At 41.2% G+C, this 576,716-nt stretch overlaps 4 protein-coding genes, 3 long non-coding RNA genes, 2 other non-coding genes and 1 pseudogene across 15 annotated transcripts; 7 read left to right on the top strand and 3 right to left on the bottom strand.

The window, feature by feature from the left end:
• The first annotated feature begins 45,742 nt into the window (after positions 1-45,742).
• On the top strand, positions 45,743-102,256 carry SLTM (SAFB like transcription modulator). 2 transcript variants are annotated; one of them, XM_025390226.1, is made up of 21 exons: positions 45,743-46,640; positions 47,597-47,684; positions 63,595-63,659; positions 66,906-67,103; positions 67,981-68,028; positions 79,030-79,057; positions 80,445-80,859; positions 81,467-81,516; positions 83,649-83,767; positions 86,348-86,497; positions 86,736-86,839; positions 86,938-87,104; positions 87,564-87,649; positions 87,868-88,031; positions 90,482-90,662; positions 91,389-91,513; positions 92,351-92,521; positions 93,367-93,678; positions 93,778-93,919; positions 97,475-97,635; positions 101,203-102,256. In XM_025390226.1, the coding sequence occupies exons 1-21, from the start codon at positions 46,479-46,481 to the stop codon at positions 101,309-101,311; spliced, it is 3,045 nt and encodes a 1,014-aa protein (XP_025246011.1). In that variant the 5' UTR covers positions 45,743-46,478; the 3' UTR covers positions 101,312-102,256. The 2 variants fall into 2 exon arrangements, with proteins under 2 accessions (XP_025246011.1, XP_025246010.1); XM_025390225.1 differs by having other exon boundaries at positions 80,391-80,859.
• A 26,648-nt stretch (positions 102,257-128,904) lies between these two features.
• On the bottom strand, positions 128,905-212,302 carry MINDY2 (MINDY lysine 48 deubiquitinase 2). Of its 2 annotated transcripts, none has more exons than XM_025390473.1 (9): positions 211,265-212,302; positions 194,617-194,674; positions 181,295-181,359; positions 172,954-173,112; positions 165,197-165,299; positions 154,943-155,085; positions 138,899-139,072; positions 134,126-134,320; positions 128,905-131,679 (listed from the first exon to the last, which is right to left on the bottom strand). In XM_025390473.1, the coding sequence occupies exons 1-9, from the start codon at positions 212,105-212,107 to the stop codon at positions 131,551-131,553; spliced, it is 1,869 nt and encodes a 622-aa protein (XP_025246258.1). In that variant the 5' UTR covers positions 212,108-212,302; the 3' UTR covers positions 128,905-131,550. The 2 variants fall into 2 exon arrangements, with proteins under 2 accessions (XP_025246258.1, XP_025246259.1); XM_025390474.1 differs by having other exon boundaries at positions 128,905-131,676.
• A 226-nt stretch (positions 212,303-212,528) lies between these two features.
• Positions 212,529-215,451, top strand: LOC112627806. The gene is made up of 2 exons (XR_003120228.1): positions 212,529-213,120; positions 214,648-215,451. It is a non-coding gene; the product is annotated as an uncharacterized LOC112627806 (long non-coding RNA).
• An 8,076-nt stretch (positions 215,452-223,527) lies between these two features.
• Positions 223,528-223,743, top strand: LOC112628212. Its single transcript, XR_003120375.1, has one exon. It is a non-coding gene; the product is annotated as a small nucleolar RNA U3 (small nucleolar RNA).
• Positions 223,744-234,614: 10,871 nt separating this feature from the next.
• ADAM10 (ADAM metallopeptidase domain 10) lies at positions 234,615-390,409 on the top strand. 2 transcript variants are annotated; one of them, XM_025389930.1, is made up of 16 exons: positions 234,615-235,102; positions 267,202-267,352; positions 302,962-303,080; positions 306,030-306,188; positions 320,400-320,500; positions 338,777-338,926; positions 342,087-342,179; positions 345,094-345,277; positions 352,415-352,578; positions 358,184-358,367; positions 364,406-364,556; positions 373,645-373,828; positions 374,538-374,646; positions 375,133-375,353; positions 386,049-386,175; positions 388,156-390,409. In XM_025389930.1, the coding sequence occupies exons 1-16, from the start codon at positions 235,048-235,050 to the stop codon at positions 388,248-388,250; spliced, it is 2,247 nt and encodes a 748-aa protein (XP_025245715.1). In that variant the 5' UTR covers positions 234,615-235,047; the 3' UTR covers positions 388,251-390,409. The 2 variants fall into 2 exon arrangements, with proteins under 2 accessions (XP_025245715.1, XP_025245716.1); XM_025389931.1 differs by lacking the exon at positions 342,087-342,179.
• On the top strand, positions 292,304-294,639 carry LOC112627562 (annotated as a pseudogene). The gene has a single exon (XR_003120193.1). The product of XR_003120193.1 is annotated as a putative heat shock protein HSP 90-beta 4 (transcript).
• LOC112628195 lies at positions 385,537-385,640 on the top strand. Its single transcript, XR_003120364.1, has one exon. It is a non-coding gene; the product is annotated as a small nucleolar RNA U13 (small nucleolar RNA).
• A 25,963-nt stretch (positions 390,410-416,372) lies between the features above and the next one.
• LIPC (lipase C, hepatic type) lies at positions 416,373-575,495 on the bottom strand. Of its 3 annotated transcripts, XM_025390222.1 has the most exons (10): positions 575,250-575,495; positions 554,568-554,695; positions 447,086-447,270; positions 443,653-443,835; positions 442,969-443,086; positions 439,286-439,519; positions 436,696-436,938; positions 424,216-424,333; positions 421,464-421,682; positions 418,727-420,039 (listed from the first exon to the last, which is right to left on the bottom strand). In XM_025390222.1, the coding sequence occupies exons 2-10, from the start codon at positions 554,653-554,655 to the stop codon at positions 419,844-419,846; spliced, it is 1,584 nt and encodes a 527-aa protein (XP_025246007.1). In that variant the 5' UTR covers positions 554,656-554,695; positions 575,250-575,495; the 3' UTR covers positions 418,727-419,843. The 3 variants fall into 3 exon arrangements, with proteins under 3 accessions (XP_025246008.1, XP_025246009.1, XP_025246007.1); XM_025390223.1 differs by lacking the exons at positions 418,727-420,039; positions 575,250-575,495 and adding an exon at positions 416,373-416,531 and having other exon boundaries at positions 554,568-554,890; XM_025390224.1 differs by lacking the exons at positions 418,727-420,039; positions 443,653-443,835; positions 575,250-575,495 and adding an exon at positions 416,373-416,531 and having other exon boundaries at positions 554,568-554,697.
• On the bottom strand, positions 461,477-463,542 carry LOC112627668. The gene is made up of 2 exons (XR_003120208.1): positions 463,205-463,542; positions 461,477-462,896 (listed from the first exon to the last, which is right to left on the bottom strand). It is a non-coding gene; the product is annotated as an uncharacterized LOC112627668 (long non-coding RNA).
• LOC112627667 lies at positions 486,674-551,768 on the top strand. Its single transcript, XR_003120207.1, has 3 exons — positions 486,674-486,770; positions 490,528-490,638; positions 549,747-551,768. It is a non-coding gene; the product is annotated as an uncharacterized LOC112627667 (long non-coding RNA).
• Positions 575,496-576,716: the final 1,221 nt, after the last annotated feature.

Here is a 576,716-nt window from a genome sequence, read left to right as displayed (position 1 = left end):
TCAAACACAAACAAACCAATCCAGAAATGCCAGATATTTGCAGAAAACCTATAACACGAAAGAGTCCAAGATAAACATTTTTTTTATTGTTTGTTTTTGTTTTTTGAGACCGAGTCTCACTCTGTTGGTATGGAGTCTCACTCTGTTGGCACAGAGTCTCACTCTGTTGCCAGGTTGGAGTGCAGTGGTGCAATCTTGGCCCATTGCAGCTTCCGCTTCCCAGGTTCAAGTGATCCTCCTGCCTCAGCCTCCTGAGTACCTGGGACTACAGGTGCACACCACCACGTCTGGCTAATTTTTGTATTTTTAGTAGAGACAGGGTTTCACCATGTTGGCCAGGCTGGTCTTGAACTCCTGACTTCAGGTGATTCGCCTGCCTCGGCCTCCCAAAGTGCTGGGATTACAGGCATGAGCCGCTGTGCCCAGCCAATAAACGTTTTTTAAATGACAATAGAGAATGGAGATAATTCAACAAACATAAGAGGGAAAATATTTTAAGCTCGCTAATATCCTCAGAAATTAAAAATGATACTGCATTCTTACAATAGGAAAAGGATGTTATTTTTTAAAAAGGAAGAAATAATCTTTATAAATTAAAATACGATTCCTGAAATTAAAATTCAATAGAAGGGTTAAAATTTAATAGAAGGGTTGAAAGATAAAAGAAAGAAAATATTCCAGCATGTAAGACAAAAAGAAAAATAAAGATGAAGGAAAAGATAAGAGATATAGGAGACCAACCCTAGAAGTAAAATATCTAATAGAAGCAAGGTACACACACCTATAATCAAGGAGGATTCCTTGAGCCCAGGAGTTTGAGGCCAGCCTGGGCAACACAGAGAGAGCCCCATCTCGTTTAAAAGAAAAAAAAAGTATAATAAAATTTCTTCAAAGGGAGAACAAAGAAAAGGAAAAAAGAAATCATAAAAGAAATAAAAATTTCCCAAAACTGAAAAGGAATTCTAAAATTCTAAAATCATGTATTAATTCACCCATTGATGGACACTCAAGCTTCCATATTTTGATGATCATAAATAATGCTGCTATAAGCATTCATGTACAGGTATCTGTTTGAGTCCCTGTTTTCATTTCTTAAGGGTATACACCTAGGAGTGCAATTGCTGGGTCAAATGGTAATTCTATGACTATCTTTTTGAGGAACTACCAAACTGTGATCCACAGTGGCTGCACTGCACCATTTTACATTCCCATCAGCATTATATAAGGATTCCAATTTCTCCATATCCTTGTCAACACTTATTATTGTCTGTCTGTTTAATTATATGTGGTTAAATATAACTGCATCTCATTGCAGTTATAGTCTGTTTTATTCTTTTAATGATTGCCTTAGCAATTACCACATTCATCCTTACCTATTAAAATCTAGTATTGTTACCTTTAATATCCTCTTGATCAAGAATCCATAAATGGCTTAAAAATATTTACCAGCTGGGCATGGTGGCTCATGCCTGTAATTCCAGCACTTTGGGAGGCCAAGGCAAGTGGATCACTTGAGTCCAGGAGTTCAAGATCAGCCTGGGCAACATGGTGAAATCCTGTCTCTACAAATAATTTTAAAATTAGCTGGGCATGGTCGTGCGTACCTGTAGTCCCAGCTACTTGGGAGGCTGAGGTGGGAGGAGCACTTGAGCCTGGGATGTGGAGGTTACAGTGAGCAATGATTGTGCCACTGCACTCCAGAGTAAGACTACCGTCTCAAAAACAAAAACAAAAAAACAATGTCTACTATATACATTCCCTTCACACACACACATACCATTTGTGATATTTTGGCCATTTACTGAAATTCTATAACATTTTAAACCCCACAAAACATCGTTATTGTTCTTCACACCCCCTGTTTTTGCAGTCAGTATGATTTAGATTTATCCTCATAATTATCGTTTTCTTTGGTCTTCATTGATTTCTGCATCTCTGATCTTTCATGGAAGATTATTTTCCTTTTGCATGAGGAATAATCTATAGAATGTCCATATAATCTACAGATTATTTTATAGAATATATTGATATTCTTTAGATTATTTTATATATATATGTATACACACACACGTTTTTTGTTTTTTGTTTTTTTTGAGACGGAGTTTCACTCTTGTTGCCCAAGCTGAATTTCTATGCTGTGATCTCGGCTCACTGCAACCTCTGCCTCCCGGGTTCAAGCGATTCTCCTGCCTCAGCCTCCCGGATAGCTGAGATTACAGGCTTGTGCTACCATGCCCTGCTAATTTTGTATTTTTAATAGAGATGAGGTTTCTCCATGTTGGTCAAGCTGGTCTCAAACTCCTGACCTCAGGTGATCCACATGTCTTGGCCTCCCAAAGTGCTGGGATTACAGGAGTGAGCCACCACACCTGGCCTAGAATATCCTTAAGTGCTTATCTGCTATTGACAATATCTCTCTTTTGTTTTTCCTGGAAATGTATGAATTCACCTTCATTAATGAAGTATTTCTAGAGTGATAGTTATTTCCTCACTGCACCTTGAAGATATCATTTCACTGTCTTCTGAAACCCTTGTGTAGCTTCTAAATTGACGTCTTTTTTTCTGGCTACTTTAAGACTTTTCTTTTTGTCTTGATTATTAAAGTTTCATTGTGATGTGTCCAGTTGGGCATTTATTAATATTTTTATTTATTCTGCTTGGGATTTGTAGGGCTTTTTGACAGTGGACTATCAACCATTATATCTAAAATATTACCTATAATCCATTCTTTCTCTTTTTCTTCTGAAACTTCAATTGCATATGTTAGATCTTCTCACTGTATTTAGTATACTTTTACCCTTTACACTGTATTGTTTAACTATTCCTTGCTTCATTCTAGATAGCTTCTTCTGAGCTTTATTCCAGTCACCTAATTCTCTCTTCAGTTATAACTAATCTACTAATCCAATTTTTAAAAATCTGGTCTCATATTCTTTTGCTTCTGGAATTTTTTTACCCAAATCTGTTATGTCAGTTTTATATAGTTCACAGTTTCCTGCTGAAATTTTCTATCTTGATTTTGTCCCTTGAACACCGTAATCATAGTTGTTTTATAGCCCATGTCTATAATTTTATGGAGTCCCTGTGATTCTTTTTCTGTTGTTTTGCCCGCTGTTCTGACTCACAGCTTCTTGTGTCTTCGTGTTCCTCTTTATCTTTCACTGTGTTCAGGAAACGGTGCTTGAAATATTATTTATAGAAATTATCTGAGATTTGTTATGAGGTTAACTTCCTCCGCAAAGCATCTTGGTTTGTATCTGTATCTGCCAGGTGCTCCAGGTGGTCAGCAGTGCAGGACCACGGTGTGTGGTTTTCTGCATTACCACATGATGTGAAGGAACCGCCATAATGTATATTCTGTTGTTGTTTTGTTTTGTTTTTTGAGACAGAGTCTCTCTCTGTCGCCCAGGCTAGAGTGCAATGGTGCTATCTCGGCTCACTGCAACCTCCACCTCCCAGGTTCAAGCCATCCTCCTGCCTCAGCCTCCCGAGTAGCCGGGACTAACAGGTGCGTGCTGCCACACCTGTCTAATATTTTTGTATTTTTAGTAGAGACAGGGTTTCACCGTGTTGGCCAGGCTGCTCTCGAACTCCTGATCTCAAGTAATCCACCTGCCTCAGCCTCCCAAAGTGCTGAGATTAAGGCATGAACCATCGCACCTGGCTCATAATCCATATTCTTTCTCTGAGAGGACACACATTCCTGGCCCTGCCCAAAGATGAGAGTGGGTCACCATCCCTGGTGGAAACCATAGATCTGCCCTCATTCCTTCGGTCCAGCACGGCTTCTAAAACTACAGTTTAGTTTCTCATTGGCCTCCTCAGAGTGTCATATTCCTAGGACAAACATGTTCCCCACATCCCATATCTTGTCTTGTAATTCCTCACTAAATGATGAGCTGTTTTATGATTTTTAAAAGACATATTTACAGGTAGTCTATAAATTTTAATACCTTCAATGGGAAGGTAGGTACAAATGATCTCCCCACTATAATTTGACTTTGGATGTCCTGCCCTCAAGGTTTAGTTTTAGGCTCTCCTTTATTTCTTTGCCCAGATTGTTCTTCTGAGCACCAGATATACATGCTCAACTGCCTATTTTACATCTCCACTTGAATGTCTAATAGGAATCCCAAACCTAAGATGTATAGAATTGGATTTACATCTATATGTCAATGATTCTACATGTATTATTTCATTCAATTTCTACATCTTTAAGATAAACGTTATTTTCAAAGTTTTAGTTTGTATTTCCCTGATACCTAGTGAGATTGAATACTTTTCATCTGTTGTCATCCAGATTTATGGAAAGACAATCAGAGAGTATAAGTAATTTTCGCAGAGTCAAAATTAGTATTTTAAAAACCCAGGTCTCAGCCAGGCACAGTGGCTCACGCCTGTAATCCCAGCACTTTGGGAGGCTGAGGCGGGCAGATCGCCTGAGTTCAGGAGTTCGAGACCAGCCTAGCCAACATGGTGAAACCCCATCTCCACCAAAAATACAAAAATTAGCCAGGCATGATGGCGGGCACCTGTAATCCCAGCTACTCGGGAGGTTGAAGCAGGAGAATTGCTTGAACCCAGGGGATGGAGGTTGCAGTGAGCTGAGATCACACCACTGCACTCCAGCCTCGGTGACAGAGGGAGACTCTGTCTCAAAAAAAAAAAAAAAAAATTAAAATAAAATAAAAACCCAAGTCTCAATTTTTCTGCTTTCTGCCATGATGGAATAATAGGGAATTATTGTTTCACCTTAAACAATTAGAAAATCAGACAAAATATTTTGAAACAGTTTTCAGAAAATGGACAATAGACAGGACAACAGGACAAATCAGTGATCCTGAGAGAAGGGATACAAACAAGAGGAGCCCTTCGACTGCCCAGAGGCGGCTTCTGGACTGCGCCATAGAGAAGGGGAATCCAGGCCAGGCGCGGTGGCTCAAGCCTGTAATCCCAGCACTTTGGGAGGCCGAGATGGGCGGATCACGAGATCAGGAGATCGAGACCATCCTGGCTAACACGTTGAAATCCCGTCTCTACTAAAAAAAATACAAAAACTAGCCGGGCAACGTGGCGGGCGCCTGTAGTCCCAGTTACTCGGGAGGCTGAGGCAGGAGAATGGCGTAAACCCGGGAGGCGGAGCTTGCAGTGAGCTGAGATCCGGCCACTGCACTCCAGCCTGGGCGACAGAGCCAGACTCCATCTCAAAAAAAAAAAAAAAAAAGAGAAGGGGAATCCAAATGGACCTCAAAGATTTAATGAGTTGATAAAACAGAGATTCAGAGATGCCCAGGCAGCTAGAATTTGTAAGCCAAACAATCAGGAAAGAGGAAGCTGCACAGAGAAAGAGGGGACGCTGGCAAGAACTGGAGAGGGGCTGCTTCAGAATTTGACTGGGGACTGATCTACACATACATGTGAGTATACTACTGAGGAGGGGAAAGAACCATCAGAAAAGAGTAGGCAAAACATCTCCAGAGCTCAGACAATGCTGTAAATAATTTTTCTCTATCAGCTAGGGAGGAAAGACCTCCAAACGTGGGGGCATGGAGTCAGGTTGTCAAAAAGGTACTGCCTCAGCAGTGAGGCAAAATTAGGTCCAAAATAAAGGTTGTCTGGACCCAGCTGCACAAAGCATAAAAGCAAGACTTTAAAAGATGACCCTGGTCGGGCGCGGTGGCTCACACCTGTAATCTCAGCACTTTGGGAGGCCAAGACGGGTGGATCACGAGGTCAGGAGATCGAGACCATCCTGGCTAACACAGTGAAACCCTGTCTCTATTAAAAATACAAAAAATTAGCCGGGCGTGGTGGCACGCGCCTGTAGTCCCAGCTACTCAGGAGGCTGAGGCAGGAGAATGGCGTGACCCCGGGAGGCGGCGCTTGCAGTGAGCCAAGGTTGCACCCTGCACTCCAGCCTGGGCAAGGGAGCAAGACTCCGTCTCAAAAAAAAAAAAAAAAAAGATGACCCTTATTCCAAGTACCTTAATGAGGTCTCAGAAAAAAGTCCAAACAAAGCAGTAAAAATAATCCAGCACCCAAGCATGTAAAATTCACAATGCCTGGGTCCAAACAAGATTACCATGCATGCAAAGAAGCAGGAAAATAAAACCTATAATCCAGCAGAGGGAAAATTAATCAAGAGAAACAGCCAGAAATAACACAGATGTTGGAATTTGTTGAGAACATTAAAACAGTATAAATGTACTCCTTTTGATCAAAAATATAGAGAAAATCATAAGCATCATAAATAATAAAATGAAAGGGCAGGACATGGTAGCTCATGCTTGTAATCCCAGCATTTTGGGAGGCCTAGGTGGGCAGATTGCTTGAGCCCAGGAGTTCAAGACCAGCCTGGGCAACATGGCAGGACCGTCTCTACAAAAAAATACAAAAATTGGCCAGGCATGGTGGTGCATGTCTATAGTCCCAGCTACTCAGGAAGCTGACACAGGAGGATTGATTGAGCCCAGGAGGTCAAGGCTGCAGTAAGCTGTGATCATGCCACTGTACTCCAACCTGGGCAACAAAATGAGATCCTGTCTCAAAATAAAATAAAATAGAATAAAAGGTTAAAAGACCCACTCAAATTTCTGTAGATAAAAAACATAATACCTCAAATATAAAATATCCTACATGGGATTACCAGCAGTTTAGACACTACCAAATAAAAGATTAGTAAACTTGAAGACAAAACAGCCACAACTATCCAAAATAAGCACAGAGGAAAAAGAATTAAAAACAAAAACAAGGCCAGGCGCAATGGCTCCCACCTATAATCCCAGCACTTTGGGAGGCCGAGGTGGGCGGATCACGATGTCAGGAGTTCGAGACCAGCCTGGCCAACATGGTGAAACCCCATCTCTACTAAAGATACAAAAAGTTAGCCAGGCGTGGTGGCGCATGCCTGTAATCCCAGCTACTCAGGAGGCTGAGGCAGGACAGTAGTTTGAACCCGGGAGGCAGAGGTTGCAGTGAGCCAATATTGCACCGTTGCACTCCAGCCTGGGTGACAGGGCGAGACTCCATCTCAAAAAACAAAACACAAAAAACAAACAAACAAAAAAAGGACAGTCTATCAATCAGCAGTGAGAAAATATCACACAGCCTAGCATACAACTGGAGTCCCAGATAGAGATACGAGGAGGAGGAAATAGAAGTAATGGTCTGGAAAATTTTCAAATTTGATGAAAAATATAAACTCATAGGTCCAACAAGTTCAATGAACCCTCAGCAAATGATACATGATGAAAAACACACAAAAGCACATAATAATGAAATTGCTAAAAACCAATGAACAAATCCTTTTTTTTTTTTTTTTTTTGAGATGGAGTCTCTCTGTCGCCCAGGCTGGAGTGCAGTGGTGCGATCTCAGCTCACTGAAACCTCCACCTCCCAGGTTCAAAAGATTGTTCTGCCTCCGCCTCCCAAGTAGCTGGGACTACAGGTGCATGCCACCATCCTAGCTAACTTTTGTAGTTTTAGTAGCGACGGGATTTCACCATGTTGGCCAGGCTGGTCTCAAACTCCCAGTCTCAAAGGATCCACCCTTGTGCTAGGGTTGAATCCACCAAAGTGCTAGGGTTACAGGCATGAGCCACTGCACCTGGCCAAAAACAATGAACAAACCTTTAAAGCAGGAAGAGGAAAAATAAAATGACATGCAGAAGAAAAATATAGGACAGCCCAAAACTCATTAGAAATAATTTAAGGGCAGGCACAGTGGTTCATGCCTATAATCCCAGCACTCTGGAAGGCTGAGGCGGACAGATTGCTTGAGTTCAGGAGTTCGAGACTAGCCTGAGCAACATGGCAAAACCCCATCTCTACAAAAAATTAAAAATTAGCCAAGCATGGTGGCTCATGCCTGTAGTCCCCGCTCTTTGGGAAGCTGAGGTAGGAGGATCACCTGAACATGGGGAGGTCAAGGCTGCAGTGAGCTGCACTCCAGCCTGGGTGACAGGTGAGACTGTATCTCAAAACGAAAAAGAAAAAAAGAAGAAGAAGAAGAAGAAAGAAAAGAAACAATTTAAGCCAAGTAATAGTGGGGTGACAAAGTACTAAAAGAAAAAAGTCTGTCAACCAATAATTCTATACCTGACGGAAATATCTCTCAAAAATGAAGGAAAAATTAAAAAAAAATTGTGACATGTGAAAGATCAGATAAGTCATCCCCTGTAAAGTGACTGTACTGGAAATGTTCAAGTAATCTTTCAGGGAGAAGGAAAAAGTTACTAGAAGGAAATCTGAGTGTACATAAACAGATAAATAACATCGTATGTGGTAAATAGGATGATAAATGTAAAAGATTGTTTTAATTTTTTTCCCTTTAAGAGATAATTTAGCCGGGCGCAGTGGCTCAAGCCTGTAATCCCAGCACTTTGGGAGGCCGAGACGGGTGGATCACGAGGTCAGGAGATTGAGACCATCCTGGCTAACACGGTGAAACCCCGTCTCTACTAAAAAATACAAAAAAAACTAGCAGGGCGAGGTGGTGGGCGCCTGTAGTCCCAGCTACTCGGGAGGCTGAGGCAGGAGTATGGCGTAAACCCGGGAGGCGGAGCTTGCAGTGAGCTGAGATCCGGCCACTGCACTCCAGCCTGGGCAACAGAGCGAGACTCCGTCTCAAAAAAAAAAAAAAAAAAGAGAGATAATTTACTGGCTAAAGTAATAGTAGTAACAACATATTGTGTAATTAATTACATATTCAAGTTAAATGTATGACAAAAATGGGAGAGAAATAGTGGAAGTATGCTGTTACATAATTGTTACACTGTATATGCAATGTTTCAACATTATTTGATGGTAGACTAAGTTAAATATTTGTACTGTAACTGCTACATCAATCAGTAAAAACACAAAAATAAGAATAGCTACTAAGCCAATAAAGAAGAGAAAATAGAATCATTTAAAATTTCTCAATTAATCCACAAAAAGGTCAAGAAAATAGGAAAAAAAAGAACAAAAGACAGGTGCCCCAACTAGACGACAAGATGGGATAAATAAAAAACAAAATGATTCAAACTCAATCATATAATACATCCAGTTTAAATGTTTATCGTCTACATACTCTAATTAAAAGGCAGAAATTGTCACAGTGGATAAAAAACAAGACTCAACCATATACTGCCTGCGAAAAACCTACTCTAAATTTAAAGATACAGATAAGAGAAAAGGCAGGGGCCGGGCACAGTGGCTCACACCTGTGATCCCAACACTTTGGGATGCCAAGGTAGGACAATCACTTGAGTTCACAAGTTCAAGACAAGCCTGGGCAACACAGCAAAACCCCATCTCTACAAAGAATACAAAAATTAGCCTGGTGTGGTGGTGTGCACCTGTTATCCCAGCTACACAGGAGGCTGAGGTGGGAGGATGGCTTGAGCCGAGGAGGCTGATAAAAAAAAATGATAAAAAGTAAAGGAATGGAAGAATATATACTATGCTAACACTAAAGAAAAAAAGTTGAAATGGCTATATGAGATAAAGCACATTTCAGAGAAATGAATGTTACTATATAAAAAGAAGTTCATTTCATGATAAAGGGGTTAAATTCATCAATAGATAACAATCCTAAATGTGTATGCACTAATACAATACTTGAAGTATGCTACTAAAAAAGGATAGAATTTAAATGAGAAATGCACACATAATTAGTGTTAGAGGTTTTATTATTATTATTACTATTTTCGAGACAGAGTCTCTCTCTGTCGCCCAGGCTGGAGTGCAGTGGTGCAATCTCGGCTCACTGCAACCTCTGCCTCCCAGCTTCAAGCGATTCTCTTGCCTCAGCCTCCTGAGTAGCTGGGACTACAGGTGCCCGCCACCAAACCTGGCTAATTTTTGTATTTTTAGTAGACATGGGGTTTCACCATATTGGCCAGACTGGTCTCGAACTCCCAATCTAAAGTGATCCACTTGCCTTGGCCTCCCAAAATATCGGGATTACAGGCGTGAGCCACCATGCCTAGCTATGTTAGATATTTTAACACTTGGCTATTAACAACTGATAGGAAAAATAATTTTTTTTTTTTTATTTTTTTTTGAGATGGAGTCTCCCTCTGTCACCCAGGCTGGAGTGCAGTGGCGTGACCTCAGCTCATGGCAACCTCGGCATCTCAGGTTCAAGCAGTTCTCCTGCCTCAGCCTCAACCTAAAAATACAAACATTAGCCGGGCATGGTGGCAGGCACCTGTAATCCCAGCTACTCCGGAGGCTGAGACAGGAGAATTGTTTGACCCCGGGAGGCAGAGGTTGTTGCAGTGAGCCGAGATTGTACCACTGTACTCCAGCCTGGGCAACAAGAGCAAAACTCCGTCTCAAAATAAATAAATAAATAAATAACTGGAGTGCAGTGGCTTGATCTGAGCTCACCGCAACCTCTGCCTTCTGAGTTCAAGTGATTCTCCTGCCTCAGCCTCCCGAGTAGCTGGGATTACAGGTGTGCACCACCATGCCCAGCTAGTTTTTGTATTTTAGTAGAAACAGGGTTTCACTGTGTTGGCCAGGCTGGTCTCAAACTCCTGACCTCAAGTGACCTGCCTGCCTAGGCCTCCCAAAGTGCTGGGATTACAGGAGTAAGCCACTGGGCCCAGCCTAAAAATATTTTAAATGAATAAAAATAAAACCACAAATTGTTAAAAATTTGTGGGATACCATTAATATACTGTTTTCAGGGAAACTTATAGCATAAAATATTTATATTAGAAAAGGAGAAAGCTTTAAAATCAACGACCTGTTTCCATCTTAAGAAATCAGAAGACCAAATTAAACTAAAAGCAAGCAGAAGGAAGAAAATAATAAAAAGGCAGGTGGTCACCAACTGAGGGGCAGGGGGATTCCCACTGGATCCTGGGCAACCGCTCAGCATCTAAGCCATATGCCTCTATGGCCGTTCTGTCTCCTGTGTCAACAAGAACTTGCTCAAGAAGTTTGCCAAAAACCCAAATCCCGTCCAAGATACTACATTAGATTTCATCGTCATGAGATATTGTCTTGTCATGTCTCATTGTAGACTCCTCTTGATGGTGGTAGTTTCTCAGACCTTCCTTGTTTTTGATGACCGTGACAGTTTGAAAAGTAGCAGTAAGCAATAATGTTTTGGTCTGAGGCTCTTTCTCTATGATCTCACTTTACTTGCAAACCATCTAAGTTGGAAGGCCTGATGAATACCTCAAAGAAAATTAAGGAGGACCACGTATGCTTAAGGACCCTGGATGGCCTTCTCTGTAAAGCATTCACAGGTTGCAGTGTACCTCTGATGTGAAGCAAGATATCTATAATCTGAATACGTAGCTTTCCAAGGTATCTCTGACTTTAGACCTCTCAGCCTTCTGTGTATATTAGAAAACAACTCTTTGCTGAGCAGAATGAGCACATAGAAACCATCTTACAGAAGAGCACCGTACAAATGAAGCATCTTTTGATGTCTGGACAGACCTTGACTAACGTGGTGCCAATGGTTTGTTCAAGACAAACAAAATACAGCTCTAGCTGGGATTGATCAGTTACTGACAATGGTTGACTGTGGACCATCAGATGAATAAGACTTTATACAAAATGATTTCAGGGAACTTGTGACTCTGATCAGTGCACTGTCATCTGATGCCATGGAATCTGCTGTGCACTCAGGTCTATGTGGAATCAATCACGGGGTGCTCAACAAGCAAATCATGGGATACAAAAGGAAGAGAAAGGATTTAGAAATATGAGCCCAGTGTGGCCAAAACAAGAGCAAGAACAATTGGCTGAGTTGACAAAGCAAATGAAAAAGAGAAAGAGAAAGAAGAAAGCAAAGCCCCTTGTGGATGATGACAGTTCTCCCAAGAATTACCCCAAGATGTAGAATGAGTGATGATGCTCTGGATAATGAGTACATTCTTTGAGAAGCGCACATTGAAATATGAGTATGGATTACCAGAGAAGAGGAACTGGAGACAGGGAAAGAAGGTGATAGAAAGGAAAAATGTTAACTTGTCACTTGTTATTAGGTTAACTTTTCTCTTAGAGAGAAAATTAAGTTTGTGAGGCATCAACCCTGCTGATAGATAAGCTTATTTTGAGGGGTTAAACTGATACAGACCAACAGCAGCTAAGTCTGTACTATGTTTATGTTTATGTCCTCTATATGACACTTATACATAATATGAACTCTACTTTTGGAAACAAATGTAAAATTTTAATTTTCAGATAGAAAAAAACAAGTAGCAATCAATGGAACAGAAAACAAGGACAGGCCATGTGATGGCTCACGCCTGGAATCACAGCATATTGGAAGGCTAAGATGGGAGAATTGCTTGAGGTCAGGAGTTTAAGACCAGCCTGAGCAACATCGTGAGAACCCATCTCTACAAAAATAAATAAATAAAGGCCGGGCGCGGTGGCTCATGCCTGTAATCCCTGCACTTTGGGAGGCCGAGGCGGGCGGATCACGAGGTCAGGAGATCGAGACCATCCTGGCTAACAAGGTGAAACCCCGTCTCTACTAAAATACAAAAAAAATTAGCCGGGCGCGGTGGCGGGCGCCTGTAGTCCCAGCTACTCGGGAGGCTGAGGCAGGAGAATGGCGCGAACCCGGGAGGCGGAGCTTGCAGTGAGCCGAGATGGTGCCACTGCACTCCAGCCTGGGGGACAGAGTGAAGACTCCGCCTCAAAAATAAATAAATAAATAAATAAATAAATAAATAAATAAATAATTTTTTGAGATGGGATCTGGCTTGGCCGTCCAGGCTAGAGTGCAGTGGCACAATCTTGGCTCACTGTAACCTCTGCCTCCCCTGGCTCAAGTGATCAGTGATCCTCCCACCTCAGCTCCACAAGTAGCTAGGACCACAGGTGCATGCTACCATGATCGGCTAATTTTTGTATTTTTGGTAGAGACACGGTTTCCCCATGTTGCCCAGGCTGGTCACAAACTCCTGAGGTCAAGTGATCTGCCTGCCTCAGCCTCCCAAAGTGCTGGAATTGCAGGCATTAGCCACTGTGCCCAGCCTTTTTTTTTTTTTTTTTAACCTTTACGCTCTGTTGAACTTGATGAAGTGTCTGAAAGTTCATCAAGGTCAATCACCCTATTTTCCACAAGAGAAAAGTAAGCCCCAGAAAGGTCTAGTAACTTATTCAATATCCCACAGCAAGTTAGTGGGCAATAATAACCAAGCATGTCTTTTCATTAAAGAGGTACTATCTCCTTGAACTGACCATTAAATGAAATAGGCTTTATTCCCATTATAAATGAGAAAACTATATCTGAGAAAGGTTAAATTACTTGTCAAGGTCAATATTAAGTATTAAAGTGAGGTGTAAACAAAGAAAAAAGTTTGACATTAAAAATATTTTCTCTCATTTTGGGCCACATGTCTTTTTTTTTTTTCATTAAAACATAAAAAGATAAAAATATTTTCAGGGTGGACGCAGTGACTCATGCCTTTAATCCCAGCACTTTGGGAGGCTGAGACAGGTGGACTGCTTGAGTCCAGGAGTAAAACCAGCCTCGGCAACATGGCAAAACCTCATCTCTACAAAAAATACAAAAATTAGCAGGGCATGGTGGCATGTGGCTCAACTCTCAGCTACTAGGGAGGCTGAAGTGGGGGGATCACCTGAACCCAGGGGGGTCGAGGCTGCAGTGAGCCGTGATGGCACCACTGCACTCCAACCGGGGTGATAAAGTGAGACTCTCTCAAAATAAAATATATATATATATATATATATATATATATATACACACACACACACACACACAGACACACACATACACGCATATATGTATATATCTTTGCCCAGTGATTTGTTTTATCTTCTGTTTTGTTCTTCCTTTTTTTCTTTGTTCTTTTAGAGATAGGGTCTCACTCTGTTGCCTAGGCTGGAGTGCAGTGGCACCATCAGCTTCAATCTCCTGGGCTCAAGTGATCCTCCTGCTTCAGCCTCCCAAGTAGTGGGGTCTAAAGGCATGCACCACCACACCTGGCTAATTTTAGATATTTTTACAGTATTTATTTATTTGTTTGTTTGTTTGTTTATTAGAAATGCAGCCTCGCTCTGTCACCCAGGTTGAAGTGCAGTGGTGCGATCTCGGCTCACTGCAACCTCTGCCTCCTGGGATCAAGCAATTCTCCTGTCTCAGCCTCCCAGGTAGATGGGAGTACAGGCCCGCGCCAACACGCCCTGTTATTTTTGTATTTTTAATAAAGACAGGGTTTTACCATGTTGGCCCAGCTTGTCTCAAGCTCCTGACCTTAAGTGATCCACCCACCTTGGCCCCCTAAAGTGCCGGGATTACAGGCAAGAGCCACCGCGCCTGGCCCTGGCTAATTTTTTCAAAGTTTTTTTGGTAGAGGATGGGAGTCTCACTATGTTGCCCAGACTTGTCTTGAACTCCTAAGCTCAAACAATCCTTCTGCCCTAGCCTCCTAAAGTGCTGGAATTACAGGCATGAGCCACCCCACCTGGCCCTTTGCCCAGTGCTGTAAGAGGCCAAGGCAAGAAGATTGAGTTTGAGACAAGCCTGTCCAACATAGAGGGACCCCCATCTCTACAAAATAACAAATAAAAGAATCTTTTCATCTTTGTAGTAAGAATATTTTTCACAGATTCACTTTTGGTTTGTGCAACAAAAACCCAAGTTTTAAAAATGAAAAATTGAGTTGGGTGCAGTGGCTCATGCCTGTAATCCCAGCACTTTGGGAAGCTGAGGTGGGCAGATCACTTGAGGTCAGGAGTTCATGGTCAGTCAGTTCAACATGGTGAAACCTTGTCTCTACAAAAAAAAAAAAATTATCCGAGCTTGGTGGGGTAAGCCTGTAATCTCAGCTATTTGGGAGGCAGCAGAATCACTTGAACCCAGCAGGCAGAGGTTGCAGTGAGCCGAGATCACGCCACTGCACTCCAACCTGGGTGATGGAGCGAGACTCTGTCTCAAAAAAAATAATAAAAATTAAATAAAAATTTAAAATAAATAAAAATAGATTGGCCAGGCAGCATGATGACTCACACCTGTAATACCAGCGCTTTGGGAGGCCCAGGTGGGTGGATCACCTGAGGTCAGGAGTTTGAGACCAGCCTGATCAACATGGAGAAACCCTACTAAAAATACAAAAATTAGCTGGGCATGGTGGTGCACACCTGTAATCCCAGCTACTCAGGAGGCTGAGACAGGAGAATTGCTTGAACCCAGGATGCGGAGGTGGCAGTGACCCGAGATCACACCACTGCACTCCAGGCTGGGTGACAGAGTGAGACTCCGTCTCAAAAATAAATAAATAAATAAATAAATAAATAAGAGAAAATGAGCTTAGGGATGCAATCTAAAGATCTGAAATTATGCCTGTATTTTCAAATGTGACATACCAATTCCTTGCCACAAGTGCCACTTTGTTTTATTTTTAATTTTCTTTTTATTTTTGAGACAGGGTCTCACTCTGTCACCCAGGCTGGAGTGCAGCAGCACAATCTTGGCTCACTGCAACCCCGCCTCCCAGGCTCAAGTGATCCTCCCACCTGAGCCTCCCTGTAGCTGGGACTACAGGCACACGCCAACACACCTGGCTAATTTTTTGTATTTTGGTGGAGACGGGGTTTCCCATGTTGCCCAGGCTGGTCTCAAACTCCTGAGCTCAGATGACCCATCGCCTTCGCCTCCCAAAATGCTGGGATTATAGGCCTGAGCCACCATGCCCAGCCCACAAGTGCCATTTTAAATGAATCATCTTTTATTATATTTACTTACTTATGCAAACATGCCCAGCCCTTTCTCTAACAGTATTTGTGATAGCTTACATGAACACATGTAATCATGAGGGTAGAAACCTCAATGGATTAAGACCCTAATGGGCAAAACAAAAAAAAAAAGGATGGCAAAATTCGGACAGAGGTAACTATTAATATGATGCAAAAATGCATACCATAGAATCCTGGACAATTTCTAGGCATGAGTCACAAATTTAGCTTTAGATTCCTTTCAACCAGAGCCAACAGTGAAATGCAATCAATTAAAAAATTCATAGTGTTAATAAGGGAATATGTCTTAGAAGAAGCATAACTTTTCCTTACATCAAGACCTTAAAAAAAAATCATCATTATAGAGATACTGTGTGACTGTAAACAACATTCTGAACATCCGTACAATAATTATTATAGTTTCATGAAAGGAGGAGACATATTACAGTGAGATCCTTTTACAGTCCCTTAAGAAAGGAGATAAGCCCAATATAAGAAGGAGGCTGGCAGGCCAGGCACGGTGGCTCACACTTGTAATCTCAGCAGTTTGGGAGGCCAAGGCAGGCAGATCATGAGGTCAGGAGTTCAAAACCACCCTGACCAATACAGTGAAATCCCGTCTCTACCAAAAATACAAAAATTAGTTGGGTGTAGTGGCAGGCACCTGTAATCCCAACTACTCAGGAGGCTGAGGCAGGAGAATCGCTTGAACCTAGGAGGCAGAGGTTGCAGTGAGCCAAGATTGTGCCATTGTACTCCAGCCTGGACAACAAGAGCAAAATTCCATCTCAAAAAAAAAAAAAAGACAGAGGCTGGTAAAGAAGACAAAGTATGAGTCTAGTAATAAACTCCCATAATCTCTTCATATGAAAACTTTCTAGAAGATTGAGGGCCATTTATTTTCTTACCAAGTCAGGACAGGAGTTTTGCAGGAAGGGTTCTTCTGCAGGTATAATTTCCTACATGCTATCCTCTCCTGTCCTGCTGGTACAGCTTGTCCCAACTCCAAAGGGTAGGTAAGACACAGACCATGGATTTTAGCACACTCTGCTCCTGGTCATACAGAGACCAGTTTTTGTATGACATATATAAGCACTGCTATTCCAACAGTACCATCTACATGGGGAAACTTGTAATATGTGGGCAAGATTTCAATAGGTTTTTCCCAAGTAGCCTAGGATAAGGTTTTTAAGGGAATTAGCCTTAAGAGGTGGGAGATATATTAAGCTGAGTGGTAAGTTCATGAGGGTTCACTTCATTCTCTTTCCACTTTTGAATATACTTGAAATTTTGCAAAATAAAAAAACGAGAGCTGGGCATGGTGGCATGTACCTATAATCCCAGGTATTTGGGAGGTTGAAGCAGGAGGATTGCTTGAGCCCAGGAGTTTGTTTGTTTTTTTTTTTCTCTCTGAGACAAGGTCTCACTCTGTCACCCCGGCTGCAGTACAGTGGAATGATCACGGCTTACTGCAGCCTCCACCTTTCAGAGCCCAGGAGTTTGAGACCAGCCTAAGCAACTTAGACAGAACCCATCTCAAAAACAAACAAAACCCCCCAAAAAAACAAAACAAAAAAAAGAAAATATAATCATGTTGAGGATCCTCAGGGATAAATGAAGTAATATGTATCACAAATAAACAATTATAAAAAGCAGACAAAAATAAAACAAGAGTAGATGGATAAAAAGTGTGCCAATTAGAAATTTCAGAAATTAAAAAGTAGCAGTAAAAATTTAATGGAAACTCAAAAGCAACCCAATTAAAAATAGGCAAAATATTTAAACAGGCATTTTACCAAAAAAGATGTATGAATGGCTGGAAATGGTATACGGAAAGGTGCTCGAGGTCATTGGTCATTAAGGAAATGCAAACTAAAGCCGCAGTAAGATACCATTTCACATCTACTAGTATGGCTATAATAAAAAAGAAAATAACTGCCGGGTGCGGTGGCTCAAGCCTGTAACTCCAGCACTTTGGGAGGCTGAGACGGGTGGATCACGAGGTCAGCAGATCGAGATCATCCTGGCTAACCCGGTGAAACCCCGTCTCTACTAAAAAATACAAAAACAAACTAGCCGGGCGACGTGACGGGCGCCTGTAGTCCCAGCTACTCGGGAGGCTGAGGCAGGAGAATGGCGTAAACCCGGGACGCGGAGTTTGCAGTGAGCCGAGATCCGGCCACTGCACTCTAACGTGGGCGGCAGAGCGAGACTCCGTCTCAAAAAAGAAAATAACAAGTGTTGGAAAGGATGTCAAGAAATAAACCCTCAAACTTTGCTGAGGAGTATGCAAAATGGTACAGCTACTATGGAAAACTGGCAGTGTCTTTAAAAATAAACATAGGCCATGTGCGGTGGCTCACGCCTGTAATCCCAGCACTTTGGGAGGCCCAGGTGGTTGAATCAGGAGTTCAAGACCAGCCTGGCCAACATGGTGAAACCCCATCCCTACTAAAAATACAAATATTAGCTGGGTATGGTGGTGCATGCCTGTAGTCCCAGCTACTCGGGAGGCTGAAGTGGCAGAATTGCTTGAACCTGGGAGGCGGAGGTTGCAGTGAGCCGAGATCGTGCCACTGCACTCCAACCTGGGCGACAGAGTGAGACTGTGTCTCAGACAATAAATAAATAAATAAATAAATAAATAAATAAATAAACTTAAATGTACAGTCATACCAAGAAATTCCACTTCTAGATATCTATCCAAGAAAATACAAACATATGTCCACACAAAGACTGGTACATGTTAATAGCAGCAGTATTCATAATTGCCAAAAAGTGGAAACAATCCGAATGTCCATCAACTAGTGAAGGGATAAACGCAATGTGGTACATCTATATAATGGAATACTTTCAGCAGTATCAGGGAACAAAAAACAAATACAGGCTATAAAATGAATGAACCTCACAGAAATCAAGTGCATAACACATATTGTATAATTCTGTTTATATGAAATGTCCGGAAAAGTCAAATATATAGAAACAGAAAGTATATTGGTGGTGCCTGGGGCTAGAGGTAGGGACAAAGGTGGACTGCAAATGGGCATGAGGGATCATTTTATTATGAAAGAAATCTTCTAAAACTGGATTGTGATAATGCTTGTACAACTTCACAAATAGATCAGAAATCATTGAATCATACATTTTAAACTGTATGTAAAATGGTAAAGATGGCAAATTATATATGTATGTTTTACCTCAATAAAAGAATAGAAATAAAATTAAATGGTATGTAAATTACGTCTCAGTGAAACTTTTCATTTACTTATTTTTTCTTTTCTTTTTCCTTTTTTCTTTTCTTTTCTTTTCTTTTCTTTTTTTTTTTTTGAGACAGAGTCTTGCTCTGTTGCCCAGGCTGCAGTGCAGTGACATGATCTTGGCTTATTGCACCCCCTGCCTCCCAGGTTCAAGCGATTCTCCTGCCTTAGCCTCCCTAGTAGCTGGGATTACAGTTGCATGCCACTACACCCGGCTAATTTTTGTATATTTAGTAGAGATGGGGTTTTGCCATGTTGGCCAGGCTGGTCTTGAACTTCTGACCTCAAGTGATCCACCTGCCTCAGCCTCCCAAAGTGCTGGGATTACAGGCGTGAGCCATGCACCCCGCCCATTTATTTATATTTTCAAGACAGGGTCTCACTCTGTCCCCCAGGCTAGGCTCCAGTGGTGTGAACTCCTGGGCTCAAGCCATCCTCTTGCCTCAGCCTCCCAAGTGGATAGGTCTACAGGTGCCTACCACCACGCTCAGCTAATTAAAAAAATTTTTATAGAGACTAGTCTCAAACTCCTGGCCTCAAGCGATCCTCCTGCTTCAGCCTCCTAGAATGCTAGGATTACAGGTGTGAGCCACCGTTCCCAACCTCAATGAAGCTATTTTTTTAAAATAACAATAATAATAATAATTGGGTAAACTTAAGACAGGACAACTCTGAGTAATTAGTGAACTTGGAAGATAATACTGAAGAATACATTCAAAACACATCACAAAAAGAGATAAAAATATGAGACAGGATGGAAAAAACATACCATTAATCTGAGTTCCAGAAGAAGAGACTATAAAGGAATTATAGAAAAATAGCATTAAGGTCGTGTGCAGTGGCTCACGCCTGTAATCCCAATACTTTGGGAGGCTGAGGCAGGCAGATCACCTGAGGTCAGGAGTTTGAGACCAGCCTGGCCAACATGGTGAAACCCCGTCTCTATTAAAAATACAAAAATTAGCTGGGCATGGTGGCAGGTGCCTGTAATCCCAGCTACTCAGGAGGCTGAGGCAGAAGAATCACTTGAACCTGGGAGGCAGAGGTTGCAATGAGATCACGCCATCGCACTCTAGCCTGGGAGACAAAGCAAGACTCTGTCTCGAAAAATAGCACTGAAAGTGATAATATCTGAGTAGATTCAGGAACTAAAGGAACATACGAATCTTCAGATTGAAAGTGCACTTCTGCAGGATAAAGAAAAATCCACACCTTATATCCAAACAAGTAGGCTGGGCATGGAGGTTCACACCTGTTATCCCAGCACTTTGGAAGGCTGAGGCAGGTGGATTGCTTGAGCTCAGTAGTTATAGACCAGCCTGGGCAACATGGCATAACCTCATTTCTACAACTACTACAAAAATAGCCATGTATGGTGGTGTGCGCCTGTAGTCCCAGCTACTCAGGAGACTGAGATGGGAGGATAGCTTGAGCCCAAGTTGGTCAAGGCTACTGTGAGCTGAGATCGGGCCTCTGCACTCCAGCCTGGACAAAACAAAACAAAACAAAAAGTAACACTGAAAAACATCAAAGATAGAAAGAAATTGCTAAAAGCCTGTCTAAGAAATTATCTATTAAAAATCATTAGACTTATAGGAATATTGCTTCAAATTGCTGAAAGTAAATACAGTCTTTTCTCAGTACACACAGCGGATTGGTTCCAAGATTCCCCAACACCCACGTGGTGTATACAAAATCCTTACATACTCAAGTCCCACAGTCCACCCTGCAAACCTGCATATAGGAAGTTAGTCCTCCATATAAGTGGGTTTCACATCCCACTAATGTTGTATTTTCATCTGTGTTTGGTTAGAAAAAAATCCCTGTAGTAGTGGACCCATGCAATTCAAACCCATGTTGTTCAAGGGTCAACTGTAATTGTCAGTCTAAAAATCTACGTGCAGCTAAACTATCGTTCAAGAGTGAGGATGGGCCAGGCACAGTGGCTCACGCCTGTAATCCCAGCACTTTGGGAGGCCGAGGTGGGTGGATCACTTGAGGCCAGGAGCTTGAGGCCAGCCCGGCCAACATGGTGAAACCCTGTCTCTACTAAAAATACAAAAATTAGCTGGGCGTGGTGGCACACATCTGCAATCCCAGCTACTCAGGAGGCTGAGGCAGGAGACTGAGGAGAATCACGATGCTGGGAGGTGGAGGTTGCAGTGAACCGAGATGGCACCACTACAGTCCAGCCTTGGCGACAGAGCGAGATTCTATTTCAAAAAAAGAAAAAAGTGAGGATGAAACAGCATATAAAGAACGGGAGAGAGTATTCTTTTCTGAGCCTCACTGAAAGAACTACCAAAGGATGTGAGTTAGCAAGAGAAATGAACTTTAAAGGAGTGGGATGTAAGGCATGAGAGAACATAGAACTTGACAAAAATATGTTGTTAAATTTAATTAAATGTGAACTCTAAAAATAATTTTTAGAAGAAACTAAAACTAAAACTGAACGGAAACCCTGAACAAAAATAAGAAAATAGGGATAGGGAGTATTCAGTGGATAATTACAGTATGCAAAGGTTCAGTAGAAAGGTAGAAGACACTGAAAAGCTTTAGCCTTTGGAAGTTTTTATATTTAAGTAGTGTGGTAGCCAGCCTCCTATGATGGCTCCCAATATCCTCACCTCCTGGTATGGTCATTGAATTGTGGCTTCCCAGTGTGCCCGATAAAATATAGCAGAAGTGAGAGGGCTTTGACTCCTAAGGCTACTTCATCAAAGATGTGGCAATTTCCACCTTGGTCTCTCTCTCTCTCAAAGCATTGGCTCTATGGCAATGATTCTCAATTGGGGATGTTTTGTCCCCCATGTTCACCCCAGGGACCATTTGGAGATGTCTAGGGAGACATTTTTGATTGTCGCAACTGGGAGCGCTACTGCCATCTAGTGGGTAGAGGTCAAAGATGCTGTTAAACATCCTAAATAGAACAGCACTTCCGGCCTCCTACAGCAGCGAATTATGAAGTACAAAATGTCAATAGTACTGAGGTAGAGAAACCTTCTCCTAGGGAAGACCAGATGCCATATCATGAAGACTATCCAACAGCTGTATCGAGATGTTCACTCGGTAAGGAACTAAGACCTCTTGCCTCAACAACTTGCCAGCAACATGGGTCCTTGAGAGTGTCCTCCAGGCTCAGTGAAGCCTCAAATGACCGTAGGCCAGTTGACATCTTGACAAGTCATGAGAGATCCCAAGCCACAACACCCAATTAAGCCCCTCCTGAACTTCTTACCCACAGAAACTGTGTGAGATAATAAATGTTGATTGCTTTTTTCTTGTTTGATTGTTTGTTTGAGATGGAGTCTCGCTCTGTGGCCCAGGCTGGAGTGCAGTGGCACAATCTCAGCTCACTGTAACCTCTGCTTCCCAGGTTCAGGCGATTCTCCTGCCTCAGCCTCCTGAGTAGCTCGGACTACAGGCGCCTGCTACCACGCCCGGCTAATTTTTGTATTTTTAGTAGAGACGGGGTTTTACCATGTTGGTCACGCTGGTCTCGAACTCCTGAGCTCAAGTGATATGCCCACTTCGGCCTCCTAAAATACTGGGATTACAGGCATGAGCCACCATGCCCAGCCAAATGTTTTATTGTTGTTTTAAGCCTCTAAATATTGGGGTAATTCATTAGACAGCAATAGATAACTAATACAAATAAGTAAAGTTAAAGATTTAAGGATATGATTAAAAGAAGAGAAATATAGTTTATAGTTCCCAAACTAGCAAAGGCAAATCAAAGGGGAACTATACAAAATGAATGTTAATAACCCAACATAAAGCAGAGAAAGAGAAGGAAAAAAAAAACAGAAAACACGGTACCGGAATCACAAAATATACACATATAAAGTTAAAGACATTAGAAATCACAATAAATGCAAATGCATTAAACTCACATACTAAAGAGGAAAAACTCAGACAATGGATTAAAAATATCCAACCACATACTTCTTACAGAAGATAATCCTGAAATAACATAGAAAGATTGAAAATAGGCCAGGCCCAGTGGCTCTAACCTGTAAACCCAGCACTTCAGGAGGATGAGGCCAGTGGATGGCTTGAATCCAGGAGTTTGTGACAAGTCTGGGCAACATGGCGAAACTCCGTCTCTACAAAAAATACAAAAATTAACTGGGCATGGTAGCACATGCCTGTAGTCTCAGCTACTGGGGAGGCTGAGATAGGAGGATCACTTGAGGAGGGAGGATGGCTTGAGCTCAGGAGGCGAAGGTTGCAGTGAGCCGCGATGGCACCACTTCACTCTAGCCTGGGCGACAGTGAGACCCTATATCAAAAAGAGAAGAAAACTGAAAATAAAACAGAAGCAATTACAAATTACAGAAAACACATATGAACAGAAAGCTAATAGTAAGTAGTATCAGACAAAATAGAATTTAAGGCAAAAACAGAGATAAAGAGTGGCACTACATAAAGATTAAAGGAACACAACACGTAAGTCATAAGTGTATTTGTATTAGTTATAAAACAGCCTTGAAACATAAAACAATAAAGCAAAAACTGATCTACAGAGAGACATTGACAGAAATCACAATATTGGCAACTATTTGCAGTTGGAGAAAAGATATAAATATGTATTTATGTATTTATTTTATGTATGTATGTATATATTTATTTATTTTGAGATAGGGTCTTGCTCTGTCACACAGGCTGGGGTGTACTGACATGATCACGGCTTACTGCAGCCTTGACCTCCTGGGCTCCAGTGATCCTCTCACCTCTGCCTCCCAAGTAGCTGGGACCACAGGTGGGCACCACCACACCCACCTAATTTTTTAAATTTTTTGTAGAGATGAGGTCTTGCTATGTTGCTCAGGCTGGTCTCAAACTCCTTGGTTTAAGTGATCCTCCCACCTCAGCCTCCCAAAGTCCTGGGATTATAGATGTGGGCCATGGAGCCTGGCCAATATGTATTTAATAGATAATGCATGTGTATGGTAAAAAATTGAAGAGGTTCAATACTGTTCCCTGAAATGAAAGCCTCTGTTCTGTCCATCTCCCTTAGCCTCTGAGTTCCTCTCTTCAGAGGGCAATACTATTAACACTTTTAACTGTTTCTTGTGTATTCTTCCAGATATGAGTCTATATACTTACATATATAATCATACATGTTATTTTCCCCTTGCAAACAATAGCAAACTACATACAATATAATCTGGTGTCTAGCTCTGTTTAATTTTTCTAAAGTATCTTGTAGTCATTTCCATAGCAGATATGTATCGATCCATCATTCTTACTAATAGGTGCAGGGTATTCCACTGCATGACCATACCATTGATGAATGTTTAGGTGCCCATCACTTTTGCTGTTATAAACAATGCTGCAATGTCAGTTCAAATAATATTTCCCATAGATTTGTTATTATCTACAAGAATGAGTGGGATTTCTGGATCAAAGTGTCTATACCTTATAATTTTGTTATGCATTTTCAAATTGATCTTCATTTATGTCAATTTATACTTCAATTTACAATGCATGAGAATACATTGACAACATATTCTTAAAAACACAGCAAGTTAACAAACTTTTAGCTCCATACCAACCTAAAGCTTCATATTCTTCAAAATGAACTTGATAACCAGATTGTCATGCCTGAGAAAAAACATTTACTGGCACAGGAGATGATTAGTAAGCTGTGGTCTTTATGATGTGAGCCTTTCAATCCAGAAACATCTCCATTTATGTCAACTTGTGAGTCTTTCAAAGTGGCTTATAATTTTCCCTACATGTATATTAAATATGTTTTGTTTGGTTCAAACGTAAGTCATTTATTTATTAATTTATGCTACAGCAAAGGTCTTCTATTATATCTCCTAACTGATTTTTCTTTGTAATATATATGAAGCTATTGGGTTTTGTGTATCAGTTTTAACACATGTTGTTTTATCTATCATTATCTTATTGTTTGTAGCAGTTGATTCTTTTGGGTTTTCCAGATACACAGTTATATCATATCCAAATAGAAATAGCTTAACCTGTTCTTCTCACAATGCTTCTCCTCTTTTTCTTATTAACACCTATATACTATTAAAGACAGAGAAGCTAGTGAGCATTCTCTATTTCTGACTTTAGAAGGAACCCTTTTTATAAGTAAATGCTGTCTTTTGGACTGAAGTATATATGCATGTGCATGTGTGTGTGTGTGTGTGTGTGTATACTCTCCTACACTTATGGAGATCACCATATACTTATTCTCCTTAGTTCTTTCAGGTTTTCTGTTTTGTTTTTTGTTTGTTTGTTTGTTTTAGACAGTATCTTGCTCTGTCACCCAGGCTGGAGTGCAGTGACACAATCATAGCTCACTGCAACCACAAACTCTTGGGCTGAAGTGATCCTCCCACCTCAGCCTCCTGGGTAGCTACGACTTGCACCACTGTGCCAGGCTTTTTTTTTTTTTTAAAGAGATGGGGTCTCACTGTGTTGCCCAGGCTGGTCTCAAACTGCTGATCTCAAAGTAATCCTCCCACCTCACCTCCCAAAATTTGGGATTACAGACTTGAGCCACTGCACCTGGCTGCTTTTTTGCCTTAGTTCTATTAATAAGATGAATTACACTAATGAATTTTGTAATAATAAAACACCCTTGAATTTCTGGAATACACTCCTGGTCACAATGTATTGTCTTTGCAAAGTGCTGTTGAATTCTGTTTACAAAGATTTTATTTTAAACTTATGCGTCATATTCACAGAAGAGGTTGGTTTGTAGTTTTCTGCCAAGACAAGTTTTTGTCAGGTGGGACTGAAAGTACCAGCTCTCTAATCATGGCTTATTCTTTCCAGTGACTAGCCCCCATCCTAAAGTTACCTAGGGGTAGCCAGCCATCAGTCAACTTGTTAGCACACACAAAGTCACCTACCAGTTTGGAGATTTCAAAGATTTTAGGAGTTGTATGCCAGAAAACAGGGAGGAAGACCAAATACTGTATATATTTCACAATATCACAAGCCCAAATGTCCATTAAGAACAAAATGAATAAACAAATGTGGTAAATTCAAACAATGTAATATTATGTTATAATTTAAAAAACAAATTACGGATATATGCAACAATATGGACAAATTTCATAGATGTTATTATAAACCAAAAAGTATCTGAGACAGGTTTCAATCAGCTTAGAAGTTTATTTTGCCAAGGTTAAGGACATTCCCAGAAGACAAGAACACGGAATCATAAAAAGTCTGTGGTCTGTGCCTTTCTCCAAAGAAGAATTTGAGGACTTCAATAATGGGGAAAAGTGCGCTGGAGGGAAAAGAGGGAAGGTATGGTAATCCACATGTTGCAAGAGAAAAGAAGCAGGTAGGGGAAGAGTCAATTATGTACTGGTCTCATGCTCAGTAAATTGGCACTTTACATAAGATAAGGTGAACATAGAGTAGCTACCGGGAGAGATATTGAACCTTTTATCTGTAACTCTCTGCTTATGAACAAAAGGAAAGGCAGCTTCTTCCATGACTCAGCTTTCAGCTTAATTTTTTCTCCCTTTGGCATAGTGAACTGGGGTTCTGAGTTATTTTCCTTTCACATTATGTTGTATGTTACCGTATTTTTCACAGCAATCAACACTCTGCCACAAATGACAAACATCCAAATTGCAGTGACTTAATATCACACAGGTTTATTTCTCAGTCCTGGGACACTTCCTGTGGTTCTGGAAGACTTCCACTATGCTGTAGCTATACCATCCAAATCATGAAGCCTCTGAGGTAACAGTAGTCAAGATAAGACAGGACGGTTGCCCAAGAAGGTTTTTTGGTTTCGTTTTTGTTTTGATTTTGAGACAGGGTCTCACTCTGCCACCCAGAATGGAGTGCAATGGCACAGTCACAGCTCACCGCAGTCTCCACCTCCCAGGCTCAAGCAATCCTCCTGCCTTGGCCTCAAGTAGCGGGGATATAGTGCCTCTACACTAAGCTAATTTTCTATTTTTGCAGAGACAGGGTCTCATTGTTGCCCAGACTGGTCTCAAAGTCCTGGGGTCAAGCAATCCTCTCGCCTCAGCTTCCCAAAGTGCTGTGATTACAGGTGTGAGCCACTGCACCTAGCCAGCCCAAGAAGTTTTTCAGGGCCAGGGTCTGAAACTGGCTAACATCAGTTCCACCCACATCTCACCAGCCAAACTTCTAGAAAGGTGGCAACCTCACTGCCTAGGCACCCAGGAAGAGAAAAGTGAAATATAGTATTACCTCCACCATGAGTGTCCACTTAAGGCTATTGATGGAGAATCCATAACAACTGAGGAACTTAAGGATGTGGCAGCTATACAAAATAATTAGAAAAATATGAACAGATGGAGGGATCCTCCCAAACTCTAACACAGAACAAATTCATATTGTTTACATGCCTACATAGAGTAGAAATGTTCTTGACCCGCATCCTTTTACCTAATGCACTGTAGTAAACTACATTCTCACTATTCCCTTTGTAAAATAGGCTAAAGCCGTGACATACTGAACACTTTCAATTAGTAGGCTATTTTCCAGCATAATCATGTATTTCTGCTGCCAGAAGTTGGGCTGTATCTTGCTTGCTATTAGTCATATGGATTTGCTCCAAAACCTGTTTTTCCAGTTGTACATGTTATACGTTACTCTAATTATGTAATTTAATTAAATATTCCTGAAGCCCCAGAAATATGAGTTCCAAAATCAAAGAAAAGGCTTTTCTCCTTTGAAAACCCATGGCTGGGTCTGATGCTCTGAAACTTCAAATAGGCTTGTTGAAGCCATATGAACTGTAATCCAAAGTATTAAATTATGGCACCGTAGGGATTTCCTCATATAATAATAGGGTAGACTCTCAAGCAGGGCTGTGGTTGCCTCACTTGCCTCACTACGGCTTTAAATGATATAAAAGGCAGCTAGCCTACTGCTCTGGCGCTCCTGACCTAGCAGATTTTTCATTTCCAAGGGCATCTCAGACTGTTGGTCTTTGGGTGCACCACCATGAAGAATAAAGGTAGGCTTTGGGGAACCACATTGATTCACATCTTTGGTCATGTAAATATTTTGTTGACTGCTTTTTTACAGGTTCAGTCGTGAATAAGGAATCACTTATGTGATCATTCTCACCGATCTTTGAACCTAGCCTAGACAAGCCCTTCCATCCAGACTAGTTCAATCATACATCAAAAGATTGGTGAACATTTTTGTGTTTGAAATTAAAATATTTAAAAATAATGTACCATTACTAAAATGGCAATAGAGTTGTAGCAGAGTCAGACCAAAAAAAGCAAAAAAAAACAAAAAAGAAGGCAGCTGATTAAAAATCTCAGCTAAAATGTGTTGACTTAGAGTTGCCTATTCAGATAGCAGTAGTAAGAAAGGACCGTCTTCCCTTCTGGGAATCAGGTAGAATTATTCGGGAAGCATGTAGTCTTCAGGTTCCACATCCCAGTTTGAACCTGTGGCAGTAACTAGCTATTCTATAGCCATATCCTCTTCAACCCAGAAATCTCTGCTCCCTTGGGATGACAAATCCATTGTTGTGTGACTTTATAACCATCAAAAGGCTTAGAGTAAGTTTGGAGATAATTAATCAAAAATCTTACTATTTAAGGTTTAGATCTTAAATACTTAATGCTTTGTCTAGAAAATGTCCTTGTATGTTTATTATTTAAAATGTTATGTTTACGGTGAAACCCCGTCTCTACTAAAAATACAAAAAATGAGCCAGGCGTGGTGACCGGCACCTGTAGTCCCAGCTACTCAGGAGGCTAAAGCAGAATGGCGTCAACCCGGGAGGCGGAGCTTGCAGTGAGCCGAGATCGTGCCACTGCACTTCAACCTGAGTGACGGAGCGAGATTCCGTCTCAAAAAAATAAAAAATAAAATAAAATAAAATAAAATGTTATGCTTAAGAAAATATATCAGCGGGGCGCAGTGCCTCATTCCTATCATCCCAGCACTTTGGGGAGCCTAGGCAGGCAGATGGCTTGAGCTCAGAAGGTCGAGACCAGCCTGGGCAACATGGTGAAACCCTGTCTCTAGAAAAAATACAAAAATTAAACGGGTGTAGTGGCATGTGCCTGTAGTCCCAGCTACTGGTGGGGGGTGAGGTGCTGAGGCAGGAGGATTGCTTGAGTCGGGAAGGCGGAAGTTGCAGTGAGCTCTGATCCTGCCACCGTGCTCCAGCTCGGCAACACAGAAAAACCGTCTCAAAAAAAAAAAAAAAAAAAAAAAAAGGAGGCATCTTTTTTGGAAAGTTTAACTGTAAAAGGAAAGACAGGAATAGGAAAAGAAGTTCAGAATTTCCTTCTCTGCCAGTTCTTTTCTTCTTCTGTCGTTTGTTTTTTTTGAGACAAGGTCTTGCTATGTTGCCTAGGCTGGTCTCAAATACCTGAGCTCAAGTGATCCTCCTGCCTCAGGAGATGAGATTAAAGGTGCTGAGATTATAGGTGCTCACCACTGCATCCAGCTCTCTCCTTAGGATAATCCTGAACTTTAAGGTTCCTAACTTTAAACTCAACTCAATTCTTTCCTCACCATGAATCTCTTTCTCTATTTGTATTTTGTATCTCAGGGAATGTTATGATTCCACATCCGTTTGATAACTAAGACCTGTCGATTCTACTTCTGTAATTCATCCCTTCCCACTCCACCTCTCTTAACACACCAGTAGCTTCCTAACTGGTCTCTCTGCCGCCTTTCTTACTTCAATGCACATGGGAAACTGCAGGCTACTTATCCAGTCTCATCCCCCCTCCTCTCCCCTTGCAGCATACCTGCAATGTCTTCACTGCCGCATCCTAACGCATGTTTCCTTGTTGTCCCACATTCTTCTGCTCTTTCCTCCATTACCACTTCTTCCATTCGTCTCATCCTCAAAACTCAGCTTAGATGTCACCTTCATTAGGAAATGTCCCAAATGTATTTTAGGGCTGATAGATCTTTTCTATTTTGGTCATTGTATGGCAGTTTAGTATTTAGATTGTATTGTAAATGTTAGTTTGCTTATTTCTCCACTAGACTGTCCTTTGCGGCCTCTTTTGTATTCATTTCTGTATCCTTATTATTGGACAATACCTGGCATGGAGTGGGCGTTCCAATGATACACATTGAGAGCAAATGCTGTGTTCTTAATAAAGCCTTATTGGAGAATCCCATATAGACTCTTCTTAATACACAGCCCTTTCTTAGCCCAGTACAGCTCTGAGCAATCTCTTTTTCCTTCTTTGCTTCAGTATTTCAGCCTACTTTTTGCTCTTTTATCTCTTGGAAATCCTCTCCCCCAAAGTCAACTTTCAGACTAAGTCACAGATTCTTCAGTTTCCTACTTTCTTGCTTCTTTGTGCTGGTTATCTATTGCTGCATAACAACTTAGGAGTGTAACACAAAAATAAACATTTACTATTATATACAATTTTTCTGAGTCAGGAAGTTAAAAGTAGCTTAAGTGCATGTTTCTGGGCCAGGCATGGTGGCTTACACCTGTAATCCCAGTACTTTAGGAGGCCAAGGCAGGTGTATCACTTGAATCCAAGAGTTCAAGACCAACATGAGCAACATGGAGAAACCCCAACTCTACACAAAATACAAAAAATTATCTGGGTGTGGTGGCATGCACCTGTAGTCCCAGCTACCCAGGAGGCTGGTGGGAGAGTGGCTTGAGCCTGGGAAGTGGAGGTTGTAGTGACCAAGATTGTACCACTGCACTCAAGCCTGGGCAACACAGCAAGACCCTGTCTCAAAAAAGAAAAAGAACAAGTGGGTGGTCTGGCTCAGGGTCTCTTATAAGGTTACAGTCAAGATATTAGCTGGGGGCCGGGCGCGGTGGCTCAAGCCTGTAATCCCAGCACTTTGGGAGGCCGAGACGGGCGGATCATGAGGTCAGGAGATCGAGACCATCCTGGCTAATACAGTGAAACCCTGTCTCTACTAAAAAATACAAAAACTAGCTGGGCGAGGTGGCGGGCGCCTGTAGTCCCAGCTACTCAGGAGGCTGAGGCAGGAGAATGGCATGAACCTGGGAGGCGGAGCTTGCAGTGAGCTGAGATCCGGCCACTGCACTCCAGCCTGGGCGACAGAGCAAGACTCCGTCTCAAAAAAAAAAAAAAAAAGACATTAGCTGGGGCTGCAGTCATTTAAGGCTTGCTGGGACTGGAGGGTACCATTTCAAGATAACTGACTCAAAGGAATGGTGAATTGGTACAGGTTGTTGTCAAAAGACCTCAGTTCCTTGCTGTGTGGACTTCTCCTTAGGGTTACTTAAGTATCCTCACAACATGGCAGCTGGATTCTTCAAGAGCAAATCACCCAAGAGAGGGAACGATAGAGGCCACAATCTCTTTTATGACCTAACCTTGAAGTTCAACTCTATCATTTTCTCAACATCCTATTGGTTGCACAGGTCAGCCCTGTTCAACATGGGACAGTGCTACTTGAAGATGTCAATGTTGGCAGAAAGAATGATTGGGGGCCATCTTGAAGGCCACCACAACCCCTTTGAATATTAGCATACAAGTACTTATTCTTTGATAGGTTTAATGGATACCAGAAGGAAATGAGGGTTAACAATGGTTGAGCACTCATTATGTGTTAGACACTTCACATACATTATTTAAGTTTTAAAAATAAAAGTATAGCACCATCTGTTAACCTCAGAAGTAGAATTTAAATTCATGATTATATGGCCCCAAAGCCTATGCTCTCAATTTTAACCTTTTTTATTATGAATATAATATACACAGAGAAATTGTAGAAAACAAATAGGCCGAGTGCAGTGGCTCAAGCCTGTAATCCCAGCACTCTGAGAGGCCGAAGCGGGTGGATCGCCTGAGGTCAGTTCAAGACCAGCCTGGCCAACATGGTGAAACCTTGTCTCCACTAAAAGTACAAAACTCAGCTGGGCATGGTGGCAGGCACCTATGGTCCCACCTACTCTGGAGGCTGAGGCAGGAGAATTGCTTGAACCCAGGAGGCAGAGGTTGCAGTGAACTGAGATCATGCCACTGCACTCCAGCCTGGGTGACAGAGTAAGACCTTGTCTCAAAAAAAAAAAAAAAAAAGAAAGAAAGAAAGAAAAGAAAACATAAATATTCAGGCTGAGAAATTATTGTAAGGTGAACATCCCTATAACCACCATCTGAGTCAAAAAAAAGAAAAAAAAATTTCAGGCTGGACACGGTGGCTCATGCCTGTAATTCCAGCACTTTGGGAGGCTGAGGCAGGTGGATCACCTGAGGTCAGGAGTTTGAGACCAGCCTGGTCAACATGGTGAAACCCCATCTCTACTAAAAATATAAAAATCAGCTAGGCATGGTGGTGTGTGCCTGTAGTCCCAGCTACTTGGGAGGCTGAGGCAGGAGAATCGCCTGAACCCAGGAGACAGAGGTTGTAGTTAGCTGAGATCACGCCATGGCACTCCAGCCTGGGTGACAAAGTGAGATACCATCTCAAAATAAATAAATAAATAAATAAATAAATAAATAAATAAATAAATAAAATATTTCAGCATTCCAGAAGCCTTGCACATGACTCTTCCCAGTTAGCTTCCCAGCTTACCTCCCAACTACAGTAAGCACTATCCTGACTTGTATGGCAACCATATCCTTGCTTTCCATTACAGACTTACTACTTCAATATACATGCCTAAATATTACAATTTGTTTTTTCTTGTATTTCAGTCATAAAAATGATACGTATTATTTGACATAATGTAAAAGAATTTACATCATGTACTTACATAAGGTAATTTATTTCAACATCATTATAATTGCTTCATATTAATTATTGTACAGTATTGCATTGTATGAATATACCACAATTAACTTATCCATTCTGCTGTTAATTGATATTTCGGTGGTTTCTAGGTTGTGACTATTACAAATAATGCTGCTATGTGTATTTGTTTTTCTATAGAGCATATACTTAGAAGTGAATTTGGGGCTGGGTGTGGTGGCTCACGCCTATAATCCCAGCACTTTGGGAGACCTAAGTGGGAGGATCCCTTGAGTCCAGGAGGTTGAGGCTACAATGAGCCATTAGAGCACCAATGCACTGCACTCCAGCCTGGGTGACAGACTGCGATCCCGTCAAAAGAAAAAAAAAAACCCCACAAGAAAAAGGAAGTGAATTTTTGACTCAAAGATTATAAAGAATATATGGTTCTCTAACTTAATTAGATAAGTCTAAACTATTTGTTAAAGTGGTTGTATCCAATTTTTTTCTTCTAGTATTAAAGAGTTCCAATTATTCCATATGCTTGCCAAAACCTAGTATTGTTATTCTCTCTGATTTAGGCATTATGCTGGGGTATAAAAACATATCATTGCAGTTTTAATATGCAATATCTTGATTACTAATGTTTGATCACCTTTTCACATATTTATTTAAATTATGTCTGTGTGTGTGTGTATATATATGTAATGTTTAATATACACACACATATATACCATTTGAATTGAATTTTCTCTTTGGTGAAGTGTCTTTTTGAGTCTTGATCATTTTTTTCTTTTTTTTTTTTTTTGAGACAGGGTCTCACCCTGTCACGAACGTTGGAGTGCAGTGGCTCGATCTCAGCTCACTGCAGCCTCTGCCTCCCAGGTTCAAGCGATTCTCCTGCCTCAACCTCCCAATTAGCTGGGACTAGAGGCACATGCCACCATGCCCAGCTGATTTTTGTATTTTTTAAATAGAGATAGGGTTTCGCCATGTTGGCTAGGCTGGTCTCAAACTCCTGGCCTTAAGCAATCCACTGGCCTTGGGATCCCAAAGTGCTGGGATTACAGGCATGAGCCACTACGCCCGACCTTGATCATTTTTATTCTGCTGGGTTTTTTTTCTTTTTAATGTGTTCTTTGTATATGGTGGTTATGAACCTACTGTTATCTGTGTTTTAAATACCTCCCCCTTTTGTAGTTTGCCTTCTACTCTCTCAGTGGTACCTTTTAATGAGTAGAAATTATTAATTTTAGTGTAGTTATTTATATCAATCTTTTTATTTGTAGTTGGTGCTTTTTGTGTCCTTATAAATAAATATTTTCCTAATCCAAGGTCCTGATAATATTCTCCTAATACTATCTTTGAGGAGAAACAAATCTGAGTACTGATTTCCTCCTCCCTCTGGTAACTTAGCTCAGTATAAAAGCAAGCTGACAGCAGAAACTGAACTCCAAAAGATCCTCCTTTGCAAAAAAGACTACTTCCTGGTCCAGGAACCTCCACTATTACACAGTACACTGACTGCTGTCCCCACCTACCCTAGAATAATGTAGAGCATTAAGGTGGTGATGTCCTTGCCAACTGGATTCCTTTCCATGGTTTACTGTGCGTACCCTTTTTACTTCTTACCTTGTATGTTTTTCCACTTACAGTTCCCATTGTATATTTACATACTGAACACCAGTGGTATTATTGTTTTGCCTCATATTCATGTCTACAATTCACATGGAATTGTTTTTTTTTTTCTTCGTATTTGGTGTAAAGTAGTAATCCCAATGTAATTTGTTGAAAACATTGTCCTCACATTACTACTCGATAATGCCACTTTTGTCAAAAAGCAGGTGCATGGATCTGTTTCGGGTCCCTCTATCCTGTTCCATTGGTCTAGTTGTCATCTCTTTGCTAACACCACATTTTAAAATAACGCTTGATGTACCATAGAACAAATGCTGATATCATTTTCCTTCCTCAAAACTTTTTGCTTATTCTTGGTCATTTGCATTCCATGTAAAATTTGGAAGAGTTTCTCAAATTCCACTCCAAAAACTGGTTAGTATTTTGATTGAGACTGAATTGATAAGTATATCAATTAAGGATGAGCTGACATCTTTATAATATTGAGTTTCAAAATTCATAAACCCAATACCTCTCCATTTTTTTTTTTGTATTGCAAAAATTTATTAAAATTGGAGACACTGTTTTAATCTTCTTGTGCCATGAGACTCCATCAGGCTGTCTATAAAGACCATTGGGAGGCTGACGATCACTTGAGCCCAAAAGTCTGAGGCTGTAGTAAGCCTCAAAGGGCCACTGCATGCCAGCTTGGGTGAGGCAAGAACCTGTCTCAAAAAACTCTCCATTCATTTCCTTAAAAATTTTCCCACCAGGCACGGTGGCTCACACCTGTAATCCCAGCACTTTGGGAGGCCAAGGTGGGGCACATCACCTGAGGTCAGGAGTTCCAGATCAGCCTGGCCAACATGGCAAAACCCCAACTCTATTAAAAATACAAAAATTAGCCAGGTATGGTGGCAGATGCCTGTAATCCCAACTACTTGAGAGGCTGAGGCAGGAAAAGCACTTGAACCCAGGAGGCGGAGGGTGCAGTGAGCTGAGATTGCGCCACTGCACTCCAGCCTGGGTGACAGAGCGAGACTCCTTCTCAAAAAAAAAAAAAAAAAAAAAAAAAAAATTCCCAATAAAGTTTTGTGTTTTCCATGTAAAGTCTTCCACATATTATTAGATTTGTCCCTAGATAGGTGACATTTTTGAAATTATTGTAAATGTATTTTTTGTCTTGTAGAAATATATAACCACTTTACATTTGATTGAATATTAAAAATTTGGCTGGGCACAGTGACTCATACCTGTAATCCCAGCACTTTGGGAGGCTGAGACGGGCAGATCACCTGAGGTCAGGAGTTCAAGAGCAGCATGGCCAATATGGTGAAACTCCATCTCTACTAAAATATACAAAATTAGCTGGGTGTGGTGGCAGGCACCTGTAATCCCAGCTACTCAGAAGGCTGAGGCAAGAGAATCACTTGAACCCAGGAGGCAGGGGTTGCAGTGAGCCAAGATCGCGTCACTGCACTCCAGCCTGGGTGACAGAGTGAGACTCCATCTCAAAATAAATAAATAAATAAATAAATTAAATTTGCACTTACTTATTCTACTTATGAGGTAAAGGAAAACATTTTAAATAGTGAATTTAAAAAAATTTTTTATTTCGTTGGCTGGGTACAGTCACTTACACCTATAATCCCAGTGCTTTGGGAGGCTGAGGTAGAAGGATTACTGAAGCCCAGGAGTTTGAGACCATCCTAGGCAACATAGCAAGATCCTGTCTCTACAAGAAAAATTAAAATTAAAAAAAATTAGCTGGGCATGGTGGTGTAAGTCTGTAGTCACAGCTACTCCCAGTACTTCGGGGGGATGAGGCAGGAAGATCGCTTGAGCCCAGGAGTTTGAAGTTACAGTGAGTTATGATCATCCTTGTAAATAGCCATCCTGCTTTAGCTTGGACAACCCAGTGAGACTCTGTTTCTTAAAAAAAAAATTCATCTTATTCATGGCTGATACATGGTAATGCAATTTATTGTTGTACACTGATATTGTGTTCAGAAACGAAGCAAAACTCTCTCATGAATTCTAATAATTCCTTTTGTAATAATATCATCTATAGATAATGACTTGATTATTATTTTCAATCTTATATATTTTACTTTCATTGCCTCATTGTCCTGGCTAGGCTCTTCCATTGTACTGTAGGAGAGTATACAGGTGCGTGCCACCATGCCCAGCTAATTTTTGTATTTTTAGTAGAGACAGGGTTTTCCCATGTTGGCCAGGCTGGTCTTGAACTCCGGGACTCAAGTGATCCACCCGCCTTGGCCTCCCAAAGCGTCCCAACTGCACTTGGCCAAATGCAATTTTTCTAGGAATTTTAAATTTCATCTAAATTTTCAAATATGTGGCCTGAAGTTGGGTTCCTAATACCTCTTATTTTTAATGTCTGCATGATGTGTAAAATTTTTTCTTATTCTTTTTTTTTTTTTTTTTTTTTTTTTTTTTTGAGACGGAGTCTCGCTCTGTCGCCCAGGCTGGAGTGCTGTGGCCGGATCTCAGCTCACTGCAAGCTCCGCCTCCCGGGTTCCCGCCATTCTCCTGCCTCAGGCTCCCAAGTAGCTGGGACTACAGGCGCCCGCCACCTCGCCCGGCTAGTTTTTTTTTTTGTATTTTTTAGTAGAGACGGGGTTTCACCGTGTTAGCCAGGATGGTCTCGATCTCCTGACCTCGTGATCCGCCCGTCTCGGCCTCCCAAAGTGCTGGGATTACAGGCTTGAGCCACCGCGCCCGGCAATTTTTTCTTATTCTTAATATGAATTATTTGTGTCTTCTCTCTTTTTTTCTTTAAATGCCAATCTTTTAAATTTGATAAGTTTATCAGAGTGCCAGTTTTAAATTTGATAAGTTTATCAGAGTGCCAGTTTTTGGCTTTGTGGATCACTCTATTGTATTTTTATTTTATATTTCATTTATTTCTACTCTTATCTTTATCCCCTTCCTTCTACTTCTTTTATTTTGCCATTCTTTTCCTAACTTCATGAGATATATGCTTGGCTTATTTTTAATCTTTCTTCTTTCCCAATAAATGCATTTAATTCTATAAATTTCCCTCCAATCACTTCTTTAGCTGTTTTCCATAGGTTGTGAAATGTTGTATCTTCATCATTATTGTGATTTCTTCTTGACCCTTGGTTTATTTCAAAGTGTATTTATTAATTTCCAAACGTATGGTGATTTTCCAATTATCTTTTTGCCTTTACTTGCAGTTAAATTGTAATGTGGTCAGAGAACATATTCCGTAATTTCAGTCCTCTGAAATTATATTAAGGCTTGTTCTATGAGTAGTATAATATCAAATTTCTAACTGCTCAGGAATGCTTTTAAAAATACATATTCTGGCCGGGAGCGGTGGCTCAAGCCTGTAATCTCAGCACTTTGGGAGGCCGAGACGGGCGGATCACGAGGTCAGGAGATCGAGATCATCCTGGCTAACATGGTGAAACCCCGTCTCTACCAAAAAATACAAAAAAACTAGCCGGGTGAGGTGGCGGGCGCCTGTAGTTCCAGCTACTCGGGAGGCTGAGGCAGGAGAATGGCGTAAACCCGGGAGGCGGAGCTTGCAGTGAGCTGAGATCCGGCCACTGCACTCCAGTCCGGGCGACAGAGCAAGACTCCGTCTCAAAAAAAAAAAAAAAAAAAAAAAAATATATATATATATATATATATATATTCTACATTTGTTTGTCTACTCTGTCAAATTTGTGAACTGCGTTGTTCAAATCTTTTATCTACTTACTGATCTTCTGCCTGCTTGTTAAATTAGTTACTGTGAGAAGTGTATTAAAAATCTCCCACACAAAAAAAAAATTCCTACAAAAATTGCAGATTTATCAGTTTCCTTTGTAGAACTGTCAAATGTTACGTACTTTAAGGCTTTGTTATTAGGTGCATAGAAACATACAATTGCTCCATCTTTCCCGGGATTTGCTCCTCAATATTAAGTGAGTCTTCTATCTTTTTAGTGGGTCCCCCACCCCAAATGCTACATAGGGTGAGTATTCCTAACCCAAAAATCTGAAATGCTTTAAAATTCAAAACTTTTATTTTCCTATAAATTATTGGAGTATAGGTGGTATGTGGTCACATGAGTAAGCTCTTTAGTGGTGATCTGTGAGATTTTGGTACACCCATCACTAAGCAGTATACACTGCACCATATTTGTAGTCTCTTATCCCTTGCACCCCTCCCACCCTTCCCCCCAAGTTCCCAAAGTCCATTGTATTATTCTTATGCCTTTGCATCCTCATAGCTTAGCTTCCACGTATCAGTGAGAACATATGATGTTTGGTTTTCCATTCCAGAGTTAATTCACTTAAAATAATAGTTTCCAATCTCATCCAGGTTGCTGCAAATGCTGTTAATTCTTTCCTTTTTATGGCTGAGTAGTATTCCATCCTATAAATATACTGCAGTTTCTTTATTCACTCATTGATGGGCATTTGGGTTGGTTCCACGATTTTGCAATCGTGAATTGTGCTGTTACAAATATGCATGTGCAAGTATCTTTTTCGTATAATGACTTTTTTTCCTGAGTAGATACCCAGTAGTGGGAATGCTGGATCAAATGGTAGTTCTACTTTTAACTCTTTAAGGAATCTCCACACTGTTTTCCAAAGTGGTTGTAATAGTTTACATTTCCACCAGCAGTGTAAAAGTGTTTGGCCGGGTGCGGTGGCTCACGCCTGTAATCCCAGCACTTTGGGAGGTCGAGGCAGGCGGATCACACGGTCAGGAGTTCAAGACCAGCCTGGCCAATATGGTGAAACCCCGTCTCTACTAAAAATACAAAAATTAGCTGGACGTGGTGGCAGGCGCCTGTAGTCCCAGCTACTTGGGAGGCTGAGGCAGGAGAATCGCCTGAACCCGGGAGGCAGAGGTTGCAGTGAGCCAAGATCGTGCCACTACACTCCAGTCTGGGCGACACAGCGAGACTGTGTCTCAAAAAAAAAAAAGTGTTCCCTGTTCACTGCATCCACACCATCTATGTTTTTCGATTTTTTGATTATGGCCATTCTTGCAAGCGTAAGGTGGTATTGCATTGATGTTTTGATTTGCATTTCCCTGATCATTAGTGATGTTGAGCATGTTTTCATATGTTTGTTGGCCATTTGTACATCTTCTTTAAAGAACTGTCTATTCATATCCTTAGCCCACTTTTTGAAGGAATTGTTTGTTTTCTTCTTACTGATTTGTTTGAGTTCATTGTAGATTCTGGATATTAGTCCTCTGTCAGATGTATAGATTGTGAAGATTTTCTTCCACTCTGTGGGTTGTCTGTTTACTCTGACTGTTCCTTTTGCTGTGTAAAAGCTTTTTAGTTTAATTAAGTCTCAATTATTTATCTTTGTCTTTATTGCATTTGCTTTTGGGTCCTTGGTCATGAAATCCTTGCCCAAAGCAACTTTCAAAACTTTTTGAGCACCAGCATGATATTCAAAGGAAATGCTCATTGGCGCATCTTGGATTTCAAGTTTTTGGATTAAGGATGCTCAACTGGTAAGTATAATGCAAATACAGTTGATGCTTGAACAACATGGGTTTGAACTGCAGGAGTCCACTTATACACAGATTTTCTTCTGCCTCTGCCACTGTTAAGATAGTAAGACCAACCTGCTCTTATTCCTCCCTCCCTTCAGTATGAAGATGATGAGGACAAAGACCTCTTTGAATATCCACTTCCACCTAATGAATAGTAAATATATTTTCTCTTCCTTCTGATTTTCCTAATAAGATTTTCTTTTCTCTAACTTACTTTATTGTAAGAATATAGTATACGATACATATAATATACAAAATACACGTTAATTGACTTATGTTATTGGTAAGGCTTCTGGTCAACAGTAGGCTGTTAGTAGTTGCATTTTGGGGGAGTCAAAAATTATACATGGACTCAGGGGCTTGGTGCCCCTAACCCTGAGCTGTTCAAGGGCCAATTATATTCTAAGATCTGGAAAAAAAAATCCAAAATCCAAAACATTTCTGGTCCCAAGCATTTCTGATAAGCGATACTCAACCTGTACCAGCTTTGTCTTGGCTAGTGTTTACAAAGTGCATCTTTTCCAAACTTTTGCTTTAAAAAAAAAAATATATATATATACACACACACACACACACACACGTTTACTTTTGAAAAGATATATGTGTTTACTTTTGAAAAGATATATATATGTTTACTTTTAAAAATATATATATTCACTGTTGAAAAGTAAATATATATAAAGATATATATAAAGACATATACATATAGATATATAGATATATAGATATATATAAAGATATAGAAAGATGTATATATACACAAAGACATATATATATATATATAGTGAGATGGAGTCTCGCTCTGTCACCCAGGCTGGAGTGCAGTGGCACAATCTCCGCTCCCGGGTTCCAGCGATTCTCCTGCCTCAGGCTCAGGAGTTGCTGGGACTACAAGTGCGTGCCACCACACCCAGCTAATTTTTTGTATTTTTAGTAGAGACGGGGTTTAACCTTCTTAGCCAGGATGGTCTCGATCACCTGACCTTGTGATCCGCCTGCCTCGGCCTCCTAAAGTGCTGGGATTACAGGCGTGAGCCATTGCGCCTGGCTCATTTGTGTATATTTCCTAAATGTGTTCTTCTAACTAGTTAAAAACTTCTGGACTGACAATTATCTTTTACCTGGAATAGTTAACCCATTAATCTTTAATGTAATTGCTTTTATGTTTGTTTTGAAATGTTTATCTTATAGCATAAGATAATGATCCTACTGGTTCTATGTCCCCTCTTCTATCTTGTTCTCTGGAGGATTTTCTTTACCTTAGTTAGTTTGAAAGTTACAGTCTTTTAATATTTGACTAGTGACTACCCTAGAAATTAGAACATGCATGTCTGACCTTTCTGTGATCATTTTCTTCTTTCTCAAGATACCATTTAGTACTTCCTTTAATGCAGATCTACCCATTGTTAATTCCCTCAGTTATTATTTGCTATTAGGTATTATTTTATTTAAGTACAGGTAAGATATCAACCTGCTATTTTCCGATTTCCTTTTTGCTGTTGAAAAGTAAATATTCACTGGGCGCAGTGGTTCACGCTGGTAACCCCAGAACTTTGGGAGGCCCAGGTGGGCGGATCACAAGGTCAGGAGTTCGGGACCAGTCTGGCCAACATGGCGAAACCCCATCTCTACTAAAAATACAAAAATTAGCTGGGCATGGTGGCAGGCGCCTGTAATCCCAGCTACTCAGAAGGCTGAGGCAGGAAAATCGCCTGAACCCGGAAGGTGGAGGTTGCAGTGAGCTGAGATCACACCACTGCACTCCAGTCTGGGTGACACAGTGAGACTCCATCTCAAAAAAAAAAAAAAAAAAAAAAAAGAAAGAAAGAAAGAAAAGAAAAGTAAACATTCGACCAGGCATGGTGGTTCATGCCTGTAATCCCAGCACTTTGAAAGGCTGAGGTGAGGAGATAACGAGATCACGAGATCAAGAGATAGAGACCATCCTGGCCAATATGGTGAAACCCTGTCTCTACTAAAAATACAAAAATTAGCTAGGTGTGGTGGCATACACCTGTAGTCCTCGCTACTCCGGAGGCTGAGGCAGGAGAATCGCTTGAACCCGGGAGGAGGAGGTTGCAGTGAGCCGAGATCGCGCCACTGCACTCCAGCCTGGGTGACAGAGCAAGACTCCATCTCAAAAAAAAAAAAAAAAAAGGAAAAAAAGAAAAGTAAACATTTATCTTACATTTGCTCCTATGAAGGCGATGCCTCCTTTAAGATTTTATCTTTGATCTTCTGTAGTTTCACTATGATGTATCATATATGATTTTAAAATGTATCCTACTTGGGCTTTGTGGAACTTCTTGAATCTATGGATCAATAGGTTTCTTAAATTTTAGAAAATTATCATCTATGATCTCTTCAGAGATTGGTTTGACCCCATTCTCTTTTCTTTCTGAAATTTCAACTACAATTATTTTGGATTTCTCTCTGAATTCGGTCTGTCCCTCACTCTCTGTGCTGGATATTTCCAATTTCTCCCTTCTCCAATCCTTTTTTTCTTTTTTTTTTTTTTTTGAGACAGAGTCTTGCTCTGTCGCTGAGGCTGGAGTGCAGTGGCCGGATCTCAGCTCACTGCAAGCTCCGCCTCCCGGGTTCACACCATTCTCCTGCCTCAGCTTCCCGAGTAGCTGGGACTACAGGCGCCTGTCACCTCGCCCAGCTAGTTTTTTGTATTTTTTAGTAGAGATGGGGTTTCACCGTGTTAGCCAGGATGGTCTCGATCTCCTGACCTCGTGATCCACCCGTCTCGGCCTCCCAAAGTGCTGGGATTACAGGCTTGAGCCACCGCGCCCGGCCTCCAATCCTCTATTCTGCGTCTTAAGGGCAGATATTTACTTATTTATTTATTTATTTATTTATTTATTTAGATGCAGTCTCACTCTGTTGCCCAGGCTGGAGTGCAGTGGTGCAATCTCAACTCACTGCAACCTCTGCCACCTGGTTCAAGCGATTCTCCTGTCTCAGCCTCCCCAGTAGCTGGAATTACAGGCACGTGCCACCACACTTGGCTACTTTTTGTATTTTTAGTAGAGACGGGGTTTCACCATGTTGGTCAGGCTGGTCTTGAACTTCTGACGTCAGGTGATCCTCCCGCCTCGGCCACCCAGAGTGCTGGGATTACAGGCGTGAGCCACCGTGCCTGGCCTAGACGCTGTAACTTTAAAAATATTTGTAAAAGCGATTGGTGAACATAGGTAATGTGTTGTATCTCCCTTCAAGGATAATTTACATTTGCTTCTGCTAGGTAGCAGTGGCATTAATATGACACTGTTACGTCTTAGAACATGACTTCATGACATTAGCATGACATCAAGATGGCGGCAGTCTATGCAAGGCTTTCCTTACTCTAAGTTCATGTTTTCTTCTAGAGAGCAGTCCTTTAGTGTTTCAAAAGTAACTTTGGGGCCAGGCGCGGTGGCTCACGCCTGTAATCCCAGCACTTTGGGGGGTCGAGGCAGGCAGAGTACTCGAGGTCAGGAGTTCGAGACCAGCGAGGTCAGGAGTATGAGACCAGCCTGGCCAACATGGTGAAACCTCATCTCTACAAAAATACAAAAATTTAGCTGGGTGTGGTGGCTCATGCCTGTAATCCCAGCTGCTCAGGAGGCTGAGGCAGGAGACTAACTTGAAGCTGGGAGGTGGAGGTTGCAGTGAGCTGAGATTAGGCCACGACACTCCAGCCTGAGAGCGAGCAAGGCTCCATCTCAAAAAACAAACAAACAAAAATACCCCAAAAAACAACAACAAAAAAACTAAGTTTGGGAGGGCAAATCAGGCCCCCTTCCTTTGGCAGACTCTGGGCTCCACCTTTTGTCCCTTAAATCACCCAAAAGTGGTGCTCAAATCTCACCTGCCTTTCAGCATTAGCAAGTAACTTCTTTTACTCCAAATGGTGGTCTCCTCTCTCTAGATTTCAGCCTTCTCTCAAATTTTGGCCCAGCAATTTCTCATTATCTTGTTATTTCTTTTATGGTTTTGATGTTTTAAAAAGTTTCAAAATGTTTTGTCAAACATCTTCCTTATCTTCAGAGAGACATCTATATGATTTATCTCCCCATCACTATTTAATATAAGCTATGCACTTTTCATTAAGACAAGTACACAGTAATATAACTATTGCCAATAGGAAATAGCTGAGTCCAATGAAGATGTTTCAAGGTAGGAAAAGTTTAAAAGCCTATTTGGGCTAGGTGTGATGGCTCACGCCTGTAATCCCAGTACTTCGGGAGGCTGAGGCAGGAGGAGAGCTTAAGCCCAGGAATTTGAGGCCAGCCTGGGCAACATAGTGAGACCCTGTCTCTACAAAAAAAAAAAAAAAAAAAAAGAAGAGAAAAGAAAAAAGAAAAATTAGCTGAGTGTGCTGGCATGCTACTTGAGAGGCTGAGGGGAAAGGATTGCTTAAGCCCAGGAGTTCGAGACCAGACTGGGCAACAATGTGGTGAAACCCTATCTCTACAAAAAATACAAAAATTAGCCAGGTGGGGTGGCAGGGGCCTGTAGTCTAGCTATTCAGGAGGCTGAGGTGGGAGGATCACTTGAGCCTGGGAGGTTGAGGCTGCGGTGAGCCATGATTACACCACTGCCCTCCAATCTGGGTGACACAGTGAGACCCTGTCTCAAAAAAATAAAAACAAAAACAAAAACAAGAGAGAGTGTAGCTGTAAGTCCCTAGGTAAATCTCTTACAATCTTGAGGACTGGGTCAGAACATTTTTTTTTTCTTTTTTCTTTCTTTTTTTTTTTTTTGAGATGGAGTCTAGCTCTGTTGCCCAGGCTGGAGTGCAATGGCGTGATCTCAGCTCACTGCAACCTCCACTTCCTGGGTTCAAGCGATTCTTCTGCTTCAGCCTCCCAAATAGCTGGGATTACAGGCGCGTGCCACCACGCCCAGATAATTTTTTGTATTTTTAGTAGAGATGGGGTTTCATCATGTTGGCCAGGCTGGTCTTAAACTCCTGACCTCTAGTGATCCACCCACCTTGGCCTCCCAAAAGTGCAGCGATTACAGGCTTGAGCCACAGCACCCAGCTTTTTTTTTTTTTTTTTTTTTTGCTTTTTTTTTTAGACAGGGTTGCCAGCCTCTGTTGCCCAGGCTGCAGTGCAGTGACTGGATCTCACTGCAACACCTGCCTCCCGGGTTCAAGTGATTCTCCTGCCTCAGTCTCCCGAATAGCTGGGATTACAAGTGCCCACCACCACACCCGGCTAATTTTTGTATTTTTTGTAGAGAATGGGTTTTTTCTCTTGACCAGTTTGGTTTTGAACTCCTGACCTCAAGTGATGGGCCAGGAGATTTCTAAGGAACCTTTGCATTCTAAACTTCTATTACTGTGAAACCAATATTGTAGCAGAGACAGAGCTGCATTTGGAATCAGGAGGCTGGGATTTGAGCGCAGCTCTGCCACATACCAGCTGTGTGAACATGGGCAAGTCATTTAATCTCTCTAAGCCTCACGGAGATTTACCTCACAGAGTTGGGAAGGATTAAGGGGGTTACTGTATGTCAAAGTGCCTTATAAACTGTAAAGAACTACCCTAATGTCAGGTATTCTTTTATAACGTCCAGTCTTCTTCTTTTTGAGCCAATCAGAAAAAGTAACCTAAAGTGAGTCAGATCTCAGGAATTTAAGTTGTAAAACCAGGAAACACATTATAGTTAATTGTGCATCATACTCACCTTATGGAATTTATAGAATCGTTTTATTCTATCAGTGCTTTCACTTTGATAATGAATAATACAAAGTAAAATTACAAATAGGTACTCACTTCTACAGGCCGATCCTCCATAAGAAGATGGTCACTGTTCTCGGAATCCCAAATTTTGAGGGGCAAAATAGTGAACACAGTATATGATAACGGCAACAAGTACTTATAAACTAGTTTTCTCATTCATTGAACAATTTCGTGTGGAGCCATCACGTCTATCGGGGAGGATAGCAAACCTGAGGTCAACACGAAAGTTTTCCTGTTTTCAAGCGAGCAGGGGCAGCCCTAGAATAAACTAAGCTGCCATCAGCAGGGCGATGATGTTTTCTCCTGAAACAGCCAATGAGACATGTGTCAAAAGCCAGGCCTTCCTATTCTTTGCACTAACAGTCCCAGAATTGCTTTGAGGTCTTTTGAATGGAACTCGGGGAACCTAGTTCGTTGGTGCACACCGGCGACAATTTTTCGATTATTCAGCAGAACTGATAAAGTATTTCCCTGAGAGGTTCAGCGCGCGCACGCGCCTTCTCGGTTTGTGTTGAGTAACGCGCGCACTGTCATTCAGTGCCTACACATCGTTGTTGCTGAAGGCTCAGGAGTTGCAAGAAAATGGCTAACGAAGCGACGAGGGAACGGCGGCGCGGCAGACGTTGCTGCGATAGGACGTGCCTGACCTCCCAGTACACACAAGGGAACGCACCGCCCAAGTGTCCGCGGCCCGCCCGACCGTACGCGCCGCTGCTGGTCCCTGAGCCAATGCGCACGCGCGGCCGTCATCCGGGTGCTGGCTGCTGCTGCAGGTTGCGCTAGGGTGGCGGACCGGGGGAGGGGCCAGCGGCTCATTGTGCGCAGCGCTGTGCGGCGCCGGCGGCCGCCGAGGCCTGGGTGGAAGTTGGCGCTGCTGCCGCCGCCCTGCAGCCCACTCGCTGCCTCGGCAGCGCGCTGCTCTTCTAAGATGGCTGCCGCTACCGGTGCGGTGGCAGCCTCGGCCGCTTCGGGTCAGGCGGAAGGTAAAAAGATCACCGATCTGCGGGTCATCGATCTGAAGTCCGAGCTGAAGCGGCGGAACTTAGACATCACCGGAGTCAAGACCGTGCTCATCTCCCGACTCAAGCAGGTGAGGCCCGGCGAGGACTGGGAAGGACCGGGGAGGAGAGCTTAGGCCGCGCCTCGGCGCCCCGCTTCCGCCGCAGCCTCCGGCCGCCCGCAGCAGCTGGGACCTGCGGGGCAGCATGGTAGGGAGGCCCGGGGCGGCTCCCGCGAGCGTGGAGGACGGGGACCCTTACGCGGTGCCCCTGCCCCCGCGCCCCGGGCCGGGCCTGCGAGGGACCGGCCACAGCAGCCCAGCGTGCCTCCGCCTCCCCGGGACGTCCCCGCCAGCCTGCGAGGGTTGCGGCCGGCCGGCGCGGCCTCCCAAGGGCGATCGTGGAGACCGGGGAGGCGCTCGGTCTCCAGCCTTTAGCCATGGTGAGCGTGTGCATTTCTTGGCCTCAGAGGGAATGGTTAGTTTGGTGACTTCTGCGAAGTTACCGTTTAATTGTGCCCAACCGTTTCTTCCCCATCTTGAGGGGGAATTGGTAGTGGGAGTTGATGGGTGGGTGACAGAGAGAGTTTTTGTTTTCCACTAGGCTTTTAGTTTTTGCATCAGCGCAATAATTACTTTTTCATTCCTGATTAGCTTTCTGGTTTGAGTGAGCGTTGGAATTGTAGTAGAGTAGCAGTAAGTTTGCATTACAGAAACTAGGAAAACTCTTTTTAGTTATTTACTTTAGTAGCTAGCAACTTTTCTGCAATATAACATATTTAGATTTTTGGCCAGTATGATGTGATATTTAATTATCTTGACATGGTAGAATTTAAAACTCCTTGCGATTTTGATACCTAATGATTTTTTTCCCCCTGAAAGTTTCTCTCACTCTTCCGTGTAGTTTAATTGCTCATTTTTGAAGTCGGTTTATGAAATAACTGGCAATTCTAATGGCTTGAGATTTGCTAAATTTTTTTTTTCATTTCGTTTTTATAAAATAAGTTTAGATAGATTGTGTAGCATATTAACTTCTCTTTCTAATGTAGGCTATTGAAGAGGAAGGAGGCGATCCAGATAATATTGAATTAACTGTTTCAACTGATACTCCAAACAAGAAACCAACTAAAGGCAAAGGTTGTTACGAGTTATGAACATATTTTAAAATATATTTTGGTTATATAACTTGCCTCTGCTCTTGTGCCACTTGCCCTGTTTATATAGTGCTACTCTTTGCTATTTCCCTCTGGCACTCTGCCTTCTTGGGTCAAGGAAGAAAAGTTACTGTTGCCAGGCTTTGGGTGACTTGTAGCCCTTAAGATTCGGCTGAAGCTGATTAGAAAGTGAGAACAGTTCTTTATTGCTTCCGAAAAAAATTACAAAGTCAAGTTGTGTGATGATGCTTCATAGTGTGAAGACCTGAATAAAATACAGTTTAACACATGTCTACCTTGCCCCACAATTGGCAGAGTATTGATGGAATTCCTACCAAATCTTTCACCTTGCCTCCTTGCTGTTTTCTTTAGTATATTAAAATTCTATAACCTTTATGTTTAGTACTTTGTTTGACTTGGTGGACTTAATTTGCATTTATGCCATTATACCTCCTAATTTTTAGTGAAATTCAAAAAGACCTCACCAATCATACTAACAAGGTAGAGGGAAAAATCCATGATTAATTAGCTTTAAAAAGGTTTAAATTATAGGGATGTTAAAGATTCTTCTTTTGTAACTTTTAAGCTAGAGCAGAATATATTTATTTCCAGGATATAATGATTTAGTGACTAGCTAAAAGTGGTTTTAAATGAACATTTTGCAGTATGAATGGAACTTAGGTATTTTTTAAGGCTTCTTGGTGAGTGAAACCTTTACTTGAATAACTGCAAATTTCTCCCTCCTATAAGGACAGTGGCAGAGGGTGGACATGATATATCTGTATTCTGGTCCTTACCTACAATTTTCATGCAGAGTTTGTCATGGACAGCTGCTGCATTTTTTGTAATCTAATTTTCTTCACTGCTTTAAGTGATCCAAATGTTACTCCCAACGACTGAATGATTGCAACTAAAATAAAATGGTTTAATCTTGAAAAGAAGGGAATATTACATTTTGATCTTAAGCACACCTGGGTATCAGAGATGAGGACGACTCACTATTTTGAGTCTTCCTAGGTTAGGAAAGTCCCCTGTTTGTGCCAAAGGAAATTGAAAAGGGCTAAGAAGCATTCCCTGGGAGAGATGAAGATGCCGTTTAGAGAAGTAAAAAAGTTATCTTAAAGGTAGCTTTTAAGATCACTCTGACTCAGTGTATCACTTTGAGAGATACATTTTCCTGTGTTTAGAGAAGCTTGTCCTGAGAAGACTGCTAACAAACCAGAGGCTATTTCAAAATGGAAAATGATAAAAATTCAGAAATAAGTATATCAGGAATTAACCATGTGTCTTGTAGTGGTTTTGATTCATATCTTTTACCTAGCATGCTGTGCTTTGTCATAGTCCCAGGTTGTTTGAGTTGACTATTATTTTAGCATTGAAAATAAACATGATTTATTCTGTTCTCATCTACTTTTAATTTCTGTGTATATCCCTTTTTCAGTTTTTTTTTTCCTCAGTTTTTTTTTTTGGGGGGGGGATGGAGTTTCGCTCTTGTTGCCCAGGCTGGAGTGCAATGGCATGATCTTGGCTCACCGCAACCTCCGCCTGCCAGGTTCAAGCGATTCTCCTGCCTCGGCCTCCATAGTAGCTGGGATTACAGGCAAGTGCCACCACACCCGGCTAATTTTGTATTTTTAGTAGAGACAGGGTTTCTCCATGTTGGTTAGGCTGGTCTCGAACTCCCGACCTCAGGTGATCTGCCTGCCTTGGCCTCCCAAAGTGCTGGAATTACAGGCATGAGCCACCGTGCCCAGCCCCTTTTTCAGTTTTGACTGGGAACATCATTTATCTCACCATTAGAAATAATTTCAGCAATATAAAATTTTAAGGATTTTTTCAATACATTTTATGACATATAGGTATATATCATATATATGATATACAGGTAAATATATAGGTATGTATATATAGGGGTGTGTGTGTATATATATTTTTAATAGGGTATTGCTCTGTTGCCCAGGCTAGAGTGCAGTGGTGCCATCATAGCTCTTTGTAGCCTCAAACTCTTGGGCTTAAGTGATCCCTCCCACCTTAGCCTCCCTGGTAGCTGAGACTACAGGCACGTGCCACCACAACATTTTAAATAAGTAAACATTATTTATTTTTATCAGTATGTTTGTTAATTTTTTTCTTTGTATGGGTTGTATTTGAATTTTATTCCATAACTCTGATGTTAAGAGGTCCTAAGGTATTCAGTTAGAAGTTGTAACATTTGGGGGCCGGGCGCAGTGGCTCACACCTGTAATCCCAGCACTTTGAAGGCCAAGGCAGGTGGAGCACCTGCGGTCGGGAGTTCAAGAGCAGCCTGGCCAGCATGGTGAAACCCCGTCTCTACTAAAAATACAAAAAATATGTATATATGTATATATCTGGGCGTGGTGGCACGCGCCTGTAGTCCCAGCTGCTCGGGAGGCTGAGACAGGAGAATCGCTTGAACCCAGGAGGCGGAGATTACATTGAGCCGAGGTCACACCGCTGCACTCCAACATGAGCGATAGAGCAGGAGTGCATCTCAAAAAAAAAAAAAAAGTTGTAACGTTTAATCATTTGTCTGCAGCAGGCCTCCTTGTAAGAGATGCATGACAAAAAGCTCTTGTCTCCTTGAATTCCGGCCATCATTGTTATGAAAATCCTGTGAATTACAAAGAATATAATGTAAATCTCCACCTCCAAACGTAGTTTGAATTAATTTACAATAAAGATGCTTATTGATTCAATTATTTTATTTTTATTATTTTTAGTATGAGAGATTTTGAACCCAGTTTACTTGTTAAAGAATGCTCGTGTCAAATTCCAAGCGCTACTGATCATCTTTAGAGCCAGTTTTGCTTAAATGCGTCATACCAACTCAGTTCTAGCCTTTGAGATGTTTTCTCTGCCAGTTTACACAGTGATAAAATTATTTTAGGCCAGGCGCAGTGGCTCATGCCTATAATCCCAAAAGGCCAAGGCGGGAGGATCGCTTGAGGCCAGGAGTTGAAGACCAGCCTGAGCAACATAGTGAGATCCTATCTCTATTTTAAAAAAGAATTAAGATGTTTAAGTAATAACTTTTAGAAACCAAATTTATATAGAGAAACTTATTAAAATATCAATAATGAACAGATTTTAAAACCAAGGATATATTAAATATTGTTTTAATGTGATGTCAGTTTTCCTTTTTTTTTTTTTTTTTTTGAAATGGAGTTTCGCTCTTGTCGCCCAGGCTGGAGTGCAATGATGCAATCTCGGCTCACTGCAACCTCTGCCTCCTGGGTTCAAGCGATTCTCCTGCCTCAGCCTCCCGAGTAGCTGGGATTACAGGCATGCGCCATCACGCCCAGCTAATTTTGTATTTTTAGTAGAGAGGGATTTCTCCATGTTGGTCAGGCTGGTCTCGAACTCCCGACCTCGGGTAATCCTCCCACCTCGGCCTCCCAAAGTGAGCCACCGTGCTTGGCTGATGTCAGTTTTTCAGTCAAGTTGCTGAATTACTACATCCAATTCTTTTGCCAGATCTTGCTTTACTTACTGGTATCTACCTTGAAATAATTGCATCTTGGTTATGCCACTTTTCCTTCAATGAGCCTGTTTTATCTTTTGTAAAACTGGAAATTTTACTGGTTCACCTATAAGGCTCTTTTAGTTCTGAAATTTGATAATTATATAGCCAAAAATGAGAAGAAAATTCTTTCTGTTTAACTAAAATGATGTTTAAGGAAGCAACAAGTAAGCTCATAGGAAATCAGTATAGTTTTTCTGCAGCACAAATTATTAGAAAACGAAAAGTGCCAAGAAGGGGATTACTTAGAGGTAATTATGTAGACATCAGCAAGACATAATGTATAATAGCTTGTCAGGAAAAGAAATCATTCTTATGACAATATTAAGGTAGTGATTAAAAGTTAAATGACAAGAGAGAAGCTTCCTGGGTATGGAAAAAATACTTTGGTGAAACATTAAGCTTATCTCCTATAAAATAACTATAGGGTAACTTTTAAAAAGGTATGTTAAAATGATTGTATTTAGAGAGGTTAGAGGGAAAGGAACCTACATTTTTAAGTTTCTCCTAGAATACTTTTTAAATGCAGCTATTACAAGCACAAACAATGTTGATAATGTTATAGTGGGCTCTGACATTTATAACAACATATTTATAAAATTCCTTTAGATGTAGTTAATAGAGTGGACGTTTGTATCTTAGAATAGCTTTATTGAGTCTTTTCACACTCTGTTATGAACTTTTAAATAGGTAACTTAGAAGAAAGCTTCACCCATTGAAGTTTACGGTTACATTAATTGGGTGTGTGTTTAAAAAGTAGCTAAACAGGTAGAGCTAACTTCTCATTAGGTTGTTTTAGAGATTATAGATTTAAAGACTTTTGGTTTACCTGACACTGGCATATCCTTTTCTTTTAGATTTTCAACCTCTAAAGTCACCAATTAACTTCAGCAAAAGTGATGTGGTTAATCAGTACAGGATTTAGAACGTGTGTACTGCAGTACTTACCGACGTGAAAACTTAATTGCAATACCTGGCGACTTCAAAAAGACTAAAAATGCTGTGTAAAAGCTGATTTTTCTCCTATAGAAACAAGTATATTTTGAGGTTATAGGTTTGGCCAAACATCTAATGTCTGATTTTTTGTGGAAAATACCACAGACTACGTATTTATAATTACATGTTTACTCTGTAAAGCTTTCTAAAACTTATGTCAATTAAATGTAGTAATCAGCCATATAAAGCACACTTCATATAACATAGTAACATAGTGTACTGTAATTAGCTTTTTTTTCCCTCCAGCTGTAGTATGTTCAGATGTTAAGGGACACTTTAATCAGAACTGTGGCATTGAGGAGGACTTTGGGCATATAATTGTTATAGATATTTCTTAGGCACCCGAAGGCTGAAAGCTCTGTGAAAGCTGGGACGTAGTTTTTCATTCACCTCTCTGTCTGTAATGCCTAGTGTAGAGCATGGCACATAATAGCTGCTCAAAAAATATTTGTTGAATGAATACTGAGGGCCTTTTTGGGGCTTTCTTAACTGCTTTTAGAAATATCTCTTTTGGGCTGGGTGCCGTGGCTTACGCCTGTAATCCCAGCACTTTGGGAGGCTGAGGTGGGCGGATCACCTGATGTCAGGAGTTTGAGACCAGACTGGCTAACATGGTGAAACCCTGTTTTTACTAAAAATACAAAAAATTAGCTGGGCATGTGGCTGTAATCCCAGCTACTCCGGGAGGCCAAGGCAGGAGAATCTCTTGAACCCAGGAGCAGAAGTTGCAGTGAGCTAAGATCGCGCCATTGCACTCCAGCTTGGGCAACAAGAGCAAAACTCGGTCTCAAAAAAAAAAAAAAAATAGAAATATCTCTTTTGGTGCCTATTTTAATTGCATATTTCTTTGTAAGAAGCAGGTACATCAGGGATTAATAGTTTTTATCTTTTTTTTTTTTAAGGTGCCTCTGAGGAGCACTAATGGCTTCTCCTTACACATTGATATGTAAAGTATACTTACTTTTAGAACACATAAATCATTACATTGTCCTTTTATTCTTTACCACATTGATGCTGTGCTGAAAAGCCTCTGAACCTTTGCTGGAATATTGTCCAACCTCAGAGATTGTATATGTCATTTTCATTTCACAAAATTGGCCCTTTTTTCAGAGCCATTAAAACCTACATTTGGCCAGGCGCGGTGGCTCACATCTGTAATCCCAGCACTTTGGGAGGCCCAGGTGGGCGGACCACGAGGTCAGGAGTTTGAGATCAGCCTGGCCAACATGGTGAAACCCCCTCTCTAGTAAAAATACAAAAATTAGCCGGGTGTGGTGGCATGTGCCTGTAATCCCAGCTACTTGGGAGGCTGAGGCAGGAGAATCACTTGAACCTGGGAGGAGGAGGTTGCAGTGAGCCAAAAATGGTGCCACTGTACTCCAGCCTGGGTGATGGAGCAAGACCCTGTCTCAAAAAAATATATATATATATAGGTAATCCAGAAAAGTAGAAAGTGAAGATTACCCATAATCCCACCACCCTGAATTTATCATATGTAACATTTTACATATGATATACATACATAATATTTATAATCAAGTACGTGTTTACTCTGTAAAGCTTTCTAAAAATTGTTTCAATCTAATACAGTAATCAGCCACATAAAGTACATTTCATATTACCACACGTTGATCTAAGTTGTGTAGGTATGTGTGCAAGTACTTACAGGAGGTTTATGTTTAAGGGTTCCCCCCCCCCCTTTTTAACAACTAAAATAGATTCACACCATACATGGTGTTTTGTTGAAGGTAGATAGAATTTAAATATTTCTGTAGTCTGGAGAATCAAAACACAATAACCTTCCGTCTGTATTCTTCTTAACAGCTTCTATAGATAGATTCACTTATCTTTGTGGCTCATGATCTGCACCTGCATTAGTGATTTGAGTTTTAAAAAATACAGAAAGCAGGCTTTCACTCCCCATAGAGTTGGTTTGGGTTGTTATGTTGGGGGCCCAGGCATCAGTATGTATTTTCTAAAAGCTCCCCAGGTGATTCTTACGTACACCTGGAGTTAAGAACTACTGACTAATCTAAACTAAAGCTTGAAAATTAGCATCATTTTTATTCATCTCTCTGCTACTCAGTTTCTAGATTGTTTTATATACTTTTCAGTTTTCGAAAAACTTCTGCATTGCTTTATTTGATTCTCACAACGGTGCTGAGAGTTAGGCAGGACTATTTTCTTTTTACTGGTAGAGTAGAAAGGTAACTCATTAAGAACCCAGTTAAATTACCTTTGACAGTCTTATGTTTGTAGGCACAACTGCCTGAAGGAGTGTGCCAGAAATGTTTATTCTGTTCATCTTTAGATAATAAATGTAAGAGATTTGAAAAATACACCTTTGGCATATTCAAGATTTATTACAATGAATGTGAATTATCTTTGTAGTAATTTTTCAAAGTGACCTATTGGGCCAGGTGGGATGGCTCACGCTTGTAATCCCAGCACTTTGGGAGGCCGAGGCGGGTGGATCACTTGAGGTCAGGAGTTCGAGACCAGCATGGCCAACATGGTGAAACCCCATCTCTACTAAAAATACAAAAACTAGCTGGGCGTGATGTTGGGCTACCTACTCAGGAGGCTGAGGCAGGAGAGTCACTTGAACCCAGGATGCAGAGGTTGCAGTGAGCTGAGATGGCACCACTGCACTCCAGCCTGGGCAATAGAGTAAGACCCTGCCACGAAAACAAAAACAAAAAACCCAAAGTGACGTATTGTATGACTGTTGTGTTTAAGACAATGTACAAGGCCTTTCAGAAAAATGATTTTATTGGTAAAATGTCAGTTTAATAGAAGAGAAGCTAAAACACTTGCAGACAATTCAAGGCATGGCCTGTGATTGTTTTAAGATACTCCATGCAACTGAGGAGTTGTTGTTGGAAACATTTCAGTTTGGCATATCTTCTTAATCTTCCCCTCCCTTCCAGCAGAAATTTTATAACTAAGCTTTTTTTTTTTTTTTCTTTCTTTTTTTTTTTAACTTATCGTAGCTCTTGTGAATGTTTAAGGGGAAAAGTTACTCAGCCATAAAGTATTTTGGCAAAATGATTTTAAAATTTCCTTGGGCTGGGCGCAGTGGCTCACGCCTGTAATCCCAGCACTTTGGGAGGCCAAGGCAGGAAGATTGCTTGGACCCAGGAGGTTGAGGCTGCAGTGAACCATGACTGCCACTGCACTCCAGCCTGGGCGATAGAGCGAGACCTTGTCTCAAAGAAAAAAAACTCATTGTTAAGTGGGATTTGTTTTTGTTTGGGAGGTACTTAAAAAGGAAAATTGCAAACCTTTATAAGGACCAGTTTGCCTTTGGAGGAAAAAGAAAATTGCAAACCCTTATAAAAACCAATTTGCCTTTGGAGGAGAAAGCCAATTTATGATCCAAAATTCTTTGTTCAGAATTCTCAAATACAAAAAGTTCTGAAAACTGAAAGTTTTTTCTTAAGTTTGGTGGCAAAGTTATTTGTAGTCTTAATGTATCCCATTTGATGTGAATCTGCATACATTTCCTTGCACAAAATGTTTCTGTGAATGTGAAATACTGTTCCAGAAGCCACTGGGAGGTTTAACTTAATAAATAGTATATGCAACATTTTACTCTTCTAAAATCTGAAAATTGTGAATTCTGGAACATATCTCAGAGGGTTTCATTGAGAATTTTTGGACCTATACAAATTTATGCTGCATAAATGTTTATAGTCTTGTGTTTCTCTTGTATATACATTTTTACTTTGCCATTTTACTTTAGACCCTAAAATCATGCAAATAATATTTTAGGTTTTTTTTTTTTTTTGTAATTTCAAAATAGCCATGTTACTACTGTGATAGTTTAGGATGTGATAGGTTAATTTTGCTTATTTTGTTATTCAGATTATGTTTACTGCCCAATTTATTTTGTAGTTTTTTCCTCAAAGCATAAAAGTTTGGCTTCAGGCTGAGCGTGGTGGCTCACACGCCTCTAATCCCAGCACCTTGGGAGGCCGAGGCTGGTGGATCACTTGAGACCAGGAGTTCGAGACCAGCCTGGCCAATGTGATGAAACCCTGTCTGTATTAAAAATACAAAAATTAGCTGGGTGTGGTGGGATGAGGCTGTAATCCCAGCTACTCAGGAGGCTGAGTCAGGAGAATTGCTTGAACTCGGAAGGCAGAGGTTGCAGTGAGCCAAGATCACGCCACTGCACTGCACTCCAGCCTGGGCAAGAAGAGCGAGACAGTGTATCCAAAAAAAAAAAAGGTTTGGCTTCAATCTGTCTTATACTTTCAGTTAGTTCCTTCATCCTGGTCATGCCACTTTCACAGTTTTGTGGCAGTTGCTAGATTCCCTGTAGGACAAAAGAGGTGAAACTGTTTAGTTGATTTGCTGCAGGAGCTTTGATAGCAAAGGTTTAAATGGGACAGATATAAATGGTTACTTGACTGTACAAAAATGTGCTGAAGATAGTGCTGCTTGTTGGAATTTAAGGACGATTTGGTCTTTAAAATTCTTTCTCATGTTTGATATTACAAAAGTTAGGGACCTGCAGATGTAGTGACAGGATGTACTGACAGGATGGGGTTATACACGAAGTTAGTTGAACTGCCATGTCATCCCTTTCTCCCAGCTGGGCCAAATAGAAATCTAGACCTTGTTTTCTTATTTTTAACTTTTAGAGATTATCTATTTCTTTATTTTTGAGGAGTCTCGCTCTGTCACCCAGATTGAAATGGAGTGGTGGCGCAATCTTGGTTCACTGCATTCTTGACCTCCTGGGCTTAAGGGATCCTCCCACATCAGCCCACCTAGTAGCTGGGATGGCAGGTGCACACCACCACACCTGGCCAGTTTGTGTGTTTTTTGTAGATATGGGACTCCACCGTGTTGTCCATGCTAGTCTCGAACTTCTGACCTCAGGTAATGATGCCTTTACCTGATGGAGGCCAATGCCTTGGCCTCCCAAAGGGTTTGAGATTACAAGTTCGAGCCACCATGCCCGACCTGTTTTCCATTAGTGTCCAGCATAGGATTTACTCCATTATCAGTCAGAAAATATATAATGCGGCTGGGTGCAGTGGCTCACCCCTGTAATCCCAGCACTTTGGGAGGCTGAGGCGGGTGGCTAACCTGAGGTCAGGAGTTCGAGACCAGCCTGGCCAACTTGGTGAAACCCCGTCTCTACTAAGAATACAAAAATTAGCTGGACGTGGTGGCGGCATGTGCCTGTAATCCCAGCTACTTGGGAGGCTGAAGTGGGAGAATCGCTTGAACCCAGGAGATGGAGGTGGCAGTGAGCTAGGATCACACCACTGCACTCCAGCCTGGATTACAGAGTCAGACTCCATCTCAGAAAAAAAGAAAAAAGAAAAGATATAATGCTTGAATATTGGCTGGTTTTATATTATATATTTTTGTATTTATTTTATATATGTATATAATATATTTATAATATGTATAATATGTTATATGTATATAATATATAATTAATGTAATATATAATATATTGTGTATATATATTACATACACATTATATTATACATATTCTATATTATATACATATATATAGTGTTGTACTAGGTTCTGAGCTGGCTGATAAACGTTATAGCCTTTTCTTTTTTTTTTTTTTTGAGGCAGAGTGTTGCTCTTGTCACCTAGACTGGAGTGCGGTGGCATGATCTCGGCTCACTGCAACCTCCACCTCCCGGGTTCAAGCAATTCTAGCTTTTGGGAGGCCTCAGCCTCCCAAATAGCTGGGATTACAACCATGAGCCACCGCACCTGGCTACTTTTTTGTGTTTTTAGTAGCGATAGGGTTTCACTATGTTGGCCAGGCTAGTCTCAAACTCCAGACCTCAAGTGATCCCCCCCGCCTCGGCCTTCCAAAGTGCTGGGATTACAGGCGTGAGCCACCTCGCCTGGCAACATTATAGCTTTTTAAAATGAGTTATATTTTAAACTCATTTTAAAATACGGAGGGGGAAGTGTTTTTTTACAAAATAAGAAATTACAATATAGTCGACTGGTGTCAGGAGTTCGAGACCAGCCTGGTCAACATGCTGAAACCCTGTCTTTACTAAAAATACAAAAATTAGCTGGGTGTGGTGGCATGCACCTGTAATCCCAGCTCCTTGTGAGGCTGAGGCATGAGAATTGCTTGAACCTGGGAGGCGGAGGTTGCAGTGAGTGGAGATCATGCCATTGCACTTCAGCCTGCATGACAGAGTGAGAGCCTGTCTCAAAAAAAAAAAAAAAAAAAAGGAAAGAAGTTACAATATAGTTTCTAATTTACTATGTGTAAAACAAGCCAAAAGTTACAAATTATGAAAGCAGTGCAAAGCTAATGTAAGATTTCAGTTTTCTTGAATATTATGTATCTATCAGGTTGTTACTGCAGTTTCATCACTGTTTGACAATGTTGTCCTAATGGCTTTTAAGATTACAAGCTGAAACATTAAATGTCCAGTGTGATTGTACTTTAACTGCTGTTGGAAATAGTATGGGACAGCAAAGTTAGATCATTTTTACATACCCCAGCGCTGCCTCTTGTTGCCCATGCGTCATAGTCATCGGGCGAGTCTCACATTTTAAAATTTTATACATGTAGATTTTGGAGCTTCTGTTTACACTAACAGAGATAATATTTTAAACAACTGGCATATTGTAGCTCCTCAAAGATCTAATGGTTTTGAGGAATGGAAATTGGGCTGCGTTTAAATTGAAGCACTGCCACTTACTAGCTTTGTAATCTAATTTTTCAGAGTTAGTTTCTCTTTTGTAAAAGGGGCATAATTGTTTCAGAGTAGTTGTGAGGATAAAATTTTAAAATACAAGTACATAAATGCATATGAAGTATTTATCCTAGTACCTGGACCATAGATGCCACTTCAGTAGTAATGACTGCTGTTTTTGTTGCTGAAGTGTAATTTGATTTTCCTGTTATTACTAAAAGAAGTGAAATTTGATACAGAGTGTGCATAGTATGTAATTTGTCATTATGCTGAGGACTGCCATTTCAAATATAATACTTTTATTTAAAAAATTTTTTATTTTGTATTTTTTTGAGATGGAGTCTTGCTCTGTCACCCAGGCTGGAGTGCACTGGTGCAGTCTCGGCTCACTGCAACCTCTGCCTCCTGGGTGCAAATGATTCTCCTGCCTCAGCCTCCCAAGTAGCTGGGATTACAGATGCCCATCACCCCGCCTGGCTAATTTTTGTGTTTTTAGTAGAGAACGGGTTTCACCATGTTGGCCAGGCTGGTCTCGAACTCCTGACCTCACGTGATCTGCCCACCTCTGCCTCCCAAAGTGTTGGGATTACAGGCGTGAGCCACGATGCCCAGCCAGAACATTCAGAACATTTTTATTTATTTATTTATTTATTTTGACACAGAGTCTTGTTCTGTTGCCCAGGCTGGAGTGCTGTGTTGCAATCTTGGCTCACTGCAGCCTCCACCTCCCGGGTTCAGGTGATTCTCCTGCCTCAGCCTCCCGATTAGCTGGGATTACAGGCATGTGCCACCATGTCCGGCTAATTTTATATTTTTAGTAGAGATGGGGTTTCACTGTGTTGGCCAGGCTGGTCTCAAACTCCTTACCTCAGGTGATCCACCTACCTCAGCCTCCCAAAGTGCTAAGATTACAGGCATGAGCCGCTGTGCCCGGCCTTATTTATTTATTTTACTTTTAAGACAGTGTCACTCTGTCTCTAAGGCATGAGTGCAGTAGGGTGATCTCAGCTTACTGCAACCTCCGCCTCCCTGGTTCAAGTGATTGAACCCAGTGCCTCAGCCTCCCAAGTAACTGGGATTACAGGCATGCACCACCATGCCCAGCTACTTTTTTGTATTTTGTAGTAGAGATGGGGTTTTGCTAGTTGGTCAGGCTGCTCTCGAACTCCAGGCTTCGAGTGATCTGCCCTCCCCACCCTCCCAAAGTGTTGGGTATACGGGCATGAGCCACTGCATCTGGCCTCAAAGATAATTAAATTGAATTAATTCACGACTCCTTATTAGAATAATGTGTTCTATACAGGTCATAATAAAATATAGTGGCAGGAATTCAAGATCGGTCGTGAGAAATCCTGGCTTCAGTTCTGACAGCACCATTTTCAAGTTTTAGGCAAGGTATTTAACCTCTCAGGCTCATTTTCTCTTTTGTAAAATTGTGATAATGGACCCATGTACCATCATAGGGTGCCTGGACAAATCAACTGAAATTTTTTTAAGTGCTTTGCAAATTGTAAGGCAGTTTGTGATTATAAGGAATAAATAGCATTTGTAAATGATCTAAAGGAGTTCCCCCAAAAGTTCTCCTCTATAGGCTGTTTGGTGGTGAGTGGGTATGGGAGAGGATTTGATGTTTTGGTTTATTTTGCTTCTGAGACAGGGTCTCGCTCTTTTGCCCAGGCTGGAGTGCAGTGGTTGGTATAATTACAGCTCACTGCAGCCTTGCCCTCCTGGGTTCAAGCAATCCTGCCACCTCCTGGGTTCAAGCAGTCCTCCCACCTCAGCCTCCTGAATAGCTGGGACTACCGGCATACACCACTACACCCAGCTGTGTCTAAAAAAAAAAATTTTTTTTTTTTTTTGAAGAGATAGGGATCTCACTGTGTTGCCTGGGCTGGTCTCAACTCATGGACTCAAGCGCTTCTCCCACCTCAGCCTCCCAAAGTGCTGGGATTACAGACATAAGCCACTGCTTCCAGCAGGATTTGATATTTTAAAAGAGCTTTTTTTCTCCCAAAAAGTAGCCTCTTTAAGGTTTTTGTATTATGGAACTTTCTCTAAATGTAATAGAAGAATTTAATTAGCTGGGTGTGGTGGCTCACGCCTGTTATCCCAGCACTTTGGGAGGCCAAGGTGGGTGGATCACCTAAGGTCAGGAGATCGAGACTATCTTGGCTAACACGGTGAAACCCCATCTCTACTAAAAATATAAAACATTAGCTGGGCGTGGTAGCATGTGCCTGTAGTCTCAGCTAGTTGGGAGGCTGAGGCAGGAGAATCGCTTGAACTCAGGAGGCAGAGGTTGCAGTGAGCTGAGATCGTGCCACTGCACTCCAGCCTGGGCAACAGAGCAAGACCCTGTCTCAAAAAAAAAAAAAAAAAAAAAATTAGTAGTTTTCTTTTTCAGGAAAAGAACATCTTTAATTTTTTGTCTTTCTTAAATAGATTAATACTTTCAGATGAACAGACTTTTCTTAGTGATTGCCCTTTTAGTAACTTCTAATTTTAGACTTTAGGGCAACGTAATCAGACAGACTTGTTTTCATGTGAAATTCTCATGTACAAATTAAGTTTAGTGATAAAGAGAATGATGACAGTAATTATAAATTTATATGCAAAGCATTAATCTACAAAGGTAACAGTAAACCAGAAAGTTAAACCAAAAAGTTGTTTTCCCCAAAATGCAAACATCAACATTGTAAATAGGAAGTTAGCACAACACCAAGCGCCACACCTCATTTCTTATTTGGTTCTCACAAGCCTTCAGCTACCAATTGAGTAAAAGAAAAATCCCCACTCCTAATCTTGTTTTTTGCATACTTGGAAGGACTAGCATAGCATTTTCCCTTTTACCACTCATTCGTGGAAATGACTTACAGTTGGGAGTAGATGACAGATAGGAGCTACCGAGGAGACTAGGGAAATGCAGATATACTAACTTTTAAAATATTTATCCCAACAGCTAAACCTCTACCCTGATTACTGAAGCTTAAACTAGGTAGTAGCACTCTCTGTGCCGGTTATAGGCAAAGGGAAAAAAGTTCATTCGTTGGCCCTAGGAAAGAACATCCATTCATGTTTCAAAAGAAATGGGGAAAAAAAAAATTTTAACAGTAAAGTTCCAGAAGATGTGTTTTTTAATGACATTTCTAGTACACCAAGGATTTTTTTTTTTTTTTTTTTTTTTTTTTTTTTTGAGACGGAGTCTCGCTCTGTCGCCCAGGCTGGAGTACAGTGGCCGGATCTCAGCTCACTGCAAGCTCCGCCTCCCGGGTTTACGCCATTCTCCTGCCTCAGCCTCCCGAGTAGCTGGGACTACAGGCGCCCGCCACCTCGCCCGGCTAGTTTTTTGTATTTTTTAGTAGAGACGGGGTTTCACCATGTTAGCCAGGATGGTCTCGATCTCCTGACCTCGTGATCCGCCCGTCTCGGCCTCCCAAAGTGCTGGGATTACAGGCTTGAGCCACCGCGCCCGGCCTTACACCAAGGATTTTTAACTAGGATTTTGTGGACTAGCCTGAAAACATAATAAACTTTTAGCATTGCCTCTGTGGAAAACTTTTTTTTTTTTAAATGTGGAAAGCGTTTTTAAAGTTCCAACTACCAGCTGGGCGCAATGGCTTAATGCCTGTAAATCCTAGCACTTTGGGAGGCCGAGGCGGGCAGATCACTTGAGGTCAGGAGTTCGAAACCAGCCTGGCCAACGTGGTGAAACTCCATCTGTCTCTACTAAAATTACAAAAATTAGCCAGGCATGGTGCCTTGTGCCTGTAATTCCAGCTACTTGGGAGGCTGAGGTAGGAGAATCTCTTGAACCCGGGAGGGGGAGGTTACAGTGAGCCGAGATTGTGCCATTGCACTCCAGCCTAGGCAACAGAGTGAGACTCTGTCTCAGGAATAAATAATTATTCTTAAAAAAAAAAAATTCTAACTACCAGTTTGCAAAGTTTTGAAGATGGGCAAAGAAGGTCTGTAGTTTGTCTGAAAGCTATTAACAGTTTTCACTTTGCCTTAATTTCTGCATGCCTTAAATCAGTTATTATGTTAAGTGGCCAGCACTCTTTATATTTAGGCTTTTTGATAAATAAATAATTAGCATAAAAGTAGTCACTGTATTTAAGGAATTTCTTCTCTATGAAGAGGCAAGGTATACTAGAGACAGAGTACAAGGCAATATGTCATCAATCACCTGATGGATTGTAAGATGAAGATTAAAGTGTGAGAATTTTTATTTCAGAGAATGCTTGTTGAAGAGAAGAACATAGGAAAGGCTTTGTGGGAGGTACAGATCTTGTACTTAGCTATCAGGTGTCTGTGTATATATAGTCGGTAGAATGCCATTGAAAGGTATCACAACTTCTCAGATAATTGAGGATAGAAAATTCAACTGGTGTAAAGAAAAATGCATCATACATGTCAAATCAGTTAAGCTGATGGGTTCATGTGTAGGATTATGTGCACAGTGTATTTCAAACAGCATGACATAGGAAAGCTTTTTTTGTTTGGGACGGCTCTGACCAGGTGGTTTATAAGCAGTTGGCATTAGCTTTGTTAGATAGTTTGGGAGTGGAGAGTGCTATTGCAGGGTAGACTCTGAATATTTTTTGTTCTTAAAGTAATAAAATATCAGTTGTTAGCCCATTTTCCTTCTTTCACAGGTAAAAAACATGAAGCAGACGAGTTGAGTGGAGATGCTTCTGTGGAAGATGATGCTTTTATCAAGGTAAAGTGTTCATTACTCAGGTTAAGATGTTTATTTTAAGCCTAGTATTTTGCATCATGAATTTTGTGCACTGCATTGAAGAATGGTCACTGAAGTATGTAGGTTAAAGATAAAGACCTATATACTGACAATGTATAATATTGTCAATCTCATTAACTCTCATAATTGAGAAATAGAGTAAATAACTTTAATTAAATGAGATACAAAAGCTAAAAATAATAATCTCTCCAGGCCTTTAGGTAGAAAGCTGGCCAGGGAAATAGCTACAAGATAATAGATATGTATGTTAGTTCCTGGACAAGATATCACAGGGAAGGATATTGATAATTTATTTTTTATCTGCCATTGCATTTAGCTTTTATATATAATTTACAGAACTTAGAGTAATGTAGACCTCAAAATACACCGAGAAAATTGCTGAGGTGTTACTACTTGATAAAGATCAAATTAAGGGCCAGGCGCCGTGGCTCACGCCTATAATCCCAGCACTTTGGGAGGTCTAGGCGGGTGGATCACTTGAGGTCAGGAGTTCAAGACCAGCCTGGCCAACATAGTAAAACCCCATCTCTACTAAAAATACAAAAATTAGCCAGGTGTGTTGGCGTGTGCCTGTAATCCCAACTACTTGAGAGGCTGAGGCAGGAGAATTGCTTGAACCCAGGAGGTGGAGGGTGCAGTGAGCCAAGATGGTGCCAATGCACTCCAGCCTGGGCAACAGAGCAAGACTCCATCTCAAAAAAAAAAAGAAAGAGAGAGAGATCAAATTAAGAAATTTGTTTTGCCATTTAAAGATGAATAAGCGAGGCCTTTTGGGGCCAAAAATGAGTGTGTTTCAAAACTGGCTGGCCAGAAAAATTATGGATGTAATTTTAATTGGGGTTGTGGCAGTTCTAAATACTACAGCTATAGAACAAGCTGTTTATAATTGTAGTTAGGGTTTAAATTTTTTTTTAATTATTATTTTAATGAAAAGTGATCTGCTTATTTGTTCTTAAGTATTGTGGTATTTGCAGGAATTATTTCATGAGTATAGTTTCTCTTGAATTATGTACATTTGTGCCCCCATATATTCTGTTTCCTGGGTAAAACTAGTCCATATTGTCATCATGTCTCTTGATGTTTGTGTGTTTTACCATAGAGTCAGCTCATGTTCATTTACACACCCATCTCTCCTGCCTCCTAGCTCTCTTCACTCTCCACACTGCACATACACACACACACACACACACACACATACATACACACACACACAGCCCTACCCCCAGAAGGTATTTTGTTGAGGAGTTAACCCTGAAAGCAGATAATTTTAGGAACTATTTGCCCAGGGATCCATGAAAATTGATGATTGCATGTCTGTAATCAGCTTGTGTTTGAGCCTTTAAGTTTTGGTATTCTGTTACCCTTATTATATATCTTCCATCAGGTTTGTTCCTTTCTTCCTATTTTTCTCCAGTTGTCTTCACCAGTAAGTGTATGATTAAGCAAACATTATCCATAAGCTGTAAAAACATTGTGACTCAGTAAAAAATCTTCTACTTTTCAAATTTGTTTCAGCTCTTCAGTTCATAAAAATGTTACAGTCATTTGAAATGTCCTAAGGAGATATATACGTCTATTCAGAAGAATAATAGTACTGTTTCTTATATGTGCTACAAAGGATGCCTTTGTGTTATTGTTAAATAAACCTGGTCATAACGTCTAGAATAACAAGGGAACTTTTTGTTTGTTCGTTTTTGTTTTTTTGAGATGGAGTCTCGCCCTGTTGCCCAGGCTGGAGTGCAGTGGTGCAATCTCGGCTCACTGCAACCTCCACCTCCCTGGTTCAAGAGAGTCTCCTGCCTCAGCCTCCTGAGTAGCTGGGATTACAGGCGTACGCCACCAGGCCCGGCTAATTTTTGTATTTTTAGTAGAGACGGGATTTCACCATGTTGGCCAGGCTGGCCTCGAACTCCTGACCTCATGATCCGCCCGCCCGTCTTGGCCTCCTAAAGTGCTGGGATTACAGGCATGAGCCACCACGCCCAGCCCTAGGAGCTTTTTTAAAAATTCTGTTTAAAGATATCTTCAGTTTATTTTTGGAAGTATTAACGTGATATATTTGATAGAAATTAAGTGAATGTATTTTTCTCATCTCCCACAGTTGATAATTTTGGAATTTATACAGTAATGGTTGGTAAATATCACCTATTGCCTAAATACCAGAATTGTATAGAAATTGCTTCTGTGAATAGGTGAGGAGATTGGTCAAAGTTGGCACCTCAGAATAGGTGAAGTTTCCTTGGTAACTTTCCTTGATCTTTCTTGCGCCTGTACTTCTCCCATAATACAGCCATGTACTCCATTTTCAACCCCTCACGTTCCCTAACTCATACTGTAGTACGTTTGGTCAAACAAGAGATCCCCTGCTCTGCAAGCACTCCACATTCCAAAACAATCATATTCTTTTCTATGCCCACCTCTCGATAGAAATTTCAGTTTCCTCACCGCAATTTAGCTGTGAATGATTAGTAGTCATGCCTCTGCCTCTTTTACCTTTTAACCCAGAAGCCTTTTCTTAAATCCGCTGGATTTACCATAAGAACAGGAAAAAAGGAAGGAACCTTTATTGCTTTTACCCCTTTCTCTGCACTTAATCAGAAGAAATTGAGCAGATTGCTGATTTCGTTTTCACTGAAGTACCATATATCCATAAACTTTGAAGGACAAACAGACCCAATCCCAACCTGTGTTACCCTTCCTAATTGACATTTGGCACAGTGGTAGATTTCAAAACAAATACATTTCAATTAGTTATTTGCATATTTTTCAAGAACAAGCATTGATGCAGCAGTTGGGTGTTCTTTATTATTAGAAGTAAACTTTGTTTTAATGTATAAGACTTCCAAAGTCTTTGAAGTTAAATCAACGTATGGCACATGGAGAAATCAAGCCATATTTTTTGGACAGCTCCTAGAAGGTGGCTTGGTAAATATTAAATAGCTGGAATTTAGAGCATCTCTAGTAGCAATTCAATTAGTGTGCATTTTAGTGTGAGAAATTTGAGAACTCAGATTCGTGTTTGATGATCGTGGTATTAGACCTATCTTTAAAGACACAGTTAATATATAAGGTAAAATGATTGAACTTTGGGAATATTAAAATATGATCAAATTTGACACATTTAAAGGTGTAAATTACCAAAAACATTTGGTGGATAGCCCACGCTACTTTGCCTCTAGTTGTACCAAATTTTCTTACCATTAAAAGGACTGTGAATTGGAGAATCAAGAGGCACATGAGCAAGATGGAAATGATGAACTAAAGGACTCTGAAGAATTTGGTGAAAATGAAGAAGAAAATGTGCATTCCAAGGAGTTACTCTCTGCAGAAGAAAACAAGAGAGCTCATGAATTAATAGAGGCAGAAGGAATAGAAGATATAGAAAAAGAGGACATCGAAAGTCAGGTCTTTAGCCAGTTTTTTTTAAAACATGACACAGATAAATTAAGTTTTAAATAATAAAAAGTACTTTTTTCTAGTTCAATTTGGAAGTCTCAGAATTTTTAAAAGATGTGCTACTAAAGCTACTTATAAGTCATCTAAAATCCTACCACCTTAGGCAACCTTTTAAATTTTTGCTTATTTCTTATATATTTTTACATAGTTGTTACAGAGTTAAGTTGATATTCTGTATTTTCATATAACATATAATTTCATAATTTTCCCATAATTTATTAGACTGCTTTCTACAATTCTAATATACTCCTTTAATTTTGGACATTTTAAGTTTTAAGGCTTTTTCCCTACTCCACGATGAATGAATGTACCAATTTCGTTCTGGCATTGCCAGCATTACTTGGTGGTAGGGTTTTTTCCCCTTTCTGCTACCTTAGCAAGTATAAAAGGTTACTTTAATTTACATTTCTTTGGTTATATCAAGGGTGGGGAATTACTTATGAAAGTTTAATTTTAAAGTAGATAATATTTCCAAATATTTTCTTTGAAATAGACCATTTGTCCTGCTTTGAAGTATGTTAGTACATTTTAAGAAAGTCAGTGGGTTAAGGAGTCAGTGCTGTTAGTATTCATGCTTAAAACACTTCAGTTCTACCTACCTAATAAATGAGGGGCTCAAGAGAAATGTTTCTAATTCTCTAGCGACATGGCTAACTTTTTTTTGGCATAAAATATAGTCTGAATATTAAGCATTGATTTAGTACCCATGGTATCATAGACATTATACAGAAAACAAGGCAAATGATAATCAGGTATAAGCATAAAAGCATTCTCATGTTACCCAGATATTTTGTAAAGCAAAGCTATTGTATACCCTTTTACATAGGAAATTGAAGCTCAAGAAGGTGAAGATGATACCTTTCTAACAGCCCAAGTAAGTTTACATTTAGTCCTATGAATTTGATATTGTGGGTGGAAGGGCTTGGAAAAGGAATCTTATTTTGACTTCATAATTCTTTAATTCATGTAACTGTCTTAAATTTAATACTGTCTTAAATTTATTTACGTGACATACACAAGTACTTAAAACTATTGGCAAGGCCGAGGTGGGTGGATCACGAGGTCAGGAGATCGAGACCATCCTGGCTAACACAGTGAAACCCTGTCTCTACTAAAAATACAAAGAATTAGCTGGGCGTGATGGTGGGCACCTGTAGTCCCAGCTACTCAGGTGGCTGAAGCAGGAGAATGGCGTGAACCCGGGAGGCGGAGCTTGCAGTGAGCTGAGATCGCACCACTGCACTCCAGCCTGGGCAACAGAGTGAGACTCTGTCTCAAAAAAAAAACAAAAACAAACAAACAAAAAGATCGGCAGCTGAAATTTCTGTTGCCAGAAAGATAACTGGAGTTATTATGAGTTTCCTATCATTTTCAGAATTTTAGAAAAAAGTCCATCCTTTCCGTAAAACCTAACTCTGGTTACTAGTCTTTTGAGAAGTCTACATTCTTCTTGATTTTTTTCTTGTCACTTGATGTAAAATAAGTCTTTTAAAAGTATTAATATCCTTTTCAAAGCTTTATTTAAAATTTTGTTAATTTAACACCCCTGTAACAGGCATAGTCTAAAAATGATTAAAAATTTCTAGAAATTTACTTGGGGGGTGTGTGTATTGCAAATGACTGCACTTCAGTGTGTAATAACGTGTTGCTGCTAATGTGATACACATAGTGGACTTTTTAAAGTGACTTACAGATGTTATAAGCAGACATCTGCAGATCAATTTCTGCATAAAAAATTATCCTTTGTCTTTTTCTCATATCTGTAACTAAAGAACCCTTTGTTTTTGTGTCCTCTTAATTTCATTTTAATTTTTAATCTTATAAAAACCAGAGAGGGTTTGGTGGTTTTGATCCGAGTTGGTTTTCATCTGATAAATAAATGCACGCATCCCCAGCGAAGGGAGTCAGTGCCCATTGGCATGTATTAGCTCTAGAATTACCACAGTTATCCAAGTAGGAGAGGATCGTGTCCTATTTAAATGGTGTACTTTCAAATAGAGATATGGGTTCCTTTGTTTACTAGATTCAGAAAAAATAGTCATCAGGTCAGTTATTTCCTCTGGGTAGTATTTCCTAGAAGAGTACTTGGGCCTTGTATTCATGGACTACTTATTGATGGCCCCTGCATGCTTTCTTTCCTGCAGTGCTCTTGCCTTTGAAATGCTAGTGAGCCACAGATGCTTCTGAGGCTATATATTGCCTCTCTGTGTGTTGCAGTGGAGGAGAAGTTGCATTTTGGAGAAAAATTGCATTTCTGGGAGAAATGTTGCTGATCATTTGGAATATTCAGAAAGGAAATATTAGAATGGTGAAAGTCTGTAAGGCTGTCCCTAAGTACATTGATTTCCTGGTGATAAAGAATCTATGAGGGGCTGGGCGCTGTGGCTCATGCCTGTAATCCCAGCACTTTGGGAGGCCGAGGCAGGTGGATCACAAGGTCAGGAGTTTGAGACCAGCCTGACCAATATGGTGAAACCTGGTCTCTACTAAAAATACAAAAAATTAGCCAGGCCTGGTGTTGGACACCTGTGGTTCCAGTTACTTGGGAGGCTGAGGCAGGAGAATGGCTTGAACCTGGGAGGCAGAGGTTGCAGTGAGCCAAGATCGTGCCACTGCACTCCAGCCTGGGCAACAGACCGAGACTTGTCTTGAAAAAAAAAAAGAATCTATGAGGAAAATTAACTCTTAAATCGAGAGAGTACCTTTTCTAGATTACTGATTTGCAAAAAGGGGAAGTTAAGGTCTTTATATTATTTGGCAGCTGGATATTAGCTTCTGTCAAGGATCACTCCTATAGTTGTCCACTGTGTGAGTTGTATGAAGGCATCATATCTAAGGATACCCACTTAAATAATAAACTTCATTACAAACATTTTTTAAATGGATGGAAATATATCTGAAGGAAGAACAGTTATGTATTTCTTATCGGGGAGCAAGATTCGCCATATTGTATCAAAAGATGAGGTTACATTTTTAGAGAAGTTTTCTTTAAAATGACCTTTTTCCTCTTTCTAAATAATGTCTCGTGGAACATCTAGAAACATAAATGTATCTAGGTTCCATATGATCTAATGCATCTAAACATGCTTACTGAGTCTATTACTATGTGCATTCAGGGATACTTCATAGTGTAACCATCACCCAGCTTCAGCTGTTTTCAGTTAATGGCCAGTCTTATTTTCCTCTATGCTTCTGTTTACTTTCTCCCTTCTGCATTATTTTGAAACAAATCCAAACATATTTCCCTTGAAAAATTTCAGTATGTATCTCTAAAAGAGAATTCTTATTTTTTATATTAGCACTCCTAAAATAAAAATTTTAATATTATGAAATATACAGTTAGGATTCAAATGTTCAATTTTTCTATAGGTTTTTTTTTTTTCATTATGTCTTGTTTAAATCCAGATACCAGTAAGATCTGTATGTTGTGATTGATTGAAATGTTTTAGGAGGTTTTCCCTTCCATCTGTTTTCCTCTTACTATTTTATTTGTTGAAAAAAGCAACTTGCTTATCCCACAGAGCAAGGGTTAGCAAAAACAGGCATCTCATGTAGTTTGCCAGTCGCCACTGTAGAGCTTCCAAGGCCTGGATTTTGCTGATTACATTCCTGTGGTGGTCAACATGTTCCTTTGTTTATTGTATTTTTTGTAAATTGTTAAGTTGGTTGTAGCATCTAGAGGCTTGCTCTCAGATTCAGCGTTAACACCCCACCCCAGCACACAAACAGCCGCCTCGTAGGTATAGTACTGTGTTCTTCTATTTGGATGCACATAATATCTGGTTGTCTTTTTGTGATGGTACCAATCATTGATGATTCATACCCAAGTAGGGGTTGCAAAGGGATGCTATTCTAATTCTATCATTTCTTCTGTATATGTTGGAATGTTTCTAGAAAGAGAAACTTCCCCTTATTTACTATTTGGTTACCCTGTGGTATCATTTACACAGGAAAGCCAGGATATATGTTTGATTCTTTCATTTTTATTTACCAATTTTCAGAATATTGAGCTGGTTCGCTGGCATCTCTGACAGTGGCCAGTTCTTAATTTTTTCTTTTTTCCTCTTTAGATTCATTTCAAACTCATGGATTTGTATATATGTGATGTATTTTGGTCCATCACAGTTATTATCCTTAATGCTTACATTGTTCCATGTAGTGAGAGCCTCATCAAGTTGGCTCTTGAGTCCTTTCAGCATGATCCTAATAGACTTTGATTGATTCCTTGCTTGATGATATGTAAAGATGTGCCATTTCCTGCTCTAGAACTATAATTAGGCATTTCTTCTTTATAGTGGTAGATGGTATTTCAAGACAACAATCTAGGTGGTGGAGGTGTTCACTGCTACTGAGTTGTTCATTGTTTCTAGGTCTTTTCAATGTACAATGCTAGAGAAAATGTTGGAGTTGTTTTCTTTGTTTTTGCTTATTTTTACTTTTAAGATAAAATAGACCTTCAGTTCATATGGTACTTCCAAGATAACCATTTACTTTATCTTACGGTACACATACAACAACTTTAGAATGATTATACCAACACTACCACCAATGCAGTTACTGAAAGTAATTTAAGATTTTTTTAGACATATTTTTCGCAAGGATGTTTCCCTCTGGGGATGAACAAATCACCGTATTTTAAGTTCTTTCCATTCTGTATGGTTGTATCACCCACTGATACATATCTAGGTTGATTTGTTTCATTTATTTTCAGTATTTAGGTATTGCTTTTGAAAGTTTAGTCTGGGTGGGCTGTGGTGGCTCATGCCTGTAATCACAGCACTTTGGAAGGTTGAGATAGAAGGATTGCTTAAGGCCAGGAGTTCAAGACCAGCCTGGGCTACATAGTAAGACTTTGTCTCTACAAAAAAAAAAACCAAAATTAAAATAGCTGGGTGTGGTGGTCCATGCCTGTAGTCCCAGCTACTCAGGAGGCTGAGGCTGGAAGATCACTTGACTGCAGGAGGTCAAGGCTGCAGTGAGCCAAGATCATGCCACTATACTCCAACCCGGTCAATAGAGCAAGACCTTATCTCAAAAAAACATTAGAAAATTTAATCTGGCTGGATGCAGTGGCTCATGCCTGTAATCTCAGTTCTTTGGGAGACTTAGGCGGGCTGATCACTTGGCTCAAGAGTTTGAGACCAGCTTGGGAAACAAGGCAAACCCCCATCACTACAAAAAATACAAAAGTTAGCTGGGTGTGGTGGCGCACACCTGTGGTCCTAGCTACTCAGGAGGTAGATTGAGGTGGAAGGATTGCTTGAGCCCAGGAGGTTGAGGCTGCAGTGACCTATGATTGTGCCACTGCACTCCATCATGAGCGACAGAGAAAACTCTGTCTCAAAAAAAAAGAAAAGAAAAAGAAAAAGAAATTATATATATATATATATATATGTATATACACACACATATGTGCAGCATATTTATATAGGGATTTGTCTATTTCAAGAGCCAGTCCTCAGGCTTTGACTTGAAGCTGAAATCTTTAGGCATTAGCCTCTAGGAAGTTATACTAGGTGGACTTTGGTTCAGATTCTACTTCTATTAGTTAATTACAATATTGTGATTGTGGCAGGTTCTCTATTAGTCAATTTATATGTCTATAAAATGAATATTATAATTCTTACTCAGTTGATACAGGGATTAATCATAGATTCTGATGTAGTATATGTGCAATTAGTGGTCATTTGTAGTGTCGTTTTACTAGCTTGAACATACTGCTTACTTGAGAAATTTCTGGAGCTTTTTCTCTAAAATCTTGTTTGCTAATGCTTTAAATTTTTTTTTTTTTTTTTTTTTTTTTTTTTTTTTTTTTTTTTTTTTGAGACCGGGTCTTGCTCTGTCGCCCAGGCTGGAGTGTGGTGATGCAATCTCCCCTCACTGCAGCAGCCTTGACCTCCCAGGCTCAAGTGATCACCCCACCTCAGTCTCCCCAGTAGCTGGGACTACAGGTGTGCACCACCACACCCGTCTGACTTTTGTATTTTTTGTGGAGATGGGGGTTTGCCTTGTTGCCCAGTCTGGTCTCGAACTCCTGAGCCCAAGCAATCCACCCATCTTGGACTCCCAAAGTGTTTGGATTACAGGTGTGAGTCATCATGCCTGGCTTTAATATGCTTATATTCTTAAAATTTTCCTGTAGTTTCAAGAACCTCTTCAGTGTTTAATATTATGTGTATTCCTTTTTCTATTTGCCCTTGCCCCTAATGTTTCACTAACCTGAAAAATCTTACCTTTTTTTGTCATATGAAAATCTATATACCTCTTACAGCCAGATTCACCTATCTCCACAAAGCTTTCTTTCATCTCTCTCTTATATGTAGTGCTTTACTGTTCACAGAGAGCTTTTTATATTCATTACCTTACTCAATCCTTGATATATCTTACATGGTTTACATGTCAACTCCACTTTATAGGTAAATTCATCCAGATAGATGATATACCACAGAGTAAAACTGTTTCAGTGATAAGACAGGGTAAATACCTAGGTGTCATGATGCCTATTCTGATATTCTTTTCACTAAACTCCACACTAGCAAATGTTTTCTGAGTTCTATTGTTTAACATAGTGCCAAAGTTAAGCACTTCAGATACATGAAAATCAAGCAGTTAGTTCAGTCTTTCCAGCTAAAAACAGCAGTCTTACACTGCATTTATTTAGTACATTTATTCAACAGGTATTTTTTGAGTACTTATGTGCCAAGCATTTTGTACTTCCCTTGATATTTAGCATATTCCCAGAGAGGTAAGTAGTAGTTTAAAGTTATTGTGAAGGTTTGTTCAGTCCGAACACAGTGTTTACATGTCAAGCTAGAGGAAAGGAGGTCTTACTTAGCCTATACATGTACATATATCATAAGATAACCTATGGGAAGTAGTAGAATTGAATGTGTAGTAAATACTTGGTTCACTGAAAAATAAGTCCTAGGCTTGTCTTTGTCTCTTAGCAGTCGTTGCTGCTCCTAGGATGAAATGAAAATAAAGGAACTTTATGTCTTTTAGCATTGACTAAGGATTGCAGATCCCCCTGTGAGATAAACAACATGAGTTTGTAGACATTTGCTTCCTCTTCATATGTTAAATATTTTTTTAAGACAAACTTGAGTGGTTAATTTTAAAATATGCTTTACACTTAATAAATAAATGTTTTACATTTACTTATTTGCTTTTTTCCTCATTTGGAAAAAAAAATCTGTCTTCAATGGGGGGAAATTGTTTTCAAATAGTTGCATATCATGTCTGTGCATATATACCATTTAGACAGGGAAAATTTCCCATTATATTTCTTGGTTTGTTTCCTTATTGCAAGTATTTTGGACTTACTTCGGACTTATGGTTAGTGCTATGCTTGCTGCACATACTGCGCAGTAAAATCAACAGGCATTTACGTGTGGTTCATCTTTTCTACTTTACCCAAGTTGTTTTTGTGCTCCACCCACATTGTAATCAGTTTTGTTTTCTAAAAGTTGGGTCAGGCCATTTCCCTACTGGCATTTAAGTATGTATCATAAAATTTCTGTTTAAATTATGAAACCCTTCAGAAGACATGCTGAATTATTAAGATAAAAACCTAAAACTTCTCCAGCAAGTAAGACAAACCTTGCTAGTTACTTTAGCAACTAGAAATAACGTTATAATTGACAGGAACTACAATAGAACAAATTATTATTTTTTTTACATCAGAGTATTTTAAAAATTTTACTTTTTAAAATAGCCAATAATTTGGACATGTTTTTTTTTGAAGCTTCCTTTCAGTTTTGCATCTCTAAAATAATAACTTCGAAATGGTGTGCTCTTTGCATCTGAGGTAGATAAGGAGAATCAAACTGCATTCTTTTATAAAAAAAATTTTTTTTTTTAAATATATATTTTTCTAAAATAGAGACAGGGTTTTACTAGGTTTCCCAGACTGGTCTCAAACTCGTGACCTCAAGTGAACCTCCTGCCTCAGCCTCCTAAAGTGCTGAGATTACAGGCGTGAGCCACCATGCCCAGCCACGTGTTGCATTCTTTAAGTTCATTTAGTCTGCTTTAAATACACGCTAGGGTGTCTCAGTTTATTGCTTCAAGAAAAATTACTAAACTAAAAGACAGTTTGAAAGAAAAAGATTTATCCATAATTCAAGCATAACTCATTCTTCCCTTGCTGTCTGTACCATTCCACCCAAGTTAAAATGTTTTTCTTTCCTTTCCAAATACTGCAAATTGAACACATAATGCTTAAAAGTATATTCTAGTAAAACAATTTATTAAGACATTCTTACAGGCTGGGTGCAGTGGCTCCTGCCTGTAATCTCAGCACTTTGGGAGGCTAAGGCGATAGGATCCCTTGAGGCCAGGAGTTCAAGACCAGCCTGGCCAACATGGTGAAATCCTGTCTCTACTAAAAATACAAAAATTGGCTGGGCGCGGTGGCTTATGCCTGTAATCCCAGCACTTTGGGAGGCCGAGGCAGGTGGATCATGAGGTCAGGAGATCAAGACCATCTTGGCCAACAAGGTGAAACCCCACCTCTACTAAAAATACAAAAATTAGCTGGGTATAATGGTACGCACCTGTAATCCCAGCTACTCGGGAGGCTGAGGCAGGAGAATCGCTTGAACCAGGAAGTCAGAGGTGCAGTGAACCGAGATTGTACCACTGCACTCCCATCCTGGGTGACAGAGTGACACTCAGTCTCAACAAAATAAAACAAACAAAAAAATTAGCCGGGTGTGGTGGCGCATACTGGGAAGGCTGAGGCATGAGAATCCCTGGAACCCGGGAGGTAGAGGTTTGCAGAGAGCTGAGATCGTGCCACTGCACTCCAGCCTGGGTTGACGGAGTGAGACTCTGTCTCAGAAAAAATGAAGAGGAATTCTTAGAGCACAGTATAATGAACTTAGATAGTGATAGAAGTTACATTGCTGTGAGTTGATGATTTACTTGTTCTGGACTATTTTACTTCTCAGCTTATGGTCGAGCTTTTTAGTATTTTTAAGTTTCTTTCATGTTACCCTAGTTGTAAAATAATTGGTCATTCCCTAATTGGCACACTTTAACTTAGTCCAAATATCATTTATTAATAAAATGATTCATAGAAATTATTATTGTTGGCCAGGCGTGGTGGCTCATGTCTGTAATCCCAGCACATTGAGGGGCCAAGGCAGGTAGAGCACCTGGGCTCAGGGATTCGAGAGCAGCCTGGGCAAGATGGTAAAACCCTGTCTCTACCAAAAAATACCAAAAAAATTAGCCAGGTGTGGTGGCACACACCTGTGGTTCCAGCTACTCGAGAGGCCGAGGCGGGAGGATCAACTTGAGCCTGGGAGGCAGAGGTTGCAGGAGCCAAGATCACACCACTGCACTTCAGCCTGGGTGACAGAGTGAGACAGTCTCACACACACACAAGTTTAAAAAAGAAAAAAATATTTTGAAAAAAGAAATTATTATCCAAATGTACGTTTGAGCACACTGTAAAATATTTGACATTTTAAGAAGTGCATGCTTTTATATGAATCTAAAATTGTATTATAAATAAGCCGTTTAAAGTTCTACTTATGTTTCAACTTTTTTAGTCTTTTTTCACTAAGAGGTTGTTACTCTGTAAAGGCAGCAATGCTTAGTGTTCTCTCTGTACCAACAGCATTAACTTCACCTGGAACCTTGTTAGAGATGCACATTCTAAAGCCTCATTCCAGACCTTCTGAATCAAAATCTGTGTTTTATTTTAACAAGCCCTCCAGGGGATTCTGATGCATGCTGAAATTTGAGAACCACTGCTCTAAGGCTTTGTATGTGGTAATTTCACAACAAGCTTCACATCGCCTGACTTTAAACAGTGTACTTCTGATTAGTTTTTCTTTTAAAAGTTATTAAAAGCTGGACATGCTGGCTCACACCTATAATGCCAGCACTTTGGGAGGCCGAGGCGGGCAGATCACCTGAGGCCAGGATTTCGAGATTAGCCTGGTCAACATGGTGAAACCCCATCTCTACTAAAAATACAAAAATTAGGCTGGGTACGGTGGCTCACGCCTGTAATCCGAGCACTTTGGGAGGCTGAGGCGGGTGGATCACAAGGTCAGGAGATCGAGACTGTCCTGGCTAATATGGTAAAACCCCGTCTCTACTAAAAATAAAAAAAATTCACTGGGCGTAGTGGCACGTGCCTGTAGTCCCAGCTACTTGGGAGGCTGAGGCAGGAGAATCACTTGAACCCAGGAGGCGGAGGTTGCAGTGAGCCAAGATTGCACCACTGTACTCCAGCCTGGTTGATAGAGGGAGACTCCGTCTCAAAAAAATAATAATAATAATAAAAATTAGCTGGGCATGGTGGTGGGTGCCTGTAATCCTAGCTCCTTGGGAGGCTGAGGCAGGAGAATCGCTTGAACCCAGGAGGCGGAGGTTGCAGTGAGCCAAGATCGTGCCACTGCACTCCAGCGTGGGGGACAAAGCAAAACTCAGTCTCAAAAAAAAAAAAAAGTTAATAAAACATTTGGTAGGGCACAGTGGCTTGCACCTGTAAATCCTAGAACTTTGGGAAGCTGAGGCAGGAGGAATGAACGCTTGAGTCCAGGAGTTCCAGACCAGCCTGGGCAACATAGCAAGACCTCTTCTCCACTTAGAATTAAAAAAAAAAAAATTCGCTGGGCATGGTGGCACACGTCTGTAGTCCCAGCTACTCAGGAGGCTGTGTGGCAGGAGGATCACTTGAGCCTAGGGTTTGAGGCTGCAGTGAGCTATGATCATGCTGCCACACTCTAGCCTGGACGACAGAGTAAGAAGCTGTTAAAAAAAAAAAAAAATCAAAACATTTGTTAAGCCAAGCGTAGTCGTTTGCACCTGTAATCCCAGCTACTCGGGAGGATAAGGTGGGAGAATCAGCTTGAGGCCAGGAGTTCGAGACCACCTGAGCATCAATAGCAAGACTTGTCTCTAAAAAGTAAAATGATTATTTAATTTTTTCAGTTATTGAGATTAGAATGCATATTACTTTATTCTTTATAGTCTTATGTTTGGGAAAATGTTGGTTCTCTGTTGCTCTGATTACTTCAGTGATGTTTGCATTATTTGCTTGGTAGAGCAAATTAAGCTTCTCCCCTTTATGACACTTCTGTTTTTAAGCTAGCACATTCTCAATTTTAATTTTAGTGAAGCTGTCAAATATTTTAAAATTAAAATCATGTTTTAAAAATGTGTGGGTTACTTGTTTTAATTCCCTATAGCACAAATACCATTTTAAAATTGGCTTGGCCATCATTATATGTATGACAAATATGAACTCTTTTTTTGAGACAGGGATTTACTGTCACCCAGGCTGGAGTGCAGTGGTTGATATGAACTCACTTTTAACACATTAAAAGAATGAATAATTTGAAACTGACTTAGTAACTGTTCTTCTAATGTCTGATATACTTAAAGGGGAGTGTTGTTTGTTTGATTTGTTCATTACTGTGTATCCAAGCACTTGAAAGTTACGTCTACAGGTTATACTTTCTGGTACTATTTTAAATAGTATATCTTAGCTAGGAGTACCTGTGAACTGAGTAACATAAAACACATCATCAGGTCAGTCTTCTTATTGACAGCTCTTTGATATGAGGAAGAATTGGATTATATAAACTAGTTTTGAATACCAAAATTAATCCAGTTTGTTATTGATCTACTCATTGATAGATATACCTGTTTTCTAAGATGTCCCAGACTTGTGCCACATCTCTCTCTACATGGACTCTGGTTTTGATTGGAATAGCCTATTTATTTGTTAGTGTTAGGTATCCCTACATAATAATATGAAGCTATCCACCAAATTTCACTTGGCTGATTTTGTACTATTACTAAAATCTAGTTTTATGTGAATTCATTTTACATTTGATTATTCTTTGAATTTCAGGATGGTGAGGAAGAAGAAAATGAGAAAGGTATGTTTGATGCTGAATGGAGTTTAAAAATTGCTAAAATTTAGAAAAACAGTAAATTATGTGAAAATAAAGCACTCCTTATTTGAAATCTTATTTTTGAAATTAGTTTATTTTCAAATTTATCTATTTAGTGAATTAAGTTAGCATCTTGATTTTATTTTCCAATTGGTTTTAATTTTCTTTTGAACACTAAAGATATATTCCAACTTAATAGTACATATCAGTTACTGTAGTGAGCAATGCTATTTTTTATTTAATCCAATTTTTGTTTTTAAAATAACTTCTGGTATACGGTAAGTTGATTAAATTCTTAAGACTGACACTGCAGTAACTCATGTGTGCTTATTGGAGTCCGAGTGCATAACTCACAGTGAATTTTACAACTAGTCCTAAACATGATGAATGACCAGGAGACTGACTTTGTGTTTGCTGCTTAGAGAAACTTCCATACGGTCATCTGACAATTTTAGTTTAGACGAGCTGTCTCATTCAATACAATTACAGGGGCAACAGTAGTAATACATGTGGTCAGTAGGAGGTTATGGAAGAGTCCTTGGACAGAAGTCAAAGGATCCTACTTTGGACTAGAAAGGACATGGAGCAGGGTTAAGCAAGGCAAATAAAAAGCCTAGAAGCAATGACGAAGTAAAGCTACTGACTGAAAATGTCACATGCCCGAAGCCTTTCTGTTTTGGGGGAATGCAAGACATCTTTGAAAATGGTAATTGCAGACTGACTGGACAGGATGAAGACTGGAAATAACCAATTTCCTGAACGTTACGGAGCAGGAGCATCTTTGGAGCCTTCTGTACCAGTTTTCCATACGAATCTGGACTACTCAAGCATTGAAGAGTGGAAAAGATGGGGCCCTGAAATACTGTGAAGACTGATTGATATCCTCAGACTGTGACCTGTCAAGAAGTCACCATGGGAGTTCTGAAGGTCACTAGGGTTCAATCCCAGGATAATTTGAGCATTGAACAACAATCTGCACTTTTGTCACTGTCCCTTGGAGGAACAAAATCTTCCATATGCCATTAACTTATAACCAGAAATGAAGAGCTGGTATCTTCAGGATGGAACCATTTTCTCACTGTTGTTGTTTGGTGTTTGTATGTAGAGATCATTTTTTCCATGAAGAATAAGTGATCCTGGGTAAAGGATGGTTTATGTTAGTTAATACCCTTGTGTTTTTTTTTTTTTTTTTTTCCTCCTAACCTTCCATCAGTGCTAATAACTGGCTTTATATTTTCTAGGTCCTATTCTAGCTTATGAATATGAAATTGTTTAAACTTCTTGTTTTGCCATATTTATTCCTGTTAAATCCTCTTAGATATAGCAGGTTCTGGTGATGGTACACAAGAAGTATCTAAACCTCTTCCTTCAGAAGGGAGCCTAGCTGAGGCTGATCACACAGCTCATGAAGAGATGGAAGCTCATACGACTGTGAAAGAAGCTGAGGATGACAACATCTCGGTCACAATCCAGGCTGAAGATGCCATCACTCTGGATTTTGATGGTGATGACCTCCTAGAAACAGGTAAAAATGTGAAAATTACAGATTCTGAAGCAAGTAAGCCAAAAGATGGGCAGGACGCCATTGCACAGAGCCCGGAGAAGGAAAGCAAGGATTATGAGATGAATGCGAACCATAAAGATGGTAAGAAGGAAGACTGCGTGAAGGGTGACCCTGTCGAGAAGGAAGCCAGAGAAAGTTCTAAGAAAGCAGAATCTGGAGACAAAGAAAAGGATACTTTGAAGAAAGGGCCCTCGTCTACTGGGGCCTCTGGTCAAGCAAAGAGGTTTGTTTTTCTATGTCAGTTCTTTACGATACTGAATTCCAGCATTCAATAAGATCACTCTACATTAAGGGGGTGGCTTCAAGAACATGTACAGTAATTAGTGTCTTATGATCCTGCCTATAATATTTTTGACCGTCATAAGTTACTTTTAAAAATTTTCAAGATCTTCATAATAATGCAGTGTGTTCTACTGATTGCATTGTCGAATGTCAGCATATATTTGGTTTTTTTGTTGTTTTTTGTTTTTTTTTTTCAAATTGACAATTTTTGTGTTTTATTTTTTAAAATCCTTGTGATGATGGTTAATGAACAACTATCAGTTCTAAGAACACAAAATGAAGTCAAGTCCCAGTCCTGAAATCTGGAGAAGATGGCCATATTTCCACTGAATAGAATTGTCAGAAAATCTAGATCTTCAGGCATCTTGGGGAAAATCAGTGCAAGAATCCTCAGGGAGTCATTTGTTCAAATAACCTAATCTAGGCCTTTGGAATTGTTAATTTGTATGAATAGCACTAGTTTGAAATATAGTGAATATCAAGCTGTTCTATTTTGGGTTTGTTTTTGTTTTTGTTTTCAATTTTCTTCTGGTGATTTGCCTCTTTAGCTCTTCAAAGGAATCTAAAGACAGCAAGACATCATCTAAAGATGACAAAGGTAAAGGGTTTTTTTCCCTATTTATTTCAGTGTTGACATTGCATATTTTCATTAAAAAGTAGTAGTTGTGTGGTGTTTTCTTTGACATTTAGTCCTTAAAAATTTTATTGACAGGCTAGGAACTTGAGATGGTCTTTATGTAAACTGTAGAATTATATAGATTATAGGAAACTGATTGATGTGTTACTGTTTACTTACTTTGTAAACTGGTATTGGGTATGTTAAAAACCCATTGGCTAGGGAACACTTATCTGGTGTGTTCCAAGGGACTGTGTTCGATATTAATAGATATTTTCTTACATTATAATTTCAGAACTATTTTATCTTTTGTTAACTCATTTATAACTACTGTATATCACCACAACCTTTTCCCTGTTCACAGATTATACTTTCTGGTACTATTTTGAATAGTATATCTTAGCTAATTAAATAATACTTGTGTGTATTTGTGGAGTCTAGTGTTTGTTTTTCTTTTTTTTCAATTCTTGTAAGTTTCTTTTTTTTTTTTTTTTTTTTTTGAGATGGAGTCTTGCTCTGTTGCCCAGGCTGGAGTGCAGTGGCGCAATCTTGGCTCACTGCAAGCTCCGCCTCCCGGGTTCACGCCATTCTCCTGCCTCAGCCTCCCGAGTAGCTGGGACTACAGGCGCCCGCCGCTGCGCCCGGCTAATTTTTTCTATTTTTAGTAGAGACGGGGTTTCACCATGGTCTCGATCTCCTGACCTTGTGATCCACCCGCCTCGGCCTCCCAAAGTGCTGGGATTACAGGCGTGAGCCACCGCGCCCGGCCTAATTCTTGTAAGTTTCAAAGTGCAATATTAAGTTGCTTTCTGATACTGAGAAATCTCATGCCCATGAGCTATAGTTTCATCTTGTACATGTGCTGTGTTTACTTGAAAAATACTTACTTTCTACAAAAGGATTTTAAGGGAAAATAAAACATTCAGGTACTACAAAGCTTTTAAATACCTCCTAAATGTGTAAAGGAGAATTGTATGCATCTTCTATAGTTTATTTTAAGCCAATTGGTCTTTTAAGGAAAAAAAAAAATTTTTTTTCTGTAATTAGTAACATATCTGGGCCCAAATGTTACTGGTAACAAAAATGATACACAAACATTGAGTTAACATTTCATAAGGTCCTTGATGAATACCCTTTGTAAGAACAGAATCAAGTATCAACCATTAATATTTAAAATATTTGAGCCAGGTATGTGTTATCTTCTCTCCCTCTGAGTCTACGCTGAAAGTAGCTTCACAACTGTTAACACATGTAATTTTTTAAAACATCTAAAATTTTTACTCTTTCTCCATTTAATGTGAAATATAGAAATTGTTCCTTTTAATTGCTTGTATACTGTTTCTCTTAGAGTGAGTAAAAATTATTTTCCAGATAAAGTCAAGTGAATGAAAATTTCCCTTTTATTACAGCACATTTGAAGAAAAGGGTGACTGGCTAGGCCTGTATCCTAAGATATGGCCTCTATACGTATGAAGCCATAATACGTGTGTGACATAGTACAGAAATGATTCATATAATCATTTACCTGTTATAAAGGATTTTGAGATCTCTGATCTTTAATCTTATAGTTGTTTCAGAAGATTGTTTCTTACTGACTCTAGAGTTATCCAGCTGCATATAATTCCCATTTTGTCTTACCTATTCTCTAATAGGGAATGAAGGTGTACCAGTTGGTTTGTCTTTGTTATTAACCATGTAAATTCTTGAAAAATGTATACGTTACTCTGACTTTTTCTTCTTCCATGTCAATTTCTAAGGATCTAAAGCCCACAGCAGATGTGGCAACTAAACAGTCTGTTCATTGCTAAGTGATTGCTTCCTGGTTGTCTCTATTCAGTGCAGTGGTAGACTATAAATTATTAAAACTGAACAGCAAATTGATTTTTTTACCCTCTTCAACTTAGAACTCATACAATAGGAAATGTACATACATTCAGATTTTTTCCCCTCACTAGTTATGTTGTCTTGTTTGATTTCAATAATAATAAACACAGGATTTTTATATAGTAATGTCATACTATCAAAATTATAGTTTGGAAAGAATGTGGCCCTTTTAATTTTGTATAAAGATTCTGATTGAGATACTTAAACATCTGATATTAAATCTATTCTAGGAAGTACAAGTAGTACTAGTGGTAGCAGTGGAAGCTCAACTAAAAATATCTGGGTTAGTGGACTTTCATCTAATACCAAAGCTGCTGATTTGAAGAACCTCTTTGGCAAATATGGAAAGGTACATTCTTTTTACCTTTTTATCCGTCTTTCTAGTGTCTGCATTTGAAATGAGGATTGTATTCTAAATGCTATTACATAAATATCTTCTAATTTGTTGTATCTCTTAGGACGGTTAATAGACTGAATTACTGATAATAGACTGAATTACTGAATTCTGTGGTAATGGTAGATGAGAGTTAAGGGATAAATAGTGTTTCATCATTTAATCTGTCTCTGAGCCTTGGGAATCTTTGTATTCCAAACTTTAAACCTATTTAAGCCAAAGACTAAGTTTATTCATCATGATACTTTGTGGCACGTAGCTGGGGATCTGGCATATTGCTGAGCCTGATTTGGACATCTTGAAAAAATATATTTATATTTAGACTATTATTAGGCAGTGGGATATATAATTCATTGGGGGCTGGGGGGAACCATATACGATCCTTGTTATAGATTTCTAGTCCAGTAATGGAGAAAAATGTAAAATTGGCTATTATATAGGCATTAGAATCGTTTAAACTTATATAAAGTTATATACAAACATGTATCTATATTAAGTTTATATATAAACTTTTTTTTTTCTTTTTGAGACACAGTCTTACTCTGTCACCCAGGCTGGGGTGTAGCAGCATGATGTGGGCTCACTGTGACCTCTGCCTCCCAAGTTTAAACTATTCTCATGCCTCAGCCTCCCCAGTAACTGGGATTACAGGCATGAGCAACTGCACTGGGCTAATTTTTGTATTTTTAGTAGAGATGAGGTTTTCACTATGTTGATCAGGTTGGTCTCAAACTCCTGGCTTCAGGTGATCCACCCCTTTCTGAGCCTCCCAAAGTGCTGGGGTTACAGGTGTGAACCACTGCACTATGCCCGTATATATAAATTTAATCAGAAGTTGTTTTAAGTGCTGCGAAGGAAAAGTACACAGGTGTTAAAAGGGCGAGGCTTTACTGTGGTTAGTTCATCAGGAAAAGTTTCTCCGGCAGTTAAGGGGAGCCCTAAAGGAAGAGAAGGAGTAGTCAAAGAATACTCCATTAATAACGAATGCTTTGAATTGGGAGCTGCATCCCTGAGGGCACTCAGTACTGTCTACTTACATTACAGTTTTTCATATACATCATAGTTATTGTACTCCAGTGTAAGCTCTTCAAGGTCAGGGACCTTATTTACTGTACTTCATGTGCACATGATAGGCTTTCAAATACTGAAATTACTGAATTAGTGACCATTATTGGTAAATAGCCGTTAATATTATCAAAACCTGCCCTCTTGATTTTCAGAGGCTATTTTTCCTGCTTTAATTAGTGAGTTGCCTGAGTGTAAAGGAGGTTCTTGTAGGTGTCAGAAATAGAATGCTGAGAATTGTAGTCCCATGATAGGCTATGTTACTTTTTCTTCTGTTTTCAATAATATATTGTTAGAGATGTGAAAACAATATTTTAATGTTGATATTTATTAGTAGTAAAACTATATGCAGATACCATATATTTGGTAGGAAGACCCATAGAGTTAAAAATTAAATGTCTGTGGGGCAAATCAGCCTTTCCTAGGGTTGAGGTAAAAGTTGGTTGGTTCCAGCCACCCACACCATAAAACTCCTGATTTTCCTGTTTCCTTGTTCGCAGCTTTATGTCTTTACTCTGTTCAGCACTGAATCGTTCTCTCTCACTTTTCTTCTCACTCATCCATACCTGCTTTGTCTCTCTTAACTACCCATCTTACAGAATTGAAATTATTTGTCATTTTCATATACATTTGAAAAGCACATAGATTGAAAATGTTGTCTTTCAAGCTTTAGCGTGTTTTTCCGGGGGTGCATTTTTAAGTCTGCTTTTTTATATGTGATTGGTTCTTTATTCATTATAGAAAAGTATCAACACTCATCATTAAAATACTGGAAACTTTTTCTCTAAAGACATTCAGGGTGGGCCTATGATAGGGATATTTTGGTTCAAATCCAATTTATTTGCTTTTATTAATTGTGCCATTACTTCACTGATGAGATTGTTTTGGCTACTTTGGCTACATATTTGAGGGGAGGAAATAAATATAAAAAGAAGGTTAAATTGCTTTTTGGCACTTTAAATTGTTCCCCTGAATATTTATTAAGATGGGTAATGTAGATGGTGATCACAAGAATATGAAATAGGTTGGGTGCAGTGGCTCATGCCTGTAATCCGAGCACTGTGGGAGGCCGAGGTAGGCCGATCACCTGAGGTCAGGCATTTGAGACCAGCTGGCCAATGTGGCGAAACCCTGTCTGTACTAAAAATACAAAAATTAGCAGGATGTGGTGGTGCATGCCTGTAATCCCAGGTATTTGAGAGGCTGAGGGAGGAGAATCGCTTGAACCCAGAAGGCAGAGGTTGCAGTGAGCCGAGATCACACCACTGCACTCCAGCCTGGGCGACAGAGTGCGACTCCGTCTCAAAAAAATATATACATGTATATATGAAACAGAATAAGATACACCCTGAATTAATACATAGTTTCCGTTTTGAAGTTTCATGTATTTAGAAGTGTGTGTAGTTGGAACTGGAAGTGTGTGTAGTTGGAACATTGTAAAACTCTCTAAAGTACAGTCTCATTTTGTAGGTTCTGAGTGCAAAAGTAGTTACAAATGCTCGGAGTCCTGGGGCAAAATGCTATGGCATTGTAACTATGTCTTCAAGCACAGAGGTGTCCAGGTGCATTGCACATCTTCATCGCACTGAGCTGCATGGACAGCTGATTTCTGTTGAAAAAGTAAGCTTGCCTAACTGTTTATCCAAGCAAGTCGAATTTGATGGCTAGTTCTCAACTCATAGCTGTTAACAGTAGCAGGGAGTAGAATTTGCAATTATTTTTAATTTTTATGCGTTTGTAGTTTTTACTTTCCTTATAATTTTCTATCTTTTCCAGATTTTCTGCCATTAACACACTTTTTATAATCACAAAAATGTAACCATATGTATAAATTGTTTTTCTGGTTCAAACCTTTCAGGTAAAAGGTGATCCCTCTAAGAAAGAAATGAAGAAAGAAAATGATGAAAAGAGTAGTTCAAGAAGTTCCGGAGATAAAAAAAATATGAGTGATAGAAGTAGCAAGTAAGGATTTATTATTTTTATTTATTTCGATAAACAGACTTTTTTGGTACATTATGAAGTACTCATTCTGGTTTTTTTGTCTGGGGTGGTATGGTCAGGACACAAGCCTCTGTCAAAAAAGAAGAGAAAAGATCATCTGAGAAATCTGAAAAAAAAGAAAGCAAGGATACTAAGAAAATAGAAGGTAAAGATGAGAAGAATGATAATGGAGCAAGTGGCCAAACATCAGAATCGATTAAAAAAAGTGAAGAAAAGAAGCGAATAAGTATGCCATATATCTTTTCAATCCCTTTCTAATGCATTCTACTTGTTAATTTTTACAATGGAAGGGAAAACCTGAAATTATAATCCAGAGGTGTAAGCTTTGTTGTTAGGTGTCATTGTGGTAGGAAAGGAGGTCTAGTAGGAGTAATTGTCTTCTTTTCTACTCTGGGGAAACAAACAAATGTTTTCTTCCAGCTAACCTCCTTTGCTATTCTGGGCTGACTTAAAATGGTCATTGATTAGTACTATTGAATTAGGATCTTTTGGTATCACTGAAAGTATTTATGTTAGCAGACTGAACTGTTTAAAAAACTCTTTGCATTTAAGTTCTTGTAGAATAAGTAGGTTTTTTATTTCTTGTATTGGTGTGTGACTATCAGAAGTTAGCATTTTTACATACGTATTTGCTTTTTCAATGATAATTTTTAGACATTTATTTTATATAATTTTTTTCCCTTAGGTTCAAAGAGTCCAGGACATATGGTAATATTAGACCAAACTAAAGGAGATCATTGTAGACCATCAAGAAGAGGAAGATATGAGAAAGTAAGTCTCTGATCAGGATGGCTGTATACTACTTCAGCTGTTTACAAAAGAAGATAATTCTGTTATTCCGTAACCATCTTTGCATACTTGCATGCTAGCAAACCCAAGAAAAAGGAAATGTTACTAGTTATTTGAACTTTTTAAATGACCTGCTAAACTTGAAAAATAAAGCCCCAAAATATTTTAATTTCTAGTGTTCTTCTAATTTTTTTCTATAGATTCATGGGAGAAGTAAGGAAAAGGAGAGAGCTAGTCTAGATAAAAAAAGAGATAAAGACTACAGAAGGAAAGAGATCTTGCCTTTTGAAAAGATGAAGGAACAAAGGTTGAGAGAACATTTAGTTCGTTTTGAAAGGCTGCGACGAGCAATGGAACTTCGAAGGTAGGAAGAGGGTCTGTTTTATACCTGTCGTTAAATATAGGTAAATATTTAACACTGGTTATAAGCCAGATTTCTGGAAATTGTATTCCCACAGAAAACTGTTTAACACCTTAAAGAAGTACGGTAGCATCTAATGATTTCTTAAGTTTGCATAGCACTTTACAATTTACAAAGTGCTTTCCATCTGTTATCTCCAACTCAACAGTTCTATAAGGCTAGTTATGCCCATTATACAATTGAAAAAAGTGGAGGCCCAGAGAGGCTAAATGACTCTTCCAATGCCCACATGGCTAACAAGTGGCAGAGTCGGGACTCAGACCCAAGTCTTCTGACTCCAAGTCCAATGCTCTTTCCTCAACACCAAAGCTGCTGCCATAAAAAACACGACTTTAAAGGAAAAATTTGAGATAAGACAGTTTCAGAGTAGCTATAGTGTTCAAATACTGTAATCTGACATTTTAACAAATTTAGCAAAAATTTATTGTTTGTATTAGTGCCTAAGAGAAGGAAGATTTGCCCTGTGAGCCTAATGGTATTCAGATTGTATCCCAAAGCAAGCATTCTCTTTAAAACAAATGGAAAATATAAACAAAGCAAGATGTTTCCATTTTTAGTGGCCATATCTCAACAGTTCATCATGAGTGTCAGTTTACTTTTGTATATCAATTTTTGGATGCCACTTAAAATAGTCTTGTGGGTGTGTTTTGTAGGATATTATTTCAAATGTTAACCTATCTTGTCCAGGGGTTACTTATCATGGGATTTCATCTATTCATTCATGAGAGTGTTGGGAACTACCAGAGATACTTTTAGCAACTTAGGTTATTCTGCATAATAATTGACACACAACTTTACTAAAAGGAAGTAATCCTTATAGCACATAGAACCCATTTTCTTTTTTTTAAGATGAAGTCCAAATGTGCCTAGCTTCCTGTTTATTTAGTTGACAACAGATTGAGAGGAGAGTGGGATTGAGGGGCAACTAGACCAGTGATTCTCAAACCCTATGAGACCAAAATCCCTTTTATATTAAAAAATGTTGCAATGCCTTTACTCTCCTGAAATGAAACTGATGCGTAACATACTTAACCTATACTAATAATTTCCAAAAATAAAAGTAATGGCTTAACTATAATATAAAGGAGAAATAAAAGTAATTTATAATAAAAATATGTATTCCAGATAGGAATGTTTAGGCATGACTTAATGAAGTAGTCAGATGTTTGCATCCCTATTTAGACTCACTGAGAATGGGACAGCTCCAGATACAGACTGACATTGTATGTCAGTTGATATGTTGTATTGGTTAGTAAATACCAGAAGTAGTGTTGACATTATGACATGATTTCTGAAATGGTGAGCAACTCTTGGTAAAAGTCTCAAGAAAGTATAATTTTCCTTCTATTTATATGGAGTTGCATTATTGGAAATTCTAAAATACATAAATCATATCAAAGCAGACAAACTTAGTATTTATTAAAAATGGGGTTGAGTTCTAGACTCACATGTTATTTTTGCTTAAGGCATTTGGTTGTTTTTAATGGTGTGAATGTCCATTGTGGCATCTGAAAGGTATGAGAAGTGTTGGATGGTTCTTACTGTGTACGACTATCCTCACTATTCCATGCATCAATAAGATGCTTAGATTCCTTCATCCTCATACACTAAATGCTAGTATCTGCCCCATGGTCATTGTGATAATTAAAAATACCCCATTGATTTCTGTAGAAATAGTACTGACCCATTGAGAACCACTGCGTTACTAGAGAAAGACATGCCAATGATAGGCAGAAAAGGACACTGACTACCTTACAGTAAGAAAATAACATTAAAAGTCTAATACAATAACAATTCAGTTCAGCAAACAGTTGAACTACCTCTGACTCAGAAAACACATCACCTGGAGCCATCTATTATAGGATAGTAAACATTCCAAAATAGCCCTTAAAGACACCATTTTGTTGTATGTAGTATTTGCTATTGCTGATGTTCATTGTTATGATCCCAAATCATCAAAATAAAGTATATACTTTGTTTAAGGAGATACAACAGAATATATAATAGGCATTAGAGCTTTTTCCCATCAAAAACAGGTGTTGGAAGTTGTAGTTTTGTAAATTTATATATGCAGATTACATCCTTCTAAAATGTCAATTAATTAATGGACTATTATTATAGTGATTTTTATTTAAACAGGAATCATCTAAGAGGCAACTACTCTATATTATAAAATTTAGCTGCTCAGTTGACAGTCTTATTTATAAATAAGTGAAAATATTGGGATCTGTTTAAAGTTTTACTTTGAATTCTCTTTCCAATTACATTAAAACTACTTAGATTGAGTTGAAATTTTAAATTGCCAACCTCAAGGAAAAATTCAAATTCAAAGCTATTCTCTTTCACACAGTGCTAGCATAATTTAAGTATTTCTAAATACTGATTTTTGGTAGACGAAGAGAGATTGCAGAGAGAGAGCGTCGAGAGCGAGAACGCATTAGAATAATTCGTGAACGGGAAGAACGGGAACGCTTACAGAGAGAGAGAGAGCGCCTAGAAATTGAAAGGCAAAAACTAGAGAGAGAGAGAATGGAACGCGAACGCTTGGAAAGGGAACGCATTCGTATTGAACAGGTGCAGTCAGAAAATCTTTTCATCTTAAATAACTCACCTTTTTCAAACTCTGTGATTTTAGCCCTAAAATTTGCTTTACTTGTTGTAAAGCGTCTATAGAATGAGTTTAGCTAATGAGCTTTTAAGTGTCCCTGAAAGATAACAGTGAATTAGGTACTAGTTAAAAATACAGTTAGTAGTGACTTTGTTCTAGATAACTGGTAATAATTCTAGCTCTGCAATATCATGGCAGCCTAATAGTCTGAGCATAGGACTATGAGTCCAGAGTAGTTGTAATCCAGGCTCTGTCACTATCCCAGTCTTAGAAAATAATAATGATTTCCTTACATATTATAGTGGGAATGATTTCCCAAGGCTGGAAGGAAATAATGCCTCTCTTTGCAGAATTGCACCTCAGGGTTTTAAGGCACTTAGTCTCCATACATATTAAGAACGCTATTTCTAATTCCCTTTAGGTGCTTTTATTTTAGTTGAATGATTAAACTAAACTTGACCTTCCCAAATACTTGCCAACTTTCACCACCCAGTCCTTGTTATTTTTAATGTTGCAGAACAATAGCTATAGCCTAGATTATTGAAATCAAATTTAGGTGTCATAGGTTTGTGTTTTGCCTGGTCTTTGCTTATGATGGTTTCTTAGCGACAGGATTAAAACAAGGTTGCATGTATACTTATCTTATGTTTTCATTTTGCCTTGGTTGGTTCTTCCTTCTGTGTTGTCTGAAGGAACGTCGTAAGGAAGCTGAACGGATTGCTCGAGAAAGAGAGGAACTCAGAAGGCAACAACAGCAACTTCGTTACGAACAAGAAAAAAGGAATTCCTTGAAACGCCCACGTGATGTAGATCATAGGTAGTTACTCACTTTATTCCTTAACAGTTACACTTGCTGTTTTATTCCCTTTAGGCTAAGACTAGAGAATTAGAAAGTATAGACTCCCATCACTGAAATAAAAGTCATGATCAACAGGGATGGGAAGGATTACAGTACTGGGGTAGACCCAGTGCACTGGCAAGTGGGAACAGTCTGCATTTCTTTCCCTGTCTACCTTTCTGATGCCAAACGTTTTTCGTTATGACTGGAAATACATTGTCGTAGTAGGCTTCAATAATAATTAAACAGATTTTGAACATTCTTAAAAAGGTAGTGCAGATAGTATAGAAATGGAAGTCATAAACTTGAGATTGAAAGATACATTCTGTTGTGTGCTTGGATTCATACTTCATATAGATTTAAAAATATAAGTATGCCCATTTAATTTTCTTAACGTAAATTCTATTAAAATGAGTTGATTGTGTAGAGAAATAGGTGGAATGAATGAACTGTGCTTCTGACTTGCCACTCTAATGTTTCCAAAGTTAAGGATAACTGAAGAGGTTGTGAACTGCTGGTTAGAATTTTATTATAAAGTGGTTTCAAGTATTTTATTTGTCTTTTCCATTTAATAATTATAAGACATGCAGTTTTTCAACTATTTTTCTCTCCCGTTAAATTCCTCTCACACTATTTGACTTTACGTAATTCAACAATTAAGTCTTTGCTAGTTTGTACTCCTGAGTGTGTTATGTCTTGAGTTTATTAGCCCTGTTGTGTCCACAGTTCTAACATGTGGTATGTATGACTCCAAGTAAATGTCGTTTGATTACTGTAGAACTAATTTATGTAAATGAGCAAATATTTCTCTTCAAGGCGAGATGATCCTTACTGGAGCGAGAATAAAAAGTTGTCTCTAGATACAGATGCACGATTTGGCCATGGATCTGACTACTCTCGTCAACAGAACAGATTTAATGACTTTGATCACCGAGAGAGGGGCAGGTTTCCTGAGAGTTCAGCAGTACAGTCTTCATCTTTTGAAAGGTAGATATGTTGAAAATTGTTACATTTATTTTATGAGCCTTGCTAGTGATAACTCTGTTTCTCCTAAAATCTTCATTAAGAAGTACCAGGTCAGAACTGAATGCTCAGAACAAATTATATGGTTTTTGTTTCTGTTAATGGGAATGTGATTCAGTATTCCAAACTAATTAACCAGAACACCATTAAGTGGGTTGGCTTTATCTTCTTATCTTTATTTTATTTTTATTTTTTTTGAGACAGGGTCCCACCTGTCTCCCAGGCTGGAACACAGTGGTGCAATCTTGGCGTACTGTAACCTCTGCCTCCTGGGTTCAAATGATTCTTGTGCCTCAGCCTCCCAAGTAGCTGAGATTATAGACATGCACCACCACCATGCCCGGCTAATTTTTGTATTTTTAGTAGAGATGGGGTTTTGCCATGTTTGGCCAGGCTGGTCTAGCACTTCTGGCCTCAAGTGATCCACCCACCTCGGCCTTCCAAAGTGCTGAGATTACAGGCATGAGCCACCGCGCCCGGCCTCTTCTTATCTTTAAAACTGTGGGAGCACTGATCGCTTTGGATGTGCCTCAACTGTTAAGAACAGTAAAACATTCTTCAGCTTGGTAGCAACTTTGAGTGTTTGGTATCATTTCTCCTGAACACTAAGAAAACCAACCTTAGGCTAGACACTTAGTTCAGTTTGAAAGAAAATGAGTTGTAATAATCAATGACTAGCTTTTTTCCATGGCTTTGCCTTAAGTTCATTTTTTGATTTCATCATTATAGGTTATGCAGACAAAGTTAAGAAGAATTAAGCACTCAAGTAAGCACTTCTTGGACCTATATTCTTTGTTTCTAATCAATAGGCGGGATCGCTTTGTTGGTCAAAGTGAGGGGAAAAAAGCACGACCTACTGCACGAAGGGAAGATCCAAGCTTCGAAAGATATCCCAAAAATTTCAGTGACTCCAGAAGAAATGAGCCTCCACCAAGAAACGAACTTAGAGAATCAGACAGGCGAGAAGTTCGAGGGGAGCGAGATGAAAGGAGAACGGTGATTATTCATGACAGGCCTGATATCACTCATCCTAGACATCCTCGAGAGGCAGGGCCCAATCCTTCCAGACCCACCAGCTGGAAAAGTGAAGGAAGTATGTCCACTGACAAACGGGAAACAAGGTAGCTGTGTACTTCATAAAGCTTTCCTAGTGGTCTCGTGCCTTGGGGTTAAAAAAATTACAGTTTTGATCATGTATGTTTTTATGTTTTGTTTAACAGAGTCGAAAGGCCAGAACGATCTGGGAGAGAAGTATCAGGGCACAGCGTGAGAGGTGCTCCCCCTGGGAATCGTAGCAGCGCTTCGGGGTACGGGAGCAGAGAGGGAGACAGAGGAGTCATCACAGACCGAGGTGGATCACAGGTAAATGCTGCGGGAGGCTTGCCTCCAGCCTGCACACATACATTTAGAGGATTCATGAGCTACTCTGGATATACAGTAACATTTTGATATGGCCTAGCTAGATTGGAATGATTGAGAGGCATTAATTTTTAATTTTAATTTTTAAAATTAATCTGAATTTTTCTCATACTTTACTGTCAGAGTTGACCATCAGTAGTCCAAAGAGTTAAGGTACTAGCCTTGAAATACTGCATTTTGATTAAACTTCCTAGTGAAATTTAAGAATTGTTAATTTGATAAATGAGCCTGTCTAATGATAACTTTGGTTTTATTTCTTTTTAAGAAATTGAGGCTTTCAAACTGGATCTGAAATCTGTGACCTCTATTTGTGTTTCCTTTTCACTTTTTCCTTCTTAATAAAATATTCTTGACCAGGCATGGTGGCTCATGCCTGTGATCCCAACACTTTTGGAGGCCAAGGTGGGCAGATTGCCTGAGCTCAGGAGTTTGAGACCAGCCTGGGCAACATGGTGAAACCCCATCTCTACTAAAAATACAAAAATTAGCTGGGTGTGGTGGTGTGCGCCTGTAATTCCAGCTACTCTGGAGGCTGAGGCAGGAGAATCGCTGGAGCCCAAGAGTTGGAGGTTGCAGTGAGCCAAGATGGCGCCACTGCACTCTAGCCTGGGCTACAGAGCCAGACCCTGTCTGGAGAAAAAAAAAATATATATATATATATATATGTGTGTGTGTGTGTGTGTGTGTGTGTGTGTGTGTGTGGCCGGGCGCGGTGGCTCAAGCCTGTAATCCCAGCACTTTGGGAGGCCGAGAGGGGCGGATCACGAGGTCAGGAGTTCGAGACCATCCTGGCTAACACGGTGAAACCCCGTCTCTACTAAAAAAATACAAAAAACTAGCCGGGCGAGGTGGCGGGCGCCTGTAGTCCCAGCTACTCAAGAGGCTGAGGCAGGAGAATGGCGTGAACCCAGGAGGCGGAGCTTGCAGTGAGCTGAGATCCGGCCACTGTACTCCAGCCCGGGTGACAGAGCGAGACTCCGTCTCAAAAAAAAAAATATATATATATATATATATATGTGTGTGTGTGTGTGTGTGTGTGTATATATGTATATATTTATATATATATGTATACACACATACATCTTTTTCTCCTGCTTCATTTAAGTAGCTTAAAGTGTAAAATTAAAATAGAGCTTTGTCTGTTTTTTGTCTTCATATCCTGAAGATAGATGAGTGTAACGTTACATATTTTTAAATTTTTATTCTTGTGACACTTATATTGACTTGAATATTTTGTAAGTTAATGAGCTGGACAGAGGAAAGTATCTTCATCTGTTAGAGACTGAAATGAATAAAAACCTTTTGCCTCATTTAAAAGTATTCTACTGATGAAATACTGGCACATGGGTTGATAGTAGCACAGTTAGGACATACTTTCATAAATTATATACCAAAAAGAATTGTGCAGTGTGTGTGTCTTCATTACATGCTGGTGTTTGTTTTGTATTTTAATACATATTAGTGTGTTTGTTTATTTGTTTTTGAGATGGAGTCTCACTCTGTCACCCAGGCTGACATGCAGTGGCATGATCTCGGCTCACTGCAACCTCTGCTTCCCAGGTTCAAGCGATTCTTTTTCCTCAGCCTCCCGAGTAGCTGGGACTACAGATGTGCGCCACCACCCCTGGCTAATTTTTGTATTTTTAGTAGAGGTGGGGTTTCACCATGTTGGCCAGGCTGGTTACAAACTTCCGACCTCAGGTGATTCACCCTCCTCTGCCTCCCAAAGTGCTGGAATGACAGGCATGAGCCATCACGCCCACCCCCTAAACAGAATTTTTAAGACTGAGTGTATAATCCAGATAAGTCTGCCTTGTTTACAGTAAAATTTAAGAAAGTCTCAAAGACCAGCCCTCTGCATTCAGATGTCCTTTTAGAAAATGTGTCCTGAGGAGGAGATCTTGTATCCTCCCTTGAAAATTTTCTTTTTCATAGTGTTAGTCTGTAAATTGTTCTGCCACTATTATATCTAAGCCTCTCTGTGGGTACCTTCTGCTTTCTTTCCTGTAAGCTAAGTATCACAATGCTTGCTTTCTCTTTCCTTAGATCCCTAGTTCTACAGTTTCTTTCTTCGTGTTTGCTACTCTGTTTTCCGTAGTTACAGATGTAGCACCTTGTAAGTGCCATAGCACTAACTAGTACGATGTAAAATAAGTTGACAACTCCTGTTTTCTGTGCTGTTTGCATGTTGTCCTGATAGGCTGATCATAGGCCCCGCCGTGGCTTGTCTTAAGGTTTTGATCTCTGTCTGTGCGTTCTTACAGTCAATATAAGATCCAAGTATTTGAAATAATCAAGGGTCAAAAAGCCCTTGGGTGCTAGAAAATGTAGAAATAGAAATTAATGTCCAGCCCTGGTGGCTCATGGCTGTAATCCCAGCACTTTTGGAGGCCAAGGCAGGAGGATTACTTGAGGCCAGAGGTTCGAGACCAGCTTGGACAATATAGTGAGACCCCATCTCCATAGGAAAATTAAAAAATTAGCTGGGCATGGTGGTGTGCACCCTGTAGTCCCAGCTAGGCAGGAGGCTGAGGCAGGAGAATTGCTGGAGCCTAGGAGTTCACAGTTGCAGTGAGTTATGGTAGCAACAGTGTTGCTCCAGACCTCAGTACCAGCAACTGCTCCAACCTAGGCAGCACTTGATCATGTCTCCAAAAATTATTTTTAAAAACAGGAATTGGCTGGGTACGGTGGCTCACACCTGTAATCCCAGCACTTTGGGAGGCTGAGGTGGGCGGATCACGAAGTCAAGAGATCAAGACCATCCTGGCGAACATGGTGAAACCCCGTGTCCACTAAAAATACAAAAATTAGCTGGGCACGGTGGCACATGCCTGTAGTTGCAGCTACTTGGGAAGCTGAGGAAGAGAATTGCTCCAACCCAGGAGGTGGAGGTTGCAGTGAGCCGAGATCGCACCACTGCATTCCAGTCTGACAGCAGAGCGAGACTCCATCTCAAAAAACAAAACAACAACAACAAAAAGTATTGAATCATTTCCTCCATACCCTTCCCTGAAGCCTGAGTAGCTTCTCACTACAAAATAGATACAAACTCTTTCCATATGCTGTTGCACTACTCATCCTTTTATCTTCTCAGACATCTTATTTGCTTCTGACATTAAAAATATAAGTTGGTATGAGACCGAGACTGAGGGTGTCGTGATTTTTTTTTTTTTTTTTTTGACATGGCGTTTCACTATCATTGCCCAAGCTGGAGTGCAATGGCGTGATCTCAGGTCACTGCAACCTCCACCTCCTGGAGTGTGCAAGTGATTCTCCTGCCTCAGCCTCCTGACTAGCTGGGATTATAGGTGTGGGCCACCATGCCTGGCTAATTTTTTGTATTTTTAGTAGAAATGGGGTTGCACCATGTTAGCTGGGCTGGTCTCGAACTCCTGACCTCAGATGATCCTCCTGCCTCAGCCTCCCAAAGTGCTGGGATTACAGGTATGAGCCACTGCGCCTGCCCAAGTGACTTTTCATATGCTATTCTTTTAGCACTATCCTGAGGAGCGACATGTGGTTGAACGCCATGGACGGGACACAAGCGGACCAAGGAAAGAGTGGCATGGTCCACCCTCTCAAGGGCCTAGCTATCATGATACGAGGCGAATGGGTGATGGCCGGGCAGGAGCAGGCATGATAACCCAACATTCAAGGTAAATAACTACTAACCAGTTTAGACTTTTTCTGCCAGCACACAACCAACACTTGATCCTTTCTATAAAAGTCATTATAGTTTCTGAGAGACTGAACTGCAACTAGTGAAAACCCTAGGTTGGCCTGAACATTTCCCTGTATCAACTCAGAGTCTCCAAAAGACTGTGTGCAGAACAGCTGATATTAATGTGTTACTTTGTATTCTTCCTTGTAAATGAATTCAGTCACGTTCTGGCAAGTTGATCTAGATATGGGTATGTATGTATGGTAGGATCCAGTAGATAATGCATCCTTTTGTTTTGTTTTTTGTTTTTTGAGATGGAGTCTCACTCTGTCGTCCAGGCTGGAGTGCAGTGGCGAGATCTCGGCTTACTGCAACCTCCGCCTCCTGGGTTCAAGCAATTCTCTCATGTCAGCCTCTCAAGTAGCTGGGACCACAGGCATGCGCTACCATGCCCAGCTAATTTTTATATTTTTAGTAGAGACGGGGTTTCACCATGTTGCCCAGGCAGGTCTCGAACTCCAGACCTCAGGTGATCCGCCTGCCTCAGCCTCCCCAAGTGCTGAGGTTACAGGCGGGAGCCACTGCAACCAGTCTAGATAATGAGTCTTAACCTCACATTGGAACCATCATCTTGTTCCCTACCTAGCATTCCTCAAATTCTTAGGAAGAAAAAACTGAAAGTGTGTTCTGTTTCCTCCCTGTTATTTAAAATAACTCCTGGCAGAGCTTTTAGACATTTAACACAAAATCTATTCATATGTTAAGAGGCGAGCTTTACTTTCTCTTCACACCGAGGTCGGATGTGGCCCTTCAGCCAGCAGGTCTTCAGCTTCCCCATCTCTTTCACGTCCTCCTTTCTTTCCCATTCCTCTTAGGAGAGATACTGACTTGACTCAGTGACCCAGGTCACTATTATTCCATGGTCACTTCTACCATCAAACTTCAGTAAGTGTGCTACTTCTGCCTGCACAAGCTCAACATTCATTGTATCCGGTTTGTAAAGGTCACTGATGACTTTTCTCCTGATAAATATAGATTCTTTTATTTTCATGGTTTTCGACTCCTTGGTGGTTAAACACTGTTTCACATGGTCGTTTATCTTTATTTTGAGGGAGTCTGTTTTCTAGGGCACCATCACTTTCTTTCTGCCCTTGTGACTGCCTTTGCAGGCTCCTTCCCATGGCTAAGCTTTAGACACTGCTGTTTCCTTTCAGCTTCATGTTGCCACTGCCATGTAAGTGCTTTGCTGCATCCATGAATTCAAGGTCACAGTCAAACTCATTCTTCTCCTGTTTCAAACCTTTGTGTCCCTTTTGTTGCCTGCAGCTTCTTTTAATTTGATAATGCCACCATCCATTTCACTCACCCTGACTGGAAAAACGGGACTTGTCCTTACCTTTCTTCATTCTTACCATAAATTTCTAAGTGTGGTTCTTTTTTTTTTTTTTTTGAGACGGGGTCTTGCTCTGTCCAGGCTGGAGTGTAGTGGCACAGTCTCGGCTCACTGCAACCTCTGCCTCCCAGGTTCAAGCGAGTAGCTGGGAATACAGGCGTGCACCACCATGCCCGGCTAATTTTCGTATTTTTAGCAGAGACAGGGTTTCACCATGTTGGCCAGGCTGGTCTCGAACTCCTGACCTTGTGATCTGCCCACCTCGGCCTGCTAAAGTGCTGGGATTATAGGCATGAGCCACTGTACCCAGCTGTGTGGCTCCATTTTTTAAAAAAATGTTTCTCAGGCTGGGCTCAGTGGCTCATGCCTGTAATCCCAGTACTTTGGGAGGCCAAGGTAGGTGGATCGCTTGAACTGAGGAGTTCAAGACCAGCCTGGGCAACATGGCAAAACTCTGTCTCTACAAAAAAAAAGTTTATCATAACTATCCCTTATTCCTCATTTTAGCTTCTATCTGATCTTCCCAAATTATTATTTTTGTGTTCCATTACCCTATTTGTAAATTGAACTGTTGAAACTCCCATTTTGTTATACCATTTATTGCTCTAAAACTATAACAAGCAGCTGCTCCAAGTCACAGGATCGAGCCCAGATTCCTTAGTCTGGCATTTAAGCCTTTTTATAATCTAGTTTTATTCTGCCTGAACCATTTCACTGTAGACAATTTTTTTTTTCCAAGACGAAGTTGCTGTCCCCCAAGCTGGAGTGCAGTGGCGCTATCTCAGCTCACTGCAACCTCCGCCTCCTGGGTTCAAGTGATTCTCTTTCGGCCTCCCAAGTAGCTAGGACAGGTGTGTGCCATCACGTTCGGCTAATTTTTTGTATTTTTAGTAGAGATGGAGGTTTCACTTTCTTGGCCAGGCTGGTCTCAAACTCCTGTTCCTCAGGTGATCCTCCAGCCTCAGCCTCCCAAAGTGCTGGTATTATAGGCATGAACCACTGCACCCGGCCTTCACTGTAAATTTTTATCTCCTGGTTTGTTAAAGTTTTTTCTTTTTTGAGATGGAGTCTCACTCTGTCACCCAGGCTGGGGTACAGTGGCATGATCTCAGCTCACTGCAACCTCTGCCTCCGGGTTCAAGCAGTTCTCCTTGATCCGCCCACCTCGGCCTCCCAAAGTGCTGGGATTACAGGTGTGAGCCACTGTGCCTGGCCTGTTAAAGGTTTTTTGTCGGAGGAGAGGGTCTGCTTTTTTGTGTTACTAACATCTGCTCTGTTGCATTACACATAAAGATTCCAGAAATATTTTTTAAATGACTTCCTATAATTTAGCTCACAAACTTTAGCAAACAACAGAATCACCTGGAGGATGTGTTAAAACACAGGTTGGCCGGGCGTGGTGGCTCCTGCCTGTAATTCCAGTACTTTGGGAGGCCAAGGCTGGCAGATCTTTTGAGCCCAGGAGTTCGAGATCAGCCTGGCCAACATGGTGCAACCCTGTCTCTACTAAAAATTAAAAAATTAGCTGAGCATGGTGGCACTTGCCTGTAGTCCCAGCTACTCTGGTGGCTGGCTGAAGTGTGAGAATCACCTGAGTCCAGGAAGTCAAGGCGGCTACAGTGAGCCATGATTGTGCCACTGCACTCCAGCCTGGGTGAAGTGAGTGAGACGCTGTCTAAAAATATATATATTTAAAAGAACAAAGAAAAACAGGTTGCTGGGAGTCCCACCCCCAGAGTTTCTTTCTCAGTGGTCTGAGATGGGGGTAAGAATTTGCATTTCTAACAGGCCCCCAGCTGGTGCTACTGCTACTGGTTTGGGGTCCACACTTAAGAGATCTGCTGCTGTAGTCCATCCACATGCAGATCTGCAACTGGCTTCTGAAGTAATGGGACTTCAAAGTGAGATTGCCCAAGTTCAGATCTCTGCTCCACCATTTTATTAGCTCTGTGACCTTGGACGAGTTCCTCAACCTCCAGATCTCTTTCTTCATCAGTAAAGTGGGGTTAGTAATGGTTCAGACCTCAGGGGACTGTTGAAAAGAGTAAATGATTTATTTTGGATAAAGTACCAAGAACAGTGCCTGGCAAATGTTAAGTGCTGCGTAAGTATTTGCAGTGATGATTTGTTCTTTGTTCTCTGACTTTTTTTCTTTTAAACCTTTTTCAGTAACGCATCCCCAATTAATAGAATTGTACAAATCAGTGGCAATTCCATGCCAAGAGGAAGTGGCTCCGGATTTAAGCCATTTAAGGGTGGACCTCCACGACGATTCTGAAAATGAGCTCTCTGCCATGGTTTTATGATAATTTATTGAAATCTCCTGTAAACTCTACTTGACTACTTATGAAAAGGACCTCTGACTTGCTTGAGAGTTCTGTCAGACTTTTCTTTTTAAAAATTTAACATGATTGCTTTTCTCAATTTTGGAGAAGATGTTTAAATAGTTCTGTTGTAACTTTTAATAGTTTTGTGTATCATTCAACTTTTTTTCTTGCAGCACCGAGACACATTTGAAAAGATGGAATTGAAGTCGTTTTGTTGAACGCTGTGTGAATATAAAGAGTAGTTTGCAGCTGTGTGGTAGTGGTTTCATTTGCAGCCTTAGCTCTGTGGTGTCTGGCTCTAGAGTTACTTCTTTTCACCAGGCATTTTCAGCCTCCATTTTGAAGGCTGTCTATGCTTAAGAAGTCTTAGCTGTCTAATTTTTAGAGAATAAGATTGTTCATTGCATTTCTGAGTATTATGTAACCTATTTTTGCAGAAGGTACTGTTACATTAAGTGCATCTGTGTATCCTGGTTTAAAAAAAATGTAATCTTTTTTGAAATAAACCTTCATATTCTGTATAGTTGCTAAAGTGTTGAGAACCTTTTTAATTGTAAAATGAGAACCGATTTTCAGTTTAGTGTAGCAGCACACTTGTTCAGGTTTGCATGGTATGAAACCAAATAGATTCATGAAACCTTGGCCATGAGGTTTGTTTCACAAGGTTCTTAGACCGAGTTGTGCAGGTAAGTGCACTTTTAGGTAATCTGCACTGTTTGATGGATAAATTCCATCTTTGGGAATTGTGTGGGTATTAATGTTTCCATGTTCCCAACTATGTTGAGAAGTGGAAAAAAACCCAGGTTCTAGATGGGTGAATCAGTTGGGTTTTGTAAATACTTGTATGTGGGAAGACATTGTTGTCTTTTTGTGAAAATAAAAATCCACAGCTGGAATTGTATGTGTCTTTGTTTTCAGCGTTTTAGGTGTTAGTTGTCCAGTTCTTTCTGTAGTTCAGCCCAAGGTGACTGACTAGGTATAGAGCTCTAAAGGCAGTCTTTTGGTCTTTGTTCCTCAGAAATAAATCTAGCTTAGACTCTTCACCTCAGTAGCTGGGCAGCATATGCTGTTCATGTGTTAGAGACTTAACCACTAATCCTATGGCATTGTTTTAAAAAGGCATCTCTTTTAGGAAATCCCTTCAAGGTAAATGCTGTTCTTTCAAAAAAGCTTCCCACATTCCTTTATATAAATCAGTGGTGAAAAATCCAAATGGTCTAGATGTCTGGTAAATTCAGCACTCTCTATGCTCGGTACAGTCATGCCATGAGATGGCTCACACTTCCCAGTGCCATGGGCAACCAAGGTACCGTGGTCTCTGGTCCTTTGGGGAACTGGCACTGTGGGGACTTCTCTGGATTTCTTACCTTTTCTGCCATTCCCAGTCCGACAGTTGTGGGAGCAGGTTGGGTGTGTACGTTGGTGTGAGGGAGGTCTACTTCATTTCTTGAGCACAACATTTTGTAGAGTGTTACAGGAGAAGCCTCAGTATCCACTGGAGTGAACGTTGGTGACTTTAGGTTAGAATGTCACTTCTCAGTGTTTCCTCATTTGTAGAGTGGGACTATGTTTCTTAGAAGGGATTATCATACAGCTGCTAACATTGGCTAAGCGCTTTACGTGCTGGGCAATGTGCTAAGCGTTTGAGGTACGTTCGCCTACCTAATACTCAGAAGAATCCTCCTAGCCATAGGTAGAATTACTGACCCTGACCTGTTTTCAGATGGGAATCTGGATAGTAACCTGCATTTTAAACATTAGATCCTTAATTTGTTTCAGTCTTTTCTGTACTTACACTGAAGGGTACAAGCCTATAGACATTATAGGTAATTATTTTTTACTCAAATCACCATGGCGAGTGCTTTTTTAAGTTCAGAAAACCTGACAAAACCATCTGATACGCTGTCATTGAGGTTGAGTGACCCTCAGCGATCACCAGCAGCAGCTCGCAGCGACCTGGCTGGCTCAGGGTCAATAGTGAAAACCAAATTTAGAGGGTTTTTTGTTGTTTTGAGATGGAGTCTGGCATTCACCCAGGCTGGAGTGCAATGGCGCCATCTCAGCTCACTGCAACCTCCGCCTCCCAGGTTCAAGAGATTTTCCTGCCTCAGCCTCCCGAGTAGCTGGGACTACAGGCACCTGCCACCATGCCCAGCTATTTTTTGTTATTTTTAGTAGAGTTGGGGTTTCACTGTGTTGGCCAAGCCGGTCTCAAACTCCTGACATCATGATCTGCCTGCCTCAGCCTCTCAAAGTACTGTGATTACAAGTGTGAGCCACCGCGTCTGGCCTAGTTAGAGATTTTGTTGTTGTTGTTGTTGTTGTCGTCATCGTCGAGATGGAGTCTCCCTCTGTTGCCCAGGCTGGAGTGCAGTGGCACTGTCTTGGCTCACTGCAACCTCTGCCTCCCGGGTTCAAGCAATTCCCCTGCTTCAGCCTCCCAAATAGCTGGGATTACAGGTGACTGCCACCATGCCCGGCTAATTTTTTGTATTTTTAGTAGAGACAGGGTTTCACCATGTTGGCCAGGCTGGTCTTGAACTCCTGACTTCATGATCCGTGAAGGAAGACAGTCTCCTCAAAGCCAAGAGAATGGAGGAAAATGTGCCATTCCCCATGTGCTTGATGCACAATCCAAATGTTTCGCCACAGTGCAATGGCATCAGTGAGTTAGAAGCTATAGACAGCTCACATGATGCAAAAAAGATTCAAGAAAGATAGTAGCCAGTCTTGGTAAGCTGGGCAAGATGCTGACGTCAGAAACTACACATGCCAACAATCATTGTAAAATAAAATTAAAAGCTTAGGAATTACATAGAAAAAATCTCAAGCTCTTAAATGTATGAAGTAATGAAAACATTTAAAACCCTTCTGCCTGGATTGTCACTTAACTCAGTTCCTCCATACTTAACACGTCCTAACAAATACTGAATCCTCATTGTAATCCCAGCTACTTGGGAGGCTAAGGCAGGACAATTGCTTGAACCCGGGAGGCAGAGACTGCAGTAAGCCGAGATGGCGCCACTGCACTCCAGCCTGGCGACAGAGTGAGACTCCGTCTAGAAAAAAAAAAAGAAAAGAAAAAAAAAATTGTCAGATTTTTTGCATTTGTAAAGAATCTCATCCAATCCATCTCTCTACCTAAAGATGAATCTCTTCTAATACCTCCAATAACTGCTTAATTAGCATTTCTGTCAAACACCTCAAATTTACCATGTGTAGTTACCCCCAAAAACTAATCCTCTCAAATACTTAATCACCACCTTCAACTCAGTAAGGGCGCTGTAGGTGAAATTAATAATATCCCTTAAAACGCACCACTCAACAATACTGTTTATTTTTATCTGAAACAAATTGTTTCCTGAAATCCTTTAAGTGCTTCCTACAGATAAGCTTCTATCTTTTCTTTCTCTTTCCTTTTGACTTGGCCATTCCAGCCAGGCCTAAGGGGCAGGTATCATGTAGTTAATGTTCACCTACATATTCTGTACCAAAATCACCAATATCTATGTCTTCTACCCCTCTTAACATTTTTCTCTGAGAAGATCAACTTCCCCTCCAAGCCCTCTAATGTCTGTCCATCTGCAGAATACATTCAGTCTGCCACCTTATTTCCTACTACTCTCTTCCTTGTTCACCTGGTTCCATGTGCTGACCACAGCATTGTCCCGTGTGTTGACCACAGCATCTCATCTCAAGCCTTTTGCTTGTGCTCCTTCATCTGAAATGCTCTCCCGCAGATAGCGATGTGGCTCGCTTCCTCATTGCTTCAGTTCTTAGCTAAAATGTCATTTCCTCAACCATGCCTTCTTTGATTTTATTTAAAATTGCCACACTTAGGCCGGGCGCGGTGGCTCATGCCTATAATCCCAGCACTTTGGGAGGCAGAGGTGGCTGGATCACCTGAGGTCAGGAGTTCGAGACCAGCCTGGTCAACATGGTGAAACGCCGTCTGTACTAAAATTACAAAAAAATTAGCCGGGCATGGTGGTGGGCGCCTGTAATCCTAGCTACTCAGGAGGCTGAGGCAGGAGAATTATTTGAACCCGGGAGGCGGAGGTTGCAGTGAGCCAAGATCACGCCACTGTACTCCAGCCTGCGTGACAAAAGCAAGACTCCATCTCAAAATAAAATAAATTTGCCACACTTACTCCCTTTCTCAGCATTCCCCCTCCTTCCCATCTAATCTATTTATAATCCATTTTTTCCTACTTGAATGTAAGCTCCAGAAGGACAGCTGTTTTCGTCTATTTTTTCTTTTCACTGCTGTATCCCTGACCCCTGGCTCTTAGTAGCCACTCAATAAATATTGGATGAAGGAATAACCATGTAAAGGATTCAGAATTTTTATAATAGGGACTTAGGGAGAGCAATCTGGTTGGAATGGGGGAGCCTGGGCTTTGTCTTAAAGTTCGTGTAACATTGGTGTAGCATTGTTGTAACAAACACAATTAAGATTGAATACTTAAGCCACCCGTTGGTGCAGCCATCAGTAAGAAATGGGATTGTTTAGGGACAGGCTGCCCAGACCAGCAGCCTCAGCCTGGAATTCATGCTGTCTGAGGTGAGATGCCTGCCCCAGGCATAAACATTAGCCATGAAGTCATCTTGGCTCCATGCTCACCATGTAGTTTTCCACCTGGATTTGCCAATAGGGTTAGGAAATGAGAATGAAATCTACTCATTGGTTAAGTTTTCATCAGTTAGGCCGGGCGCGGTGGCTCATGCCTGTAATCCCAGCACTTTGGGAGGCTGAGGTGGGCATATCATGAGGTCATCCTGGCTAACACGGTGAAACCCGGTCCGTACTAAAAGTACAAAAATTATCTGGGCGTGGCGGTGGGCGTCTGTAGTCCCAGCTACTCAGGAGGCTGAGGTAGAAGAATGGCGTGAACCCGGGAGGCGGAGCTTGCAGTGAGCTGAGATCATGCCACTGCACTCCAGCCTTCGTGACAGAGTGAGACTCCGTCTCAAAAAAAAAAAAATTTTCATCAGTTTATGAGACCGAGCCCATGGAAAGCTCAAGCAATAACCTTTCATTGGGACAGAGACAGTTTTCCTTCTCTTTTTTTTTTTTGAGATGGTATCTCACTGTCTCCCAGGCTGGAGTACAATGGCACAATCCCGGTTCACTGCAACCTCTGCCTCCCAGATTCAAGTGATTCTCATGCCTCAGCCTCCCAAGTAGCTGGGATTACAGGTGCCTGCCACCATGCCTGGCTAATTTTTGTATTTTTAGTAAAGATGGAATTTCACTATTTTGGCCAGACTAGTCTTGAACTCCTGACCTCAAGTGATCTGCCTCCTCGGCATCTTAAAGTGCTGGGATTACAGGTGAGCCACCATGCCCTTCCCCTTCTCTTAATAAATCTGGTGGGGAGGGGGGAGGGGGGAGGGATTGCATTGGGAGTTATACCTGATGTAAATGACGAGTTGATGGGTGCAGCAGACCAGCATGGCACAAGTATACATATGTAACAAACCTGCACGTTATGCACATGTACCCTACAACTTAAAGTATAATAATAATAAATAAATTTAAAAAAAAAAAAAAGAAAAAAAAAAAGAAATCTGGTGATGTCCAACAAACTATAAATTCACTAATTTCCTCACCACATTTCAGGCATTTGGGAAGTGGAGTGCAGGGGAAATGGGTCAGATACCATGACAAGAAATGGTGCATCCCTCAAGGACATGGTAATATAAGACTAAAAATTCTAAGGAATTCTGATCCAATGAACCAACACCCTAATTTTCTAAAATTACCAAATTACCTGTTAGCTTCTTTAATGACTTTATTTCCCCTGGATCTGCCATCCTGGGCCTCTGGACAGGTAGCCTGCTAGGATTTGCTTCACCCGGTTGACAGCTCACTCCCTCTGAACTACTCTAAGAACACTCAAATTTATGAGGTAAGATGGTACTACAGGGAAGGCCCTTGCAGCCGGGACAACGTGCAGGGGCATCCAGTCTAGAAACCACAGGCTTCAGAATGTGGATGAATAGGGACTCAAAAACCAGTTTGCCATTTGCTAGATGTGTTCAATTATGGGCAATTTATCTGTATGTCCAGAACACTACAGTCAGCTTCGCTAGTAGGAACAGGGCTATTGTAATAAGTGGGAAAATATGTGTCAAATACTGAACAAAATCTGCCCATTTTTTTTTTCTAAAAAAGTCACTTTGTGTTCCCTGATTTAAGACAAAAGAGGCAACCTCATTTGTAAAAGGTTGCTGATTAGATAGAGAATTAGGCCGGGCGCGGTGGCTCACGCCTGTAATCCCAGCACTTTGGGAGGCCGAGGTGGGTAGATCACCTAAGGTTGTGAGTTCAAGATCAGCTTGGCCAACACAGTGAAGCCCCTTCTCTGCTAAAAATACAAAAATTAGCCGGGCATGGCTGTGTGCACCTGTAGTTGCTGCTACTCAGGAGACTGAGGCAGGAGAATTGCTTGAACCAGGGAGGCAGAGGTTGCAGTGAGCTGAGATCATACCACTGCACTCCAGCCTGGGAGACAGAGTGAGAATCTGTCTCAAAAAAAAAAAAAGTAAAAATAAAAACAGATAATTGGATGGGTGCCGTGGCTTACGCCTGTAATCCCAGCAGAATGTTGGGAAGCTGAGGTGGGCGGATCACAAGGTCAGGAGTTCAAGACCAGCTTGACCAACATGGTGAAACCCCATCTCTACTAAAAATACAAAAATTAGCTGGGCGTGGTGGTGGGTGCCTGTAGTCCCAGCTACTTAGGAGGCTGAGGCAAGAGAATTACTTGAACCCGGGAGGCAGAGGTTGCAGTGAGCTGAGATCGTGCCATTGCACTCCAGCCTGGGTGACAGAGCGAGACTCTGTCTCAGAAAGAAAAGATAATTGAACTTGCATAGATGCTAACTGGGCAAAATCTGGGGTCTAATGGGTGATGAGCCTGGGCCACACCCCCAGAGGTTCATGGATGGGGTCCCAGCATGTTTTACCCCCAAAAGTTCCTCCAGAGGATTCACATGTACAGCAAGGTTTGACAGTCACTCTAGAGATACAGCTCAGAGTAAGAATAACCAAATGCTTTTTACAAGCCGCTGGCAATCAACTCTGTGTTTTTGCCAGTGGGATGAGATGCTCTAAATAATGTAATTTTCTGATTAAATGATGATCAATTCCTCTGTAGAGCTGAATCACCCAGGGTGGGAGTGGGGGACCTCTGCATCAGCTTTAGGAACTTGGGTCCAGAGTTTTCAGAACTGTCTTGCTTGCCGGGCGTGGTGGCTCATGCCTCTAATCTCAGCACTTTGGGAGGCTGGGGTGGGAGGATCACTTGAGGCTAGTTTAAGACCAGCCTGAACCAAATAGTGAGACCCCGTCTCTTTAAAAACAAAAACAGCCAAACTGCCTTGGTTAAGTTGTGAAATATTAATATTATGTATTATTTAGATAAGCCATACTTTGTTTTCATTCCACTAAATAGAGAATGACCTTTGAAAGAAGTGTAAGAGGCCGGGCACGGTGGCTCATGCCTGTAATCCCAGCACTTTGGGAGGCTGAGGCGGGTGGATTGCGAGGTCAGGAGTTCAAGATCAGCCTGGTGAAGATGGTGAAACCCTGTCTCTACAAAAATTATCCAGGTGTCGTGGCAGGCACCTATAATCCCAGCTACTCGGGAGGCTGAGGCAGAGAATTGCTTGAACCCTGAAGGCAGAGGTTGTAGTGAGCTGAGATCGTACCACTGCACTCCAGACTGGGCAACAGAGCGAGACTCTGTCTCAAAAAAGAAAGGAGTGTATCAAGAGTCTCATTTTGCATCAACTAAAATTTTCATTCACTAAGCAAAAATATTACACTTTCCAGTTGACACACAGTTTAACTATTTTTTTCAAGTAAGTTTTATCTGCTTGACTATTTTTTTTATTTTTTATTTTTATTTCTGAGATGGCGTCTCACTCTGTCGCCCAGGTTGGAGTGCAGTGGCATGATCTTGGCTCACTGCAACCTCCGCCTCCTGGGTTCAAACGATTCTCCTGCCTCAGCCTCCCAAGTAGCTGGGACTACAGGTGCCCGCCACCATGCCCAGCTAATTTTTATATTTTTAATAGAGATGGGATTTTACCATGTTGGCCAGGATGGTCTCAATCTCTTGACCTCGTGATCCGCCCGCCTCAGGCTCCCAAAGTGCTGGGATTATTGGCGTGAGCCACCACGCCCAGCCTGCTTGACTATTTTTAAAATTTAAATACAAAAACTCCAAGTGATCACATAGAATGACCAAAGTAAAGTTAACTCAAATTCTAGTTTTCAGTGCATAGGTTTTACATCTACCTCTAGTATTTTGTTTGATGCTATTATAAATGGACTTGTTGAATGTCAATTTTAATTGTTCATTGCTAGCATATAGAAACAAAAGTATTTTGAAGTAAAATTTACAAATATGCACACATTTTAAGTGTACAGTTTAATGAGCATTGACAAATGTCTACAGCCAAGTTATTACTACGATGATCAAGAATATTTGCATCACTAAAAGTTTCCTTGTGCTCTTTCCTGGTCATCCTAAACCACATCTCCAGCCCCAGGCAACCACTTATCTGCTTTCTACCACTGGAGACTTCGTCTCCTAGAGTTCATATAAACAGGATCATACAGTAATGTCTTATTTTGTGTCTCGTTCCTTTCACTCAGCGCAGTGTTTCTGCAATTCAGCCATGTTGCTGTATCAGTCATTCCATCTCTTTGTTGCTGTGTAGGTTTCCAATGTACGGATGTACCACAAGTTTTTGTGCATTCACCTACTGATGGAAATTTGGTTGTTGACAATGTTTGGCTATTATGAATAAAACTGCTATGAATATTTGTGTACAAGTCTTTGTGTGGACACGTTTTCTTTCTTTCTTTCTTTCTTTTTTTTGAGACAAGAGTCTCACTCTGTCACCCAGGCTGGAGTGCAATGGCACGATCTTGGCTCACTGCAAGCTCCGCCTCCCAGGTTCATGCCATTCTCCTGCCTCAGCCTCCCGAGCAGCTGGGACCACAGGCACCCGCCACCACGCCCAGCTAATTTTTGTATTTTTAGTACAGACGGGGTTTCATCATGCTAGCCAGGATGGTCTCGATCTCCTAACCTTGTGATCCGCCTGCCTCGGCCTCCCAAAGTGCTGAGATTACAAGCGTAAGCCACCGCGCCCAGCCGACATGTTTTCATGTCTCTTGGGTAAATAGGATTGGATATATGGTAGTGTATATTTAACATTACAGGAAACTGCCAAAGAGTTTTCTGAAATTGTTGTACCTTTGTGCATCAGCAATGTAAAGGATTCAGATTGCTCCACAGATGCACCAGCACTTGGTATTGTCAATCTTTTCAACGCTACCCTTTGTTAGTGTTCAGTATAGTTCAATGTAGTTTTGTTTGTTTTTGTTTTTGAGATGGAGTTTTGAGCTTGTTGCCCAGGCTACAGTGCAATGGCATGATCTCGGCTCACTGCAACCTCCACCTCCCAGGTTCAAGTGATTCTCTTGCCTCAGCCTCCCAAATAGCTGGGATTACAGGTGCCGGCCACCATGCCCCGCTAATTTTTTGTATTTTTAGTACAGACGGGGTTTCACCATGTTGGCCAGGCTAGTCTTGAACTACTGTTCTCAGGTGATCCACTGGCCTCGGCCTCCCAAAGTGCTGGGATTACAGGCGTGAGCCACCGTGCCCAGCCCAAATGTGTGTACATATTTTTCTGACTAATGATGGTGAACATGTTTTTAATGTGCTTATTGACCATTAATATATCTTCCTTTGTGGATTATTATTATTCTTTGAGATGGAATCTCTCACTGTTGGCCAGGCTGGAGAGCAATGGAATGATCTCAGCTCACTGCAACCTCCGCCTCCTGGGTTCAAGTGATTCTCCTGCCTCAGCCTTCCAAGCAGCTGGGATTACAGGTGCGCACCACCATGCCCAGCTACTTTTTTTTTTTGTATTTTTTAGTAGACATGGGGTTTCACTATGTTGGTCAGGCTGGTCTCAAACTCCTGACCTCATGATCCACCCTCCTCAGCCTCCTAAAGTGCTGGGATTACAGGCGTGAGACACCATGCCCGGCCATGAATTATTTATTTAAATCTTTACTCCATGTTTTAACATTTTTGTAAATTATTTTATTTCTTTCACGATGATTTAGAGAGACTATCTTCAAGCCAGTACAAATATTTCATAAATGGTATGTGGCTGTTTTCTAACCAGTTGAATAATGTGTTGCACAATAAGCCACCTCACATCTTTCAGCAAGAAATCACATTAAATCTGAATAGTAAAGACATGACACACTGAATTAGTATACAACTAAAATTTGCTTTAAATGTTTCTTTGGGGGAGTGTTGTGGGAAGTCAGGGACCCCGAACGGAGGAACTGGCTGGAGCTGAGGCAGAAGAGCATAAATTGTGAAGATTTCATGGACATTTATTACTTCCCAAAATTAATACTTTATAATTTCTTATGCCTGTCTTTACTGCAATCTCTCAACATAAATTGTGGAGATTTCATGGACATTTATCACTTCCCTAATAATACTCTTATAATTTCTTATGCCTGTCTTTACTTTAATCTCTTAATCCTGTTACCTTTGTAAGCTGAGAATGTACATCACCTCAGGACCACTATTGTACAAATTGATTGTAAAACGTGTTTGAACAATATAAAATCAGTGTACCTTGAAAAGAACAGAATAACAGCGATTTTCAGGGAACAAGGGAAAATAACCATAAGGTTTACTGCCCGCGGAGTTGGGCAAAATACAGCCATATTTTTCTTCTTTCAGAGAGCCTATAAACGGATGTGCAAGTAGGAGAAATATCACTGAATTCTTTTCCCAGCAAGGAATACCCTGGGGAAGGCATGCATTCCTGGGGGGAGATCTATAAACGGCCACTCTGGGAGTGTCTGTCTTATGTGGTTGAGATAAGGACTGAAATACGCCCTGGTCTCCTGGTCTCCTGCAGTACCCTCAGGCTTCCTAGGATCGGGAAATTCCAGCCTGGTAAATTTTGGTCAGACCGGTTCTCTGCTCTTGAACCCTGTTTACTATTAAGATGTTTATCAAGACAATACGTGCACAGCGGGACATAGACCCTCATCAGCAATTCTAATTTTGCCCTTTGCCTTGTGATCTTTGTTGCCCTTTGAAGCATGTGATCTTTGTGACCTACTCCCTGTTTGTACACCCCCTCCCCTTTTAAAATCACTAATAAAAACTTGCTGCTTTTGTGGCTCAGGGAACATCACGGACCTACCGATATGTGATGTTACCCCTGGAGGCCCAGCTGTAAAATTCCTCTCTTTGTACTCTTTCTCTCTATTTCTCCGACTGGTCGACACTTAAGAAAAACAGAAAGAACCTAGTTGAAATATTGGGGGTTGGTTCCCCCAGTAGGGGAGAGGACAGCACCCTCTACTCAATAAAGACTATTTTTTTTTTTTTTTGAGACAGAGTTTCGCTCTTGTTGTCCAAGCTGGAGTGCAATGGTGCGATCTTGGCTCACTGCAACCTCCATCTCCTGGGTTCAAGCAATTCTCCTGCCTCAGCCTCCCGAGGAGCTGGGATTACAGATGCCTACCACTGCGCCTGGCTAATTTTGTATTTTTAGTAGCAATGGGTTTCTCCATGTTGGTCAGGCTGTTCTCAAACTCCCAACTTCAGGTGATCCGCTCGCCTCAGCCTCCCAAAGTGTTGGGATTACAGGCATGAGCCACCATGCCTGGCCAAGAGAAATATTTTTTACAGTGCAGAAGTCTTTTATTTTTTTTAAAACACCTATTATGCTATGAATTTGTAGGGAAGAGGTTCCAGCAGCTCAGGCTCCTTCCTATTGGTTCTCACAAAGTGTGATTCTCTGGGTAGAGGCTGCTGCTTCAGGTGAACCCAGGTGCCTTTCTCTTTGACTTCTTTCTTTTTCTGATCATTTTCCTTCATATGTTTCAGGAAGCTATCTTGGCTCTTAGAGTGCTTAATGTGCTCAATACACACATTAATTCTCTTGGCAAGAATCTTGCCCTTAACTTGTTTACAACAATGCCAACAGCTTGCTGGGTCACACTGTAGACTCTCCAGTTTAGCCATGGTAACACTTGTGGGGCATTCCTTTTTGAACAGTACCCATTCCCTTGATGTCTACAATATCACCTTTCTTATAGATTTGCATATATGTGGCCAAAGGAACAACAAGTTTACTAAAAGGCTGAACATATACTGGGTGCCTCTCTTCTTTCCCTTTGTGTTCATCATTTTGGCGAATTACTGGAAGATGGTGGTTCTGGCCATCTTTAATTGTATTTTTAAATTTCGATGAAGTGGGCTGGGTGCGGTGGCTCATGCCTGTAATCCCAGCACTTTGGGAGGCCAAGGAGGGTGGATCATTTGAGGTGAGGAGTTCGAGACCAGCCTGACCAACATGGCAAAACCCCATCTCTACTAAAATAAAAAAATTAGCCAGGCGTGGTGGTGGGTGCCTGTAATCCCAGCTACTCAGGAAGCTGAGGCAGGATAATCACTTGAACCCAGGAGGCAGAGGCTGCAGTGAGCCAAGATTGTGCCACTGCACTCTAGCCTAGGCAACAGAGTAAAACTCCGTCTCAAAACAAAACAAAACAAACAAACAAAAAAATTATGATGAAGTTAGGCTGGACACAGTGGCTCACACCTGTAATCCCAGCACTCTGGGAGGCTGATGATGTGGGAGGACTGCTTGAGCTCAGAAGTTCAAGACCAACCTGGGCAACATAGTGAGACCCCACAACTCTATTAAAAATTTTTTTGATGAAGTTCAGTTTATCAACTTTTTTTCTTTCAAGGTTCATGGATTTTCTTTTGGTAGGGGGGGTGCTATCTAGGAAATCTTCACCTACCTCACGATCACATAGTTTTTTCTCCTATGTTTTCTTCTAGAACTTTTATAGTCTTAGTTTTTATAGGTTATTTTGTTGAGACAGGGTCTCCCTATATTGCCCAGGCTGGTCTTGAACTCCTGACCTTAAGTGATCCACCTCAGCCTCCCCAAGTCCTGAGATTATAGGTATGAGCCACTGCAACTAGCCTTACATTTACATAAAATCCATTTCGGGCCAGGCAGACTGGCTCACACCTGTAATCCCAGCATTTTGGGAGGCTGAGGCGGGTAGCTCACCTGAGGTCAGGAGTTTGAGACCAGCCTATCCAACATGGTGAAACCCCATGTCTACTAAAAACACAAAAATTAGCTGGGTGTGGTGGTACACACCTGTAGTCCCAGATACTCGGGAGGGTGAGGCAGGAGAATCGCTTGAACCCAGGAGGCAGAGGTAGTAGTCAGCCGAGATCTTGCCACTGCACTCCAGCCTGGGCGACAAACCGAGACTCCATCTCAAAAAAAAAAAAAAAGAAAAAGAAAAAGAAAAAAGTCCATTTCTAATTAACTTTTGTATGGCATAAATTAAGGATTAAGGTTAATTTTTATCTGTATGTGTACCAGTACATTCTCACATTACTATAAAATAACTGAGACTGGGTCATTTATAAAGAAAAGAGGTTTACTTGGCTCATAGTTCTGCAGGCTGTACAGGAAGCATAGAGGCTTCCGCTTCTGCGGAGGCCTCAGAAAATTTATGATCATGGCGGAAGGCGAAGGGGAAGCAGGCACATACCACATGGCCAGAGCAAGAGCAAGAGAGCGAACTGTGGAGGTTCCATGCACTTTTAAACAACCTCCTCTTGTAAGAACTGTATCACAAGAACAGCACCAAAAGGATGGTGTTACACTATTCATGAAGGATCCATTCCCACGATCCACTCACCTCCCACCAGGCCCTACCTCCAACTCTGGGGATTACAATTTCACATAAGATTTGGTGGGGACACAGACCCAAACCATATTGATACGGATATCCAGTTTTTTCAGTATTATTTGTTGAAAATACTTATTTTCCTGTCCGGGCATGGTGGCTCATGCCTGTAATTCCAGCACTCTGGGAGGCTGAGTTGGGTGCATCACTCGTGGTTAGGAGTTTGAAACCAGCCTGGCAAACATGGTGAAACCCAAACCAGCCTGGCCAACGTGGTGAAACCCCGTCTGTAGTAAAAATTCAAAAATGAGCCAGGCGTGGTGGTGGCCCCCTGTACTCCCAGCTACTCAGGAGGCTGAGGCAGGGAAAATTGCTTGAACTGGGGAGGCGGAGGTTGTTGTGAGCCGAGATCGCGCCACTGCACTCCAGCCTGGGCAACAGCACGAGACTCTGTCTCAAAACAAACAAAAACAAACAAAACCCAAAACCAAAAAACAAAACAAACAAAGAGTACTGAATCTGTCAACCCATAATTAGCATCTCTCTTCATTCAGTAGGCTGTAGGCCTTCATTAATCTCTCTCAGTAATGTGTTATAATTTTCATTGTATAGGTCTTCCACATTTTTTTCTAACTCTCACTGCATCCCAAATGGAAAAGACTATTTTTATTTTGCAAGATATATACATTAAAAGCAATAATAACTACCAAGTGTACTTTTACCATCTTTTCCTAAAAGAACATTTCAATACCAAAGAAACAGATGGCAGGAGGTCAGAGTGGTTACAGTGGCTGAAATCTACCTATATGGCACCCATGCCGGCTCCTGTTCTGAGGAGTCATGAAAAACGGAAAGGGAGTAACCCTGAGGCCGACAAATCCCATGTTAGTTCTACTTCACATCCAGTTCACCCTGTGTTCATCTCATCTCTATGGCAGACAGAATAATGGCCCAAAGATGTACCTGGCCTGATACCCAGAACCTGTCTCACAGGCCAACAGGACTCTGCAGATGGGAGAGAATTAAGCATTGACACGGGGAAACAATCCTAAATTATCCTGATGGGCCCAGTCTTATCACAGGCATCCTACAAAGTGACCACAGGACCAAAGAGGGTCAGGGTCAGAGGAGTGACAGGGAGACGGAAGCAGAGGTTGGAGTGCAGCACTCTGAGGACAGAGAAAGGGCCATGAGCTGAGGAATGCAGGCAGCCTCTAGGACCCGGAAAAGGCAGGAAACGGATTCTCCTCTAGAGCCTCAGGAAGGAATGTGGCTCTGCAGACACCTTGATTTTGGGCTCTGAGACCCATTTTGGACTTCCGACCTCCAGAACCATAACAGACGTGTGTTATTGGTACGCCACTGGGTTTGTGGTGATTTGATACAACCCACTTTAGGGAACACTGACCCAGAAGGAGGGTGAGGATAGAGAAGCCATAATCAGCACAGAGGTGCCTGGAGGTGGGAGCAGAGGAGGGGTGAGCTGTATCCCAGATAGTAATGGGGGAGAGTGTTTGGGGGCTGGTCAGATTGCATAAGAAGGCAGATGGGGCCGGGCGCGGTGGCTCACGCCTGTAATCCCAGCACTTTGGGAGGCCGAGACGGGAGGATCACGAGGTCCGGAGATCGAGACCATCCTGGCTAACACAGTGAAACCCCGTCTCTACTAAAAATACAAAAAACTAGCTGGGTGCGGTGGCGGGTGCCTGTAGTCCCAGCTACACGGGAGGCTGAAGCAGGAGAATGGCGTGAACCCGGGAGGCAGAGCTTGCAGTGAGCTGAGATTGTTCCACTGCACTCCAGCCTGGGGGACAGAGTGAGACTCCCTCTCAAAACAAACAAAAAAAAAGAAGGCAGATGAACGGGACCACTGGGTTGGGTGGCGCAGAGGCCATTGGGTTGGGTGGCGCAGAAGCCACTGGCAGCCTTGACAGGAGCTGCTCCCTCTGGAAGAAAGGAAGGACGCCCTGCTGCCGTGGACTGAAGGCTTTTGCTCGCTTTGCCTCACCTAGACGCCCCCTTTCTGCTGCTACATCCCAGCACCCAGCAGGCACTCCGAACACACCTACGATGAACACCCGACTGCTCTGACTCTTCACCCTCCCACCTCCGGGGACTCCAGCCTTACTATTAACACTCCCTTATTCACGGGCCCCTCTGCTGCTCGAGGCGCCTCAGGGCCTTTGCACTGGCTGCTCCCGTGGCCTGGACCACTCTTCTCAGAGATCTCTGCGTGGCTGCACGCTGCTCATCACCCAGACCCCACACAGCAGCCTCCCGGCACGTGAGAGTGTCACGTATTGAGAGGAAAATATTTTGAAGACATTAGGGTCAGTGAAGTAGGTTATCAAAACTAAATTCACCGGTTTCTTTTTTTTTTTTTTGAAACGGAGTCTCAGGTTGTCGCCCAGGCTGGAGTGCAGTGGCGCGATCTCGGCTCACTGCAAGCTCCGCCTCCCGGGTTCACGCCATTCTCCTGCCTCAGCCTCCTGAGTAGCTGGGACTACAGGCGCCCGCCACCACGCCCGGCTAGTTTTTTGTATTTTTAGTAGAGACGGGGTTTCACTGTGGTCTCGATTTCCTGACCTTGTGATCCGCCCGCCTCGGCCTCCCGAAGTGCTGGGATTACAGGTGTGAGCCACCGCGCCCGGCCAATTCACCGGTTTCTTTTCACCTTTTTTAACGTGGCGACTAGAACACCTAAGATGGCGTCTGCGGTTCACATTACACATCCTCCCTGGGCAGCGTACTCTAAGCCAGGCTGCAAGCTTCCCCTACAGGGCCAGACAGGAAATGCTTCCAGCTTCTCAGGCTCTCTGTCGTAGTTACGGTGGCAAGAGTCAGCCACAGATGACGTAAGTGAATGGGTATGGCTGCGCACCAAGGCTTCACAAAGACAGGTGCTGGGCTGGGCTAGGCCGGCCCCAGACAGTGAGTCGGCCCATGCCTGCTGTGTGGTAAAGAATCCAAACCTGGGGCTCAGAGCGATGGCTCACGCCTGTAATCCCTGCACTTCGGAAGGCCAAGATTAGGTGAATCACCTGAGGTCAGGAGTTCGAGACCAGCCTGGCCAACATGGTGAAACCCCATTTCTGCTAAAAATACAAAAAGTTAGCTGGGCGTGGTAGCGGGTGTCTGTGATCTCAGCTACTCATGAGGCTGAGGCAGGAGAATCACTTGAACCCGGGAGGCGAAGGTTGCAGTGAGTGGAGATCACGGCCACTGCACTCTAGCCTGGGCAACAAGAGCGAAACTCTGTCTCAAAAAAAAAAAAAAAAAAAAAAAAAAGAAAAAAAAAAGAAAAAGAAGAAAGAAAAAAAAAGAATCCAGACCTGCCCAGAGAGAGGCCTGGCTTTTGCCCTCCGCCCCTGGGAAGTCGTCTCTGAGCCCTTGGTGCCTCATGCATGAGGAGGGTCTGACTGCCTGGGGGCCTTAGGCCAGCCCACAGCAAGATGAATTTGGGGTGGAGTTTGGGCCAGATGGTATCCCTGAGCTTGCGGGGGCTGGAGGCTGGGGTCAGCCACACAGAGATGGGAGGAGTCCCCAGTAAGAACAAGAACCCAGGACACAAGGTCTGAGGAGCGCCCCTGGCTGGCAACACTCCCTGCGTGCCGGGAGGAGTGAGGGGAGAGGACAGCTGATACCCAGTCTCCGTGGAGCCTTCCGCGCCCTCTTCCCGGCTGCTTCCAGCGCGTCCTTCTCTATGATAAGCGTGACTGTGAACATGGCTGAGTCCTTCTAGAGAACTCGCAAGTATGCCAAGGTCTTGGGGGCCCTACTGACTTGCAGCTGGTGTTGGATGGAACCCCACATGGACTGTCCCTCTGCGCCGTGGCCTCCCCACCATGGGTCACACTGGTTTTCCGGGGCTAAGCAGCGGTCTTCCCTCGGCTTCCTCGTGGCTTCCCCGCTCCCCTGCCTCCTCCCCTCCTCGGTCGTAGCCCCGTCAGGCTCACCCAGGACAACTCCAGCAGGGCCACCGCCTCCTCCCCGCTGCACACCCAGGCCTGCGTGTCAGCGGGCAGCGCGCTCAAGAACTGCTCCAGCACCAGCGGCTCCAGGACCCGCTCCTTGGTCTGCACCTCGGGCCGCCGCCGGTCCCCGCACAGGGCGCGGAGCAGCCCCAGCGCCTCGTGGGGGCCCGACGCGTCGCCCAGGTGGAAGCGGCGGAAGCGGTGCCACGAGGAGCCCGGCGCCAGGCCCTCGGCCTCCTGCTTCACCGGCACCACCAGCTCCGTGGGGCCTCCTGGATGGCAGCGCCTGCCCCGCGTGGCCCAGGGGGCAAAGAGGTCTCTGTGAGGGGCGGCGCTCACTCGGGCGGTGAGGAAAGGCTGTCTGTCTCGTGGGATCCCACGGAGTCAAGTCCCGGCTTCTCGCTGGGCCCCCTCCGCGGCTTCTGTACCTCAGTCCTGCAGCTCCTCCCGCAGCCTGTCCTACAGCACAAAGGCTCTGGAGCAAATTCCAGCTCTGCCTCCCACCAGCTCTGTGTCCTTGGACAAGGTACAAGGCACCTTTTGTAATACACTGTATGTCCATGTCCTTGGCTCACTCAGGTGAGGCTCCCCAAGACCCCTTACCTCCCCGCACACGTGCACAAAGCTCATCGGGACTCCTCTTACACATTTTTCATTATTCGTTGCTGGTACATAGAAATACAATTTTTTGTGTATTGATCCTTCTATCCAGTGACTTTGCAGAATTTACTTATTAATTCTAGTAGCTTTACTTTAGATGACTTAGGGTTTTCCATGTATACGATCATGTCTTCTGGGAATGAAGGCAGCATTGTATCTTCCTTATTAATTTCAATGCCTCTTCTCCCCCTTGCCTTACTGCATTGGCTGCTATCTCCAATAGAGTGTCAAAAGAAGTGGCTAGGGCAGACAGTCTTGCACAGTTCCCAATTCTAGAAAGAAAGTATTCGGGCTTTCACCATCATTATGTGTGGTGTCAACGTTGAGTTTGCCACTTATATCCTTTATGAGGCTGAGGAAATTCCCTTCTATTCCTGATGCGCTCAGAGTTTTTATTACAAATGGGTATTAAATTCTGTCAAGGGCCGGGCGCAGTGGCTCACGCCTGTAATCCCAGCACTTTGAGAGGCCTAGGTGGGCGGATCACGAGGCCAAGAGTTCGAGACCAGTCTGGCCAACATAGTGAAACAGCATCTCTACTAAAAATACAAAAAAAAAAAAAAAAAAAGCCGGGAGTGGTGGCAGTCGCCTGTAGTCCTAGCTACTTGGGAGGCTGAGGCAGGAGGATTGCTTGAACCCAGGAGGCGGAGGTTGTGGTGAGTGGAGATTGTGCCATTGCACTCCAGCCTGGGCAGCAGAGTGAGACTCCATCTAAAAAAAAAAAAAATTTTGTCAAATGCTTTTTCTATGTCTGTTGAGATGATATGATGATATTGACAGGGGTTTTCCTCTTCATTCTGTTAATATGGTTAATTACACTGACTGATACTAAAATATTAAACCAATGTTGTAAGTCGGGGAAAATTGACACTTGGTTATGACACTGGGTTCAAGCAATCCTCCTGCCTCAGCCTCCCAAGTAGCTGGGACTATAGACGACTGCCACCACTCCCAGCTATTTTTTTTTTTTTTTTTTTTTGGTATTTTTAGTAGAGACGCTGTTTCACTATGTTGGCCAGACTGGTCTCGAACTCTCGGCCTCGTGATCCGCCCACCTAGGCCTCTCAAAGTGCTGGGATTACAGGCGTGAGCCACTGCGCCCGGCTCTTGACAGAATTTAATACCCATTTGTAATAAAAACTCTGAGCATATTAGGAATAGAAGGGAATTTCCTCAGCCTCATAAAGGATATAAGCGGCAAACTCAAGGTTGGCACCACACGTAACACATATATATATATATGTAAAACCAAATCTTACTGGATTTGATTTGCTAAAATTAAAACCTTTTCTTTTTCAAAACCATTTTTTTGGCCTGGTGCGGTGGTGCACGTCTGTAATCACAGGACTTTGGGAGGCTGAGGTGGGCTGATCACTGGAGCCTAGGAGTTGGAGACCAACATGGACAACATGACGAAACTCTGTCTCCACTAAAAATACAAAAATTAGCTGGGGGTGGTGGTGCACGCCTGTAATCCCAGCTACTCAGGAGGCTGAGGTGGAAGTCACTTGAGCCCGGGAGATGAAAGCTGCAGTGAGCTAAGATCGCATCACTATACTCCAGCCTGAGAGACAGAGCACGACCTTATTTCAAAACAAACAAACAAAAAACAAAAAACAAAACAACAACAACAAAAAAGTTGGTGCGGTGATTCACATCTGTAATCCCAACACTTTGGGAGGTCGAGGCGGGTGGATCACCTGAGGTCAGGAGTTCGAGACCAGCCTGGCCAACATGGTGAAACCCTGTCTACACTCAAAATATAAAATGAGCCAGGTGTGGTGGCACACGCATGTAGTCCCAGGTACTCGGGAGGCTGAGACAGGAGAATAGCTTGAACCCAGGAGGTGGAGACTGCAGTGAGCTGAGATCGAACCACTGCACTCCAGCCTGGGCAAGACAGAGCAAGACTCTGTCTCAAAAACAAAACAAACACACACACACACATTATTTTACTGAGATAGGATTCACATGCCATACATTTCAAATCAGCCACTTAAAGTGTATAATTATTTTAGTATATTCTCAGATACACACCATTATCACCACAATGAATTTTTTTTTTTTTTTTTTTTTGAGACGGAGTCTCGCTCTGTCGCCCAGGCTGGAGTGTAGTGGCCGGATCTCAGCTCACTGCAAGCTCCGCCTCCCGGGTTTACGCCATTCTCCTGCCTCAGCCTCCCAAGTAGCTGGGACTACAGGCGCCCGCCACCTCGCCCGGCTGGTTTTTTGTATTTTTTAGTAGAGACGGGGTTTCACCGTGTTAGCCAGGATGGTCTCGATCTCCTGACCTCGTGATCCACCCGTCTCGGCCTCCCAAAGTGCTGGGATTACAGGCTTGAGCCACCGCGCCCGGCCCCCACAATGAATTTTAGAAGATTTTCATCACCTCATGAAGAAATCCTATCCTATACTTCTTTTTTTTGTTTGTTTCGCTCTTGTTGGCCAGGCTGGAGGGCTGGGATTACAGGTGTGAGCCACCACCGCACCTGGCCAGAAATCGTATACTCTTTAGTTGTCACTGTTGACCCTCTCTTCCCAAGTCATAAGCATCCACTAATCTACTTTATCTTCAGAGTTTACTGTAGAGATTTTATTAAATGAAATAATATAAAATGTTATCTTTTGTGACTGACTTTTTCCCCTTAGCATGGTGTTTTCAAGGGTCATCTGTGTTGTGGTATACAGCAGTACTTCATTTCTTTCTAGAGTTGAATAATGTTCCATTGTATGATCTACCACATATTGTTCATCCATTCATCAGCTGATGGGCATTTAGGCTGTTTTCACCTTTAATCTATTGCAAATAATACCATTATGAACATTCCTGTACAAGTTTTTATTTTATTTTATTTTATTTTATTTTGAGATGGAGTCTCGCTCTGTCGCCCGGGCTGGAGTGCAGTGGCCGGATCTCAGCTCACTGCAAGCTCCGCCTCCCGGGTTCAGGCCATTCTGCTGCCTCAGCCTCCCGAGTAGCTGGGACTGCGGGCGCCCGCCACCTCGCCTGGCTAGTTTTTTTTTGTATTTTTAGTAGAGACGGGGTTTCACCGGGTTAGCCAGGATGGTCTTGATCTCCTGACCTCGTGATCCGCCCGTCTCGGCCTCCCAAAGTGCTGGGATTACAGGCTTGAGCCACCGCGCCCGGCCACAAGTTTTTATGTTTACATGTGTTTTTATTACTTTGGGAGTATACATCTGGGAATGAATTGCTGGGTCATATGGCAACTCTCTCTCTCTCTCTCTCTCTCTATTTTTTTTTTTTTTTTTTTTTTTTTTTNTCGCTCACTTTGTGGCGGTCCGTGGTGGGGAGGCGGTGTGCGAAGCTGAGGGCCTGCTGCCCAGTTCCAGGCCCAGGTGCTGGCTAGGCATGACTGTGCAGAAGGGGGCGGCTAGCTCTCTATTTTTTTTTTTTTTTTTTTTTTTTTGAGACGGAGTCTCACTCTGTCACCCAGGCTGGAGTGCAGTGGCCGGATCTCAGCTCACTGCAAGCTCCGCCTCCCGGGTTTACGCCATTCTCCTGCCTCAGCCTCCTGAGTAGCTGGGACTACAGGCCCCCGCCACCTCGCCTGGCTAGTTTTTTTGTATTTTTAGTAGAGATGGGGTTTCACCGTGTTAGCCAGGATAGTCTTGATCTCCTGACCTAGTGATCCACCCGTCTCGGCCTCCCAAAGTGCTGGGATTACAGGCTTGAGCCACAGCCCCGGCCGGCAACTCTGTATTTAATCATTGAGGGAACTGCCAGATTGTTTTCCAAAGTGACTGCCCCAGTTTATATTCCCATCAGTCATATATGAGGGTCTGTTTTTTGTTTTCTCACCAACACTTAAGCTTGTTTTTTGACACAGGGTCTCACTCTGTTACCCAGGCTGGAATCATGGCTCACTGCAGCCTCAGCCTCTTGGGCTCAGGTGATCCTCGCACCTCAGCCTCCTGAGTAGCTGGGACTACAGGCACATGCTACCACACCCAGCTAATTTTTTTTTTTTTTTTTAACATGGTTTAGAATTAACTGTTTACTTCCTGGGAGCGGGGAAATTCTCTCTTTATCAAAAGTTGGCCCAAATATTCTAAGAGTTATAGGTAAATGTGAATCAATATGTCAGTTCCCCATCTCCCTGCTCATCTTTCTGAACTTTGTAGCTCAATTACATGAATATACAGAGCAAACAGACTTTGGTCTAAATATCAAAGTTTATTGAAATAAAATATAATCTATAATAAAAAATACTACAGGTGTTATTCACTGGTTACAGTTTTAAGTATATTAACAAAAACAGCCAACATTTTAATCCAACAATGACACTATCTTTGTGGTACAATAACAAACATGAAAGTAAATGTTGAATAATACTGAATAATTCTGTCAGAAATATTTTATACTTTACCATCTATGTATGCCTTTTTAGGAATATCCTCCCAAAGTGAAACTTTTGAAACTGAAGACACTGTTTTTAAGAATTAAGTAGTTTTAGAATAATTAGTATTTAAAACAAATTTATTTCACAGAAATTCAGTTCAACCCTAAGCTGGGTAGATGGTTTAGGTATCTTTATTCAAAAAATGTTTTTCAATGCTCTTTCCTATGAATCTCTAGGATTGCTATTATTCCTCAATTGAAATTAAAGCTGGTCATAAAGCAAAACAGATTAATTATTTCAGAAGTAAAAAGGGTATTAAGACAGAAAATGAAAGGAGGAAAAAATAGGCACTCATATGCAATCTATATATTTAAATGCTTTGAGAACTCAGTAGCCAATCTTGGCCTGGCACAAAGAGATCTTTGCTATGTCACAGCAAATTGACCCAATTAGTCCAACAATAAAGTGGAGAAAGAAAACTTGTTTCTCTTCCTTGGTATATTTCAAGATAATTTTCTCTGTAGTCATCACACCATTCCACTTGCTACTCCTCAAAATATGTGCCTCAATCCAATTATTCTGCACAATTCAAGGAAAAAGATTCACATGCACTAGCTTCAGGAAATGACTTTCAGGGTACCTCTGAAGTTTCACAAGCAAACATGATCCCTTTTGCCGACTGCTGTGAGGCAGTCATACACCAATCTCCTGTTATATTGTCCTACTTGTAATGTGTGAATCTGTAACAAGTTGTCATTTATTAAGCAAGATAGTCTTTTAACAAAAACCTCTGAGGGCTTTTCAAAAACTCATCTTTAAAAATATGTTAAACAAAGATACCCTATGTACCCTGAACAAAATGCTTATTTCACATATGTGAAAAACAATAATAAAAATTCTGACAAAATTGAGAGACATACAAGACAAGTCTTCAAGGATTAAATACTGTTAGTCTTAAAATATGTTGCAATTATGTTCACAATGTAAGGTTCATTAAACATTTTTTAAAAACACATTGCATTAGTTAGAACTGCTTCGTAAGGTATTTCAGTTACAAGGCCTATTTTGACAGGTCGCTGATTTGAGAACTTAACTGAGAATTTCAGTTTCTTGACTTTTTTTTTTTTTTGAGACAGAATCTTGCTCTGTCGCCCAGGCTGGAGTGCAGTAGGGCAATCTTGGCTCACTGCAACCTCTGACTTCCAGGGTCAAGCGATTCTTGTGCCTCAACCTCCCGAGTGGCTGAGATCACAGGCATGTGCCACCATGCCCTGCTATATTTTTTTTTTGTATTTTTAGTAGAGACAGGGTTTCACCATGTTGGTCAGGCTGGTCTCGAAATCCTGACCTCAGGTGATTCACCCACCTCGGCCTCCCAAAGTGCTGGGATTACAGGCATGAATCACCGCACCAGGCCAGTTTCTTGACTTTTTATTTACAGTTATAAAACAATTATGAGAGCCAAAGGAGCCAGGATCACCTTCCAAAACATTTTGTTTTGTACTTCCCTGATTTATGAGGCATTCTTCTCAAAGCAGGATATTACAGTGCAGATTAAAACCGGATATTAAAGTTAATGGTGACAAATTATTAAGTGGTTTGAAGAAATCCTTAGAATATTAGATACAGTAGAGAGACTTACTGGCAGAATAAGAAGTCTACTGGGGTTCAAAGCTTAGGTTTTATATTTCTGCCATGGTATCTCAACACTTTCTCTGGGATCGTACCATGCCCTAAAAAATACCTGTTAGGCAGACAAGTCTAAAATCTCCTTTTTCAGGACAATAGGACAAAACTGAACTTGAGGCAATAGTTGAAGAATTTTACCCTGTTTTTCAAGTTTAATTTTTTTGAGATCAGAAAAGTAAAATTAGAAACTAGAATCCTTCATGTAAAAAAATATATGCATATCACAATTTATTAAACTCTAACATCTAACAGCAGAAACACCAGGATTAAGTAAGAACATGCATGAACTAAAATTTAGATAAGATATTCAAAATAAGTTAAATTTACCAGAGTCCTGCATTTGGCCTCTCTCATGCCATTGTCTCTATTTTGCAATTTGTTTTGTTCAGGAAGCCTCTGATTTTAATATTTAAAGTGTCACCTGAGAAGAGTAACCTCAATTCTTCATGTTTTCTCAACAGTCTTAGAGGTGTTGGACATCATTAATAAAAGATACTAAATCAGAGAACCTAAGAACTCTAAGATTCTGTCGAGTTCCTTTACCATTTTCAGTCACTTTCTAAAAGGGATTTAACTTCACATTATCAAATAACATTTTACACTAAAAACACAATTTATATAGCCCTGAAATAATAGCACTTAAGAGATCTAAATGAATTCCACCAATGCAAACAAAGGTTATATACTGTATTAGTAATTTGATACCACTGTACTTTATTTCATGGAGAAAAAGGCAAAGAGAATCTAAATATTTAGATCTGTGAAAGATACTAGAAAAAAATAGATTTTTAAATGCTTCTGATCCTCCCAAAATACTCTTGATTTTGACTCTATAGTCTATAGAACACAAAAGCAACTATAAAATGCATTTGGGAAGACATGATGCCATACTCAAAGAAACTACAAATTTTGACAGCATTAAAAAAAACTGACAAGATACATTTTGTTATTGAGAAAAAAGTGTGCACACTGAAGAACATAGGATGTGTAATATTTGTGATAATTTAAGTCATACTTTGTGCTTATACTATGCCCTTTATTCAGGAGTGCAAAACACTTAATCAAAAAGAGCATCCTTCACATATTTAGAGTACACTGAGGCACAGAAAGTTTGCCCAAGAGAGAAAGTCAGGTTTATAGACACAAAATGATCTAGAATTGTTCATGTCCAATTCCTTAAAATACAAATTGTAGACTATTCGTTATGCCTCCATCTTATTTTATCAAACATTAGTAATTTTACTAAGTTTATGCATAAGTACTGTGTGATAGGTAATGCCCAGAAGGTTTTTATCATGTTTTAAAATAACTAGTGCATGGAATAGGAAAAGTTAATCAAATGTAAATCAATTCACTGTTTTTTTTTTTTTTTTTGAGATGGAGTCTCGCTCTGTCGCCCAGGCTGGAGTGCAGTGGCAGGATCTCAGCTCACTGCAAGCTCTGCCTCCCGGGTTCACGCCACTCTCCTGCCTCAGCCTCCCAAGTAGCTGAGACTACAGGCGCCTGCCACCTCGCCCGGCTAGTATTTTTGTATTTTTTAGTAGAGACGTTTCACCGTGTTAGCCAGGATGGTCTCGATCTTCTGACCTAGTGATCCGCCCATCTCGGCCTCCCAAAGTGCTGGGATTACAGGCTTGAGCCACCGTGCCCGGCCACACTTTTGCTTTTTAACAAAACTTAAATAAATGAGCTATTTGAGGACAGTTCTGGAAATTCTTGCCTCGATTTTTCTCCAGCAAGATTTTAGATATGTAGTTCACGTCAATGTTAATATATGAATAATTATTTTCTTATTTATTGGACTTCTAGTTCTCTTTCATGATCCATCTCTTAGTGAACTGACTTTCTGATTCATTGAAAGCAAAATGCTAAGAAGGTTTTGTGCAAGTGCAAAATGGTTAATCTTGGGTTTGGTCAACTAGTCTCTGATATTAACTTGTTTAGTTAAGCCAAGATCAAGAAGTATGAGAAAGAACTTGAAATATGAGAATTTGACACATAATATGGGATAAGTAGTCAATATTAGAAATGTGAGACAATAAAAACAAGATATATTCCAAAGCCTAATCCTAAACTTAAATCTACGCTTCATTCAACTCTGAACCTGACCTTGAAACACGGAAGAAGTTACTTTACCTAAGCACACTGGACCAGTGTAAAACCAATGCCAATTTTAGCTGCCTCATACTGCTTAATGTGTATATGTACACATGTATTCTTAAAATGGTGATTCTTAAAATGAAGGCAAGTTCTGAATTCTTTTGAGAATCTAACAGAGGTCCTGATAACTTGCTTCAGAAACACACACGTACAGTAAGTGTTGATCATGTACTATAAATCACAGCATTGTGGATGCAGTGGGATTAGACATGAAGAAAAATTTTAGATTTTCAATAAAGACTCTGGTTACTAATCTTAAGGAATATACTTAGACTCGGAAAGTAAAAGGACAGTGCAGTGACCATATTTGTTCATTCATCTGCCTATTTTCAAATCTAATGATGATGTGCTGGATGCAAATGTGTCCCTAATCTAGGCTATAAATGATAAAAACAAAGATGTTTAAGTTCTAACTTTTGTTAGCAGTATACATCTAATAATTTCCAAGTATTACAAAATACTTGGAAGGAGAGACTTTAATATACCACTATCAAAATCCTATGTACCCAAACCAGCAATGAAATGGCTGGATATATAACGTTACCTTGGGCAAAATTTAAGAAAATAAAGACACAGTAGCTCTACATTTTTTTTTTTTTTTTTTTTTTTTTTTTGAGACGGAGTCTTGCTCTATTGCCCAGGCTGGTGTGCAGTGGCGTGATCTCAGCTCACTGCAACCACTGCCTCCTGGGTTCAAGCGATTCTCCTGCCTCAGCCTCCCAAGTAGTGCCCACCACCATGCCTGGCTAATTTTTGTATTTTTAGTAGACATAGGGTTTCACCATGTTGGCCAGGCTGGTCTCGAACCCCTGATCTCAGATGATCCACCTGCCTCGGCCTCCCAAAGTGCTGGGATTACAGGCATGATCTAAATTCTTTATACCCTTTAAGGACAGGAAACCAGTATCTCTGAAAAGTTTGTGTGTTTTAATACAATTTACATTTCATTTTCCCCCCCACAGTAATCAAAGCAAACATTTTATCATTATTATTCTTGGTATATCAAACTAAATTCCAGGAATGTAAGAAAGTCTGACTTGGAAATATTACATAGAAAAAGGCTGAAATAACACATTACATTTTTTAGTTTTTCCTTGTAAGTATATATTGACATCTACTTATCTGATAGCAGCACTGCTGGTTTTGAGTGAGTTTTGTTTTGTTTTGTTTCCTTCCAGAGGGAATGCAGTATGGCAGTATTTTCTTTGGAACAAATTAAGAAGATAGTAACAAATAACAGAAGAAATACTTCTACACATATATTTTCCGTGGGCAATAGATAAGTATATAATTATGAAAAAATATGCCTCAACTATGCTTTTTAAAATTTCTCAAGGTTTACTGGTTTTTCTTATTAAAATATAATGCACTATCACTACTATCTGTCCCGAGAAAAACAAACCCTGAGGTTTGAGTTTCCACCTTCAGCCAATAGTGATATCAAGAGTAAACTTGGATTGAGGTCAACCTGTTTGAGCCAATAGAGTTTTCTGCAGTATATCGGGTTATTATTACTAATGTATACATATTCTAGGTTATAATCAAGATACTCATGAAATATTTTCTATCAGAGTTTTATATCCCAAACAGGTTCTTTGATGATTTATCATACTACCATAGGAAATTTGAAGAAATAACGAATTGTGTAACAGAAATAGACATGCAATATAGAGGACATAAAAGATACAGCTTGACCCTGGATTTTTCCCTTAGAATAATTCCTTCCATAAATAAGACTTTATTTTTACATATAGATTCTTCCTATAACTGGTCTAGGATCATAAAGTTAATGACGTAGTTGAAAAAATCCAGACCACACATTTCTGTGGTCTTTTGTCACCCTAGACCACACACACAAAAAACATTCTCCAAGTGGATGCTCAGGTCAGATTATGATGCTCTTAAATAAAGAAATGTACTGAAGCTTAGAATGTAAAGTACACAACTATTTGCAGCAGCAATAGTCTTTCAAAATGACTAAAACAAACTTTTAAATATAAGGCATATAAAACAGACTATTGAGGACAGTTTTCCAAACTATATATAGAAACACAGGAAAATATGTGTGGCCTCATAATAAAGTTAAATAAATAGTATTTCTGAGTTCTATAAACACTATAAGAGGTTATAGTTTTATTTGGTTCCCATAAGTTAAAAACTCTGATTGCTTTTACATAAATTCCTCCAAATTCTTAGCTACTCTCAGATTTTTTTTTTTTTTTTTTTGAGATGGATTCTCGCTTTGTTGCCCAGGTTGGAGTGCAGCAGTGCGATCTCGGCTCACTGCAACCTCCGCCTGTCGGGTTCAAGCAATTCTCCTGCCTCAGCCTCCTGAGTAGCTGGGACTACAGGCGCCCGCCACCATGCCCGGCTGATCTTTTGTATTTTTAGTAGAGATGGGGTTTCACCATGTTAGTCAGGCTGGTTGTGAACTCCTGACCTCAGGTGATCCGCCCGCCTTGGCCTCCCAAAGTGTTGGGATTACAGGTGTGAGCCACTGTGCCCGGCCCTCTCAGATTTTTATTAATGTCTTTTCACAAGACACAGAGATTATCTCTAACTTCCTTTCAGAAATGTGCTTTTTCATTGCTTTTAATAAGTACATTTAATTTTCTAGCAATAAACATGACTTAAAATTTAAGGTTCAAGGTAATACTAGAAAAAGGTAGACACTGAACTATCTGCTTTTCTACATCCCCATATTTACAAGGCCTAGCATCCACTGTGCTTTCCTCCATATACTCAATCACATTGCCAATAAATAGTAACTGTGGTCCAGGTTACCTATGATAAAGACTCCAAAATTCCTCAAAATTTTACAACACTACAAAGTCATTAATATCTGATATTGATAGGTTATAAGTATTAGTGTTATGCAACCTTTTGCTATTGGAAAAGAAACACAAATCTTTATTTTTGCTATCTAAATTAAATCTAAGCTCCATGATCAATTCTCAAGATAATACCTAAAATGTACATTCCTAAATAAAGGTAAAGCTGTTTAAGGGCTGAACTAGTCCAATATACAATTAAGGGTTATTTATTCCTATTATTTTGTTTGTTTTTGTTTTTTTTTTTGAATCCCTATGTTAAACCCGTGGTTTCTCATGGATTAGATCATAATTTAACATTGTAAAATTTCAGAAACTATTGTGCTAATATTTAGATTTCAGGAAGGAATCAGACTAAATCAATTACCTCCATTCATTGTTAGAACAGAAGATATAATAGCTTACTAACTGATATGAGTTATGAATGTCACTATGACACAAAATTTGCTGTGATTTGCTTATCTGGCTACAAGTGCAGTATTTTTCATGAATGACAACACACAGCATTTCCAACTTGTAACACAAAACTCCAGCTCATAAAGAGTGTATTGTGTGACTTGAAAAAGTCTGATTGTAACTAAGTAACAACCTTTCCCCTGAAAAAACATGAACAAAATCCATTGGGAAATCAGGCACAGACGGTATTGATCGGGTTTTCTTCCTTTCCTCCTGTGGTTTTGTTTCTCAAGACATATAGGTGGTTCCAACAGAAGCCAACACTTGTTACAAAATAACACAGCTATTTTTTTCCTTTTCTTTTTCTTTATCTTTTTCTCGCGGTTCCTTCCGTTTACGTTCACTATTCCCAGATTGTCTTCCACTTGATGGAGAGGCTTGTGCTGGCTGGCCCTGCTTTAAGAAAAATACGCAGGAAAAAATTAATCTAAGGGACTTATTCATGGTTATATAGAAATAAAAATCATAACAGTGGAAGGAATCACTGATGGAAAAAGAAGTTAGCTATTGGTATACAGATTTGTTATATTACGTGATATATGAGCAGTTGCCTCTACCATTCTGGATATAATTAATGCATTCATTATTCTAAATAAATAAAATTTCTTTTTTTTTGAGACAGAGTCTGGCACTGTTGCCCAGGCTGGAGTGCAATGGCATAATCTTGTCTCACTACAACCTCCGCCTCCTGGGTTCAAGAGATTCTCCCGCCTTGGTCTCCCACGTAGCTGGGATTACAGGTGCCTGCCACCACGCCCGGCTAACTTTTTGTATTTTTAGTAGAGATGGGGTTTCACTATGTTGGCCAGGCTGGTCTCGAATTCCTGCCTTCTTGATCCGCCCACCTTGGCATCCCAAAGTCAATATTTCAAACAGTAAATAACATAAGATTATATTGCCTAAAGTCAAATTGAAGACACATTTGTCAAAAGTTTAGAAAATGTTAAAGAAAGTGACACCTTTTGATAAACTATAATAGTTCTTCAAAACCTCACTAAATTCCATAATAAACAGATTTTTTTTTTTTTTTTTTTTTTTTTGAGATGGAGTCTCAGTCTGTTAGACTGGAGTGCAGTGGCATGATCTCAGTTCACTGCAACCTCTGCCTCCTTGGTTCAAGAGATTTTCCTGCCTCAGTCTCCTGAGTAGCTGGGACTACAGGTGCATGCCACCACGCCCAGCTAATTTTTTATATTTTTAGTAGTGACAGGGTTTCATCATATTGGCCAGGCTGGTCTCGAACTCCTGACCTCGAGATCCACCTGTCTTGGCCTCCCAAAGTGCTGGGATTACAAGTGTGAGTCACCACACCCAGCCATAATAAACAGATCTTAAAAGGAGAAAAGAACCCCTGAGAACTGGGAGTGTGGAATGTGAAATAAGACACCTTTTTTGAGTGAAAAGCTAGGCATAACGTGGTAGGATTTAACTATTAAGCTTGGAGTAGTCAATATTTGAGCTAGAAATAGAAATTTTACACTTATTTTAATGGGGACTTCTGTATTTAGTTTTATGAGACTTAAAAGGGCATCTTGCTTTTTTTGTATGCCCAAATCAGAATTTCTTGTATATCTGAATCAAAAGGAACAGTCTAGGCCAGGCACGGTGCCTCACGCCTGTAATCCCAGCACTTTGGGAGGCCGAGGTGGGTGAATCCCTTGAGGTCAAGAGTTTGAGACCAGCCTGGCCAATATGGTGAAACCCCATCTCTACTAAAAATACAAAAATTAGCTGAGCGTGGTGGCACACACCTGTAATCCCAGCTACTTGGGAGGCTGAGGTAGGAGAATTGCTTGAACCCATGAGGTGGAGTTTGCAGAGAGCCAAGATTGCACCACTGCACTCCAGCCTAGGCGTCAGAGTGAGGCTCCATCTGAAAAAAAAAAAAGAACAGCAGTCTGGCATGGTATAAATATAAAAGGAGGGGAATATTTTTAACTTAATGAAATGAGATTTAACATGTAGAATCTCACCATTATATTTTAAGTGCTTTAAACGGTTTACGGAAAGTGAAAAGTAGGGAGATGTCAATCTTTGTTGAATACCTAGTACGTGTTAAACATTGGGCTAAGCCCTAATATTATTTGTTGTTCACAACAAACTTAAGAGTTCTTCTATTTTACAGATAGGGAAAATGAGAATAAGAGAGGCAGAGGATGTCATCCAAGACATTGCAACTAGAAGGAAAGACAGGAGCAGGAAATGCAAATCCACATTTATCTGGATCCAAAGTCTATATTTTTTCTAGTAGTACCTCATACTGCCCTCTAGTTGATAGAAAGGACTTCGTCCAAATTGACTTATTTTCTTGGCAGCTATTATGAATTTCAGAAATAAATTTGAAAATCAGAACCTCAGGAGAAAATATTTTACTAAACGAGATACAAGCTTAGGACAATGTCATAAAACCCATGGGTGCTAAATTCCTAACAAAATGGAAGAGTTAATACCTAATTTAAAATTTTTTATCTCAAGTGAAATTTACTGCTAAAGTGATCATCGCCTTTTTTTTTTTTTTTTTTGAGAAGGAGTCTTGTTCTATCATCCTGACTGGAGTGTAGCGGCGCAATCTCAGCTCACTGCAACCTCTGCCTTCCAGGTTAAGCAATTCTCCTACCTCAGTCTCCTAAGTAGCTGGGATTACAAGTGTTCACCACCACGCCCAGCTAATTTTTATATTTTTAGTAGAGACAGGGTTTTGCCATGTTGGCCAGGCTGGTCTCCAACTCCTGGCCTCAAGCAATCTGCCTGCCTCGGCCTCCCAAAGGGCTGGGATTACAGGTGTGAGCCACTGCACCCAGCTGTGATCATCACATTTAAGACTCAGAACACTAGTTTTTACCTGAGCCTGTGTAGAGGCAGCAGCAGCAGCAGCTGCTGCTTGTTCCTGTTCCTGATAGTATTGAGAAGCCCGTCTGTCCTCTTCCTCTTGGAGTTTCTTTGCTAGTTCCAAATCACTGATTCCTTCTGGGATTTGTTCCCAATTGATCTCTTGGCTCTGCTGTTCTTGTTGTAGAGATAATGCCATAAGATAATCCTAAGAAATTAAATTATAACCATCATTAGCCATGAGATTTTGCCCAAGAATGAATGACTGCAAATATAGATGTTATATCTATAAAGCTGTAAGAATGGCTTTAAAAAAATATGCCACGCCCGGGCAATATAGCAAGACCCTGTCTCTACAAAAAAAGTTTAAAAATCAGCCAGGTGTGGTGATGTGCACCTGTAGTCCTAGCTACTTGGGAGGCTGAGGCAGGAGGATTGTGTCAGCCCAGGAGTTTGAGGTTACAGTGAGTTATGATCTCCTCACTGCACTCCATCCAACACGGCTGACAGAGACCCTGTCTATAAAAATGAATAAAAACAAAAAAAGAAAAAGAAAACAATATAAAATGACAAATAATTAAAATAAAATAAAAACCATTTTTTTTTTTTTTTTTGAGAGGGAGTCTCGCACTGTCGCCCAGGCTGGAGTGCAGTGGCCGGATCTCAGCTCACTGCAAGCTCCGCCTCCCAGGTTTACGCCATTCTCCTGCCTCAGCCTCCCTATAGCTGGGACTACAGGCGCCCGCCACCTCGCCCGGCTATTTTTTTTGTATTTTTTAGTAGAGACGGGGTTTCACTGTGTTAGCCAGGATGGTCTCGATCTCCTGACCGCGTGATCCGCCCGTCTCGGCCTCCCAAAGTGCTGGGATTACAGGCTTGAGCCACCGCGCCCGGCCAAATAAAAACCATTTTATTTTAAATATTAAAATGACAGTTACCTTCCTAAGTATTTCCCTTGGGGAGCTATGAACTTATTTCAGTGATTCTGTCATTGTTCTAAATATTTTTGGAGGCCAGGCGTGGTGGCTCACGCCTGTAATCCCAGCACTTTGGGAGGCCAAGGCAGGTGGATCGCTTGAGCCCAGGAGTTCGAGACCAGCCTGGCCAATATGGTGAAACCCCATCTCTATGAAAAACACAAAAATTAGCCAGGTGTAGTGGTGTACACCTGTAATTCCAGCTACTCGGGAGGCTAAGGCAGGAGAATCACTTGAACCTGGGAGGCAGAGGTTGCAGTGAGCCAAGATCATGCCACTGCACCCCAGCCTGGGCGACACAGCAAGACCCGGTCGCAAAAAAAAAAAAACTGGGGGGAACGTATTTGAAATTGTTTTTGGAAGCCATATATAGGCAGTCAAGAAAGCTAAAAAGAAAACAAAACAAAAAGTAGAGGGGAGCCAGGTGCAACGGCACACACCTATAATCCCAGCACTTTGGGAGGCTGAGGCGGGCAGGCTGCTTGAGCCCAGGAGTTTGAGACCAGCCTGAGCAACATGGCAAAACTCTATTTCTGCAAAAAAGACACAAAAAATTAGCTGGGCATGGTGACACATGCCCGTGGTCACAGCTACATGTAGGGGAGGCTGAGGTGGGAGGATCACTTGAGCCCAGAAAGTTGAGGCTGCAGTGAGCTGTGATCACACCATTGCACTATAGCCGAGGTGACTGAGACCCTGTTTCATGTATAAATAAATAAGTAAATTGGTTTAAAGAATTTTAAAAAGTTCCCTATTTACAAAAGAAACACATGCTTATAGGCAATTCAGACAAAACTGAAAACCATAAATAACAAAATTTAAATCACCATAATATCATTACACAGAGATAACTACTGTTGACAGTAGTTTATTATTATTTTTCTACATTCCCATACAAATTCAAACCAACCCTCTGAAACTACTGCAATGTTTTCTTTTCCATTTAGTGTCCTAAAAGTCTTCTGTTTTAAAAAATAAGAATTTCCCAAGATTATTAAATATTCTTCTAAAAGATCATTTTTAAAGACAACATAGTAGCCATCATATAGTCTTACTCAATTATTTAACCATCTCCTTCCTACTCCCATGTACACACTCAGATTACTTTCTATCAGAAAAAGTGCATTTTGGTCAAGCGTTAACTTAATATCCACTTTATTAAGAGTCAGTGCTGACTAAAATTTGACCAGTCTGTGTACCTCCTCCCCCATCTACCCTCAAAATAAGATAATTTTAAATAATACAGAGGATGGGTAAACGGTTTTTGCCTGTGGCCAGGTGGGGTGGCTCACGCCGTAATCCCAGCACTTTCGGGGGCCAAGGCGGACAGATCACTTGAGCCCAGGAGTTCGAGACCAGTGTGGGTAACATGGCGAAACCCTGCCTCCACTAAAAATACAAAAATTAGCCAGGTGTGGTGGCACATGCCTGTAGTCCCAGTTACTCGGGAGGCTAAGGTGAGAGAATTGCTTGAGCCTAGGAGGTGGAGGTTGCAGTGAGCCAAGATCGCACCACTGTACTCCAGCCTGGGTGACAGAGTGAGACCCTGTCTCAAAAAATAAAAAAGGTTGTTGCCTGTAAAGATCTTGTCATACATATAGCATGACTATCTCATGGATATAAAGATATAAAGAATTTGTCCTTCAAGTTCTTCTGAATTCTTCAAACTCTGCTCTTTACGAAGCCTCATGGTCTTGAATCCACCTCTTCCTTGCTGCTTCCAGATAACAATCTCAGCACCTTATCTGGACTACTGTGACAATCTATTGCTTTGCCTTCATTCCCCTGCTCCAATTTTTTCTTGGCTCACTGCAACCTCCGCCTCCTGGGTTCAAGCGATTCTCCTGCCTCAGTCTCCCGAGTAGCTGAGACTATACAGGTACATGCCACCATTCCCAGCTAATCTTTTGCATTTTTAAAATTAGAGATGGGGTTTCACTATGTTAGCCAGGATGGTCTTGATCTCCTGACCTCGTGATCGGCCCGCCTTGGCCTCCCAAAGTGCTGGGACTATAGGTGTGAGCCACTGCGCCTCGCCTTTTTTTTTTTTTTTTTTTTGAGACAGACTCTTGCTCTGTCACCCAGGTTGGAGTGCAATGGCACGATCTTGGCTCACTGCAACTTCTGCCTCCTGGTTCAAGCGATTCTCTCACCTCAGCCTCCCGAGTAGCTGGGGTTACAGGTGCGCACCACCACACCTGGCTAATCTTTGTATGTTTAGTAGAGACAGGGTTTCGCCATGTTGGCCAGGCTGGTCTTGAACTCCCAATCTCAGGTGATCCACTCACCTCGGCCTCTCAAAGTGCTGGGATTATAGGCGTGAGCCACCATGCCCGGCCCAATATTTTTTATATATAATATAACGCTTAGAAAAATCCCGCACATTTCTCTTAACATTTAAAACACAATACCCGTGTATAGCTTCTGAAGGAAAATGAGCACAATGACTTTCAGAACTGTTTTTCAAAGAAAAGTCCTAGAAAGATGCATATTTGTTTGAATTAAATATTCTTTTGTGTACTTGATACCTGCTCTTCAAATTGCCATTATAGCACTTAACATATAACATGCGTTGGTCAAATATCTGCCTCCCCTACTAGGCTCAGCATCTTTAAGGACAGGACTGAATGATTTATCGTTGTATCCCTAGGACCCAATTATCGTGCCAGGAAAACAACTCCTCACTGAATATTGGCTAACTGAACAGTCTTTGTGCACTTAAATTGTTATGAGTGAAATATATGCCAACTGTTTAATATGACCATATTTTTGCTTCAGTCAGGGAAGAATTCACATCACCATCATGCCTCTAATAATAAACAGACCTGTGGCTCCAAGCCTGCCCACTTATGGCAGGCAAAAATCTCATCTGTCAAAAAAAAAAAAAATCTCATCTGTCTCATTTCTAAATGCAAGTTCTATTCACTAGTGCGTCTCCTGCTATAAATGTCTACTCCTCCTTACCTTGGCCTCTAAGGTTTAGAATATCCACCCATTCTTTATACAGTATATGCTACCTTCCAGATTCTCTCTCCTCTACTTTTTCTAACTAGTCAAAATATAACTCAGATATGTGCTCATCTCTTCATCTTTACCACCCAAGGCTAAGCCATCATCAGCTCTTGCTTGGACTGTTTGTCTCTGCTTAAACCTGTATCCTTCCTATGTATTCTCCAAATAGCAGTCTTTTTTTTTTTTTTTTTTTTTTTTTTTTTGAGACGGAGTCTGGCTCTGTCGCCCAGGCTGGAGTGCAGTGGCCGGATCTCAGCTCACTGCAAGCTCCGCCTCCTGGGTTCACACCATTCTCCGGCCTCAGCCTCCCGAGTAGCTGGGACTACAGGCGCTGCCACCTCGCCCGGCTATTTTTTGTATTTCTTAGTAGAGACGGGGTTTCACCGTGTTAGCCAGGATGGTCTCGATCTCCTGACCTCGTGATCCGCCCATCTCGGCCTCCCAAAGTGCTGGGATTACAGGCTTGAGCCACCGCGCCCGGCCAAGCAGTCTTTTAAAAAGGTAAAGAAGATCCCATCACTTCCATGTTTAATGTTTGACATAGCTTCTCTACTGCAATTAGAATAAAATTCAAACTTCTCACCATAACCTTCACAGTTCAATATGATCTGGCCTTCTGCACCAAAGTACATAATTAATGTACATGTAGAATGATCACCAACTATTCAGGAAGTGTCAGGAAAATTTCACAAGTATATTGATGAATTAATCTTTAGTTGAAAAATTTTGGATAACTGAATTCACATTTGAAAAAAATCAGCATTTTAAGCATTATAAAGAAGACAATACAAATTTACCTGATCTATCTGATCTTGTTGTCCTTTGTATACAGTTTCAGGATCTGAAGGAGGCCGAAGACGAAATTCTGAGTCACAGAAATTTCCATCACCATCTACGTTGTGTAGGCTTTCCCAAACAACTTTTTCTTCAGTAAGAAACCCCTGGTCCGTTACCAACAAATACAGTTGACCCTTAATAAGAAGTAACAAAAGAAAAAAGACTGTTAAATTGATCAAAACTAGAAATATAGTATTTAAGGAAAGTTTTATAATCTATATCTTCAGAATGTATTAAACATTCCTACTGTTTAGATCTGTACAACACGATAAATAGACCAAGTAGATATTTTACTTCCTCAAATCCACTCGGCTTTGAATATAGTTTTTAATTGGCACACTACACTATAACAAGAAATAAGAGCTCTTGGCATGCTCAGCTAATGTATGACTTATAAACACCTTTGGGGGGTTTATATTCTCATTTCAAAAAATAGAAAAACACCATACAAATTCCTGAAAAATATATTACAGTCACAAAAAATGATACCATGTTGCCTATTTTTTTTTTCCAATTAAGCCTATATGACTAATCCAATCCATACCAATTTTTCCTTTCTCTGCACCATTAGTTACTCTTGTTTTATACACCAATAATACTTTGTACCTACTCTGTATTATCAATGTACTTCTTTTGTATACCAATAATACAGATAAAATGCAATTGTTTTGTACTTGTTTTGTATCACCAAATTGCCCAGTATTGATTGTATTTTCCTGCCTTATCCCATAGCCTCTGTACCTGCATAAAATTTTTTTTTAAAATTTTTGTGGATACATAGTAGGTGTGTGTATATGTGGGTTACTTGATTTTTTTTTTTTTTTTTTTTTTTTGAGAAGGAGTCTCACTTTGTCACCCAGGCTGCAGTGCAGTGGTGCGATCTCAGCTCACTGCAACCTCCGCCTCCCGGGTTCAAGTGATTCTCCTGCCTCAGCCTCCTGAATAGCTGCGACTATAGGCATGTGCCACCACGACCGGCTAATTTTTTGTATTTTTAGTAGAGATGGGGTTTCACCGTGTTAGCCAGGATGGTCACGATCTCCTGACCTTGTGATCTGCCCGCCTCAGCCTCCCAAAATGCTGGGATTACAGGCGTGAGCCACCGCGCCCAGCCTACATGGTATTTTGATACGTGCATGCAATGCATAACAATCACGAGGGTAAATGTGGTATCCATCCTCTCAAACACTTACTGCTTGTGTTACAAACAATCCAATTACACTCTTTTAGTTATTTTAAAATGTAAAATTAAATTATTTTTGACTATACTCACACTCTTGTGTTAGCAAATGCTAGGTCTCACTCATTCTGTTTTTTTTTTTTTTTAACATCCATTAACCATCCATCCCACCTGCCTCCAAATACCCATCCCAGCCTCTGGTAACCATCATTCTACTCTCTTATCTCCAGGAGTTCAATTGTTTTAATTTCTAGCTCCAAAAAAAAAAAGAAAGAACATGCGAAGTATGTCTTTCTGCGCCTGGCTTATCTCACTTAACATTATGACCTCCAGTTCCATCCATGTTGTTGCAGTTGACAGGATGTCATTTTGTTTTGTGTGTGAATAGCACTCCATTGTGTATGTGTACCACATTTTCTTTATCCACTTGTTTGTCAATGGACACAGCTTGATTCCAAATGTTGTCCAGTGCAAACAGTGCTGCAATAAACATGGGAGTGCAGACACCTCTTTGATACACTGATTTCCTTTCTTTTGGGTATATTCTTAGCAGTGGGATTGCTGGATTGTACAGTAGCTCGATTTTTAGTTTTTTGAGGAACCTCTAAACTGTTCTCCATAGTGGTTGTACTGATTTATATTCCCATCGACACTGTATGAGGGTTCCCTTTTCTCCATATCCTCACAAACATTTGTTGTTGTCTTTCAGAAAAAAGACATTTTAATTGGGGTGAGATGATATCTCATAGTTTTGATTTGCATTTCTCAGATGACCAGTGATGTTCAGCACCTTTTCACATACCTGTCTGCCATATGTATGTCTTTTTTCTTTAAGATGGAGTCTCACTCTGTTGCCCAGGCTGGAGTGCAGTGGCATGATCTTGGCTCACTGCAACCTCCATCTACCAGGTTCAAGTGATTCTCCTGTCTAAGGCTTCTGAGTAGCTGGGATTACAGGTGCCCACCACCACACCTGGCTAATTTTTGTATTTTTAGTAGAGATGGGGTTTCACCATGTTGGCCAGGCTGGTCTCCAATTCCTGACCTCATCTGCCCACCTTGGCCTTCCAAAGTGCTGAGATTACAGGTGTGAGCCAACACACCTGGCTCCATTTGCATGACTTCTTTTGAGAAATGTCTATTGAAATCATTTTGCCATTTTAAATTTGATTTAACTGATGAGATTTTTTTTTTTTCCTAGAGAGCTGTTATATATTCTGGTTATGAATCTGTTGTCACATGGGTAGTTTGCAAATGTTTTCTCCCATTTGGTGGGTTGTCCCTTCATTTTTTTTTTTTTTTTTTTTTAGGCAGAGTCTGGGTCCCACTCTGTCGCCCAGGCTGGAGTGCAGTGGTGCGATCTCAGCTCACTGCAGCCTCAGCTTCCTGGGTTCAAGTGACTTTCCTGCCTCAGACCCAAGTAGCTGTAACTACAGAAGCACACCACCACGCCTGGCTAATGTTTGTATTTTTAGTAGACAGGATTTTGCCATGTTGGCCAGGCTAGTCTTGAACTTCTGAGCTCAGGTAATCCTCCCACTTCAGCCTCCCAAAGTGCTGGGATTACAGGCATGAGCCACCACACCCAGCCACTTTGTTGAAGGTATCCTTTGCTGTGCAGAATTTTTTTAACTTGATATGGTCCCATATGTCCACTTTCACTTTGTTGCCTGTGCTTGTGGGGTATTACCCAAGAAATCTTTGTTCACTTCAGTGTCCTAGAAAGTGTCTCCAATGTTTTCTTTTAGTCATTTCATAGTTTGAGGTCTTGGATTTAAGTCTTTATTCCTTTTTTTTTTTTTTTTTTGAGACAGAGTCTCGTTCTTGTTACCCAGGCTGGAGCACAGTGGCACGATCTTGGCTCACTGCAAGCTCTCCATTCTCCTGCCTCAGCCTCCTGAGTAGCTGGGACTACAAGCACCCACCACCACGCTGGGGAATATTTTTTATTTTTAGTAGAGACGGGGTTTCACTGTGTTAGCTGGGATGGACTTGATCTCCCGACCTTGTCATGATCCACCTGTCTCAGCCTCCCAAAGTGCTAGGATTACAGGTGTGAGCCACCATGCCCGGCATTTTTTTTTTTTTGAGACAGAGTCTCGCTCTGTCATCTAGGCTAGAGTGCAGTGGTATGACCCCAGCTCATTAAAACCTCTGCCTCCCAGGTTAAAGGAATTCTCCTGCTTCAGTCTTCCAAGTAGCTGGGATTATAGGCATGCACTAGCCTAACATATTTTTAATACCCAGCTTGGGTCTATCTCATCCTATGATAATTTAAGAGAAAAACAAAAAGTCCTTTCCAGCTAATTTTCCACTGAATAGATCTGACCCTTCTCTTATACTTATCACAACTCATTTCAACATATCATTTAATATTACATAATGTCTCTGTTTTACAATTTATGTAGATCATATATTACACTGGCTATTTTCCAACCATAATCTTATTCGTAATTTTCCCCCAGATGATGCTTTAGTATGAGGGTTCTTCTCTTTTTTTTTGAAACAAAGTCTTGCCCTGCCACCCAGGTTTTAGCACAGTTGGGTAATCTTGGCTCATGGCTCTGCCTCCCAGGTTGAAGTGATTCTTGTGCCTCAGCCTCAATAATAGCTGGGACTCCAGGCGCACGCCACCACACAGAGCTAATTTTTGTACTTTTAGTAGAGTCAAGGTTTTGCCATGTTGGCCAGGCTGGTCTTGAACTCCTGGCCTCAAGTGATCCGCCCACCTTGGTCTCCCAAAGTGTGGGGATTACAGGCGTGAGCCACAGCACCTGGTCACGTGAGTATAAGTTTTAACTAAAAGGGTATTCCTTTCTTGGTACAGCTGATCTGTCTTCTCATAGATCAGCCTCAATTTCCTCCTTAGATTTTGATATTTATTTTTTGTTGGTGGTGGGTTTTTTTTTGAGACAGAGTCTTACTCTATCACCTAGGCCGGAGTGCAGTGGCACAATCTCAGCTCACTGCAACCTCCGTCTCCCAGGTTCAAGTGATTCTTGTGCCTCAGCTTCCCAAGAGTAGCTGGGATTACATGCACTTGCCACCACCCCCTGCTAATTTTTGTATTTTTAGTAGAGACGGGGTTTCACCATGTTGGCCAGGCTGGTCTCGAACTCCTGATCTCAGGTGATCCACTGCCTCAGCTTCCCAAAGTGCTGGGATTAAAGGCATGAGCCACTGTGCCCCACCTGACATTAATTTTTTTAAAAAACTATAACTGGTTCACTGTCAACAATGCAGATTATTAGTCAAAAGTTCCTTTATGTAATTATAGCATAGAAGAGCAAAATATCTGTGACTATAGTACTAGTTTAGGCCCATCTGATCCTGAGAGTCTACGGTTAAATCACTAACAATAATATTTCTTGCATTGATATTCCAGCACTTTTGCTACATTATGCAGTCAGTGCTTTCTTAACACTCAAATTTTCCAATTTCATTCATCAGTTTTTAAAATACTGAAAAATTTCATAAATAATAATATAGAATAGGTTTTAATGCATTAAATTCTTAATTATGTATTAGTTCATATTATATAAAATGTCACATTGTCACAATTTGTAAATTTATAAAATATTATTAAATTTGACAAGTTTTCTTCATCAATTTACAAATTGTGATGATATTGTCAGGTATGTTGTTACTGCAAGTAACTACTACATGTAGAATTAATTTACGAGGGTATTTTTATATAGAATAGGTTTTCATTCAGTGTTCTTTTGTGATCCAATATGGAGGAAAGCACTGGCTAAATATTTTTGGTTAACTAACTTGGATTCAAATTACTTAACATCTCTAGGTCGGGTGTGGTGGCTCATGCCTGTAATCCTAGCACTTTGGGAGGCTGAAGTGGGCATATCACTTGAGGTCAGGAGTTTGAGACCTGCCAGGCCAATATGGTGAAACCCTGTCTCTACTTAAAATACAAAAAGCCAGGTATAGTGGTATGTGCCTGTAGTCTCAGCTACTTAGGAGGTTGAGGCAGAAGAATCGCTTGAACCCAAGAGGTGGAGGATCCAGTGAGCCAAGATTGTGCCACTGTACTCCAGCTTGGGCGACAGAGCGAGACTGTCTCAAAACAAACAAACAAACAAACACCAAAAAACCTTTAAAAAATTACTTAACATCTCTAGACTTTAGTTTTTTCTTCTTAGAAATTTTGAAGTTTCTAAGGTACTTTATAATTTGAAAATGTATACATTTCTAAGAGAGTTTCTAAAGTATTTTAAGTACTCAAAAATGAACTTACTACTCCTACTTAACAAATGTAGCCTTATCCACAAAGCACTTTCTTATCCACCCAGACAGGCAGTGAAGCATAGCTGTTGACTTGAAAGTCAAGTTGAAAGTGGACTTGAAAGTCAGATTGGAAATGCTTATAAGCTAAGTGGTCTTGGGCAACTTACTTAGGGTCTTTATGTCTTCCCTCAGCTATTAAGTGATAATAATAATATCCACTCCTCACAAACGAGTTGTGAAGATTAAATGAGATAATCAATATAAAATGCTTAATAAAGTACAAGGCCCCTAATTGCTTCATAAACAGAAGATATATTCATGAGTATCATCTAAATCGATCTCAATTTCTGTGTCTATCTGCTTCTGTCTCCTATTTAAGAGAAAAAGATGAATCTCTCTGCTTGCACTATGGAATCATCACTTTCCTTATTCCAGTTTCCAATTTCCCCCCCTCCCCTTTCAATTTAAAAAGTGACAATTTTTGATATATCAACCAGCTTTAAAAATAGCTAAATTTAATAGATTGTTACTTAAATGTAGCATTCTGTGGAAAAAAATTTCTACTATAGCATTAGTCAAAGAGGAAATAGAATAAACAAATTTATTTCTTTAACATGGTTTTAGTATTTATCCAGAATTGTACCTCCTTCTAAACTACTTTTCACTTCTAATCCCTAAACATAAAGTAAAAAAGCAAACAAAACCAACCTCAAAACTCATCTGGCTGAGTTTATGGTAAAAAATAACAACACAACAACCAACCTCAAAAACCTTGGGACTGAATATGCTTCAGAGAGATGTCAGTAATTGAAAACCAAGAGATAGGGGAAACAGTTATGGCATGAATATAAAGGTCGATATGGTAAAAGCACAATCAAGGAGTCATAATAGGAAAAGAGCTATACAGATATCATTATATGAACCAAACATCTAGAAGCTATGTGATCTAGACAGGGGCCATGTAATCTTAGTTAAGAGCAAGCAGAAGTTATCAGAGGGTGGTGAAGGCGGGCTATGAAAATGAAATGGAACAACTAGACCTAGGATACAGAATTAGGTAAGGATAGGAATCCAACAGTCATGATCATGAAAAGCTAAACTAACTTAAAATATGAAAAGCTAAACTAACATAAACGGGTCTGTTTCTAGAACAGAAATGGTTTATTTACAACCCATCTTTATACTTTCAAATTTCCTGCATGGATAAATAGTCATCTCACTATCTAGACCCACAGGAATAGTCCTGAAAGCATTTGCCCTCTTATGGTCTCCTCACTCTGCTCGTAGAAATCAATCTAGTTATGCTGTTGAAAACCATAGATCAGTCGGGCGCGGTGGCTCACGCCTGTAATCCTAGCACTTTGTGAGGCCGAGGTGGGCAGATCACCCGAGGTTGGGAGTTCAAGACCAGCCTGGCCAACATGGAGAAACCCTGTCTCTACTAAAAAATGCAAAAAATTAACTGGGTGCAGTGGCGTGCACCTATAATTCCAGCTACTAGGGAGGCTGAGGCAGGAGAACCGCTTGAACCAAGAAGGCAGAGGTTGCAGTGAGCTGAGATCATGCCACTGCACTCTAGCCTGGGCTACGGACCGAGAATTTGTCTCAAAACAAGAAAAAAAAAAAAGCACAGATCTTCAGGCTGGGCGTGGTGGCTCACGCCTGTAATCTCAGCACTCTGGGAGGCCAAGGCGGGTGGATCACCTGAGGTCAGGAGTTCGAGACCAGCCTGACGAACATGGTGAAACCGTGTCTCTATTAAAAGTACAAAATTAGCCAGGCATGGTGGCGTGCACCTGTAATCCCAGCTACTTGGGAAGCTGAGGCAGAAAAATTGCTTGAACCCGGGAGGCAGAGGTTGCAGTGAGCCGAGATCACACCATTGCACTCCAGGCGGGGCAACAAGAGTGACACTCTGTCTCAAAAAAAAAAAAAGGCATAGATCTTTATAGAATCATGAGCCTCCCAAAGTGTTGGGATTACAGCCGTAAGCCACTGTATCTGGTCCTCAAATTAGCCGGACATGGTAGTGCGTGCCTATAATCCCAGCTACTCGGGAGTCTGAGGCATGAGAATCTCTTGAACGCGGGAGGCGGAGGTTGCAGTGAGCCTAGATCATGCCACTGCACTGTAGCCTGGGTGACAGAATGAAAGTGTCTCACACACACACACAAAATAAAAATAAAAAAAATAGGCCAGGTACGGTGGCTTACACCTGTAATCACAGCACTTTGGGAGGCCGAGGCGGGCAGATCACGAGGTCAGGAGATCGAGACCATCCTGGCTAACACGGTGAAACCCCATCTCTACTAAAAATACAAAAAAAAAAAAAAGAAAAAAATTAGCCGGGCGTGGTGGCGGGCGCCTGTAGTCCCAGCTACCCGGGAGGCTAAGGCAGGAGAATGATGTGAACTCGGGAGGCGGAGCTTGCAGTGAGCTGAGATTGTGCCACTGCACTCCAGCCTGGGTGACAGAGCAAGATTCCATCTCACAAAAAATAAAAAAGTAAAAAATAAAAAATAAATACAATAGTGAGGTCAATGTATATTTTGCAAGGATGATCTGCCCAGTTTAATTGTAGAAGACCAGGTGGATGTACAAGGAAAGAAGTGATACAAATGACAGCAGAAATTAGGGCTATTCCTATTTGTTGCCAATGGATAGATGAGGAATAAAAAGTTTAATGAAGAGTTCGTGGAGGATATTACAAGTAATAACTAACAGAGATGGATTTCACTTTGCTAATAATGAAAGAAACACAAAGGTATTTTTCCAGAATTTAGCAACAGTAAACCACAAAACTAGGAATGATAAAAGGACCTTCCAACAATAGGAAGTCAATTAATATCTGTGGTCAGAGAAAATGTCCTGTGTAATAAAAATCATTGTTTGTACCATATTCGTTCAGAAGTGTGAAGTTGATTGGTAGATACTATTCACAAAAAATGGGTCAGTTTGATTAACACATCCATTGTGACCTCATGATGGCAGAAGGCTTAAAAAAGTCTGTAAAGATAAAATCAAGGCTAAACATGGTGGCTCACGCCTGTAATCCTAGCACTTTGGGAGGCCAAGGTTGGCAGACTGCTTGAGGTCAGGAGTTCGAGACTAGGCTGGGCAACATGGCAAAACCCTGTCTCTACTAAAAATACAAAAAATTAGCTGAGCGTGCTGGCACACACCCGTAATCCCAGCTACTTGGGAGGCTGAGGCATGAGAATTGCTTGAACCTGGGAGGCGGAGGTTGCAGTGAGCCAAGATTGCTCCACTGCACTCCAGCCTGGGTGACAGAGTGAGTCTCTGTCTCAAAAAGAAAAAACAAACAAACAAAAAAGATAAAATCAACTGTGGTAAAAATAAATAAACAGATGAAGATGAAATCATGAAGTTAATAAACAGGGAATACTTTGTCCAGGTATAGGTTTTAGAAACATTTATATACTTTTCAACGGTTTGGTGTATTGAAACACCACCTAGTGGTCCTCTAAACACCACTTTGGTGTATAGAGGGTCACCAAAAAGCCTAACCCTAGGCAGGGTGTGGTGGCTTACACCTGTAATCCCAGCACTTTGGGAGGCCGAGGTGGGTGGATTGCCTGAGGTCAAGAGTTTGAGACCAGCCTGGCCAACATGGTGAAACCCCGTCCCTACTAAAAATATAAAAATTAGCTGGATGTGGTGGCAGGTGCCTGTAATCCTAGCTACTCGGGGGGCTGAGGCAGGAGAATCACTTGAACCGGGAAGGTGGAGGTTGCAGTGAGCCAAGATTGTGTCACTGCACTCCAGCCTGGACAACAGAGTGAGACTTCATCTAAACAAACAAACAAACAAACAAAAAAACAAAAAAAACTCCACAAAAAAGAGTCTAACTTAACAGATAATTCGCTCTGCTTCTATCCAATACCTTGAGATGGGAGTTAGAACAAAGATGTAATACTAAACAACACCATTCATAACTAGAAAGCATGTATACCTCCCTTACCCTCTTGTCAAAGAAGAGCCCACAGCTCAAACATCTCTAGAATTCCAAAAGACTTTGGATGACAAAAGATTTTAACACACACTAAAAAAAATTAATTAAATAAATATTTAAAAAAGCTTTTCATAAATAGGGTTTAGTAAATTCCTATGGAAATTGGTACAACCAGTAAAGAAACTGGAGGTTTCCTGGGTAATCATTTTTGTCCTGCCATCATGGACTTTCCCCTGTTGGCCTAGGTCTTGATAATGATATAAGATAATCATGAATACCTGGAAGCCTAAAGATCCTCTCTGAAAAGTCGTAATAAAAATTAGGCCAGGCTCAGTGGCTCACGCCTGTAATCCCAGCACTTTGGGAGGTCAAGGTGGGCGGATCACTTGAAGGCAGGGATTTGAGACAAGTCTGGACAACATGGTGCAACCCATCTCTACTAAAAAAAAACAAGCCGGGAGTGGTGGTACCTGCCTGTAATCACAACTACTTGGGAGGCTGAGGCAGGAGAATCGTTTGAACCTAACAGGTGGAGGTTGCAGTGAGCTGAGATTGCGCCACTGCACTCCACTCCAGGCAACAGAGTGAGACTCCATCTTTTTTTTTTTTTTTTTTTGAGACGGAGTCTCGCTCTGTCGCCCAGGCTGGAGTGCAGTGGCACGATCTTGGCTCACTGCAAGCTCCGCCTCCCAGGGTCACGCCATTCTCCTGCCTCAGCCTCCCGAGTAGCTGGGACTATAGGCGCGCACCACCACGCCCGGCTAATTTTTTGTATTTTTAGTAGAGATGGGGTTTCACCGTATTAGCCAGGATGGTCTCGATCTCCTGACCTCGTGATCCGCCTGCTTCGGCCTCCCAAAGTGTTGGGATTACAGGCATGAGCCACCGCGTCCGGCCGAGACTCCATCTTAAAAAAAAAAAAAAAAAAAATCCCTAAAAAGTAGCCCCACTAACAAAATAATAGAAGTATAGATATTGATGTCTGACTGCCAGTTTATTATAGACTGGCAATTTATTATTATAAGCCCCTAGGTGTAAACACCACTGAGGTAAAGCATTCTATCTAGATGTTAAATTTGTTTGTTGAAAGTATATCTTTTTTGTTTTTTTTGAGATGGAGTCTCACTCTGTCACCCAGGCTGGAGTGTAGTGGCATGATCTCGGCTCATTGCAACCTCCGCCTCCTGGATTCAAGCAATTCTCCTGTCTCAGCCTTCTAAGTAGCTGGCATTACAGGCACGCACCATCATGCCCAGCTAATTTTTGTATTTTTAGAAGACATGGGGTTTCACCACGTTGGCCAGGCTGGTCTCAAACTCCTGACCTCAAGTGATCCACCTGCTTGGCCTCCTAAAGTGCTGGGATTACAGGCGTGAACCACCACGCCTGGCCTGAAAGTATATCTTGAATTCTGTGGGATGAAATGTATTTATATGACAGATGTTCCAAAGAAAAAGAGTTCACAGGAGTAGAAAGATGGAAAACATGGTGACCATTAAATATAATTTTTCCCTTTTTTTTGAAACAAGGTCTTGCTCTGTCATCCAGGCTGGAGTGCAGTGGCACGATCACAGTTCACTGTAGCTTCAATCTCCTGGACTCAAACAATCCTCCCATCTCAGCCTCCCAAAGAGCTGGGATTATGGGCATACACCACCATGCCTGTTTTTTGTTTTTTTTTTTTTTAAAAAACGTTTTACAAGTTTTTTGTAGAGACAAGGTATCACTTCATTGTCCATGCTGGTCTCTAACTACTGGGCTCAAGCAATCTTCCCACCTCAGCCTCTTAAAGTACTGCGAACACATGTGTGAGCCTGGCTGGTCATTAAATATGAAAGCATAAGATGTCCCTAAAAACTCAGAGTTCCTCAAGAGTGAAATGCTAGAAGGCAGTAGGAAGATATGGAGGATGTAGCTTTGAAAGTAGTCATAGTTTGTTTAAAAAAGGTTTTTTTTTTTTTTTTTTTTTTGGTGCCATCATGGCTCACTGCAGTCTCACCCTCCTGGGCTCAGGGCCCAAGTGATCCTCCCACCTCAGCCACCAAGTAACTGGGTCTATAGGCACATACCACCACACTGGCTTACTTTTCAAAATTATTTGTAGAGACGGGGTCTTCCTATGTTGTCCAGGCTGGCTTTGAACTCTGGGCCTCAAGCGACTGTCCAGCCTTGGCCTCCCAAAGTGCTAGGATTACACGCATGAACCGCCTTGCCCAGCCTCTATTTTTAAAAATTATTATTTGTGTCCTTACTAAATTACACATTCTCTGGGGCTCAAGTTTATAAAGAGCTACAAACAACTCAGGAATTAGTAGGACAGAGTAATAGTCTTAATGCTGAACAGCCTTAATAGAACAAAGGCACAATCCTCTCTCTGCCTTATTCCCTTAATGAGCAAATGGACACCATGCTGGAAGAACCCCTTCCCTAAATTTTATTTGGGATTTATTTAGTAATTTTAAAGTATTCCTTTAGGGGTTCTATTCTATACCAACAGCCAAAGTGTTATAGATTCTGTTGTAAATCAGGTAATCTGTCACTGGGTCAATGAAGAAGACATAATTTTGACCCTTATAAAGAATGCACACATGTCTGGGTGCAGTGGCTCACACCTGTAATCCCAACACTCTGGGAGGCTGAGGTGGGCAGACTGCTTGAGTCCAGGAGCTCAACACCAGTTTGGACAACATAGGGACATCCTGTCTCTAAGAAAAAATTTTTAATTTGCCAGGTGTGATGGCGTACACCTGTAGTCCCAGCTGCTTGGGAGGCTAAGCCATGAGGATCGCTTGAACCCAGGAGGCAGAGGTTGCAGTGATCTGAGATTGCACCAGCACACTCAAGCCTGGGCGACAGAGCAAGACCCTGTTTCAGATGAAAAAAAAAAAAAAAAAAAAAAGGCACTCACTGGGTACTCTGTCAGAAGTAAAGCAGTGCCTTATCTAAAGACTGAGGATTGGAAAGCTGGTATAATAGGAATACAGGAAATAGAACCGAGAACTGTAATGGGTCATAAATAATCGTCCAAATGCCCATAGGATCCCTGGAAAACACAAGATTTGGATCATATTAAAACGGAGTTACTCTATCAAATGCAATGCATGGTCTTTGATTAGATCCTGGTTTGAACAAATCATCCATAAAACTCTTTTGGGGACAAGTGGCAAATTTGAATATGGACTAGATTTTAGATATTAAGAATTATAGTAGCCACTGCGCTCCATCCTGGGTGATGGAGTGAGACCCCACCCTGTCTCAAAAAAAAAAAAAAGAATTATAGTTAAGTTTGAGATGCAATAGGCCGGGCGTGGTGGCTCACGCCTGTAATACCAGCACTTTGGGAGGCCAAGGCGGGAGGATCACAAGGTCAGGAGATCAAGACCATCCTGGCTGACAGTGAAACCTCTACTAAAAATACAAAAAAATTAGCTGGGCGTGATAGTGGGCGCTTGTAGTCCCAGCTACTTGGGAGGCTGAGGCAGGAGAATGGCATGAACCCGGGAGGTGGAGCTTGCAGTGAGCCCAGATTGCGCCACTGCACTCCAGCCTGGGTGACAGAGCAAGACCCCATCTCAAAAATAAAAATTAAAATAAAAAAAAACCCCAACACTTTACAAGATGTAATCCCTGTCTATCTATTTAGCCTTTCTTCATTCCTTTTATTTGCTATGCTTCAGGCACACTGACTTTCTTTTAATTCCTCAGGAGTCAAGCTCTTTCCTTCCTCAGGGCCTTTGCATACATGCTCTATCTGCTTAGTTACTCTTTTTTGGCCAACTTATTAAACTAGAAGATTCACTTTTTAGGTATCATTTTATTTTTATTTAATGAATTAATTTATTGAGACAGAGTTTTGCTCTTGTCACCTAGGCTGGAGTGCGACAGCATGTTCTCAGTTCACCGCAACCTCTGCCTCCCAGGTTCAAGCGATTTTCCTGCTTCAACCTCCCAGGTAGCTGGGATTACAGGCGCCCACTACCATGCTCAGCTAATTTTTGTATTTTTAGTACAGATGGGGTTTCACCATGTTGGCTAGGCTGGTCTCGAACTCCTGACCTCAGGTGATCCACCCAGCTCAGTCTCCTAAACTGCTGGGATTACAGGCATGAGCCACCATGCCCAGCCTCAGGCATCATTTTAAATGTGACCTTCTCAAATATATCTTTCTTGACACTCCCTAAGTTATAAGTCCTGATAAAAGCAACTAAATTATAAATCCTGATAAAAACACTCATAGCTTGTGATATGTATCCTTAACAAAATGTATCTCAGTAGAAATAAATTAACAATTATTTGTGTAATTATTTAATATCTGCCCCTTGTCAAACTAGGAGGTCCTTAATAGGCAGACACTATAGCCGCCTTGCTCGTGGCTGTATTCCGACTACTAGTGAGCACCCAGACATGATACATGCTCAATAAATATTTGTTAAATAAATGAATAAATCCTAGACTTGAAAGGTCAGGTTAAGTAAGAAATAAAATGATTTAGCAGTATTCACCATGTAGCAATAAATCTGATCCTTATATCCTTTGGCCTCAGAATTCTGAGGAGTATGGATGACTCTGGGCCCATATCTGACATACATATAGCTAAAATGTTGAAGTTATACAAATGAGCTGTTGCTATAACCAAGATAGGGAGAGCCAGGGCTTTAAGGGTATTCTTACACAGGCAAACAAATCATTATTTTATACTACTCTGTGTAATTCACTGACTAAAGTGTTGAAGAAAATATGAAGATGTAATTCATGACCTTAATAAGATACTTTCGTTTAGAAAAAAAAATGACACATTTACATGGAAAGAAAACTGGTAACTAGGTATTAACCAATAAGGGCTAAAAAAAGATGATGTAGCCAATAACAGCTAGATGATGGTTAGACAATTGTACTCTGCCTTAGCTGCACATTAAAATCACCTGAAAAGCACTCAAAATTAATCATGCGCAGATCCCACCTCCATTTAATGGAGTTGGTGGTAGGTTCTGAGGACTGGCATTTTTAAAAAAGCTTCCCATACAGTTTTAGCATACAATTTGGGTTGAGAACCAGTGGTTTGAGGAAAGTAGAAGTAGCTTTACTAAAGAGTTAGTATTTGAAATGTTTCTTAAAGGATGGGTAAAATTTGGACAGGCAAAAAGGAATGAGAAGAGCTTTCCAAACAGGGCTTAAGGAGTGAGATATGGCAGGAAAGTGCAGAAATTAGAAGGTATAATGTATGTATGGGATGGAGGGTTATCAGTGAATAGACACCATTTTGGCTGAAGTAAAGTATTGGTGAATAGAACATATCTTGTATTTTTATCCCCATGCATGAAGTGCTACTGAACATTTTCGGTATATTATTGACGGCATCAGTACGGTATTCTACTATACTATTGAAGGAATCTATACCTTCACTAGGTATAAGGTGACAAACTTCTGAACTAAGTGAAAGCTCTAAGAACAAAAAGAATGGCTATAAGAGATAAAAAGAGTAAACCAGTAAATGACAGAGCCATAAATGGCACTATAGGAAGAATTTAAAGCTACACATTATTAAAGAATTTAATGTTTGGTCACACCAAATTCATTAAACTTTAATAATAGCAAACCATCATAAAGGCAAATCATCTAAATAAATAAAAAAGTTTATTCTAAATTCCTTTAGCACTGAAATATAAACTTCCATCATTAGATGTCATCCTAGTTCTGGCCGGGCGTGGTGGCTCACGCCTGTAATCCCAGCACTTTGGGAGGCCGAGGCGAGTTATCACCTGAGGTCGGGAGTTCAAGATCAACCTGACCAAAATGGAGAAACCCCGTCTCTACTAAAAACACAAAATTAGCCAGGCATGGTGGCGCATACCTGTAATCCCAGCTACTCAGGAGGCTGAGGCAGGAGAATTGCTTGAACCCAAGGTGGAGGTTGTAGTGAGCCAAAATCACATCATTGTACTCCAGCCTGGGCAACAAGAGTGAAACTCCATCTCAAAAAAGAAAAAAAAGAAAAAAAAAAAAAGCCTGGGCATGGTGGCTTACGCCTATAATCCCAGCACTTTGGGAGGCCAAGGCGAGCGGGTCACCTGAAGTCGGGAGTTCGAGACTAGCCTGACCAACATGGAGAAACCCTGTCTCTACTAAAAATACACAAAAATTAGCGGGGTGTGGTGGTGCATATGCCTGTGATCCCAGTTACTCGGGAAGCTGAGGTAGGAGAATTGCTTGAATCCGAGAGGCAAAGGTTGCGGTGAGCCGAGGTCACGCCATCACACTCCAGCCTGGGCGACAAGAGCAAAATTCCATCTCAAAAAAAAAAAGTCATCCTAGTTCTATCTCTAGGGTTTATCTTTTTTTGATTCTTAGAAAGAAAATAATAAAATACTTATTGCAAAGATCTGTGAAAAAGAAGTGGAGAATTAAAAAACAAAAAGTGATTTGAGGTAACACTTCAATTGTTAATCCATCCCATCCTTATAAAGTACTGTATTTAATAATTACCTTCATAATTTGATGGTTACAAAATATTATGCTAAAATCTTTTATTTATAAGCATATCAAAAGACATCTCTAAATCAAGCTCTTTTGATTTAGAATCACAATTAAATAGCTATTTCTATATCATACCTTGTATTTGGTCATGGTGCTAAAATGATTATTCCGAAAGAACACACAAAGTTCTCCTTCCTGAACCGTTGAAGTTAGTTCACATAATCCATGGTATGTCAGTTGAGTGGCTGTGTTATTTAGAAACTGCTCAGCTACAAAGCCTATAGAACCAATGCATAATATTAGATAGAATAATTTCAAAATTAAAAAGTTATTCTTTTTCTATTTAAAGTGTGTTCCAAGCATGGAAAAAGGCCAATCATTATAATACTTTCCCTACTACTTTATGATGACTCCAAATTGGACATCTGTGATTTTAATTTTGCTATGAAATATGTGTATACAGAAATTCCTAACCTAAAGAAATAGTTACGTGAAATTCTTTTTTATAAACAAATGAATTTACTTATACCTCACCTACTATTACAAAGGATTTCATGCAGGTTGCAGTAAAAAAGCAGACACAATAAAACTAAAACTCATCAAAGCAAATAAAAAGACAGGTGTCAGGCAATTTTAAAAATGGGTAGGAAAGAAAAATGTCAGTCAACAGCTACCTTCCCAGTAGCAAGGTGTTTTCACATTAAAAGATTTTACAAAAATCGTAGATAATTCTTAAACTTCTCAATTCTCAATTGTACACTTCTCAATTTTTGCTTTAAAACTACAAGTAGGCATAAGGCTGAAGAGAAAGCCGTGGGATAAATGATGCCATTTGTAATGGTTTTTAATGCCATTTTTATTCTAATCTCCTCCAACATATGCCACTCATGTAGCTGTATCAAGTTTGGAAACAGATCTTATGGCTTTTGTTTTTGAAATACAATAAAATATGCAGAAGTGATCTGGGGTATAGTTTAAAACATATATATACACACACACACACACACACACACACACACAGCTGATCATCATAAACACAATTGATCCTCATTGCAAGTTCATATCTGCAAGTTCATCTGCTGGCTAAAATTTATTTAGAACCTTCAAATCAACACTTGCAGCATTTTTATACTTGTTTGTGGACATGTGAAGACCGGTGAAAATTCTGAGTGGCCCAATGTGCACATTCCCAGCTGAGGTCAAACAAGGCAACATTCTGCCTTCTTGCTTCAGCTCTCTCACATACTGTAAACAAGTGTCCCTTTCATAGTCTATTTAGTGCCAAGTTTTTCACATTTTTATGCCTTCTGTTGGTGATTTTGCTGTTTCAAACAGCATCCAAGCATAATGCCAAAGTGCTGGCTAGTATTCAGTAGACAAAGGCTGTGATGTGCCTTACAGAAAAAACACATGTGCTAGGTAAGTTTCGTTCAGGCATGAGTTATACAGGTTGAGAGGCTGAGTATCACTTATCTGAAATGCATGAGACTAGAAGTGTTTTGGGTTTGGATTCTTTTGGATTTTGCAACCTTTGCGTTATACTTATCAGCTGAGCATCCCTAATCTGAAAATGAGAAATCTCAAATGCTCCAATGAGCATTTCCTCTGAGCGTCATGTTGGTGTTTAGATTTTGGAGCATTTTGGATTTTGGATTTTCAGATTAGGCATATTCTATCTGTAGTGCTGTTGGCTGTGAGTTTAACGCTAGTGAATCAACAATATATATTAAATAAGGTGTGTTTAACAGAAACACACATAAAACAAGTTTATGTGTTGATCAGTTGATGAAAATGTTGTTACCAAAGGCTCCTTGGTAACTAACTCATATTTATCCTAGGGACAGTAGTTCAGCATTCACTAATTCAGTGTTCACAGCAACTTTATAGAACATAGCTACCATAAATAATGAGAATCAACTGTATACATATTTTTTTAAACTTGTATTTCTCTTCTTCCTTGCATCCTTCCTTTTGGAGTAAGGAGACATGTCTCAGAAGCAATGGGAGAGGAGGGAAGGGAATGCCCTAAAAAGTTTCATAAGTGATCTGACAGATATAGATATAAGTACTAAAGATAAATCTGTGGTATGAAAGTAACACTTCAACAATAAATTTAAAATAAAACTTGGTAGGGCCAGAAGCAGATAACATAGGTTTATTCCACTCCCTAGACATCCCTTAGTGTCAAACCATAGTACTTCAAGCTACAAAGTAGTTGTAAAAAGTTACCACACTATAGTTATCACACTATTGCAAGGACTTTGTTATGACAGAAGTACAAAAATTATAAAGAGGTCTATAGTCAAAAGAAATTCATTGAATACTTGCAACTTTTTCGGTTTATACATTTAGATATAAGAGGTTTCTCCACCTGATTACTGCTGTTACTTTGCCAAGTACTAAGTGACCATATACTAATGAATAGCATTTATGATGTACACTAGTAAATAGCATTTACTATTATGTAGCATTTAAAGAGTAGGCATTATGCCTGTGCTGAAAAGTACCACTGCTGTCTGTAATATCTGTATTACTAAATGTTCCCTTCAGAAAGATGTTTTTAAATGCCCCTTCCATGCCTTACTCACACAATATCCTCTCTACAGATCCCTCTCAAAAAGATACAGAAATTCAGTAGATATCTAGCACATTACTTTCATGTTAGTGTGAAATTCAAAAATTCAACATTAGAAAGGTCTTTCTCTGCTACTTCTTTTTACAGAATAGGACATAGGCTCAGAGAGAATAAGTGACTTGCCCAAGGACATAAAACTAGTTATGGCAAAGTGAAGACTGTAACCTAGGAGAATTATTATGGGTATTAAGTTTTAAAATTTATTGCAGATGAGTATTATAAATGCCACCTGAATTATATCTCTCCCAAAACCATAAAGCATAACTTATTAAGAACTACAAAAAACAATGTTTCGTAATTCTCCTGTCATCTCTTAAACAGTGGTTTTAGTGGAAAAGGCTAATCTAGTTTTAACTTTTTACAACTATTTAAACAAATTTTGGAAAACAACTCTAAGTGTTACACAGCGGTTTATTTATCTGTAGACTTATCAGAGCATCATTATAACGCTCAAAGAGGTGTTACTGATTCAAATAATCCATGGTTTATTTACAACATTCACATTAAATCTCAATTTTATTGTTAGATATTGTTATTGATGATACTAAAGGTAAAAAAATTCATATAACGATAATAGACTATTATTCATGAGAATAAATGTAAGCCTTATTTTCCTGAGAAGATTACTATATTTGAAAATATTTCTTATATTCAGAAATTCAAGGCTGGGTGCGGTTGCTCACGCCTGTAATCCCCGCACTTTGGGAGGCTGAGACGGGCAGATCATGAAGTCAGGAAATCGAGACCATCCTGGCTTACACAGGGAAACCCCTTCTCTACTAAAAATACAAAAAAATTAGCTGGGCGTGGTGGCAGGGGCCTGTAGTCCCAGCTACTCGGGAGGCTGAGGCAGGAGAATGGCATGAACCTGGGAGGCGGAGTTTGCAGTGAGCCGAGACTGTACCACTGCACTCCAGTCTGGGCGACAGAGACTCTGTCTCAAAAAAAAAAAAAAAAAGAAAAAAGAAATTCAATAATAAATTAGTTCATTAAACTGTTTTCCTCTATTACTGGACAGTTATTAGAGAACATGAGAGTAATGAATGCCTTACAGATGGTGAAGTTAGAAAGACAGGTACTATCATTAGGTAAAAAGGAATAGAATGTAGAAATAGGAAGGAAGGAAATTTGATTTATTTAAAAATGTTGCCTAGATGTGGTCCTGTCTGAGATTTGTGTTCAAATTTAAGCTTAGTCAGAACTTAACTTGTCACTGTGACAGCTTTAAACAATCTAATTTTAAAGAATTTAATCTATATTTAAGTTTCAAAGATCAAATACATTATATTAATGTATTTTTTTCTCAAAACGATGGGCAAAACAATTTATTTTAATGACAAATGCCCAGATTTTACTTGAAAAGATAAAAGCTCATATAATTTTTTTTTTTTCTTTTTTTTTTTTTGAGACAGAATCTCACTCTGTTCCCAGGCTGGAGTACAGTGACGCTATCTCGGCTCACTGCACACCTGGCTAATTTTTTGTATTTTTAGTAGAGACAGGGTCTCACCATGTTGGCCAGACTGGTCTCGAACTCCTGACCTCAGGTGATCTACCTACCTTGGCCTCCCAAAGTGCTGGGATTACAGGCGTGAGCCACCGCGCCCAGTCCACTCATATGATTTGATTCCAGGAGTGCAGTAGGGAGCCCAGAACATTTTACTGTGCCAAAAAATAAGTGCTCAAGGAAAGATGAGGAGATACAAAAGAACACAAGACCCAACTTGAGGGCATCCCACTGGCCATATCATATTTAGAACAATTAAAGCATCAAAAAGAATAATGATAATGGATTATAATACACTGAATAAAAAGGAATCCATGAGTTTATATTGATATAATTTTTTTTAATGGGGAAGGAGAAGAAGGAAGAGAAGTGAAAACTGTTCTGTTACAGAAGAATAACAACTAATAAATAGAAGGAATAACAGAAATTATGACCACCACAGTAATAATTGATTCAGGCAAGAATCAATGGATGCCAGATCTACTGGGTGAAAGATTATTAAGGAATAGCATATTCACAGAGTTTAAAGAATAACATCACAGGTGACTTATTAACTACCAAGGGAAAAGGGTATCTTTACAGTATTAAAACCTGGCAGATATTATCTTATATTTGAACATCACCAATAATGAGATAATCAGGCTCATGTGCCCCCGATTTGATGCACTGGGAAAGACATAATGTCACCTATGTAGCATCCCTGCCAAAAATATATAACCTGAATCTACTAATGAGGAAATAATCAGATGAATCCAAATTGAGGAATATTCAATGGAACAACTGGCCTGGACTATTTTAAAAAGTCAATGTCATAAAAGACAAAAAAGGAAGGAAAGGAGGGAGGAAGCAAGGAAGGAAAGGAGGGAGGAAGCAAGGAAGGAAGGAAGGGAGGAAGCAAGAGAGGAAGGAAGGAAGAAGGTTATAGAACTATTCTACATTACAGAAGACTAAAGAGACGAGACAACTAAATGATTCTTAATTGGAGCCTACATTGAAAAAAATTAAAAGCTGTAAGGGGCATTACTGGGAAAATGGGATAATTCTGAATATGAACAATATATTAAATAATATTGTATAAATGCTAAATTGCTTGAGATAATTGTATCGTGATTATATAGGAGAATTTATATAAGAGAATTCCTTGTTCTTAGGAGACAAATGATGAAGGATTTACGGGCAAAGTGCTATATTTGCAATTAATTCTCACAAGATTTAGGGAAAAAAGAGTGTGTGGGGCTAGGTGCAGTGGCTCATGCCTGTAGTCCCAGCACTTTGGAAGGCCAAGGTGGGCAGATCACCTGAGGTTGGGAGTTTGAGACCAGCCTGACCAACATGGAGAAACCCCATCTCTATTAAAAATACAAAATTAGCTAGGTGTGGTGGTGCATGCCTGTAATCTCAGCTACTCGGGAGGCTGAGGAAGAAGAATCGCTTGAACCTGGGAGGCAGAGGTTGTGGTGAGCCAAGGTTGCATCATTGCACTCCAGCCTGGGCAATAAGAGCAAAACTCCGTCTCAAAAAAAAAAAAAAAAAAAAGATTATGTGTTCGGTGTGTAGGAATACAGAAAAAAAGAAAACATTCAATATATTAACAATTGGTAAATTTAGGTAAAGAGCATATAAATGTTCATTGTGCCATTATAATATTTTTTATGGGTTTGAGATTTTTCAAAATAAAAGTTGAAGAAAGAAAAAGGAAACCAGTATTATTTAATAAAAATAATAAGCCAAACTATAATGTTCAGTATTTATGACACATAATAAAGGCTCAATAAATATTTTAATAAATGAATACATATCCTAGAAATATTTTTATAAGCGTATTTTTGTCCTAGGATCAACTATTAAAGAAACATTCCTAGGCCGGGTGTGGCAGCTCACACTTGTAATCCCAGCACTTTGGGAGGCGCAGGTGGGCAGATCAGCTGTCAGGAGTTTGAGACCAGCCTGGACAACATGGTGAAACCCTGTCTCATCTAAAAATACAAAAAATTAGCCAGCGTGGTGACGTGAGCCTGTAGTCCCAGCTACTTGGGAGGCTAAGGCAGAACAACTGCTTGAACCCAGGAGGCAGAGGTTGCAGTGAGCCGAGATTGCACCCCTGTACTCCAGCCTCCACCCTGGGCAACTGAGCAAGACTCTGTCTCAAAACAAACAAACAACAACCACACACACAACAAAAAAGAACGATTCCTGAGAGCATCTGGAATTAAATGAATAGCTCTGGTGAAGTCTGGCTGCTGGTACTGTGCTTTTTTTAAACTTGCTGATTTTTGCTGCCATGAAAAATCAGCATCATCACAACCAGATTCAAAAAGGTATTGTTTCTATTCATCACTATACTGGAAAAGAAGTAGAAAATAAAAAAGGGTATCAACACCCAAAAGCACTGTGTTCTACAAGTAAGTATTCTACGTAAAGTAAAAGTTCTATACCTTTACTTACAAGGTATTTGCATCAAGAAAAGTGAATGTTATCTAAAACAAGTTGAAAGAACACCTAACTCTATTTGATTATTTGCTAAATAACATTTCTTTTTCCTTAAAAAGGAATTTGAGGGAATATATTTCTTATTCTCCATACCTTGATAGGAAATAAAATGTGTGAATTTTTAAAAAGTTATCACCTGTGATCAAAACTTATTTATTTTTTTTAATAAAGATTAGAAATAAGTCAGCTTTGAGGTATTATACTGATTTAAAGGGAAAGCTACAATTGCAGGCTAAACAGAAAAAGAAAGCAGATTATTTCAACTGAATACCACTCAAGATAATATGATATATGATGGGCTGGCTGAGGTGGCTTATGCCTGTAATCTCAGCACTTTGGGAGGTCGAGGCTGGCAGATCACCTGAGGTCAGGAGTTCGAGACCAGCCTGGCCAACATGGTGAAACCCCATCTCTACTAAAAATACAAAAATTAGTCAGGCATGGTGGCACATGCTTGTAGTCCCAACTACTTGGGAGGCTGAGGCAGGAGAATTGCTTGAATCCAGGAGGCAGAGGTTGCAGTGAGCCGAGATCATGCCACTGCACTCCAGCCTGGGTGACAGAGCGAGACTGTCTCAAAAAAAAAAAAAAAAAAAAAGATAATATGATGAAGAAAAATGATGAAGGAAACCCAATTGCTAAAAAGTAAGTAAAAATGTCTATTATGGTCTATTATGGCCTTTTATTTTCCATGATTTCTTAGTGTTTTATACAAGTAACCATTAGTGTTATTATTTCAAATGAACTACATATTTGTAGTCACTTATGAACAAATATCTAGTTTAGCTTTTTAATTATGCTGAATGACACATATAATTATTCTTTAATATGGAAATCTGGCATGTAGAATTTCACCACTATGAAATTTATATATCAAGGAAGTAATCAATAAATATACCCAGTAGATATTCCCTAAAAATCCTATACCATTTTAGAGGGTTTCTTTCTTTGCTTTTACCATGATGTTCTTCCTAAATTATCAATAACACATATATTAACTATAGTTTTTCGTTATCCTGAGGAATCAATGTCAGAAAAATAATAATATTTGTGACACCAGGTTAAGGAAAAAGAAGTAATGAAGGGACTGACTTTTTTGTTCATTTTATTAATTATTGTAGTACTAAGTCCCATCCTTACTGTATTTGTAGCCATAATTGGGAAAGATGTTAAAAGTGTTCCACATAACTTCATACTCCATAAGTCAGTTTATCCAAGTATTACTTCTTGGCTAGCATTCTGTCTGTTACCACTTTCTGAATCATATTGTTCCTTCAAGTACTACTGAATAGCATACTCTAGTATACTGGACATTACTGAAGAAGGATTCCATAGATAGACATTTTTAAAATAGGAGCTTCTTTTTAGTAATATATCTATGGTAATGAGAGCTTGTATAGGAATGCAAACTTCTAGTGAGTGGAGTTTTTCCCCCCTACAGTCTAGTTCATTGAGAAGGAATTTTGTTAATTGAGATAAAACACTTTTCTAACAGTTTTTGTTGCTTCCTTCCCTCCTAAAATTTGAACATTGCTGCCTCATGCTGTAACGAAAGAGTTGTCAGAGAAATCAACGATCAACGACTGTATAATGTTTTTTGCTTTTTGTTTTTTTTTTTTTTTTTTTTGAGACGGAGTCTCACTGTGTCTCCCAGGCTGGAGTGCAGTGGCCGGATCTCAGCTCACTGCAAGCTCCGCCTCCCGGGTTCACGCCATTCTCCCGCCTCAGCCTCCGGAGTAGCTGGGACCACAGGCGCCCGCCACCTCGCCCGGCTAGTTTTTTGTATTTTTAGTAGAGACGGGGTTTCACCATGTTAGCCAGGATAGTCTCGATCTCCTGACCTTGTGATCCACCCGCCTCGGCCTCCCAAAGTGCTGGGATTACAGGCTTGAGCCACCGCGCCCGGCCTGCTTTTTGTTTTTTTTTTAAGACAGATTCTATTCTGTTGCCCAGGCTAGAGTGTAGTGGCATGATCTTGGCTCACTGCAGCATTGACCTCCTGGGTTCAAGTGATCTTTCAGCCTCAGCCTACCAAGTACGTGGAGCTACAGGTGCCTGGCTAATTTTTTATTTTTATTTTTTAGAAATGGGATCTTGCTACATTGCCCAGGCTAGTCTCAAACTCCTGGGCTCAAGCAGTCCTCCTGCCTCAGCCTCCCAAAGTGCTGGGATTACAGGTATGGGCCACAATGTCCAGCCTGTCCCTGCATCTTTATATGTTTATTGCAAGTAGAAGACTAGCATAAACCTCCCAGCCTGATCAAGACAAAATCCCATCTCTACGAAAAATACAAAATTAGTGCATGCCTGTAATCCCAGCTACTCGGGAGGCTGAGGCAGGAGAATGGCTTGAACCTGGGAGGTAGAGGTTGCAGTGAGCTGAGATCGCACCATTGCACTCCAGCCTGGGCAACAAGAGTGAAACTCCATCTCCAAAAAAAAAAAAAAAAAGATTAGGATAAACCTTAACTAAAATACTATGCATTTTCTTATTATTTTCCTCTTTTGCAAAAATGTGTTAAACTTCTGGATAATTAAGTAATATAATTAGTTGGGTTCTGATTAATATAGATGGAATTCATGCGTATATCTTTTATATGCTCATATGTTCTTGTAGTCGTCAGTTTTAATTCTTAAAAATGTGATTATTGTAATAAACTTTCATTACATCTTATGTAAAATAATTGTGTGTCTGAGACAGACTAAAACTCATGCTCTACTTCTCATGATTTCTCTTTCTTTTTTGTTTACCTTTCATAGAAAGAAGAAGTATAGCCTCAGTATTTGTGTGTATTTTTGAAAGAGTAAAATGGGGACTAAGAAGGTATATCTACATGCTATACCTTTTGATAGCATTCTGTTTCAAATCTCCACTTCTCATCATTGACTGGAACACAGTTGAAAAAATATTAAACTGATTTTGTGATGATGAATTTAGGAATTCCAGTTAGCTAAGGATTAGGAAAACTGATTTTCAGAGGCATATTCTGATCCAGAATGGGGCTTTAATATATTATATTATACTAAAACGTAAGGCAGTAGTCTACTACAATAGAGTACTTGAGCACCATAATACTCATCTCAGTCAATTGAAGTATTCAGGATCAATGATAAAGTCCATTCAGTACTCCTAAATAATAAACCTTTTTTAAAAAAGTAATTATCAGTAACCTCTGGGTACATGACTATACCAAAGTTAGCAAGTGATTCCAAAGATTTTTAATAGAATTGAGGCCTGATTTTACAAGTTAAATGAAAAAGAATTCTAGGAAAAACCTTTCATTGGCACCTTTATGAAGGATTACTTCTTTTTTTTTTTTTTTTTGATACAGAGTCACTCTGTTGCTCAGGGTGGAGTACAGTGGCGCGATCTTGGCTCACTGCAACCTCCGCCTCCTGGGTTCAAGTGATTCTCCTGCCTCAGCCTTCTGAGTAGCTGGGATTACAGGCATGCGCCACCATGGCCGGCTAATTTTTTGTTGTATTTTTAGCAGACACATGGTTTCACCATGTTGGCCAGGCTGATCATGAATTCCTGTCCTCAGGTGATCCACCTGCCTCGGCCTCTCAAAGCGCTGGGATTCCAGGCGAGAGCCACCATGCCCAGCCTATGAATGGTTACTTCTTAAAATTCATACAAGTAATATGACATGTGTTTTTTAGAAGTCTTATTTAATAAATTTGAAAGATATTAAATTATTAGAAAAATTATCTTGCCAAGAATTTCAAAAGTCAGGAAACAGCAGCACTCACCCACCTTCACTAACCAGCTCACTATTGTCTGACTGTTTACAAGAGATGATCTTCTCCACTAGTTGGTTGTAGCTGCAGTTACCAACAGCTTTTACGATGTCATCAATCTAGAAAACAAATGACTGTCTCACTAATCATGGTAAGATTAGAAACAAAACAAAAGAGAGCCATATCACTCTTTATAATTTTATTCTAATACTAAATATAAAACTATTATTTAAGAAAAACAAAATCAGCACTAAAATCAACACCCAACAGTTTCCAAGTTTGTTTACAGCTCAGTATGACACATTACGAAAAATACTGCAGTTGTATTATTTTAATTATGCAAAAAAATATTAAATAGGATTATTACATGCAACTTTATTTCTTAAGGTCATAAACATGTATTTAAGTGATCAAAATAAAACATAAACTATTTCAGGAGAAAAAATAAGAAAATATCCATTTTTTTTCACCCAGCATAAACTACCAAGCAACAGTTTTTTTTTTTTTTTTTAAAAACTAAAAAACAAATGCTGCATATTTAAAGCAAGGCAACTTTAAATATGTTAATTTATAGGATTAATAAAATTATTACATTTTATTACTTATTTCCTAGAGAAGTATAGTGGAGATGTGAGTAGAGATAACTAACGTTATTTTCCTGAAGAAAAGTATGTTAATCAGGAATGGTATCTGCTTCACGATTCTTATTTAATCTTTGTTTTTGGAGGTACAGCAGAAGAGTAAATTTAAACTTTTAAGCTATAGGAAAATAAAATTGGGCTTCTTTACTCTGTCTCCATTACACTTTGCTTTGACTATAGAAGAAAAAGAGGTTTCTACTGTCTAAACAACTTATATAGTTGCCTTTCCATACATAAAAATATATTTATATTTATTTATAAATTATTTACGTGTATTGTTGTATTAACAAGTTATATACCTAATAAATACAAATTTTAGAATTATATAAATAAAAATAAGAGGGCCAATGTTTTCTTCCTACATTCAAATGATCACCTTTGAATATCACAGGTCTCAACATATATCTGCACATACTCAGCAGTGGTTTTCAAACTTGGGGAGCTTATTAAAAAGATGTAAAAGAATTTCAGGATCAAGTTGCTTCTCAATTGTGTAAGTTTTCATTCCACTGAGCAGGTGATTCCGATGCATAACAAGTTTGAGAACCACCATTCTAGGCTATAATTTATTTTCCTTGTTTATGAAAAAGTCTACAATACTAAAAGACTCTTAACTCATACAACTGGAACTGATGATTGGTTGAGACAACAATCAGTTAATTCAAAACGTCAAAGCAGGAAATTGTGGAAAATTTACAGGCATAGATATCTTAAACATTTTTTTTAGTGGGGGGAATGGAGTCTCATTCTCTTGCCCAGGCTGGAGTGCAGTGGTGTGATCTTGGCTCATTGCAACCCCTACCTCCCAAGTTCAAGTGATTCTCCTGCCTCAGCCTCCCGAGTAGCAGGGATTACAGGTACCCGCCACCACACCTGACTAATTTTTTTGTTTGTTTGTTTTTAGATGGAGTCTCGCTCTGTCACCAGGGTGGAGTGTGGTGGGGCAATCTTGGCTCACTGCAACCTCTGCCTCCCAGGTTCAAGTGATTCTCCTGCCTCAGCCTTCCTAGTAGGTGGGACTACAGGCGCCTGGCACCACGCCCAGCTAATTTTTATATTTTTTAGTAGAGTCGGGGTTTCACAATGTTGGGCAGGATGGTCTTGAACTCCTGACCTCAAGTACTCTGCCTGTCTCAGTCTCCCAAAGTGCTGGGATTACAGGTGTGAGCCAATGTGCCTGGTCCATATCTTAAACATTTCATATTAACTTAAAACACAAAAATGTATTCAATGGTCAATCTTTTGACGCAGAGCCAAACAAATCCTTTTCTTTGCGAGAGGATCCTTGGGATAAGATTCTATGTAGACTGCACAAAAAAAATCTATGAGTTCCAGCTTTGATTTATGTAAAATGAGAAGTTAGACCCTTAAGAAACAATTTGAGGGCACAATCTCCTCAGATGTTATTTTCCTCAACACCTTTACTTTATAGTGCTTTTCATTAGTGACTCAATTTCAGTAAGTCTTTTCAAAGAATCTGAATTTTCAATTCTAAGAAATCCACAAAAATACAGCTACAGTAAGTTGGCTGTGGTGGCTCACACCATAACGCAAACACTTTAGGAAGCTGAGGCAGGAGGATATCTTAAGGCCAGGAGTTCAAGACCAGTCTGGGCAACACAGCAAAACTCCTGTCTCTAAAAATAAAATAAAATATTTTTTTGAGATTTTTTTCTTACTCTGTCTCCCATGCTGTGTCACCCACAATGGAGTGCAGTGGTGTGATCTGGGTCTCACTGTGTCACTCTCGCTGGAATGCAGTGGTGTGATCACAGCCCACTGCAGTCTCAACCTCCCAGGCTCAAGCAATCCTTCCACCTCAGCCTCCTGCATAGCTGGGACTATAGGCACACACCACCACACTCAGCTAATTTTGAAATTTTTGGTAGAGACAGTCTCATTATGTTGTCCGGGCTGGCCTCAAACTCCTGGGCTCAAGCAATTCTCCCACCTTGGTCTTTCAAAATGTTGGGATTACAGGCGTTAGCCACCACGCAAGGCCTCTAACAAAACATTTTTAAAAAAATTAGCTGGACATGGTGGTGCACATCGATAGTCCCAGCTATTCAAGAGGCTGAGGCGAGAGGATTGCTTGAGTCCAAGAGTTCAAGGCTGCAATGAGCTATGATCATGCTACTACACATCAATCAGCCTGGGCAATGGGGCAAGACACTGTCTGTAAAACAAAACAAAACCCCCCAAAACCCAACTACAATAATAAACACAAGATCAACAGGCTGGGCATGGTGGCTTATGCCTATAATCCCAGCACTTTGGGAAGCTGAGGCGGGCAGATCACCTGAGGCCGCGAGTTCCAGACCAGCCTGGCCAACAAGATGAACCCTCATCTCTACTAAAAATACAAAAAATTAGCCAGGTGTGGTGGTGGGCACCGGTAAGCCCAGCTACTTGGGAGGCTGAGACAGGAGAATCACTTGAAACCGGGAGGTGGAGGTTGCAGTGAGCCAAGATCACGCCACTGCACTCTAGTCTGGGCAACAAGAACAAAATGCCATCTCAAAAAAAAAAAAAAAAAAAAAAAAAAAGACCAATATACAAGAATCACATATATTTCTCTAGAGTAGCAATAAAAAAGATTTCAAATATTCATAGGCAGAATCCAGAATCTGTACATTAGTGTTTCACTCAAGGCCAGGTGTGGTGGCTCACATCTATAATCCCAACTTTAGGAGGCTAGTGGGGGAGGACTGCTTCAGCCCAGGAATTTGAGACCACCCTGGGCAACATAGCAAGACTTTGTCTTCACAAAAAATAAAAAATCTAGCCAGGCATGGGAGTGTGTGCCTGTAGTCCCAGCTACTCAGGAGGCTGAGACAGGACTGCTTTAGCCCAGTAGTCCCAGGTTGCAGTGAGCTATGATCATGCCACTATACTCTAGCCTGGGTGTCAGAGTAAGATCTTGTCTTTCCCACCCCAGAACTCCATTCATCCAATTTATTTGGATGTCTATTACATACTACTACATACAAGGTGCCATTAGAGAATCTATACACACAACAGTAAGCAAAATAGTTTATGCTTTCATAAAGCTTATATTCTAGAGTAATAATAAACCAAATCAACAAATACATAGTGTAAGGTTGTTGTATATAGTGGTATGCACATGTTTGTTTTCATTGTAGTATAGTATTCCATAGAATATACCATAATGTGGTTATTCATTTGTCTTCTGATGGTTATTCAACTTGTTTTCAGTTTGGGATTATGGCAAATAATACTGCTGAGAAAAACTCTAGGACATTTATCCTGTTCCACTCATCAGGAGTGTATGCCTTGCCAAATTGCTGGGTCTTAAGGAATGCTTAGCATCAACTTTAATGGATAAACTAAACTGGCTTCCAAAGTAAATGGTCAATTTCCATTCTCACCACAAGGAATGAGACTTCTCTATGCTGCACATCTTTGCCAACATTTAATATTGTCAAATTTTTATTTTTTTATTTTTGTTTTTTGAGACAGAGTCTCACTCTGTCGCCCAAGCTGGAGTGCAGTGGTGCATTCTCAGCTCACTGCAACCTCTGCCTCCTGGGTTCAAGCAATTCTCTCTGCCTCAGCCTCCCGAGTAGCTGGGATTACAGGCACCCGCCATGACGACACCCATCTAATTTTTGTATTTTTAGTAGAGACAGGGTTTCGCCATGTTGGCCAGGCTGGTCTCGAACTCCTGGCCTCAAGTGATTCACCCGCCTCAGCCTTCCAAAGTGCTGGGATTACCGCGTGAGCCACCAGGCCCAGCCTACAGCAGTTTTATCATGATGGCCAGGGACTGGAAAACGCCCAGATGCTCTTTAACAAGTAAAACCACAGTATGTCCACACCATAGAATAGTACTCAGTAATAAAAAGGAACAAACTATTGATAGATGCAACAATCTGGATGATGCTTTGGAGACTTATGATAAATCTGAAATGCCAATCCAAAAAGATTACACACTGTATTATTTTGCTTATATAATATTCTAGAAATAACAAAATTATAGAAATGGAGAAAGATTAGTGGTTGTCAGGGGTTAAGAAGAGGGTAAGGGTGTGAGAGAAGTGGGTGTGGATATAAAAGGGCATCAGGAGGGATTCTTGTGTTAATAGAAATGTTCCGTATCTTGACTTTGTTTACTTATTTATTTATTTTGAGACAGGGTCTCGCTCTTTCTCTCCGGCTGGAACGCAGTGGTGTGATCACAGCTCACTGTAGCTTCAACTTCCTAGGCACAAGTGATCCTCCCACCTCAGCTTCCTGAATAGCTGGGACTACAGGCATGTTCCATCATGCCTGGCTAATTTTTGTAGACATAAGGTTTTGCCATGTTACCCAGGCTAGTCTTGAACTCCTGGGCTCAAGTGATCCTCTTGCCTTGGCCTCCCAAAGTTCTAGGATTATAGGCATGAGCCACTGTGTCCAGCCATGTATTTTGACTTTATTAATGTCAATTTCCTAGTTTTGATATTTTACTAAATTTTGCAAAATTACTAAATTTTCCCATTGGGGAAAACTGGGTAAAAGGTATGAGGGATCGTTCTTTATTATTTCTTTTTTTTTTTTTTTGAGATGGAGTCTTGCTCTGTTGCCCAGGCTAGAGTACAGTGGCACCATCTTGCCTCACTGCAAACTTCGCCTCCTGGGTTCAAGTGATTCTCCTGCCTCAGCCTCCTGAGTAGCTAGGATTACAGGTGCCCGCCACCACACCCGGCTAATTTTTGTATTTTTTAGTAGACACGGGGTTTCACCATCTTGGCCAGACTGGTCTTGAACTCCTGACCTCATGATCCACCCGCCTCGGCCTCCCAAAGTACTGGGATTACAGGCGTGAGCCACTGCACCCAGCCCATTCTTTATTATTTCTTACACTGGCATGTGAATCTACAATTACTTCAAAATAAAAAGTTTAATTTATAAAAAAGGTAAATTCTCACCTCATACCATAAAACAAAATAAATTTGAAAGGCATTGGCTGGTAGGAGTCCTTTGTCTTTTTCTTTTATTATTATTATTATTATTATTATTATTATTATTTTTTTTTTTTTTTTTTTTGAGACGGAGTCTCGCTCTGTCACCCAGGCTGGAGTGCAGTGGCCGGATCTCAGCTCACTGCAAGCTCCACCTCCCGGGTTCACGCCATTCTCCCGCCTCAGCCTCACGAGTAGCTGGGACTACAGGCGCCTGCCACCTCGCCCGGCTAAGTTTTTTTTTTGTATTTTTTAGTAGAGACGGGGTTTCACTGTGTTAGCCAGGATGGAAACACTTTCTTTTTTTTTTTTTGAGACGGAGTCTCGCTCTGTCACCCAGGCTGGGGTGCAGTGGCCGGATCTCAGCTCACTGCAAGCTCCGCCTCCCGGGTTCACGCCATTCTCCAGCCTCAGCCTCCCAAGTAGCTGGGACTACAGGCGCCCGCCACCTCACCCGGCTAGTTTTTTGTATTTCTTAGTAGAGACGAGGTTTCACCGTGTTAGCCAGGATGGTCTCGATCTCCTGATCTCGTGATCCGCCCGTCTCGGCCTCCCAAAGTGCTGGGATTACAGGCTTGAGCCACCGCGCCCGGCCCCCTTTTTCTTTTAAAGTTCACAATTAACCAATATTATTTTGAAATTTGAATCTTACTTATGTTAAAAAATGTAAGTAAGTGAAAATAATATTACAACAGTATAGGAATAGACATAACAGATCAGTGGAAAAGAGAAGACTCTAACCTATAGAAAAATTTAGTATGTGATAGTAGAATTATTTTTTCCTTTCATCCTTCCAATTGACTCTCCATTTCTTCTCTATTCGGGAGACTAACCTCTATGGACTGCAGCAACTGGAATTCTTACTTTCTAGTTATCAGCTGAATTTGGCCACTGGGAGCTACTGGAGGAAATCAGAAAGTGGCAGTCAGAGAATGTTTTACCTATGCTCTTTCCCTGCCGGGCCATAGCTTGGTGGTAGTATTCCGCTCCTGCAGGTCACATCTCCTGGTCAGGAGCTCTGTGCTTTACTAATCAATCTTGCTGTGTTCTGCTAAGTATTCCCTCTCCTTGTCTCTTCCGAGTTAGGAGTGGCAATCATTTTCTGCTGTTGCTAGGTCTAAGATGCTTCACCAACCTTTGCTTGTTCCCCTTAACTTTGTCCACACCTTTGTAAATAGTCTCTTCATTAAACTTCTGACAGTTATCCTTAAGTGTGTCATCTACTTCCTGCCAGGACCCTGATACCCTTGACAAGAGGCAAAATCTGGATTGCTAGAATGGATAGATGGCAGTGCCTTTTTAAAATAAATGTTTAGGTAATACAAAATCTCTTTTCAAAGCTATGCAATAAAGAATATGGTTTTGCCCAAAGAGAGGTTTGACCTTTGTCCCGGCTCCTATGAAATAACTTCTAAATCTTGGCAATTTCGTACCAATAGGACTGACTGTGTTATTTATCGTGGGCTCCTTGGGCCACACCTGCAGTTTATACTAATGATGGATCCCTTGAACCACATGGTGTCAGCTCAGCTTCCAGGGAGGAAAGGGTAGGAGTCTGGGTTCAATTACATGGGCAATAAATTAAATCATACCTACATAATGAAATCTCAATAAAAAATCTGAACACTGAAGGTTGGGTGAACTTCCAGGATTGGCAGCACTCCATGCATATTGTCATACATCAATTCCAGGACGGTATGATGTCCTGAGGATCCAAGGGGAAGCTTCACAGTTGGAACCCTCCGAGATTCTGCCATATATCTCTCTTTCCTTGGCTAATTTTAACCTGTACCTTTGCCCTGTAATAAACTGTAATGGTGAGTATAATAGGTTTCAGGGAGTCCTGTCAGTCACTCTGGTGAATTACTGAACCTGAGGGTAGTTTTGGGAAACCTCTGAACTTGTGATTGGTGTGAGAAGTAAGGGTGGTCTTCTATGAGCTCTTCCCTCTAACCTTGTAGTTGGGCCCTAGCGCCTTGCAGTTGGGGTCAGAGGTCTTGGGCAGACTTAGTAGTCTGGAGGACTGCGCTCTTAACCTCATAGTTTGGCTAATTCCAGGCAAAAGTGCAAAAAAAGTAAGTAACAAAAAATATAAATTGAGATTAATTTTCCAAATTAATACATTTTTCCTGCATTTGTGTTTATATAATTTAAATTCTTTGACTTACCTGAGGGTCTACTAACCACCCATGGTACAAAGGAATATCAAGAAGATCAAATACTATGCATTCTGGTGTATATTCAAACACTCGAACACCAGTGAATCTTACATTTACATCCAGGCCTGTCTGTAGTTTGTGCAGAATTGCCATGGCATCACTCATATTCTGAAAATAGAAAAGGGGAAAGTTCTAATTCAGAAACAGCAAAACACGAACAAAAAAGATATTCAAGTACAAGCACATTTACTTTTAATTTTCCATTTTATCCAATAAATTCAATTTAACATATTTTTTTTTTTTTTTTTGAGACGGAGTCTCGCTCTGTAGCCCAGGCTGGAGTGCAGTGGCCGGATCTCAGCTCACTGCAAGCTCCGCCTCCCGGGTTCACGCCATTCTCCGGCCTCAGCCTCCCGAGTAGCTGGGACTACAGGCGCCTGCCACCTCGCCCGGCTAGTTTTTTGTATTTCTTAGTAGAGACGGGGTTTCACCGTGTTAGCCAGGATGGTCTTGATCTCCTGACCTCGTGATCCGCCCGTCTCGGCCTCCCAAAGTGCTGGGATTACAGGCTTGAGCCACCGCGCCCGGCTCAACATATTTTTATTATTGAGTATCTACTATGTGTCAGGCACTAATTGGAGTTTGAAAGATATAACAATGAATAAAACAGACACTGAGGTGGGCGGATCACTTGAGGTCAGGAGTTTGAGACCAGCCTGGCCCACAGGGTGAAACCCTGTCACTAAAAATACAAAAATTAGCTGGGCGTGGAGGCATGCACCTGTAGTCCCAGCTACTTGGGAGGCTGAGGTGGGAGGATCACTTGAACCCAGGAGGTGGAGGTTGCAGTGAGCCGAGATTGTGCCACTGCATTCCAGCCTGGGCAACTGAGCAAGACTCAGTCTCAAAAAAACAAAACAAAACAAAACAAGACAAAGTTCATGCTCTTATGCAACTAATATTCTATTGAGAGAGATAAACATGTATATATATAAAACAATGTCAAGTATTAGTAAGAAAAACTGAGCAAGAAGAGGTTGTAGAAAGTAGGAGAAATGAAGGACCTATGTTAGACCAGAAAGTCTAAAGTCAAATGTTTTTAAAGTCAAAGAGGAAGGCCTCTTCTACTGTTGAATCTAAAATAATTGAAAGTAGGATCTTGAAGAGATACTTGTACACCCATGCTCATTGCAACATTATTCGTAATTCTTTATCTATTCTTAGTTACAACTGACAAATGAATACAGAAAATGAGGTATATACATACAATGGAATATTATTCAGCCTTAAAAAAAGAAGGAAGTTCTGTCATATGCTACAACCTGGATGAACCCTGAGGACATCTTGTTGAGTGAAATAAGCCAGTCACAAAAGTAAAAATACTGTATGATTCTACTTATATGAGATATTTAGAGTCATCAAAACCATAAAAACAAAGTAGAATGGTTGTTTCCAGGGGATTGGAGCAAGTGGGAAAGGGGAGTTGTTTGATGGATATAGGGTCTCACTTTGCTGCTCAGACTAGAGTGCAGTGGTGTGATCATGGCTCACCACAGCCTCAAACTCCTGGGCTCAGGTGATCCTCCCGCCTCAGCCTCCCATGTAGCTGGGGCTACAGGTACATGCTACCACGCCCAGCTAATGTTTTTGATATTTTGTAGAGATGGGCTCTTACTATGTTACCCAGGCTGGTCTTGAATTTCTTAGCTCAAGTGATTCTCCACCTCATCCTCTCAAAGTACTGGGATTACAGACACAAGCCACCATGCCTGGCAAGTTTCAGTTTTAAAGATGAAAAAGTGGCCGGGTGTGGTGGCTCACACCCGTAATCCCAGCACTTTGGGAGGCTGAGGCGGGTGGATCACGAGGTCAGGAGATCGAGACCATCCTGGCTAACACGGTGAAACCTCGTCTCTACTAAAAATACAAAAAATTAGCTGGGTATGGTAGGAGGCAACTGTAGTCCCAGCTACTTAGGAGGCTGAGGCAGGAGAATGGTGTGAACCCGGCAGGCGGAGCTTGCAGTGAGCCAAGATTGCGCCACTGCACCTCCAGCCTGGGCGACAGAGCAAGACTCTGCCTCAAAAAAAAAAAAAAAAAAAAAAAAAGGATATATTTTATATTGTGTGGTTTCTAACACAATTAAAAAGAACAGAAATGAGCTATCAAGCCATGAAAAGACACAGAGAAAACTTAAATGCATATTAGTAAAAAAACAAGCTAATCTGAAAAGGCTACATACTGTGTAATTCCAAATGACATTCTGGAAAGGGCAAGACTATAGAGATAGTAAAAAAGATCGGTGGTTGCCAAGGATTAAGTGAAGGGAGGAGTGAACAGGCAGAGTACAGAGAATTTTTAGGACAGTGAGACTATTCTGTATGATACTGTAATAATTGATACGCATCATTATACATTTTTCAAAATCCATAGAATATACAAAACCAAGAAAGAGTAAATTATAGACTCTTGGTGATAATAATGTGTCACTGCAGGTTTATCAATAATAAATGAACCACTCTGGTGCAGGATGTTGATAGTGGGGGAAGCTGTGTGTGTGGAGTTAGGAGGAACAGTATAGAAATTCTCAGTACTTTCCATACTCAATTTTACAGTGAATGCACTGAAAAGGAAGGAAGGATGGAAGGGAGGGAGGGAGGGAGAGAGAGAGGAAGGGAGGGAGGGAGGGGAGTGGGGAATGTAAATGGGAGAGGAAAGAAGGAGAGGGAGGTGAGGGAGACAGGCCTCTTTGAAAATGACACTAGAATAGAGACCACAGTGAGCACTGACTCTTAGGAAGCTCTGGGCAAAGAGCATTCCAGACAAAGTAGACACCAGTGCAAAAACAAGTTTATTACTGTGTCCGTGGAACAGCATGGGGCCCAGTGTGGCTGGGACAAAATAAAAATGAAAAATTGTAGGAGATGAAGTCTAAGAGACAGGCAGAGGCTGGATCACAAAGACTTGTTTGTCAAATTAAGGAGTCATTCTGTCCACATCAGTTTTCTCAATAAATGTAGTCATATACATCTGGAATAAAGACTATTTTTAAATGCTTTTCTAAGCATGTTAACACATTAAATATGGACATATGTATAGAAAGTACACTTGAAAGAATAAAGAAAAACCGATACATAAAATTTAACACTTTTACTGAATCCTTACTGCTAATGAGACACTGTACAAGATACTAAAGACACAGAATATGAACAGTAGACTACAGTCTATAGAGGAGTTTGATAATAAAAAGGGTGAAAATGAAGGAAATCTTCTTATATTAAAACTAGGGATTCTCTTTCAAATTTGAAAAAGACAAATTTAGGTTACAAAAACGAAGTTCTGTTTTATGAAATAATTCACAAAATTCCATTCTAACAGACTGTACAGACTGTAAACAGGAATCATTCAAATGTTTTAAATTCATGAATGATGCATTTATAATAGGATAACATTGTTATATTGCAGTCTTTTACCTTTGTCAGTTTCATCTCTTCCTACTATGTATGTTTCCCCCAAACAATGTATTTTCTCTACCTTCCCAAAAATTGAACCCTTAAAAACAATCAGCTTACATTTTTTCCCTTAAGTGTTTTCGAACTTTTCTTAAATCTACAGCAATGATGAATCTGAAAAAATACTAACAATAGCAATCTAAGAATTATAGTTTTACAATCACCAGATTTTCCTCTATTTTTGTAAATTTTTGGTTGTCAACCACCCAACTTCCTTCAGGGGCAATATGATTTCTAATGGCTCTGGGTTCAGGCTTATTCCTTCATATATTTGCTACAATTATTCCCCCTTATTTAGTATTAAAACAACTGAGTTAACACCATTTGATATCTTCATAAAGATTACTAAAACTGATGAAAGAGGCCAGTCACAGTGGCTCATGCCTGTAATCCCAGTACTTTGGGAGGCTGAGGTGAGCAGATCACTTGAGCCCAGGAGTTTGAGGCTGCAGTGAGCCACGACAGCACCAAAGCAATCCAGACCATGTGACAGAGTGACAGACCTCGCCTCAAAAAAAAAAAGGCTGGCACGGTGGCTCACTCCTGCAATCCCAGGCAGGCAGATCACTTGACGCCAGGAATTTGAGACCAGTCAGGCCAACATGGTGAAATGCCATCTCTACTAAAAACAAAAAAATTAGCCAGGAGACATGTCTGTAATCCCAGCTAATAGGGAGGCTGAGGCATGAGAATCCCTTGAACCTTAAAGGCAGAAGTTGTACTGAGCTGAGATCGTGCCACTGCACTCCAGCCTGTACAACAGAGGGAGACTGTCTTTGTTTTTTTGAGATGGAGTCTCGCTCTGTTGCCCAGGCTGGAGTGCAGTGGCGTGATCTTGGCTCACTGCAACCTCCACCTCCTGGGTTCAAGGGTTTCTTCTGTCTCAGCTTCTCAAGTAGCTGGGACCACAGGCGTATGCCACCACGTCCAGCTAACTTTTTGTATTTTTAGTAAAGATGAGGTTTCACCGTGTTATCCAGGATGGTCTCGATCTCCAGACCTTGTGATCCCCCCGCCTCAGCCTCCCAAAGTGCTGGGATTACAGGCGTGTGCCACCGCGCCCGGCCGAGACTCTTTCTTAATAAAAAACAACAACTGATAAATTAAACAAACTTATTTTAAAAGGGTTTTAAACTCTTGGGTAAGTATTTTACCACTTTGTTCCTAATTCCAAATTATACTTAGTATTATAAAATACAAATGTGAGCTATGGTTGCTTGCCTTACAAGAAGGGAGTACTACTGGAAACTTTAAGGCAGTGGTTAAACTGTTTCTTAGAACTCCCTTCAAAGGAACTTTTAACATGGTCAAATATTTTAAATTTATTTATTTATTTTTATTTTTATTTTTTTTTTTGAGGCAGAGTTTCACTCTTGTTGCCCAGGCTGGAGTGCAATGGCACGATCTCGGCTCACCGCAACCTCTGCCTCCTAGGTTCAAGCAATTCTCCTGCCTCAGCCTCCCTAGTAGCTGGGATTATAAGCATGTGCCACCAGACCCAGCTAATTTTGTATTTTTAGTAGAGACGGGGTTTCTCCATGTTGGTCAGGCTGGTCTCGAACTCCCGACCTCAGGTGATCCACCCGCCTCAGCCTCCCAAAGTGCTGGGATTACAGGCATGAGCCACTGCGCCCGGCCTAAATTTAAATACAAAATATATTTTAAGAATATATTTGCACTCATTAAAAATTTGTTATGAACACACACACATCATGTTTTCTTGTACTGTCAGTATATTATTAGACAAAACTGGAAAAAATAGGCTCTTTGCTTACATTACAACTTCTGGTAAAGAGTTTTAATTGGGAATATTGCAGCTCTGTGTTGGTCTTTCTAAAATTAGATTTGAAGAGGTCTGCTCAAGTAAAATTATACAAAAAAGAACACTATTACATCACACTTGTGGAACATTACACATTAGCTCAGACTGAGCCCAGCCATATAAGCTTGACATACACTATTTTCAAAACTAACAGTAATGTAATTATAACACCTTAGAGTTTCAGTGTTTATTTTAAAAGCAGGGTACTTTTTGCCTGATATGTTTATGAGAAATGCAAGCAGTTGTTAGATATTCTTTGTTTCAACTTTGAGCCAATATTTCCAATCTCTCTTTAAGAATCCTGATCAGTGTAATGGGAATGTATTCTAAGACTGCAAGATGGACTTAAACCAAATGCTGATAATATTTGCAAGCATTTTTATTTTTCTTTCTTTCTTAATTTTTTGATATGCAGTCTTCCTATATCACACCCAGATTGGTCTTGAACTCTTAGGCTCAAGTAATGCTCCTCCCTTAGTCTCCTGAGTACCTGGAATTACAGCTGTGAACCACTGTGACTGGCTGCAAACAGTTTTCTTTTCTTTCCTTTTTTTTTTTTTTTTGTAACAGGGTCTCACTCTGTTGTCCAGGCTGGAATGTAGTGGTGTGATCTTGGCTCACAGCAACCTCTGCCTCCTGGGCTCAAGCGATCCTCTGACCTCAGCCTCCCACGTAGCTGGGACTATGGGCGTGTGCCACAATGCCCAGCCAGTGTTTTGTATTTTTTGTAGAGATAGGGTTTTGCCATGTTGCCCAGGCTGGTCTCACTCTTGGGCTCAAGCGATCCGCCTGCGTTGGCCTCCCAAAGTGCTGGGATTACAGGCATGAGCTACCATGCCTGGTGCCTGCAAACACGAAAATTAAGATTTTCTCATTTCAATCAAGATTTTCTCAGGATTAGGCAACGAAAGTAAGATGAATTTGGAGGTTGATATCAGACTGCAACTATCATCCACAGTCCCCAATTTTAACTTTTTAATCAAAATAGCTTCATGATTTCAGTAAGAAATGATATAAATTTCATAAATACATGATATAAATTGAACCACTTTATACTTATCATGTACTGGTTTTATATACTAGAAGGTGGATAAGATTTCATTTGAAAAGAGGTTTCTATTGCTAAAAATGTTTAAATATCACTGTTTTAAGGTACAAATTCCCCTGATAAAATTTAAATGACTTAGAATACAAATTTGGCTTTAGCTGTAGATTTCCTTTCTTCTCCTTCTCCTTTTTTTTTTTTTTTTGAAAAGGAGTCTCCCTCTGTTGCCCAGGCTAGAGTGCAGTGGTGTGATCTCGGCTCACTGCAAGCTCTGCCTCCCGGGTTCACGCCATTCTCCTGCCTCAGCCTTCCGAGTAGCTAGGACTACAGGCACCCGCCACCATGCCCGGCTAATTTTTTGTATTCTTTTTTTAGTAGAGATGGGGTTTCACCATGTTAGCCAGGATGGTCTCGATCTCCTGACCTTGAGATCCGCCTGCCTTGGCCTACCAAAGTGCTGGGATTATAGGCGTGAGCCACCGCCCCCGGCCTCTTATTATTATTTTTTGAGGCAGAATCTCCCTCTGCTGCCCAGGATGGAGTACAGTGATGCAATCTCGGCTCACTGCAACCTCTGCCTCCCTGGTTCAAGCATTTCTCATGCCTCAACCTCCTGAGTAGCCGGGACTACAGGTACGCGCTGTTACGCCCAGCCAATTTTTGTATTTTTAGTAGAGATAGGGTTTTGCCATGTTGGACAGCTGGTCTCGAACACTTGAGAGTGACCCACCCACCTTGGCCTCCCAAAGTGCTGGGATTACAGAGCCACAGCATCTGGCCTAGATTTCGTATCTTATGATATGATGCAACGTAAGTTGTTGATTCTTCTTCTTTTTTTTTTTTTTTTTAATGAGACAGAGTCTCGCTCTGTCACTAGGCTGGAGTATAGTGGCGGGATTCCAGCTCGCTACAACCTCCTCCTTCTGAGTTCAAGTGATTCTGCGGCCTCAGCCTCACAAGTAGCTGGGACTACAGGCGCGCACCACCCTGCCCAGCTAATTTTTTTTGTATTTTTAGTAGAGATGGGGTTTCACCATGTTGGCAAGGATGGTCTCCATCTTCTGACCTTGTGAACTGCCCACCTGGGCCTCCCAAAGTGCTGGGATTACAGGTGTGAGCCACCACGCCCAGCCAACTTGTTGATTTTTCAAATTCTACAGGACTAGATTATCTGAACATTAAATTCAAGAAATTTTGCAAGACTGAAATGAGTTATGCTTTCTTTTTGCAAATTTGATACTGGTGAAAGTATGTTAAAAAGGTTGCTTTGAAAGTAAATGTGAAGGTTCCAACGATGTCTCTTTCTTCCCTGGCTAATACTTCCTTCCACTCTAAGAAGCCAGTTCCTTCTTGTCTTTGCCAAGTAAAGGAAGAATACTGACGAAAATAAAACTCCGCTTGCTTTTTTCCAGCACCAATAATTTTGAACCTAGTGATACCTCCTACAATGCAGAACAGGATCTCTAAAGAACATGTCAAGGAATGTGGATACTGAAACTATCAAATAGCAAAACTTGTCCTAATGACATTCCATATACATCATTTGTTCAACTTTCTCCTGAACATAACTTAATTACAAAATATAAATAAAACTAGGAAAGATACATCAATGACAAATTCACCTGGAAGTCAGTTTTTCAAGAAAAACACTAGGTTTGATCCGTCATGGAATGAGAAAAAAAAAGGAAAAATACTGAGGAAAAAAATGAGAAGAAAAAGGAAAAAAAAAAGAAAAAAAGGAAAAAATCTGGCTGTGAGCTAAAAATGGATTTTATATTTTTAAAGAGGTATAAAAAAAGAAAACAAAGAATATGTAATAGAGACTGACCACATGTGGCCTGCAAAGTCTAAAGTGTTTACTATCTAATCCTTTATAGAAAAATGCTGCCAGCTACTAATAGAGACCAATGTATATATTTAAACTTTAAAATTATATACTTTATATACTTTAACAAAAATTGTGTTTATTACCTGTTCATAATTTAAACGTTGAATTTCTGAAATTTCTTTTGGCTTTGCATCAAGCATGTAATCTCCTGTAAAAAAAAGAATTGTAAAATTGCCTTTTAAAAACTTTTTTTTTCTGATTACAAAAGTAATAGATCTTAATTATAAATGTTAAAACACTGTAGTTATAGCTAACATATAAAGTTGACTCACCAATCCTACCCAGAGAGAATCAATGTTAACTTTTCCTATCACCTCAAATATTTTTTCAATGTATATACTACAGTGCTTTTGAACTTTTTACTTCCATTTTATAATATATTTCAGCAGCATTCCACGTTACTATGTATAAAGGTCCGAAAGGTTGTACCAAATTTCATTGCTGTCAACAATATAACTATTTCTGATTACCTCACCAACAATGGGTATTATCAGTCTTCTAAATGTTTGCAACCCTGAGAAGTAAAAAAAAAAAAAATTTAGCATCTGGCCGGTTTGGGTGGCTCATGCCTGTAATCCCAGCACTTTGGGAGGCTGAGGTGGGTGGATCACCTGAGGTCAGGAGTTCAGCCTGGCCAACATGGTGAAACCCCAACTCTACTAAAAATACAAAAATTAGCTGGGCGTGGTGGCGGGCACCTGTAATCCCAGCTACTTGCCTCTCCTGAGGCAGGAGAATCGCTTGAACCTGGGAGGCGGAGGTTGCAGTGAGCTGAGATCGCGCCACTGTGCTCTAGCCTGGGCAACTGAGTGAGACTCTGTCCCAAAAAAAAATTTTTTTTTTTTGCATTTAAAAAGATGGTATTTTTATATATGAGTTTTTATTTGGTATCACCTTTTAAATATATGTATAACCTTTTGGTACAAGTGGCAACTTTTTAATATATGTAGAACCTTCTAAAAATATGGATCACAATTTTAATACTTTTAAATCTAGGTATTATCTTTCAAATTATGTATTAACTGTATGTACATACTTTTTTCCTTTGAATTATCTACCTATATAATTTTTTTTTTCTTTTTTTTTTTTTAAGAGATGGGGTTTCGCCATATTGCAGCATCCCAAAGTGTTGGGATCACAGGCATGAGCCACTGTACCTGGCCTATCTTTTCTTATAGAACTGTAAAAGCTAAACTGGGCTGGGCATGGTGGCTCATGCCTATAATCCCAGTGCTTTGGGAGGCCAAGGAGGGTGGATCACTTGAGGTTAGGAGTTCAAGACCAGCCTGGCCAATATGGTGAAACCCTGTTTCTACTAAAAATACAAAAATTAGCCAGGCGTGGTGTTGTGCACCTGTAGTCCCAACTACTCAGGAGGCTGAGGCAGGAGAATTGCTTGAACCCAGGAAGTGGAGGTTGCAGTGAGCCAAGATCGCGACATTGTACTCCAGCCTGGGTGATGGAGCCAGACTCTGTCTCAAAAACAAAAACAAATTTTATTTTTTAAAAATCTTGTCAACTGCTTAATCTGTCTCTACCCTTCCAGACAACTAGTTAACTGATTTTTTGTGAGATCTAGACTTAGTGACGTAACTGAGACTACACATTTCAGAAGACTTTTTTTTTTTTTTGAGACGGAGTCTTACTCTGTTGCCCAGGCTGGAGTGCAGTGGCGTTATCACAACTTGCTGCAACCTTAACCTCCCTAGGCTCAGGTGATCCTCCCACCTCAGCTTCCTGAGTAGCGGGGACTACAGGCATGCACCACCACACCTGGCTAATCGTTTAAAAAAATAAATAAATAAAGCTAAACTGGATGCAGAAAAATGAGCAAAACTTGGAAAGGCAATGGGAGAAAAAGCATCTTTTGAGGGGAAGAATGAATGGAGAAAACACATATAAGAAAGATCATGTCACATGGACAACTTATAAGAAGATTTAATACAAAAGATTTATATTGTAAAGTAGTGGCAAACACGGTTGAATGAGTAAACTTGAACAGATTTTAGAAAATCCTCAATAATATGCTGATAAGTTTGGCTGACTGTAAAAGATCACACGGATCTTTATACTATATTAAGTAGAGAAGTGAAGGATGAAATTGATGCTTCAGGAAAAGCACACTGATATGTAGGCTAATTTAGAGAACAAAGAATGATACAGTTTGCAGGTAAATCAGGTTGTGAAGTATCAGTATACAGAAACAGAAAAAATTTCAAGGAAAGAATTAATATAACCTTGCTACTAATGGGATATTCTAGATAAACAGAAAACAAGAAACCAAAATTTGACAGCTACTTTAGGCCAAAAAAATGGAAGAGACGGTTTGGCATAAGTTTACTAGCTTATACCAGGTGAACATTTGGAAAAAAGGAAATACAGGCAACTCTGGGAGAAATTAAAATGCTTCAACATTGACCTGTCTTTACAGCGTATTTATATTCAAAAGATAAAATAATTTTTTCAAAGTCAGACAATGCCACCATCTCTATTATTTTCCTTACTTTATACTATGCCAGTCTTATCATCATACTAACAATATCAGATGGCTGAAGTCACAATATACATTCCAGTTTATGTTGAGTTTCATATTCCTGCTCATTTCCTGCCTTCTCCCGCCATCTCTTCCCCTACCTTACTTTATTACTCTTCCTAACACTTCCTGGCTATAGTGTTTCTTTCTCTATGCCAAAGCCCTCCAAAAAGCCATGTCCATGTCTGGCTCTGCTCTCATATTCTAGTAACAGAAATTTCCAGATTGAAATTCACCACTCTTCTAATCTTTGCCAATCAAAATTCCCATTTCCTTGGGGTACTTCAGCTAGGCACTAGGAAAGCAATTATTAGTTTCTCTTACAATCCCTCTACTAGTGTTTGCTTTTTAACTAAAAAACATCTTTTTTCTCCAGAGAAATGGAGCAATCTCAACAGGAGAACATCTAAATAGCTTAGAAAATTAATTTGTTCTGGCACGATTGACCCTGAGTAAAGTTTACTTTTGGTGAGGCAGAGCCTTCAGAATTTATTTGCCTACACCGTTCTTGTTCACTTCTCCCCCATATCCCATTAAAATATTACTTTTACACTGTCACTAATAGCTAAGTCCTCTCACCAGTGATTCCCAAACCTCTTTAGCTACACCAGGTCTAGCTATTTCCCCACTAATTTTTCTTTTTCCTTATTAAAGTTATCTATCCTATGTTCTGCTTCCTCAGGGCTTTGCTAGCTAAGAGTTAGATAAATTTAACACACCAAGATGTGTTAACTATTTCTTTTATTACTCTTTCCAAGAAAAATACCATGCTGACATTTTCGTGGTTAAAGTACACTTATGCAGCCACATTAACTACATGTTGACACCTCCAAATAACTAGCTCACAGTACATACTCAGTAAATATTTACTGGATTGCTGGGCGCGGTGGCTCACGCCTATAATCCCAGCACTTTTGGAGGCCAAGGCGGGCGGATCACCTGAGGCCAGGAGTTTGAAACCAGCCTGGCCAAGATGATGAAACCCCATCTCTACTAAAAATACAAAAATTAGCTGGGTGTGGTGGCAGGCGCTTGTAATCCCAGCTACTTGGGAGGCTGAGGTGAGATAATCGCTTGAACCCGGGAGGCGGAGGTTGCAATGAGCCAAGATTGGGCCATTGCACTCTAGCCTGGGTGACAAGAGTGAAATTCCATCTCAAAAAAAAGAAAAAAATGTTGCTGGATTAAAAAAGGCAAGAAAAGGGCTGGGTGTGTGACTTACGCCTGTAGTCCCAGCACTTTGAGAGGGCAAGGTGGGTGGATTACAAGGTCAGCAGTTCAAGACCAGCCTGGCCAACATGGTGAAACCTCATCTCTACTTAAAAAAAAAAAAAAAAAAAAAAAAAAATTAGCTGGGTGTGGTGGCGGGCGCCTGTAATCCCAGCTGCTTAGGTGGCTGAGGCAGGAGAACTGCTTGAGCCTGGGAGGCGGAGGTTGCAGTGAGCCAAGATCGCACCATTGTACTCCAGCCTGGGCAAAAGAGCAAGACTCAGTCTCAGGAAAAAAAGAAAAGAAAAGAAAAGAAAGAAAAACACAAGTTGAGGAAATTTCAAACACCAAAAACACTTTGGGATGATAGAGGGATATATTTTTGAGTACATGAGCTTTCAGCATTCTTTAAATCATAGAAAGTGCCCAGAGGGAGACAGCACATTAACCCTCTAAACATTGGTTTCCTCATCTGTAAAATAGAGGCATTACAATTTTGTGATGGCTTTATTTTTCCACCAATCTCATCCTTTGTACTATTAGTACTTCTGCACTTATGGCTCTGCTCATCGGTTCTCTGCCACCACAACTGTATTTCTTCATTTGCAGAACTCATGGCAAAAGAGCTCATTTTGTCTCAGAAGGTACGCAGACAAAGTCAAGTAGAGTGCTAGTGATAATGAGCAGGGAAGAGGTTAGGTAAACGGCATCAACTTGTGATAGCACAGAAAGTAGAGCCAGAATGAAGATAAGAGCTATGGAGTGGCAGCACAGTTTAACACTGTCCAGTCGAAATATAATGGAAGCCACAAATTTGAGCTCAATGTAATTTTAAATTTTCTAGTAGCCACATTAATAAAAGTCAAAATAAATAGGTAAAATTAGGGGTTTTTTTGGTTTTTTTTTTGAGATAGGGTCTCACTTTGTCACCCAGGCTGGAGTATAGTGGCACAAACATGGTTCATGGCAGCCTTGAACTTCCAGGCTCAAGTGATCCTCCTGCCTCAACCTCCTGAGTAGCAGGGACTACAGGTGAGCTTTATTACACATGGCTAATTTTTAAATTCTTTGTAAAGACAGGGTTTTGCCATGTTGCCCAGGCTGGTCTTGAACTCCTGAGCTCAAGTGATCTGCCTGCCTCAGTCTCCTGAAGTGCTGGGATAAAAGGCATGAACCATCACACCTGGGCAAAATTAATCTTAATAATATATTTTACTTAACCTAGTATATGAAAATTTCAACAATCAATATTTTAAAATTACTGATATTCTTTTTTAACGAAGTCTTTGAAATCCGGTGTATATTTTACATTTACAGAACATCTCAATTCACACTGGCCACATTTCAAGTACTCGAGAGCCGCATGTACCTACCGGCTACTATATTCTTCAGTGCAGGTTTAGGTGATATATGGTAATGACCTAACAAAGAATAGTAAATGAGTCCAATTTGACTCAATCTGCCTTACACAATTCCATCTGAGAACAAGGAAAGGAGGGTGGAGAGTGGATGGATATGGAAGAGCTGGATAGGAAACAGGGTCAGAAATACATGTAACTCATTACTTAAATTATATATAGTTATATATAAATGGCCAGGTGCGGTGGCTAATGCCTATAATCCTAGCACTTTAGGAGGCCAAGGCAGGTGGATCACTTGAAGCCAGGAATTCAAGACGAGCCCAGCCAACACCGGGAAACCCCGTCTCTACTAAAAATACAAAAATTAGCCAGGCATGCTGGCGGGCACCCATAATCCCAGCTACTTGCGAGGCTGAGGCAGGAGAATTGCTTGAACCTGGGAGGCAGAAGTTGCAGTGAGCAAGATCATGCCACTGCACTCCAGCTTGGGCAACAGAGAACCAGTTTCAAAAAACAAAACAAAATAAAACTACATTTAACTTTTTATTATGCCATTTAGGAAACTAAAATAGATTAAGCATCCTATTACAGTAAATTCAAACTTCCTGCCTGGCTCACAAGACTCTCTTGCCACAATCTACTTATCTCTATTTCTTTAACTATATAACATGCAGATTTACCAAGTATAGTCAAATTAGACTCATACACTGTTCCTTCAATATGCCTTACATATTTCCACCTCTAACTTGAGCTTAAGATAGTTTCCACCTAGCCCTCAAACAACCTTTCTTATTCTTTACAACAGCATAGATTCTAACTATCCTTCAAAGCCCAATACAAGTCACATGTTCTCCTTTAAGCCTTTTCTACTCCTTACCCACTTCCCATACCCATTTATACCCAAACTTCTCAAAAGTTTTCTGCCCTTGAGGCTCCACTTCCTTACCTCCCAGACACTCTTCAACTCACCACTCCATTTCCATCTCATCACTGCAGTGACACGGTTTGATGAAGGTCACAATAACCTTCACACTGCCAAGTCATAACGGGAGTATTCTCCAGTATTCAATACCCTTTCTCCTTTCTTCTAATAATCTTCACCTTCTCTGGGCTTCATTATACCACTCTCTCCTGGCTTTTCTCCTATCTTACTACCAGCTACTTCTTCACTATTTCTCTGTCCTCTACTTCATTCATTTTAGCAGAGGTGATGTTGCACCTAAAGGAGCAAAAACTGGTTCTTGGTGCAGGAGGGTGGGTGGCAAAAAAAAAAAAAAAAAAACTTAGATAGTATAATGGCTTATAGCCTTCAAAGGGCCACAGTACAAAAAAACCCCATACAATAGACCCACACAAAATGGCTCAAGCCTGTAATGCTAGCACTTTGGGAGGCCGAGGCGGGCGGATCACGAGGTCAGGAGATCGAGACCATCCTGGCTAACACGGTGAAACCCCGTCTCTACTAAAAATACAAAAAATTAGCTGGGCCTGTTGGCAGATGCCTGTAGTCCCAGCTACTCGGGAGGCTGAGGCAGGAGAATGGCATGAACCGGGAGGTGGAGCTTGCAATGAGCTGAGATCCGGCCACTGCACTCCAGCCCGGGCAACAGAGCGAGACTCCATCTCAAGAAAAACAAAACCAAAACCAAAAAATACATACAATATATTTACATTAAAATGTCCTGAAGTGAGCCATTAGGACAAAAGTGTCTATAAAGGCTCCTCAGAATGGCAATAATGAAAAGAAAGTTGAAACACTGCTCCACCTAATCTCTACACGCTGGGAAACTTCAGGGGAGATTCCTGGACCCTCTTCTTTTCTCTCTCTATTATCTTATCAACTTCCACAGATTTAAATACCATTTTTATACTGATGACTTCTAAATTCTTATCTCAAATTTCAGTGTTTTCTGGAACTCATAGTCTTCCATTAGCAAATTCCCTAGATATTCAACTTCTCTGAATGTTCCCTTCACCTTACTATCTGAGTATCTGGCTCTGTCTTGATGACAATGCAGTTCTCTTAAGTGATAGTTCTGTTCTCTCTCATACTTCTTTTACCAGTGAGCCTCAAAGTGGAATAGGTACCCACTTGTTGTTGAAAGTAAGAGGGAAGGTATAAAATAACTGCCTAGAGAAATGAGAGAGTGAATGGATTAGAGAGCTGTGGTATGATTTTGGGGTGTTACCTTTGAGGTTATTCTCTCTCCTCTTCCTCCCTAAATTCCTCAGTTTTAAAACTCAGATAATTCTACCCATTATCTACCCACCTTGTTGCAGTTATCTACTGACCTCCAGGCCAATACCCTTTATTCTTAGCTCCTTTCTCCAACACAAATCCCATAATTTTTGGTAATTTCAATAAGCATGGGGATGTCTCTTCCAACACCCTGCCTCTCTGTTCCTTGACCTCTTCTCCAACGAAAATATGTTATGCTTAAAACACACACACCCCCCCCCCCCCCAGAAAAACCTTTTATTCTACTTTATCTCAGAAACTCATTTCCCATGGTAATACATTTCATTATTACCAAAAATTCCTCAGCTGTATCAGGAATCAAGACTTACAATCCATTAATCTCATTACATTTTCCTTCCACACACTTACATCATTTCCTCTTTACGCAGCTTAAATTCTATGGCCCATGATTATAATCACTCTCTATACACACCTTCATACCTTAGACTACTCCCCTCATCCCCCACCGCACAACCCTGGCCCCACCACCGGCAACATGTAGAGCAACATACCCTAGATTCTTTCGTCAACACACTCATCAGGCAAAAATTCAGCTCTGGTTAAATCCTGGCCTCCCATCATTCAGACCTGGACTCGTGCAGCTGAACATGACTGAGAAAACATAACACCATCCTGGCTGGTTTCACTAACCCCAAAGGTAACATCCCAAAATCCTACCACAGCTCTCTAATCCATTCACTCTCCCATTTCTCTAGGCAATTATTTTATACCTTCCCTCTTACTTTTAACAACTCCTCCCTCATCCTCACTCCCAACTGATGACTTTGTTTCCTATTTCATTGAGAAAATAGAAGCACTTAAGAGACTAGCTACAACCACATCCACCCACTTACCTGCACCTATTTGTAATACGTTCTGTCTTTCCTCCTATTACCATGGATGAACTATCTAAGGCTAGATTTTCTATTTGTATAAAGTACTTTCTGCAGCTCCTTTTCTCTAGTTTTCTCTTTTATAAAATGGCTTTGAGGTATAATCCACATCCCATACAACCTACCCACTTAAAATGTACAATTCAATTATTTTTTGTAGTATATTCACAGGATTATGAAACTATCATCATGATCTAATTTTATTATTGACTGATTGATTGATTGAGACAGAGTCTCACTGTCGCCCAGGCTGGAGTACAGTGGTGTTATCTCTGCTCACTACAACCTCTGACTGCTGGGTTCAAGCGATTCTTCTGCCTCAGCCTCGCAAGTAGCTAGGACTACAGGCATGCGCCACCACACCCGGCTAATTCTTTGTATTTTTAGTAGAGATGGGGTTTCGCCACGTTGCCCAGGCTGGTCTTGAACTCCTGAGCTCAAGTGAACCACCCACCTCAACCACCCAAAGTGCTGGGATTACAGGTGTGAGCCACTGTGCCAGTCCCATTTTGGTCCTCCCTAAAAGAAACCCTGTACCCATTAGCAGTCAACCCCCATTTCACCCGATCTCTTTCCCAACCCTAAGCAACCACTAAACTACTTTCTGTCTCTATAAATTTGCCTATTCAAGTTTTTTTAAATTTTCATTTTTTAGAGATAAGGTTCTTGCTCTCTTACCCAGGCTGGAATGCAGTGGTATGGTCATAGCTCATTGCAGTATCAAACTCCCGGGTTCAAGTGATCATTCCACCTCAGCCTCCCAAGCAGCTGGGACCATAGGCATGTACCACCAGCCTGACTAATGGATGTTTCATATAAAGGGAATCATACACTCTTTTGTGACTTTGCCTCTTTCACTTAAATGTTTTAGGGTTCATCCATGTTATAGCATGTATTCATACTTCATACCTTTTTATGGCTGAATAATATTCCATTGTACAAATTTACATTTGTTTATCTGCTCATCAGTTGATAGACATTTCAGTTGTTTCCATTTTTTGACTACTAGGAATAATACTGCTTTGAACATATTTTTTTTTTTTTTCCCTGAGACAGAGTCTTGCTCTGTTGCCTAGGCTGGAATGCAATGGCATGATCTCAGATCACTGCAACTTCCACCTCTTGGGTTCAAGCGATTCTTCTGCTTTGGCCTCCTGAGTAGCTGGAATTATAGGCACGTGCCACCACGCCTGGCTAATTTTTATGTTCTTAGTAGAGATGGGGTTTTACCACCTTGGCCAGGCTGGTCTCAAACTCTTGACATTGTGATCCACCCGCCTTGGCCTCCCAAAATGCTGGGATTACAGGCGTAAGCCACAGCACCTAGCCCGAACATTTTTATACAAGTTGTACGGACATATGTTTTCACTTCTCTTGGGTAAATACCTAGGAATGATATTTCATAGTCATACGGTAATTCTCTTTAACTTTTTAAAGAATTGCCAAACTGCTTTTCAAAGTGGCTGTATTATTTTACATTTCTACTGGCTAGGTGTGAGGGTTTCCAGTTTTCTCTTGTTTCCAGTCAGGTTTTCATCCCATACTCTCATCAAGGTTACCAATGACCTCCTTATGGCTAAACAGTCAATTTTTAGTCTTCCTCCTGTTTGAGCTATTAGCAGCATTTGATTCAGCTCATCTCTCACTCTTCCTTGAAACATTTCTTCATTAGGATTCTAGGAAATCACAGCCTCCTATTTTTCTTCTACCTGGCTGAGCATGCTGGCTCTTTCTCCTTCCCCATCTTCTAATCACTGGCATATCTTGGACTCAGTCTACTGACCTTTTCTCGTCAATCTACTACATTCCATCCCTTAATGATCTCACCCAATCTAACTACTGTTTATATATGTTGTCTGTAAATACATATTTACAGGCTAGACTTGTACTGTCTAATACAGTAGCCAGTAGCAATATGTGGCTATTAAATTTAATTTACATTATATAAAATTAAAAATTCATTTCCTTGGTCACATTACACACACACACACACACAAACACATACACACACACACAATTTTGAGATAGGGTCTTGCCCTGTTGCCCAGGGTAGAGTGCAGTGTTGTGATCTTCGCTCACTGCAGCCTCTGAATCCTGGGCTCAAGCAATCCTCCCACCTCAGCTTCCCAAGTAGCTGGGACTACAGGTGCACACCATCACGCCTGGCTAATTTTTGAATTTTTAAGTGGAGATGGGGTCTCACCATGTTGCCCAGGCTGGCCTCAAACGCCTGGGCTCAAGACAGGAGCTACATTTTAAGAGCTTGAGGGCCACATGTGGCTAGTGGCTACTAAACTGGACAGTACAGATACAGAACATTTCTATCATTACAGAAATTTTAATTGTATAGTGCTGATCCAGACCTCTCCTCTGAACTCAAGATATATATATCTCTCTCTCAATAATTGCTTTCCTGATGGCTCCATTTTTTTTTTGAGACGGAGTCTCGCTCTGTCACCCAGGCTGGAGTGCAGTGGCCGGATCTCAGCTCACTGCAAGCTCCGCCTCCCGGGTTTATGCCATTCTCCTGCCTCAGCCTCCCGAGTAGCTGGGACTACAGGCGCCCGCCACCTCGCTCGGCTACTTTTTTGTATTTTTTAGCGGAGACGGGGTTTCACCGTGTTAGCCAGGATGGTCTCGATCTCCTGACCTCGTGATCCGCCCGCCTCGGCCTCCCAAAGTGCTGGGATTACAGGCTTGAGCCACCGCGCCCAGCCTCCAATTATACTTTCTAAAAAAAGGGTCTTCCTGCCGGGTGCAGTGGCTCATGCCTGTAATCCCAGCACTTTGAGAGGCCAAGGCGGGCGGATCACTTAAGCCCAGGAGTTCAAGACAAGCCTGGGCAACACAGTGAAATCTGATCTCTACAAAAATAAAACTTGACCAGGCACGGTGGCTCACGCCTGTAATCCCAGCACTTTGGGAGGCTGAGGTGGGTGGATCACCTGAGGTCGGGAGTTCAAGACCAGCCTGATCAACATGGAGAAACCCTGTCTCTACTAAAAACACAAAATTAGCCGGGTGTGGTAGCACATGCCTGTAATCCCAGCTACTCGGGAGGCTGAGGCAGGAGAATCACTTCAACCCAGGAGGTGGAGGCTGTGGTGAGCCGAGATCATGCCATTGCACTCCAGCCTGGGCAACAAGAGTGAAACTCTGTCTCAAAAAAAAAAATCAAAAATCTAAAAATTAGCTGGGTGTGGCAGCATGTGCATGTAGTCCCAGTTACTAGGCAGGCTCACGTGGGAGGATCACCTGAGCCTAGGGAGGTCGAGATTGCAGCAAGTCATGATCACGCCACTGCACTCCAGCCTGGGCGATAGAGTAAGACTCTGTCTCAAAAGAAAAAAATAAAAAAAGAGTCTTCTAAAATTTGCAGTGTCAGTTATATCACTAAGTCTGTATCTCACAAAAAAATGAGTTAACTAGTTGTCTGGAAGGGTACGGACAAATTAACCAGTGGACAAGATATTTCTTTTCTTTTTTTTTTGAGATGGAATCTCACTCTGTCACCCAGGCTGGAGTACAGTGGTGCAATCTCGGCTCACTGCAAGCTACGCCTCCCGGGTTCACATCATTCTCCTGTCTCAGCCTCCCAAGTAGCTGAGACATCAGGTGCCCCCCACCATGCCTGGCTAATTTTTTTGTATTTTTTAGTAAAGACAGGGTTTCACCGTGTTAGCCAGGATGGTCTCAATCTCCTGATCTCGTGATCTGCCCACCGTGGCCTCCCAAAGTTCTGGGATTACAGGCGTGAGCTACTGTGCCCGGCCCCAGGTGACAAGATTTTTAAAAAATAAAATTTGTTTTTGTTTTTGAGACGGAGTCTCACTCCATCACCCTGGCTAGAGTGCAGTGGCATGATCTCAGCTCACTGCAACCTCCACCTCTTAAGTTCAAGCAATTCTCCCACCTCATCCTCCCAAATAGTTAGGACTTACAGGTGCATGACACCACACCCGGCTAATTTTTGTAATTTTAGTAGACACAGGGTTTCACCATGTTGGCCAGGCTGGTTTCGAACTATTGACCTCAAGTGATCCACCTGCCTTGGCCTCCCAAAGTGTTGGCATTACAGGCGTGAGTCACCACACCTGGTCTTAATAAAAATTTAATTACTGAAAAAACTGTAAGAATACGGATTAAGATTTCCTATTTGGTAATAGTATAAATATATAAATTCTTATTTGCCAGATTATAAAAGGCCACAATGTGATGTACAACTGCCTGCTCTCTAAACAAGTTTAACTCAATGTAGCCAGTCTACAAACTATATTACTGGTCTGTTTTGAAATAAGCAGCTTAGGCCGGCCGCGGTGGCTCAGGCCTGTAATCCCAGCACTTTGGGAGGCCGAGGCGGGCGGATCACAAGGTCAGGAGATCGAGACCACGGTGAAACCCCGTCTCTACTAAAAATACAAAAAATTAGCCGGGCGCGGTGGCGGGTGCCTGTAGTCCCAGCTACTTAGGAGGCTGAGGCAGGAGAATGGCGTGAACCCGGGAGGCGGAGCTTGCAGTGAGCCAAGATCACGCCACTGAACTCCAGCCTGGGCGACGGAGCGAGACTGTCTCAAAAAAAAAAAAAAAAAAAAAAGAAATAAGCAGCTTAGAGAAGAATGCAATTCAATACATTACTTCCTTCAACAAGAAAATTTTCCTATAAAAAATTTCAGTTGAAATGAACAGTGTGCTTACTAATGTAAATATTTTATATCCTAGGAGAAGATTCTATCTCACTGCAGACTTATAACTAACATTTTGTAGACTGGCATAGGTCCATGAATCACACACTTTCAGTAGCACTGCTCTAAATCACCTCCTTTGTCTTTGATTCAAGTCTACCCAATATTTTTGAACACTTTCCACATGCAATGTCAGCGATTCTGTGCCATCTCCCATTCTACAATTTATTGGGATTAAGATGTATCTTGTTTTCTAGACGTTACCTAGATTCCTTATGTGTATTACAGAATTTCAATGCTGGTCAGAAAGAAGACTATACCATCTAAGAACAGTAACATACTGATAAAAATTTTTAATTAGCAGATTCAAAATTGTAATTTTAAAATAGATTATATAATAGCACTTCAGAAAGGTGAGACTGGGTAATAAACTAGCTTTGAAAACGTTTGTTTTGAAAGAGATATAAAATCCACTTTTCAATACTAACCTAAATATTCCATCAGCTGCTCAGCAGTTATGATTTCCATCATCGGTGGAAGTTTCACCTGAAAAACAAAATATTATTTCTATAAAATTAAATGTTTTAGGTGACTAAAGTGTTTCTTGCAGTCAGAAACACAAATACTTATGTCTATATTATGGATCTACTATACTTATACATTAGCATTCACATATATTAGAATCTTTATAGCCAGTCTTTTTTTTTTTTTTTTTTTTTTTTTTTGAGACAGAGTCTCTCTCTGTTGCCCAGCTGGAGTGCAGTGGCGCAATCTTGGCTCACTGCAAGCTCCGCCTCTCGCGTTCACACCATTCTCCTGCCTCAGCCTCTGAGTAGCTGGGAATACAGGCGCCCGCCACCACGCCTGGCTAATTTTTTTGTATTTTTAGTAGAAACGGGGCTCTACGTGTTAGCCAGGATGGTCTCGATCTCCTGACCTCGTAATCCACCCGCCTCAGCCTCCCAAAGTGCTGGGATTACAGGCATGAGCCACCGTGCCTGGCCTATAACCAGTCTTTACTATATTATTCTATTTATTAGGTTGATACAAAAGTAACTGTGGTTTTTGCTATTAAAAGTAATGCAAAGCTTAAAAACAGGCAAAATTTAACTATATTGTTTAGAGCTGCACACATAGGAGATAAAACTATTAAGAAGTAAAGAAATGGGCTGGGCACAGTGGCTCACGCCTGTAATCCCAACACTTTCAGAGGCGAAGGTGGGCAGATCACTTGAGGTCAGTAGTTAGAGGCCAGCCTAGCCAACATGGTGAAACCTCCCGACTGGGCAATAGAATAAAAAGGAAAAAAAAAAGTAAAGAAATAGGCTGGGTATAGTAGCTCACGCCTGTAATCCCAGCACTTTGGGAGGCTGAGGCAAGCAGATCACTTGAGGTTGAGAGTTCGAGATCAGCCTAGCCAACATGGTGAAACCATCTCTCTACTAAAACTACAAAAATTAGCTGGGCATGGTGGCGCATGCTTATAATCCCAGCTACTTGGGAGGCTGAGGCAGGAGAATCACCTGGACCCAGGAGGCGGAGGTTGCAGTGAGCCAAGATTGTGCCACTGCACTCCAGCCTGGGTGACAAGAGTGAAACTCCATCTCAATAAAATATAAATTAGTAAGTAAAGAAAAGGATGCTATAAAAAAAAATCAAGATTATGGTTATCCCTAGTGGTAACGGAAGGAGTTATAGTTGGAAAGGGGCTTTTAAGGGGATTCTGACATGCTGACAACGCTCTATTCTTTGACCTTCTTGACCTGCAATGGTAGTTCCACTGATGTTTGCTTTATAATAATTTATTAAACTGGACATCTATTTTATGCATGTTTCTATGTGTTACATTTCACAATAAAAAGTTTAAAAGTAAATAGATACATTATAGTGATATTTAAACTAAAAACCCCAGAAAATCCATTAAAATTAATTCAGCTGCAACAACACATTAGTCTAAATTAATTCTTCAAATGCATTGTCAAATGAATGACATAGATATTACAGTCAATGACTGCAAATACTTTAACTGACAGTCACAAGCACACTCCAGGGTATATTTATAGACTAGGAGAAAAAATAAATACTGTAGGATGAACACTCAAAGTAATTACTGTATCAATGATAGAAGAATAGTAACATTGTTAAAAATTCTTCAGCAATTATTTTGTGTTCAACTAAGGAAATCCTTTAAATCAGCGATTCTTCCAACAATTCTCCCAAATGCTGAAAAAGGTCCTCTAGGTGTTTATGTTATCAAATGTAATAATGTCACAATTTTGTTTTAATCAACAAGTAAAATAAGTTTTTAAAAAGACCCCTATAAAACAGAATGGTCTGAAGCCCTCTGTAAGCATAGATGACAGTCAATAGTTATAATTAGTCATCTAGTAGATTTATTATTCAGTAAAAACCAAGAGATGTCTTTGAGGTTTGATCATCATTTCATTCTAAATTATTTTTATTGTCTGTGACTTTTTTTTTTTTGAGACAGAGTCTCGCTCTGTTGCCCAGACTGGGGTGCAGTGGCGCGATCTCAGCTCACTGCAAGCTCCGCCTCCCGGGTTCATGCCATTCTCCTGCCTCAGCCTCCCGAGTAGCTGGGACTACAGGCACCTGCCACCACGCCCGGTGGGTTTTTTTTTGTATTTTTTAGTAGAGACGGGGTTTCACCGTGTTAGGCAGGATAGTCTCGATCTCCTGACGTCGTGATCCGCCCGTCTCGGCCTCCCAAAGTGCTGGGATTACAGGCTTGAGCCACCGCGCCCGGCCGTTTGTGACATTTTTAAATAATTTCAGGTCAGGCCCGGTGGCTCACACCTGTAATCCAGGAGGCTGAGGTGGGCAGATCACTTGATGTCAGGAGTACGAGACCAGCCTGGCCAACTTGGTGAAACACCGACTCTACTAAAAAAACACAAAAATTGGCCAGGTGTGGTGGCGCACACCTGTAGTCCCAGTTACTTGGGAGACTGAGGCAGGAGAATTGCTTGAACCCAGGAGGCGGAGGCTTCAGTGAGCAGAGATCGTGCCATTACGCTCCAGCCTGGGTGACACAGTGAGACCCTGTTTCAATTAAAAAAAAAAAAAAAAATTCAATAGACTATTTTTTTTAAAGCAGTTTTAGGGTTTACAGAAAAACTGGGCAAAAAGTACACAGAGTTCCCATAAATGACATATTTTTAAATTGAAACTCTGGCAAATTACTGTTGACTGTTTGTTTTTCTAAATAAACTTTCTTTTAGAACACAGTCCCTCTCATTTGTTAATGTACCGTCTTTGGCTGCTTTTCCACTATAATGCAGAGATAAATCTGTGCAGCAGACTGCAGGGTATGCAAAGCCTAAAATATTAGTATTTACTATCTGATCCTTTACAGGAAAAGTTTGCTGATCTCTGCATTAGATGATTTTTTTTAGAAGCAAATACACAAATATTTCAACTCACTTATTTACAAGCAGTCAGTAGTATATTCATTTCCTGAATTGTAGCCAGTAAAGTACTTTGGATGTTTATTAAAACTAAAAAGTGCCTACTTCACACTAATACTATGGAGCCATCCACAGATCTTAATTATTTTTTTTTAACCATTTGAGATCTTCCCAAAAGCTTGCTTCTTTTTTTTTTTTTTTTTGCTTTCCTTCACCAGCATCACCTCAAAAGCAAGTGCCAAGGGTTTTGTTGATAACCTAATAAGGCTTTGTTAATAACCTAAAAAGACTTGTAAGTCTTTTTAGATTTTTTCAAAGGAGAAACAAGTTATGAGATAGCTGGCTAAGAATATAGAACTAACAGTTGTGGCAGTCTGTCTGAATCTCTAAATTTTAAGTTTTACAATGAAAAAAAAATAACTGGCTGGGTGCGATGTCTCACGTCTATAGTCCCAGCACTTTGGGAGGCTGAAGTGGAAGGATCACTTGAGCCCAGGAGTTTAGACCAGCCTAAGTAATATAGGGAAACCCTGTCCCTACAGAAAAAACCCCAACACAAACAACATAACTTAGCCAGGTGCGGTGTTGCATGCCTGTAGTTCCAGCTATTTGGGAGGCTGAGGTGGGAACATCACTTGAGCCCAGGAATTTTGAAGCTGCAGTGAGCCACTGTCATGCCACTGCACTCCAGCCTGGGCAACAGAGAGAGACCCTATCTAAAAAAAAAAAAAAAGAAAGAAGAGAAAGAAAAAAATGACAAATCAAGTATGACCTCTTTTGGTAATTATTTGCAACATATTGTTTATAATAAATGAGTACTTTAACAAATACAAAGGTACTTGGAAGACACTTTAAGTAGTTTAAATATTCCTCCTAAAATTTGAGCAAAGTATCTCAACATATATTAAAAAATAGCTCCCAATTAATAGAGACCAAATAAATTTTTATTATCTAGGAAAATGTCCTACCCTATAAATATTACTGAATTAACTGGATTTCCTGAGGAAATTATTATTATTATTTTTAAGACATGTTCTCACTGTCCTCCAGGATGGATCGCAGTGGCAGGATCATAGCATACTGCAGCCTTGACCTCCTGGGTTAAAGCAATCCTCCTACCTGAGCCTCCCAAGTAGCTGGAACTACAGGCATGCACCACCACACCTGACTAATTTTTGTATTTTTTGTAGAGGTGGGGTTTTACTACATTGCCCAATCTGGTCTTGAACTCCTGGCCTCAAGCAATCCTCCCACGTCAGCCTCCCAAATCACTGGGATTACAGGTGTGAGCCACCGCACTTGGCCCTGGAAAATTATTAATATAAGCACAAGAATATTTAAATTAATAAAAGAAAAAAGCTACTCAGACTCCAAATGTTCCACTATAAGGTAAAACCTAAAAAATCTAGCTCAATTATTCCATCGTCCAGGCTAGAGTGCAGTGGCAATATCATGGCTCATTGTAGCCTCAACCTCCCCGGGCTCAGGTGATCCTCCCACCTCCACCTCCCAAGTAGCTGGGACCACAGGCGTGCGCCACCATGCTTGGCTACTTTTTTGTATTTTTTGTAGAGACGGGGTTTTGACATGTTGACCAAACTCCTGGACTCAAGCAGGAGCCCAAACTCCTGCTTAAATTTGCCTACCTCAGCCTCCTAAAGTGGTAGGATTACAGGTGTAAGTCCCCGGGCCTGGCCCATTCTGTAATTCTTAATCATCTAAAGAAGAAAGTAAATCTGGGAATAGACTCAAGCAAGACCAAAAATAGTAACAACAAAACCTTCTGTTTAAACTGTAAGTGAAATCTTAAACAGGAATCTGAAACATCCTAAGAATGATACGCCAAGGTTTTGACACCTGTGATTTTGATAACCCAAAGGAAAAGATAAATGCAGGGGACTCGGCAATAACTAAGAAATAAGAAGCACTCTATATAGGTGATGGCAAGTACAAAAATTACTACTAGCTAAATAATGTTTTTAAATGCTTAACAATTAGAATACCAATATAATAAGTATTCAAGAAACACACTTTGAGTTCCAACACCTCTTCAAAGTTGGGAAGATACTTGAGAAAATATAAAATTGAGTTATTTGCCAGTCTCTGCTCTTTAGAAAAGAGAAGTCAGGGGCTGGGAAGAGTGGCTCACTCCTGTAATCCCAGCACTTTGGGAGGCCGAGGTGGGTGGATCACCTGAGGTTAGGAGTTCAAGACCAGGCTGGCTAACATGGTGAAATCCCATCTCTACTAAAAATACAAAAAATTAGCCAGGCGTGGTGGCAGGCACCTGTAATCCCAGCTACTCAGGAAGCTGAGGGAGGACAATCACTTGGGCCAGAGAGGCAGAGGCTGCAGTGAGCCAAGACCATGCCACTGCACTCCAGCCTGGGTGACAGAGTGAGACTCCGATTCAAAAAAAAAAAAAAAAAAAGAGAGAAAATTATATATTGAACATCTACTAATTGTCATTCGATTTTATGTTACTTGAATCCCCAGCAATCCTATGAAGCAAGCATTATTAACCCCATTCAAAGAATAAACTAAGGCTTTAAAACATTAATTTATCCAAAGTAAGTAGAAGTACTGTGATGGGAAGTGAGATCAGACACCAAAGCCAATTGCCTTTTCCATTATACCAATACTCACAGGCTTTTCTAACAACAGCAGAACACTTTCCACTCAATGAAATCTTATATAAAACATCATCTGAAACATATTTTAAATCAATAATTGATAGAACTTTGTGACCAGGGAAAAGTGGAGCATGATGGGGAAAGAATAATCAAAGTTGACTCTAAGGCTCAGGAAACTAAAAATCAAGATCCATACAATTGATAGCAATGGAAATTTGGCAAGTGAAGATAAGTTTGTAGAAGAAAATGATGTCCGCTTTGGAACTGTGACATTTTTAGTTTGACATTCAAACAGGGAGTTGAGTTTGGAACAAAGAAGATAACATTTTTATATTGCAGTTTATTTTTGTATTACTTACATATGGCAAAATGGACCCACTAAATAATAGTCAAATTTCACTAATATGAAATATGCAGTGTTTACATACATATGTGTGTATATATGTAGCATTTATATATTCAGCATGAATATATAGTATTCGTGATTTTTTAGTTGAAATTGTAAAGAAATTATTCTTTAGAAAATATTAGAAGTAATAATGGGAATCAAAGGGAAGCTTTACCCACTTTTTTCAAAATAAGGACTCAAAAACTTAAGGATTCTTTCAACATGCCTTTAATTCTGGCTCCAGCAAATAAAAATGTATGTATTATAAGCTATTACACATCATGCTTTACATTTTAATTTCTTGTATGTACTATTCATTTACTACTAGTAATATAATACTTACTAAAAAATACTCAAATTGAGACTCTTTAGTAAATCTAATTGGCTTTCTACTTGCTATCAGTATTTCTTTCTTTTTTTTTCTTTTTTGAGATGGAGTCTCGCTCTGTCACCCAGGCTGGAGTGCAGTGAGACAATGTCGGTTCACTGCAAACTCCATCTCCTGGGTTCAAGCAATTCTCTAGCTCAGCCTCCCAAGTAGCTGGGATTACAGGCACCCGCCAGCACGCATGGCTAATTTTTGAATTTTTAGTAGAGACAGGGTTTCACCACCTTCACCAGGCTGGTCTTGAACTCCTGACCTTGTGATCCACCCACCTTGGCCTCCTAAAGTGCTGGGATTACAGGCATAAGCCACCGCGCTCCGCTGCCATCATTATTTCAAAACAGAAAAATTTTATGAGACAACCCACAAGTTAAAAAGGCTTTGAAACTCTGAAACGCTTTTGTCAGTTTTTATCATAATTTAGACCCTATCCTCAGAGTAAGACCAAGGCCTATTTAAAACTGTCAGAAACTGCAGATATATTCACACATATTAAATTTGCAGGAAAGTCTTATTTTATAAGCACTTCAAAGTGTTTTAGAGCAATAAAGAATGTTGTTGCAGTGGGATTTACTAATAAAAGATTTACTAGTAGTCTGGGTGCAGTGGCTCATGCCTGTAATCCCAGCACTTTGGGAGGCCAAGGTGGGCTGACTGCCTGAGGTCAGGAGTTCGAGACCAACCTGGCCAAAATGGTAAAACCCTGTCTCTACTAAAAATACAAAACAATTAGCTGGGTGTGGTGGCAGGTGTCCGTAATCCCGGGTACTTGGGACACTGAGGCAGGAGAGTAGCTTGAACCCAGGAGGCGGGGGTTGCAGTGAGCCGAGACTGCACCATCGCACTCCAGCCTGGGCAACAAGAACTAAACTCTGTCTGAAAAAAATATATAAAGATTTACTAGTAAAAGAAGGCATCTTCCATTCAGAATTCACCATGTATATTTAAGAAGCTCAGCAAGCTTACTATGCTGAAAAATCTCCTCCCCAAAATATTAATAATTAAACTTTTACATTAATTGCTTGAAAGATAGATGAGAATAGGGTAAGGTAAGAGACCATTTTGAAGGCTACTAAGGTAGTCCAGGTGAGAGATGAAGGCCTAAACTAGGGTAGTGGCAGTAGAAAAAGAAGTTACTAATTGCTGAAAAACATCTAAGAATATATTTAATAAACTACAATGGGAAAGTCAAGTTTATTCACCATAGTACCCCAAAGAGACTCTGAAATTAGAAGTGTCAGACACTTCAGAAGACATAAGATAAAGCACAGAGAGCTAAAAACGGGAGTCTGTATAAAGAGCAACTAGTACCAGATTGCAGAATTTGATCTAAGAAATCATGAAGTCTATTTCTGCTTCTCTGACTTTATCATTGGCTCTCCCATCCTGTTTTGCCCCAGACCTATTGTCCACCAGACTTAGTGCTATCTTGAACTTTATCTTCCCAATCAAACATCCTGAGTGAGAGCTCTGGTTCTAGAGTAGGTGATAATCTTACCTTGGGCTAGTTATTTAAACTTTATGCACTTCAATCTTCTTTTTTTTTGAGAACGGAGTTTCACTCTTGTTGCCCAGGCTGGAGTGCAATGGCATGATCTAGGCTTACTGCAAACTCCGCCTCCCAGGTTAAAGTGATTCTCCTGCCTCAGTCTCCTGAGTAGCTGGGATTACAGGTATGCACCACCACGCCCAGCTAATTTTGTATTTTTAGTAGAGATGGGGTTTCTCCATGTTGGTCAGGCTGGTCTCAAACTCCTGACCTCAGGTGATCTGCCTACCTCGGCCTCCCAAAGTGCTGGGATTACAGGCGTGAGCCACTGTGCCTGGCCTCAATTTTCTATATACATAAAATAAGAACAACAGTCTACATAAGGATTTCATGATGTGGTTGAGAAAATTAAAAGAGAAAACATACAATGCATGTAAAATAATGCACAGTATCTGGACACATAAATAATTGAGTACTTACTATTATTATTCAAAGTCCCTATGATTGTTAGTACCACCTGTGCCTAAATGTCCTTCACCTGGGACTCAACAGATAAGGTTGGATAGGGAGTGAGGTTTTTCACTAAAAGACTACTCATATCAAGGGGGAGAAGAAGGGCCGGGCGCGGTGGCTCAAGCCTGTAATCCCAGCACTTTGGGAGGCCGAGACGGGCGGATCATGAGGTCAGGAGATCGAGACCATCCTGGTTAACACGGTGAAACCCCGTCTCTACTAAAAAATACAAAAAAAACCTAGCCGGGCGAGGTGGCAGGCGCCTGTAGTCCCAGCTACTCGGGAGGCTGAGGCAGGAGAATGGCGTAAACCCGGCAGGCGGAGCTTGCAGTGAGCTGAGATCCGGCCATTGCACTCCAGCCTGGGTGACAGAGCGAGACTCCGCCTCAAAAAAAAAAAAAAAAAAAAGGGGAGAAGAAGAAATGAACACATCTATCACTATTAGAGGGCAACTCCTACTGGCAGTATTTATTCTCTCCTCAGCCCTTGTCTACCTTATCTTACAAATCCAGAGTTACACCACCAATTCTTGGAAGAGACTGGGAATGAAAGCCTCAGAAATGTTCTTAAGTCTTTTGTGTAAACAAAACCCCACAACTGTGTGAAGTTTTAATCTCTTTTTACAGGATCTATATTTAAAAACAAGGTGGGCAGAGGCTAAGATGGAACCTTTGGCTCACCATCTGTTTTTCCTTTTTTATAAGTAATAAACACACTTGGAAAACCTCAAAAGAGCTCTGTGCTTACTTACTTCAGGAAAAGAAAATTTGTGTGATTACAATGTTTCTGCAAGTCAGGGGAAAAAGCATAACCTAGATGGAAGTTAGAAGTGTCTGTGAAAGGATATGAGGTAAAAAAGTCATCAAGGAGGGAGGGAGAACTAGAGAAAAAACTCACCCCTGGCAAAAAGCTCACCTTCATCGTGCCTCACTTTGCAGGTGATAATGAGACAAAAGCGTATGTCCATTTGAACTTTGAATTTTCTGTTAATAGCCTTTTGTTCATTTTGCCATTGTGCTGCTCATCTTTTTCTAATTTATAAGGGCTCTTTGTAAATTAAGAAATTAGGGTTGGCCATGGTGACTCACGCCTGTAATCCCAGCACTCTGGGAGGCTAAGCCAGGATTACTTGAGGCCAGGAGTTCAAGGCCAGACTAGACAACATGGTGAGACACATCTCTACAGAAAAAATAAAAAAGAAACTGGGCACAGTGGCTCACACCTGTAATCTTAATACTTTGGAAGGCTGAGGTGGGCAGATCACTTGAGGTCGGGAGTTCAAGACCAGCCTGTCCAAGATGGTGAAACCCTGTCTCTATTAAAAATACAAAAATTAGCCGGAAATCGCATGAACCCAGGAGGCAGAGGTTGCAGCGAGCCAAGATCGTGCCACTGCACTCCGGCCTAGGCGAATGAGTGAGACTCTGTCAAAAAAAAAAAAAAATTAGGTGGGCATGGTAGCACACACTTGTGGTCCCAGCTGCTCAGGATGCTGAGGTTGGAGGACTGCTTGAGCTCGGGAGGTCGCAGCTATAGGGAGCCATGATTGCACCAACACGCTCCAGCCTGGGTGACAGAATGACAGTCTATCTCAAAAAAAGACAAAGAAAAAAAAAAAAAAAGGGAAATTAGCCCGTAGATAATCCAGCAAAGAGTTCCCTTAGTTTAGTGGGTTTTGATTTAGTTTGGGTCTGTTCTTTTTTTTTAAGCTTTTTTATATTTTACAGAATCAAACATATGAATCCTTATTTTACAGTTTATAGGTTTGATGTTTGGAGAAACCAACTTTATATTAAAAATCCTTCTTCAGGACCCCAGCATCCCTCCCATGACTTGGAACAGGAGATAATCTCAGCTTATACTAAGCAAAAAAAAAAAAAACTGGGAAAAGAATTCCCTACCAAAAACAGTTAAGAAGGAGAGGAGATGTGTTTCCAGCATCTTAAATTAGTGCATTCATTTTTCTACTAAAATGCTATACAATGATTAGATATTGCAATACTCTATCTTCTTTATCACAACGTATAATATAGGTTATATGTAAGTTTTTTTGTATGTATATTGGCCTCAGAACCTATAACATTCTAAAAGAAAAAAAAAAGTATAACCAAGTAGGGATTCCCTCTATTATTAAAGAAATACCTTTGTAAGCCCTAAAATATATGTATTATTTACCTCTAGCTTAACTTCATAAACACCTAATTACATGGGTTACAGCCCTCAAATATACCTATAAAAAGCATTTTTTTTACAGCTAAAATAAGATTTTTAAAAATTATTAAAAATCAAACATAGTCAAAAAGAAGCAAAATAAAAATGTATTCTAAGTGATACATTTGATACATTTTGATAAGTTTACCTGGTATAATTTGTAATTTGAGACTAGCTGGGGCAATATAGTGAGACCCCATCTCTACAAAAAAACAATAAAAAGGAAAAACACAGAGGTAGATGAAACTATCTCTTGAAAATGAGAGGTAAACAGAATTACAAATTTGAGCTTGAATTAAATGTAATAGATTTCTTTCTTGATGTGTTAGATTATCACAGCTCAACTATTTAATAGATTTTCTTTTTTTACAATTAAAACAATTTTTTTTTTCTTTTATAGAGATGGGGTCTCATTATGTTGACCAGGCTGGTCTCAAACTCCTGGGCTCAACTGATCCTCCGGCCTTGGCCTTCCAAAGTACTAGGATTACAGGCAGGAGCCACAGTGCCCAGCCAACTATTTAATAGATTATGAATGATCACCTACTCTCTATCAGTTCTGAACCAATACTTTCAACTCAGTCCTTACCCTGTTTGATCACTTTTACTGTCACTTCTCATCCAGAACTACCACACTTATACCTTTGCTCAAATCCTCCCAGTTTCTTCAGTCTATTGATTTTCTAATAATTTCATCCTCTCCCAAAAGAGATGATCAGCTGTTTTCCCTTTCAATTCTCTAATTCTCTCCCCCTACACCCCAGGTGTCAGTTCTTGAAAGAAAAGCCCAAGCCTTGATAACTCTAACCAGTCATTCTTCCTGCTCCTATTTCCAGACATAAGTGAACTAGGGAAAGACCAAAAACAAAGCAAAACTGATAATCTAATCGTTTTTAAAGGATACCTCAATTTATCCATGCTACTAATTGGCAGTCTTTCTGTTTGTGCCTCAAATTCCTAAGCATAATCTCCACTGAGATTCTTCTTTAAAATGCAATATACTTTTCTCACAAAATTCACCCCGTCAAATGCTTTACAATCTTAATTATTAACGAGTTCAATAGTTACTGCTTATGAGTTCAATGATTATTTTGCCAAATTGAAAAATACAAGGCTTCAGTTTTCATCTACCTCTCTTTTTTTCCTTATTATTATTTTTTTTACAGACATGGGGGGTCTCACTACATTGCCCCAGCTGGTCTCTAACTCCTGGGCTCAAGCGATCCTCCTGTCTCAGCCTCCCGCAATGCTGGGATTACAGGCATGAGCCACCACACACGGCCAACCTCTCTATCTTAATGTGACCTTGTCTCTGTATTTTTCTTGTTCCATTCCTCCCAATACTTCAGAAAATACAGTTGTTGTTCCTTTCCTCTAAAGACAACTGAGGATTCCATGTTATCCTGACTTTTCAGTGACCTTGTCCCTACACCTGTCATCTTCGGCAGAATCTTCCCTACTCCATCAGCTCTCTGATGCTGCTGCATTTGACAATAGTAATGTACTAAACTTTTATTACATTATCTTTCTCTGAATACTCTCATGACATTGCCCTATTTCTAGTTCTCATTCCACATCTCAAATTGTGCCTATGCTGGTTTTTCACTCCCTCACCCTTAATATTCTTCCCTTCCTCCCCCAATTTGATCTTTATTCCTGTTTTCTCTCTGTCTCCTGGAGAATGAGGTAGGGGAGGAGAGGGAGTGGGGAAATTGAGACAGGATGGAGAGGATGTTTCTGCTGGCAATTTGTCACTCTCACATATTGGGATGGCAAAAAAAGTTGAGAACTATTGCTCACTACTCTCTGGAGAATTCATTTAGTCTCAGAACTACCATATTTACTCTAGGTAGTAATTCTCCAATTTGATTTTTCTCTATAATTTTATAGCCTCTTGCAGGTGGATCACCTGAGGTCAAGAGTTCAAGACCAGCCAGGCCAACATGGTGAAATCCTGTCTCTAATAAAAATACAAAATTAGCCGGTGTAGTGGCACACGCTTGTAGTCCCAGCTACTGGAGAGACTGAGACAGGAGAATCACTTGAACCCAGGAGGCAGAGGCTGTAGTGAGCCGAGATCCTCCCACTGCACTCCAGCCTGGGCAAGACAGAGTGAGACTCTGTCTCAAGAAAAAAAAAAAAAAAAAAAAAAATCAGCCTCTTTCCTGAGACCCAGTCCATGCTTCTAACAGCATAATGAATATTTATATTTTTATGTCCCACTACTGGACATTTCCAACTAAACACAACCAAACTTTGGCATCAACTTCCCCATCTAAAATAATTCCCTTAATACCTTCCCTATCTTTTGAAAGATCCAACCAATCTCTGTTACTCAGGTCTGAAAAATGGTGTTACTGTCTTCACTTCTTATAGCCAGTCAGTGATGAAATCATCATTGGGAATGCTACATTATCCTCATCAAAGAGAGGGGGCAAAGAACTCTAACCAAAGCGCTATCCGCATCAATTCTTCCTGCTACACTCACTACAATCTTACTTCTAGCCTAATATCAAAGTAAAAGACCACTTTCTTCATGTCATTTCTTTATCTAGCAATTTAGAATAGCTCCAATATCAGCTATATATAAAGTCTAAACACCTACATCAATGGATCCTCTGAAATCTGACAACCACCTTCACACCCCATTTACTATTTTTCTCTACTAGAGCATTTCTCAACCTTTTTGTTCCCAAAGCCCTTTATAGTCTTAAAAATGATTGAGGACCCCCAATAACTTTCATCTATGTGGATATCTATCTATATCCACCTTATTATAAATTAAAATTGAGAAAAATTTAAAACACAAAGTACAGAGGCATACACTGCATTAACTGTCAGAGCGATGCCATTACATCATGTAGCCTGAAAAATTCCATGGACACTTGTGAGAGAATGAGAGTGAAAAAGGCAAATAGGCCGGGCGCGGTGGCTCAAGCCTGTAATCCCAGCACTTTGGGAGGCCGAGACGGGTGGATCACGAGGTCAGGAGATCGAGACCATCCCGGCTAACACGGTGAAACCCTCTCTCTACTAAAAAAAAAAAAAATATAAAAAAATAGCCGGGCGAGGTGGCGGGCGCCTGTAGTCCCAGCTACTCGGGAGGCTGAGGCAGGAGAATGGCGTGAACCTGGGAGGCAGAGCTTGCAGTGAGCTGAGATCTGGCCACTGCACTCCAGCCTGGGTGACAGAGCAAGACTCCGTCTCAAAAAAAAAAAAAGAAAAGAAAAAGGCAAATAACTTCTTAGTATTATTATAAAAATAGTTTTGACTTCTAGTACCCGGCTTACTTTGAGAATACTGCTCTACTTTGCTTCTCTCATCCATCTCTTTATCAATCATCAATGATTACTTATGACTGGTTTTTGTGTGCATCAATAAGCTGGAGGAAAAAAAAAAAAACACTGATAACCACAGATTTACAAAGTAATCTCCAAATTCATTAGCATGCTTGCTGATTCATAATCTGACAAAACCTATCAATTTTATTTCCTGCTATTACCACCATTTCCTTTACCTCCTATGCTGCACAATTCAACCCAGGTTGAAGGTCTCAAGTAGAAGAAATCCTTTTCTGCTTCAGTATCTTTCAATACACTATTCTCTTTGCCCAGAAGGTCTTCTCTCACTCATCCTTTGGATCTAGTTCACAGGTTATCTCTTCTATGAAGTCTTCCCTTGATAATCCCCTCCCCAATTACCCTTTTCTTTGGGCTTCCATAGCATATTAGAGCTTCTCACATTGCACTGTAATTATTGTTTATATGTCTGTCATCCCACTAGATAGCTACGTGAAGGCAGATTTGCATCATACTCATCTTTGCATTTCCTTTTTTTTCTTTTTTGGGGATGGGGTTTCGCTCTTGTTGCCCAGGCTGGAGTGCAGTGGCTTGATCTCGGCTCACTGCAACCTCCACCTCCTGAGTTCAAGCAATTCTCCTGCCTCGACTTCCCAAGTAGCTGGGATTACAGGTGCCCACCACCATGCCCGTCTAATTTTTTTGTATTTTTAGTAGAGATGGGGTTTCACTATGTTGGCCAGGGTGATCTCGAACTCCTGACCTTACGTGATCCACCCGCCTCGGCCTTCCAAAGTGCTAGGAGTACAGGTATGAGCCACTGCGCCTGGCCTCATCTTTGCATTTCTAGTACCTCACACATAGTGGGAACCCAAATATTTGATCATTCACTTGAATCTGTCTGAATTGAATGAGTCAGTTTAATATGCATCTATCCCCAAATACTCCAGACCACAGTACTTGCCCTTTCCTCTGAATTTCTGCAGTACTATATCAGAAAAAGGACTACAGGAAAGTAATAGCTATTCCTTCCTACAAAAAAGATTAGGGACTCTGGCCCATTAGAGCAAGTCTAACTCCCCAGTTGAGAGCCTCTATCAAGTGGCTCTTCTTTACCTTTTCAACCTTATTTTTCATTATTCTCCAGCATTAACTTACCACCTCTGTCATTTAATAAACATATAAACACACAATATCCATTCTGTTTTCATTCCTTTGGTTTATACTCTTCTCTCCCCTGGGAATTCCATTTCCCTGTTATTCTAAATTCTCTTCCTTAAAAGATCTGTTAAATTGCTCTAATGGTGGTGTCTTTTTAAAAAAGAAAGAAAAAAAAAAGATTGGTTCAAGATCCATAAATCCCATGAAGCTTTCTAGGACTATGCCATACCAAATGAAAATTTCCCCTTTCTGAATATCAAATGCATTTCCACAGATTTACCACAATTTACCTACCACTTGTCTCATATAACTTACTATTTCTTGTTCTTAAACAGTTTCAAGTAAGTCAATGATGCCACCTCAAACAGCTTGACAGCCTTTTAAGGGCAGGTACTGTCTTCACTCAAAACATCTCAGTGCCATTATGCACCAGACAATGGCAAGGTTTCTAATTTTATTTCTTTTGTATCAGCCCTTGCTAGTGACAGGAAAATAAAGGCATGTTTGATAAACACTATTCCCTTTACGTGATTTTCTTCCTAACTGTTCAGAAGAATCCAGGTTACTTTTTTCTTTTCTTTTTCTTTTAATATAGGGTCTCACTATATTGCCCAGGCTAGTCTCAAACTTCTGGGCTCAAGCGATTGTCTTGTCTCAGCCTCCAGCGTAGTTGAGCTTACAGAGTAGCTGAGATTACAGGCGCACACCACCATACCCAGTTTGGGTTATTTTTTTTTCTAGGAAACATTGCATCTATAAATATAATTACCAATTTGAAAATAAAATAGGTGCTGTGAGATGCATCTTCTTAGCACCCTAACACTGCAAGCTTAAATAAGACACTTCATTTTACAGGTAACTCTCTCTGAGTCCTCATCATACCTATTTTTAAGGGTCCTTCCTTTTTTTGCTCCTTCACCTTAGATATATCTTTTCTTACTTTAGTTTTTAAGAGTTTTAGCTCCTTTAACACATTCGGATGCATGGTTACTGGTAATAATGCCAAACCATTTGAGAGCCAAAGAAATGAGGCAAGTAAAAATCATGCATAAAATGAAAACAATCTTTGAAAACCAAGAAGTTATGGTAATTGGGTCTCAGACCAATGCTTTTCCTTAAATGGAATTTGTCTAAAGAGCCACATCTTTCCCATCACCATTCTCTTAAGTATCTACACACGAATGGGGCATTAGTTGGAAATCAGACTAAACATAACCATCAAAACTTAGTCCATGATATCACGGATTGATGGTAACTTCTGAAGATTACTTTCTCCAATTCTTCACTTCTTTGCATATGTGATAAAGTCGGCAAGAAAACATAGGAAATTATAGTTTAAAATAATCACAAGATTAAAGATACTCGAAGTCCTTCTTGTTTCTAAGTGTATCAACCACAATTGAACGTTGAAACAACACTACAAGAGAAAACGGAGGTTAGGGGCAATTCTTTTCGATATATATACAAGGGAATATTCTTTCAACATGGAAGTCTTGGAATGAATTTCATGTAAGAAGGGGACTGATGAATGAGGAAAGAAAGGAAGCCATCACCTGACATGCAGCAGCTCCCTCACCCCGTTTTCCTCCACCCCAAAAGCTGTAGGAAGTAGAAAGCTGCAGAATGTACCTTCCAGGCCAGGAGCAAAACATTGAGGATGGCCAGCAAGGGGCAGGGTCCGTTCTCATTCTGGGTGATGATGGGTGTGTTCTCTTCCTTCCACTGGATCCACTTGATGTGATACACAGACTGTCCCGGGAAGCGTTCCTTGGAGGCCGCCAGCACCTGAGCGGTCTCCTCCTCCTCCTCCTCCCCCTTGCACAGAGGAACAGCCCCGGGCAACACCGCCGCGCCCTCCTCCTCCTCAGGGACCCTGTTCTCCGCTCCCTCCTCACTATTGAACTCGCAGCTACTGGGAAAAGAATGCAGGTTAGAGAATGACTCCAGAGAGTCCAGGCTCGGCGATTCCCCAGGAGGGGTCGGGTCGCTGCAACTGCTGCTGAGGCCGCCGGCGCTGCTGGGCTCTTCGGAGCCGGCAGCCGTCAGCTCTGCTTGGCAGGTGCCGGCGAGATCCGGGCGGTCTCCCGCGTCTCCGGCGGGACCCAACTCATGACCCACTCCGGCCACGGCTGTCTCCGGGGAGGCGGTCACCTTGTACTGCCCTCTCAGAGGCGCCTCGGCGGCAGCAGGACTCTCCACACCACTATCCTTCAAGTCCAAACCCGGGGAGGAGCTGCAAGGTCCGGGAACCTCAGGAGAGCCCGCGGGAGAAGCCGAGTCCGGGAGGCTCCTGCTGGCGGCCGCCGCCCCCAGCCCATTCCCGCCGCTGCTCTCCGCCGCCCATACCCCAGGACCATCACCAGCGGCAAGCCTGGTCTCTTGTAGCCCTTCCTGCGAAGAACCTGTCCCTGACGCTGGCCCGGCCGCCACCCCGTGTTCTAGCGGCTGCAGGCTCTCGGGGCTGCTCTCCATACCGGGCCGCCCGCCCCCAGCTCTATGGAGACCGCGGCCAGTTCTCCGCAGCCAGCGCCTCGGACGCCATGACAGCTGTATTGGCAGCAACAGCGCCCTGGCGCGGCCCCGGCCAGGCACGTCACCGGGGAGGGCACTAAGAACGCGCGCGCGCGCGCGCTACCGCGTTCTCCGTGCGCTCTGAGCTTGCCTCCGCTTGACAGCGCGCTGAGGGGCGAAAGCGAACCACTCAGCAGCCTCCCACGTGGCCCAGCCCCTTCCGTGTGCCCGCCCGAGCTCGCGCTCCGAAGGCCGGGCGTGGAGGGCGTGGCTAGGAGGGCGCGGCCGGGGGGCGCGCCCCCGCGGCTCAGCTCCAGTAGGAAAACATCCTCTCACTATGTGGCCGGAAGTTGAACTCCGGGGCAGCCCGCTTGTGTGCGGCTTCTTTAAAGACAAGGCAGGCGGCGGACAGCTTGGTTGTAACCCTTTAGCGCTGGGTCGTGTGTGGCCCACCCTCGGGCTCAGGCGTTGTGGAGTGGTTGGAGGTGGTTGTAGTATTTGGCAAAGAACTTGTCCCTGAAGGGCTCAGGAGACCTGTTTTCTCAGCTCCTAATATGGAAAATTGAAGGCATTTCTTACGAGATGCAGATTTTAAAGCGGGCGTATCTACTCGAGGGGTTTGGATTACTGCACTGCACAAGTTCCAGTATCTCTCGGTTTTGGCTGAGAAGAGCTGTGCTTCTCACCAGCTACTGGTGAGACACTCGCCCTACAGGCAGAGTCAGTATGGTTGTGGACATTGACCTGCGCAGCAAAAGAAAGTGGCTAATTTGCGCCAATAATAATAAATTAGCTTGTGTTTGAATTAGCCAAGTGTTTGCGGTTTTGCTAACTTGGCTTCACTTTGCATGGAGTGGGAAGTGCCTGCTTCTGAAAAGGTGACTTTTTTCCTAATTAGAATAGACTCCTCTTAAGGCCATGCAGTTTTCAAAGAAAAAAGACAAGCTAGACGTTTTGTTAGTAACAAAATGTATGTGGGTCCTATTCTAACTTGTTCCAGAAAAGGGCTTTTCCCCCCATTTTTTTCCTTTCAACATTTTCTGGGCTGTTGGGGATACAAAATTTTAACAAGACAGGTCTTCCTTCGCAGACATATAAATACCTCTGTTGGTTAGAGAAGGCAGACAAAATTGCAAAGTAGTATTTCATTCAGTCGTTTAATACATTTTAGTACCGAGTAAGTTGCTGGATACTGTCTGTCACTGGACATATCCATAGTGGATCACAGAGCTTATATCTTCGTGGAGCTTACTGGTTTTTTTTGGTTTTTTTTTGGTTTTGTTTTTGAGACGGAGTCTCGCTCCGTGGCCCAGGCTGAAGTGCCGTGGCGCCATCTCGGCTCACTGCAGGCTCCGCCTCCTGGGTTCATGCCATTCTCCTGCCTCAGCCTCCCGAGTAGCTGGGACTACAGGCGCCTGCCACCACGCCCAGCTAATTTTTTGTATTTTTAATAGAGACAGGGTTTCACCGTGTTAGCCAGGATGGTCTCGGTCTCCTGACCTCGTGATCCACCCGTCTCGGCCTCCCAAAGTGCTGGGATTACAGGTCTGAGCTACTGCACCTGGCCAATGTTTTTTTTTTTTTTCTTATTGCTATATTTTTAATGCCTACTTAGATGGTTTTTTTTTTTTTTTGGAGACGGAGTCTCGCTCTGCCCCCCAGGCTGGAGTGCAGCTCCACCTCCCGGGTTCAAGCGATTCTCCTGCCTCAGTCTCCCAAGTGGCTGGGACTATAGGCGCCTGCCACCAGCTAATTTTTTCTATTTTTAGTAGGAATGGGGTTTCACCATGTTAGCCAGGATGGTCTCGTGATCCGCCAGCCTCGGCCTCCCAAAGTGCTGGGATTACAGGCGTGAGCCACCACACCCGGCCACACTTAATATGTATTACATATAATACATGCATTTTTAATACTTATATTCTTGTTTACCTGAGAATGCAGAAGACTGTGCCTTTTTTTTTTTTTCTCTTGAGACGGAGTGTGGCTTTGTCGCCGAGGCTAGAGTACAGTGGAGCAATCTTGACTTATTGCAACCTCCACCTCCCACGTTCAAGTGATTCTCCTGCCTCAGCTTCCCGAGTAGTTGGGACTACAGGGGCACACCACCATGCCTGGCTAATTTTTTTTTGTATTTTTAGTAGAGATGAGGTTTCACTAGCTTGGCCAGGCTGGTCTCGAACTCCTGACCTCATGATCCGCATTGACATGATACTATGATATATGTCTAACTGTGGGGTCCAGCCCTAGGGAGCTTGGCGGGTATTCTCCCCGTGTGCAGAGATGAGAGATTGTAATAAATAAAGACACAAGACAAAGAGATAAAGAGAAAACAGCTGGGCCTGGGGGACCACTACCATCAACATGCGGAGACCGGTAGTGGCCCCGAAGGGCTGGACTCGCTGATATTTATTGCATACAAGACAACTGGGCAGGGTAAGGAGGGTGAGTCTTCTAAGTGATTGACAAGAGAAGCAAGTCACGTGATTACAAGATAGGGGTAGCTGAAGCCTAGCGAGAAGGCAGCATACGTCAGCGTTTTCTTCTCTGCACTTGTAAGAAAGATCAAAGACTTTAAGACTTTCACTATTTCTTCTACCGCTATCTACTTACGAACTTCAAAGAGGAACCAGGAGTACGGGAGGAGCATGAAAGTGGAGGAGGAGTGTGACCACTGAAGCACAGCGCCACAGGTTTAGGCCTCCAGATGACTTCGGGCAGGCCTGGATGATATCCGGCCTTCCATAAAAAGCTGGTGGAGCAGAGTGTTCCCTGACTTCTCCAGAGAAAGGACACTCCCTTTTGCGGTCTGCTAAGTAACAAGTGCCTTCCCAGACACTGGCCTTACCACTTGACCAAGGAGCCCTCAAGCGGCCCTTATGCGGGCATCACAGGAGGCTCACCTCTTGCCTTCTAGGTCACCTCTCACAATGTCCCTTCAGCACCTGACCCTATACCTGCTGGTTATTCCTGGAGTATATTAGTAATGCAACAAAGAGTAATATTAAAAGCTAATAGTCAATAATGTTTATAATAATGATTGATAATCATCCATAATCATCTCTATATCTAATTTGTATTTTAACTATTCTTATTCTAACTGTTTTCTTTATTATACTGAAACAGTTGGTGCCTTCAGTCTCTTGCCTGGGCACCTAGGTAGTCCTTCGCCCACATCCAAATCTTGGACAACAGGAGCATTATAAAAGATAATGGAGAGCTTTTTCAGAATGTTGAATTTAGGAGTTGTGTGTGCTTTTGATCTTCATGTCAATCCATAAACAATAAATCTTGTTCTTAAATTTGAATTTGTTGCCTAAAATGGAATTGGAGATGTTAACAGATTAAAATATATGCTGCTGGTTTAAGCATTTTATGGTATTTTAGGCCATGAAATATAAATAAGAATAGTACAGATTTCAAGGCTGGGCGCAGTGGCTCACGCCTGTAATCTCAACACTTTGGGAGGCTGAGGCGGGCAGATCACCTGAGGTCGGGAGTTCAAGACCAGCCTGACCAACATGGAGAAACCCCGTCCCTACTAAAAATACAAAATTAGCTGGGTGTGGTGGCACATGCCTGTAATCTCAGCTACTTGGGAAGCTGAGGCAGGAGAATCGCTCGAACCTGGGAGGCGAAGGTTGTGGTGAGCTGAGATTGCGCCATTGCGCTCTAGCCTGGGCAATAAGAGTGAAACTCCATCTCAAAAAAAAAGAATAATACAGGTTTCAGGAAATTTAGAATTTAGCATGGTACCTCAAATGTAAAAAGGAAATCTTTAAAGCTGTGTTATATGAATAAATTAAATGAATGAATCATTTATAGACCAGTGGGCCATAGGAGAGCCAAAAATCATGGCATACACTTCTCAAACAATGGCCTTTCACCATTTTTCAAAACCTTTACTTGGATAAACCTATACTTGCTGTGGTAGTTTTTCTTGGTATATCTTTCAAATGCTCACATGGCATCATTTAATAATTTATTTGTAACAAACAGAACCAGTTTTTATTTTCATGTGTTGTCAACAATTAAGCCTAGATAAACAGCTGTGAAAATATAGTTAGTTATTTAAGTTCATGAAAATATACATAGCTATTTTTTAAGGGAGGTGAGGAGTGGCATCTAGGGAGAATACCAGAAGACAAACTGATATTTTATTCTTATTTTGCGTATATGTATCTTTAGGTAAACTCGGAGGTAAGATTGCCATTTTTAAGTTAAATAGTTACCATCCAAATTAAATTAAATTTATTTATTTAAGACAGGGTCTCACTCTGTCACCCAGGTTGGGGTACAGTTGCACAATCATGACTCCCTGAAATCTGAACCTCCCAGGTTCAAGTGAACCTCCTGCCTCAGTCTACTGAGTAGCTGGGACTACAGGTGTACACCACCATGCCCTGCTAGTTTTAAAAATTTTTGTAGAATATGTTGCCCAGGCTGGTCTTGAACTCCTTAGTTCAAGCAATCCTCCCACCTCGGTCTCCCAGAATGCTGTAATTATAGGCATGAGCTAGTGTGCCTGGCTACTATCCAAATTTTAATAATTATTTTTCAAAGTATCAGATGTAATAGTCTTAAAAGTTAAATAATTTATATAAAAACAAAGCAGTTCCCTGTTCTGTCCTTCCAGACCCTTGAGTCCTGTTTTTTATAAACAGCCTCACAGTCTCTTTCAACTCATGATCATCGGTATGACTGATCATACTGCTAACTCTGTGGCTAAATTAGTGGGAAGTGAAGAATTAAGCAAATAAAATAATGAGGCAACTGAGTAATTTTTGTTGTTTGTTCTTTTTTATTCTTTGAGACAACTGTTAATTCCAAGACAGACAAAAAGCTTAACACAAAAATAAATCACAGTAAAATACCTGACTCAGCGGTGAATACTTACGTAGTTCTAATGCTTTAATCTTTGAGTATGTAATCAAAAATTGTTTAATAACTGGAAGATTGGAGCAATAGGAGGAAGAATGATATAAAAGGAAAGAACTAAATCCTCATCTTCCATGGGAATAAATCAATGAACAATATATACAATTTTTTTTTCTGTCCAGTGAATGGAATACAGTGTTTTGGGTTTTATTCTCATGATTTAACTCATGATCAGTTCCTTTTTTTTTTTCTTTGGAAACAGGGTCTCACTATGTTGCCCAGACTGGAGTGCTGTGGCTATTCACAGTGGCTCTTGTGGCACACTACAGCCTCTAACTTGGCTCAAGCAATCCTACTGCCTCAGCCTCCAGAGTAGCACAAACTACAGGTGCTCACCACCACACCCAGCCTCATAGCTGTTCTTTAGCTCTTCGTACCCTTGTTTCTGAGAAACAAGTTTACACTCTGGTTTCTTCATTTAACAATTGTAGGCTGGGTGCTGTGACTCACTCCTGTAATCCCAAAACTTTGGGTGGCCAAGGTTGGAGGATTGCTTGAGCCCAGGAGTTCGAGGGTGCAGTGAGCTACGATGGCCTGGATAACAGAATGAGACCATCTAAAAAATAAAACCCAAAACACTGTATTCCATTCACTGGACAGAAAAAAATAATTGTATATATTGTTTATTGATTTATTCCCATGGAAGATGAGGATTTAGTTCTTTCCTTTTATATCATTCCTCCTCCTATTGCTCCAATCTTCCAGTTATTAAACAATTTTTGATTACATACTCAAAGATTAAAGCATTAGAGCTACATAAGTATTCACCACTAAGTTAGGTATTTTACTGTGATTTATTTTTGTGTTAAGCTTTTTGTCTATCTTGGAATTAACAGTTGTCTCAAAGAATGAAAAAGAACAAACAACAAAAATTACTCAGTTGCCTCATTATTTTATTTGCTTAATTCTTCACTTCCCACTAACTTAGCCACAGAGTTAGCGGTATGATCAGTCATATCAACTTATTCCTCAGGTCCATGTTAATACTGTATACGTTCTTCCTGGAACAGTCACTTCTTTCCCTCTGCTCTGGACTTTTTTTTTAATAAGCCTGCTACACAGGTGTCATCCTGGGATTTCTCTTGATCACTTTTTGAGGAATTCCTTCTTCTGTGTTGATTCCTTTGTTTCTTGGATCTCCTTTTTCTTTAATGATGCATATTTTTGCTTTTTTTTTTTTTAAATAATAGAGATAGGGTCTCCCTCTGTTGCCCAGCCTGGAATGCAGCGACACGATCATGGCTCATAGCACCCCCAAACTCCTGGGCTCCTGTGGTCCTCCTGCCTCAGCCTTCCAAGTAGCTAGGATTACAAGCACATGCCACCATACCTGGCTCATTAAAAAAATAAATTATTTGTAAACATAGGTTCTCACTATGTTGCCCAGCCTTATCTCAAACTCCTGGCCTCAAGTGATCCTCTGCCTTGGCCTCCCAAAGTGCTGGGAATATAGGTGTGAGCTATGACACCCAGCCAACTGTATTCTTTTATTTTTTTATTTTTTTGTGGGTTGGAGTCTCGCTCTGTCACCAGGCTGCAGTGCAGTGGCATGATCTCAGCTAACTGCGATCTCCACCTCCTGGGTTCAAATGATTCTCCTACCTCAGCCTCCCTAGTAGCTGGGACTACAGGCACGTGCCGCCATACCCAGCTAATTTTTATACTTTTAGTAGAGACAGGGTTTCACCATGTTGGCTGGGATGCACTTGATCTCTTGACCTTGTGATCTGTTCGCCTCAGCCTCCCAAAGTGCTGGGACTACAGGTGTGAGCCACCACACCCAGGCTTTTGTTGTTGTTGTTGAGATGGAGTCTAGCTCTGTGGCCCAGGCTAGAGTGCAGTGGTATGATCTCGGCTCACTGCAACCTGTGTCTCCTGGGTTCAAGCAATTTTCTGCCTCAGTCTACAAAGTAGCTGGGATTATAAGCACCTGCCACCATACCCAGCACATTTTTGTATTTTTAGTAGAGATGGGGTTTCATCATCTTGGCCAGGCTGGTCTTGGACTCCTGACCTTGTGATCCACCCGCCTTGGCCTCCCAAAGTGCTGGGATTATAGGAGTTAGCCACCACGCCCAGCCCAAATGTATTCTTAATTAGCTTCCTGAGGAAGAGTGCAAGGGAAGTAAATTTTTGTAGACCTTGTAGGTTTTTACATTTTATAGTTTGGCTGGGTATAAAATTGAAGATTGGAAATACTTTTTCTTCATTTTAAAGTAATTTTTCAATTGTATTCTAGCTTCCAGGTAATTATAGAGAAGTCTGATATTATTGTGACTCCACAACCTTTGTCTATAACCTCTTACTTCTCTCTGAAGTTTATTGATCTTCTCTTATTCTTGATGTTCTGACATTTCAGTATTTGATATATCTTTGTGTGGTCTTGCTCTGTTTATTGGGCTGGCTACTTGTGTGATCACATTCAGTGTAGAAACTTACGTCCTTCAGTTCTGTGAAATTATCTGGTTTTATAATTCTTATCTTTTCTCTGATTTTACACTCTTCATCTTTTTATTCTACTTTGCATGTTTAATTTCCAATAAATCATTCTAGTTTTTGTTTAATGGCATCCTGACCTTTTATCATCTTTTAGAATATTGATTATAATTTTTAATATATCCTTTATATTTTTCAAAACATATCTGAACCATACACTTCAGAAAAGTATACTTAGTGAACATATAGTTAGTGATTGTGCTAGAGAGTGAGATATGGGGGATATAAGTGTAAAACATTGGACTTATTTTTTGGGAGTACAAAGTTGTTTGGGGAATTAAGAAGTATGTTCACATGAAATGATCATTGAGAATACTCACTTTATAATTAACCCTAAATGACTAGCACAAACAGTAAACGTTATAAAAGTTCAGATGAAGAAAAATATTTTAGTGTGAAATAAGGAAGATTTAAGCTATACAGTGCTTGTCTAATTAAAATAACAGGCTGATTACTACCTCAGGCTTAAGAAATCCAAAAAATACATCAAAATGATTCTTTTAAAATTCAGTTTTTCTTTTTTTTTTTTCTTTTTTTTTTGAGACAGAGCTTCGCTCTTGTTACCCAGGCTGGAGTGCAATGGCATGATCTCGGCTCACTGCAACCTTGGCCTCCCAGGTTCGAGCAATTCTCCTGTCAGCCTCCCAAGTAGCTGGGATTACAGGCGTGGCCATTTATATTTTCAGTAGAGATGGGGTTTCTCCATGTTGGTCAGGCTGGTCTCCAACTCCCGACTTCAGGTGATCTGCCCACCTCGGCCTCCCAAAGTGCTGGGATTACAGGCGTGAGCCACCATGCCTGACCTAAAATTCAGTCTTTCTTAGTTGAATTGTATTATGTTTGGCTATCATGACAGAAAATTTGGTGCCATCTTTGATTTTTACGCTAGTTTACTGATTATTATCTCATCGATAAGTCTTGCTGATATTATATACCCCTTTCCTTCATTCCCTTTGGGGCCACTCCTGAGTCCTTATCTCCTTACCACTAGAGTGTAGCAGCATTCTAATTATTCTCCAGCCTATGATCTCTTCCTTACCTTATTCTGCATAAACCTACAAGAGCTATAGTTCAAACATCTTGGCTTTGTTATGTTGATGATGCTATGGAAAATAAACTGATTGTTCTTTATTGTTAGCTGCGTCAAAATTAGCTCAGACCAGAAGATTGCACAAGTACAGGGCATATATACATTTACTCCTCCTCTTTTAGCCTTCTATTCAAGATATGTGAGAAAATTCTGAGTTAAAAATCAAAGGTTTCCATGTAACTCAAATTGCCCTGGCTCTGGCCTTCAACTGCTTGCAGAAACTCCAGCCTCCTGCAAAGAACATCCCCGACTCAATTATTTCTGAGAGCCCCCATGGGGAGTCCCACACCTGTTTAGAAATAAGTCCAATCCTATGATATTCCACCAGGTGCTGCTTCTACTCCATGCTGCTTTACCAGATGCCCATCTGTCCTGGTAATGTTAAAAATACTTGATGGTGAATGGAGGGAAATAATTTTCTCTTCCCTCTTATTATAGCCCTAATGTGTGACAGTATTAATGAAACAGTTCTCTCAGTTTTACTTATGTAGTCCTTTATGTAGTCCTTTTTCAAAGTGAGGGCAAAATGTGATTCCAGGTAGGTTGCACCAGAAGTGAACGTAAGAAATATATAACATCTTCAACTTAGAATCCCTGCTTCCCTAGTCTTACGGCCAATGGTTAAAATTTTGTCATTGGATCACGTATATTATGCCTGCCTCATTCTTTCCTTAGAACTTTTCTCAGAAATACTTCTGCCCTGCCAGCCCACCAGTTTGTCAGACATCTGTCAACTCTAGTTCTCAAAGTATGGTTTTTGGGTTGGTAGTATCAGTATCACCTGGGAACTACTTAAAAATGAAAATTCTCGAGCCCTACTCCAGATCTACAGAATCAGGAGCTGTGTGTTTTTTTTTTTGTTTTTGAGACGGAGTCTTGCTGTGTCGCCCAGGTTGGAGTGCCGTGGCCGGATCTCAGCTCACTACAAGCTCCGCCTCCCGGGTTCACGCCATTCTCCTGCCTCAGCCTCTGGAGTAGCTGGGACTACAGGCGCCCGCCACCTCGCCCGGCTAGTTTTTTGTATTTTTTAGTAGAGACGGGGTTTCACCGTGTTAGCCAGGATGGTCTCGATCTCCTGACCTCGTGATCCACCCGTCTCGGCCTCCCAAAGTGCTGGGATTACAGGTTGAGCCACCACGCCCGGCCAGAGCTGTGTGTTTTAACAAGACCTCTGGGTGATTCTGATCTTTGATAAAGTTTGAGAATTACTACTCTAGCATTGGGGGAAGCAACCCCTTCTGACTTACGTGACAAATAAATAAACCTTAGCAAGAGACAGCGAGAGGCTTCTAAATTCACCCTCCATATTCACTGTTATTTTTCATTACTCTTCTGGAACTATGCAATCCTCCAGAACTATGCAATGCTCTTTTGGCTGTGTTTTTCTATACACTTTTCCTTGAGAGGGGTGTGTGTGTGTGTGTGTGTGTGTGTGTGTGTGTGTGTGTAGATAGAGAGATATACTTTCAAAGTAATGTCTAAGACTATATTTATCATTCTGACATCAAATTGTTTTTGGTTCTTGTCTGTCTCATGTTTTTTTTTTCATATTAGTATCATTCTCTCAGTCAGTCAAGTGGTTTTGTTTTATTTTTCTCACAGTCAAGAAGTCCTATTTTGAATTTTAAAGGTTTCATTCTTTCGCCCAGACTGGAGTGCAGTGGCACAATCAGAGATCACTTACAGCCTTGAACTCCTGGGTTCAAGCAATCCTCTCACCACAGTCTCCTGAGTAGCTAGGACTATAGGCATGTACCACCTCACTTGGCTAAAGAGAATGGGGTCTTGCTATGTTGCCCAGGCTGGTCTCAAACTCCTGACCTCAAACGATCCTCCCCACTCAGCCTCTTAAAGTTTTAGGATTACACCACACCTGGCCTAATTTTGCTTTCTTAAGACAAAACCTAAACATACCCATTTTATAAAAACTAGTAAACCACTGTTTTCTTCAAAGGCTACTATTAAATCAATGGTGTATCTTACAATTGAGGGTATCTTAGAATTGGGGAAATACGTCCTCTCTTCTGCTGTTTTTATGCGTTGACACTGACTTTCCAGCAGTACCTGGTCTTTTATTTTCACTACATCCCTTACTATGTTTGTTTAAAACGTCGGTTGCCAAACTTTAGTGTAATTAACTCCCATGTGGGAAGTCTATTAAAATGGGTATCTAGGCTCTATCCCCAGGAACTCTATTCAACGGAACTGGAGAAAAACTCTGTAATCTGCAGGGGTTTTTGTTTGTTTGTTTGTTTTTTGAGATGGGGTCTCACTGTGTCGCCCAGGCTAGAGTGCAGTGGGGGTATCAGGGCTCACTGCAGTCTTGACCTCCTGGATTTAAGTGATTCTCCCTCCTCAGCCTCCAGAGGAGCTGAGACCACAAGGGTGCGTCACCATACCTGTCTAATTTTTAAATTATTTGTGGAGATGAGTTCTCTCTATGTTGCCCAGGCTGGGGACTCTGCGGTTTTGATAAGCATCCTAAGTAACTCTAATGCAGCTATTTCATGAGCTATACTTTGAGGAACACTGACCTAGAATGATATCAGGCAAAAACTACTTGCATCGTTGAGAAGTATAGTTTTGTTAATATGCAAACAGTAAGAATTCGGACCCATTTGGTTTATAATCACAATAATGAACCTCATAATTTTCACTGACTGTCTATGATGTGGTGCTTTGGGGCACAAAAGAGAATATGAAGCATGGTCACATGGAGGCAACCCAATGTAGCCGAAAGTGTGATGAATGGAGACTACAAGAACCTGGTCCTGCCACTGACTAATTTTACAAGCTTGGGTAAAAGTAAATTCATAAATTTACTTCAGTTTTCACATTTTGTAAAAGAAACAAAAAAAGGAAGACTATACTTTCAGGGATCATTTCTATAGTTCGTTACTAGAGAAGTTTCTCTGAATGTGTAGAACATCAGAAACCATGAGGAGGAGGCACAGTGTTGTCTCCCGAGCGTGAAGCCAGGTCCTGGTGTTGCTTCGCTGCAACTGCCATTTGCCATTGATTATAGTTTTTCTCTTCCTTTGGGAAAGTAAGAGGGAAAGGATGCAGTCTGAGTGGTTCCTATTAAAAAAAACAAAGAAAGAAAGAAACAAAAAAACCAGGAGGAAAATAGCTTGGATGATTTTGCTATGTGGTACTGTAGATGAAATGGAACTTATAATAAAGAGTTTATAAATTATAAATATATTTTTAAATATATTCTTATTGCCACTGCCCTCAAGTTGGTTAGGAAGACAAAACGTAAGTGTCTATAAGTAAAATAAAAATGTGACCCCTATAGGCAGTGCTTAAGGGGTAGTGTGAAGTGCTTCTCAGAAAGATAATTAAATAACCAAATCAACAGAATAAATCAGCTTAGCTATTTTTGTTTGTTTGTTTGTTTGTTTTAGATGGAGTTTCGTTCTTATCACCTAGGCTGGAGTGCAATGGCATGATCTCAGCTCACTGAAACCTCCACCTCTTGGGTTCAAGCAATTCTCCTGCCTCAGCATGCCTGGCTAATTTTTTCTTTCTCTCTTTTTTTTTTTTTTTTTTTTTTTTTAGACAGAGTCTCACTCTGTCACCCAGGCTGGAGTACAGTGGCACGATCTGGGCTCAGCTCACTGCAACCTCCACCTCCTGGGTTCAAGCAATTCTCCTGCCTCAGCCTCCCAAGTAGCTGAGACTACAGGTGCCCACCACTATACCTGGCTAATTTTTTTCTTTTTTTTTTTTTTCTGAGACAGAGTTTCACTTTTTTGTCTAAGCTGGAGTTCAGTGGCACGGTCTTGGCTCACTACAACCTCCGCCTCCCGGGTTCAAGCAATTCTTCTGCCTCAGCCTCCCGCTTAGCTGGGATTGCGGGTGCCCACCATCACACCGGGCTGATTTTTTTTTTTGGAGTTTAGTAGAAACGGAGTTGCACCATGTTGCCCAGGCTGGTCTCGAACTCCTGAGTTCGGCAATCTGCGCATTTCGGCCTCCCAAAGTGCTAGGATTACAGGCGTGAGCCACCGTGCCCGGCCTAATTTTTTATATTTTTAGTAGAGACCAGGTTTGACCATATTGGCCAGACTGGTCTCAGAACTCCTGACCTCGTGATCCGCCCACCTCGGTCTCCCAAAGTGCTGGGATTACAGGCATGAGCCACCATGCCTGGCCTAATTCTGTGTTTTTAGTAGAAACAGGGTTTCACCATGTTGGCCAGGCTGGTCTGGAACTCCCGACCTCGGGTGATCCACCTGCCTCAGCCTCCGAAAGTGTTGGGATTACAGGCGTGAGCCACTGTACCCGGTCAGCTTAGCTATTTGTAACAGTTACCTTAGAAGACAGGATTTGTTCAGTGTTTAAAAGAAGTGAGAGTAAGGCTGGAAATAGAATCAAAGTCTGAATAAATGCAAAAAAAAAAAAGTGGTCTAATCAATTATATTATTTCTAAAGAAATCATATAATAACAGGAAGGGAGATAGTGGTCTGCATGGAGTCCAGAGAATATCCCACACAGCATAAGGGTTTGCTGAAGTGTGCTTTGATCACCATCTATTGTGGAGGTCCCCGAACATGTGGATGGTCTGGTACCAATCTATTCTCTCGATAGATTCGACTGTGGCATAGTAAGTTGAATAGTTGGATGAATTAGCCAGAAAAATCATTCAGTTAATTTTTTCTTCAGTGATGCCTTGCTTACTAAGCCACTTTGAATTATGCTTTAGCTTCTCAACTATTGATAAGACATAATGCATTGACTTGCTAACGTGAATAGCTACCTCATAAAATTATGAGGTGACATTTTAAGACCTAAGTCCCTCAAGAGTTTATCTCCTTGTCATTTGATCAAATCAGGTTGCACTGAGAAAAATCTAGCTTCTGGGTCTTAAAAGCTAACAGGTAGATTCTGTACCATGGCAATGATAATAAGGATGGATTTACCCAGTAATTCAAAAGACTAGACTACAAGATTTGGAGTCAAACAACTTGGGTTAGAAGCCTGGTCTGCCTGTTTCCTCATCTGTTAAATGAAATATATCTACTTCAAAGCATTGTTACAAAGAGTAAATGGAATCATGTATATAAATTTCTTATCAAGGTGCCTGGTACCATGTCAGGAATATTGTTTTGGTAATCTGGAAATCCCCATAGTAGGAACAAAATAAATACTTGTCAAATGAGTGAACGATTATTATCATCGCCACCCTGTAAGCTTTTGGGGTGCCCTCTGCTTTGCCTCAAACTTTTCTATCTCTGCTCTCTTTAACACTGGGATAATAGAATTTCCAGAAAGTAACACATGATTAATTGCAGATGAGAGATATAAATAATAGGTGTTTCAGGCTAAGATGTGATTGAGATTACTATGGCAAGGGGGATCTAGGAAAAAACTTCAAAGACTATTGTGAACTTGGTCTAGTTTTTAAAATGGGTCATAAACTCAAATACTGACAGGGATAACTGGGATGGGGTTAGATTAGACAAACCCAGACCAAAGAGGGCAGCCTCTACTCAGTTTCTGCCAATTGATTCTGTGCAAGGATCTAGGTTGGCTTGACCTTTCAGTTTCCACGGAAAATCTAGAATCTTGGTTTAACCATGAAACCTTACAATTATTTAATATTGATGAATAATTGAGAAAAAAAATTTTGACCAGACACAGTGGCTCATGCCTATACTTCCAGCACTTTGGGAGGTTGAGGAGGGAGGATCACTTGAGCCCAGGAGTTCAAGACCAGCCTAGACAACATACAGAGATCCTGTCTCTACAAAAAAAAAAAAAAAAAAAAAAAAATAGCCGAGCATGGCAGTGCATCCCTAATACCTATATTCCCAGCTACTTAAGAGGATGAGGCAGGAGGATAACTTAAGCCCAGGAATTTAAGGCTGTGGTGAGTCCCACTATACTCCAGCCTGGGTGACAGAGCAAGACCCTGTCTTAAAAAAAAAAAAAAAGAATGGGGATGATATTTAAAAAAATACAATACATTTTGATAAAGCTACATTAGAATTATATAAATGGTAGCATTAAGTTTTGTCTAGAGGGGAAGTTTAAAATTTTACAGAAAGGAAGAAGCCTAAGCCATATATTTAACAATGTCTATTCCTTTACATTTTAAAGGAATGCCTTCTAATTGCTGTAAGTTACAAACACCATATTTCACCGTTCTCCTTTCCCCAGACGTGGATTTTTTTTTTTTTTTGAGACAGGGTCTCACTCTATTGCCCAGGCTGGAGTAAAGTGGTGTGATCACAGCTCACTGCAGTCTCAACCTCCTACACTCTAGTGATCCTCCCACCTCAGCCTCCCAAGTAGCTGAGACTACAGGCGTGTGCCACCATGCTCGGCTAATTGTTTTATTTTTTGTAGAGACAGGATCTCGTTGGTCAAGCATGGTGTTTCATGCTTGTAATCCCAGCACTTTGGGAGGTCGAGGTGGGCAAATTACTTGAGGTCAGGAGTTCAAGACCAGCCTGGCCAACATGGTGAAACACTGTCTCTACTAAAAATACAAAAGTTAGCCAGGAATGGTAGTGCATGCTTGTAATCCCAGCTCCTTGGATAGCTGAGGCATGAGAATTGCTTGAACCCAAGACACAGAGGTTGCCTTGAGCCGAGATTTCACCACTGCACTCCAGCCTGGGTGACTAAGTGAGACTCTGTCTCAAACAAACAAACAAACAAAAAAGGCCAGGCACGGTGGCTCATGCCTGTAATCCTAGCACCTTGGGAGGCCGAGGCGGGTGGATTGCTTGAGCTCAGGAGTTCGAGACAAGCCTGGGCAACACGGTGAAACCCCTTCTCCACTAGAATACAAAAAATTAGCTAGGCGTGGCAGCGTGTGCCTGTAATTCTAGCTATGTGGGAGGTTGAGGCAGGAGAATTTCTAGAACCTGGGAGGCAGAGGTTGCAATGAGCCGAGATCGTGCCACTGCACTCCAGCCTGGGCCACAGAGCGAGACTCCATCTCTTAAAAAAAAAAGAAAAAAAAAAAAAAGAAGAAGACAGGGTGTTGTTATATTGCCCAGGCTGGTGTTGAACTCCTGGACTCAAGAAATCCTCCTGTTTTGGCCTCCCAAAGTGCTGAGATTACAGGCATGAGCCCCTGTGCCCAGGCCCAGAAGTAGTTTTTAAAAGTCCTTTTCTCCTCTGATTTTTCTTTTATACAGCAAGTAAAATCCTAACCAAAAAAGTGTCTTAAAATGAATTATTGAAAGGATTCTCTGAGCCTAATTTCATAGAATTTATAGGATAAATGGGAGAAGCATTTCTCCTGGAGGGAATAACAAGTGCAGAGATGTCAAAGACGGAAGTGATGTGTGTTTGGGAAACCAACTGCAGTTGAACAGCAGCATATTGTGATTAAAGCACACGCTCTTGAGGCAGATCTAACTTTAGGCATTGGTTCTGCCATGCACCAGCTTTCTGACTTTGGGCAAGTTATTTACGTTTCCATTACCTTACCATTCCTCGAACTCCTGACCTGCTATTACTGTTATTCTAATTTTTGTAACTGCTACTTTTAGAAGATAAAGTAAGAAAGAGCTGGCCATTGGGGACAGCAGACTTTTCATCCTAGAAACATGGCCCAGTTTGTCTAAAACCTTACTGAGAAGGCCCCAACACCACCGATGAACACTGCCGTGACTTACTTGAAGACCTGGTTGGCTATATTTTAGCACTGTGCCAAGGTTGAGCTGGTTCCTCCAAATCCTGCTTAGATTCCTAGTTATTCAGAGCTTAAAAATAATAGCTGGGCATGGTGGCTCACGCCTATAATCTCAGCACTTTCGGAGGCCGAAGGGGGTCAGATCACTTGAGGTCAGGAGTTCGAGACCAGCCTGGGCAACATGGTGAAACGCCATCTCTACTTAAAACAAAAAAAATAGAAAAATTAGCCAGGCATGCTGGCGTGTGCCTGCAATCCCAGCTACTTGGGAGCCTGAGGCAGGAGAATCACTTGAAGTTGGGAGGCGGAGATTGCAGTGGGCAGAGATCACGCCACAGCATTCCAGCCTAGGCGGCAGAGCAAGACTCTGTCTCAAAACAACAACAAAAAAAATCACTCAGTAACACTTAAACTGATAGCTTGAAACAGCTCACAGTTAAGGAAGCTATGCTGAATGGTTTGGTGGCCACTGAGGTGTGGATGTGATTTCATATCCAAGAACACAAAGGCAAACATGACATCATTAGCTATAATGTTTGAAGACCAATCTTAAACATCTGATTCTATTTCATTTATTTTTTGAGTATTCTTGGACTATGTGTGATCAGACTGCTATTTGTCAAAAAAAAAAAGGAGTGGTGAAAGACGAAGCTGGCAAGGAAAACAATGACTAGATCATGAAGATCTTGGTTTTTTTTGTTTCTTTGTTTTTTTTTGAGATGGAGTTTCACTCTCGTTGCCCAGGCTGGAGTGCAATGGTGCGATCTTGGCTCACCGCAACCTCTGCCTCCTGGGTTCAAGCGATTATCCTGCCTCAGCCTCCCGAGTAGCTGGGATTACAGGCATGCACCACCATGCCCGGCTAATTTTGTATTTTTAGCAGAGATGGGGTTTCTTCATGTTGGTCAGGATGGTCTCGAATTCCTGACCTCAGGTGATCCACCTGTCTCAGCCTCCCAAAGTGCTGGGATTACAGGTGTAAGCCACTGCGCCTGGCTGAAGGTCTTGTATTTTATCTTGCAGATAAAAGGATCTATATTTTCAAAAGACTGGCAGGTGGGGAAGGGGTGGGCAGGAGATCAGGCAGTAGGTATGTGAGAGAGGAAGACCAAGGCTTGGGCTGTGGCAGTAAAGGTAGGTAGAGGGACTTCATATGCTGGAGAATAAAGATGACTTGATGATCTATCTACTGGGATGGGAGTTTAGGTAACTGAGTGAATGGTGTTGCCATTAACCAAAACAGGGAATTTAGGAGGAAGAGAGGTTCGGGTAGGTTGATGTAGGGGCTTTTCCAGTTTGGGACATGTTACGTGTATGGCTGTGTAATTTCAGGTAGGAGATGACTAGCAAGAGTTGGATATGTAATAATAACAACATTTAAAATTTTTTTTTTTTTTTTTTTTTTGAGACGGAGTCTCGCTCTGTAGCCCAGGCTGGAGTGCAGTGGCCGGATCTCAGCTCACTGCAAGCTCCGCCTCCCGGGTTCACACCATTCTCCGGCCTCAGCCTCCCGAGTAGCTGGGACTACAGGCGCCCACCACCTCGCCCGGCTAGTTTTTTGTATTTCTTAGTAGAGACAGCGTTTCACCGTGTTCGCCAGGATGGTCTCGATCTCCTGACCTCGTGATCCGCCCGTCTCGGCCTCCCAAAGTGCTGGGATTACAGGCTTGAGCCACCGCGCCCGGCCCTAAAATATTTTTATAATAGTAATTGTGTGCTATGCACTGTTCTTGGTACTTTACATCTGTTAATTTATTTGACCCTCATAGCAACACTCTGAGGTAGATACCACTATTTTCCCCATTGCAAAGATTAGGAAACTGTGGCACGGGTGCCTTAACTTACCTAAGGTTCGGTGGCTAGGAAGTTGTGCAACTAGTATATGGGTCTTGGGTTTGGGGGCATAAGAAACGTCCCAAGAAAAAATTATTGGAATACTGTTCCAAGAAACTTGCTGACAATGTGCTAGGCATTGTCAAGACAGACCCAGGCTTTGTTTTCATGGAGTTTATAGCCTAGTGAGCTGTATACATTTGGGGGTAGTAAAATATCATACAAGTGAAAATGAGAAGAAAGCTAAGGGTAAAATCTTGAGGATCACTAATACTTATGTGGTAAAGAGAAGAAAAAGTCACAGGAAAAAGATGTAGATGAAACTACGACTAAAAGTAAAGAAGAAAGTCAAGAGTAAATGAAGGTTTATAAACTATTAGAAGAGGGAGTTCTGAGGAGAGAGTGTTTTCTGAAAGGTCCAGTAAGGTAAGGAGTGGTCTAGTGGAATTGATCACTAACAGATCTTTGATGTCTTTGATGGCCCTAGCAAGAGTAGCTTCTTACAAAGCTAGGTGGGAACAAATTGCAGTGGATTAACAAGAAGTTTGAAAGCAAGACCAAAAAGAAGAGAGACTGGAGTAAGGGATATAAGTTAGGAGTTCTGCAGTAATCTAAGCAAGATAAAATATTATAATTAAAGTAAAGCAGTGGTTCAAACTTGTAACACTGGAATACCCTCAGAGTGCTAGCCAATCAGAGCAACAGCAATGAGAAGGGGAGCATTAAAGGCACAAAGACATTTTTAGGGAAGAATCAATATGACTCGGTGAGAAAGGAATAATCTAAAATGACACCCCCCCCCTGACTTTTCTTTTTTTTTTTTAAATAGAGACGGGACCTCACTATGTTGTTAAGGTTAGTCTCAAATTCCTGGGCTCAATTGATCCTCCAGCCTTGGCCTTCCAAAGTGCTAGGATTTCAAGCATGAGCCGCTGTGCACAGGCTAAAATGATTCCAGGTTTCTGGGATAGTGGTAGTGCCAGTATCAGAGATAAGAAGTTAAATATATTGAGTTTAGCATGACAGTGGGACATCCAGCAGGCAGTTTAGTAGAAGTTGGAAATTCACAATGTAATTGTTGAAATGTTTACCAGCATTGGCCTTCAGTCTGTGCAACAAACATTCTCCTCTAGTGTTACTTGTCTATTACACTGTATAATATATGAGCATTTGCTTACAAGCTGAATTTCCCATTACTAAAACTTGAGGATAACTTTTATTATACTGGTAATATCAAAACTGTATTATTCCTGAGGAACTAATGCTATTAAAATAATTACTGCTTTCAAGTGGATGTTTGAGTGTTCATGCAGTGACCATATATTTATATTTTTTTACTTAATAGTCGTATAGCAAGTATTATATGCCAGGTATATTGTTACAATTGCTTTACAGATATTAACGAATTTAAATGTAATCATCAAAACAATCTGCTGAGGCAAATATTTTTTCATTGTCATTTGACAAAAGAGATATTGAGGCCAGGTGGAGTGGCTCACACCTGTAATCCCTGCCCTTTGAGGGAGCCAAGGTGGGCAGATCACTTGAGCCCAGGAGTTTGAAACCAGCCTGACCAACATGGTGAAACCCCATCTCTACAAAAAATACAACAAATTAGCCTGGCATGGGGCCCCCCCCGACCTGCAGTCCCAGCTACTTGGGAGGCTGAGGGGAAGGATCACCTCAGCCCTGGAGGCTGAGGCTACAGTGACCTGTGGTTGCACCACTGCATCCCAGCCTGGGTGACAGAGTGAGTTCCTGTCTAAAAAAAAAAAAAAGAAAAAGAAAATAAATATTGAAGTTAGAAGGCAAAAAAACTTGGCCAAAGTCACATGGTTTATAGATGGCAGAGAGCTAGGAGTCAAACCCAGGCAGTCTGTGATAGTGCAGATGCAGATCTTACACTTTAACATTTCATCAGTTTTCTAAACATTTGCAAAATATCAATAATAAATTAAGTTAAAATGGTAGCCCAAACTTTTAACACTGGAATACCATTCATTATGATGCTGGTATGTAATGCCATTCGTGCTTTACAAATAAAAAAAATACAGTTTTTCTTTTTTTTTGAGACAAGGTTTGTCTGTGTTAGGCAGGCTGGAGTACAGTGGTGTGATCGCAGCTCAATGCAACCTGAACCTCCAGGGTTCAAACAGTCCTCCCATTTTGGCGTCCTGAGTACCTGGGAGTACAAGTGCATACCACTGCACTGGCTATTTTTTTTTTTTATTTTTAATTAATTAATTAATCAATTTTTTTTGAGACAGTCTTGCTGTCTCCCAGGCTGGAGTGCAGTGGCGCCATCTCGGCTCACTGCAACTTCCGCCTCCCATGTTCAAGCGATTCTCCTGCCTTAGCCTCCCGAGTAGCTGGGATTACTTGCCTCAGCCTCCAGAGTAGCTGGGATTACAGGCACATGCCACCATGCCCGGCTTTTTTTGTTTGTTTGTTTTGAGACGGAGTCTCGCTGTGTCACCCAGGCTGGAGTGCAGTGGTGCGAGCTCAGCTCACTGCAAGCTCCGCATCCCGGGTTCATGCCATTCTCCTGCCTCAGCCTCTCGAGTAGCTGGGACTACGGGCGCCCGCCACCACGCCCGGCTAATTTTTGTATTTTTAGTAGAGATGGGGTTTCACCATGTTGGCCAGGCTGGTCTCAAACTCCTGATCTCAAGTGATCTGCTGACCTTGGCCTCCCAAAGTGCTGGGATTACAGCTGTGAGCCACCGTGCCTGGCCAAAATAAATTTAAAAAATTAAAAAAAAAAATACAGTCTTTATAAATGCAATTTTCAGTAATCACCTTGGTAATGCAAAATACGGTTTTGGAGTTTTTTTCCAGTTGAATTTTAAGGGAAAGTGCCATTTGCCTCTAATCACTGGAATTCATTATAAAAATATTGTGCAACAGAAAACGTGCTACAAGGTGGTTTAAGAGCTAGAAAATAAAAATACCATTTGTTGACAGCACTACCACAAGACATTAGTAAAAAGCACAGGTGATATGTGATGTAATGTCTGCAGGTAACTATTTCCTAAGACTGAATATTTTAACGAAGGAAAATAAAAACCATTCGTGAGATTCTGCCATCCTCTGATGATTCCATGTATTTCATTATAAATGGATACAATTATGATGGTTTTGAAACGTCCGTTTTTGAGCTTATTAATGTTGCAGCAAAACCAGAATCATTCATTTCTCAAAATGAGAATTAAAGAATATTCTTATGGCCGGGCTCGGTGGCTCCCGCCTGTAATCCCAGCACTTTGGGAGGCCGGCGGGAGGATCACCTGAGGTCGGGAGTTCGAGACCAGTCTAACCAACATGGTGAGACCCCGTCTCTATTAAAAATACAAAAAATTAACTGGGCGTGGTGGCGCATGCCTGTAACCCCAGCAACTTGGGAGGCTGAGGCAGGAGAATTACTTGAACCTGGGAGGTGGAGGTTGTGGTGAGACAAGACCACGCCATTACACTCCAGCCTGGGTAACAAGAGTGAAACTCCAGCTCAAAAAAAAAAAAAAAAAAGATTTATGTTAATGGTAACAAATGGTATAAAATACCCAGGCAACAGTATAGGAATTCCAGTTTATTATGGTATCAATATTAAGGCCAAGCGCAGTGGCTCACGCCTGTAATCCCAGCACTTATGGGAGGCCAAGGCGGGAGGATCGCTTGAGTTGGAGGTTACAATGAGCTATGATCACACCACTGCACTTAAGCCTGGGCGAGACAGCAGAGACTTTGTCTTTAGAAAGCAAAACAAAACAATTTACACACATACACACACACACTCCCTAATTTAGCCTACTCAAGCACGATACCAAATAGATGAAGAATATCTAATTAAACGGCCATAAAAAGTTCTAGTTCATGACATGCAAGTTTAAAGAATCAAAATGAGTTACAAGAAAACAAATACAAGCTTTAAGAAGTTGGGGAGAAGATGTGCGAGGATTCGCTTCAGAGATGTGACACAGAGAGAGAGGAAAGAGGACATTTTCTGGACTGGAGATTCAAGACCGTCTGGTTCAGGCTGCATGTTTTTGCAAAGCCTAAAGCCTTAGTCTGTGAAATAAATTTGTAAAGAGCTCGGAAAACTACATCTCGGACATGGTGTCTTTTCTTCCTGCTGCTTGAAGGTCTTTGCATGTTCCGATCACTAGGGCAGCTGCCGCTATAATTACTGCTTGCTGGGAGTTTTTGTTTACTTGGTAGCTGTGGTGCACCAGGAGAGGCAGAGAAAGAAGAAACAAAAACCTCTGTTACTTGTGACGTTAAGAAGTGGAAAGCAGCCCCGCTTACATCTTCCATGGTCCATTTTAGCCCAAGGGAAGGTCCTCAGCAGCTCTAACACGTAGCGGAGCACTATCTTCGCGTAGGAGCGCACCCGCCTCGGGGCGGGACCAGGACAAACCCCGCCTCCGAAGCCCAATCCCAGCTCTCCGTCGGCGGACAGGAAGCGGCGGCGGGCCTAGCGGCACGGGAACCGTCCCCCGCGCGCATGCGCGCGCCCCTGAAGCGCCAGGGGGACGGGTAGGGGCGGGAGGTAGGGGCGCGGCTCCGCGTGCCCGTTGGGTGCCCGCGCGTCACGTGGCGAGGAAGGAGGCGGAGGTCCGAGTTTACAGGGAGGAGGGGGAGAGAAGAGGGAACGAGCAAGGGAAGGAAAGCGGGGAAGGGAGGAAGGAAACGAACGAGGGGGAGGGAGGTCCCTGTTTTGGAGGAGCTAAGAGCGTTGCCGGCCCCTGAAGTGGAGCGAGAGGGAGGTGCTTCGCCGTTTCTCCTGCCAGGGGAGGTCCCGGCTTCCCGTGGAGGCTCCGGACCAAGCCCCTTCAGCTTCTCCCTCCGGATCGATGTGCTGCTGTTAACCCGTGAGGAGGCGGCGGCAGCGGAAGATGGTGTTGCTGAGAGTGTTAATTCTGCTCCTCTCCTGGGCGGCGGGGATGGGAGGTGAGGCACGACTGCGAGCGCCGGGGGCGCCGCGACCACGGCGGAGCGGCGGCCGGGCCGAGAGGAGCCCAGTCGCGCCTCGCGGCGTGCGCGTCAGTCAGCCCAGCCGGCCAGCGGCGCCACTCTGGCGGGCCGCGCTCCCCGCTCCCTATTGTCCCCCCGCGCCCCGACCGCTTTCCCTTCGGTGGCGGGCCGAGGAGGCTCCCAAGCCGCTGGCGAGGCCTTCCCCGCCCCCCACCGCCCTGGCGGCCCGGGAGGCGGGGGTCGCCTTCCAGAGAAGCGAAGTCGGGGCATTCGCGTCGCCTGGCGAGAGCGGTGGAACCCAGGCTGGTGGCTGCATCCCTCCAGTCTGCTCGGCGGGTGCCGGTGCAGGCAGCCGCAGCGGGGCTGGCGGTCTCGCCGTCCTCGTTCAGCGCTCATCCTGCTCACCATTCCTCCCCCAGCCCCTGCCCGGTGGCGGATACCGAAGTCCTCTCCGCCGCCGAGACCCGCCGCGCAGACTCGTGGGAAGTTGTGTTGTTTGCGGCTGGGCTCGTGTATTGTTCTTTACCGGGCGCGCGGATCCTGACCGACCCCATTCTGCAGAGGGGCCGCCCGTGGAGTGGCAGCAGTCATCACCCGCGTGTCTGAGACTAGTGGCCTCGGTTCTTCCTGTGTCCTGTGTTTGGAGAGAGATCACAGGAGGGTGTGTTGGTGTTCAGTGAAAACATTCTGTCGCCCAGGGGAAGGGGTTTGGTCGGGAGAAGGGTAAACCATTTGGGGATGTTCTTTGATTTGTAGGCTGGATTGGGTCTCCTAGAGTAGAAGTTCGGTCCCTGGGTGACCCAACTTGAAGTTTCGTTAAACTCTCAGGTGGAGTAGATGTGCAGTGTAGTTAGTGGATTGTCAGAACGGTGCCCCCTCCCCCCTACAAATGAAAGTTAAATTTGCTAAAAGCATGTCATTTCTTGTTTCGGATTTTGAAGACGACGATTTTTATTTCCGGTGTATCCTACGACCAGCTGCATCATTTTATTCTTGTGTAAAGTGCTTTATTTTAGGTAAGCTTTTTGACTTGCCCCAAAGCAAACTTGAAAACCTCAAAGTGTGCCTAAAAGCAACGAATTGAAAAATTTTGAGGAATGCTTTGGATGAGTGTCTGTAGCCTTTGATAACTTAGAAAATATCTATTTCATGTATTGTTTCTGTTTTTTTCTTTGCCACTTTGACTTATGGGCCAAGTGTGTTTCTGTCCTGTATTCTACCGAATAATACCGAAGTATTCTACCGAATACCGAATACCGAAGTATTCTACCGAGTCCGAGGGTGGTACTGCGTAGGCAGACTTCTGTTATAGTTTGTAGTGTTCGGTTTTTTTGTTATACATTTTGTTTTATTTTTTTCAATCCAAGTCATCAAGCAAGGTACACATTTTAGATTCAGAACTGATAATAGATGTTTAGTTTTAAAAAGGATTATGTGCGGGAGACCCCGTTAGAGCCTTTTCATCTGACATTTGTTATTTCTGTTCTAAATGTGGCTTTCAACAAATCATTTTCCTGTTTTCACTTTTTGTGATTAAATTCAGGAGTTAAGACACTTCTCTGTAAGGTAATAAAAAGTAAGACAAACACATGAGGCACTTTACTGAATAGCAGTATAGCAAATGTTCTTTTAAAAATAATGAAAACAGTAAGAAACTGATGTAGTCTTATGTTTGAAGAAAAAACAATTGAATAACATAATGTTTGTGGGTTAAAACCCGTATACAAAAATTTTCTAAACTCAGATTTCCGGAGTCCTTTATTGCATTAAGCATTGATTAAAAGCCTAATTTTTGGTATTTCTGTTAAGCAGAACTTTTTCAAAAAACAGAAGACAAGTTTTAATAGTTGTATTTTAAAATTAGTATCAAGATTTTAGCTTTTGGGTACTTGAAGATACTTGTAATTTTATTGTAACTATGAGGTATTTGTATTTACTAATCTGAACTGTTTGTGGTCACTTGTAAGATCTTTGTATGATGATTTGTAGACTTCAGCACATTCAAATTGAATGTGTCTTTGTTTTAGCATATGAGAGAAAGGAGAAATTTGTGTAGATTAGAAGTTGTGGCGGAGATTTAACTTAAAGTAGAAATCATTTTCAGGTAGTTAATAAACCCTTTTTGTTGCTTCCACCTCCCCAATTTGTCAGTCGCTGTTGTGTGTGAAAATTTTCTTGCTTTATATATTGCTAGGATGGGAAGCTAGAAGGAAGAATTAAAGTAGTTAGAATCATAAAACATAAACTTTCCTAATAGTGTCCATTTCCAGCACAGCCCCATCCTATGTTGTAGTTGTAGGAGCATACCATGTTTTTTTATTTTATTTTTTAAATTTAATTGGTGTGTTTGAGAGCACAAAAGGTATTTCAACTGTAGCAATAAATCCCATAATGTTTTGGTTTGATGAAATCATACACGAAATGAACTTCAGAGTACGATATGTCTCTTATATTTAAAAATCTGGTGTAAGTGCTTAGCTTTGTACAGTATGCTCAATAGAAATAAGTTTTCTGGAAACTCGACCAGAGCTTTAAAGGTAGTAGAGCTGAAGCAGTTAAACCTTCTCTTACTCTGACTCGGAATCTACCAGCAAATAAGAGTTTAATGAAAGAGACAGACTAATTTTGTCTTTATCCTTAAGGATCTCTGACTCTTCATCTTTTTTAAAACTTCAGTTTGAGTGCAGTTAACTCCATCATCTTTTTAAAAATTTGTTTTATTTATTTATTTTAAAAAGTAGTGACAGGGTCTTAATATGTTGCCCAGGCTGTTCTCAAACTCCTGGAGCCTAGCGACTCACCTACCTTGGCCTCCCAAAGTGCTGGGATTGCAGGCATGAGCCACCCCGACTGGGCAATTCCTTCTCTTGTTAAGACATTTTTCTTAACAAGAAACATTTACATATTATGTATTACTAGTAATTTGCATATTACTAGGATGGGAAGCTGCAAGGAAGAATTAAAGTGTTTAGAATTATAAAACATAAGCTTTCCTAATGGTGCCCGTTTCTGGCACAGTCCCATCCTATGTTGTAGTTGCAGGAGGATACCATTGCCTACATTAACAGTATTTTCTATGTGTATGTATACAGCCTCTCCCAGCAGGCATGGCAGGCACTTCTCTGATGTGCTTTTAATAACTTGTTTAAGACCTTCAAGGGTGTGTATTATCTGATCTCTTTAAAATTTTTCTAAGGACCTTAAGAATTTTGTGGAGTAGGGTGAATGGAACATTTCTATGATGCCTTTTGTGTATCTGAATACTGTGTTAGGAGTTTCACTTTTCAACAGTTATGAGAGAGGGGTGATATGCAGTTGAAGAAACAGACTTGAAAATACAATTCTTCTAGCATCATCCACCACTTATTTAGACATTCAAACTCAAGCTGGTTTGACCTTAAACCCTAATAAGCTTTTTTATCCATTGCCCCCTCATGCGTTTTTGAAAGTGGCTTTCATACATTAGCTCAAAGGTGGCCACTGGACTAAACTACCTTAGAGGTATATTTTATTTGCATTCTCTTTAAGTTTGAACTAATGATTAACATTGGGATATTTCTCAATGAAATTAGGAAAAATTGGGATATTTCTCATTGAAATTCATGGATTTCTGGATTTTAGGGGAAGACTTGGAAATCCAGGTACTAGGGGGCTATATTCCTATTGTCCGGAGCTGAGCAGTAGGGCAGTAGCCACCCTTTTTAAACTGGGCATGTGCGTACCCGTTACTGCAGTTCCCATCATTCCTGATGATACATCTGGCCTTTTTCACTCATTTTTGTTACCTGCCTGGGTGCTGTGGGTAGGTTGTTCACATCTCTGCCTCAGCTTTATCTTGTATAGATACCTCCAACTTTTAAAAAATGTTTGACTGTGACCTCTTACTCAACTTTTAATGTTTTTTTGCAATGTTTTTTCTGTAGTCTTAAAAATTGGTTTAAAAAGAACATGGCATACACAATACTTTTTATTCAGCATTAGGTTATTAGATTTTTTTTTAAAAAAACCCTATTTTTATAATAATAACAATTTGAAGGTCTTTAAGATAGAATGATTGTTAGTCTCTCCACATGTCTTTATCTAAATGAGTAAATAAGAAACCGTTTCTTTTTCTACTGGGATGAGAACCACAGAAAAAATTAGTTGAGGGTCATATTAATAAAAACCAATTTAAGAATAGGATACAAACATAAACTCTGCTTTTGAAATTAAGACAATGAAATGGAGGAGCAATAACTTTAGCAATTAGCTACATTTTCCTAACATTGTTGGGAGATCACAGGTTCAGATATGAGATGATGTCCATATAACAAACTCTGGGAATACACTTTTTTTTTTTTGAGACAGAATATCGCTCTGTCGTCCAGGCTGGAGTGCAGTGGCCCTATCTTGGCTCACTGCAACCTCCGCCTCCCGGGTTCAAGTGATTCTTCTGCCTCAGCCTCCAGAGTAGCTAGGACTACAGGCATGTGCCACCAGGCCCGGCTAATTTTTGTATTTTTACTAGAGACCAGGTTTCACCATATTGGCCAGGCTGGTCTCAAACTCCTGGCCTCAGGTGATCTGCCCGCCTTGGCCTCCCAAAGTGCTGGGATTACAGACATGAGCCACTGCGCCTGGCCGGGAATACACTTGTACATTTTTTGTGTGTTTCTTTTTGTTGTTGTTGTTGTTGGTCTTGGTTAGAGATGAGGTCTCACTAGGTTGCCCAAGCTGGTCTTGAACTCTTGGCTTTAAGCAATTCTCCAACCCTGGCCTCCCAAAGTGCTGGGGTTACAGGCCAGTTTTGGGTGTATCTGGTGGAAGTTTTTCTAAAATATAGAAAATTTACTGTAGACACATTTATCTCCTTAAAATGGACTGAATTTAATCTTAAATGATTAAAGTTTAATTGGGAGAAGAGTTGTTATTCTGGGTTCTATTGTAGTTTCTGTTTTTACTTTTTCCAGAAATGATTGAAATGGCCTGGTAGTTTATTATTTTTCTAAATTTATTCTAGATGATTGTGCATTTTATTCTTGGATCTAGTTGTAGCAGTATTTCCAACTTTTTGGTTAGGTTTCTTTGCTTTCTTGTAAATCTTGAACATGTCACCTTCTAATTAGTTGTTTCTAGTACGTTTTGTGTAGGAAAACTAAATGATTATACTTAACAAACACGCTTGCACGTGAAATGAAATAAGTTAAGTTCTAAATCTATGGAATAAAGTACATGGGCTTTAGGTAGTTTTTTCTTTCTCTCTGCCCCCCACCCCTACCCCTCACCTTTCAATATGTATAGTTTGGCTTTGTAGAGTTTAGCATTGAGGTTGTGTGGCTCCTAACTTTCTAAACAGTTGGAATGATGTGGTACTAGTGTGTTTTGCTAGTTACAGTAAGGCAGGGAAGAGTGGAGAGAAAAAACTGATGAATAACCAGGAAGGTACAGCAAATAAAATGTATACTCATTTGGTTGCAGATAGATTATGTCCTAGAGCTAAATCATGAGTACTCTGGTTTTATACTAATATACTAGATTATTGGTATTAAACATACTTTAAAATGTCCAACTATAATATTAGCTACAAGAGTAGAAATTGTGAATTAAGAAAGAGTATTGACTGGATGTGGTGGCTCATGCCTGTAATCCCAGCACTTTGGGAGGCCGAGGCAGGCAGATTACCTGAGAGGTCAGGAGTTCGAGACAAGCCTGTCCAACATGGCGAAACCGCCTCTCTACTAAAAATACAAAAAATTAGCTGGGCGTGGTGGCGGGCCCCTGTAATCCCAGCTACTCAGGAAGCTGAGGCAGGAGAATCGCTTGAACCTGGGAGGCGGAGGTTGCAGTGAGCCGGGATTGCACCACTGCACTCCAGCCTGGGCAACAAGAGTGAAACTCCATCTCAAAAAAAAAAAAGGATTTTATTTAAAGGAAATTCGGTGAAAGGTAGATGACAGAGGCTCATGGTATTGTGCTTGTTTCTAGTAAGTAGCTGTGTTACAGTAACTGTGTTACCATTTTGGTGATTTTTACATTTGTATAAAGTTAAATTTCTTGTCTGTCTTTAATTGTATTACATTATAATGGTTAGAAAAAAAAATTTTCTGAAGTTGAGGCATAGTTTTGGAAGCGTCTAGCTTAAAATATGGTCCATGTGGAGTACCAAAAATGTAGTTTGTGTGGAGAAGGTTGAAGGCAAGGGCAGTCATTGGCCACTGCTGCCAACACTAAGTTTCAGTGAGAGGCCTATGTGAGATAAATTGTGGGTAGGAAAGGCTGTGGACAGAAAAACACATAGTGATTTCACATCTGAACCCCCCCAAGCCCAAAATCACAGGGTCCAGCCTTCCTAATTGTGGGAATGATTTGCATTTTGTTTGATTTTTACATGGGCAGCTCTATGTGATGTGCTGGGGTAAAGAGCCCCAGGTTTTTGTTGTTGTTTTGTTTGTTTTTGAGACAAGGTCTCATTCTGTTGCCCGGGCTGGAGTACAGTGGTGGGATGTCAGCTCACTGCAGCCTTGACCTCTCCAGCTCAAGCGATTCTCCAACCTCAGCCTCTCCATAGCTGGGACCACAGGCACGCGCCACCATGCCTGGTTAATTTTTTGATTTTTTTGTAGAGATGAGGTCTCACAGTGTTGTCCAGGCTGTGTTGTTCTTTTCTAAAGGAGTAATTGATTTTATTAATGATTGTTAATGATCTTCCAAGCAACCCTAAAAAGTCTGCTTGTTCTGAACAAAAATCTAGTAGTGATAATTCTAACTAGTCTAGCTGTTGATTTTTATATTAGGAAAAAGGAAGTAATGTTAAGGATAAGTGGAAAACCTATGATAACCCTACCACTTGGATTCCTGTAAGGGCATCCAAAAATCTTCATATTGTACAGCAATATGAAGATTTTGCCTTAGTATCAGGATAGCCATTTCCAGCTAGTTTGCAGGAAATAGCAGTGCTGAGAATATTTCTCAGGGAGTGTAGTCTCCCTTTGATGCTGAGTGAATTCATTTTGAAGCTACTACAGATGCTTCTTGACTCATTGATAAGTTGAAAATACCGTAAGTCGAAAGTGTATTTAATGTTGGCAACAGAGATGATGGTTCAACTTCGTATTTTTCGACTTTATGATGGTGAGAAAGTGATACGCGTGCAGTAGAAACTGTAACCCCATTGTAAGTTTTAAGGAGCTCTCCTCCACTTAATGATGGGATTATGTCACAATAAACCCATCATAAGGTTGAAAAATATGAATCATAGTAAGTTGGGTAACATATGTACGGTCCACTTGTACTACTCCAAGTAAACAATGTGACATGTATACAGTGAGAACTTTGTTGTTTAGTCACCAGGATTTATTGTGTGTCTATGACTGTTACGAGTCATGAAGCCACAGTATTGAGTGAGAAGAAAAGTAAAAAATACTGAGTTTGTTGGAGTAAATGAAATGCCAATGTATAAATATATACTTCTAATTATGTATTGTAGTTGCACCTGAAATGAGGATTTGTTAAGCTTGAGGGACTTGAGCAATTGGGGAAGGCTTTTTGAGGTAGAAGAGAATGGCATATAAGATGCTTGTAGGTTTACTTGCACGGAATCGATAGTCTGTGTCAGGAAATCAGGAGAATTGCTAACTGGGCCATGATAATCAGGACTCTGATTATTCTAGGCCACGATAACCGTGAGATAGAATATTATGGAATGTTGGTTGGAGTCCCTGTTGAAGAGTTAGGTTATGATTGACAAATTGGGTGATTGAGTCTTGGATTAGAATGATTGTAGAAATAAGTAAGGATAGAACAAGAAATGACATGGAAGAAAAACTGATAAAACTGGGCAAATGTTTAATGTGAAAGTAACAAAACTTATAGAGGGCTCACTCTGTTGAATGTAAATATTAGGCTGTTTCATTGGAGGGAGTGTGATTTTATAAAACTTTGAAGACCTCAGTCTTTGAAGTTGAAAATGTCTTAAGATTTTGAGTCTGGATAGAAGCTTATAGATTGGGATGGGTGTCAGAGTCTGGGATTTTATCTTATTTGCATGCTAATACTTGGAAACTGGATAAAACTTTGCACAGATCTTAAATCTCTGGCTAGTTATTTGGGAAGCAGTGCTTTAGGTAGTTGGGTTATAGAAGTTTAGTGAATTTGGAGTGGAGATAGAGATTAGTTTAAAGATATACTAACATTGTTTTTTCTTATTTAAGTTGGAATTAGGCTATTCAGTTCAAAAATATGATTGACTCTTGATTTCATGTGAATTGTGAACTTCTGTTTCTGAGACAAATAGGGGAAAATAATGTGATCTTTGCATTTTAGGCAAATGTACACATATGATTTATGGAGCAGAATTTACTTTCCATCTGTTTTTGCTTGTATTGATGGTGACAGGACACAGATATACATACATTTGAACTTTGAATTTAGCTTTCAAATGATCTTTGCATTTTAGGCAAATTTGCGTTAAGTGATTTATGGAGCAGAATTTGCTTTCCATCTGTTTTTGCTTGTATTGATGATGGCAGGACACACATATACATACATTTGAACTTTGAATTTAGCTTTCAAAAGAACACGTAGAATTCTCTGTGAATTGATGGGATATTAATTTACTATCCCTTTTCCTAGGAATTAAGTGGGATAATTTGTAAAAGTGCTAAAGACTTTAAAATACTATGTAAATGTTATTAAAATTATGTCATTTCCAGACCTACTTTCATTTGGGATCTATCAATTACAAAATACAGATGGATAAAATTTATTTTTAGTAGTTGGAGTATTAGAACATCATTACCAAACATTAGAAAATAGAATTAAAGAAAATCCAGAATTCCTCCTCCAACACAATTTTATCGCTTTTTAATATTAATCATGTAATCTTTTAAAATACTTATGGGTTTATATTATAGTATTTGTGTAGTTCTGTATACATTTAAAAAACTAATGTGTAGTTGATGGCTGGGTGTGGTGGCTCATGTCTGTGATCCCAGCACTTTGGGAAACTAAGCTGGAAGGATCAGTTGAGGTCAGGAGTCTGAGACCAGCCTGGTTAATATAGCAAGACTCTATCTCTATGCCAAAAATAATGATAATAATAATAATAAAATAAAATAAGTAAAATTAAATAGAAGAAAAACCTAATGTGTAGTTAAAACGTGTATATATGCAAAGCAGACATGGAGATATTTATAAGTAGTAAAAAATGATATCATGTCATTCCTGTTTATACCATATTTTTTCTATTTTATGGATATTGCTGTTCTTTTTTTCTTCCCACCCTAGAGACAGAGTCTCGCTCTGATGTCCAGGCTGGAATGCAGTGGTGCAATCTTAGCTCACTGCAGCCTCCGCCTGCTGGGTTTAAGTGATTTTTGTGCCTCAACCTCCGAGTAGTTGGGACTACAGGCGTGTGCCACCAGGCCTTTCTCATTTTTGTATTTTAAGTAGAGATAGGGTTTCACCATGTTGGCCAGGCTGGCCTTGAGCTCTAGACCTCAAGTGATTCTCCTGCTTTAGCCTCCCAAAGTTTTGGGATTACATGGGTGAGCCACCGTGCCGACTTTGATATTGCTGTTCTTTATTTCAAGCTTTATAGTTAAGTTACTGATCTGTGTCTTTACTAGAAGGGGAATGTTAAGAGGGAAGTAACTGCTTGGTAAGTGGACTGCACTTCTTGATACATGTTATGTACCCGTTTTCATTCAGCAGATACTGGCATTAGTGAAGCAACCTTCATAGTACTGGCTGTCAGCTATATTACGGAAATAGTCTTGTTACATGAAACTGAATGTCTTAATGATTTTTGTTGAAATTGGAGTATTGCTGTAGTAAAATCAGAAAGTGACCTCCTCCAATTAGTACAGTATATTATCAGAACCCTCAAATGTGTATTATAAAGGTTAGGTATTCTAATCTAGCATAATGGAGAGGACAGTTTTGTTGACAGCTTTGGAGATGGATTGGCACTGATGCTTATAAATTGGTTCAGAAATCAGAATTTAATTTTGGTGAGAATTTATAAAATTTAAGAATTTATACATTTTCCTGGTAGCCCATAAATTCACTTGTGTCCATCCAGTCATAGAAATCTCTTAGTAACTCCATGCTCCTTAGGAACAGCAGGCCATTTAGTAAGGAGGAGCTCTTTTTCTTTAGTGTAGAGCACACTTTAGCATAGTGGTTCTCAACTAGGAGGCAGAGGTGGGTGTTTTGGGATATCTTATGGGAGAAGGGTGAGTTAATGACAATGGGTTTAATGTGAAATGGAGCGAGTGGGGCAGATGTATATCAAAAGTGGGATGCTGGCTATGTGAGTATGAATGTGATGTAGGTAGGTTGAAAGTCATACTCTGTTACTGTCTGTACTTCTGTCTTATTAGAAATTGTATGAAAGATTCAATATAACCCACAGGTTCAGAAAAAGGAATAAAAAAAGATTGTATAAAAGAGTTTCAAATCAGCATAGAAATCTTATGTACACATTTCAATCTTTTGATTTTTAAATTGTATTTCATAAGTTAGTGGCAGAAATTTAATACATTCAATAGATTTTAATCATTCGTGTTTTCTGCCCTTTGTGTATAATTTTTAAAAGAGCTACTTTGACTTCTGAGCCAGCTTGCGTTATTTTTACTTCTTAGAGACTAGCTGATTTCAAAAAGTGGGTGTGTAGAAATATACTTTTAATTGTAGACACTCCCTCCTATCTTGTACTTTAACTTGTAACTGTTAGGTGTAACTGTTTGCTTCTGGAAGTTGATTTGGCCGGTTTCTAGTGAAAAAATAGATTCTGGCTTAAGTTTGAAGTCACATTGTAGAAGTAGCTTTTCAAAGAGTGCATTAAAGGCACTTCAATATATTACTGAAATATAGGGCATGATAGTTCCTGGAAGCCTACCTTTGTCATACAGGAGAACAGTTTTGTTAGTGGTATTTAGTGCCTGAAGATCTGAGTGAATATGTATATCAAATAAAGGAAGCATTGGTCAACACAGTGTGATGCCTGTGACATGTAGTTGATGACTCAGTAGGAAGGAAATATATTTTTATGTTGGGGAAAAATGCTGTTGGTACCTAATTTTGAAATTATACAAGTGAAAAGTCTGTTGAAAACAAGTTGATTACAAGTAATTTTTTCGAGGAATGCAAATATGCCATGCTTAGCTTACTCTTACATCCTCTCATTTATTGTAATTGAGTTTTTCTGTAAATAGGAAGATCTGTAATATCAAAACATTATTGCACATTTTCTTCTCCCATTCTTAAGATTGTACAATCAACTTTTTGTGTATATATAGGAAAACACTTGCCTGTTATATGATATTTCTGTCTCACACCAAGGTGGTGATGTTGACCCACCATCAGAGAGTTATTCTTTGTTTTTTCTCCTGATGTTAATGAAATTTTCATTCTGTATTTTTTCACCCAATTCTTTAATTTAGATTGGAACAGAAGATTGTAAGTTTTGGGTTCAAGGATTGGGAAGTTAGCTTTTGCTTAGAAGGGTACTTGGGAAGTAAGATGCTACCTACCCATGGAATATGGAAAAAAATCATAATGGCTGGCATTTGTTGGGGTACTTAATGCCAGGCACTGTTGTTAGGTCGTTTTGTGTATCATGTATTAGCTCAGTCTTCAGAGCATCTCTATGAGATAGGTGTTGTTATTTTCATTTTATAAATGAGAGAGAAGGATCAAGGAGGGTTACTTATCCAGGGTCAGGAAAGTCAAATAGTAGTTATCAATTGAGGGAAGCCAGTATTTGAATATAGTCAGTCTGGCTCCAGAATCCCTTCTCTTATATACTATACTGTCTCCAAGAAACATACCCCAGGCTTTAAAAAGTTTAGTATACTGGGATGATTTATCATTCTTAGATCTTGCCTTTACATGTAGGCTAATTTTACACTCAAAGCATAATTTAGGTTCTTTGTACTTACAGTATTTGAACCATTTGCCTTTTAGTCAGTGAGGTTCTTTATAGAAGGTATTTTATTTTTTGGATGTGAAAAAATGTTTACAGTTGAGGGGAGAAAAGCACCTTACAGAAAGAACATGCATAAAACCATTTCAGTTTTGTCATAGATAAATGTATATGTAATCATTTTTAGAGAACAGATACCAACTTTCTGGGTAGTAAGATTCATAATGCACTTCTGTGATTAGGAAAAATAATTTTTTAAAAGGCAGATTAGTAAATACCAGTATCCTGGCGACCTTGAGAAAAGTTAAGGAAGATAAAAATACTGTTCTCAAATTGTAAACAGTTCTCCTAAGCTCTCCTGTGACAAGGAAGCCAAGTTGTGTTTTTTCTATTTCTTAGAACCTGCTGGTCATTTTTCTACTACTCTTGCATGTGATTTTTTTCGTATTACTTAGTTTTCCCCCTTCAAAAAAACCCAAAAAATTAGAGATGGGGTCTTACTGTGTTGCCCAGACTGGTCTTGAACTCCCAAGCTAAAGTGATCTTCCTAAACAATCACTTTTGACTTTCCGAAGTGCTAGGATTGCATAAATTTTGGTAAATAATCTGTTTTCTCTATCTCGTAGATCCAACCTAGTTATTCTTCTGGCAATTTTACATATAGGCTTTGTTCGATATACCGTGTTTCTTTTTTTTTTAATTCTTGAAAATGTTTATACTTTCTAAAAGGTTGAGGGTATACTAGTAATTAATATTTGTATGCTTTTCACCTAAATTTATGAAAGGTTACCTTTTACCACATTTACTCTCTTTTTAATAATATATTCTTTTTTCCCCTCTGTTTGATTTGAAAATAAATTGTACTCTAAACACTTCAGTGTGCTTGCCTTTCATAAAAGTAAGGACATTGTGCTACATAACTAAGGAGATTTTTTTCTTAAGTGTGGAGATGTTCAACTTTTCCATGGGGCTTATAAGTATTAGGTACCATGTGACTGTAGTATATGCTTTGTAGTATATGCTTTTCAAATTTCCCATGGGGCTTTTAAGTATTAGGTATCATGTGACTGTAATATATGCTAGCTTTCTGGCAACTAAAACAGAGAACGAGAAAGTAAAATGCTGTTGGTGCGCTTTTCTGTGTAGGTAAAATAAAAGAAGAGAAGGGAGAAGATGTTGACTTTGCAGAGTAACCATCCTGTAGGGTGGAGCTATTTTATGTAGGAATAATATCTCAGTAACATAACCTTGAGGTTATTGCATCATTATGGCCTCTTCTGGTGAAGATGTTAATAAGGATAAACCTGGCTTAAGAAGAACATGTTAAAGGAGGAGGAAAATTGATCATCCTTCAAATAGAAAGATATTTAGTAAGATATAATTACCTAGAAACTGTCCTTAGTGGAAGCTGTCATTTTCCGTTGGTGTCAGATTAGTAAAATTTTATTGTCCTCTAGGTTAAATGTATTTTATTTTCATCATTGTCAGGTAACATCTATTTATCCACTGTTAAAGTGTTTATGTGAAAATGACTTTTTTTTTTTGAGACGGAGTCTCGCTCTGTCGCCCAGGCTGGAGTGCAGTGGCCGGATCTCAGCTCACTGCAAGCTCTGCCTCCTGGGTTCACGCCAGTCTCCTGCCTCAGCCTCCCAAGTAGCTGGGACTACAGGCGCCGCCACCACGCCCGGCTAGTTTTTTGTATTTTTTTAGTAGAGATGGGGTTTCACAGTGTTAGCCAGAATGGTCTTGATCTCCTGACCTTGTGATCCGCCCGTCTCGGCCTCCCAAAGTGCTGGGATTACAGGCTTGAGCCACCGTGCCCGGCCGTGAAAATGACTTTTTTAAGTACAGTTGAACCTCCGTATATGTGAGTTTCATATTCATGGATTCAACCAACCACGAATGAAAAAATTCAAAAAATAAAATTGGGTCTGTACTGAACATGTACAGAGTTTTTTTTCTTGTTATTCCCTAAACAACACAGTACAACAACTATTTATATAGGATTTAGATTGTATTATGTATTATAAGTAATCTCGAGATTATTTAAAATATACAAGGTATGTGCATAGGTTGTATGCACATACCACATCATTTTGTCAGAGCTTTGAGCATCCGTGGATTTTGATATCTGTGGGAGGTCCTTGAACCAACCCCCCCAGGGATACCAAGGGACAATTGTATTCTATTCTTTATCAGGGAGATAAAATTAGGAATTAAGATTGGCATTCTTTGAGTACTTCCTTTTTGTTCATTTTGTCCTGCATGGGTAATATATCTAATAGTGATGAAAGAACCTGGACTGGGACAGTCTAGCAAGTAGTAAGGATCAGGATAGAGTAGGTGATAAGGAATCGGAGTAAACGATTGGGCAGCTTGGAACTAGGGAATCAGGAAGATCTATCAGAAGGAGAGATTCCCAGATACAAAGGTGAGTGGGTCAGAGGCCGAGCTCTGTTCAGATAGAGTTGGGTGAATAGTTAACATGTTTCAGTGAGATTTGATGATACCGCATGCTCCATGTATACTTTTTGAGCTCTTGACTGATTGCTAAAGTTTAGAAATAAATCTCAGTTGATAGGTCCAGTCTCTGCATGTGGGAACAGGCAATTTTGTGATGTCTGACTGAGGTAAGCAGTACAAGGGTTGAAGATGAGTCAGGGCTCCTGTGGAGTAAACCATGCCCATTGCAATCACTAGCTGTGGAAATCAAGGGTATACATACATACATACATACATACATATATATATGTATGGTTTTTTTTTCTGTCTATAAAAAGTATATTCTTTAGTATTGCATTACTTGTTTTCCCCATCTTAGAGGTAGATGTCAGTTTAGTTTTTGAAGGCTTTTTGCTATATGCTGTATTTTGATAATCTTTTTTTTTCCCCGTTTTTTTTTTTTTTTTTTTCCCCAGACAGCGTCTCACTTTATCACCCAGGCTGGAGTGCAGTGGCACAATCTTGGCTCACTGCGGCCTCAACTTCCCAAGTTCAAGCAATCCTCCCACCTCAGCCCCCCAAGTAGCCGGGACTACAAGTACATGCCACCATGCCCGGCTGATTTTTTTATTTGTTGTTGAGATGGGGTTTCGCCATCTTGCCCAGGCTCTTTACAGTTTTTTCAGTCATACCAGAAATATGGTGACTTACCTTGTTTATGATGAAGGTAATTTGACTCATCGTAGATTATCATGAAATCATTGAAATAAAAATTGAGTTCTTGGCACGGCCTCCTATTTGCTCTGTGACATTGGGTTTGTTACATATCACTCAAACCTCAATTTTCTTTAAAATGGGCTAATAGTTCTCACTTGATTGGGTGGTTTAAGTGAAAAAAATGTAGAGCAATACAGAGCCTGGCAAATAGCAAGTGCTTGATACATTTTAATTATCATGACATCCAATTCATAAGCATTGTTGTTTAATTTAGGTAAACAAGAAATTGATGTAATCAGGATATTTTTCTATACATGGTAAGATTTCAGGGTACATTTAAAAAATTAGGATACTTTAAAAAATAAAATAGGCATATATAGTTTGGAACTTTTAATTTTTCCCCTTTAAATATATGAAATGTGAAACTTAAAAAGTCATTTAAAAATGTTTTTTAGTGAAGTGTTAATGTGAATTTGAATATATTGAATTTCTAAAATAAGAATGAGAAGCAACAGCCTTAGTGTAATATTACATATATATATAATGTCATGAAAAACCAAAGATATTCTATTAAAGTCAGGGACAAAGTAAATATGCCCACACTTGTTGTTATTCAGCTTGGTTTGGTAATCCTAGTTAGTGTAGTAAGTTAAAAAAAAAAAAAGATAAAATTATAAGTAGATGAATAAAAGATGTAAATATGCAAAGCAGAACCAATAAAAGGCCAGGAAAGAAAATAAAGTATATTTTTGGAATTTTGCCTGCAAAATTTAGGGGCTCATGAATCCCCTAGAGAGGTTGTGCAGTTTCTCCCTTGGTATCCATGGGGATTGGTTCCATGAATGATCAAGTCCCTTATATAAAAAGGTATAGTATTTCCATATAACCTATGCACATCCTTTCCTGTACTTTATTTTTGTTTTAAAGGGTTGAACAATAAGGCCTTATCTGCAGAAATCAGGACAGAATGAGGCAGGCAGTTCTGGGATTGGCTGATTCGGAAGCTGGCTAGACAAATCCATCTCAGCTACCATGTGGAGAGCCAACATTGTCCACGAAAAAGGGGGACCTCTGGAAATACACAGCAGACCCCAGCCCAGGTCTTTTGGGCAAGAGCTGGGTCATTTCCACACTGAAACCACTCTGAGGGAGGGGGTGAAGAACCACCACGTTCTGTTCACTCACCTAGTTGTAGGTAATCTCTACATTGTGGATGGACAGAGCGGTTCAACTTGTGGCTGACAGCTCGTACTCAAAGGTCACTGTCAGCTCTTCTCTTTTATGATCACGCTGTGTTGAACAATGAGATAGCACCTTCCATGCACTCTTTTTTTTCTTTTTTTTGAGACAGAGTCTCGCTCTGTCGCCCCAGACTGGAGTGCAGTGGCACAATCTCCACTCACTGTAAGCTCCACCTCCCAGGTTCACGCCATTCTCCTGCCTCAGCCCCTGAGTACCTGGGACTACAGGCACCCGCTACCACGCCCGGCTACTTCCATGCACTCTTAAGGCCTCTCCCCAGTGTGAACTCCAGTGCCTAATGAGGTTAGGCTTTGTATGCTTTTTTACATCTGCTACACTTCTACATTTATAAGACCTTTCTCTGTGTGAACTTTCATGTGCCAAGCAAGGTGGAAGTTTCTGCTTCTCCATATTTCCTGCATACATAAGGCCTTGTTCCATCACGAATTCTCTTATATGCTATAAGATAGGAATTGTGGCTGAAGAATTTTCCACATTTACAACACTTAGAAGTCTCTTTTCCAGTGTGAACTTTCTGGTGTTCAGCAAACGTGTCTTTATAGATAAAAAGACTTGCCACATGATCTGCACTCATAAGACCTTTCTCCACTATGAATTCTCTGCTGCTGAACAAGATAGGATTTTCTGATAAAGGATTTATGACATTAAGCTCACTCTTTTTTTTTTTTTTTTCTTGGAGACGGAGTCTTGCTCTGTTGCCCAGGCTGGAGTACGACAGCACCATCTCGGCTTACTGCAACCTCCGCCTTCCCTGGTTCACGCGATTCTCCTGCCTCAGCCTCTCTAGTAGCTGGGACTACAGGTGTGTGCCACCACGCCTGGCTAATTTTTGTATTTTTAGTAGAAACGGGGTTTCACCATGTTGGCCAGGCTGGTCTCGAACCCCTGACATTAGGTGATCTGCCCGCCTCAGCCTCCCAAAGTGCTGGAATTACAGGCGTGAGCCACTGTGCCTGGCCTTAAGCTCATTCTTTGTATGACCTCTTTAGAGTATGAGGTTTGGAGGTGGAGTCAAAGAATTTCCCGCAATCACTGCAGTTATAAGGTATTTCTTTGCTGTGAATTCTTTTCTGTACTGTAAAGTAGGTGCTGTGACTAAAGGTTTTCTCACATTCACCGCACTCCTAAGGCTTTACTCCATCGTGGATTTTCTGTTGCTGAACAAGTGTATCTTTGCAGTTGAAGGCTTTCACACACTCACTGCACTGCAGTCCCTTTGTCCAATGCGAAAGGCCTCCCTACTCTCAGTACTTTGGTGTGACTTTTTCCCCGTTGGGAGGGGCCTGGTGCTTGAAAACTTCAAAGCTATTCAAGAAGTATTTCCCACCCTTCCTGCTAGTGAAAACCTTCTTTGACATGTAGTATCTGCAGATCTTCACAAACACCAGGCTCTTTTGCTTCTAGAAGATTTCTGTCTATTGCCTCTGGATCTGGTCTAGGTTACAATGAACCAGAAGTCTCTGCCTCATGACTCACACGTGTGTGGTTGCTGCTCAGAGGATGTTCCCCTTGTCCAGCAAGATGGAAAAACATCTTTTAAGACCAGGCCGCACATGTCATGGGGTGGGCTTTCTGACCTGCCTTAGGGGTTCTCACCTGTGACACTCTGAAAGAAACACCCTGCTTGGAAGGTGCATATTCATTCTCCACTCCTTACCAACTACCTTGGGTGGAGTTACCTCACGGTGCTTGTTGTCTTCTGAGCCTCACTGCAAAATGCCCTCTCATACTTTAATTTTAGTATTTTTATTTTTTTGAGACAGGGTCTCGCTCTCTCACTCAGGCTGGAGTGCAGTGGTGTGATTACGGCTAACCTCAGCCTCTACTTCCTGGGGTCAGGTAATGCTCCCACCTCAGCCTCTTGAGCAGCTGGGACTACAAGTGTGTGCCACCACACCTGGCTAATTTGTTGTATTTTTGTTGTTGTTGTTGAGACAGGGCTTTGCTGTGTTGCCCGGGGTGGTCTTTAACTCCTGGGTTTAAGTGATCTGCCCGCCTCGGCCCCCCAGAGTGTTAGGATTACAGGTGTGAGCCACTGCACCTGGCCCCTCCCATATACTTTGAACCATCTCCAGATTTCTTGTAATACCTAATATAATGCCAGCACTTCATTTGTGTGGATTCAGCATAGTGCTTGGTGCACAGCAAATTCAGGTTTTGCCTTTTGGAACTTTGTGAAATTTTTTTCCCCTTCAATATTTTGAATCCAGTTGGTTGAATCCACTAATGTGGAACCCGTGAATACAGAGAACTGACTATATCAGTGAGCATTTTCCAGAGAGACAGAACCAACTGGATATGTATATGTACAGATAGATACATGAGAGAGGATTTATTAGGGGAACTGGCTTGTGCGATTATAGAGACTGAGAAGTCCCATGATAGGCAGTCTGCAAGCTGGAGACCCTAGGATGCTGGTAGTATGGCTCATTTTAGTCTTGATGTCTGGGAACCAGTGAAGCTGATATTTTAACTCTGTCTGAGGCTGAAGGCCGTAGAGGCTGGAGCCCTGATGTCCAAGGGGAAAGAGAAGGAGAATTTTCTTTTCCTCTACCTTTTTGTTTTTTCCTGGCCGCTAGCCAATTGGATGGTGCCTGCCCACATTGCAGGTGGATTTTCCCCAGTCAGCCCACCACTCCACACACCAGTCTTCACTGGAAGCACCCTCAGAGACACATCCAGAAATAATGCTTTACCAGCTCTCTAGGTCTTCCTTTATCTAGTCAAGTTGACACCTAAAATTAACTACCAGGTTAATTAACTACCAGGTTCGTGGATTTCAGGTATTCCTCTTGTAGAGGAAAAAAAGGTGAATTATAACCAAAGGTGGATGAATCTAAGTGTTTAAGTGACTTACCAAAGATTTAATACCTCTTCTGTAACATTTTGTAATACTTGGCTTATTCAACTCTGCTGTTGTGTGAAAGTAGAGATAGAAAATATGTAAATGAATGAGCATAGCAGTGTTGTAAAAACAGGTGGCCAGCTGGAACTGGCCTTTGGACAACAGTTTGCCAACCCTTGTTCTACATTATTTGGAAACTTTTTCTACTCAGTACAATGCCTGAGACGTCAGTAGAGGTATTTTTTGCTTAAATGATAGCTCCATGAAGCAAGTGTGTAGAAAAAAAGAGATACTAGCTGAGTATCCTTATTTGAAATACTTGGGACCAAAAGTGTTTTGGATCTTTAAATTTTCAGATTTTGGGAATATTTGCATTATGGTTACCATTTCCTAAGGTGAGAATCTAAAATGCTTCAATGAGGTGTTTTTTTTGTTTGTTTTTTTTTTTTGTGACAGAGCATCATTCTGTTGCTTAGGCTGGAGTGCAGTGGCACGGTCTCGGCTCACTGCAACCTCCGCCTCCTGGGTTCAAGGGGTTCTCCTGCCTCAGCCTTCTGTGTAGCTGGGATTACAGGGGTGTGCCACAACTCCTGGCTAATTTTGTATTTTTACTAGAGAAGGCGTTTCGCGATGTTGGCCAGGCTGTCTCGAACTCCTGACCTCAAGTGATCCACCTGCCTTGGCCTCCCAAAGTGCTGGGATTACAAACTTGAGCCTCTGCGCCTGGCTGAGCATTTCTTTTGAGCATCATGTCGGAGCTCAAAAAATTTTAGATTTTGGAACATTTTGGATTTCAGATTTTTGGATACTCAACCTGTATAGCTGCTGGTAGAAGTCAGGGAATTTCTGAGTGAAGAAAGGTTACAGTGCTTCTCAATCTTGAATGTGCATACAGATCATTCTGGGGTAGTCTGGGGTACACCCTGAGTCACTTGTGCAGTCAGTAGATCTGCGGGGAGCCTAAGATTCAGCATTGCTAGCACTTTTCCTGGAGATACCTATGCTGTTAGTAGCTGAAACACAGTTTGAATTAACAAGGTTCTGTGTTCAGAAAATTGCAAAATGCTAGACACGGAAAAAGATTTAATTGGATAAAGACGTAAACATCCATAAACATAATTTCCAGTCTCAGTGGTAATAGTTGAAAGAACTTGTTAGTTGAACACATGATGAGTAGTAGGCCTCCATATTTTCTTTTCTTTCTTTTTTTGAAACATAGAGACAGTGTCTTGCTATGTTGCCCAGGCTGGTTTCAAACTCCTGGGCTCAAGCAATTCTTCTGCCTCAGCCTCCCAAAGTGCTGGGATTACATGTGTGAGCCACTACACATGGCTCATATTTTCTTTTGCTTTAGCTTCAGTTTTGAGTTGGACCTTCTGGTCTTCTAAGAAGTTCTTGAAAATGGTTTAGTTGCTGTTTTCTCAATGGATATTTTGCCTTGATGTTGGTTTCCCCCAGTGTTCTTTTAAGACCTGTAGTCGCTGGTTGTCATTTAATCTTTTATTTCCCCATCTCTTACTACTTATGTCCTATTAGCAAACTACAGTTATGTAGGAATATTAATACCGAATCATTACAGGCTGCTTAGTATTGGAAGTAAGTAGAATGTTAACTTCATTTATTTTACTGAGAAGATAAGTTGAAATATTTTGAATTGTCTTTTTGATTTGCCTTTGTTTTTGATCCTGGCCCCTTTTAAAAAATTTTATAACTTAGAGAAATTTTGTAACTTTTGTAACTTTTATAAATTTTCTATCTTAGGGAAAAGGTAGGAAGGTCAGAAACCCATATACCTATCACTTTGAAGCGACATTTTTCTTTTTTCTTAAAAATAGAGATGGAATCTCATTATGTTGCCTAGGCTGGTCTCGAATGCCTCACCTTAAACTGTCCTCCTCGGCCTCCCAATGAAGGTGTGAGCCACCATACCTGGCCTCAATATTTTTATTAAAAAAAAAATCTAGTCGGCTTTTTTGAGATATAGTTTACATACAATAAAATTCAACAGTTTTTTAAGTGTACAAATTTATAAATTTTGAGAAATGTATTTACTTGTATAACTACCTCCATAATCATAGAACATTTGTATCAATCCGAAAAGCTCCCTGGACTATTTGCAGTCAATTCAGAATACTTTCTAATTTCCTTTTGATTTCTTCTTTGACCCATGAACTACTTAGAAATGTAAATTCCTAATATTTGGGGATTTTCTGCATATCTGTTACTGACTTAATTCTACTGTAGTCAGAAAACATACTCTTAGATTTTAGTCTTTTAAAAATGTATGGAAACATGCTTTGCGGCCTAGGATTAAGGTCTATCTTTGTGACTGTTCCATGTGCCCTTAAAAAGAAATATATTCTATCTATCCAGTCAAGTTCTTTGTATTTAAGTTTTTAGTAATCTTACTGATTTTTTTTGTCTACTTGTTCAGAAAGGAGTGGTATGATTTCCAACTCTAGTTACAGAGTCTACTTTTTTCTGTTCTATCAACTTTTTCTTCACATACTTTGAAGCTCTGTTATGTACATACATCTTTAGGCTTGTTATGTTCTCTTCTTGAATTATGAAATGTCCCTCTTTATCCCTTATAATTTTTTTTGTTTTGTTTTGAAGTTTGCTTTTTCAGCTATTACTATAGCCACTCCAGCTTTCTTTGGATTAGGGTTTGGATGTTATATATTTCCCCATCCTTTTTACTTTAACTCATCTTTATTTTTGTGTCTGTTAGCATATATTAACATTTCCCTTTTTAAAAAAATAACAAGGCTGGCGTGTCATCTCATGCCTGTAATCCCAGAACTTTAGGAGGCCAAGCCAGTAGGATTACTTAATACCAGGTGTTCAAGACTAGCCTAGGCAACATAGTGAGTCCCCATTTCTACAAAAAATAAAAAAGATTAGCCAGACTGGGCGCCGTGGCTCACACCTGTAATCCCATCACTTTGGGAGGCCGAGGTGGGTGGATCACCTTAGGTCAGGAGTCTGAGACCAACCTGGCCAACTGGCGAAGTCTCTACTAAAAATACAAAAATTAGCTGGGCGTGGTGGTGCATGCCTGTAATCCCAGCTACTGGGGAGGCTTAGGCAGAAGAATCACTTGAACCTGGGAGTGGGAGATTGCAGTAAGCCGAGATCGCGCCATTGCACTACAGCCTGGGCAACAAGCAAAACGCCGTTTCCGGGGGAAAAAAAAAAAGATTAGCCAGGCATGGTGTGGTGGTGCACCAGTTTCTAGTTACTTGGAATGCTAAGGTGACAGGGCTGCTTGAACCTAGGAGGTGGTGGGTACAATGAGCTATAATCATGTCACTACATTCCAGCCTGTGCAATGAGTAAGACCCTGTCTCTTGAAAAACAAACAAACAAAAATATATATAAAGACAGCTTTTGCCTTTTAATTGTTATGTTATATGTTTACTTTCCCTTCTGCGTCCCCTTCCCCTCCCCTTCTCCTTTTCCTTTCCTTTCCTTTCTTTTGGAGATGGGGGTCTCTCTCTGTTTTCCAGGCTGGAATGCAGTGGTCATTCACAGATGTTATCATAGTGCATTGCAGTGCCAAACTCTCAGGCTCAAGCAATCCTCCCGCCTCATTATCCTGAGTCGCTGGGACCACAGGTGCATACTACTGTACTCAGCTAGATCGTTTACTTTTAATGTGATTATTCATATGGCTGAGTTTTAAACTATCATCTTTCTATTTGTTTTCTATTCCATCTGTGCATAGTTCTTTTTCCTGAATTTCTCAGGAGTAATATACTTTTTTTTTTGTTCTCTTTTGTTTTTGGAGACTGAGTCTCGCTCTGTCACCCAGGCTGGAGTGCAGTGGCGCGATCTCGGCTCACTGCAACCTCTGCCTCCTGGGTTTAAGCGATTCTCATGCCTTAGCCTCCTGAGTAGCTGGGATTACAGGCACCTGCCACCATGCCCTGCTACTTTTTGTATTTTTAATAGAGACGGGGTTTCACCATGTTGGCTAGGCTGGTCTCGAAACTCCTCACTTCAAGTGATCCACCCGCCTCAACCTCCCAATATATACTTAAAAAATGATTCAGTTTTATCTCTGCTATTGGCTTTATAATATACCTGTTTTTTTTTGTTTGTTTTTTTTGTTTTTGAGGTGGAGTCTCGCTCTGTCACCCAGGCTGGAGTGCAGTGGTGCGATCCCGGCTCACTGCAAGCTCCGCCTCCCGGGTTCATTCCATTCTCCTGCCTCAGCCTCCCGAGTAGCTGGGACTACAGGCTCCCGCCACCCAGCTAATTTTTTGTATTTTTCGTAGAGACGGGGTTTCATGGTGTTAGCCAGGATGGTCTCAATTTCCTGACCTCGTGATCCGCCCGCCTCGGCCTCCCAAAGTGCTGGGATTACAGGCGTGAGCCACCGCGCCCGGCACCTGTTGTATTTTTTAAAGGTTGTTCAGAGTGTATAATATCTTAACTTATCACTGTATACTTTCAAATATTATTTCACTTCTTACAGAGTATATGTACACTGCATTTCTCCTCTGTTTTCTGTTGTGCTGTTATTGTTACACATTTTAATTCTGTGTGTCATACATTCCACAGTAGATTGTGTTTTAAAAAATATATTCACTTAACTTTGAAAGAGATTAAAAATGAGAAAAAGAAATCCTTTTTATTTTCTTATATATTCATTATTTCTGTCACTATTATTTGCATCAATGTAGATTTCCATTTGGTATTATTCCTTCTGTCTGAAAAACTTTATCATTTCTATTAATGGAGGCTACTAGTGATGCGTTGTAAGCTTTGAAACCCAAAAGGGCTTTGTTTTACCTCCTCTTCCCACCTTCATTTGTGAAAGTTATTTTCACTGGCTATAGAATCTTAGGTTGATAAAGTTATTTTTTTCTTGTAGTACTTTAAATATGTTGCTCCATTTTCTTCTGACTTAACATAGAGTGTGCTATCAGTTTTATCTTTGTTCCTCTATTTATAAAATGTGTCTTTTTTTCTGGCTTCATTGGTGCTTACCTACCCACAAATGATTTTAAGATTTTTTTCTCTCTAGTTTTTAGTCATTAGCTTATGACATGTCTTTATGTGGTTTTTATTTATTTATATTTTTAATTTTAATTTTAATTTTTGAGACAGGGTCTCACTTTGTTGCTGAGGCTGTTGTAATCATAGTTCGCTGCAACCTCGGACTCCTGGGCTCAAGCAAACCTCCTGCCTCAGCCTCCTGAGTAGCTGGGATTACAGGTGTGCAATAAAAATGCTTGGCTAAGTTTTACTTTTTTTTTTTTTTTTTTGTAGAGACAAGGTCTTGCTATATTGCCCAGCTGATCTTGAACTTCTTGGCCTTGAAGAATCCTCCTGACTTAGCCTCCCAAAGTGCTGGGACTGCAGGCATGCACTACCATGCCTGACTAGTTTTCTTTTATTTTGTATATTCGTGTAATAAATACTTTTTATTTGTTTGTTTGTTTGTTTGTTTATTTTTGAGACAGGGTCTTGCTCTGTTGCCCAGGCTGGAGTGTGGTGGCACGATCATAGCTCACTGCAGCTTTGACTTCCTGGGCTTCAAGCAGTCCTCCCACCTCAGCCTCTCGAGTAGCTGGGACTGTAGGCATGTGCCACTCTGCCCAGCTAATTTTTGTATTTTTTAGTAGAGTTGAACTCCTGGGCTCAAGCAGTCCACCTGCCTTGGCCTCCCAAAGTGCTGGAATTATAGGTGTGAACCACCGTGCCCAGCCTCTGTGGCTAATTTCACTCCACTAGTAAGGTGTTATTTTTCTGAGGACTGTAGCAATGCTCCATGCATCACAAGGTCTTTCTTCTCTAAACGGTAGGAATATGAACATTTCCCAGCCCTTGTGTGAGCTTTGAGGATTGTTTTGCTTCCTTCTGCTGGTGGTTCATTTTTTCTGAGGCGGGATAGTTTATTCTCTCACATGCTTAGATCAGTAGTCAGCCAAACCCTTAGGGAACCCTCACTTGAGGTGGCTGGAGCTCTCTCTCTGTTCAGGTTCCTGCTTTCTGACACTCTGGCCCATAGATTCTAAATACCTGATCTCCCTGAACTCAGAGGTCTGTCTCAATTAAGTGGAACCTTTAGGCTCTTGGTTTCTCCTCCCTGCTGTTTGGCCTGGAGACTGCTTGCAGGCAGTAACCTCGGCCAGTTGTAGTAGATCTCACTTCATTTGTTTCTCTTGTCACATCTTTTGTCTAGTTTTCTAATTGTTTATGGTGGTAGGCTAAATTCAGTCTCTATTACTCCTGAAGTGGCTAGTGATTTAATAATTCGCATATTTTTTCTTTTTTACCCTGTCTCCCACCCTAGAATCACTCTAGTGTGAGTTGTGGACATCATGTCATTTTACCCTTAAATATTTAAAATGTACCTCCCCAAATTTAGAAAATTCTCCTTTTCCATAATCACAATGTTGTTGTACTAAGGAAAATTAATATGAATTTCTCTCTCTCTCTCTCTTTTTTTTTTTTTTTTTGAGACGGAGTCTTGCTCTGTTGTCTAGTCTGGAGTGCAGTGGCGCGATTTCGACTCTTTGCAACCTCCGCCACCTGGGTTCAAGCAATTCTGCCTCAGTCTCCCAAGTGGAGACAGAGTTTTACCATGTTGGCCAGGCTGGTCTCGAACTCCTGATCTCAGGTGATCCGCCCACCTCGGCCTCCCAAAGTGCTGGGATTACAGGTGTGAGCCATCACGTCTAGCCAATATGAATTTCTTAATATCATCTAAGACTAACTCTGCTTTGTGTAGGATTGTTTCCAAATGTCTTTTATTTTCTTCTCAATAGGATTCTTTTTCTATTTTCCTTTTATTGTTTCTTTCATGTTTTTTTTGTTCTCTAGTGTGTTTTTACAATGTTATGTTCATGGTTGTGTGGATCTTCTCTGCCCACATACTCTTTTTGCTATGATATAAAGTGGGTGACTTTTTTTTTTTTTTTTTAAGACGGAGGCTCTTCTTGCCCAGGCAGGAGTGCAGTGGCATGACCTCTGTTCACTGCAACCTCCGTCTCCCGGGTTCAAGCCATTTTCCTATCTCAGCGTCCCAAGTAGCTGGGATTACAGGCACCTGTCACCACACCTGGCTAATTTTTTTGTATTTTTAGTAGAGACTATGGGTTTCACTATGGATTTCATCACTGTGTTGGCCAGGCTGGTCTCAAACTCCTGACCTCAGGTGATCTACCCACCTCAGCTTCCCAAAGTGCTGGGATTACAGGCATGAGCCACTATGCTTGGCTTGTGATTTCTTTTTACTTTTCTTTCTGCCTCTGAGACCAGTGTATTTTTTTTCCCCCTTCAAATCATAGTTTGAGGGGCTGATTATTTTGTGTTTTATTCACTTTTCTGCAGTCATGGGGCTGTGATCATATATAATTTTTTTGAGAATTCCAAGACTCCATTCTCTTGAGATTTTTAAATAAGTGAATTGTGTGGCATCTGAGGGCTAGGGGCAACATCAGAAGTCCAGTGTGCCATGCTTTTCCACATTTTCATTAAAATATTGTTTCCTTCCTTGGCTATCTGTTTGAAAGATTATATTATTAGGTTATGACCAGTGTTGTATTTAGCACACTCTCTTGAAAAAAAGAAAAAAAAAATCCTCTGATTTGGCTGGGTACGGTGGCTCACACCTGTAATCTCAGCATTTTGGGAGGCTGAGGCAGGAGGATTGCTTGAGCCCAGGAGGTTGAGACCAGCCTGGTCAACACAGTGAGACCCTGTCTCTACAAGAAATACAAAAGTTAGCCAGACATAGTGGTGCATGCCTGTAGCCCCAGCTACTGGGAAGGCTGATGTAGGAGAATCCCCTGAGCCCTGGAGGTCAAGGCTGCAGTGAGCCTTGATAGTGCTACTGCACTCCACCTGGGCAACAAAGCGAGACCTTGTCCAAAAAAAAAAAAAAAAAATTCTCGAATTTGTTGCCTTTTCAATGTCAGTTTCGGTGGTGTAAATACTCCCTTTGTGGCTGATTTCAAGCTACCAACATAATGTTACAGAGCATGAAGTTGGGAAGGGAACTGACATTCATGAGCATGTATCAGCCAAATTGCTTATCTTTTTTAATTTGATTTCAGTTCTTTTTTTTGTTTTGTTTTTTTTTTTTTTTTTTTTGAGATGGGGTCTGTGTCACCTAGACTCAAGTGCAATGGGCCATTATCATAGCTCACTGTGGCCTTGAACACTTGGGATTAAGTGATACTCCCTCAGCCTCTTGGGTAGCTTGGATTACAGGTGCATACCATCATGCCTGGCTAGTTTTTATTATTTATTTATTTATTTATTTTTATTTATTATTATTATTATTATTTTTTGCGATGGAGTTTTGCTTTTGTCACCCTGGCTGAAGTGCAGTGCTGCAATCTTGGCTCATTGCAACCTCCACCTTCTGGGTTCAAGTGATTCTTCTGCCTCAGCCTCCTGAGTCACTGGGGTTATAGGCGCACGCCACCATGCCAGGCTAAGTTTTGTATTTTTAGTAGAGACCGAGGTTTCACTGTGTTGGCCAGGCTGGCCTTGAACTCTTGACCTCAGGTGATCCACTCGCCTCAGCCTTCCAAAGTGCTGGGATTACAGGCGTGAGCCACCATGCTGGCCTATTATTTATATATGTATTTATTTATTGATATTTATTTATTTATTGAGACAGAGTTTTGCTCTTGTCACCTAGGCTGGATTGCAATGGCATGGTTTTGGCTCACTTGAACATTCGTCTCCCGAGTTCAAGCGATTCTCCTGCCTCAGCCTCTCGAGTAGCTGGGCTTACAGGCACCCGCCACCATGCCCAGCTACTTTTTGTATTTTTAGCAGAGATGGGGTTTCACCATGTTGGCCAGGCGGGTCTTGAACTCCTGACCTCAAGCAGTTCACCCCCCTCGGCCTCCCAAAGTGCTGGGAGGACTACAGGTGTGAGCCACCACGCCTGGCCACTTGGCTAGTTTTTAATTTTTTTTGTAGAGACAGGGGCCTTTCTGTGTTGCCTAGGCTGGTCTCGAACTCCTGGACTCAAGTGATCCTCCCACTTTGGCCTCCCAAAGTATTGGGATTACAGGTGTGGGCCACTGCATCTGACCCGATTTCAGTTCTTGAAGTTTGTTCTGTGTGTGTGTGGAGTGGGGGCGGAGGGGCAGGTAGGCTGCTTTATCCTCTACCCACGTCCCCCTTATTTCCCTCTTCGTTAAGTATTGGGGAATAGAAACTACGTAATTTGATTTCATGCATTATCTTAATGTAAGTTTTTTTTTTTTTTGCAATACTGAGATTACACAAATGCTGATATTTAGGCATAATTAAGATGAACATTCATAGGTCTTATATAGAAGATGATAATGAGATGGACTTGGTAACTGTGTGTCGCTGGGAAGTGTTTTTAAGTTTCCCAATTAAACCCTGTGAATCATGTTCTATCGCAGTTACAAAGATTCAGAAAATCGTTGCTCAGGTCTTTTGCCAGTGAAAGTGAATATTATGTTGCTTTTATATAATTTATTTGTATGTGGGACAGAGAAAAGATGACTCTGTTTAATAACTCTCCCAGTAGAATTTCAGCTGTGTAAATAGTTGAGCTTTTGTCGTGCATGCTTCACCAGAACAGCAATAGTTATTGTTTTAAATTATCAGAAGTGACAAAATACTTTTTCTGAACTGTGACTTAAAAACTTGACTTTTTCCTAATTTAAGCACCAGAGACAGAAATAAAAACCAGCTTGATGCCTTTGGTGCTGAAAAAGGAGTGGAATCCACAGTTCTACAAAGCCAAGCTTGTGCTATGGCAACTCAGACCACTTAAATCCAATTCAGTAATCCAGTGGAAATTTTCAAAATGGAAGAAATTATTCAGAAGTTTTCATACTTCCCCATTCTTGATTTCTTATTTTTTGCTAAACTCAAGTATACTACATTTATAAGTATGTTTAAAGGATACAGAAGATGCATTGGTATATTTGATTCTATTATTTAGTCTTGATTTTTAAAAGTTCCATGCTAGTGGGTTTTATTATCTCTTAGAATTGGCTTCACTGTAATTTCTTTGCTACTTGTGAAGATAGTTTTGGACTCATTCCTCTCACCTCTCTTGGGAGGAGTGCGTTCAAGAGGAGGAAGAAGTAACTCAATAATAGTTTAAGTTGAATCGTCCTTTTATGCCGTTCTTTGTGCTCGTGAGCTTTTTGCATGCATTTAAGGTAGGCATTGTTGTCTCCATTTTACAGATTAAAAAACTACCTCCTGAGATTTAAAAAAGTTAAAAAATTACCTAGCTCATGTGGTTATGGCTAGGAAGTATCAGAATTCAACCTAGTTTTATTTTTTATTCCTGAATTCTTGGCTTCGGTGTGTGTATATTGGTCTGAAAGGCAAATGTGGGGGAAGGAAGAAAAGGAGGAAGGGGTAGAGATGATGATGATGGATAATTTATTGAACCTTGCCTCTTTGGTAGGCTCTCTAATATTAATTGTCACACGTGGTTTAAATAATTTAATCTGTGAGTCTTAAAAGAGAGCTACTCTAGTGTCTTCATTTTATGGATGGGAGACTGAACCTGAGTAGTTTTCTGTTCTAATAACTGAAGGTAGTGGTATTCAAACCCAGATCATTTTTTTTTCTTTTTCATTCTGGTAAAAAATGCTTAAGGTAAAATGTACTGTCTTAACCATTTCTAAGTATACACTTCAGTAGTGTTAAGTATATTCACATCGTTGTCCAACATATCCTAGAACGTGAACCCAGATAATCTGACATCGGAGTTTATGCCCTTAACCACTTAGTGCATAAACAGAAAATTTGGTGTTGGATTACAAAATTTAGTGTTGGGTAATAGATGAACCATTTTTAGAATACTTACTTGTTTTATAAAAGACGACAGTTTTCTTTAGTTAAAAATTTTACTTGATTTGTCAAAGAATCACTTTTTTTTTTTTGCTTCTCTTGAAGATGGAGAAATAAGGACCAAGTTTACATTCCTGCCTGAAAGGAAACAAGGAAACCAGGAAAAATACAGAAAGACAATGGTTTTTTTTTTTTTTGAGATGGAGTCTTGCTCGGTTGCCCAGGCTGTTGTGCAGTGGCGCGATCTTGGCTCACTGCAAGCTCTGCCTCTCAGATTCAAGCCATTGTCCTGCCTCAGCCTCCTGAGTAGCTGGGACTACAGGCACGGCCACCATGCCTGGCTAATTTTTTGTATTTTTTAGTAGAGACAGGGTTTCACTGTGTTAGCCAGGATGGTCTCCATCTCCTGACCTCGTGGTCCACCCACCTCGGCCTCCCAGAGTGCTGGGATTACAGGCGTGAGCCACCATGCCCGGCCTTTTTTTTTTTTTTTTTTGAAACAGTTTCACTCTTGTCGCCCAGGCTGGAGTGCAATGGTGTGATCTTGATCTCGGCTCACTACAACCTCCCGCCTCCCGGGTTTAAGTGATTCTCCTGCCTCAGCCTTCTGAGTAGCTAGGTTTATAGGTACCCACCACCACACCCAGCTAGTTTTTGTATTTTTAGTAGAGATTGGGTTTCACCATCTTGGTCAGGCTGGTCTTGAACTCCTGACCTTAGGCGATCCACCTGCCTCGGCCTCCCAAAGTGCTGGAATTATAAGCGTGAGCCACTGCGCCCGGTGAAACAATGATTTTTAAGGCATTGGTCATCAGGTAGTGAGGGACCCTGGGTGGCAAAACAATAAGGTTGGCCCTTTGTGCCAGCTTTCTGCCTTGAGAGATTTCTGGGTTGTGGTGCTATGAGAGGGAACCTAGGTAGAGTCCAGTGAACTCCCTCAGCTGAAGAGATGAAGACCAAAGTGGCTGGAGGTCACAGACAGAATATCAGGGTGAAGAGAGAGCTGCACAGAGGATCCCTGAGATCTGCAGAGACTTCCACTGTAGTGTTCAGCAGAGCTCTGATCAGCTCATATGAGGAAACTACCTGAGGCTAAAGAATCATCCCAAAAGATTAGATTGAATGGTACCTGGTGCTCAGATAGGGCTGTAAGTAGTGCCTTTTTTTTTTTTTTTACCAGGTAGACTGGAAGAACTCAGTTCATGGAGCATTGGATAGACTATTGAGATAGGTCTTGTCTCAGTAGTGGGAAATAATTAGCCCCAGACTGAGCACTCATTCTACATAAATTTGTCCAGAGAATTGAAGAAGAGATAATACTTCTCAACACATTTTTTACCCCAATACCAAAACTTGACAAAGATAGTACAAGAAAAGAAACTATAAGCCAGTATATCCCCTGAACACAGATAACAAAATTCTAAACAAAATTACAGTAAATTGAATCTGGCAACATGACCAAGTAGGGTTTATCTCAGGAATGCAAGGTTGGCTTAACATTCAAAAATCAGTAAATTTAATTCACCATATTAATAAATTAAAAAGAAAAAAATATGATCATCTTAATAGATGCAGAAAGAGCAGGTACAGAAATAAGCATTTATTCCTGATAGTTTTTTTTTTAACTTTTTATTTATTTTTGTACTTTTTGTTTATTTTTATTTTATTTTTTATTTTTATTAGGGATGAGGTCTTGCTATGTTGACCAGGCTGGTCTCGAATTCCTGGCCTCAAGCAGCCCTCTCATCTCAGCCTCCTAAAATGCTAGGATTACAGGAGTGAGCCACTGCACCTGGCCCTGATAGTTTTTATCAGCAAAATGTGAATAGAAGAGAACTTGCTCAGCCTGATAAAGGACATCTAAAACAAACTTACGGCTAACATCCAAACGTGTGTGTGCGGTTGGAATTACCGTCAGGATAAGTTTTAATAATATATGTATTAATATTAATGGAGAATTTGTAATAGTCCTGGGATTAGGGAGAAATTGTTTCATACATATTCATAGATACATGAATAATCATGTTAGAACTAGAAGGGGTCTTCAAGATGATACTAATTCCGACTGTTGTTTATTTTTTATAGGTCAGTACGGGAATCCTTTAAATAAATATATTAGACATTATGAAGGATTATCTTACAATGTGGATTCATTACACCAAAAACACCAGCGTGCCAAAAGAGCAGTCTCACATGAGGACCAATTTTTACGTCTAGATTTCCATGCCCATGGAAGGTAAGTGAATTTATTGCTGACTGTGTCTGAAGTTCCTCTGTGTTCAATCTAAGTTGAAGAAGAAATTTATATCCTTAATTTTCCTTCTCTAATGCCAGGTCTTCATTTGGAAATTCCATTTCCACTGGAATTTGGTATATGCATTAAAAAATGACTTATTTTAAAATGGATTGCCCTTTTATATTGTTGAGGAAACAGTCAAATTTAAATGTTTTTGAATTTATGAATCAGATCTTACGTTAGTAAAAGATATGTCTTTAAAGAAGTTTCGGCCGGGCGCGGTGGCTCAAGCCTGTAATCCCAGCACTTTGGGAGGCCGAGATGGGCGGATCACGAGGTCAGGAGATCGAGACCATCCTGGCTAACACGGTGAAACCCCGTCTCTACTAAAAATACAAAAAAACTAGCCGGGCGAGGTGGCAGGCGCCTGTAGTCCCAGCTACTCGGGAGGCTGAGGCAGGAGAATGGCGTGAACCCGGGAGGCGGAGCTTGCAGTGAGCTGAGATCCGGCCACTGTACTCCAGCCTGGGCGGCAAAGCAAGACTCCGTCTCAAAAAATAAAAAAAAAAAAAAAAAAAAAGTTTCTGTGTTCATAGTTTCTTACTACTTTGTATGTTTTATGGTCAATATATCTATCTACTGGTGCCAGCAGTGAAGGTAACTACTTGTATGCCATTGAATACATCATTTACTCACTTTTACCAGTTCTAAAATGACAGCTGGTAGATAGATTACCTGCTGTATTGTTCGATTCTCAGTCAGAATTGTTAAGTGATAAAGGGGAGTCAAGGGAGAGAAGTTAAAACAAATCACTTATTGAGTACCTGTTGTGTTCTAGATACTTTATATGCATTTTCTTGTTTAATCTTCTCAACATCTAGACACAGGTAAATAGGTTTTTACGTCCGAGGAAACTAAGGCTCAGAGAAGTTAAATAGCTTACACGGCACTAATTTTACTGAGACCTGGCTAAACACCCCTTATTTTTTTCTCTATCTATTAGGGACTCTTACAGAATCTTGGAGATCTTTGTGAAGCCCTCTCTATCTTATGTGTAATTATTAAATCTATTCCTTTTGTACTTTTTCTAATGATGTAACCCTGATTGATTACTGTAGTATTCACTTCCCAATAAGTTTCCCAGCTTCCACTCTGTTTACCATTAAAGCTATTCTACTGCTATGAGATGACTTTTCTCTAAATACTTATTTTTTCATGTCAGCTTATTGCTCTAAAGTCTTCAATTAATGATTGTTAGCCAGATTTTCTTAATTTGACTTTAGTTTCTCTGTAAATTAATCCTAGTCTATTATTGTAAACTTACTTTGTTTTACTTCCCAGCATCAAGTGTCTGTTTCACCCAGAATGATCTTCTAGTCACTGAATATACCACGTAAACTTTGTTCTCTGTGTCATTTGTCCTAAATCCTGATCATCTTTTAATGTACAATTCAACTTCTGCCTCTTAGACACTTTACTTTTTAATTCCCTCTAAACTTTAAAATTGCTTATCGGAATCATTGGCATCTTCATTTGTGCTCTCTTCCGTTTTGTGGGTACTTCTTATTAATTTTTGCATAACTGTGTTTTCTGTTCCTCACAGGCATCGTGGCTACTATTTGGTATTATCTATTACATTGCACATATAGTACATGTGCTGAAAAAACATTTTAATGGATGAAAAATCTGATAATTAGGAACGCTATAAAACTTAAAAGTATTTTGTACATGGAAATAAATGTGTTACTTAAATTAATGATTCTCCACATTACAAAAGTGATGATTATTGTTGAAAAAATTACTTTCAAGTTATAAAATATTTATTTGAAGGAGGGAAAAAGGTTTATTTCAGGGTCTTTACTTCTAGATAAACATTTTAGTGGCAGCAGTTTATGTAAATTTTTATGATCCTTCAGATGTTTTAAAATTACTCATTCTTTATTAGTATGTACTATGAAATTACAAGCAATCATTAGTCTTACTGTTTTTAATGAGCATCTCAAAATATATTTAGTATTATTAATTATATTAATATATACCAAATACGGTTTGATTGTCAAAAGGAGAAGATTTTAGCTGCTTTTGGCTTGAATATCTATTCCTAATATATAATCAGATTTTTGTTAGCTATATCATGTAATTCATATTGAATAAATGGCAGAACTAAATCCCTAGCTCCTTTGTGTGTGTGTCAGTGAGTGAGAGAGAGTCGGGAAAGCGAGAGGGTTTGCATGAGTGAGTGGGCTGCCATATAGTTGTCCAAAAAAATGTTTATTGACTGCTAGTGAAAAGTTACTTAGTGTAGGCTGTGGGTGATAAAACATAAAGCAAACATAGATCTCATAGGAGCGGTTAGATGTGCCTAAGTTATTGTATAAGACACATATGATGTGTTACATTACAGATAAAATGCTGTAGGTATACAAAGGAGGGAGAACTTCTTGCTGAGGCAGTAAACAAAGGACCTGAAACCAGGAAATCTCATGTAATGTGGTCTCATTTATAGGGGTCATTTTAGGATACCTTTTTTTTTTTTTTTTTTTGAGACAGAGTCTTGCTTTGTTGCCCAGGCTGGAGTACAGTGGCATGATCTCGGCTCACTGCAACCTCTGGGTTCAAGTGATTCTCCTGCCTCAGTCTCCCAAGTAGCTGGGACTACAGGTGTGCGCCACCATGCCAGACTGATTTTTGTATTTTTAGTAGATACGGGTTTCACCACGTTGACCAGGCTGGTCTCGAACTCCTGATCTCAAGTGATCTGCTCACCTTGGCTTCCCAAAGTGCTGGGATTACAGGCATGAACCACCATACCTGGCCCATTTTAGGGTGCTTTTAACACAAATCTGCTTAATTAACTATACAAACTTACTATATTTTCTAGAATTCATCCAATTTCAGATAGTTTATTTTTCCACTTTTTATATGTTTACACTGTCTCAGAATTTGTGCCCTAAAACATGGTCGTTGTAATTACCTTTTAAAATACTTTAATTAAATATGCAATGGTCTGATGATCTTGTTCCTCCCTTTCCTTGAAAATAGGCCTACAAAATGACTGGAGTAGTGTAATTATAGATTTCCTGCTAGGTCATTCTTCCTCTTCTATCGTCTAAGAAATACTAGTCTTGGTACACTATAACTCCTCCTACAGGATTTCTATCTATATATAAATTATTTGTTAATAACAATTTGTAGTAATTAGTATTTTTATAAATTCTTATTTTTTGTATTTAATATGAATATAAGTTTTATTTTTATTTTTAGATAGTTTGGCTCAATATATAATAAATATAGTTTTGAAATGACTTTGGGTTAGAGTTACTTGTAGTCCAGCCTATAAGATGTGTACTATCTTATAGTCCAGCCTACAAAATTGTACTGTCTTATACCTGGTGGCTAGAATTGTTATCTGTATTTCACCCTTTAAAAAAATATCAAGTAGAGTTTATTTCATTTCATTCACATAGTAGGCTTTAGTCCCCTAGAATCTGATCAGTATAATTTAACATGTAATAGAATATATTAAATACTATGGAGTTAACTTAGACATACCAAGAAGAATATACTTGGAAAGGGTTTTGCTTATACAGTTGTGACTTACATTTCTGGGTAGTAGCACAGCTTTCCTCTCTCTCTCTCTCTCTCTCTCTCTCTGTGTGTGTGTGTGTGTGTGTGTGTGTGTGTGTGTGTATGTTTAAGTATTAAAGTAATTTTTTGTGGTGTTTACATCTAAGCACATGAACATACTTTCAACATGGCTTCCAAGTTTTCTGATTAACAAAGGGTATATTATATGCCATGGTTACAGATGTTACTGTTAAGTGAAGAAACATTTAGTTTTTTCCAAACCGAAAGTCCATTCTTAGGAATTCTATCGCCAGGTGTGGTGGTTCATGCCTGTAATCCCAGCACCTTGGGAGACTGAGGCGGGCAGATCATGAGGTCAAGGCCATCCTGGCCAATATAGTGAAACCCTGTCTTTACTAAAATACAAAAAATTAGCTGGGTGTGTGCCTGTAGTCCCAGCTACTCAAGAGGCTGAGGCAGGAGAATTGCTTGAACCGGGGACACGGAGGTTGCAGTGAGCCGAGATCATGCCACTGCACTCCAGCCTGGCGACAGAGCAAGACACCGTCTCAAAAAAAGAAAAAAAAAGAAACAAATTCTATGAAAAGCTGTTGCTCTTGAAATAAAGCTTAAAGCTGTTTGAAAATAAAAGTACCATTTGAGTCAGTGCCACAGTCGTTAAGGAAACAACTCCAGTAATACTTATTAGAAGATTAAACTATTTTGATAATAGATATTAGGGTAAAATACATCTCTTAGCTTGGCTGAGAAATTAAGAATCACTTTTCTAGGTTTCAGAAATTACTTCACTGAATAAGTTCTGATGAATTGGATTGCTCACTTAGCAATGCTGTGTATATATCAGTTATGGCATTTATCACATTATAACTTTATTTACATGCATATGTCCTCTGCTCCTTGTGAGCTTGAAGTGCAGAGTGTGAGTCTTATTCACCTTTTTTATGTAGAGGATGGTCATTTTAGCTATATTGAGTGAGTGAATTGCTGGACATGGTGGCTCATGCTTGTAATCCCAGTATTTTGGTAGGCTGAGGTGAGAGCATCACTTGAGCCCAGCAGTTTGAGACCAGTCTGGGCCACATGGCAAGATCCTGACTCTACAGAAAGATTAGAAGAAACTTAGCTGAGTGTGGTGGTGCATGCCTATAGTCCCAGCTACTTGGGAGGCTGAGGTGGGAGGATCACTTGAGCCCGGAAAGTTGAGGCTACCGTGAGTCATGGTTGTGCCACTGCACTCCAGCCTGGGTGACAAGAGTGAGACCCTGTCTCAAAAAACAAAACACCGCCAACAAAACATTTAAGTACACAGATACTAGGAAACAGATTTTCTTCTTAAATATTTTATACTCTATCTCATCCTCTTTGGTAGTTGTTCTTAATGACTAAGTAATAAGCAGATTTGTCATATTGTGGGATGCAGGATTTTTGTTCGAAATTTGTTTTCTCTCAGTCCTCATGTTCATGTGAAAGTGTGTGATGTATCAGGGACTGTCTATTGTAATTTCCCTTCTCTTATTCTTAGATACCGTGTTGTCCTGCCATTCCTGTCTTTTTTTTTTGAAACAGGGCCTGGCTGTTTTGCCCAGGCTGGGGTAGAGTGGTGAGATCTTAGTTCACTGCAACTCTTGCCTCCTGGGCTCAAGCCATCCTCCCATCTCAGTCTCCTGAGTAGCTGGGACTATAGGCACACACCACCATGCCTAGTTAATTTTCATATATATATTTTTTTTTTGGTAGAGATGGGGTTTTGCTATGTTGCTCAGGTTCCCTTGGCCTCCGAAAGTGCTGGGATTACATGTGTGAGCCACCGTGCCTGGCCATTCCTGTCTTAACCATCATGTACTTTAGCATACTATAATTTCCAGAAATTTTGCTTATGTGGTTTTTGTAAAATGCAGGTTAATATTGTTTATGTTTTGATTCTATATAATATGTTGGAATAGCACTATATCACTTATATCAGTATAGGTGAAAATTAGAATAAATATGTCTTAGATTTAACCAAGGTTATTAATATAGCATGAGAAAAACTTCATTGCAAGATCGTATAGTAATGATCCCTTTTATAGCTTTTAGTATGATTCTTATGTTGTATATATATATTTTAACTTATGCCTTTTATTTGCACCTGTCATTGAAGAGAAGCATCAGGGATCACTCTACTCTTTCTTCTTCCTAATAGAACTTGTAGGAATTTTCTGAAACACCGTTTCAAAGTGGTAGTTAAAAAAATAAGTAAAATGTACTTAGATTAAAATGTGTAATATTTAATTTGAAAAAAAAATACTAACATTGGAATAAAATTCAGCATTTGCGCAAATCAAGTAATTTTGCAGATTTAGTGTAAGCTTGACGAAAAGAAAACTGTGAGATGAGACTGAAAGAGGAAAATTGTGGTTAAAGGATCAACTGGAAGAAATCTGCTGTGAGAGATTATATTTATGAACAATTTCTTAAACAAAGACAACATTATTAGAAACTGTTTGTAATAAATTCTGTATGAAACGAATGTAAATAAAGTAAAACATGCTATTATACCTCGAAAAAAAAAAAAAAAAAAAAGTAAAATGAAGTATCTGAGACCTCTTACTTAAAATGATTGTCTGTTATGATATACTTTATCTTTTTGGTAGGAAGTATATATACACTATTAGATTGAATTATTTTTGTTGTTGTATGTATATGTATGTTTAAACCTTTCCATTCTTCATATCTTGTTTTCCAAATTATATACTTTGGGATGGGCATCTTGTCTTTATTTTCTCGTCTTCTCACCACTTTGCTAACTTGTCTTTGATAGAGTTGGTAGTTTACAGCCACCAACTTTGCATTTGAATAGGAAGCCACTTAGTAAAGAATTCTGTGATTTTATATATATGTTGTAGTAGTCATAAACTGGATAGTGAAAGGAGTAGTGTGGTTAATTCAGACTATTCAGACTTTCCTTCTGACTTGACGTGAAATCTAGAGATTTCTTCTGAGCCTCAGTTTCCTCATTAGTAAAACCTTGAAGTTTAGACAAGATAATGTTTAAGCTCCTTTCTGCTTTAAAATTCTACAAAATAGTATACTAAGTTTAAAACATTAAAACACTGTCTAGTCAGTAATAAACCGTATTTTTCTGCCTGTTTATTTATTTGGGTACATCAGTCCATACATCAGAAATGATTTTTATCGAATATGTGATTTGTATATAGTATGGAAGAAACCGAAAACTTTCCTTAAGTGCAGCATAATTGTTTGGAGAATATACAAGTTTGTTTTTTTCTGAATTGACAAGGTAATTCTTCCTGTAGCCGTAAGAGTAAGTTTCCAAACTGTTTAAAACAAATGATTAGACATTTGGTTGGAAGTTTTCTTTGTGGTTTGGGATTTGAGTTCTCGCTACTCCTGAAGTGTGGAGGTTTCAAGAACATGGCCCAGGTAACCTGTAAAAGGCATAAACATTCCCATCACTGGTTCTTGACTGGAGTTGGGTTAGTCTGGAGATGTCTTGGACTTTATCTCTGTTATATCATGAGTCAGGTAGAAGAAACCTAGGACACTTTTAAATCTGTAGACAAACCAGCAGACTTTGAGAAGCAGATGTGAGAGTCTAGGGAACACAAATGAATGCCTGATCATAAAGAAGAGCTAGGGAATAAATTTGAATGGTGTAAAAATGCTATTGTTATGGATGTCTAAAAACAAAAAATTCTAAAAATACTGATGGTAATTAAATCTCTGCCAACAAAATTTGAGTAAAAATTCCCAGAGGAAAATAATATTTATTTAGTACCTACTTTGTGTCAGGTATAGTGCAACATACATTAGTTTAAGTACATTTTACATAGCTTTTTATCTCAGTATTGGATTTTCTAGGATATGATATTCTTTATTCTTGCCTGGTTCCTCTTTATATGGAAATTAAAATCCCAAGAAAGCTGTTTGTAAAGAAATCTGAAGGGATAATGACTACTTGAATTACTTAACTGAAGCCTAAGGAAAAGGAAAAGTTGATCTGTGTTCATGTTATTTTCGTATGACTAAAAGTAACTGTAATATTTTTGACGAAAGGGTATATGAATTTTATATGACCAAAGGTTATTAGGAGCTGATCATTGCTTTGAGTTTAGTGTCTTAGATATAATTTTAATATGAAATATCAATTTTATTTTCCACATTTTTCTCCAGGCTGGGGTACAGTGGTGTGATCTTGGCTCACTGCAACCTCCGCCTCCTGGGTTTAAGCGCTTCTCCTGCCTCAGCCTCCCGAGTAGCTGGGACTACAGGCACACGCCACCACACCCAGCTAATTTTTATATTTTTAGTAGAGATGGGGTTTCACCGTGTTGTCCAGGATGGTCTCGATTTCCTGACATGATCCTCCTGCCTCGGCCTTCCAGAGTGCTGGGATTACAGGCGTGAGCCACTGCACCCGGCCTATTTTACATGTTTTTAAGCACTAACCAGGGCGTACCTGGAAGAGAGGGAATGAAGGTTTTTGTTGTTGTTTTAAAATACAAACTCAACTTTCTCCCTCCTCCTTTGAAGAGGGAGTGGAAGTAAGAGTGTAAGAGTATTTTTCTGGCTGTTTTTAATTCTTTGGAGGAATTGTTTCCTCTAAAAGTTAATCTAAAACAGGTTTATATCTGATGGCTTGTTTAGTGGTGTATTTTTATTTATTTATTTATTTACTTTTTGAGATGGAGTCTTGCTCTGTCACCCAGGCTGGAGTGCAGAGGCGCAATCTTGGCTAACTGCAACCTCTGCCTCCCAGGTTCAAGCAATTCTCCTGTCTCAGCCTCCCTAGTAGCTGGCATTACAGGCGTGCACCACCACGCCTGGCTAATTTTTGTATTTTTAGTAGAGACAGGGTGGTCACCATGTTGACCAGGCTGGTCTCGAGCTCCTGACCTCAGATGATCCGCCCACCTCGGCCTCCCAAAGTTCTGGGATTACAGGCCTGAGCCACCGCACCCAGCCAGTGGTGTAGTTTTTAATGCCAGAGTTTCTAGAGTTGGTGACCTAGACAGTGAATGTCAGAAATTAGGTATATGCCTAGTAGAAGAGCTTATATATTGTTTTTCTTAATTATGTTATATTTCATGCTAAAATGTTGCATGTTCAGTTGGGTCTTCTGTGACATAAGTATCCTAGCTCAGATTTTATCCAGATTTGTAGTCAACCTTGGTTTTTTCTGTTGTTCAAGTGGTTAAACTCTTTGTAAGGTTGTTGTGGCGTTTTCTTAAAGATACAGCAAGGATTTTATGTGACTAAAGGTTCTTTTAACGTTTATCCTGTTTCATTATACCTGAAAGTCTTTTATAGTAACTGTGATGAATATGTTTAGTTTATTGGTTTTAATATGTTTTTTTGGTGTGTTTTATTAAGCATCAGGGAAACCTTGTATTATAGTGTAATAGCTTTAAACTGATTAAACATTCTTTGGTCATCATATATATATAGTTCCTTTTTGATACAACTTCTGAATACTTATTCTTCAGTTGATTGTATAATAACCTCTTTAATTTCTTAAAGTCATTCTGTACCTCTGCAGGTTGACACACGTTTTTGATACTTGTATATAGGAATAAAGTTGTTAATTTGTATGCATGTCTGAAATCTGAAATTATAATCACTAGTAAGTTTCCAAAATAGTCTATACTGAGCCAGCAAATCAAGTATAAACACAAGGTCTAGCAAATCAAGAATCTTAGTTATCATGGTGTGGGACAAATAGTTGTGTTATATGCCAGTATCAATTGCCAGGTTGGTATTTTATTATTTATTTAGGATGGAATGAATGACACGGTCTTGCTGTGTTGCTCAGGCTGGCCTCAAACTTCTGAACTCAAGCAATTCTCCCACTTCAGCCTCCTGAGCAACTGGGACCGTAGATGTGTGCCACCATGCTTGGCTGGTTTTTAATTTTTTTGTAGATATGGGGTCTTGCTGTGTTGCCCAAGCTGGTCTCGAACTCTTGGGCTCAAGCTATCCTCCCACTTCAGCCTCCCAAAATGCTGGGATTACTGGTGTGAGCCACCGTGTGCGGCCTCAGTTATTTTTTTTAATCTGTCACCAGGAAGATGTTGTGCATTTTGCCATCCCCGGGGCTCCCTTATATATCCTAAGCAAGGAATTATAGTTTGGTGTGACGGAAAGACTGTTTCAGATTTAAACTCTGATTTTGTGTGCTCTTGGTCAAGTCAAATCAACCTTCACCAATTTATTAAATTAGTAAATTTAGGTGATTGTTATTTTATACATTTGGTTTACATTAGATATCTGAACAATGGAAGTCTCCCTCTATTCTTAAATCCTGTCATTGTTTTATTTTATTTTATTTTTTATTGTTTGTTTGTTTTTGAGACTATGTCTCACTCTGTTGCCCAGGCTGGTGTATAGTGGCGCAATCTTTGCTCACTGCAACCTCCACCTCCTGGGTTCCAGTGGTCCTTGTGCCTCAGCCTCCTGAGTAGCTGGGATTATAGGTGGTCACCACCACACCTGGCTAATTTCTGTATTTTTCATAAAGATGGCGTTTCACCATGTTGGCCAGGCTGGTCTTGAATTCCTGACCTCAAGTGATCCTCCTGCCTCGGCCTCCCAAAGTTCTGGGATTGCAGGAGCGAGCCACCACATCAGGCCCTTAATGTTTTATATATAATAGTTTACTTGCCAATTATTTAATTACATAGTTGCATGAGGTTGGAAAGTTTTTATAGAAACCTTTTTTCTTTTCGGTAGGTAAATCTGCTTATTCTGTAATCATGTGTAATATGTGTAATCATGTGTTCTGTAATTATGCCATCATGGCAGCTTCTTTCCATTGGCTCTCCTTTATATGAGACTCACATTTTTGTTCTATTTGTCTTCTTACATCGGATGAAGTTACTCATTTAAGTTATAATTTTATTTTTGTCTTCCTCAGGAACTCTCGTAGATTTGTGTTTATGTATTTGTGCTTATAATTTGAGGTAATTCATTTACTTCAGGGTCATCAGTTAAGCCCGGAACTGTGTTTTCCTTTTCCTTTTCTTGTTCTTGTTCTTTTTTTGTTGTTAGATGGAGTCTTGCTCTGCCGCCCAGGCTGGAGTGCAGTAGCGTGTTCTCGGCTCACTGCAGCTTCTGTCTCCCAGGTTCAACCGATTCTCCTGCCTCAGCCTCCTGAGCAGCTGGGATTACAGGGGCCCGCCACCACGCCTGGCTAATTTTTGCATTTTTAGTAGAGATGGGGGTTTCACATTGTTGCCCAGGCTGGTCTTGAACTCCTGACCTCAGGTGATCTACTGGCCTCAGCCTACCAAAGTGCTGGGATTACAGGTGTGAGCCACTGTGCCTGGCTGAGCTTTTTTTTTTTTCCCCCAAAGTATATAGCCCTAGAATTTTTCTTTTCTTTTCTTTTCTTTTCTTTTTTTTTTTTTTGAGACGGAGTCTTGCTCGCTCTGTCGCCCAGGCTGAGGTGCAATGGCATGATCTCAGCTCACTACAACCTCCATGTCCTGGGTTCAGTCTATTCTCCTACTTCAGCCTCCTGAGTAGTTGGGATCACATGTGCATGTCACCATGCCTGGCTAATTTTTGTATTTTTAGTAGAGGTGGGGTTTCACCATGTTGGCCAGGCTGGTCTCGAACTCCTGACCTCGTGATCCACCTGCCTAGGCCTCCCAAAGTGCTGGAATTACAGACGCGAGCCACTGTACCCGGCCAAGCCCTAGAATTTCTGTGGGAGATGCCTGGTGGAGTGTACATTGGCTGACTCTCGACCCTTTTCCCCTTTCCCCTCTGCAGACCTGTTCCTTTCCTTTCCAGTTCCCCTCCCCTCACCCCACTTCTCCTTTCCCTTCCCTATGATAGCTTGAAAAAAGGACTTTTCTATTTCATAAAGTATAGTAGTGGAAGATAATTGATTCAAAATAACATTTGATGTTAATATTGGCAATTTACCTTGAAAGATAATTTGGAGACTCAAGCATCTTAATTAAGAATGTGAAAGTTAAGAGGAAATGAGTATCTGGAAACATCAGAAATGTCTTAGTTAAGTACAGTTATTCCTAGTAACCACTAACCCAGGCCTGTCATAGGCCTGCTCCATTTTAGATATGATAGAACTCTATTCATGAAGACAGTGCTTTCCTCTGGGACTCCTGGATTACTCTGATAGTACCTTGAAGCAAGGATTTTGCCCTCAAATTTCCTCTCTGTATTGGCAACGTACTTCATTAGTTGGGACTTTATGTCCCATTATTACTTCAGTTAAAAGGATGCATCCTGTATCTTGTTTCCTTCTGAGTGTTAGAACCATACTATCTTTAGCTAAAATAGCAACCCCGTGGGGAAAGGCAACTTCTTTTTGGTCTATAGTAGTCCATCCTTGTTTGCAGAGGGTACATTCTAAGATTCCCCAATGAATGCCTGAAACTGTGGATAGTACCAAACCCTAAATATATTATGTTTTCCTATACATAAATACCTATGATAAAGTTCAGTTTACAAATTAGGTACAGTAAGGGATTAACAACAATAACAACAAAAGAGAACATTTATGACTACTGTAAGTTATGTGAATGTGATCTCTCTCAAAATATCTTACTGTCCTGTACTCACCTGTTTTCAGACCACAGTTGACTAGGGGTAACTGAAACAGTGTGGGTAAGAGGGACTACTCTATATTCTAACTATTCTAACCTATAGAAAGTATTTCTGTATATTAAGATGTAGAAGGTACGTAACCTTCCTGAAAACTTATGGAATGACATCCTAACATAATTTATTTTGTTGCATTGCACCAAAGGTGGTTTTGGTACATCTATTATTTGTCTGGTTTGGATGTAAAATACTTTTCTAAAGCCTGAGAAAGAAAAACCAGCTATTACTACCACGTGATAAAACTGCATATTCAGAGCACTGAAACTGGGGACTCAGTATCTGTTTGGTTATTTCAAAAAATTGCTATCATTTGTTAAACTGATTTTGTCCTCCTATAACTTCACTCCATTCTTTATAATATTACTATAATGCCAACGCCAAAAAAAGAATTATAATAGAACTACTATAATCAAGATGAGAAACTTAATACTATTGATTCATAAAATCAATACAGTGGTTAAATCCGAGGGTAGGAAAACATTCCCAGTGGAAATAATGTTCTTTATACAGGACATCTTGCCTCCTCAAGGAAATCTACAGTTTATTTTTGATGATGGTGTAATATATTATAAAATAATAAAAAGAACTACATTTGCTGAAAGAAACATAGTAAGAGTGGACAGAGTTTAGCCATAGTCTTGAAAGTGGCTCAAGCATTAAAAATCAAAGAGAGTTTTTTTGTGGTAATGTTGTGAAACAATTTTCAGTGAAAGCCAAATTAGGTTATAATTTTTGTTTCTATATCTTACTTTCATTTGTTCAGATTTTAAAAGGTGACTTGCTGGAAACTAATGATGTTACTTTAAGACTACTGCAACACTCTGCAGGTGTTAGCTTGACTTTTTCCATCATATGCTTGAGAGGCATTCTTTTTTTTTTTGAGGCAGAGTCTTGCTCTGTCACCCAGGCTGGAGTGCAGTGGCTGGATCTCAGCTCACTGCACGCTCCGCCTTCTGGGTTTACGCCATTCCCCTGCCTCAGCCTCCCAAGTAGCTGGGACTACAGGCGCCCGCCACCTCGCCCGGCTAGTTTTTTGTATTTTTTAGTAGAGACGGGGTTTCACCGTGTTAGCCAAGATGGTCTCGATCTCCTGACCTCGCGATCCGCCCGTCTCGGCCTCCCAAAGTGCTGGGATTACAGGCTTGAGGCACCGCTCCCGGCCTGAGAGGCATTCTTGATATGGTAGAAAGAGCAACATGCAGCAACCAAATACTGGAGTTCTACTCCTAATTTTAGTCTTATTACCCTTTGATTAAAATATTCATCATGTCTCCTTTGTACTGTTACTCTGAGAGTAAGATGCAGTAATATATGTAAAAGTGCTCTGCAAACTGCAAGCCTCTGTACTGTATACATTTAAGAAGAACGTTGTAATCTCATCATTATCTTCGCATACCATCATCTCAACCAAATCCCTTGGGACTTTAACCATTATGAAAGATGGTCACACAAATGATTTTATACCCCAGCTTTTTGGAATGGAGTGATTTTTAAAAATTTATTTTTATTGTAAAATAACAAAAAGTTACAATTTTAACTATTTTTAAGTGGTAAACAGCAATATTTTTGCCCTTGGATTTCCTTGTTGTATTGCCAAAGTTCATTAGTTGGGGCTTTATGTCCCATTATGGCATCAATTAAAGGAATGCATTAAATGGCAGTAAGTAAATGCACAATGTTGTGCAACCATCACCATCATCACAAACAGAAAGTATGTACTCATTAAACAGTGACTCCCCATTTTTCTGTCCCTCCAGTCCCTGGCAACCAACTGTTCTACTATCTGTCCCAGTGAGTTTGCTGTTCTAGGTACCTCATATACGTGGAATCATGGATTATTTATGACTGACTTATTTCACTTACTGTATTAGTCCATTCTCACATTGCTAGAAAGAACTACCTGAGGATGTGAGGGCAATCTGGCTGCAACATTTGTCACACCATTAATCTCCAGGGTTGATTCGACTGATCTGGCTGGCTAGATGGGTGTCCCTTTACTCCCTCACTGCTCCATGTGCATCCCTCCTGAAGCTGCATGCTTGGTAGAGGAGGACTGGTCTTTAGTCAAGTTTATAAGAGTAGCTGTGCTCCCCTGCTGGAACCTCCAAACAAGCTTTCAAGAACTACTTGAGACTGGGTAATTTATGAAGAAAAGAAATTTAGTTGGCTCACAGTTCTGCAGGCTGTACAGGAGGCATGGCTGGGGAGGCCTCAGGAAACATACAATCATAGCAGAAGGAGAAGGGGAAGCAGGGACAATCTTGTGAGAACTCACTATTACAAGAACAGCAAGGGGGAAATCTTCCCCCATGATCCAATCACTTCCCAGCAAGTCTCCCCCCAATACTGGAGATTGCAGTTCAACATGAGATTTGAGTGGGGACAGAGCGCCAAACCATATCACTCACCACAGTGTCTGACTTATTTCACTGACTTATGTCTGACTTATTTAACTTATCATAATGTTTTCAGGGTTCATCCATGTTGTAGCAAGAATCGGAATTTGATTACTTTTTAGGGCTGAACAATGTTCTATTGTATGTATACATACATACTTTAAAAAAACCTACTCATCTGTTCGTGAACATTTGGGTTGTTTTCATTTTTTGGCTACTGTGTTGCTATGAACATTGATGTGCGACTATCTAAGTTCCTGCTTTCAGTTTCTTTGGGTGTATACCTACAAGTGGAATTGTTGGATCATACGGTAAATCTGTGTTTTTTTTTTGAGGGAACACCAAATTGTTTTCCTGGAATACAATGATCATTATAAGGCAATATATACTGCAGTTTTTCTGACTGTTGAACCAAAGTCTAAACAATTAAAGAATCTGGTTGTTTTCAGATAGCTTTTTGTTGAGGGCTTGTTAAAAAACTAAAAAGGTAGTATGTGGTTGGGTTGTTCCTGTCAGCTACTTTTTATTATTATTTCTTAATATGTTATCCAAAGGAATATTGCAGAAAATTTACATTTTATAAAATGCTAAAATAGCATAAAGATGTGAACTGTCAAACAGATTATAGTAGAATTAAAATTAGAAAGTTATAATCCAGTCGCTTGGTTAACAGAATAAATTATGTCAAATTCCTGATTATTCATTTGTGGTTTTACTATTTTATGGATTATGACAACCTTTAATTCGTTCTGGCTCCTTTCTACTATTTACCTGCCTTCTAGGCTCTCCCTCATTCCTTCTTCTGTTCATGTATGTTTTAAATACAAGTTAATTTTGATGTTAATAAAAACAGTGAATTTTGATACGTGATTTAAATTTGATTTTTAAATTATCTGTACTGCTACTTGACTGCATATATAATTGAGAACTGATTTTATATATGGTTTTAATCCAATTTAAATCAATACTGGGAATGTTTTGTATCTCAGACATGGTTTTCTTTTAAAAATCATTTTAAAAATATTTAAAATAAATACGTAATATTTGTACATATTTATGGGGTATGTGTGATATTTTGTTACATGCATGCAATGTGAAATGATCAAGTCATAGTATTTGTGTTGTCCGTCACCTCAAGTATTCATTATTTCTTTGTGTTGGGAACATTTCAAGTCCTTTTTTTTTAAGTTGTTGTGAAATATACAATGTATTGTTGTTAACTGTAGTCACCCTACTCTCTATCAAACATTCATACTTACTACTTCAATCTAATTGTATGTTTGTACCCATTAACAACCTCTCTTCATCTCCCCTCAAGCCCCACCCATGCGCCCTTGCCAGCCACTGGTATCTGTCATTCTACTGTCTACCTTCATGAATGAAGATCAACTTTCTAATCTCACCCATGTGAGTGGGAACATGGGATGTTTGTCTTTTTGTGGTTGGCTTAGTTCACTCAACATAATGACCTCTAGTTCCATTCATATTGCTGCATATGATAAGGTTTCTTTTTCTTTTTCTTTTTCTTTTTTTTTTGAGACAGAATCTTGCTCTGTTGCCCAGGCTGGAGTGCAATGGTGTTATCTTAGCTCACCGCAACCTCCGCCTCCCGGGTTCAAGCGATTCTACTGCCTCAGCCTCCTGAGTAGCTGGGATTACAGGTGCGCGCCACCATGCCTGGCTAATTTTTGTATTTTTAGTAGAGATGGGGTTTTGCTGTGTTGGCCAGGCTGGTTTCAAACTCCTGACCTTGAGAAATCCGCCCACCTCAGCCTTCCAAAGTGCTGAGATTACAGGTGTGAGTCACTGCTCCCGGCCTTATTATTATTATTTTTAATGGTCAAATTGTACTCCATTGTGTATATATGCTACGTTTTCTTTAAACATTTATCCGTTGATTGACACTTAGTTGATTCCATATCTTGGCTATTGTAAATAGTCCGGCACTAAACATGGGAGTGCAGGTATCCCTTTGACATACTGATTTCTTTTCCTTTGGATAAACACCCAGTTGCGGGATTGCTGGATCATGTGGTAATTCTGTTTTTGTTTGTTTGAGAAATCTTTATGCTGTTTTCCGTAGTGGCTGTACTAATTTCATTCCTATCAACAGTATAGAAGAGTTACTATTGCTTCACATTCTCGCCAGCATCTGTTATTTATTATCTTTTTAATAACAGCCATTCTAACTGGGATAAGATAATATATTGTGGTTTTGATTTGCAATTTGCATTTCCCTGATGATGAGTAATGTTGAGCATTGTTTTTTATACCTTTTGGGCATTTCTGTGTCTTTTTCTTCTTTATTTTTTCATCTCAAAGGACACACACCAACATTTCTATTTCTTCTTTTGAGAAGTGTCTGTTCATGTCCTTTGTCCACTTTTTAATGGGATTTTCTTTAAACTATTAAGTTCCTTGAGTTCCTTGTATATTCTGGATATTAGTCCCTTGTCAGATGAGTAGTTTGTGAATATTTTTTTTTGTATTCAACAGACTATCTCTATTCTCTATTTTTTTTCTTGATTAGCAAGTGGTCATTGATTTTATTTATCTTTTCAAAAAACAAACTTTTGATTTTGTTGATCCTTTCTATTGCTTTTGAGTGTCTATTTAGTTGAATTCTGCCCTTTTTTTTTTTTTAAGTTGGAATTTTGTTTTGTCACCCAGGTTGGAGTGCAGTGGCCTGATCATAGCTCACTGCAACCTTGAACTCCTGGGCTCAAGCAGTCCTTCTACCTCAGCCTCCCAAGTAACTGGAACTACAGGGCTCTGGACTGTATTTTTTACATTTTTTTAGAGATGGGGTCTTGCTGTGTTGCTCACGCTGGTCTCGAACTCCTAGCCTCAAGTTATACTTGAAGACCTCAGCCTCTCAGGGTGCTGGGCTTTCTTCAGGCATTGAGTCACTGTGCCCAGCTCCTTTATTATTATTATTTATTTTCTTCTACTAATTTTGGGTTTGGTTTGTTCTTGCTTTACTAGTTCCTTGAGGTGCGTCATTATATTGTTTATTTGAAATCTTTACATATTTTTTGATGTAGGCATTTATTGCTGTAAATTTCGCTGTAAGCACTGCTTTTGTTGTATCCCATAGATTTTGGTATGTCGTGTTTCGAATTTTCATTCTTTTCATTTGTTTTTTGATTTCTTCCTTAATTTCTTTCTTGATCAGTTAGTTGTCTTTCAGGAGGATGTTTGTTTAATTTTCATGTATTTATACAGTTTCCAAAGTTCTTCTTGTTCTTGGTTTCTAGTTTTATTCTGTTGTAGTCTGACTTGATATGATTTGTATTTAAAAAAATTTGTTGAAACTTGTTTTGTTTTCCTAACATATGGTCTATCCTGGAGAGTATTTCGTGTGCTGATGAGAAGAATGTTGCGTACTGTAACTGTTGTATGAAATCTTCTATAAATGTCTTTTAGGTCCATTTGGTCCAATGTGCAGTTTAAATCCAATGATTTTTTTGTTAATTTTCCGTCTAGATCTGTTTAATGCTGAGAGTGGGGTGTTGAAGTCTCCCAACTATTATGGTATTGTAGTTGGTCTCTACCTTTAGATCTAATAATATTTGCATTACATAATGGGTGCTCTGTAGTTGGGTGCATATGCATTTAGCTACTTCTGCTTTCTTTTGGTTTCCATTTGCATGGAATGTTTTTTTCCATCTCTTTACTTTCAGTCTGTATGTGTCTTCACAGGTAAGATGAGATTCCTGTAGGCAACATATAGCTGAGTCATGTTTCTTTTATCCATTTAACCAGTGTTTATCTTTTAAGTGGAAAGTTTAATCCTTTTACAGTCAAAGTTATTATTGGGATGTGAGTGCTTAATTCCTGCCATTTTATTAATTTCTTGTTATTTTGTATACTTTTTGATTTTCGTTGGCTTTTTTTGAGATGGACTGTCACTCTGTTGCCCAGGCTGGAGTGCAGTGGTGCGATCACACATGGCTCGCTGCAGCCTTGACCTCCTGGGCTCAGGTGATCCTCCCACCTCAGCCCCGCTTAGTTGGGACTAAAGGTGTACACCACCATGCTTGGCTAATTTTAAAAATGTTTTGTAGAGATAAGGTTTTGCCATGTAGCTCAGGCTGGTCTCAAACTCCTGGGCTCAAGCAACCTGCCTGTTTTGGCCTCTTGAAGTGCTAGGATTACAGATGTGAGCTGCTGTGCCCAGCCTATATATTCTTTTGTTCCTTTCTTTTTCTGTTATTGTTTATCATTGTGGTTTGGTGGTTTTCTGTAGTGGTAACGTTTGACTTCTTTTTCTCATTTGTATATCTAGTCTACCAGTTACCTTTATATTTCTGTGTATTTTCATGATGATGATCATCATCTTTTTGCTTCCAGATGCAGAATTCCTTTGAGCATTTCTTGTACAGTTGGTCTAGTTGTGACAAATTACCTGTTTTTGCTTGTGTGGTAAGAACTTTATTTCTCCCTCATTTCTGAAAGATATTTTTCTTGGGTGTAATCTTGGCTGCCAGGTATTTTTTTCTTTTAACACTTTGAATATATCATCCCATTTTCCCCTGGCCTGTAAGGTTCTGCTGAGAAATCTGCTGTTAGTCTGATAGGGGTTCCCTTGTAAGTGATGAGATGCTTTTCTGTTATTGTTTTTAGAATTCTGTCTTTGTCTTTGACTTTTCACAGTTTGACTGTAATGTGCCTTGGCAAATACCTTTTTGAATTGTATCTATTTGAGAATCTCTGAGGTTCCTATATCTGGGCGTCTAAATTGCTTTATAGACTTGGTAAGTTTTCAGCTCTTATTTTGTTAAGTAGGTTTTCTGTCCCTTTCGTTTTTTCTTTGCCTTCTGGGGCACCAAAAATTTGAATATTTGGTCACTTTATGGTGTCTGTATTGTCACGTATGCTGTGTTTATTCTTCTTTATTTTTATGTTATTGGATTATTTCAAAATACCTATCTTAAAGTTCTGAAATTCTTTCTTCTGCTTGATCTAGTCTATTATTGAAGCTTTTGAAAGAATTTTGTATTTCATTCATTTAATTCTTTACTTCTAATAGTTTCATTTGGTTCTTTTTGATGATATCTATCTTTTTTTTTTGGAGACAAGGTCTCACTCTGTTGTCCAGGCTAGAGTGCATTGGTGCGATCTTGGCTCACTGCAACCTCTGCCTTCCGGGCTGAAGCAATCCTCCCACCTCAGCCACCTGAGTAGTTGGGACTACAGGTTCACGCCACCACACCAGGCTAATTTTTTTGTATTTTTTCTTGTTTTTTTTTTTTTTGTTTGTTTGTAGAGATGGGGTTTTGCCATGTTGTCTAGGCTGGTCTCAAACTCCTGGGTTCAAACGATCCACCTGCCTCAGCCTCCCAGAGTGCTGGGATTACAGATGTGAGCCTGGCCCTCTGGTATCTGTCTTTTTGGTAAATTTCTTATTCGTATTCTAAATTTTATGATTTCTTGGTATTGTGTCTGCATATTGTATCTCACTTAGCTTTTTAAATATTATTTTGAATTCTTTTTCTGGGATCTCATAAATTTCTTTTTCATTGGAATCTATTGCTGCAGAATTATTGTGTTACTTTAGAGGTCATATTTCCTTGCTTTATCATGTTTCTTGGGTCCTTACTGCGCATATGGTATAACAGTCACTTCTTCCAGTTTTTTGAATTTGCTTTCTTAGGCAGGGGCTTTTTCCTGAAGATGTGCATATGATGTTGATTGGGTAGGGCATTTTGGCATTAATCTGGGTGCATGCAGTGGTATAGTCTCCGTATAAATTATTCGGCTATTTACAGCGTTAGTAGTGTGTCTGATTTTCTCAGTGATGTAGGGTTTGGTTTGTTAGTGGAGTCTGCGGTGAGGCTTAGCTGGGGACAGGTTCACCAAGTGGGCCTGTCCTTGGGCCTCAGGGCAATGTATGCTGGCACTGGTATTAGCAGGTCTGGGTGGGCTGGTTCTTGGGCCTCCAGGTGGCTTACTTGGGTGTTGGTAGGGGCAGTGGCTGGCCAGTTGGGTGGGCAGATTCTCAGGCCCCTGGGCAGCTTATGTTGATAGTGGGAAAACCCTCTGTTTCCCAAGTGGCATGTGCTGATATTGGCAGTGGCTGCAATGGGCTGGGCAGATCAGTCTCCAGGCCTGCAGGTGGTGCATGTGGTTGGGGACCAGCTGTGGTATTTAATGGCAGATTGAGTGGGCTAAATCTAGGCCTCTAGGAGAAGTGTTCACATGTTAACAGTGGTGGAGGGGGCTGGGTAGACCTGTCCTCAGGCCCACTAGTAATGTGTGTGGGTGTTGGCTGTGGTAGGCGGGGGTGGGGTGATCCCCATGGCCCCAGTGGAGTGCTCGAGTGGGGCCCTGCTACTGGAGAGGGAAGGGTTGCTTTCACTGGCACCAGACATAAGCAGTCAGCTGATGAGTGGGTCCTTGGGCCCCAGGCGGCAGCTGTCGACAGGGTAGACTGTCCTCAGGACACTTGTAAAGGTGTAGTAGCTCCACTGCTTGGGGCAGCAGGGTCACTGCCAATGGTTTGTGGTTTAGCACCAATGGCAGCAGCCAGCAGGAGTGGTAGCTTTGGATGGTGGGTGTCTATAATTCTAACCTTAGGCCGCCTTGGGGCACATGAAAATGCACAGCAGCTCTGCTGCTGCCAGTGGTTTACACTTTGGCTTGGGGGCAGCATCGGATCACAACAGTGGCTGTAGGTGGGGGATGTAAGTGGACTCCAGGGATATGGAGATGCAGGGGCTGTTTTGCTCCAAGGCAGGATACAGTCTTGTTGGGGCTGGGCACTCAAAATGTGCTGTGCTGTAGGTGTTTGGGACCAAGGAATGGAGGAGACCCCTCATGAGCAATGTCATCATGTGGTCTCCAGACAGCTCCCTTTGTCAGTATGAGATGATTTTCTTACTATGAAATCAATATTGGCCAGGCACGGTGGCTCACATCTGTAATCCCAGCACTTTTGGAGTCTGAAGCAGGTGGATCACCCGAGATCAGGAGTTCGAGACTAGCCTGGCCAATATGGTGAAACCCCATCTCTACAAAAGTAACAAAAATTAGCTGGGCATGATGGCGGATGCCTGTAATCCCAGCTGCTTGGGAGGCTGAGGCGGAAGAATCACTTGAACCTGGGAGACGGAGGTTGCAGTGAGTTGAGATTGTGCCATTGCACTCCAGCCTGGGTGAGAGAGAGTGAGACTCCGTCTTGGGGGAAAAAAAAAAAAGAAAGAAAAAAAAATCAATATTAAGACTGTAAGGGGCCTACGTCAAGTGTTCTTAACTTCTGTTTTCCTTCTAAGTTGTTTATCTAGCTTGTACTTAGATACCTTAATAGATATATAAATATTTCTTTAGGTAGGATGCATAGCATAGAATTTTTGTTGTTGTTGTTTTTGAGACAGGGTCTCACTGTCACCCAGACTGGAATGCAGTGGCGCGATCTCAGCCCACTGCAACCTCTGCCTCCCAGACTCAGGATTTTCCCGCTTCAACCTCCCAAAGTGCTGGGAGTAGCATGCACCACTACCACCTGGCTGATTTTTGTATTTTTATTTTAATTTTTGAGGTAGAGTCTTACTCTTGTTGCCCTGGCTGGAGTGCAGTACAGTGGTGCAATCTTGGCTCACCTTAACCTCCGCCTCCTGGGTTCAAGCGATTATCCTGCCGCAGCCTCCCCAGTAGCTGGGATTACAGGCATGTATCATCACACCCAGCTAATTTTGTGTTTTCAGTAGAGATGAGATTTCACCATGTTGGTCAGGCTTATCTTGAACTCCTGACCTCAGGTGATCCACCCGCCTCAGCCTCCCAAAGTACTGGAATTACAAGCGTGAGCCACTGCACCCTGCCTAATTTTTGTATTTTTAGTAGAGACAGGGTTTCAGCATGTTGGCCAGGCTGGTCTTGAACTCCTGACCTGAAATGATCTATCTGCCTCAGCCTCCCAAAATATTGGGGATTACCACCACCACCGTGCCCGGCCAGGATGTTTGTTTCTTTTTTTTTTTTTTTTGACAGAGTCTCGCTCTGTCAGCCAGGTCTTATATTAAATATCTTTTTGTCGCTTTTGCCCTCAATTTTTTTTTATTCCGTATAGAATACTAGTGCTTTCACTTAACAGTGGTTTCAGGGTACCCTTTTGCTGAACAGTAAATCTTCTTATTTTTTTTATTTTTTTTGAGACAGAGTCTCACTCTGTCGCCCAGGTTAGAGTGCAGTGGCGTGATCTCCGCTCACTGTAAGCTCCGCCGCCTCCTGGGTTCACGCCATTCTCCTGCCTCAGCCTCCCTAGAAGCTGGGACTACAGGCGCCCGCCACCACACCTGGCTAATTTTATTTGCATTTTTAGTAGAGACGGGGTTTCACCGTATTAGCCAGGATGGTCTCGATCTCCTGACCTCGTGATCCGCCCGCCTTGGCCTCCCAAAGTGCTGGGATTACAGACGAGATAGTGTTTTTATAGTAACTGTAAATATGTAGATATGATAAATTAGTGATTTTTCAAAATAGTATGATCCTTTATAAATAGAATCTATGTATTTACAGTCACATATATGGCCCAGAATTTCCTATCAGTTTTCACAAATAATTTTATGAAAATACATGATAGGCAGCAAAAATTGAGGCAGGATACTTGTTTGTTCAGGAGAGTCTATTTTTAAGTTTGTGAAGTTCCCATTTAGAAGATGTATTTGGCTTTGTTGATTACTTATAGCAGTAGCTTGGGTCCCTAAGGCTCTAAGGAGAAAGCCTGGAGTCCTTGTCACAGTACCTGGGAATCCCTGGGAGTTTTTTGGCAAGAGGAATGTGAGTACAGCCTCAAAATAAAAGGGTGCCAAGATTGACATGAAATGAAGGAAAAGAGAAAATAGACAATGTTTAAGAATGGACACAATATTTTGAAGCTAGTAAATGTATGCTACTGACTCCTATTTACATAAAATATATTCATGTTAGGCATATAGTTGGAGGTACGTTTGACAAATGTATATACTTAGACAACTGCCATTGAAATCAAGATAAAGAATGTTTCCATCATATCACAAAATTCCCTCATTACTTTTTACTCTTAGTCTCCACCCTAGGCAACTACTGATCTGCTTCCTATCGCTATAGGTAGATTTTGACTGTTCCAGAATTATGTATCAATGGAATTAGACTCTTCATTCTTTTGTGTCTTAACAAAAGTGCATATTTTCAGTAGTTGGCGTGTTTTCTTTTTTTAATTTCTGAGTAGTTTGCCATTATATAAATACATCTTTCCCTTTACTTGTTGATAGACATTTAGGTTATGTTCAGTTTTTGGCTATTATAAATAAAGCTGCTGCGAACATTTGTGTTCAGTTATTTATGTGGATATATGCTTTATGTTTTCTTTTTTCTTGAGTAGAATTGCTGGGTCATAAGGTTTTTTTGTTTGTTTGTTTTTAGAGGGAGTCTTCCTCGGCCTCCCAGAGTGCTGGGATTACAGGCATGAGCCAACTCGCCTGGCCTTGTTTGTTTTTGTTTTGAAATGGGAGTCTTGTTCTGTTTCCCAGGCTGGAGTGCAGTGCTGCGATCTCAGCTCACTGCAACCTCCTCCTCCCGGGTTCAAGCAATTCTCTTGCCTTAGCCTCCCAAATCGCTGAGATTACAGGCACCTGCCACCACACCTGGCTAATTGTTGTATGTTTAGTAGAGACGGAGTTTCACCATGCTGGCCAGGCTGGTCTTAAACTCCTGACCTTCAGTGATCTGCCTGTCTCGGCCTCCCAAAGCGCTGGGATTATAGGCATGAGCCACTGTGCCCAGCCCAGTTTTTATATGTTTGACTTTGTAAGAAAGTGCTGAACAGTTTTCCAAAGTGATGTTGTGATTTTGCATTTCAATCAGCAGTGTGTGAGTTCCAGGTACTCAACATCCTACTAATATTTGGAGATGTTATTCTAGCAAAGGGTATGTAATAATACATTATTCTAGTTCTGATTCACATTTCTCTGTTGACTAATGATGTTATGTAGGTTTCCATATGCTTGTTTGTCACCTGTATATCTTCTTTGTGAAGTATTTTTTCACATTGTTGACTGTCTTTGAATGATTGTCTTATTATTGATTTGTAAGAGGTTTTAAAAAAGATATTCTGAACAGAAGTTCTTTGTCAGACCATATGTATTGCGAATATTTTCTCCCAGACTGTGGCTTGTTTTTTTTTTTTTTTTAAAACTATTTCTCAGTGGGTGGAAGTTTTAAATTTTTAAGAAGCCCTTTTAATGAAAAAATTTTTTTGTTTTATAGTTTTTGCTTTTGTTTCTTAAGATAGCATTGACTACCAAGGCCATGACAGTTTTCTTCTAGATGTTTCCAGTTATAGTTTTACATGTAAGTCTATATTGCAATTCAAGTTAATTTTTCTTTATGATAGAGGTAAGGGTTAAGGGTAATGTTTTTCACGTGGATATCAAATTTTTAGCGTCACTTTTTGAAAAAACTATCCATTCTTCATTGAATTACCTTGGTCTATATATGTTGAGATCTATTTATATATTCTTAGGTCTTCCATTTCAATAATCTGTCTATATTTTTATGTCACTGTTTGATTATTGTAGCTTTATGGTACATGTGCTAAGCAAGGTCCATTTGTGAGGCAGAATCCATACAGTAATTTGAAGAATGAAATTTTAGTATAAAGAATTAGCTGTTGAGTCGCCCCCATTTAGCCTTGGTGCCATGTGCATTTTGGATACCCAGCCCACCTAGCTCTGTAGTACTTATATAAGCCTTTTCCTTTCAAGATGCCTGAGGTGTACCATGGAGAAGGGGAGGTGGAGACTTTTGCCTTTTAGGCAGAAATTGCCCAACTCATGTCTCTTGTAATCAATACCTTCTATTCCAACAAGGAGATTTTCCTTCAGGAGTTGATCTCTAATGATTCTGATGGCTTAGACAAGATTTGCTATGAGAGCCTGACAGACCCTTCCACGGTGGACGGTGGTAAAGAACTGAAAACTGACATCATCCCCAACCCTCAGGATTACATTCTGACTTTGGTGGACACAGGCATTGGCATGACCAAGGCTGATCTCATAAATAATTTGGGAACCATTGCTAAGTCTGGTACTAAAGCATTTATGGAGGCTTCTCAGTCTGGTGTAGAAATCTTCATAATTGGGCAATTTGGTGTTGGCTTTTATTCTGCCTACCTGGTGGCAGAGAAAGTAGCCATCAAAAAGCACAATGACGAAGAACAGTATTCCTGGGCATCTTCTGCTGGGAGTTCCTTCATTTACTTGTTGACCATGGTGAGCCCATTGGTAAGGATACCAAAGTGATCCTTCACCTTAAAGAAGGTCAGACAGAGTACTTAGAAGAGAGGTGGGTCAAAGAAGTAGTGAAGAAGTACTCTCAGTTTATAGGCTGTCTCATCACCCTTTTTTTGGAGAAGGAACCAGAGAAGGAAATCAGTGATGATGAGGAAGAGAAAGGTGAGAAAGAAGAGGAAGATAAAGATGACAAAGAAAAGCCCAAGATTGAATTCTGAGGTCAGGAGTTCAAGATCAGCCTGGTCAACATGGTGAAACCCCATCTCTACTAAAAATACAAAAATTAGCTGGGCTTGGTGGCACTTGGGAGGCTACTTGGGAGGCTGAGGCGGGAGAATTGCTTGAACCTGGGAGGCGGAGGTTGCAGTGAGCCAAGATCGCCCCACTGCACTGCAGCCTGGGTGACAGAGCAATACTCTGTCTCAAAAAAAAAACAACAAAAAAAAAGAAGAACAAGAAGTGGCTTGAGCTTCTCTGGGCTGGCAGAAGACAAGGAGAATAACTAGAAATTAGATGAGGCATTCTCTAAAATCTCATGGCTTGGAATCCATGAGGACTCCATTAACTGGCGACACCTGTCTGAACTGCTATGGTCTCACACCTTCCAGTCTGGAGATGAGATGATATCTCTGTCAGAGTATGTGTCTTGCGTGAAGGAGGCACAGAAGTCCATCGATGACATCACTGGTGAGTGCAAAGAGCAGGTGGCCAACTCTGCTTTTGTGGAGCAAGTGTGGAAGCAGGGCTTCGAGGTAGTATATATGAGTGAGCCCATTGATGAGTACTGTGTGCAGCAGCTCAAGGAATTTGATGGGGAGAGCCTGGTCTCAGTTACCAAGAAGGGTCTGGAGCTACCTGAGGATGAGGAGGAGAAGAAGAAAATGGAGGAGAACAAGGTAAAGTTTGAGAACTTCTGCAGGCTCGTGAAAGAAATCTTAGATAAGAAGATTGAGAAGGTGACAATCTCCAGTAGACTTGTGTCTTCACTCTGCCACATTGTGACCAGCACCTACGGCTAGATAGCCAATATGAAGTGGATCATGAAAGCCCGGGCGCTTTGGGACAACTCTATCATGGGTTGTATAATGGCTAAAAAGCACTTGGAGATCAACCCCAACCACCCCATCGTGGAGACACTGCAGCAGAAGGCTGAGGCAGACAAGAACAACAAGGCTGTCGGTGACCTAGTGGTGCTGCTGTTTGAAACCACACTGCTGTCTTCTGGCTTCTCCCTTGAGGATCCTCAGGCCCATCCACCTGCATCTACCGCATGATCAAGCTAGGTTAGCTATTGATGAAGATGAGGTGGCAACAGAGGAACTCAGTGTTGCTGTTCCTGATGAGATCCACCTCCCTTGGGGGCGATGAGAATGTGTCTCACAGGGAAGAAGTAGATTAAGAGTTTATACTTGGAAACCTTGTGCCCCATGGCTCCCACTGCAGCTTTGAGTGGTCCTGTCCCACCTGTCTCTTTCTGCTGATGTCTAGTAATTTTTTCTCTCCAGTCCTTGTGTCTAAGGCAGGAAACAAGGGCGTCAAACCCTATTCCCTCCCTACTTTGACAGCAGAATTGGATGTTGTGTATCATGTTTTTTTGTTGTTGTTTATTTTGTTCTGAAATTAAAGAATGCAAAATAAAGAATATGCTGTTTTTATACAGTAAAAAAAAAAAAAAAAACACACAAAGAATTACTGTTTCTGGGGATTAGCAACTAAAAGAGGATGAAGGAAAAAAAAATTCTAAAAAATACCCTAGAGCTGAGAGATATTTACCAAAGAGACAAATTTGGATAGGGATCCTTTCTTTAAAGTTGGTATTCAGAAATTACTGGCAAGGATGTGGCAGCTCATCAGAGAACTTCTTCCCTGGGCCAGAGCTGGTCAACAGTTGGTAGGCTAGTATTGGTGGGTAGGGAACCACCAGTCAAAACTGGCAACAAATTTTGCTGAAGGTTGAGCGCCACAGGGTGTATCACTTGCATGTCTCTGGCAGCTGGAACAGAAGCACCCTGAAACCAGAAAGAAAAGTACTACTTCAGAGCCATCTGTTGACAAAGCTTATCACTAGCTGGCAAAAAGAGAAATGTTTACAGGGTCCAAGAAGGCAGTGAAGTGTAGATTAGGAGGAACCCGGAGGCAATAAATTGATAACTGGCATAATGTCTTGTAATCTGATAGTGTCAGTCATCTTTTTTTTCAGAATTGTTTTGCTATTCTACGTCCTTTGCATTCCCATATACATTTTAGAGTTCCTTCTCAGTTTCTACAATAAAATTTGCTGGGATTTTGATTGAGATTATGTTGAATCTGTAGATTAATTTGGGTACAGTTGACATTCTAATACTGTGGAGTCTTCACATTCATGGACATGATGTCTCTCTCCATTTATTAGGTGGTCTTTAGTTTCCTTCAGAGTGTTTCATTGTTTTCACCAGAGGCATTGAACATCTTGATTCTTAAGTACTATAAAAATGCTATTGTAAATGAGATTGTTTTTTAAATTTCATCTAACAGTGTTTGCTGCTAATACATAACATATTATTTTTTTTTTTTTTGAGACAGAGTCTTGCTCTGTCGCCCAAGCTGGAGTGCAGCGGCATGATCATAGCTCACTGAAGCCCTGATCTCCTGTGCTCAAGAGATCCTCCCACCTCAGCCTCCTGAGTAACTGGGATTACAGCCACACACCACCATGCCTGGCTGATTTTTAAAACTTTTCATAGAGACAAGATCTTGCTATGTTGCCTAGGCTTTTCTCAAACTCATGGGCTCAAGTCATCCTCCTGCCTTGGCCTTCCAAAGTACTGGGATTATAGGTGTGAGCCACCACCCCCAGCCCTACTATTTTATTTTTGTATGTTAGTCTCGTATCATGTTACTTTGTGTTAAACTCATTTATTCTAGTAGATTTTGGGTAGATTTCTTAGGATTTGCTACGTAGAAGATAATATTGTTTGTAAATAAAGGCCGTTTTATTGCTCCATTTCCAAACTGTCTCTTTTATTTATTTTTCTTGGCTTGTTATGGTATCTGTAACATCATATTGAATGTTACAGAGTTGCATAAAAGTGGCAAGTGTGAACATCTTTGCCTTACTCCCAGTCTTAGGGGAGAAGCATTCAGTCTTTCAGTTTTAAGTATGATGTTAACTGGAGTTTGTAGATGCATTTTATCCGGGTAAGGAAGTTCCTGTCTCTTCCTAGTTTGTTGAGAGTTTTATCATGAATGGGTGCTAAAATTTGTTAGATGCTTTTTCTGTACCTAATGAGATGATTTTGTGGCTTTTGTCCCCTTTGCATGTGGTGAATTACATTGATGATTTTAGAATGTTAAACCAGCCTCTTATTACTGGAATCAACTTCTTTTGCTTATGATGTATTGTCCTTTTTATTTATTACTTTGTTCAGTTTTCTAATTTTTGTGTTTATGTTCATAAGGAATATCAGTCTTTTTTTTTTTTTGATCTGTCTTTGGTTTTAGGATTAGGGTAATGTGAGCCACATAAAATGAGTTGAGTACTCTTCCCTTCTCTTAAAATAGTTTTATAGGACATCAGGGGAACCATCTGGCCCTGGTATTTTCCTTGTGGAAAGGCTTTAAATCGTGAATTCATTTTATTCAGTAGAAAGGGGCTTATTCAGATTTTCTATATTTTGTGATAGTTTTCTTAATTTCTACCTTTTAAGGAGTTTATTTTATCTAAGTGATTGAATTTATTTTCATTATGCTCATAATATTACTTTATTACTCTTAATATCTACAGTACTATAATGATGTTTTCTTTTCCATTCTTCATTGACAATGTATTTTTGAATGATCTTTTTTGAGTATAGAATTTGGATTGACATTGTTTTTCTTTCAGCATTAAAAAAGTTACTCCAATAATTTCTAGCTTGCATTATTATTATTATTATTATTATTATTATTATTGAGACAGAGTCTGTCACCCACGTTGGAGTGCAATGGCGTGATCTCAGCTCACTGCAACCTCCGTCTCCTGGGTTCAAGCAATTCTGCATCATCCTGCCAAGTAGCTGGGACTGCAGATGCATGCCACCATGCCCGGCTAATTTTTTGTATTTTAGTAGAGACGGGCTTTCACCATGTTGCCCAGGCTGGTCTTGAACTCCTGAGCTCAGGCAGTCTGCCCGCCTTGGCCTCCCAAAGTGCTAGGATTACAGGCATGAGCCACCACACCCGGCCTGCTTACGTTATTTCTAATGTTAAATCAGCGGTCATTCTGCATATAATCAGTCTCTTTTTGATGGATTTTAAGATTTTCTCTTTAACACTGATTTTCAGCAGTGACGGTGGTGTGTCTTGTGGGTTTTTCTTTGTGTATATCTTTCTTGGTGTTTGTTGAGCTTCTTAGACTTGTGTTTAGAGTTTTATCAATTTGGAAGTTTTTTTATCATTTCATCAAAATTTTTTTTTTTCCTGTCTCCTCTCCCCTCTTTATTTACTGTTTTATAGGTTACTGAGGCTCTGGTTTTTGTTTTTGTTTTTTTTTAAACTCTTTGTCTCTCTAAACATCAAGTTAGATAGTTTTTGTTCCCTTGTCTTCAAGTTCACTGATATTCTTTCTTGCAGTATCTCATCTCCTCTTAAGTCAGTCCAGTGAGATATATATTTATAATTTTTTTTTCCATTTTAGAAATTACATTTTCCAATTCTGGAAGTTTCCTCCCCTCTCGTCCCTTTCCCTCTCTCCTCCCTTGCCTGTCCCTCCCCTGCCCTCATTCTACAGTTTCTGGTTTCTCCTTATTATGCTTATATTTTCCCCATAGTTCTTTTAACATATTTACAATATAAAGACACTAAATCCTTGTCTGCTAATTCCATTATCTCTCATTCTGAGTTTTTTTTTTTGAACTAATTTTCTTCTTTGTCATATTTCTTTATAGTTAGTGGTTTGGTTTTTTTCTCTTTGGTCTTTTTTTTAATAGTTAGTGGTTTTTAACTGGATATTTCACATTTTGATTAATACTTAGTGTCTCTTTGTTGTTGTTGTTTTAAATTAGAGATGGAGTCTTGCTACATTGCCCAGACTTACTGCAAACTCCTGGGCTCAAGCGATTCTTCCCACCTTGCCCTCACAAAATACTGGGACTACAGGTGTGAGCCACTGTGCCCACCTGTGTCTGGATTTTTAAAAAACTTTTAATTAAAAAATAATTGTAGATTCACAGGAGTTTGTACTGGGAAGTCCTGGACATCTTTCTCCCAGTCTCCCTCAGTGTTCACAATTTGTGTAGCTATATTACAACATCAAAACCAAGAATGATATTGGTACAATGCTTAGAGTTTATGTGGACTTCATCAGTTTTACATGTACATGCATGTGTGTGTGCCTGTGCGTAATTCTGTGCAATTTTGTCTCATGGGTAGTCTTGTGTAATTATCCCTACAATCAAAGATACTCAGTGGTAGCATCACCAGACTCCTTTGTGCTATCCCTTTATGGCCATGTTCATCCCCTCCCCCGTCTGTAATCCTTAACAACCATTAATTGGTTCTCCATCTCCATAATTAGATTATTTCATAATTGTTGCATGAATCATATTATGCAGGTAGTATCTTTTGAGATTGACTTCCCCACTCAGCATAATTTTTTTGAAGTTTGTACAGATTGTTGTGTTTATCAATAGTTTGTTCCTTTTTATTACTATATTCTATCCTATTGTATGGATATACCACAGTTTAACTGTTTGTATTTTTTTAAAAAAAGTATGCAGTTTTGTTTTGTTAGATGGTTGAGCAAGTTGTGGATCAGCTTGACCCTTTTGAGCCTTGTTTTTAAGCTTTGTTAGGATAGGTTTGAAGTAGCTTTTATTCTAGGAATAGTTTGTTCCTATTTCCAGGGAGTGGCTTTTCTGGGTTCTCTATTAAATGACAACAAAGTCTGTCTTCTGTGCTTGATCAGATCTTAGATGTATCCCTGTCTCTTGCAAGATCCATTAGTTGGTCAACTAACAGCTCGCCAATAGTTATTTTTTGGCCTACCTTTGTAGAGTCTCTCTTTATGCATCCATGATAGTATTGAGCCAAAGACTACAGTTGAACACCTGTGCAGATTTCTGGAGTTCTTTCTCATTGTTGCATGTTCCTTTTTTCTTAAATCATAGTCCTTCACTGCTTGTTGTCTGTTGTCTGAAGGCAGTTGTTTCATTTATATAACTGAAAAGTTGTATTTTTCAGGTTGATAGGCAAGTCCAGTAATGGTTTCTCCACCATTGTACGCAACAAAACTTTTTGTTTATTTCCAAGTTAGTAGTTTGAAAGTCAGAATTGATTCATCTGTCCAAAGAGCAGTAGTTTTTGTTTTGTGTCTTAAGGTGTTATTTTAATTTACATTTCATTTTTTGAATAAGAAATATGTTCATATATTTTAAAATGTAAATGGCACAAAAGATATACAATGAGGTATCCTCCCCTCTCTTATTTCCCAGTCACCCACTTTCCATTCTTGTGGACGACCATTGTTATTAATTTATTGTGTATCTGTCAAGAAATTTGATGCACATTCTGATAACGTGTATCTTCCTCAGAAATTCTCTACACAGAACTGTATCTTTCTTTTTTTTTTGTACCTTTTTTTTTTTTTTGAGATGAAATCTCGCTCTGTTGCCCAGGCTGGAGTGCAGTGGCACGATCTCAGCTCACTGCAAGCTCTGCCTCCCCTGGGTTCACGCCATTCTCCTGCCTTAGCCTCCCGAGTAGCTGGGACTACAGGTGCCCGCCACCACACTCAGCTAATTTTTTGTATTTTTAGTAGAGACGGGGTTTCACTGTTTTAGCCAGGATGGTCTTGATCTCCTAACTTCATGCCTCGGCCTCCCAAAGTGCTGGGTTTACAGGCATGAGCCACCACGCCCGGCCTTTCTTTCTTTTCTTTTCTTTTCTTTTTTTTTTTTTACTTAATATTACTTAGAGATCTATGATTTGATTACGTGTAAATATTTTATATGTTTTTCAACTTTGTAGTATACAGTTATATGGATATACCCATAAATACGATTATGTACCATAAGTAAGTTAACTAGTTCTGTTGTTATTAATCATTTACTGTTTCAAACAGTGCTAACGTGAATAATCGTTCTGGGATATTTTCCAGCACCAGCACCCATTTCTCTGATTCTCCGGACACCAAGTGGGTGTTCAACAATTCAGTGTAATTCAGTTCTCACAGTAAATATCTGGAGCTAGTGCAGACCCAACAGCTAAAGGGCCCATTCCTACAACACTGCTTTCCACTTCAGACACCATTTTTAAGTCCTGGGCCACCTCTATTTCTGACCACCTGCTATAAATTGGGGGTTCCCTCAACCTCCTCCTAAGGTTAGCTAATTTGTTAACCTGGCTGACAGAACTCAGGAAAACAGTTTACTTACTCTTGCTGATTTTATTATAAAGGATACAACTCACGATCAGCTAAATGGAAGAGATGCATGGGAATGTGGGAGGCAGTGCAGTTTCTATGTGCTCTCTTGGTGCACTACCCTCCAATCAACTCAGGGTGTTCACCAGCCCTGGAAGCTGATCCGATCTCATTGTTTAAGAGTTTCTATAGTTTAATCTCCTGTCTTTCCCACCTCACTTTCTGGGGTGGAGTCAGTGGCTAGGGCTGAAATTCCAGTGCTCTTATAATTTGATCTTTCTGGTGACCAGCTGTATTCCAAGGTCACCTAGGGGACCCACTCTAAGTCACCGCATTAGCATAAACTCAGATGTGAGTGAAATAGACTCATTATGAATAAGAGTGAAGAGACACCTATCACTGAGGATATTCCAAGGGTTTTAGTAGCTCTGTGCCAGGAACTGGGGACAAAGGTTAAAAAGATTTGGCCCTCTACATCTGTGGATTCAGTCAGCCTTGGATTGAAAATAATTCGCATGGTAGCATCTGTACTGAACATGTACAGAATTTCTTTTTTGTCATTATTCCCTAAACAATACAGTATAAGAACTATTTACATAGAATATACACTGTATGAGGTATTATGAGTAATTTTGAGATGATTTAAAATATATAGGAGGATGTGTATATACAAATACTGTACCATTTTGTATAAGGGACTTGAGTATTTGTAGAATTTGGTATCCTTGGGGGTCTTGTAACCAATCCCCCGTGGATACTGAGGGACGACTTTATATTTCTTTCTCTTTTTTTTTTTTTTTTTTGAGACAGAGCCTCACTTTGTCACCCAGGCTGGAATACAGTGGTATGATCTTGGCTCACTGCAACCTACCCCTCCCAGGTTCAAGCAGTTCTCCTGCCTCAGCCTCCCCAGTAGCTGGAACTGGAGGTGCAAGCCACCATGCCTGGCTAAATTTTGTATTCTTAGTAGAGACAGGGTTTCATCATGTTGGCCAGGCTGGTCTTGAACTCCTGATCTCAGGTGATCCACCCGCCTCAGCCTCCCAAAGTTCTGGGATTACAGTCGTGAGCCACTGCACTTGGCTCGACTTTATATTTCTTATGCCACATTCTTTGTAGTATGGAAGTCATTTCACTTATGTGCAAGTATATATAAGATAAATTTCTAGAAGTGGAATTCTTGTATCAAAGGCTATGTGCATTTGTAATTTGGATTTTTTAAACCCGTTTTCCCGCCATATTGTACAAATTTATTCATGTCACAAATGTGTGAAGTGACTGTATGTTTCCCCATACAACTTAATGTGTTACAAATTTTTATTATTTAAAAAAACAAGGTTCTTATAGTACTCTGGAAAACATATATATGTAAAAAAAGAACATAATAATTTGTTGTAATTGTCAAAAAAATTGAGTAGAAATTCCATTATGTTCAGACTTCTATAGCAATTGTAAAAGACTTGATACACTTTTAAGAGTTGAGTAATGTTAGCTAATTTGTTGCCATTTTATCATATATCTCCAATGTGCCAGGTACTGTGTTATGACTTTATATACATTATAATCTCTAATATTTAAAGTAATTTTACAAGATATATAGAATTTATTACCTTTATTTCACAGACAGGAATCTGAGCTAGTAAATTCTAGGCTTAAGATTTGATTCCAATTTGATTCTAAATTCTAGATTTTTGTCGTATCTTCAATTAATTTTACTTCAGTATTTTGATCTTTCCCTTTTTTTATGTAGAGGAGTAAAATTCCTCTGATTTCAGCCATTATCCTGGTCTTTCGGGGTTCCCAAATTGAATTTAGGAAGATTTATGTTATTTGCAACAATTAGAAGCCCCAGGGTAAAACAAAGAGCATACACACTTGTCTTTCTGAGAAGAGATGTTAAATACCCAATATATATTGCTGCTTTCGTATATACTTTCTTATTTGACTTGTAGAAAGTAGGGGAGAATAGCAAAGCTACAGAATTACTAGAGAGAGAAGACAGGCAGTGGTAAATAATAGTAATTGGGTCAGGAAGCCTGTTTTAGTCTCCAAGTAACTCAGTTGCTCTTTGAATATCTTGTTTTACTATGTGAGAATCACTCTATAGGCATTTGTTTTTAATATCCTAGACAGCAATTTATCTTATTAGAGTCCTACCACAGCTACTAAGTTGACTTTTAGAGCAGAATCTTTATTTAAAAATCTTGGTCAGTCAGCATATTTCACAAATAGACAAATTTCATAACAGTCCACATTTTGTAGACTTTTAAAAATAAAAAATAATTGTTTAAAATTTGGATCTTTTTAATTTCAGTTTTTCCCCCTTCCCATCCCATTTTACAGACATTTCAACCTACGAATGAAGAGGGACACTTCCCTTTTCAGTGATGAATTTAAAGTAGAAACATCAAATAAAGTACTTGATTATGATACCTCTCATATTTACACTGGACATATTTATGGTAAGTTGGACCTAACAGAACCCTTTTCTTTCATTTTTTTTTTCTACACAAAGATACTTATTTTGAAGTGTAAGCAGATATTTCAGAAAAGGTTATAAATCCAGAGGAGATTGAAGTCATCATGAAGGGTCTTTGAGAAATGAAGTAATGTTTGAACCTATCTTTACATGTATGTTTAATAGTGAATTATGAAATATCTGGCTTCTGAAAGGTATGAAATTTTGACTCAGTACCTTTAAACTATTAGAATTTTTAAAAATTTTAATGACTTCTGTAATTTTCTGATTTTCCAAGTAAGAAATTAATAGTAACTTTGCTGTGTTTTATAAGAAAACAGGAAAAGTCTAAAAAGAAGCAGTAAAGATTATCTTAGCCGAAGATAATGTAACAAAGTTATCTGTAGGAAAGTCCTCCCAAGGCTCTTCTTCCTCAGAATCTATTTGCTTTATTCACAGTTCTAACAAATTTCTCTTACTGCATCAAATTAAAAGTGCATATTGGGGAGCGTCAGTGGCACACTTAACCCAATAGAAAGTTACATCTACTAGCAGTGTTGAAAGAACAGAACAATTATAGAAATCATAAAAAAGCTTAAAAAATGAAAATCTTCTGGGGGCGTTGAAGAGAGGCAAAGTGTCATTGTTTTGTAACTGTATATTAATAAGTATTCAAGATGATTCTCAGTTAAGACGGTGTTGAACTTTTTGAGATTATTTCTACGCGAGTGGTTTCTACTGAAAATAATAACGTGAAAAATTAAGTGCTTAAAGAATTTTTTCTCATTTTTTGATTGTGCCAGATGAGTCATTTCTATACTTAAACTTTCTCATTTGTAGAATAAACCTAATAAATTCTTTAGCTTTTTTGTACTCTTACAATTCTGTAACCAAAATAAAGCATTTTTCATCAGTAGATTTTCAATGTCAAACCTTAGTGTTCTATTATCTTCTTGATTATTTATCTTGCTGGGCAAATAACTTAGTAGTTCCTGCCCTTTTTTGCTAGGTGATGAGATCAAGAAAAGTACAAGGCTGTAAATGAGTTTGCAGATAAAAATCATGTTATTTAGGTCAGGCATGGTAGCACTCACACCTGTAATCCCAGTGCTTTGGGAGTCTGAGGCAGGAGGATTGCTTAAGACCTGGAGTTTGCGACCAGCCTGGGCAATATAGTGAGACCTTTTCTCTAAAAAACGTAAAAAAAATTAGTTGTGGTGGCAAACCCGTAGTTTCAGTTAGATGGGAGGCTGAAGTGGGATGATTGCTGAGCCCAGGAGGCTGAGGCTACAGTGAGCTATGATTGTGCCACTGCACTATAGCCTGAGCGATAGACAGAGCCCCTGTTTCTTTATTTAAAAAAAAAAAAAAAAGTACTTAAAATACCAGTGTCTTGGGCTCTTACCTCCAGTCTATGACTAATGCAAAGGCAACTAATTAATGTTATTCTACAACTTAGAAATTGTGGAAGGCCTGATTTTTATTTTAATGAGAGAATTGTAATGGGTAAATTAAGATTTAAAGCCCTCTCCCTCTACTTTCACCCTTTATGTCATTTGATTTTGGTGCTCACCTTTTCGTTGTGATTATATTAAAAACGAAAAGTACCTTTTTTCCTATTATTTCCTTTCACTGGAGAAGTATAATTGATGGGATAGTATTACAAATTTTTGTCCTATATCTTTAAAAGTACTGTTGGTATAGTTTTGTTCAAAGTTCCTCTGAAATATTTGACACTGTTTTGTTTAAAAGTGTATTTGTAGGCTGGGCATGGTGCCTCACGCCTGTAATCCCAGCACTTTAGGAGGCCGCTTTAGGAGGCCGAGGCAGGTGGATTGTTTGAGCCCAGGAGTTCCAGACAAGCCTGGGAAGCATAGCAAGGCCCCGTCTCTATCAAAAATACAAAAATTAGCTGGAGATGGTGGTGCATGCCTGTAGTTCCAGCTACTAGGGAGGCAGAGGTGGGAGGAATGCCTGAGCCCAGGAGGTTGAGGCTGCACAGAGCCATGAGCTTGTGTCACTGTACTCCAGCCTGGGTGACAGAGCAAGACCTTGTCTCAAAAGCAAAACAAAACAAAACAAAACACAAAACCCCTAAGCATAGCGCAGAAGCCAAAAGGCCTGGCCCATTTGCAATGTATCGGATGGGAAAGGAGGTTTTTTTCTTGTGGTACCTGTAGCAAAATTTTCAAAAGATGCTTTGAATGTCTTTATTCTGAAAGTGTATATTTTATCAGTAGGTTTGCCTGCTTTCTTTTAAGTTTAAATTAATTTAACTATTAATTGTTTTGTTTTGTTTGTTTTGTTTTGTTTTGTTTTGAGACAAGGTCTTGCTCTTGTCACTCAGGCTGGAGTTCAGTGGTGCCATGTCAGCTCACAGCAACCTCCATCCACCACCAGGGTTCAAGTGATTCTTCTGCCCCAGCCTCCTTAGTAGCTGGACTTACAGGCGTGTGCCACCAGGCCCAGCTAATGTTTTCTGTGTTTTTAGTAGAGACAGGGTTTCACTATGTTAGCTAGGCTGGTCTCGAACTCCTGGCCTTGAGTGATCTGCCCGCCTCGGACCCCCAAAGTGCTGGGATTATAGGTGTGAACCACACTGTGCCGGGCCAATTTACAATTGTTGATGACTATTGCATACATGCTAGGCACTGAGCTAGATGCAAGGAATGTGGTTGGTAACAAGGCAGATACTCTATTTTTCATTGCTGTTATTAGTAGTTGTATATGTTTTAACTAAATACCAGTTGCTGTTCACATTTCACATTCTGCTTAATATATTTTATGTGAAAATTTCCATGGTAAATTTATATTCAGGAATTAACAATATATATGTGTATATATGTATGCATGTGTGTATATATACACACACACGTATATACGCATATATATGAACAAATTTAACATTCATGTGCAAATTAAATTGTCAAGAATTTGTTGCTTTCATTAATAGGTGAAGAAGGAAGTTTTAGCCATGGGTCTGTTATTGATGGAAGATTTGAAGGATTCATCCAGACTCGTGGTGGCACATTTTATGTTGAGCCAGCAGAGAGATATATTAAAGACCGAACTCTGCCATTTCACTCTGTCATTTATCATGAAGATGATATTAGTAAGTACTTAAATTTTATCAAGTAGCCTTTTTCAAAAGGCATATAATAGTTAAAACTATGTGGAGACAAATGAAGCATTAGCTGTTGTCTTTCCTGAGTTACTAATCAGGCTAGAACATAGTTTTTACTAGCAATTGCTATTTAAGGAATAGTAGATATATGTAATGAGGCAATTTCCTTGTCAATCCATTGCCAGTACTACTTCGTTGATATGACACAACTAATTCTGTTTGAACTGTGAGAGTCAACCAAATCTGACTGAACTGGAAATTGTATATTTTGACATCAGCCAGTCTGTGTAATGCTAATACCTTTGTGTATGTGGCCTACTGAAGGTAGAAGAGCATCATTACTTCTTATGTAAATTTCAGTGTGGGTATTTGTGTAGTATTTAAGGAATATTTTAGGTATTTTTGAAATTTTTAAGTCCATTGAGTATTTCTTTTTAGAATCTTAAAGTAATGACTTGACCTTAAGAGTCCAACTTTATCATGGATTTTGTTCTCTGCCATCTTTATATGATAATATTTTTCTGTTTTAAGAATAGAAAATGTATTTAGACTTTACCTTTTAATTATATTGTCCGTATATCCACAGTTATCCAGTTACTGGAAATGCTTCTTTGAAGTACCACAGAAATACATTTCTCTAATTTATATAGCTCTTAAATACCCATTTATTATTTTTTGACTGTAATTAGACTAGTCTCTCAATTTTTGCCTACTTTCCTAACTTGGCAGCTTCTTCCTACGTAAGTTTTCCTTTGCATAGACAGGAATTTATTGTCAATGATTTTATTCTCACCTCTAGTAATACACTGACAAGCATTAACCATTTTGACTTTTTGCTCCATCAGCTCTGACAGTTTCTGTACTTCATCTGTCCAACTGCTCATTATCTCTGCTGCTAGATTACTATAGAAAATAGCATATGTATTCTAGGTAGGATGCATTTATGATTTTTAGCTACTTGTTAAATCATAAGCTTATCAGTGCTCCTTGCCTGTATTTTCATTCATCTCTATTTGATTCCTTTTCCAGTTTTAACTCCTGGTATTTCAAACTCTACCTTTCTTTTCAAGCTCTAAGCTATCATTCTCCTTCATAAGTAGGAATATGCATTCCTTTGCTTTCTTTTCTTTCTGCTGACAAAATTATTATTTACCTAGTTTATGTCTTGCTTTGTAATTTTCTTAGTAATTTAACCTTTTTTTGCAAGGTTACCTCCCCTGTCAGGGTATGTAAGTTCTCCAGATATAGTTTCTGTTTCTTTTGCTCCTTTAATATTCCAGGTATAATTTGTCTGTGCAGCAGGCTTTTCATAAATACTTAATGAAATACTGGAATATTTTTCTAGAATGTTTTATCAAAATCAAGTAAAACCTTTTGAGGAAGGAAGGAGAGGAAAAGAGTAATCTGTCAGAATATTTTTTCCTTTGTATCATATTGTAATTGTACTTTCTTCATTGCTTTCTACTTCCTATCAGTGCCCTCTACTGTATTTGTTCTGCCTGTTTTGACTTCGGTTACTGTGCCTGTCTCTCGTTTTCCTTCTTCTGTTATCTACTTGAGTGTAGTTTAAGAATATTATTTTTTCCCACTTTTCTTTATTTCTTGTAATATAATTGTATTTTTCACATATTGCTTCCAACAGTAATTTCCAAATATCTTAATAGGTGTCAATCTTTTTTTTCCCCCAAAGATGATGAGTTAGCTTGGAGGATGAATGACACTGCATGTTACTTGATTTTTTGTTCTTTTTGGCGTTTAAATGCTTTACCATTGATACCAGCTTTTATTTTATACTTGTTTAAGTAAATATATGTTTGTGGTAAGGAGACCTTTTTAACGTTCTTTTTATTATTAAGTATCAATGGTGGTGTTAGAATTTAAAAGCAGCCATCTTTAAGGTGATTTTATTTGTAACTTCTCAGGTAATTGGAATTGTAGGATGTGAGGATGGAAGTACAGAAGGAATAGCCTTAAACAGAGTTTTTAACGTTTACAAATTTAGACAATTGCTTTTGAAAAACTATCTAAAAATCTGTCAAGTGAACCATGGTTTAAGACAAGAAAACATCCATGTATTAGTCTTTTACTCTAAATAGTTGCTATATTTATATTCTATACCATGGTTGGGAAATTCTCTGCAGAGGGACAGATAGTAAATGTTTTTGGCTTTGAGAGCTGTATGTTTTATTGCAGCTACTCAGCTCTGCCATTGTAGCACAAGAACAGCCAAAGAAATACATAAATGAATAAACATGGGCTTTAAAAAAATATTATTTATCTATCTATTTTTTTGGAGACAGAGCATTGCCCTGTTGCCCAGTCTGGAGTGCAGTGGTGTGATCATAGCTCACTATAGCCTCAACCTCCTGAGCTCAAATGATCCTGCTACCTCAGCCCTGTGAGTAGCTGGGACTTCAGGCATAAGCCACGGCTCCCAGTTAGCATGGCTGTTTTTAATAAAACTTCATAGACACTTAAAATTTTAATTTCATATATTTTTCATATGACATAAAATATCATTCTTTTGATTTTTTCTTTAACCATTTAAAAATGTAGAAACTACCCTTAGTTTTCATGTCAAACAAAAACAGATGGGAGGGCTCACTAAATTTAATAATTACTTTAATTGGTTCTTTAAATTCTCTGTGTAGAATATGACAGGTTCTAGAAGTAGTAGCAGGAGCAATAGTAAGAGTAACTATTATGGCTTAATGTATACCTGACACTGTATAAAAATCTTTACTTGCATTATTGAATTGAATTCTCACAATAACCTTATGAGATACTGGCACACCTATTATTCCCACTTTATAGGTGAAGGCTTAAACTGAGGCTTAGAAAACTTTTGTCACTTGATTGTGGACCTCCTGTTCTTTACCCTGTGCTCTTCTGCTTCACTCATGGAAGAAAGCTGTAAATTCTCACTGCCTTTACTTCAAGGATTTCTGGGGCTTTTCTGAAATCTGTAAGCCTCTCTAAAATCATACATTTGCATCTATTGCTGTTTTAAGCCGATATATCTCTCTTTAATATATTTAGCAGTGTTTATTTTATAACTAACAGGGAAAGGATGCCCTTTAATGTATATTATTATTTTTATATAATTGGTTTAAGTACCAGTAATTTATTTTCAGAAGTAAAGTACTACATGATTGTATCACTGTGAATGTTCTTAATTGAATTTGGTATCCTTGTATGTGTTATCCTTATCAAAAAGAAGCAAATGGTAGGGGAGGCATACTAACCTTGGATATAGCTTCTGATGAGAATTTGGCTACCCTCTTCTTACGACTGTTTTTGCAACTGAAGGCATAAATGTGTAGAACCACCATGAAAAATGATACTGCTGTTCTCCAGAACCTTGGGGAACGGCTTCTGAGACTGTACCAGAACACAGAGATAGTTTTCAGTGAAAATACTTAATAATTCCTCTAGATGTGATCATGATAACTACATATTGTTATCAGCTTAAAATGCATACTTATTTAATTCTGTACTTAGGTAGTAAAAAACACTCTCTCCTAGGACGTGGAAGTGTGAACAGTTAATGACAAGGTAAGAATACCACTTAGTCCTCTGCTCCTTAGCACAGTTTATTTTAAAGAAACTGAGAAAAACTGTTCCATAAACTAGAATAGTATTGTTATTAACATGAACAGGTTTTAGGAATATCTGACTATATGATTGCTTGGAATTATTGGTTGTAATAATTCCCTTGCACCTTTTTTGTATACTACCTATCCAAGAGCTAAAGGTCTGAGTAATTTTTGTATGCTATACTTATAGAGAAATACTTTATCTCCAAATTAAAAAAATATATTTTAATTGTATATTAAAAGCTGCAGAATAAGTTATTTGGGTTTATTGCTTTCATTTCAGATTTATTATTTATTTTCCTTTGTGGGGTATAGGAAAGCCCAGAGAGGTTGAATTTGCCTCTGTCACCCAGGCTGGAGTGCAGTGGTGGCATCTTGGCTCGCTGTAACCTCCACCTTCTGGGTTCGAGCAATTCTCCTGCCTCAACCTCCCAAGTAGCTGGGACTACAGGCGTGCGCCATCACGCCCAGCTAATTTTTGTATTTTTAGTAGAGACGGGGTTTCACCATGTTGACCAGGATGGTCTCTATCTCTTGACCTCATGATCTGCCCGCCTTGGCCTCCCAAAGTGCTGGGATTACAGGCTTGAGTCACTGCGTCGGACCTGAATTTGTCTATACCTTATAGTAGTAGGGCACCCTTACTTTTAGAATGTGTGTTAGCCATACCTATACTTACTTACTTCTTTCTCTTGTGCTTCAATGGGAAGACTTCCTGTTTCTTGTTCTAAAAAATTAAGATTGTTAAACTTTATTTTACCATTTCAAAATGGGGGCCTCTTCATTCATGTAGAGGCTTCCTCATCTGTGGAAATGTCGGGATGTTGCATCTAAAACTTTTAAAAAGTCACTTAGTTCCATGTTGTGCTTTTGAAGTTGTTTTGTGTCACTGTTAGTGACAGAGACAAAAGGAAGGAATGTAAGAGGGAAGAAATAATTGAATTGGTAAGTATTGATAATAGCTAGCATTGTTTGTATCGTTCACATATAACAGGAAAAGTGTTTTAAAAAACATTCTGGCTATACTTAGGTCCAATCTGGAGATTGGAAATCTGCATAAGCATGCTGAGTTGTGACAAACTGTGTAGCCAGCTGAAAAGTTGAGGTGTGGAGTGCTCTGATTGTTTTTCTGAACTCCCACAGTGCATATAAGTGTATTGATTAATCTCTCTACTATATGTTTTAATTTGTATGCTTTACTAAGCATTGATGTTAAATACTGAACTTATTTATACACAGTGATAGTATTTGAAAGAAATATAAAAATTTAGTGGTATTATTGACTCTGTCTTTTCCTTTTTTTCTGAGTTAATCTCTAGGGAAGTATAAATTAATTTTTCTAAACAACTCACAGGCACAAAAGCCGAAAAGTTGAGAAGGCCACAAGATACGGGAGTTATTTAAAGAATAATATTTAATTAGAAATGTAGGATACTACATTGGAAACTTAAAAAAAAGTCACAGAAAAAGAGACAGTGGCCGGGCTTGGTGGCTCACCCCTGTAATCCCAGCACTTTGGGTGGCCGAGGCGGGTGGATCATGAGGTCGGGAGATCGAGACCATCCTGGCTAACACAGTGAAACCCCGTCTCTACTAAAAATAAAAAAATTAGCCGGTCGTGGTGGCGGGTGCCTCTAGTCCCAGCTACTTGAGAGGTTGAGGCAGGAGAATGGTGTGAACCCAGCAGGCGGAGCTTGCAGTGAGCCGAGATCACCTGCACTCCAGCCTGGGTGACAGAGCGAGACTGTGTCTCAGAAAAAAAATAATAAAAAAACAAGAGACAGTGAGGGACTTAATTCTTTTTAGCAGAATCTGGAGAAAATATGCTTAAACTTTTCATATTGTGCATATTATGCATTTCATATTATGTAACTTTATATAAATGGGATAACAGTTGAAAATTTTAGATCAGGTTCTTTTCTGATTGGTTATATATGTATGTATATGTATACATGTATATTCATATATATTTGTCTTAAAACATAGATATGAAATATTTTAGCTGTAGTGAAATACAATGAATTATTTCAGAAATATAAGATTTTTAAAACTAAAAAATTGTTATTAGAAGCATTTACAGTGTCAAAAAAACAGCTGCAGCTTTTTTTTTTTTGGCAATTACAGAGTGGTATTCAGTTAAGAGTAATACTTATTTTGTATAAGCTGCATCAGAGAGAAATGAAGATGAAAAACTACCATCTCCATATATAACTCATTTGTGCTGTGCACCAATAAGAACCTGTTTTAGATTTTCATGCTGGCTTACAACTCTCATACTGATTTAGGCAAAGTTAATGGTTATTGAAAATACCACCAGGATGGACTGTCTGTCTGTCCTTCCATCTATCTGTATTTTTTTTCTTTTTGCTCTCTCATCAACTGACTCTCAAGGATGGGCTATCTAGAGACACATTTGGTAGTGTGGTTAACTGTTAGTGTGTTAACTGTACAGTTTAAAAACAAAGCCTTACCTTTAAAGGCTTTAAAAGGAGTGAGTTGTGTATAGGGATGTTAAATAATTTGTAAACAAGGACAAACACTGTGCTAGAACCAGCTTATTCATTATGATCATCTTCATCTTCCTCCTCTTCCTCATCCTCTTCTTCCTCCTTTTCCTTATTCTTTTCAACTTCCTCACCTTCCTCCTCTTCTTTTTTTTTTCAGCATTGACGTCTCCCCCCCTGCTTTTTTTTTTCTTTTTGCTGCATCAGGCCTTCCTTTAGCTCAGTATGCAGCAATATCCATTTCTTAGTTTTTCTTCAGCTTCACAGCCTTCTTTTCATAAGGCTGCTTGTCATATGTACCTTATTGACTTCTTTCCGAGTTTCTTTGGAACATCACCAATGGATAGGTTTGGATATTCTCCTTAGATTTTTGGGCAGTACTCAGAACAAAATAAAAAGACTGAAGGAGCCCTCTTGAGTACATTGGGATCCCTAACCTTTTTTGTTTCTTCTTTAGGAGGGATATAAATTTCTCTTTAATAGCCATCCTTGTCCCCCTTTGTCATGTCTTCAGATTTTCCTTTCTCTTTAGCAGATACGGTTTTCCACCTCTCTGAGCACTTTTTGAAAATTCCGAGAAGTTAACTGAAGCATGAGTGCTGCTGCTTGTTCTCGTCCTGAAAGTTTGCTCTAAGAATGCATATGATGACATTTTGCCTCTTGTTTTCTTAGGATCTTCTTTTACCAAGTTTAGTTATTTTTCCTCAGAGAAGCACAGAGTCACCTAGTGCTCATCTGGCTGTCACTTGCCCCAGCACTGTCTCCTTGGAGGTCAGTGTACTGTAATGGCTATCAGAAATACATGATTATTTGAAAATAAAAAAAGCTTTTATGTTGTAAAGCAACTTTGAAAGTCACCCTAACAAGTAAAATTATATTTGAAATTTTTGTTTTTTTCTTTTGAGAACTATCTTCTCATGATTTTGTAGTGTTTGAAGTGTTTTACAGATAAATTGAATAAGAAATTTTATAATTTTAGTATTGTAAAATGCACTAGAATTCAACACTCTAAAGATGATGGAAACTGAAGCCTAGAGTTATAAAACTTGTGCAGTATGACATGGATCCATGTCTTTTGGCTTCCACTCCAGTGCTTTATTTCTGTTACGTTCTGAGTTAGGAGAGTTTAAAGGCTGCTAAAAGGCAAGAACTTAATGACAATAGAGACAATGACAGTAAGGATTAAAAAAAAAGTTATTTTTGGTATTGATTTTGAAGGTGAGCCATATTTACTACTGAAAAGGCAAATTTATATTTTAGGCTCACTGGAAACAATATGTGTATATATTTATAGAGGTCTCACTATGTTGCCAGGCTTGTCTCGAGCTCTTGAGCTCAAGTGATCCTCCTGCCGCGGCCTCCCAAAGTGCTAAGATGACAGGTGTGAGCCACCATGCCTGGCCAAGGCTCAACTCTTATGAGTGATAAGTTATAGAAAAACTAGAAGAAATAGCATTTAGGAGTATGCGTACGTATATGTCCTAGGAATACTCGGAGCTAAACCTCAGGCTTTCACATCTCTTGTAGCATAATTCAAAGATTGATGTTTGTACCAGTGACCTTGTAAGAGTGCCTGAGGATATTGGTCCAGGACTCTGGCCCTGGAAAGAGCTGTTCTAAAGAGGCATTGTGAGATCTGGTTTATTATAGAAATGTTATATTCTCTTCATGATTTATAAATTGGGGGATTAGATAGAAAATCTCCATAAAGCAGTCTTGCTATCTTGTGTTTATATTTGAACATAAGTCTAGAATTCACCGATGTGGTTTTTATTGGTTTTAGCTTCTAGAGACTTCTTAGAATCATTTTTTATAGGCAAGCTTGTAGATCTACTAGTTAAAACTGTTTTTTGGTTTTAATTTGTTTGCTCAAGACCATACAAGTTAGTGGTCATGGTACATGGTAGGGAGAAGGCACAGAAGGTAATATGTCAAAGAACTGAGGCATGACATACGTATGAAAAGAGTTAGAAATAAAATCAAGGTGATATATTAAAATGGCTTTATAACCTTATACAGGTAATGTACTTTTTCTTGGTCTCATTTTCTTCAGGTATAAAATGAGGGTGTTAGATCATGGTGCTAATATCTCTTATCTCTTCTAAAAGTTAATGGTTCTGAACTACTTTTCCTTTAAAGGTGGAACTATCTTGATTGATCATGGCTGAGAGAAATAAAAAGTAAAAATAAAATATTTTTGTGCTGATTACCAAATGACTATATAAAATGGCTATTCTTATATGTAAATTAAGTATTTTGCTTAAGTAAATTAAATATTCTTTTATGTAAATTAAAATGAAATGTGTCCACCCCATTAACATTTTTGTGAATAGCCCTTCAGATCTCGCATGCCATTTTAAATTTCGTGTACAGTATATCTTAGGTCTCTTTCTGTGTCAATAAACATAGCTCTACATTTTTCCTTTAAATGGCTACATAAAATTTTGTTGTGTCCTTGATAAATATATTATTTACCAACCTGCCAACTAATGGATGTGTAGATTATTTCCTCTTTTTTACTGTTAAAAATTGCAACAGGTAACATTCTTGCACATATTTTCTCCCCTCAATATTTTTATGATTTTTTTTTTAAGATTAATTTCCTAGAAGTAGCATTGTGAGACATATGCATTTTGATCTATATTGCCAGATATCTCTTTAAAAAGGTTACATAGATTTATACTGTTAGACCTATAAATTAAATATTGATTTAATAATACCTTAGTGTATAGTCTGTGGACACACTTCCCCAATTACTTAACAAAAATGTCTCCTATTTTTTTTTTTTTAAATAAAGGATTTAATCAAGGTCTACACATTGCCGTTGATTGTCACATCTCTTTAGTCAGTATTACTCTTTTAACAGCTGAATTGAGGAAAAATTGATAGCAATAAGCTGCTTATATATAAAGTATATAATTCGATAACTTTCAACATATGCTTATGTCTATAAAACTATCATAGGATTTAAGATAGTGAACATGCCCATCACCCCCAAAAGCTTTCAGTGTAATTCTCTCCTCTACTCCCTGCTACCCTCTTGCACTGATCTCTAGGTTAGTTTGTGCTTTCTAAATGTTATATAAACACAATTATACATTACATACTCTTGAAGAAAATCTGGCTTTAACTCAGCATAAGTATTTTGGAATTCATCCATGTTGTATGTATTAAAAGTTAATTTTTTGTTGATAAATAGTAGTCTGTTGTGTGGATACCATGATTTATTAATACATTTGCCTGTTAAGGGACAATTGGGTTGGGTTACTACAGACAAAATTACTATAAGGTTTTTTGTATTAACTCATCAAGTATTACTCGATTAAAGAGAAGATAAATTTTGAAGAGGCAAGGGGATGAAATAACTACTAAGGACCAAAAAGTCTTGCTGTGTTGCCTGAGCTCTAGAGAGGGGGCATTTGGAAACAAGACAAGCAAAATACCCAAATAATTTTAATTTAACCTAGTAGCATATGCAGCATATACATTCTCTCTCCTCCAAGCTGATAATACAACTTAGGTGTAATCTCCTAGAATTTTTTCCAGACCTCACAGTTCTGGGTATCCTCTCTTTACTGCTGTTTATGTATTGATGAGTCTTCCTTATCTTTTGAATCCAGTAGGTTACAGGTCTTGGTCATATGACTGACCTTTGAGAGGCATGGAAGGAAACCAGCTGTTGACTGGATGAGTAAATTAAATTCAACCTGTGTTTAATAACCTGTGAATGATTGCAGGGAGACCTTAACACTTGGGAAGTTGGTACTTAAATGCCATGCTTGTTTACATGTTGGACACCTCAGCTAGACTGAAAGCTCTTGAGAGTGCATGTTCTATGTCATTTATTTTTGTATCCCTGTTGTTTGGCATATAATAATTTTTCTTATTTGTTTGCTTAATAAATTAATGCAATTAAAAATAACATTGACATGTGATTAGGAAATTTATGTGTACACAGGTCTTAATTTTGAATGTTCTGTATGTTATAGTCAATCTGTAAAGTAGTTAGGAATTTAGAGCACACTTTGCTGTAGAAACAATTTAAAGTGTTAGACAATTCATATTTATTGTAGGTGGAATGAAGGCTAAAAGGAGGTTAAGGGAACCAGCAGTTTACAGGTCTTTGGTTACCAGATGACCTTTGAAAAGAGGCATAGAAACCAGATACTGGCTGAAAAATTAAATTCAACAAGTATTTATTGGTTTGTGAATATACAGGAAAGAGAATTTTAAAATTTCCCCTGAAGATTAAAAACCTTCAGGGGAATTTTCAGTAATAGAGAGTCAAAATGTGGTAAATGCTACAACAAGAATGTCATCAAAGCCCTGGGATAGTGCATACTACCTCAGTGAGGGAGCTTTAGGGAGATTTAGGAAGACTTCCCTGGGGAGGTGGAATTTGACTTGAACCTTGAAGATCTTTTGATTGCTAGAGGAGAGAATCTGTGATCACAGGAGAAGGGTCAGCCCTATTACTCTGGCTGCAACAATATTTCTTTTCAGTTGTCACAGCTTGGGAACTAGAGAAAGGAAAAGAGATTCACATGTTCTTTGGCCTAGAGTCACCCATTTATCCCTGTGTATAACTGTATAGTCCCAAGTCAAATACATGTAAATAATGGACACTTAAAGTTGGTATGTTACAAGTTTTCATTCCAAGTGTCAGTTGTAAGTTTTACAGGTTTAACAACTGATTAATTTGTTAATCAGCATTTTTTGAGGGCCTAATCTGTACAAGACACTTTTAGAAACTATCCATACAATAATGAATAGGGCTAAGGTTCTTGCTTAAACACTTTAGAGTCGAGTAATTCTATTTGTAATTGATCAGAACAATAAAGCAACATTTCTCTGGTTGACCTGACTCCCATTATCCCTTTGGCTGCCAATACCCTTTCTTTCTAAAACCCATGGGGTGGGAAGTGACATGCCTGGCCCTCCTCCTCATCTCTGTTTCCAGAGAGATCAGTGTTGTAAGTGCATGTGGAAAGTGGGGTCATCTTCAACTTCCTCCCCTTTCAAGGGACAATCACTCTGTGCTTTTCTTATGCCCACTTACCCCCCAAAACAGAAATTAGACATGGGGATTGGGAAGACATGAGAATTGGTACTAGGGAGAAAGGACCTCCCATCCACTGGACTTAGGAGGAAGAACATTTGGAGTTCTTTCCTGTCTCCAAACTTTTCATTTCTTCTCAAAAGGAAAAAAAAAGGCCTATCCTTTCTTCTACTCTCCATCAGTGAATCCTTGTTGATGTTGGCAACTTTCGGAATAAATGGCGATTTTCATGGATAAGGACCCCACCCCATGATACTCTGGATATTACACAAAAGTAATTTTTATGCAAAATAATATTATTCTATAGAAGTCATTCTATTTTAAATTCAATTAATGTAGATTTTTAAAAATTGGATTTGGTGATTCATGGCATATTATTGGAGGGATTACCACCCAGTTTTGACTATTAGAGAGTCATCTCATAGCCAGGGCCTTGGACCTAGCAGTTAAGTTTCTGAGCTGCCAGTCACATAAGGCGGAGGGGTACCCTGCTAGAAGTAGTGAGGATGGAAGAAGTGAGTATTTTATGCCTAGTTCTGTTCGACAGAGAATCTGAACTGTAAATATTCCTCCTCGAAAGAGTGGATGATTGAGAGTTAACTAGAGCTATTTCCTGCTTGAGGTAGAATCACAATATATGTACTATTTATATTTGTGTCTTGAACAGCAAAACAAAAGCAAGAGGCTGGCAGAGGAACTGGAAGAAAGGCAATAGATCTGAAGCTGATCTTTGTTTTAAATAGGCTGAATATTCTACACCCATGACTCATTCTTTGTGAAAGAATATGCTGTTTGGCCTTTTCAGGGGAACTACAGTGCATCCTATGATTTAGCATCTCAATGAGGGCTTATTCATTAGTTGAACAAAGGCTTTTTCTAGAAATGAGGATTATATTGTTAGTAATTTTAGAGGGAAAATGTCATTGTCCATTTTTATAGTTAATGTGGTGACCAAGGAAAACGGCGTCTTTTAGAAGTTTTGAAAGTATATGGGAAAAATTGTATGCTTGACCCTTTCTATTGGGAGAGTTTTGTGCTGACAGAATTTGAAGCATATATAAATACTGTTTTGTTGCTTTGGAAATATTTGGAAATTTTTTTTACCCTAAGTTTCAAGCTTTCAAAAGGAATTTATATTTTTAATTCATTATATTTGAAATTCAATTTATGAAGAAATAAAACACTAATTCTTTTAAAATTCCAATGTTTTAAGTAACAATGTACTAAATAAATGTTTTATTTTTTTGTTCCCCTATACATTAATAACCAATGGTAAGTGAGTTTTAGTGTTTTGACAAAAGATTTTAAAGGTCACAGAACAATTGTAATTTTTTCCCCGTTGATTGTTAAGATCATTTTGCATAGTTTCAGCTTGCATGGTCAGTTTTATGACTGGCAGTTACTGGTGTGGCAAAGTAAGAACTGCCTGGTGTTAACTAGGTGAATTAAATTGAGAATAGACTGGAAATTCAGTTGCTAGCTGGCATTAAGGAACTGCTTGAGGTTATAGATTATGACTTTTTTTTTTTTTTTTTTTTTTTTTTTTGAGACGGAGTCTCGCTCTGTCTCCCAGGCTGGAGTGCAGTGGCCGGATCTCAGCTCACGGCAAGCTCCGCCTCCCGGGTTCACGCCATTCTCCCGCCTCAGCCTCCCGAGTAGCTGGGACCACAGGCGCCCGCCACCTCGCGCGGCTAATTTTTTGTATTTTTTTAGTAGAGACGGGGTTTCACCGTGTTAGCCAGCATGGTCTCGATCTCCTGACCTCGTGATCCGCCCGTCTCGGCCTCCCAAAGTGCTGGGATTACAGGCTTGAGCCACCGCGCCCGGCTAGATTATGACTTTTAAATGAGACTGGTCATAATTACTAGTTTTTCTTTAGCCTCATTCAGCTTCAGGAGGAGCTTCTCTCCTCCATAGTTACACTTCTGAAGTAAGAAAGACACCACTGCATTCACCATCAACTCCCTTCAAGGGTGTTGGGGTGGAGCACAAGGGAGTTGATGGTGAATGCAGTGGTGTAATTATAATAATAATTGACTATGGGATTTAAACTAAATAAGGAAGAAAAAGAATATCTTGTGATAGACAATAAGGTGGTAGCATTGAATTAAAGGGTCTTACTGATGTTAAAGGGTTGTTGGAGCCTAGAGGGAATGTGCTGAAAAGATGACTGGTGGAAAAAAAGTAGAATACTGGAAGTTGAGAAGCATTTTCAGTTACCAATAATGACAAGTTCAGAAGTGTAACTATGGAAATGAGAAGCTGAGGTAGGAAAAAAATCATTGGAGAAAAGAACTGAGTGTATTGGAAAGATCATCGTCATGAATGATGAATGAATGATGAATGATGTCGTCAGTCATGATGATGGGGTGGTGTCAGAGAGACTGACAGTGGGTCAGGATCTAAAAATAAGGAAATAAGGGCAGTAGTGACTTGGGTGACAACAAATGCCTGTAATAAGTTGAGGTAGTCAGTGATATAGTCTCATGACTGTAAAAATTGAGCTACTGTGAGAATAGTCTTAATGGTCCTAAGGGAGAAAGTGGTAGAAAGTTGTGTTTTGTGAAATGAGGGGTGGGGGAGTATCTTCCCAAGAATAGGAAGAGTTTTGGGGTTCTCCTTTATTTTTGCTAGTGTCCTCCTGATGGAGGTCAGGAATGCTGCAGAAGGATTCTCTTGACCCCTGCCAGATGATGGACCAGAAACATAAATATTATCTTGATGATAGCCAAATTCAGTATATTGGTGATAGGGTCAGAATAATGAGTGATTACTATCCTTTTTTAGAAATCACAAATCATCTGTATGACAAAAAGCTAAAGACCAGTGGTTTTTATTGAGGGAGAACTTAGGAACCTGCTAGGTTTTAACATTAAAATGCCTAGCATAATGCCTTTTCCATAGGTACTCAATAAACATTTATGGTTTTCATTAGTTAAGACAGTTAAATTTTTATTTATAAGATTTACAAATAAAAATTATTTATAATTGGTTATACCTAAATATGTGACAGTAACGATGTTTCTTTTTTGTATTTTAGACTATCCCCATAAATACGGTCCTCAGGGGGGCTGTGCAGATCATTCAGTATTTGAAAGAATGAGGAAATACCAGATGACTGGTGTAGAGGAAGTAACACAGGTAAGGATTTTAACACTAGCTTGCATTTAGGAAATGGAAATGAACTTGAGGATGTATATCTGCATTTAAAAATGTATGTTCTAGAATTTCTGAAAGATTTATATCACTATGGGGAGTGTTTTTTAATGCTCAAAGAGGCCAGGTAACAGGCCAGTAAGAAAAAGATGGGGCTGAGGTTTGAATACAAATATATGTGACCCAAGAAAAATTACACGTCTAAAATATACTATCCTTTACATACTTTGTTATAAAAGAAAACAAATGTTTTATATAAACGTAAATATTTATATTAGTATTAAAATTAGAGTGACCACTTGCCTTGGTTTGCCAAGGTATTCCTCATTTTTAACACTGAACGTTGTATGTTGACAGACAATCTGATTAGTCATGTTAATAAAAATCTCAGGGCTTTTCATATTTTAATTCTTCTTTTTTTCCCCCTCCTCTTTCTTTAGTCATAGGTGACAGGTTATAGTTATTCAAAACATAAGTTCAAAATGAGAAAACATTTTTTCTTTTATGATAAAACATTTATTGTATATTTTGGACATCCTTTCTAAAAGTAGTATGGTAGAGTAATGTTTCCTGAGCCATGAATATTTGTATTCAGATCTGTTCCTTGATCAGTAAAATGGCATAAACAGTTCTGTTTCAGGTGGGTCTTTCTAGTATTAAGTGAGATTTTATTTTTACATGTATTGAAGAAATACATATTGATCTTCTGCCATATGTCAGAGACTGTGGAAAGTTCTGGGAATATGTGGAGATTACGATGAAGGCTTATTCTTAAAAGTTTATCGTTTAATTGGAGACATAGAGAAACAATTTAGAGTTGTGGGAGATAGAAGAGGATTAAGTATAGGATGATATTCTACACATAAGAGGAATAGCTAATCTAGCCTGATAAGTATTTGAAGGCAATAATCAGACCTTAAGAGTAAGTAGGAGTTAGGTTAGCCACGAGGATATGGAAAGACTATTCCAAGCAGGAGGAACAGTACGTACAAAGGCCAAGGAGACAGAAAGATCACTAAAGAATTTTTAACATGGGGGTAGAGTTTAAGACTAGAGTTTAGGAGACTAATGAGAAGTTGTAGTTATTCAGTTGAAAAGTGATAGGGGCTTGTACTGATGTACTGGCAATGTGGGTAGAGGGGATGAGATTACAGACTGTTAGATATGATAGAATTTAGCAGAGTGGCTTGATAAAATATTAAGATACAACAGAAGGTTGCATTTATTTATACCACGAGTAGATTACCAGAAATATAATGAAAGAGTGGATATTGTTAATGGTATCAGAGAATATTATGTATTATAGAATAAATGTAACGAATTATAACACCCATATAAGGAAAATAAAAACTTTATAAAAATATTAAGGAAGATTGATTTTAAATGAATGGAGAGATATACCTTATTTGGGAAATAATATTTAATATTATAAAAATGTCAGTTCTCCCTGTATTGATTTGTAGATTCAATGGTAGTCCAATACACAGGCTTATTCACAACACTCAATGGGTCAAAAATGTTACATGGAAAAGTAAGGACTAAGAAGAAGTAGGGCCCATTTAAAGATAATGAACAGGAAAGAGGGAAAGAGGATTTACCCTAGGAGGTATTAAGACTTGTGATAATAATTGAGAGTGTGATAGCACAGGGATGGACAGATTAACTAGTGGAATAAAAATGAGTGCTTTGAAAAAGACCCATGCATGTATGAAACCTCGTTATGTGGTAGAGATGCAATCCCAAATTAGTAAGGAAAGTAGTGGGTACCACTGAATAAATAGATCCAGAAAAAAATGTTTATTTGAAAAAAAGTCGAAGTTGGATCACGATCCTACACCATATTTACAACAAAAAAGTCCAGATGGATTGAAGTATTAAATGTCTAAAATGAAAACTTTGAAACTTGTGGATTTCGCTTTCAAGCTGTGATAGAGTAACTGATATCTAACTAGGCTTTCTACAATAAACTAGAAAACCAGACAAAGTATTTCTTTCCTTTTTTTTTTTTTTTTTTTTTTCTGAGACGGAGTCTCGCTTTGTCGCCCAGGCTGGAGTGCAGTGGCGCGATCTCAGCTCACTGAAAGCGCCGCCTCCGGGGTTCGCGCCGCCTCCCGAGTTTACGCCATTCTCCTGCCTCAGCCTCTGAGTAGCTGGGACTACAGGCGCGCACCACCACGCCCGGCTAATTTTTTGTATTTTTAGTAGAGACAGGGTTTCACCGTGTTAGCCAGGATGATCTCGATCTCCTGACCTCATGATCCACCCACTTCGGCCTCCCAAAGTGCTGGGATTACAGGCGTGAGCCACAGCGCCCGGTGTCAAACAAAATATTTCAAACAATTATTTTCAAACATTAGAAAACAAGCATTGCAGGATTGAGATCTCAGAGTGAGGAAATAAATATCTCTGTGATTTCCCTGACTTTTTGAGTGGAGTCGAAATTTCAGATATGACACACAGAAGGAGATCTCAAGAAGAGTAAGTACACAACAATGTTGCTAAGTTGAAGAGTTAGAAGTAAGAATTCAGGAAGACTGAGGTGTCTGGACTTACAGGCACAATATCTGAGAGGAGAGAGCTTTGCTGAGAAAAAGCTCCAGATATCTGCACAGGTGTTGCCTTCCTTGAGTCTTAACTGAATACTAAGCTGTGCCTGCCTGCACAGGATGAAATTCTTTGAGAAAACTATGAGACAAAGAAAAACTACTGGGACTCTGTGAAATGAACAACTATCAAAAACAGTACTTGGGCTGGGTGTGGGTGGTTCATGCCTGTAATCCCAGCATTTTAGAAGGCTGAGGCAGGAGGATCACTTGAGGCCAGGAGTGCTGAGACCAGCCTGGGCAACCTAGCCAGATCTCATCTCCATAATTTTTTTTTTTTTCTAATTAGCTGAGTGTGGTGGTGAGCACCTATAGTCTCAGCTACTCTGGAGGCTGAGACAAGAGGATTTCTTGAGCCCAGGAGGTTGAGGCTGCTGTGATCCATGATTGTGCCATGGCACCCCAGTCCGGGCAGCAGTGCGAGACCCTGTCTCTCAAAAAATTACACTTAGTAGATACCTCAAGCCATGGTAGCAGGGCTAACCTAGCCCTAGAGTAGAAGCTGCTTCAGACCTGCCCTTCCTAAGCAGAAAAACAAGCCTCAAAAATGTCAAACTGCTTTTCAAATAAATTAGCTGTCTGTCAGAGAAAAGCTCAATAATATTTTTTTAAGGAGGACATTAAGTCCAGATACTCAACAATATAACAGTGTTCAACATTCAAAGAACATTACTAGATGACAAGAAACTGAAAAATATGATTCATAATAATAAGAAAAGCCACCTAAATAGAAACACAACCAGTAATTACAGACATTAACAGGCAAAGACTTTAAAATAACTATTATTAGTATGTTCAAAGAATTAAAGACATGAACACAAAAAGGAGAGAATGGAAATTCTAATAAAAAACCAAAGGAACTTCTAGGGTGAAAAGTATGTTATCTGAAGTAAAAAATTTAGTGGATAGGCTTAAAAGAAAATTAATTACTGCAGAACTCAATATGAGTATACTTGAATAAAGGAAAATGAAACAATAAACAGTATCCATATCTAAGCACAGAGAGAAAATAATAGACGTCCGGGGGAAGAGATGCAGAAAAAAAAATTTTTTAAATAATGCCTCCAAATTTTTCAGATATGAAGAAAAATTTCAATTCATGGTCCAAGAAACTCAATGAAACACACGCAGGATAAACACAAAGAAAACCATACCAGGGTATATTACAATTAAATTATTGGAAACACCTGAAAATCATAAAAAACCATAAAAGCAGCCAGAGAAAAGGAGATACATTTACATACAGGGGAACAAAGAGAAGTATAACTGGTGACTGCTCATCACACAGTGCAAACTGGAAGACACAGAATAACATCTTCAAAGTGTTGAAAGAAAGTCTGCCGAACTAGGATTCTATATTCAGTGAAAATAATTTTCAAAAACAAGGGCAAATTAAATGTCTTTTTAAATAAAAATTGAGAGAATTTGTGTCTAAGTGACCTACACTGTAAGAAACATTGAAGGAAGTTCTCAGGTGGAAAAAGATACCAGATGGAAACTCAGATATACACAGAGGAGTGAAGAACGTAAAATAGTAACTACATTGATAAATATTAAGCAGTTTTTTTTCTCATTTAAAAAAATCTTCAAGAGATTATTACCTAAGTCAAAATAGTAAGGTATAATGGATTTTGTAATATACAGAGAATCAAAATTTATGACAGTAGCACAAAGGACAAGAGAAAGAAGAATGGAAGTATGTTTCTTAAACAATTTGTGAAGTGGTGTAATTTTGGCAGGTAAACTGTGCCGTGATAAAGATGGATATTGTAAACCCTAGAGCTGGGGTCAGCAAACTACTGCCTGTGGGCCAACTGTTTGCTTTTGTAAGTAAAGTTTTATTAGAACACAGCTACACCTATTCATTGATAGGTTGTCTATGGCTGCTTTTACATTATAGTGGCAGACTTGAGTAGTTGTGATAGAGAACAACTACATGTTGTTTAAAAGTCTAAATGTTTACTATTAGGCCTTTTAAGAAAAAGTTTGCAGGAATTTCCTCTGCCCTGGAGCAACCATTGAGAAAAGAAAAGGAAATAATTTAACAGGTTAATAAAATAAATCAAATGTAATTAAAAACAGTTAAGAGAAGTTAGGAAAAAGAGAACAAAAAACAGATGGAACAAATAGAAAATAAATAGCAAGATGGTAAGTTTAAATCTAACCATATGAATGACTGTATTAAATATAAATGGACTGCTGAGGTGTGACGATTGCTTGAGGCCAAAAGTTCAAGACTAACCTGGCCAACATAGTGAGACCCTGTCTCTGTTTTTTTTAACTAAAAAAATACAAATGGACTAAGCACATGAAGAAACTGAGATGGTTAGAGTGATTAAAAAAAAAAAAGCCAGACCAAATTAGTCTAAAAGAAATGCAATTTAAATGAAAAGACACAGTTGTAACATTTAAAGAGCTAGGTGAGATGGTTCACTCCTGTAGTCACAGCTTGTCGGATGCTGAGGTAGGAGGATTGCTTGAATATAGAAGGTTGAGAGTGCAGTGAGCCATGATTGATTGCGCCAGTGTAGTGTACTCTAGCCCAGGCCACAGAGTGAGAACCTATTTAAAAAAAAAACAAAACTTATTGTTTTGGATTTGGGTCATAAAATGATGGAAAAGAAATTGGATTTAGTTAATTATGCTATGAATTAATTTTATGGATCCATATTCTCAGAGTTTATCATTAAGTACAGTCTTAAAGTCCTTAAGAAAATACAGAGAAAACGGCCGGGTGTGTTGGCTCACACCTGTAATCCCAGCAGTTTGGGAGGCCGAGGCAGCAGGATCACTAGGTCAGGAGATTGAGAGCTTCCTAACACAGGTGAAACCCCATCTCTATTAGAAATACAAAAACAAAATTAGCTGGGCGTGGTGGCAGGCACCTGTAGTTCCAGCTACTCCGGAGGTTGAGGTGGGAGAATGGCATGAACCCGGGAGGTGGAGCTTGCAGTGAGCTGAGATCGCATCACTGCACTCGTGACAGAGTGAGACTCTGCCTCAAAAATAAATAAATAAATAAATAAAGTAAATAAGGAGAAAACTTCACATTTTATGAGGCCAGTGTTACTTTGATAGTCATACCAAACAGAGACATTACAAGAAAACTAAGCTACAGGCCAATATTCCTCATGAATGTAAAAGTAAAATTTCTTAAAATATTAGCAAGTGAAATCCAGCAATATATTAAAAAATAACACATTATGCTCAAATGAAGTTTATACCAGAAATGCAAAATTAACATTAGAAAATTTGTGTAATCCACCACATAAACATAATAAAGGATGAAACCCCTCTGATTATCTCAGTAGACTAGTAAAAAACATTGCCAAATTTTAACACTCAACACATGGCAAACTAAAAATAGAAGGAAGCTTTCTTAGGCTAGTAAGAGCTTTTATAAAAAACCTACAGCTGATACCATCCTTAAAAGTGAGAGACTAAGTCCTTTTCCTTTGAGACCACGAATAAAAGCTTTTTTTTTTTTTTTGAGACGGAGTCCCACTCTGTCACCCAGGGTGGAGTGCTGTGGCATGATCTCGGCCCACTGCAACCTCTGCCTCCCAGGTTCAAGTGATTCTCCCGCCTCAACTTCTTGAGTAGCTGGTATTACAGGTGCGCACCACCACATCCACCACTTTTGTGTATTTTTGGTAGAGGTGGGGTTTCACCATGTTGCTCAGGCTGGTCTTGAACTATTGACCTCATGATCTGCGCGCCTCGGCCTCCCAAAGTGCTAGAATTACAGGTGTGAGCCACTGCGCTCAGCCAAGGAACAGAAACTTTTACTCAGCATTATACTGAAAGTCCTAGCCACCATAATAAGGCAAGAAAAATAAATGAAAGGCATACAGATTATAAAGGAAGTGGTTAAAGGTAATACAAGAGTATACCTAGAAAAAGTTACTAGAATCAAGCAGACTTATCAAGGACATAGACTAAAAGTTGGTATAATCAGTTGTATTCTATATACTGGCAATGAATATTTAGAAAATGAAAAAAATTAAGTAAAACAGCATCAAAATATAAAATATCTAGAATAAATTTAACAAAATATGTGCAAGATGTGTACATGAAAAACTAGAAAATATTGCCAAGAAAAATTAAAGATCTAAATAAATTGAGAAATGTATTCTGTTTGTGGTTGGAATCCTCAATGTTAGTATGTCAGTTCTCCCCAGGTTGTTCTGCAGATTCAGTGCAGTCAGTATCAAGACTTGCAGTGGACATTTATCTAGTAATTGACAAACTGATTCTAAAAGTTATACTGAAAGGTAAAAGACCTAGAATAGACAAAACAATTTTCAAAAAAGAACAAGGATGGAAGATTCAATAGTATTTGGTTTTTAAGACTTAGTATAAAGTTACAGTAATCAAGATAGTGTCATCTTGGCCTAAGGGTAAGCATATAGGTAAATGTAGCAACATAGAGAGTTCACATGGTCAGTTGATTTTTGCAAAAGTCCCAAGGTAATTTAAAAGAGGAAAGAACAGTCTTTTCAACAAATGGTACTGGAACAATTGGATATCCATATGAAAAAAAAAAATTGAGATTCACCTATACTTCATACCTTATACAAAAATTAACTCAAAATGGAAAGTAGACCTATATGCTAAAGCTAAAACTAAAACTAGGGAAAAACATAGGAGAAATTTTTGTGACTTGTGATAACAATTTCTCAAGGCACAAAAATTCCCTATGAAAAGCATGTAAACTGGACTTCATCAAAATGAAAAACCTTGCTGCAAAAAACATAGTTAAGAAAAATATGAAAACAAGCCATAGACTGAGAAAATGTCCACAATATCTCTGATAAAAGGCTTATTTTCCAGAATACGTAAAGAACTGTTATAACTCAATTAAAAAAAAAGAAAAGCACAAATGCCAATTAAAAAATGGACAGTGCACCTGGAAAGCCTTTCCAAGAAGGATAGGCACAAATAAGCCCAGACTGGGATGACTACAGTAAATACATAACTCTTCATTGCCCAGACATGAACCACCATCCACAAGCGTCCAGACCATCCAGGAAAACATGACTTCACCAAATAAACTAAATAAGGCACTGGGAACAAATCCTGAAGAATGGATCCAGAGATAGGTGACCTTTCAGACAGAGAATTAAAAATAGCTGTTTTGAAGAAACTCAGAGAAGTTCAAGATAACACAGAGAAGGAATTCAGAATACTATCAGATAAATTTAAAAAACAAATTGAAATAATTAAAAAGAATCAAGCAGAAATTCTAGAGTTGAAAAATGCAATTGATATATTGAAGAATGCATCAGAGTCTCTTAGTAACAGAATTGGTAAAAGAATTAGCTTGAAGACAACTTTGAAAATATAAAGTCAGAGACAAAAGAAAAAGGAATACTCTAAAAGAATGAAGAACACCTATAATATCTAGGAAATAGCCTCAAAAGGGCAAACGTAAGAATCATGGCCTTAAAGAGGAGGTAGAGAAAGAGATAGGGGTAAAAAGTTTATTCAAAGGGATAATACCAGAGAACTTCTCAAACCTAGAAAAAGATATGAACATGTAAGTGTAAGGAGGTTATGAAGCACTAAGCAGATTTAACCCAATGAAGACTAACTCAAGGCATTTAATAATCAAACCAGCAAAGGCCGTAAAGAAAAGGTCCTAAAAGCAGCAAGAAGAAAGAAACAAATAACCTGCAGTGGAGCTCTAAGAGATTTGGCAGCAGACTTTTCAGTGGAAATTTTACAGGCCAGGAGAGAGTGGCATGATGTGTTTAAAGTGCTGAAGGAAAAAGTTTTTTATCCTATAGCAGTGTATTCAGGGAAATAGCCTTCAAACACAATGGAGAAATAAAGACTTTCCCAGACAAACAAAAATAGATAGATTTCATCAACACCAGACTTGTCCTACAAGAAGTGCTAAAGAGAGTACTTCAGTCAGAAAGAAAAGGATGTGAATGAGCAGTAAGAAATAATACGATGATATAAAACTCATCGGTAATAAGTACACAGAATATTGTGTATCTGTTATTGTATATAAATTGCTCATATCTTGGGTAGAAAGACCAAATGATGAACTGATAAAAAATAACTTTTCAGGGTATAGATACTACAAGAAGGCATGAATAGAAACAAGATTAAAAAGCAGGGGGACAAAGTTAAAGTTTTTATTAGTCTTCTTTTTGCTTCTTTAGGCAATCACTGTTGTCGTCAGTTTAAAATGATGATTGTAAGATAGTATTTGCAAGCCTCATGGTAACTTCAAATCAAAAAACATACGATAGATACACAAAATAAGAAGCAAGAAATTAAATCATACCACCGGAGAAAATCAGCTTCACTAGAGGGAAGACAGGAAGGAAAGAAGGAAGAGAAGGCCACAAAACAACCAGAAACAAATAACAAAATAGCAGGAGTAAGTCCTTACTTATCAGTAATAACACTGAATGTCAATAGACCAAACTCTTTAATCAAAAGACATAGAGTAGCTAAATAGATTAAAAAACCCCAAAGATCCAGTGATCTATTGCATACAAGAAACACATTTTACCTGTAAAGTTACACATAGACTGAAAATAAAATGGTGGAAAAAGATATTCCATTCCAGTGGAAACCAGAAGAGCAGGAATAGCTATACTTGTATCAGTCAAAATAGATTTCAGGACAAAAACTGTAAGAGACAAAGATGGTCACTATATAATTATAAAGGGGGCCAGGCCTGGTAGCTCACGCCTGTAATCTTAGCAGTTTGGGAGGCTGAGGTGGGTGGATCACCTGAGGCCAGGAGTTTAAGACCACTCTGGCCAACATGGTGAAATCCTGTCTCTATTAAAAATACAACAATTAGCTGGGTGTGGTGGTGGGCATCTGTAATCCCAGCTACTTGGGAGGCTGAGGGAGGAGAATCACTTGAACCCAGGAGATGGAGGTTGCAGTGAGCTGAGATTGGGCCACTGCACTCCAGTCTGGGTGACAGACCAAGACTCTGTCTCAAAAAAATATATATATATATATATATATTTATATAAATATATAAATATAAATATATATATATGTCAAGGAGTCAATTCAGCAAGAGGATTTAACAACTGTAAAAATATATATTAATATAGTTTGGATATTTGTCTCTGCTCAAACCTTCTGTTGAATTGTAATCCTCAGTGCTGGAGGTGGGACCTGGTGGGAGGTGTTTGGATCATGGGGGCAGATCCCCCATGGCTTGGTGCTGTTTTTGTGATAGTGAGTTCTCGTGAGAATTGGTGGTTTAGAAGTGTGTGGCACCTCCCCCTACAGACACTCTTGCTTGCTCCTGCTTCCAGCGTGTCATGTGCCTGCTCCCCCTTCACCTTTTGCCCGTGCTTACAAGCTTTCTGAGACCTCTCTAGAAGCCAAGCAGATGCCAGCACCATGCTTCCTGTAAAGCCTGCAGAACCATGAGCCAATTAAATCTCTTTTCTTGATAAATTACTCAGTCTCAGTTATTTCTTTATAACAACGCAAAAATGGCCTAATACATATATGTACCCAATACTGGAACACCCAGATATGTAAAGCAAATATTATTAGAGCTAAAGAGAGAGAGATTTCAATACAATAATAGCTGAAGACTTTAATACCCCACTTTCAGCAATGGATAGACCTTCCAGACAGAAAATCAACAAAGAAACATTGGACTTAATCTTCAGTATAGAAAAAATGGACCTAATAGGTATTTATAGACCATTTCATCCAATGGCTGCAGAATACACATTTTTTTCTCCTCAGCACCGGGGTCATTCTCAAGAATAGACCATATGTTTGGTTATAAAACAAGTCTTCAAACGTTCAAAAAATTGCAATAATATCAGGTATCTTCTCTGACTACACTCGAATAAAACTAGAAATCAATAACAAAAAGAGTCTTTGAAACTATACAATTACATAGAAAGTAAACCGTATGCTGCTGAATGACCAGTAGGTGAGTGAAAAAATTAAAAAGAAAATTGGAAAATTTCTTGAAGAATTGATAATGGAAACACAACTTACTGGCTGGGAGTGGTGGCTCATGTCTGTAATTCCAGCACTTTAGCAAGGTGATGTGGAATGATCATTTGAGCCCAGGAGTTTGACACCAGCCTGGGGTCTGTAGTGAGAACTTTTCTTTACAAAAAGTTTTAAAAGTAGCCAGGTATGGTGGTGCATGCCTTTAGTCGCAGGTCCTTGTGAGGCTGAGACAGGAGGATTGCTTGAACCCAGGAGGAGGAGGTTGCAGTGAGCAAGATTGTGCCACTGTACTGCAGCCTGGGCAACAGAGGGAGATGCTGTCTCAAAAAACAAAGAAAACACAACATACCAAAACCTATGGGATACAGTAAAAGTAGTACTAAGAGGAAAGTTTATGTAGCTATAAATGCCTGCATCCAGAAAGAAAGAAAACTTCAAATAAATACCCCAATGATGCATTTTGCAAGAGCAAACCAAACCCAAAATTAGTAGAAGAAAAGAAATAATTAAGATCAGAGCAGAAGTAAATGAAATAGAAATGAAGACAATATAAAAGATCAAAGAAACAAAAAGTTGTTTTTTGAAATCGTAAAATTGATAAACTTTTAGCCAGACTAAGAAAAAAGAAGACCTAAATAAATAAAATCAGAGATGAAAAAGGAGACATATTATAAGTGGTATAGGTGAAATTCAAAGGATCATTAGTGGGTACTTTGAGCAACTATATGCCAATAAATTGCAAAATGTAGAGGAAATGGATACATTTTTAGACACATACAACCTACCAGGATTGAACCATGATGTTCAAAACCTGAACAGACCAATGACAAATAATGAAATTGAATCTGTAATAAAAAGTCTTCCAGTAAAGAAAAGTCTGGGACCCAGGGGCTTCACTGTTGAATTCTACCAAATATTTAAAGTATAACTAATACCAATTGTAGTGAAACGATTCCAAAAAATAAAGCAGGAGGGAAAATTTCAAACTCATTCTAGGAAGCCAGTATTACTCTGATACCAAAACCAGATAAAGGCAGCAAAAAAAGAAAATGGCAGGCCATCATGTCTCATGAATATTGATGGAAAAATTACCAACAAAATGCTAGCAAACTGAATCAGCAATTCATTAAAAAGATCATTCATCATGACTAAGTGGGATTTATCCCAGGGATGCAAGAATGGTTCAATGTACGCAAATCAGTCAGTGTGATACATCATAACAGAATGAAGGACAAAAGTTATATGATCATTTCAACTGATGCTGAAAAAGCAGTTGATAAAATTCAACATCCCTTCATGATAAAAATGCTAAAAAAAATTGTGTATAGAAGGTACGTATCTCAACATAATAAAAGTGATATACAGCAGATCCATAGCTAGTATCATACTGAATGGGCAAAAACTGAAAGCCTTTTTTGTAAGATTGGGAACACAAGAAAGATGCCTACTTTCACCACTGTTATTCAACATAGTACTGGAAGTCCTAGCTAGAGCAGTCAGAGAAGTGAGAGAAATAAAGTGCCCCCAGATTGGAAATGAAGAAGTCAAAATATGCCTGTTTGCAGATGATATAATCTTATATTTGGAAAAACCTGAAGACTCCACCAAAAAACTATTAGAACTGACAAACAAATACAGTAAAGTTGCAGGATACAAAGTCAACCAAAAAAAATCAGTAGCATTTCTACTGTTGTTTCCAATAACAGTCTGAAAAAGAAAAGCAATTCTATTTGCAATAACCACAAATAAAGTTACATACCTAGGAATTAACCAAAGAAGTGAAAAATCTCTACAATGAAAAGTATAAAACACTGATGAAAGAAATCGAAGAGGACACAAAAAAATGGAAGGACATTCTATGTTCATATATTGGAAGAATCAGTGTTGTTAAAATGTTCATATTACAAAAAGCAATACAGTTGCTACCAAAATACCATTGTCATTCTTCACAGAAATAGAAAAAACCACTTGAAATGTTTTATGGAGCCAGAAGAAACTCAGAATGACCAATGCTGTCCTGAGCAAAAAGAACAAAATTGGAGGAATCATATTACCTGACTTCAGATTATACTGTAGAGCTGTAATAACCGAACAACATGGCACTGGCATGAAAACAGACACATAGACCCATGGAACAGAATAGAGACCTCAGAAACAAATTGATACACCTACAGTGCATTTTTTACAGTGGCGCCAAAAACTCACATTGGGGTAAAGATAATCTCTTCAATAAATGGTGCTGGGAAAACTGGGTATCGGTATGCAGAGGAATGAAACTAGACCTCTATTTCTCATCATATACAACAATCGAATAAAAATGAATTAAGACTTAAATTTAAGTGCTCAACTGTGAGACTGCTACAAGAAAACATTGAAGAAACTCCCCACTTTTATGTGGACAAAAATTTATTGAGTAAAACCCCATAAGCACAGGCAACCAAAGCAAAAATGGACAAATGGATCACATCAAGTTAAAAGCTTCGGCTCAGCAAAGGATACAATTAACAAAGTGAAGAGACAACCCACAGAATGGGAGAAAATATTTGCAAACTACTTGTCTGACGGGATTAATAACCAGAATATATAAGGAGCTGAAATAACTATATAGAAAAAAATCTAATCTGATTAAAAAATGGCCAAAATATCTGAAGAGACATTTCCTAAAAGACATACAAATGGCAAACACGCATATGAAAAGGTGCTCAACATCATTGATCCTCAGAGAAATGCAAATAAAAATTACAATGAAATATCGTCTCACCCCAGTAAAAATTGCTTTTATCCAAAAGACAGGCAATAACAAATGCTGGTGAGGATGCGGGGAAAAGGAAACCCTCATACACTGTTGGTGGGAATGCAAATTAGTACAACTACAATGGAGAATAGTTTGGAGGTTCCTCAACAAACTAAAAATAGAACTACCATAATCCAGCAATCGCCCTGCTGCAGATCTACCCAAAGAGATATATCATATAGATAGCTGCACTCCCATGTTTGTTGCAGCACTGTTCACAAAGGCAGGATTTGGAAGCAGCCTAAGTGTCCGTTAATAGATGAATGGATAAAGAAAATGTGGTACATATACACAATAGAGTACTGTTTAGCCATAAAACAGAATTAGATTCTGTGATTTGTGACAACATGGATGGAACTGGAGGTCGTTATGTTAAGTGTAATAAGCTAGGCACAGAAAGACAAACTTCACGTATTCTCACTTATTTGTAGGAGCTAAAAATTAAAATAATTGAACTCATGGAGATAGAGAGTAGAAGGATGGTTACTAGAGGGTGTAATAAGTATTAGAGCAGTGGTGGGGGAAGTGGGGATGGTTAATGGGCACAAAAACATGTTAGAAAGAATGAATAAGACCTAGTATTTGAAAGCACAGCAGGGCAACTATAGTCAATAATAATTAAATTGTACATTTTAAAGTAACTAAAAGAGTGTAATTGTATTTTTTGTAACAAAAAGGATAAATGCTTGAGGGGATGGGCTCACCATTTAACATGATGTGATTTCCACATTGCAGTACTGTATCAAAGTATTATATATCTTATGTACCCCATAAATATATATACCTATTATGTACCCACAAAATTTAAAAATAAAAAAATTTAATAGATAATGGGCAAAACATTTGAAAACACACTTCACAAAAGATGTTATAAAATATTTTGGATTTTGATCTGGAGAAATGTTTTGAAAACATAAAACTTTTCAGTATAAAAAAGATGAATATATTTTACTACATGAATATTAAAAATAAAAGGCATCTTAAAGTGAAGGCAAGTTATAAAGTTTGTATAAAATATTATGGGTTCACAAAGTATAAAATTAATAAAGAATTGTTTTTAAGAAGTAGAGAACAACTGATTAGTACAACTAATATAAAGCAACCTGGCCTGAAAATAAAAATATTTTATTTTTATTTGTATATGTATATCTCCATATATGTGTTTTGTATATTTGTATGTATTTATTTGAAGGCATTGGAAAGATAACATGACTGTGAAGTAGTATGGGACCAAGATCTTAGAAAAAAGTATACACCTAGAATGGTGATCCTGGTATTTGGTTCTACCTTTTCTCCAGGTGTGTCTTTGAGTTTCTGAGGAGGTAGCTGAGAGACTGAGAGGGAGAGTAGAACTGTGCAGATTTATTAGGTTGAGGATGAAAATATTGTTTAGGATCTGCGCAGAAGAGCTATTGGTTGGGACCTTGAAGGACTACTCCCTAAGAGTAAGGGTATAAATCATAAAATGTTCAACCTCTCCTCACAGGGATTAAAGTTTCACACCACATCTCAGTCCCTGATTGGATTAAGATGATGCAGGATTACTAGTGCACCGAGCCTAACTCTGCTTACTAGAAGTGAAAGTAAATCTTTTGAGAAAGGTGTCAGTCACAACCTCACATTAAATTTGTGGTTATCCATATACATAGCCTGGCACTCAGTTCAATGTAACCAGTATATGAACTAACAAAACAACATGATGGAAGAACAAGAGAGTTAACCGACAAAGGAAATGGTACCTGGATAAGAAAATTATCTGACACAGACTTTAATATATTCAAGTCATAAAGACTAAATTTAAAATTTTAGCAGAAAATTGAAAATTAAGAAAAGAACTGATGGGAAATTTAGAATTGACAAATATAACAACAAAAATTAGGAATTTGATGGATTTAGATTTGGATAATATAAGAAAATAGAGCCAATTGCTAAGAAAAGGATGGAAAATACAGAAAAGAGCATAAGAGAAATAGATGATACATTCAGAAAGTCTAATATATGTATTATGTAATTGATGTCCTAGAAGGAGGAAAATGGAGAGTCAAGTAAGGACAGGTAATGGCTGAGAATTTTTCAAATGTAACAGAGAGATATCAAACAACAAATTCATTAAGCCCTGTAATTAGGACAGGATAAATACTTTACAGTGAAAACAATACCATAGCACATTATTTGAGAAGTCTGAAAGCCCAAGATATAATCTTAAAAGCAACCAGTGAGAAAAAGTTTAACCACTCTTAAAAAAGCAACAGAAAACATAGCAGCTCATTTCTCATTGGAAACAGTTGAAACCAAAAGACAGTAGGATATGCTGAAACAGAGAAACTACCCTCCTCTAGGATGCTGTACTCAGAAAAATAGATAAAAGTAAAATTAACACATTTCAAATGGAATATATAACCATCTGACACACTGGAAGTAGTTTTTTTCCTGGTGAAAAGATTGCAGGCTCAAATGCTAACTTGTAGATGAAGTATTGAATAAAGAACACGTTAGATAATTTTAAATTAATTTTTACTGTATACTACAAAGCACTTTTTCATATTTCAGACTGATTTCTTATTTAAAACCTTTCTTTAAATAGGATTTTCATATTAAAGCATCCAGTTTTTTTTTTTTTTTTTTTGGTCTGGAGTAGAAAATCTTGCATATATAAAACTTCAACATTAGCTAAAATAAATTCCTTTTTGTGTAGAATAACAGGATTGTAAATATTAACTGCATTTCACAAATACGTGGATTTGAAATACTTCTCAATATTTGAGTCATTTACAAACTGTGTTAACTGAGACCTGGAGACCATCTAAATGAAAATCCTGAGTAGAATAGTATTCAAGGTAGGCTTTGGGGACAGTTCCCCCACATGTTACACTATTTCAGTAGTATTGGTACCCATGAATAATACAAATTGTTTTAAAAATGAGTTTTATTGTGTATATATCAGGTATACTACATGATGTTATGAGATACATGTAGATAGTCAAAATGGTTACTATAGTGAAGCAAATAAACATTTCTATCATTTCACATAGTTACGCTTTTTTGTGTGTATGGGATATAATACAAATTTTTCATTTTGTGTATGTTCACATGGAATTATTAAGGGAGAAGGAAATGTCAAGGAAGAAGAAATTGTGATTTAAAATTCAATTTGGGTTCTATATTACTGTGCCATCAAAAATATTTAAGATGATCCTTTTAGGTGTTTACATATGTTTGACTCTTTGGATTCAATAGCAGTGGTAATTCTTTGAAGAAATACTTATTGAGGCCAGGCACAGTGGCTCATGCCTATAATCCCAGTACTTCGGAGAGCTGAGACAGGAGGATTACTTGAGATCAGGAGCTCATGACCAGCCTGGGCAACATAGGACGACCTCCGTCTCTATAAAAAAAATTAGCCAGGCATGGTGATACATGCTTATAGTCCCAGCTACTTGGGAAGCTTAGGCGGGAGGATTGTTTGAGCCCAGGAGTTTAAGGCTGCATTGAGCTGTGATCATGCCACTGCAGTCCAGCCTGGGTAACAGAGCGAGACTCTCAAAAGAAATACTTGGTGGGTGTGGTGGCTCATGCCTGTAATCCTAGCACTTTGGGAGGCCAAGGAGGGCGGATCATAAAGTCAGGAGATCGAGATCATCCTGGCTAACATGGTGAAACCCTGTCTCTTCTAAAAATTTGAAAACAAAATTAGCCAGGCGTGGTGACGGGCACCTGTAGTCCCAGCCACTCCTGAGGCAGAGACGGGAGAATGGCGTGAACCCGGGAGGCGGAGCTTGCAGTGAGCCAAGATCGCGCCACTGCACTCCAGCCTGGGCGACAGAGTGAGACGCTTGTCTCAAAAAAAAAAAAAAAAATAGTGTGTACTTTTTGCTGCCAAGTCTTTGTTAGGTGGTAGCATTACAGTGAGGATCAAACAGAGATAATTTCTTCTTTCCAGAACTTACATTCTAGTGGGTGAAGTGGGATGTGGACAGAAATTAAATAATCCCACAAATAAATGTAAGGTTGCACTGTGTAAGAGACATTGGTATATGGTTCTGTGGAGTGGTATAATGGATAAATTGACCTTCTCGAAGTCTAAAGGAAGAAGGAAGCCATTAACAGGATCAGAATAGGTAGTGTCAGCATGTGCAAAGACTGTGGCAGGAGATAGACTGTGTGTTGGAGGATTGGAAAGAAAGCGTGTATAGCTGTACCACAGACAGCTAGAGTTGGGTAACATAACAGGGTTTCTTTGTGAAGTAATATGGAATGAGAAAAGCTGCATAGTTAAGTAGAGGCTGTGCAATGTTGATATTTGGGGGAGCATGTAAAGAATATTGGGCTTAATCTTTAGAGCAATAGGAAGTCATTGAAATACATTATTGAGGTGGATGACCTATTCAAATTTGCAGTTTGAAAAGATTGCAGTATGGAGAAGAGATCTAAGGCCATTAGTGGCTATTGGTTGATTAAATTGATTTTACTACAGTATTCTAGATAAGAAGTAATGGTAGCTTGGGCTAGAGTGGTGGAGCCAGAAATAATGGGTAGATACCTTAGGTATTTAAGAGATAAACTTGACAGAACTGGATGGTAGATGGGTGTTAGATGTGAGGTAGAGAAGATATCAAAGTATTATAAGCTATTACACAACTCGCTTTAGATTTAAATGAATACATATTAAAATATATGTTTTGAAAATGTTTAAAAGTGAAGGAGTTCCTTGAATAGACAGTAAATTATCTATATGGAGAAGATTATGAGACAGTGATTTTAGGAACTTTTAATGACAGCAGAAATACCTATGGTGTTATATAAAGCAGACTAAGAAATTGTTTATAGTATGTATTCTTAATTAGATAAAATGATAGTATTAAAGCATGCTAATTATCAAAAATGACTCTTTTTGATGTATAGATACCTCAAGAAGAACATGCTGCTAATGGTCCAGAACTCCTGAGGAAAAAACGTACAACTTCAGCTGAAAAAAATACTTGTCAGCTTTATATTCAGACTGATCATTTGTTTTTTAAATATTACGGAACACGAGAAGCTGTGATTGCTCAGGTATTTCTGATTATGCGCTATTTTAGTAGTTCCCATATTGTTTAAGAATGTTGAATATTGGCCCCCACTCTCTTCTGGCTTGGAGAGTTTCTGCCGAGAGATCTGCTGTGAGTCTGATGGGCTTCCCTTTGTGGGTAACCCGACCTTTCTCTCTGGCTGCCCTTAAGATTTTTTCCTTCATTTCAACTTTGGTGAATCTGGCAATTATGTGCCTTGGAGTTGCTCTTCTCGAGGAGTATCTTTGTGGCGTTCTCTGTATTTCCTGGATTTGAATGTTGGCCTGCCCTACTAGGTTGGGGAAGTTCTCCTGGATGATATCCTGAAGAGTGTTTTCCAACTTGGTTCCATTTTCCCCCTCACTTTCAGGCACCCCAATCAGACGTAGATTTGGTCTTTTTACATAATCCCATACTTCTTGCAGGCTTTGTTCATTTCTTTTTCTTCTTTTTTCTTTTGGTTTCTCTTCTCGCTTCATTTCATTCATTTGATCCTCAATTGCTGATACTCTTTCTTCCAGTTGATCGAGTCGGTTACTGAAGCTTGTGCATTTGTCACGTATTTCTCGTGTCATGGTTTTCATCTCTTTCATTTCGTTTATGACCTTCTCTGCATTAATTAGTCTAGCCGTCAATTCTTCCACTTTTTTTTCAAGATTTTTAGTTTCTTTGCGCTGGGTACGTAATTCCTCCTTTAGCTCTGAGAAATTTGATGGACTGAAGCCTTCTTCTCTCATCTCGTCAAAGTCATTCTCCGTCCAGCTTTGATCCGTTGCTGGCGATGAGCTGCGCTCCTTTGCCGGGGGAGATGCGCTCTTGTTTTTTGAATTTCCAGCTTTTCTGCCCTGCTTTTTCCCCATCTTTGTGGTTTTATCTGCCTCTGGTCTTTGATGATGGTGATGTACTGATGGGGTTTTGGTGTAGGTGTCCTTCCTGTTTGATAGTTTTCCTTCTAACAGTCAGGACCCTCAGCTGTAGGTCTGTTGGAGATTGCTTGAGGTCCACTCCAGACCCTGTTTGCCTGGGTAACAGCAGCAGAGGCTCAGTTGAAAATGCCGAAATCACCGGTCTTCTGTGTCGCTGGCGCTGGGAGTTGAAGACTGGAGCTGCTCCTATTCGGCCATCTTGCTCCGCCCCTCCCATATTGTTTTATAATACCTTTTCTTTCCTTTACAAATTTAAGTTAGTATATTCTCTTTTTGGGAAAAAGTATGCATTTTCAGTTGTGACGTGATAAAATGTGTAAGATAAGTACATGGATAACTGAAAGACTAGTTGGGATATTTTAGTGTCAAAAGACAGGGGTAAGATAATGATTTCCTGAAGGAGATGATGACACTGAAGTTTAGCTTTGGAAAGGGAGTTGAATTTTCATTTGTGGTCTTAAAGGACGGAAAGATGGAGGAATCCTTCCAACTGGAAGTATTTAATTATATTCTGTATTTTTACTGTATGTAGCACTTTCTTAGTTACATTATTACTTGCACTTGTGTCTTCTCAACCCTCATTAAAGTATAAATATTTTGCGGGTACCCTTCAAAATGTCCTTCGTGTTGAAGGTACCCAGTAAGAATTTGATGAATGAACTTTTGTCTGAAAGGATTTGAAATGGAGAAGATGGAGGTACCACTAGTATAAATGATTCATTTTGGTGGTGAGGATGAACTTATTTTTAAACATGTGTAAAAGCTGGGTGGTTCTTCCCTTAGGATTTTGAAAATGTGAAACTAGAGCTTGAGGGAAGGGTTGCCTTGAGAGATTGAATGTGGAAAGAATGAAACCAAAGGAGAAGAAATTGGAGCTATCTGTATATGGTGAATAGGTTGAGGAAGAGAAGCTAGTGAGGAAAAACGTAATAGTTAATGAGGTAGGAGATTTTCTAGGATTTACCAAGGAAGAAATACATTTCAAGACAAAAATACCATGAATTTATAATGAGCCCTATGAGCACAGCTAGGAATTTCATTAGCAGTGTTTGGCAGCCTGGGCTACCTTTGAAGTGATTATTGTTAATGCTTTTACTTGACCATCTTGTTTTATGTTTTTACAGTTTCTTTGAAAATAACTTTGAGAGTATACATATATGTTTTTACACAAATCGTAGCAAGAGTACTTTTTGTAAATGAAGTTAGGAAGGTTGTCTACAGAGTGGTTTAGAAGCTAGAAAGTTTAGTTGGGGGTCAGCTAGGTAAACGGATGCTTTTGGGTTTATCATCGTTTATCTCCTTGTAGAATTTAGCAAAATCTGAATGTATATTTATTATACTTGTATTATCTCCCTCTTTTCTTCCCCTACTAAAGTAAGCCTCTGTAAATTTATAGGGACCTTCTGTATTTTGTTCACCACTATATCCCCATTGCCTAAAACAGTGCCAAGAATATAGAAAGTGGTCAACAAAGCTTACAGAATGTGTACTAGCGCAGCAATAGAAGGATTAAAGTCAGGGAATGACTGTGTGTCCTGAACTGTCAGGGAAGTTTTTATAAAAATGTTTGAGCTGAGTCCGAAGGATAAATAGAGAAAGATACTCCAGGCATAGGATGTACGTGAAAAGGAATGAACGTGTGACATTGTAGGATTGGATTGAGGAAACAAAACTTTTATGTGACTGAAACAAGAGTGTATGTTTGGGCCGGTTGTGGTGACTCATGCCTGTAATGCCAGCACTTTGGGAGGCTGAGGTGGGTGGATCACTTGAGGTCAGGAGTTGGAGACCAGACTGGCCAACATAGTAAAACCTGTCTCTACTAAAAATACAAAAATTAGCTGGGCATGGTGGTAGGCGCCTGTAATCCCAGCTATTCGGGAGGCTGAGGCAGGGGGATCACTTGAATCTGGGAGGCAGAGGTTGCAGTGAGCCAAGATTGCAGCACTGCACTCTAGCCTGGGCAACAGAGCAAGACTCTGTCTCCAAAAAAAAAAAAACAAAAAAAGCAAGTGGGTATGTTTGTTGTTGGCCAGAGGAGTCTGGAAAAGAAAATAGAATCTCCCCTGTCAGCGCAACTCACTAATCTTTTTCATGTTTCTGTCCAGTATATAATGTTGACATTTTAAAATGTGAATGTGGTGGGACATGAATAATTATTGATTTTGAAAATGGAAATTTATAATCTTTTTCATCTTTCAACATTGCCTCTAAAATGTTCTTTTTTTTAAATCATAGATATCCAGTCATGTTAAAGCGATTGATACAATTTACCAGACCACAGACTTCTCCGGGATCCGTAACATCAGTTTCATGGTGAAACGCATAAGAGTAAGGAACTTAAATAGTTAAAAACACTTAAAAAGTGCAACAATCCAGACCATGTTTACACACACACAAAAAAGCTTGCTTTTAATTTTATCTTTATGAATTAAATAATTTAAATTAAATTGTATCTGTTGATGCAGTTTTTTACTCCTGGCATTTACACATGTACATACACACAGATACTTGGGTTTATGATTTAAGAATTAAATGTGTAAGGTCTTAATCCAGACTTCAATAGAGGTAAAGTGTGTTTTCAGTCTGTCTGATTAACATATTATTAAGAAAGCTCTGACTCTTCAATGACTACGGATATAGTACTTGACTTTTTCCCCCTAACATTATCCCTCAGTTTCCTAAAATTTGCTTTGTGCAATATTTTTCACTGTGTGTTCCATTTGGTGTTCCAGGGGAGAAAGAGGATAAATACAGTGTTTAAATAAAATCGGAAGTTGGAAAAACCCTTAATACTATAATCTTCTTGAAAATTCACAACTCACAGTAACATATATCAAGTTTTGAGAAGTCTTCAGGAAAGAAACCCATATGTTTCTAAATTTTTGACCATGAAACTTTTTTTTTAGAAAAAATATATTAACATGAACAGATTCCAAAATACTTTAGGCATTTTGAGAAAAGCTGATCTAGAGCCATAGGGTCACATAGTATTAGTTTTAATGTTATAAATTACAGGTAAATAAATAAATTACTGACAAATTTAGGCTATTTTTTCAAAAAATTTCTGAATATTCTAAATATATATGTATAGCTTTTTAAGAAACAGTATTTATACACTAAATAAACAACCGAACTTAAAAAAATCATCCTTTCACAAAAGTATTTGCTGCAGGGTTCCTTAATATTTATGCTTTCCTAGTTTTCTTCAAATATGGTTAGATAAAATGTCTATACTAGAAAATTTTAGTATATACATTCAGCCACATAGCTGTAGGTAGTCCTTAAATTTAGAAGTAGTATGATTAAATCTTAAATTGAATTTTCTTAAGGTGAAATATGATTTACTGATTTACAGTATAAGAATTGTTCATAATTAATTGCTTTCATGTATTCTGTGAGCAATATAAATCCTTAAATGAGCAAGTAACAATGATAAGAAGTATTAAGTGTTGCTGTTTAGTAGGCAGAGCAGTAAAATGCAAGTAATGAAAAGTAGAGAACACCTCAACACATTTTAGTGATGCCCTTTGAGGAAAATGATTTGTATTATGAAGAAATGCATGTGTATAAGTAAATAATGTGGTAGTTGGTTGTTTTTAGACCTTAACTCTTATTAAAACTTTAATAAAGTTTTATCTGTTGAAGGTTGTTCACAACCTATTAATTTAAAATTTATATTCTGTCAGCAAATATTAATAAGCCATTTAAATAATAGGTAATTACAATTTAGATGCAATTTTTTCTTTTTTTTTCGAGAAGGAGTATCACTCTGTCGCCCAAGCTGGAGTTCAATGGTGCAGTCTTGGCTCACTGCAGCCTCTGCCTTCCGGTTTCAAGCGATTCTCCCACCTTAGCCTCCCAAGTAGCTGGGATTACAGGGATTACAGGGATTACAGGCACCCGCCATCATGCCTGGCTAATTTTGTATTTTTGTAGATACAGGGTTTCATCATGTTGGCCAGGCTGGTCTTGAACTCCTGACCTCAGGTGATCCGCCCGCCTTGGCCTCCCAAAGTGCTGGGATTACAGGCATGAGCCACCGTGCCTGGCCTTAGATGCAATTTTTATTTATAGCCAGTATTAGAAAATTACTAGGAAATTTTGTTTTTATATTTAGTGGGAGAAAGCCATCTACAGCATGTCTTCAAGCATGGAGTATCTGTAAAATACAGTGTGTTTGCTTTTGAATTTTTTTGGTGTTAAATGGCTGTAACTGATTGTTTTTGGTTAATTGTTAATAGATAAACCAGATGTTCTAAAATCCATTCTTAAGCAGTTGCCGTCAATGGTGTTTTTGCCTTCCTGCTTCTGAGCCTCTTGGTTTTACTGGAGAGTACGGGTCATAAAGAGACCTGTAATTCTTGTTGTATCAACCATTATGTGATCCTCTTATTGCCAACATTTTCAAATAGACTGAGGTTTGCCTTTCAGTAAAAACATTTACTTTCATATTGTAATGCCTTAGCTTACCTGGGGAAAGCCAAATTGTTCTAGGACTTCATAGGAGACAGACAGGTCTCTGAAAGGATGCAGGGGCTAATAAATAAAAGCTTTTGTTTAATAGAAGTCTGGTATTGGAACAGATTATTCAGATTCCGCAGGAGGAACCTGTGGTAGGAGTATAGTAGCTAAGTGTCAAAAGAAACATTCTGAAATAACTCAGTTTGAAATAGTAAAAGAAGTGAATTTGAATTAGAAAGCAAAATTCTTGCCCACAATCAGGAAAAAAAAAATAAATTTGCAGTTAGTTTGGTTTGGCCCATGTGACTCTCTAGGCAAGGAAAACCAGGAAAATGATTTGTCTGCTGAACTGACAGTCTTGGGTCTGATACCTATTTTATATTCTAGTAATTAGCTAAAGTACAGGGTTTTATATCCTTGTAGGTGTCACCATATGTAGGAGATTAGGACTAAAGGAGACTTGTTCAGATAATTAAATTTGAGAAACTATACTTCCTTTACTGAGCTTTCGAAAGCAAAACTTGTTTTTTCTTCCCAAGTGTTCAGTGTTCAGGAATCTGGTGAATACTTGCTCAGAAATCTTTTTTATTTGTTGTTGTTGTTTTGCCTTCTGTGATCAGCTCAGGGATGTGGGCAGTGGGAACAACCTTAGAAGCCTTAATTCAGGCCTGATTTCCATAGGAGCATATTGTCCAGGTATATGCAGAAGAAGGTGAGCAGACATTTACACTAAAGCTCTGCTAACATTAATTACTTACTAAATTATTGTTTTGGATTTTAGATCAATACAACTGCTGATGAGAAGGACCCTACAAATCCTTTCCGTTTCCCAAATATTGGTGTGGAGAAGTTTCTGGAATTGAATTCTGAGCAGAATCATGATGACTACTGTTTGGCCTATGTCTTCACAGACCGAGATTTTGATGATGGCGTACTTGGTCTGGCTTGGGTTGGAGCACCTTCAGGTAGTTTATCATATTAAATATGTCTTAACTTACTACTTGAAACAAAGAGGAGTTTTCAGGGAATGTTGAATTTTCAAAGTATAGGAGAAAGTGATGCCTTACAATATTTTAATTTATGCTACATGAGTTAGGCAAGACTCATAAGCATAATGGAAAAGGCACAATAGATGAAGGAGCTTTTTATTTTGAAATGCATATAGGGAAATATCCTGATTCCCGACATTTGAATAGACCAAATGAAATAAATAATTTTGTGAGAAAAAGTGGTAATTCTGAAACCCAAAGGGAAATTTAATTTTTCCACAAAAGTTAATAAATGTTATATATTTCCCCAAAATAGGGTACTTAGAATCAAAAGAGGAAAACTGTGTCTTGCTCTCTCTTCTGTAGTGAGATAAAGAGCAGAGAAATCCTCATCAAGAGTGGCAGGTAGAAAGAAAAGAAAGCCTACCTTTATTATTTTATTTCTAGCCTTTATTCGAATAAAAGGGAAGCACTGCATGAAAGAGATGTAGGCAGGAAGTCCCTGGTACCCACAGCTCCATTGACATCATCACCTGGGTTCATACTCTGCTGAGTTTCTGCCTTAGCTATGAAAGCTATTGTCATTGATAATGTTGGGATGGGGCAATACCCTTCCTATTACAGTGGGGGTGGAGTGTTGTGGAGGAGCTGTGATTTACTGTATAAATTCAGTTTCCTAGTTTAGAAGTCCAAATTTATTAATTGAAAGATGAGTGGAAAGGACCCCAGGCTCTTTGAATATAAATTGTGCCAAGTAGAGTTTAATCAATAGTATATTATCTTCTGAGCTATATACAACAAATTCTCCTTCTGATAATTCATTTCTATCTTTTAAAAAAAAAAAAAACCTTCTGCTTTATCTAGAGTAAGAGAAACTTTTGTATTCCTATTCTTACTAGTTTATTCTTTGATTTGTTTTGTATATTTTAAGATCTTAAGTAGTTCTTTATTTTCCTTAATTGATATTTCTTTCTCCTTTTTTAAAAGTCATTATTTTAAGTCAATATTTTTACAATTGCCATAGCTTCTTTTGTTTTTCTTCTGTGTTTTAAAGTGTACTCAATTTCATGATGTCATTTTAAAGTACAAGTTTATGTCATGGGCTGCATATTAATAGTGCAGTACTTTTGGATATTTGTCTTTTATGATAATCTGTGCTTTTTTTGTTACTTGGATTGGTCAGCAGATTGTACAGCTCACTCCTTCCTGTGATTTTTCATGTGTAAAACTTCTATACTCTGAAATCTCTTTGCCCCTTCAATGTTTGGATGATTTTATCACAAAGTTTGTGATTTCTTCTCCCTATTCATTAGTAAGTACTATTAAAAACTCAGGGTCTCATATGATTTTATTTGTATATATCCATTAATACGGTAGTTCTGAAGTCTCAAATAAGTGGTTCTCAAAGTGTGATCCATGGACTAGCACCATCATCACCACCTAGGAACTTGTTAGAAATATAAGTTCTTAGGCCGTACCCGGGTCTCTTGAATCAGAAACTATAGGTGTGGAGCCCAGCAGTCTTAGTTGGAACAAGTTCTCAAAGTGATTCTGATGCACACTGAAGTTTGAGAAGCACTACATTAATATTGTTGTCTCTAAAGCTTGCTCACAAAATGCCTCCTGGGTAAGTGAGTTTGATCTTAAACTAAAAACTTCCTGCCATTTTGCATTTTCAGTTATAGACTATTGTATTTAAGGATGTAATGATTCTGTGGGAATTTGATAAAATTCTTCCTAAATCTTCAGATATTCTCACGTCTTTAGATTCAGCTACTTATTTTTTTTTAAAGTAGGCTTTATTTTTTAGAACAGTTTTAGATTTACAAAAAATTGAACAGATTAGGTATTCTCAAATCTCCATCCTCCCTCCCCTGACAGTTTTGGGGAGTACTGGTCAGGTACATTTTAGAATGGTCCTCTATTTGGAATCTGTCTGATGTTTTCCTCATGATTAAACTGTAGTTATGGGTTTTGGGGACACTCAGTGTTTATGTCTCATTGTTTGTGATAATTGGATCACCATTTGTGATGCTGCTCATTTTCCTGAGGTGGGCAGAGTTTTGGATTGAAAATGGTGGGGCTTGTTACTTGTATTTTCTTTTCTGTCTTTTGTTTTTTTTTTTGAGACAGTCTTGCTCTGTCACCCAGGCTGGAGTGCAGTGACGTGATCTCCGCTCACTGGAAGCTCCACTTCCTGGGTTCACACCATTCTCCTGCCTCAGCCTCGTGAGTAGCTGGAACTACAGGCGCCCACCACCGTGCCAGGCTAATTTTTTGTAGTTTTAGTAGAGACAGGGTTTCCCCATGTTAGCCAGGATAGTCTCGATCTCCTGACCTCGTGATCCGCCCGCCTCTGTATTTTCATTATTAGGGTCTTCATAAAGGTGAAACAAGATACTTCCTGTGTACTTCATGAGCAAAAATATGGTGATTGGCAACCAAAATAGAAAACTGAGACTCCTGTTATCAACGTTCTATCCCCATTTTCCCCGCCTCTGCTTTTTTTCCTTTTATATTATTATCTCTCTTTATTTCAGACGTTAGATGTCTGCTTCGATTACTCTATGTTAAACCCCTAACTTCAGCTCTTGGAAGCCATCTTCTAAGAGCTGCTGGGGAGGGGCTAGGCAGGCATAGAAGAATAGAGGCCAGAGTGGGAAAGAAAAGGGATCTTTGTTCCTTTGGTCCAGCTTTTTCTAGTGTAGGTTATCTGCCTTGAAATAACGTTGCCAGCTTTCTTCTTCACTTGTCTTTGCCCTTACTACTAGCTGAACTGAGTTTCATATTTGACTTAATTCTTTTCTAAAACAGGGAATGTTATATATTTAGTCTTGATTATTTCAATACCTTTATGAGGTGTAGGTATTATTGTCTCCCTTCTACAGATGGGGAAACTTGTGTTCAGAAACTTTGTGACCAACCTAATATCACACAGCTAGAGGTGGAACAGGATCTGGAATCTGGACCTTTTGACTCCAGATTCAGTTCATTTGGTAATTATATTACTAGGTATTTTATATGTGTATAAATAAAATCTACACACACACACACCACACACACACACACACACACACACACACACACACACACAGTGACATCCTAGCCTTTTCTTAGATGTTTCAAATAAGCAGCTGAAATGTTTTCTGCTTCTTAGTAGAGGTTATATATTGATGGAATATGTTTTCTTCTTTCTTGAGAGAGAATAGTTCTAAAATCATACTAAGCTATAATATTTTGATATAATTTTGGGTAATTGTCATGGCATAATGGGAAGAGCAATGGATTGAGAGGTGGGAGACAGGATTCTTGTCTTTTCTCTGTAAATTCAGGAAAATAATTTTTCTTCTGGTTGTTTATTTTTTTCATTGTAGTTCTATCTTTGCTCTTCCTTTGAGTCTTCATGTTTCTACCTACAGGTCTTATCAGTTAACTGAATGAACAGAGTCTCAGTTCGGCCTGATCATTGAATGAGGCTGGCTTTGGAATTCATCTCTATAGTTAGTCCTGAAACCTTTAGTACTCCTCTATTTGTGAAGAACATTTTTTGAGGCATTTCATTTGGTAGAAATAGTCTCTTCTGTTTTTTCAGATTCGATGTTTTAGTTTGATATTACATATTAAAATTTGAGAGCGTAGAGAACTTAACACAGGATTCTCGGGAAAACCCACAGCTTATTCCTAACCCATAGTTTAAAAGTATAATTTCAGATGTTGGGAAAATTACATCATTAGAATATTGCAATAGAACACTTTCTATTGGCATTTTGTGCTTGTCTGGACCCCTTGTATATTTAACATCTTTGATCCCTACCCATTACATGTGAGTAGTGCTCTCCAGACTTGAAAGCCAAATGACTGTGCTCTCACATTTCCTAGTAACACTTCTGGGAGTAGTACTATGGTCTGGTCCAGAATTACTGCTCAGATTAGTATTGTATGATCAGCATGTTACTATTAGTTTTTGGCCTCCTCACATCAAAACTGTATTTATGGAATATGTCAAGGTATCATATTACTCTTGTATTTTTTTCTAAGACTTTTTTTTGGGGAGTGGGGTGGAGTTGGTCTGTTTTGAAGTTTAGGACGGATACTCTGACTTTAGCTCTCAAACTATCCTGCAGATAGAAAATTGTCATTATACTTCTTTGTTGCTTATTGACTCATTCATCAATAATTACTTTTGACCTGAATTTAAAACATTTCACCCTTCTCATTGTTATTCACAACTTATATTTGTCAGTGATGAATATATAATAAAATCTTAAATTTAAAATATGTAGCAATTGAGTTTGAGTTAATGGTTTAGCTGTGGGTATATGTAATACCTCTTTACTGAGTTTTCTGGCATATCAAAACTAGTTGCGGTATTTAAAAAATTAAACCATAACTTTCAGAGTTACAAATAGTATTTTATTTCTTCCTGTATAATTAAGTTTCTACAACATATGCTATTAGCCTGCAACAAATATTAAACTTCCATTGATCGATTGATTGATTGATTGAGACAGAGTCTCGCTCTGTTGTCCAGGCTTGAGTGCAGTGGCATGATCTCTGCTCATTGCAACCTCCGCCTCCCGGGTGCAAGTGATTCCCCTGCCTCAGCCTCCGGAGTAGCTGAGATTACATGCATGTACCACTTCGCCTGGCTAATTTTTGTAATTTTAGTAGAGATGGGGTTTCAACATGTTGGCTATGCTGGTCTCCAACTCCTGATCTCAGGTGATCCGCCTGCTGCGGCCTCCCAAAGTGTTGGGATTACAGGTGTAAACCACTGTGCCCGGCTATTTTAAACTTTCATATAAGCAGTAATCATAAAGACCAAAAACAGTTTTTAAGAAGCAATATATAAATTACTATATTTCAGAATAGTATATTCTAATTTATGTATACTCTTCTCTTAAATTAACCAGACCCTAAAAGTGCAGAAAAATGTATATTATCAGAGATTTTAAAATATGCCTATTTACCTTTTTTTTTTTTTTTAACTGATAAAAGATTTGAAGTGTGGAGTCTTCTATGCTTTATTCAAGTTTGACAGTACTGCATTGGACCAATATGCACGTCACAAATCTTCACTAAGGCAGGATATTAATTTACTATTTGTTTAAAACTATGCTGTGTGTACAATAATAATTATATACAGAATACTTATTTATATATTTTCTGGTTTCCAGAAATAATGATGTGCTCCTCAGAACTCAGCTCCAAAAGTAGAACTAGCTTAGGAAAATATAGTAAATACTGACAAATTATTTGGTATTTTCTCTCTACTCAGTTGTCAATGTAGAAAAGGTAGTAAATTTTGAATATCATAAAGGTTCTCAACCCCTTACTGGGTTAAATTTGCATATGACTCAGTCTTTTAGTTTACTTTTCTTTGAAACACAGTTTTCATTTCAGCTTTCTGAATTATATAGTAACAGTAATTCAAATTTGTGTTTTGTTGCCATATAGTTTTCTTATATTTAAAGGGAGCAAGGCAACAGTCATAGTATAATACCGTTCTTGCAGACCTATTTTGAATTGCGTTCTATTACATGCTTTATTAGTGATTCTAAATATTAGACTTGTTTTTGAAGCGGGGCAGAATGGGAAGGGGAGGAGAAGCAATATTAGACTTTTTTTTTTTTTAAAACAGTTTAGTAACTTTGTTATAACTTGTATATAGAAAGCTAATTTGAGCAGTTATCTTAATACCCTTATCCATTTGATTGTATTTCGTTTAAAAATCAAATAGGGAAAAAACTTTTAAGTATAAATATAAACTAAATAACTTCTCACTGAAAATCTTAATAATAAAGTTAATTAAAAGAAAATATAATCTTACCAATGTAATGTCTATATAAAGGCATGAATTGACCAAACATTTTCTGATTTTCCTATTATTATTTTTCCAATTTCTCATAATTGATTTTAGCTGTGAGAGCACTGTCATTTTGCTATTAAATTCTAAAGTCACTGTTAATGAACAGATGAAGTACAAAATGATAAAAATATTTAAGTGGAAATATGGCTTTTCTTTTAAATTTTTATAGTGCCCTAAAGACATATTGGAACAATCATAATTCAGTTTTTAAATTTATTTTGAAAATTTCAAGCCTGCGGAAAGGTTGCAAGAATAGTACGGTGAAATTCTTCATCTTTTTTTTTTTTTTTTTTTTTTTAAATAAAAGACAGAGTCCCACTGTGTCACCCAGGCTGGAGTGCCATGGCACAATCTCAGCTCACTGCAACTTCCACCTCCCAGGTTCAGGCAGTTCTCCTGCCCGAGTAGCTGGGATTACAGGTGTGCAACACCACACGCAGCTAATTTTTGTATTTTTAGTAGAGATAGGGTTTCACCATGTTGGCCAGGCTGCTCTCAAAGTTCTGACCTCAAGTGATCCACCTGCCTCAGCCTCCCGAAGTGCTGGGATTACAGGCATGAGCCACCGCGCTGAGCAATGGTGAATTGTTGATAGATTGATCAATCATTAACCTTTTGCCGCATTTGCTTTCTATCTCTTCCTTCCTTCCCACCCGTATTCTCTTTTTCCTTCTTTCCTCCACCCCCTCTTTTTTTTTTTTTTTTTTTAACTTTCTTGACATAATTATTTTCTTTTTTTACAAATACGTTGTATGTTGTATCTCAGGACATGTACTCATGTGCCTCACTGCTTTTTGTAGAAGTGACTTTCTCAGAATCTTCTTGAGGATATTTTGTTCAACTTTCATTTAACTTAAAATCATAAGATTTCTTTTTAAAAGATGAGAGGATGTACACTTTGACTCAGTGTAAATATTGATATATTCAAATTGAAAGGAAATGTAAATATTTGTTTTCCTAAATTAATGGAAACAAAATTTGGGGGACATTTTGATTATGAAGAACATTTTGTGAAGATTGTGTACGCAGTCCTGGAAGTTTCTTTATGAGTGTCATTAAAACTTTTATTTGAAGTGACTTCTTAGTCTTGGGCCAAAGAAACTTTCGCATATGTGATACGTTTGAGTACCAGTTCTATTTTAGATTAAAATATAAAATGTTTTCATTTAATATAGCATATATTACCTTTTTAGGGGATAAGGGGAAATAGGTGCTAACTTAACCATTTTTTTGTTCTGGATTAGGAAGCTCTGGAGGAATATGTGAAAAAAGTAAACTCTATTCAGATGGTAAGAAGAAGTCCTTAAACACTGGAATTATTACTGTTCAGAACTATGGGTCTCATGTACCTCCCAAAGTCTCTCACATTACTTTTGCTCATGAAGTTGGACACAACTTTGGATCCCCAGTAAGTATTGTCTAATTATTAGCTTAAAAAATACTTATTAGTCTGAGTTTTGTGTTGAGTGATTTATTTTACATTTACAGTGAAAACAAATGTACTTACAAGTGTTTAGTTTTTATGTCAGAGCACGGTAATGTATTTGACCATACTGAAAGGGAGGAAGATAGAATATTTGTGATTAAAATAAGAAAAGTAAGCATAACAATGCCAGAATTCTCTGAAGGCAAGGAATTTCATCTGGCTTATTCAGACAAAATAATATCTGTATCTCCTGGCCCTAGAACAATGCCTAGTACCTAATGTACTCAAATATCTTTTGAATGAGAATCATTATTCATTGTTTAAAAGTACATTTTGAATATTCAGCAAATTGTGAGAAATTTTGTTTTTTGTTTGTTTCTGTTAAAGCATTTTTAGGGAATGAGATATTTTAAAATCTTTACTGTGGAATGAGATTGATATTTTAAAGTCTTTTATCTACTGTGGAATGAGATTGATATTTTAAAATCTTTTATTATGAGAAAATTCTAATATACTCAAAAGTAGAACAAATAGTGCAACAAAGCCTTACATGGCCATGATTTAGAAAAAGGATCAGCAAATATTTTCTGTAAAGGGCCTGCTAGTAAACATTTTAGGCTTCAGGAGCAGCGTTTGGTTTCTGTTGTACGGTCTTTGTTGCTTTTACAATTTGTTAAATGTGGAAATTAAGCCGTATAAAAACAGGCTGCTGGCTACTTTGTCAACCCCTAATTCAGAGCCAATAATTGTGAAGATTTTGCCATAACTTCTATCTGTATTTCTTTCTTTTTCTTTGCCATTTAAAGGAACTCTGTTTATCCTTACATATTTCAGTATATATTCCTGAAAAAATAGACATTTTCTAATATAACCACAATGTGGTTATTATACCTATCAAAATTAACAACAATCTTTGATATTATCTAATACCCAGTCCATTATATTGATCTTTTAAGTGATCTTAAATATCAGTACAACACAGAAATATTAAATACTGAATGATATTCTCTCTTTGTGATTTTGGTAGAGCTTATTAAAGATAACATTTTGGAAATGTACACTTGAGAACTGTATAGATATTCATTTTACTTTCACCTTATCACTTGCAAAAGTGCAAGTTTTTATGATTTTTAAAAGTAAGTCATCTACTTGTAGCTTAAAATCCCCAAATGCACTTCTCTAATTTTTCCCGTGTTTGTAAAATAGGTGCCATCTCACTAAGTTGCAAGTCTTTCTTCTTCTGCGTCCCAATCAGAAATTGATAGATTATTATTAATGTTCTTGTATAAGGTATTTAAAATGTGCTTAATCTCTGTAACTCTTTACTGCTTTTGTGATCTGTTCTAAAAAGAGTACTTGGAATTTTAGAGATGAGCAGAGAATTATTGTTCATAGTTGATTTGCATTTTCAAGAGCAAGTCATCTTGGTTCCAGGCCTTACCAGGTGAATTTTAGTACCCTTCCAGCTACTTGTCTGGCCTATAGTCCCAGGTCACTCATTTTAATGTGTATATATATCACCTGAGAATCTTAAAACACAGATTCTTTTTTGATTGGTCTTTGATGGGGCCTGAGTTTCTGTATTTCTAACATGCTCCCAGACAATGCTGCTGCTGCTGGTACTCATCTGTGAACTGCACTTGTAGTAGGGAATCTAGACCTTTCTCTTTTCACTTCTTGTCTAGTCTCCTTCCTACCTAACTGCCAGTGAGATGTTTTTATTAAATTAATGTTATATTATTGTTCAATGGAGAAATTGGTTCACATTCTTTGCCTACCACGCTCAATTATACCTCATTCTTTTGCACATGTTGTTAATTCTGCCATCTGTATCCATAGTAGATGGTTGTCTTCATCTGTTTTGTGTTATAAGGGAATATCTGACGGTAGGTAATTTATAAAGAAAAGAGGTTTATTTGGCTCATGATTCTGTAGGCTGTACAAAAAGCATGGTGCTGGCATCTGCTCACCTTCTTGTAAGGGCCTTAGGCTGCTTCCACTTATGATGGAGGTAAACAGGTGCTGGCATGTGCAGAGATCACATGGCGAGAGTGGGAGCGGTGGGAGCGTGGGGTCAGGGAGATAGGCGGTACTAGGCTTTTAACAGCCAGCTCTTGCAGGAACTAAGAGAGTGAGAATGTACTCACGCACCCACCTCCAACCCTTCGGGAAGAGCATTAATCTATTCATGAGGGATCTGCCCCCATGACCCAGGCCTCTCTTGTTAGGCCCTACCAACAACATTGGGATCAAATTTGGGGGGACAGACATCCAAATTATACAATGCTTAATAAATATTTGTTGAGTAACTTAATAGTAAGATCAGCCAGAATCATAAACACCTGAACCCGTCTCCCTTAACATCTTTATCTGAAATCTCTTTCTCTCTCATACATTTGTACTAATGTCAATGTTACTTTTTCTGAGTGGTTCACATTATTTCTTATATTTATTTATCCTATCTGAAATATTTATTGTGCACCTATCATAAACTGCTTTATAAACTTTGTTGTGGAAAGTTTTAATCACAAATGAGACAAAGTTCCTGTCTTCAGGGTGAAAATTCTAATATGTACCTACTTTCACCAGATTCACCTTTGTGTAAATACAGTGCTAATAATACCACTTCTGCTTACAAACTTCTACTACTTTCTAATATTGCTTATACAATTTCCTTATCTTAATGTTTAGGGTGTTTGATGATTTGGGGTTTAAGAATATTTCTAGTGTTATCTCCCCTCATCTGTCAAATTAAGTAATTCACAGACCTTTAAAACTTTCCTCCACTAGGAAGTCAGTTCCTTCCCATGTCTGCCTATTGAAATCTTGATCCATGTTGTTATATGATGAAAATGAATATGGCCCTTTATAAAAATTAAGAAAATATAACCATTGTAGTTTTATTTATAATACCAAAAAGTTTTAAGCAGCCTAGATGGCCCTACAGTATGAAAATACCACGGAATGTTCTGCAGTCATTTAAATATCAAGTTTTGCAGTGCTCATTTTATACTGTTAAGCTGAAAGAAAGGTGTGTATAACTGTACACCTGGAGGGTGGCTGTGGTGACTCACACCTGTAGTCCTAGCACTTTGGGAGTCCGAGGCGGGCAGATTGCTTGAGCCCAGGAGTTCGTGACCAGCCTGGGCAACATGGCGAAACCCCGTCTCTACCAAAAATACATACAAAAACCATTAGCTGGGTGTGGTGGCCTTTACCTGTAGTCCCAGCTACTTGAGAAGCTAAGGTGGGGGAGGATGATTTGAGTCCAGAAGGCCAAGGTTGCAGTGAGCCAGGATCACGCCACTGCACTCCAGCCTGGGGGACAGAGTGAGACTCTTGTCTCAAAAAAAAAAGTTATAACTGTACACATGGTATAGTCCAAACTTTATATTAAAATATGATATAGCTCGATATAAGTCAGATAGGAAATATATCAAAATTTTAATAGTTATCGTGCATGGTAGATTATGATTGAGGTTTTTTAATGCATTTTTTTGTTTTCTTAATTTTCTTTCTTATAGTTAGAAAAATTTTTCTGTTTTCTTGTCAAACAGATTATAGTTTCTTTGTGAAACCTTTCTCTTGATTTGAACTCTCAATACTTGTGCGGGTCCAGTCAAGATGGCCTTTATGTTCTGTTTTATGTTTTGCTTATTCATGTGCTTGTTTTATTCGTTATCTGAGGATGGCAAATAGCTGGCATGCTTGCTTACAATCTGTTCTCCCTTTTATTCCTGTTAATGATGATCTATTACAATATCCCCTGGCCTAGTAAAATAATATTTGACTAGCAATATCTGTAATGGATTTATGCAGCAGCAGTCAGACTAAGAAGATATGTCAAGATTTGCTATCCTTTAAAAATAGAATGTAAGTGCCTTGAAGGCTAGGGATAATACTTTTCTCATCTTTATATTTTTATATTTTAGTGCCTCCTTTTATAGCACTGGACATTCATTAATATTTACGGAATTGAAAAGTGGCAAGATACTCTGTGATGACCTCAAGAGTTATACAGAGTTGGGATTTTTTTCTTTCCTTCCTAAAACTCTAATGCTGAGAATAATTCTAGTGCTATACCTTTTTCAGAAACTGCATTATGTTTTTAGGATGAAAACATAAAGCAAGATAATTTTGGTGAACAGTATAGAGTTGTTAAATGCTGAATGTAGATTCAGGAGAAAGGCAAGAGGTATCAGGAAGAATAAAGGTGATAGTAGAGGACACATTTTTTAATTTAACAGTTGCCTCAGAAGAGGGAATAGAAAATGAAAGTAACTTAGTTGGGCTCTGGAAAAAGCAGAACGCCCTTGAGTAGTCTTTTTCTATCTTGAGAATGGAGTTGTTGGGTATTTAAAACAAGATTTTAATTAAATAGCACTATTACTCTAGTGTCCAGTGTTTTTTGCTCCTTCTGATGTGTTCTAGTTGTTTGAGGGGCATTGTGAGGGTTTTTTGTTTTAGTGCATATCCCCCAGGATGGCAGGGGCTGCTGGGATCTGGTAGTAGTGTTCTGTTGCTTGATCTCATAAGCATTACTTTGAGAAAATTCAGGGAGCTATGCTTTGGTATTTTTCTTTTCTTTCTTTTTTTTTTTTTTGAGACAGAGTCCCGCTCTGTCTCCCAGGCTGGAGTGCAGTGGCGCGATCTCGGCTCACTGCAAGCTCCGCCTCCCGGGTTCATGCCATTCTCCTGCCTCAGTCTCCCAAGTAGCTGGGACTGCAGGCGCCCGCCATCACGCCCGACTAATTTTTTGTATTTTTAGTAGAGATGGGGTTTCACCGTGTTAGCCAGGATGGTCTCAATCTCCTGACCTCGTGATCCACCCGCCTCGGCCTCCCAAAGTGCTGGGATTACACACGTGAGCCACTGCACCCGGCCTATTTTACTCTATGTATCTAACACTTCAATAAAATGTATCAAAACCAAACACCACTTATGTGCATTTATATGTTACATATATACAGAACTCTGTTTCCTGTTTATTCGGCAAAGCACTATTTTGGTTTTATCTCTAGGCTTTTACCATTTTTCATTTAAAAATATGTCATTGTGTTTCTGTTCCTAGTCAGCATTTTTACTTATCTTTCTTATGTACTGGCAATTAAGTTAGCTGTCTTAGATTCCTGTTCTGTGTATATTTAGCCCCATGCCAGTCTCTTGATTCTTTTGTCTTTCCCCACCTCTATCTTCTCTGAACTAGTCATAACATGTAATTTAACATATATGTTAGAGACTATTTAGTAGTTTTAAAGTAGTTTATTTTACTGTTACTGGTTTTAAGAGTAAGTGAGCTTATTTTTAATAGACTTTTATGACTGTCTGTCCTCAATTCTAGTCACTGCTTACAAAGTTATAAATTGTTGTGGCTAGACCTCCACTGATTTTCCTTCTTTTCTAAGACAGTGACCCCTAAAAGAGCAAATTCTTTTCCTACTCAAGGTGTAAAACAATTGTAAGATTCTTTTTAAAGGAGAGTCCACAAGCTTCCATTGTTTTCCTGATGAGAACATTACATTTAATCAGTTGACCTGAAAACCTTATTTTACTTCCTGTTTATGTAACTTTATATTCTTTTTGACAGCATGATTCTGGAACAGAGTGCACACCAGGAGAATCTAAGAATTTGGGGCAAAAAGAAAATGGCAATTACATCATGTATGCAAGAGCAACATCTGGGGACAAACTTAACAACAATAAATTCTCACTCTGTAGTATTAGAAATATAAGCCAGGTTCTTGAGAAGAAGAGAAACAACTGTTTTGTTGGTATGTATATTTTCCTAACATTTTGTTACGAACATTTTCAAACATTCAGACAACTTGAAATAATTCTACAGTGATTACTGACATACCCACCGCCTGCATTTTACTATTGCTAACACTTTGCTGTATTTCCTTTGTCTCATTATTTCTTAATCTTGCCATGTCTCAATTCATGATTTATTGCAATTTAAAGTAAGTTGCAGCCATCAGTATGCTTCACACTTAAAAACATTTTAGTCTACAAATCATTAACTAGAGTTCAATAGTGTTTATGGTTCTTTTTCTGTTTTCTACGTAAGTGAAATGCACAAATTTTAAGTTCATCATTTGATGAATTTTGACAGAGGCATTTACCTGTGTAAACTACCTATCAAGATACAGGACGTTTCTGTCACCCCAGAACTTTCTTTTATCACCCTTCCCAATCAAGCTCTGTCCCAACACACCCTCAGAGGCAACCGCTATCTGATTTATTTCACTATACATTGGCTTTGTCTTCATATAAGTGGAATTACACAGTTTGTACCCTTTTGTGGAAGGCTGTTTAACTCAGCATACAGCTCTGAGATTCGTCATTAGTATTTTACTCCTTTTTATTGCTGAGTAGTATTACATTGTATGAGTATGTCCTAGTTTGTACATTTACTCTCCTATAATGAATACCTTGGATTTAGGATAATGTGAATAAAGTTACTACGAGAGTATTTCTTATTTTAGCAAAATATATATAACATAAAATTTGCCATTTTAAACTGATTTTAAATGTAAAGTACTGTGACATTAATTATATGTACAGTGTTGAATGTGAATGTAATCAATTACATTCACTATTCATTTGCAAACTTTTTCATCATCCCAAACAGAAATTCTATAACCATTAAGCAGTAATGCTCTCTCTTCCCCTCAGCCCCTGGTAATCTCTAATCCACTTTCTGTCTTTATGAATTAGCCTATTTTGGGTATGTAAGTGAGGACATACAATATTTGTTCTTTTGTGCCTGTCTTATTTCACTTAACATAATATTTTCAAGGTTTATCTGTGTTGTAGCATGTATCAGAGTTCCGTTCCTTTTTATGGCTGAATAATATTCCATTGTATGTATAGACCAGATTTTGTTCTTCCAATAATCTGTTATGTCTTTCTTGTGGCATTGAACATACTCTAAATATTTACTTTGTATTAGGGTTTTTTTTGTGTGTGTCCTTGTCCTATTTCACGTAGGTTTCTTTAGGGGAAACACTGAGGCCTATTCATCTTTGTACATTAAGAGCACTTAAAGAGGGGTTAAACATGTGACAGCAAAGGAGAAAGAATTAAGGAAGATTTCCAGATAAACATGGGATTTTGTTTTTAATTGCAATTTTATTGAGACGATTATAGATTCACATACAGTTCATAAGAAGTAATATATTCTCTGTACCCTTCACTCAGTCACTCAGTTCCCTCCAATGGTAATGCCTTGCAAGACTGTAGTACAATATCATGACCAGGATGTTGATATTCAGAAAATCCATAGATCTTATTCCAATTTCCCTAGTTATTTTGTTCTCATTTCTCTTCGTGTATATTTAGTTCTATACAATTTTATTACATGTATAGATTTATGTATCCACCGTCCCAGTCAAGAGTCAGAACAGTTCTGTCATTATAAGGATCCCTCATTGTTTTATAACCATGCTTACCTCCCTTCTGTTGTTCCTTCCTCCGCCTACTATCCTGTTCTCCATATGTAAAATTGTGTCACTTCAAAAAAAAGTTATATAAATAAAATCAGATAGTATACAACCTTTTGGAATTGCCTTTTTTCACTCAGCATAATTCCCTGGGGATTCATCTAAATTGTTGCTTTATCAATAGTTCATTCTGTTTTATTTCAGAGTAGTATTCCATGGTATGTATGTACTGTAGTTTGTTTAACCATCCATTTGAAAGATATCTGGGCTGCTTCCAGTGTTTGGCTATTATGAATAAAGCAGCTGTAAACATTCATGTACAGGTTTTTTGTATAAATATAAGTTTTTACTTTGAGATAAATGCTCCCAAATACAGTTATTGGACCATATAGCAATTGCTTGTTTTGCTTTGTACAAAACTGCCAAACTCTTTTCCGGGGTGGCCATACTATTTTATGTTCTCACCAGCACTGCACAGATGTTCCAGTTTCTCTGCATCTTCGCAACCATTTGATGTTTTCACAGTTTTTTATTTTAGCTGTTCTGATGGGTGTGTTGTGTTATCTCATGGTTTTAATTTGCATTTCTCTGGTGGCTAATGATGCTGAACATCTTTTCATGTGCTTATTGGCCATTTATAAATCATCTTTGATGAAATGTCTGTCCACGTTTTTTGGTCATTTCTACTGGGACTTTTTTCTTTTCTTGGGAGTATTGAGAGTTCTTGATACAGTCTAGATACTAGTCCTCTGTCAGATACTGGTTTCCAAATATTTTCTCCCTGTCTGTAGCTTGTCTTTTCACCCTTTTCACAGTTCTTTCTTGAGCAAAAGTTTAAAATTTTGATAAGGTCCCAGTAATCAGTTTTTTATTGTATTGATTGGCCTTATCTTTTAAAGCCTTCTTTTTCTAAGGACAGATTGAAATTCCATTGATGTTATAATTTGTTACTGTTATTATCAGTGGTTGTTTTTCTAATGCTTCTTAATGTACAGGTACATTAAGATTCTTCATTTGTAAACTGGATTTTCACAGTAAACCTTCTGATATAAGTTGACTTTTAAAAATGTACATATTGCTTTGTAGGTATTAACAGGAAAGAAAATTTTTTCTTAAATTATAACAAAATGTGTTCCTATTATAATTTTTGCATTTAAACAGTATTTTTAGGCCAGGCAGGGTGGCTCATGCCTGTAATCCCAGCACTTTGGGAGGCTAAGACAGGCAGATTGCTTGAGGCCAGGAGTTTGAAACCAGCCTGGCCAACATAGCGAAACCCTGTCTCTACAAAAAATAAAAAGATAAGCGAGGTGTGGTGGTGTGTGCCTGTAGTCCCAGCTACTCGGGAGGCTGAGGCACAAGAATTGCTTGAACCCAGGAGTTGGAGGTTGCAGTGAGCTAAGATTGTGCCACTGCACTTTAGCCTGGGCAACAGTGCGAGACTCTATCTCAAACAAACAAATAGTACCTTCACTGTTGTTTAAACTGTTAGCAAATAACTAACTTGAAGTACTAATTTTATATGAAATAAAAATTAATGTGTAGTAAATAATGTGTCTAACAGTTTCTGACTTCATTATTTTTCTTCTAAATTATGTGTCATGTGAATTATGAAATTATTACTAGACTTATAAAAATCATTATTTACCTAGTATATGTGTGCAGATGCATGCTTCTAGTTTTTTTTGTTTTTGTTTTGCTTTTTTTTTTGAGACAGAGTCTCACCCTGTCACCAGGCTGGAGTGCAGTGGCACGATCTCGGCTCACTGCAACCTCCACCTCCCAGATTCAAGCAATTCTCCTGCCTCAGCCTCCCGAGTAGCTGGAACTACAGGCGCGCACCACCACGCCCAGCTGATTTTTTTGTATTTTTAATAGAGACAGGATTTCACCATGTTGGCCAGGATGGTCTCGATCTCTTGACCTTGTGATCCGCCTGCCTCGGCCTCCCAAAGTGCTGCCATTATAGATGTGAGCCACCTCACCTGGCCTTTTTTTTTTTTTTTTTTTTTTATTTCACTTTAAGTTCCAGGATACAAGTGCAGAATATGTAGGTTTGTTACATGGGTATATGTGTGCTATGGTGGTTTACTGCACCTATCAACCTGTCGTCTAGGTTTTAAGCCCTACATGCATTAGCTGTTTGTCCTAATGCGCTCCCTCCCCTTACCCCCTACCCCGGACTGGCCTTGGTATGTGGTAGTCCCCTCCCTGTGTCCATATGTTCTCATTGTTCAACTCCCACTTATGAGTGAGAACATGTAGTGTTTGGTTTTCTGTTCCTGTGTTAGTTTGCTGAGGATAATGGCTTCCAGCTTCATCCATGTCACTGCAAAGGACATGATCTCATTCCTTTTTATGGCTGTGTAGTATTCCATGGTGTATATGTATCACATTTTCTTTATCCAGTGTATCATTGATGGGCATTTGGGTTGGTTCCATGTGTTTGCTATTATAAATAGTGCATGCTTCTAGTTTTTGAGAACAAAAGAGATGGCTTAAAGTGAAACAGAGGTGAAGCTTTAATAACCTCCAAGATTTTTAAAAATAGTCGATGTGGTTAAGAATGAACTTTCTGCTTTCACCTAGGCCAGTTTGGCTCTGGAGAGCAGGGGCTTCCACAGCAACATCCCTGGGGGCCCTGAAATCGAGGTTCAGCTCCTCTGTGCCCTTAGGGTCTGGGTTCTCAGTCCTGTTGCCAAGTGGCTTTGTCCCAGCTCCTTTCTTCTGGGCCGGTGTGAGGGCATATGTTCATGCCAAGCTTCTGTTTTATATTGCAGATATAAATAAAGGAAGATAATTTACCATAAAGAAATAATTCTCTGAATATAAAGCCAGTCTTTCTAGAACATTTTTGATTTAGATGGGCCTCATGTGGGGTTGTATGGGTTCCTGTGTTGAGATGTATGTGTTCCCTTCTACTTATTCAATTCTCAACTTAAAGCCTGTACAATGACTGTTTTCCACGTCGATTTGGTGTAGTAGAAAGAAAAGAGCACCAGATTGTAGACCTAGAAAACCCTAGGTTTTTGCCTATACTGGGGTATATGGTCTCTAGCAGGTTACATACTCCTTGGAAGTTAGTTTTATTTCCTACAATATTTAAGGCATTTGATTTTTATCATTCTTTGCAGTTGCCAAAGCTCTTTGATTTTATGATCTTACAAAGAGGAGCATTTCTATTCCAATTTTAAATTCCATTGACAAAAATCAAAGAACTTTAGAAGACTGCTGAAGAAATTTTCTAAAATTATTCACTATGCTTAGATGAGACTGTCTAATCTTAATCAACCAAGATCTGGCTCAATACCATTAAGGTCTGTGAGAATACAGAAGATATAAATAATACATGTTTTTTCCCTTAAGGAGCTTGGTTTAGTTCAGCAGCAAAACTAATGTACATTAAAAAAAAAAAAAAAAAAAAAACCTACTGATTGTATTACAATCAACTAAATAGAATGTGGAACATTTCATAGACAAAATCACCCAACTTCTTTAACAGATCAGTGGTGTAAAAATAAATAAAAATGGGGAAATCTATTATACATTAAAAGAACATAAGAGACCTCTCAGAAAGCAACCATGAGGGGAGGAGATGGGGTTAGGGGAAGCTTGTTTGAAACTTGATTCACAGCAACAAATTGTAAAGAGACAGTTGAGGAAAACTGCACATGAGTTGGCTGTTAGATGTTATTAAGCATGTTATTAATTTTGTTAGATATGATCATGATTATTATGGTTAGGTTTAAATAAGAAAAAAAACTTTATGTCTTAGTGATACATCCTGAAGTATTTACAGGGACAATAATATGTTAGGTGAGGTTGTTTTAAAATACTGCAGAAAAAAATTATGGTAGTAAATGAGATAAGAAGAGCATATTGTTGATAATTGTTAAAGATGAGTGACTGGTACATGGGAGTTCATTGTACATATTCTTTTAGTACTTTTAGGTATGTTTGAAATTTTCTGTTGCAAAAACAGGCTTAATTTTTTTTTTCCTGGTTAGTGAAGCCCTAACTTGATTTGTATTTGCGTGATATAAATAGTACAGTCAATAAAGCTCAATGTAGCATGGCCTAAGTTGCAAGTTACACTTCTAGAAGGGACCCTCTGTCAAATCCCCTCACTGTACAGATTAAGAAACTGAAGGCCCCAAAAGGCAAGTGACTTGCCCAAGATCACATTGCTAGTTAGTAGCAGACCCCCTGTTAGAATTAGGTCTCGTGATTTCCGGATTTCCTAGTTTGTTCTACTTACTCATCAAAGTTTTCCTTTATCCCTTTGTTATGATGATCTAAAGAATTTGTGAATTTTAAATAAAATTAATGTGTGCATGCAATTGTTTACCTTGTCTTGTTTTCCTCAGAATCTGGGCAACCTATTTGTGGAAATGGAATGGTAGAACAAGGTGAAGAATGTGATTGTGGCTATAGTGACCAGTGTAAAGATGAATGCTGCTTCGATGCAAATCAACCAGAGGGAAGAAAATGCAAACTGAAACCTGGGAAACAGTGCAGGTACTTTGCTAATTTCAGTGATGTTAACATTCTTGTACAGTTACCTGAATGCAGTTGCGACAGATTTAAAATTGAGATGCATATGGTTTTGAAACTTTGCTTTTATTTGTTTTCTTTTTCTGAAATAGTGTTGGTTAGTGCTCTGTTATTGGCAGATTGAACTACTTTTCTTTTTCTTTTTCTTTTATTTGAGATAGGGTCTCACTCTGTTGCCAGGCTGGAGTGCAGTGGTGTGATGTCGGCTCACTGCAGCTTCCACCTCCCGGGCTCAATTGATACTCCCACCTCAGCCCCCTGAGTAGCTGAGGCTATAGGCATGTGCTGCCACACCCAGCTAATTTTTGTATTTTTTTGTAGACAGAGTTACGCCATTTGCCCAGGCTTGTTTGGACTACTTTTAATAGTAATTTGTGTAGTGAGTATTAACAAAAGGATATACTAAAAGGACATACTAAAAAGAATCCTAAAAAATACATATTCTTTAGTTACTTATTGTGAAAATGTAACTATCTTCCATATTTTTAAAATCTTTAAACATTTGGTTAATGTGGAATCCATTTACTTTTCTAACTTGGTGAAATATAACTATTTCACTTGTCAAATTTACTTTGGTAGCAGTGTAAGCAATTGTTTGTACAAGACTTTTTTTTTTTTTTTTTTGAGATAGAGTCTCAAAAAAGCCTGTCGCCCAGGCTGGAGTGCAGTGGCATGATTTCAGCTCACTGCAAGCTCTGCCTCCCAGGTTCAAGCGTTTCTCCTGCCTCAGCCTCCTGAGTAGCTGGGACTACAGGTGTGTGCCACCATGCCTGGCTAATTTTTTGTATTTTTAGTAGAGCTGGGGTTTCACTATGTTGGCCAAGTTGGTCTCGGACTCCTGACCTTCAAGTGATCTGCCCGCCCTCGCCTCCCGAAGTGCTGGGATTAAAGGTGTGAGCCACTTCACCTGGCTACTTCAGTGTGTTTTAAACGGCTGGTCTGTATATCCTAGTTTGATTTTAGCATGAAAATGTGAGAGACAAAATTAACTAATGTGTGATGTAACTGAAAAAATACTGATAAATTGCCTAATATTAAATCCATTTTCCATTGTAGCCTTTTACTAAAGGTAAATATTGCAAGAATGTGGAATGTAGTACGCTTTGACTATTAAAAAAAAAAAAAGACACTTAAACACTTTTCTTGACTGTTTGGTTCAGTAACTTCCTATTCCTTTTTTTTTTTTTTTTGAGACAGAGTCTCGCTCTGTCGCCCAGGCTGGAGTGCAGTGGTGCGATCTCTGCTTACTGCAAGCTCCGCCTCCCGGGTTCACGCCATTCTCCTGCCTTAGCCTCCCGAGTAGCTGGGACTACAGGCGCCCTCCACCACGCCCAGCTAATTTTTTGTGTTTTTTAGTAGAGATGGGGTTTCACTGTGTTAACCAGGATGGTCTTGATCTCCTGACCTCGGGATCCGCCTGCCTCAGCCTCCCAAAGTGCTGGGATTACAGGCGTAAGTCACTGTGCCCAGCCCCTATTCCATTTTTAATTGATAAATAATAATTCTACATATTTACGAGGTACATGTGATATTTTGATACATGCGATATTTTGATACATGCATACAATATGTAATGATCAAATCAAGGTAATTAGGATATTTATCTCAGATATTTATCATTTCTTTGTCTTGGAAACATTTCAAATCTTCTACTTTGAAATTTACAATTAGTTATTGTTAATTGTAGTAACTTTACTGTGCGATCAAACACTAGAGCTCATTCCTTCTGTGTGTGTGTGACCATTAACCAAGCTCTCTTTATCCACCTCCCCACTACCCTTCTCATCCTGTTGTAACCACTGTTCAACTCTCTACCTCTATGAGATCAGCTTACTTTGCTCTCACATATGAGTAACAACATGTGCTATTTGTCTTTCTAGGTCTGGCTTATTTTATTTAACATGATGACTTCTATTTCCGTTCATGTTACTGCACATGACAGTATTTTGCTCTTTTTTGTGATCAAGTATATACCACCTTTTCTTTATCCATTTGTTTCTTGGTGGACACTTAGACTCATTCTGTATCTTGGCTATTATGCATAGTGATACAAGGGGCTGTTGGTATCCCTTTTGTATACTGACTTCCTTTTCTTTGGATGTATACCCAGCCGGATCATATAGTAGATCTATTTTTAGTTTTTAGAGGAACTTCTATACCAGTTTACACAGTGGCTATACTAATTTATATTCCCACTGGCAGTAAACTAATGGTTCCTGATCTCCACATCCTTACCAGCATCTTTGTTTGTTTATTTTTGATCATTTTGATAATGGTCATTTTAACTGAGTGTATCTCACCATGGCTTTGATTTGTGTTTCCCTGATGGTTAGTGATATTGAACATTTTTTCGTGTATTTGTTAGTAATTTATATGTCTTCTTTTGAGAAATGTTTATTTAGATCATTTGTCTACTTTTTAATGAGATTATTTATTTTTTTGCTGTTGAGTTGTTTGAGTTCCTTGTACATTCTATCAGTCCCTAGTCAGATGAATAATTTGAAAATGTTTTCTCCCATTCAGCAGATTGTCTCTTCACTCTGTTGATTGTTTCCTTTTCTGTACAGAAGCTTTTTAGTGTGTGTAACCCTATTTGCCTGTTTTTGCTTTTGTTGTCTGTGCTATTGAGGTCTTACTCAAAAATCTTGGCTCAGATCAATGTCCTTATGTGCTTCCCCAGTGTTTTCTTTTAGTAGTTTCATAGTTTCGGGCCTTAAATTTACATCACATTTTGATTTGGTTTTGGTATGTGGTGAGACATAGGAGTCTAATATCATTTTTCTGCATATATATATGTATATATATACAGTTTTCCCATCACCACTTACTGAAGAGACTGTCCTTTCCCTACTGAATGTTCAAAAATCACCTTTGTCAAAAATCAATTGACTGTAAATATATAGATTTTTTTCTGAGTTCTCTGTTCTGTTTCATTGGTTGATGTGTCTGTTTTTATGTCAGTATCATGCTGTTTTAGTTGCTATAGCTTTGTAGTATATTTTGAAATTAGGTGGTGTGATGCCTCCAGCTTCGTTCTTTTGGCTATTGGAGTCTTCTGTGGTTTCATATGACTTTTAGGATTGTTTTCTCTTTATCTGTGAAGAATGTCATTGGTATTTGGATAGGGGTTACATTGAATCTGTAGATTGCTTTTGGTAGTATGGCCATTTTCACAGTATTAATTCTTCCAGTCCATGAACGTGAAATGTGTTTTTTTTTTTTTTTTCACTTGTTCAATTTCTTTCATTAGTGTTTTATAGTTTTCCTTGTAGAAATTTAATAAACTCACCTCCTTCTGTTTATTAAACTCACTCTTTTTTTGCAGCTATTATAAATGAGATTGATTTCTTTTTCTGCTATTTTCTTGTATATAGAAACACAACTGATTTTTTAATGTTAATTTTGTATCCTGCAACTGTTCTGAATTCATTTATCAATTCTAAGAGTTTTCAGTGGAGCTTTAAGGGTTGTCTATATATGTAAGATTATGCTGTCTACAAACAGGAACAGTTTGGCTTCCTTCTTTCCAATTTGGATATCCTTTATTTTTTTCTCTTGCCTAATTGCTCTGGCTCAGAACTTCCATTACTATATTGATAAGAGTGGCGAGAGTGAACATTCTTTTCTTGTTCTAGTTCTTTTTTTTTCTTTTTTCTTTTACCTGGTGATCAGGAAGTATTGTTGGGAGACTTTTTTTTTTTTTTTACTGATTCAATCTTGTTACTTGTGATTGGTCTGTCCAGGTTTTCTATTCTTATTTCAATCTTGGTAGGTTGTATGTGTCCAGGAATTTATTAATTTTCATTCGGTTTTCCCATTTATTGGCATATAGTTTATTGTAATGGTCTCTAATGATTCTTTGTATTCACGTGGTATCAGTTATAATGTCTCCTTTTTTGTTTCTGATTTTATTTGGATTTTTTTTCCTTGTCTGGTTAATGGATTGTTGATTTTATCTTTCTAAGAAACCAACTGTTCGTTTTGTTGATTTTTTTTTTTTTTTTTTGAGACGGAGTCTCGCTTTGTTCCACAGACTGGAGTGCAGTGGCGCAATATTGGCCCACTGCAAGCTCTGCCTCCCAGATTCACGCCATTCTCCTGCCTCAGCCTCCTGAGTAGCTGGGACTCCAGGTGCCCACCACCACTCCTGGCTAATTTTTTTTGTATTTTTTAGTAGAGACAGGGTTTCACCGTGTTACCCAGGATGGTCTCGATCTCCTGACTTTGTGATCCATCCACCTCGGCCTCCCAAAGTGCTGGGATTATAGGCATGAGCCACCGCGCCCAGCCTGATTCTTTGGATTTTTTTTAGTCTCAATTTTGTTTATTTCTGCTCTGATCTTTATTATTTCTTTTCTTCTAATTTGTGGTTTGGTTTGTTCTTGCTTTACTGATTCCTTGAGGTGCATTATTAGGTTGTTTATCTTTCTACTTTTTCTATGTAGACATTTATTGCTATAAACTTCCCTCTTAATATTGCTTTAGCTGTATCCCATAGTATTTGGTATGTTGTGTTTCTCTATTTTTAGTTGTTTCAGAGAGCTTTTAAACTTCATTTTTAATTTCTTCAGCGACTCATTGGTTGTTCAGAAGCAAGTTGTTTAATTATGTGTTTGTACAGTTTCTAAAGTTCCCCTTGTGATTGATTTCTAGTTTTATTCCATTGTGTTCAGAAAAGATACTTGATATGATTTCTGTTTTTAAACATCTGTTGATAATGGTTTTATAGCCTAATAGGTGGTCTGTCCTGGAGAATGTTTCATGTGCTAATGAAAAGAATGTATATTCTGCCATAGCTGTTGGATGAGTGTTCTATAAATGTCTGTTAGATCTATTTGGTCTAAAGTGTAGTTCCAATCCAGTGTTTGTTTCTTGATTTTCTGTCTAGATCATCTGTCCAGTGCTGAGAATGGACTGTTGAAGTCTCCAATCATTGCTTTATTGCAGTTGATCTCTCTCTTTAGATCTAATGGTATTTGCTTTATGTATCTGGGTGCTTTGGTGTTAGGTGCATATAGATTTAGAATTGTTATGTCCCCTTGTTGAATGGAACATTTTATCACTATATAATGACCTTTTTTGTCTCTTTTCACAGTTTTTTTTGGAGACAGGGTCTTGCTCAGTCACCCAGGCTTGAGTGCAGTGGCATGATCTCAGCTCACTGCAACCTACACCTCCCAGGTTCAAGTGATTCTCCTGCCTCAGCCTCCCAAGTAGCTGGGACTACAGGCATGCATCACCATGCCCAACTAATTTTTATATTTTTAATATAGATGGGGTCTCGCCATGTTGGCCAGGCTGGTCTTGAACTCCTGACCTCAGGTGATCTACCCGCCTCAGCCTCCCAAAGTGCTGGGATTACAGGCGTGAGCCACCGCACCTGGCCCTCTTTTCACAGTTTTTGACTTAAAATCTGATTTATCTGATACAGGTATAGCTACTCTTGCTTACTTTATTTCTGTTTGAGTGAAATATCTTTTTCCATTCCTTTACTTTTAGTCTATATTATGTCTTTACAAGTAAAATGATTTTCTTGTTAGCAGCCTATAGTTGGGTGTGTCATGTGTTTGGGAGGCCGAGCTGGGAGTTTTGCTTGAGCAGGAGTAGGCAACATAGTGAGAACCCATTTCTACAAATGAATACATAAATCATTTAAAAGCTACAGAGGGGGAAGAGATTACAGTAGACCCATTCAGCCAGGTTGTGTCTTTTAAGTAGGGGGATTTAATTGGTGTATATTCATGATTGATATCAATAGGTGAGGACTTCTTCTTGTCATTTTGATAATTTTTTTTTTTTTTTGAGATGGAGTCTTGCTTTGTAGCCCAGGCTCGAGTGCAGTGGCACAATCTCGGCTCACTGCAAGCTCCACCTCCCAGGTTCTCCTGCCTCAGCCTCCCAAGTAGCTGGGACTACAAGTGCCCGCCACCATGCCCAGCTAATGTTTTTTATTTTTAGTAGAGATGGGGTTTCACCGTGTTAGCCAGGATGGTCTCGATCTCCTGACCTCATGATCTGCCTGCCTCAGCCTCCCAAAGTGCTGGGATTATAGGCATGAGCCACTGCGCAAGGCTTTTCTTTTCTTTTTTTTTTTTTTGCATATTCATTCTTCCTTTTTTTCTCTCATTCAGCATTGTGGTTTGGTAGTTTTCTGTAGTAGTAACATTTGACTCTTCTTTTTCTCATTTGTGTATCACAGTGGCCTGCACTGTACAGCTTTGTAGTAATGGCGGCAGTGGTGGTGTAGGTTGTTAGCATTATAATTCTGTGTGTTTTCATAATGGTGATTATTGGTTTCTTTTGCTTCCAGGTGCAGGACTCCCTTGAGTATTTCTTGTAGGGTCAGTCTAGTGGTGATTAATTTCCTATTTTTGCTTGTGTGGGAAAGACTTTATTTGTCCCTCATTTCTGAAGGATAGTTTTGCTGGGTATAGACTCTTGGCTGCTAATTTGTAAACTATCCTTCAGAAACGAGGGACAAATAAAGTCTTATAGATTCTTGGCTGCCAAATTTTTTTTTCTTTCAGTGCTTTGAACATATCCCATTCTCTCCATGCTGGTGAAATTTCTGCTGAGAAATCTGCTGCTAGTCTAATAGATACTCCCTTATATGTGACTTGATACTTTTCTCTTGCTGTTTTTTTAGAATTCTCTTTGTCCTTGACTTTTTACAGTTTGACTATAAATCCTCAAGGCAGACCTACGTTTTCAGCTATTATTTTAATAAATAGGTTTTCTTTTTTTCTTTCTTTTTTTTGAGACAGTCTCACTTCATTACCCAGGCTGGAGTGCAGTGGTACAGTTTCAGCTCACTGCAACCTCTGCCTTCCAAGTGCAAGCGATTTTTGTGCCTCAACCTCCTGAGTAGCTGGAATTGCAGGTGCGCGCCACCCTACCCAGCTAGTTTTTCTCATATTTTTAGTAGAGACGGGGTTTCAAGCTCCTGACCTCAAGTGATCCACCCGTTTTGGCCTCCCAAAGTCTTGGGATTACAGGCATGAGCCAGCACACCCAGCCAAAACATAGGTTTTCTGTGCCTATTTTAATCTCTTCTCCTTCTGTAGCTTTTAAATGATTGATTGATTGATTGCAGAGATGGGATCTCACTACATTGCCTGGGTTGGTCTTTAACTCCTGGGGTAAAGTGATCCTGCCACCTCAGCCTCCCAAAGTTCTGGCATTACAGGCATGAGTTACTGCACCCAACCTTCTGCAGCTCTTATAATATGAAAATTTATTCACTTTGTGGTGTCCCATAAGTCTTACAGGCTTTCTTCCTTTTTTTTTCCTTCCCCTAAATGAGTAATTTCAAATATTCTATCTTGAAGTTCAGAGATTTTCTTTTGCTTGATCAAGTCTGCTGTTGAAGCTCTCTATTATGTATTTTTATTTTATTCATTGAATTCTTAAGCTGCAGAAGTTTTGTTTCTACTTAATAATATCTATTACTTTTTTGAATTTCTCATTCATATTGTTTTCCTAATTTCGTTGAATTTTTTATCTATATTTTCTTGTGTCTTTTCCCTCAAATTATCATTTTGAATTCCTTTTTAGGCAATTTATTGATTTCCTTTTCATTCGGACCTGTTGCTAGAGAGTTAATTATGTTCCTTTGGTGGTGTCATATATATTTGTTTTTTCATGTTTCTCGAATCCCTGTGTTGATGTCTGTGTACCTGTCTGGTGGAACAGTCATCTCATGTAAATTGTCTATAGTGGCTTTTGTGGAGATACACTCTCACCTGTAGCTGGATCTTAGTGTACTGGTAGGGAAGGGTGTGATGATTCTGTTTCCAGGTAGGTGCAATGGTATAGTCTCCATGAAGCTTCTTCAGCTGTATTCAACATCATCAATAACTGTAGGCACCTCAGTGACTTGTGCTGTAGAAGTTTGTGGTAATGGATGCTGGTGGTGTAGGTTGTGAATGTCCTCAGTGGCAACGACTTTTGGGGCCCTCCTATTCTCATTTTTCCCATAATGGTGAGACTTAGCCAAGGGGATCCCTCTTGATGTCAGGTCTGACATGGCCTACAAGCACCTGCTGCGGTGCAGGCTTCCAGTTGCAGATGCGCATAGTAACTATGGGGCTGGAGTTCTAGGCTCAGGATCTCACAAACCTATTATGGTACTTGTGTCTTGCAGCGCGTGTTTACTGTCTGTGGCAAGATTGAATGTAGGTTGCCTATAGCACCAGGATCTATGACTCTGGTTGCTCCCTAGCAGCTTGGGCCTAGCAGGCCAGTCTGTAGCTGTGATTATACACTTTGTGGGCAGGGCATAGCCCTGGTTTGAGTCCAGGAAAGAAGAGATGTTCTGGAGATTTGAGCCCAGAGCCCAGTGCATGGCAGTAATTTCGGAGCCTGAGCGAATAGGACTCAGTGGCGAGTTGGGTCACTGGGGATGGAGGTGTTGGTGAGTCTAGACCCTGCGATGGTGGGGCTTGGTGGTATCCCAGAGTCTGTGAGACCAGGTGCAGCAACAGCAAGTACCTCAGAATGTTCAATCAAGCACAGCTGTCATTTGGGCCCTAGGAGGCAGGGAGCAGCACAGTGATGACTGCTCTGGGGAGAAGGGTGTCTCAGCAGCTCAGACTCTAGGGGGCTAGTCTAGCTCCAGGGAAGCAGGGTGCTAGAGTTGTTCGGCCTGTAGGCATAGTATCCCAGTTCAGCCATTGATATTTCCCTGGGTTGTGAGTTACTGTGTTGGCTTAGCCCTGGAATGCACAGCTCCTCAACTTGGCCAAGGCATTGTTACCTGAAGGAGCAATGTGCTGCTTTATCTCATGCCCTGCAGGGTGTGACTTTTCCGGTAGGCCCAGGCACTGTTTCTTTGGGACACACGGCTGTACCAGTGCACTGTTTACTCAGGAGGCAGTGTGCAGTTTCAGGTTTTTGAAGTTGTATACCAGTAACATACTTACCATTTAAATGATGAGACTTATGATTTAAAAATTAGTACTGTGTCTGATAATGTGGATCTAATCTAATATCTGATAGTATATAGGTAATAACTAGTGATTTACTTTGTTTAATCACTTAATGTTTCTTCTAGTCCAAGTCAAGGTCCTTGTTGTACAGCACAGTGTGCATTCAAGTCAAAATCTGAGAAGTGTCGGGATGATTCAGACTGTGCAAGGGAAGGAATATGTAATGGCTTCACAGCTCTCTGCCCAGCATCTGACCCTAAACCAAACTTCACAGACTGTAATAGGCATACACAAGTGTGCATTAATGGGGTAAGCATTTAACTATATGTTTTTAAATTTAATTTTAGAAAACTTGTTTTTCAGAAGAATTATTGATGCTTAAAGCTACATAGTTAAAGTAATTAATCTTGGTCTCTGTTTAAGTAATATCCCTATCTATTCCCTCACAAAACTATGAGTATATTATGTAGCATTCAATTAACTACTAATTTGTTTTTCATCTTCCCATGTACATGTGGTTGATATTCTCTAGAGAAACATAGTTGTACAACTCGGCATGTGACTTGTCTATAATATTTAAGTTTTATAAAACAATATTTCAGTAGCCTAAATAAAAGAACTCCTTGGTCATCTTCTCTGAATTTGAAACCTTTAAAGCTTTTGTGGCTGAATATCACTTTGCTCTACATGAAGAAAATTTAATTTTTCTTGCTTTATAGAAGAGCCATAATAACCAACATAAAATCGATTCTCATCTAATCTATTTCTCTGCTTTATTTCATTTTTTAAAGTTGCCATTCCTTTAAAAGATTTACTGTCTTACTTGGATTTACTGTTTTTCAATTTTTTTCAAATGTATTTAGGTAATTCAGTTTTGATACTCAACTCTGTTCGTTTTTCACTTTTATATCCATTTAAATATTTTGACATTGGAAGCTTATACTTGGCTGTCTGTTACTATAAACAATAGGTTTGACTGTATAGGGATTAAATAATTTGTCTTTTATTTTTCTTCTAGCAATGTGCAGGTTCTATCTGTGAGAAATATGGCTTAGAGGAGTGTACGTGTGCCAGTTCTGATGGCAAAGATGATAAAGAATTATGCCATGTATGCTGTATGAAGAAAAGTAAGGCTTTTAAAAGTACAAGAGTATAAAATTTGCCTCAAACTATTATTTTCTCCTAAATTTTAAGTGTTAAACTTTGACCTGTAGTTTGGCCAGATAGTTTCCAGCTCAGTCTGTCCTCTTGAGGAGATTATAAATGTAGCATAGCATTATGTCTCTATCATTATGGTCTCTACGATGTTTTAAAAATCATAAACTAGACAAAACATTGCCAGCTTTACAGTAATAAATTACATAAACACTGTTAGACTTTAAGTCATTGTGGACACTAAATCAAGACTTTGCTGGTTGCTTGTTGACATTGTAACATTTAATGTGAATTACTAATGGCATTACCCAGCCTAACTAGAGAAAGTCTATATAACATGTTATGGTAATGATTTCAGACATTTTTTTTTCCCTCTTTATATTTCCCCAACTGGAAATCTGATCTTCAACTTATATTTGAATCTGATCTTCAGCTTATATTTGGCATTTCTTTTCCAGTGGACCCATCAACTTGTGCCAGTACAGGGTCTGTGCAGTGGAGTAGGCACTTCAGTGGTCGAACCATCACCCTGCAGCCTGGATCCCCTTGCAACGATTTTAGAGGTTACTGTGATGTTTTCATGCGCTGCAGATTAGTAGATGCTGATGGTCCTCTAGCTAGGCTTAAAAAAGCCATTTTTAGTCCAGAGCTCTATGAAAACATTGCTGAATGGATCGTGGTAAGTATAGTTTTTATTTACAAAGAAAACTTAAAGTGGTTTCATCTTAATTTTACTTGGCCAGAAGTCATCAAAGTTATGAGAAAACAACTTAACTATTTATATTAGAATGACTTTATATGAATATTTCTGGTTATTATTTCCTTCTGAAGTGATCAGAATAATGTGTATCATTCATAGATTGCTTGGTAGGTGATGGGAGTCATTCTGTTTTACTGCGCTCCTTAGTTCATCTCCTGGATGGGTTACTTCTTTTGGTGCATATAGGGCATTTTCATGGGACTTTAAAAAGGTTTTTGGTGTTGATTTTCAAGACAACTTATTTGCCCGAATCATGGACTAATTGGTGATTTTTCCTGATCTTTCAGTATAATCTCTGGGTCTTCATCTTGTTTGTAATAGGAAATGTTGAACAGAGTAAGATCAGATACACAGCCTTTTGTAGATCTACTAATGATTATGGACGTTCATTCAGTAGTAATCCGCTGAATGCTTATTTTTAAGCCCACTTATCTCCAAGTTGTACAAAGATGGAATTACCTGATGTTTTCTTAAAAGATTGTCAAGAATGACTGTCTCAGCTTACTTAACTGTTCATGCTTTAAAAGTGATTACATTAAAATATCTATAGGAAGCTTGCAGATGATATATTTGAGAATGTGCTATAATTGAACTGAAAGTAGTTTGCTTTGGTAATTGACTTATAACTCAGATTCCCCTTTCTCAGACTATTTGTGTGTGTGTGTGTGTGTGTGTTCAGGACTATGGATGCCTTAAAGCACAAAAGATGTTGTTTGGGATGTCACTCTTTTTTGATACTCTTCTAATAACATTCTAGAGTAAAAATTTTGTAGTTACCTCCAGCATTTAAAATGATGTTTACCATTCCTAGGACACTGTAGGATATGTGGTTTTTAGATATGTAATAATCATGGAGTAGAAGGATTGTTGAAATTGGATTTAGGAGATCTACGTAGGTTTCAAACCAAATACTTGAGCAGTTGACTTAACTTAGGTTTCCTTAAAACATGTTACTCTTTTTTTTTTTTTTTAATTCCTGTGCTTATTGCATAGTAAGTTCTAGTAAATACCTGTCAAACTGAACTTCTCTTCTGGTACAGTGGTATAGTGGAAAGAGCACAGGTTTGAGAATCACATAAGGATTCAAATAATCTTTCTGGCATTTATCAATTCTGTGACTTCAAGCAACTTACCTTTCTTGGCCCTTCTTTATTTTCAACTCAGCTTTTTTTTTTTTCCCCCTGATTATATCTAATAAGAAAAGGTGAAATTTGGTATACTTGTCTACTATAGAGGACAGTGTATGCAGAAAAGGAAAGGGGATCTCAGAATTACGTTCTACTGAGTATATATTGTGCTAGATACTTTGGATTTTTGGGGTACTAAATCATATCTAAACATAGTATTTTTTCACTTTTCTCTGTTAGCTCTCATTTTGACTCTTTACATTATTTAGAATTTCAAGTGCTCATTTATTTTCACTTTAAAAATATCTAATAGACATGATCTTCTAAGGATTTTTAAGACCTTTTCTCCTCATATTTTAGATGTGAGGATTAATGAAATGTTTCACAATGAATTGGCAACATGAAGTCTTTTCTTGTGCTCTAGAACTAATTAATCAGACACTTTCACGTTTATAGACATTGACTTTAAGTGTGTGTAGGGTAGAACATACCTTTATTTTATATCATCGTTGACAGTCATATGCCAGTCTTTCGAATAGCATGCTCATAATGTGTGAAGAATACCGCTAGGCTGTTGGTGCATTTGTGGGCATTAACCACATCAAGCAGTAAGATAATAAACATCCACTTCTTTGCAAGTTACTTGTCTCATTTGCTTATGTGCATAGTTTACTTGCATACCAGGGTTTATCATGTTAGCGAAGTGCCCTTGCAGTTAGTAATACAGATTATCAGGATGCTGTGGTGTAAGAAGCTGTGAAAGAAGTGAGGGGTTAGTTTCACTACTTTCCTTTCCAGTGGTGCCTGGTGGCCTTTTGTCTTCTTTCTGTGGTACACTATGGCAGCTTTTCTCCTCATGCAGGGTAGAGTAAGAAGAACTTTAACGGCCGGGCGCGGTGGCTCACGCCTGTAATCCCAGCACTTTGGGAGGCCGAGGTGGGCGGATCACAAGGTCAGGAGATTGAGACCACGGTGAAACCCCGTCTCTACTAAAAATACAAAAAATTAGCCGGGCGCGGTGGCAGGCGCCTGTAGTCCCAGCTACTCAGGAGCCTGAGGCAGGAGAATGGCGTGAACCCGGGAGGCGGAGCTTGCAGTGAGCCGAGATCGCGCCACTGCGACAGCGTGAGACTCCGTCTCAAAAAAAAAAAAAGAGGAACTTTAACAATTTAGAACTTCAGTGCATGGGTTATTGACTGCTGCTACTGGTACCATGGAAACGATGCTTTCTTTTTTGTGTTGACAACTATGTTTTGATTTTTCCAAATACATTTACTGTATTTGCTGAGTGCCTGATGTGTGTCTGGACAGGAGAAAATGATAAACATCCTTTGGAGTTATCAAAGAGTCATCTAATTCTTGAAACGTTTAAGAGCATTCATCAGTGAATCTGTTGAGACCTTGTTTCGGCATCTCCTTTTCTTTAATTAGGGATTGAGGGCAGTGGTAATTCATTTCCAGTTTCTTCTACAGTTGATGTGTTCTGATTTTCTGTATCTTTCATGTTAGGTTTGACATTGTAGAAAACCACCTCTTACCTTGACTTTTATTTTTCAAATTTATTGTTGTGTTTCCCCTCCTTTTAAAAATCATTGCCTGATAATTTTGTGGCATTTTTCTTTTTAATTTGTATGGATTTATCAGGAGTTTGTATTTTTTTATTGCTAGTTTTTCAAGAGTCAAACACCTTCTCATTTTAAAATTAATTTCCACTGTCATATTTTGCTATAATTTTATGCATCTAAGTATTAAGTGTCTGGTATTCTTTATGAATGAAAGATTTAGAGCACTGTTTCCCAAATGCTTAACAGAACACTAGTCCCATTAGATGTTCTAAGGCTTCAATGGTCAAATGAATCTGGAAAACACCGCTCCATACTATAGACCTTTCTTGGAGATTCGTGAGAAGATTATAAGAAGTCCTGCAATAAGTAAATATTTTAAACTTCATTTTCCAAACTTACCTAACCCTAGACCCTTTTATCGTGAAAAGACTTAAGTCGTAAATATCCTTAGATGTCATTTGGGAAAATATTGATTAATAGCAGTAGTTCTCAATCCTGGTTGTATACCAGAATCACCCTGGGGTTTGGACTAATTAAATCAGAATCTCTTGGGTTTAAGTATCTGGGTCTTTCAAAACTCTCCAGTTAATTCTGATGAAGAGCCAGGGTTAAGAACCACTCATCTAGAACGGGGGTTGGCGAACTATGGCCCATGGGCCAAATCCAGCCCAGGCCAATTTCTGTGTGGCTCAGAAGCTAAGAACAGTTTTTACGTTTTTAAATGATTGAAAAAAAAATTTTAAATTATCAAAATAACAGTATTTTAAAAGTCATATGAAATTCAAATTTCTGTATTGTTAAAATAACATTTTATTGTACCATGGCCACACCCATTTGTTTACACATTGTCTGTGGCTGCTTTGGCACTTTGAGTGGCTGCAACAGTGACTGTATGACCCCACCAAACCTAAAATGTTTATCTGGGCTTTTATGGGAAATATTTGCCAACTCCTGATTGAGAGCGATGATCTCAAAATGTAGGCCTGAGAAGTAGCATCAGCATCCCCTGGGAACTTCATAGAAATGCAAATTCTCAGGTTCTATTCCAGACCCACTGAGTCAGTGGTTGAGGGTGCATGCTAATAGTTTGTCTGCCTTTTTTTCAGTCTCTGCGATATGATGACTCCTTTTTAAAAAGACTTGTAACAGAAATTTTCTATTTTGTCATCCTGATATGTTGAAAATAGAAGGTGGTTTTCATTGCTTTGTGGAACAGGCCACATAGATAGCATAGCACTTATGAAACTTTAACAACAAAGATATAATATTATTGGAGGGTTTTTAGCATATAGTGAGGACACAGTATACATCTGCTAGATGAGTGAAGCAGATTTCTCAAATGTAATAATTTATATGGAAAAGAATAAAAATTGTGCATATTAACTTTGAAACTGGAATGTTTTCGGGTTCCTGTTAGTGAGATTTTATCTTACTTGCCCTGGCTGAGCTTGAAGTAACCAAAAGTTTAGTAGCAAGTTGCTTTCTGCTTGGCAGATTGCTGTTGCTGCTGCTGCTAGTGGTGGTGGTGGGAGTTTGAAGGATAGGAGGAGTATATGGTCAAAGTCCGGACTGCCCCTATAGGGATGACATAATCAGTATCATGACAAGGAACTCAAGAATGCATTTGCTGAGAGTGAGCATTGTTCATCACTGGAGTATTCATTGAAAGGAGTATATGGTTGACTTTCTAGAGGTCTTTAAGAACAGTAGATTATCTTATGTCTGAAGAGACTTGAGTGCATGTGTTCCCTGTCCTCGCTCGTGCACTTTTTTTAGATGATACTTGCTTTATCGTTTTGTTACCATACAGGTTTTTTTTCTTTTTGTTTATATTTAGATTATCATATTAAATACTATTGTAATTAAGACATAATAAATTAGACTTTAATTTTGACTTTTTACTTTATTATTGGCTATGTTTAAGTGCCTGTATTAAACATCATCTCTCTGTTTCTTATGTAGAATTATTTTCTGAGTTGAAAACCTTCTTGAGTTTTTGAAAAATGGTTGGATGTCTTCTCTTTGTCCCTAAAGTTTTGCTTAACACCCTTATCTCTGAGATATAAGACCCTGGCACTCAGTTTACACTCAGTAACTGTTCACTGAATGAATGACAGCTCCCCTTTCATTCAGACTAACAGATGGGCAATTTGTGATCTTTTCTTTTGAGAGAAATGCATATTTTACATTTAGTAGCCTAGTTAGTATTCCTTTCCCTGATTTTATAGTATGTTTAAAGGAGATAGCATGCAATTTAGCATTTAACCTAATTCTCTTTTAAAAAGAAAAACTATCAAAGGTGGCTGTACTTACTCATGTTTTCAGATGCACTGTTGTTTTGTTTAGTTTTTCTTGCTATCTTCTGTCTGTTGCCATGTTCCATTTCACCACACGCTAAATTCACAAAAGCTACTATCATTGCCACTAAAACATCTCGAGCATTGGGCTTGTGATACATAGTTACCTGAAAAAATTTAGAGGAAAGCCAGGAATACTGTGCTAGAAGGAACTGGAAGTTCTCAAGGGCTTGAGTGCCATATTTTATTATATATCTGTTGATCTGAACTGGGACTAGGTTCTTTTTACCTTTGTTTTCTACAGTTTTAACCTCTATTAAATCTGGGCTTTCTGTCTCCAGTCTGCCTCTCTTACTGCCACAGTGTGTACTTCTATGGTGCTTTATTTAAATCTATAGGCCAGGTACGGTAGCTTATACCTTTAATCTTAGCACTTTGGGAGGTTGAGGAGGGAGAATTGCTGGAGAACAGCAGTTGAAGACCGACCTGGACAACCTAGCAAGACCCTGTGTACGCAAATAAATAAATAAATGAATTTGCAGGGTGTGGCAGCATGTAGCTTGTAGTCCCAGCTACTCAGGAAGATCACCACAGCCCAGGAGGGCAAGGCTGCAGTGAGCCGTGATTGCACCATTGCATTCCAGCCTGGGCGACAGAGCAAGACCCTGTCTTTTAAAAGAAAACAAAACAAACAAAAAAAAACAAAGTGTGCAGGTACTAAAAAGACTATCATTAAATATATCCAAACCAGTTTTACTGTCCTATCTCTGTTGTAATGGCCTTGTCACATTATTTGTATGTGTAGGCAATCTAGAAATAATAAATGAGCTGTTAGATATGTTTCAAGGTCAGTATTTGAATACTGACTTACTTGTAATAACTAGTTCAACAGGTATTGTGTTTGTTGGCTAGGTACTGAGGTAATAGGATATAAGTCCAGGGAGCTCACAGGTCAGTTTGGGATAGAGAACACAGGCCAGAGAAACGTATCTTCAGTCTGTATGCTGTTTTCACAGAACTAGGAGAACCTATTAGGAAAAGCCTTTAAGGCGGTAACGCCAGAACTAAGTTCTTTTTTTATTTATTTTTGAAATGGAGTCTCACTCAGCCACCTAGGCTGGAGTGCAGTGGCGTAATCTCAGCTCACTGCAACCACAATCTCCCAGGTTCAAGCGGTTCTCCTATCTCAGCCTCCCAAGTAGCTGGGATTACAGGCACCTGCCATCAGGCCTGGCTAATTTTTGTATTTTAGTACAGATGGGGTTTCACCGTGTTGGCCAGGCTGGTCTTGAACACCTGACCTCAGGTGATCCACCCGCCCCAGCTTCCCACAGTGCTAGGATTACAGACGTGAGCCACCATGCCTGGCCAAGCTAAGTTCTTAAGAATTAGTAGAAGTAGAGAGTACAGAAATATTTTATGGGGATAGAGCCTGTGAAAAAGTCACAGAAGTATGAATTTTGCAAAACAAACATTTTTTTCTACTTTTTTTCTTTTGAAAAGTTTGATTATTCTTTCTTTAATTGGCGAAGTAATACATTCAAAAGTAGGCCTTTCCCCCCGGACCCCCAGTCTTTCCAGGATGGATTTCTTGTGTATTCTTCGAAACTGTCTATACCACTCTAAGGATATATACTTTTTAAAAAGGTGGAATCATATACACTTTGCTGTACTTTATCATGTGCTCAAGTTTTTGCTTTTGCTGTTTTTCCTGTCTCCTACATAATGGTCTGTCTTGGAAATCTTTGGTGGGAAGCATTCAAAGAAGGGTTTGACACAAAGGAGTAACATGGTCAGTTCCATATTTTAGGTAGCCATAACACTGATGGCCATATTTTCATAAAAATGAAAGTAAAGATGAAGGAAGGAAATATATTCAAGATGATAATGACTTTAGGAATAGATCTGTATCTCCTGTACCCAACTTGCCCATCAACCTGAGAAAGCTAGTAGGAAAACTCTTAAGCCTTTGCACTCATGGATTGGCTCACATTAGAGGTGTTGCTACTTCCCCACCAGGTGTTTGGAAATGTACGGTTGTTGTCAAAGTAACTGAAGGGGCTCTACAGGCATTTGATGGATGGGGGCCAGAGATGCTAAACTGCATTACTCAAAATGGTCCCATACTGTTTTGACAGACTGAGAGTGGCCTTCTACCCTGTCTTACGATAAGTAGCAGGTCTGTTATTTGAGGATGAATAAAAACAAAAAACAATAGGAGTCTATGGAATATCTATATAATAAAGGAATGGGAACATCATCCTAAAGACTAACAAGGAGAACAGACTCTGAACATGATTTTTATAGAAAAAAAAAAAAATCTGACAGTCTCAAGAAGTGGCTTTTAAAAAGTAGATTGTAAAGTTGTAATTTCCAAGGCAGATTCAGCCCTGTCAGCATGTTTTTTACAGTCTACACATTGTTTTAAGAAATTTCTCACAAGTGTGCCAGCATTTAAAAATAGATTTTAAATAAAAATTCCAATATATTGCTTCTCTTGAAAAATCAGATCTTTAAGCAGTAAGGTTGAATTGCATTCCACCTTACCTGCCATGTAAGCTTTTTAGTTTGCAGTCCTTGCAATAACAAGCAATGTGAGGGACAACCATGATACAGTTTTTACAGATTGAACAATAAACATGAAAATAAAGAGAAGGAAGGTGATTGTGGGACTCTTCTGTACAGAAATCTAATCTGAGAATTAAACAAGACTGAGAAATGACACTCAAGTGTAAATCATTCCAAGTTTGATTTTAAAATTGAATAAATATATAAGTATGTGTGTGTGTGCATGTGTATGTATGTATGTATATATCTCTTTCCCTTTTTTGTTCCCTCTCCTTTTTTTGAAGCAGTTAATTCCTAAAGCCATTAGGTGAGCCCAAGCAAGGTAGGCATCCACGCCAAACACAGTGGCACAGAGCAGAGTGTTGGAACCTGACCAGATTCAGAAGGTGTGGGATGGGGAAGACTACCAGTATGGGGTTTCAGAGCCCAAGCAGAGTGAGAAGTGCACCCCTGTGGAGGAATGACTGGCATGAGATGTCAAGGATGCAAGTAGGATGAGGAAGGTGTCTACATAGGAGGGTTAGGACTAAAAGAAACCAGGGCTTTTTGGAGAAATGGCAGATTCCAAGGCTGGGGTAGGAAAAGAACAAGATAAATCTGGAACTTCTTGTTCAGCCAGAAAGTAAGAAAGGGCTCAAAGAATGATGAGGACATGTTCAAAAAACACAATAATGTCAGTAACTGATTATATGTATATAAAATAGGAAACCATGAGGGAATAAGTAAATGAATACATTGAAAGTTTGATGAAGAACAGGATATTTACATACTTCCAAATTACGTCCCTCCAAAATATTCATTGTCTACAAAAGAGAAACAAGAATCATGGTAAAATTTGGCAGATATAATCCAGTGATAAAGTTAACATCAGCAGTAATGAAATAAAAATCACGTGTTACCTGATAGGCTGCAGCGAGAACACAGCATCTGTGATATTCTTACCAAAGATGTGTGACCTGAATTTGATCACAAAGAAACACCAGAGAAACCCAAATTGAAGGACATTCCCGTACAAAATAACTGCCCTGTAATCTTCAAAAGTATCAGGGTCATAAAAAACAAGGAAAGACTGGAATATTTCCAAATGAAAGGAGAGTAAAGAAACATGGTGGCTAAATATAGCACACGATTCTGAACTGGATGGTATTGGGACAAATGGCAAAACCTGAATGGGGTCTGAGGATTAAATGTTAGTAATATATCAGCCCTGATTTCCTGATTTTGGTGATTGTCTTGTTATCTAGGAAGCCACCCTTATGTTGTAGAAATTATATGCTAAAATGTTCAGGAGTAACAGCATGGTGCTAGCAACTTACTCTGAGGTGCTTCCAGATTTTTAAAAGGTTTTTGTTTTTGTTTGTTTGTTTGTTTGAGGTGGAGTCTCATTCTGTGGCCCAGGCTGGAGTGCAGTGGCGCAGTCTCGGCTCACTGCAACCTCTGCCTTCCGGGTTCAAGCGATTCTCCCTGCTCAGCCTCCTAAGTAGCTGGGATTACAGGCACCCGCCATCATGCCTGGCTAATTTTTGTGTTTTTAGTAGAGACCAGGTTTCACCATGTTGGCCCGGCTGGTCTCGAACTCCTGACCTCAGGTGATCTACCCGCCCCAGCCTCCCAAAGTGCTGGGAGCCACCGTGCCCGGCCTCAGGTTTTTAAAAGGTTTTGAATTGTACTTGAAACTTTTCTTTAAGTTTGAGTTCAAAATAAAACAAATTTTTAGAAAGTAGGAAAGGCTTTATGTACACACAGAAAAAGTGGCTTGGGATATTTTGCCACAACGTGCCTTTTAATTTTAGCATTACTCTCATTAATGCTAAAATTAGCATTAGTATTACTTTAATTACATAAAGACTGCTGAAAAAAGTAAACGGTGTAGAAATGGTACCCAGTTTAAGTCCCTAAGTCATAGAAACAATCGGTAGTAACTATATATGTGTTACAATGATCTGTGTTAAATAAATGTAAAGGTTCAGTTTTAAAGTTGTAAATATTTTGTATGATGTTTATTAGTACATGTCTTAAAACAAAGTTTGAATATTTGGAATTGCAAAATATAATTTGAGACTAGACACATTAATTTTCCTATAAATTTATCAATAATTTTTGAAGGTTTTTCTGTTTGGCTAATTGATTTGTTTAATATAGTTCAGTTTAAAAGTGAAGTTTTGGTTTCTTCTAAGACTGGATGAACTTTGCCTGCTGCTAAAATATATATCTTCTTCCACTTTTCATATTTTAAATTAAAGATAGTTAATCTATAAACTAATGAATAAAATAAAGATATTATATATAATGTAATGAAAACTAGTGTACATAAAAAGTAATTTCATAACTAGTCCGAGTCTCAGATTCCAAATGAAATAGAAGAGGAAAAGGGTGTCTCAAAAGAGATAGAATTTCAGTCTTAACTTTGATAATTACAAAGTAATATAAGTTAAAGAGTAATTTTAAAATCTATTCACTAGTAGAATTTAAAGCAAGTTACATGCTTTCTAAGCCATGGAAAGTATAAACGCAAACAAAACATAGTCTGTAAGAGTAATAGGAGATCCTTTTGTAGTTCATAAGTGTGATGATTGGGTTTGCACACTCTTATGTAAGATGTGCCTCCCTCAAACCTTGTTAGGGCATTGTCACATTACCCATTTGAGGGAGAAAAAAGAGTGAGGGGAAAACACAAAGGAAATATAAACCAGAAAATATTTAATAACGTGGGAAAATACAATATAGCTATATGCAAGATGACCCCAGTTTTGTATTTGTGTTCATGTGTATGACAAATGTCATTATATGTAGAAAAGAGACTGAAAAAAATCAGATTGAGCAGTCTCCTCTATGAGATGAAATTATGGGTGATTTCCATTTTCTCCTTTAAACTTTTTTTTTAAATTTAAACAATATACATGTGCAAATATCTAACATATGTATACAACTCCTAAACAAATGTTCTTTAAAAATTACAATATACTGTGTTCTATTCTATCTTTTAAATACTATAAAAGATATTATAAAATATTTTGTAGATTTTTTTTTTCAGTGGAAAAATCTGTTTATTTCTAGGCTCATTGGTGGGCAGTATTACTTATGGGAATTGCTCTGATCATGCTAATGGCTGGATTTATTAAGATATGCAGTGTTCACACTCCAAGTAGTAATCCAAAGTTGCCTCCTCCTAAACCACTTCCAGGTAAGAATATTTGAGCAAGATACATGTTTGTGTAACTCAGAATTGTTTAGCAGGTAGAATTGAATTATAAATGAGTCTTTAATAACTAATGTTATAGTACTTTCTCCTTAAGAATGGGATTATTGGATGAATGATTTAGTTGATATTTGTGTGATTTTTGTCAATCCGGTCTGGCCAGTGACTGCTAAGTTAATGCTAATTTATCTGAATGTCTGAATATTTAGAACTAGAAATTTTAAATTTTGCTTGGTATTTGTTTTCTTGGTTATCTATATACATATATATATTCTAACTATCTAACATCTATACATACATATACATACATATATATATTCTAACATCTTGTCATGATTATGGTAAACTACTTTAAAATTATTGATCTTTCTATTCTAATAGTTGTGCTTTTCATATTGTTGTCCTTCCTCCCCTTCCATCTTCCCTTCCTCCCACCCTCCCTTCCTTCTTTTTCTTTTTCTTTCTTTCACTATGTTGCCCAGGCTGTACTTAATCCAGAGCTCAAGCAATCCTCCCCGCCTGAGCCTCCTAAGTAGCTGGGACTGCGGGCACATGCACTGCACCCAGCTCTTTTACTGTTTTTACTGTTTGTGCTCTTGAAATATTTTCTGGCACATAAGCTTATTTTCCCCCAGGGTGATGCTTATGGGGAAATACAGATCCCAGTCTGTGGGAAAGTCTTAGAGTAGAGGATTCATTCACCAGATAAGCATAGTCAAGTATTCTCCATTCCTGAAAACAACTCTTTAGTTCTGGTCTCCACCTTTTTCCTCTCAGGGAGACATAGCATGAGGAAGGACCCTCTTTAGATGAGCTGTGGGCATTGGAAGGAGAAAAGGATGGGAAATAAACCCTTCGTATTGTTTAGTCCCCTCTGTTTATCCCTCCCCCTCTCCAAGGTATTTGTAACTATTCTCTACAGGTGTGGGGACAGACATTGTCTGAGGGCAGCGGCAGGGGAGAACCAGAGCTAAATGACAGCAGTTCCCTCTCCTGCCACTCTCGGACTTCTCATAAAGTGTCTTGCCTCAGGCAAATCCACTACCTTACACAAAGTAGTTCAAAACTAGATTTCTTATGCTTTTTCCCTGTTTTCCCTCAGTTGTTCACCTGCATTTACCTGTCTGGAGCAAGATGGCCAATAGTCGTGCTAGGACAGTATCTTAGTGAGAATTAGAGAAAATTTGATTTTTATGTCATTGCTTTTCTTAAATGCACAATGTTAGTTAGCACTCTGGAACTTACGTTAGTATTTAAGGAAGTTCTAAGGGCCACATGACACTTTTTAGATACTGTTACCAATTGTTGTCTCATTCAGTGAAACATTTTATGTGTATATTAATTTCATTTTAAATAGCACCTTTAAAAGCTTAGAAAACTAGCTGTCATTTATTGAACTCTCACAAAAAGCGTTAAACATTTTTATATGAATTATATAATCTTTACAACAGGCTATATACATTAATTGTCATCCCTGTTTTACAGTGTAGGCATCTGAGTCTCAGGTTAAGGCGTTTGCTCAAAGACACTTAGTAATTCCCTCATATGGATTCCATCCACAGAATCTGTGATATTAATCTAGATTAATCTAATATGTGTGGCTGTTGAGCACTGAAATGTTGCTAGTTTCCATTGAAATGTGCTGTTTTAATTAAAATACATGCCAGAGTTTGAAGATTTAGTATAAAAAATGAAATATTTTGTTAGTAATTTTTTATATTGATTACATATTGAAATAACACTTTGGCTGTGTTAATTTAAATAAAATAAAAAATATTATTAAAATTATTTCACCTTTTAAACTTTTTTGTTATGGCTATCAGAAGATTTTAAATTACGTTGGTGGCCCATATTATTGGACCAGCACTGAACTAAAACCTTTCTTATTGAAACAGCAGCTTTGCTTTTAAAGATTGAAAAGCTCATGATAAATAAATCTGTTTTGCTTTTGTTTGTGGCTCACAGGCACTTTAAAGAGGAGGAGACCTCCACAGCCCATTCAGCAACCCCAGCGTCAGCGGCCCCGAGAGAGTTATCAAATGGGACACATGAGACGCTAACTGCAGCTTTTGCCTTGGTTCTTCCTAGTGCCTACAATGGGAAAACTTCACTCCAAAGAGAAACCTATTAAGTCATCATCTCCAAACTAAACCCTCACAAGTAACAGTTGAAGAAAAAAATGGCAAGAGATCATGTCCTCAGACCAGGTGGAATTACTTAAATTTTAAAGCCTGAAAATTCCAATTTGGGGGTGGGAGGTGGAAAAGGAACCCAATTTTCTTATGAACAGATATTTTTAACTTAATGGCACAAAGTCTTAGAATATTATTATGTGCCCCGTGTTCCCTGTTCTTCGTTGCTGCATTTTCTTCACTTGCAGGCAAACTTGGCTCTCAATAAACTTTTACCACAAATTGAAATACATATATTTTTTTCAACTGCCAATCAAGGCTAGGAGGCTCGACCACCTCAACATTGGAGACATCACTTGCCAATGTACATACCTTGTTATATGCAGACATGTATTTCTTATGTACACTGTACTTCTGTGTGCAATTGTAAACAGAAATTGCAATATGGATGTTTCTTTGTATTATAAAATTTTTCCGCTCTTAATGAAAAATTACTGTTTAATTGACATACTCAGGATAACAGAGAATGGTGGTATTCAGTGGTCCAGGATTCTGTAATGCTTTACACAGGCAGTTTTGAAATGAAAATCAATTTACCTTTTTCTTATGATGGAGTTGGTTTTGATACTCATTTTTTTCTTTATCACATGGCTGCTACGGGCACAAGTGACTATGCTGAAGAACACAGTTAAGTGTTGTGCAAACTGGACATAGCAGCATATACTACTTCAAAGTTCATGATGTAGATGTCTGGTTTCTGCTTACGTCTTTTAAACTTTCTAATTCAATTCCATTTTTCAATTGATAGGTGAAATTTTATTCATGCTTTGATAGAAATTATGTCAATGAAATGATTATTTTTATTTGTAGCCTACTTATTTGTGTTTTTCATATATCTGAAATATGCTAATTATGTTTTCTGTCTGATATGGAAAAGAAGAGCTGTGTCTTTATCAAAATATTTGAAGAATTTTTTCAGCATATCATCACTGATCATTGGTAACCACTAAAGATGAGTAATTTGCTTAAGTAGTAGTTAAAATTGTAGATAGGCCTTCTGACATTTTTTTTCCTAAAATTTTTAACAGCATTGAAGGTGAAACAGCACAATGTCCCATTCCAAATTTATTTTTGAAACAGATGTAAATAATTGGCATTTTAAAGAAAGAGAAAGCAAAAACATTTAATGTATTAACAGGCTTATTGCTATGCAGGAAATAGAAGGGGCATTACAAAAACTGAAGCTTGTGACATATTTATTGCTTCTGTTTTCCAACTACATCACTTCAATTAGAAGTAAAGCTATGATTTTCCTGACTTCACATAGGAGGCAAATTTAGAGAAAGTTGTAAAGATTTCTATGTTTTGGGTTTTTTTTTTTTCCTTTTTTTTTTAAGAGTATAAGGTTTACACAATCATTCTCATAATGTGACGCAAGCCAGCAAGGCCAAAAATGCTAGAGAAAATAATGGGATCTCTTCCTTGTAAACTTGTACAGTATGTGGTGACTTTTTCAAAATACAGCTTTTTGTACATGATTTAGAGACAAATTTTGTACATGAAACCCCAGATAGACTATAAATAATTCTAAACAAACAAGTAGGTAGATATGTATGTAATTGCTTTTAAATCATTTAAATGCCTTTGTTTTTGGACTGTGCAAAGGTTGGAAGTGGGTTTGCATTTCTAAAATGGTGACTTTTATTCTGCAAGAGTTCTTAGTAACTTCTTGAGTGGTAGACTTTGGAACATGTAAATTTTTTGCTTGTAATGTTATCCTGTGGTGGGGTTTTGGCAGGTACATACACTGCCCTATTTTATTTTGAGTCTAAGTTAAATGTTTTCTGAAAAGAGATACATGCACTGAACTCTTTCCACTGCGAAACAAGATGTGGTAAAATAAAAGGATCAAGAAAAATGAGATCTAATACTACTGTCAGTTTTAATGTCCACTGTGTTTTATACAGTATCTTTTTTTGTTCACTTTGGAAATTTTTACTAAAAATTGCAAAAAATAAAGTATTGTGCAAAGATGTAAGGTTTTTTGAAACTTGAAATGCATTAATAAATAGACTTGATTAAATCAACTTGAAGGTTCTATACTCTTTGAACTTGTGAGAACTATCACAGGAAGCTTCCCACAAGGCAGGTTTTCTTACAGTTGTCTCTTCCTACAAAAGTATAGATTATCTTTATCTTAACACCCAACTAATCTCAACTGCATTACGTTGTTTCTAATTAATATTCAGTGCTTGTCTTGGTGGAAGAGGTGAGTCATTTTGAAAACTTATGGTCTTGTTTATATGTGTTTTTCAAAGTTTTTAATGCTAAGTACCTCATTTATTTTAAAAAGCCTGGTATAATGATACGTCTATTTAAAATTTTGAGCCAGCATTTTTCTGTTCATAGCAAATGTGGAGAGAATTGACATTTCAGTGTTACCTAGAAAAGGAATTCTAAGCCCATAATAGTTCCCTGCATGGGGTAATCTGCTTCAAATTCTTTTTTCGGTCAAGGTTAGCTATACTTGTTGAATGAGTAAAAATGTAATACTTTGTGAATTACTCTGTTAATTTAGGAGCATCAAATGTATATTATGTTTAGTTATTTATGAAACTCAATATTGATTAATTTGGGTAATTATAAATTAGTTATTTTTACTTACAATCGAATGCTTAAATTCTGTTTATAGTCCGTCCTCTCTCCCTCCCTCTCTCCCTCCCCAGTTTTACAAATTCAGACACCAATTCACAGACAAAATCAGAAATAAGATAAATTTATTAACTGCTTCTGGATTTAGCATTCCCTGTAGTGTCAGCCAATGTCATGTGGTTTGGGGAAGCATTTATTTAAGTAAATGACAACTTTCTCTGATCAGTATCGTTTTGTGAGGTGTCTTCAACACTTTGTGCTTTGGGTACTTTGTTTTTGTCACAGTCTTAGAATAGTGAAATCTGATTTGTCCAAGCTGAGCAAACTACTCGACCCTAAGTCCTTGTATTTGTCCCTGTAGTAAGACCTAATTATTATTATTTCTCAAAGCTGTCCTTGGCAGCTGTGAAATTTCAGGGGCTTGTGCATGAGAATATTTTCCTATTAAGTATTTCTAATTGAAAGTATCAGAGTGTCAAGCATTACAAACCTGGACAGTTCAGTTTCAGGAGTACCAGAAGAGATACTCATTATCCGTATTTAAAGGGTTAAGGTCTCCCAAAACCAGGGTGCAAGCCAGATGTAGTTTTAAAGCAGCTGCCAGGGACAGTTCATCTTTAGAGAAGTCACTAAAGTTGTAACAAATTTTAGTTTCCCCAAAACCACTTTGACCTTCTTAGAAACTAGAAAGATGATTGGTTTGCCCCGCAGAAGACAACTTCAGTTTCGGCATCTCTCGTGTTATGTTCTTCATTAAAAACAACTTCCATTTGATATACTTTTCCCTTTATTACCTGTTTAGTTTTTTCACTATTGTTTCTGTATTCAACTCTTTATATGATTAGGATGCAAATTTAGCCCTTCTGTTTTATATTGCTATATTGTTTGTGTGTCTTAGATATATACATACATGTACTATTTTCAGTAGAAATTCGTGTATTTTATAATTGATAAGCTCTTCCGAGCATCTCTTGTCCTATAAAAAGCAACAGGATGCTAGGTAAAACGGAGCGTTCAGCAAAATACTGATTAGTTTTTGGTTTTTCCTGAAATCTACACTAAAGTGATAGGGTGTGGGGGTAATCCAACAGGGACAAGGTGAATTGAACAAGAACAAAATTTTGGAAACTTGGAAGCAGATGAAGGAGTACTATGGATTTGGGAGACCCAGGGAAGTCAAATCCTAAACCAGCAGTGGGAACACAAGAGAATGGTGTAGTTTGCACTGTTAAGATTTGGGTACCTGGCAGGGCTGGGCGCGGTGGCTCACACCTGTAATCCCAGCACTTTGGGAGGCCGAGGCGGGTGGATCACTTGAGGTCAGGAGTTCGAGACCAGCCTGGCCAACATGGTGAAACCCTGTCTCTACTAAAAATGCAGCTGGGCGTGGTGACACATGCCTGTAATCCCAACTACTCAGGAGGCAGAGGCAGGAGATTTCTGAACCCAGGAGGCAGAGGCTGCAGTGAGCCACGATTGCGCCACTGCACTTCAGCCTGGGTGACAGAGCAAGAAAAAAATGGGTATCTGGCCTTCGTGACTTTTTTCCATGTGTGTGACAAAAACAATATGCACACTTTTGTAACCCACTTTTCTTATTTAACAGTACATTGATATTGTATATCACATTAATTACTGTGAATATTTATATGGATGCATTGTATGTTTTCTTTTAATTAACCAATTTCCCGTTGTTTGGACATTTAGGTTCCACATTATTTATTATTTTAAACAATTCTAAAGAATTTTAGACGATTCTTAGGAAAATCCTCAGCCTAATAATAAAATTAATTCCTAAAAGTGGAATTGTTGGGGTAAAGGTTTTTTGAGGGTCATTGATAAAAATGATGGTACTGTCTCCCAGATAGATGTACCAAGTTATACTCCCACAATTAAAAAAAATATATATATATATAAAAAAATCAGAGTCCCATCCTTAGAAATCCACATATATGCAGCCACATGAATTTGTTGGAAACAGTAATAGAAGACTCATGCTTAATTAAGTTGATTAGCTTTAGACATAATTCAAATGAAAGTCAAATTGAGTACCCTAATTGTGGTCTCTAAGTACCATTTTTCTTCAAGGGAAGCAGACTCCTTTGGATAAATCACTAATTCCCCTGTAAGAAAGAAATGTACAAGGAGAGCCTGGGAAACGTTCTTTTGTACCAGATCAGAAAGATTCAGGAGGCACCTTAGAAGTTACCACTGGCCAAAGCTGAGATAACTTTAGCATCGGCAAGGATAGTATCTGCAAGAGATTGAAACTCATAGGATTATGTTGAACTCCATGAGTTAATAATGGTAGTGGACAAAATTATAGTCACCGTTGGGATATGCTTTTAAAGACATTCCAGGTGATAAGAGAAATGATAGAATTAGGATATCACCAGTTTACCCCCCAACAATTAATGGATCTAGACAATAATCACCAGTGACTGCTAACCTCACCAAGAGAGCAATCAGATTTTGTGCCTCCTAATGGAAGGACATATACCACCTGTGAAGCAGTTCTGCCAAAAGTCACATCTGATCATGATGAAGCCTCCGGATCTAACTATCCCTTCATTAGAAATAAGGGGACAGAGGGACAAATAATATACAAGGGACTCAATCAGCAAAATCCACACTCTGGAAAACTACAAGACAAATGGCCCTGCTGCTTCAACAACAGAAATGCAAAGAGAAAAGACAACGATGGGTTAAAGGAGACTTTAAGAGATATATCTATCAAGACAATTTATGGACTTAATTTGGATACTGATTTGAACAAACTGTTGAGAGCATTGGAAAAATGTGAAAAGTGGATATTTGATATTAAGGTTTTTAATTATCTTTGGGTGTGATGATAGTATTGTTACTTTTTTTAAAAGACCCCTTTTAGAGATGCAAATTGAAACACTTAAAAATGAAATATGTATAAGTTTTTGTTTAAAAATAAGGATTGAAGTTGGCTAGTGTGTTTGGATATAGTTGAAACAGGATTGGCTGTGAGCTGATAATTATTGAAGCTGGGTGATAGGCACTTGGGGATTTATTATGCTATTTTCTCTACCTGTGTTTATATTTGAAATTTTTCATAAAAGTTTTTAAAATGTGGCCGGGCATGATGGCTCCCGCCTGTAATCCCAACACTTTGGGAGGCCAAGGTGGGAGGATCACTTGAACTCAGGAGTTAGAGACCCGCCTGGGCAAAATAGTGAGACTCTACATCTCAAAGAAAAAAAAAAAGTTTTAAATGTGAATCAAATTCATATAGAAGCTGATTCGTTACTGTTTTTATTTTAGCAGTAATTCATGATAATGACCTGTATTCATAATGATTTTCATAATGATTGTTTTAGTGGAATTAAACTTGAACCAGTCAAGCTAACATAATTAATTATATTCTGCTCCAGTTACAATGAATAATTAATTGATTTCAACTGCTAGGGTGAACTCTTGAAGCTATCAGTCATCCAGCAATCTTAGCAAGCAAGCCATTGGTTCCCTGTTTGCTTTCTCTCTCTCTCTCTCTCTCTCGTAGGGCTTGCTAACTACTTAAGTAAAATATTTGTTTTCTGTTAAACATGTCAGGGAGTATGGTCAGCTTATCCACATTAAGCCTATGTGTCCCAAGTTGGAGTAAATGTTAAGTAACTCAGTACAGTAAACTAGATTCTTCTACCCTTTCTTGTTTAAATGATCATGTTCCCTGGAGGTGGAAATAGATCTTTAAAAAGATATCCTGTGGTTGTTTGTTCTCAGTGTAAAAAAATGAGAATAATTTGATAGAGTGTAGGTTGTCTTATATAAAAAGTGCTTCCATTTGCATGAATTTTAGAAAAATCACTTTGGAAAAATGAAGGCTATGTGGTTATAGTGAACACATTAAGCAATTTTATTCTTTGTTTAAAATGAATATTTTATTATTTTCTTCCCTTGCCCTTTGGGTATGGGAGTTAGCCTTAGTATTTCTAAATACAACAGGCCAGTTTTTATAAATTAAGGTGTCGATATATTCTTAATTATTTAGTTTTGTGATTGTGGTTAGTTTTCATTTTTCTTAAGCACTTACTAGTAGCATCTGTAATTAAGTGAACTGACCTATTAACTGTTTTCCTCTTTCTCCTCTTTTCCTCCTCCTCGAAATATATCAGAGCATGTTTGGAATTCTTTGGCTCTTACGTGTGCATTTGCTGATATGCATTGACCAGTTACCTTACTCACGGGTAGATACTTCTTATGCACTTGATTGTGCCAGGGCCTTGGCTAGATGATAAGAATACAGTAGTGAACTTAACAGTGTCCCTGCCCTGGTGAAGCTTATGGTCTTGTAGGTGAGACAGATACCAGATAATCATGTGAATAAATGTACAATTCCAGCTGTGCTACATGCCGAGGGGGAGGTTTTTGGTGATCCAAGAGCTGATAATGCAGAGATAGGACTGAGAAAGGAGGGTGGGACGTTGTCACAGCTGATAATGCAGAGATAGGACTGAGAAAGGAGGGTGGGACATCAGGAAGGTCAGATAATTCCTTATGAAAGTGATGCTTGAGTCAAAGTCTGATGGATGAAGAGAGTTTAAATAGGTTACATCGAATTTTTAATAATGTCGATTGGTGACATACTGGGCAATGATAGCTGATTTTTCTTTGGGGAAAGGTATGTCAGCTAGTCATTCAGATTCCTTTATTTTTTAATGATTTTTCATTTTTTTGCTTTGCATTGTATTCATTTGCTGAAGAGCTGGCTTGTACTTTGGCAGATGTCATACTTGGTTATTCTCCTTAGGATACTAGCCTAACAGTCTGGGAGTTGTCAAAGGCACTTTGCTTTTCAGACCTGGGCCTCTGTATCATGACTATCGTAAATTTAGAATTAAGACACCTGCTCGCCTCCTACCAGGATGAATGAGGTGTCCCTGTGATCTGCTGCCCCCTGGAATTCTCTACATCTTTCTCTCATAGCACACACCATATTACAATATAATCCTGCCTCATCTAAGCCCAACTTTTGAGAGAATCATTTACACTCAGTGGCTACTTCAGCTCCCATTCACTTGTCAGCCTGCTGCAGTTTTTCACAGCCCCCAAAGGACTGCAGTCCATGCCTTCAGGGAGCTCAGACTCTAGCGGAAGGAAAGAAACCAGCAGGTACAGTACACAGGGGTTTGTGTTGGAAACTCTGCAAGCACAGGATGCCCTGGTAGCTCAGAGGAAGTGCACGTCGAGCATGGTAGGTAGGTAGTGGGTAGAGCCAAGATGACTTCCCAGAGGAGAAAAGCTGGAGCTGAATTTTGGAGTTTCGGTAAAAGTTTGCTGTAACTAGTTCAAGTTGCTGTCGCAAGCTTTTAGAAATGATGTAACCATGGGGCAGTTGACCGTCACCGTATTCTTTGCTATTTTCATGACTCTGGTTGTGCTTTTCCTTTTCCCTGGGTTGCCCTTGTCCATCTTGAATCCTCTGCAGGACTGGGCTTTATTAATCTCCACTTCCTTGAGCTTGGCTATAGTGGGTTTTCAATAAACATTTGTTTTGTTGTGTGCTTTGTAAATAGGCAATGAAGCTGATTTCACAAGATAGCCACAAAAGTTAGTTTCATTACAACACATTACCAACAGCTGTATTTCTAACTTTTAACATATCTCATTCTAAATCCTGTGGCAGGTCAACCTCCTTCCCTCATCCCTGGAGATAAATTTTCTTTCAAAATCTAATATGCACTGTATAGAATATAAAACATACCCACCATGTTTTGCACAAGTGGAAAAGGCATAACTTAGCTTTGGGGCATGTAAGTAGCAACTCCTGATAGAAGAAAAAATGTATTCAGAAAGCTCAAATTATAAATACAATGGGAGGCCCTAGATTTGTGTTTGTGGATGACTGTTTTCTTCAGCTAAATCACTGATGTAGGCCGGGCGCGGTGGCTCAAGCCTGTAATCCCAGCACTTTGGGAGGCCGAGGCGGGTGGATCACGAGGTCAGGAGATCGAGACCATCCTGGCTAACATGGTGAAACCCCGTCTCTACTAAAAATACAAAAAAACTAGCCGGGCGCGGTGGCGGGCGCCTGTAGTCCCAGCTACTCGGAGGCTGAGGCAGGAGAATGGCATGAACCTGGGAGGCGGAGCTTGCAGTGAGCCGAGATCGCGCCACTGCACTCCAGCCTGGGTGACACAGCGCGAGACTCCGTCTCAAAAAAAAAAAAAAAAAAAAAAAAAAAAAAAATCACTGATGTAGTGTTTATTTGACTATTTCATAATGAAAGGTGGAAGTTAAAAGTTTTGAAGATATTTTCCTGCAGTAAACATCCAGATTAACATTTTCCAGTTTTTCACAGAATTCTAGTTTTTTTTTTTTTTTTTTTTAATAACAAATAGGTTTTTAGAAAACATTAAGAAAAAAACAGGAGGTATAAATTCCAGGATCAAATGGAAATGCTGAGTTACACTGGTTTTTATTTTGTTTGATCGATTGATTTTTTTAAAAGTGAGGTGCCTCTAATATGCTAGCACTGATTGTGATCTGTAAAGGCATTTTATAATATGCAGTGCTCCCAAACTAGTAGACTCTTCTGCTGTTTTCTCCCCTAAAGACTGAGTTCTGCAGAACACGCTGGGTGTTACTGCTTAGATAGCTGGTACTGTAGTGTTCCCTGACAGGGACAGGTTCTCCTTACCTAAGGAATTCTCACCGGGCTTGGACATCCACATCTGTTATGACACTTGGCACTGACAGTGGGGTTGCAGAGATTCTCAGGACAGGCTGGTTAGCCTACTCCCTCACCCTTACAAGCAACTCTGCTCTCTGTGGCACTCATCAGAATTGCTTGGCACAGTGGTCTCCAACTTTTTTTTTTTTTTTTTTTTGAGATAGGTTTTCTGTGGACCAGGCTGGAGTGCAGTGGCACCATCATGGCCCACTGGAGCCTCCACCCTCTGGGCTCAAGCAAACCCCCCATAGTTGGGATTACAGGCACATGCCACCACGCCCAGCTAAAATTAAAAAATTTTGTAGAAACGGTGGTCTTGCTGTTTTGCCCAGGCTGATCTCAAACTCCTGGCCTCAAGCGGTCCTCCTACTCCCAAAGGGCATGAACCATCGCATCCAGCTGGTCTCCAAGTTTTTTGATCTTGTATCTTATACTTAAAAACTTGAGTACACACTCCTAATATGGAAATATTTATAAATAATATGTGTTATTGCACTATGATTATGTTTTAAAGTATGCCACAATTTTAAGGGATAAGATAAAAATTAATGGAAATCATAGTATTTCTTCCCACATTCCAGTAGGCATTTTACACTCCCTAGTGTGTACACAATCCACTTTGTAAGCCTCTGGCTTTTGAGATAGAATCTACTTACAAGCCAACTAGCTGTCACCCTCCCTGCGTTCCTGGGTTAAGTTTGCTTTCCAGTGAAACACTCTGCAACCACTGAAGAATGCAGGCCACCTGCAGGTATTTGCTTCTAAAGAATTCCAAGAAGTACTAAGTGGAAGAAGCAAGTATTAATATATATGTATGGTCTGATTTCATGTGTGAAATTTTTTTACATTTGTAAAAATGTATAATTTATTCAGAGAAAATCTCTAGATTGATACATTAAAAGCTGTTATTTCTGAGCACTGGGATTAAGGGCCTTGGGAGAGTAAGAAGATCTTTATTTTTTACTTTATACCCTTCTGCACTGCTTGAATTTTTAATGAACGAGATTCTTTTTATAATAAGTAATTTTTAAAATCACTAAGTATATTACGATATCAACTATGTTACAATGCATTGCCAATGTTGATTGTTGAAGTTGGGTGATGGGCATGTTGGGTTTCATTATATTCTTCTCTACTTTTATGTGTATTTGAATATTTCCATAATAAAAATTTTAAATAAAAAATGCATTGCAAAAGAGTCTAGAAATACACTATATAGTTAACAATGGTTATCTTAAGGGTGGGAGGATAGAAGGAGGGTTGAATAGAACTTCAGATACCTTCTACCTCAAACGTGTTATAATGGGAAAACCAGTGATACACACACACACACACACACACACACTGCAGAGCCACCAGTACAAAGAGTTTCATATGTAGAAGGGAGTAGAAAAAAATTACTTGATTTCCTAGATAAATGTTAGTTCCTAGAGGAATCTACAAAATAAATGTGCAAGTCGAGTGTTTAATATGTAAGGCTTGGCTGTTCCATATTAAAATTTTTTTTTTTGAGACGAAGTCTCACTCTGTTGCCCATGCTGGAGTGCAGTGGCATGATCTTGGCTCACTGCTACCTCCACCTCCTGAGTTCAACCGATTCTCCTGCCTCAGCCTCCCAAGTAGCTGGGACTACAGGCCTGCGCCACCATGCCCGGTTAATTTTTGTATTTTTAGTAGAGACGAGGTTTCACTATGTTGGCCAGGCTGGTCTTGAACGCCTGACCTTGTGATCCACCCACCTCGGCCTCCCAAAGTGCTGGGATTACAGGCTTGAGCCACTGTGCCCGGCCCCATATTAAGATCTTAAGGCTTGTTTTATAAAAAGGATTCTTGGCCTTGTCATATAATCAAACAAAGGTGAAACTCCACGGCATCGCCACATGCGTCTGCACAGTCTCAGCGGCAGCAGGGAGGGCACAGCTAGTGGTCTGCCTGAATAATTTGCACTTTTATCTGGTTACCAAGCTCCATAACATGAAAAGAGAGTGTCTTAAAGTACAGTACCTAATTATAGCTCTCACATGGGGTCCAACGGAGTTAATATGTAAAGGACGTTTTCTATTGCTGACTACAATGGTAGGCTGCATTCATGGACACATAGAATCTATAAAGAGGGAAATGATGGTCCATTAGCTGTGTGACCTTGTAAAAGCTAAGCTCTAGGTACTTCATCTGTGAAACAAGGATAATAGTATTAGCCACCTCAGGGCACTGTGATGTGGATTAAAGGAGAATGTATGTAAGGCACCTTGCATATGGTGAACACTCACCATATGTCAACTATTCTTGTTTTCATGTGAAAAACTGCTTACTGAACTGGAACATTTAGCTTGCAAGCAGGTGTCCCCTATTTTATGTGTCTTATCCTCAGACAGACATGTGGTTAGGGATCCTTGGTCTATGGTTAATCTCATTACCCTTGCCAAAGTTTAGGAATAGTCATGTCACCTAACTTTGGCTAGTAAGATAAGAGGAGCTGTCTCCTGCATGATGTCTACTGTTCATTCTCTGGATGTTACCGTGTCTGAGTGTGCTGCCTGCAGTTGCAGTGGGCAACTTGCTAACAGCCTGAGGATGAAGCTAACATCAAGGATGGTGGAGCAGAGAGAAGGAAAAACACTGCATCTTCATGACATTACCCAAGCAGCCCAGCCAGCTCTTCCTGAGGCCCACTCTACCTTGGAACTTCCTTTTGTGTGAGATTTAAAAACCAAACAAAACCAACCAAACAACCCTCATTATTTAAGCCAGTTTGAGTTAGCTTCCAAAGACATCACGATTGATTGAACCTGCACCAGACAGGATTTGAGGTAGAGGTGGTGCATTTATTCAGTGATATTTATTGAGCACTTTGGAATGCAAAAATAGAGACATCAAGAAGTTCCGAGACATGAGGAACTGGGGGTTCTCGAATGATAGCAGCTTGAACTCTTTTTCTACTAGCAGTTTAACCCATCTGCCTCTCCTGAGAAAAGCAGCTGCTGGGGCTTGCAGAGGGCAGATAAGGCCTGGGATGTGAATGAGGCTTCTGGCCACAGCAGAAGCCTGTCAGAGAGCTGGGGCAAGACTGTCTTCCTGCCTGGGAACCATATCAGAGAACCCTTGGGAGGGGATCCAGGGGAAGGTCCTCGTGAGTGTATGGGCCTCCCTGCTTCTTGAGGAGCTGGCCAGATGGGTTGAGTTGCCTTCACTGCTATGAAGGTGTCTGAGAGAGGTGAGGAGACTAGAAAGGGGGCAGAGATGCTTCCTCCAAGTCCCTTGCCAGAGGACTGGCAACCCATATGCTGCTAAGCTTGAGCCTGGGAGACTGATACTGCTGTTCCTTCTATCGGGCTGAGAATGCTGTCTCTTAAGGTACCTCAGTATCTGGAACAGAGCCCCAGTGAACAAACCAAGGAAAAGAAGATTCCTAATGGTGTCCAGTAGCAAGGACAATTAACAAGCAGAACCCTCAGTACAGAAATAGCTGCTGGCATAGATAACTTGAACCAAAGAATAAGAAAGGGAGATATAAGTGCAACACAATAAAACTGATTTTCTGGAACCAAAAATGTTCCAGATTTTGAACCAGAGTTTTCAAGAGATAAATTGAAGGAGAAAGTGGTCGCTGTTGATGTCTGAATTAGTGTCAGAGAAAGATACATCTGAGAGTATAGAGCAAGATTACAAAGTAAAAATCCAGAACGGAGGTGAAGGATGTAACAGAAGAGAGATGTGACCAAAAATATCTAAAAGGTTTCTGAGATGAAGAGAGAGACTTGCCTCTCAGAGTTCCAGGAGCTGGGCGTGGTCATGCCTACAATCCCAGCATTCAGGGAGACAAAAATGGGAGGATAACTTGAGGCCAGGAGTTTGAGACCAGCCTGGGTAACAAAGTGAGATCCTGTCTCTGAAAAAAACAAAAACAACAACATAAAAGAGTTCCAGGAAGGAATGATCATCGGAAGACATGCTTCTAGGCATATTATATCTCTGAGCTACAAGAATAGAGAAAAATCTTAAAAGTTTCTACAGGGAAGAACAAGTTACTCCTAAAGAAGAAGGAGTCATCCTGGCAATGGACTGCTTACTTACAACACTGGAAGCAACAGTATGGAAAATGGCCAACCACTGAGGGAAAAGGACTATGTGGAAATTAACCTAGACAGACCTGCAGTTCGGCTCTCCAGTACCTTCAGTTCACTCTTAAAAATGTGTCCAAGAATATGTTACCAGTTCCTTTTACTTGGTGATAAAATAAACTGTCAAAGTCTCCAGCAGAGTTGGGAAGGACCAGAAGAATATAAAATCTTAGAATAATAGTAAAGGGGATCATCACCCAAATCAAAATGTATTACCAGCTCCTGGATACTAAAGGCCAGAGAAGCTCATCCCTCTGAATGTTACCGGGTCCTCCACTCTGTAAAAGTCTATTCTTTCTCTGAGTTGATCACATCACCATCTGCCTTGACGACTCTTCTAAAAACAGTCTGGTGCTAAAAATAATAAGTGAATCTCAGCAAATCTGGGCATCGGAGGTGGGTGGGAAGGAGGGAAATGTTCCAAAGTTCTCATCTGGGTAGTAGCTGTGCAACTGGTAGGGGAAGTGAAAGTATTCTAAAGTTTGGAATGGGTAGTGGAAGCAGTGGACAAACAGTATTTGGTGGGAGAAGTATGTGTCTGGTTTTATATAATGGTAAAGAAATACGTATCTGATTATAAGCAACAGGAAAGGGAAAGTAGCTGGAAGTAGAATGAAAATCTACAAGAGAAGTCATATCAACAAGATGGAAAAGGGAACTATCAATTTGATCAATCTGCAAAAATAAGACTAGGTAAAAGGAGAAAATAATTAGTAAAGTAAGGCAATAAATAAATAAGATAGTAAGAGTCCAATCATTTCACTAAATGTAAATGGAATAGATTTTCTTATTAGAAGTCAGAGACACTTAAGTTGAGTTAAAAATATCAATAAGCCAGCTATACTCTATCTAGAAGAAAAATATCTAAAATTTTTAAAGAAACAAAGTATAAAGAAAAGTTGAAAATAAAGAGATGAACAAAGATACCAAGAAAATATAGTGAAAAAGAAAATAGGATTAGCAAAATTAATTGTCAGACAAGGAGGAATTAAAGATTAGAGCTCTAAAGGAGGAATGTTATCTAACAATATAAGGCACATTTTGTGAAGCAGAATTAACATTAGTAAACTTATGTGTACCAAACAATGTAAATACAAACATAATTAGATCAAAATGGAGATTTTAAAACACTTTTAAGAATCATATCTAATATATGAAAAATAAGGCTATATTAGAATAATATAATCAACATACTTAGCTTAATAGATATATAATCTTAAATTTCTCAAGTAAAACATAGAATATTTTCACATATCCAACAGAATGTTATAAAAATTGACTATGTACTTGATCACAAAGAAAGGCTTAGCAAATATAGAAATGACAGATTTTTGTAGCAACATTCAATGAAACTAGAAATAAATAATTTAAAAGTGATCAGAATAGCCTATTTATAAATTGAAGACTACTTCCTAGGTAATCTTTGGAGCAAAGAGCAATATAAAGCTAATACTAAAAAACTACAGTGAAAAGAATGCTTTATATTAATATCTGTATATTACAGCCTTACATGTTATTATCGTTAAAGAAGAATGACTAAAAATAAAAGTACTAGTTGCTTTTCTATGGAACAAGTTCTATGGAAAGAACAAAATAAAGCAAAAGAAAACATGAAGAAGGAATTAATATAAACAGAACTGGGACTACAGAGAGGCAAGCGAGATGCCTAGGGCACAAACTTTAAGAAAACAAGGTTGTGCAAGTGCCAGCCCTGGCACCCAGGCACCTCACTCCTTAGGAAGCACTCGATTTCACAGACACATTAAGGGAGCGGCTGGCACTTGTACAGTATCGCTTCCTTGAATTGTGTGACCTATGTGCCTTGCTTCTCTCACCCTAGTTCTGGCTGACTAGAAAAGTAAAAGCTGCTCTCCTGGGAAGAAAAAAGCATTTTCTTCTTTTTCTTCTTCCTCTTCTCCCTCCTCTTCCTCCTCCTCCTACTTTTTCTTGCTTCCCCTTCCTTCCTTCCCCTTCTTTCTTCTTTCTTCATTCCTTCCTCCTTCCTCTTTCTCTTTTCTTCCTCCTCCTCTTCTTTTTTTTAAATTAACAAAACTCATAAAAACCTAGATGTAATTTAGACTTATTATTGTGATCTTTGAATTTTACTATTTTTATCACAGCCTAGAAGATAGTGGAGTCAAAAGAGGTCTTACAAAAATAACTTTACTGTTACCCACTAAATGTTTGTTTTAGAAATTCATTTTTTAAAAAGTGCTTTAGATCTCTTACCTTGTCTCATATTCCTAAATCAATTGGCCTATTTTATGGGCCCACACATGTCATTGTATGTCATTATTGAAAAACATAAATAGTAATAAGACTATCTGTACATCTTATTTCGTTTCGAATGTCAGGGTAGGCCGGGTGCGGTGGCTCATGCCTGTAATCCCAGTACTTTGGGAGGCTGAAGTGGAAGGATCACTTGAGATCAGGAGTTTGAGACCAGCCTGGGCAACATGGCAAAACTCGGTCTCTACTGAAAATACAAAAATTAGGCCAGGTGCAGTGGCTCACGCCTGTAATCCTAGCACTTTGGGAGGCCGAGGCGGGTGGATCACTTGAGGTCGGGAGTTTGAGACCAGCCTGACCAACATGGAGAAACCCCATCTCTACTAAAAATACAAAATTAGCCGAGCGTGGTGGCGCATACCTATAATCCCAGCTACTTGGGAGGCTGAGGCAGGAGAATCTCTTGAACCCGGGAGGCAGAGTTTGCAGTGAGCTGAGATCGCGCCAGGCACTCCAGCCTGGGAAACAAGACCGAAACTCCATCTCAAAAAAAAAAAAAAAAAAAAAAGAATATACAAAAATTAGCCAGGTGTGGTGATGTGCACCTGTAGTCCCAGCTACTGGGGAGGCTGAGGCAAGATAACTGCTTGAACCTAGGCAGAGGTTGCAGTGTGCCAAGATTGTGTCATTGCAATCCAGCCTGGGTGACAGAGCTAGACTCCAAGAAAAAAGAAGCATAAAAAGAATGTCAGGGTATAAGGTAGAAAACAGACAAACGTGGGTTATTTGGTGATCATCAACCAGTCAAGGAATGAACCTACCAATTACCCAAGAATTGAACAAACTTGAAGTTATTCTAAATGTGCTTTCTAAACGGATACCATTTAAGTATACTCTTAAGGAGATTATTGCTAGAAATTAGGAGGATTATTATCATTCTCCAACATAGTTTCTCTCGACAGTTAACGTTGAACTATTTAGCTTTTGAGTTTTTTTCCTTTTGTGGATTATATCGAGATTTAAGGTTGGATAGAGCATTACGTAGCATTTCTGTAGTTTATCTTGTTTTCTGTGATAAATGTGTCCATTGCTTCAACTACACTAGGAAGAATTATTAGAATTTCAGAGTTTGCTTTTGGATTTTTGTCTGTGCTTTAAGGTTATGTCTTCATTTAATCATTATTGTGCTCTTATATAACTTTGTGCCTCTCTTGCTTGAAGATATTTCACAAAAATAATTTTAATAAATGTTATATGCAAAAGGCAAGTAAAAGCTGAAAATCTAAGAATATTACATGCAAAAGCACAAGGACCAGATGGTTTCACAGCTGAGTTTTAAAAAGATTTTTTAAAAAAAGATCATCACAATATTATCTAAACTATTCAAGGCCATAGATAAAAGCTGTAGAATATCAAAAGCATGAAATGATAGACCCCCTAAAAAAGGTGTGGATCAATTTCATTTATGAGGCCGGGCGAGGTGGCTCATGCTTGTAATCAGCACTCTGGGAAGCAGAGGTGGGCGGATCACTTGAGGCCAGGAGTTCGAGACCAGCATGGCCAACATGGCAAAACCCCATCTCTACTAAAAATACAAAAATTAGCTGGGTGTTGTGACCAGTGCCTGTAATGCCAGCTACTCGGGAGGTTGAGGCAAGAGAATCGCTTGAAGCCAGGAGGCAGAGGTTGCAGTGAGCTAAGATTGTGCCACAGTACTCCAGCCTGGGTGACAGAGCAGGACTCTCCAAAAACAAAAATTTCACTTACGAAAATAAAGGCAAAATTCTAAATAAAATCAAGGAAAGTCCAGCAAAGTTACGGAAAAAAAAAAAAAAAATACATGGTAAGCAAGGAAGGTTTACTCCATGAATGCAAATGTGGGCTGGGCGCGGTGGCTCACACCTATAATCCCAGCACTTTGGGAGGCCACGGTGGGCAGATCACGAGGTCAAGAGATCGAGACCATCCTGGCCAACATGGTGAAACCCAGTCTCTACTAAAAATACAAAAATTAGCCAGGTATGGTGGTGGGTACCTGTACTCCTACCTGCTCGGGAGGCTGAGGCAGGAGAATCGCTTGAACCTGGGAGGGCGGAGGTTTCAGTGAACAGAGATCGTGCCACTGCACTCCAGCCTGGATGGCAGAGCAAGACTCTATCTCAAAAAAAAAAAAAAAAAAGAATGCAAATGTGACTCAATATTAGGAAGTCTATCAACATAATGTAATCTATGAATAAAGAAGGAAGAGGCCAGGCATAGTGGCTCATAGCTGCAATCCCAGCACTTTGGGAGGCTGACACAGGTGGATCACTTGAGGTCAACTTGGGTTGCCAGTAAGGTGAAAAAAAAATGAAATAATATAAACTGTGGTTGTTGGTGATGAAGTGGTTGTACAATGTAAAATTCTAGTATAAAACAGAACAAATAGAATTAATATCATTAATTTGATAAGGTGGACAAATATAGAATAAATAACCAAAAGCTGTTCTTTATGCTAGTAATAAGCCCCATGAGATAGAAATGGAATGGAATGAAGGGTTCCATCACACTCTTGACAAAAGGCTAAAATACTTAGGGGGAAAAAATATGAACTTTTATTGAAGGATATGAAACAAGATCCAAACAAATGAAAAACATACAATGTCTCTCTGGATGAGAAGATCTCACATAGTAAAAATGTTGGCTCTCTTTGTACTAATTTCTATATTTCACGTGCCTCCCAATTAGTATATTTACAGAGATTTTAGGGAAATTACTGTAAAGTCCATATGAAAGACTAGATGCTTGAAATCAATTAAGTGTGATTAGAATAGAAATAAAGAGAAACAGAAATAAAGAGATCAATGTGGCAAAATAGAGAATTAAGAAATAGTTCACATGTACTTTAAATTTATGATACAAGTGGGATCTCAATTCAGCATGAAAAAGTTTAATAAATAAAGTTGGCTCCACTTGTATCCACATAGAAGAAAATTAAGTTGTCATTCCATCTCACACTATATACAAAAATAAATTTCAGATGGATTAAGGCTTTTAAGGGACAAAACCAAAAATCTCAGAAGAAAATATTTATTTTCAACAATTTGCATTTCAACGGTGACTTTAAGTCAGAAATTCCATACAATAGAAATGTTAGATTTTTTTTGACCTCAAAGAAATTACTGTACAGCAAAGAATACTATAACTAAAATCAAGGCTGGGTGTGGTGGCTCATGCCTGTAATCCCAGCACTTTGGGTGGCCTAGGTGGGCGGATCACTTAAGGACAGGAATTTGAGACCAGCCTGAGCAACATGGTGAAACCCCGTCTCTACCAAAAATACAAACATTAGCCATAAGTGGTGGCGCATGCCTGTAATCCCAGCTACTCGGAAGGCTGAGGCAGGAGAATCACCCTGAACCCGGGAGGTAGGTTTCAGTGAGCTGAGATCATGCCATTGCACTCCAGCCTGGGAGATGGAGCAAGACTCTGTTTCAATAAAATAATAAAATAAAATAAAATAACCCATAGCTAAAATCAATAGAGGAATTAACTTAGAAAGTTATTTGCAAAGAAGCTGAAAGATAAAAGGTTACTATATGTCATAAAATATGTAGTTCTTACAAGCTGGCAAGAAACAGAAGCATTCTAAAAGGAAATGGGATTTGAACAATTAATTCACCGTAAAGCCAATTCAGTAAACCTATGGAAAGATTCTCAAACTCAGCAGTAGGCAGGGAAATGTAAAGTCACAATGAAGTCACCACTTGCACCCATCAGACTAGCAAAAACTAAAATGAAAAATAAATATTTCTGCCTTGGAAAGAGGTAGGGAGTGGGGAATAGGTGTTCATACACTGCTGGTGGAACCGCAAATTGTGATAATGTTTTAGGAAAGCGATATGGCAACATCCATTCAATTTAAAAATATATATCATTTAGCTTAAAAAATTCTACCACTATCCCAGCCCTTTGGGAGGCCGAGGCAGGCGGATCACCTGAGGTCAGGAGTTCGAGACCAGCCTGACTAACATGGTGAAACCCCGTCTCTACTAAAAATACAAAAAAAATTAGCCAGGTGCGGTGGTGGCGCCTGTAGTCCCAGCTATTCGGGAGGCTAAGGCAGGAGAATTGCTTGAACCCAGAAGGTGGAGGTTGTAGTGAGCAGAGATCATGCCTCTGCACGGCAGCCTGGACAACAAGAGCAAGACTCCGTCTCAAAAAAAAAAATTTTTATACTACTAGAAATAGTTCCCACAAATGGGTATATAAGAACGCGTGTATAAGGATGTTAAATGAAGCATTTTCCAAAAAGGCAAAAAGCTGGAGAAAAGTAAAGGCACATCAGTATGAGACTGACAATAAATTAAGGTTATCTCCACAATGGGGAATATTATGCAATCATCAAAAATAGTGAGGCTGGGCACTGTGGCTCACACCTGTAACCTAAGCATTTTGTTTGAGGTCAGGAGTCTGAGGTTGCAGGGAGCTGTGATAGGGCCCCTGAACTCCAGTCTGGACAACAGAGTGGAGTTCTAAAAAATTAAGAAAAAATTAAAAAATAGTAAGATCCATATCAATTGACCCAGAAATATTTCAGGTCATATTGTTGAGTAAGGAAATCAATTTGCTGAAAAGAATGTTTGTGAAACACTAACAAGTCCCTTCTCTTTGGGAATGTGTGTGTATGTTAGTGTATGTAACTATAGAAACATTTCAGAGTTACACTCCTAGTTATGAACATGGGTCGGGGACAGGGCATTGACCCAAGTAAAAAGAGTAGGAAAAAGATTGCACTAACCCCTCCAGCATGTGTAATTCTATTTATCTAAAAACATTGTATTATAGCACACAGAATTAGAAAAAAGATCCGTATCTTTTGACATGTAGGGATACTAATAAGCCACTAAGAAAAAAAAAAAAAAAGCAAAACCAGAAACAAAAACCAAGTTGAGCAAGTTGCAGAGTATTGTGTATGTGTATATATATATACACACACACATACATACATACTATGGTTCCATTTTGGTGAAAACAACAAGCAAACAAAAGCCTTGAGTGTGGATAAATGCTTGTATATGTTTGAAAGAATAACGTTGTCAGGCTGTTACCAATCTTCACTTCGGGTCGCTGGGGTGGGGAAGAAGGTGGGTGCAGGGAGATGGATGACCGGTTTTCTCTTTATATACCTTTGCATTGTGGCACATGCTGCTTTTATACTCTTATCAAATATTTTTAAAATGAGAAACATAAAATAACCACATAGCAAAACCTAAAAATACATTACAGCTTTTGCCGTCAAGGGGCTCACCGTCTCCTGCAGACCGCCTTCAGATAGCTGACCTGTTTGATTTGCTCTCTATGGCTTCCAGGGAAGAAAGCGAGGGAAGAAAGTGAGGGGAGAAGTTACGGCAAGGTAGGGGAAGCTCCTTCCCTGGTGGTGCTGGACCACGCCTGCGATATTCTTTTGAGAGGAAGGTGTTGGCCTCCATCAGTGTTGCCCCACTTTTCTGAAGAGATGAATTAGCCCAGGTACTTGTTGAAAAGAACAATCTTTAGGATCTGTCCTTGACTTGCTGAATTCAAATCTCCAGGGGAGGAGTCTGGGAAGCTTTATTTTTTAGTGCCCAGGTGATTCATATCATCAGGGAAAGTTGGGAAACACCGGTCTACATTGACGCTGCTCAGCGTGGCCGGGGGACCAGCTGCAAGGGCATCGCCTGAGAGTTTGTTAGGAATGCCTGCTCTCAGGCTCTGCCCCAGACCTACAGTGTCAGAAATGCCAATGAAGAAGGTGCCTGTGCACAGAATGAGTTGAGAGGTATGTTGTAGATGACCGTTATGGTTATTCTCTAATTCTATCTTATTTGGTAGGAAGATAGCTCCAAGACCCTAGAAAATTCTTTTTGTGATACACCTGTTTCAAAAGTAAAAATGTAATCAAGGAATACAAAGGGATTTTGATGAACTGACTGAGGCAGAAACTGAGTTAACATAAGTGGAGGCCAGCAGAGCCAAGAGATGAGGGAGGGAGGGAGTCAACCCCTACGCCAACTTTTCTTTGTTTCTAAGCTGAATGAGGAAGCAGAGAACTCTTTCTTGGACAGGTATGGTAGTCGAAGCTTCTGATTTAATCAAGAGACAAAAAATACAGATAAGAAGAGATAACTGTCACTTATTAACTCAACAAGCATTTACGGGATGCCAACTCTCTGCCAGGTGATGGGCTGTGCACTGGGAATAATGCGGTGAACAAGAACCTCTCCCTGACTTCACCAAGCTTCAAGGCCAGTAGGGGAGAAAGGCCGTAAAGAAACCGTTTCACAGGTCAGGCCTAGGGCTAGAGAAAAGGTAGTGAAGCACTTGCCTTGGGTGCAAAAATGTAAGGGGACTCCAAAAACTCAGTTATGAACATAATTTTTAATGCAAAATTTTTTAAAATGGAAATGAATGCAAAAATCTATGATACATAAAACATAAAAATTTTGCTGTCATGGTGGTTCACATCTGTAATCCCAGTGACTTGGGAAGCTGAGGCAGGAAGATTGCTTGTGTCCAGGAGGTCGAGGCTGCAGTGAGCTCTGATTGGGCCACTGCACTCCAGCCTGGGTGACAGAGCAAGATCAGGCTGGGTGCAGTGGCTAACTCCTGTAATCCCAGCACTTTGGGAAGCTAAGGAGGGTGGATTGCTTGAACCCAGGAGTTCAAGACTAGCCTGGGCAACCCTTGTCTTTACAGAAAATACAAAAATTTTCTGGGTGTGGTGGCATGCACCTGTAGTCCTAGCTACTTGGGAGGCTAAGGTGGGAGGATCCCTTGAGCTCAGGAGGTTGAGGCTGCAGTGAGCTGTGATCATGTTACTGCACTCCAGTCTGGGTAGCAGAGTGAGACCCTATCTCAAAAATAAATACATAAATAAAGACGGGTTCACTATTACTGATTTTTCCTTTTGCCTCAGGCTCCAATATGGCTCTGCATGGCATGGCCACAAATCATTTCACAAGGAGAATAAAAAAACATTGACTATGGATGGCAGGGGGAGCTGCTTGAAGCTTGGGTAGGATGAGATAATTGTTAAATGATCCCTGAAGCAGTAACACTTAACTTGGAGCTGCAAGTGTGCAACGCAGGAGAAGTTGGAGTGTAAGCAACAGAATGGGGCAAGGAGAGAGCTTTGTGCTTTTGAAGGAACCAAGGTGGCCAGTGTTGTCTAGACCTGTGGTTCTCAAACTTAGTGCCTATTAGAATCACCTGGGGAGCATTCAACAGCCTCAGTCTCTGGGCCCTGCCCCAGTCCAATTAAGTCAAAAATCTCTAGGTGTGGGGCTGAGGCACGGCTAGTTTTTAAAGCTCCTCAGGCATTTCTAAAGTGCACGCTAAGCCTGGGCAACATAGTGAGACCCCTGTCTCTACAATACATTTAGAAATTAGACGGATGTGGCAGTGTGCACCTGTAGTCCCAGCTACTCGGGAGGATGAGGTGGGAGAGTTGTTTGAGCCACAGGAGGTCAAGGCTGCAATGACTGTGATTGCACCACTACATTCCAGCCTGGGTGACAGAGTGAGACTTTGTCTCCAATAAATATATAAATAAATAAAAATAAAAAATAAAGTGCAGGCTGGGTGGAGTCTCTGTGGGTGGAGCTGGACAATGGCCTAGTGAGAGACAGAGAGAGAATAATGGGAGGCAAGACTGGGGAGAAAACTAGGGGCTTCACTGGGGGCCTTGAAGGCCAGGGTAATTATTTTGGATTTTTTCCAAAAAATGTGGGACGTCATTGGGAAGGTTTTATGCAGGAAAATGATATAACTTTTTTTTTTTTTTTTTTTTTTAAGGTCACTCTGGTCGCTGTGCGGGAAGGGATTGAGAGGGAGGAGGGGGTCTGGGGGATGAGTTGGGAAGTTGTTGCAAACGTCTGGGTAAGTGATAGTTCGGCTTGGGCTGGGTTGATGGCACTAGAGGTGGGGGGATATCGACACGCTTAAGAAATAAGAGTAGAATTCGTGGGATATGGTGATTGTTGGATTGTGAGGGGCCAAAGGGAAGGACACATAATAGATGACTGCCCAGAGTCCAGCACCAGCAACTGGGTGAGGTAATGACATTCAAGGAGATAGACAACAGAGAGAACGGGGATGAGCAGGTTCCAGGGGCAAGAAACATGCATTCATTTTTGGACGCAGGGAGAGATGACGCAGGGGGAGCTGTTGAATGGACAATTGCATAATATATGGAAATATGGGTCTGGAGAGAAGGCCCAGGCTGGAGTTCTACAGTGAGAACGGTTGGCCTTTGTGGTTGGTCAGAAATAAAGCCATAGGAGTGGGTGAGATTGCCTATAAAGAGAGAACCATGCCAGCAGAGAAGGAGGCCTGGGATCCCCTGGAATGGCTGAGTGGAGGACAGGGAGCAGCGTGGAGGCTGGGAGGAGGCTGGGAGGTTCGAGGGGAATCAGCGGGGCACAAATAACTAAGGGCCAAGTGGATGGTGGAGAGCATCGCTTATGTGACTGCCAGGCACTCAGAAGAGAGAAAGATCTCCGTGGTCTGGCTGGTCTAGGAGGCAACTGGTGAAAATAACTGGGCCTGAGTAGATAAATAGGACTAAGTTAGGCAGAGCAATTGCAGAGGAGAAAAGAAAAGGAGGAAGGGATAAGAGAAGGGAAGGCATGAGATGTGTTGGGAGCCATTAATCATGTGCAGATCATTGGGATTCAAGTAGAAGTATGTATTATAAGAAAAGTTCAGCCAGTAAATGATCCCTTTTGGGATTGATTTTCTTCAGTCTTCGTCTTGCTTGTCTATTTCCCATCCCTCTGACTTTCCTCTAGTCCAGCCTCTTTGGGAGTGCAAGCACAGCACTGAGCAGCTTTACCCCTTGCTCTGCCACCCCACAGATATGTACTGCAATCCAAGCTTTTGTGGTATTTGCTGCCGACATGACTCAAGGTGAACATTGAGGACAGGGAGCTTTGCGATGCAGCGGAGTGCGTTCGTTTTAATGTTGAATGGAGTGCTTGTTTCCTTCTCTCTGACTTGCTCACCTCGAAGAGCCCAGCTGCAGTGTAATCGACATTCCATTTCTTTCCCAGTGCTCTCTTACAAGCAGAAGCACAAATTAGCTTTTGCCTAAAAGGCAAGATGCTAGTGTTATCTTTCCTGAGTGGGCTCATAAATGCAGATTCTATGGAGAGAGGTGTGTATAATCAGTTCACGAGCCAGCATTTTGCATGTGCAACGAACAGATGTGGCTGCATTATTCAGTTTCCCAATTTGACTTCCCTACTCGAATATACTTAAGAAAATGTGATGTCGATGAACACATCCCTCCAAGTGAAAATAATCCACCGACAACAGAATTGGCAACCAGATTTGGACACGCCAAGAGGAGTTTCAAATGTTCCAGTTACCCACTTGTCACGTTGGATGCTTGTTGAATTCTCTGCCCAAAATGTTACCATGTATTGTGGCACTTCAAGTTTTCTTACTAAAGATGAAATAATTTCTAATTATATTGCTTGTGAAACTATATTACTTTTGAAACATATCACACTATAGTAGAAACATGTTTGTTTAACTCTGCCCTTTATTTTCCCTGTTTTTATTTTCACATTGTGAAAGGTGGCATTCATACTAAAAAGTGCATGAAATGTAGATATATAGAACGGTTAAATCAGTGAACGCGTGAGTGCCCACCACCTGGAGTAAGAAGTAGACTGTTGCTGGCACCTGGAACTCCAGGGTGCCCTTCCTCTTTCCTGGGATTATCACAGCCTTGCTTTTGTGATAATGATTTTATTGTTTTGTTTCCTTTTGGGTTTTTTTTTTTTTTTTTACGGAGTCTCACTGTATTGCCCAGGCTGGAGTGCAGTGTCGTGATCTCAGATCACTGCAACCTCCGCCTCCCAGGTTCAAGGGATTCTCATGCCTCAGCTTCCCAAGTAACTGGGATTACAGGTGTGCACCACCACGCCCAGCTAATTTTTGTATTTTTAGTAGAGACAGCGTTTCACCATGTTGGCCAGGCTGGTCTCGAACTCCTGACCTCAAGTGATCTGCCTGCCTCAGCCTCCCAAAGTGCTGGGATTACAGGTGCTTATCCATCCCTAGCAATATAGGTGGGTTTTGTTTGTATCATACTATACCATGTTTTGTGTCTTTCTGCAAATGCAAAATGCATGAGTGCTCCCTTAAATGTTGCTCCCTAGATGCCTCACTGCCTTACGCTGGCCCCCGCCCTGTTCTTTTGTGTGTGTAGCTTTGGCTCATCTTTCTTACGTCAACAGTCCATTAGCAAGACTATAACCCAGTTCATTTCTGCATTGTACTGGCAGACATTTGGTCTGTTTCTGGTTGTGATGATTTCAAGGCTCACATATTCTTCTGGAATACATATGCATGGACTCTGTCGCATATATAGCAAAGAGTGTTTCCCTGTTGTTTTTCAAAAGTGATATTTTAAATTCCTTCTGGATCATTAATGATAAAACCTGGCAATCCAATGCAAGCATTTTATTGTAAACCTTAGTCTTTTAGATATAATGAGAAATGTTCATTTTAGTATCTATCCATTTTACACACACGCTCACACACATTCCCTAAAAGTGGGGTCAAATACTTTTGCAGGTAAGATTAGCATTCAGGACAGAATGCTTCATTTGGAAACACTGACCAGCTGTTCTTCCTATCCCACCACCCCATACGTTTTAGATTTCTGGGTCTTTCAAAGGGAAATAAAAGTGAATCATGCAAGATAATTTTAAATTGATTAGTCAGAGGTAGACATCTTTCCAGGATTTTTGTTTTCATGAGCCCCAGTTTACCCTGCTTTGGTGAAGAGAATATGAATTATGGGCTGTATATAGCTGAGCCTAAGTGCATGTTAGGTTAGGTTGTTTAATGTGCGTAACATGTTCCTCCTCTCTGAATTATGTAAAACACATGTCTAACTGATTACCATATTTAGTGTCCATTGTCACCATGTGCTTTGTGATGGAATTTGCTGGTCAAACATTATTATTTCACTTATTGGACAGTTTGAAATTTGACATCTAACTCTCTCAGTCAGTTCCGGCTTCTATGGCAAATTGCCATAGACTGGATAGCTTAAACAAGAAACCTTTATTTCTCACAGTTCTGGAAGCTGAGAAGTCCAAGATAAAGGTGGCAGCAGATCTGGTAGTCCACTTCCAGGTGAGAGTCTACTGGCTGGCTTGCATAATTGCCTTCTCATATCTGCATATGGCAGAGAGTTCTGATCCTTTATCCCCTATAAGGGCACTAATCCACTTATGAGGGCTCCACCCTCATGACCTAATCACCTCCCAAAGGCCCCACCTCCAAACACCATCACATTGGGGATTAGATTTCAGCATATGAATTTTGGGGTGACTGAAACATTCAGTCCATAGCAAATTCTTTGAGACATTCTGGGTTTTTAAAATTAGCTTTTGTTGCAAGCATTAGTAAGATACAATAATTATATTTATTTAATTTGTAATTTCATAATTAAAATGACCAACTGTCCAGCTTTCACTGTTATCACTAGTAGTTTTAGTACAATTCTTTTTTTTTTTTTTGAGATGGAGTCTGGCTCTGTCGCCCAGGCTGGAGTGCAGTGGCACCATCTTGGCTCACTGCAAGCTCCGCCTCCCGGGTTCATGCCATTCTCCTGCCTCAGCCTTCCAAGTAGCTGGAACTACAGGCACTTGCCAACATGCCCGGCTAATTTTTTTGTATTTTTAGTAGAGACGGGGTTTCACCGTGGTCTCGATCTCCTGACCTCATGATCCACTCGCCTTGGCCTCCCAAAGTGCTGGGATTACAGGCGTGAGCCACTGCGCCCAGCATTTTAGTAGAATTCTACTTGTAAGTGTTTGGTTCTGTGCAATCATTATATGATTTGTATAACTATTAGAATAATTTGAATTTTTTCTTCTTCTATGAACTGTATTGTCTTAAAGGGTATGCATTTTGGTATACACAACTAGTGGTGATTAATTAGAATTTTGCTTTATTGAAGCACTAGTTACCTAATAAAAAGTATCTTTCTAGCATGGTTCAAAAACTGGTCAGAATAAACTAGCAAGGACATGAGGGAAACTTGACTTAATTATAAAAGACATTGTAAATTAGAACAACAGATCTAAACTGGCTCTTGCATTTGTACTTATTTGCATATATTAACATTTAACCAGAGATAAAATTGGGAACTTTTTGGTTGTACTAATACTGGAAAATAGTTATATCATTTTGAAAAGCTCAGTTTACGAGAGTGAAACATTACCCCCCTTAAATCTAAATTTTATTCAAGCTTTATGTGAGATTCTTTATGTAATTTTGGCTTCTAAATAAGGCAACCATTCCAGATAAGGAGTAAGATTCATTTATTCTTTCCATTGGGTCTTCAATAAATCTCATCTGATCTTTCGCTTTGATGTTTTAGACTTTATTTCACATTTCACGAAGATTTTTTCCTGGGTTGGGTGAAGTTGTAGATCATCTGTGTTTTCTGAACAAAATGTCATTCTGAATAGAAAACAGAAAGCAAACACAGCATTAAGTTTGAGGTGGAGCTTATTGAAGTGTTTCATCCTTTATCAAATTCCACTCAATTTGTGTAAGGCATGTGATGTCTTTTTAAAAATGAGATTCTTATGTTCGCAAATATTTTTGTAACTTCAGAGAAAAACAAAACCCAAGTCAGTGACAGCAATCAGAGTAAGACTTCCTGGGCTTCTACACTGGGGTGATTTCAGTTCTGTAAGAAGGAAAGTCCTGGGGCAGCCCTCCTTTGTTCTCCCGTATGACAGCTCACCTAAGATTTGAGGGTGACTATTGTTTCCTTGACCATATTTGCCTTGACTTCAGGGCAAACATTTCTAGTTCCTCAACCCTTCCTCCTAAGGCAGGCTTACCTCCCCAGCCTTCCCTCTGTGGGCAAGCTCCAGTTTGTCAATGCTGTTCTTAAAGGTCCATGGTATGAGGTCACTGTCATCGGTTTCTGCCTGGCTCAGCCCTGTAAGCCCTGCCCGTTCCTCTTATTGGAGCTGACATTGTCCACTAAAGAGGACACCACCATGTGTTTTGGAAACAACAACTAGACTGCTTCGGCCATTGGCCTGGCCCGAGATACCATTTTGTGTTACTAATTCCAATTGCATCTGTTAAATATATATCTATAGGTATATCTGTAGAAAAATTCTAGTTTATTATTTCTTTTTTCTTTGAATTACATCTAAGGTCAAGTCTTTACTAAACTGAACTTTTAAAATTTAAAAATACTATGAATAATTTGTGATTGCATTCTTGAAAATTCAAATGGTAAAGGAATAAATGAAGCCAAATAGTAAAGAACCTCTTCGCCATCGGCCTTCACTAACATCACTCCCCTCTCTACATTTATGGTTTGGTTTATGCATTTCCAGACTTGTTCCTATGCATTTACACATATACTGAGTGGGATCATATTGTATATGTTTTCCTGCAATTTTTCCTTGGTACCAGAAAATGGCACTCAGAAACCTGCTCATATTAGTATGTAGAAGTCTATTTCACTATTTTTCCTCTGTTGCATGACATTCCATTTTAAGGATGTACCACAATGCATTTTCCTACTGTTAGACATTAAGATTTTCTCAAGAATTTACTGTTTACTTATTATGTATACTATTTATTTAATAGTACTGCAACAGACATTCTGTACATATGTATTCATATATAGGCTTTGTGCATATTTTGATTATGTGCACAAATACTCCAGAAAGACCATAAGATACCTAGAAATAAAATTCTGGCTCAAAGTAGTATGCATATTTAAAATTGTGACAATGTACACTTCGTGAGACCAAGGACTCTGTCTGTTCACTATTTTTTTTTTTTTTTTTTTTGAGACGGAGTCTTGCTCTGTCACCAGGCTGGAGTGCAGTGGCGTGATCTCAGCTCACCGCAGTCTCCGCTTCCCGGGTTCAAGCGATTCCTCTGCCTCAGCCTTCCAAGTAGCTGGGATTATAGGCATGCGCCACCACGCCCGGCTAATTTTTTGTATTTTAGTAGATGGGGTTTCACCATGTTGGCCAAGATGGTCTCGATCTCCTGACCTCGTGATCCATCTGCCTTGGGCTCCCAAAGGGCTGGAATTACAGGCGTGAGCCACCGCGCCCGGCCTGTCTGTTCACTATTATACATCTGGTGTCCACAACAGTGTCTGGCATAAGGTAGGTACTCACTAAACGTTAGTTGTTGAATGAATTTCCCCTACAAAATGCCTGTAATTTACACTCTCACTAATAGTGTATGAGAATGCCCGTTTCTCCAAATCTTTACTAACTCTGGATGTTGTCTATTTTTGAATTCCTGCCAAACTAATGAGTAACCAGTGATAATTTCATTGATTTTTATTTTGCATTTATGTGAGTACTGTGGAAATTGAATGTCTTCTCATTAGTTTTAGCCAGTTATTATACTTGGTCTTACTGTACAGCCAATAGTCTCTTCTTCCTCTTCACCATCTCCACAACTCTACTCATCCCTGGCTTTGTGCCTTTGGGGGAAGAAAACCCCCTTCCACTGAATTTCTTCCATGGAGGCACAGAGCAAGTTACCTAACCCACTCCTTTTCCCCCTTGCACTTAGCAGCGATATTAAGAGTGTAGAGTCTCATCTTTCCACCCCGATTCTGGGATTTGGGTCTGCAAAAGGCACTAAAAAATTGGTAGTTGTTATTAGTGTCATGAAATGTATATTATGATTCTCATTTATCACTAAACAACTGAGTCTTGAAGAGTGAAGTTATTGCTTGAGGCTACACACATTGTGAGCAGTGAAGTTAAAATGTGAGTTTAGGACTGGCTGACACTGGAGTCCATCTGATCCTGCCAGCCATATTGCTCTGCCGGCTGCCTGTCTCCCTGGGAACACCTCTTGGCCTCCTCAAAGCGTGCTGCAGCACAGCCCCAAGTGTACCGGTGTGAACTTTCTTCTTACGCTTCCTGGGTTGTGTAATGCTGGACTCTCACTATTCAAAGTGTGGTCCGTGGACCCGCAGCAACAGCATCGCCTGGTCGCTTGTTAGAAATGCAGAACATCACGCTCACCCCAGACTCACTAAAGCAGAACCTGCATTTTAACAGGATTCCCAGATGCTTTGTATGCTCGTGAAAGTTGGAGAAGCCCTAGGGTGGACCACACCGTTAGTAAAATTAATTCATCTTATTTTCCCGGTTAGGTCCTGGAGTTTATTTCTACCAAGAGCCACAACTCAGATTTTTTTTTTTTATGTGTGTTCTCCAATAGTACCTGGTACTGTGTAGACACAGAGGAGGCACTCACTCAATATTTACAACCTAAAAAAAATTATAGCTCCCATAACTACCATGCCCTGACGCTTTTTTAGCAGTAACTCCTACAGCCCTAAGGATGGGTTTGATACATATATATGTTAATGTCCAGCACTGCAACTCTGCTAGATTAGACTGAGAAAATTCAGATTAATGGAACCAAAACTAATGGAAGAAAGAACTGTTGGAAACAGCACACCCTCAACAAAAGGGTAATAAATCGAACAAATCCCAGTCAAATCTGGACTGGGACAATTTTGAGCACTGTCCCCAAGCTGTGTAACTTCTGTGAGCCTCAGGTTCCTAACCTGCACAGCCAATACTACCCATTTCAGGGTCACAGCGAAGATCACATGAGATGAATGCCATGGAGCACCTGGTTCAATGCCCACCATGTGTGGGAGCCCCGGAAGCGCCAGGCCCCTCCCTCTCCTCGTTTCTTCTTCCGTACCACATGGGTGTGCCCCAGTGGAGAGGGTAGTGCGGTGCTTTGGACAACCTTTCAGGTCGAGCCACATGGGATTGTCAGGGTGAGCAGCCACCAAAACGGAGGAATTACTCTCCAGCTAAGAGCACGTGGGCAGGGTCGGCGCTCAGAAGCAGCACTGCTCCAATGGGCCACAGAGTCATGTGAGAAGAGCTCAGTGCAGAAGAGGAACGAGCAGTTTAATCTTCCCAGATTGATCATGTTGGGAGATCTGTTGGCAGACGGCAGAGTATGCTCTTAGTAACTGCCAGGATTTTGCACCCTAGGGAGATAAAATCTCAGAGTGTGGTTGTGTAAGGGACTCGGGGGCAGACATCTGCCACAGGCCGGCTCCTGGCACTGAAACCCAGGGGGTGAGGGAAAAGGGTAGTTCAGAGGTTGGAAGCCTGCCGTTTTCCGCCTCTATGAAGACAAGCCAAAGAGAAACATGGCCTTTGCGACAAGGAAGGTGGGAGAGGAGAGACTGTGTCCTGAATAGAGAAGGGCGGAGAGAGGAGAGGGCCCAGGGACGCCTGGAATTCTGCCATGGAGAACCACAGATGACAGAAAAGCACAGTCGCTATGGCAGGGTGTGCTGGTGGGCAGCCCTTTGCTCTGCTGTGAGGACTTCAGGAGCACTGGAGGGTCCTTCCTTTTCTTTCTTTCTTTTTTTTTTTTTGAGATGGAGTCTCTCTCTGTGCAGTGCTGCGATCTCGGCTCACTGCAACCTCCACCTCCTGGGTTCAACCAATTCTCCTGCCTCAGTCCCCTGAGTAGCTGGGACTACCAGCGTGTGCCACCACGCCCAGCTAATTTTTGCATTTTTATAGAGACAGGGTTTCACCATGTTGGCCAGGCTGGTCTTGAACTCCTGACCTCAGGTGATCCACCCAGCTAGGCCTCCCAAAGTGCTGGGATTACAGGTGTGAGCCACCACGCCCAGCCCCGTCCTTCCTTTTCTTTGCTCCCCACCCCAACTCCTCCATATCCCTGGAGACTTTGGGGCCACGGGAGATGTTAAATCAAACACAGCAGCATTTCTTAAGGGTGACCCATTGTTCCACATTGGAATTTCTTAGGGCTGTTATTCAACAACAGGCATCCTAGACCCCTTCCCAAGCCCACCACGAATCTGCAGGTAGGTCCAGGAATTCTGCAAGTGTGTTTGGCTTCCCAGTGATTCTTTGGCATCTGACATTTGAAAGATACCACCACAGAGAGGGAGATACATTGAGATTTTTGAGATTGTGAGCTGTTAAAAGCGTTTCTTTTGGCAAACAACAAAAAAGAGATGTTGCATCTAGCACAGCACCTTGGAGCGGCAGCGCTGACATCACCTGGTGATTCACCTGCCCTGAAGCTTGAGAAGCCTCAGGCTACTGTGACGGTTCTCAGGCTCCAGGGGCAGGCAGCGTTAGCCACGGGCAGTGGGGAGACGCTGGTGTGGGATTCAAAGACCTGGGTGCGAATCCTTGTCCTGGCACCTACGGCTGTGTAAAGTTGGGATAGTCACTTCACCTTTCTGACCTTCTATACTCCATCACTAGGACCTAATAATACTCACTGCACATGATGAACGTGAGTATTAAATTGTGAAACTGCCTGGCACAGGTGGGTGTTTCATAGACGTTAGCAGGAGATTGAATCAGCGGTCACCTTTGCTGGGTTTCTCCTGCTTTGACTCTGATCGTCTTCAGAACGAGGCCTGGGTGGCGGGGCCCTGTGCTCCATGGGATGATGGTCTGGACCGTGTTCCAGACATTGGCCCACACTGCACTGCTTTCCCACTTGAACTTGATCATGATCAGCTCACCGATATCCACATCCAGTGTGATAAGAAAGGAATATGTTTTATTACTAGCAATTCCTTTGCCCCTTGAACACACAAAGAAAATCAGACACAATCAGTTTAGTTGTAACAGCAAAGTGACAGTCACACACATTCAGGATGTGTTATGTTTCCCTGAATGACTTGGGATTTTTGCTGCATTTCCCAAGCTAGCGTTCAACAGACTATTGATAGAGCTAGCAGTAGGTGTGCCAGGATAAAAAAGAGATTTCCAGATAATAAAATTGGGAAAACTATACTATTTTCTGTGTTAACACATCAAAAGGGCTCTGAGAAGTCCCACTATAACAAACCTAGTTAACTTTCTCTAGCTTAGCTTTTAGGAAGAAGCTGCCTTGGAGACAGAGGGGCTTTGGCAATGGCGTCCGGACAGTTCAGCTTTCTGTAGGTTTAACATAGTATGCCTACGCCATGCACTGTCTCCCACATAATGCTCCTCCCCCCATATAAATAGAAACCTCTATTAAAACAGTGAGGCATAACAGTAGTAGAAAAACTACACATAAAAAGGATGCACCGATTTAGAGCAAGATTTAAATGCAGCCTCTGAGGTATCGTTATCAGCTTTAGTCACTAATCTCCAAGACATTAAAATATCCCAGCGTTGACAGAATAGCGAGATGCCCTTTCTGCTCTTGAGAACTATCCCCTGGGAGAGATTTTTGGCTGTGCAGAGGCAGCGCTGGATTTAGGGCGAGGTAGATGGATGGAGGGGTCCCTTGTGTGGCTTGGCATAGCTCTTCCTGAGTGTGCTGTTAAGAATTGTTTAGGAATCCCCTTGCCCTGCCAGGTTGTGAGCATCCAGAGGCTAGGGTCCTCTGCATCCTTAGGTAGGTGTTGGACAGAGCACCAACAAATGCTTGCTGAATGACTGAATCAGTGTGATGATCAGAGATCCAAAGCTGGGGGCAATTTTCGGGAAGCTCAGGACCATCCCTGGAGTGGGTGAGAGGCTACTGTCACTTCCCAGGGAGAGTCCACACTGAGGGCGGAAAGGCCAGAGAGGCTGGGGAGCCTCAGAGTGAGCAGGTGGGTAATAGGGTGAAGGACAGATGGGGAGGCTGGCAGAGCAGGCTGATTGAAATTGGAAATCTGTGCCAAGTCAAAAGATACCACTTTAATTTCTGGGTTATGAACTCACTGGAAAGGCTCTTGGGACCTTCTTGGGAACGCCTGCTCTGCCCCTCACCACTCGCCTCTGTACTGCAGGCCCTGGTGGGGCCATCTCCAGTTTCCCTGTCTGTTCAGTCCACAGTGCATAACATTGAGCAGGTGGTGGGACCTGGAGAGGCTGAGGAGGGACTTGAGGGTCTGGACTTGGGTGAATGTCCTGTCTGACCAGGATGGCTATGTGGGATGGGCTGTGTTTACTAAAGGGGTTGTTTCTGAAGCACCAAATATTTATTTATGTTCACAAAAAGAACCAAACACTGATTTGTGGACCAACAGTTTTCTGCTTTAGATAAGAGCTAGCTCAGGTAGTACCTGGGGCACCTACCACAGTGCCCTGCACGGTGATTGGTGCTCAAATGCTCAAGCCTGTGTAAACTAAAAATAAAACTCTAAGCCCCCCAACCATCTGAATGGACCTCTTCTCTCAGCCAAGGGGATTCCAAAGTTAACCTGAAAAACAAGTTCAAGGCCATGGTGGGAAGGGGAGGTGGGACATGCCTCACTGTACTTTCCTCCCGTTGGAATTCAGGCACAACTGACCAGCATTAACATTAAAACTCAGATTTTAAGACTGATGAAGCAGACTTTTTGTAGCAATAAGACACCAAATTCCAGCCAGAGTCTAGTATAGCATCACCTGACAGACAGTAGGCCCTGAAAGAAATTAAATGATTTTACCCTAAAATATATTTCTTTGATGTGTTTTGAAAGGGCCCTGAACAGCTGTCTCTTGGGGGGAAAATCCACATTCTGTAGAGAATTCCCTTCCCTTTCCAGGTCTTTTCACTGATCCAGGAGAGAATTAACTAAGTCTGGCACCTTTTTAAGTCTGATAAGAAACATTTACAATCAATTCTCTCTGAAGCCTGCTACCTGGAGGCTTCATCTGCATAATAAGAACCTTGGTCTCCGCAACCCCTTATCTTAATCCAGACACTCTCTTCTATTGATTCTAGATCTTTAGATAAACTCGTTCAACCAATGCCAATCAGAAAATCTTTGAATGCGCCCGTGACCTGGAAGTTCCCCTGCACCCCCAACCCCAAAGCAGTTTGAGTTGTCCCGCCTTTCTGGACCAAACCAGTGTACATCTTACAAGTACTGATTGATGTCTTGTATCTTCCTGTAACGTATAAAACCAAGCTGTAGCCTGACCACCTTGGATACAGGTCACCAGCACCTCCTGAGGCTGTGTCATGGGCATGTCTTTAACCTTGGCAAAATAAACCTCTAAATTGATTGAGACGTGTCTCAGATACTTTTTGGTTTACATCTGGAATAAAGTAGTAGTAGCTGGCCTGACTCTTGAAAATTACAGAGTCCATTTATACCCTTGCAAGAAAAATAAGTGCGTCATCACCCTAGGGGGCTACACCTCCTACTCACAGAGTGATGGCAATTTTCTGCATTTTCTCTTTTGTTCCGAGTAGTGACATGGTAAAAGTTGTTTGTATTGGCGTCTCAGTTTGGTTGATGAACTGGATCTTGAACTGGTAATGATACACTAGAGAGAGGGAGAGAGAAAGAGAGAGAATGTAAGCAGGACTTTTCAATTTAAAAATCTCTTATTTCTTTTTTTTTTTTTTTTTTTGGGACAGAGTCTCGCTCTGTCGCCCAGGCTGGAGTGCAGTGGCTGGATCTCGGCTCACTGCAAGCTCTGCCTCCTGGGTTCATGCCATTCTCCTGCCTCAGCCTCCCGAGTAGCTGGGACTACAGGTGCCCGCCACCTCACTCGGCTAGTTTTTTGTACTTTTTAGCAGAGACGGGGTTTCACCATGTTAGCCAGGATGGTCTTGATCTCCTGACCTCGTGATCCGCCCGTCTCGGCCTCCCAAAGTGCTGAGATTACAGGCTTGAGCCACTGCGCCCGGCCAAAAAATCTCTTATTTCTTAAAATTTAAACATGTAGAGGGAAAAGTTTGGATAGATAGGTATCAAAATGTTAGCAACATTTTTTTTTTTGCTCCTGAATGGTGGTTTATCTTCTTGTTTTTCCTTCTCTGTATTTCCTAAATGTCTACACAGGACTTATATTGTGTTTGTAATGTAATAATGATAAATATTCACCAACAAAAGGTGGCAGAATAGGAGTATAGGATATCTGGCATTCTCATTGATTTCTAGATGCAAGTTCTGTTGTAATATTTCATGTGTTTGGCGAGGGTCTCCTTCTGTAAATCAAAGAATATATGCCTTTTAGGCATTTGACGAGGCAAGAGGGAACACATTTTACACTATTGCTGCTGTCTGATGGGGTGTGTCTCAGGGTGGGGCAGAGCTCCAGCTAAGAAATATATGCCCTAGTGACCAAATATTTATATTCTGGGACAGTTCCTGGAAACAAGCTCTGTGAGGTTCAATGAGTGTATTTCCTAATAGAAATAACATAACTCTAGTTCCAGAACTTGGGCCTAGAAGCTTTCCGTTTTATGAAATGTCCAGAATGTCCTCCTACTGATGGATTGGTTGGAAGAGGATAATTTATTTTATTCTTCTTTACCGAATACAGTCTACATTTAGTTATCGAAAGCAAATGGCTTACTATTAGACAGGCATTGTTAAACACATTGCATCATTAAATGTTAAATACATTTTTGCATTGTTGAATACATTGCAACATCTCATTTCCTTATCACAACCCTATGATGTAGGCATTGTTATTATCACCCCTGTTTTATAAATAAGAAAACTGGAGCTCAGATAGATGAAAGTGACTTGCTCAAGGTCAAATAGCAGCATCTGTGCTCTTAGCCTCCCTCACCCTAGATGGTGTTGGCTTAGCTTGCATGGTGGCACAGCTATGGAGCTGTTTCGAAAATTATCCTACCTCATTCCAAAATGGCTGATTACTGCTTGGACTTGTTTCTCTTGTCTCCCTATTCTCCCCAGTGGATTCTCCAGGGTTGGATACAGGGTCCAGCTTCCAGACCAGGATTGGCTTTTGTTTTGTTTTGAGTTTTCTTTTTTTTTTTTTTTTTTTTGAGACAGGGTCTCTCTCTGTCACTCAGGCTGGGGTGCAGTGCCACCTCGGCTCACTGCAGCCTTGACCTCCTGAGCTCTCTTGTCTCCATATTCTCTAAGTATCTACAGTGTTCTAGCTCCAAGATTGCAAACAGGCTTAATATGGAATGTTAATTCCATTTAATTGATAATAGCTGCCTAGAACCCTGTGTTGAGATGGATTCTCAGGCCATGTCCAGGCCTGTGGCAAGATGAGTGTCTGGCTTGGGCAAAGGATAAGGGATTTATGGAATGCTTGCTGTGTATTTTCCTTTCCTATTTAGACAGTGGTTAATCCACGAATCCTAACAGTGCCTTGCACACAGTAGGTGCTTAATAAACTTTTGTGGGATGAATGAACTGATGGTTTGCTTGGGGGTGACAATGCACATTAACATCTAACAAGATGGAAATCAGCCGTGAGGATTCAAGACCTGAGTTTCAAGCTTCGTCGTAGGAGAATGTTAAAAAATTAGATCATGGTAACTAGCCACTTGACCATCCATTCTTTGTACCCAGCATGTGGAAGTTCATCTCTTCATCGATCAATCTACTAACTCTTAAGTGGTACCATTTCTGCTGGAGGTTGGTAGCTATACAGCAAGCCCAGCAGAGGGTATTGCCAATGCTGTATTGCTAACACATCAGCTCCAGTGTCCTGGTATGCCGATATTGCTAAGTTTCTAGATTACACAATCCTATCCTTGGCGTAAACTAATCTTCCCCTTTGGATTTTGTGTTTAATTTGCTCATGTGAGTGGGGATATGTCTTGGGTTTACCAAAGGGGTTATCTCTGAAGCACCAAATGTTTATTTATGTTCACAACAAGAGGCAAATACTAAGAGTTGATTTGTTGGCCGAGAGCTTTCTGCTTTAGGTAAGAGCTCGCTCAGGTAGTATCTGGTACCTACTACAGTACCCTATGCACCAGCGGTCCCCAGCCTTTTGGGCACCAGGGATGGGTTTCATGGAAGACGGTTTTTCCATGGACTGGTGTAGGGGCAGGGAGGATGGCTTTAGGACGAAACTGTTCCACCTCAGATCATCAGGCATTAGATTCTCATAAGGAGTGCACAACCTAGATCCCTAGCACGTGCAGTTTACAATAGGGTTTGTGCTTCTGTGAGAATCTTATGCCGCCACTGCTCTGACAGGAGGCGGAGCTCAGGTGGTAATGCGTGCTCGCCCGCCACTCACCTCTGGCTGTGAGGCCCGGATCCTAATGGCCCACAGTCTGTGGCTCAGGGGTTGAGGACCCCTGCTGTAACATAATAGATGCTCAAATCCCAAGCCTGGAATAAGGTAATTTGATGCCCTCAAGACAGCAAAACAGGCTGTGGGTGAGAAGTAAGAAAAAAGCTGGCTGGGCGCGGTGCCTCACACCTGTAATCCCAGCACTTTGGGAGGCTGAGGTAGGCCGATCATGAAGTCAAGAGATTGGAACCATCCTGGCCAACTTGGTGAAACCCCATTTCTACTAAAAATACAAAAATTAGCTGGGCGTGGTGGCAGGCACCTGTAGTCACAGCTACTCGGGAGGCTGAGGTAGGAGAATTGCTTGAACCTGGAAGGTGGAGGTTGCAATGAGCCGAGATTGCACCACTGCACTCCAGCCTGGGTGACAGAGCAAGACTCTGTTTCAAAAAAAAAAAAAGAAAAGAACTACAGGCGCAAGTCCTGGGAAAGGTCCCTAAACTCTTGGGTGGCACCACTGGAGAGAGGGACTTAGCCCGTCACCCCAGAAGCCTCTGGAGACGTCTTACACTATTTGGGGGTTGTCAAGGAAACTCTGTAACAAGTGAACAGTCTTATAAAGTCAAACTGAGACAAAAAGGACAGTTCTTTCCAAAGACAGTTTCCAAAGAAAGAACTTTCCAAAGTAGGGGAGGGGGTAAGATGTGGGAGGACTGGCCTTGGGTTAACCTCCTTATGAGTAGTCAGGACATCTTCCAGAGAACTCAAGGAACACTCACAGTAACCGATCTTCAATTCAGTTTAATACGATATGTATTAATTGGAAGTTAACTGTGTGTTCAGCCCAGTGTTAAATGCAAGTAAAAGCATATAATGGCAGTATGCATGATAATAACATTGGCTAATATCTATTTTGGCTTTTGCCGGGTGCTTTGCATCTGTCATCTCACTTAACCCTCAAACAAATGATACTATTATTATCTCATTTTAGAGAAGAGGAGACTGAAGCACAGAGAAGTTAAGTGACTTTTCTGGGATCACACAGCTGGTAAGTCGTATACGGCTGGAGCATCAGCTCTCGCAACCTGACTCCAGAACTTAAACTTCTACATGTTTATACCCAGGACCACTAGCTTTATATAGTCTAAGGAAAAAGCTGAATTGTGGAAAGAGATTGAAGTTAAAAAATGTCATAACATTTGTTTAAAAATAAAGTAAAAACACCTGAAATATTCAGTAATAGAGGGATGGCTATGAACTAATAACAGCAATTATGATAACTACCATTTAGCTCTTCACCATGTCCCAGACATTGAGCTAATAGTTTCACATAATTATCTCATTTCTCTTTACAACAACTTTATAAGATGCCTACTTTATCTTCCCTCCCACATCATTTTACAAAGGAAGAAGCTGAGGCTCAGAAAAAGTTAAGTAGCTTGTCGTTGTCACGTGGCTAATAACTGATGAAGCTGCAATTAGAAGTTAGTCTGCTGATTCTCAGTTCATCGTCCCAAACATGTGATTTACTCTTATGAAGCCATTAAAAACTATTTTTGGAATGATTTCAATGCTTATGAAAGAAGTGAAGAGGAAAACAAAAACAAAAAAACACAGGCTATGAAATTGTCTAGTGTGAGACCAACTCTGCAAAACAGAATGTGTAGAAGTAGGGGAATTCACAAAAAATATTAACAGTGCTTAGCTCTGGAGAGGGCACAGTGGTCATTTTTATTCTCTTCTTTATGTTCTTCTGCAAGTTTCATGTTTTCTGCAGTAAACATGTGTTCTAATTGGAATCCTATTGGAAAAAGAAAGAGCTTTTACAAGTATTGAAAAAGAAGAAAAAGAGAACTAGAAGGTGCAGTCCTTTGTGGCCTCTGCCTTGTCTCATGGGCATCTGTGTCCATGTCTTATCTCCCCAAAGGCAGTCTCAGAACCACACTATTGCTTGGATCTCCACAAGGGCACAGCACACACTAGGCATCCAAGGAGTACTTAACAGGCTCTCTGAGTGAAGAATGACATGGATATACAACTGCATTAAAGACACCAAGAATGAGAAAATAGCTTCCGTTTGTTGAGATCCTACTATGCGTCAAGCTACATACTAAGTGTTTTACATACATCATTTTTGTCCTCATAACAAGTTAAATAATGATGCCCTGCTGGGTAGTGTCCATCTGCTCCCTCTATCCCCGCTGTCCTCATCCACTCTGCCCTCCACTGCTCAGCTCTGAGCCCCAGGATGGGATCCCTTAGGCTGCATCTGTCGGACTCCCTCATTGATTGTTTTCTGGTTGGGTGTGACCACTGGAGGGAGAGGCACTAGCAGGAGATCAGGGCGGAGAAGAGAGGCAGGGTTGTTTTCCCTCTGCTCCCCCGTGCTCTGGAGCCTGACTGTGCAGTCACTGCCCTCCCACGATTGGCAGCAGCCCCTCCTCCACGGCTCCGGTTCTTCCACGGCCAGTCCCTTCCCTGGCTCCATCTGTCCTGCTGTTAGAGGCAGGGAGCAGCCTCAGTCCTTGTTGGTTTCCTTAACACTGTCCACCCCTCTGTAAGGAGTCCCACTTGCTTTCTTCAACTGATCTAGGCCAGTGGAGTCCTGTTTTCTGCTGAGACCTAGACTGATGCAGTGTTAATTATCCTGGTGAATATAAATAAGGAAGTGGAGGTTTGGAGACCTATAGTTATCCAGATAGTTCAGTGGAGCAGGATTAAAAGCCATGTCCGTCTAATTCCAAAAGACCCTTTCTATACCGCCTGCTGTTTTGGTTCTGCAACCTGAGTCTGTCCCTTGAAAGCAAATGGCGAACAGCTCCCGAAGAAAAGTTGTGGTTCAACACCTGCTTCCAATGAAGCCACCAAGACCAAGTGCCTGCCAGCTCTGACCCCTTGACATCCATCCTGGGCTATTGCTGCCGCAGAGGACGCTCTCCTGTCCCCTAAACATCTGGTCCCCGAGCCGGGGAAAATGTTTCATGTCCTTGTCTTGGCGATACACTTTTTCTTCCCTTTTCCTTAAGTTGTGAGTAGGAGGAGATTGATTTCTGCATTTGAGATGCTATGGTTCCATGATTTTAGGAGAAGGTGCTGTGTAAAACCCAGGAGTCAGCTTTAGAGGATACAAAGTCCCCTTTAGCTTGCACATCCTATGAATGAGAATTGCCTATCTCCACAACATGTGTCCCCAGAGTAGCACCTCTTCAGGAGGGTGGAACCTGCCAAGGTGTGTGGGCTGTGAGGAGCCAAGCCAGCATGCTTTCTGAGGCTCACGAGGGAACGGGCTGTGGACAGAACCTGCACTGATGGCTGAGGCACCCTTGAGTTTGCAGGAGCACTCCTGAGAAACTCCATGTCTGCACAGGGAATCTTGTGTGACGGCACTTTTTTGGAGAAATCTTTAAATGAAATTAACTTTAAATATAAATGAGTCTTTCATGCTGAGAACTAGTTCCTACTGAGAACTAGCTCCTCCTCCTCCTCCTTCTTCCTCCTCCTCTTTTGTAGAGATGAGGTCTCCCTATGCTGCTGAGGCTGGTCTCAAAATCCTAGGCTCACACCATCCTCCTTGGCCTCCCAAAGTGTTGGGATTACAGGTGTGAGCCACCACACCCGGTCCTAATCATTTACTCTTATTTGGATTTTTTGTAAGTGTTTTTCTTTAAAAATAAAAAAAAAAGAAAGAAAAGAAAAGACAATTTGCCTGTCATTCTACCCTGCCACCCCCAGCACAATGATGCTATTACAAAGATTAAGGAAAAAAGTTGAGTGATTTTGCTCACTTTACCTTATGACATGTTTAATATGGACATTAAAAAATGATTTGGGGAAAATGCTTTTGATCCTGTGACTGCAAAGAGACCAGTACAACATACTCCCAAGTTCTGGCAGCAGAAATTACTTCAGGTCTTAAAGATGAAAGGCAAGAAATAGTCCATTGACCTCGAATGTGACCAGGGAAACTCCATCTAGAGCAGAAATCTGAGGCCTCCGGAGAGGATTCCTCACGAGGAAGAATCCTGGATTGTAACCCTGTGTGGACCCTGCTGGTGCCATTTAATAAAGAAAAACTCATATTTCTTTTCACAAGATCAGGTTATTGAATTTATGAAAAGAGAATGTATTTCTCTCTATGTTCTGCCTCCCAGAAACAATGATTCTGAATCATTAGATGTGGGCTCTGGGAGATATTATGACTCTCTTTGCAAACATCAAAGAGGGCTTTTTTTTGCCCCCCGCAGTGTATGGATTTCTCTCATGGAGATGGTAGGAATGAGACCTCTTGTGTTTTCTCCAAGCTCAGAGGGCTTGTTCCTAGACCCGAAATGCCTCTAACTCAGAGGGAAGCTGAAGGTCACCGGACTGAAGGACCCAGGATGGTGTTGTCCAGGGTGTTGCTGCACAAAGAAGGCAGCCGGTGCCAGCAACGCTGAATGAAAGTGAATTAACTCAGAGCAGGTGCAAGTGAAGAAGAAAAAGGGAAAGCGATTTTGTAAACCTTTGTTTACAATACCTGTATGTGTAGGTATTTTCATGGCCACATTTGGGTTTAACAGTACAGTCCCATTTAAGTGATGCCCTGATGTCATGAGACTGGATGCTTGCCCCTTTCTTTTTTAAATTAAACTGAACTTTTTTGAAACAGGATCTCGCTCTGTCACCCAGGCTAGAGTGCAGTGGCGCCATCATGGCTCACTGTAGCCTTGACCTTCTGGGCTTAAGCAATCCTCCTGCAGTCTCCCAAGTAGCTGGGACTACAGACATGCGCCACTCTATCTAGCTAAGTTTTAATTCTTTTGTAGAGATGGGGTCTTGCTTTGTGGCCCAAGCTCGTCTTGAACGCCTGGGCTCAAGTGATCCTCCCACCTTGGCCTCCCACAGTGTTGGGACTTACAGGCGTGAGCCACCATGCCTGGCCAATGCCTGCCCCTTCTGTGGGGGGTCTGTTGCTGTCTGTGAGTGGTGGAGATTGGGGAGTGTCTGTGTGTGGCCAGGACTGTTGTGCTGACTGGCGTCCTGTTGCCAGCTCTTTGTGCTGTGGGTGGAATAAGGGTCCTCAACGGGTAGACAGAGCCCAGGGGGTTTGAGTCCTCTCTGCCGCATGCTACCTTGTGATCTTGAGACCACATAGCCTCTCGGGGGCTCGATTTCTTCATCTGTGAATGCGGATTAAAAACTCTCTTGTAGTGTCGCTGTAAGAGTGTGATAAGATGGTGATGAAAAAATGCCTGTATTCCAGAAGGTGTTAATCGGGTGTTACCTACTTCCTTCCTTCACACTGAACTGACCAGGGCAGGTTTTCAGACCCACCTGCAGGTCCCAGGCTAGTGGTTCATCCCCATGTCTGTTCTCACCTCTTCCTTGGTGCCCACATAGATTTTGTCATTATGTCAAGGTCACAAAAGTGGTTGGCAGCAAGGCCAAGATTCTTGACACTCCTTATCCCAACCCCAAGCCTGTGCTGTCTACGACACCTGCCCCTCCCCCCCACCCCCCCGCTTCTTCTGGAATTCTCCCTGAAGTCAGTGGAAACCTTCCAAAGAAGAAGCTGAGACAAGCCAAAAACAGACTGCCCGAGTCACAGTTTGGCTCGTCATCTTGCCGACCAGCAGGAAAGGGTGCTCTCATGGCTGCCGTGGGCAACAGAAGCAAGTGTCCCTCAGCCCCCACCCAGGGAGTCTTGAGTGCAGGGGGAAAGGGCAGCATGGGGAGGACAGGAGAAGAGGCGAGGAGATACAGAAGAGGCAGTGTGGAAGGAGGGCAGAGAGGAGGAGGCGGGACACGCAGCTGGAATGCCGCAGGAGGGAGAGGCACTCAGTGGAGGAGCCTTGGTCCTACGCCCCGAGGCCAAGGGCAGTGAAAGGAGCAAAGGCTGGGATTCAGTGCGGTGCTTCCTGCTCACAAATTGTGTGACTTTGCCCTGACCGTGTGTGTGTGTGTGTGTGTGTGTGTGTGTGTGTGTGTGTGTGTCTGTCTGTCTGTCTGTCTGTCTTGGGGTTGCTGTGAGGCTCCAGTGGGAAATGAGCTAATGTGTACAACACATCCAGCCCAGTGCCCGGGCAGAGCGCCCCCCGAGGGCCCCTTCCCTCCTCTCCACCCGGTTACCTCGTCTGACTGCTGTGAGGATGAAATGAGACGAGGCGCTGGCGAAACAGGATTTACTCCGTACAGATCCGTTTCCCTCCCCCTCCCTTAAAAACAGGCTCCCAAACTGGTAAAGGTTCCTTGTGAGAGAGTGAGAATGGAAGTGGGCGATAAATTGCCTGGTTTCGCTCAGCGACTGTTTCCCAATTCTCTCTCGCTACTGCTGTACTCTCGCAGTGTTTACCCGAGTTCTGGCGTACGGTTGTAGAAAATAGATCCTTTGATGGTTTTGTCGAAATATCTTGGGAGCCAGAGGAATTCAGGCCAAGTTAGTCATCTTTTGTGAAACTACAATCAGGAGGCGATGTTTATCTTGCCCAACCAGACCCTGCACTAAAATATACAGTACAATTAGATGTTTTTGAAAAATAGGCCTTGTGGTTTCTCTGTAGGCCCAGGTTGGGCAAGTCTGCTCTCTTAAGAGTGTAATATGTATTCATCAAAATGCTGGAGGTGGCTGGTGACATACGCTTTGGGGGCCCAGGTCGGTTGTGATCACGGTTGTGATGGGTGGGGAGTGGTGTAGCTGCGGTGGCCTAGATTAAAATCTTCGTCCCAGCACCACCAATAGACCCCTCGGCAGCGATGGAAATGTTTTATTTCTGTGCTCTCTGATGCGGTAGCCACGTCTTCAAGCACTTGAAAGGTGGCTTGTGTGACTGACAAACTGAATTTTTGGTTCCATTTAATTTAAAGTAACTTAGATTTGGGTTTAAATAGCCACATATGGTTTGTGGCTACCATATTGGACAACATAGCATTATACAGATAGCAGTATCCCATGAGCAGCTGCTTCAAGCAGGCGAGTCTCACATGGGTGCACTTTCCAGCCATGCCCAGGGCGGCTTGATGTGACCACAGAGACGTTACTCTCCACTAGCAAGTGAAACTGGGTTGAGCGGGTGAGGACTTTGCTCACTGGAGGGGCTGAAGCAGAACTGGGGAGAATTTATAGGGGAACAGAAAAGGAGAGGTTGTGGGCTGGGCGCGGTGACTCACACCTGTAATTCCAGCACTTTGGGAGGCCCAGGCGGGTGGATCACCTGAGGTCAGGAGTTAGAGACCAGCCTGGCCAACACGGTGAAACCCTGCCTCTACTAAAAATACAAAAATTAGCTGGGCGTGGTGGTGCACTCCAGTAATCCCAGCTACTTAGGAGGCTGAGGCAGGAGAATCACTTGAACCCTGGAGGTGGAGGTTGCAGTGAGCCAAAATCATGCCACTGCCCTCCAGCCTGGACGACAGAGTGAGACTCGGTCTCAAAAAAAAAAAAGTAAGAAAGAAAAGGAGAGGGTGTGCCGCAAGCCACAGTTCATCACTGGAACCTCCATCCGGGCTGGGACTTTCGGTTCCTGACCAGTTTCAGGCAGTCCTGCCTTTAGCCTCCTCCTCACTGGATGTTCCCAGGAGCAAGATAAGTAGTCGGTAATAAAGAGACACAAATGTGGTCTCCAAGGGGCTCATCTCGGGTTGGTCTCCACCGAGCACCCTGAAGGTAGGACTGTGTTTGAAGAATGCACAGATGGATGAGTACATTGGTTTTGGTAGCTGGTGGGTGAGGTAATCATGCCCTAATGCAATTCTTTGGTCTTCCTTAATAGGAAAGGGATCCTTGTGAGTTCACACCAGCAGGGGATGGTGGTCGGGCACTGGGGCTGTTGGCAAATGGGAGACGCTCGGCCTGGCTGATGCCTACTGCTCTTGTTTCCCCTTCTTCCTTCTTTTGAGGCTTCCCTTCCCCATCTCCAAGCCCCCAGTAGATGTCCTAGGGCTGGACCAAGCCTCTCATTTCAAATGAAGTGCCCAGTTTGGCCCTGAACGATGAAAAATGACCTCTTTTCTTCCCAGCTGATTTCAAGGAGAATGCAATCTCCTCACCCTTCTCTTCCATACCCCCTCTCACCCCCACACACAGACCAGTGGCAGGTTACAGAGGAGGTAAAAATCACTCCGCTCACTGTTTGGAGGCCCCGGGTCTAAATGCCAGGTCTGCCAAGAGCTTTTTGTCTCTGGACCAATGATTTTCCCCGTCTAGGCCTTGGTTTCCCCACCTGAAAAACGGCAGGGTTGAACCACTCCTCATGATGCAAACATTCCATGATTAAAATAGATCCAATGAAATGTGATTATCTAAGAGGCTTAATCACTCCAGGAGGCATTGCCATTTAAAAGAGGAGCTGGTTAACCCAAATGAGTCTCTAATTGTCAGCCTGCAGCGGAGGAGCTCCCCGAAGCAGGAGGACTTCCAAATTCCCTCACCTGCGTGCTGCCATCTCCTCCAGCCCTAAGGGACAGCCAGCGGAGGGACCCTTTGGCCTGAAAGATCCCGCCCTCACACCAACTACTCTTCAGATGCTATGAGCACCCACAAGACATTTCTGTCATTCCTAGACCTGCTTGGCTCACAGGAGGGAAACCTGGCTGGGGAGCAGAAGTTCAGATACACAGAGAAATCCTGTGCCTCAAAACTAAGTTGCCTGGGAGTTTGAACTCACTCCTGAGAGTCAGGCAGCCCTGTTCCAGGTCTCCTTACAGCCACACAGCTGTGGGCGCCCCACGCGAGTTTTGCTTTCCTCCTCTTTAGAATGGGATAATAATCAGCTCTGCCATCCTCGCCTGGCTGTTGTGAGAACCACAAGGAGTCGATGGCTGCATCAAATGTTTTGTGTAAAATGCTCTCTGAAAGCAAAGCGGTGGCGACAGCCCGTTCACATTCTCCAGATACAAATATCTGCATGGTAATAGTCAAACAGCACATCAGATTGCCTCTCCCAGCGCTGGAGAGGCTGTGCGATGAAACAGTAAGATGCTAAATCACTCCCGAGCTGTTTGAAGGATTAGGCAGAAATGTTAATGGCAACAGATGTCGGCTTGTTCCCTCCAGGAGGATTTAGGTTTCAATGGAGCAGTTCTCTGCTGGCCTCAGCCTAAGACGTGGCCACAACGCTTTCTACAATCTTCCATTCAACCCAGAGAGCTGCCCGGCCCACTTTCTGCCCTGAGGTTAAAAATCTGGCTGGGAAACCCTGGAAGCTGAATCTTGTCTTGGGAGTGCCTCAGGGTGAATATCATATCCTATCAGATCAACTGATTCAAGTCTTAGAAGGAATGAAATGCAGTCTAGAATCCAGTTTTTTTCACGGGGGCCCTGAACAGAGATGAAAGAACTGGGTTCTAGGCTGTGTTTGGAGACGCCTCAAGTCCCTGTACAGTGAGATCTGGGTGGCCCAGGTAAACTGCGCGTGGCCGTGCAGATCTAACATTCTAGGGGAGCATGAAAATGGATAGAGAGGCCAACCCAAGGGTCGTTTCAGAAATTATCAAGGTTTCTCCTCTTAGCCCTTGGCAGCAAGGTGGCCACACTCTTGGGACAGGAGAAAGGCTGTGTCAACGTCTCTGTCTGGAGCCTGCACAGTTTCAGAAACACTGAAGCACCTCCAGGAAAAGAACCAAGGGAACTTCTGAGCCCTGTGGACAGGGCACTGCATCCTGCCCTTCTGAAGGCTCCCCGGCTCCACACTCACCTTTGAAGGGAGACTGGGCTCGCGTCACGAGGAAGAGCTTCTTGCTCTTGCTCCGGGGCTCCTGGCGGACGTGGTAGCCCAGCGTGTTGCAGCGGCCCTTCTTGCAGCTCAGGCACAGGCCCTGGCTGAAGCTGTCCATGTCGCTGCACAGGTAGGCCACACTCTGCGTGCCGGCATGCAGCAAGGAGTCGATGAAAAGGTGCACAGATCGCTCGTGGGAGCATTTTATGGTCTGGGTGATGGCTGGAACACAGGGCAAGAAGGATGTTATCACCTTAACCCAAAGCAGCCTCAACTCAGAGGCTCACCTTGGTTCTCAGCCCACAGGAGGTTAGAAGTAGCACACGGAACAGGCAGGGGTGGGCTTGTCAAGGCAGACCCCCGACAACGGCGGGATGTGACAGCTCACTGGAACTAAGGAAAGTAGACCCTTTGAGTCATGTAGTGTCAGGCAAAATCCCAGGCACTGCCGGGATCCTGAGAGCACTCCTCTATGACAGCGTGTTACAGTGGGCGTTTTAATAGGCACCCAAGTCACTAAGGAAAGATCAAATTCATTAAGAGCGCAGGTTAGTGTAATTTATTATAGAAATATTTCTATCTTAAATGAGATAATTTAAAATGCCCAGGTGCTGATGCCTGGAGGGTGGGTTTTCTGGAACAGGCTTGCGTGGGACACCTTTCCTCTTAATATAACCAGAGACACGAGACAATCTCGTGGCACTCTGATGGTCTGGAGAATGCTGAGGCCTCCCGACAATGTCTACCTTGTGTCCCAAAGCAGCCATTGCATCCCGTAGGTAACAGGCCTGTGAAACCAGCACAAGAATTGGATTTGGAAGGACACTGCCCAGTAACCAGGTCTGGACAGGCCTCACCTCCAAAACAAGCTTATGAGGTTGATCTACCAAGAATTTTCTACCAATTTTTTTTTTTTTTGACTCTCTAAACTTTAATCTAATCTGTAGTAAATAATTCTCAAAGGATGTTGAGGAACCACCACAAGATATGTGGAACATTTGCTGTACAGGGACAGCATAGGTGACTTTGCCAAAACCTATTTCCCCAGGTGTCTGGAGGTTAAATGCCAAGATTAGTTATCACAGTCCATGGACGCTGGCGGCTGCATTCCTGGAGCACCTACTCGGAGACTGTGTATGCTGCGTGCCCTCCGCTCCTCCACTGCCTGCATCTTCACTGCAGCTCCTTGAGGCAGCTGTTATCAAGGAGAAAACTGAGCTTCCAAGACATCCACTAACTCACCCAAGCTCATCCACCCAGGAGGTGGTGAGGGTGAAACCGCAGTTATCCAGTGAGCCCCTGCGCAGCTGTGGCTGGGAGAACTACCCCAGGATCCCTTTCAAACACAGAGGTGAAGACAACTGAGGAAAACCACCCCAAGCTTGGGCAAGCTGAATACCTACATTTGGTTCCATCACTTTGAAGTTTAGCACAAAAGAGCAATGGTAATGATTGGTCAGGAATGTGTTTACCAGGCAAATAAAGCCCATACACCATTCTGGTGGTCTGCACCGAGCTTTGTGGGGATGAAGTTTGGGATGAGGGCTGGATAGTCAGCTGGGAACTGCTGGTGGCTGGAGGGGAGGTGATGGGGTGGGGGAGGTGGGAGGGATGTAAGCAATGATAAGGGCAAGTTCCCGGAAGGCTCTCTCAGGCCTGTGCGGTGGAAGGCTGGGAGTCCAGCCAAAATGAGATGATGTGGAGTGTGAAGGTCATTCTGATATTGGAGAGGTGAGGGTGGTGTCATCACAAGAGAGTGTGTTCTCAGCTGAGTGTCGCATGATCAGGGTGAGGTGGCTTGTGGGGGTGGAGGGCTCTAGTTGGCTTGGAGTGATTGGCATGTCTTAATCAGGATGATATTTTATAATAGCAAGAAATTTGGAATGCCCCTGGAATGTGCTGCTTCTGCTGACATTTTTGTTCTTTAATCCTGTGCATATTGTCAATGTGCATGTTAATATTTCGGTTTTAGGACTTGAGAGAGAAGTGGGATCACAACCCAGATAACAGCACATTCTGTGTCTGCCCTGAGGTAAAGGGCGTAACAAGGACATATTTGAAGCTGAATTTCCCATCGGGAGAATCTGAGTAATTTCCCCAATTAAACTGATGGGGTGGGATGAAGAGTGAGACCTTCATCAAGAAGCCACAGCCTATTAAGTGGATTTTCATGTGGTTCAGAATAGAGGCAGTCCCTGGAATGAGGAAACGTCCGGAGAAGGAAGAATAATCACAGGCGTCTGGACTCAACTCTCGGAAGAGCTGGTACCCCGGGAGAGGCTTTGCCTGGGCACATAGGGCCGGGATGAGAAGTGGAGGTTCTTGTTGGTGCCCTCCGCTCATCCTTAGGGCATGGCCTTGGCCTGTTGCCAGGAGTGGCCTGCTGGGGGATGGGCACCCTTGCCCACTCCCATATTCCTTCTCTCTGGGTGGGCTTGGTGGCCATAAACCCTGGGCGCTATCTTTGCTGAACTCTTCCCTGAGTCCCACATGTTGGTAGATTCTGCTGAATTCCAGAGGCCCCATTGAAATGTAGGCCGGTGCTCCCGGCCCATGACTTCGTTCTCACCATTGAGGCCGTGCTTGGCAATATGTCTGTAGAGCTCTAGGAAGTGGCAGCCAGGCTGGAAGGAGCCGCCGTTGGGATAGAAGTCATAGTGCCCTATGGGCTGTTTGATGCCCACGCTCAGGCCCATGTGCTCCCGGGTAAAGGTATGAATGGCATCCACAAAATTGGCGTCATCTGGAGAAAGGCGATTGCTGGGGGAGCTTCCCTCAAACAAAGGGCCCGCGGCATCCAACCCTAATTGGAAAGCAGGGGTAAGGGTTAGATGGGAGCAAGGAGAGGAGAAGAGAAATGTGCTCTTTAGCTTTTGGATATTATTATACATTAATGAACTAGCAGGAAGAAGAAACACCTCGGGCATAATCCTTCTCTGGACAACCTTGCCATAACCTTTTCTCAGTAAAACCACAGTAATTCATGGTGCCAACAATGACACACAGGCTGGGCATTAGCTAGGGGGGGAAAGAGGTTTGCAGAAACTATCCAGTGGTAGACACAAGGTTATGATGCCTGAGGCCAGGAGGCCTGGACAACATCGTGAAACCTCATCTCTAAAAAAAAAGAATACAAAAATTAGGTGGGTGTGGTGGCATGTGCCTGTCATTTCAGCTACTCAGGAGGCTGTGGCAGGAGGATTGCTTGAGCTCAGGAGTTTGAGATTGCAGTGAACCGTGATTACACCACAGTGACCCAGTCTCGGCAACAGAGGGAGATCCTATCTCAAAAAGAAAAAAAAAGGAATAAGGTTATGAGGGAATGCTTGATTTACTTAAGCAAATCGATTTTGAGTACCTCTCAAGCTACTTTCAAGACCATCTGTTTGCGTACAAAAAAAGCCAATATGCTCATTATAAGCAGTTCCAACCTACCTATCAAAGAATGAAATTTATTTGCCTGTATGTCATCAATAATTTCCCTAAACAAGCTGATTTTTCTCCTACAGTGTCATTTCATTAGAACGTCCAGAACAGCCACGGGACACCACTGTATGGGGTGAAAATGTTGTGTGCAAGTAGGGTAGCTCAAAGCTCTGGGCCTCAAATGACAGATGTCTGTGCATGAAGTAAGGTGGCAGCTCCTGGCTGACTGTGGTTGGGGAGTATTTATGCACTCAAAGTTTTTGCCTGTCTTTCTTCCTCTGCCTTCTCTGGAGGACCCTCTGGTGTCCCACCCTAGCCTTGGCTTCCTTCCCTACTTGGAGGCAAAGGAATTGAGAGTAGGCTATGAGATCACCCGTTCTCCAGCTCTACCCACAGTGACAAATGAAAAACGTCCTTGGCCGGGCGCGGTGGCTCATGCCTGGTAATCCCAGCACGAGGCTGAGTCTGGCAGATCACCTGAGGTCAGGAGTTGGAGACCAATCTGGCCAACATAGCAAAACCCCGTTTCTACTAAAAATACAAAAATTAGCCGGGCGTGGTGGTGGGCATCTGTAGTCCCAGCTACTTGGGAAGCTGAGGTAGGAGAATCGCTTGAACCCGGGAGGTGGAGGCTGCAGTGAGTCAAGATCATGCCACTGCACTGTAGCCTGGGCAACAGAATCAGACAGAATCAGACTCTGTCTTTAAAAAAAAAAAAAAAAAAAAAAAAAAAAAAAAAAAAGAGAAAAAGAAAAATGTCCTGATAGGATTTCTATTCCTTTCTTCATCCGGCTGATGACAAGATGGCAAGAGGGTGTTGAGCCTTCCTGCTGTCTCTGAGGTGGGTGGGACTTGCTGATACGCCTAATGTGACCCACAGCACCAGTCGAATGGAGAGGGTTCTGGGCCTCTGGGCCTGAGGCTGCCTAGCTGGGTGTGGACTCTGCCCTCTGGCCCTGCTTCTTCGGTGGGAGGGCTGCTCTCCCCAGGCTACTGTGGGTTAAATCCATAGGGGCCACACGCCCGTCTGTGACCAGGCTTCCCCAGTCACCAGCAAGATGAACAAAAAAGCATGAGGAAATGAGCTCTCATCATCACAAAAGTATTCCGTTTAAATGTCTGTCATTATCCCCATTCTTTCTCATGTTAAAAGAAATTCTTTTATAAAGGAATGGTGGCCGGGCGCGGTGGCTCAAGCCTGTAATCCCAGCACTTTGGGAGGCCGAGACGGGTGGATCACGAGGTCAGGAGATCGAGACCATCCTGGTGAACACGGTGAAACCCCGTCTCTACTAAAAAATACAAAAAACTAGCCGGGCGAGGTGGCGGGCGCCTGTGGTCCCAGCTACTCGGGAGGCTGAGGCAGGAGAATGGCGTAAGCCCGGGAGGCGGAGCTTGCAGTGAGCCGAGATCGCGCCACTGCACTCCAGCCTGGGCGACAGAGCGAGACTCCGTCTCAAAAAAAAAAAAAAAAAAAAAAAAAAAAAAAAAAAAAAAATAAAGGAATGGTGATAGTAGATAGTAGCTGTTTGTAAACACGTCCTCATGGCCGGCTGTGGTGGCTCACACCTGAAATCCTAGCACTTTGGGAGGCTGAGATGGTGGATCACGTGAGGTCGGGAGTTCGAGACCAGCCTGACCAACATGGTGAAACCCCGTCTCTACTAAAAATACAAAAAATTTAGCCAGGTATGGCTTAGCTGCTTGGGAGATTAAGGCAGGAGAATCGCTTGAACCCGGGAGACAGAGGTTGCAGTGAGCTAAGATCGCACCACTGCATTCCAGCCTGGTCAACAAGAGCGAAACTCTATCTCAAAAAAAAAACAAAAAAAAAACCAGTCCTCACTTGATAAAATATAAAATTGCAACAACTCTGTTATTCATCTAAAACGCTCTTTGTTTTGGCCTGTGAAGTATTGTTTGAGCCTGCTGGGTCTTGAAGGATGAGTATGAGTTTGGGTGGGTGGGTGGTGGGCAAAGCAAACAGTGCATGCAAAGGCCCAGAGGCACAAGAGGCCGTGGTGTGTTCGTGAAGTGGAGAAAAAACTTGTGTCGCTGAAGCCTAGAGCTATGGGAAGGGATCAGCAGGATGAGAGGCTGGGGCGCTCTGGGGCTTCCACACTGAGAAGGGCCTTGCCTGTGCCTCCTGGGTTTTTATACCTGTGGTAACAGTGGGCCTCAGACTTGGACTGGGGAACAGTTTGACCAGGTGTGTGGTTTTGGATCCCAATCCCTGGCAGTGTGAAGGGTGGGGTGGGTGTCACGGAAGCCTGGGAGGAAGGTCTTCCTTGCACATGTGCAGACCTTCTTGGATATCTTGGGCCATTTCTGAGTGGGTATGAAATTTGGGGTGAAGTTTTTGATGCAGAGCTCCCTCCCTCAACCCAAATGGGTCCCAGAATAAAACACACACGTTTCACAAATGTGGAACCGGAGGCACTAAAGTGGCTGATGAATTACAGCAAATTAAGGCTGTGATTCTTCACTCCTTAACTCACACAAATTGGACTTTGTAAATTATAGATTAAAAAATAAGACTCTTTCTTGCTAGAAAAGTCCATGTTTTAGTCCCATTTGGCACACCTACATGAGGCATTCATTTGAGGACAGGCAATAGGAATCGAGGCTGTAATTTGCTCTGAATTCTCTGGCACAGCAATCCATGACATTGGTCATGTTTGAGAGAATGTTACAAGTCCTCTCATGAGCTCTGATCCCTCGCAGTAAGAGTTGGGGTGTTTTAATGATGCGCCTGTTGGAAAAGCAGGTCCTTGTTGGACGCCCCCATGCAGTGGAATCAGTGTGTGAGTTATTAGGCATGGTTACCTGTGATTCTCCCAATCTTGCGCGTTCCACCGATGGAACTGCCGGCAAATCCTGACACGTGTGCACCCAGGCTGTACCCAATTAGGTGAACATGGCTTCGAGAGAATTGAACAGATTCCTGGAAGACAGCAGCGGGATGGGGGCAGGAGAAGAGCTGCCTGGATGAAAGCCTTTTGCGGTCCAGTGTGTTGTGGCACCCACTCTGTTCTTCGTGGCTGCTCGGAAATGAGGTGCCTTATTCACACTCCAAACTGAAACTAGTCTGTCACCTGGCTGACTGTCCTGGGACTCAGGTACCTGTGACCTTGCCTGGTAGCTGCGGCCACCTGCCTGCCTGTCTTCCACTGGACACTAATGCCCTACAGAAGTGATCCCACTCATTTGTGTGGGGGCCTGATAGCTTACAGGGTGTGTTTGTATCCCTTAGCATATCCAAGGGGGTGAGCATAAGAGGAATAGTGGATGAGGAGAGGGGAGAAGATGGTTCTGCGAAATAGGGGTTCAAGGGAGGCATCTGAGAGAGACCTGGGGTCTGGTGTCAGTCCCGTGCCTTCTCATTCCCGTGAGCTGAGCATTAGTGCTTCTCCTGCTTGGACTGCTGTTGGAGACCAGCTTAATTCATTCACTCACAGAGGAAGGGAAAGGAGAGAAGGCAGGTGAAGGAAGGATGGGGCAGGTTGGTACCTCCAGCCACCGGAGAAGAGCCGCGACCTCCTTGCCCACGAGGCGGGTATTGCGGACGGCGATGGTGTAGTGGTGGTGGGCCAGGGTGATCCAGTCCACTAGTCCCACGTTCACTGGCTGGGCCGGCTGAGACTTCAGCGCGGCCACCATCTGCCAGATCCAGTTTTCTAGTAAGCCGTCCACCTGAGGAGGGCACAGAGGGAGGGTCACACTCGTTTCCTTTCTCCCCGCTCACCCTTCTTCCTTCTCCAGCTCTTGGATAATGCTGGCTCCTTCCCCACAAGAGGAAGGGCTTGCCACGAGGTTTCTCAGCCATGCATAGTTGACATTTTGGGCCAGAGAATTCCTTGTTGTGGGGGCTGTCCTGTGCATTGTACGATGTTTAGCAGCATTCCTGGCCTTCACTAACTGGATGCCAGCAACACCCACCCACTGTCCCAGGTTTTGAAAACCAAAAATGTCTCCAGATTTTTCCCAACGTTCCCCTCCTCCGTAAATGATTATCTTAATGCTTTTCTACTTTGGGACTTTCTAAACCTTGAAACAGTGGAGAAATATGTGTAAATCAGGTCCTGGAAGCTGACCTGTCCCTTCGGGCCATTTGTACGCTTCCTCGTGCGTGAGGCTGCCCCACCTCACCCCTAAACCCACAGTGCTGGGTCTGCCCTGCAGACTACATTATGCTGGACTTAGCGGGATAGGCACTGTAAGTCTGACACAGTAGGAGCTAAAAAATGTTTACAGCTAATTGTTCTGTGTGTGTGCCTTGTTTGAGAACCAATTTGCAGGGCACTCCTAATGGTTTCACAGAGCAAAGACGCTTGTGCTGGGTCTTAAAGGATCCATAGGAGTCCAGTAAGAAGAATATGGGTGGGGGCTGGGCGAGGTGCCTCATGCTTGTAATCCTAGCACTTTGGGAGGCCAAGGCAGGGGGATTGCTTGAGCTTAGGAGCTTGAGACCAGCCTGGGGAACATGGTGAAACCCATCTCTACAAAAAATACAAAAGTTAGCCAGGCATGATGGTGCATGACTTTAGTCCCAGCTACTCCAGAGTCTGAGGTGGGAGGATGGCTTGAGCCTAGGAGGTTGAGTCTGCAGTGAGCTGAGATCACACTGCCCTCCAGCCTGGGTGATAGAGTGAGACCCTTTCTCAACAAAACAAAACAAAGAAACAAAAAGAATACCGGTGGGCAGGTGAATGTGGTAGTGGTGAGGTCTAGGGCATTCCGGGCGGAAGGAACAGTGCGTGCAGAGGCACAGAATTGTGAAAGGGCAGTGTGGTTTGTCAGGGGAGGGGAGAAAAGTTGGTGAGGTGAAGGATAGACAATAGGAGGTGAAGGCTTGACAATAGGGGGTGAAGCTGGAGAGCTCCACTGAGGGCCTGTCACGCCATTCCAGGGTAAGACGCATTCCTTTACTAGATGTTTACCAAGTGCCTTCTATGTGCATGGAGCATCTTGGGCTCAAATCCAGGCTCTTCCAGTTACTAACTGAGTAACCTTGGGCAAGTTATTTAACTTTTCTGTGACTCAGTTTCCTCACCTGGAAAATGCAGTTAATGCTCTCCTTCCAGGATTGTTATGAAGGAGAAATGCGTTAATAGATCTAAAGCACTTAGAGCAGTGTTTGGAGCATAGTAAGGACTCAGCAAATGTTCGTTACTGCAGTTGTTGTTGTTATTAATATCAGTAGTAATAGGAGGAGGAGACATACACTAGGTTGGACAGAATTTTGATAAGGAAGAGTGCACGTTGGTAAAAGGATCCTGGTAAGAGGCTCCTGTGGTCTTCATGTTGCCTTTATAAACAAGACTCATTCATTTGATCTTTAATTCAGTTAACAAACATTCTGGAGCACTGATTACATAATGGATACTGAGCCACAGTAGTCAATTAGATGAGACTAGGACAGAATCCTTCCCAGGAAGAAGCTTACAGCTAGCAGAGCAGAGAAACACAGACAATTAGAAAGCCGAGCCGCAGAGCAGTGCTGGAGAGTGCTCAGGGCCGCACTGGAAGACCCAGTGATACTGAATGCCCCTGCGGGAGTGCTGGGATGAAGGCAGCAATGGCTTGCAGGAGGACCTGTTTGGGACTGTGTCTTACAGGAAAAGAGGAGGAGAAAGAATGCTGTAGGCAGAGGGCACAGACTGAGCCAAGACCAAGAAGAGAGAAGGCAGGCGCATGGGGTGTGGAGGAAGCTATTAATACAAGCAGTTGGAAGTTGCTGGAACGTCATGTGGGAGGCAGGGAGAGGTGAGGGGAGGCAGGTGATGGAAGGGTTCATTTTGCCTTCCAGGGTAGGATAGATGGGGGTTTCGAGTACTTTTCAACTAGATGGAGGGGAAAGGTTTCTAAGTCATGAAACAGACACCAAAATCTCTGGAGGGTTCAAATTGTGAACTATGCTTGAAATCATGGGTGGGCTAGACACTGGGGAGGCAGGATTTCCTCTTGGCAACAAGTCCTCAGACGGTTTGACTTCACCTATCGCCAACAATATCCTTTCTCTCCTTCTTCCATAGTAATAGAATTTTTAGCATCACCAAAAGGCTACACTTTCTTTAAGAGCCTATACGTTTCAGCCACCTTTCCACTTAGATACGGTCAATGGATGTAACTGGGAGAATTTCACAGAGGCTCTGGGACACCTAAAAAACACTCTTTTATACCAAAAGCCATTGAATTGTGTACACTTTAAATGGATAAATGGTATGCTTTGTAAATTATATCTCACTAAAGCTCTTGTAAAAACCTTGCTTTTGACCCCTTGGCATACATCTTTTACTACATTGTGCTTCCTGGAATAAAGATGTGATGGCTAGTGCTCTAGCTGCCATCTTGGACTATGAGGATGAGGGTCACACCCCAAGATGGCAGAACACTGAGCTGGAAGGAGCTGGGGCCTGGAGGACTTCATTGACCAACGCCATCTAGCTGGTTTTTGGGTTACATATATCTTTGGAATATTTTGTGAAATGAAAACACATGTCTGTTTTCTTTGAACCACTGCTAATTTGAGTCTCTGTTATTCGCAGCTGAACTTAAACCTTGCTGATATAAGATTTCACTGGGAGTCCATTCTTCTGGCTTCCTACGTCCCCCCGTGTAATATGCAGATTTAAGAAGGAGGCTTCCCCTGCATGGGCTGCAATCCTTTGTGGGCCCCAATGGGCTGTGTGACCTCTTTGAGCCACATGCTATCTGAAACATGGAGATAATTATATTTTCTCACCCTGCTGACTCATGGAATTGAGATAATCAGTGAGCTAATGCGTGGGGAAGCACCTGGAAAATTAGAACATGCTTTATAAACATTATGCATGGAGTTGTTATCACCAGCTCCCTATCTTTTTATGAACATTGAATGCACTAGAAAGAAAAAAAGAAAATGTGAAATCGGAGAGAAAAAAGGCATGTCAGCATTTCCTACCGACCACCCATGGATTATCATCACCAGAGGCCGGGAGGAGTTGAAGCCGCACTCCTGTAACGTGTCCAGATGATTGATTCGAATCTGACAGCCCTGATTGGTTTCTCCAAAGAGCAGGAATCTGGTCTTCGTCTCATGCAGCGTTTTGTTTGTTTCAACAGCTTGAGCTCTTCTTCCAAATGGCTCTGGAATATAAGATTGGGGATGGTGCTTAGCCTGGCATCTGCTCCACCTGCAGCCCTCCGTCTTCTCAAAGGCTGCTTCTACAAGCACAAGCCAAAGAGGTTACTGGGAGATGCTGGAGATCAGAATGAGCCACAACTTTGGGGAGCCCCAAAGACTGTTTCCAGTGGAACGGCCAAGTGATGGAGGGTGGCCTAGAAGGACCCAACACAGAGATTGAGATCACCAGATCCTCTATCCTGCATCCCAGTGACCAGCCAATCAGGCACTAGAGTCACCCTCTAGGTCATGAGGAATATAGGCAAGGCAGTTTTGGAGGCTCGGTGGATAAGCACCTCACCCCAAATCACACTGCCAAAAACTGATAGAGATGGAATTTGAACCTAGGTATTGCGGTCTCCAATTTCATCCCTACATCCCTACCTAGGGAGACAGTGAATAGAGCATCTTAGTTGGGTGACACTATGTATTAGCTCCTGTGGCTCAACTTGTCCTCACGTGCAGACACATTATATCAGGTAAGCCTTGCAGGGACAAGGTACAGGGGTGAGGGTGGGGTGGGGTTGGGGGAATCACAGAGGGAGTAGTGGAAGCCGCTTGAAGGAGGGTGTGGCATTCAGGGAGGAATTTTGAGGGAATGTGATGTTGAAGGATGATTGAGTGTATGTATGTGCTTTGTTGCAGGGGTCGGGGGTGGCTGAGGGAGCAACACGAATCAAGGCTCAGAGGCATGCAATCTTGCATGCATAAAGAGGCAGGAGACAAGGCCAGGCAGGCCAGAGCAAGGAGGGCCCTGGGATGCTGAAGAGTCTGGGCTTCACGCTCCAGATGCCAGGCTGCTGCTGCTGCTAAAGAGTTTGCAGCAGAAAACAGTAGAGGAATATCCATTCGAAGGCTTTCCAAGGCCGTGGGAGGTGGAAAAGGAGAGGAAGATTGTTTTTAAGATCTCACCTTCTGTTGTTTGACTGAAGGGCCTTCCAGCCTCTCTTCTGGGGGAGCCTCACCATGACCATGAGCCACTTTGGAGTGGGGGTGGGTGGCCATCCAACTCTGCTAGGCACCCTGACAACTGTCCTGTCTCTGTGGTGGACCAGAGAAGGACACCTCTGCGAAGAGGCCTGGTAGAGCCTGAGGAGGTGGCGCGTTTCCATGGCGTGGCATGTCAAGATGAGCGCATCTTTTCTGCCAAGATTAGGAATCAGGCCAAGAGCTGGGAGAGGAAGCTCTCATCCCTTCCTTCTGGTAGAAGGTGGGCTCCTCTGTGGCTGAGGAGCAGACAGAAGGCCATTCTGACCTTTTTGGTCAGTGAACTCAATTCAGCCCAATTACTAAGGACCCTGATCATTCTTTCTGAGCATAAAATCATTCAGGCTTCTCGAATAATATGTCTTGGGCTTTTGGTTTCAGGGGACAGCAGGACCAAGAGATAATGAACCTACAAAGTGCAAGGGGAGGTGTTAATGAAACCAATTTTCCTACCCGAAGGGTATTAAGTCAAAAGGTTATTAATTCTCAGCAAAGGGCAATGATTTTTCACTATGATGACAGAATGAAATGCATCATATTTTATTAAAAGGAGATGTGAGCAAGAATTTGAATAAGTTTTCTGAGATAATGAAGAAAATTTCTGCCTCCCTGTTTGGCTTTTCTGAGCTTATAGAGGGTCTCAGCTTGCCCTCACTCCTGGAAGCCTGCTTCCAACCTAGCCTCCTGGTTTCACTGGGTGCCCTCCTGATTGTCTAAGTCAGAAGCCGGGGTGTCACGTTGCACCGCTATGCCAGCCTCTCCATCAATCCAAAGCTTCAGGCTTCCTAAATATCCCTAGAATCCTGTGCCTTAGTTCCCATGCACACTGTATCTTGCTTGGTTTATTGCGACAGCCTCCTAACTGGTCTCTCTCTGTTTGGTCTCTCCGTCCTCCTGCACACAGCGGGTCAAATAGTCTAGAACAGAAATGACTATACCTGTTAGTGACTTTCAGCTTCATGGTATTGCAGCCAAGGCCACCACCTGAATGATGATCCTTCATCCCCCACCTCCTCCTGTCTTTTCGTTCTCTTGCTACCAGCAGTTCTCAAATGCCCTTTTGGATGCCAGTACCTTTGCACTTCACCTCCTGCTCTTCTCTGCTGCTCCATTCATTAAAATGGAACTGAGACTTCACAGCCTCCAGGAAGCCTTCTCATCTAGTCAGAGATGATTACTCCTTCTTGCTCTCAGCACCGTACTGCCTCCCTGATCCTAATGCACTTGCCGTGCAGCTGGGTGATTTATTTATCCAGGTGTGTTCTTCCTTCGCCTGTCAGTGAACTCATGGACGGTAGCACTGGGCACAATGGTGGGTACTCAGTAAATGTTAGTGAGCGGTGAGGTGTCCTGCCAAATCCAGATCTCAGATCAAAGGCTGGCACCCAATCTTCAGCCATTTATACATTGGACCTAACGTAGCTCATTTTCTTTTATTAAGAGACTGAAACACTACACCTTTCTTCGTTTTAGGATACTCTACACTTTTCTTCGATTTAGCTGCCTCAAATGTTAAGAGGATCATATGAAAATAAAATGGGGATAAAAATAGTGCCTATCTTATGAGGTTGTTATGAGGATTAAATAAGATATTTGTAAAGAGCTCAGAACAATGCCTGACATGTAGTTAGCACCTAGAGAAGAGAGTGTTGTTAGAATAAGTACCAATTGGAGCATCTAGCATCTTGCATTTCTGATCAGTGAAATTCACCCCAGTTGTCCTCGTAGGACCAATTCTGTCTTGTGTATATTTACTCTGGATTTAGCTGTGAGATAGGCTCCAGCCCAGGTGGCTGAGGCTTCGAGGCTGTTGAGGAGACACCATGGAAAAGAGTTGTCCCGTGGAAAGCCCTGCAAACAACTGGACTGAACAGGGCCCTCTCTTTTCTCCCTTCCTGGGGGCTTTAGCTCTCTTTAACATGTGTATGAGCGAGGAAGTTGTGCAGACTGTATAGAGGTGTGTGCTCATTCATTTATTCACTTCCTCAACAGACACTTATTAAGCATGTATTATGCCCCAGGCCCTGGCTAGGTACTGGTTGGAGGCAAAGAGAGCATGTGGCTCCTGTCTTTCAGGAGTCCCCGGCCCCATGGGGGATGGGGGTGCAAGCATGAAAACCAACTATTAAAAGTGGTTGCTGTGTTGCAGCGGAGGAATGCCCTGAGTAGGGGCTTTAGGGAAGAGGTCAACAGAAGATAAAGCATCAGTCAGGTCTAGACGGATGAAAGATTCTTTAAGAGCTCATATCCATGAGCAATTGTTAAATAAAGTGGGGCTCTGGTTCCTATACAAATAAGATTGGGTGGATGACATGAGAGTTGAAGGGCTGTTGTGGAGAAGGTAGACTAGAATTATTTTGTGCAACTTCAAGAGTTAGAAACAAACAAAATCAATGGGTGGGCATGACATGGAAGAACATTTTTAACTTGAAGTAGTCGGCAAAAATTCATAGTTGAAGAACTTAGGACAAAGAGAAAGTAAGGGCAGTAACACAATAAAGATAGAAAGGTGAATATTAACACCCAAACATGTACACTATGTGATATTATAAGGCTGCTGAAGATGGGCCACAGATTTTTTTCTGAGCTTCCTGTTGACTGTATCAAAGAGGGAAGCAGGGTCAGTTATAGCATTCCTGGTGGCCAGGTACTCACACTTTCTTGGTCCTGAAACCCAAGATGGTTTCCCTATGTGTTATGGAAAAAGGAGGTTACCAAATATATAGCAGCAAGTTTTATGTGGTTAACTCTGAGAGCCCTGTAATCTTCAGTGAAACAGTAGCCACAGCACCAAATAGCATTTAAGTCACAGCAAGCCTATGAGAGATTCTTCACTATAATTGAGCAGCAGTCCCTATGACTGGGGGAGGCAGGGGCCACTTCAGGTCACATTGAGGGGTGGAAGGAATAGAGCCCTGAAGCCCAAGGGTCTGAGCCTCCATGAGAGCAGAGTCTGTTGCTTAATCCCAGAACACATAGAACACTTGGGCATCCTAAGGGAAGCCCGTGTCTTCAAGGACTCACTGCTGTGCCCATCCTCATACCTTTACTGCAGTTTCTTCCCACAGCTTTAGCTTTGCACGTCACCAGCTTTTAACTGGGAATCTTTGCCTGGGTACTCTTTGGGCACTATAGACTCAGCAAGGCCAAGCTAAATGTATTTTCCTTCCTCCCAACCCATTCTTCTTCCTTTCTTCCTACGTTTCCTATTGTGGTTCATAACATCATCATTCATCTCTGTGCCCAAGCTAGAAAGCTTAGAGCTCACGCCCTCTCTTGCCTCTCTACTAGGTCACCAAATACTGAGGACTCAGCCTCAGAATTATCTTCTTTCTCTGCCCAGTGGCCTAGTCTAGGTCCTTAGCCTTTTTTTTCCCCCTTCAAATTATAGTGTTGCCATAGAGTTTTAACTGTTTCATATTTTATTTTGCTTTTTGTAGAATTAAGGGATGCTCATTGTATATATGCTGAAAATATATATCAGTATAATTTGAAAAATGCTGAAAAAATAAAGAATATTATTTTTAGAAAAAAACCACAAGTAACATTTGGAGTATATCTTCATAATCTTTTCTTACGGAGATATTTGTTCCATAGATATTTATTTGCAGTGTGTATTATTGAGATCATGTTACATAAATGGTTTTAAATCCTTCTTCACTTACCATTATCATTTTCTCATAGCATCAAAATTCTTCAAAACATACTTGGAAAAAGTGCCATAATGTATTTGCTTATTCCACTATTGTTGAAAACTTATGCCGTTTCAAGGTTTTCTTTGCCCTATTATAAACAATTATCTGATGATAATCTTTATGTATAAATACTTGTCTGAATCTATTAGTATTTTCTTTTTTTTTTTTTTTTGAGACGGAGTCTCGCTCTGTCGCCCAGGCTGGAGTGCAATGGCGCAGTCTTGGTTCCCTGCAAGCTCCGTCCCTCGGGTTCAGGCCATTCTCCTGCCTCAGTCTCCGGTGTAGCTGGGACTACAGACGCCCGCCACCACGCCCGGCTAATTTTTTTTTGTATTTTTAGTAGAGACGGGGTTTCACCATGTTAGCCAGGATGGTCTCGATCTCCTGACCTCGTGATCCACCCGTCTCGGTCTCCCAAACTGCTGGGATTACAGGCATGAGCCACCGCGCCCGGCCTCTATTAGTATTTTCTTAGAATAGTTTCCTAGAAGTAGAATCAGTTCCTTATGTATAATCCTATTTATATCTCTTTATATATACATATATATTCAAATTGATCTTCAGCATTTTTAAAAGCTAATATATATTGAATGCTTTCTCTGTGCCAGGCACTTTTCCAAAAGTCTTATTTGTATTGACTCATTTAAACCTGGCAACTCTAAGATAAGCTGTGAGGAAAGGATATGCTTTAGTTATGAGTGAAGAAATTGGTTCCATATTGGATGAGCTAGAAGCAGCACATTCTCCAAGCATATCTTCTGAAATTGGAACTTTTCTCATGTCTTCAGAAGAGGTAAAGTCATGCCAATGATAAGAATCTGGGGATAATACTGTGGTTTTAGGAGGGAGAATATTAAATTGAAGTAAGTGATCAAATCCACCAAGGGATTCAGCCCCCGTATCCAGGAAAAGGGGTTGAGGGACTAGGGAGGCTTGGGGTTGTCCTCTGTATGACAGTAACTTCCTAGATCAGGAAAACAATCCTTAAAATTAGTCAGAAGGAGAAGCTGGGTCCAGCCATTACATTTCTAATAGTATTTCTTGCAGCAAGTGATTTTTCTATTCCTAGTCAACTCCTAGGTTTGAGGGCTCCTGATATTCCATAGAAGAAGAAATTACTTCATTTTCTTTTGGGTAAGGACATCAACAGATGGGTGACTGCAGGCAACCGAGGTGGGCCACCTTCCATGGGAGAGAACCAGGGATTCTACCATAGGAGGCCTGATTGGAGTCAGGATCTGCCTCCCGCCCATGATGCCTGGGCTAGAGGCTGTTGCTCAGCTCAGTGTTTGTTGAGCCCTTTCCATGTATTGGCTGGTGCTGGGCACACAAGTGCATAAGAAAGAAGCCTCAGGTATTGCTATGCCCCTCACAAGGTTTTTCGTACAACATGCATTATTTAATTTGCTAATGTGTGTGTGGGCTTTTGCTTTGTAAACATCCACTGCTGAAAATATTCCCAGACCTGGCAAGGGTCCTGTGGAAGACCAAAATTTCATAATTGCCCTGAAAACTCTCTAGGCCATGTACTCCGCTCAGGATGGAACAATCCTATGTGATAAATGTAGCCACAGCTCTGTCCCTGGCTGCTGTGGTCAGGCCAATGATTTGTAGCTGGGCAATGTTGGTGGAATGTGCCCATGACCTTGAATAAATAAAACTGCCATGAACATTTGAATCTTTATGTGGACATATGTTTCCATTTCTCTTGAGTAAACACTTAAGCTTAGAGTTTACTGGGTCCTATTTACTGGGTCCTATAGTAAGTGTATATTTGCCTTTAAAGAGCTTGTCAAACTGTTTTCCAAAGTAAGTATTTTTTGTTCTCACCAGCAATCTATGAGGAGTTCTACCGGATTTTGTCAGTCTTTTTAATTTTAGCCATTCTAGAGGGAGAGAAGTGATATTCTGTTGTGTTTTAAATTTGCATTTTTCCCATGACTAATGATGTTAAGCACCTTTTCTTGTACATATGTGCCCTTTGTGTGTCTTCTTTTAAGGATATCTGTTCAACTCTCTCACCCTACCTTGAACCTACACAGGGTGGAATGTGCCCGTGACCTCGGAATTTCTTGCATGTTGGAAAGATGGAAACATTCGTGTGGGAATTTAGTCACTGCTGGACCTTTCGGATTCAGCTCCTAGCTGTTGCTGACCTTTGTTTGGAGATAAGCAGATTCCACCCAAGGCCATGGTGAGGAATGTTTCTCCCACTCCCGCCATCTTGAATTTTGCCCTGACCTGGACACTCTACCCTCCCATTTACTTATTTTCTTGAAAATAATCTGTGTCTCAATTTCTGAATGTGCACAATAGTTACTAATCTTTGTATTTTACTTCACCTCTTATGACACCCTAGCATCACTTTACTATAATATTGAACTTCAATTACCCAAGGTATAAATAACTCCTAAGGAGTGAATGAGGTGCTTTGCAAAGCCGTGGTAATTTTCCAGGTTATTAAGATATTGTTTTGAACTCTGAAGAAATTCCTAAGTTTGTCTCAAGTGGGTTTCTTTTCTAGCTATTCTTTACAAATAGCTTTAGGTTCTAAGGCTGCCGAAATTAATTTATTACCTTTTGGAGGTTGCCATCTTCCCACCATTCTTGTTTTACCTGTTCTTTGTCGTTATAGTTGCTCTTTACCATTTTTGTTGTCAAATAAGAAAATGAGATATGGGATGGAAGGAAAGCTATTTTCATGCCTGATTTATTCTGGTGTTTTTCTTTTTCTTTCTTTTTTTTTTTAAAGTCCATTTTGGCGCCACGCTACTGTAGCCTGAGGTCACAGTTTCTTCTTTTGTGGATCCCAGGGAATAAAGTAACTAGAGTCTTTTTTCTTGCCAAAAAGTTTTTTTCTTCTAAACTTTTCTCTTAAATTCTCTTAAATTCTACTGCACTTCTGGCTAGAATCAGAATGATTTTTTTCTTTTAAGAAATCTGGTTATGAAAGAGTATGCCGTTCAGAAAGGCTTTCCATTTGTGCTGGGATCCTCTCTGGGGAAAGTGGGGCTTACCTCCCTAAAGTCCTTCCGAGGTCATGGGCACATTCCACCCTGTGTAGGTTCACAGGTTCAAGGTAGGGTGAGAGAATTGAACAGATATCCTTGAAAGAAGATACACAAAGGGCACATATGTACAAGAAAAGGTGCTTAACATCATTAGTCATGGGAAAAATGCAAATTTAAAACTCAACAGAATATCACTTCTCTCCCTCTAGAATGGCTAAAATTAAAAAGACTGACAAAATCCGGTAGAACTCCTCATAGATTGCTGGTGAGAACAAAAAACACTTACTTTGGAAAACAGTTTGACAAGTTCTTTAAAGGCAAATATACACTTACTATAGGACCCAGTAAACTCCAAGCTTAAGTGTTTACTCAAGAGAAATGGAAACATATGTCCACATAAAGATTCAAATGTTCATGGCAGTTTTATTCATAATAACCCCAAACCTGAAACAACCCAAATATCTGTCAACTGATAAATGGATAAACAAATTGTGGCATATCCATCCAATGGAATACTACTCAGCAGGAAAAAGGAATGAATTGCTGACACATGCAAAAACGTGGATACATCTAAAATGCATAAAGCTAAGTGAAGGAAGCTAGATTTAAAAGGTTACAAATTGTGTGATTTCATTTATAGGACATTCTGGAAAAGCAGTGATTGTACCTGTAAAAGGAAAACGAGGGACACTCCCTCCTCCAGGTCAGCTGCCAGAAGATGAATTGGGTGCCTTATACTCAGTGTGAAAAGAAGAGAAGATTGCTGCTTCCTTTCCAGTCGGAACCCATGGATGGAAGAGACTCAAGATGGGCCCATGCCCTGAGCATGGCTTGTTACTGCATAGCAAGACAGTGCTGTGAAGCATTTAGGAGCCTGGGCTCTAGCCGGGTATGGTGGTGCATGCCTGTAGTCCCAGCTACTTGAGAGGTTGAGGTGGGAGGATCACCTGAGCCTGGGAGGTCAAGGCTGCAGTGAGCAGTGATTGTGCCACTACACTGCAGCTGAGGTGACAGAGCCAAACAATGTCTTAGGAAAAGAAAAGAGGCAGCTGAGCTCTGGAGCCAGATTGCCTGCCTTAAATCCCAGCTCTGCTCCTTCTTAGCTTGTGACCTTGGGCTAGTTACTTAACCTCTCTGTGTCTTAACTATGTAATAAGACGAAGAGTAGTACCTACCTTATAGGATTATTATGAGTGACAGATATGTGCCCCTGAGACGTGTTTTTAGGCCAGACTTAATCAGGCAGAAAGAAAAGTGAGAGCGAGAGCAGAGGTGACCTGAGAACGCCTGGCTGTTCTGCAGGAATGTTCCCCTCCCTGGAGCTGGAATCTGGGCAAAGATAAACACTTGCAGCATGAGGAAAGCATTAAGCATTAACTTGGCCAAACAGCCCAAGGTTATTCTTTTTTTTTTTTTTTTTTTTGGAGATGGAGTTTTGCTCTTGTTGCTCAGGCTGGAGTGCAATGGCGTGGTCTCGGCTCACCGCAACCTTTGCCTCCCGAGTTCAAGTGATTCTCCTGCCTCAGCCTCCCGAGTAGCTGGGATTATAGGCAGTACACTGTGGGTGGGGAGTGTGGGCTGAAGCATGTTGGATGTGCTCTTTGGGGCAGAGGTTTAGGGGCTTCCTGATGAGGAAATGGGCCTGATCTAGTCCCTGAACCTCCCTAGGGCTTCCCCATGTGGGGGCCTGGGACTGAGAGGGTTGGCTCTTGGGTATGCTTTTAGAGACTGAAGGCCCACCCTGATCCCATTCATTCTTTTATTCATTCATTCATCCATTCATTCGTTCCACCAAACATTTATTAAGCACCTATTATGTGTCAGGGATTGTGCTTAACATTGTGACACCTAACAGTGAATAAGACAGACCATGCTTTCAAAAAGCTCATGGTCTTATGGTAGAGGCAAGTACATAAACTGTCACACAGTTTGGAAAGTGTTGTGTTGGCCAAAGAATAGGAAAGCACCCACCCAGCCATAAGGTGACCGGTGTAAAGGCAGCCAGATGAACTCCATTGGTGGGTGGTGCCGCCAGCTCCCCAGATAATCTTGGGAATTTTAATCAAAGGCTGTACCTGATGGGAGGGAAGGACTATGAAATGCAGGGGGAAGATGAGCTTAAGTGTGGCCAGTATGGTCACCTCTAGATTCACAGAGGCTGAGGTCATGGCTGCAGCATGCACCCTGAGCCCTTCAGCTTTCCTGAGGCCCTTGGTGTCTCTCATCTTCTTTGAGACTTGCTTGACCCTGAGATCTGCAGCACAGCTGTTCCTATCCTAGGAGATGTTAATTTCCTCATGAAGAAATAAGGAAGGGTTCAGTGACTGCCAGGGGTTCAGACAACTGGCTGAAAAAGCAAACCAGGACCAGAATTCGACTTCTCCATACATCTACGTTCTGAGACTATAAAACTTTCCTGGGCATGTGCACTATTTCCCCTAAGATTCTTTTGGACCTGTACCCTCCCTTCACTACCCATATCTGGAGGCCCAGTTGACTGCTGCCGGCTCACTTCAGACCACGGACAGGTACCCCAGCAATTTCCAGGTTGCCATAGGGAGCAATGGCAGAGGCAGTGTAGTGGAGTGGCGGCAGGGGACACTGGTTTTGGAGCCAGTTGGCTCTGTGTTAGGTTGTTTAATACTTATTAGCTGTGTGGCCTTGGGAAGCTTGCTTAACCAGTAGGAGCCTCAACTTCCTTCTTCTAAGTTGGAAATAGGAAGACCGTCTCGTGTGGGTGGTAGTGAGGATGAATGAAAGTTGAAATGTCTAGTCCAGGGCTTGGCGTTCGGTGCGTTGTTTCCCTTTCCAAACTTGCCCACGATCTCTTCCTTCTCATGTCTCAACCCAACGTAGTTCTTTCCAGATATTTGTTGGTACTTATCCACCAAGTCTTTGCCAGCCTATTTGGTACCTCTCTGTGAATTCTGTGCACCTGCTTTAGGTAGCACACTGCCTTAGCTGTGTGGTTTGGCGCGGTGCCTTTGTGCCAAGAAAAGGAGGTCCTTCTTTGGAGTGAGGATTTCAGCCTCCCCTCTTCCATATGGCCAGGTTGTTCTGGGCAGGAGAAATCTACTGGGCTTAGGTAGCAGCTCTGGAGCCTACTTGGCTGAGTCCCTGCCTCTACCAGCTAGGGTGCTTCAGCTGTGGGGTGCTGTGTCTGAATCAGGCACCTTGAGGAGCCAAACTAGGCTACCAGTTAACACTCTCTGCTAATGAGGAAATCAAAGTCTGACTGCAAAACACACCAGTCAGGGTTCTGCCCTTACACCACTGCTAAGGAAATACTCATCCTCACCGGCTGATATATTACCTAACTTTCCACATTTGTGAGCAGTGGCTCTCAGGTATTCATGTGCTGGAGATGCAGACTCCTGGGCGCCATTCCCAGAGCAGCTGATTCAGTAGGTCTGGGAGGCCTGGGAATTTGCATCAACACAGGGTGGCGGATCATTCTGAGAAGGAGTTGCCCAGTGGTGAAGAATGTGAGTTTTGGAACCAGGCTGGGATCTAAAGCTTGGCTCTGCCACTAATGAGCCGCAATTCTGGGCAAGTTTACAGATGGTTTCCTCATGGGGCTGTAAGTAAATGAGATAAACGTGTAAAGTACCTCCCACAGTGCCTGGTATATAGCAGGTTCTCAATGAATAAAGGTGACCATGGTGGCATTGGTGGTAGTAGAAGTAGGGATTGATGTTGCTATTATAACATCTTCCTCCTTGAAGGGTTCTTCTGCCCCTGATCAGTAACAAATCATGAGGAGACAGAATATCAGACAGGGTAACTCTTTATGTTGAGGTTATCTGGGATCACCTTCATTTAAACAGATTGGATGGACCAGAAGGTCAGTGCTGAGAATCATCAGGGCAAAGTCCAAACCTCTAGGAAGACATAGATCTCCGATTTGGACTTTCCCCAGAACACCGGCCTCAAAGGGGTACATGGACATGGCCTACTGGGACTCTCCCAGAAGGCCTTGCACCCCTGCCTCTGCCTTGTTTGGGGAGCAGGCTGTGCTTGCCTCTTTCCCTGGTTGGATGCCTACAGGCATATGTTGGCCTCCTTGTAGGAGAGAAGAGAATAAAACATGACAGTGAGCAAGGAGAGCCCCAGTGACAGAGCTCAGCTTGCCAGTAAATGGCCAGGGGAGCTCTGAACTAAAAAGGACTATGGGGGAAGGTGTGTCCTATTTGATAGTAAAATGTACCATAAAGATTCAGTAATTCAAGCTGTGTATATAGGAACATGGATAAAGAAGCAGAATAGAAACCCAGAACACCCAAATGCATACGTTTGAATTCAGTATTTGATAGAAGTGACTTATTGGCCAGGTTGTTCTGGGCAGTGGAAATCTAATTTCTCCAAGTGCTAGGATAGAGTAAAGATGGACTTTAAAAACAGTATTGGGAGATCTGGAAAAAGATGAAAAGATATAAGTTGGGTCCATCCCTCTCATCATACATCAGGAAAAACTCCAAAGGAATCCAATTTTTAAATGAAATAATAGGAATCATAAAATTACCAGAAAAAAATATGGCCTAATTCCTTCATAACCTTTTGAATAAGAACCTCCCTCTGCGATTCAAAATTCAGAAGCTGTAAAAGGTTGTTAAATTAGACTACATTAAAGCAAACAAAAAACTTCTGTATGACCAACTAAATTAAAAAAAAAAAGGCCGGGCGCAGTGGCTCACGCTTGTAATCCCAGCTCTTTGGGAGGCGGAGGCGGGCGGATCACGAGGTCAGGAGATCGAGACTATCCTGGCTAACACAGTGAAACCCCGTCTCTACTAAAAATACAAAAAATTAGCCGGGCTTCATGGCGGGCGCCTGTAGTCCCAGCTACTTGGGAGGCTGAGGCAGGAGAATGGCGTGAACCCGGGGAATGGAGCTTGCAGTGAGCCGAGATTACACCACTGCACTCCAGCCTGGGAGACAAAGCAAGACTCCGTCTCAAAAAAAAAAAAAAAAAAAAAACCCTAAGTAGAGGCAAAAAATCAACAACAAAGCAAGAAAAAATAATTGCAACTCATAACACAAAGGGCGAATCTCCTTGATATCTATAGAATGCCTAGAAATCAAGGAGAACAAGACCAGCAACCTACAGAACAATGGGCCAACCGAGGACACGAGGAGCCATTTCACAGAGAAAGGAATATGAATGGCCTTTTAACATACGAGAAGATCCTCAACCTCACTCCTAAGAGGAAAAATACAAATTAAAACTATACTGAGACACAAGTCTCACCCCTCAGATTGGTAAACATTAAAAAAATGTGACCACACACCTTGAAGGAGACATTGGCAGGAATGCAAAATGGTGCAACTCCAACGGAGAGGGATTTGGCAACAGCTCTGAAAGTTACAAATGCATTTTCTCTGTACTGAGCATTTCCTGCTTGGGAATCTACCCTGTGGCTGTATCTGCACATATATGAAATGAAATTAATACAAGGTCATTCACTGCGGGATTGTCTGTAATTGTAAAATACTGGAAACATCCCAAGTGTCCATCTAGAGTCTAGATAGCTGAAATGGGACATATCCCTCAATGAAATACTTTGCAACTTGACTAAAGAAACACTTTACTGATTTGAAAAGATTTCTAGAACGTACTGCTGAGTGACCAAAGGTGCAGAACGGTATCTAAAGTGTGATACCTTTTGGGAAGGGTGGGGGCATAAGTAAATAACTCCATATTGGCTTTCAGTTGCATAAAGAAATGTTGGAAAGATACAGATGAGATGAATATAAGTGGTTACCCATGGTGGGAGAGGGGGAGGAGGGAATGGATATGGACGTCACGGGAGGGGGGTAAGATGTTGCAAATCTATTCTATTTTATATTCTTTTAATTTGTGAGCCATGCGAGTATTTACTTCCTTAAAATAATTTCTTTTCTTTTATTTCTTTATATTTTTAGAGACAAGGTCTGGCTCTGTTGCCTGGGCTGGAGCGCAGTGATCATAGCTCACTGCAGCCTTGAATGCCTGGACTCACGCGATCCTCCCTCCTCAGCTTCTCAACTAGCTGGGATCCCAGGCATATGCCACTAGCCCCCTCCACTAGCTAATTATTATTATTTTTTTCCCATAGAGACAGGGCCTCATTGTGTTGCTCAAGTTGGTCTCAAACTCCTGGCCTCAAGTGATCCTCCTGCCTTGGGCTCCCAAAATGTTGGGATCATAGGCGTGAACCTCTGTGCCTGGCCTGAAAAATAATTTTAAATAAAAAAAAAGATCCCAGCTTGTTTCCTGCTTGCACTTTCCATGATATCTATTTCTCTGGATGCCGTTCACCTACCCCTGCAGCCCCTTCATGCCCCAGAGAACTCTGGGAGTAGCTCTCTCACTCTCTGACTGTGGGGCCAAAGGGTCCACTCACCTCACCTGTCTTCTTGGCTGACCTGACTGCCTAGCTAGATGCTGACCTTCATGCCTTTAGCTGCACCTTCACCTACCTGGGCCCTAGTAGCCCTTGATTTCAGCTATTTAATAGGTCAGGGGGTCATTTTCCTTCTGAGAGTAAAGGTGACCTGAGAGAGGAAAGGTGGCCCCCACAGAGAACTCCCCACATCGGCTGCTTCCTCTCTGGCAGAACTGACTCGGCAGATGGCAAAGTACTTGGAGCCACCGGGAACCAAGGTGCAGAGAATTCTGTGGAAGGAAGTTGACTTGGAGCTTGGAAGCCGGGCAGCAAGGGCTGCTGGAACATGGAGGTGCCCGCTCATTTGGCAGGGGTGCCCAAAGCGAGAGGAAGTGGGGCTCCTTAGTTAGGAAGCTTTGTCAGACATCCCCCTCCTGCCCCAAGGCTTCTCAGAGGCCCTGGAGAGACCGATGCTTCCCCAGCAGCCAGTCCATCTGGGCTGGTGCTCACGCAGCTCTGGGAGCTAGGATATTTTAGATGTGTCAAAAGTGACGAATGTTGGAAAGTGCCACGGGCATCTCTGGGAGCTCACAGTTCACACTGGCAGCTAAGATGTGCCAAGCTTTTTGGAAGAAACTGAACTCTTGGAGGAAATTGAGGAGTCTTTTGCTGTCCCAGATGTGGGTGGCAATGAGACGGGCTCTGCAAGGGGACAGAGCCCCGAAGTCAATAAAGATGGGGCTGGGCCGTAGCAATGGCTGAGCTTGGCAGAAAGAAGTGGCATTCTGAGAGGCCAGCAGGGGCGGGAAGGAGCAGGAGCATGTGGATTTAGAAGCAGGTAAGCAGGGGCCTGAGGCTGGAGTCAGCAGAGCTTGCAGCCGGCAGCACTGGGGGCTGTGGAGTCAGGCCTGTTCAGTTCCGCTTGCCAGGATGGAACCAGGGCAGCAGTCAGAGCCAGCCTGAGGCTGGAGGTGAGCCCGGGGGCCTTCACCCACAGGGAGGCTGGAACAAGGCTCCAGTGTGTTTGGATTTGAAAACACCCCAGGGAATGTGTTACTAGAATTCAACATCTACCCCGAATATAATGCATCCTAAGAGGAGGTGCCTTGCTATTCTGTTTGCAGCATGGCCTTGGTTTGTGTGTAGTGTCACTGGTTCTCTGCCTCTGCAGGGAGATGGCTCATCCCATGCTACCCAGCCAGGGAGGTGGCTCATCCCAAGCTGGGGGTGGAGGAGGCTGAGGCAGTGGCTGGGATAGGAGGTGTAGGCTCAGGCTTAGGCGAGTCACAGGGAAGGAGGAGGGTCAAGGAGAAGGGATCCTCACTATGGACCAGCGGGGTTCTGGGGTGGTGGGGGTACAGGACCAAGTTGGGCCAGCCCAGCCTGTCTTCTGCTTAATGATGAATGGGGCTGGGGTGTCAGGGATGGATGGAGAAGCTAGCGCCAACTCTACCTGCCCCAGGTGTTTTTTGATGAACACACAAACTCTCTTCTGATTATTGTTCTTCACAACCTCCTGCCTCCCTGCAAACTCCCGCAACCAGGAAGGAGAAAGAGAGAGACAGAGAGAGAGAGAGGGAGATGACAGAGAGTTCCTAGTCATCTTTGTCATCGTCCCCGTCATGATTATGATCATCCTCATCCATGCCTGGACTTCTTACATAACCTGCTTAACTTGTTGAGGGCTGAACTTGTCTTTCCACCTCCTACCTCCAACCAGCTTTTCTAACTTCCTCATTCTGCTCACACATTCCTCTCTTCCAGGCACTGGCTCACCCCCACTGAGTCATCTTCCACACCCCCTTCCTCTTTCTTCCCCTCCTACTATCAGCAACTCACTGTAGCATGAACGCCTGCAACTGCTTCCTGGGAGGATCCTGCTTCCAGTCCCCTCTGTTCACACGCTCTCCATCCCGCGACACGTGGCTCCGGCCATGGCTGCTCGCAGGACGGGGTGCCTCTGTGCCTTTGCTCCTGCAATTCCTTCTGCTTGGAACCTCTCTCCTCTTCCTACACCTTAGCCCTCAACCTTGGAGGAATCAGAATGTGTGGACAGTTCTCCTGACAGCTGGTCAGGGGAGGGGCCCCTCTCTGTGCTCCCCAGTCCCCTGTTCAGACCTCGAGGGTGGGGCTGTTTACTTTTCCATTTCGTGACTGGGCTCTAAGGTGTGCGTGTCTTACGCATCTTTGTGGTCCCAGCACAAGGCCTGCACAAAGGTGGGTTATCTGTTGAATTGATTTAACAGATAATTCATTTTCTGCCCTTCCTAGGGAAGGATTTGTCACAGTGAGCCAATGCCAGAAGGAAGGGGAGAACAGAGGCAGGGACGTGCCCTGCTTCACTTCTTACACCCACAGTACCCTTCCTGTGGTCAGGAGCCACTGGCCACCAACCCAGCACCTCCTGCCTCTGTCTGCCCCCTAGGAATGAGCTGATAGAAAGGCACCAACAGACAACAAGCAAGATCTGGATCTTCTTTGGAATCATGGATGGTCCTTGTTTCTCCCTCATCCAGACCCCAAACCAGGGTCCTTGTCCCTCTTCCCTTCCTTTTCTAGAATTCCTCATTTATTTCGAGCCTTATAACTCAGTCTTTAAAAATTGCCTTTTCTGATCTCAGACTGTTTCTTGTGATATTAATAGGAGTTATGGGGAAAAAGGAGTTTTGTGGCCAAATAAATTTGGGAAATGTTGTATTAAGCAACATTAATCAGGCTTCCTGCTGGTCCGAGAAAAGAAGCTACTGTGAATTTAATCTCTAGTAGGGGCAGATGATATGCAGTGGCTCTCAACCTCAATTACTTTGAAGCAAGCCGCCCTCACCCTCCGTATTTCCTTTTTTGGCCAAGCATTTCTGGCACTGATGGTCCATAGGACACAACTGAGGAAATTCTGTCTGGGGCAGCTTTCCAATGGGCTTGTATACTGTAGAGCTGGGCTCACACTCACCTCTGTGTGCTGGGGTTTTGAAGGCTAGTCCTCGCTGCTCTCATGGAGGCAAGGCTAAATTTATGTGTAGGGGAGAGGGCTGAGCACTTTAAGAGCAGGAAAGGAGTTTCTAAATAGGCACATCTAATGGTTTAGACATTGTGCGTTAGGATCCCAAGGCCAAGGATCTTGTGGAACTACTTTGGGGGCTGCTATGGGAGATGGGAGAGGACACAGAGGATGAAAGGGTGGGTTCCTGACTGCCCGCCCACCTGGTTTCATCCCAAAGTTGATTTTAGGTTTTATCATTTTCTGCTTGAAGAGTCTGTTTGTGGGAAGGTTTCCATGGCTGACACACATTCAGAGACCAAAAATCTAGACCAATGACTTCATTTAACAGATTAAAAACAAAACCAAAAAACAGCCCAAAACCTGAGGTGCCAAAAAGCTAAAACACACATCAATCAGTCACATAACTAGATGCTGGATGTAGAGTCCGAGTTGCTGGACATGCCATCTAATGCTCTTTCCACACACTCTTGCATTTGTTTATTTCCTTCTGACTCAGCCAGTTTCAAAAGAGAAGAATAAAAGATAGCAAGGAGCAAATAGCAGCAAAGATAATGGGATAAATCCACCAAGAAATAGCGGGGGAAAGGTAAAAGGAAATCCCACCTGCCCCCGATCTGATCTGTTTCACTGCAGTTCTTCTTATGCACCACCTAAAAATGTAAAGAAATGGATGCTAAGAGCAAGGGCTGCTGATGCCAAGAATAACTCCAGAGACACAATACACCACCCCAGTCTCCAGTGAAATGAACTGTTTAATCAAAACTGCGCTATTCTGTAAATACTCAGTCTATTGATGAAGAGCTCTGCAAACAGGGGCAGCTCCTAAGCAAGCCTCCAGAGAGAACCCGGAAGGAACTGAAGAAGACAGAGAAAAAGGGCAGATGTGCCTGTCTTGATGGTTGTGGTGGGAGGACTTACATATACACTCTGTTCAATGCATGGGAGGTGAGGCGGAGGGGGCAGCAGAGAAATTCAGAGTAGCTCTCTTAATCCTTCACTTTGCCTGGCTGGCTAGAAGTGTAGTTCTTTTTTTTTTGAGACGGAGTCTCACTCTGTCGCCCAGGCTGGAGTACAATGGCACAATCTGTGCTCACTGCAAGCACTGCCTCCCGGGTTCACACCATTCTCCTGCCTCAGCCTCCCGAGTACCTGGGACTACAGGCGCCCGCCACCATGCCCGGCTAACTTTTTGGTATTTTTAGTAGAGACAGGGTTTCACTGTATTAGTCAGGATGGTCTCAATCTCCTGACCTAGTGATCTGCCCGCCTTGGCCTCCCGAAGTGCTGGGATTACAGACGTGAGCCACCGCACCCAGCTGAAGTATAGTTCTTTTAATTATAATACTTATTGAGCACTTCCTGTACGCCCTGTGTAGTTTATTAACTTCCCACAAAATGCTCTAAGGTAACCAGAGTCATCTTCAGGGATGAAATTTGAACCCAGACAATTTGGTTCTACAGTCAACATTCCTTTCTTTTCTTTCTTTTCTTTCTTTCTTTTCTTTCTTTCTCTCTTTCTTTCTCTCTTCCTTCCTTTCTTCCTTCCTTCCTTCCTTCCTTCCTTCCTTCCTTCCTTCCTTCCTTCCTTCCTTCCTTCCNTCTTTCTTTCTTTCTTTCTTTCTTTCTTTCTTTCTTTCTTTCTTTCTTTCTTTCTTTCTTTCTTTCTTTCTTTTGTGTCTCTCTCTCTCTCTTTCTTTCTTTCTTTTCTTTCCTTTCTTTCTCTTTCTTTCTCGGTGATGAATCCTGTGTATAGCTCTGTGAGTGTTATATCTGTTATGTTTACAACCAGTGTAGCCACCACCAAGATCAAGGCAGAGAGCATTTCTAGTCTCTGAAACGTGTCTCCAGGCAACACCACCACCAGATGTAACTGTTCTGACTTCCATCACCGGAGATTAGTTTTGCCTGCTCTTGAACTTCGAGTCAGTAGATTCATACAATAGGTGCTCCCTTGGGCCTGGCTCTTCTCGCCCAACACTAAGTGAGGTTCATTCACATTGTTGTATGTGCAGAACCTGCATCTTAACTCCTCTATTCTGCCTCTTAGCACATTAACTAATTCCATGTTACCTTCCAGAAATGTTTCCTTGGAAAGTGGGTTGGATTTTGCAGAGTTGACTGAGCCTGAAGGAGTGCAGTGAGAACACAAAAGGTTAAGTTCAGAGGGTGGCCCAGAAGAGAACTTTTTAGATAACTCCCTGGTGCTGCACAATTCTGTCTCTCATGGCCAACTTTCATGGTCCCAGACTCACTGGTATCAGCACAAGTTCCTCTTTCGATTTTGTTTCTCCTTTTACAGAACTAACGTAATGACTGCTGCTTTCTCAAACACGTGGACAGCATTCTCAGGCATCATTTAGGGCAGTGGATTTCAACTGAGGGATGAGTTTACTCTGCTGTTACCTCCCCCCACCTTGGGGCATTTGGCAACATGGCAACACCTGGAGATAGTTTTGGCTGTCAAAACAGGGGGCAAGGGGAGTTCTACCGGCATTAGTGGGTAGAGCCCAGTGATCCTGCCAAACACCCTTCAATGCACTGGACAGCCTCTCATAATAAAAAATTACCCAGCCCGAAATGTCAAGTGTGCTGCGATCAAGAAGCCCTGGTCTAGGGTCAGCACAGGAAGTTGGTGGCTGTTCCCTTTTCTGATACAGTAAGAGAGGAGGCAGGGCGGAATGAAAAGAGCTCTTGACCAAGAGTCAGAAGATCTGGGTTCAGGGCCCCACTTTGCACCAACTAGCTGTCTGACCTTGTTCAGATCACTTAACCTCTGCAAGGCTGATTTCCTCATCTGTCACTTAGGAGCTGTGACGCCTGCCTTTCTTACTTACTTACAGGCTTGTTGTCAGAATCACAAGTGAGAATGTCAGTGGAATCTCTTTGAAATGCTTACATGCTATTATTTTATTTGACTATGACAGCAAATCAAGCTTATATGGGTGTTTTTGTGTCTAATGTCAGTGCAAGAATAGTTTTGGCGGAGTTTCTGTTTCCCTGTGTTCAATTTCCAGGGTCATAGCCTCCTTCTCACATTTGTGTGGGAAAGGAGCTCATATACAAAGGGTGTTTCCTGGAACTGTGGGCAGGGCTTCAAACATCCCTGCAATTCTCTAAGCCTGCAGCTCTCCACACTGAAACTTGTGGTCTAGAAATTCTCTTTTAAATTCTTGTGAGACCTCTGAAGGGGTTCGCTTCAGAAAAGCAGGGCCTTTTTAGCACTGAAACTTGGATTTTATTTTGCCACACAAGAGGCTTAGGGCTGTCGCCCCTCCTGGGTGAAGATATGCAGTGTTACGGCAGCATCAGTCTGATAGAACATTGTTGAACTCAATGTGCTGTGCCACATAGTGGAGAGAGGGGCACAATTCTCTATGAGAGGCAAGAGCCCTGGTGCTGTGCAAGCTGGCACCAAAGCAACATTGGGCATTTGTTAAAACCTTGGGGAACTTTGCCTTGTGAATACACAGGAGATTGAGGTGAGGCAGTCAACGGTTCTACTCAAATATAGTTGTTGAAGGGAGACTTAGTAAGGAATAGTGTGGGACATGGATATTTTGTCATCATATTGTAATCATTAACAACATAAACAGTATTTGGAATCAAGGGGCAAATTTGCTTTAGACTAAAGACTGTTCTGGTCCCATCTAACAAAGTTTTAAAGCAAGTCTCAAAAGGGTGAAGCTATTCGCAGGTAATTTAACTGCACCCCAAGACAAAGCTAAAGAACGTTTAAAATAATGTAGGAATGCCCAGCACCAATTAGGTAACATTCACAACGTCTGGTATTTAGTCAAAAATTACCTGACATGCAAAGAAGCAGGAAAATACAACCCACAATGAAGAGAAAAATTAATCAATCGAAACCAACCTAGAATTGTTATAGATGGTAAAATTAGTCATCGAGAACATTAAAACAGTTCTTATGAGTATATTTCATTTATTCAAGATGGTAGAAGAAAATGTAAGCATGCTAAGAAGAAATACGGAAGCTCTAAGAAGTCTAAACTGAACTTCTAGAGATTGAAAAATCAGTGTCTGAGATATGAAATACATTGGGTGGAATGAATAACAGATTACACACAGCAGAAGAAAAGATTAGTGGACTTGAAGTCACAGCAACAGAAACCAACCATATGAAACATAGAGAAAAAAGACTGAAAATAAATTAACAGAACATCAGGGAGCTGTCGGGCAATTTTAAGAGGCCTCATATATGTGTAATTGAAGATTCCAAAGGAGATAAGAAAGGGGACAGAAAAAACGCTTAAAGAAATAATAATGGTGGAAAAATGTCTAAATTTGATGAAAGCACTAAATACATACATCCAAGATGATCAATGATCTTGAAACACACACACACACACACACACACACACACACAAATGTGAGGGAAACTATACCAAGGCACAGAATAATCAAATTGCTGAAAACCAGTGATAAAAAAAAAAATCTTAAAAGAAGGCAGAGGTAAGAAGCCACACTGCATACACAGCAACAAAGATAAGAATTCAACAGACATCTCCCCAGAAACAAGGCCTACCAGAAGACAATGGGACAGCACTTCTAAGGTTCAAGCAGAGATGTGCAGCAAATCCCATTGCCTTCGGCTCCTTGTAGGTTGGTAGATGTTGGGACAAAAATCTTATCCTCAAAGCCTAGCCAGGTGTCAGCAAGAAACACAGAGCACTGACACGTGGTGGTCACACAATGATTACAACCCTGTGTTCGCGCTTATGAGAGAATAGGAAGTGAGGTGAAGTAATGGAAAATTTCACAGTGACACTAAGAAGAGATCTGAGTTCTAGAACACACTGAATACATATTTTCCCTCGAAAGTGTCTTTCCTCTACTGTCTGTCTCCAGCTCTATGAGTGACATCCCCAAGCCGTGAACTTTAGGCACCCTTGACCCCTACATTTCTCCTACCCCATTGCCAGTCAGCTCACTGGTTTTTCTCAAAAATGCCTCCATTTACTTTTTTTCCTCCAGATCTAATTCAGGCCCTCATTATGTCTCATAAACTCCCTATTTGACGCTGGGAAAGTTGTATTACTCCTGTGGGTCTGAGTTTGCCCCTTTATAGAATAAGGGGATCGGCTGATGATCTCCAAAGGCTCTTTTTGTTTCTTAAATTATGGATTTCAGTGATATATATATATATATATCATATATAGATGAGATATGTATATCATATATATGATATATATGAGATATGTATATCATATATATGATATATATGAGATATGTATATCATATATATGATATATATGAGATATGTATATCATATATATATATATGTAAAGACCTCTTTTGTATCACACTAATGAAGCTTGATTCTGATGTGGTTATATCCAGAGAGGAGGTTATAAGTTATAAATGTGCCCTGCACATAGTAGCTGCTCTATGATATTTGCTGAGTAAAGAAATGAAAGAGTTTAAAGCAAAGCAAACAAACGAAACCCCCATTCCTGCTCCAAATAGCTATATTCTAGAGAGCAGGATCCAGTTTGTGGTAGGCTGAATAATGACCACCTCCAAATTTGTCCACATCGTAATCCCCAGAACTTAGAACATGTTACCAAAAGGACTTTGCAGATGTGATTAAGGTAAGGATCTTGAGCTGGGGGGATTATCCTGGTTTCTTTGAATGGACCCCATGTAATCCCAAGGGTTCTTATAAGAAAGAGGCAAGAGGGTTAGAATCAGAAAGAGAAATTGGAAGATGCTATGCTGCTGGCTTTAAAGATATAGGAAGGGGCCACAAGCCAAGGAATGTAGGTGGCCTCTAGAAGCTGAAAAAGGTGAGGAAATGGATTTTGTCCTCAGAGTGTCCAGAAGAAACACAGTTCTGTCGACACCTTAATTTTAGGACTTTTGACTGCAGAACTGTAAGATAGTGTCAGTTTAACTAATTAAATTTGTAGTAATTTGTTAACAGAAGCAATAGGAAACCAATATACAGCCTTATTTCTGCATTAACTTTTTTTGAGATGGAGTGTCACTCTGTCATCCAGGCTGGAGTTCTGTGGCACGATCTTGGCTCACTGCAAACTCTGCCTCCTGGGTTCAAGCTGTTCCCCTCCCTCAGCCTCTCAAATAGCTGGGATTACAGGTGTGCGCCACCACGCCTGGCTAATTTTTGTATTTTTAGTAGAGATGGGGTTTCACCGTGTTTGCCAGGCTGGAGTCTCTAACTCCTGACCTCAGGTGATCCTCCTGCCTTGGCCTCCCAAAGTGTTGGGATTACAGACATGAGCCACTGCATTTGGCCTGCATTAACTTTTTATGCTTACTAGGAAAGATGTTTAACTTTTCTGAGTCTCTGGTCTACTTTCAATCAAATAGCATTAAAAATGTCTTCTCTATGAGGTAAGGGTGTAATGAAATAGTGCATAATCCTAGTTGAAATAATATAAAATACTCCTTATAATACCAGTACTACAACTACTTCTTCTTCTACTACTACTGGTACTACTGGTACTGCTAACGCTTTGCAAATTGCCTTATAGACATTATTTGACTGTAATCGCTAAACAATCTTATGAAGTAGCGATTGCTATCCACCTTCCACAGATGCTAAACCAAGACTTAGAAAGGGCGAGAAGCGTGCTCAGCCACACAGCTAGAAAGTGGAGGAGCTGGAATCCCCATTACAAACAGGTGTTCTGGCTCCGTTAGTTATGCTGGCGATGATAAACTTGATGCCAATGGGGGCTTTTATGATGATGCTTATTACTGTACCACTCTTGTCATTCTCTCCTCGTGCCTGTTTCCTTTAACAACATCTGATTGCTTCACTCATCATATTCCAGCCTGTCACCAGCTCGTCACGGAAATGATTGAAATGCTACTAATTCTGCATTATGGCTTTCTGGCTGGGTGAAGTTGGCAAAGGCTGAGGAGATGTTTGTGTATCTAAGAGCAAATGGCCCCAAGGTTTGGAAATGGAAATGCCCCTCCCACCACAGCCAAGAGAAATGTGCATGGTGAGGAGTTCTGGGGTTCTTAGTCTCCTGTGAGTAGAGCCAGGACGTAGATGCCTGCTGCTGTGGGGTTTCTCCAGAATTCTCAGCTGCACAACAGTGAACTGAGGGGGTTGCTTTGAGGCAGTGTGGCATGCAACACCTTATCCTTTTATTTGAGGGAACTGCTAAAAGTTTAAGTAGTCAGCTCTCCAGTCCTCATCCTCCTTCTTTCATTTACCTGTTTCCTTTTCCTTTTTCCTCCCATCACGTTGGATTCTGAATGTTTCCCTGTGTTGTTCTGAGGTCTGTTTTTAGGAGACTGGCTTGGCTGACAGGAGTTAGGACCGAAAGGGCTGGCTCTGCATGAGTTCTGCTTTCTGCAGCCCAGAGCAATGGTTTGCTTTGAAGATTGTTGAGAATATTTGGATTAATAAGATTTGTTCTAATATTTCCCCTCATTTCTGATCATCAAAGTGCTCGGAAGGTTTGAGCTGGTGCAGAGTTTCTTCTAGTTTGTCCTTGGGAGCAAGTGTCTGGAACAGGGTTGATTTTAAAATGTTTTCTGACTGAAGCCTTGTTAATGGGGCAGGCTGCAAATTCACATCAAGGGAGTGTCATCTTTCAAAGCAGCGTCTTGGCAGAAGGGGATGTGGAATTTTAGAGAAATCTGAATCTGTTAAGCTTCCATTAAATGAACTCCTTCATTCCAGACTGTGCTGAGCGGAATCTAGGAACCATGGGCCGTGAATGATTGACTTCTTCAGTGGCAGGATGCCTGAGAAAGGTCAAGCGTCCTTTGGGATGAAACATCCATCAGTTTGGAGGAGGATTTTGCTTTTCTGTATTCCTCTGTGTCTCCTTTTCTATGTAGTTTTACTTGTTTTTGTTGTTGTTGTTGTTGTTGATGCTTTGTGTTTTGCCCAATATAACGGAGATGAAAGGCGGAGGTTTTGTACTGGGGTCTGGAGGATGTGTGTGGAACGACCGTCGCCATAGGGCATCATTTTATGGCTGTCAGCCTTCCTCACATTGACTGTAAGTACCTTGAGGACAGGGGCAGGGCTTTACCTTTCATCCCCTTTCCCCGCCTCCTACCTTGTTCCAGTGCCGCTGTTGCTCAACCCATATTTGGCAACTCATCCCAGGGCGCCTTCGTCTGCTGAAGCTCTGACCCAGTGACCAGGCCACTTTAAGATGGGTGGGACGGGTCTGAGACTCCGTCTGCCTTCCTAAAAGACTGCTGGATCTGGAGATGTCACCCTGTGGGCTGTGATTCCCGTGGCTTTTCCAGGTAGTCTCGCAGACCCAGCCAGCCCAGGCCATCCTTCTCACTTTCTCATATTGCTCCTGGTTCAAAGGTCCCATCCCCATTTTTCACATCTATTCCTGCCTCTGATTTGGGTGAACTTTCTCTCTTAAAAAGCAAAAAACAAACAAAAAGCGAAATAAAACATTGTAGAAAACTTAGAGAAAAATGGCCAGGTGCAGTGGCTCATGCCTGTAATCCCAACAGTTCGATAGGCCAAGGCGGGTGCATTACCTGGCGTCAGGAGTTCAAGACCAGCCTGGCAAACATGGTAAAACCCATCTCTACTAAAAATACAAAAATTAGTCAGGCTTGGTGGCTCATGCCTGTAGTCCCAGCTACTGGGGAGGCTGAGGCAGGAGAATCGCTTAAACCTGGGAGACAGACTTTGCAGTGAGCTGAGATCATGCCATTGCACTCCAGCCTGGGGCAACAGATTGAGACTCCATCTCAAAAAAAAAAAAAAAAGAAAACTTAGAGAAAATCACCAAAATAACCAAAATTACCTGTATTCCCATAATCAGAGATAACTATTGTATTATGGTTATGATTTCCTTCTAGGTTTTAAAATGCAATGTGTGTCTCCATGTGGATGTTTGAGTTTAATTTGTGTGTGTGTGTGTGTGTATATATATAATTTAGAATCCTGATTTTATAACTCAATGTTTTTTCTTGAACACTTCTGCATGAAATCAATAATTGGCAAGAGAGAATCCTAACGTATGGTTGTACCATTATTATAATATTTGACCAACCCTCTACTGTGGTAACTTAAATTACAACCACTGTTTTTTCCAAATGTAAACCATACTGTGATGCAATCCTATTCATAGACCTTTCTGTACCTCCCAGATTAATTCTCTTTGAATGAATTCCTGGAAATGGGATTACTAGATTAAGTGACCTCAACTTTTAAAAGACTCTCAATACCTGTTGCCAGTTGTCAGCGCCAATTTAGCTTTGCTCATGCAAACCCGCATGGTGCCCTTGTCTTCTGGACACAGTGGGTCCTACCAGTCTTATGTATAGCTCTCCCCTGAGAACTTGCCTGGGCCCTAATCCTTGGGATATGGTATTTATCATTCATGTTCCTGAAGCATCTGATGCCATCCCTGGAGAGCCCCAGGTATGGGTACATGCAATGGTAAACGCAGTGGAATGAGTTATTGCCTGCATCTCCTTGAGTTTGGGCCTTGCAGTTAGTGAGGATTCAATTACTCTCCTTTCACCACATTCCCTCCCCAGATCCCTGAGACTGAGAAGAATGGGGAGGAGGACTGAAGGATGCCTTTGAGTTGAATGAACAGCTGAGAAGTCTTAGTTGGAAACATGCCAGAATTAGACAAGACTGTGGATAATCATTTAACTTGCATTTTGTACCTTTTCATGTAGATGAGAAGAAAAACATAAGATGTAGAGTCAGAAGTCCTGGATTCTAGTTTTGGGTCTTCCAGGCATTAGCTGAGTGATGTTAGGGAAGTCTCTTAAGCTATTCGAGGCCCAGTCTCTTCATCTGTAAATATACACAATAATAACGACTTCCAGGTGTGGTTGTTGAGATGCTGAAATGAGATGTCACCACATGTCAGCATTTTGTATACTAAAGTATTTCCGGAAGGAAGTGCTGTTATCCTCATCAACTCCACGTGGAACAATGTGCATTAGTTAGCAATGTGTCACTCTTGCTGAGAGGTCCTTTTAGGACGTGTAATGGTCTTATGTTTTGCTTACTTGTTTATTATAGTAAATATAGTATTTCATTGAATCTAATATACACAAATAGTATGATATACCATTGTTTAACATACCACTAAAAAGGAAAAAAGCAAGTTGCAAGTTAAAACCTGATGTCTTAGTGATAGTCTTGTGTGGATTGGTCACAGTGCCTCTTATTGTTTGGAGATTTCTTTTCTCTGCTTTAGGGTTTGGCAGTTTCTCCTACTGTTGGTTGCTTTGCTTGCAGCCTGATGGGCAATCCTTTTGCATGTGCACCAGTAAAGCACAGCTTCATATATTGCGATTACGTTTCATAAAACACTTGTTTTTTTACTTTGTAAGAAAACATAGGATGACGGTTACTCTAATGATGAATATCAAATTTATGCTTCACCTCTGTCTCTGTGCCTATTTGTGTGCAAATAATGAGTTAGTCTTGTCAAAAACCTTCTAAGTGGCAATTAAGCTCAAGCCAGGCAGTATCACTCAACAATGCATGCAAGTCAACTGAAGTGATGGCAGTAAGAGCCCTTTTTATCAATGTCACAACCATGCCCTAGCCCACAGCATTTGTAAGATATATTCCAAATTCAAAGATATTAAATAGGAACAACAGTGGACCTTACAACTGAAGAAATAAAGTATCTGTTTCCTATACCAGGGAGTTGAGTCCTTGTCAGTTGTGTCTTCCACCCTATGCCCAGCACCTAGCACAATGTTGGCGTTCAGAAGGTACTCAACAAATATGTGTTGAGTAATGGAGAAAACAATACAATTCTGCACATGTACATTTTATTAACAGCGGAACTGGTTAAAGTCTTATGGAATAAAATAGTATGTAAATAGCTTCTTCTTTTTCTAAACTGTTTTATTTTTAACGATCCAACAGATCCAATGGTATAAAAACTTCTTTTTTATAAATTTTTTTTAAAATTTAAAATGTACAGTTAAATTATTATTGATTGTAGTCACCCTACTGTGTTATCAAATAGTTGGTGATACCAGTTATAAGAACTAAAATTTTGACTGGTAAATATAATAATAGATATCCATTGACAACATTCCTATCATATTATATAATTTTGTATAACACTTGTCTGTTTCCAAACACAGACATGATATCGCTAGTAATAGGGACAGAAGTGATTCTTGGTCACCAAGCAGGGTAAATTTGGGAGCATAGGAAACAATTTCATCCATGTAAATGATGTGGCAAAACATTGAGTATACAGAGGGTCCTGGCTTCCTGGGGAGTTGGTAAGCCATAGTATGTCTATTATATGTTAAAAAGACATAAAAAAATAAAGATTGTGTATGGGGAGTGAATTTTGCAGGGAAAAATAGAAAAACATATTTATTTACTGAACACCTATTTGTTTAGCACATGGTCATTTAATCCTCACAGCAATCCTTGGAGTAGATAGCATTGCTTCATTTTGCAAATGGGGAACCTGAGACTGAGAGAGAGTAACCTGCCTGTAGCTAGTAGGTAGTTGCTCCAGGATTCCAATCTGAGTCTTCTTGATTCTACAGCGATTGCTTTTCCAACCATTCTATGCTGACTCAGAGAACCTGAGAGTTTCGCAATATCTAATAGGAGTTAACGAACATTTAGGAAGACTGGGGCCGGCCCTGGAATTGAAATGGAGAAGGTGGCACATCATCTGAGGAGGAGTCAAGTTGGTGAACTTGATGGATTCTGTTCTATCTAAACCACTCACAGTGGATTGATGTATTTCCCAGACAACACTGAGGAGAAGGTGTGGATTTGGGTACAGTAACAAGAGAGGATTCTGATGATATGTTCCCACCATTCCCTGCATACATATCCTCTTCATATTTGCTTTATTTGGCTCAGTTTTGTTTCTTCATTCTTTTAGCAGTTGTTAAAACAGCTACTATATAAGGTTTGCTTTGATATAGGACAAATACATTGGGATGTTGTGAATGAGGGAGCTGTGTGTACAAGTGGTACTCAGCAGAGAGGCTGGGTGAGAAGCCTAGGACATAAGAAAGGAGGATACAGAGAAGAATACTAAAAAAAAAAAAAAAAAAAAAAAAAAAAAAGTAGCAGGAACGAAGGGTTGAAAAACCCATAGTCCTTGCACCAAGGTCAGGTTGGTTGGTTCTTCCTGCCGAGGCTGGAGAGGGCAGAAGGATGTGAATGGGGAGGAAAAGGTGTCAAAAAGACTGGGACTAATGAGAACCTTGTTGGGAAGTATGTCAGCCATAAGGCACTCTCCCTCAGCCCTCAGCACTGAGTTTGAGGATGAATACATTTTTATTTCAGAGCAAAGTTGATACATCCAAATGTTCCCATATTAACTAATTTGTTCAGTTCAATACTAATAAAGGGATGGGGGGTCAGCCTATAGGAGAGGAAAAGAGCCAGCTAGGAAAGGCATTTTGTATTTTACCAAAGTATGTGGGTTAATGATCTCCCTACCTCCAAAATGACCACAGTGAGTAAGACTCGCTGAATCCTGTGTTCAGGTCACTTGTCATGAGAGGAACTGGACTGGACTAATATTGCTTTGGGGATGATTGGCTCAATTTGATTACGGGGTGGCAGTTGTTAACAGCAACTGTTACCCCAAAATATGGTGCTTTGACATGCTGAAATAAGAACAGTCTCAGGGTCTCTCTGATCTTAACCCCCAACCCCCACCCTTGGCCCCACCCCATCTCTCAATTCTTCATCTCTCCCAAAGCTCTGGACAAAGTTGTTCTATTCACCCCTTATCTGCCTAAAGTCTGGACCTACCAAGGAAGAAAACAATTATCTCTAGTCTCCTCCCTGAGTTTTCATCAACTGAACCCATATCACAGGAAGAAAGACTGAAGTTTGCCAACACACCTGGACAGCGTTTTGTCACAAACCATCATTTTCTATTTTGGTTCCCATTCAGTATTTACCAGTCACTGTCTGCTCTACAGTCCCAACAGACTTTGTCCATGGCCATTGTAAGTTCCCCAAGTCCAGTCGTCTCCCCCTAAAAATCATTTACCATCCCTCAAATTGCCACATTTCCCCCAGCACCCCTTCCCCTATGAAGAAGGGTTAATGGGTAATAGTTCTCTATGGTTCCTCCAGTGCTACACATGTTAAAATAAATTCGTATGCCTTTTTTTCTCCTCATCTGTCTTCTGTGAGTCAATTTTCAGTGAACTTTCAGAGGGCAAAGGGGAAACTTTCCCTTAGCCCATACACAGTGCCTGGTGGAGTATGGATTTTAAAGTCGCTAGCCAGCTTCCCTTTCTGTATTCCACAATTGTAGAAGCTGAAATTTGTCCTAGAGGCCACTCTCCCTTTATTATAAGAGGGACCACTTTAGTGAGCTCTTTTGGTTTTCCAAAGTAAGGCAAGTACTGATTTGTGTGTGGCCAGGGAAATCTTTGAATGATTTGAATCCTCAGAGAAATAATTCAATCGTAGATATGTCACAAGACCTTATGCAGATGACTGATCACATTCCAAGAACGGGAATTATCCTACTTGTATGTTTAATAATGAGCTAAATCAAGTCAGTTTGACTTATCTTCCTTCCTTCCTTCCTTTCTTCCTTCTTTCCCTTCATTTTTTCCTCTTTCCTTCTTTCCTTTTTTTTTTTTTAAGAAAAACCAAAAAGAAAAGTATATTTCTCTTTTGGTTAGAAATACTATCAAGAGGACAGGGAAAGTTTAGCCGTTGTGAAAACCAATTTTATTTCTTGAGCTGATCCAGCCTGGTAAATGTACTTACTGGTGCTCTCTTGGTTTCCCCACTATGATTTTCCTGTGCCCCCACCTAAATCTCATATTGAATTGTAGTTCCTATAATCCCCACATGTCCTGGGAGGGACCAGGTGAAGATAATTGAATCATGGGGGTGCTTTCCCCAGCTTGTTTTGTGATAGTGAGTTCTCACGAGATCTGATGGTTTTATAAGGGGCTTCCCTCCCCCACCCTTCACTGGGCACTTCTCCTTGTTACCACCGTGTGAAGGAGGACATGTTTGCTTCCTCTTCTGCCATGATTGTAAGTTTCCTGAGGCCTCCCCAGCCAAGCTGAACTGTGAGTCAGTTAAGCCTCTTTCCTTTCTAAATTACCCAGTCTCGGGTGTTTCTCGAGTATGTCTTTATTAGCACTGTGAGAATGGACTAATACACCCTCACACCTGTAGCATCTTCCCCCACCTCAGGGTAGGGGGCAGAGGAAGCCAGCAGGGCTTAGGAGTTAGGAACACAGCCAACTTTCAGTAGAGTGCAATTTGAGCCTGTGTCTTCAGGGAGAACACTGGTGCTTTATTAGGGGAGCCTCTCAGCAGTCTGTATCGTGGAGAAAGAATCTTGTTGCCTGCATGGGTATTTCGGAAGCTAGGGCTCTGGGTTTGGAATTGTGAGAGGAGTTGACAGGGGAGGGAGAGGGAATAGGCAGAGTGGCCTGGGCCGCCTTCACTGTGCCTTCTCGTCAGCACCTGCTTTGCCGTGCTCAAAGGCCTGTCTTCTGATCTGGACTGTCCTGGAACAGTGGCCAAGTGCCTTCTGTGGGAGGGTGCCCTTTCAGTCGTGGCAGGAGAACTGAGCCCATTCAGTGTGCCCATGCAAAGAAGGCTGGGTGTGGCTGGCTTCTATTTCTGTCCTCCAGCATAGCTGTGGCTTTTGAGATCTATGGAAGGAGCAAAACAACACCCTTGCTGCAAGTATGCCATGGCAGTCTCCTTTCTGGACAGCCTCTCCCGTCTTGGGCTAAGGAGAGCCCTGTTGTGAAGCACAGTGGTGGGAAAGCAGCCCCACAGGTGTGTTTGAGACAAGAACAGGAAGAGGTACTAAAAGTACCCAAGCACAGCCCAGGTGGGGCACACACCACAGAGACAAAGTGGGGAGGGGCGGCTGCCATCTGCTCTAAGGAAGTTCCTCCAACTTGGCGAGTAAGGATGAGACCCAAGCAGTGGAATTCCTCTATCCAAGGCCCAGGAGCTCTGGCACAAGGAGGGAACAGCCGCCTCCTGTAAGGAGGGAGCTCACAGGGCTGACCAGCAGCCTGCAGCCCCGTCAATGCAATCTGCAGTCCCCTAATGAAAGCAGGATACTCAACTCATGATAGAGGTGATGGTTTTGGTCTTGGAATGTTGGCTTGGGTGGGAACTGGCTTTAGAGATAGTCATTTAGTAACTCGAGCTTGTTCCAAGGAGGGCGACTAAGAGTGACGGAACTGGAAACCGTGTCATTTGAGGATGTGTTAAAGGGTGACTTAGTCCAAAGAAGGAAGGGCTCGTTGAGGTTGGTTGAAACATGAAGGAAACAGATCTTGGTACAATAAAGGGAGGAGCATGCCAAAGGCACTAGATGAGTATCTGAACAGTCTATCTTCATACTCATGAAATGTTTGTTCCACCTCACAGGCATCCCTACCAAGCCAGCAGACCATTCACCAGCCCCAACAATACCAACAGCAGCTGTTGAGCAGATTCTATGTGTTGAGCCCTGTTCTCAACTTTTTTTTTTTGTATATTAAATCATTTGATCTTCACAACAACCCTATAAACTACATGAATCTTTTATTATCCCGCTTTTTAAAGACAAGTAAACTGAGACACGGGGATTATCCCATTTGCCTGAGGCCACATGGCTGGTGAGTGGGGGAGCTGGGACCATATGTAGCAGAGGCTGGGGTCAGCATGTGGCCTCCGTCTGCTCCCGCCAGCCCTGCTGTAGCCCAGCAACCTGATGGCTGGCTGTAGAGTGGTAGCCTTTCCCCTTAGGTCCTGGCCTATTTGTGGACTGTCGGCCTCACGTTTATCACATCAAGTTTCAGATGCCTATTCCTTCTCCCTCCCCTGTCAACTCCACTCACAAATCCAAACCCAGTGCTATCACATCAAGTTTCAGATGCCCCAGAAAACTGGGGACCTGTGCTGTCTGGCATAAGGGAATTTCCATTGTCTTTGCCTTCACGGTTCCTCCAGCTTCTGCATGACTGTGGTTTTTGCAGCTTGGTTTAACTGAAAATATTTGGCCTCATGAGTTCTATTCTTTCTCTGGCTTTTGTTGGCCTCCCCGGTGCTACATAACCGGGAGATTCCTGCTTTGCTACCAGAAGCATGGCAGGCCGTGTAAAATGGGGTACAGTGTGCACAGCTGTCCTCGAGGTAGGATAACGGGGCCACTTGGATTTACACACACCGGGTCGTGTTTAGAGATCTGCTACTCTCCACATGCTGCTGTCTGGTGAAGAGAACGCTAGTTTATGAGGATGGCCTTTTATTTGTCTTGTTTCTGACAAGAAGGGTAGAAATTTCCTTTCTTCTGATACATTCGAGATTGCTAGGAGGAGAAAAAGAAATCCAAATTTCTTCTTAACCGAAAAGCTACAGAATGAGTTGTTGGAAGCGGGAGAAGGCCAGGTCGATGCTGGGCCTCAGGCTGAACATACCAGTGTGGTTCTCAAGCCACCCTCTGCTTTGTTTTGGCCTGTTGAGTGCTGCTCCTAGCCTTCTGGAACACCCCTTATTCATACAGGGAGGGGTGTGTGGACGTCCAGAAACAGAACTGGCCAAAATGGAAATTTCTTTGTGATTTGGCTTAAAGAGTCACTTGCTTGAGACTCAGAAAACATCTCTTTTCTGAATGGTCCACAGGTGGCCATAATGTATAAAAAAGAGAACTTTAGAATGAGCAGGTGTCATCACTTTTGCCCTGGGCTGCCTGACAACAGCATGTTTATTTTCCTCTGCTCTGAGAGGTTACAACCCCAGATGGGGCTGGAATGACCCCACGGTCAAGAGGACTTTTATGCTGGTGGGCCTAGAGTCTTGAGGGGGTCTGGAGGGAGCTTGTTCACCCCAGCCGGGATGCCCTGTGGCCCTGCACTCTGGCCCGGTCTGTTGGATGAGACTTGAAACTGGTGTACGGATTTCTGTGGTATACAGGGCTTTCTGAGAATTTTTCTTTCCACTTGGAAAATGATGTCCTGTCATATCTTGAAATGTGTCATGGGCTTGGTATTGTCATTGGCTTTCTTCTGAAAATCTCCATCTGAGGAAACGGGACTGGTGCAGTGTGTGTGTTTGGGGGTGTGTGTTTGGGGGTGTGTGAGAATGGGTGGGGGTGTGTGTAGGGGTGTGTATGTGTATGGGTGTGTGTGTATGGGGCGGGGTGTGTGTGTGTGGTGGGGGTGTGTGTGTGTACATACAAAAGTCCGCCCTGGTGTGGGCCCTGTGCCTGGAAACTCACAGGCTGCTGGAGACCTGCCTGGCATGCCTACTTCTCCTTGGTTTCTACCACTGCTGTGTCCAGGTGACTTGCCCTCAGACGCTTGCTCTGTGCTCTGTCTCTAGCAGGTGCAGGGCCTACTTAGGCTCGCAGAGACAGCACTCACATTCCCTCTGCCTTTGGGGCCACCCAGGGGCTGGGTGGTGAGGCCCAGTGGAACCCTGCTCCTCACATTCCCTGGAGTGAGCTGGTGAATTGGAAGGTTGACGTGCTGGTGCTGAGACACTCAGAGGGTGCTGCCTGTTCGCATGTGTCCAGTAGGGTGCTGATGTGTGCCAGTATCAGATGCGAGGTGTTGCCCCATGCAGAGCAAGTCCTCACCTCCCAGAGTCCTGCCAATGATGCCTTGGCACCCCCAGGGTCCAAGCACCACCAGGGGCTGGTGCTGCCCCTAAGGCCTTTCACAAATCACCTCTCCCTGACTCCTAGTGTCCTACCTTGGTCTCTGCCCCCTCCACTCCTTCTCCAGCCTCCGAATGAACAACAGGCAAATCCAGTGACAGACTCTGACCAGGGTTTAAGGAACCCACCAAGTTCTCCTACACCAGGAAAACAAATAAAATCTTGGTTCTACCACTTAAGAGGCTGTGTGACTCTGGGAAAGTTAACTTTTCTGCACCTCAGTTTCCCCCCTTTTGACATGGGATTAGCAACACTGAATTGTGAGGGTTGAGATTGTCCATAATAATAATCATGAATTGTCCATCGCTCAGTTGTTATGGAGATAAAATGAGTTAATATTTTTAAAGTGCCTATACATATTACTTATAATATGTATATACTATTCTCAATGATGCATGGCACATCTGATAGAAGTGTGTGTTTTTTTTTTAAAAAAAAAGCCCAGGTGCAATGTTTCAGCACCTCATGGGCTCATCAAATGCCTGTTGAATGATTAGGAAAGCTCTACAGGCTGAGAGTTGCTTGGGGGTGCTGATAACCATGTCCTCTTCATCCTTGTGCCTCCCCAAAGCCTGACAGGCTGTCTGGCATATGGGAGGGCCCTAAAAATTGCTCTTTGACTGTATAAGTGCATGAGTGAATATGACTTACTCATTTTGTACCTTCTCTTCGGCATCGGAAACCTTAGTTGTAGAGAACTTATTTTAATTTGGGAACATATTCCCCCAGTTCTCACACATTAAGGAGATAATGAGAACTCAAAAGGGTGGGGCCTTAACCTAATAGGAATGGTGTTCTTGGAGATGACTTGGAGTTAACCACTGTGACATCTGTGACCTCAAAGCAAGAGCTATGGCAAGTTAAATGATACGTTTTCACAAAAACAAGCAAACAAAAAAACAAGAGAAAATTACATGGAATTCAATGCAAAATGTGCAAACTAACCCAAGGGTGGGAGCTAAGTAGGGATGCGACACCACCCTTTCCTTGTTTTGAAGGAATATCTACCTTGCACCCACATGTGCCAGGTAAAACTCGGGATGGCAGCTAAGTAACGATCCTGCTGTCCAGGTGCATCCAATCTGGTGGGGACGGTGGGTTCTGTAGCAGCACAGGAATGGAAATGCTTCCAGAGCAGAGCCAAAGTGCTGAGCCACTTGTGTGGGAGGAAAGAAAGGGCCGATGAATTAGTGAGGGGCATCTGGGGAATGGCAGAGAAGGAAAGAAAATGAGACGATGTGATGGTGTGCCTGCTTCTTCCTGCCACACTCTGAGAGCTGTAGTGTCACTAAGCCTGTGCAAGGCGCTCTCTCCCTGGCCTTGCCCTCTGGTCACTAAATCACCTTCAGATCCAGCATCAAGCATCTTTAGCTACAGCCTCACCCTTGGCCCATGCATCTCAAGCATCCCATTAAATTCTAGCCTCCCCAGGAATGTGGGTGAACTGGGATTTCACTCCTACTCCCTAACATCAAGAGACATAACAGATGTCTGGTTTTTCTTTGCATCCTCAAGTTTTCCTACCTCCTTCAGGGTGTAGAACATTCCTGAAGGGTGGAGAGGCAGAGGCTCCAAGATAGCATCAGTGTGTGTCCTCAGGCCACAGTGTCAGAGCCGGATGAACTGGGTTAGGGTAAGAAAGAAATTTGGGTTTGCTTATTCTAAAAACAATCTTGGTAGGGTAATTTTCTTGTAAGAAAATTGGCTTCTGTAGAGTTTTAAAAATGGTATTGTAAAAAACTGGTAAATATATTCATGGCAAGTTAATGTACTCTTCCTTGTGATTAGGCCCAATCAGATGTCATATTCCAGTTCATCCAGCGCTGATGGAAGTTCTTATAAAAGCTAAAGCTAATTAAGTTTCCCTCTTCTCCCTTTCCACCCTGTCATCAACCATGATTTCTTTGTTCACTGACGCAGATGTTAAAAATACATGGAAAATGTTTCTAAATTCTTTGTCATTTTAGGAGAAGATCTGTCATCACCAAAGAAATACTGGGGTGTAGAATCAGAAAACAAAAAGGAACAAACAAAAGAACTTAAGGCATTAAAAAAAAAATAGTGTGAGAGGCCTCTAGGTAATGATAACATTGGGACTAGGTAGAGACATTTGAATATACATAAGCTGAGCCACCTGAAATCCCTCCCGGAAAGAGTCTAGGTATATAAGCGAGAGGGCCTGTTAGGAAATCACTGCAATGGTCTGGGAGGAGATGACAAATCCCTGCGAAGCATGCGGCTGTAGAGAGGCAGAGGAAAGGGTGCACAGGAGGCATTTTAAGGTGGAGCCAGCAGGACCCAGAGGCTGATCAAATGAGGGGGTGAAAGGAGAACAGAAGGGTCTGGGCAGCAGATTTGCTAAGCTTTCTCAGTGATGCCCATGAGGAAAGATGGGAGAAATATGGACTGGCTGTGAGAATGGTAAGGCTGTGTCACTAATGGGAGCAATGCATCCAAAGAGTATCAATGAATGGCCTGGTGTGTCTTCCAAGGGGGTGGGAGTTCCTGTGGTTTGACGTGGCTTTGTCTCAGTCAAGAATTTTGTCATTGATTTGGATAATAATACAAAGTATGAGTTCACCACATTTCTGATGTCAAGAAGCTAGAAGAGATATCAGAAACAAAAATCTAAAAGTGTTACAAAGGATGAGAAGGGGGGTGATGGGGGAAGAAGGGGAGAGACTGAATTCGAAAAGTTAAAATTGAACAGGGCTACACGTGGATCCCAAACCCATCTGCTAAAGGTCAGGGAGTGGTGGCTTAGTAGCAGCACATATGAAAACACTCAGGGACTTACAATTTTCAACAGGAGTAAATATTGTACAGTATCTTCTCCCAGTCCTCATGTGATTGTAGGCTGTGCTGTCTGAAGCGTGTGTTTTAGAAAAGGAAGGTGACAGTCTCATTCAGTTCTGTACTGGTTAAGTGGCAATGGATTATTGCATTTGCTTGTGGACACAAGAGCAACATGGAGACATGGGAGCGTGTTCAGACGAGAGCAAGCGTGACAGTGAAGAGGCTACAGTCACTCAATCCCAACGTTGTCATCACTACCATCTGTTAGGCACTTACATCTCATGAAATCATCTCACAGCCTATGCAGCAGACGTTCCCATTCCCGTCTTACCTACGAGGAAACCGAACCTCGGGATGACATCACTGTAACATCACTGCTCCTGGTTCCATGGTTTGCATGAGGGAAAACAGATACCTTAAACCCATGCTCTCTCCACCCCTCCTTACTGGGTCTTAAACCTCACCATCTGAGGGACTGTTAAGGGATGTGGAGATCCTTAAGTTTCAATTGGAATCAGACCCTGCTCCGTGCCCCATACCCTGTCTCGGAGGTCCAATTTACTTTGTCTTGTCTCTGCTATACCCTACTCTCCCTACTGCAGCTGGACACAAGTTCTGGATCTCTTGTACCAAATCAGACCTCCCCAGCTCATGTCTTGTACTGAATTAGACCTCCCTGATTTGTGATCCTGATGTCCACCGGCATTGCGAGGGACTGCTGCCTAGGACACTGTGACCACATCCTATTTATCATTTAACCTCGCCCCCAGGACACAGTTGGCCTAGACCACTTCTGTTATCCAGCCTCACTTAGACCAGGGCTATACAGTCATGACAATCCAACTTGTTTAGCAAGAAGACAGATTTAGCATTTGGGGTGGCTTCTGAGCTGGACAGGCAGAGCTGGGGGCCTGGATAAGAAATGGATCTCCCCAGGAGAGACACAGGGACCAGTTCCTAGGTGCTCAGAGAAACTGGAGCAGAAGAGCTGATCCACTGGGATCAACCTACAGGGTTCGGTGGCTGACTGGACATAGAGTTTCTGAGGAAGAAATGGGATTCTGGATAAGAGATAGAGGAGACTATTGGTTCTTTTCAGGTTGATGGTAGAAGAATTACTAAAGCCTGCTTCAGGGAAACACAGATCTTTCCTTTCCTGTTACACATTCATTCCTAAAGAATCCTCATGTAGGGCCTGGGAGATCGGACACATAGTTAACACAGACAAGATGTGTAACCCAGGAGTCTGGTGGTCCCTACTATGTGAGTCTGTTTTCGAGCCAGCATAAAGTTAGAGTAGACTCAGCCTCTCTCAGCTGTACCCCCAAAGAATCTGCTGTCCCCAGAGGCATTGTTTAGAGGCAGGTGACACAGTACAGAATTCTTAGGGGTGGTGAAAGAGTTTATAGAGCTGCCACTGAGAACACTTGCCCAAATCAAGATCAGTGTGCATGTTGCCTGGTGTTCTTGCCTGCCCCAGCCTGTCACTGGCGGCACTGTCTCTCCATCCTTCCCACCCCAGCCTGGCCTCTCTTGTTCCGAGTAATCCTGCTCTGCCTGACACGTGCATTTCCACACTCAGCGAAGTAAGGCCATTGACAAGCCCAGCCTCCTTGGGAGATGGTTTAATGTGCTGCTCTTGCTACTCAGCCATGCCCTGTGGAGTCTTGCTCACTCCTATTTGTATAAACAAGCCCTTAATGTATCTCTTCCAAGCACAGGCAGCATTCTCTCGCTGGCAGTTTTGGTTGTTGTAACTTTCTTTATTTCAGTACTAGAAGCTCAAGTGGGTGTGGGTGGGAGGCCTGAAGTTACTGCAGAGCAAGGATTTGAACCCGAGTTTTGTGACTCCAAATCTAATGCTGCTTCCGCAGTTTCAGATGGTGTGGGCTCCAGGTCACTGCAGGTGAGGGATTCTGGCTCAGCTGCTGCGGACTGAGCACCAAGTAGGCACTTGGGCCAGGTCAGTGGTTCTCAATATTTTATCATGATTGCCCCCTAAAGAGTCTTTCTAGATATTTTTTTCCCTAATTGTCTACCCACGACGTTTTAACACCAGGGATATACTGCACACCTGTTTGTGTACTGTGTGTGTGTGTGTATGTGTAAATCTCCTTTATAATAAAAATACTTTTTTTTCATTGCCTACCCCAAGATCCAATTTCACCCTCAGGGGCAATATGGCCCCCATTGATAACTCGTGGTCTCAAAGTGATTCTCAGAGTAAGGGCCTTGAACAGCAGCGGCAACATCACCAGGAATTTGTTAGAAATGCAGATTGTGAGTCCTGCTCTAGACCTACTGAACCACATCCTTGGGAGGTGGGGTCCGGCTGGCTGTGACTTAACAAGCCCTCCAGAGGATCCTGGATTTGAGATAGGGGAGGCTATTGGCTCTTTTCAGTTTGATGGTAGAAGAAGAATTATTAAAACCCACCTGAGAGAAACACATATCTTCCCTATCCTATTAATCACTCATTCCTAATTGTAATAATGGTCAGGATCCATTCTTTTTGATCCTTCAGCTCTTACTAAACACCTAGTATGTGCGAGGCATGTTGGGCTCTATAAAGATCATATTTTGGCAGGAAAGAGCCAGGTTCTACAGAGCCTGAATCTTAGATATAATTTGGAGGTCCTCTTTATGAAAAAAAAATACATCATGGATACATAATTAGGTGTGTGTTGGGGGAGGGGAGGTTGAAAGGGGCTTGTGCAAGTGAAGGCTCTTGACACCTAAGTGCCATTGGCTCCACGGCAAGTCAGCTCACTGCTGAGCCCAACGGAGGACCCTGAAGGTGGTCGCAGAACAAAGACAGGCAGGTGGGCAGGACTGAGCTCCTGCTAGCCAGGGATGTGAAGGTGTCTGTGATGGAGACAGGTGTGCAGTTGGGGAATAGAGTGGGGAGGGCATCGTGATGACCTGGAGCCTGGGAAAGGCATACCATGGGAGGCATCCTGAGGGCTTTGGAGAGGTGTACCAGTGGAGACAGGAAGGGTTTGGGAGAACTGCGGAGCACATTACTTAGAGGAGGGAGGAAGATGAGAGGATGTTTCCATCTGACGGTTTCAAGGCATTTTCTAGATGCTCCCCATGGCTTGATGAGAGCACAGGCAAGTTCTCCATGACTGGTCATTGAGCATTATTTGCTGTGGAGGGCAGGAGCTGCATTTCCCAAGAAGGTCTTTGGGCTCAGAAACCCCTTCTCCTTGCCCAATAAACACAGCCTGACTTCCTCCGCTTCCCCATCCATTCCTGAGAATTAGTGGCTGCTGACAGATTGTCCCACCACGGGTGGCAGGGGAGGGGAGGGGTGGTGCATCACCTGCCAGCTTGCTCTGACGGGGGAGCCATTTGTCATTCGGCTGGGGGTGAAGCGTGAACTGCATTTAGAGATTTGGATTTAGTGCACACTGACCACTCAGGCCAGCCTTCCTCCGTGGCTCAGCGGCCTTGGAATGAGAGCCGTCTATTATGTCTTCCTCAGTGGCAGCTCTAACAACTGCAGTTTTCCCAATGGACACCTCCAGGGAACCAGTTACTTTTGTAAAAGACAGTGCATTTGTACCTCACTGATTTCACCATGTCCATTGATCAAGATTTACTTTAAGAGGGCCAGGCGCAGTGGTTCATGCCTGTAATCCCAGCACTGTGGGAGGATGAGGCAGGTGGATCACTTGAGGTCAGGGGTTGGGGACCAGCCTGGCCAACATCGTGAAACCCTGTCTCTACTAAAAATACCAAAATTAGCCAGGTGCGGTGGCACACGCCTGTAATCCCTGGAGAGATTGGGCCACTGCACTCCAGCCTGGGTGACGGAGTGAGACTCCATCTTTAAAAAAAAAAAAATTTAAGAGGGGGAACAACTTCTGTAGCAGGGCTTGGGTTCTCTGTTTAATTCATTTTGTGAGTATTCGCCTAAATTGTTCTAAAGCGTAATTAAGGTATTCAGAGTTAGTCTTCTCTCTGGAGTGATATACAGAAATTGATTTGAAACAGTCGGACGTCTTCTGTTTTACGAACAGAGGTCTTGATTTATAGTGTTGGTCTTTCTTTACCTGCCAGGAAAGCCTGACATCTTTTTCTGTCATTCTTTCTCTTCCTTTTCTCCCTCTCTCCTTCCCTCCCTTGTTCAGAGAGCTTTTATTACATGCCAGGCACTTTGCTGAGCACTGGAGCCAAGGATGAATAAGGCAAGGTGTCCAACTGTAGGTGACTACTTGTAAAGATACAGAAACAAAGAGCCTTAGAGGAACTGGTAAATGCCACAAAATGGATCTCTCAACTTCAGAACTATTGAATTTTGGGCCACATAATTGTGCTGTGAAGGCTGTCTGGTCCATTGTAGGGTGTTTAACAGCACCCCTGGCTTCTCTCGGTAGATGCCAGTAACATCCTTTTCTCCAGCTGTGCCAAGCAAAGATGCCCCCAGATATTGCCAAATGTCCCAGGGGGTGAGGTAGCAAAATCATCCCAGTTGAGAACCACTGAGAACCACTGCCCTAGATCAAACTCCTGATAGGGACGGGAAGGCCTGGGTTTCTGTCCTGGTTCTGCAGCAGGGAGCTGTGTGGCCAGAAGCAACTTAATCTCCTCAAGCTTCCCTGTTCTTATTTGGAAAACAAGAGTTGAGAAAAATCCCTTCTAAATTCCGTGAGTCTTGGAAATTTTGCATTTGTCTGCTATAAGATATCAGATCATATGTTCTGGAAAGGTAGGGACAGAGTTTATGCTTGACCCTATGCTTAACATGCCTAGGACAGAAACCTGTAATCAGTTAACAAATACTCGTAGATGCTGACTGTGTGTAAAATAAATAGGGCCTGTGATTAAGAAATTTACATTCTTCATGGGGAAAGAAAATCCAGTCCCAAGTCAGCCTGCTTGGGTTCCGTACTGCCTAGGCGTGAATCCGGGCTCTGCCTCATGTGGGCTGACTGACTTTGAATAAGTTACTTACCCTATCTGAGCCTCAGTTTCCTCATCTGTAAAATGGAGATGATAATAATAGCCACTTCAGGGCTGCTGTGAAGTTTTAATGAGGTAGAACGGTACCTGGCACACAGAGCAAGTACTTGACAAGGGTTAGCTATGGTGCTTGGGAAGATGAAGCTAAGTTTGCAGCACAAAGCCATGTTGGTTTCACACCCAATGCCTGGAACATATGGTTAAGTCTTGCCAGTGCTCAGAAGGAAAGAGCCCACAGGTAGAGAAACAGATCTATGAGGAGTGTCTACAAAGGTTGTATAGGCTTTGTTTTTGGTGGGGAGCTGCAGGGAAGGCAAGGGAGGAGGCCATAATAGAAGGTCCAGAGGTGCTCAGTAAATAGTGGGGAGAATCATCCAGTCTTTCATAACCAGAACTAAATCGCTCAGAGCAGTGAAGTGATCTACCCAGGCCACACTGCAGTTAAGGATGAGAGTCAGGGTCAGCACCCCAGGTCTTGATTCCTAGTCCAGTGCTCTTGTTGCCTGACCAGCACTGTGGGGATTTTAGAAAGAGGTATTCCCTGGTGAGAAAGTGCTTTGTGTTCTAAATGCCCAGGGTTAAACAGGTCTGTCTTGAGAGCCCTTAGGGTAGGGTAAGGGGGCAGGGGAGGGAAGGACCAGTTGGAAGGTTGAGGTTAGGGTCAATGACATGAGGGCTGAGTGTTTTAGAACCTGTGATATCCCAGAGAAGGACTGGACCGATATTTAATTTTGTATTATCAATCAAAACAGAAGAACCAGGGTTGCTAAGGAAATCAGATGAAGGGAGGACATTCAGATGAAGAAACAGATCATCTCCAAACAAGAATGAGCAAGAACTCCAGATTCCTTATGTGCATTCAGGTAAAAAGCTAATTATAAATCAGATCTACCAGGTCATTAAAAAGATCCCACCCAAGCTGTGTTTTACAACACTTCATTATCTGACACTGGGTGTTGGCAATGTGAAATATACATGGCACTGATTGATATAGGTGGGCCAGGCCTGTTAGCTCAACAGAATCGGAGTCCTCACAACTGCGTGCTACTGGTACGAGTAATTACACTCAAAACCATGTTGCCTTATATCTGCAGCACACTTCCCTTTGTTCAATGCACTTTCATAGGTATCGCCAAGTCCTGACAAGTCGATTATTCTCATTTTCTGTAAGTGCAAACAGCGTAAGTGAGGTTAGATGAGATGACCTGCCCAAGGATCTATGGCTGCAATCTGGGCACCTCCAAATGTGGGCTCACCATGCTCTGTACCTGCTGGAGTAACCATCCTTCAAATGGCCCAAGGGTCCCTGCCTCCTAGGACTTGTACCCTGTGTGGTCCTCTCCCACATTGCACCAGGGCTGGTCTGTGTGACCAATAACATAGCAGAAGTGATGGGTATGTCACTGCTGGGATCGGATTGTGAAAGACTAGGCCTTCCATTGTGGAGCCTCTCTCTCTCTCTGGGGATTCTCTCTCTCTTGCTGTGGGAGAAGCTAACCGCCATGTTGTGAGCAGTTTTATGGAGAGACCCCCATGGCAAGGAACTGAGAGGCCTCTGCTGCAGCAGCTGCAAGGATCTGGGGCCTGCAAATCTCTTCATGAGCCTTATTCTCCAGCCTCAGTGCAGTCTTACCTGTGTACTAGGAGGCAAGGTGACCTCCTCCAGAACCCCTACTCACATGTCTTAAAACCTGTCCTCCTACCTGGGTTGTTCTAGTGAATGAAGTTCCCCCACAAGCAATTCATTCCTTTCAGTTACCCGTTGCCATCTTCCTGTACGTCTCATGAAAACACACCCGGGAGATGTCCATGCTTAAGGAGGTTTCAATTTCTCTTATAGTGAGTCATATAAATATATAAAAATACTTATATATTTATTATAAGTATATTTATAATTATATATAATACTTATATATTTATATATAAATACAAGTATATATTATATATGTATAAGTATGTATATATAAGTATATATTATAATATACTTATGTATTTATATTTTTATATATTTATAAAATATTTATATATATTTATATATATATAAAAAAATTCATGACAGCCCTTTTAGGTCAGGCCAGGGATGAGGGAAGGGACAGTGCTGTGTACCTCTGGTCAGGCAATGGCAGGTTCCCACTAAAGCCCTACGACTCTGACTCTGACTCTCTCTATATATACTTACATGTCATAAGTATGACTCTAATATATATATACTTACATATTTAAATATATAAATATATTAATATATAAAAATTTCACATATACAAATATACACAAAATTTTGTATAAATTTTATTTTGTATATACTTATATGTCATAAGTGTATGACTAATATAGACTTATATTTTAAATATATAAATATATTAACAATATACAAAATATTTCACACATACAAATATATACAAAATTTTGTATGCAAAATAAATATATATTTTTATTTCCTCTGTGTGTGTCTTTGTATACACAAAATAAATAAAAGATACATTTTTAAAAGTGTGAGTGGCAGGATCTAATGTGTGCATACTGAGCCAAACACGGGTATGGGCCGGCGCATATGGAGTCTTTATTGCTTGTCTGTTTTCCCAGGTTCCCTATGATGCCCCAATTTTGTGACATAATTTCAGTGGAGTGAAAGATTCCACAGCGCCAGCTGCTAGTCCAAATGAGCAGACAGTAGGCAGGCTGCGGTGGAGTGCTGGGGAGAGGAGGTGGCGGGCAGAGAGAAACTCCTTGCCTTGCTAGTCATGTGAGCTTCCTAATCATGTGAAGTCGATTTTGCTGAGTCATCACTGACGAGGGTATGGGTTCTTTTGGTCTGATGATGACGTGAGATATGGGGGGCCAGGGCAGATGGAAAGCTTCCTAAGTATGAGTTTACTTATGAAGTCAGTTTTCTTCATGACAGCAAGAAAGTTCTGGATCACTGGGAGAACGGAAGAGCCGTGGCACCAGGATTTAGCAGAGATAACATTTAGGAATCCATCAGGAATGGAAGAGCATGTAGAAAACAGGGGCATGCGGGGGAAAATAAGCTTTGATGTGATGCTGCAGATTTGCCCAGGGTCCCCTCTTCTGCTCTTGGCCAGCTGTCTGGAGGAAAAGGCTTTGTGAGTGATGTGTTACTTGGGCACCTGTTTATGGATTTCCATCCTGTCCCAGGGATATTTGTGTTTAAGGAGGGGGTAAAGCTTTAAAACAAACAAAAAACACAGAGGAATTCCAGGCGCCCAGGTGGAGAACTGTGGGGCAGAGCCCTAGATTTAGTTTTAAAACTCTTCCCCTGGCTTGATTGGCTTGTGGGTTTGGGTGGCCACATTTGCAGAGCTGGGTGGCACAATGGCTAAGAGAACAGGCCTAAATGGGAACTTGGGCTCTTGTGGACTGTGTGGCCTTGAGCAAGTAACTTAGCCTCTTTGAATTGTCCTTGTCTGTAAAATGAAATTCAATGGTAGTTCATACCTAATATATTTGTGGGGGGTTTAGAGTGGGATAATGCTTAGTATAGACTTGCACATAGAATGAAGTTTAGCTATTACAGCTTTATAATATGTTTATGTTATGGCTATATATTATAGTAACATTACAATAATATCAATTAATTGCAGTAATATTAATATATTACAGCTATGTAATAATACCTGGGATGCTTCCATGGCCGTAGAGAGCATGGTTTAGGTTTCTTCCGCTTGCCTGACCTTTCCTACCTGCCCTTCACAAATGCCAAAGCAGGCCAACTTGAGGATCTGGCAGGAACTGAGGGCAGGGTGGGCCGCAGGCCATCAGGGGAGGGTACTTGTTCTTGTGGGTAGAATGGTTGGGGAGCCTCCCCTGCTGCCAGAATCTGGGTGGCACCTCTGTGCTTGGCAGGGACAGTGCCTCTCTGGGCCTAGGGAAGGCTGTACAATGGGAGCTCTGTTGCTTGCCGGGACCATGTCAAGGTATCTGACTGGCTCAGGAATGCAGCTACGGAGCAGGGACCCCCTGCTCCAGGTCATGTGTGAAAGTGTGGGCAGAGAGAGCTCCAGCCTCCAGGCCTGCTGACATCCCGGGAAGGACCGATAGGAATCATGTGGCAAGCGATGTTTCTGGCTCCCTGAGCTCTCAGTGGGATCAACAGTCCTGTGGTGCCCCAGCCCTCTTAGGTCAGGCCAGGGGTGAGGGAGGGGACAGAGCTGTGTACCTCTGGTCAGGCAATGGCAGGTTCCCACTAAAGCCCTACGACTCTGGCTCTTGTCCCAGAAGTTTTACCACACACTGAATAAAAGCAGGATTGTGAAGTTGTTGCTGCCTGACAGCTGGTTACAAAACTGCCTTGCCCAGCACCAGGCACCAGTATTTGGCAGAGATATCATTTAGGAATCCATCAGGAATTTGGTCTCCGGGGTAGGAGACTGAGGTGGGGAAGGAGAGGGTGGAGAGGGATGGTTTAAACTAATGTTAGCACCTCTTACTGTTTTAAGTAGTCTGCCAGGCAATTGACATTCATTTGGTCTTTTAAACCTGACAGCCAAGATAGTATTACAATTATTCCCACTCTACAGGCCAGGAAACTGAGGCTCAGAGAAGCTGAGTGACTTGCCTTGATGACACATTTGGGGAGAGTAGAGTGAGGATTAAAGCCTGCCGCTGTCTGGTTGAAATTCCCAGGCTCCGACCCCTCTAAGGCACTGCCTGGCTGGACTAAGACTGTTTCCCTCTTGTGTTTGGTAGGTGCTGTTCTCTCATGAAAGGCCAGTCTAAGTGTCTAGCTCTGGAGCTTTCTTTGGCGATGGGGTGGGCATGTGTGCATGGGATGTCTGTCCTCTTGCGGCCAGGCTGTCAGGAGCTAAGAATTCAGACCAGGCTCCCTTTACCTGTTCTTCAAGGGTGCTTTTGTTCCTTGACCTCCAGATTTTAGGAGATAAATTTGAGAATGACTCTGAGGCTATAATCTAGAAATCTAAACCCCTGTGAACTCCATTCCTTCCTGGCTATTTACTGGGCTCTCTCTTTCCTTAGGAGGTGAGCTGTGGCCAGGCTTCCACCTGGGTGTAATTAGAATCCTCCACACTTCTCAGGCTTTGGGCTCTCAGAGACCTGAAATTTTTGCAAGTGCTGCCCTCCTCCCTAATAACTGGTTGGCAGCGGTTCATCAGAGCCGGAAGCGACCAGGTAGCACTTCTTGCTGCCTCCCTTTCCCTGTCCCCTGGGAGACAAATCAGGGGCTCCACCCACTCCCAGCCCTGGGTTCAGAGAGCTGGAGATGATGGGAGAAAACATTTCTCCATATTTCATTGTTGTGTTTTAATTTATATTCACGGGAGAGTGGCAGATTAGAGGTTGTGAAGCTATGAGGGGAAAACAGCTTCTAAAAATAAAAGTGTTGCTGGCGTGACGGGCCAGATTTTGAAGGAGGGCGCCTTGCATTCTCTCCCGAGGTGAGAAGACAACAGGATAATTACCCAGTGAACGGCGCCGGCTCTCAGTGGAGCAGCGGGGCCAAATGTTCGTGATGCCATTTCACCCACTCAGCTACAAAGGGGCATTCAAAAGCCCTGTAAGAAATATGTTCAGATTAGCCAGAAGAGATACGCTCTTTTGGAAAATGAATGGCATCAACATTCTTTCTTTCCTGGCAGAAGTTCTGGCTGTCCTTATGGAGGTGACCACGTCATTTAGGTGCCAGGCTAAAAGAAAATTAAGTAGGCTGAGTGTCGCTGGCTCTAGGGCATCTCCCCTGGCCTGATACCCTGTGCCTGCCACCTTCCTGACCCCACCCATGTTTAAGTCCTAACTCCATCACTCATGTGACCTTTTAGCCAGTTTCCTAAACTTCTTGAGACTGTTTTAAAAACATACTGAATAGTAAATCCTATCTCAAACTGGTTTGAGATTAAAAAAGAATTAACTATTGCAAAGAACCTAGAATATGCCTAAGGCCCAATGAGTGCTTTTTCTTCACCATATTAGGTTACAGTGAAAATGCCTTTGTGAAATTATGACAGTTAGAGAAATCTGACATAGTTGACTCCATCTTGCTTTTAACCTCCAAGCTGTCCTTGGTAATTCCGAGGCATAGGCCAAGCTAACTTTGGAGGAAATTTAGTTTGTAGTTTAACCTTACAGCAAGGATAATAGCCACTCCCCAAACTAAACCACGTTTGCAAAACCAGTGAAAGGCCAGAAGGTTAGGATTATGAAAGGGCATGAATTCTGCTAAGATACAGGCAAATTTTCTATCATCCCTTACTGCTCGGAGTCATGTGGCCAGAGGTCACAAGATTTGTGACTTCCCCAATTGCTCCTATAGATAACATCACTATCGTAGAGCCTAAGATGGGTCTTTGGAGATGTTTTTTAGACTGACTCTATCCGGACTTGAGACTCATGACTCAAGACTTGAGACTCATGACTCAGCCAGCCTTGGGGCCCCCACCCAGAGGCAGACTGAGTGCACGAGGACCATTTTCCACACCCCTATGATTTCATCCCCAACCAATCAGCAGCACCCATTCCCTAATCCCCTGTGCATCAAACTATCCTTGAAAAACCCTAACTTCTGAGCCTTCAGGGAGACTGACTGGAGTAATAACTGTCTTCTACGTAGCTGGCCTTGTGTTAAACTCTTACTTTACTGCAATAGCATGGTCTTGGTGAACTGGTTTTGTCTATGCAGTGAGTAGGAAGAACCTGTTGGGTAATTACAACAGCTGGAACAGCTATTTAATAGAGTGCTCCTGAACACTGGGAAGCTTGTAAGCTCCCCCGACAAAATGAATCACTAATGGTTGAATTTCAGGCCAGGGGAAAGATAGTTTGGAGAGGTGAAACTTTCTGGTGCTATGCAAATACTACTACGGAGGCAACCATCTGTTCAGCTTATTTGTAATGTCAGCACAGCATTGTTGTGAAGAAGAAGAAGGCCCAGAGAGAACCACAATTATTTTTGCAGTTTACAATGCACTTTCAGATGCACATTCTCATTTGGCCCACAAACAGCTTTTTCAAGTAGCCATCAAGACCATCTGCCTTTTGCAGATGACAAAACTAGAAGTCAAGATTAAGTTCATTTAGTCCTTAAACCAGAACTCTCAAATCCTGTTTTTCTCCCATCCTGAGATCTAATAGGGAATTCATCCCTAGATTGTCAGAAAGCACTAGGGTATGGCTTTTTATGGGAGTGGTCTTTGGGTCATGCCAAAGGGAAATACCAAGGAGAAGAAACATGGTCGTCTGTACAATTCTTTTCACCATGAGACTGGAGAGTGTGAGGCCGGGATTTCTTCATTCCTAAACTTCTCCCTTTCAAGACTTGGGCCCTTTGTGCTGAAGGCCCCATGCCTGGGCTCCACTTCTGAGACTTTTCAGAAAATGGAGCAGTTCAGAGAGGCTGCCCCCAGTGATTCCAGGTACAGGTAGAAAAGAAATGAACGTGGGACTAAATATTTTCCTCCCAAGGAGGCTAACTCTGGAGGTGAGGACCTTCCTACAGGTTGCTGAGAGAGGATAGGCCTGAGAATGACTCTTCCAAACACCTAGCACAGTGCCTAGTGCCTAACAGGGATTAATACATAGCTGTCGGATGAAGGGTATAGATAAGGAAACTGAGGCATGTGCCTTCGTGTAGTTCAGTGGCCAGCCCCTGTGTGGACACCAGATTCCTGGGTTGGGAGGAGTTTCAGGAATTGAGCAGCCTAACTTCCTAACTTCATTTATTGAGATGGAGTCTCTATTGTCCAGGCTCAGAAGCAGTGGTGTAATCTCGGCTCACTGCAACCTCTGCCTCTTGGATTCAAGCCATCCTCAGGCCTCAGCCTCCTGAGTAGCTGGGATTACAAGTGTTTGCCACCATGCCTGGCTAATTTTTGTAGTTTTAGTAGAAATGGGGTTTTGCTATGTTGGCCAGACTGGTCTTGACCTCCTGACCTCAAGTGATCCACTCGCCTTGGCCTCCCAAAGTTCTGGGATTACAGGTGTGAGCTACTGCGCCTGGCCACTTCCCTTACTTATTGATGAAGAAACTGAAGCTCGGAGTTCAATAGTGACTTGCCCCAGGCCATATGGCTACTTAGTGGTTGAGGTAGCTTTCCTGACTTGAGCCTCCCTGCCACACTCCCACCATACTCCTTGGCAACAGGATTTCATGATCTATTCATGGCCAACACAAGACCTCATGCCCCACAAGTACCTCCGCTGAATTTCCTTAAAATAACTGTTGTGATGAGCTTTAATTTGTTAGAGGTGCCAGGGGTGGGGTTGGGGAAAGGAAATCCTGTTAAACTTGCTAATTGCCTGTTAATTTCAGTCCCCACTCTAGAGAAAGCTCTTTCTGGATGATGGTATGTGCTCTGGAATTGGCAATAATTAGTCAGCTTGGGCCAGAGCCAGACCATCAGGTAGGAAATAATATGTCCAATGACTGAGAAGTAAAAATGCAGTCAGTTTTAAATGACAAGCTGTCTGGAAGCTGTTTATTAAGGTGGCTGTCTTTTGCTTCAGCAATCTGGTAGAATACCCAGATTAGCTACACAGCTTTAAATGGCAAATAAAAGCAGTGCTATTACCACCACTAAAAATAATAGCTTTGGTTTATTGAGTACTTACTTTGTACCAAGCAGTCTGCTAAGTGTTACGCATGCATTCCCTTCATTTAATCCTCACCGTGAGCCTGCGAGGGACGGATACTATCCCTCATTTGCCCATGAGGAGAATGGAAGCTCTACAAGGTTAAGTCACTACCTGCTTAAGATCATTTAGTTACTAAGTAGCACAGCTGGGACTCACTGTCTGGGGACTCTGAAGTTAGTATGTAAGACCCACCTTTGAAAATCTCATCAGCACTTACAAAGTATGGGGTTCAACCAGTATTTTTCCCAGTTGATTACCAGATAAAGATTTCCTTAAGTTTAGGGGCCAGGTTGCATGAAAAATAAGTGACTTTGTATGCCAGAACCACAATCATCCTAGCACAGTGTGAGGCACACACACAGGAGGGAAGTGTGCCCCCGTTGTCCCACCTCACACCCACTCTGGGCCCGTGCTCACCAGGCGATACTTCTAGTGGAACCATCTGGCATCTAAATGATTTCCCTCTCTCTTGGGCCTGTTCACTGTTTGATTGTTTGCCAAGCACCTATAGTCGAATTATTTCACGTTAAACCTATCTGTGAAGGGATTCCACTCAATTATCCCCCAAGCTTCTGACTGGCAAATGAAACTAACAAGCAAAAGCTGTTCTTTGGCATCTGCGGGCCAGGGTTCCGTTGTTCTCAGGCCCTGCGTCTTGCTCATGTGCTGCTTTGGTAGGATGTCCTCCACCTGCGTTACCTCCCGTCTCTATCTGCTGGATGGTGGGAGCCATCTCCTAACACACTCACTGAGTCTGGGCTCATACATTCATTGCACAAACATCGACCACACACCTGGTCTGTACCAGGCCTAGATGTTGAGAATATAGTGATGAACAAGGCACAGGGCTTCATCTGAAAGAGTCATGTCCACTTTTGGGGAAGGAGCAGAAGAGAGAACTGATGAGTACAAGACAGCTTGGATACTTGCTGGGCTTGCTGTAAGCAGGGGCAATCCACATGCCTAACTTGGGTGACCAACCATCCTGGTTTGCGTGGAATTGCCCTGATTGAGCACCCAAAGTCCCACAAACCAGAAGATCCCTTAGGCCCAGGCATACTAGGACAGCTGGTCACCCTACACCCAGCCTGAGGAGATGGGGGAGGGATGCTCTGGGTGGGACTCATTCAAGGAGCGGGACTCTTCAGGCAGATAAGACAGGAAGGAGGAACCAGGCAGAGGGACAGTGACACGAGAGAGTGGCATGGTTAGAATAGAAGGTCCATGTCAAGGAGTAGCAGGACAAGGGGAGCAGCACGGACTCACCAGCGTGGTAGAGGCATGAAGCTTGTTCTTAGTTATGCTGTGGGATGTCTGTTCACTGGAACCTACTTCTAGGAAGAACAGGGACACCCTGGATACCTGAGGCTTGGGAGGTGCTTTGCTAGATGAATTCTAGAGATGAAAGAGGGGCATGTTCTGTGGTGCGCACCTGCTGTAGTTCTAGCCATCTTAGGCTGTTCCCTTGCCACCATCCTCACACAGCCCAGAGCATGTGCTCCAGAAGTTCTCATTGTTCCTCAAGTTCTCAACTCTAATCTACATGGAAAGTAACCTCAATGCCTTTGAGAAGAAGGGGCCCCAAGGCCAAGCCCACCTCTACCTCAGTGTGGCTGGGAAGGCAGCGCTGGGATGTCAGTGGGCTCTCTCGCTTATGCCACAAATGACAGGCCAGCTTTGGAACGTCTCTGATTCTCAGTAATCTGTAAAACAGGGATGGCAATATCTTCTTGGCAAAGATGTTGTGAGATCCAAATAAGTGCCTGGTCCAGTGTCAGCGTGTGATGTATATGGAGGGGAGAGAGTTTCAAGCTGAATCTTATGGTATGAAAGGTCTTCAGCTGAAGGAAGGAAATGGCCCCCAGCCCAGGGTCAGCACATGCGAGGGTCTGGAGCCCAGAAGCATCCTGAGAGCAAGCGGAGTGATGGACATTGGGTGTGGCTGTTGCGCAGGACTTTCTTCCCCTCCGGCACCCAACAAACCTGTGACAAACAAGTGCTTCCTGACCCTGTGAATACCTAGAATCTTCAGAGCCACCATTGACTCCTTCTCCTCACCCAGCATAATCAAACATGCAGCATGACCTGTTGATACTGTCTCCTAAAACTCGCTTGAATCCACTTGAATCTACCTCCAGGCCATCCATCGGAGTATCAACACTCTCCTGGCTGCTACCTCCCCCAGGGTCTCCCTGCTTACCCCCCTCCCTCCCCCCCTCCCCCCACTACCATCCTCTTCCAGTGCATTCTGCACATCAGCCCAAGTGATCAGTGGATGATGAGAACTGATGCTATCACCCCTGCCGAAGCTGTTACATTCCTATCATTCTTGCGAAACCCAACCACAGAATGACCCTTGGCCTGTAGCGAGGGTGTTGAATGCTATGGTTGCTGCTCATGTTTTAACCTCTTCTTGAGCTGTTTTCTTCCTTCTTTTCCACCCTCCTCTTCTGGTGGCCTTGCTGAGTTCCTGGAACACATCACACTCCTTCCCCACCCAGAACCACGGCTATAAACCCACTTCCTCCCCTGTTAGCCCAGTTAACTCCTGTTCTTCATTCAGGTTTTAGTGTAAATGTCACTTCCTCAATGTGTTCTGGAGCATTCTCAGTCGGCATACTCTATTTGTAAGTGGTTTTAGTTAGTGTCTTTGAATTTGGCGAGAAAGTGTGTGGTGAGGCAGTGTGGCCCGGTGGTAGGAGCGTGGGCCCTGGAGTCAGAGTGTGTGGGCTCCAGGGCCCATACCCCAGGAGCCCTACCTGGAGCTGACTGACTGCGTGACCTTGGGCAAGTTGTTTCCCTGCTCTGTGCCTCAGTTTCCCCACCAGTACAAAAGGATAAGCATAGTATCCATTTCAGTGGGTTTCAGTGAGGATTAAATGAATTAATATTGGTAAAGCCCTTATTAGCACGATGCATGGCCCATGGTAGATGCCTTGGAAGCATTTCTGACATAAATAAAAGGAGTTGTCTCCAAGCACTTTGCTCACATCCCAGATGCACCCTCCATCATATTGCATTTAGTCAGGTGTGCTTGTGTCCACTTCTTCTTGATCCTAAGGCCCTTTTGAAGGCAGGGACGAATGCTAAGGCATTTTTCTGTATGGTGGTGCCCAAAAGCTGCCTACCACACAGTGGATTATCACCAAATGGAGTAGGAATCGAATAATGAGGTGAAAATAATGTATGATGCAGAAGATGTGAAATGCCAAGGACAGCCTCGCTATAACCAGATATCAGAGACAGGCCTGCATGCTTGACCCTGTCCACACCTGTGTTACGACGTTAGGCCAAAAAGATAGAGCCAGAGGGTCACACCTTTCAGGTTTTAATGAACTGTCTTTTTGGAGAGACTCAACACTATTGGTAGATTCACCCCAGATTTCCATGATTTTCTGAAACAGTTCAGTCCTCAAGAAGAGAGCCCATGTTGGACATAAATTTAAAAACAGATAATAAACCTCAAGAAGTAATTTGGAACGCCTGGGAAAGTCACTTTAAAATGCCCCCTTTAAGTATGGAGGGAATGAAAGTATTTGATTAGCAGACAAATCTCCCAGAGAATAAATTAGAAAATACTCAGTTTTCTTGTTTCAGAAGCACTTTTTACAGAGCTGTGAAATTATCAATACTAAGTAGGAAAAAAGAGTTCTCATTAAAAAAAATTGATTTAGGACAACTTGCTAAGAGATATTTTTACTCAATGAGCATGGTATTCTTGGAGACAGCTGTGATCTTTAACTTCCTAGATTTACTTAAAAAATAGATGGAGAAGTATCTTTCTACTTTGTATCTGTGGTTTATTTTGGGGAATGGAGTGTGAATGCTGGATGGTGATGTGGCAAGAGAAACATGGTGAAGGGACAGAGGTTACCCCCTTCTACCCTCACAGCAGCCTCCCCTCCAACCCCACCCACATCCTGCAAAACCTCTGCCAGGAGCAAAATCTTCTACCCTCCGGATCATAGGAATCACTTTGTAAATTGCAGGGTCGGTGTGCCAATTACTTACTTAAATAGTCACTCCGTTCTTGAAGAATTTAAATCGGTAACCTTGAAGAATTTAGCGTGTTCTGTACCCATGTCGTTTTATGTCCATGGTAGGGAGATACTTTAGCCTGAAAAACACACTGTCTAGAGACTCACCCAGCTATGCTTTTGCTGAGCAAAGGGCTCTGCTAACACATCCTGACTGAGGCTATGAGGCTGGCCAGGTTCTGGGCCTCAGGAATCACCACCCAGTCTGTACAAGGCTTGGGATGAGAAGTGAATCACTTCCAGGAGGCTCAGTGAATGGCAGAGTCAGGCCTCAAATACAGGTTTCCTGACGTCTAACCCTGGGCCTTTTCAAAAGCCCCCAAACCCAGGAAGGACTGGTCTTGATCATGAGCTTCTCAAGGTTTTTTTGCTTGCTGTAGATGTTTACTGTAAAACGTTACCTCAGAAATACAGGATGTACTTCTCAGGGGATTAGGGGGACATCCAGGGGTCTTGTGGTCTCTGGCTGCCTCCAGGAGCACTGCTCAGTGAGGAGGGGTCCCAGCCATGGAGGGCGCTGGTGCCCAGAGCTTTAGAGTGGCTGTGGCTAAGTGACCCGTGTGCTTTTCATGGACCATTTCTTACCCTTATAACAACCTAAGAGCCAGGTATGAACTGTCCATTTTATAGGTGACGCCATAAGACCTAGAGAGGTTGCGTCAATTATTGAAGACTCAGGTTTGTCTGACCCCAAAGCCCAAGGAACTGTTTTTACCCCTCCATACATGTAGACAACGCTGTCTGAAAGCTTGGCTCTGGAGAACACAGCATGAGCTGGAAAGGGTGGCGAGGTCAGTGGAACGTTTCTTCCAGTTCACTTTATTGTGATTATTTTAAAAGAAAATACCTGCAATGCATGGACTGTCTCTAAAAATGGCAGAAGAAAGGGCTCCCATTAGGTGTCTCTAGGCTGGAAAGTGGGTGACTGGGGACAGGGTTGGGAGGAAGACTTTTTACCATATACCGTTTTGTAACTTTCATGATTTTCTACGTGTGACTTCATCAGCTGATTAAAAATAAAGTTAAAGTTTAAAAGAAAGATAATGCACGCACTTGCTAAAAAATTTAGTCCATATAAATGAGAATACAGAATATAGTGACTAGTCTCCTCCTGCTTCTGACCCCAGGCTCTCTTTCCCTGCTGCCCCAAGTCAGCTGTTGCTATCGTTCTGGAGACATTACAGGCACATACAAGCATACATGTGTACATCTCCCTTTTTACATAAGCTGGATGAAGCCATGCATACTGGTTGGCACCTTGTCTTTTGACTTACATGTTGGAGAATATTCTACATGAGTACGTACAGTTCTACTTTACTCTATTTATTTAGAGACGGAGTCTCGCTCTGCCGGCGGGATTGGAGTGCAGTGGCCCGATCTTGGCTCAGTGCAACCTGTCTCCCAGGTTCAAGCAATTCTCCCTGCCTCAGCCTCCTGAGTAGCTGGGATTACTGTTGCCCACCACCACACCTGGCTAATTTTTATATTTTTTAGAAGAGACGGGGTTTCGCCGTGTTGGCCTTGCTGGTCTGGAACTCCTGACCTCAGGTGATCTGCTTGCCTCAGTCTCACAAAGTGCTGGGATTACAGGCGTGAGTTATGGTGCCTGGCCAACTTCATTCTTTTAAAAGGCTGCATAGTGTTCTTCTGCATAGATATAGCCTGATTTATTTATCCAGTTACCTGTTGATGGACATTTATGTTTCCAGTCTTTTGCTACTACAGATAATCCAAAAGGGAGTTTTCTCAGTGACTTTTCTCACACATGTGTAGGTCAGTCTGTGAGATAAACATTTATAAGTGCAATTACTGTGTCAAAGGACATTTGTGTTTTTTTAAATCTTTTAAAATCGTATGTGCTGTTTAAACTTGGAGAGTCATTGTCACTCTGTCCCCTGAAGAGGTTGTACAGTTTTCTTCCCACCACAAGTCATGAGGATAGCTGTTTCCTTACAAATGGGAAGAGATTTAGCAAAATGGAGCAAACTTGCTGCAGAAGACAAGTCTTTAGAGGCCCAGTGTATCCCATGGAGGGCTGTAGGGCCTGTAATCACTGTGGCCTCTCCAGAGTATCTGACCATCTCCATGGGAATTGGACATTTCCCCAGTCAATCTGTGGATGCTTATGGAACCTCTATTGTGTGTCATGTTCTTTACTAGGGGCTGTGGAGGGCTGTGGAGATCACCAGGAACCAAAGTCTCTGGACCTGGCCCCCAGAAGCTTGTGATATAACTGGGAAGCTAAGAAATCCTTTGAGAAGAGAACCAACAGTACAAGGCCATGAGTCCCAAGTTCTAAATTGGGACTGTCCAATCTTTTGGCTTCTCTGGGCCACACTGGAAGAGTTGTCTTGGGCCACACATAAAATACACTAATAGTAGCTGATGAGCTACAAAAAGAAAATCATGAAAAAATCTCGTAACGTTTCAAGAAAGTTTATGAATTTGTGTTGGGCCACATTCAAAACCGTCCTGGACCAAGGCCGTCTTGGGCTGAAGGTTGTACAAGTTTGTTCTAAATGGCACTTACAGGCCAGGCACAGTGGCTCACACCTGTAATCCCAGCACTTTGGGGAGGCCAAGGTGGGGGTGGATCACTTGAGGTTGGGGATTTGGGACCAACCTGGCCAACATGGTGAAACCTCATCTCTACTAAAAATACAAAAATTAGCCAGGTGTGGCGGTGGGTACTTGTAATCCCAGCTACTTGAGAGGCTGAGGCAGGAGAATTGCTTGAACCGAGGAAGCAGAGGTTGCCGTGAGCTGAGATTGCGCCACTGCACTCCAGCTTGGGTGACAAAGCGAGACTCTGTTTCAAAAATAAGTAAATAAAATGAATGAATGAATGAATGAATGAATGAAGCTTATGGACAATACATGTCTTAGGAGTTTAGGGAGACAGATCACTTCTAGTTGATGTGGTCTTGGGAAGGTTTCTCAGACAAAGCAGAATTTGATGTTAGCTTTGAACAATGGGTAAGATTTTACCAGGCCAAGAGGAAGATGAACGTTACCGGTGGGGAACAGACTTAATTTCTAAGGAACCATTAATTGTGCTGATCACATGCCAGATACCATGCAAGAGATTCACTCATTTGCTCAAGCAACATGTACTGTGTGCCTTCTATGGGCCAGGCATTGTCTTAGGAGCCTGGGGAACTTAGATTGGAGGCACTTTCATAGTTTTCTGCCTCATTTTACAGAGAAGCAAACTGAGCCCCATGGAGGCTAAATGACTAGCTAGTGAGTGGTCAAGCTGGGGGATTAATGGTGATTTTCTGACTCTAAGTTTTGTCCTTTTCCTCTCCAACAACTGGAGAGCAAAGGTACAGAAGGAGAAACATACAAGGCACATTTGGAAGACAAAATAGAGGTCTATGAAAGATGAATTGGGCACCAGACCCAAGGTCTCTTCTAAGTGTCCGAGCCACATACCCTTACAACAAAACAATTCTGTAAGAAAAGATGGCATTTCTGTGGTCTGAAATTTCATGCCTCATGCAACCAGTATTTATTTTTTTCCTACAAATTACAATCTGCATTGACATTATTCAGGAAATCACATGGACCCAGCAGAAAATGAAGAATCCATTGATTATTTTTATTGAAATAGAAGTCCTTTGTAGGCAGACCAGGCAGAGACCCAATTTCATTTGCCTGTAATGTTGTAAACACCGCTAATCGCCTGACTTTAGTAAAGCACAGAGACAAAGGAACAATCAAAGGTATTGATTAGAAATTCTGTTTGGACAAATTAACTTCACATTTCAGTGGTCTTCATCTTAGGAACACCAGAACTCTGTGCATTAATAAATGACAGTCATAACATTACCTTTCCTACTGTTTGTACAGTTTTTGACAGTGTCACTACAGTGCTATTGCACTGATTATTTTCAGGCTGATTACTCTTTCCTGCAGAGGTTGAACTATCAGTAGATTGCCATTCAATTCAATTTAGTAGTTATGACAGTTGGAATAACTACATTGCATCTTAATGTGTGTGTCTCATGCATAAATCACACTGTTTGCTAAGCAATAATGCACAGAGAAGCAGCTAGTAGATTGAAAAGCAGTCCTCAATAGAAGACTGTCTTCTAGGCTGGAAAGTGGGAATTCACTGAACATCTGAAAGTCCAGTGGACCCTGGCTTCAACCCTGGGGCCTAGAGTCCATCAGAATGTGGGCCACATGGTTGGTGCTTAGTGCGTTTTTGTTGACATGGCATCCTTTTAATGTTTACAAAAGTTGCCTTAACTCTCTAGTCTGTGGGTATTTTCTCATTCATTCATTTATTCATGCATTGATTCCTGGTGGCTCAGTGCTGTGGGAGTTATGAAGAATCATGCATGGCCTTTGCCCACTGAACTACAGTTCTGTAAATGTTACAAAACAAGTACACAGTAGTTCTAGTAGCTCAAGGTGCTGTTGGGAAAGGTGGTATGAGTTCAACTCTTGGCTCTGATACTTACCAACTATATGACCTTGGGCAACTTGCATAACATCCCTAAGTCCTAATTATCTCCTCTATGAAATGGGGATAAATCATAGTAATATCTGTATTGTTGTTGGAGGATTGAGAGTGAGCTGGCCGGGCGCAGTGACTCACGCTTGTAATCCCAGCACTTTGAGCAGGCCAATATGGGTAGATCACTTGAGGTCAGGAGTTCAAGACCAGCCTGGCCAACATGGTGAAACCCTATCTCTACTAAAAATAAAAAATTAGCCAGGTATGGTGGCGTGTGCCTGTAGTCCCAGGTACTTGGGAGACTGAGGCAGGAGAATAGCTTGAACCCAGGTGGTGGAGGTTGCAGTGAGGTGAGATCATGCCACTGCATTCCAGCCTGGGTGATAGAGCGAGACTGTCTCAAAAAAAAAAAAAAAAAAANCTATTGTTTTTTCTGAGAGTTCACTCATCACTTCCAGGTTGGACCAAGACAGGTGGTGGTGGGGTTATCAGAGATGGCTTTAGGATGGGCCAAGCTTGGATACCCTGAGCTATGGGGGGAGGTGGGGCCTTGTTGGGGTAGGAGCTGAAAGTCAGAGCCTGGGACAGGTGTGCATGGGATGGGTATAGGGTGCGAGTCCCCCTGGCTGGAGAGGAGGAGGTGAGATGACACTGGGAAGACAGGTACTCATCACAGAGGGACTTGTGGGCACCTGCAGACTGCCATGTGACTCAAATTTTCCCCAAGAATCAGGCCAGTTGTCACAGGTCTAGGGGGAAGTGACATGGTAAAAATCAGTGTATTGAGGCCTGGCTTCCCTGGAGATCAAGTATTTTATCCTATAAATGAAATTCACTTTTCAGTCAAGCAATTTCTTAAATTAAGGCAAGCAGGAAACACAGGCATTTTCTAACTTTTGCATCATCCATCTCTAAGACTCTGTGGGAGCTCCCAATGGAGGGCAGAATGAGTGGAGCTGAAAACCAGAGAGCTATCTTCTACAAGGGTAAAAGGAGAAGCGCTACCAATTATTTTCGAACCCTTTCATTTTCCTCTGTTTTGTACCCTTTAAAATGACATGGCAAATATTTTCCCCCAAATGATTAGAGTCCAAAATTGCTTTGGCTCATAGAATGTCCATAAGCTCCACCCACACTTCCCCTCTCTCAGTGCTTTTCATTTCTGTCCCTAAGAGCCTGATCTGTTGGGGTCAAACTGCTATGCAGGCATTCTGCAAAGCTGGGCTCCAGCCCCGGAACTGCCGGTCTCAGCTCGGCTTCCTCTTTCAATTCTCTCTTCAGCTACAACACAGCTCACGTAGCTTCCCTCAGAAGCGCTTTACCCCATCCAAAGATATATCTTGGCAGAGAAAATCAAGGCAGATTTTGTTTAAAAAGGTAGGAGATAGCAAAGCCGCTTTCTTCCCTGGAAGAAAGTCTATATACAGACAACCTGCTAGCTTCATCCTCCAATGCCTGTGGACTATAGTCGAAGGGAAAGTATCTTTAAAAGAAAAATGGGACCGCCTATAGGAGCTTGTGGGGGAAAGATCCCACCCGGCTAAGCAAACATGGATGAAATGGGAAGGCAGCTTAACGCCATGGTGGTGCAAGACCGGTTCTGAGACCAGGCTGTTTGCTTTGAGTTAGAATGACCCTGATTGTTGTCAGAGGGCAGGGCGTGCCCTGGGTACAGTGCAGTCCAACGGAAACAGGCGAAACTAGCCTTCCTCTGAGCTCGCTACTAAGGGCAGCAACTGAGGAACGTTTGACAGCTTACCAAGCACAGAGGCGCATTCTGACCACAGCCCTGTGAGGAATGAGCTCTCTGGCTTGTTTCGCAGGTGGGGAAACAGACTCAGAGGCCAATGGCTTGCCCAAGATGTCCCAGAGCTAGCACCTGGCAGAGTCGGGGCTTCTGGGGGTCCAGCTGCACACCTCATGTTTTTTTCCGTGGCACCATGCCACTGTCATTTGGAATGCAGCCGGCACGGTGAGGTCCACACTGCTGGTGGACTGACCCCATGCCTGAGCTTGGTGTGATGGTCTTAGCTCCATGTGAGTAACTAAACCGCTTTCGGCTTCAGTTTCCCCAGCTGCATGAGGAGGGGACTGACTCCAACTCACACCTTCCCAGAAGGAAGGCATAACTATGGCACACAGGAGAAATCGAGAGGAACCAGACTGCATGGTTTCCTGTGAATTCTGTCCCTTGGAGGATGGTATGTTAAATGTGATATTAGACTCAATGGGACAGAAAAGGAAGCCTGCTAGTCCCATGTGTTTCCCCTGGATATTGCATCAGGCTGTGGCTGAAAAACCTGGCCTGCTTTCTTCTCAACCGGACTTTGGCACCCTGCTGTACCAGAGACCGAGAACCTGGGTGCCAGAGCAGATGGATCGGGGATGGAGGACCAAATCCGCTACTTCCGAACTGAAGACTTTGAGCAGATCGCTTGGCCTAGCCAAGACTCAGTATCTTTTTCTGTAAAATGGGGACAAACAGGACTGCCCTCTCCCCAAGGTTGTTGTGAAGAGTGAGACAGTGCGTGGACTGTGCTAGGCACGTTGCCTGGTGTAAGAACCGTCCCATAAATGATCGGTCACTTTTCTTGCTAACGTGTGTTCAGTACTTATACTGTGTCAGGCACTGTGCTACTCACTTTCCATTAATTAACTCATCCTTTTTAATGACAGAATCCAGGTAGAGAGCTTCGCGTAGTTCCTGGCACATAGGAAATGCCCAGAGTGGTGCCTATTGTTAATGGAATGTCCTGCACAGTTAAGCCTGCCTAAGTCTGGGCCCTGCCCTGAGCTGCTGCTTCCATGGGGACCAATTGCCATGACTTGGGTCATGTAATCTCTCAATGGCTCCCTTTGTTGCAAATCCATTCATTGCACAAGTCCTGGCTAAGCAAACCACTTCTTCACGGTTTAGTGGTTTGCTGGTGGAGACAGATGTGTGAGCCAGTGGTTGCAATACAGTGCTCCAGGAGTGCCTGAGCAGGGGTGAGCAGGGGGTGGCGGTGGGGAACCAGAGGGGACAATTGCCTTTGTTTTGGGGGGGTGGTTCAGGGAAGATCTCATGGAGAGAAAGGTAATAGTTGAGTTGGGTGTTGAAAGAATGGGAGTGTGTTGGGCAGAGGCAGGGAAAGGGCATATTCAGGACACTGTAGGACATTGGAGATGGTCTAGAGGCAGATAGTGAAGGGCCTGGGTGGCCGGGCTGTCTACCTTTTCTCTGGAGGCCACAGAATACTTTGACAGATCTTGAGCAGGGAAGAAGCATGATTACCTTTGCCTCTTAGAAGGATCACCAGGATTGTGGTATGGAGGATGGAGGGAAGAGGGCAGCCAGCTTCAAGCCTATGGTGGGAGCACAGGCCAGACACTGAAGAGGGCAGTGGCAATGGAGGGGAGCCAGGGGACACATTTGAGAGACACACAGGAGAAAAGGCCGGCTGGACTTCCTGACCACATGAGGTAGGGGGAAGGAGAGAGAAGCCCACAGTGACTTCCCCTGTGGGAAATTCTGACTTGGGGAAGGCCTCTCACAGTGAGGGCTGAGGCGGGGCCACCAGAGGTGGCATTTGATAACTCACTGGTTTCCTTAGAAAATAGGTGGAGGGATGGTAGCTGGAGATGCGTCCTCTCCTTTCGCCACTGCACAGAGGCCCAGAATCCACAGGGACCTAGAAGCACTTCCTCAGTGGGATGGGGCAGGTCAGGAGGCTCACTGGTTAGTTGTACCTGTCTCTGTGCAGGAGTAGCTTTGAGAAGTCAGGGGCGGCTGGGAGGGCCATGAGTGGAGCAGAATTGTGTGCTGAGAGGAGAGCTGAGGTCTCTGAGGATGTTCAGCCTGGGCAGACAGGCCAGGGAGGGACCTCGAAGGTTGTCACCCTCAACGATCCTGTGTACCTCCACGCAGGGACGCTCACTGTGTCGCCAAGGTCAAACTGGATTTGGGCTTAACGTAGGGGAGACCTTGTTTCCTCCTCTACAAAATGCTGATAAATTACCTATATCAAAGACGGTGGAGGGTGGAATGTGAAATTCATGAAAAGCCTCTTTTTTTTTTTTCTGAGACAGGGTCTCGCTCTGTTGCCCAGGCTTGAGTGCAGAGGTGCAATCATGGGTCACTGCAGCTTTGACCTTCTGCTCCTCCTGCCTCAGCCTCCCTAGTAAGTGGGACTACAGGTGTGTAGCCATAAAGCCCAGCTAAATTTTGTATTTTTTGTGGAGATGGGGTCTCTTCGTGTTGCACAGGCTGGTCTCAAACTTCTAGGCTCAAGTGAATCCTCCTGCTTGGGCCTCCCAAAGAATTGGGATTACAGGCATGAGCCACAGCCGGCCCATGTAAAGCCTTTTTACTGCCCCCAGCAGAGAGGATGCACTTCCCAGTGGTGAGAGGCCCCTGAAGAAACTGTCCCCTCTTCCCCCACCCAAGGGCCCAGTCCCCTGGAAATTTCGGCAAAGGAGGGTTGGGTGCTTGACGATTGATGTAGAAGGGCTTCGGATCAAGTAACTTAGACGTTACCTTCCCACAGTACATCTTTGCTGGGTGAGCACATGTATCTAATGTGGCTGCAATGTGTTTTAGCTGAAAATGAGTCATTAATAAAAAAGGTAGGGAGTTTCCTTAGTCCTGTTTGCTTCAACACAAGATAAAATAAGGAATGCAAAACGGCAATCGTCTGCCAGGAAAACTGGACTGAGTACACGTAGGTTGGGGGTGGTCAAGACTCTTGATCTTAAGCCGGGCGCGGTGGCTCACGCCCATAATCCCGGCACTTTGGGAGGCTGAGGCGGGCGGATCACCTAAGGTTGGGAGTTTGAGATCAGCCTGACCAACATGGTGAAACCCCGTCTCTACTAAAAATACAAAAGTTAGCCTGTGTGGTGGTCGGCACCTGTAGTTCCAGCTACTCGGGAGGCTGAGGCAGGAGAATTGCTGGAACCTGGGAGGTGTAGTTTGCAGTGAGCCAATATCGTGTCACTGCACTCTAGCCTGGGCGACAGAGCAAGACTCTGTCTCCACACACGCAAAAAAAGACTCTTGATCTTATTGGAGGCAGGTTGGTACACTGGAATGAGTGGGAGATTTGGGATCAGGGAACCTGGGATGGAACCATGTCTGTCTCCCTTCCCAGTTGTGTAACCTTGGACAAGTCACTTAACCTCCAAGACTCACTTTCCTCCTTCATCAAGTGCTGTGTAAAGAATGCAGGAGAGTGATTTAAGCAAAGCCCCCTAACTGCCTGGCATCTAGTAAGTACACAGGTAATTTTAGCCAAATCTATAGCTGAACCAGCTGATGCCAGAAAGATATTAACTGGAACAGTTTCTTATCCTCCTACCTCCCTGCTGCATCTTCCCATGCTGTCCCCAGACATTTCCCCTGGAGTTCTGTCTGTGGGTTGTCATTTTGTCTGCTTGCCTTTCATCCTCCAAACGTCTTGTTAATCGTACAGGAAGTGGGTGGGTAATGGGCTTCTCTGTTGTTCCACTGGCCTCCCAGTGAGTCTTACTGTTTTGCTTTCCTCACCACGGGGGCTTCTCACACCCTCTAATGACTGTTTTCCTTTCAGAAATGGCATATTTTTAGACAAAAAGCATTTCCTGGGGCTCATCACCGATTCCCTGGCAGATCTCTGACTTCTCAGCAATTTTCCCTGCTTCTCTCTGGTCACATAAAACCCACCCTGGCAGCATAAGCACAGGAAATGCAGGAACCACAGGCCCCCAGCAGCCTTCACTGCTCTGAGCTGATACCCAGTGCTGGGGGCCAGGACCCGGGCTGGGCAATCCTTAGTTGAGGCATGAGGTCCCAGCTGCTGGGACTGCAGAGGCTGTTGCTTCTGGCTGCTGTCCTGCCCCTCCCCAGCCATCCAGCTCCCCTCTGCCAGTGTTAGAGGGTAGGGTGGTAGTGTTTTCAAAGTTACCAAAACCATGCCCCTTTCTGAGTCAAGCCCAAGTTCAGATGATTCCCTTTCCCTCTTAGTAACAGCCATAGTCAGACACACCTGGGTTTGAGTCATGGCTTAGCCCTTGCCTAGCTTGAATGCTCTAAGCCTCAGTTTCTTCATTTGTAAAATGGGGGCTCTATTAGTAAACCTCACGAGGCCATCGTAAAGATGACATGGAATACAGTGGGTGAGTATAATGCTTAGCCCCATGCCTGGCACTTACTTGCTTTTATTTTTTCTGATCTAAATAATTACAATGATTTCATTATAATTTTAAATTTATAAAAATTGTTTTATAATTCTTTAAATATAATTATATTTCTTTTCCCTCTCCCATAGGCTGTGTGTCCCTGGAGGGAAGGGGCAAATCTTTTTTTTTTTGAGACAGAGTGTCACTCTGTTGTCCAGGCTGGAGTACAGTGACAGGATCTTGGCTCACTGCAAGCTCCATCTCCCAGGATCAAGCGATTCTCATGCCTCAGCCTCCCCAGTAGTTGGGATTACAGGCACATGCCACAACACCTGGCTAACTTCTGTATGTTTTGGTGGAGACTGACTTTCACCATGTTGGTCAGGCTGGTCTTGAACACCTGGCCTCATGTGATCCACCTGCCTCAGCCTCCCAAAGTGCGGGAATTACAGATGTAATCCTGCCAAGATCATCATCTTTTTTTTTTTTTTTTGAGACCAAATCTCGCTCTGTCACCCAGGCTGGAGTGTGATGGCACAATCTTTGCTCACTGTAACCTCTGCCACCCGAGTTCAAGTGATTCTCTTGCCTCAGCCTCCCAAGTAGCTGGGATTACAGCCACATGCCACCATGCCCGACTGCTTTTTTGTATTTTTAGTAGAGATGGGGTTTCACCATGTTGGCCCAGCTGGTCTCGACCTCCTGACCTCAGGTGATCTACCCACCTTGGCCTCCCAAAGTGCTGGGATTACAGGCGTGAGCCACCACACTCAGCCTGATCTAAATACCCAGTAAATGGGTAAGGGGCTGAGAAGGGTGAACTAATGCCTTTATGGCCCCAAAGAGCTGGGTTCCCTGCCCTCAGGGAGCTTCAGTGGGGAGCCCAAGGGTCATTGAGAAGGGTCATTGAGAGAGACGGAAAGGCATGTGGCTGGACTGGCAGGGCAGTAAGGGCGGTTGTGATTGGGTGAGGAGGGTGGAGGAACTCCAGGTGCCTGCCCTTTCTAAGCCTCTCTACATAATAAAAACTGAATAGTCATGCATTTCTATTTGGTTCAATTCATTCATTTGGTTGATTCAGATTTTTGGAGCACTAACTCCAGAAGGTTCTCCTAGGCAAATCTCCATTCACTATTCAGCTCACCCCTAGATCACTGTGAAGTGTGTAGCACTCAGACTGCCTCTTGCTGCTCCTATGACCATAACAGATACGGCTAATGGATTACAGTATTCTGTTGCCCTTAGCCTGATGTCATCTTAAAGTCCTTCTGCATAAAGCAGCCATTCCTGATGGAATAGAATCCTCACTTGTGTTTAAAGCTACTTATTTATCAGCTGGGCGCCATGGCTCACGCCTGTAACCCCAGCACTTTGGGAGGCTGAGGCTGATGGATCATTTGAGGTCAAGAGTTCGAGACCAGCTTGGCCAACATGGATGGTGATACCCCATCTCTACTAAAAATACAAAAAAATTAGCTGGGCATGGTGGCATGTGCCTGTAATCCCAGCTACTCAGGAAGCTGAGGTAGGAGAGTTGCTTGAACCTGGGAGGCAGAGGTTGCAGTGAACCGAGATTGCACCACTGGACTCCAGCCTGGGTGACAGAGCAAGACTCCGTCTCAAAAAAAAAGAAAGAAAAAACCAACAAAAAAACCTACTTACCATCTCTGGCCTAGACCTTAGATTACTGGGTATGTCCTGAGGCCTTCAAACCTTATAATTTCTCCCGCAAAAATACTGCCATGCTTCAATTCTCTCTACCTTTCTTTATGGAAGCTTTTCTTACCCATTACTAGAAAGATTAGAGAGGTGTTAAGTATTAGGAAAATGAAAAGGAGAGAGACGAAAGGACGAGTCTTCCTCTATCTACTCATACTTTCAAGGTGTTTGGCAAAATCTGAAGTTTTGACTTAAAATGATAGAGTTAAATGCAATTCTTTCTGTATTTTTGTCTTTTCCAATTCTGTATTAAGCATGTACTACTTTTCAAAGTAGGAAAAATGTATTTTATAAAAATTGAGTAATTTTATAAAAATATCATTTTAAGTTACATTTAAAAATTGAGTAATTTTATTAAAATTCTTATTCAAAATTTTATGAAAATGCATTTTACTTCAAAAATTTCATAAAAATTTCTTAGACTTAATATTATATACCCTTTCATACCTTTGTGACTATAATACCTAATAAAAAATAAAAGGTGGTCTTTGGGTTTGTACATAGGAAACACCCTCTTCTCTGAACAAATCTCTCATTTACAGTCTTTTAAAATTCAAAGAATGCATTCCAGCTGGGTGCGGTGACTCATGCCTGTAATCTCAGCACTTTGGGAGGCTGAACCGGGAGCATTGTTTGAGGCCATGAATTTGAGACCAGCTTGGGCAACATGGTGAAACCTTATCTCTGCAAAAATTACAAAAATTATCCAGGTGTGGTGGTGTGTGCCTGTAGTCCCAGCTACTTAGGAGTCTGAGGTGGGAAGACCCCTTGAGACTGGGAGGTCGAGACTGCAGTGAGGCATGATTGTACCACTGCACTCCAGTTTGGGTGATAAAGGGACACCTTGTCTCAGAGAAAAGAAAAAAAAAAAGGATTCCATGAAGACGAAGAAGGTGATGGAATGTCATCCAACATTGAGAAAAATATGCCATGCCCATCAACTCCTCTGTTCTCTTGGGGGAAGTGCTACCGCAGGGAGGTCTTAGCCGTTGCTCCATCCCTTTCTTGCTTCTTCTCAACGAGCTTTGTTAATAACTGGAATCCACTGGGCCATGTTTTTAGTAGAAGGCAGGGTCACTTCACTCAAGGAGTTTTGCAACAGCCACGGTCTTTCTCTGCTCTGGGCTGTAAAGCCTGGTGCCAGGCCTCCTGAGGGCAGGCCTTAAGGTCCCAGTTCTCTCATCTATCCATCTGCCTGGTGACTGGGTGAATGGGCAGCCCCAAGCTTCTCAGCCTCCCTGCCTGAGCCAAGTTGGAAAATGAGGGTGGCCTCTTTTTGGGAAGTTGGTGATCTTCAATTTAAAGGGGTTGGAGCAGAAAGCATCACTATGGCTTTGAGCCCAAGCCAAATCCCCTCTCCCATGTTGAGGAAAAGGAGAAAAGCTGACACTGTGCTCTTCCTTTGGTAATCAGTACTCTAAATGGTTGAGACCCAAGTGGGCCAAGAGCTGAGCTGAGAATTCTGAATACGGCAACATGCTCATAAAACTATATTCCTTAGGGTGGGTATGGTGGCTCATGCCTGTGATCCCAGTGCTTTGGGAGGCTGAGGCAGGAAGATTACTTGGGCCAGGAGTTCAATGTTACAGTAGACTAGGATCACGCCACTGTACTCCAGCGCAGGCAACAGAGTGAGATCCAGTCTCTCAAGGCGCGTGTGCACACACACACACAAACTGTTCCCTGAAGCCCTTTAAATTACTAGAAGAAAAACAACTGTGGTGGACTAATGTTTAATGCTTACCGTATCTCATCATGACGTTTTCAGATCAAGCAGGATAGCTCTGGGCAGTGGAGCTTAGGTACATTAAGTAAAAACTTCATGACCGTTAGTAGCTGTGCAAACAAGTGGGCATGAGGTGTGGAGGCTTGGCCAGCCAGAGAGTCCAAGGTTCACAGGGTGGAAAGGAGCCAATTTACTGGAACTGGATTATGAAACACATAAACCTTAAGTAAAAATATTACTAGCCTAGCAGAGTTCCATGGAGTCTGGGTGGCAGCTCTGTAGTTCTGTGGTTGTCAGTCCAGGCTGTCTTTAGATCTGAACTGGTCTGGGGTGGGCTTTTGTGTTACTTTATAAGTTCCCTAGATGATTCTAATGAGCTTCCGAGGGTGAGAACCACTGCCACGGTTAAACGGTCTCAATATGTATTAATCACAAATCCCCTGATGACGCCACAGGGTTGGACAGCTTAACTCATGTGAGGAATCACATTGAGATTTGTGGACCATCCATCTCAGGAGAGGGTGGCAGGGCTTGATCCGAAGGCAAATTAGTAGTCCATGGAGCCTTGGTTCTCAACCTTGGCTGTGCATCAGAATCCTCTGGAGGTCTTGATAAAACCCAGACCGTGGGGCCTCATTCTCAGAGTTTCTGATTCATTAGGTCTGGGGTGGGACCCTAACATGTCTAACAAGTTCCCAGGTGATGCTGATGCTGCTGGTTTGGGGACCACACTTTGGGAATCACTGTCATGGACACAGGTCTTGGCTCTGAGAGGCACTGCTGGGGAAGCAGAGAGAGCAAGGGTCTGGGAGGTGGCTAGGACTTAGGTTTGGGTCCATGGTTCATGCAGGTGCAGTATAGACAAAGGTAAGCCATGTGACCTCTTTTGGACCCAGTATTCTTACCTACAATCTGGGGTAATATTAGCTGCTTTGCCTTTCCCCAAGCATTGAGTGGGATAATGAGTAATCATTGGGCTTTTATCATGTACTGTGCATTTTACATGCATTATTCCCATTAATCTTCTCAACATTTATAGGAAGTGGGTCCTATTTTACAGACCCAGAAACTGAAGTTTAGGAAGCCTCAGTTCTTGTTAAGAGCAGTCCTTGTGTTAGAGGCAGTTCCAGCTGACCCCAGGGTTCAAGCTCTCAACCGTTGTGCAATCCCTGACCCTCAGTGGGAAAACCCTGTGAACATCCAGACTTGCCAAACAACTTTTAGCTGTGGTTTTTCTAAGCGTGGGCAGGATTTGATGTAAGGGATACCTGGTGGGCAAACCACTGTGCAACAGTGAGCAAATCCCAGTTCAGGTCTGAGCAGCGTGGGAAGTTTCCAGAACAAAACATAGCACATCAAGGACTCATTTACTGCATTTGAGAATGGGCCACTCTGATAAGGTAGAGCCATTAATTAGGGGGAAAAAGTAGCCTAGCAAATGTTGCAGGGAGGCCAGGAGGCTCTTGAACAGCCTGACATAAGCCCAGGAAAGCTGCTTCCTAGAAGGCCTAGTACCAGATCATAAACTGTGCAGCTGACTCATTAATCCAGTAAAAGTGGCTGCAAAGCTCTCTGGGAAAGGATGGATTTGAAGAAAGGAAAACATTGTTTCTATGAGGGGACCAGAAGCAGCCATGGAGTGGAACCCAATATGTGCAAATCAGGCGTTGTTAGCTCAGGAGCGGTTCCGAGGAGCTCACAGACACAAGGAGCCCCTAAGCAAAGGTTCTGCTGTGCAAGCAGGAAGCCCCTGAGAGATGTGTACCTTTTGGTCGCTGTGAACAAGATGCTATGGTCAAGGATGAGTGGGACAGGTGATCACTGAAGTCTGTTTCAGCTTTTAGTTCTAATCACCCTCTGAGATTCATGCTTCATTGATCCACCAGATTTATTTCCCAGGGTCAGTAAACATTTGGATAGGAATACAATGAATGAAAAAAGAAACTATCAGAATCTGATGAAACGTCACGCCAAAGTTTATTAGGAGTAAAAAGTTATGACTATTATATATAAGTAGGAATGCTGTGTAATAATCTATAAAAAATGAAGTGGTCATGAGGATTCAGACAAAACAATGGATGTCTGAAAAGTGTTTTGAAAACTGGAATTATTAAATTAGAATTAAGGTATATATAACAGTTGGGATAATTTTCTGGATGAAGATATGTGAAAAGCAACTTTACTAAGTGATTACAGTACATACCATATGAGCATTTCATATGACCTGCAAAGAGAAGAAGGAAACCATGTGCTTTCCAGGAGGTAAAATGCTCAGCTGACTGAGATGCTGGAAGGTCTTATGGGGTCATATGAATGGGCAGGAAAATAGAAGATGACCTTTGATGCAGACAAAGCCATTATGTGTTTAGGGAAAAGTACCCCAAACAACATATAAAGTGGTTTCCTCTGACCTAAAGGGTATAAACCAGAGAAGAATTTTGGTCTTCGCAGCTTGTTTCTTACCTGTGATGCTGGTTTGGTCAAGATGGCTAACCAAGACTTTAAAATAACTCTACGTCCTTAGAATAAAGGAACCATAGAGATCATGTGATCTGTTGATGGCTTTTATTTTATAGATGAGAAAACAGGCCCAGAGAGCTGAATGGTTTGTTCAATGTCCTATAACTACTTAGAAAATGTTTTGTATACCAGATGGAAAACATCAGTCCACCTTTCACGAAACTAAGATACCTGACAAAGGCTGCCTTAAAGAGTGTGGGGGAATTTCCAGAACCTTTTTATTTCTAATCACTCTCTGAGTCACCCACTAGGAGTTCTAATCGCACCACCATTAGGTGAAAAGTTGACCAAATGGTCCCTCAGCATGTCCCATTACATTGCTGTAAAAGTCAAATCATTGAGATGGACAGATAGATACCTCATGACTAGTAACATTTTCCACGTAATCTTATATAAATGGTTCCTAATAAATTACACAGACAGGACTTCACAGTAAAATCACAAGTGAGTTTAGTGCAGGCATAATGACAGCCCAAACATCTGTTGGTTTTGGAAGTAAGTCTTCCTATTTTAGAACTAGCGTTGAATCATCAGGAGATGGGGCTTGATAGAACTTCAGAGGAATTTTAGATCCCCACCAAAAGATCAAACTCCTCTGCCCTGTGTTAATTAGAAATGATAGACATCGAGGGCTATGATTGTCTCCCTAGTTTCCTGCATACCGATTCCTACCTCGACAACATACCACAGAGTAGAGAAGATAGAGATTAGAGAGTTTTGATGCTTTTAGTGTGGGACTGGTGATGACTGCCCTCTTGGACTCGATCTTCCCAGGACGGGTCCAACCTTCTTGGCCCCCTTACCTTGTTTGAGCCTTCCTGCCCTAGCTGAGTTCCTAGGCCTGTGAATCCCTGAGCCAAGTACTTTACCTGCTCCCTCCAACTTCCTGGATCCACTTGGGACTCCATCTGTTATGGTTCTGATCTGTAATCTACACCCCACCTCTGCCCTTGGTTGAACATTTGGTCTTTGTCTCTTCCTCCCAGCCCTATAATCTGTGTTTAATTGATGACTATAATGTCCCATTTAAAACTTTTTCCATTGTTCATGTGGAATTTAATGGAACTCTTTTCTAAAAATGTGAATTTGAAAAACCTTCAATCTGCATTAAGACTATTGAAGAGCACAGTCTGTGTTAAAAGCCAGATATAAAAGCTTGGCTTTCATAAGAGGTACCAATTATAAGTAAATATCCATCAATCAATAAACACATCCTGCTTCAAAGTTCAAAGATTAGGGAAGCAATCAAGTGGGGGAAATGACTGGTTCTGATTGGAAGAAGGGAAGTGACATGGGCCAATGTAGGGTGCATGTGACAGAGAATCTTCTTTTTCCCCTGGTTCCTGAAGGGATAAGACATAGAAACCCAAAACATCAGAAAAGTAAGGGAGCAGTGATAGAGCTTTTCTTTCCTCCAGTGCCAACCAGTCATAGTATTCTCTTATTTGGACTTTAGATGAGAAGGCCTATGTGTTCTGCTGTGTTCCTTTTTTTTTTTTTTTTTTTTTTCCATTTTGAGACAGAGTCTCACTCCATTGCCCAGGCTGGAGTGCAGTGGCACAATCTTGGCTCACTGTAACCTCCACCTCCCAGGTTCAAGCGATTCTTCTGCCTCAGCCTCCCAAGTAGCTGGGACTATAGGTGCACACCACCACACCCAGCTAACTTTTGTATTTTTAGTAGAGACAGGGTTTCACCATGTTGCCCAAGCTGGTTTTGAACCCCTGACCTCAGGTGATCCGCCTGCCTTGGCTTCCCAAAGTGCTGGGATTAAAAGTGTGAGTCACCACGCCTGGCTGCCCTATATGTTTTGATGGGTGATCAAGCCACTGAAATTTCTAGAAAAACAAGGAACCCGGGAAGGACTCATCCCAAGAAAGTTGAAGGTGAGTTAGAAAATTGGCTTCTACCCAAGTTTGACAGAACTCAAGGACTGGCATAGGCTGTGATGAATAGCAGCTAAAGAATGGAGCTCTGGTGCTTAATGTTTATATGTCTTTAAAACTTGCTTTAAATAAAATGCTTTATTTGCACTAGTTAAGTATTTGTTATGATGTGTTGCTTTAATGAAAAGCTCTGTTGAACTCTAGTTATATGGGAAAGCAGGCTGGGCTTTGACTGGATTAACCATGCAGATAGGAAGTTAGGCTCTTTGGAGCCACATTGGTTCACACAGGTGGCACTACCCACCTACAGGTGTCCATCGCACCTGCGTTATGAATACTGCTCTTAAGAAGACACAAACCAGGCTCTGGGACCACCAGCCTAGGAAACTTGAGCCAATAAAGTCACCACAAAGACCACAGCACCTAAAGATAGAAAGGGATAAGTATAGAGGGGGATGGGAGGGTGACAGGTACATTCTCCTTTCATCATGATTTTTTTTTTTTTTTAAACACAATACAGTGCTTTGGGCAATTTTATTTTTTAAATGAAAACTTTGGATTTTTCAAAAGGGGTTATTTGCCTTTCATCTGTGTTTTCTCTCCTGTTCTATTTTCTGATCCATTACTTTCATCTTTGAAACCTCTCATTGTGACTCTTGTATCAATGTAACTATCCGTTAAAAGGCTTTTTGCTTTTCGGGTCAGAAGTGTTTAATATCAGACAATTTAAATGATTTTATTTGTATTGATCTCAAACTTGAGAGTTATGCAAGAGGTACTATAAAATTAAGTATCAAACATATGAATCCCTTTATTGGACTTTTTTGATGAGCAGACAGGTTGAGGGGTCCTCAGGGAGTGATGGAAAAGTAGAAAACTCACCAGGACCCAATGCCTAGGTCCCTGAGAAACAGAGCAAGAAAGGAGTCAGGGAGATGGGAGTGGAGCGGATGAATACCTGCGCAATCTCAGGACACAGAAAAGACCTGATGGATTCTTTTCTTTCTTTCCTGGTTAGAGGAAGAGCATGACTGACCCAGGCTGTTTGCAGGGGCTCAGATAGGATAGAGGAGTTTGGGGCAAAAGGGTGGGTGCCGTAGCTTAAAGGGGAGCAGTGGGCGGGAAGTTGAGTCAGCCTGGGCTGGTGCATTGTGGATATAGCACAGCATGAGAGGGTGGAGAGAAGTGGGAGAGAGTAAAAGAGCACAACAGGTTCTGAAAGCTTGGTGTGGTCTGGGTCACAGACTCCTGCAGATGTTCTGAGGGGTCAAGCCCTTTTCCTGAGGTCCCAGAGCTCACTGGAGCTGGAACCTGGACTGCAGGCCCTACCAACATCCTGTGCTCTGAGCAAGTGGCTGTCAGGACCCTGGAGTGAATGACACATAAGTTTCCCTCCCACCTCCCACCTCCATGGAAGATGAGAACAGAGCAGTCAGGCTGGGAGGCAAACACCATCCCAATTTGCAGGTGTGCAGTAGAAGCATAATATCATCTTTCACAGGGGAGTGGTCCTTGACTGTCCCTCTAGCAGCCCAGACACCCCCAGTGCTGCTCCAGCGGGAGTCCATGCTGGGAGAGAAGAGATTGGAATCAACTTCTTGGAGTCTCTTACGACTTCAAAAGCAGGGATGAATCTGCAGTGTTCTGGGGGCCGTTTAATGATAAAGGAATAATCCAAACGCCTGTGCAGCGCTAATGAGCACCGAGAATAACTCCACCAATCTGTCTCTGCAGGCAGGGCCCAGCGGAGCAGCAGAGCTCAGCTGGTCTTGGCAAGGGTCCCGCAGGCCTGCTCCCTCTGCCCAGAGGCCAGAGCTCAGCCAACGGGTTCCCTGAAGGATTGCCTGGGAGGAGAGGATTGCCTGGAGTGGCCTCTGAGTCAGGACTGTGCTCCTCCCACACAGGGGGAGGAAGTCAAGGGCTGTGTGCAGGTGAGCAAACCAAGCTGACAGGAGCCTGACTTCTGAGGTGCTGGCTTTGGTTCCTCTCATGCTGAGGATTAATTTGTCGAAGTGGGAACACAGCAGGAGAAGGGAACATTTATTTCTTTGGCTTTGGTCTGGGGTCCAGTCAGGGAAGGAGAGAGAAAGAGAGAATGTATGTGTGAGTGTCTAAACCACTGGGATGGATTAAGGGCAGGGCAGAAAGTGGACCAGTGGTACCAATTCTTCAAAAAGGTACTGAAAGCCTTTATCATAAACACTAAATGTAACACTGTTTAGGGGGACAGAATGGGGTTGCCAGAAGGACACCTTTCCAGAAGGACACCCTTCCTGGATCCCGATGTTCATTTATTCTTGTGGTCATTCATTTAATACAATCAATCAGTCATGTCAATTCAGTCATCAGCATTTCTCCAGCATCCACTATATGCCATCTGTTGCACACAGATTAGACTACGGCCCAGCCTTTCTCTGCCTCCAAAGCACACACGATCCTACAGGGAAGGTGGAAATATGAACAAGCAGACAACAATAGACATAATGAACACAGTGTAATACATGCGAGAAATAGGAAAACAGATGACAAGCGAAGAGGAAGGCGGGCTTCACTCGGACACAGAGGGGTGCAGACATTTGGCATGTAACTTGGATGATGCAGTGCGGACTGCGTGATGGGTGGGACTGAGGACGAGGGAGAAACGTTCCAGGACTTCTAGGAGCAGGTTTGAACTGTGGGAGTGGGATGGGGTGGGAGGTGGGGGTGGGGGGACAGCACGAGGCAGGTGTGAAGGGGTGCACAGAGTAAGGTGTGAAAATTTAAAGGAGGAGCTGGAATTTGAAGGGAATCGGAACCAGGGGGAGACAAGGGCATCCAAGACGGCCAATGGGTGTGAAAGGCAGAGGCCTGGAGGGGAGTGTTGTTCCTTTCTTCTGCACACAGATAGGAGGCAGAGTTGCACAGGGATTAAGAACATAGGTGGCTGGGCGCAGTGGCTCACCCCTGTAATCCCAGCACTCTGGGAGGCCGAGGCAGGCAGATCACTTGAGGTCAGGGGTTTGAGACCAGCCTGGCCAACGTGGTGAAACTCCTTCTCTACTAAAAACACAAAAAATAAAAAATTAGCCTGGCGTGGTGGTGCGTACCTGGAATCCCAGCTAATTGGAAGGCTGAGGCAGGAGAATCACTTGAACCAGGGAAGCAGAGGTTGCAGTGAGCCAAGATGAAGCCACTGCACTCCAGCCTGGGTGACAGAGCAAGACTTTGTCTCAAAAACAAAGAAATCATAGGCCCTGTACCGAGACTGTGTTCAAATCCTGGCTCCGGGGGCTGCCAGCTTTGGCAAGTGTCTCTGCCTCTATAAGCTTCAGTTTCCTTATCTATAAAGTGGGATCAATGATGATGATCATTCCTGCAGTGGCCTGCTGTGAGGATTGGTAGTTCAGTACTTGGTGGGATAACTGGTATAGCCTTCAGTAAATGTTATCTTTTATCATTGTCACTATTGCAGCCAATCTTTAAATGCTGTTAGTTTTTCCTTTGAAGTGTTTCTTGGGTCTTATCGTGACCTCTCCCTCCCAGCAGTGACCACTCTAAGCTCTGCACCTGAGAATTGCCCTCCTCACCTCACTTCTGGGTTTCTGCACATCTTCCAGTTGGCCTTGGTGGCTTTCTTCCTTCCACTGTAACCATCCTATGGACCAACCCCAAACAAAGCCCTCTTACATGCCAGGTTTGGGTAACTCCTTTGCTCTAAACCACTAGCACTTTCTCTCAGAAAGGCACCAATCTGGCCCATTGTCCTCTTGCAGATGAGAAAACGGAGGGCTAAAGAGGCCACTGGACTAGTCCACAGGCCAAGGAAGTCTGTTCCTGAGCTCTGGGTCTCCCGACTCCTCATTCTCGCTCTTTCCTCTCCGACAGCTGCCCTCTTTTCCCAGCCCCAGAGCTTCTCTAAACTCTCCCTGGAAAACATCACAGCGAGTAGGAAATGGACCCGTGTGAGCTCTGCGGTGGGCCATTGAGTTTGCAGCCCAGCCTGGCCCTTACTGGCTGAGTGACCTTGAACAAGTGATGTCACCCATGGGAGCCTGGGGTTCCCAGCCGTGGAGAGCAGTGTTACGCTAAGAGCTCCTTTACAGGGTGAGAGTGAGGGTGGGAGATGTGACTATTACCTAAGTGAAGGGCTTGGGAGAGTGTCTGACACACAGTAGGAGGCTGAGATTTGGAAGCCTACTCTCTGGTCAGGGGGCCATCCCCGGCCCGGGGCCCACCTTAACTGTGCCCACGCTGCCTCCCATCCAGCCTTCACCTTTCCTGTTGCACATCCACATTCCAAGTCACGCCAGCCCTTCCTCTCACCATGAGCTGTTCTCTACTTCCTGAATTCCTCAAAATCCCACCTGACTGCCTCTCCTGCAGAGTTAGAACTCCAGGAAGAAGCCAAAACTTTATTTCAGAACTCTGTTATAAACATCCTTAAAGACAGACGCCAGGTGGTGGGTGGGGCCGAGGCCCCGAGAGTGGAAGGGTTTTGGGTCTGTTCATCGGCTGGAGCAGTGCTCACTGGGAGCTGAAAGGACTTTCAGAGCAGAGCCCTACGGGGTGCTCAGACGTGTCCACCGAGCGCTCGGAAGCTGCAGGACGGGACCCACACAGCCTTCCCTGTGGGCCTCCAGGGTGAGCCTTGAGAGTTGTTTTCCCTTCTTAGGAAAAAGGGAGAGGTCCGTGCTTGCCGGGTGTGAGCCTGCTGCACCCACCAACTGGCTGCCGTTCTGATCTCGTAGGAAGCCAGTGGCCCCACTCAGGGCCTCCCAGGGCCCCGCCTGTGAAGGAGGAAGCTGCGAGGAGTGCCCAGGGCTGGGAATCCCTCAGATACCTCTGTCCTTCCTCCAAGGGGTAATGAAGCGGGCATGTGTTCCCGTGCAGGCGTCCTTGGGGACGGGTGTGGATTCCTTCCTGTGACAGCTGCGGAAGCCGCCAGAACACGGTGCAGAGCGCACAAGGCTGGTTTTCCATCCCAGTGTGGGCCACGCCCTATGCGGGGGCACTGTTTGCTTTTCCATAAACGTAAAAATTGCTTAATATGACTCCAGAGAAGACTAAATACGTGTTCGCTGGTGGACTCTCTCTTGTTTATTTTTTCTGTTTTCAGGAGCGGGTGGGACTTCCTCCAGAAACTACTGGTTTCCTGAAAATCTGGACCAAGCCTGAGACTTTTTGTGTACTTGTAGCTTTGTTTTGATTTGTGTATTTATTGTGAGCTCTCTAGGGGAGCTCAGAAAACAAACAAACAAAAAAAAGCCTATTTTCTAGAAGATTTTCACTCAAGCTTAGCAAAGGAAAAAAATTCAACCTGATCAGCGAGTATTTGCCCCTCATTAAGCATTCTCCAAAGTGAGGTCTCTATAAAAGACACAGTCTACGTCACTTCCTGCTTGCTGGGAAAAGCCAAAGGTTCATTAGGCTTTGACTAGACTTCCCAGAGGTCGTCTTGCAGTGAGGGAGGCCAGCTCCTTCTGATGTCCACTGGGCCTTTGGCTCTCAATGACTGAAAGCTGTTTTTGTCCTAGCAGAACTAGAAAATACATACCTCACCTAAAAAAAATAGGAGGCATAGCTACCATCTCTCCCTCTCGGAATGTATTACACCTATAGCCATGGGGAGATGTATAGCCTTCTCAATATCCTATGACCTAGCACCTTTTTTTCTTAAATTTTCACTAGAAAAATAATAAAGCCATGGACATACTCTGATATTATTGATGGCAGATTTTGGGGTTGACCTAATGTACTTTTTTCCCACTTAACACACAACTTAATCATCTCCTGAAGAACAAAGAGATGGTGGCAAAAAGCCCTTTGCAAAACTTTTTTCCTATTCTACTGGGAAACCAGCATTAAGGACAAGGAACAGGAATGGTGCAGGGACAGGGGCTAGTTGTATAAGATGTGTAATTTTGAGGGGCAGAGGGGTGACCAGATTCTGCTAGCAACAGCTGAGAAACAGGGGGTTCTTTGGTTTCTGATGGGGAAAGAAAGCATAGAGTGTTATTTAACCCTGGTGGAAAGCTGGTCTCTAAAAACCGAAAGCACCCAAGATAACGGGGATAAAGGTGGGAAAAGGTTAGAGGTGGGAAGGGTTAGAGATGGCAAAGCCTCAAATAAGACGTATTCTTTGGGTGGTGTCATTCTAAATGTTTTGACTTGGAGGAAAGAGCCGGGAATGAGGACAACGTCCCTGCTATTATAACAACAACATATGCACCAACATAAAGAAAATTCCCATTTAAGAAAAACCTGCCTGGGCTGTGCTTTAATTGCAAGAGGTAGAAGGACGTGGTGGGTGAGGCTCAGCTGCTGGTCTAACAATAGCCTAAGCCGACCTTGCTCAGGGGAAGTCCATTGCTAAACTTCAAAGTTCAGTTTGTGAACTTCACATTTAGGAAGCACTTCCTGATGACCCCATTTAAAATTTTATTCTTCTTCCAAGGGACACAGTACAGAATATATGGGCTTACATTTTTTTTTTTTCTCTCCAGCAATTTCCCTGCCTCTGTGGGAGTAAAAAACGGAAACAGGTGCTTATGTATTTATTTTTAAAGCTCTCTAGCTACTGAGGACAGCAAGGACTTTTGCCATTTAATTTTTGTTATTGTCTAGCTCATGAAAATGTATTTCTTAATCCTCTAGCAACATATATTCCTGATTAGAAAAAGTATGAACTGGTATGTCCTCTGCACTCTGGGGGCGCGTGATTTAAGACTAACCATGCGGCATATACACAGAAAGCCATGCAGAAAATGCCTGCAGAGCCAGCATTGGGGGCAGGATGGAGACATGGGGCCCAGGATAGAGTGGAAAGGGAATTGTGTGAATCACGGAAGGCAGAAAAGTGTTTATGTCCAAGATGGAAATCCTCAGCATATATCCAGTTCAGTCAGGTTTTTGTGGAGGAAATGACCAAGCCAGAGCTACTGGCTCTTTCGATTACCAAATGGGATTGCCTGGCTGGTTTAGGGGGAATAAACACAATGATAATGAAATTAATTGACCACAGAATGACATGGCCTGAGTCATAGAAAAGCTTTATGGAGAAGATAGCATCTGAAGGTCCCATTCAGCAATGGGTGGGGCAGAAGTGGTTTTGTATGCTGAGGGAGTGTGGTACACAGAAAAAAGTACTGCTATCGCAGCTCTGCCCTGAAGAAGCCAAGTGGCATATCATAAACTGGGTGCCTTGTAGGCCTTCTTGCTGTCCACAGGTAAATTTGAGGAGCGCTTAGAATACATCGTGTCTGCCGGACACGGTGGCTCACACCTGTAATCCCAACACTTTGGGAGGCTGAGGTGGGCGGATCACCTGAGGTCGGGAGTTCGAGACCAGCCTGACCAAAGTGGAGAAACCCCGTCTCTATTAAAAATACAAAAATTAGCCAGGTGTGGTGGTGCATGCCTGTAATCCCAGCTACTCAGGAGGCTGAGGCAGGAGAAATGCTTGAACCCGGGAGGTGGAGGTTGTGATGAGCCAAGATCGCACCTTTGTACTCCATTCTGGGCAACAAGAGTGAAACTCCGTCTCAAAAAACAAAATAAGAAAATCATGTCTTCGACGCCAGGGGCTGCTCAGCCCACATCGCCCAGTGCTGAGTTGTGGGCTTGTCTGATGATACCTGCATGGTGACAAAGGAGGTGCCCGGCCCTGAGTGTCATCTCTGCTGAAACCTAGTTCTCACGTAGCTCTGTGTTCCTGGGTATGCCACTTGACCTCCTTAGTTTCTATTTTTTTATTAGTAAAGTAAACGAGTTGAGCGAGATGTTCTCTAGAATAACTTTCATTTTTCCCATTCTATTCATGGTAAAGTATACTTAAACATATGTATATATTTCTTCAGTTGGGAAAATGGCAATGGTGAAGCCCTAAAAAGACAGAGGACCTCTCGTTTCCCCCAATTTGTTGCCTTTATGAATGTGATGGGTTGCAGGGGACCTTTGCAAAGAGAACAGACATCTACCCGAGGCTGTGGGGTAGGGGGCAGGTCCCCAGTGTGGACAGGGCTACTCAGGCCCATGGGGGCAGGAGGCCTTAGCAGTGGCTACCCATGTGCTCCTGCAGTCCTCCCAGGAAGGACTGATACCCCTAGTCTCTACTCACCTCCCCAGCGCCTCCCTCCAGGGGCCTCTGGGCTGCATCAGGGGAGATGTGCCCTGTCCTTAGCTATGGCTTCAGGTTTGGTTCAGTGCTTTTTGCCCTGCATACTGGAAAAGCTTATTTTTCCCCATGAATATCAAAGTAATACAACTTCCGAACAACAGGAAGGTACAGGAAAGCATTGAGGATGAATACATAATCAGCTATCATCCTATCACCCAGAGCAATTTATTTAAGTGCATTTTCTTCTAACGTATTTTTTCCTTAATGCAAATGTAAAATTTTGCATTCTGCTTTTTCTTTTCTTTTGGCTCAACCTCATAGCATGTTTCCATGCCATTATATATATTTGACCCCACTTCATTCCATTCTGCTTCCTTATGCTCACCCTCTTCTCTTGGTGTCCCTGACTTCAGTCTCCCCTCCTGAGCTCATGCTGTGTGCCTGTTCGAAGTGCAGCCATTCTCCATTTGTCCTTTAGTCCTGCCATGCTTTACGGTTCTGTCTCCCCCACGAAGCCTTCTCAGACCACTTTGGAGAACTCTCCTGATTGTCTATCCATCCCTGACCCCCTTCCCTTCCTTGGGGTCTGGACCATGCCTTGGGTCCTAAACAAGTGCTGCTCTGGGCTGTTAGGTCTCTTTTTATGTAGACACCCCTCAGGCAGTGGTGCATTGGTAGATACTCAGCAACTGGCTCTCTGGAAGAAAATGTATTCCTATGTATACACGCATACATGCATATATTGTGCATTTTATTGCTCTCAAGATGAGTATTATACAATTTATAAATAATAATCAAATATACAGTATTTATTGTAAACTCCAAACAGCAATTGATTTTTACGGAATACTTTTGCTGATTTTTGTTGGACCCTTGTCTCACTAATCAACCTATGGTGGCAAATGAGAAGTGTAGGTTGGCTGACAGGTTTATTTACATTAATGGAGAAGACAAAAATGAAATAAAGACATGTTGGAACTTCAATCATTCAATAATGACATGAATTCTTTGCTCAATCAAATCATTGTTTTTGAGCATTGGAAGAATATTTCCTTAATGTTTTGTGCTAGTTACAGTCGGGACAGTTCTAAGTTTAATCTTCATTACTAACATTTTTTTCTGTGGCTTTCTTAAGTCTAGACGAGGGGCTAGCAATCTATGACCTGACAAAACTGGCGCACCACATGTTTTTGTGAATAAAGTTTTATTGGAACACAGCCAGGTCCATTCGTGTATCTACTGTCTGTGGCTGCTTTTATGCTATGATAGCAGAATTGAGTAGTTTTAAGAGACTTACGGTCTACAAAAGGAAAAATATTTATTGCCTGGCCCTCTATAGAGGAAAGTTTGCTGAACCTTGCTTTACACAGTCAACAAAACAATACATCAAACCCTAATCTATAATGTTTGTCAATTTCCATGTATAAATACAACCATCATGGCTGCTGTTAAGCTCCCATTGTGATGTTACTGATAATGGAGTTGGGAAGAGATTCACTTTGGTGCAGCATTCAATAGTGTTTCCACCACACAGTACGACAGATGGAAATAACCTTACAGACAGAGACAATAGTAAAATGAGAACATTTGAGTATTTATTACTGTCATTTTAAACATTTGTTTCATTGTAAGTTTTATAATGTAATTTAAAAATAATGGCTGTGTTTAAAAATCAGCTTGCAAAATTCTTGAAAATTTAGCGATTGGCTTTGTGAGAGGGTGAGGGCTTTCATCTTCACTGGGGAAAATAGCCCAGGTGGGTGATACATCTCTCCAAATCCCAGGCCCTGGGGGTGATCGCTGCATGTGGTAAGGGCATGGGAGGATCTTGTGAGCATCAGAAGTCTTAAAGTTGAAGAAAGAAGCCTCTTGTGTGTAGCAGAGGCTCCAACCCTATCTGTTGACTAGAAAATTGCCGTGCACTGTAGTCACCATGTGGGAGTAAAACCATGAACTTCCACCCACCACAGGCAGAACTGAATCATTCAGACAGAGCCATCCAGAAGGCACAGATGGCTCCCTGACCCCATTTGACCTGGGCTGGGTGCTCCATGAAGCTTAAGCTCAAGGTCGGCTCTGTCAGCCCCAAACCCCAGCTTTCTGCTTTGGAAGTACCAACTTACATCCCCACCCTTTCCTCCAGCCCAGGAAGGGAGTAAAGCCAATGGGGTTCCAGGGGAACATAAGACCTTGGCCTGGGAAGATGATGGCTGGGACCCATGTGACTGGGCATAACTGACCGGAACAAGTTGGTGTTTCCCCTAAGAAAATTCCATGCCCCAAACCCTCCCCTGCCAGCTGCTCTGTGGCCTTGGAGACAAGCTATTTCTCTGGTTATTTGCTCCAAGTTCACCCAGAGCTGGAAGACAAGTGTGGCTGAGACACCTGCATGAAACAGCAGGGAGAGAACAGGTGCTCAGGAGTCACTGGGCTGGGTTCCCATCTCGCCATCACCACTGTGTGTGTGGCCTCGGGCTTGTCACTTAACCTCTTTGAGCCTGTTTCCTTGTAGGTTAAACACCTTACAGAATCACTGTGGGGTCAACTGAGATAATATATGTGAAGACATGTTGCAAATAGCAAATGTGAGAGGGCAGTGAATAGGACTTACTGGCACAAGGACCTCTGCTGAACCACCAGGTGCTAAGGAACCCACATTTTATCCATTTCTTTTTTCTTTCTTTCTTTCTTTCTTTCTTTTTTTTTTTTTTTTTTTGAGACAAGGTCTTGCTCTGCATGATCATGGCTCACTGCAGCCTCACTCTCCGAGGCTCAAGCAATTCTCCCACCTCAGCCTCCCCAGTAGCTAGGACTACATCAGGCCTGGCTGATTTCTTTTTACTTTTAGTAGAATTGGGATTTCACCATATTGCCCAGGTTTGTCTTGACCTCCTGGGGTCAAGTGATCCACCTGCCTTGGCCTCCCAGAGTGCTGGGATTACAGGCATGAGCCACTGCGCCAATGTTCGGAACCCACATTCTGTAATGAGACTTGCCAGCAATTGGGGCCACATTCTTCCAACTCCAGGGCTCTCAAAGAAGCAGTCTTTATTCCCATCACCGCCTTCCCCCAGCCTATGTAGATAGACAAGTGGGAGAGGGAGTGTAGGAATTGCTGGGCGAATAATGCAGTTCTGTTCTTCCCATTGCGAGTCTCTTGAGTTCAAGTTGGGGGATCGATTAGAATCACTTACCAAGAATGCAGGATGAGGGTGCCTGCAGGAGGCAGAAATGCTATTCTAGGTCCCATCTGGTGCAGGGGATATGAGGACGAAGTTTTGGAGAGAGACTGACCTGTATCCATAGGAGTTTATGGGGCTGTGTGGGAATGTGGGGGTTGTGCCTGCTTTAGCCATCTGAAGAGAGGAGGCTCAGCCAAGCTGGGAGAAGAAATACTATGAGGTAGTGTGTCTGAAGGGATGGGTCCCCACAGCTCAGCTCCCATCAGTCCTCAGAGGTGGTGAAGAAGACCCAAGTCATTTCTGAGACTTTGTACAAGAGGACAGAGTAGGAGGGGCATGGACTTTTGGAGAAGCCAAAAGGGGCCACAGCTGTGCTTCTCAGTGATAAATGGGCTGGGCTTATACCAATAGGACCCTCAGAAAACCACATCTACCATCTTCACAGGCCAAGGCCACCAGCAGCAGATGGGACCACAGTGAACCAGAGCAAGAGCAGACTACTCACAAGAGGTGAGGACCTCTGTGTCCCCCAGCTGTTCCCTCACTACCAGCTCCCAGCCCCATAGGGGTTTGGGCTCTGAAAAACGAGGAGCAGCAGTCCCAGGACCAGGCCTCACCCCACCCTCCCACCCCACCCCATGGTTTTCCAGAGAAAAGAGGAATGAAAGAGCAGAACTATCCTATCCCCTTCCCACTGCAGATTCCATCCTCTCCGGTCTGGCTCACAAGATGAAGGGAAGAATGTCAAATCAGATGTGAGACTGAGGCTTTAGAATAAAACAAAGTAACTTTTAATAATCGAACTGACCAAAAGTTAAAAGAATCTGCCCAAGATGCTATAAAGGGATGGAAGCATATAACTTGATAGTGCATGGCTGAAGGCAGGGATGGGAGAAATAGAAAACTGTTTGACGTTTACACTCTTCTAAATTCAGACTGCTCAATGAACCCTGAACAGGAACCTTAGTTTTTGTAGTAGGTGGTCCCTTTGAACTTGATGGAATGGATCAAATACATTTATAGGCAGACATTCTCAAACTTTGGTGCCTGTATCAGAATCGCCCAGAGGGTGCATTAAAACACAGACTGCCGGGCGCCTTCCCAGAGTTTCTGATTCAGTAGGTCTCGGGTGGGATGGAGAATTTGTCTTTCACACAAATTCCCAGGGGATGGAGATGCTGCTGGCCTGGGGACCACAATCTGAGAATCACTGTGGAATAGACTAAAGCATCACTGAAATGTGTATTTAATATAGCCTTGAAAATAGGCCCCCAAGCATCCTAGGATGCCAATGAAAGTGCTGGTTTTATTTATCTCATCCATCTGCTTCCTCTGGGAGGAACGATGCTTGAGCGTTGTGTTGATCTTCCAGTGTGTTACAGAACTAACTGAAAATCCCTTTGCCCTACAAATGAGTCTGTTACGCCACCCAGTATTTTCCCCACACTCACATGGTCTGCTTTTCCCAGGAAGATTAGCTATGATAGCACACCTTTGAGCGGGGCCCAAGGTGCACAGCCAGGGCTGTGTGAGCAGGGCAGAAACATCCTCCTGCTTGCCCCTGTGGAAGCAGGAGCCGCCCTTGCCTCCCCTCATCCTTGTGCCTCACAGCCAGTCCTCCACGGTCTGTGGGCATTTCCTCCGCCAATGGAGTGACCCTCCCGTGTGGATCCTGATCAGTTCTGTTTGGGTAAAGCTGATCCTATCCAAGGGGTGGATAGGATGGTTCCCAAATCAGGCCAATCAGAGATCCCATTCTCCTGCCTGTGGCCATGTATTCAGGGGTGGGCACCTGGCTAGAATCATTTCTGGAACATTGCTATAGGTATGTGATAAAGTATGGCTTATCTAGAAGTTTGAATTCTAAGGACTGAGGAATCTGGCACTCTGAAGTGTTATGAAGGGAGGGGGTAGGGAGCGAATGAAGAGACATGGTAACTTTATTAAGGTCGTAGATCCAGCTGCCCCTGAAGCTTATAATTTGGACATCTCTGTTACATGAGTAAATAAATTCCCCACAGGTTAATTTGGGTTGGATTATTATTCTTGTGACCCAAAGTCTCAATGAATACAGTTGCTTACCTGCCTTTTTCATATCTCCAAATATGTTGACTTTCCTCCACCCCACTGCTCTACCTGTCACTCCAGGCCTGGGTCTCAGTAACAGCCTCCCAATCCTGTGCAGGTCAGGGCCTCCAAGTAATGAATCCCAACTGACTGCTTGCCCAGTCCACTAGACTTTAATGGGGAGGGTAGCCTGGCTTCAGTAAACCATGATTCTTCCTAGTACGTTTTCTGGGGGAGGAAGGCAGCACTGACAAATCGCAATCACTGCCTCGTTGTGACTTATAACGTGAAGTCCCACAGCAAAGAAAAAGTTGTTGTCTGGCATCCACAGACCTCTAGTGTTCATCAGGAAACTCCCAGAGTCTTTAGACCGCACTCCTTTATTGCCCTGGGCCCGGTTCTACCTGTAAACCCTGAGTGCTGCAGGGAAAATGGCTTAGGGACCATTGGTATAAACTAGCACAGTGGGCTGTGTTATCAATACCAGGCATTTCTTACCACTTTCACTCAGTCAAATTAGCAAAACATCCCGGTGGCAGGACATCCCTGCTCAGTACCTTGACCTTCCTAGTACCTAGGTCTAGCAGACCACCAGTGGGTAGCTTGGGTGGTCCCAGGCCATGTAGCATTTCAATGCATTTCCAAAATACATAGATCCACATATTTATGGAAATTGACCTTTAACTGAAGATTTCATAGAAAAGGATTTAAATTGTACGTTGTTCAGTGAAACTTAATAAAATTCCCCTTTAGACAGTGCTGTTCTTTTTACCAAGTGCCAAACACTGCTGGCAGCCTCATCCCTCCCATGATTGGCCTCTAATACTTCCCCCTCTTGTTCGGAGGCAGTTCTTCAGGTGGGACGCAGGACCAGCATCAGAATTAGCATCACCTGGGACATCGTTAGAAATGCACATTGCTACCTGACAAAAACAAGAAATGGGGAAAGGATTCCCTATTTAATAAATGGTGCTGGGAAAACTGGCTAGCCATAAGTAGAGAGCTGAAACTGGATCCCTTCCTTACTCCTTATACAAAAATTAATTCAAGATAGATGAGAGACTTAAATGTTAGACCTAAAACCACAAAAACCCTAGAAGAAAACCTAGGCAATACCATTCAGGACATAGGCATGGGCAAGGACTTCATGTCTAAAACACTAAAAGCAATGGCAACAAAAGCCAAAATTGACAAGTGGGATCTAATTAAACTAAAGAGCTTCTGCACAGCAAAAGAAACTACCATCAGAGTGAACAGGCAGCCTACAGAATGGGAGAAAATTTTTGCAATCTACTCATCTGACAAAGGGCTAATATCCAGAATCTACAAAGAACTCAAACAAATTTACAGGAAAAAAACAACCCCATCAAAAAGTGGACAAAGGATATGAACAGACACTTCTCAAAAGAAGACATTCATAAAGCCAACAGACACATGAAATAATGCTCATTATCACTAGCCATCAGAGAAATGCAAATCAAAACCACAATGAGATACCATCTCACACCAGTTAGAATGGCAATCATTAAAAAGTCAGGAAACAATAGGTGCTGGAGAGGATGTGGAGAAATAGGAACGCTTTTACACTGTTGGGACTGTAAACTAGTTCAACCATTGTGGAAAACAGTGTGGAGATTCCTCAAGGATCTAGAACTAGAAATACTACTTGACCCAGCCATCCCATTACTGGGTATATACCCAAAGGATTATAAATCATGCTGCTATAAAGACACATGCACACGTATGTTTATTGCAGCACTATTCACAATAGCAAAGACTTGGAACCAACCCAAATGTCCATCACTGACAGACTGGATTAAGAATGAGGCATATATACACCACGGCATACTATGCAGCCATAAAAAAGGATGAGTTCATGTCCTTTGTAGGGATATGGATGAAGCTGGAAACCATCATTCTCAGCAAACTATCCCAAGAACAGAAAACCAAACACCACATGTTCTCACTCATAGGTGGGAATTGAACAATGAGAACACTTGGACACAGGAAGGGGAACATCACACACCAGGGCCTGTTGTGGGGTGGGGGAAGGGGCGAGGGCTAGCATTAGGAGATATACCTAATGTAAATGACGAGTTAATGAGTGCTGCACACCAACATGGCACATGTATACATATGTAACAAACCTGCATGTTGTGCACACGTACCCTAGAACACAAAGTATAATGAAAAAATGTGGAGGACAAAAAAACATGCACATTCCTGGGCCCCACTGTAGGCCTATTGAATCAGGAACTCTAGAGTGGGGACCACAATCTGTGTTTTAAAAAGCTCTTCAGTGGATTCTGATGCACACTCAAGTTTGAGAACCAGTGACCTAATTGATTTAGCTCCTGACTCACTTTACACACCACACGCAGAAACACAAAAGACCAGAAGAGGCAAAGAGGGGACTACCTATTGCTCCTCAAGCAAGCTCCTTGAGGGGTCTTGATCCTTGCCCCAGATCATATATGAGTGGTGTCAGCCCATAAGACAGGCAATTTTTCTACTAAGGTGCTAAGGGTGTCTTCATACTGTCACATTGATGATTCTGGACAGAGGACAGGCTGGTCCCTCTGGTCTTTGTTCCAGAGCCTCGGAGGACATTAGAATATCTGATGGTGGGGACAGGGTGGGGCCCACACCACCAGACAAAGCAGAATGAAGTGGAATAGAAAGGTCTCCAAGGGAAGAAACAAATGCATTTAAAACCCAAGGCTGGGCATGGTGGCTCACGCCTGTAATCCCAACACTTTGGGAGACGGAGGCATGGGGATCACTTGAAGTCAGGAGTTTAAGACCAGCCTGGCCAACATGGCGAAACCCTGTCTCTACTAAAAATACAAAAATTAGCAGGGTGCGGTGGCACATGCCTGTAATCCCAGCTACTAGGGAGGCTGACACAGGAGAATCACTCGAACCTAGAGCAGGAGATTGCAGTGAGCCAGGATCATGCTACTGCACTCCAGCCTGGGTGACAGAGTGAGACTCTGTCTTAAAAAAAAAAAAAAAGAACAAATGCATTTAAAACCCATTCCTCCCAGCAACCCGCATGGATTATAAAACCACATTTATCTTTCAAAGTAAATAGCAATCAGTCCCAAGCAGCAAGGAGACTCAAATAATGGCTAACATGTGTTGATATTGACAGTGACCCATAAATCTTCATTTCTTTGGCAGGGAATGTTGGGTGGCATTTTAATTCCAAGCCATCGAATGAGGAGAGAGATGCACCTCTGCTGTGGATCTTAGCAGAGCATCCTTGGAAACACAACCCAAGGAGCGTAGAGTTTAGCCCTAATCGATGGCCGCCAACATGCTTCATAACACTCCATTACCCAGATGGGGGGTGTGGCGGCTGAAGCATGGAGCAGCTGAGCCTGGGGTGCTCGCAGACAGGAATCTGAGCAGCCATCTAGGAAGGACAAAGGGCCCTTGGAGCCTCCCCGGCATGACTAATTGCTCCCTCCTCCCCTGGGCTCCCATCTCTGTTTGAGCCCCCACTGCCCCTTGTGTGCACCCAGCGCTTTCCAGCCTGCCAAGCCCTCTTCCAGAGTCTCTCCTGCTTCTCTTCTCAGCGGTTTTCTCATCATGTGTGGCCGGTCCCAAGCCTGGTTTTTGTGCTTTAGGGGAGATAAACCTTTCTCCCACTTGTCAGTTTTGTGTCTGAGAGTGCGGATTACCATCTGTCCCCACTCTCTGTTCTGTCGTTTGAAAAGGTATTTTAGTCACCGTTAGTTACTACTTGCCACTTTGCTGAGTATTTTTGCATATATTTCACTGAGTCCATATTAGCTGTGTGATGTTGAGTCAGTCATCTGACCTTGTTAAGCCTGTTTTCCCATTTTTAAAATGGGGAGACAATACTAGCATTTTCCTTTGAGCGTTGCTGGGGGTTAAGTGGAATCTTCCAGGGAAGGTCCGAGCCAGGCCTGGCATATGGTAAAGGCCCACTTAGGCCTGCTGGCCTCTGCCGGTGCTGAGTGGGGTGCTCTCCTTCACACCCTGAGAGCCTGAGCCAGCCACGCTGCAGGGCGCCTGTGGTCTGTTTTAGGTCTCCTCCCCAGGCAGGGAGTGCATCTTATTTACCTTTGCCTCCCTAGCCCTGAGCACAGGTTTGATGCAGCGTATGTGCTTGATAAATGCCTGTGAAGTTAGGAAGGGAAGGAGGAAGACTGTAGGTGAGCCCCAGAAAGCCCCAGTCCTGATTGGCTGGGGGACCGTGATGAGGACATAACACATGCCTTCGCCTGGCTTGATGGGAAAACTGCAAGAAACGTCTTGGAAACTGCTTAGACGTTTTGGCAGACAGGAAGGGACTTGAAGAGCTCCCAACCCTAGTCCAGGTGAGAGGAGAGTGATTTATCCAAAGTCACACAGTCTTTTGGTGACAACATTTGGGCCCCAATTTATGGCTGAAGTTTGCTAGCATGGGCAGTATTCGATACCATGTTAGGAACTTGTTACAAAGGGCTTGGGCATCAGCAGGAATATACATTACTAGAAATAGTCAGAAGACTCTAGGGGAGGCAGCTAGGAGTAACTTTTTAGGTGCCCCTTTTCCTTTCTGGTAGTTACTAGAAGCCTCCGGCTTGCCACCACTCCCACCCTTTCCCCATGGCCACTGCCAGTTCTGCTTCAAGGGCCAGGCCTGAGCTAGGTCGTTCTCTCCCCGGCCCTTTCTCCATCAGGTCTGGGGACTTGACGGGAAGTGCTTCAGATTAAGTGTTAGGTGCATGCAGAACAACACTGGCCTCATTTCAAACCTCATTGCATTCTTTTACTAGTGGGGAACATGACAATTAGGCTGTATCAGTCCCAGTTTCCTCATATGTAAAGTGAGAATAGCAATGTATACTTTATAGATTATAGGTTATTGTAAGAATTCAACCAACTTAAGCAAAACGCTAGATGAAGTATAAAGGGATATCCAGTTGGATTTAAGTCAAAGGTCTGTGTCTTATTCTTCTTTGTATTTCTTCCCATTTCCTTGTTCCTCTGATGCTAGAACACTGCCTTATATTTAGCCATAGGTGCTAATTACCAGTTCACTGAAGAAATGAGAAGTTATTTTTGTGACCTTTAGAAGTTCGCTTCCCAAAGTGTAATTCGGGGACCAGTGGCACTGGTGTCACCCAGACCACTTGTTAGAAATTCAGGATCTCGGAGCCCATCCCAAATCTACTTTTAAAAAAACATTGATTGTATCAAGCTCCCCAGATGATTCACAGGCACTTGAAATTTGGAGAAGCTCTGCTCTGGAAAGCACAATTTGAAGCTGGGAGACCTGAAAACTCTCATTGAGGTCCTGAACATCGTGGTGAAGTGATACATGCGAGAAAGCGAAGCAAACATGATGTGCATGCCCCTCTTCTCACTCCTGCTGGTCTGGAAGTGGTTTTCTGGTTCCACAGAAACTCACAAGACTTGGAATCACTTCTGTAAGACGTATAATGGGAACAGAGCCAGCTTCTCATGTACGTGTGTGTTTTCCAGAGGAGACTTGGGGTCTGGAGGGCAGCTCTCCCTCAGTCGATGGTCCTGTCACAAATGTTGAGCACAGACTAGTCAAGAGCCCAAGTGATTTCAGAGCCCAAGTGGTCACTTCTAGATGGGGAAGTAGGGCAGGGCCTGAGCTAGGTCTCCTGGGCATCTGGGATGCTTTCCATTAGCTCTGACAGGGGTACAGAATTTGCCAGATGAAATTACTTAAAACTCATTTACTTTTTTTTTTTTGAGATGGAGTCTTGCTCTGTTGCCCAGGCTGGGTGTAGTGGCACAGTCTCGGCTCACTGCAACCTCCACCTCCTAGGTTCGAGCGATTCTCCTGCCTCAGCCTCCTGAGTAGCTGGGAGTACCGGCACACACCACCACACCTGGTTAATTTTTGTCTATTTAGTAGAGAAGGGGGTTTCACCATGTTGGCCAGGCTGGTCTTGAACTCCTAACCTCAAGTGATCTGCCTGCCTCTGGCTCCCAAAGTGGTGCGGTTACAGGCATAAGCCACTGCACCTGGCCAAAACTCACTTTTTAAAGGTGTATGTTGCTTAGCCCTCTGATGAAGATTCAAACATGCAACTGTCATTTGCCACGTGCCTGTTCCATGCCAGGCGTGTGTGGGTTCTGGGGAAACAACAGTAGCTAAGCTAAGACTGGCCGCTGCCCTTGGGGTGCCTATCCTCCAGCAGGGAGAGAGGTGTGTAAGCAGATAGCTGGGCGCAAGGAGCCAGCGCCATGGGAGAGAGGTCCGCAAGGGGCCATGGGACAGTGGGCAGCACAGATGACTGTGAGCATTGGCACCAAGCAACCGAGATGCTCACAGCCTCAGACACTGGGGAGACATGGCAGAAGCCCAGCAAACAGGGCAACAGGAGGATCTTGAGTGGATTTCTATCTGAAAAACTCTATAAACAACTATCTTGGGACAATTGGGGAAACTGGAGTGAGGTGTGGATATTGGATAGTATAAAATTATTTTTAATTTTCTGAGATGTGGTGATGATACTGGGGCTATGTGGGAGAATGTCCTTAGTAAGAGGCATTAATTCCAGCTACTCAGGAGGCTGAGGCATGACAATCGCTTGAACCCTGGAGGTGGAGGTTTCAGTGAGCCAGATCATGCCACTGTACTCCAGCAGGGGTGACAGAGTGAGACTCCATCTCAAAAAAAACAAAACAAAACAAAAAAAAACTAGCATATAAATATTTAGAATTGAAGTATCATGATGTCCACAACTTTCATACGGGATATATATGTGTGTGTCTTTCTCTCTTCCTTCCCCCTCTTGTCTCAACTGGTTTTACACGTCACACACATATAAATATGCACATAGAGATAAAGCAAATATACCAAAATGCAAACAGTTATTGAGTCTATCTGGAGGGAATATGGAAATTCATTGTATCATCCTTTAAACTTCTTTCTGTAGTTGAACACTTTTGTAATAAAAAGTAGAGAAAAATACTGGGAGTAGTACATGAATCCAGTGAGTATTATATGACTAGTAAATAGATGCCTACACATGTTAGTTTTGTGACCAGCAACGGATAGTTTCAAAGTGCATTCACTTACGTGGTCTCATTTCACCCTCAAAACAGCCCAGTGGGGTCTCTATAATAGTAATCTTCTCTTTACTAATGACTGACCGAGGTCTGCAGGCCTGGAGTGATTTGTTCAAGGCCACATGCTGGGAAGCGATGGAGCTGGGACTCAGGCCCAGGCCTTTCGACTCCAAATCTGGGTCTCTTTTCCCACCCAGAGTCTCCCTTAGGGACCTGTGGTTTAGTTCCCCTGTTCCAGGAGCCCCTGTTTATGCCAGGATCTTGTAGCCCAGACATGAACAGGAGCCCAGGAGTTTGTCCTCCCAGCCCCAGCTCTGTCCTCAGGCACCAGCCATCATCGTACCCTTCTATTTGGACTTGAAGGGGTGAAGGAAGGGAGGCAGGCACATGATGAGAAAGTGGCCGTCGGCCTTGGCCCTTTCCCCTCGTCTGAGGTCTGGGTGAGTCTAGGCAACCCCCTGGCTAAAGCCAGCCTGTATGGGAGAAACAGCTCTCGAAGCCAGAGGGAGCAGGTTTGGGGTCCGCACTGAGCACATCCATGCAGAGTTGATGGTTCCATAAGGTGCCGAGCCGGAGGGTGAGTTTTATAACTCACTCGCACATGGGCCAGCTAAACGGCGACTTCTTGGTCTCCTGCCAGTTATTGCTTACGCTGCCAGAAAGTCCCAGTCACTCTGTTGAAGAGGGCAGATGCCCCTCCCCAGCCCAGGCTCCCTGAGTCCCCACTCCCTCTCCCACCCCGCTAGCGGCCGGCCAGCAGGCTCCTGTGTGTCTCAGCAGAGCTGCTGCTTCCTGTACCCCCTCAGCACAGGCCCCCTGTTTGGGCCTGGTGTGGACTTACTACTCACTTTTCAATCTCCTGTGTATTTGTAAGACTCTTTTCTAACTTGGAAGCCTCCTGGAGAGTTGCGGAAGCTCAAATAGAACAAAGAGAGATTTGCAGTGTCCCCTGTATTCCCAGTGCCAAGCCCAGGACCCGGGTCACAGCAGGGCCTAGAAAAGCGTTTGCTGGGTGTTGTGGGCTGAATTTTGTGTTACCTCGGATTCATACGTTGAAGTTGTAACCCTCAGTACCTCAGAACGTGACTGCTTTTGGAGCCAGAGTCTTCAAAGAGGTGATTCAGGTGAAATAAGGTCACTGGGGTGGGCCTTAATCCAATGTGACTGGGGTCTTCATAAAAAGAGGAGATTGGACACAGAAACATAGAAGACTGTGTGCAGACAGAAGAGACGCAGCCATCAGAAGACAAGGAGACAGACCTCAGAAGAAACCCAGCCTGCTGACCCCTTGACCTCGGACTTCTCGCTTCCAGAACTGTGAGAAAATACATTTCTGTTGAGGACCCCCGGTCTGTGGTCCTTTGTCCTGGCAGTCGGGGCAGACTGCTAGACTGTGTGAATGTTGAGTGACCATGTTGGGGTCCCAGCACAAGGCCTGGCACAGAGCTGGTGTGTGGCGAAATCTCTGACATCCAGAAACCACCCTCTGAGTATGGAAGAAGGTTCTTTGTAATTCTCCCCACCCTTGAGAATGTACTTTGTGAGATCCATCCACTGCCCGCAAAACATTGCTCCTAACTCCACCGCCTATCCCCAAACCTATAAGAACTAATGATAATCCACCACCCTTTGCTGACTCCTTTTTTGGACTCAGTCCGCCTGCACCCAGGTGAAATAAACAGCCATGTTGCTCACACAAAGCCTGCTTGGTGGTGTCTTCCCACGGACGCGTGAGACAGAGATTTGCGTGAAAGGAGCTTTCTCAGGTGTTGTCTTGATATTACCAAGCCACCGAGGAGCCATGGAGGGTCCTCTTTAGCTCATAAAAACGACCTGGAAGCTAGAGGATTCTTGGATGGAGGAAAAAGCTTCAGCTCTTTCGAAATATCCCTGGTGACCTTAAAAGTAGCCCAGAATTTTCAGGCTTGACATCACAGGGTTGTGCCTTTCTCTCGGCTGCCTGGGTTTGTGCTCACATCTGTGTTTCCGGGCTTGACTTTGGGTAGCCAGGAGCAGTGACGGAGGCTGAGACGTGAGGGGTCCAGGGCTTTGTCCAGAGGTTTTTCCCCTTGGGCCACTGAGGCTGCTCCTGCCCATCAATCCCAGTTGTGTAAGGTGAGCAGAAACTTATGATAAAAAGTGGCCAGACCCAGAGGTTCGGAATATGTCCCAGGCTCCCCTATCCAAAATGGGATACCTCGGCAAGGCACAGTGGCTCACGCCTGTAATCCCAGCACTTTGGGAGGCCGAGGTGGGCGGATCACTTGAGGCAGGAGTTCAAGACCAGCCTGGCCAACATGGAGAAACCCCGACTATACCAAAAACACAAAAATTAGCTGGACATGGCGGTGCATGCCTGTAATCCCAGCTACTTGGGAAGCTGAGGCAGGAGAATTGCTTGTACCCTGGAAGCGGGAATTGCAGTGAGCTGAGATGACATCACTGCACTCCAGCCTGGGCAACAGAGTGAGACTCAAAAAAGCCAAAAACAATCCCCAAAACCAAATGAGATATCTTTGAAGGCTAAGATACCCATGTGGGCTCTCAGAGGGACTCCAGAACCACTAGAAGTAAGCATCAGTGAGAATCACAGGACCTTGGGAGGCTGCTTCTTCCTCTTTGCCCTTCAGGCAAGCCCACATTTCAGCTACACCAGAGAGATTGTTAGCTGAGTGGTCTAAGGAGAGTCTCTTCAACACTATTAGCCACAATTGCCCCATCTGTAAAGTGAGGTAATAACTATCTCACAGGGTGTTTTCATTGATTAATTGACATAAATAGGCAAAGAACTTGGCACATTGAAACATTCTTAAAAGTAGTGGTTTCTATTTTTCTATACATCTTAGCTCAATTCAAGAAATGTAAGAATTTTCTTCTAAACAGCCATCAGATATCCCTTTTCATTGTCAGCACTTGATCAAACACTGCTGCATGTCTGGCGCTGAATAAGACAGTACTGGGCAAGAAATGGCAAGAACTGGGCAATTCATTGCTTGAGCTGTTCTTATGGAATCCCATCTTTGTTCTTCTGGTGTCTGGGAATCTTTGACTTGCTTGAGGCAAATGAGTCAAGGTTCAGTTAGGGTAAAAGGTCACATGCTTAAAATGGATAGAACTTTGTTTCCACATTTCTCTTTCCTGATAACATTTAAATAGCTGATACCAGGGGAGGTCACCACTGCAGATCTCCTGGCACCACGATGACCATTATAATCAGTCCCGTTCACACCCAGAATGTCAGTGTGGAAGGGACGCTATTACTCCTGAGATCAGAGGTAAGGAAGTAAAGGGTATCACCCAAAACTGTGCAGCTAGGGCATAGGTATTAAGAGACCTCAAAGGCATTCCCCAAGTTCCTTTGGGAGAGACAACACAAAAACACAGCACAACAACAAAAACCAGCTCTGCCATCAGCCAGACCATAATATTCACAAGTGACTGGAGACAATGCCCACAGAATAGAAACATGTGCAGCACAGACCCTCCACATCTGTGTTTGCATCAAGACAGGGAGGAGGCCACTCCAACATCAAAAACCATCACTAAACATTTCCCTCTTCTGACTAACAGGAGTGACTTGCGCTCCTGTATCAATGCCAGCTCAGTCCTGTTTTCGTCTTCCCATCTGCTAGATCATTTATTGATTACATTAAATAATAATTAGTGATAATTAACTATGAAATTATTATGATGCCAAATCATTGAATTGGCCTCCTTTTTGACAGAATCCAATCCAGAATTCCCCTTGCTTTCCAACCCTTCCTTAGACTTATCCAGCACAAGCCCAAGTCTGGAGTGAGCTCTCCCTTGCTGCAGTAAACCACAGAAACTAACTTGCAATTGATGTCAGCTGTTGTCCCCGTGGTCCGCCGATAGTGAATGTTTAAGTCTCTAAAACGGGAATAAGAATTCCTACCCAATATTCTTTACACGGCTATTGTAAGAATCAAGTGATATAATGTAGGTGAGAATGAATTTTTAAAGTTGAAATTGCTGTAAGTCTATAAGAGAGTATGACGTGGAATTTCCAAATGGCTCTCTTTTCAGACATAGAATAAGGTATTTTTAAGATGGAAGATTCATATTAAGCTTCGGTTATGTGCTCCTGCTTCAGTTTTCATGGGTGTTCATCTTTCCCATGATTTAGTGTTCAGTATAGCAATTCATAAGAAAACTTCAAAGAGACTTGCCCGAGGTTGAGGTCTGCCTTGGAGGAAGAGCTGAGTGTTTGTGAGTGCAGGGCCAGGTGAGTCTGCAAAACTGGTCTGTGCTGGGCCCCAGCCTGCCCTTGCCTGCTGGGAACCTTGCTCTCTATCAGGGAGTGGTCAGGGTTTTAGCCAGCCTGAGATAAGGCTATCAACCCGTCTGGGAAAGGCAGCCTTTTAAAAACACCCCCCTCATCAGTGGTCTGCCCTGCCTCCAGGAGGAGGACAACATTTCTGAGGATGGCCCTTGCGGTCTTTCCCTCTGGTCACTTCTTTTTATGTACCCCATCCAGGGCCTCCCCCACATCTCAAGAATTCCCAACTTCCCTCTCCCTTTTCCAGTCTCCGAGTCAAGCAAGGCTGGCTCATGCTTTTTCCCTCTGCTTACAAGGTCCTTCCACCTCTTGAAGGAAACTTCAAGATTCAGCTCAGATATCACCTCCTCTGTAAAGGCTTCTCAGCCAACCTCTTCTGCCTCAGGGCTCTTGTAACATTTTGTACGCAATGGTATTTACAAACTAATTGCATTGTGTTGAAATTATGCCCCTCTCCCAACCTCCAACCTCCCTGCCCCACACAATCCCATAAGGGGCTAGAGACCCTGGCATAGTGGGAAGTCTTTGGTGAATGGATGCACACTTTTTCATTTTTGTATCCTCAGGGATATACTTTCCTGCTGACCGTGGGGCCTGGTACACAGCGGACGGTTTAATAAATGCTGTCACAGCTGCTGTTGATCGTGTTATGTTTCAGTATAAAGCAGTTTGTTTTCTTACCACTTTGGCTTCTCTTGGGACAAGGAAGCTGGAACATTTGTCACTGGAAAGTTTTTGGCAGTCATGGAAAGGCCAGTCCTAGTCAATGGATAACCCACAGGCTCTGCCTAGCTTTGATAACGCCCCACTCATAGGAAAAGAATTTTCTTGATCGTATTTTCAGGCCTGCCAAGGAGCGGCTCAGGGTGGATGGTTAATTAGCTTTTGCAATGATTATTTTTCTACCAATTACAAGTAATGCTCAGCTTGGGAATTTTTCTTCATTTCAAGGACTGCTTTCTTTTTAGCATGTAGATATTTTATTTTGGATGAATACATTTTCACAAATATCTTGGGGTTTTAAATATTATTGGGGTTGTAGTTACTGGGGAAGAGGTCAGTATCTGGGAGCAATAGATGTTGATTGTCACCCCTTCAACCCTAGAGAGTTAGAAATGAAGTTTGCCATGTAGCCTCATGTTGTTTCTGTAGGAAGCACCCTAGCCTGGAAGTCAGTAACCTGGGTTCAAGTCTTGGTTCTTTTGTTTTTTTTTCTAGTGGTTCTCTGTGGTCCCCACACCAGCAGCAGCATTTGGGAACTGATGAGAAACGCAAATATCCAAGTCTACCCCAGGCTCACTGAATTAGCAACTCTGTAGTTAGGGCCCCAGAGTCTTATTTTAATAAGCCCTGGCCCGGGGCAGTGGCTCATACCTGTAATCCCAGGACTTTTGGAGGCTGAGGAAGGCAGATCACGAGGTCAAGAGTTCGAGACCAGCTGGCCAACACGGTGAAACCCTCTCTATAAAAAATACAAAAAATAGCCAGGTATGGTGGCGTGCGCCTATAATCCTGGCTACTTTGGAGGTTGAGGCAGGAGAATTGCATGAACCTGGGATGCGGAGGTTGCAGCGAGCTGAGATCACGCCACTGCACTCCAGCCTGGGCGACAGAGCAAGACTCCGTCTCGGGAAAAACAAACAAATAGAAAAAGCAGCCTTTCAGGTGCTTCGATGCCCACTATAGTTCCAGGACCATTGATCTAGTCAAACCCCTTTATTTTATCATTTCGTAGTAACTTTATTTTCTGAGTATTTAAATCATGAAAGTCAATATGCCATATACATACTATAACATTACATAAAGAGGGAAAGATATAAAAGTTTAGATGCAAACTCAACGGACGTATAAACATTTTCATGGATTTTTTCCCAGCATTTTTTCTCAAACACATGTATTTTCACACAGTTGTAATCACAGGACACACACAATGAGGCCTGCTTTTCGTGTTGGAACATAAACACTACTCAGCGTCGCCACCTACACATCTTCCTAAGAACTATTTTTAAGGGCCACTGACCGTCCACTGGCGAGCCGTGCCAGAACTGACTTCACCAGGCCCTGACTATGAACCTGCACGTGTGAAGGTGAAAATGCTGTAGACAAACAGGCTTCCACCTGCATTCCATGCATTTCATTCTCTTCACTTTTTCCCCCTGCCTCCCCACCCCTAGCCAAGCCCCACTGGGGAAAAAATGAAATGAAGAATGCTTCTGGAAATAGAGCCCTAAGTGGGGAGGAAAGGGAAGTTGGCCCACAGCCGCATCTTCCGGTCACCCAGAAGCTCCATTCTCCCGAGCCGGAAACCCTCTCCCGGAACCCGGAAGCAGCTGAGATGTCACTGCGCTACTTTGTGACCATGTTTAGGAATAGCACCTTCTGTGGGAAAGCCAGGTGGGCGCCCTGACTCCTCCAAGGCTGGAGTGACTGGAGTTGGTCTTCTCGCCCCAAGTAGGTACCTGAATGTAAGACCCGACTGCCTTTCTTACAGCGCTCCTCCACCTGCTGCGGGACAGACTAGGCTTGGCCCCCTTGTTCTAGGTATCACCTTGGGACTGAAGTCCAGCCTGTTGGGCAGGGATCTGGAGGGTCCTATTGGCTCCTAGTCAGTCCTTTTCCCTAGTGGGCTGGACCCCAATTCCCAGGTGAGAGCGCCCAGCTCAAAACTGGTCACCCTCCTGGGGGCCAGCGCACAGCACCTTCCTGGATGTGAGAATCGTTGTGACCTCTGTTCTGCGTGGAGCCCATGGCTGTCAGGGACACCCAGGCTGAGGCCCCGGTGGTGACATTCCCCTCATGAAATGGGGACTGTTCTGGCCTGTCTCAGTGCCCAGCCTCTCTCTGCCTCTCTCCCTGCTGTGCCACCTGCAATGACCCAGCATGCCCACAGCACTGTGGCAGCTGATGTGGAGAGGAGGGCAGGGGGAGGGCCATCATGGGAAGCCAGGTACTGGATTCTCTTGGCTTTTGGCTGCGCACTTATTTGGTGATTCATGTTTTCGGGTCAGCTTACAGACCCCATGCCTTCAACCGTCAGTCCTGTAGTTTTCTCTCCAACTCAGAATGAAAGAATATGGGTTCCAGTCCTGGATCCCTGTGAGAGGCAAGCAGAGTGGAGGACAGGCTGCTGTCCCCCGCCTCTCCAGGGTGGGCCTTTCAGCAGGACCACAGACATGCTCAGCTGTAGGGCTAGGAAGGCTGGCCGTGGATGGGAGGATCTCTTGCATGGGAAAAATAGAATTTCCCGGGAATGCTGGGAGCTGGCCCTCTGCTGATTCCAGAACTACGTGCACTCTTGGAAGAATGACTTTCATCTTTGGACTGTATCTCAAATACTAGTCATGGGTGACATTCTGTGTAATTGTGGAGGCCTGTCAGAAATCTGACAGACCCTGCTGGGGTAGTGATTATGAGTGTGGCTGAACCTGCAAAGTTGGGTGCAGGTGGCAGGTCGGAAGGATAGTGGAAAATCCCTTTCCCAGGGTTCATCTTGGGATGACCAATCTAACTGTAGCTGATGAGGGCCTTTTTATTTTATTTTTCTTGTACATTTAAGTACTTAAAATCCTCCAAAGCCTTAAAACCCTTTATATATCTTTAAATACACTTAGAATCTCTGGCAATATACAGCACATGTCTACAGTTTTTTCATAATTATGATTCAACATGTGGATTCTTTAGTCCTGTTTTTTCCCCATATATTATTGCATATACAATTTGCTTATCCTTGTTTTTCAAAGCTACAAGACCAGTTGTTACTGAACTTTTTCAGAGGTCACAGGTCCCTTTGATAATTTGCTGAAAGTTATGACCCCTGCCCCCACTCAAAATGCACATACACACAGCCTTGGGCACCATCTCAGAAGGCTGGGGACTCTTGGAAATGCATCCCCTGTGCTAAGATTGCTGGTGTTAAACCGTGAGTGCCTAGGGGCCAGCAATAAGCTTTTAATTCTGAACTTCATCAGTATTGCCCCCAAAAGTTTCTGTGCCTTTTAGTAGTAGGTATTCAAAGCAATGCCTGTTTGAAGTTGGACTTAGCAATAGCTGGAGTCCCTGACATCAACGGTTTGTGCTTGGGCATTCAACTTGTTTCCAGTTTGTTGCAGTTTAACCAGTGTTGCTATCAACACCGTTCTATGGGATTTTTTTTTTTCTTTTTCTTCCTAGATGGTCTATTTTTTGAAAGGTATTTTTGAGCTTGAAAAGCCCATGTACTTTATCAGCTGTGTACCTCTGCTATTGTACAAGGAAAGCCTCATTCTCTTCTGTCCAGATACTACCATCCTTCAACACCCTACTCAAATGCCACCTCCTCCCAGAAGACTTCTTCCCTCCACTTGGAAGTAAACTTTGCCTTTCTACTCATTCCTCTCTCATGGTCCTCATCACATGCCATGTTCTAGCTGATAACATTTACGTACATTACTCAGTGGTATACCTCATGTATTTGACACACAGAACAGATCATTCTAATGACCCTCTGCTCTGTAAGACAAAAGCAATTTCAGTAATATTTATGTAAAAATCAGCAATCATCATGACTTTCTCAATTTGTTCTTCAGTTATAAAGCAGTGAACAATTTTTAAAAAGACAAATATATTTTAACTTTAAGATACTCAAATACAGTAAAAATATTTTGTGTATGAGTCCAAATTTTTACTTACCAAACAAGATGTTACACCTCATTGTTCACAATCTGTTTTATTGCTTTAAATTTTAAACACATATGAGAAGCTTAAAGGGGTCACCTAGGATGACAAAATTGAAGTAATTCAAGTTCAGGTTTTTTGTTTGTACAACCACTACGCTGTCACTTTTTATTTCGAATCTACTGTTTACATGCAGGAGCAGGTAATAAGTGCCACTGAGGCTGGAGACATAAGGACGTCAAAGGATCTGACCCATTGCACACTTACCCTTGCAACAAGAACATGCCCCTGAATCTGTGCATGTTGGGGCCAAGTGCATAACTGGGAGTTCTCCAAATTAATGTCAATGTAGAACACAATATTTATGAAAGGATAAATAATAAAAATGTGATGAATTTGAAGCTTACATATACTTATTACATAAAACCCAACAGAAACCACAGAGATTGTTTAGAACTTAGGCCATAAAACTACTTTTTTCTGGAAAGAGCTTTGCCTTTATCGCTGATATTCTTTTTTTGTTGGGGGACGGAGTTTCGCTTTGTTGCCCAGGCTGTAGTGCAACGGCGCAATCTCGGCTCACTGCAACCTCTGCCTCCCGGGTTCAAGCAATTCTCCTCCCTCAAGCTACAAAGTAGCTGGGATTACGGGCGCCCACCACCACGCCTGGCTAATGTTTTGTATTTTTAGTAGAGATGGTGTTTTACCATGTTGGCCAGGCTGGTTTCAAACTCCTAACCTCAGGTGATCCACCCACCTCGGCCTCCCAAAATGCAGGGATTATAGGCGCGAACCACGGCGCCCGGCCGACATTCTTTAGAATTGTGATAATGACAGGCAGATCAGTTTTTGGTTATATTTGTATTTAAATTCTCCGCGGACAGTTGCCCTTTTATTGCTGGCACATCCTCCCTCCACCTAGTCCCATGGCCCCCTATTCCCACCCCACCCCACTCCTAACCCATTTGGCCGTAAATTCCTGCAAGGCAGGGATGGCTGTGCAGCCCCCTGCTGTACCGTGCCCACTGCACAAGCGCAGCAGTTTGCAGGCTAAGGCCCCAGGGAGATCGCCTTAGGATGTCCTCCCTTTTCCTCTATGGGAGGCCAGATTTTCTTCCTACATTTCAAACAAAGCAACACATCACAACAGACTGAGTATAGAAACAGGTAAGAGAATCCAGCTGTCTTGTGAAGCCAGATACTAGAGAAATTTGCAACATTTCTTTGTAAAACAATGTCACTCTTCTGCCCCATTTAAAATTATTTGGAAAATACAAGTTATTTTTCATAAAATTACATTTTATGTGTTAACATGCAAGGGTTTACTATTATTTTAAAAACTGTTAACAGATTTTAAAGATTTCTCAGTTTTCATTTCTAATGAAGTAAATATTGATGTCTCACATAATAAACACTGTTTGGGGTCCTCAATGCTTTTTAAGAGAGGAAAGGTGTGTGAACAGAGTGTGTGAGTTGTACTCAGGCTCTGCCTCACGTATGGCAGGCGCTCATGTATGCTTGTGACATTCATGAGGGACTGACTAAATTGGTGGCTTTCAGCTGCTCCTAGGATTTGGAAGCTGAGGCTGGGGTGGAGGGGAGGGAGAAGGCGCCTGTTGATAGTGGGCCCAGTACCTGAAGGTGGGGTTTGCCAGGGTCTAGGAACAGCAGTTGCTCTTTGGAGCAGCGTTGGCTCTCATGGCAACAGTGGCTGGGGAACCTGGGTCTCAGGCGGGGGGGGGGGGGGGGGCTGGGCGTAAGTGTGATGTGCCATGGGGGCTTCAAGCGGCTCACTCTGTCCAGTCCCCGTTAATGCTGAAGGGAAGGAACAACTGTCTGAATCTGCCTCTCTGTGAGAGGAACGGAGCAGAATGCTTTTCTAGAAACCTCTGGCTGTCAAATCACTGGGTGTGGGCTCGACAGAGAGCACTGCGGCCTCAGTAGACAGATTGAGGCTGCGGGTACCTCTCCCTGCTCTGCCCTGACCAGCTATGCGACCGCCGGCGAGGCACTTAACTGCCAGCTTACTCAACCATATGGTGAGGATGAGATAAAATGTCCGTGGAGTGCCTGGCACATGCTGGGTGCACAGCACATTAGTGACTCCATTAGTAAGATGTCATTAATAATAAATACTCAAAAGAAGTAGGCTGGGAGGAGGGGCTAAAGAGCAAGGGTCCTTGAGGGAGTACTGCCTGGTGTTCGATGAGTGACAGTTGAAGCTTGGCGTAGATCATGGTTTCTCAGCCTCTGCACTAATAACATTTTGGGCCAGATAATTCACTATTGTGAGGGCTGTCCTGTGCATTGTAGGATGTGAAGCAGCATCCCTGGCCTCTACCCACTAGATGCTGGGAGGGAAGCACTCTCTCCCTGGTCTTAACAACCAAAAATGTCTCCAGACATTGCCAAGTGTCCCCTGGAGGGCAAAATTGCCTCTGTTGAGAACCATTGGTGTAGAAACGCGCCTGACAAGGGCTCCGCCACAGGACACTGGCTTCCCTGCAGTTTCCTCAGAAAGACTTCACACCAGCCACATGCACACAGATTGGGTTCACTCATTGCAGAAAGAATTCTGCCAAGAGATTCTGCTTCCAAGAGAACAAGAGGCCTCCTGACTCGCATCCTCTTTCCTGAGGAACCCTCTTGCTAATAGTGATCACTTCCCTCAGCATTTGCACAAACCAGGCCCTGGGGAAAGAAGCAGGCTGACCAGGACAATGAGATTGGTCAAGGAAAATCTGGACAATACCCAGAAGCCTGGGGGACGCCGTCCCGCCCTTCAACCTCAACCTCAGCATTCACAGCTTCCAATTCCCATGGCTCCATTGCAAAAGCAGCCCTGACCAATCGACAGTAGAATGAATAAGCGAAGTGTGGTGTGGTCCCACAGTGGCATGCTACAGCAGTGAGAATGAATGAGCCTCAACTCCACGAAACTGCATGGTTGACTTTCACAAACGTAATGCTGAACGAAAGAAGCCGGGCGCAAAAGAGCAACTGACGTGTTTCTCTTAGTGAAAAATCTCCCCAAAGGAAAAATCATATATGTTAAGTCTCAAGGGGCACACAAGGAAGGCTTTGGGGATACTGGTTCAGTTTGTGAGAATTCATGGAGGATTTATGTTATAGGCCTTTTTCTAGAAGTGTGTTATAAACGTCAATAAAAAGTAAACAAACAAATACAACATTCTGGGGCAGAGGGCAGGAAAGGCCGTTGAGCAAAATCATTGTGAACCAAGGGAATAAAGATTACCAGCAATTTTACCTGTATGCTCTAAATTATTATGTAAGGGTCATTTTTGGATGTGCCTTTACAAATGAGATGATGTATCAAAAATAGTATAGTGCTTGGCACAGAAAATACTTAGTGAATGGCAATAATTAATACTACTACTCAGTTTATTAACTGACCTATGAACTAAAATTATGGTCAAATACAAAGGAACGACGTTTTCCTTAAAGGGTAAAAAGTTTCTGAAATTTTTAGATACATCCCCTGTTAGTGAATTTCTAATTCTCAAAATTGTTGGAGCTCCCTCCAAGTCTAGTCTCAGAGAAAAGAAAAATCTAAGACTCTACCTTAGCGTTACTGGCTCCTGACCAGTAACCAGTACCAAAACGAAGTCCCAAACACCTGTCTAGTTTGGCCAAATTGTTCAATTAACTGATCCATTATTTATTGGTCCACTGGTTAGCCTGGAATCTGGGCTCCACTCTACCTGCCTGATCAGGCATTTGATCTGTCTTTGGCCGTCAATCTAGTTTGTGAATTTACAAACAAAACAGGCAGGACTGCTGTTGGATTCTTCAGTCTCAGACTAAAACTTTGGCAGAAAAACAAAGTCTAGAAATTGTGCAATGATATCTCTACTTTAGACCTGACTGGAAATAGAACTCTCATAAACTCCCCTCTCTTCTGAGAGAGCCAGGCAATTAGACAACCCCAACACGACAGAGCATTTCATTGCAAGCCTGGCTCCCTGGTTGCAAATTAGATGCCACATTAACTCTCAGGAAGGTCTGAATCGCTCTCAGATCATTCGCCACTGAATAACTTTTAGCGTGACTGTTTCCATATCAGATATGCAAGAGACTTCACTGCTAGCTGCAGGCGCTCTTAGAAGACTTTTAATCCCAGGATGCTTTTCTAAAATTTCATTTCTGCTTACAAATGGCTACGTGTCCCTGTGAACCTGTGAGGTCATGTGTAGAACCACCTGGCATGCTCTGAATGCAAGCTCTGTCCCATCCAGTCAGAAACCCCTGGATTCTTTGTGACACACATTTTAAAAAGAAAAGTTCATGCCCATCTCTGGAGAAAAGTCAGGCTCTTACCTGGTTTCAGGCTTTGTCCATGGGCACTTGATTGGATAAAGATGCATAAAACCAAGAGAATGGAGAAACACTGGGGACTTATGTCCATTTCTCCGTTTCACCCGGGGTCCAGGCTTTCTTGCTAATTTCTGAAGCCAAAGAGACCAGAATGCCTATTAGATACTTTGTTAGGGAAGGCTGCCCATTAATAATTAACCTCTCAACATGTTATCCACTGTTCAGACACTTTCCTTACTGCCCCCAACCGCAAATCTAATTATATCTATTTTAAAAAGGTCGATTTACAGAAGTGCTTCTTATCCTGACACGTTTTGAGAATAAAATACCTTGTTATGTATTCTTACCTTTTGGGGCCAAGGTCAGAGTTCCAAATTAATCAATTTAAAGCTACTGTGTTGTGTTTGGAAATTCTGCCAAAGGTCGGGGTAGGTGGCTTCCACGTGGCTTCCTAAGCCTCCCTGTGACAGTGCTGCAAGGGGGATGCTGGCTCAGGAAGGTGGTGTTTCAAATGGCAGGCTAAGCCCAAAGGAAAAGAAAAGGGCCCTGCCTTGCAGAGAGCCCCCAGGGGGTCCAAATTTCTGTTGGGTTCAGTGAAATTGGTGACGCTTGTGGTCAAAGTGTGGTGGGGCAACGTTTCTACAACTGAAAGGGACAGAAAACCCTTCACCCTCATGTCAAAAGGAGTTGATGGGGAAGCAAAGATGCCCTTGCCAAGTGACTCATTGAGAGGTGATCCTAGAGCAAACACACTTCTTCCGCCTCTGTGTTCGTTAATGTTCCAGCTGTGTAGAGGACGAAAAGTAAGGCCACTCAGCAAAATCAGGTGGGGAAAAGGCTACCATAGATGGCTTTTGTGATATTTTTGGGCCTCTAGTTTTATTTTAACTTTCTTCATTTGTTCAACATTTTTTTATTTTGGCATGACTACTATGTGCCAAGCCCTGTTATAGGCATGTGGGATATACAAGTCCTTATGTATCAGTGGAGGTGGGAGGAGTTGGATAACAGACATCATAAAGAAGAGATTTAGGGCCTGGTGCAGTGGCTCACTCCTGTAATCTCAGCACTTTGGGAGGCTGAGGTGGGCGGATCACGAAGTCAGGAGTTCGAGACCAGCCTGACCAACATGGTGACACCCCATCTCTACTAAAAATACAAAAGTTAGCTGGCCATGGAGGTACGTGCCTGTAATCCCAGCTACTCAGGAAGCTGAGGCAGGAGAATCACTTGAACCCGGGAGGCGGAGCTTGCAGTGAGCTGAGATCGCGCCACTGCACTCCAGCCTGGGCGACATAGACTCTGTCTCAAAAAAAAAAAAAAAAAAAAAAAAATTTATGTAGACTGGTAGAATGCAATGAGAATCACCCCAAGAAAAGCATGGGGTTGGAGAGAAGAAGGTGGGGATTTTAAGCAGAGTGATTAGAGTGAATTGCATTGGGAAGTTAAACTTTGAGCAAAGGTTTGAAGGAAGTGAGGGAGTTGCCCCTGTGGACATCTTGGGGAGGAGAGCTATGGGCAGTCCGTGCGAAGGTCCTGAGGTAGGAGTATGCCTGGCGTGCTCCAGGAATAGTAAGGAGGCCAATGAATGGGGAGACATTGTAAGGACTTTGACTTTTATACAGTGACATATGGCGGGGGCGACTCTGAGCAGAAGGGTGATATGATTTGTACTATAGTTTTAAAAGATCACTCTGGTTTGAGCCAGGGTGCAGTGGGGAGATCTGTTAGGAGGCTATTACAGTGACACAGTGAGAGGTGATGGTGGCTTGGCCCAGCATGGTAACAGGGCAACTGGGGAGTGGTGGATGGGTGCTGGATATATTTGGAAGGTAGAGCCCACAGGATTTTCTGACTGCTGAGTTACAAGATGTGGGAGACAGAGAGGAGTTGAGGATGACTTCCGGGTTTTCAACTTGAACAAGTAGATTAATGGGGTTGCTGTCAGCTAAGAAGGGAAAGCTGTGAGTGAAGCAGGTCTGGTGGGGGAAGATTAGAGATTCAGCCTTGGCCACGTGGGGCTTTGAGATGGCTCTTAGATATCCAAGTGGAAATGTTAAGTGGGTAAAATTAGATAACATGGTAATTATTGCCTGGATGAGCCTCATTCAAAGGGTCTTCTGAAGCCACCAGCAGACTTGGACGATCTTGACCCAGTCTAAAGCTGTGTTCTGTCCTATGACTGTACCTTCCTCCCAAGCCCTGCAGCTTGCGGACCATCCCGTCACATAAACAATTTCCTTTTCTTTTCTTTCTTTCTTTCTTTTTTTTTGAGACGGAGTCTTGCTCTGTCACCCAGGCTGGAGTGCAGTGGCGCAATCTCGGCTGACTGCAACCTCTGCCTCCCAGGTTCAAGCGATTCTAGTGCCTTAGCCTTTAGAGTAGGTGGGACTGCTGATACGTACCACCACACCTGGCTAATTTTTGTTTTTTTAGTAGAGACGGGGTTTTACCATGTCGGTCAGGCTGGCCTCTAGCTCCTGACCTTGTGATCTATCCGCCTCGACCTCCCAAAGTGCTGGGATTACAGGTGTGAGCCATCGCGCCCATCAGATATACAATTTCTGAGCAAGGACTTCTGCCCTGGGTACTTGGCTGGCTCCTGCACAGTTAAGCAGAATCTGCAAGTTCCACTTTTTTTTTTCCTATAAAGCTGGCATGGAAAACCAACTGACTACCCATCTCGGGCTCCTCTCCCCTGTGCCCACCCTCATCTCCTTTCCTCTGGGTACTGACAGTAACCACTCCCACTCCCCATTTTATTCTGGACATAAACTGTTCAAAAGACACCACTGAATCCAAGTGCCTCTGAAATACCAACCCTGTGCCCCCACCCACCCCCCACATTTCTGCAGAGTACACTTTCTTACCACTTTCTGCATGGTAAGAACACTTTCGACATGGGAAGAAGCCTTCAACATCATTTCTAGCTCTTGTAGTTCCTTTACTTGCACCACCCAACATTCCTCTAACATCATCTCATGCCAACTCAAACTCTATGAGGCTCTCCTGGAAAATGACAAGGAGGAGTGGGTACCTGTCCCCTTTTGGGGTGGTGTCTGCTTTCACCTCTACCTAAGCTCTTCCAGCCTGCCCCATCAGCAGATCCAAACTTCCAGTGGTGGTTTTAATGCCCAAGCTCTGTTGCGTTTTCTTGAAGCTGACCATGGAGGCTACTGGGAGGGAAGAGGGGAGGACTTCACAGAGTATGAGGTTTCCTGAGCTGGGGGCCTATCTACTTGCTGTGTATAATATTATATAACCTTAATGAGTTCAATCTCCTCACCTATAAAATGGGGACAACATGTATCTGTGATAATATTTTGAGATATCGACTTATTTTTCTCCCAAACTGTCTCCCTTCCACTTAAGAGGGGCAAAGTAGAGAGAAGTTTACAAATCTTTTTTCTTCCAAAAATATAGGAACTTAGGGCAAGTGAATTTTATTTATTTTATTTTATTTTTGGAGACAGGGTCTTCCTGTGTTGTCCAGGCTGATCATAAACTCCTGGGCTCAAGTGATCCTCCTGCCTTGACCTCCCAAAGTGTGGGCAGGTGAATTCTAGCCAACAAAGAAAAGCAAAAGGCTAAAATATCTTGAAAGTATATGAAGGAAGAAGGAACCCCTCACCTTTCTATCACTAGTAAGACAGTCTTTTGGGCTTTGCAGGTGGTGTGGAAGGGGGAGGTTTGTCTATGGGTCTGAGAGCAGAGGGGACAGTCCCTTGCTTCCCAGAAATCCTGCTGGAAGAGAGGAACCTAGAGAGGAAATGGCTGTGTTGGCAGATGGGCAAAAGATACACCTGGCTTGATGTAGGGCAGGAGAGCAGTGAGTGTCTGGGGCCAGCAGGTCATGTTGATGGGAGGATGGACCCCTCAGTGGCCACCAATGTGGACCGATGACAGAGGACTAGGTCACACTCCCCTCACCCCATGCCTGGCTATTGTGTTGGTCCAGAACTATGGCATAACTACTGGGGTTGGGGGTGGTGTGGGAAGAAGAAATCCAGAAGGCCTGAAAATAGGGGTTGGGAGTGAGGAATTTAGATGGGTTACAGAGAATAGAGAAATTTATTGCACATCAGAATCTGTGGACTGAAATTAATACCTCTACAAACAGAGGTATGCTATGAATATTAGAGATTTGTGTGTAAGGTATCCAGTCAAGTGCCTGGTTCATAGTAGAGGGTCAATAAATTATAACGACCTATTTTGTGGGCAATATACTTAGCAGTCAAGAGTCCATGCTTTGAGCTGGGTGCAGTGGGCAGTGGCTCACACCTGAAATCCCAATGCTTTGGGAGGCTGAGGCAGGAGGATCACTTGAAGCCAGGAGTTTGAGACTAGCCTGGCTAACATAGCAAGACCCCATCTACATAAACATAAAAACCAAAAAATTAGCCTTGTGTGGTGGCACACACCTGTAGTCCTAGGTACTTGGGAGGCTGAGGCAGGGAGATTGCTTGAACCCAGGAGGTGGAGGCTGCAGTGAGCTATGATCACAACACTGTATTCCAGCCTGGGTGACAGAGTGAGACCCTATCGCTAAAAGAAAAAAAAAAAAGAGTCCAGCCTTGGGAATCCGACAGATACAGGCTCAAATTCCTGATCTATCTCTTGTACTTATTAGCTGAGTGAACTTGGATAAGACATTGTGACTGAGCTTTAGTTGTCTTCATCTGTATAATGGGACTAATAATGCCTCCCTAGTCTGATTAAGTGAGGCAATGCATGTGAAACCCTCAGCAATCCTAGGCCACAGGAAATAATTAATGGTAGCTGATATTATTATTTTTTTTAATGTTTAAATTCACTGAGGGGATCATGAGGGTGTCCAGGAGGTGGATAACGATAAGACCACAGTGATATAATTGTAGCAAAAAATGTAGGGGGCAGGAAAACACAAGGGTCTGGATCAGTGGCTCCAAAATCCAATTGAGCATCAGAATAAGAGTCAGCTACAGAGCTCAGACAAAGGACAACTTTTGGGCCCATCCCAGGAATACTGAGTAATGGAATCAATATCAGGGTCAAGGCCTGGAGAACCTTCATTTCAAAAAGTTCTCCAGGTAATTCTTGGTCACGCAAAGTTTGAGAACTATTGCCTCAGAATGGTGCTTGAGAGATCTATTGGGGCACAACAAAAAAATAATATAGACCTTTCAGATTTTTCTTTGTATTTCCTTAGAAGTTCATGTTTGTGCATGTATAATGTTTATAGTATATAAGTACTATGTAATTTGCACATGGTACTATGGAATATACTAGCACTATATTATTTATAAACAAATAAATAGATATTGGGGAGAGTCGTCAAATTAAAAAAAAATGCTTATAAAGATGTGTTGTCAAAAAATGGGTGAAGCCTCTGCCTTAGAGAGACAGAATGGCTCCCAGGGCCGCGAGACCTGACTGTCATGTGCTTGACTCCAGCCATGCATCTGAACAGTCAGTAGATCCATTCATAGCATCTTTGGTCATTTTCATGCCCAAGGAAGCCCAGCAGTTTCTTGAGGCCTCTTCATTTCCTATTAGCTGAAGAGGAGGCAAGCCTGAGCCTTTTAGAGTTTGGAGCCTCCAATGGAGCGTTCAGCATGGTGCATGTTAGTAGAGCCCTTTGGCTTCTTCCTTTGCAATTCTTTTTTTTTTGAGATGAAATCTTGCTATGTCACCCAGGCTGGAGTGCAATGGCATGATTCTGGCTCACTGCAACCTCTGCCTCCTGGGTTCAAGCGATTCTCATGCCTCAGCCTCCCTAGTAGCTGGGATTAGAGGCGTGTGCCACCACACTCGGCTATTTTTTTTTTTTTGTATTTTTAGTAGAGATGGGGTTTCACCATGTTGGCCAGGCTGGTCTAGAACTCCTGACCTCAAGTGATCTGCCTTCCTCGGCCTCCCAAAGTGCTGGGATTACAGGCATGAGCCACCATGCCCGGCCTCTTCCCTTTGCAATTCTTTAAAGACTTTCTATTTTGGGTGACACTGCACTCTGGTCTGCAATCCTTGATCTAAAGTAATAATAGTTTTATAATTAGGTTTTTAAACATTGCCCAGTTCTTGCTCTCTTTTAATTTGCAGAGCTTCTTGAATAAATAAAGATTTCAAGAGACTGGCATTTGATGACCTGAGAATGACCTTTTTCTTTAGTGTCATGATGATAAGAAAGTTAATTAGGAGAGAAGAAACAGACATTTTACAAGGATAAAGCAAGCAGATCCCAAGAGGAAGAGGCAAGGGGACCAAGGTGAAGTTCACTGATGACAGAAACAGAATTTTATACCCAGAATCAGGTTTTCTTCTTTTCATCTTCAGGAACTGGGATATCTTACCTGAGAAACGCAGGCTTTTGTTGGTGTTCTAATAAAATAATTCTTGAAACAATAAAATCTGTCACTGTTATTTCCCTAATTTTGCAGTTGAGATTTAAGAGGTTAGGAACAGATACCAAACTGCATCTCACCAGTAAAAGGCAGAGAGAGGAGAAGTCAGGGGATCTTAACAACCACAAATCCTTAATCCCTGTATATCTGGCTTTCTCTGGGACTGAATCAGGCTTCTCTGCACATCAGCCTAGTCCGCTTCCAAGATGAAATGAATTTCCTTGGATCATGTTATAGGAAAATGACTCTATCCTCTTTTACTCCTGCTTGGAGCCAGGCTGCCATGAGAAGAATGACCAAGTTTTTATTGGGTCACTGACTGATCTGTGTGGACATTCTTGCACCATGTGGAAATATGGCAAAACAAGTAGGTAAACCTTGTGAATTTGAGTTGGCCTGGAACGTGTCCTCATTTGGAAAGTGGTTGGACTGGAGTTTAACCTTTTCCTTATCTGTGTTAGAAAAAAAAAAAAGACCTAATAAACAAACGAAGGGTGAAAACAAGATTGCAGAGGACATTTTAGACTATTTGGAAGGATTAGGTGTTTCAAGCATTTCAAATAGGTATTTATTCATCCAAGATTTTCACGCCTGGTGACCAGGGGTGTCTTCGCATCAGCTCTGCCTCCAACTAGTTGTGTGACCTTGGGCAAATTCTGTAACCTATCTCTGCCTGTCAAATGGGATTATGAAGGTTAAATAATGATCACATGAAAATGCTTAAAAAACTCTCTGCATAGACAAGCCTCATTTGATTTTCTTAACCAATGAGGTAGGAATTATTTTCCCCATTTTACAGGTGAGAAAACTGAGGCTCAGTGATGGCTCATGCACGGTCACATATCTAATCAATATAGATTGGATAGAAGGATGCTAGGTCCCTGGAAGGTCTAATATTCTGATTCCCTAAGTCTCAAGTTATGCAACTAGGGAGCAAAGAGTCGAGATCTCCTTTCTTCCTGTTTTTATGTTTCCTGGTCTGTGTTGGCCCACGGACACTCCTTATCAGGATTTCAGCTGCCAGATTGTAGAACAATTGGGAAAATCATCATAACAACAACAGCCCCCTAGAACCAGAGCAGTCTTTTTTATGACTAGATACTGTGGAACCAATAATGCATTTTATGATCTTAGAAATTCCAGTAGAATGGAAAGCCTATTTTCTCTCTTTGTATTCTTCTTTGAAGCAAAAGGAAATAAAGATTTAAGTTGGCTTTGAACACCACGTAGATAGTGAATATTGTTGGCTCCGTAAAGTTTGCCCAGGGTTTTCGCCTTTGTAGGGAAGATGGGGAGTATAGACTAGGATTCATGACGTGTCTAGTCTGTGCCTGCTTCCTCCAGCTGCTGGGATGCTGGTCATGCTTGGTGAGCGGTGACCATGCTGGCTCCCGAGGGAGACTCCCCCTAAGCCATGAACTGAACTAGCTGCTTGCAACAAGCAAGGGCACAGTTTGGGGAAGGGGGCACCAGCACACTGGCTCTCTCTCTGGGTCCTAGTGCTTCCAACCATGGGGTGTCGAGGGGCACAGTCCTCACCCTGGGTATCAGGCAGGGCTGGGCACTGGTCAGATCGCAATGGCCCAAGCCTCCCTGCAGTGGGATGCCACATCCTCGTCTCACAAAGGTTTGCTGAGTTTAGCACACGGAATCTACGGCTGCAGGAAACCAGGACCTAATTCCACTCTCTTCATTCCCAGTGATGTGTTTCGGGTTCTGAAGAGCAGCCAGTGAGTGAGTCATCATGTTTCTGAAGACAGGGTATCTTGCTGACATGGTTCATCATTGATTCCTAGGCAGGCCTGAAAGTCAGGAGTTAACAATTCAGGAGCCAGCCTCCAAAGTGCCTGCACAGTGCCAGAATCGCCATGTGATCTCATTCACACTTCAGGAAGAGTCCTGTGATGTAGACATGACTTTTCCCTTTGAATAGAGGGAAGCTGAGGCTCAGGGCGGTTACTGAATTGCTCACATCCGTACCGTAGTAAGTGGTGGAATGGGACTTGGATTATGTTTGTTTGACTTCAAAGTCCATACAACAAAAAGTAGTTTTGCCAAGTACAGTAGGGATTGGCTGCAAGATCTTTGTGTATCAGTTGCTTAAAAGATAGAATTGTGTCATGCTCTTGCTCTGCATATAAAGACATATATCATGTGTATTTCATTTATATATAAAAGGGAGTTTATTAAGGAGTATTGACTCATACGATCACAAGGTAAAGTCCCATGATTGGTCATCTACAAGTTGAGCAAGGAAGCCAGTGGTGGGTCAGCCCGAGTTCCCTAACCTCAAAAGTAGGGAAGCCGACAGTGCAACCTTCGGTCTGTGGACAAAGGCCAAGAGCTCCTGGCAAGCCACTGGTGTAAGTTCAAGAGTCCAAAAGCTGAAGAACTTGGAGTTTGATGTTTGAGGGCAGGAAGCATCCAGCATGGGAGAATGATGCAGACCGGAAGACTCAGCAAGTCAAGTCCTTCATGTTTTCTGCCTGCTTTATTCTAGCCAAACTGGCAACTTAGATTGTTAGACGGTGCCCACCCAGATTGAGGGTGGGTCTGCCTCTCCCAGTCCACGGACTCAAATGTTACTAATACCTCCTTTGGCAACACCGTCACAGACACACTCAAGAAAACTATTTTGCATCCTTCAATCCAATCAAGCTGACACTTAATATTAACCATCACATCACATGTTTATTATTATTTTTAAAACAAATGTTCTCAAACCTTTTCTCAGCTACTTAATGGAGATAGCTCTGAGATAAAGTACGAGACAGAGCAGAAGTTAGAAATAATGGAGACATTATAATCGGACAGAATCATATAATTTATATTCCAATTACTTTTCCTCAATCAACAGTAAAGGAGACCAGTCAGGAAGAGGGGACCGGGGTCTTTGGCCATGATGCTTTGTCCTGGACAGAGCAGTGTTTGAAAGGAAGTTGTCAGGATGAGGCTGTGCTGCCCAAGACCCAACTGAGACCATCATCAGTTATTCAATTACTCCTGAAGCCATTCATTAGAGTTAGATCATGCCTGGGGTCCTTCAGAAAGTAACAAGCAAGATTCTTTTGATATGTTTTCATAATTCCATGAAGAGATAATTCTTTAAAAATGAAGGTAAAATCATGACTCTCAAATATAAAAATGAATACATGATAAATATTTTACTTAACTAATTAATGAGGAAACTGATAAGGGTGTTGTAACCAGTTCAAAGGAGAAGCCAAAACACACACACACAAATTTATAAGAGTAAAGAAATGTTGCAATGAATGTACAAATGGCAAATGGATGCAAAAGTAGCTTTTTCTGCAGTGTGGGAGTGAAGCTGGTGGAACTTCTACAGGATAGGACAGAATTTGCATTTTGCATTGCTATTGTCTGCAATTTACAGAGTTGCAAAATACTTCAAGGGCAATGAAAGCTAGAATCTCATAACTCAGGGAGGCTGTGCTGTGTGTAGACAATGTGTCCTTTTCCATGGAAATACAAAATTTCCCCTTTATTTAGTATTGTTACAAAATGATGAAGTATTTAGCGACAGAATTCTGACGATAACAGGATAAGGTTCTTTCTGGAGGAAAAAGCTGTCTCTTGCTGCATTTTTACCTCCTGAGTGAAGACTCTGATCACTGAGAACTGGATTTCCAGGCTTGGTTTCTCCGTTTTTAGTGCCAGTAAGCAGGCAGATTATTTAATAGCTGGCACCTCAGTTTCCTCATTTTAAAATAGGAGTAGTAAAATTATTTGCCTCACAGGGCTTGCAGGGAGATTAAATGAGAAAAACATGAATTGTGCATACCATAGTGCGCAAGAAATACGTGTCAGCTTATGAGTGTGTTTTTTTTTATTACTGCAGTTTTTCGGCATGCTTTTTATTTCTCCCGTCCCTCACCTGCTCCTTCCCTTTCTTGTTTCCTGCCCATTTAACTGAAATAGTAAAGAATAGGAGACTTATTTACAATGTTTTAAAGTATAGATAGAGTCTTTGCTTCCTGTTCTTGATTTTAAAACTAACTGCCTAAGTTGTTTTGTGTTCCTTTCTATTTAAAAAAGAAAGCAAGCTGGGTGTGGTGGCTCAGGAGTTTGAGACCTGCCTAGGCAGCATAGTGAGACCCTGTTTCTATAAAAACTTAAAAACAAAAACAAAAACAAAAAAAAACCAGTGTGGCAGTGCACAGCTGTAGTCCCAGTTACTTGGGGGGCTGAGGTGGGAGGATGGCTTGAGTCCAGAAGGTCAAGAGTGCAGTAAGCTATGATCATGCCACTGCAGTCTAGCTTTATAGAACAAGATCCTGTCTCTATCTAAAAAAAGAAAAAAAAAAAAAAAAAAAACTAAAGAAAAGAAAAATAAAAAGCACCGTTACCCCCAATATTTGCTTTCTTGTTTTTGAGTAATTCTTATCACCTAGCTTAGCCCAGCTAACCCTGAATTTAAACACGTGATTCATTTTCTCACATTATATAATTAATCACCAGAGAAAACGGTTGAGAGAGTGGGAAAGGCCCTCTTTGGGGTCTTCTCAGCCCAGCTGGGGATAGGAGGCCAAGGCCAGGAGGTAACACACTGGAGCCACAATGTCCAGAGCTCCTCAGTGAGCCTCTCCCCCATCTGCATACTCAGACCCCAGGGGCCGTGTCTACTGGCCAAAGAGTATGTGAGCAGCATGTGCCCAGCACCAGAGAAAACTCCACTCAGCCCTGCCCAGAGGAGTTGGTACAAACGTGCCTTTGCAAAGTTTGTGTTTCACTTTTGGGTCTGATAGAGGGGGAGTTCTTCAACCTCAGAGGGGGATGCCTGGACGTCTAGGGTCAGGGTGCCTGATGGATTGACCCTATCAGCTCCACTTTCAATTCTGGCACCCCAAGAAACTTCCAGATGATTCGGGTGAAGATCCCAGGATCTCCCCCTTTGCTCAGCAGCCTGGATTCTTCGAGGAAAAAGAAAGCATTTGAGCAAGGGTTGGGGAAGAAACTTCACCTCTGGGCCAAGTTCAGGGATAGGAGGACAGAGCTGTAGTGGTGTCTAGGCTTTCTCTACATGTATGGCAACTGGAGTGACACCTGGAGATAGCCATCTTCACTCCACAGTTCCATTCCTATCACCAAATCTGTCAGGCTCTGCGGAGGACTCCTAGAGAGCAAAACAGGCTTTCCACACACTAGCAAACAGCATGATACGATCTCAGGGGTCAGCCAGGAGCAGAACACAGGGAGATGCAACAGGGCTCCCTGCCTCCAGGACTATTTCTTTTTGCTACATATCATCTCTAAAGCAAAATTGCTTGTTTTAGCTCTTGATGAAAATGTCCCTTGTCCATTTTCCACAGGCAATGCATACACAAGAAGGAAATGGCAGGTTGTTCATATGTAGCAAGATCCACACTTGGCCAAACCTGGGGTCACAGAGATGGACATGGAATTGAGGGCAGAAGATCTGGGTTGGAGTCCAGCACTGCTTTAGGTAAGTCATAACCCTTATACGACGGGGAAAATGAAACCTGGGATGCCTACCTCACAAGGTCATAAGGATAAGAGATGACGCTGGGTGCGGTGGCTCATGCCTGTAATCCCAGCACTCTGGGAGGCCGATGCGCATGGATTACTTGAGGTCAGGAGTTCGAGATCAGCCTGGCCAACATGGTGAAACCCTGTCTCTACCAAAAATACAAAAATAAGCTGGGTATGGTGGCGTAGGCCTGTAATCCCAGCTACTCGGGAGGCTGAGGCAGGAGAATCACTTGAACCAGGGAGGTGGAGGTTGCAGTGAGCCAAGATTGGGCCACTGCACTCTAGCCCCGGGAACAGAGAGAGACCTTGTCTCAAAAAAAAAAAAAAAAAAAAAAAAAAAAGAAAGAAAGAAAATGTAGTAGAAGAAGAAGAGATGGTAGATGCCCAAAAGTCCTTAAGTAATGAAAAGACCCAGGTGAAGCAGAAGCCCCAGGCTGGGATGAGTGGATGGGTAGGGTACATTGGTGGAGCAAAGAGATCTTGAGACTTGGGGACCCAGGAAGTTCTACTTTCTGGCATCAGACCGGAGTACACCTTCTTGTCCCAGATTCCCAGGGTGACCACCAACAGAGGGGCAGCTCTGGCTCCTGGCATGGCGGGGCTCTCTGAAGTACCCACCTTCAGTGGGCTGTCTCACAGTAATTCCTTCAGGCTTTGGAGATGATGGTCAGGGCCAGCGGGGCTCTGGCGGCCTGCAAGTGAGCTGAGGGCTACTGCAATTAGGCAATTCCTGGGGACCTCACCGGTAAGCCCTGGAGGATCAAGCCTGGATGCTTTGTTATTGTGTAGGGGTTAATATAATGACCAAGTTCACCTTAGGCATCTCTCTGACTGTCTTTGCTGGTCTCTCTTTCCTTCATTGCCCTGTCTGATTGAGGTCAGAGTCCTTGAATGACCCTCAAGGTTCCCCTACCCCACTCCCAGGAAAACCTCTGCTCTGGCCGGAGTTCTCCCTGGAGCCCACGCCGAGAGAGCCTGTGGCTCCTCTCACTTGCGTAAGTAGGTGAGATCCTCCAAACACTGCCTGTGGGTGGAAAAGAGAAGGTGTCAAGGGACTGAGCCCTGGGTGTTCCAACATTTAGAAGTCAAGGAGATGAGGAGGAACCTTTCTGCTTTAGCCAAATTATTTCTTCAGCATTGATTTTTGGCCAGGCGCGGTGGCTCACGCCTGTAATCCCAGCACTTTGGGAGGCTGAGGTGGGCAGATCACCTGAGGTTGGGAGTTCAGCACCAGCCTGACCAACATGGAGAAACCCTGTCTCTACTAAAAATACAAAAAAATTAGCCAGGTGTGGTGGCGCATGCCTGTAATCCCAGCTACTCGGGAGGCTGAGGCAGGAGAATGGCTTGAACCTGGGAGGCGGAGGTTGCAGTGAGGCAGAGATCGCGTCATTGCACTCCAGCTTGGGCAGCAAGAGTGTGAAACTCGGTCTCAAAAAAAGAAAAAAAAAAAGAAAAAAAGAATCAGTTCTTAGTGGTAACCTTTCTGGTAAAAGGACATGAGCAATATGGTTATAAATGAATGTATGGATAAATTTCCAGGCAGCTCCACCATCAATGGATATCAGCATTTGACATTTTTTTCTTGTTGTTCCGTTAGAATATGTAAACCGGCATCTCCAGACTGCTTCCCTTTACATTTCTTTGATTTCTGGCGAGAATTAACATTTCCCCACGATGTTTATCTACTAATTGCAAGTTCCTTATGAGAATTGTCCTGTTTTTGACCCATTTATCTTTTGGAATCTTGACATTTATTTTACAAATTTGAATTAGTTATTTATGATAGATCTTAATTCTTTGTAATGTTTGATAGAAATATTTTCCCTCTTAAAAAATCTTTAGTAATGCTAATTTTTATAGTGCAATCATTTCAATTGCTTCAAAGCTGAGAAAGTTAAAATTCCCCCAGAGAGCTGATAAACTCTCTTTCCAATTGTCTGCAAGTTCTATCATAATTAGATTTTATATTTAAATCTTTAATCAACCAGAGCTTATTTTGTTGCATGTTTTATTTTAATGACTTTTCTATTATAAAATCAATAAATGTTTATTATTGTAAAATAGGAAAATAAAGAAGAACAAAAAGAAAAACATAAATAGATCTGTGATTTCACATTTAGAGATAAGCACTGTTGACATTTTGATGTGGATATCCCCAAGTCATTTTTTCTATGTATACATTTATTTACAAAAATACAACTGTAAACACACTGTACAAACTGTTTAAATACCTGTGTATTAACAACACATTAATGGCATATTTCAGGGGCATTAAATATTCTTTTAAAACATTATTTTACATAGCTACAGAGTACTGTTACACTCTATAGATGTACCATAATTGGCTTAATTCCCTATTGTTTTTTCATTAACTTTATTTAAGATCTCACTATTATGAACAATGCTACTATAAACATATGCATAAATCTTGGTCCCCATGTATGATTATTTTCTTTGTATAAATTATTTTTTTAGTAACTTAAAAAAATTTTAGATTCTGAGGGTACATGTGCAGGTTTGTCACATGGGTATATTGTGTGATGCTGAGGTTTGAGCTTCTAATGGTTCCATTGCCCAAGTAGTCAACACTGTACCCAATAGGTTTTTTTCAACCTTTGTCCCCCTCTCTTTCTCATCCCTTTTGGAATGCCACTGTCTATTATTTCCATCTTGATGTGCACGTGTACTCAATGTTTAGCTCCCACTTGTAAGTGAGAACATGCAGTGTTTATCTGTTGTTGTGTTAATTTGCTTAGGATAATGACCTTCAGCTGTAGCCATGTTGCTGCAAAGGATGTGATTTTGTTCTTTTTTATGGCTGCATAGTACTCCTTAAAAATAATACTACACATCATATATGTACCACATTTTCCTTTGTATAAATTTCTTAAAGTAGAATTGCTAAGGCAAAGGTTTTATATCTAGGTATCTATATCTATCTATATATTTTGCCTTTACATATATACTGCTACTTTAAGTAAATTTCTATCATTTTAAGTACTCATTAACAGTGAACGTACTCCTCTTCTGTCCTATCCTCCACCCTTGTTAACATTAGCTATTAACATTTTTGTAATTTTATGCTAAATTGATAAGGTAAAATGGTATGTGCATTTTTTTAATGTTTCTTTAAAACCAGTGGGTTGAAGTTGAATTTATCACCACTTCCATTTTTATTGCCTTTTTTCTTTCTTATCTGTTCATGGTATTTATATATTTTATGTACTTTATAGGTTTGTATATTTTTTATATGTTTTCAAAATTGGGGTGCTCATTTAAGAAATTATAATGAGTTCAAACACACACATGTGTACAATGCATAGTTTGGAATACCATCTACTTCCCAGCTCCATCACATCCTAACATTTTGTCATATTTGCTTCCTATTTTTGCTAAAAAGTAGAATGCTGTACCAGTATAACTGTGTGTCTCTTCTCAAGCCTGGTCTTATTTTTCCTGTCTCAGAGGCAACGTCACCCTGAGTTTGGTGTCTATCATTCTCATCTCTGTGTGTATGTGTTTGCAGCATATGTATGTAGCTATGAAATATATACGGTAGTTCCTCAGTGTCTGTGGGGGCTTGGTTCCAGGATCACCCACAGATGCTCAAGTCCCTGATACAAAATGGTATAGTGTTTGCACATAACCTATGCACATTCTCTCATATGCTGTAAATCACCTCTAGATTACTTATAATACTTAATACAAAGCCTATACATCGCTTTGTTTGCCTGGTTTTAACATGGTACTCAGGATGTGGTGAATTCAAGTTTTGCCTTTCGGAACTTTGTGTAATTTCACCCCCAAATATTTTGCATCCTCGGTTGATTGAATCCATGGATGTGGAATCTCATGGATATAGAGGGCTGACTGTACCATTATTTTGCATGTTTTCAAACTTTTATACTCTACACATCTATCTGAAACTTGTTTTGTCACTCAGCAGTGTATTTTCAAGATTTATCTCTGTTGATAAAACAGCTACAAATGGTCCCATTGTTTGAATGTATCAGAATTTGTTCACTGGGTTGATGGATACTTGTGTCGTTTAGTTTTTTCATTTTACTATTATAATATTGCAGTAGACATTGCATCATCCACAAGTGAAAGCTTCTAGAATTTACTCCTAGAAGTGAAATTGCTGGATTGTAAGATATACATCCCGTCAGAGTTAGTGAGATGTTGACAATTTATTCTTCAAAATGGTTACTCCTGTGAGCATATCGTTGGCAAAACGTGAGTGTTCCTTCAATTTTTCCACCTCATCACCAACACTTGATAATGTCAGATTATTTAATTTTCACCAGTTTGATGGATGTAAAATGGTATCTCATTGTTTTAATTTTAAACTTTCTGATTACTGGTGAGGTCGAACATTTTCTTATGTGCGTGATTGTTCGTTCAAATTTCTGTTGCTGAGAATAGCTTATTCATATATTTTGCCTGTATTTCTATTAGTTCATTGCAAATATCCTCCCAGTTTGCGTTTTGTCTTTCATATCGCCTGTAATGTCATGTTTCACAGGGTTTACATTTTTGTTTAATGAGATTTATACAGTCTTTCCCTTCAGGAATATCCTTAATGTCTTCATTTCTTCAATTTTCCTTTTTTTTTTTTTTTTTTTTGAGACGGAGTCTCGCTCTGTCGCCCATGCTGGAGTGCAATGGTGTGATCTCTGCTCACTGCAACCTCTGCCTCCCGGGTTCAAGTGATTCTCTTGCCACAGCCTCCTGAGCAGCTGGGATTACAGGCACACACCATCACACCCAACTCTTTTATATATATATATTTTTCAGTAGAGACGGGGTTTCACCATGTTGGTCAGGCTGGTCTCGAGCTCCTGACCTCGTGATCTGCCTGCCTCGGCCTCCCAAAGTGCTGGGATTATAGGCGTCCAGCCCAAATAGTAATTCTTTTACAAAAGATACTCTGTGATTTGTTATAATCTTCTGGCATCAGTAGAATTTACCTTAATTAATGACTACATGCTATTGTTTTAATTTATAGCTGCATTTTATAAGCTCAGTTAAAAATGATTTTTTTCTGCCTATGCTCCTTGAGGAACCCATGGATCGATAAAATTTATTGATCAACAAAATTTAGCAAATAGTATGCACAAGCCGTTCCTGCCTTTCAGGTAGATGTTGCTAATTGCCTGCATTATTTTCTTCATTTGTGTATTCATATATTCACTTAACAGCTGTTTTGGGAAAATCTGCTAATGTCCTTGAGCCTGGTTGTAATCATTTCAAGCCAGTTTTACTGGAATTGCACTTGTTCACATTTGCCATCCTAAGACTGTGTGTTTATGTGTGTGTGTGCACCTGTGTGGTATTTCTTACAGGTTTTTGGATGGGGATAATACTCATCTCTTAGAATGAATTGGGTGTCAGATCTTGTTTTTCTGTGATTTGGAACTGATTACATAATACAGAAAAATCTGTTTGAGTATGTAGTAATATTGTTCAGTAAATTTGTTGAGGTCATAATATTTCTTGTGGTAGATGAGATTTTTTTAAATAACAACTTTTCAGTTTCCTTTGCCTTCATCATTATTTTCATGTTACCTACATCTTCTCTTGCCAGTTTGTATTTTGTGTTGTCCATTTGGCTAAGCATTTCAAGTTGATTATCATAAATTGTGCATTGCAATCATTTATATTTTAAAATCCTTTATATCAGTTGTTAAATCATTGGCCTTGTTTTTAATTTTGTTGATTTATACCTTTTCTTTTGTTTATTATATTTCCAAGGGGTTGATCTATCTTGTAATCTCACAGAATGAGCATGTATTTATTATTTCCACTGATTTCCTCTTTTCTAGTTTATTTCTGCTCTTATTCTTTATTATTGTCTCTCTGTTTTCCTTCATAATGACTGTCTTCATAAGAGTTTAAGTCAAATGCTTATTTCATATTTCTAAAATAAAAGCACATAGATTTATGCCTTAACTTCTGGGCCCTGATTTATACAAAGCCCCCTCCCTTTTGATATGGGGTGTTTTCAATTTTATAAACATCGCAAAAGTTATTATCATGTTCTTAATTTTCTACTTCAGTGATCCTTAACGTTTTTGGCACCAGGGACCAGTTTTGCGGGAGACAATTTTTCCATGAATGGGGGTAGGTGGGCGATGGTTTCAGAATGATTTGAGCATATTGCATTTATTGCACACTTTATTTCCATTACTATTACATTGTTAATATATAAAGAAATAATTATATAACAGTAATCTACTCACCATAATGTGGAGTCAGTGGGAGACCTGAGATTGTTTGCCTGAAACTAAATGGTCCTGTCTGGGGGTGATGGGAGACAGTGACACATCATCAGGCATTAGATTCTCATAAGGACCATGCAATCTAGAGTCCTCGCATACACAGTTCACAATAGGATTTGCGGATGCTATGAGAATCTAATGCCCCCGCTGATGCGACAGGAAGTGGAGTTTAGGCGGGAATGTGACTGATAGGGAGCAACTGTAAATACGGGTATAGCTCCGCTGCTCACCTCCTGCTGTGTGGCCGGGTTCCTAACAGGCCACAGACTGGTACTGGGGATTGGAGACCCCTGTTCTACTTGAACTTGTAGTTTAGGAAAGTTTTTGTGGTTGTTAGACATTGATACCCATTAATTTGTTGCTGCTGTAAATTTTTATTAATATTTTAATATAATTTTAAACTAATAGAAATGTTAAAAGACTAGTATGAACTCCTATACACCTTTTACCTAGGTGCACTGTTGGTTTGTATTTTTCCCTAGTTATCATTCACTCTGTCTCTAAGTATATGTGAATGTTTTTCTGAACGATTTGAGAGTAAGCTGCATACATATATATATACCTAAATACTTCAATATATATTTCCTGACACAAATATTTTCTTTTGTAAAATTAGAAATTTAACAGTAAAATCAGGAAATTTCATATTGATACCATATGATTAATCCCACCATTCACATTCAAATTGTCAGTTATTCCAATATTGTGTTTTTTATATATATATATAAAACATATATATAACATATATAAACATAAAATATATGTGTGTTTTATATATGTGTGTGCGTATACATGTATATATGTATATATGTAGAAAGACAGAAATTGGGGGTATTTTAAAATTTATAATGACAGGCAAGCGACTGAGATGGCTGCATGCCTATGGCAATCACTATCTGTAGGCCACCCAAGCATAAATACTTATTTTCTTCTTGTACCCCGTTTTTCAGAAGTTCATGTTTATTTTCATCTTTACTATTTTTTATTATTCATATACTATGTATTCATAGTAGAAAAGATAAAGCAATATAACAAAAATCAGCAGAAATATAGAGATATGCATAGAGTGCATAGAGATAATCACGGTTAGTATTTAGACGAATATTTTATAGACTTTTGCTTTCAATCAACAAAAATTCTAGACATTTTTTCTAGTTAAATATGAGTACATTAAAAATGGAGTTATATGGTATGGCTGTGGTTTTAACTCCCTTTTAAGTCTTAGTTTATTTGACATACTTCATAGGTAATCTTCGTAACAACTTTGCAAAGTAGAGCCACATTTTTAGATGAGGAGTCCAAGGTTCAGAGAGGTTCAGTAAACTGCCCAGGTCACACTGCAGTAAGAAATGGAGTTTATAATCTAAACCCTGAACTGTTTGCTGCAAAGGCTCTTGGTTAGATTATTCTTTTGCCTGAGGCTCCTTTCATTGCTTTTACTTATTCACATTTAGTTTTATTGCATGTGGTGAGAAAATATGTATATTTTTTCCTCTTGATTCAATTTTTGGGGCCTTATTTGAGAGTTAGTATATATGTACCAATGCCCACATATGGAAAAAATGTATAATCTATGTTGGTATTGAGTTCAATGTATGTGTATTTGTTGTAACTTATCAATTGTATAACATAACCTCTATTGTCTATTTTTGTCACATCTTCAATGTCTTCCAAATTTTTGTCTATTTAAATTTGTCTTTATTTTTTAATACTGTCTATTTTTTTCTTAGCCTTGAAATCAATTAAACCCTCCCATTACAATTGCTTGTTTTTTAATCTATTTCTCTTTGCATTTCTAACTTTAGTAATCTCTGTCTTCACAGTTAATTTTATATTTTTTATCATAATCAGGAGCTTCTTTGTATCCTCTCCCTATGTTTTTGGCTTCAAAATCTCTTTTATATGCTATCAACTTTACCAACTGTTTTCTTTTTGTTGTATGAGTTTCCTCATAAAACCTTTTTATTTTAGCATTTCTGCATTTTTTTGGTAACAGATTCCTATTTTTAAAAAACATACATATTGTTGGGTCTTATGTTTTAATCTAACATGAGAATTTGTCTTTTTAGAAATCAATGGCCTAAATGTATAAAGTTCTTTGGGGTGAAGCTAGTGTATTGATATGAGATGGGCTCCCAGCTACTAGCTGTGGACCTTCTACAAGTTCCTTAAATACCCTGTGAGGAAGCTACTTACAGGCATCTTTATCTGGAAAATCATGTTAATAAGCATACCAACGTGAGAGAGTTGCTTCGAAGACTAAATGAGATCAAGAGCACTTACAAATAGAAGCATATTAAAGCATATTAAACTGATTATTTGTAAAATGCAATTGTCAATATTTGCTATTGTAGACATTATGTCTGGAAATACCATTCAAAGCAAGTTTCTTGGCAATTATAAAGCAAGTTTGTTAAACGATGATCTATGCTCAAAATGGGGATAATCAGTTCTATACTTTTCTCCAACCATATTTTAAATTTTTCTTTGAGATAATGGGAATAACTTACAAGAAAAACTGCTGAGAAGCAGTGGTCCAAAGCCCTTTAGAAGCTCTCAGGGTTCAGTTCAAGTTGTCCATCTCCATTTCTGGCTGTACCTGGAGCTTCACAGCTTGACTTACATTCAGCCATGTCAGGAATCACTCACTGCCTTGCTTTCCATTTAGTTAATTAAGTGCTTAGGTTTACGAATAAGTTATTTGCTCTCATGACGGGTATGGAAGCTGCAGGCTTTGCTGTGCCTCGGCAATTCTCATCAGGCGTGGAAAAACTGAAACTAAGAAAAACCAAGCAAGCAATGATAGATTTTCTACTTCCTGGATTGTGTGACTTGCTCATCCAATGAAAGGCAATGAGGGTGGGGTGGGGGGGCAACCAGAGATGAGGACTGATTCTCAGCTTGTGGTTCTCCTCAGCAGTCCTCCAGCCCCTGTAGAGCTGGAACCTCTGCATCAGTGAAAGCTGCTAGGAATTCAAAGGGCATTCACATTCACTTCTGCTCCTCAGGATCAGAGTCAGTGAGGAAAGCTAAAAAAAGTCTGAGGTTTAAACTGGAACCCATTTTTAACTTTTCAAATGTTCTTAGTATTTTAGGATCCAGAAAACCTTAAATCAGACAATTCTATATTACCAAACTGAAGAATAGTCTATAATACCATAATCTGGTATGCTGCAGACTGACCTGATTTAGTTTTAGTTGTATGAACTTCAAATCTCTGATGGCTTCTATTTGATCACTCAGAGGAAGCTGCAGGTCCGTTTCCCATCTGAAGCAATAGAGGCATCTTTTTTTTTTTTTTTTTCTTTTTAAAAACTTCTCTGAGAATAATCTTCCTCTGGTGTCTTGTTACACAAATGTTTCCAAGTCCCTCCCTAGAGATTCTGATTCAGTGGGTCTGGAATGGGGCTTCAGATTTGTGGTCTCTTTTTTGTTTGTTTGTTTGTTTGGTTTTTTGAGACAGTGTCTCACTCTGTCATCCAGGCTGGAGCGTGGCGGCACGATCTTGGCTTCCTGCAACCTCTACCTCCCAGGTTCGAGTGATTTTCCTGCCTCAGCCTCCTGCGTAGCTGGGACTACAGGCACACACCACCACACCCAGCTAAGTTTTGTTATTTTTAGTAGAGACAGTGTTCTACCATGTTGGCCAGGCTGGCCTCAAACTCCTTACCTAAAGTGATCCACCCGCCTCGGCATCCCAAAGTGCTGAGATTGCAGGCATGAACCACCGTGCCCAGCCAGATTTGTGTTCTTAACCTTAGCTTGGGCAACAATGGAATAGACTGAGGGGATAGATTCTACTTTTAGAATTAGAGAGCCTTGGGCTCAAGTCCTGGGTCTTTCACTTGCTCATTATATGGTCTTGCACAAATTACTTAACCTTCGTCAACCTCATCTGAAAAACAACTGGAGACAAAAACCTCTATCTCAAAGTGCTGTCAAGAGGATTAAAATAACTCTAACACCCTTGATAGCGT

This window comes from Theropithecus gelada, chromosome 7a (assembly GCF_003255815.1).
Source record: "Theropithecus gelada isolate Dixy chromosome 7a, Tgel_1.0, whole genome shotgun sequence".
In the NCBI taxonomy this organism is placed as follows: Eukaryota; Metazoa; Chordata; class Mammalia; order Primates; family Cercopithecidae; genus Theropithecus; species Theropithecus gelada.
The sequence above is the reverse complement of the archived record's forward strand: the minus strand, read 5'-3'. Positions and strand labels throughout refer to the sequence as shown.

Bases quoted from the DNA above. Each gene is read 5' to 3' on its own strand.
- SLTM (XM_025390225.1), top strand. From the start codon at position 46,479: ATGGCTGCCGCTACCGGTGCGGTGGCAGCCTCGGCCGCTTCGGGTCAG. The intron at 80,860-81,466 runs GTTTGTTTTTCT...TTGCCTCTTTAG, and splicing joins GCCTCTGGTCAAGCAAAGAG to CTCTTCAAAGGAATCTAAAG. The intron at 86,840-86,937 runs GTAAGGATTTAT...TGGTATGGTCAG, and splicing joins ATGAGTGATAGAAGTAGCAA to GACACAAGCCTCTGTCAAAA.
- MINDY2 (XM_025390473.1), bottom strand. From the start codon at position 212,107: ATGGAGAGCAGCCCCGAGAGCCTGCAGCCGCTAGAACACGGGGTGGCG. The intron at 155,086-165,196 runs GTGGGTGAGTGC...TTGGTTCTATAG, and splicing joins TAGTGAGCTGGTTAGTGAAG to GCTTTGTAGCTGAGCAGTTT. The intron at 134,321-138,898 runs GTAAATTTGTAT...TTAATTTCTTAG, and splicing joins AACAAGATCAGATAGATCAG to GATTATCTTATGGCATTATC.
- ADAM10 (XM_025389930.1), top strand. From the start codon at position 235,048: ATGGTGTTGCTGAGAGTGTTAATTCTGCTCCTCTCCTGGGCGGCGGGG. The intron at 303,081-306,029 runs GTAAGTTGGACC...TTTCATTAATAG, and splicing joins TTACACTGGACATATTTATG to GTGAAGAAGGAAGTTTTAGC. The intron at 364,557-373,644 runs GTACTTTGCTAA...TGTTTCTTCTAG, and splicing joins AAACCTGGGAAACAGTGCAG to TCCAAGTCAAGGTCCTTGTT.
- LIPC (XM_025390222.1), bottom strand. From the start codon at position 554,655: ATGGACATAAGTCCCCAGTGTTTCTCCATTCTCTTGGTTTTATGCATC. The intron at 443,087-443,652 runs GTACCAACCTGC...GCTGTCTTCCAG, and splicing joins CTCTTCTCCGGTGGCTGGAG to GAATCTGTTCAATTCTCTCG. The intron at 421,683-424,215 runs GTGAGTAGGAGG...TGTGTGTTCAAG, and splicing joins CAGAAAATTGCCATCACTCT to GGGCAAAGGAATTGCTAGTA.